At 34.3% G+C, this 576,716-nt stretch overlaps 1 protein-coding gene and 1 pseudogene across 2 annotated transcripts; both read right to left on the reverse strand.

The window, feature by feature from the left end:
- Nucleotides 1-8,582: 8,582 nt before the first annotated feature.
- Kcnh7 (potassium voltage-gated channel subfamily H member 7) lies at nt 8,583-476,215 on the reverse strand. Of its 2 annotated transcripts, XM_047545449.1 has the most exons (15): nt 475,931-476,215; nt 474,011-474,241; nt 151,678-151,833; nt 132,916-133,344; nt 119,936-120,150; nt 79,350-79,775; nt 66,949-67,348; nt 55,085-55,284; nt 36,876-37,128; nt 33,723-33,928; nt 31,885-31,984; nt 22,625-22,888; nt 17,874-18,042; nt 11,487-11,679; nt 8,583-9,153 (listed from the first exon to the last, which is right to left on the reverse strand). In XM_047545449.1, exons 1-15 carry the CDS (start codon nt 476,004-476,006, stop codon nt 8,887-8,889), a joined length of 3,585 nt encoding a protein of 1,194 aa, XP_047401405.1. In that variant the 5' UTR covers nt 476,007-476,215; the 3' UTR covers nt 8,583-8,886. The 2 variants fall into 2 exon arrangements, with proteins under 2 accessions (XP_047401405.1, XP_047401406.1); XM_047545450.1 differs by lacking the exons at nt 8,583-9,153; nt 11,487-11,679; nt 17,874-18,042; nt 22,625-22,888; nt 33,723-33,928 and having other exon boundaries at nt 31,955-31,984.
- Nucleotides 59,416-59,893, reverse strand: LOC124981266 (60S acidic ribosomal protein P1-like; annotated as a pseudogene).
- Nucleotides 476,216-576,716: the final 100,501 nt, after the last annotated feature.

Below are 576,716 nucleotides of genomic sequence, written 5' to 3' on the forward strand. Positions count from 1 at the left end.
GCTGGAGAGTGAACCCAGGGCCTTGCACGTGCTTGGTAAGTGCTCTACCACTGAGCTTTATCCCAACCCCAAGGTTTTAAATGAATACTGTTCAGATGATTTATGGTCTAGAATAAAATCAAACCATCACATATATCCAAATATTAAACTAAAAGTATCCTTTAATCTGGAATACTGAGCCCAAAACTATCTTCCAGGAAAACACTGGGAAACTCAGGGAAAACTGTCAGTTCATTATTTAAATGTTAGAAAAATCTGTGCTTTTGATTGTTTCCTGCCATGTCTTTTTCTACTTGTTTTGAAACACATTTTTCTGGCATATAAAGAAAAGAACTTTATGTATTTAATAACCCTTTTATCCAAGTAGCTTGCAATATGCTTTGTGTATTATTTTGTGAGTATTCAAAATTCAGGTTTGCTTCTGTATATCGGAATATATAGTAAGTAAACCTAGGCAGCACTTCTATATCACTATGATGTGCCCTAGTTAGAGAATAAATAGGGTTTTGCCTATGTGCTAGTTATATTTTCAGTTTGCCACTTTTGTAACATCAAGAGATGGTGGCAATTTGGGAAGCTTACAGGGACAAAGAAAAACGGGCCTAGACATCATTAAATAGCTATATTCAGAGACATTTATGCCAGGAATGATTAGTTCCCAATTCTGGTATATTTTGGGGGAATTCCAACTTTTTCCCTTAAGCATAAAAATATAAATATGTGTATATATATATAGATAGATAGATACATGCATATAGTCATTTGCATTTTAGTTGATTGTATTAAATTTTATTTTGATGATTACTGAAATTTCAAAGGATAACCTGAATAGTGTGAATATTAAAGTTCCAGAAACATTAATTAAAGACCCATATTGTTTTCAAAATTATAGGTCATTTAATAATGATCATAAGATTTACTGAACTTTTAAATGCATATTTAATTTTCCCATATTTATCTAAATGCAGGACCCTCAAATTTATCTTATGGCAAGAGATAATTAATCTCATGGCAAGTTTTAAAATATTTAGCCTTTTAAGACTAAGATTCTCATGTTCTGATCAGCCTCACTAGTATCTGCTACTTGAGTTTGGTTGGTTTTTCATTTATCACATAGGCCAATGTTCTCTTGGTGTTTTAAATCTTAAAAATGAAGGATGGGGAATCTAAGCCACTAAACAGACTAAACCGTCCTTAGCTTAGTACATGCCACATTAAGACCAAAACATTTCATTTAAAGGTTTTCGTTCAAGATAATTTCCCCCCTTAACTAGTAGAGGAGCAACAAGGGGAGGAATTAAGAAAATATGAAGCTTAGACAAAAAAAATAGTATTATCTTGATACTTTCATTCTTATTTAAAAATGCATCAAGCATACACTGTAAAAGGTTATTTTACATTAACTTAAAGCCTGTTTAGTCATCAGAAATTTTAAGTAAACAATACATCTTTTTTCATCAGTGGTCTTGAGGGGTAGTAAGTTAAATGTTTTTATGTTTCTTTAACTTTAGGTTTAATGTTTGGTACCACTCAGTCCAGCTTACTAGTTAGTATCCTAAATGGAGCTCAGTGAAACTCTAGCACTGTTACAATTTTGTGATTTTGTGAAATACGTCAGCACCACCATGCCTATATCTAGTACTGTATCTTGTGAAATGTTGGAAGTAGTTGGCTTCTCTAATAAAAGTATTCTATCTAGCTAATGAGATTTTCTTTCTTTTTCCCCAAAATAATTTCTTTTACAAATTCTTGAATTTTTCATGTATAAATAGATCAGAAATTATATGCTTCATTCTTAAATTATGTATATATACTATATTTTCAATACAACTTGTACACTTCTTTTTAGCTACCAAAAATTTGCAACCATTTGTACATAAAATTTACATTTTTCTTATTTACAGTTATTTGTAGAAGGTTATTGCAAAACTAGTTGTGCAAGTAGATTACACTGTCAATACCACATACCAATCTTTGAAGAAAATATTTGCTAAAAAATAAATATTTCTGCACAGAATATTTCAAAAGCATCATGATTTCATGCTACATTATGTGCATAAAGACTACGAAGTAGTATGTGTTTTGGTAGTTTGTTTCATTTAGTTTTTAAAGCATTCCAAAGTATTACGTAACCAGATGTGAGTGAGTTTCTTTATATGAGATGACTGACGCACATTCTTTTTTTGAAATACATTATTCTTTAACTTGCAAACATTCTGATATAATACATTTTCTTTTCAAAATCATGAAGAGAAAATTTTAGTTAAGAGAGGTAATGTGCCTTTAATTAAAAGCAGTAGGTGCCTCGGAGATAACTAGGGGTTCTCCAATATTTTACCTTATTTATTTTACATTTGGAAGAAGGGTGCCATGTCATTTCAATGCTATTTTAACTATATGGGTATTTGAGGCGACTGTGTGGAGGAGTTAATTATAAGATCACTGATCCTTGAGTTTTACTCCTCAATAAGAAAGATGAAAATACCAGGGATTTTCTTATGTACTCAAATACGTAACACATGTAATGATGAAAAATGATACAGTTAAAATGTTCACAGTTGTGATATTTCACAGTTGTGAATTTTAAATCAATATCAAAATACACCAGGTCCATAGAATGTAGGTTAATCATACGGTGTTTTGAAACCACAGGTATTCCAAATTAAATCACATCTTTCAAAATATGAATTAATGGACGTTGTCATGAGTACAATTTATACATTTATTTTTTGACATTATCTTTTTAAGAATGATCATGTTAATAATTTCACTTCTCAAAATATTTTGCTGAGACCATTTTTGTAATTTTCTATTTAAAAGTTTAATTTTGATCAGTAGAGCAATGTAATCGGTAATTGAGTCTAGTGTTCTGTGCACATGGCATTTCTATAGATGTTTTCTTATATTCCTATAATAACTATTTTAAATATCATCTGACTAGTAATCTCGCTCAGCCTCCACTTAGTCTATGTAAATAAGCCTTGTGATAATTTCTTTCCATACTCTCAAGTATTAATAATTCATGTTTTCTATAAATTTTCTTTTTCTGCATTGTACATCAAAACAAAGTGTGTGTACCCCAAGAGAAGTTCATGAATTATTCTAAACTTGGGCACTCATCAATCACAATACCTAATACTTTATAAAGTAGTTAAAACGTGATCCTTTTAGTTTTTAAAAAGGCTAACATCACTTCATTATAAGTTAAATATAACCACATGTAAGTAGTTTTGAATTAAACACTTGAGAAATGAGGGAGGGAGCTACTGCATACATAGAAAACAACTGAAATGCAAATGTGTGTTGATGAATGTTGGACGAAGGCAATATTTGACATATATAGGGATGCTAAAGCAGAGGAAGATTCCCAAACACTGATATTCTCTTGTTATTAGCAACTAGATCTTTGGAGTGTGGGTGAAAGTCACCTTACAGATTTTTTTTTTTTTTTTTTTTACAGAGTGTTAAGTGTGTTGAGTGTGGGGTTGAGGAACCAGCAAGAGATTAAGTGGTGCTCTTGTACTACTACCAAAAACCTATCTTTGTGATGCACAAGTCACAGGATCTTAGAGTTGTCCTGTACTTTGTGTCTTATATAGCACTTCCATATATAAATTCAGAAGATCCTCAACGCATACCTTCAAGATGTCAAATGCCACCTCCATTTTTATAGTTTTGGATACTGGGAATAACTGGGAGTTTATCTCAAGAGTAAATGGAGAAGGTAGGATTTGAATTCAGGTTTACTGCATTGGGCCCTTTGTCATGTCTACCGTTCCACATAAGAATTTTGGCAGCCTAAGATATGTATAAGGTATCTGTGCAATGGGTCTAGGTGCCTGGAAATAATTGTTACAACTGTAAAATTCTATTTCTGTAAAAATAGAAAGCATTTTTACTTCCAAAATTGCATTCTGTAAATACATGTTCAAATATACATCTGTGAACTATAACACGTCCAAGGATGGACTTCCACAGTGTGCCAGCCTTTATAGAATACATTCTGGTAGTACCAAATTAGACATATCATCTTTACATACTTGGTGTTTAACATTGATTCAGAGTAGATATGTTTTTAACAATGAGATTCATTCTCTCACTATTGTTGTAAATGGTATTACTTTAAAGCTATAAACCTAGTAGTGCAAAATACAACTAAGAGAGATAATAGCTATACTTAGGTTTTTCTGAATCAAAAACTTTAGTCTTGGTAACAGCTATTAGCAATATAACACATTATGCAGTAGCTAATTTGTGGAAAATTACCTGTTTTTCCTCATTGTTTTCAATGTCATGTTTCTGGGTAAGAAACAAATATTCTAGCACTTTTTGAGCACCTACTATGTGCCAGGCACTTTACTATATTTTATTTCATTTCCTCAAGATCTTGTGAGGCAGGTACCATCATCCCATTTTTTTTTGCAGATTCAGGAGAAGGATTCAGGGAGGTTATAAATTTGCTCAGAGTCACAGAGCATATTAATAGAATTGTTCCTATTGGAATTCATTTGGTCTGACTGCAGAGCCTATGCTTGTTCTGCATTGGCGACCTAATTTTTTTTTGGTACTGGGTATTCAACACAGTGGTGCTTTACCACTGAGCTATGTCTCCAGTTCTTTTGATTTTTAATTTTGAAACAGGGTTTCTTGAAGTTGCTGAGGCTGGCCTTGAACTTGAAATTCTCATTCATCAGCCTCCTGAGTCACTGGGATTATAGGCAAAAGCCACTCTGCCCGTTTAACCTTGGATTTTTAATGTGCCTGAGGATCGTGTGGATGAGAGCTTCAGCCCCACATTCTCTGATTAGTGGATGGGATGGGGGTCCAAGTATATGCTTTTCTAACAAGTTCCCAGGGGATGTTAGTACTGCTAGCTTAAGGTCCACACTTTTAGTACCACTGTCCTACGTCATCCTGTCTTCCTAGTGCCTCTTTGAACTCACATAATAGATGTATTTGTGTTACTCAAAAATGTGACTAGAAACTTAGTAACATTTTAATATTTGATGATTTATAAAAGTTTTGATATTTAACTACAAAATCTCTGTGTATATCTATATCTATATCTATATATTGATCTGGTTTTGGTTTTAATAATGGAGAAGCAATTTAAGGACTCCACTATTTTAAATTATAAAGTAGTCAGTGTAAAGATCTAATAAAGTTTCTAATAACTGATCAGTCTACCGAATTTCTTTTGTTAACCATGAAAATATTCAGGGGAAGGATAACTATTATTTATTAATTATTATTATTTTAGATATGCTGATGGGGAGGTAAGTTTTATTTTTAGCTACTACAGTAGCTAAAGGGATTTAAAATGACATTTGCATAAGAACACTTTTCTCTTAATCCTTTTGGGACCATTGCTAAATATCAACATTCAAAAAGAATTGGTATAATTTTGATACAGCAGTTCTGATTCAACATATTAAACCTGACTCTCAATGACACTGTACCCTTAGTTTACATACCTCCTTGCTAGAAGAGTGGGAAAGTTCAACTCTGATGAACAACCCATTATGATGGACTCAAACATTACTCTGCCACAACTACCCCCTGTTTTCCCATGTTTTTGAATTAGTGATTATTAAATTAAAAACCCTGTGAAACTTGCTTCAGCATTTTTATCTCTGGTTTTCTCATTAATTAAAGTACAGGGCTCCCCTATGTGACAAAACTTTAAGGCTAAGTTTTAGTTCTCTGTCCAGCAATTAATACCAGCAGGAAAGCATCTAATCCACATGAACTGTAGATTTTAGATGGCATTTTATTTAGGTTAGAGGACCAGGTGGAAAGCAAAATGTATTATGATAGTGCTCCAATTATCTCAAGGGAAAACCATTCCTAAACTGCTGTTTTGATTGACTGCGCCAATTTGACCTGGCCTTCAGCAGGGTCCCAAGATTATGTCAGACTGATTTTGCTACAGCTGATGGGGGAGGGCATTGGTGCTTTTAGGCATCAGATCTGTGGCTGGCTTAGGGGTTGAATTTTGTACATTAAGTTAATTGATTTGGGCATCCATAGGTCAGTTTAACCATTGAGTCTTTTGACATTTATGCCCAACATAACCATGACTTTATATTACTCAGGCTTTTCATTTTAAAGCTAACATCCTGTGGGAAAGGACCTTTGTAATCCTGTTCCAACCTCTTAAGACTTCAGATTTTACTATCAAGCAGTTATTTTATGTCAAGGAGTTAAAAAAGAAAAAGCAGGTTAGTGTTATGCTAGAATTTAAAAGAGCAAGACGCTTGCACACTATTCTCCATCTTCCTATTCCTGCATGCTCAGTTATTATAAAGTACAAATAGAGGCTTTGTGTGGATGACTGAATTTTATGCATGTCATACCAAATGTTGCAGCTGAAGCATTCACTAATCAAACAATCAGATCTCAATTCCTCACCTGCCAAATCCTCTCTCTGTACAAATGAACAATCTCTAGTAAATTCATTCTGAATGTTCCTGGAGCTAAGGCCTATAGTCCTTATGAAATTTGTTGCAGCTGCAAAAGTGTGCCCCAATATGGAAATAAATCCCTAAATAGACCTCAGAATAAAAGTTAGTCATTTATGTGACTCTCCCCTGGTAGGCATCCATTACATGTTTGCTAAATGAGGGATTGAAAGTGGCAGTTAGTCCAAAAGTTTGTTTCTGCATAACATTAAATGGTTTGGGAAGCTAGTTTCAATGAGTATGCTTTTGTTGAATGGACTGGTCTTTTGCCATATGTACTTATCACTTATGACTTTTTTTTAATTAAGCAGAGATAAGAACATGCTAATGCCTATCTGTGGATTTCCTTACACAGAGTCTCAATTTATGTGACCATTTGAAAATACACAGGGAGAAATTTAAGGTCACTTAAATCACATTATAAATAATTTGATCATTTTTGGAAATTTAAATAAATTGCTTGTATTTGAAACTGACCAATAGATTAGTGTCTAAGGTGAAAACAAATCAATAGATTATATTTTTTATCCTGAAGGGATAGAAATTAACCCATTTAAAAATGTGCAGATTTAACATTTCTTTAAATCTTTATGTGACTGCAAAAATTAGCAGTGATAAACTGTCAACAAATTTCAAAATCTTAGTTCAGAAGGAAAGAATGTAACAGATTATTCCATAATAATTTTAAATTATACTTGAATTAAAAATATTTTTTCTTAACTAGAACTTGATTTCATTATTATTTTCTGTACTGTGATATTATGAGAACTATATGACCCCTCAACCTAACAGTTGAAGCTATTAAAATATATCCTACTGAATATTCCAGTACTCTGGGGTCAACACATACTGAGCCTGATCCACACAGAATAGATTTGTTCTTAATCTTGTATTAGCAAAGTGTTTGAACATCCACACAAAATTTAAATTTTACCAGTGATGTGTGCATTTTCTTTTTAGGCATCTGGAATTGGAAGTCTAGAAAACAACATAGACTTTTTGAAAGATAGACCATGCACGTGAAATTGCATGTTCTTTGAAAAAATTCTTTTAGCATTCTTGGAAAAGAAAACTGTGTGGGTCCACCATTTTGATCAAATTTAGGATTGCCCTACAATATGAATTTGGGAAAAAAAACTGTGATCATCAGTTTGTATCAGTCATACTTCAGCAATTCTTAAAAGAAGATCCTCTCCCCCTAAAAAGAAAAATTCAAGAAACTTATATTTTAGCCTTCAAGAAAATGTGTGAATGTAAACTATTTCAGATGTTTTGTGAATGCAGTTAGTGACAGAATTTTAAATAGAAAGACCTTTTTATTCTCATTAATGTTGTTCTGTATTCATGTTGAAAGAAATGAAAATACTTCCCTCCAAAATATAAGAGATTGTTGCTGAAGACAACAAAAATGCAGGGGAGTTTTCTGCCTTCTCAATCTGTTTGCCTAAAATCAGGACAGAGATTCATAAAAACAAAAGGTCTTTCTATTTTCCTCCCACCTTCCTGCCCAAAGACAGGATGTAAATTCTCCATTACAGCAGATTGCTTATCAACTCAGAGATTGCAAGCTCCAGAGAAATCTGGGAGCAGACTTTACTCCTTCCCACGGTTTTCCCGCCTTTGGAAACCTGGAACTTTCTTCTTTGTCCTGTTACTTCTCTAAAATATATTTTCTTTGCTGAAGATCTTATATAAGCTATGTCACTAAGTCACTGCCTTGAGTTACTTCTGAACTGCTCTCAGTAATAAATGTGCTTATGTTTCTTTTGTTAATCTTCTTCCTTTTGTTACAGAGGTATATCTTCACTACAAATTTGAGAAAAATTTATATTTTCTGCCCCTCTAATATGGTCTATCTTGTTTTGCTGTCTGAGACTATAATTCTCAAAATTTGCATTTTCTTTTTCAGTAGGGGGAAATGAATGTAAGCAATTATAAACATCTTAATACAGAAGGATATCAATTCTCAAAAGTGACTAAGTTCCCTTTATCCCTCTTGAACATCCATAAGTTGAGGATCATCTGAGTTGCATCCAAGAACAGTTTTATCCCTTGGTTTCTTATTTGCTTGGAAGGCATTTTCATAACAAAGTACTGGTTTAGTAAAAGCAATAAATAGGAGTCTCCATGCAAGAGAAACTGGAGTTTCCTAACATGCAGATGATTTTAAAAATAAAAATAAAAAATAAGGTGCCTTGAGATGCTGGCAGTTTTAACAATTGGAACCAAAAGTTCTTAGGTATATTTACATCTTAACTGCTCAATTTTACCTTACTACAAGCTTCAATTTAGGAAAATATACAGTACTTTTGCATATAATGGTACCTTTTGAGCCCCTGAGTCAAGTAGAGAGGATTTAAATACAAAAAGGAAAACAGCCATTAAAAGCACTTACATTGTATGTGGAGTAAATAGTACAAAATGATTATTTTCCTGGAAGACCAGGATCAGAAACATGCCTATGAAGACCCAAGATTCCTACAGTGCTTAAGGAAGAATCTGGCAAAGAAGGATGCCTTATTGGGTGAAGGTAAGTTTTTCTTTGCCGCAGGTGAAGCTCTAGAGAGACATCACTGTCTTGTTTTAAAAGTGAAGTCAAGTTGTCTTCTGAAGCTGTGTTCAGATGCACTCCACTTGAAAGGGATTCTTTGGATTTAAGTTTGGATTTTTCAAGGTCTAGAAATTCAGGACACTGATAGAAAGAAAAGAGAACACATTTTTATAATTCACACCAACAGTCATCTAAAATTAATTTATAAAATCCAAGTAAGTTCCCCACCCCCCCCTTCTGTTAATCTTATCAGTGGTGTTGAATTAACCAGGGTTTCTGTCCTAAAATGGTCAAGACATTGGAGGCCCCATGATCAATTTAGATAATCCTGAACAATTCTAAGAACTTTAAGTTTACTCTGGCATCAAAATGATCTGAGTTTTAAAAATACTACCTTGCTTTGAGTTTTCAAAATAAGTTTAACTCAAAATTTAAGACAGAGCTGTGATGGAAATTATGGTCACTTGGAGATTACATTGGTTGGGGAGGGAAGAAGAGAATAAAAGAAAGGAAGTAAAATCATCACTCCTGTCTGATGATACTATTTGAATCCTCTGAAAACAAAGAAAGAAATACATAGTTTTACATATTTTCAAGCCATTAAAAACTAAAGATAATGTCTGTTTTCACATTTTAAAAAGATTGCTATTACTTCCCCTCTGTCACATCTGTTATTAATGTGATTTCATTACCTAGAATGTTTTACAGTAACTTACCAAACATTTAAAAAACTTTTACAAGGTTATTCTATAAATCCTTGTTGAAAGCATCATTTTTTGGTATAATTTGGCCATGATGTTTAAGTATTTAAAGCCAATGTCCACGATGGAATTCCAATGGAGTTAAACTTATGATATTAAAAAGTTCAAAAGGTACAAAGGAAGCAATCAAGAACGTGAACAGAGAGCCTACAGAATGGGAGAAAAATCTTTGCCAGATAGAGCATTAATCTCTAAGATATACAAAAAAGTAAAAAAAACAAAAACAAAACAAAATAAAACAAAACAAAAAACCAAAGAAAAATAGCCCAATCAATAAAAGGGCAAAGGAACTGAACAGGCACTTCATAGAAGAGGAAATATGAAATACAAATGGTCAACAAATATATGAAAAAATTTTCAAAATCTTTAGCAATTAGAGAAATTCAAATTAAAATTAGACTGAGATTCCATCTCATTTCAGTTGGAATGGAAGTTATCAAGAATACAGAAACAATAAATATCGGTAAGGATGTGGGGAAAAGGTACACTCATACATTACTGTTGGGACTGCATATTGGTGCAACCACTATGGAAAGCAGCATGGAAATTCCTTAGAAAACATGGAGTGGAACCACTATTTGATCCAGTTATCCCACTCCTCAGCTTATACCCAAAAGACTTAATCAGCATACTACAGTGATACGGCCACATAAATGTTTATGGCAGCTCAATTCATAATAGCCAAAGTATGGAACCAACCTAGGTGCCCTTCAACAGATGAATGTTAAAGAAAATGTGGTATATATACACAATGGAGTATTACTCAGCTGTAAAGAAAAATGAAATTATGGCATTTGCTGGTAAATGGATGGAAATGGAGACTATCATGCTGTGTGAAATAAGCCAGTCCCCAAAAACCAAAAACCAAATGTTCTCTTTGATATGTGGATGGTAACACACAATAAGGGGATGGAGAGAACAGATGTTCATTGGATTAGTCAAGGGGGAATAAGAGGAAGGGAGAAGGGATGGAAATAGGAAAGACAGTAGAATGAATTGGACATAACTTTCTTATGTTCATATATGAATACATGACGGGTGAAACTCCACATCATGTACAACCACAAGAATGGGATCCTAGTTAAAGTAAGTTATACTCCATGCATATATAATATGTCAAAATACACTCTACTGTCAGCATATCTAAAAAGAATAATAAAAAATTCAAAAGAGTCCCCTTGGAGGGCTTCAGAGACAAGACAAAAGACACTTCATACTACCCCTTTTGCCATGCCTATCATACTTGTGAAAAAATTTAGAGATCTCTGGTGGGTGGGGCACAGACTACGATAATTTGAACCTCAGTTTGTAATCTGGCCAACTGCTATTTCATTTCTTCCTGAGATCCATACTCGCCCCCATCCTTATCAGTGTAGCGAATAACAAACTTTTTCCTCTAATGCACCTTTTGGATCTAGAGTTATTTCTCAGCTTTCAAATCTCTACGGCATCTAAAGTTACTTAGGTTGATTCTTGAAAAGAGCATTCATTTTAAAAAATGATAATGTTTAAAATTATTCTTCCATGTCCATTCTCTCTAACTTTAAAGGCACACAATACAGATTACAGAGCCCATTTTCAAAAATCCTAGTTGAGTAGAAAGACTGATGGGGATGGAAATCTACTTTCTGCAGCATTCCAAGTAACTTATTCAAGCGGTCCCTGGAAACACACTTTGAGAAATACTCTTGGTTGAATAGCATCTACACTTACTTGTGAGGAAGGGCTGAAACTTCGGTCCGTTTTAATGGATGCTATGGGATGGCTGGTTCTCATCAGGCGGAGGATGGGTCTCTGATACTCTGCTCCTGCAGTTACCATACTGTAGGCTGGGGGGACCACAGTAGTTTGTTTCTGCAGCAGCTGTAAGATGGTCTGGATATCAGCAGTCATTTGGGATTCAAGTCTGTAGGACGGACAGAAAAAAGAGAAAGAATTCTAAAACAGTCCAGAATTGCAAGAGCATCTGAATAAACTTCAGCACTACCAACCAAGAAGACATGGCCTGCTTTAAACAAGAAGGACAGGAGAGGGAGCACAGGGATGCTTTCCTAGCTGATGCTCATTTTCTGTGTCTCACTAATGATTCCAACAAAGAGCATTACTTTGCTTCTCACTTAAAGCGAATTAATAGAAATACAAATGAAGGGAAAAGACTGTATTTGTACTAATGTTTCTTGATTTCCAAATGTAAAACATGCTGAGAATCTATTTTTAATCAGTAATTGTCTTTGCTTTTATATTTCTTTCATAGTTACAAAAATTTCAGGAATATTTCTTAAGTGTTTCAAATTTATATTATTGTTAATTAATCTTTTCCTTCTTATATTCATAGCAAGTATTGTTTATTATTGATTGTATTCTTTCTTTAATGTTAAATGATGTTAAGTGCTAAATTCCTTTCCCATCTATTGGGAATTGATATTTAAGAAGAGGAAATGTAAAAATCCACTTGCTTCTATGTCCCTCAGGTTTGCACAACAGCCAGTATGGCTATTGTTTCCTAAAAAACTTACAAGTAACTCACTGGCTTATTAATTTCATTCTAATTTTAAATTAAGTTTCAAAGGAAAATGGCAAATACGATTGGTCTGACTCCCCTCTGCTGTGTGTGTTAACACCATTAACGACAGAGGAAATTCCATGGGCATAAAAGCAGAAAATTTGGGCCATATACCTTTATAGAGAGTTCTTTTAGCTCTTTCACTTATTCTCATTGTTTTACCTCTGAATGAAAAAAATGCAAAGAAAAGATCAATCTTTGAACTAAATTTGCCTTATTAAATATATGCTGTATTTGTGGAGTAAATTAGCCTGTGATTTGAAAGAAAAGCAAAGAAATGTAGAAAACTTAGGAAAGATCAGTATTTTATTTTTACTTTTTAATATTAACACTCAAATCTTCCTTCTGAGAATCATAATCACATATTCTTAAAGGTTTTCTATAGTTGATAAATACAGCTAGATAGCTCCGTGTCTTCTAAGCCAGCAGCCCTTAAACTACACCTGATTATGCCTTGAAAATGCCAATGCCACACACCAAAAAGGGACACTGAATTGTCCAACCGATTTACCTACTTGTTACCTGCAAGTCTGATTTAATTTTTATAGTACCCACTAAACAGATCCATTATTTTATTGTTATGAATCAATTTTCCTTTTTATTCTTTGAGGTCCATCTCAAAGTTGATCTGTATCCCCAAATCTTAACATATTTAGCTCATTCAGAGTTACCTCCCCTCTTCTCTGAGCTCATGAAGAAAATTTCACAAAATTCATCATAAATATTTCTGAGATGAAATAATTCACCTCATTTTTAATAACTTTTAATAGTAAGCAGCTTACATGACATTTATTATCATTACCATTATAGCCAACATAGGTCATTGAATATAAAGGGTTTGGGAGCTGAGATAAAAATTTCAGTGGGATTCAAGACCCAATGGACAAAAATTATGATGTTTTTGAATCCTGTAAAAATCTTAAACAGTAGCAGTCTCTGAGAAACAGGATCTTTTTATCATGCATTTTTATCTATTTGAATCATGTGCCTGAGAGAAAAATCTATCAGAGGTACTGCTTCAGTATCCACAGGCCCAGCAACCTGTGGCCCTAAGTGGGCCTCATGCACACAAGAACGGCACGTACAGTTAAAGTAGTAGCTGAAGGGTGAGACCAGAGACCATTCATATTGAAATAATTTAGTTAAGAGTGTAGACCACTATATCCACCTTGTCCATTCTGGGAATACTTTGCTTGGAAAAAGTAAGATTACACCAATAAATAACTTCACTACTCCAGGAATTTTTTATAAATAAACTCAATGGAGATAGCTGTGTGATCATCAGGAACCTCTTACAATAGCAAAACTTAATTCATACAAGACTTGCTTCAAGTTTCTCACCACCTGAGCCTGTTACTCCAGATGGATTATGTCATGTATTTGTCCAATTTCAATCAGTTCCTTACCTTGACAGGCCCAAACTCAAAATCCTGTAAATATCCTACTTTTTACTGCTGAGCCTTAGTCTTGTGGATGGTCTCCCTTCTGCATTGATTTTGAATACTTAGTTTTGTCTTATTAACTGGTTAAATGAAATTTGGAGTAGTTCAACAAAGAGGAGCTGTAGTAAAAACTTTCTTTACTATGCATAGGATTATGTTTTTATGTTTTATGATTAGAGTCTATTGACTTAATTACAGTGGACTCTTACTGAAACCAAATTATGTGCTTTACTCAGGAGGAATTACAGAGAATTAAACAATAATTCAGCTTGGTCTTAGTCTTTAAATAGAAAATGACCTAGTTTTGGAATTTTATTTTTTTATCAGGATAGCTATAAAGTTGTTGAAAATGAATATTTTCATTCACTCATTCAAAGACCAACTCTATACCAGGAATGGTAATAGGTAGAAGTTTAGGGGAGAATACGATGGTGAATAAATGTGGAATCTGAGCTCAGTGCTGTCAGGAGCTGATCACTTAGGGAGAAAAAAATGAAGGAAGTGCATGAATAACTAACACTAGATGAAGCAGGTGCTCAATGTCATACTAGAGGCATACAGACAAATTGCTCTGGATGTTCTACAGTGGAAGGAGTCATTACTCAATTTTTACATTTTCTAATTCTCTTTTCTCAATGTGTCTCCCTAAGCCAGAAACATTGGACATCCCTGGGAGCTTGTTAGAATGTGGTGTCTGCCAATTCTAGACTTATCAATCCACTTAGAAACTTCATTTTAACAAGATCCCCAGGTGATCCCAATGCACATTAAAGTTTGAGAAGTATTGCTGAAGAATTGAGTATTAATAACATCTAATTATGTATATCTCTAGGGTACATACACACACACACACACACATATACACACATACATATATACATATATGTAAACCTTTTTTTGGGGGGATACCCGGAACTAAACTCAGGGGCACTCAACCACTGAGCTACATCCCCATCCCTTTTTTGTATTTTATTTTAGAGTACAGGGTCTCACTGAGTTGCTTTAGTGCCTCACTTTTGCTGAGGCTGGCTTTGAACTATTGATCCTCCTGCCTCAGTCTCCTGAGCTGCTGGGATTACAGGCATGCATCATCTCGCCTGGCCTATGTAAACCTTTAACTCTACTCTACATATAGCTTGGACATTAAAGAAGAGAAGAGGCAATAGCAAGAACCATTCAAGATCGACTGTTTATTTTGGTTTTTATTGCACTGTGAATTGAATATTGTATTTAGATGAGACAATGGCATGAGAATATACAGTTTTACATCTGAACAAATGCCAAAGTCAAATAGGGTAGACCCAACTCTAGAACATGTCCCAGGATTGTACCTCTGTGAAGCAGATCCTGAGTTAAGTTGCCCTCTTCAAATTTATTTCCCAGATATTTCTCTTACAGAACAAAGTAGAAGAAAGAAGTTTTTGGAGATGTGAGTGCAGTAAAAATGTAACTTTTTGAATTTTAAAATAGGCTAAACTTACTTAGGAAATAAAATGCGAAAATAATAGAGATAGAAAAAACAAGAAATAGTAATGGTGATAACAATTCAAAATGTTCAGAAAATATATACACAAGTATTAAAAGAAATTTAACTTCTGTTTTGACTGTGGAAAATTCATAGAAACATAATATACTAGCTGGATGTGGTGGTGCACACCTGTAATCCCAGTGACTTGGGAGGCTAAGGTAGGAGAGTCACAAGTTTAAGGCCAGTCTCAACAATTTAGCAAGGCTCCAAGCAACTTAGTGAGAACCTGTCTCAAAATTTGATAAAAGAAAAAGAAAAAAAGCTGGGATGTAGCTCAGTGGTAAAGCATCCCTGGGTTCAATTCCTAGTACATGATAGATAGATAGACAGACATAGATATACATCTTATATATATACTATATATATATATATATATATATATATATGAGATTATCATATATATATATGCTTGAAGTGATAAACTCATAACAACTCTTATTATTATTAATGGCAACAAGGGGTCACTGAAATCTCAATTTTGGTCCTAAAGGAAGGTTCAAGTCCAGAAATATGTGTGAAGTAAGAGAATACACTCAAATGAACACCAGTAATAGAAGTGAAGTTCATTGGTGATCAAATTTTATCTTGCTCCAAGTACATTTCCACAGGGCATAGCAGGTGTAGTCTCTAAGCAGTCAGCCCTCTGTATCTTTATGTTCTGTACTGGAGATTCAATTGAGCACATATTGAACATATTTGAAAAGAAATTGCACTTTTAGTGGGCACAAGAGACTTTTTCCTTGCCATTATTCACTAAACAATATACCATACCAATTATTTACATGGCATTTACTTTTGCTTAGATACTATAAGTAATCTAGAGATGATGTAAAGTATATGGAAGGATGTGTATATATGCAGATACTATGCTATTTTTCAAAAGGGACATTTAATATCCAGGGACTTTGGTACCCAAGGGAGGTCCTGGATCAATCCCCTTTGAATACCAAGGGATGACCATGTATTATTTCTGTTCTTACAAAAGCATTGCAAGTAGGTGTGAGTAAAAATAGAAAACTGAGACTAGGAAAGTTTATATAAATGCCCTGTCATTCTGTAAGTAGTTTAAAAACTAGTTAAGACTTTTATTTAGGTTAACTAATTTGTACTGTTATCATTATGCTAAAGAAATCACTGCTTCCCTTGTCACGTGTCATTCACCCAATCACTTATTTTTTCAACTTCCACCATGACTATCACCAGCATGGATAGAATACCTAGGAAATATTAATCATAGATAGTAAGTAAACCTGTAGTTTATGTGGTATATGCAAAACTCAGATATGCTAACTATAGATGGGTAAACAAGTACCTTGTTAGACATGGGCAGAATTCACAAGATACATTAAATTCATTAAATTCACACATGAATGCTAGTACCCAGTAAGGTATAGCAAAGATAGAATAGAAATATGATGCACCCAACAAGAGACAGAAAGAAAAAGTTTTTCCCATGTTGCCTCTGGGAAGACAGCTGCCTCCCTAACATTTGATCATCCATTAGGGACACCCAGTGTCTCATTCTGGCTCCCCACGTGCTCTACCTACTAAAGGCTAATAAAACACATGACTGTTGTGCAGGCTAACTCAAGAACCACAGCTGTGGTCAGGTGTATCAGGTCTTGTGTTTCTTTTGTAGACATGATGCAGGACACTGGCACAAGATACTTTGGTTTTTGTCTCTGGGGAAAGGTCAGTTTTGGTCCTTGTACCATGGACAGGAAAAGGTTGATGTATGAACATTGTCTAAACCAGGATTCAGGTAGTGTAGTTCTTTTACCATATTTGCATTTATTTAAAATAAATCAGTTGCCCCATCTAGTTCTTAAATCCCAGTGATTTAAGCATTTTAACTTAGTCCATGCAGTTTTGTCTGTGGCTATGGTATACTTGAAGGTTACTATTGGATCAAGGCAAATTCCCAAATGAAACACAAAGCAGCTACTGAGTCACACTCAGTCTTACCTGTTTTCTGATTCTTTTTAACCAACTTCATTTTAAAGACCTGGCCAGACTTGTGTGAAATAGTTACCTCCTGCCTAAAACCAAAATTTATTCTTCATATTAATCAGTTTAGATCAAAGATGAAGGAAATGGAAAGGTTCTGATCTTTAATTTGTGAGATTCTTAATTAATTCACATTTTTTGATAAAATTGACTAAGAACTATATGTTTAATTCACTATTTTGGTATTTTTAAAATACCATAAAGCCTGGCTAAATTACCAGAAACAACTATAAAGCATAAAAGGAGGATTAAAAGCAGAAAGTCATTAGTTAACAAATTAAATATGAATTATTTTGAAGGAAGTTAGCCAGTGATGGTGATATACTAATTTTAAGATAAAGAAAGAAAAAAATAGGATATATATTGCTCAAAATATAAAGTATAAATAAATGCTCCTTGCAACACAAATTGATAATTCTGTCAATTTCTGGAATTATTTTAAATAAGTATGTATGGAAAATATGGGAATTGCAATAAGAGGCATTTACTAGGAGCAAAGCTAGACCGACATATCTAATGGCTTGCATCATAATCTCCTTTGGCCCCACCCCTGCTGATACCTGTTAAGCTGCTCTTGAAGCAAATCTAATCTTTGCTCCACTTCTCCATAGGTGAGGTCACTTTCAGTTTCAGAGATTCCCCAGGCAGCTCGCTGAAGTGCTGAGGGACTACACTCTTCAGGCTGAGCCCTGGCATTGTCTCTTTCCCAGCTTTGTGTGTCAGTGATATCTGTGGAAGACAGCAAGTTAGACATCAACTTCTTCGGACACTCCTTTGCCTCAGAAACCACATATACCCACAACACAAGCTGCAAAGGATCTCAGGATATAACCCAGGAGTCAGAGGACCAAAGGGATTCAGGGACAATAATCAGGGGCCAAGACCAATTGGTGGCGGGGTCCTATTCTTACCCTGCCTGCCTTACCTCCCACATCCGTTTTCATAGCATTAATATCTTATAGAAGGTCAGGAATCTTGGTTAAGATTTAGTCTTCTTTCTATTGGTGCTATAAGAAGTTATGAATGGAACCATAATTGATTAGAGCACAATGGTTTCGTGCTTTTGAATTTGAGAGGAAATAACATGTTTTGTTTAGACTGTTTCTTTTAACATTTAAGATATTTAGGACTTTTTTCCTACAGAATAATAAGCATTCTTTATGATCCAGGAGAAAACTGCAAAGGAACTGCTGATCTTCCAGGGTAAATTCTCAGTCAGCCCAACTCTAAGTACAGCCAAGGAGTCACAAACTATTAAAGGGAGGAACAGTTTTAAAGTCTTCCAATCATGAGTTACTGCTCCATGTTTCTATGCTTCTTCGCTGCTCCTTCTGCACTATATTTTAATATCATCACATTGTTCTTCAATGGGTTTTTGTGGCTCTTTTTATATAGATTTCTATTAGTGTACTTTAAACAGTTTATTTGTTCCAGTCCCCCTTTCCAATCTTTGGGTGTCTGTTATGTGCCAGACACTATGCTAAATGTGGAGAACTTGAAGAGGAAGGAGACAAAGCCCCTGAACTTGCATTCAGTCTTAGCAACTTGGTGGTCATTTTTTTCATCCAGAGATTTATTTTTTAACATCTTTTAATTTACTTTTTCTCCTAAGAGCTGTATTTTCAAACCATCACTATTTGGGGGAAAAATTATCCTTCCTGTGTTACTTACATACTTCTAATGATTTTGTTATGCTTCTTACCCTCTATAAAAGTTATTAAAGAGTTGAAAATAAAACCCATGAAAAGATAAGAATAAAGCTGGGAGTTTATTTAAGAGATAAAGAAAACAATTTTTGTTTTTTTCCTTTTGGGAGGCATGATGGAAGTGAAGGATTATATCAAGCTGGTATTCCCTTTCACATGGAAATAACTTTGAATTAGAGAAAGTGATTTATGTTTGATAGAAAGACAAGCAAAATCTTGACAAATTCCTATGATAAGACATTGAGAAAATTTATATAGAGTTTTGGAATTTATATTCCTAGTAATTTTTAAAAGTTCAATAGAAAGTAACAATTGGTTAGGATTAGCTTATGATTCTAGAAATAGGGAACAGAGTAAGACTTCCTTTCCCATAGTTTCTCTAAAAGTACAGAGAGCTCAAATGCACCCTTTTTTAATAAGTAGAAGACAAAAAACACCTTCTGTATTCTTGCTTCATGGGTTTTCTCTCACTATAAAGATTATCACTGAATACACAGAAATTTTTATAATCAGGTGCCTATAATTTCAGTCTCAGTAGAAGAAGCATATCCAAAGACAACATGAGAAAAATATAAGACAAGGGTTCCTTGCTCTGTGGAAATGAGTAACAAATCTCAGAGAACTTACAAGGAACTCCAGAAAAGCTCCTGGTTATGGCTTCCTTACCCTCAAGATTCTGGTGTTTAGCTTTGGTTTTGAGAGTGATAGCTTGTTTTTTCTTTTGATATTTTATCAAACATGACAAAATATAACAACATAGAAAAATGATATTGCTGGAGTTTTAAGTAATTTATCAGCAGACTTTTACTGAGAAGTATGACTTGTTATCACAGAAATGTGAACCAATTTAAAATGCAAAACGATAATATAATAGTAAACCAGGTTTCAACTTTGGGCTAGCAATGCCAAGTAAGCATCAGAACACATATAAATGTTTTGGTGCTGCCAACACTTGTCCCTGTCTAGTCCTGATAGCCAGTTCATGTATGAACATTTCTTTAGAACAGCCAAGAACTGATAGGATTGAAATTACATGTTGTGCTCATAAGTTTTGTGCCAAAAAAGCATACAGAATTTCTGCATATGCTTAACAGCTCTCTCCTTTTCAAATCATATGTAATAAATTGATTTTTAAATGGCAAGGGTGAATCACATGTAATAAATTATGGAGGATAATATTTTTACTCCAGTGCTCAAGAAAAAAATGATTATCCTAGCAGAAACGAATGAAATGTATACTGTGAGACAGAAGCTTCCTTGATTATAATTTACTCTTTTATTAAAACCTAGAGATATGTGATTAGCTTGTTTTTAACAGGAATATAAAAAATGAGGAGTTCAAAGGTGAAATCCTGGCTAGTGGTCTTAATCAAATGAACATCCTTGTAGACACTTTCTAAATATAGCTTAGAAAGAATCTGCACTTGGTTGCCTTGGAAAATGTTGCTATAGTTGCAAGACACATTTCTCCAAATGGATGAGCAGAAAGTAAACTAACTTTACTCTGGTACACAATTTTCCTAGAGTCAACTTTCGACCTCAATATAAGTAGAATCAGAGTTCACTTAATCTTTTTTTTTTTTTCCATCTTTCCTTTTTTAGTTTTGCTTTAATGTGCTGTGAATCGCTTGTCTGTTGGATTCAATATGACAAATTCCAGGAATACAAGGGAGTGAAATTTCCTATTAATGTTGAAACAAAACTTTGTGAGGATTTAGTAGTTCAATCTGTGGCAGTTACAGCTACATCTTACGTATTATTAAAGTTTTGAACATTAAACAGGATTTCACCTTAAAAGTCATTAGGGAATAAAATTTGCAGTGATCAATTTTAAAATTCTCTATTGGATAGTCGTATTAATTAGTCACGTTAACAATCACCCTGATTGAAGTTATATGGCATCAATTATGGTTATTTAATTGACAGGCATATTTAGTTCTGCATTTCCAAGCTAATTAGTTATTGTCTGAATAGGTGTTATACTGAACATTTTTTTAAATTAAAAACTTAGAGATGTTAAAATTGTTAGAATATTATTTTTCTTATGGGACACTTAGAATAGTTAATTAAATATTGGAAGAAGTAGCAAAGAAAAATATAAGATGAAAGGTATTAGAATTCACTATCAGGGAGAATCGTTATAATGTCAAATAAAGTCCCCAAAATATATCTTTAATGACTTGTCACTTAGGAGTGTAAACACTAAAGAAGAAACACTAAAGAAGAAAACAACAAAAAAGCACTTTTTTTTTTTTTTTCCAATAGGCCCACATTAGGCTGACTTTTAGATATAGTAGAGATTGTTCAGCAAGTTCTTTGGAACTTTTGACTTCCATGATACAACTTGTTTCTATTCTTAGCACTTCTCAGAATCCATTTTCATAAATAACTAAAATGGGACATTTGGTAATCACATCTAATATTCCATTCTTCCACTGTGATAAATGAGGTACTATTTTCATTCACTTCATCAAGAATTTTGATTGTCCAGAGGACATTTGCATATATTCTTAGCTTATTTCCATGTGAGATCATGGCAAAAGCTGATCACATGATATGGAAAGTAACTCTGGAAAAATATAAAGCCTAAACATCCTAGATTTAATAAAACCTTTGTTGTTAGATATAATCCTTTGGTATAATGGTGTGATAATAGATAATATGTACTTACTTTGTGCTATAAGTTTGTTATCCTGCCAAGTCAAAACATCTTATTTTTTCTTCATTTTTGTTATATTTTTTGATGTTTTCTTATGCTTTCTTAATATGTATATTTTTATGCATCCAGAGACATATTAAATAGATTGAAAGATGGAAAAGTAAAACCTATGAGAAAATACTAAATAGGTTGGGGATTTTATTTCAGAGAAAGTCACTTATACTTTAATTTGGTTAATAATCATAACCAATGAATTGGGTGGATACTATTATTAGTATATTTTTAAAATACAACTGTGTCTTAAGAAATTTGTTAAATCACATATCCCAAGTCATAAAGGGAGCAAATGACAGATTTGGTTTTGGACTCCTGTCTCAAAATAAAAAATAAAAAGAACTGGGGACATAGCTCAGTGGTAAAGCACCTGTGGGCTCAAATCCCAGTACAAAAAAAGAAAAACAGAGAGTATACTTTATTCAGGATAGTTCTCTTGTTTTGTCATAATTCACAGTACAATGATTCTTTTTGGCATGTATTATAGTATGATTGCATTGACTTTTGAAATTTTAAAACTATAGTTTTGGGAATAAGAAATTGGTACAGAAGATATATATAAAGAACCAACCAGTTAACTTTCTTAAAATAGTCATGGATATTCTCTCCACATAGGAACTTCAATAGGCTTTCCCACAGCTTTCTACCTATAGTTATACCTAGTTGACCACAAATACCTCTCATGCTGACATTCTTTGGAAACAATTGACATTTATTCTAGAACTATGCAAACACCATGTTGTAGATGGTCTCAAATCTCAACTCTTTACAGACATTTCATGAATTGGAAAGATTAGATTAATATGTGTTGGTACAGTTCTTAATTTGTGAAAAATCACTATTGTCTGTTTAGCACTGAGGAGAGACAACCTGATTCCTGATTCTGGATTACCTTTGCAAGAGTGGCTTTTTTTATTGACGTGAATTCTTCCTGAGGTGGGCATTACTTCTTCAAAATGGAGCCCAGCTGCTTTCCCTGTTCTTGGAGTAGAGTCTACGATTCCTGAGAAGAGTGGCTTGTGTTCATCATCAATGGAGGAGATGAAAGATGATGATCTACTTTTTTTCTCTTCAAAGTGTTTCTTGGAACTCTGATAATGCCTTATGGTATCTGCAGAATCTTCAGGATCATTTGTACTGCTTTCTTTGCCAAAATCTACAGAAAAAAGGTATAGTAGATAATAAAATATGAGACACCATGCATGCTACATACACTAATTAGCTACATACAAACTACCCTTTTCCTATTATAAATGTAGTTGCTTGGAGACTTTTTTTTAAAATAGGGGATATTAGACTGTCCTAATGAGATAAATTATTCATTTCAAACTTAAAAGAAATTTTAGAACAGGAAAGTTAAGGTCTCAGAGCAAACTATAAGATAACCTGCAAACTTACTTATACATGCTCAACTTTCATTTGTATTCTTAGACTCTTGTGCACTGTCTCTTTAGGGAAATGAAAAAGACAAGGAAAAATGTGTCCCAATTCTAAAATATCACTACTATGCAACTTTTATTTGTTTTTAACCTCCATGCTTTATCATCTATGGCAGTCATTCACACATTGCAAAGGTCAAAATCGGAAGCCTCCTTGTATTAAAAGCTTGCCAGATGAATTTCAACCTTAGTTCAATGCATATAATGGCCTTAACATTCCAGAAAGTTTGGTCATGTAGCATAATGCAAAGAATATAGCTTAAATATAGTAATTGAGGTAGGTTTTACCTAATTACAATAAAGTTGCTAGTACATATTGACTGTTTTATACTGAAATGTCAGGATAATTTCAGCCCCTGAAGGTTGTGTTAGAACATATTTCAGCAGAAAAAACCCAGAGACAAACCTCAGAACTTGTTTCTATTAGTGTCCTGCGGAGACAGTATAATTCTCCATCTGGCTCCTGCTAATAACTAACCAACAAAACTCCAAGAGGTCTATCATTTTCTAGAGAAATGGTGAAGACAGTGTCCCCATCTACTCTGTGCCTGAGTGTGCTTACTTTGTTATTTATAGAAGGCCAAATGAATTGATTTAAGGCCACTTCAGAGAAAATTCCAAATGCTTTTTAAAATTCCCATATGGCATAGAAATTAAACAAAGGTTTTTTTTTCTTCATTTTTAAGCCATAACTTAAAATACAAGAAGCCAGAATGCAGCCCAAAGTAAAAATGAATAGAGGTTAAAAATAACTTTGAAGTGAAATTGTTATTAACAAGTTTATGCTCAGTCAATTAAAGTGAAATCTATAAAATGCAGATTATTTATTTTAAGATTTCATGCTTGCTCAGTGATCCTATCATTGCTGAGAAGACCACAGACTTTTCAGTCCCAAACATGGAAGTCATCGATGATTAGTTGGCATTACTTATATGTCCCCACTCAACCACTTATCTAATTGGCTATATACATTCAGATCAGCTATTCTTAGAGACATGTTTCTCCAGTGTCTCTGACACAGCTCTAATTAAAAGTCACTCTTGTTCCCTTCCTCCTTCTTTATCTTAAACTTCTTCTTTCTTCCAAAGCCCTCTGAAAATTTGTTCAACATTCTCCACTTTTTGAACACAGCATTTTTTTTTTCTCAAAAAATAGTGGCTACCAATTTCATGTTAGGAGATACCAAAAAAAAAAAAACAGAAAGGAAAAACTTCATACATCATACATCTAAATTATCATCATATCAAGTCAGTGAATTTCAGGAATTTGCTTCCTGAGTAAACCATATTGTAGTCCATGGCTTGAACACCAGTGGGATTTGAACCAGCCTGGATTTTTCATCTTCTTTCCCAGCAGAATTGAATATAAACTGAATTAACCTTTAATTCATATATCTCTTTTGTATTGAATGTATACCACAAATTAATAATCCATTTGTCTCTTTGGCTCAAGAGGCCTTGGGGACTCCATAAAATATCAAATCCTTACACATGTCTTACATACTGTCTTACCTACTATGTGGGTCCCAGTTTTAGTTCATTAGCTTATGTTTGATTTTGGATTTTTAGGGACAAGATTCATTAGTTAAAATATATTTTTAGGTTTTGTTATAACACAGATTTTAATTCAGGACAAAATGTAGAGAATGAGAAATTACTAATATTTTGTTCACTATGGTAGATGAGTGGATTATTCCCTATGCATAGGACCTAAATCCTCTAGCATAAATTCCAAGTAAAAGCAGAATCCTAAAAAAGAAAGAAAAAGGAGATATTTTTTAATTTTTCTAGTTTTGTAGAGAGGAAAATCCCCACATTTATTTCTCTGCTTCACAGGCCTATCATCTAGACCACATGAACTGTTGCTTTGATGCAACTCCACTGAAACAACATTTTTCTATTCCTTACTAGATAAATTAAGGTTTCATTTTCTGTCATATAAAGTGAAATTTAAAGTGACAATCTATTTGTGGATTAAAAATGGAAACTGCTTGGGCTTAGGCTGGATGTTGGCAGATGTACTACATGAAATTGGGCAGCTAAAACGCATTATAATTAGCCTCCAGGTACTTCCAGATTTGATGGACTGCTCCATTTCTGCCTTTTTCTACTTAAACTGAATCATTTGATAGACATTAAATAGTATTAGGTACTATTTTTTCTTAATGCTATTCGTGCTCTGTGTAGAAATAGTATTCTGAGGACAGAAATCTGAGGGAGTTTTTACATTTTCTCTTTTTCAAGAGGTGAAATTGCATAATCACTAGATTCCATCATTTTACAAAGAATACTTTTGGCCTGTTTAAGCGTCAAATTTACTTTCTGATTCTGATTACTGAAAACCTTGTTTCTCTTTGTTATTCCTATTGGTTGTCCATATATCTCTTCCCCTTTTTGTGTCAATTCTAAAACATTTGTGATGTATTTTATGGGGGTCTCTTTAGTTTCAGAATGAATTTAAAATGATAGAATAACAGTGTCCTGACAGAGTGGCTGACCCATCTTAGAAAAGATAATAAAAAATCCTTCCATTTCAAAAACAATCTGGTAATGAACATTGGTGATTGCTTCATGTTTTATGGAGTCTTCCTCTCAGATTAATTACCATTTTTCGTTGTCAGACCCAACAGGGGGACATAAACTTTCATCCAACAGAAACATTTTATGTACTTTCTTGGCATTTGAGCTTTATGTTTCCCATTGGTGAAAATTTTGAGATAAACTGAGGAATTTCCAGCCAGTGCCTTATAAGAATTCTCATCAAAAGGTTGGAGGCTGAAATATAAGTCATGTGAGATCAAGTACCTCTACAGAGCAGATATGTTGAAAGGGAAACAAACAATCTTATTTTTTCTATAAAAACACAAGATTTCATGTTCTTAAGAACTAAGAAATGATGCACTTGGGGAGATGTTGGTCAAGAGATGTCGGTACAAAGATTCAATTAGGATGAATAAGTTCTAGAGATTTATCATGGTGACTATAGTTCATGTATGGCATGTTTGAAAATTATTGACAGAAGATCATCAATGTTCTAAGCACACAGAAAAGATAAATATGTAAAGCAATATGCATATCAATTATCTTGATTGCAGTAATCATTTTGAAATGTATACAAAAGCCAAAATATCCTATTGTACATCACAAATACATACATTGTTAATTTTTGTCAACAGTAGCACCACAGAGTTGGAAAAAAAATGCGTGTAGATATGACTAAGATGAATAATACTAAACTAATCCTTATTTGTTATTAAAGATAATTCAGAGACACCAATTATCATTTAATGTATTTAAATGATTAGTTTAATAAAACTAGAATTAAAACTCCCCTAATCTATATAAGCAAATTAATCAACATGTACATTTACCCCTTACATCAGTTACTTTCATACAAGTTATAAAAATGTCTTATTTTGGAGAAAAACTTCCAAATTTACTGGCTTTTGGATGGCAAGATGAAATCACTAAACAAATGATACAAGGAGATGATGCTACTTGTTATCCTTTGAAATGGGATGCATAGTGAGTTCAAGTCATTTGCATACTGTTTTCTGGAAAACTACATTTTTAATGAGAAAATGTGAGTTTCTCTTCCTCCCTTAAGATGTGTATCTCCTAAGGCATGTGGAGCCATCCAAACCCAAGCAAAAGAGAATGGGATCATGATTTCATCTTCATTTCCATCCACTTTGTTGCCATGGGTATGTCTTTAACACTAATTTTTTGTTTGTTTGCTTATTATGTTTTTGCTCTAATTTTTGCCAGTTTTTTTCTTTACAACAAGGCTTACTGTGATAATCTATTAGCAGGAGTGATGGAATCTTCTGAGATCAGGAAACTGTTTTCTAAGGTTTCAAAATTAAGAAAATGAAAAACAAAATCTCAGTTAGGAAGGACAAGCCCAGTATTCGTTTACTTTGCATGCTTATGTTTCTTTTGCTAAGAATACTCATTTTCTTTTTGACTCCATACATTTTTTGACATTTAATTGTGGCTAATTATATGTCTTTTTTTTTTAATTTTAGGCTTTCAGAAAAAGAATGGTGAAAAGATGTAGAGAAGCAATGGTTAGAAGAAGATACTTCAGTGGAGGTCTAATGAGAAAGGAAGGTCAAAGCATCTGTGCCTTCTGTCCTGAGATTCCCGTTAGATAATACCTCATGGTGGCCTACATCCTTTAGTTAAAAAAAAAAAGGTTAACAGTGGGCTTTCTCTTTAAAGTCACAACATCAGCAGGGATTATACATTGTAATTTTTCACAATGTTAGGGAGTTTCAAAACAGTAAAGTCAGTCAAAGAGTTCCTTCTGAATTTGATTTTCTTTTCACTACTTGGTACAAAAAGTACAAAATTAATTTCTTCAAAATTGTGGAGAAACCTTTAATTTTCCTGCTAAATTGTCTAGAAAATGTAATGAAAACTTTAAAAGTATACATCTTAATGTGTGTAGATCATTCAATTTAGAAGGAATTTCTGTTTGTCTCCTTGTTAACTAATGAAGAATTTTCTCTAGTAAGTAGAGACAAAGTTTTTAAAACTAAAACAGAAACAAAGATAAAAATATAGGCAAATTTAGCATGCAGTTGGCACTCAATGACTATTTGCCAAATGAATGGGTGGTTGATTGGTTGAGGCCTGTTACACTGCTGCCATGACTGGACTATTCTCTGCCAAATGGCTGTTGGCACCCTAATCAGCCATTAGTAGCTACTTCCATCCTGCATTTTTTCATCCACAGAAAGAATGGAGTGCTACATTCCAAATATTTGGTTGTATAAGCCCTATCATGAATGAATGAATGTATAATGATACTTTATACATATAATACATACACAGACATAATCCCTACATAGTTTATAATATAATAATACATGTCTCCTGTGCCATTATGCATGCTATTGTACTAATATTTTCTGTATATTATACACTACATACAACACATAATTTAAAAAAATACTCCCTTGACCCATTAGATTATCTTAGCACAACTCTGGAAGATCACTCAAACAAGAGACTATTTTTCAGCATTTACCTCACTTACTTCTTTGTGTCCCTGGTACTGAATAAGTCACTGAACCCTCATTTTTATTCTTTACTTTCTGTAACAGTAACATTTTACTTCCCCCTCAGAAAGTGCAGCAACTCTTCCTACAACATACTTAGTCATGCAGGAGAGATCCTGGGTACCTCCCTGCCACAATTTTGAGAATAGAACTAACTTCTTGAGGACTCCTTAAAAATTACAAGGTGTCTTCAAATTTGTACTTAAACTGACAACTCTCTTCTATAGAGAAGTTTATATCTTCAGAAGAAATGTGCACCTCATGCAGACAAACCACCTTCATCACTATCATTCTTATTATTTTTCATCACCTTGCCAGAAGTACTTCCCATCTCTTCTTTTTAAAGTACACTGTTTTGAGTGTGAACTCCTTAGCCACACATAGTAAGCACGACAGGAAGGGGCTGCAGGTGAGGAATGAAGCCCACAGCTTCCTGTCCTGTTGAATAGGCATCAAGTGAATATAAGACTCTACTTGTATTTGCCTCCACTGCACATGGTCTTCCTCTGGTTCTTGTGGCTTCTGTTGATTGATTTCCCAGTCATCAGTTCTCTCGGAATTTTGCTTTCAATGTTTTGTTTCTTATGAGCAGTAAACAAACACTAAAATAGTGCATTTTATGGGACACTTTTAGTTTGGGTACCCATATGTCATTTAGGATTAGGGAGTCCTCTGAAAGTTCTCCTTTCCTTTTCCTTATAGGTATGTGTTTTTCTCCTAGACACCGATTCTGCATCAAGAAGTGCAGAATAAATGGTCACCTAAAGAGCATTAGACTGGACTGATAGGGACCAAATTGCTTTCAGCAAATTTTACACTTGCCCACAGCACCATGGAATCCTGAGAACTCTGGAATAAGCTCTTAAGCACTGGATAACTGGAATCAATTGTGTTTTCACATTGTCCAATTCATGGTCACTCACAGATACACCAGGAAACTTCAAAAAGCTGCTGGCAGGTAAATCTTTTGCTATCTACACTTTATATAAAATGGATCTCACAGACTAAGCCTGTGATTAAAGGAAAAGTTTTAAAAATCAATAGAAATGTCTGGTTGCATGAACACAATACAAATTGTGACATGCTTTCAGGGCCTTATCAGGAGATAAAAATATTAGATTATTTCGCTTGAGAAATAGGAAATTGAATAAGATTGACAAAAGATTTAATAAATCTTCAACTACATGGGGGACATTATTATATAGACATCATTGTCAAGCTGTTCTTTATTTCCAGTGAGATAAAAATAGGAGATTAAATTCAGGATAAGGGAGTTAGATTAACTCTGTGGAAAAACAGCTTGACAGTAATGGTTCTGATTTTAGAAAAAGTCACCAAGAGAATACAGAAAGTCATGGCAGGAAAAACTTATTGCCTGTCTATGAATGGTTTATTGTTCTACAATTGGTCAGAGTATTCAACAGTTAACCCAACTCTTTAAATATTTATGAAGCATTCTTTGCTGAAGTTTGGTGGAGAAAAGAGCTAAATATATCAATAACCACTGAGCAGGGAAGATATTAACAATATCACAAGAGCTAAGTGCCTTGGGAATTCATAAAAGACCTTCTACATTTATGGAAATTGAGAAATAGTTCATGACAAATATGTTATTGGAAACTGATCAAGATAAAAAATATAATTTTGCGGGTGAAAAGTGGTATGGTATGGTTGTGTGAGTGTGCACAAACACACACACACATTTGAGGACAGAGCGGTAAACTCTGCTGAAGGGAATGATATCAGCAAAATCACAGAAACAATTTACATGGATGAGAAAGCAGTTTAATTCACTTGAAAAGTAGACCTGTCCTTTCCCCACAGTAAATGATCTCCTATGGGGAAAGGACTCAGAGAGTAGAGAAGAGTCAAGAAAATAATTTCAATTAAAAAAACAAAAGGGAAAAGAGAATCAAAAGGAAAATGATTCATTCTTTTAACAGTTATTTGTTGAGCAACTGCTGTGTTTCACTGAAGCTATGCAGAACCAAATATTTCCCAACTCCATGGGGTTTACAATATGGAGGCACACAACAGTGATTAAATAATGATGCAAATAAGCCTATTCATACAAGTAAAATAAGGGCTGCAGAGAAGATCAACTGATGGGGAAAGCGGAGTTGCTAATGGGGATAGTTAAGGGATGGCTAGTATATAAGACTAGGGAGGTAGGCAGAGACCAACCTTATTAAGAGTACAGGGAATGGGAAGTCCTTATGGACACTGAATATATGTGGGTAACAAAAACATAACAACATTCATTAAAAAAATTACCAGTGGTCCAGTATGGAGCATAAATGAAAAGAAGGGTGAGTTGAATGTAGAAAGGAAATTTGGAAAGTTATTTCTGCATTGCAGGGAGCAGATTATAGAATCTTGGCATGGGATAATGATTATGGAGATGGAGAGAAGCAATCTGGAAGGAGACCTTGCTTGAAGACTAAATGGAGATTTATTGTTTTAATAGGTTATAATATAACCTATTGCCAGAGCTGCTACAAAAGTTGAGAGCTTTGCTCCTAGATATCTGGTTTGTGTGGTTGATTGACCTGTGGCACCATTTGCAGAGGTGTGCATGTGGACGAGAAGATATGTATCTAGGAAGTATCCCTAGTTGAATTTAGGAAATGCTGAATTTGAGTACTTTTGAGATTTTAAGTGATGGATTAATAGATAATTCGATATAGAAGATTAAAGTTCAGATGATCTGTGATTAAGATGTAAATATGCACATCTCTTGTGTGATGGTCTAATTAAATAATAGGCATAAATGAGATAATCCAGGGAAAGAAAAATGTTATAGAATGAGAAGACAAGAGATATGATGCTTAAAAAATTCTAACAACTGATAAACTGCGTTACCAGATAGTGATCCTGAAATTATCTTCAGGGAGTTAGTGAGGGGACAAAGAAAATAGGAAGAATGAAGTGTCACAGATGCCAGGCAAATAATATTAAAAAAAAAAAAAAAAGAGTGGAATAGTCTCATCGTACCAGATGCTACTATGAGGACAAATAAGGTGAAGACTAGAATGTCTGTGTAGTCAGAAGGGGACAAGCATGGAGGTTTCCTCACGAAAGCTTTCTCTCATCTTCCCAGGAACACTTAAGTATAACCTTATCTGCATTCCACTAAGGTGCACTTATTCCTGTGACAGTAGTCACTATTTGAGGGTGGGGCCATCTCCCCCCATCCAAGGGAAGATGAGGATTGTTTTGTGTCCACATTCATGTCATATATACACACGGGACCAGAGAGGAGATTGAGACTTAAGAGTCCTTCCAGAACACTCTTTTCAGAATTCTAAGGCACAGTTATTCAACTATACTTAAATGACTTCTTCTTTTTAATCAATCCACTCTATTTCTTTATCCATCATGTCCTTGTAGATATCAGACACTTTTGTTAACTAGCATATTTGGGAGCTATCAATAAAAAAATCAGAAACCATATCTTTTGATTTGAAAAAAGCAAAGTATTTGTCCTCCTAAAACCTGAATTACTTTTGAGAGGCAGGCACTCTACGTGTTGGGCTATATCTCCAGCACCTGAATTACTTTTGAAATCAGACCTATAATGAGCATTTAAGTAAGAAGAGCTAATAACCACATGCTGTAGATTTAAACTTTAGGAACAGAGTAAATTACCTTTCTCTCCTTCACTTTCAAAGGACAATTTCCTCCTTCGAAGTTTACAATTTTCTCCTTCGGAGTCATTCGTGGATTGTGATCGTAGTAAGAGATCAGCCTTTGTTAATGGAACATGAAGATAAATGGAAGGTTACTCGACTTGAACATGGTGCATTGTCAGCGAACTCTTCACTACTTCATATCATCGCAACCACTTTGAGTCTTAATTATCAGATTGCAGGCAAACAAGTTGTCTCAATTATAAAATAGACCGATAGAACAATTCTAGTAGTTTCACCATCTGATGGGGAATCACAGTGGAAGTTATTTATTGGACCTGTTTCGGGACGATGCAGCCTTTTCCTTTATGTGGAATGTGTTTTATGCAACTGGGTAGAGTTAAAATGAAAAAAAAAACATTTCAAAACTATAGTCTCTATTTCTACCAATAAAAATGTTTAAACTGATTTCAATTAACTATGGTATTTAACTTACATGAATGAACACCAAGTTAAATTTCACAACAATAAATGAGGATAAATGCTTAGAGTCCTTTATTGTATTTGTTCCCAGCTCTTCCTTTCCCCCTGAGTAATTTGGACAATGTCAATCTTATATATAGAAAAGGAAGATCCTATTTAACTTATTTGGGTGCTGCCTGAAATTTTATGTAAATAAGAAGCTAAGGCAGATATTTATTGTTTTTCAAGACAAAATCAGAATGAGGTTGGGGACATTTGATTAGGATTTTGATGAAGTACTGAATTAAAATTATTACTAGAAATATGCTCTTAGTAACTTGAACATTTTACCAACTATTTTTTAAATCTTTCAGTGCTTTGAGAAGAAGCAATTATCTGTGCAGATGTATCAGGATTCTGAATGGCACCCTGGTGAACTTAAAAGTTGCTGCTTCTCTTAATGTTTCTCACAGTGCCTGGGGATGACTGTCACTCCAGGGAGAATTAAACCTACTACATTTTACCTAGATATTGACATAAACATCTTTTCCCCACCAGAGAGTATACTAGTTTGCATGTAAATATACCTGCAAGTATTTTCTGGCCAATATTGAGTTTCTCATGAAAAATTATTTAGAATTGGAGTAGGGGAGAAGAGGTTGCAGGGGGAGGAACCTGGTAATACATTGTGGATTACCATGTACATTCCATATTTACAGACTAGCAGTAAGTTCATAAGAGCTCATAGGACACATTCTCACAGTGGAAGAGAGGGAGGGGCTAAGAGCTGCACTCTAGAAATTCATTTTAGGTTAACTACTGTGTAGAGTTATTTAAAATTTTATTTCTATTAGACCATATATTATTCATTCTGAAGCATTAACTTTGATGCTATTGTAAAACCTGATTAATTTATACTTTTGTGATTTGAAAATTCTGTTAAATGTGGACCTAAACTTGCATAAGGCTAATCTTTTCATTATTATTGAGAATTGGTAAATGATGTGTGGAGTAAATAATAGTTGAAAGAATATTTTATCCTCTGTATAAGACAAACTCTTTTAAAAGATTTTCAATAGTCTGAAATCAGCAATTTCTTAAAATAATTGGCGTAATATAAACTAAGACTATTTTAAGCCAGCATGTTACCTAAGGATTCCTGCAAGGTCAAACTTAATTGACCTGCTTAAAATTATTCAACACATTTGAAAAAAATTAGGCTGAATGCCTTCCCTACAACTCAGGAATTTCAATATTCTTCTGTTTGCTCTTTCTAAATACGTAGAATTGATAAAGTTTTGCTGCAATTTTTGCTTAATTTTTTCAGAAGTATTTGTGTAATCCAAGAATAAAATAAATTGTCAGAAATAAAAAAGCAAATAATTAATATAATACCTTTGCACTTTCATGCCTGAGGTTGAACGTCAACTCTAGGTTTGTTAGAAAGTGATCAGAAAACTCAGGATACATGTCCAAAACCTCTAGCAAGTCTTCTCGCTGAATCTTATGCAAGTCACAGTATGTGAGAGCTCTTACATCTGCATTGGACTTGCCAGGTTTGGCATAAAGATGAACCATTTCTCCAAATATATCATTTTTTCCTAAAAATTTTTTAAAAAACAGAACAGAAAAAAGTAGAAAGAAAAAAAGGGCAGAAAATGAGAATTAAACTTATTGTTTTCCTTTTAAAAGTAGAGTGGAACCACTGATCTATGATGAATCCCTGAGTCAAATATTTCAAAGCTAAGAGCCACAGAATAGACACTTGAATAGCAAAGTTAAGGCATCTGGACTGGCTGCCCTATCCATGTTTGTCTAAAGGAATTTCACCTAATGGTCACTGGTCCTGATAGATTCTGTTTCATTTTTTTGTTTTGGTATCTGGAATTTAGCAAGTATATCTTCACTCAGGTGTGCTCAGTGAAGGGTGTTGCCAAATAGCATTTTAAAGGTATTTTCAGGTAGATATTCTCCCATTTTGTCAATCCAGGAATATGAGAAAGGCCACAGTGAGTCAGATTCATGTTCTTTCTATATCCAGGTAGTTGCTGGAGGTGGTGTCAACAAAAGCTTATGCTGGAGCTCTTTCGACCCTTTAAGGATTAGGGAGCAATCTGAACATACCTTATTTCCTTTAAGAACTGTTTTTGGATTTGTTCTTAATTTGTTCAATTACTTAAAGCATCTAGTTACATTTCCTTAGCATAAATAGGATGCTTTTTGTCATATGGCCTTTGTTCTGAAAGTTTGTCTTTGTTCTTCTAAAAAACTCTGGGCTAATGCAGTGTCTGGCTTCTGATTGTTGAACCCTTCCATTGCCTCTGCCTAGCCACATGCCACCCAATTTTTAAAGTCTTGCTCAATGATAAGTACATGAATGACAGCAAAAACAACAAATAGTTTTTGAGAATTAAGTAGGTGCCAGGTGCTGCATCAAATGCCTAGATGTACTATTGTGTTTTATTCCCAAAATAACTTCATGAAGAAATTACTATTCAAATTTTATTAATACAGAAAGAGGATTAAAGAGGTAAACTGATTAGCCTAAGGACACCTTCTTTGTAGGGTGAAGTGAAGGGAAGGAGAGAGTAGACAGGACTAAATCCCTGGCATTCTGACCTCAGAGTCAAAGTTCTTACATCTGATGATCTAATCTTTTACTCCCAGTATTTTTCCTGATGTTGTGCCACATGTTTCTGAACATCAAGGTATTTATGTGATGTATATATTTAATAAATACTGATAGATCACTTGATTATATATTACGTTTAATATCATTAAGGGTAGCATGAAATAGTACTGCCTTATATCTATCCTGAAGCTTCTTTTCAGATTTTAGAAAAAATTTCCTGCGTGTATTATTTTAGTTTTTGGTGGCTAACCTCATGTATACCCCGCTGTGGAAGCTATCAGTCTTTTACACAATAAAATTCAATTAGTCAAAAGTGCTGTAATATTTTTTATTTAAATGAGAAGTTAATGGGAAGAAGTCAAATAGCATATCTTAACCATAAGAAAAATTGACATTGGAGCGAAGACATTAACCATAGCTTAAATAAAATAGTCTCTCAAAAATAAAATGAATAATCATAATTTGTGAGTATTTGAGGTGCTGATTTACATGATGGGGACAGAAAAAGGTAATATCTTGAAATTTCTTCATTTTGAGAGCTCAGTATGGATATTATTTTTTTTTCAAAAACTGAACTGAATTAGCATGAGTTTTATATTTCAATTGGTTTGTATGGATGTAAATGAGCAAAGAGTAAGCCATGTTTACAGCTTAGTAGCATTCTGTAATTACCGTTTTATAACATAAGAAAGCTTGTTACCTTTTCACTGGCTGATTTGAAGATTAAGAACATAGGACGCATGCTCCTTCCCTGGCAAGATACCAGGACAAGCTGCCAAGGTCATATCTGGGCAATCCTAACTTCATTATGTAGCCTTGAAGTGATTTAGAATGTTTTTAGTCTCTGCTTATGAATAGGTAACCAAATTGCATACCTGATAAGTTTGGGGAAAAATATTAAAAATTTGGGAATCATAAAATTATCAAAATATATAGGGAATCACTCGAACATCTTCTCTCATGTATTTAGGTCATCTGCTATGCCATACTCTGGTTCTACACAACAGAAGAGAAACTAGATAACATTTATGTCCTTTTGAAGCTAACAGTTATATGAGAAAATTAAGAATTGGGTGAAGGAAAATCATTGCATTTCATGCCCATTATTTAAATGGGAATGGGTTTAATCAAAGGGGGAAAATGAACTTTCCACAGACTCTGGGGTAAGTGTTGCCATGGGGAAAGTGAGACTTAAAGCTGAAGGTTAGTTGGTTGGAGAGGTGGAGAACCAACCTGGCTTCTTTCTGTTCCCTAGTCTTTTCTACTGGCATAACATTCTAAAGAAATTCTGCAAGTTCACATGGTCTAAATTTATTTTTAAAGAAGTAAAATTGATTAAGCATGGCCTTTTTTTTTTTGCACTCAAACCTTTTTATTATTAATTGCAATCTTGTTATATCTGACCCTGTGATTTATGTTCACAGCTTCATACTACCTAGATGAGGCTTTAAGTAATTCCATTTGTAAAAGTACATAGTAAATATGTGAAATTAATCAAAATGTAAACCTGGTTCATGACAAGGCATTGGCACATGCAGACAAGTATGTCTACAACATTATATATTTTATTTTAAGATGTCAAAAGATCAAGCATGAAGCCAAGATTGTCTAACGTGAAAAGAAAAATGTTGACTATTTTCATATATTTGGCCTCCAAGATGAGAGTAGATGCCAAGAAGCCAAGAGAATCATGGGAGCATTTACACATTAGAGAAAAAGTGAGATAGTGAAGAAAACACATTTTCTGTAATGGTAATTTGATTTGAATGGAATTTTAAATAAGACTTAAAAATTACTAACCAGAGTTAAAAAGTCCTTATAAAAAAAGTAGATTGGTCCTTTTAGCTATCATTTTAAAATATGTATTGCAATAGCTAATACCTCAACCTGTCACTGTTCAGGTTTAAAACACTCACCCAGAATAGCTACCACAATGTCATCTTTGAGGATTTCAATGGAGCCTCTGGATAAGAAATACAGTGCAGTGAGGACATCCCCACAGTGAACCAGGGTGTCTCCAGGAGGTGCATGAGTGGTCTTGAACTTCATTGCCAAAGCTCTAAGGCAACCTTTGCTTGCCCCCCGAAAGGCTTTGCAGTTTTGTAGCAAAGTCTGGTTCAGATGTAGACAAATATCAGCTTGTAAGCATTCTGGGAAACCCTTTAGGACCTGAAGAAAAAAAGTAAAGAGTTTCATACTACCAGCGCACGAGGTACTTCAACCTGAAATAAAATACATTTCTTGCTCACAAAACTGCAGGTTTAGTCATTGTCATACAGGAGTTCTTACAATGATTCTACCTCGCCTACCTTCAGGAATACTTGGTTTGCTAAACATGTCAGGAATCTTAACTCAAACACTTCTTCTCTGAATTAACTGTAGGTATTCAGACTCAACACAAATGCTGTCTCATTAAAATGTTATGCCTACAACTTTTCACATTGCTTTTTCTCCCTGCATCATGTTATGCAGTATCATACTGTGCACAGATGTAATGCAATGTGACAATTAATAAGACATAACTAATGAAAGGCGATACAACTAGAAAGATAATCAACCTTCTGAAGGAATTTCAAGTCAATTCAGATTGCCATCTCTGGGATATATCTGAGTTATAATTAGTAAAAATGTTGATCCTGAAATAGTCATGGTATTTGCAAATGTCATATACCAGGGAGTACTTAGTTTAACAGTATGTGGCTATTTATGTTTCCTATAAACATTATTAATACTAAATATTTTGATAAGCATTGAAAATAGAGAAAGGAAAGGAGAACAGCAAACATAGTTTAAAAGTGTAATTCAATTTCCAGAAATGGAAATTGTGCCGGGTTTACAGTGCATACATAAACTTTTAAAGTGCTACTGTTTTGACAGCCTATTCAGTGGTTAATTTAAAACTTGTGGAAGAGATTGAACAATAGCTGGTGACAAGTGCTACTCAGTTTGAGCTGAATAAAACTTTATGTTATTTTTATGAAATTCCCAGGATATAACAGGTTGAAGATACTCAACTCCTGCTTTTTTGTGTCTTGCTATTTTGGGAGTCACATGCAGATTTTGATTTTTATGTTAATGTTCTTCTGCCAGTATAAATAGTATGTGTTGGAATGGAAGGAGGGGGAATTACACAGTGCAATTTATAGTGCAATAATGCAATTTTGGGATTTTTTTTGTTCAACTTTTGCATGTCATTTATGTAACTAAAAGTAATTATGAATTGTTTATAAGGCAATTCAAATATATTTGACCAAAAGAGGAACTTCAAATTAAATCATGTTTAAGTGAATTTACAATTATTCATATTTAAATATTTAAAAAGCTATAGAGGTCATTCTGATGGACTATGATATTATATGAAAGAATCAAGAGGTATAAAGTCCAATAGTCATAATTTTCTGCTCTCGTTTTCTTCATTGTATAGAGTCATCTGCAAAAATGGGTAGAGGAGAAGCCATGGGAATGACTTTTGGCTATGAATTTGCCATAAGTTGACTCTTGTGCAAGTCACTTCACCTATTTTGAAATTAGCCATAAGTTACCAACAAACAGCATGCCAACTGTCAGATACTGCTCAACCACCTCTACAGCACTCACACTTTCTTCCTGAAGATTCTTCACCTGGCTCAGGTCTGAAAAGAAGGAGACTTCCTCTGGTTCCCAGGGTTCCGGTCACTCATCTGCCATCTCTCCCCTGACCCGTAACTTTCAGTCTTTCTTTACTTGACTGGACTCTACCCAATTCCTGCTTGGACTGAAGACCTCACCAATGAGACTTGTCTACTCTTGGCCAATTCTGTCTCTAAAGTCGGGGATTTTTGTCTTCACTCTTGGATGGAATTCTATGTCAACTCATCTACTCTCATGGAACCAGTCCTCTAGGTTACTGATCCTTTCTATCATCTAAATTACCACAGTGGATTCTTGTGCTGCCAGACTGGATTTGAACTAAGTTTTGACAGTGTTTTCTGAAGTGTCACTTGAGTTGAGGGTTGTATAGGAGAAATATACTCCAATTAACTGGCCTCTGCCTGTGACTTATATCTTCTTGAAGCAGCAATGTTCACAAATTTTCACAGATAAAGATGAATAGTGTGTTACCCCAAGTAACAAATTAGATATGTCCGTCGTTCTCTTATGACCCAGTTGTAATATGGTTCAGAAGGTATTTTATACTTCACATAAATGGGGGAATATGTTGTGATTATAAAACTGGAAAAAGATTACTGAGCATGTAGCTGCTGTTTCTGGTATTTTCCCTGAAGTCACACTGAGTAGTCTGGTTAGAGAATTTAAGAGAATTGAATGTGTGTGTGTGTATATGTGTGTGTGTGTGTATGGATATGTATACATATGTGCGTAAGCATGCTTTGAGTTGGAAAGCAGAGATGAGATGGAGATGAGGTTTCTCATTTCTTTCAGCATGTTATGTAAGTTATGGAGTCAGGCATGAGCTAAAGTCCTAGCTCTGCCACTTACTAGTTGTGTGGTCAGTCGAGTTACTTAACTTCTCACAGACTTGTTTTATTTCTCTGTGTGTGTGTGTGTGTGTCTGTGTATGTGTGTGCATGTCCGTGTTTAACTCAGGGGTGCTCTACTTCTGAACTAATCCCTGGCCTTATTTTTATTTATTTTTGAGACAGAATCTTGCTAAGTTTCCCAGACTGCCCTTGAACTTGTGATCCTCCTGTCTCAATCTCCTGAGTCACTGGGATTACAGGTGTGTGCCACTATCCCCTACTCAGGTGTTTCTTTTGTAAAATTAAATTACCCACATCGACTTCATAGAATTGTAGCCACAATTAAATATGATAAGGTATGTAAACCATCCCATGCACAGTAGACAGCTAATAAGCAATTTACCTTTGACTTCATTTTTTTTTTTTGTCACCCATATTTATTGTTCCTGAAGAACTGGTATTTTGTTCTCTTTTGCTGGAAATTGAGTGACACAAGCTTACTGAGTTTTCTCTTTGGTCTGCCTGGTAGAAAACTTTCCACTTATTTTTGTGTTCTATTGACTCAGCAGAGTTAAAATGCTTTATGTTCCATGTATCATCAATTTAAGAACTCTTTTTCCTTGCATCTCTCTGTGTTCTTGTTTCCTATTTCTGTCTTCTTAAAAGTTCTGGCTTACTTGCATTTTGGTGTGCATTGTGACTGGTCTTAAATCCTTTTTGAAAGTAGGCAGTTAAGCAAATAAATTTACAAATATGTTCTTAGAATTCCAGTAGTCTTGAAATCACCCACAAAGTGTTAAGGGTACATGGAAAGGTCTGTCTTTGTTATATGTCCTCAGCCCCCAATATTAATTCTATTAGAGGTGACACCCATGGCAAAGGGTTACATAATATTGAGAGTGCCATGGTGCCTTTGTTTCCAGGGGCAAGTTACCAAATCTCATAGGAGTTTGAATAGATTAGGGAATGCTTGTGTGGTATTGGCCCTACACTAATTTTCTTTAATTTTTTCTTAATTTAGTTACATCAGTCACTCAGAGAAACTCAATAAGAGCTAAGATTCAGATGAACCCTAGTTTCATCTGATGAACCCTAGTTCAAAGTACATGAACCCTAGTTTAAAGAATTTCAACATGGACAACCCAATGATAACAATGAAACAAGATAACATTCATAAATCAAATAAGACTCATTAAAGAAGTCACACAAAATAAAGGGAGAGTAAAATGATTACATAATAAACAGTTATCAAACACTAATTCAAAAGAACTCAAAGTCATGTTGAGCTTCTCTAAAAGCTATATATGTTGACACACACTTAGTGGCATAAAATTACTATTCACAATTATGTAGTGTGCAAATTCAAATTTTACCTATACTGAACAATGAATAAAAAAATTTAGGAATGAATGAATGCTGAAGTTAATATAAGCTTGAAACATCTAACTTGATAAATATACTAATTGAAATGATGCATCTCATTAACTTTTTAATCAATAAACTCTAAAATATAAGCTTATAAATTTATACTGATAAAACAATTATGCTCCCTATTTTATGTATTGAGGCACTAATGAAAAAGAAGTTTAACCCAGGCATATGACAGATCTAATTAAAAAACCATGTCTGGTTTTCAGTCAGTGGCATCTGATTGAAGAAATATTCTAATTAGTGAATTTGTTTTCTTTTTTGGACATGTCATTATTATTTCAATTTTCAAGAAGATAAGAGAGGTATTTATTTCCTTAATCAAATTTTACCTGACTGCTGATACAAAAGGATTTCTAAATGAAGTTAAATATTCATAATATATTGAAAATAAACTGTTATTCTTTCCTCAAATTTTAGACACAAAATTCAACATTTGCTGTGTTTCAGCCTAATTATAAAACACTCCCTCATGGTTGGTACACTTCCTATATTCTTTTTGGAAGAGTGCCAATAGTTGAGTTTTTACCAAAACACTCTCTAGACTTCTTTCATAGTTTTGTATTTGTTTTAAAATAAATCAAAATGTATTCTCTAGTATATACCTTATAGCCTGATAGTATGGAAGGTTTGTTTATGTTGTAATGTTTTTTATTCCTTTCATTTACTGTAGCTGTAAAGGGGAACATTCCCAGAGGCAGGCAGAATAGAGCACATTTAGAAAGACAGTCAGAGTGTGGCAAATGGTTCCCCTAAATAGCAGATTAATCATATGTACAACTTTGGTGGCTGTGCTAAATGTCATTAGGAAATTTTCTAGGGAAATTCTCTGGGTCATTAAATGTACTTAAATCTTGACAAATTAGGATCAATCAAAACACAAATTAACACTCCCTGTGAAGCACTAAACCTCAAGCATGATTATCAAATAGATTATGCAAGCAATATATTAAGTCTTAAGTCACTGCCGTAGAGTACAGCTTTAATATTTTATAGCATTTCCTGATTCTGATAGAATCATCGATTTCTTCTGATAAATCTTTAGCACTTGTAAGATAAGGGAGCTTACTTTTTGCCGTTTCTAGAAGTTAACAACAGAATGTCCTAACAGAATGGATTGTGTTATTTCTATATAATTCCAGATCATATTTATTTCTATGGTTAGGCATTAAGAAATAAGAAACACATATTTCATGTGTTCTTGGTGATTTTACGTTTATACTACATAACCACTGATTATAATAAGTGGATTCTGTAAGAAGTTTTAACCCTACACATACACATTACCCTAGTTGACGCTTAAATTGCTTTGCCATCTACTTTCTTATTTTAGTTTCATGCAGTTCATAAGAATAAGAAATTATTTTATTGGATAAAGCCATTGTGTTTGGCCATATTATTGGGAAAGCAGAGCATTGTGAAATACATGACTATGGTATTATTCATAAGCATTAAGAAAATAAATTTTCAGATGTAAATTATAAACATTTAGCATATAGTTTATATCACTTAGAAAATAAAGCATATGGGCAGAACAAAACTTCATTATACATGAACATGGATAATAAGGCATAAATCCTGAACCAGTTTTGGTATGGAAAAGTTTTTTTGTAAAATGTAAAGGAATCCTTTCTATATATTCCCCTCCCTTTTCCACAAACCCAGCTAACAGTACAACTCTTACATATTTGCTTCTTTTCAGAAGGCAATGTAAACTTTAACCTGACTCAAATTAAGGTAAGGACAAATCAGAGTGTGGGCAGTGATGTGTGGGCAGATGTGATTTATTGCTTTTGCACACTTGTCCTAGTTACCCAGGCTCTGAAGTCCTTCTGCTAATTCAGCAAAAGCCAGACTTGAAAAAGGGTGCCTCAGGATTTCCGAAATGAGGTCTCAGGGGAAACCTTGGAAACCATTAGGGTTTCTAAGGTGAACATGAGGGACCAATATTGGAGGAGCAGTTTCAGGGCCTCTCCTCTTTATCCCTGCTCAATTAACTTAGAGAGTTGGTAGGGGAAGGGATTAACAGAATATAACTACAGTGGTTTCAGGGAGATGTTTGCAAATAGTTCTTCCCAAAATGACTTGAGCTTACTTACAGAGTAAGAAGGAAAGTGCCGTCTGTCAAGTGATGAAAAGAATGTTTGAAAATATCACCTTTTACTTAAAATAGTATCTCAAATTTGAATGAAATTTTATGGTTACAGAAGCATTTCTCATGTATCATATTTTAGAATCATTTTTTTTCTTGGATCATTAACATTACATGAGGAATGCAGAGTGGCAATCATCCCATTTTTCAAATGTGAAAGCCAAGTCACAGTACCACAATACATTAAGGGATTTTATTTGCGGAAGAACTAAGATTCCAAACTTAGTCCAGAGATTCAACTATTTTGACTTGCCATAGATATTCATCAAACTGGATTTCAAAAATTTCTAACAGTATAGAGAGATGCAAAATTTTCCTATTCACTTCATTTATTGGTTTTGTACTGTTTGGGGTACTTGATCATCAGAAAATTTAATTCAAGTTGGGTGCAATGGCACACACCTCTAATCCCAGAGACTCCACAGGCTTAGGCAAGAGAATGGCAAGTTCAAGGACAGTCTCAACGACTTAGTAAGGTCCTAAGCAACTTAGAACTTGTGTCAAAATTTAAAATAAAACGTTGAAAGGGTGTGGACGCTGGGGATGTAGATCACTGGTAAAGTGCCCTGGGTTCAACCCCTGTGCCAAAACAAAGCAAAAAATAAACAAAAATGGAAGAAAATTTAAGTTTAGACAAAAATAAATGCAATTGTCTTCTATGAAAAGATAGCTATATCTATTATTGTTTAACTTTTCAGAAAATTTTCAAAATAGAAATTTTCTTCCTCCACCTAACAAATTCCCCTCCTATAATTGTATTGCCTATCACGTGGCTCTCTGAATGTTCCAGGTACTGCTGTATGCCTGTCATTTGTGTTTTCACCAATATTGTGATACACCTGTGTGTATGTTTAAGCAGGTATTGAGGCCGGCTGTGCTTGTTGGTGGAATTACATAATTCAATCATATAATACATAAAACAATAACAGTTTGCATAAAGAAAGGAAATGTATCCCTCCCCAACAATGGGGAGCTGAAATCTTCAGAAATATTTCATAATGGTGAGTTATTTTTAAGAAATTCAACTAGATATATAAATTAGATGTGTGTTTGAAAAATAGAGACATTGTAGTCCATAAACTCTGATTATAATCCAAAAAAAGAGAAAAAATAAAACAAAAACTGTCCACAGATTCAGAAGTACTTGTAAATTAGGAACCATACTATGATAACCTTTGGATTAAAGAAAAAACACTTTGGAAAGTAATAAAAGGAGAACATTACATATCAAAGTCTGTGAAGCCACAGAGAAATTTGTATTCATAGGAAAATGCCTACTCTTAATGCTTTCATTATTAGAAGAGCTAGATGTAAACAATGAAAGACCTTGATATAAAAGGTTTTCTAAAATAATAGGATAAATAAATAATAGGATAATCCAAAATATGAAAAGGGAAATTATTGAAGCCACATGCCAAAAAAGAAAAGAATAGTGGCAAGGATAAATTAATCTAAGGGTTAATTCCCCCCCCCCCAAAAAAAAAAGAAAAACACAATAAAATATATTCTCTTTCCACAAACTGTTTAAAGAAAGAAGAGAGCACAAAAATATATAAGTTTGGGAGTGAGATAGCAGATGTACGTGCTATAGCAGATGTATGTGCTGAAGCAGAAAGGATTAAATGTCTTACTAGAGAAATCTACATGCAATTCTATAAAAACTTTAAAAGATGAAGTGAAATGGATGAGTTTTTGACAGAACGGAAGTTACCAATATCACCCAAGGAAGAAACAACAATTAACATAGTACAGTAGGAATGGTGACTATAGACCTACTATTAAAATTACCAGAGCCAGCTGATTTTACAACCAATTCCTTTTAAACATTTAAAGACCATATATACTGATTGACCAATATTATCATGAAGTTGATGTAAAATTCTAAGGAATTACAAATCAGTAAAATCATATACATTTAAAAAATGTATGCATAAATAAGACTTATTTCAGGAATACAAGGGTATTTAAAAATTTAGTCCTAATGGTAGAGCCATTTTTATTAAAATTGTTTTGGAGATTCTAGTGAATTAAAAAGCTGATAAATATTAGTTATATTTTGTTTGAAATGACAAATTTATTTCCTTCTTCTGGTGAGTAAATCTTCAAGAGAACTCCCCCACAAAGAAAATCAAAGCAAACCAAATAGAACCAAATTAAAGAAAAAAATCCTGTCAGAAGGATGCAATTTGTTAAGGTGACTGGATAGAAGATGGGTTTGCTTTTTTTAAACTTTATATTACTCATAACTAGGCAAAAGAAGAAATGTGTGCTTATTTTATTTGAGGAACTAAGCTACACAAATTTTAAGGATAATTTTAATAATAAAGGTAAGAATTTCTGGGAAGAAAATGATGAAATTTATGGAAGATGATCTTATTTTTAAGTCATAAACCACTGATTCTCTCCCTTACTACATATTAGAATAGTCATAAAAAAACACAGATTCTCAAAATTTGTTATAAGCAATCCTTATTTAACTGTTGTAGGATGGGTATGAAGCACTGAGATTTGTTCAAAATATTTCAGATCATTTTAATGTGCAGCTAACATGAGAAATGAACATTGAAATTCCAAAATTTATAAAAATAAAGTTTACAGAAAGGAAGGCACTTATGACAGTCTTATAATCCATTCTCTATTTTTCCTGAGGAACACCCTAGAAAGAAGAATGACCAGCTAATGACAAACAGTGACCTGTTCCTGATAAACACACTAAGGCATTTGTTAGTGGGGTAGTTCCTGTCTGAGGGATGTTTTCATTAGAATATATCTGGTCTAAATTTTTTATGCCATACAAACCTTTCATCAATAGATTTGTAGATTTTCTGGAAAATGTCATGTGAGTTATGTGATGTATGGAGTATAAAATGTGTTTAATTACCCCATAAGTTTCTCTCTGTTAAAGTGTTGTATCATCATATAAATTATTTATATCATCACTTACATCAATTTTAAGACTCTTTAATCTGAGCCAGAATTAATACTAATATGTGAAGAAAGGATCTGTATGTTCATGCCTCATGATTCTTATATTATTAGTAAATCTTGTTACTGGTTATGATTTTTGATTCTTTTAAACCATATATAACTGTCTGAACTTTTAGCTCAAAAGTTCAACAAGAAGTATATTGTAATTAAATAAAAATAATCATATATTTTATATGAAAGAATAAAAGTTCTCAAGTAGCCTAGAAAAAGAAAAATAAGATTAATAAATTATCAGATATTGAAACAGTATATAGCCACAAAAGATAAGCCATTACTATTAAAATAGGAATGGACAGATTGAGCAGACTTGAGAGTCTAGATGTGTTTCTCAATTATATCTGATAATTTAATCTATGACAGTATTTTAATTAAATGGAAAATAGCTTATGTAATAAATTCCACCAGTGCTATATTCTATTCATGTGAAAGAAATCTTTTAAGAAAATATTTTTCAAACAGATTATAGAGTTTTCTTTCATCATATGACAAAATTTTAAAGAAAATCTATGAAACTACTTATGTAAGTAGTAGGACCATTAAAAAATAAGAAAGGATCCCTGTCACTAATAAAATTTGACACATGAAATCATATTTAAAAAAAAATCACACTTTTGTATTCAAAAGATCCATTAAGTAGAATCAACATATTGAAAAGAACAACTTATAATATAGATCACAGATAAATCATTAATATATATAATTTACAAATAGTTCTTATAAATAAGAAAAATATAAACAGAATATATAAATTGCTGTGAATATGTAACTCAAAATAATTCAAATGACACTATATATTATCTACTATATCTATTACATATTAAGCACTATATTATATGTAGTGTCACTTGTGTTTTTTGAAAAGATGCTCAAATTCACTTGTGAGGAAAATGTCAGAGTAACAACAATTTCTCACATATTCCTTAAGCTGGCGAAATTGAAAACAAACTCTGGTAAACGGAAGAGGGGGGAATGCTAACATTGGTAGAAATGTAAATTAGCACACACTATTGTAATATAATCTTACAATAGATATTAAAATTAAAAATACAATCTTTAGTTCAGAATACCTTGTCTGGGAATCTACACATAAAATAAAATTATTAGTAAGAGCTAGGCCTGGTGGTGAACGCATGTAATTCCAGCTAATCCCAGCTACTTTATAGGCTGATGCAGGAGGATCACAAGTTTGAGGCCAGCCTAGGCAATTTATATATGTAAGTATTAGTAAATCTTGTTATTGGTTATGATTTTTGATTCTTTTAAACCATATATAACTGTCTGAACTTTTATCTCAAATATATATATATATTTATCTTTTAAATATATATTTTATCTCAAATATATATATGTATTTATTTATCTTTTAAATATTGCTTAAGAAAGCCCCTTTCATAAAAAAGCACAGATGTTGTGATTTCATTTATGTAAAATGTATATACAGGAGTGTAGGGGTGTGTGTGTGTATGTGTGAGAGAGAGAGAGAGAGAGAGAGAGAGAAAGAGAGAGAGAGGTTCACCCTCAGACCATCATGAAGATAGTTTTCAAAATTTTTTTATCAGGCTATGATAATTCTTTAAAGTGAGAATATATATATATATATAGAAAGAGAGAGAGATTGATTGACTGATTTGATGGGAAATGATGGTGGTTACCAAGATATTATGATAGATTTGAGAGTTGTCTATGGATAAGTGGAAAGGTATAAGGTAATTTTTAATCACTTTGAAACAAGTTTTTTATACTGTTTGATTATTTACAGTGATTCTATAATTTCAATGTGAATAAACTTTAGGTCTTACAGTTTCCTTTAACTTTTCTTCAATGATTAAAGTAATTTCTTTCTAAGAATTGCTAGTATAAAAGCCATATTCTCATGGGAATCATTCATTACATTTAATAGGACATTAAAAGCATCTACGGGTCCTAATTCTGTGTGCTAAGATAGGTAAGAATGAAAAGAATGGGAATAAAGAAAAGCACTTATTTAAAGTTCCACTTAATGCTGTCCTCATTCTTAAGAATAATGACCTACAAATGACATGTAACAGTAGTGTAGCTGTATTCGCACCCCTACTGGGTGTGGTGAAATGCATACCTGCTTTTCTTTTCTTGATTCTGACCATTATGCATATACCTCCTCTATGCTTTACCCCAAGAATATCCCTATATCTGCTTATTTTATCCAAAGCTAGTCTATATACTTTTGTTTCCTTTTCATTAGTTCTGCTTGTGAAATTCTGTACCCTATAGCATTATTTTTTTTCTGGTATCTTATGTCCCTCCATTCTTCAGATCCTTAGTCAAAGGGAACTGTTTCATTTTAAAGCTCTGACATCAGTCCTGGTGTTTTGTACTGTGAAATATTTAGAGTATCTCAGAGGCAAAGTAGGTATAGGTAGATTGGTTTAACAGTCTCTTTGTGAAAGCTAGTACCTCATTTTCCTCATTTCCTGTGATTCACAGTACAGAACTGCATGATGACTAAACTATTATTCAAATAAAATAATTAAACAGATATGGAGTGAGTCTTGGTTTTATCTTCCCACTATAGTTAGGTATTCCTAAACACAATACTTTTTGGTTCTATGAGGGTAGTAATAGAATATTACCACTAGAGTGTAAAATGAATTACAGTGTAAATATAAATTGTTTAGCATAACTCTGAAGGGTTAAAAATATGCCAACAAAAGTGATGGACACTCTTCCTCCAATAGGAAGGGTAAATGCAGAGTTCAGCTTAGAGTCATCTGGCCTATAGGAGCCAAAATGCCAACTAAGAGAGTTCCATAGATATACCTAGCATGTAAGTTGTAGTATTTACATATTTTCCTGTTCATTCTGATTTACATGACTATGTCTAAACTAAGAGAAGCAATGAAAATGTATCTAAGTTTCTTGAGCTATTGATACCTTAAGGCTATATGATAATTTAGGTTGGATGAACTACTTTTGATTTTTTTAATCCTTAAAAATATTAAGAAACCTGATGTATTGGGTAAATATTTACATATCTCTTTGTATAAATTCCCAGCCCACTGGGTATGTCTTCCACTGAAGAAAATACTGGGCTTTTAATTTAGGGAAGTTTGTGGGTGACTTGATTTCATTAAATTTGAGAAATGCTAAATTACTCTGGCATTTAGACTAAAAGACACTGAAAAATCATATTTCCAAAGAATATTTTATATGTGAACTTTGAGGATCTTTTTCTAATTTTTATTATTGATTTACTCTGTTGATGAAGGGAACTGGAATTGAGTTTAAACTACTCCCCTGATTCTACCTTTTCAAAGAAAGTGTTTTGAAATAAGTCATCTCCTTTGGCATAAGAAATTGCACTTTGGACTCCTGTTCAAATAGGACTATTATTTTAAGGAGTTTAAAAACAGTCTGAGACATAATATCCACTTTCCTACTATTTTAAGAGTAAGACTCCCAATAGATGGAGAAACTGAAGGCAGAGTGTGCTCAGTGCCACAGCAGGTTTTTGCAATGACTGCTTGTCATGTGTCCAATCCCAGGTCATGCTGTCCTTACTTCTGTTGGCTCAGGAGTTGTAAAAGGTCAGACCTCATCACTGAAGAAAGACTTTCTCACTTCGTGTGAACTCTGCATGATGTCACCTGTATATTCCTTTTGGATGATGGTTGGAGACCAGGATGAAGTGATTATTATCTCTTAAAAAATGACTAAGCAAGTGTCATTTGTGACCTGAGAACATCAGATGCCTGTCTTTTCTTTAGCTTGATATTGTTTATGTCCAGGAATTCCAGATAGTACTAATATTATCTGTGGAGTTTTCTTTGTTTTTGTTTTTAGAAGTTTAAGGTAAGCAGCTTTGGTGTAAAATAGGAAGGGCAGGTGACCTTTGCCCTTTCTTATGAACCTATTGTTTGGGGGCTGGCTACAGTAGGTGATCAAGAATGATACATTTAGGGATTGGGATGGGACTTAATAGTAAGGTGCTTGCTTAGGCCCTGGGTGTTATCTCTAGCAACATCAACATCAGCCACCTCACCTTCAAAAAGTGACTGTGTGAAAATAGTGAACACCTTGTCAGTGCAAAATTTTAATACTTATCTATTTCTAAAAAGCCAGGAAGCTCCTGTCAACCAATCGAAATGCAGATAAAAAGTTTTTCAATTGCATTGTACAAAAATTTTTAAATTCAACTCCTAAAAGTAAGTAGATATTTATTTACAGAAAACCAAAAGGTATCACCTGTTCCATGGGTCATTTTAATTTAAATGCAAGTTTTTGACAATTTTCTATCCCCTTTTTGAATATGCAGAGGAAGTTAGACATAAGGGCATCCTTTTAAAATATTTTATTAAAGACCTTTTATACCTTGACCTGATCAGTTTTTTTTATCAACATTTATGAACTTCAATATAATAAAGGATATTTAGAATAAGACAAGGAGGATTAAAAACACTATACTATAGAAGGCAAGTCATGCTATTTTGTAAATTTTACTTTCATAATGGTGTGGGATTTATTATCACAAGTATATACACTTTTTTATCTGAGTTGCTGAATTTAACCTAACTGAAAGAGCCTACCATTACATTTCACTATGGTGTATTAAAACACTGATCTGAACATGAAGGTCTGGAATAGATAAGGTGTTATTTCAATGTGTGTAGAAAATAAGTGTAACAACGTTTCTGAAGCAGTAGAGGTAAATCATGAAAGCAGAAATGATGGAGGCAGATAACTAGGAAAGAGTTGTGAAAGTGAAGAAAATCAAATGTTCATGATCTTCCTTGGAAATCATGTCACCCCAAGAAATAAGGATTTCTATTATACAGTATATCATTTATTATTCTCTTTTTCACTTTGATTGGTTCTCTTTGTTGGGTACGTTACAAGTGTATGGAGTGTCACTCAGAATACCACTGTGAGTCTACATATTTTTAACCTACTAGGATAATTCTTGATTGAAATCTCAAAGAATCCTCCCCTTTCCAGTTCCACTCCTGTCCCACACCTCTGTCCTTTCTCAGGCACCATCCTAGTATCTGCTTGACCTAGGAGGCTAGACTGTGTAGTGCAGGAGCTGTCAGAATTTCTCTCCATGCCAATATCTTCACCTTTTCTCATTTCTTCCCTATTGGTCTTCAGGGAAATTTTTTCTATCCACACACACTTGAATAATTTATCCCTTTTCTTAGGCTCTTATTCCATCTCCTTACTATGTCTGTCTCTCAAAATTTCCTCCATCAGTGCCCCATGCTAAAATCACTCAGATATTCTCCTTTCTTCGTATAAAAAAAAAAAAAAAGAAAGAAATTAAACAAAGGTGCATCTGGATGATCTAATTCTGCTTTGTACTCTTCATACATGCTTTGATGCTTTTGCTCATCTTTACCTGAAATATTCTCCTTGGATCTCTGTCATCACAATTCTGCCACCCACCTAGTCCAGTAATTTTGGAATAATACTCCGTACAGAAGCAGATGTTCCACAAGGGAGACTCAGATGCTCACAGCAGGGAGGGAGGAGATGGGCGGCAGATAGACTAGAATCTCTGTCTTCAGGAAGAAAAATTCTCATGATAGCTGTTTTACCCATTTACCATATCTGAGTATTGTGCTTTAAAAATACTTGAAAATAACAAGTTTGATGAAATTACCGAAGAGGTTAAGTGACTTGTCCAAGACTAGTGGCAACTGAGAACTCAAATTTACGTCTTCTGATTCCCTATCTGTGTTTACTTCTATTATCCCTGTTATCCAGGCATTATTCAATGTGGGTTCTGGGCACTGGTTTCAGGTATGGAATAAATTCTCCATTAGATGTTTATAGAGGTTTTTCTTCCATGGCATTATAACATTAAATTATAGAGTGATTTCTTTCTTAAATGGGTCACTTCCTTCCATCCAGGAGGATATATGAACCATCAGGACACTTCTTCATTCAAGTCAGGTTCTTATGTGTACGTGATGCCACTTTATTCTATACTGGTATGGAAGATAATTTTCATTATTTTAGTAGTATTGAAACTAAATGTTGGCAAACCTCAGAGAGTTTCAGACTGGATCCGAAAAATAGCTGTGATTTATGGAAATTCCTTGAGATGCCATCAGTCCTAAACTGAGAAAGCATCTCCTCATTCCTAACTAGTCAGTTTTCTACAGGTAAAAAGGAGTTTTCAGAATTAACCTGTGTATATCTTTGAGATTATTTTTAGAATGCTATGTCTGAAATCATACTCTAAGGAATCATCATCCTGGCCCTTTTCTGTTTGTACTCAACCATTGGTTTGACTGAGGGAGTAATTGTTCCCAGAATGTTTTTAGTTATGGAACATTCTGGCAATTGCTTTCACAAAACATAAAAGATGCAGGAATAAGGAGTACAGTCATGTCTTTTTGAGGTCAATTCTTTCCTTTTCAGGCAATGAAAATAATTTTAGATCAATTAATATAGTATGTTCAGAAACCCTGTACTTTATTGGACATGATTAACAGTAAAAATGACCTGAAATGTTTCATGAGAAATTATATTTAAGGTTATACTTAAATGAAATAACATGGGATGCCAATGCAAAATACAACAAATTTGATGTATTTTCATGTATCACAATACATAAATCTAGACTATCTTCAACTGTTATTAAATTATAGCTTAGTTAAAAATAAATTGACATGACACAAGAATTTTAACAATATGGTTTTGGGGGTAAAAATGTCCACTTTTTTTTAACCTCTCAATAAGCTAAGAGTACAGTTGCTTTTCTCTAATCAACTTTTTTTGTATTACTGTGCTTAATAAGCAAGCATCTTCCATTTGCTGAGTTTTCAGTTACCTTGAACTTTGATTTTTTACTCACTTTGCAGTCACAAAATGAAAAATGTAGACACTGTGTACAAACGAGAAGTTCGTGCAAAGTCAAGTTCTCAAAACCACATGCAAGACTCAGCGGCACATGGTTTAGAGCCCACATACTCCAGGATCATGTAATACTGGCATGCAGATGAGAGGAAAGAAAAGCACCTACATCATGAAAATAGAGGATGATGAAATAGAATGACATTTTCTTTATGACAATTATCTAATGCAAACCGTATACCCATAACCTTTACCAGAGTGGGAATAGGGGCAGAGAAATCAATCTTTGTGGGGAGTGGGAAACTGTATATAAATATTAGAGGTCAAGTTGTTGTTAAGTTTAAGAATATCTATTCTGAACTTGGCCTCTTCCAGGTTGTCTTCCCCAGTTTCTTACTTTGTATTTCCTCTGCTACATCATGCAAAAAAGATCAGAACTAACATTGGAAATCATTTAACAAGCTCTAAACCTGACAGATAACAAGGGTGTTCTCCACAATTTACACGAGAATTAAATTGGATATAAATACCTCCTGTTCTTACCGGTGGGTGTTGTGATTCCATGTATTAAGGTGTGAAGCAGACAGGAAAGAGATAAATCTTTCATAAGTACATTGTAAATAGGCAAGTGGTATATAAACCATATTCATAGGTAATAGAGTAAAACAATGAAAGGTAAATAGTTGTCACAAAGTAGATTTCATCACAAAAAAATGGTCATAAAACTAGAGTTTATGGAGAGGGAGGTAAAATAAATAAGTGCTTTATTGATGTTATTTAAATAATCTGGCAGTGTGGAACAATAAAATTGAGTGACACTTATTGATTAAAAATCTTGACACTGCTTCATCAACCCAGCAGTAGAGATTCCCAGATAAGTTTTGAATGCTGATGCTTTTTAAAACAATCATACTGATGAAAATATATAAACATGAACAATATATAAGTGTTCTTTCTTGCAAGATTAAAGTGCTCCCCTGGGAGAGGAATATATCAAATGAATTTTTCACAATGAACTTTGGGATGGTTGGAAATAACTCATGGAATTAAGCTAGAATTTTGTATGAAATGTTCTAACTTGAATACTTCTTCAAATTAAAAGTTTTAAAATGATATATTCTTATTTCTCAGTCAAATAAATTTCATGCAGCTATGATAAACTTATCCACAGACTATGAATACATCTTATAAATTGGGCAATATTTGCAATGTTTCCTACACCATTATCCCTAATTTTGAAACCTAGTTTTTGGGTTGAATTTTGCTGGTCACACAAAAAAATATCAATCTAAATTCTATAGTTTCACTTACAAAAATTTATATTATGAAATTGATGTAATTAAATGTGAGTGATTTTATTTTCTAATGAATTCTCAGAAACAGGATCCTTGTCCAGTGAAGGATTAGCTGGATAGGAAGGTTCCAAATTTTAATCTCTTTTCTATTAGCTCAACAATATGTCATTGACTTTGGATTTGTTGTATAATTATCTGTAAAAAGGATCTTCTAAAAGTCAAAAAAAGCAAGTAAAAATATTTTAGCCTTTTCCATATTAATAAAAGAGCTCTTTAGAATAGGCTAATAAATATTGATTTTTGAGCAGTGATAACAGGAGGTGGGGTTGTGATAAGTGATTGTTGATGTCAAATTTACTTAAAATATATGAAGAAGTCCATATTTTCCCCTTGAAAGGAAAGATTCATTAAACCAAGTACATTAAAAGGGCACATAGTTAATTGTTTAAAAATATAGAAAAATTGTTGAAAGTGGCATGAAACTTCCTATCAGAAAATGCTTATAACATACTTAAGCTCCCTAATCTTTTCCTAAAAATTTTCAAAATGTCCTCCTTTTAAAAATGTTAACCTTGGATTTCTGTTTGGGGGCATTGTTACAGTTTACTTGCCAAATCTTAATTTTACATGGGTCCAGCTACTTTTTTGGGTGCTGGCAATTACGCCATACTTTGAAAGCCCAAGTCCCAGCTAAAACTAGACTTTCTCTAACCAGAAGTGGGAACTCTACAACACACAGTTATATCAGTTTGCATCATGTTATAATGCCTTTGCCACACAGTATAACTAGATATAGCACCATGCAATGCCATGAATTGAGAATGAGACACTATCTCCAGGGGAGAAAATAAACATCCGAGAGAAGAAAACAAAAGCAAGGGATTCAAAGCTGGTGAGACTGGCTTTTTCATTTTGGCTATAGCTCTAATGCCTGTAGCACTGCTGTTTTGGGAAACAGAAATACATACCATGTTCATGTCAATGCCATTGGTGTAAGTCCATGCATGCTGGAAATACTCTTCAAGTCGTTGCCTCAGAGGGTTGGGGATTTGGTGAAAACGAATGAACTCTTTTACTCGCAGCATCTGCATGTGGTACCTGGCAGTTCCCGAGTATAGTCTTTGGATAATTGCAGAAACATTCCCAAAAATGCTTGCATACATTAGTGCTGGATTGGATAAAAAACAAAGTTATGGGGGAACACTGCACATGGGTACAGTATATCTTCGCAGGATATCAATCTTGTAGATTTTGATTATCTCAGTCCAGTTATGCAGATTTACCATTGGCTCATGTGCAAAAACAAAACAAAAACAAACAAAAACCAAACCAAACAAACAAAAACTAGCAGCACTTGAAATTTTATAATTTTAATGGTAAAAATAGGAAAGATTTTCAATTTCATTATGGATTTTAAATTAAAGCAAAAATTCAAATGATTTATAATCTGAGTTTGTGACCAGGAGCATTGACTAGAGATGCAATGAGTCTGGAATATATCATTTGATTATTTTTAATAAGGTATGCTATCAATCACCATAAATTTTTTTCCTGAAAAAAATTCATGGACAAAACTATCTTTTAGGGATTTTGAAACCACTTTTTGAATTAGAGTTAAAAATATTAATTTTAAAACTGTGACTCATTTCAGCCTTTTAGCCCCAAATCTAACCATATAGTAGCAGAAGTTTATTATAAATTTTAAGTTTATTTTTAAAACTTTAGATTTTCTGATGACTAAATTTTTAAAGAAGACTATAATTTCTTTAGAGTGTTAATTTGTATATGATTTTTAATTTATTCTATTTCACTTTCACAGTTTCTTTGCATAATAATATATCTCTGGCCTAGAAAATACATATAGTTTAATTTTTTAAGAAAAGAATAGAATACATTTTTGTTCTTTCACATATAGGAAGAAAATGTTATTACATCCCTTGCAATATTTTCAGTACTTAGGTAAAATATCCTCATTAGTACTTCTTGAGCTAAATCTTTATGATTTAAAATGAGATCTTTGTGTATTTTCTCTTTTCCTTCTTATATTTGTTTTCAGCTTCACATAATTCTAAAAAAGAAATACTCTAACTCTAAATCACCTGACATATCATCTATATATATATATATATATATATATATATATATATATATATATATATTGTTTTTGGGTATCTGTCGGGTCCCTAGAGGTGATTGTGTGTTGGGCACTGGAACTGCAGTTTACCCAGCAGGTGGGAAAAGCAGCAACAGCAGCATTATGCTTTCTTGAGCATTTGCTTTTTTCCTCCCTGCTTTGATCTTATCATGCCTGGTTTTCACCTTCCTTGTTTGTCATAGAAGCCCAGGCAAGAGAATGTGCCTGGGAAAGAAGAGGAACCCTTTAAATTTTTAAATTTTTTTTTTTTATAATTGAAAGAGCTGAAAGCTGGGGATACGAGATTTAATATTGTTAATTTGACTAGGCCTCAGGGTGCTCAGATAACCTGGTTAAATATTACTGTGGGTGAGTCTGTGAAGGTGTTTCTGGGTGTGTTGGTTGCAATTAACTCTTGAATCAGTTGAGGAGTAAAGCAGATTAAACGCCCCACTCTGGGTGGGCTTCATCTTATCCATCTGAAAAAAACAAAATGATGACATAAGAGACAACACATTCTCTGTCTGCATGTCTGCTGGGACATGTTTTCTCTTACTTTGGACTTGGACTCAGACTTAGAATAAAATTATACCATTGGTTCTCCTCCATAACTGCTTATGACAGTTCTTTATAATAATTCTCTGTATCTCTGTATCTATTTATTTGTCATGTATGAATCTACTTCTCTGGAAATCCAGACTAATCCAGGAGATCTCGAGCTGAGTTGGCCTGTGCAAGAGACATTAACTCTTTATAAGGTAGATACGCTGTTTAGGATGTACCTTCCACAGGAAGAAGCAGCAGCCCTAAATTATTTATGATTTGAGTAAATTAATACGTTATTACTAAGAGAGATCAGCAATATTTGTCACAAACTAATTCCTGTGACTCATGTAGGAAGTATATTTTGCCCATCCTAAGCAGAGTGATGGATGTATCTTTATGTGCTATTATGTTTCCAAAGTACCTATCACATGCTCAGAGATTCTAAGAGCACATAATCAATGATACTTATTTTACCTAAACCACACAATTACATAAAGGGAAAAAGGTCAAGAAATAAATCTTTATTTAGTTTTTAATAAATATGTGATTTTATCTCCATCTTACCATTGAAATGTTAGTTTATGTAATAAATAGGCACTTCCCACTTACTGTTATGATGAAATATCTGGATTGTAAGTATGTAGTTGAAGACCCTAATGAATGACTGAAATATATCTCTTGGGGAAGTCTATGCTGATGATTTTTAAAATTATACAAAAGACTTGTTTTTTATTTTATTGTGTTTTATTTTAGTTATAGAGGAAGCAAGTAGAGCTAAAGATGGCAAGATAGAGACAACAAAATGATTATATTTTATATTTATATACCTTATTTAGTTGATATCCATCAACTGGAATAAAATACCAGTTGAAAGCATGCTGGCTATTTTTAGGTGGGCATTTTTCTCTTCAAAACAATATTTTACTTAGCTTTGTTTAGTAGAAGGTTCTTGTTTCATCAAAATGGTTTACTTGTTAGTTTATTATAGAAATAAAACAGGTATATCTTAAAACTTCCTTTAGCACACCATGCCCAAAGTGTTATCCAAGCTAATACATTTCACTGTTTTTCGCATATTAGATGAACTCTGCTGAGAGAACAAATACACTTTGTCTTCCTATGTGTTATATACAATTTTTTTTTTTTTGTGGGGGTGAGTACTGGGGATTGAACCCAGGAGTGTTTTATCTCTGAGGTACATCCCCAGTCCTTTCCTTTAATTTTTTTTTTTTTCTTTTTCTGTTTTTTTTAATCTTGAGACAGGGTCTTGCTAAGCTGCTACTGATGCTGGACTCAAACTTGTGATTTTCCTCCCTCAGTCTCCAAAGTCAGTGGATTTACAGTCCTGCATCACTGCACCCAGATATATTTTAAAAATGTACTTAAAACTATAAACTTATTGCTGCATAATTTACATATAACAAGATGCATGCTTTTTAAATAGTCCAATTAGTTGGGACTAACATGAATAATCCTGTAAACACAATAATTGATATGGCTGCTTCCATCACCACAAAAGTTTTCCTTGTGTACCTCAGTTTAGACTTTAGGCAACCACTAGACTCCTTTATGTCAGTACAGATTAGTTTACAATTTCTTGGTTTTTGTATAAATTGAAATAAATGTACTTGCTCATTTGAGTCTGACTTACTCAGCATAATGTTGAGAATTGTGTTTATCAGTAATTTGTTTTGGGTTTTGAATTGACAAATTGGTTTGCATCATATGGCAATGCCACATCAATCTTCCATTGATGGAAGTTCACTGTTTCTAGTTTTTGACTATTCTGAATAAAGTTGCCACAAATATTTGTGCACAAGTTGTTGTGTGTGCATATATTTTTATTTTCCTTTTTAACACCTAAGAGTGAACTTACTGAATTGTGTGGTATGTACAACTTCATAAGAAACTGCCAGATTGTTTCCCAAAGTTGTTTTATTTTTCATTCTCACCAGCATGTATGGCAATGCCAGTTGTTCCACATCCTCTCCAACTTTTGGCATAGTAATCTTTATTTTTAACCATTACAGAGTGTGTATAACTCACAAAGATTTTAATTTGGCTTTCCCTGCTGCCCGATGACATCTTCACATGTAGTTCATAGCCATTCTTTTGTGAAGTGTCTGTTCCAATATTTTGCTCATTTTTGAACTGAGTTATCTTGTTAGTTTGAAGTTGAAAGAACTCTTGATATATTCTGAATGTCAACTCTTTTTATATTTATATATTTAAAATATTTTCTTCCATCCTATCACTTGCTCATTTATGTTCTTAACAATGTCCTTTGAAGAACAGAAGTTAATTTTGAAGGTATCAACTTTATCAATTTTTATTTTATGGTCCAGAATTATCTTTTATTTTGATTTTAGTAAATTGTATCATTCAAAGATTTGTGCATTTCATCTAAATTGTCTAATTTCTTGTAATAAATCAATTTATAATGTTCTTTTATTATCCCTTTTTCTTCCCAGAGTTTAATATTTTTTGTTTGTTTGTTTTCGTCTGTGGTGCTGCAGATTAACCCAGAGCTTCACCCGTGGGAGCCAAGTGCTCTACCACCAAGTTATAACCCCTTGTCCCCAAAGTTCAGTTTCTTACTGAATATATAACAAACAAAGGTTAGTCAAAAAGACCAAAGCTCAGGTCATCAAGAGACTCCCAAATTCTCTTTCTTCACCTCCACTTTCTTCTCGGCTGGTTTAGCAGTGGTGGAGGGGGTCCAGTTGCTGGAGCAGATCCATCAGCCCCTCCATCGCATAGGAGGTTCCCAGTGCTGACATTGAACCTGGTCTTAGCAAACAAGCAACAAAATCTCCAACGTTTGTTTATACCAACTTCTTTAATGAAGTCATTGATCTTATCCTCTGTGATGGTCGCTTCATTGTCATGAATTTTGAGGGCAGACCGTGTAGACAGAGGCTAGCTTCGAGATCTAGGCCGTGATGCTACTGAGTGCGGCGAGGCCACTGCTGGGCATAGTGCTAAAGTGCCGATGAAGTTGAGGCTCACCAACTCTTGCCTTGGCTTTCTTGGAAGGACCCAGTACCTTGGTGGCACCTGCTTCTCTGTAAACTTTATAGTAACATTTTTCTTTCATACAGGATTTTTGTAACTTTCTCAATCAGGTTGGAGGTTTATCAATTTTATGGGCCTTTAGAGAGTCAAAATATATTTCTATTCACTGTCTCTATTGTATGTTTTCCATTTCCTTAATTTCAGCTGTTATCTCCATTATCCTTTCTTTCTACCTGTGTTATTTAATGTGCTTGTGTTTTTTTTTTAATTATTATTATTTTATCAGCTTCTTAAGATAGAAGCTAGGATCATTTAAAATAGACTCGTAAAGCTATAAATTTCTCTCCAAACACTGCTTTAGATGATTCCTTCATTTGCATTAAGTAAAAGTATTTTCTATTTTCCATGTGGTCATTTTTTCTTTGAACCATAAATTATTTGGAAGTGTGTTACTAATTTTTAAAGAATTGGGGACTTTCCAAATATCTACCCATTTTTCTCTCCTATTCCTCCTTTTATTGGTACTTATTCTTGGAATTTTTTTTTTATGGTCAGAGAAATACTCTGTATGATTTTAGTACTTTTAAATATGTTGACTTGTTCATGGCCTAGCATATGATGTCTTGCCTAATTATCCACACATAATGGAAAGGAATGTGTATTCTGCTGGTATTCTATAATTGTCACTAAGCAAAGTTAGCTGACAGTAGTGTTTGAGTCTTCTATATTTTATTGACTTTTTTCTATTGTATAAAACATTGAGAGGAATGTTGAAATTTCAGACTACATTTGTAGATTGTCTTGTGAATTTTGTCTATTTCTCCTTTTAGTTCCATCAGTGATTTTGCTTCATATAATTTAAAATTTTTTACTTGAATGTACATACATTTGGATTGCTGTGGTTAATACTGCTCTGAATTTTCTCATGATTTGTGTTTGCATGAACACTTTTTTCATGTTTTTCTTCACTTGTGTCTTTATATTTTAGGTGTATGTGTGTTTACATAGCACATGGTTTGGTCTTGATTTTTGAAAGAGTCTCATCATTTCAGTGAGAGTATTTAAATCATTTACATTTAATGTAATGATTGATATAACTGGCTTAAACCAACCAACTTGCTATTTATTTTATACGTGTACCTCTTATTTCTTGCTATGTTTTGGATTTCTTGTTTTTTCTTTGTTTTGGTTTTGGTTTTCTTCCTTTCTTTTTCTTTCTTTCTTTCTTTCTTTTTTTTGGTACTGGATTGAACTCAGGGGCACTTGACCACTGAGCCACATCCCCAGCCTTATTGCATATTTTATTTAGAGACAGGGTCTCACTGAGTTGCTTAGCACCTTGCTTTTTTGGGGCTGGCTTTTGAGCTCTCAATCCTCCTGTCTCAGTCTCCTGATCCCGCTGGGGATTTATTAACATTTCATTCTGTCCTCCCTATTTGTCTGCTAGGTGTAAGGGTAGTATTTACAATATGTTTTTCATTTATCATATCTACCTTACACAACATAATACACCTCAAGTATGATGTAGGAATCTTAATACACTTCCACTTCACCTTCCCATTTTTTGTGCTATTATTGTCATACTTTCTCTTTCTACATATAAAACATATAAATTCATTGATATTAATTTCATGTTAAAGAGTTAATTATTTGAAGAAATTTTAAAATAAGGGAGAATATTTTAAATTTACTCATATATTTATCATTTCTAGTGTTCATTCCTTTGTGTTTGAAACTTTTTTCCACTATCATTTTCCTTTTGCCTGAAGAACTTCATAAATTCTTATTATCTGCTTATGATAAATCTTGTCACATTTTGTTTCTGAGTCACTTTTGCAGTATAGACAGATTTCTATGTTGATATTTTTAGTTTCAGCAACTGAAAGATTTTATTCCATTATCTCTAGCTTTCATTGTTTCTAATAACAAATCTCGTAACCTTATGCTTTTTTTCCCAGTCCCTTTTAAGATTTTCATTTGTAATGAGTTTCTAGCAATTTGATTATATTTTTTGTTTTTGGTACTGGGTATTGAATTCAGGGGCACTCTACCACTGAGTTACATCCCCAGTTCTTTTTATATTTTTATTTTGAGACAGGGTCTTCTTCCTACATTGCCAAGGCTGGCTTCAAACTTGAGATCCCCTACCTCAGCTTCCTGAGTTGCAGAGATTACAGGTACATTACCAAAATGCCAACTCCAAAAATTGGATTAATATGTGCCTTGATATGTTTTATTTACATTTAATCTGTTTAGGAGTCACTGAACTTCTTGGATCTATAGATTATAGTTGTCGTCAATACTGGAAAAAATTCAGGCATTATTTTTCTTGTTATATTTCTGCTTTCTTCCCTAGTTTTGGGGATTCCACATACACATTTGTTCAAGTACTTGGTATTCTGTTAGTCTCATCATCTCCGTCAGTTCAAGTTTCCTTTTTTTACTTGATTTGCTGCTTGATTATGGGTCACATTTTTCTGCTTCCTACTGTATCTATTATTTTTTATAATTATGCTATTATAAAATTAATATTGATCCATGCTGCATTTTTTCATTCTTTAAAATGGTAGACATTTTTATTATTTAAATTTAAATTTATTATAAAATGATTCATAGACACATCAACCTGCCCATAATGTTTTGATACATGTGTACATTGCATAATGTATAAATCAGTGCAACTTTACCGGTCTCCTCCTTTATCATCTCTTTGTGATGAAAATATTCAAAATTCTTTCTTCTTTTCACAATCATTATCTATAGTGACCCTACTGTGTAATAGCACACCAAAACTTTTTATCCCTATCCAAATATAACTTCACTGCCCTTGATCCATCTCTTTTCATTCCTCCCTACCCCTTTTTCTTCCTCCTTATTCTTGTAAGCACCATTACACTCTCAATTTCTTTGAGGTCAACTTTTTTAGTTTCCACCCATGAGGAAGAACATGCAATTTCCATTTTTTTCTTGACTTATTTTACTTAAATATCTTTAGCTCTGTCCATTCCATGTTATTTTAAATGACAGATTTCATTCTCTTTTAAGGTTGAATTGTATTCCACTGGATATGTTCCATATTTTGTTTATCCATTTATCAGGTGATATACATTCAGGTTATTTTCCTTTTCTGAATATCGTGACTAATACTATAATAGACATGGGGGTTGGATTTCCTTTTGACAGAATGATTTTATTTCTTTTGGCTATATCTATCCAGTAGTGGGACCATTTGGTCTATGGCAGGTTTATTTTTAAGATTTTGAGGAACATCATTCTGTTTTTCATAATGGCTGTACTAACTTATATCCTTACCAACAGTGTGCAAGTGTTTTCTTTTCTCCACAAATTTGCCAGTATTTATCTTTTTGATAAGTCATTCTTATTGGAATGAGGTAATTTCTCACTGTGGTTTTGATTGGCATTTGCATGATGATTAGTGATGATGAACATTTTAAAATATACCTGTTGAACATTTGTATGTTTTCTTTTGAAAAATGTCTATTTAGGTCAATAGCTCTTTTAAGAATGGATTACTTAGTTATTTACCACCTGAGTTTTTGAGTTCCTTATATATTCTGGATATTAATCCTTTGTCCCATTGTCAGATAAGTAGTTTGTCAACATTTTTCCACATGCTGCAGGTTGTCTCTTCACTCCAGTGTTTGTTTCCTTTGCTTTGCAGCAGGTTTTAGTTCGATGTAATCCCCTTTTTCTATTTTCCCATAGTTTCTTTTGTTGTTATGGTCTCGTCCAAAAAATTCCTTGCCCACTAGACATTGTTCTTCCAGATAGTTAGACAATTTGATGATTGGCTTGTATTTTTGAGGCTTGTTTTTAAGGATCTGTTAGAATTAGATTAACCCTGATACTGTGGCATTATTATTTTCCTGAGATTTCTAATGAATATCCTGGATGTTCACTGGGGGGTTCCCACTCTGCTTGTTTGAATTTCAGTATCTCCCAAACCTGTGTGAACTCCAAAAATTGTTTAGATTGCAGTACTTGTATATTACTTTGCCAGGTCAAGAGGACTTTCATTCCATGTAGTTGTGTCTTAGTATCTATTAATACTCAGGGGGATTCCCCTGCAGTTTTCTGGAGTTTTACTTTGTCATAGTTGTCTCTCCTTTGTTTTGTTTTCTATTTTTTCTTTTTGTATTGCACACCATGACACCCTGGCCTTCACAACCTCTGATATTGTTTTCTTAATTCAATGGGGATTTTGTAGTCTGCTTTGATTGTTTTTTGCTTTATTGTTCACTGTGGTTAGGAAGGTGTCCATAGGCAGGAAACCAGGGGTAAGATAGGGCCATGTTGGTTCTTTTTCTTCTCTCAGGGATCACATTTCCCTGCTTATTTCCCAATATCCGAAAGCAATTTCCTTATACATTTTGTTTGGATTTCTGTTTGTTTATTCTTTTGTTTGTTTATTTGTTTAATAGGGAGTGGTAAGACTACTCCATCATAGCTGGAAGTAGACATTGCTAGTAACTGTTTTATATAGTCTAGGCAATTGAGAAATTCTCCCAAGTTGTTTGTTAAGCTGGTTAGAGATGGAAGACATTTGTTCTTATCTTACTAGTTTATGTGTTTTTCTTTAAATTAAGTATATACATTGCATTTCTAGAATTTGAATAAAGTATAAAGCTATATTATAAATTAGCATAGATACAAATAAATGAGCATAAATTATATTTACACTTGAATGCTTAATTTCCCTTTGTTTTTCATTTGAATTATGCATACAGTAAAAATGAATTTTCTGATCCTTGTTCATGTATTCAAACAGAAGCGATTAGGTAGTAATTAGGTAGCAGCTTTTAAAATACCTTTACAGAAATTGGAATTTTTTGCATTTGGTTAGATGCCAATTTTTAATTCTTTTAAGTTTTCTTGAATTATATTGTTGTAATGCACATAGTTGATTACCTTTATTCTACAACTTGTGTTAAAATATCTTTAGTATGAAGATTGAGTTTAAAGAAGCTCAAGGATGATGAGAGTTAAATTTGATAATCGCTATGTTTATAAGTAGCATGTATATAACATTTTACATTACATTTTCAGTTGCGTTTTATTTTTAGGTCAAAATTAGGCTTCCTAATGAGTCTGAGAAGTGTGAAGTATATGCGTGGAGAATGAATTTAGCAAACAGAGAAAACCAAATGGTTTCCTAACCTAGTTCTAGCTGGAAATAGCAGGTACAAATATATCCATATACATCAAATGGCTTAGCAAATTTCTGACATTCTTCTTATTGCTGAGTTGCAAGTCTTAATTTTACTATTATTTCTTCCATAATAGGTCATGATAGGGTTCTCTGGGAATATCTGTAAGCTTTTTCCTGTGTGACATTAAGTTTTACACAATTCCATTTTGATTAAATTTATAAAAATGAGTCTTTTAGGAAAATAAATGTTATGTGGATTGTGAGTTTATTGTACTGTATTCAATTTAACTAGAGTGTTTTCTCTTAAAAGATAAAATTTATGTGTAGGAAAAATAGATTCTTTTTAAGGGATCAGTAGAAATAATCTGATTCTGTATTGGTAAAAGCAAGAAAAAGACAGGAAGAAAGAAAGAAAAGAAGAAGGCAGGGAGGGGGAAAGAGAGAGAGAAAGAAAAAGAAAGTAAGTAAGAAAGCAAACTGCTGACACTTCCTTGATTTAGGAATTAGAGATTAGGTATAGACAAACTGATGAACTGAACTTTCTTTCATTTAAAATAGTTCACATAATAAATATCACCACATATTTCTTAATCCTCACTGTGGTGAGAATCACTAAATGATGAACTGGTTAAATAATGTTTTGAAAATTCTAAATTTCTAAATACAGATTCTGTTTTCTTAAAAAGAAACAATCAATAACAACCCTTTTTCTTTTCCTTGCTTGTTACTTATGCCACTAAAGTGTAAAACCAATGTAAAGTTTATTCTAGTCATTACAATCATGAAATAGTTTGACTGAATTTGCTTGGAAAGATTCAATCTATCTGGATGAAATCATAATTTTTTTAAGTAGACTCCAATTCCTTCTGGATATAATGTTACTTCTGTGTTTGTAGTCAAGGCTTGGGTTGAATTTGTAGAATATCTTAGTTGTTTAAATGTGTTGTCTTCTTATTTGAATGTTATTAAAAAGAAAACAACAAATGTATGCATATATATGTATATATATATGCAAAGTACATTTTCTAAAGAGTAAACAATAAAGTGGGAGAATCTAAGTTTTTAAAATAGGTCTTATTTAAACATATTTCAGTAGTCATTATGTAGATATTTAAAAATTGAACATCAGATCTCTTTTCAACTTTGTACGTATTCTAAATATGATGCTCTTCTTGAAGCTGTAAAAATCAATCATACTTTTGCCAATTAAATGCTTGCTATCATCAAGGTTAGCTTTGGTGGTTTCACAGGATAATTCTTAAAAAATATTAACATTAACCTCACTTCACCTTAACCTAAATTTCTTTTTTTATTCCAAAGAATATATGTAATAAATGATGCTCTTAACAGCAACCCATTACAAGGTAAAGACCAAATACTTAGCTCTTGGAGTAATATAGGAAAATGGATTTTTAGTCAATGTCAGGAGAAAATACAGGTATGTATACACACAACTATATATGTGTTGCATGTGTATGTATATATATATGTTTATTTGCAAAATTAACTTACATTATAATTATAGTGATGATATATAAATACCCACATATATATGACATATATGATTCTATCTATATTTATCTAAAATTATATCTATATCTGTCTATCTGTCTTTATCAATAATATTAATATAACCTGACCTGAGCTTGAAATAGAAAATATCTATTAGTAATAAATGATACCAGTTTTTTAAATAGCAACAAGAGTGAACTGCAAGTTTCAGTTTCTGAATCCCAAGACCCATGTCACTCCAATTTTATGCCCATGATTTCCTGAGGTCCAGAAAGGCCTTTATGTGTCTTTCACTTCACAGAAAGAATCGGGTTCCATAGAATACAGTACCCATGTATGTAACTCCATTATCTCCACACTTTTCTATAATTTTTCTTTACTCTCAATGTTCTCTAGAGTATCAATTTTGTGGTACTATTTTATCCTAACAGATAGCAAAAGAGAAATCTACTTACAGCCAATCAACATGACACAAATTGAAAAGATTTTCTCCGAATTGGTGTTAGGAGACACATTTCCAAATCCTACACTGGTTAAACTGCTGAAGGTAAAATAAAGTGCTGTGACGTATTTGTCTTTAATGGATGGTCCAGAACTTGAGTCACTGTCATTGTAACGTTTCCCAATTTGTTGTCCTAAGGAATCCAACCATCCAATTTTGTCAGTCAGATATGGCCTTTCTACATTCCCAATTGCATACCAAATGCAAGCCAGCCAGTGAGCAATCAGGGCAAATATGCACATTAAGAGCATTAGAACAGCAGCGCCATATTCTGAATATCGATCCAGTTTCCTGGCCACTCTCACAAGACGAAGGAGCCGAGCAGTCTTCAAAAGACCAATTAATGTGGTTGTCTGTAGAAATAAATGTATACAGTTAGAAACAGTTGGCAAGCAATCCAAAGTGTGTTTATGTGAGGCAGAGTTGTTGGAAACAGGTTAAAACGATATGTTAGCACTGAGAATATCTGTGTGTTTGAATTAAATGTTAAGGTTAGTTTAAAAAAAAAAGTTTTAAATCTGCATTGGAAAATGCTTTGAATATATGGCACCTTACTTCAATATCTTGCCAGGTAAGACTTGTGGCACAGATAATCTATCTCGTTTTAAACCCTAAGCAAGTGCTTTGTCTATAAGGTGTACTAATTCATTCATTCACCAACCACCATCCCAGTGCTTCTGCCTACCAAAACACTCACCAGGACTGTAGTGTTGAACAGGAGGAATGCCTGCCTTTCTAACAGAGACATATTTAGTAGAAACAACATCTTCTCTAAAAAAGAAACTAGGTCTTTTTATTAGATAAAGACCTACTTTATTTAATGGGTAGAATAGATATTAAAAAAAAAATAATTTCCCAGAGTGAAAAATGCAATGAGGGCATTAAACAGAATACCACGACACAATATATTATGAGGGGGGGGGTGTTTAGGGGCATGGGTGTGGCTGAGATGACATTAGACAAGAAGACCAAGAAAGGCTGTGCTGAGGGCTGACAGTTGAACTGAGAAAGACCTGAATAACGAGAAGGAGCCAGTCAAGCTCTCTCTTTCTGTTAACTGTTGGAACACTTATTGGATAATTGCATGCATTAATTACACTCTGCATTTAAATGCATTTTTCTTCCTAAATGTGTTAAATGGATAAATTGTTTCTCAATACGCCAAGGATATTATGATTGTATTTTGCTTTGGAGTATGATATATGTAACTAATTGCATGATTATTACTGACCAGGTATCTAATGATAGGATACTTTTATATAATAACAGGATACTTAACTGGTTGTTTGGACTTGAAATCTGATAAGTACAAATTACAAGTTCATTTCTTAGGTTTCTTAAATAATGTCAACTATAAGTACTATATAATTCACAGGGCATATAATTATTCCATAGTTACATGGTATTTACCAATCAATTATTGAGTCATTTTATCTGTTCATTGTTGGTGTTTATTTTACAAAGTAATCCAACTGTGCTAAGAACAGTTATATCTTAATTGAAGAAATAGCACATAAAATAACTATTGCCCCTTATCTATTAATATTGATGGTGAAAAAAGAACACTAAATATCAAGAAGAAACTTTTTATTAAAATGTTATAGTATGTGCTGTAATTATTTTCCTTGTACCATGGTAGTAACAAGGAAAGAAGTAATCCCTTACATAAATTCTTTTTTAAAAAATAATATTGGATGGGCTGGGGATATAGCTCAGTAGGTAGAATGATTGCCTTGCAAGCACATGGCCCTGGGTTCAATCCCAGCACTGTAAATAATAATAATAATAATAATAATAATAATAGTAATAATATTATTGGAAATCTCCAAAAGTCAGAGGAATTTGTGCATTTGAGATAGTGTTACTATAACTAGACCCTGGTCTTTTTTCAGGTTTGGTTATGTCTTTTCTGTTTCCAGTGCTGTGTTATATTTTTAGAGTGTAATAAAAAATAGTAGTTTTTTTTCTTCTTCACAGATTTAAAAGTACATCCCCTCACAATGATTGATGGAGAGTTCAAGGTCATTTTAGTTTCTACTATTTGGGCAATATTTTAGTTTAATAGTTTTGTGCTAGGACCTTGGAATGGACAAACTTACAATTGAATTCTGCTTTTGTATCAATATGTCATCTTGGATAAGTTATTCAGTTAGTCCCGAGTTTTAGTTTCTTCATTTGAAAATGAGAATAAAAATGTCTAACAAGAGTTGCAGATAACATCCAATAAATGGTCACTTTACATGTTTCTCTTTAAACATCACTTACATTTTTGTTTGATGATGTAACAAATGCCCTGGCCTTATTTCTATTTTTATCAACTTCTGCTAATACACTTAGGAATTCATTATTAGTGACAGTTGTGTACAGTATTGCTTTTATACAATGCTTAGTGTTGCAATAATTATATTATTTTTCTATTTAAATATTTCTTTAAAGATTTAAGGTATCTTGCCCCATATTACAGAATGAAGAGAGTCAACTGCATCCAAATTTAAGAGAGTAGACAAAGGTATTATTAGTCTCCTCTTGATCAGTTGGGAACTATTAGTTCCCATTTTTTAGTACAACAAACTCTCTTTATACTATCTGTAAGTGAAAAGTGGAACCTATGACTACCTTATAATATTATGTTAATGTCAGAATTGAACTGAAGAAAAATGATTTCAAGTGCATGGTTATCCTGCAGCATACCTAATTGTGTGAAATATTCAGATATGATATAGAAGTCTATCTTTCCAGTTTTTAAATTTCTAACAATCTAACAAATGAAACTATCCACAAACCTATTCAAACCCATTTGAAAAGAGAAGCAATAAAGAATTTTCTCTTAGATGTTATTTATTGAGCTTTTCACTGGTATTAGAAAAATATTTTTTTGCTAGTTTTTACTCTTGATAGAGACTTTGAAATCATAAAAGCTCAATAGGTGGTAATGTGTTATTATTTTTAAAAAATACAAACCCATATTGAAATGATAAGATATTAAAGAAAAGGTGATTCATTTTCAAAGCAAGGTACTTTGCTAGTAAGGGACACAATGGAACTTTGACACTTCCAGTCCACACCTTACCAGTACCAATTCAACCTTAGAACTCATTAAGCATGATTGAATATTTCAAACTCTTTTTGCCAGAATGTCACAGCAAAGGAAGTTTTCTTTAGACTTTCATTTTTAATCAATTTTGTCAGTACTTTTTAATTTAAAATGACTTTTCTTGCAGAAGTTCAACTTTTCATATTTGATGTTGGTAAATGAATATCATCAAATCTCAAGTTAAAAACATATCCACATCCATAGTTTATTTAAAAGCCCCAGATGCCTTCTTATACTGAGATAGAATTTAGTTTTCTTTAAGTATTTAACTTTCTTGACTATATATACAATTGTAGTTTTGTAATTAACATTCGACCCTAAATTTGTATTTAAAATATCTGTCATTTTTTTGCTAGACATTGTATAATAAATCAGGGAATATTCTACCTTAATACCAGTAGAATTCTTTTAAGGCCTGAAATTAGGTAATTTCTTATCAGTATTAAACATCTCTTTACTGAAGCATAAATTTGGTTACAGTTAAATCAGAAAGTCTCACCAATAAGAGAAAATCTTATGTTCAAGAATTTTTAAAAATAATTTTACTTTTTTTGTAAGCATTTGCAAGAATATTACATTTAAAATATTTATCACAAAGACTCTCTAAAACTTTTACCTATAGGTAAGTGATATGATTATTATTTTATAAGTGAGGAAATACAAGTATGTGTTCTTCGGTTTCATCCACCGGGCTGACAGAATAAATCATAAATGAAACCTTCTGCTTAATTCATCATTCATCCTGTTTCTAAGAAAATATTCACATGCAAGCAGGTAACACAAGTAATAAATTTCAAGATTCTACACTCTTTGCTTTAAATTTCATTTCAGCTAATTTTCTCATAGCCTTTTATTTATATACATCATTCAATGAATTATTTGATAAAACTCAGTATTAAAACTAGTTTGTAGTCCTTTGTCATCTTGTCTAATATCATTTCAATATTTTCAACAACACATTCACTAACACAAAGAGCTATATTTTGAATGTGTATAGGACCTTGGGAATTACCTACTGTGCCATTTCATTATTCATACCAAACCTCACAATTACTTCCAAAAATTATGGATTTTGTGGGGGGTCTTGGGAATTCAACCAGGGGAACCTTACCAGTGAGCTATATCCCCAGTCCTTTTTATTTTTTATTTTGAGACAAAGTCTTTCAGACTGGCCTCCTTCTGTGATTCTCCTTACTCAGCCTCTGGAGTCCCTGGGTTACAGGTGTGCACACCACACCCAGCCAAAGCATGGCTTTTAAAGAAACAACCTCACTGGAAACTTCTTCCTATATTCAGCAATATTTACAACTGAGATACTTGGCTTTATTTTGTTTGTATAGTTAGCATTCTATTGTGTTTCAATTTGAATTTGACTTCTCTTTCTTTACGGTGACATGGAAAACTGGTCATCAAATGATTCTAAATCATAGTAGGCAAATGTTACATCAAATAAATAAGTATGGGTGCTATATCTTTCAAATGAGAATTGACTTTTTCCAAAGGAAAACTGTACCTCATGCCATCTCCAGCAATATGTGATCAATCACATTAAAACATGACTAAAATGATCAGCTTAATGCAAAATTATTTATTTAATTGGGGATCCTATATCTCTCACTGGTTGAGCCCCAGAATTTTGGAGATTTCTGTCAAATACAAGTCAAGGACTACCTAAAGAGAGACAGCACCTTACTTAAATTTCAACATGAATATGCGTCCTATATTAAACATTATAAACTTCCAACAAACTAATGTCATCTATTGTAAAGATCAAGTTCAGAAAGAACAACTGACAAGATGAGCAGGATTTCTATACAGAAATTTTCCTCATATTTATTCCAAAATTCATCTATCAGACTAATGAGTCAAATATATTAATGGGAGTAGAAATTCCTCTTTTCTACTGGGATTTTTCCCTCAAAGAACTTTGTAGACAATCAGTTTGTAAGACTATTTTGGCATTCAAAATTCATGAAAAATAAAAGTAAATCTTAAATAAGAGAGGTCAACAAATCAATCCTAATTTTCAGAGAAGACAGAAGCTATGAAACATGTAACTAAGTATAATTCCCCAGCTTTTGAGTGTTAATGTCTTAGAAATTAAAATCTGCCACAAAAAACTAAACATGAGAAAATTTGAGACAGTCAATCAAAGTTGACTTTCTGGAGACTGAGGCTATAACATTATTCCTCTCATCAATGATATTAAGGTAGTTTGCTAAGGGTAATGTGATGTCTGATATTGCAAAACCAGGAAATACAGAATCTTTTCCCTTTCTGATGGCATTAGCATCAGGACGATATTAGTGACAGAAGCAAGCCCAAATATTGCCAATATTCATTTTCTTCAACATGTTTTTAGTATTGTAGAAGATCCTTTAGTTTAGCAAAACTGCATTTGCTTAAACCAAAATATTAAATGGTTATGTTGAAAAATATAAGCAATCATGCTACATCTTCTTTAGTAAAAACGTATATGTCTCATTACACTTGTAGCATTAGATATGTTTTATAAACAAATGATGTGGATAAAATTCCATTTTTTGCTTTAATGTTGGTGTAAATAAAATTACAGTGTTACAGTAGTCAAACATTTGGTGGAATTGAAAGGAAGACTTTAATGTTTAATAGGCATTGACAAAGTTCCTTTTTTGAAGTTAATCCATGATGTTATGATGCATAGAAGGAAACATTTAGATAATTCAGTTAACATTAAGCAATTAATAAATCATCCCTATTCTTATAATTTCCATTCCTTTATGTATTTTTGCATTTATTTCATAGAAATGTTCACCTCAGAACACAAGATTACTTTATCTTGGACTTTGTTGTTCCATGCATTGCCACTAGATCTTGTCTATCCAAAGGGCAGAATAATTTCTGCCACCTAAAAAACATGGAAGTTTCACGGTTTTCCTTCAGAACTACCAAATATGAATCTCAGACTTTTAATAGACCCAAAAAACCCCCACAAAAATTGGTGCCTGGTCCTGGTGTAGAAACACTGATTCAAATCAACCTTTGCCAGGATTATGTCTGATTTTTCATTCAATGAATCTCATTTCACTATACTCACATGCATTTCTCTGTGCTTGCTCCTGGGGTGCCTGACTTGCCTACAAGTCATCTATCTTTACTTGGATGAGTGATCAGTATCTCAAACTTTAGATGGCCAAAACAGAAATTTGTCTGCCACACATACTTTTTTCTCTCTAGATGTTTTGTTGTTGTTGTTTTGTGGTGCTGGGGATGGAACCCAGGACCTCGAATATGCTGGGCAAGAGCATTACAACTGAGCTACATCCCCCACCTCTCTGCAGAATTTTATCCATCTGGATATTTACCATCTATGAAAGTTGCTTAAGCAACTCCTTTGTTTCCCTCTCTCAATTTTTCAACAATAATAAATGAACAAAAACAACAAAAAATCTTTGAACCATCCCTAATTCTGCTTTTTCTCATACTCTTTCATACAATAACTAATCTACTAATAAGTCTTGACAGCCTACCTTCAAAACGTATCCTAAATTTACCGACTTCTCTCCATCTCTATTACCACTGTGTCGTGTTGTTCCTCCCCTATTGCAGCAAGGACTTTAGTCTGGTTCCCCTGCTCTTCTTCTGAATTTCCAGTCTGCAGATAAAAGCCTGTACAATCTTTCAAAATGTCAATCAATGTCATTCCTGATCCAATGTTTCAAAGACTACTACGGCCAGCCACAATTAAAAAAACAACAACAAAAAACAAAAAAAACATGACTCCATGCGATTTGGTTCCTATCCAAGCATCTTGAGATCTTAGCACCTTACTGTAGTTGAGCCTGCCTATCACTGGCCTTCTTTCTGTTCCTCTAGCACCCAAGCCTGTTTCCCATTTGGGCTGTTTTCACAAGTGTTTGTGTTTGAAATGCTCTGCATAGTGGTTTCATGTGGCTGGTTCCTTCTCATTAAGTCTCAACTCAAATGGTGCTTCCTCAGTGGCCTCTCCTACTCCCCCAGTGTAAATTAGCCAACCTCCCAAGACATTTCCACCTGCTTTGCTGGCATCACAATGTTTACTCTTTTTTTAAATCATCTTGCATAGTTACTTATTGGTTTACGTATTATTGGTCTTCTGCTCTCTGCCAGGCCCCACTTCCTCTTTTCCAGTCTTAGAATCAAAGTTGCCAGAGTCTTCCTCTTGTCTAAAGAGCCAAACCCAGGAGAGTGCCAGTAACTTTGATGGGTAGTTAATAAATATTTGCTGAATGAGTAGAATATTATGTTGTGAAACAGAAGTAGTACATAAAGTAGGACTAAGTCACTTAAGAAGTCTGAGTTTCAATGGCTACATTTGTAAAATGGGGATAATAGCACATCAACACCATACACCAGGGACTAAATTAGATGATTTCTTGTGGTTACTTGTAGTTCTAAGATCTACATTGGAAGTGATGCTGTATTTTAATTTGGTGGTAATATGTATGTTCAGAATTTGTCAGAGTATTTTAAAATTTAGACTTTAAAATGTGTAACACAAGAACTCCTTAAACCCCATTCTGACTCCAGGCTTATCTATAAAAGCACTACCTATGATGGTTTATCCTTCTATACAACAGGAAAGAGTGCCCCTCAGGCTACAGTCTCCACAAAAACTTCAGATTCCCTGTAGTCCCACATTCTCAGGCATCCTGAGTAGCCTTGCTGGTCAATATTTAATACTTTCTTTGCCATTCCTCTTTCGTTTTAGTTGATAAAATATCTTAGGACAAAAAACTCCCCAAGAATCAAAATATAATAACCCCTTCCTTCAGCATGTGCAGCCTTCTAATACTGGAATACTCTTTTCATTTGCTGCCAAGAGTCTGACAAAAAGGGGCTCTATTCACTTGTTTTTTCCTTGAAGGCACTTCAGTTTGGCATTGTAGCCAATATTAGACCTAATTAATATCATTTTGGCATACCTAACTCAGTGATTTACTTTCAGTCCTTATTGTACCTTTTATCTTTACTATATTTGACATGCTCTTCTTGATTTTTCCTTGCTGTGTTAATAGAATGAGGTAGGCAGAAATCCTATAGTGTCTGGAGCAGGCTTCAACAATAACAAAAATAGTATATGTGTGATATATAACTTTTCAATGTCCTACAAGTCATTTGTATATGCAAAAATCAAATTTAGTCATTCATCCTTAAAGCTTGGTTTTAAATACAAGTAGAAATTTACCTTGGTACATTTTAATATACTTTCAACTTTCCAGGAATTTAGCTTTCATGTAAATTGAGAGATGGTTAGCTCTTTCTATTTGAATCTTGACTAAGAGTTGTTTACTGTCTCAAAAAGTTACATCTTCAATGACAACAGATTTTGTAGTAGTTGAGTACTATATCATAACCTCAATCTACATGTGTGCTTGTCACAGTTACAGAGTTCTGGGATGTATATGTGCCAATATTCCCCTATCCATAGATATACATGTAACCACAGGCACATATTTTCAATCCCTACAGGATGCAAATATTAAGAAAAATGTAGTAATATTCAGTTTAATATTGTATTTTTTTTTGTTTAAATACAAGCTTACTCATTAAATCCTGGTAAAAGCCCTTGAGAACTTCATTATGTTATTTAATGTACACAAGCCTGAGGCATTTACATATTCAACTAGATATTATTCTATTATAGATTATATTCCTTTTACTTCCTCATTAAGCGTGGGTCATTATATATCATACCTGTGAAACTAGATGTGTAACTATTATATTACATGTGGTTTTATTTAACAATAACCAAAGGGGGTATTATAAAATGTTTTTTATTAAAATATATTTTAAGTCTGTTAGAGCTGGGAACCTTAATAGGGCCATGCTTCTAATGGGTTTCCCCTCTACTAGAATGATCCTTCTACCCTCTTCTACTGGAAAACTCCAACTAGTGATCAGGAACTTCCTTCATGTGTGTCCCTTGTAAATGGTGATATTAAAGTATTTATTAGATATTATCCTATCTGCCTACCTTCTGGTGTTCCCTTCTAGACTGCAAGCTCCCTGACAGTGGGATTCTTGTCTTATTCTCTTCTCCCGTATTGACTAGCACACATAGGTTCTCAGCAAATACTGATGAAATGAATGATTCTACTTGGGGAGGAGGATACCATAACCTTTTCTGGAAGTGTAAAAATGGATTAGGCCAACTTTTAGAATATTTATTCAGAATTCTAATAAGTAAAGAAGATAAAAGCAAGTATTTATTTATTTATTTAATAATGGAGATGGTTGCTCTGCATCTTACCAGATCATTTTGCTATCTACCCTTGAGGGTCTTTGGGACTTTCTGAGGCATCTCAATGATATTTGTAGTTTGAAAGTCAAGAGACTACATGATGTCTCATCAGAGTGACCACTCTAGCTTAATCATTAGGATTTATTATTTTATCTTAGGTCCAAAATCCCAAAGTTTTTCTCTATTTTTCTATTCTTGTGACAAAACTTCCCAAATGAGTCCATTTGAATTTAAGATCTCTTTTGTTCTAGAAGTAATTATTTTTGGTTGGAAAAAAGATGGATACGGAATATCAATAATGCATTTATTGTATGATGTACACTTTTGAAAAAAATTCTGAAATATCACCATGAATGGAAAGTCTGATTATAGCTATACAGCATAGTTTATATATTAAAGAGGCATCTTCATTGTTACTCCTGCAAAAAGTAAAAGGTAATCCAAATCCATCACTTGTCTTATTTCCCTTTTAAGGCTGAAAGGTATCTTGATGCACCTGATGTCTGATTCTATGTATTCCTTCTAGAACCCTTCCACACTTGGTATCTTTTATGTCTATCTACTTCACCCCATCATATCCTGTGTTCCTGTTCTTTACAACCCAATTACTATACTCAAACCATTTCATTTTCCTCTCATTTCTTCAGAATTCTTTTAAGTTGCAGTTGGTTAATCTAATAACTGTTGGACATTAACACTGTTAATGTAATAAATACATTAATGTAATAAATACATTAATGTAATAAATACATTAACAGCACAGTATTTATTTGTTAAAAATTGATTAAATTAAATGTGTTTAAATTAAATTAAATTAAATGTGTTTAAATTTATGGGTTAATGTGATTCCACATAAATCTTTAAAGGGAGATTTTTATTAGCCATCAGGACATTAATACAAAGAGAGGAAGGGGAAGAGAAGGAACCACCGGCAAAAACTATTATGTACCTTCCCCTGGCCTAGTCTTTTCATATAAAGTCAATTTATTTTTTAAAAAATCTTAAGAACTCATTTTTAACTATTTTACAGAATTTTAACATAGTCTTAAATGGATTAAGTAACATCAAGTAAGCGGCAAAGAAGAGAATCAAACCCAGAGGCCTGACTCCAAAGCCATGATCTCTTCCATATCATACCTTTTTTTTTCTTTTTTTGCGGTACTCAGGGCCTTGTGCTTTCGAGGCAAGCACTCTACCAGCTGAGCTATCTCTCCAGCCCAATATCATACCACTTCTTAAATAGAGTGAGTAACAGCTTGAGAACATAGGGGTGCCTGCAAAATTCCTTATGAACTGTAGACTGGCCTTAGTCTCTGTGAGGCAAATTTCACCTTTTCTTTAATGCTTCATGAGAGATGTGATCTGGACTTCCTGTTTCCCCAAGACTATTTCATCCTGTAACTGAATATTAATCACATAAATATTCTCTTATTTCAGTTTATTCAAATGAAGTCCTATCTGAAACAGTGATGTCTGAATTAAAATTTTAATGGAATTTTATTATTTTCAAGTGAAATATTAACTGAAGTTAAACTAGAGTTGAATTCTAGAAATTAGAATTAATGACAATAATAAGCATATCTAAATAGTCACTGATTTAATAATTAATGATCAAATACAATGAGTATATTGCTTCTCATAAGAATTACATTTGCCTATTCATCTATTTATTCAAAATTTTATTTGCTGTTGGTGCATATATTTTAACTTTGGAAAGAATGAAGTTTTATTCTATTGTTTATTGGTATGAACTATTATGGTGTAATTACATGGCTCTCCCATTGTAAGAAATGCAAAGATAATCATGAAATATTCCCCTTCCTTTTCTTTAGTTAAAATTGAAAGGAATATTTATTAAAACTTTTTTTACTTTAGTGGCAGTTACTATTTTTTTCTTTTTAGGACTTGACTGATTTGCATGTGCATTTCCTTGTTACAGTCTTAAAAACAATGATTGAATAAGAGAAGGTAATATTATTATTCTTCTTTTACTGATGAAGAAAGTCAGGCTTGGGACTTTAAGATTCGCAGAATCCAGCAAGAATGCCTCTTCCACTACACTGCTCTTAAATGACCCACAGTTTGACCAGTATGTTCTATAGGAAGAAAAGTGTTAATTCTAAACCTATTGATTCTCCTTGGTAGAGGAAGATTCTCTTGTCCTGAATCCTTCAAAAGGCTACCATATGTAGATTTACTTAAAAAGAAAAAAAAAAAAAAAAGAGAAAGAGAGAGATGATAATGTTTTCTTAGGCAGAAAAGGACCCTGAATTTTTAAAAATTCAGCACATTGAGTTTATCTTTTCTTAACCTACTTCCTTAGAACTACTTTCATACCTTCTGTAATTTTTTTCCAATATAGAATACAGGGACCTTATACACAATAAAAATTAGTGTCCTAATGGAGGGGCCTTTTGGAGAACTTAATTTTTTGGATCAAAAAATCCTCTCAGAATCTGATTATAGATAGAGGTATCCCCAAAATGCATTCAGTATGCATATACATCTCATTTTTTAAAAAATTCCAATTTTTATATTTGGAATATGAGAATTATTTGCCAACATGGATGTTATTTAGGAGAAAGGGATTTTGCACAAGACATTTCAGTAGATTCTTTCTTCCACATAATTTGAAGAACCAAACTACAATAATAAGAAGGAAAGAAATCCTTAATGTTTGACAGTTTTACACCCACAAACTTAATATGTAGAGATTTTACATCCTGGGAATGTGCTATGTGGTATGTACCACTTGTCTCAAAGCTTAATTTATTGGTTAAAGAATGGAGTGTATTTTGCATCTTTTGGCAAAAATAGAAGGAATTTAAATTATTTGCAATGGAAAAATGGTTCCATTTCATTTTATAACATTTCAAAGTGAAAATGAATTTCATCTGTGCAATATAGAAAGTATGTAAAGCAACCATTTTTAAGTGAAAGTAGATTTACTTTTATAATTGCAATCTTTCGGAAAATAAGATTTTTAAGCAGCTCTTACCTCATCAGAACCTGATCCAAAAATCAGCAAGTCAAAAGGAATTGCTGCAACCATGTCAATCAGGAACCAGCCTTTGAAGTAGTGTATTGCTATTTTGGCAGGATCACTTACCACTTCTTCATTCTGATTTACATAAGTAGTTCTGAAGTTTATTAGAATATCTATGATAAACATAATATCCACAATCAAGTCTACTACATTCAGAGGGCTACAAGAATAACCACATTCTCGCCTTTTCTGTTCTTCTCTGTCATTGAGTAGGAAGGCTGCCGAGTACGGAGTGAATATAGCAGTGTATATGACCAAGAGCAGAATAAGCCAATCCCAGACTGCCTTGAAAGGACTGTAGTGCAATATTGTAAACTTGTTGATGCGTGGTGTCTGTAGTTTATATTCTGGCAGGACATCTGCTCCCAAAGAAAGGACCTGAATACAGAAAAGAAAACCACACACTACATAAAAATGTCATTATTTAATCTGAAACCTATACAAAATATGAAGGAAATTATATGGCAAAACCTATTACAAAGAATTCATGTATTTTTGAAGTATATATGAAAAAGTAAGTTTGTTTAAATGAATCTATATAAACCATTACTATGTGTTATATTCAGTTCCAGAAAACCTCACTGATATTTTTGGATAAATTCACTGAAAAATAAAAATATTATTCCTGACATACTGAGGAAGGGTTATTGTTTTCTTTGAAATCCAGTACTTCACAGAAATGCAGCTACATGAGTATTGTTAGAAAACCATAAAATCAATTTTGGTAAGTAATAATTCAGTTTTAAATCTAGGAACAGACTGACTATAAAGAACATAAGAAATGTACTTGGACCCAAGGTCATATATGATTTACCCATACTTCATTTATGTTAAACTTTGATAAATTAACTACAATTTATTCAGATCTTTACTTAGGCAAAATTTTCCCCTTTGTAATGTGATTTCAGCATGGACAAGGGAGCACTTGAGATAGATGAAAATAAACACAAAGGAGCCTTTTCCCTAAATGGTGAGAGAGTATTTTATGTTCTGGGATGAATATAGTTTCTTCCAAACTTTTTCAGGAAATTTAAATAATCATAAAAGGAAAATGCTACTAGTCAGTGTTCAGAATATTGATCTGGAAATGTTGCAAGACTCTTAGCCACCAAGTGATATGTAAGTCTTAAGTTTTATTCAACTTAACAAGGCAGTGGGTAAACCAAACAGTTCCCCTTATAGAGTTTTAGTTTATCTGAAAAAATGAGAGGTAAACTTGAGTTGTACCCTTGCTAAATAGACAAATCCATGATTTTGTGATTTTAGACTGAGTTTCAAAAACCAAAGTCAAAACAAAAAGGTTATCAAGCTACACAGTGGCATGCAGAGAGCCATTCTAAGGGAATTGTGAGTTATAGTCTCATACTCTCAATATCCCACATGTATACAGTGGTTCTGTTTGAAATGCTAAAGTCATCAAGTACATTTTCTTAGATTAGATTTATCTAAACTGCTAATGCATCATGGGCTTTGGGTCATGGATCTGAGGTAATCCTCTGTTGGTTAGACAGAGAGCATTGTGTATTTTGGGCAATTCTATCCAAGTTGGTTTTACCTTGACCATAATAAATGAGCTACCGTGGAAAATTTCAATTTTTAATCATTTTCAGTGTCATATTTCATACTTTCCCCATCCTACAACAAGTTACCATCCCTATTTACAAAGGACTTGAGATGTTAGTCCCAAATGAGATAAAACACTTAAATATAACATGAGAATTCAGCTAAAATAGGTAAAATTGCTTTTAGATGTCAAGTTTATTTAATAAGTTTTTTGAAAAAAATGAACAAAATATTTGAACCTGATCATTTAATCAGCCCAGAGTAAATCTGAACCAACCCGTGGAGGAAACAGGAATGTATTTTAAGCTATTATGAGATTACAGGAGCTAATTATTAGCAAAAGAAAAATATGGAAGATAAAATGATTTCTTTACTCATGAAATATTGAAAATCCTCAGAATCTAAGATATGTAAATATATAAGTATTCAAGTTTCAGAATTCTAATAGGAAAATGTTTGGACTGTCTGTTATTAAGTGCAGATGAATAGAACTCTAATCCTATTGTGATTAGTTTAGAAAACTGTGGCATGAGATTTTGGTCTGGAAGAATGGAGCACCTCTTAAGGTGACATTACATCATGTAATGTCCCTTTCTCAATCACCAGGGGCTACTCAGGTTGTCAGACTGTACAAGGTAAAATCCAAAACCTTATTTTGGCTTTCAACGTCATCCAAAAATATGGACCTGTTTTGTCTTTCCAGATTCTCTCCCAGCTGTTCTAGTAGCACTGAGTACTCCAGAAAAATAAGGTAGAAGTTTTAAGCTGCTTAGATCTCCCCCCGCCCTTTTTCCCTTCCCTTCCTTCCCTTCCTTTCCCTTTCTTCCTCGTACTAGGGATTCAACTCAGGTGTGCTTTACCACTGAGCCACATCCCCAGCCCTTTTAAATTTAAAAATTTTTAATTTTGAGACAGGGTCTCACTAATTTGCCCAGACTGACTTTGAAATTGCGATACTTCTGCCTCAGCCCCCTGAGTCACTAATACTGTGGATTTGTGCCACTATGACTGTCTTAAACTGCTTAGTTCTTAATAAATCCCTATATTTACATTTTCCCCACAAAAAGGGCATACAGTTATCCAAAGAGACTCAAAAAATTCATTTTTTAAAAAAGACAGCTATTTATCTGAGCTTCCTCACTGCTTAAGTGACATGCTTCTGATTTCAACCTCCCACACAATACTTGTAATGGCAGAAGTATGAATTAGAATGTATGCAGCATCTTGGAAACTTCCCTGCAAGTAAAAACTGACTAGAACTCTTCCTATTACATCTAGATGGACAATCATTTAATATTTAGATGACCACTGTAATAAGAGCTAAAGACTAAAAATGGGGAAGAAACTGTTACTGACATCATGGAATTTACATCTTATTGGGAAGAAGACTTGCAGGAAAATGATCCCATAACCAATGGCCACTTTGCTCAGTGTCTGAGGCTGGTGGTGATGCTGATGGGGCATGATCTTCCCAGAAGCCTTTCAGTAAAAGATGGCAGTTGAACTGACACTGAGTAGAAGTTGGAAGTGGACATAGCTGAGAGATGGGGAGGTTGGAAAAGGAAGAACACGCAGGAAGAGGGGACAGAATGAATAAGGTTAAAGAAGCATAAAATAATGCATGTGTTGAGAAATTATAAACAGTCTTCTATTTAGCTGAAAGATAAAATGTAAGAGGGGAAATAGTTATAGAGGATGGCAGTGGAGAGGGCCAAGGCAAGGCTGCTGAAGGTCCACCCTGACATGATAGAAACTTTAGGTCAGTGTTTTTTGTTTTGTTTTATTTTGTTGGTTCTATGTATTCAACCTAGGGACATGTAACCACTGAGTCACATCCCTAGTTCTTTTTCTATTTTTTATTTGGAGACAGGGTCTTGCTAAGTTGCTTAGGTCCTTGCTAAGTTGCAGAGACTGACTGAAATTGTAATCTTCCTGTCTCAGTCTCCCGAGTTGTTGGGATTACAGTATTACCAGGCCTAAGACAATTATTTTTACAGTTGAATAACACACAGAGTTCTTTTAAAGGGAAAAATTTCAGAATCCTAATAGTGATTTATTTTATTCGTAATGGCAAATATGTTCAAAAATAAAACTAGGTTAAAACTTCATATGTTTATACCTCTCAGTATGACTCTTCTAGATTAGGTTGCATACTCCAAAAATATATTTGAAGTCCTCAGACCTGGTACTTGCGAATGTGACCTTATTTGAAAATAGGGTCTTTGCAGGTATAATCAAGTAAAGACGAGGTCTTTGTGGTTTGAGGTGGGCCCAACTCCAATAAAAGAAAGGAGAATCTGGGACAAGGGATAAAGACACAAAAGGAGAATCCCACATGGTAATGTAGCAGATACAGCTGCAAGCCAAAGCATGCCAAGGATTGAGGGTAGCCACCAGAAACTAAGACAGGCAGGAAACAGATTTCCCCTCAGAACTTCCAGAGGGAACTCACCTTACCACTACCTTGATTTTGAATTTCTAAGCCCCAGACTTGTGAAAGAATAAGATTCCATTGTTTTAAGACACCTAGTTTGTGGTATGTTATTATTGCAGCTCTTAATACAAGGACAACAATGAAAATGAATATCTGATATTTCTTTAGGTCAGAAATCATTGAACTTTGGGCTATTTTGTTTATTAAATGTGAAAAAAATATTTTTGTATTCTAATCATGAAGGCTTTTTGTAAAAGTATATTGTTAAAATAGTGTTACAGATTTCAAAGATTTAATTGCTGCGTCAGGATATCCTAACCTGATCCTTAAGGCAAGTTTCGATTTTCCTAGGCTTTGAAGGCCTATTGAAATAGTATTGCTTGATAACTTTAAGAGGCTTTGTTTATTTAAAGTTAACTTTAGGGCCTTATTCAATTTTATATCAAGTGATTATCTAGTCAAATTATATTTAGAAGTGGGTTTAAAAGATAGTTCATTTGTTATATTCTAACATACTTATTGATATAGAACTATGGCTATGTGGTATATAGAAGGGAGTGTTTTGACAATGAATTGATAGTAATTGGTATGATACCAGATGTCATGTGCAGGTTCTTTTGACATCTGCATGCATTATATGATCCATCATCACCAGACTTTTACTAACAAATAACTTAAAAAGCATTTATTTATACTGTGTGCTTTAGCATTTTGAGGTCCCCTGTAAATCCAAATGTAGTCTTGGGCACTGAAATCAGGCAGATGGCAGTACTGTTACTAGGTGAAAATGTTAATGATTCAGAAAAGTATAGTACTGCTTTACTGTTTCAACAAAATACAGGAGATTTTAACATTGTCAAATAGGACTTGTGGTCCTTTGAGAACATCTCTTTCCATGGTTATCAGTTTGAGAATTGTTAAATATTTCTAGGCAGGAAAGAAAGGTGGCTGTGTTTGACTTTAGATAGATGCATCTGCCAAGAAAATGGAGACAAAACCAAAGGTGGTCAGGATCAAAGACAGAGCTCAATTAAGACTTTGGCATTTCAAGAGATATAATAAAACACTATACTAGAGAGCAGGTAGCAGAGATGGATAAAATGGGAAACATTTGAGAAATAAATTCCTCTCAGTATGTAAGGATGAGAAGTAGAGAAACCTTTCTTCCCTTATGGTTCTCATAATAACAAATTGTCTTAGAGTCAACCATGGTAATATAAATCTCTGAAACATTGACTTAGTTTGGAACAAATGAAAGACCACTAGACTGTACATTTGAAGACCTGACTTTGAACTCCAGACAGTTTTTCTAGTAAGTCATTAAACTCTCTCAATCTCAGTTTTCTTCTTCAGTGTGATGGGGATAGTAATCTTTACCTGTCACCTATCTACAGAGAGTTAGTATATCAAATCACATAATTTCTATCAAATTAGCTAATAAAATGGAAAATGTTTACATGCATGTAAAGTAATTTCATTATTGTTTAGATTTCTGGGGTTACTTCCTTATATTATAATCTAAACAAATCTACTAAAACCAAAATATTTATAAATCTATTGGAGGAAGTTAAACATTGACTGGATACTGAAAATACTAAAAATTATTTCAGTTATCTATTCCTTGTAACAAACTGAGCCAAAATTTAATCACTTATATGAATAGTAATGTTATTATTCATGATTTTATGGATCAGAAATTGAGTTTGTGCTCAGTTTTACAATACTTTTGCTCCACAAGATGTCATCTGGGATTATTCAGTGAAATTCAGCTGATAGCTGAGCTTATGTCGAGAATTCGAGAACATTTCACTCACATGTCTAAAACCTTGGTAGGGATAATTGGCAGATTAGGTTCATTCAAGATTCAGGGATGATTGGATTCTCTCCACCACTCCTGTGGTTGCTTCAGCAGGATAACAATACATATTATGTGGAGGTTTAAGACTCCCCAAAGAAATAGAAACCCAAGTTCTCTTAAAGTCCAGATCTGAAATTAAATTGCTACAGCATCATTTCTTTCATATTCTATTGACCAAAGCAGTCGCCAGCCAGCCCAGATTTGCCTACCTCTTCAGAAGAAACTGACGAGATTGTGGAAGGGAAAAAATCAATTATAGAGATTTTGAAAACACACTATTGCAGTACTTGATGACAATTATTGTTTTTAGGTGGAGTGACATTGGAGTTGTATATATTTTTACAAATGGTCCTTACCTTTTAGGAATATGGGGTGAAAATGGTCACTCCATACTCCAGTATTTGTGGATGAAATGTTATAATACTGGAGGTTTTCTTTAATATAGTCTAGGGTGTAGGGAGAGGGGTTCTGATTGTACGTAATAACATGGGCTATACGTTGATTTATATTGGAAATGGGTGACTAGAAACTATTTTATATGTTTAAAATGTTTCACAATAAACACTTACAAATGAATCTCTTCCGGAAATGCATAAAATATTTGAGAATGGATTTTCTTTCTTATTTTGTTTGCTTGCTACTTTCTCACTCCCCAACCCCTACCTTTTTTTTTTTTTTTTTTCCCCTGCACTGGGGATTGCAAGCAGGGCTTTGCACATTCTAGGCAAGCATTCTACCGCTGAGCAACATCCTCAGCCATTTTTTATTTTTATTTCTTTTGAGATGGAGTCTCCCTTAGTTTCCCAGGCTGGCCTTGAATTTGTGATGCTCCTTTCTAAGTATCTCATTGTACAGGATGGAAATTTTTGAATTAAAAGAGCTATTTTTATAAGTATCGTGGAGCACACTCATCAGAATTTCATTGGTTCCCTGTTAGGTGTGTCTGTGTCCTTGTTTACACAGAAGAATGCTTACTCATCTCATGTGGATCTCCATTCAGTCATGTGGACTTCACACAACTCAGATTTTGTGGAACCTTGAACAGTTTGCTGCTACATTTTCATGAAATTGGTGGCTGGAACAAGTCATGTTTAAGAAGGTAATTGGATTTGTATACTGCAGTTGGTTTATTCTCTAAGTATCCTTCGTGGCACTGTCTCAAGTTAGATTAAAATACAGACACATTTTAGAGACTCATAATGTTAGGTGTCTTATTGAAATAGATTTTTTTAGAGTTTCATATTAAAATTTTAAACTATCATTTGATTTGAATGCATAAGTTTATTTTTGCACTTTTCTCACAAACTACCACTAAATTTAATGTTTACATTGTTTAATGTCATTTTAGTAGATATTTGCATTATATATTGCTTTTAAAATTCATTTCTAGAAACTGATCTCTTGAGGTGTGAAAAAGTTTTACTTTTGTTTAAAAATAATATTTCATTAATCAGAGTTTTTTCAGAAAACCATGAATTTAGAATTACAATTTGATTATTTCTATATTCCTTTACATTGTCCTAATTGTTCTATTTTTTATTTAAGTGGTCTAAATTCAAATATATTTTTACAATGTAAACATCGCTTTGAAAATTAAAAAAAAAACATATTTTAACAAAGGAGTTAAAAGTAATTATGACTGTTTTGAAACAACTGTTTTTGGAAATGAAATATTGGGTAGGTAAATATTAATTTATTAATGTGCATAGAATTGTAAGAGGCCAATGACTAAATAGGAAAAGCTGCCACTCAGTCGTCTATTACATTTCCTTAAGAGAGCCAACTTCTCCCACTCATTTGAGAAATAACATATTTTAGAAAGATAAAACACGATTAAATGAACTATTATAAGAATTTTCTCTTAGAAGAGAAAGAAAAAAAGGGGAGAAAACTCTCACTGCATGAAAAAAGGGAGATTCCACAAATCCTCAGAAAGACATTTCTATTTTCTTTTTCCTGAAACCACCAATTAAATACACAGTTTAATACAGACTAAAATATTTCTTTACCAAATACAGTTTTTCTTCTTGCTAGCACGTTGCTATTTGTTTAACCTCTAACAGTTAAGTGTTACATAAAACCAAAATCTTTACATGAAATAGCACTATTTATTCAATGAAGATCTACTGTGAAAATTTTGTGCGAACACCAGGATTAATAACTACTCTTCTCTTTTGAAAAGTGCAATAGGGAACGATTAAGCCTTCCAAAAGATTATACAGTACTTTTGGCAGCTGTTAAACGCCATGCTGAGGTGTTGGTAGAGACTGTTCATCTGGTATTTATCTTTTATTTGGGACTTGCACTTAACTAATAGGCTAGCTGTATTTTTATCTATTGGAAAGAGTACTCAGTAACAAAATGAATCGGATAGATTATATAGCATTGGAAGCATTTAAACTCCCCTGGCTTTTCAGCACATCATTTAAGGAGTAGAGTCAAACCTGAGTAATTATCATTGAATCAGCCATCAGTACTGATGACTATACAGATATTCAAATTAAAAGGTGGGAAAGAATCACATAATAAATAAAAGCTGTCACAAAGGAGATCTTTAAATTAAATAAAATATTAAAATTAGGTAGGAGAATCACTGTAGCAGCATTCTGGATTCAAATAACTTTCTGAGGTTTAAATTAAAATAAGCATTTGGCTATGCGTGTGTGCACTGGATTGGTTATGGAATGGTTGTATGATTTTGTAAAACTCAGCATCATATAGAATCAGGTTCAGTTAAATGTTAGGCTTAGCATTTTGATTTGTATGTGCTTTATATGGCAATTGAGAAAACATCCATTTCATAAGGTATGTGCGGCTCAGAATTTGAGAGAAATAGGTTAGGTAATATCTTAAACACTTACTGCCTTCATAAATTACTTCACATGTATACATAGGTTCTTCTAGTGGCATACATTCTTAATTAACTTCCAAGCAAGCCAATGTCCATCTGGACAGTGCTTCTTGGTTCTGTATCCACAGACCCTGGACCACTCTGCCCTGAGGGGCTTATGGCACAATTCCCAACTGACAGCAGATTCTCTTTGGCCTAAGGTTTGCTTCCATGGCTTCTCTCCTCTTTTCCTATGGTAACTACAATGCACTCTCCTTTCCATATCTTTTATCTTTCTTTAAAAATTATTGATTTTAGGGGAAAGATGGAGAAAAGGAACACTTTGCACACCAGTTTATCAGTAAGGCGCTTGCAGATGTTTTTCAAAAGTACAGATGACTGTGATGAGAGAGGGAAATACAGGTTTGGCTAGGACAATTGGAAGTAAGGCTCTGGTGCCAATAGAAATAGGCATTTGGCAGGCTGTTGGGAGATCTGAGATGGAACTCTGGAGCAGGCTGAGCTGGAGATCCTGCAGAGGCAGTGGCTAAAGTTTTGGAAAATGGAGAGGGAATACACTAGGAAGTAACTGAAATATGGGATAAGGGGAAAAAAAAGCCTTAGCTAGTATTCACAGGCCAGCACAGTATGTAGTGTATACATAGTGTTATGCATAGTGAGTGCCCCAAATTGGTCCTTGCATGGGCATGTTTGTAGCTTAAAGAGGAAGAGCCAAGAGCCAGCAAGGCAGGAAAATCACAAAAGGATTAAGCTAGAGACAGCTCCTATGCACTGAAATTTGTTTTTCTCTCTTCCATGGAATAGAATTGTTGCTAGACTGCATCTGTGTAGTTGAGAATTGCATTTCCTAGACCCATTTGCAACTAGAAAAGCTCCTATGTCTGATGAGCAGTTCTTCTTGGCCAAAGCTTCTAAGAAGCGAGTGTCTCCCCTCATCTCTCTTTTTACCTTCTAATGTATGAAGTCAGAAGCATATAAGGCTTCAGGTACTTAACACCTATAGGATGGACCTAAGGTTTGCTAATTTACTCTGCTGAAGGCAGAGTGCCCCCCCTCCCACCCCACAATGGTTTTATCTCATTTCAGTTTTCTGGGTTAATGGATCCTGAGTTGAATTATCTATCTCATTCATTGATGCTGAAACAGAAACACAGGAAGAATATCATGTGATGATGGAAGCAGAGATTGGAGTGTTGTGTCTGCAAGCCAAGAACACCAAAATTTCCAACAATATCAGAAACTGAGAGAAAGATATGGAACCTATTTTCCTTTAGAGTTTTAAGAGAGAGGATCTGGCCCTACTGATACATTGACTTTGGACTTTTACCCTCAGAACTGTGAGAGAACAAATATCTATTATTTGATATCACCATGTTTGTGCTAATTGGTTTTGGAAGTCCCGGGTAACACAGTACAATTTTTTATTCACTTTACTGATGTGAAACCTGAGATTAGCTAACTTAACCAAGGTTGTCTACTCTATAGGATCTTTGCTCTTTTTCAACAGCACACCTGTATTTAACTAATTCTCTGAGATGATAAAGGCTGTGATTTTCTTCTACATGTACTGTTTCCAGAAAAATAAATTATTTGATTTAAAAGGTGTCTGTGAAAATGCTTTTAATAAAGTCTTAATGAATGACCTGTGACAAAATAGTGAGTTAAGACAGTGATATATCTCACTTCTTATCAAGAACCCACATACTGCCTGCTTAGATGGACATCCCCATGAAGGTCATATGAAACCCAAAACAGAAATATTAGAGAATCCTAAGAAAACTTGGAATGGACCCACCTTTTGACCCAGTTATCCCATTTCTCGGTTTATACCCAAAGGACCTAAAATCAGCAAACTACAGTAACACAGTCACATCAATGTTTATAGCAGCTCAGTTCACAATAGCTAGATTGTGGAACCAAACTAGATGCCCTTCAACAGATGAATGGATAAAGAAACTCTGGTATATATATACAATGGAATACTATTCAGTCATAAAGAAGAATAATATTATGGCATTTGCAAATAAATGGAGGAATTGGAGAATATCACGCTAAGTGAAATAAGCCAAGCCCAAAAAAACAAAGGCTGAATGTTTTCCCTGATAAGTGGAGAATAATATATAATGGGAGTGGGGGTGGGGAATGAGAGAATAATTGGGAACTTTAGAATATGTAGAAGGAAATGAGAGGGAGGGGCTTATGAAAAATGGTAGAATGAGACAGACATCATTACCCTAGGTACATGTATGATTACACAAATGGTATGAATCTACATTGTGTACAACCATAGAAATGAAATGATGTACCCCATTTGTGTACGATGAATCAAAATGCAGTCTGTAAAAAATTAAAAGCTAAATAAAAATAATAATTAAAAAAGAAATATTGGAGAGCCATGGATGGCTAAGGAAAATAAGGACAACTTAGACTGATTAGAAATTCATAATGTGTCCAATATTGTTGAATTCATCTGCCTACAAAGCGGGACAGAGCTGCCCTCTTACCTAACCGGAATCCTAATCCTAACACTACTCTGTCAGGGAAAATTTTTTGTGTCTATCAAATAAAATGAGAATAGTGACATCTGCCTCATAGTTAACTGTGAACTAAGGTAACACATATACAATGTTTCACATACAGTCCTTGTTTATTATAAACACCTAACATGCGATTACTACTATTAGAATTTTAGGCATATGAAGCTAGAATGGCTCAAAATAAATTACATAAAACAATGTAAATTATATTTACTTATTGAACCTCAGTCTCTGATGTCACCATTGGAGCAAATCAGTTATGCAAAGGTAGAGCACAAGACAGATGGTTGTGTCTATTGACTATTGTGTTTGCTAGTAAGGTAAAAATTTTTGGTTTTCAACATGTCAGTTATCACATATTGGTCCATAGAACATGTGAATAGTGGCTATTTAAGGAACCGAACTTTTCATTATTTAAGTCTTCAAACACATTGAAAGAATCCAGTGATAATAAGTGACAGAGTATGTATTCCTAAAGCAAGTGTCCCAGAACTGGGGAACATTTTTGTTGGTCTGGTTGGAATACCTATCATAAAGAATGTTAAATCTGCTGGGTGGTTTGAGAAAGTACTTTGAGCATCTTTGGAAATTGCATGAATATCTCTTACTTCACTGCAAGTAATGAAATACCATTTCTTCAAAATGAATTTAGTATTATGGAGGCTCTATCAGTTTTAAAGTTTTCCAAAGATACTACAGAAATGATACCTATACAAAATAAACCAGTATAAATAACCTCTAAGGATCTGAAATTCCATCATTTATCTTAAATGACACAGCTTATTTATTCAATTACACTAACTTAGTGTGATTTCACTGTGTTTGGATAATCTACAAGTCAAGGATTAATGTATGTTAGGGAAAGAAATCAGAAACACTATCCATGAGAATTCTAGAATTCTGGGAAAAATAAATGTGTGTATATGTATGTGAACAAGCACATAATGAGGAGCCATCATTGTCCTCAGATGTGTGAATGAACTTCTGTGAACTCTCTGAAATGAGAGAGGAAACAGAGAGGGAGGGAAAGAGAGGGAAGGCAGAAGAGAAGAGGGAGGGAGAGAGAGAGGTAAAAGAGGAAGAGTAGGAAATATTTAAAGAGAAGATGAGGCATAAATCAATGGGAGTACTAACAGGAAATGTGCTGGAAGTCACAAGGAAGCCAAGGATGGCATCTTGCCTTAAGCAAGGTTAGAAGATTCCCCATATTGACAGAGATTTTCTAAATATTTACAAGATTGAAGTTCTGCTCTTTTTCAGACCCGGGCTTTGTTTTTTAATAGCTTGGCTCTGTGATGAATATGTTTATTAGCCTGATCTGATAATTCCACAATAGATACATCTATCAAAGAATCACATTGTTCTCCATGAATATATACAATTATTATTTTTCAGTTCAAAATAAATTTAAAAGGAGAGAAGAATAACTTTTCTGTCTTGCTAAATCTCTAAATGAAAAATGTCTTCCTATTAGAGACTGAGTAAATTCAATCTAAGTAGCCTTAGCAAATGTAACATCAGTATCAAATTCATAGTTGATGTGTCTTACTTATTTGGGCCATGTCTGATGGTTAAGAGTCAATAAAGAGTCTGTACAATCTTGATTTAACTCCAGGAATCTTCTCAAGTCATTATGTTAGTAATAGGTTCTTAGAAGTCTGTCATTAACCTTCTAGACTTGTTCTTTTAAGAGGTCTGACTAGGTTCATTAGGGATCCAGAACAGCAAGAAACAGAAAAGGCTAAGGATATCTATGGGTCAGTTCAACACAACCATACGAAGTAAAAAAGATACCTTTCACAGAATCAGGTGTTATCTCATCTACCTCTTTTCTTTCTTTCTTTTTTTCTTCCTCCCTGTTTATCTCCCTCCCTGCTTTCTTCTTTTCCTCCTTCCATAAGTAACAGGTTTAACAGAAATCAAACTTTGGCAAGAAGGAATTATGAATTAGGGTACAGAGTTGTTTACTAGATTATAAGCTGTTCACTCTATTTTCTGTACTTCAAACTACATCCATTGCTGCCCACACAATAAGTACTCAGTAACGTTCTCATTGGATGACTAACCTGTGACCCAGGAGATTGAATATATTTAAGGAGAGGAGATTGATTATGTGAGAAACTACTTTCTGTTGTTTTAAATTTGAAAGGTCCTTTGAAAAATGTCTTGCTGAGACTCAGAAGTACTCCCTATATAGTATAGGCAACTTGATTAATAAAATTTTAATTATCTCTTTCATGTTCAAATTATAATAAAAACAAAACAATTTTAATAAAAGGTATGAATACACATTATCCTCAAATACTGAAGAAACCAGCATAAAAAGAGAAAATTTGAAAAATCAAATTAGATTTTAATTAAGATATATTCTTGGATCTTTGAGATAGAAAACAAACCCAGTATTCTACTGAAAGCTATGATGAATCTTGGAATAAATTCTGAGGCTGTTTCTATTATAGTCATGAAAGTTACGACTAAAAGTTGGCTAGGCGTATCAATGAGGTAACTTTCTTTCTTTGCTAACCAAATATCAAAGTTTTTTAAATAGCTAATGTATTTCAAAGAAATGCAGAGATATTCTGATGTGGTTCATTGAAGAAAATCACCTTTGAACTTTGAAGTACCTTGAAACCCATGGGCACATTGATCATCTAAAATAAGTGAAAAGAAATAAATATGGCATTCTTGATTATTTAGAAGACTTGAGGTACAAGCATAATTTTGAACCACACATTCATTAACTTCCTATTTTTGTGCATTGCTTCACAGTGATAACTTCCTAGGAGGTAATTTCTCTTGATTCTAAATGGCCCTGAATTCCATTTTGGCTGATATTATACTTTGTGTCTCATGAGGAATGTTTTTAGCTTTGACATTTTGGGGAGAAAAATACTCAGATTTTTTGACTCTTTGCCATGCCTCCTGGGGAGAGGCATGAATCTGATAATACCTAACTGAAACATAAAACATTATGCAAGTGACAAAGAACAAATGGAAATCAAGTCCATTTATACCTCCTGATGGGAAATATTACTTTCTCCATAACCTCAAGCTTAATAAATGTGTAATAAAATGATTATGCCCATGCTTCAATCTCCTTGATTTCTTCATTCTTGTAGCTTTCACATCTTACTATCATATGAAATATGCCAGTTTTTCTTTCAAATGCAGATAAAAACCACCATACTAAATTTACTGTCAGAGAATAGTAAAAGACATGTATTATTTACTTTGATATTTTTATATCAGATTTTACATGGTAAACAGGAGAAATATCCTTTCGTATACCTCATTTCATAATTAATTCTTAGTAATTCTGCCTTATTGATAGATTTTATTAATCATCTCATTTACAAAATTGTCAATGGACTCCATTTTATATTGGCATTTAAATGGTGGTTCCTGAACTCTTGAATTTCATAGTCAAGTAAAATTATAAAAACATGGTATATATCATAGGGTTGCCAAGTTTTTTCAATTACGAATGTTTGGAAAAGCAACATTCTTTCTTCATTCAGCTATCTTTCTTCATCATGATGATTTCATAAAAGAATATTATTCATTTTACTGACATGTATAACTAAAATAAATAAATAAATAAATAAGCTATTATTAAAAATCACAAAAGCCAAACTCAGAATAAATGTCAAACTTTCTAAAAAGTAAATTGAGATTTATAAAAACCTTACTATCTTATATTGTTACATCTTTCTCATATTGTTGTGGACATCATGGTATTCATTAAAAAGCACTGATTTGTGGAAAAGGGTGTGGAAAACTGTGGAGAAAATCATCTCAATTATAAAATAAGCAGGTTGAACAAAATTATCTCAATATCCCTTCCAGATCTAACATACTCTGAGCTGGCAATCCTTTGGTACTTTTTATACTATGAATGACTTCATTAGTCAATAGTGGTTACTATGTGGATGATATCGAATAGAAATTCTGGTGAAGGAATTTCTAATTAAAATAAATTCATTTTACTCAGATTTCCAATTTATAAATTTAATTTCATAAACTATAAACATATATCCCATACACTTCATAGATGGGCAATTGCTGTGGTTGTGCATGGTTTCACAGTTTCAGGCCTCTGAGTAGTAAGATTTCTGCTTAAGTGCATTTTCTGTTTAATTCAACTGTGCTGGAGTGAAAGTTGCCTCAGATCAATCATTTGGTCACAGGGTTATTGTTCTATGCAGGGATAATACGGTGAGTCATGCTGAGTTACAGGGGGTGTTATATTCTTGTTGAGGCAAATGCAGGATTTGACTATAATTAACTATGTACACTAATATTATACATTTATCAAAAATACACTAAATATAATGTAAATGTACATCCTGTTGTGCAGTCATGCATTCCCTTATCCCATTTTCATCTTTTTCTCAATGCATATTTAAGTACCTATGGATCCAAAAGAGTCATCTATTTTCATAAATGATAGACTGGCTGCCATTAATTATTTTTTGAAATCCATCATCAATATTTCATTTTATGGCATGATCCTTTGAACTGAACTCAACCTCAAGATAATCAGAATCTATTCAGTGTTGCATGAAATCAAACTTAACATCTTGTTAGTGTACTTTCTTATTTCTCTTTGTTTAATTGACTGCATCTATTTCCTTGCCCCTCTATGTTCAGTATTTAGGAATAGTTGATAAGAGTGTTGCAAATAAGTATGCAAATGTATGTGTGTGTGTGTGTGTGTGTGTGTGTGTGTGTGTGTATCTCAATGTGGATATGATGAATAGAATCTGAAAATAGCAAAAGAGAGAAACTGTGTGTTAAATGTGCTAGCAAATTCTTACCTGGAGATATTATATTGTGAAATAAAACTTTAAAAACACTGAACCACATTTCTGTGGATGGTTGTATTTGTTGTAGATAAGGAACAATTAATTCTCCAGTTAAAATAAGTACTGGCTGCATTCTCTTTGGTGACAGGTTGGTAACTCATTTCATCTAAGGACAGGTAACAGGCTTGAAAATGATTGACACTCAGCTAAAATACCCAAAGTAATCAATTGCCAGTAAATTTTGGAACAATTTAACTCAACACTAACATTATAAATAAATTGTTCTGGAATGAAGCACGGTGATTCATATATGCTAAATGTCAAATAAGAGGAATAGAGAATGTTGAGGAAGAATCACTTGGAAATGAAGAGATCCATCATTTTAGTCAACCTTCGCCTGTCTGTTCTGGAAGGAGATATGATTACCATAGCCAGCATATCATTTCCAGATAATGCTGATTGACTTCAGGATGGATTTTACTTCTATCTTATGACAGAAGACAGAGGCTCTGTGGAAACCTTTGCTCTGGGAATTCACCAGATATTAAACCAAAATCATGCAGCCTAAAGGATCCTACCCTGACAGAGCCCTGGAGAGCTGTGTGAATTTCCTGTCTTTAGGGGAAAGTTTAGTTGGCAAGACGAAGTTATCATGTCACCAGGAAGCTCAAAGGGATTTTTTCACTAAAGGTCGTGAAATCAATGTCAGCTGAATTCTAAATATAATTCAACAAGCTTGATCAGTTGGTGAAAGTGTATAGTTATGTGCCAGGGGCCGAAGATCTTTGTCCTTTTGGTCTTCTATAAAAAAAATACTATAGACTAGGTGGCTAATGTACAAAAGCATTTTTTTTCTTCAAGTTCTGGAGTCTGAAAAGTCCACGATCCAGAATTCTGGTTTTCATGGCTTTATTTTGTTTAAGTACTACCTAAGAAGCTTGTGCAAAGGCCAAATTCCTGCCCTTTGTCCTGTAGGTATAGGTGAGGTCAAGGAATACATCCAAATATTAGCAAGCATCTAAAGTGATTCCAATGTAGTTAGTCTCTTTGTGGTGTGTATTTGTATGTTGGTATATGTGTGAATTTGTGTGTATGCTGGTGGTGTGTGTATTTGAGAGTAGGCAAAGGAAGGAGGCTTGCAGATTGTGTGGGTGAAAAGGGCTGTGGGGAGCAGATTCTGTGTGGTTTTAAATAACTGACTGAGAAGTTTGGCTTGTGAAATGATGCAGTTATTACAAATTTGTAGACTTCAAATCCCCAAACAACAGGAAGTCTGTGAAAGAAATATTGACTTTTATCTAAATTGTGTCTTAAGAACTACAAGTGAGGAGAAGCATGTTCTTTGATCTAAACAACTCTTGTTTGAGTAGCCAGTCTCTTCAAAGCAGTAGTTGAAATATTCTTATGGATCCAAGACCTGGGGTTTCCAGTGGACATGTGAAGTAGGATGGAGTCAAGAAGAAGGAAAGAGACTGTATCAGAAATCTCTGAAGTCATTCATTTATTAAATTGTTCAACCCATATTTCAGAACATACCATATTCTAGGGACTGAGTGAGGCTTAGTGGATGCAGAAATGAAAGACTCATTCTTTCTGTTGAAAAGCATACATTTTAATATGTACCTTAGAGAAATAAGCAGACACTGTTTAAACTAAACAGAGAAATAAATATGCAGAGCAGAGTAGTGAGTACCACAATAGAGCTAGTCAGGGGGCTGAAGGAATGCAGAGGATCACTTTGTCAGGAATGAGAGAGAGAGAGAGAGAGAGAGAGAGAGAGAGAGAGAGAGAGAGAGAGAGAGAGAAAGTAAGTGTAAGTAAAGGTTACCAGGAGGAAAACTTAACTCCCTGTGTGAGTTTTTAAGGATAAACGGAAGTTCTTCAGATAAAAGAATAGGGAAACGTTTTTCAGTCAAAGGAAATAGCCTGGTAAAAAGTCAAATTTGGGTCAGCACCATAGGTTGGCATGGTTTTACAAAATGCTGTGAAATGACTCCAGAAAAAAATGAGAAAGTTAAAATAACAACTTGCTCTTACTGAGGTCTTTCTGTGTAATAGACTCTTTGCCAAAACTAGCAGCAGGACTATCTCATTGAATTCTCACAATAATTCTATAAGGTAGGCATTATTATTGTTTCAGGTTTCAATGAGGAAATTCAAACCCCATTAGTTTAATAAACTTGCCCCTAGACATAAATCTGATAAATGCCTGAGTAAGGATTAGAACTCACATGGCTTCACTTTAGAGCCCATGGCCTTAACGACCATTCAATACTGATCTTATGGGCTAGAGATAAAGGGTATCATGTGTCATAAGGAGAGTCAATATTCTCCTGAGGTGAGTTAGTAGTTGTTATATGATATAATCAGATTTATTTTCAGTTTTCAAAGACCATTTTGCCCAGCATTTGCAAGGCCATGGGTTCAATCCCCAATAGTGCAAAAACAAACAAACAAAAAACAAAGTCCTTTTGTCACACAAAGATAGTTTGATTGAAATAGATCAAAGCTAGGGACTTTGAAACTAATTGGAGGAAGGGTTACAATTCTGAATTTTTGAATTAAGATGATCCCTCCATGTGGTAGGCAGTCTCCATGATTTCTGGCCTCCAGATGATCATGTCCCCTTGAGTGTAGGCTGAAATTACTGTCTTACTCCTAGAGGACAGAATATAGCAGAAGTGAGGGGATGTCACTTCCGATGTTAATTAGAAAAAGACTTTGGTTCTGTCTTCTGTGCACGCTCATTCTCTGTTGCCCTGATGCTCTGGAGGAAGCCAGTGACTGTGGTGTGAGGGGAACCTCTCTCGAATGATCTCATGAGTAAGTCTGGAAGAGGGCCATCTGAGTACAACTAACAGTCTTGCGAGTAGACTTAGAAGCAGATTCTTTCCTCATTCAGCCTTGAAATAACTACAGTCAAGAATGATGGACACTCTCCTGCAGTTTGAGAAAGACACTAAGCCAGAATAACATAGCTAAGTCTCTTTCAAACACCTGACCCATAGAAACTGTGAGATAATGCTTGATATTTCAGACTCAGAAATTTAGGTTGATCTCTTACTCAACAACAAATATCTAATACATCAAGAACTCTCACCATATCATCAAATATGCTACAAGTTCGTGGAAGCACATGGTATATATGCAGCAGTTTAACACTGTTCAATTATGCCATTTGTGTTCTGTTCAGGAGAAATTTACCAGGATGTCATTACTCTCTCTAATCTTCAATAAAGTCCTAACGAATTCAAATTGCCTCATGATGGTAACTAGTTTTCTGTTAACAAGATATATTTTTATTATTTCTAGAAGATTTTTTGAAGATCTGATAGGAAACTCCATATATTAGGGTTTCCGTACCCAGTCTTTGCCAGATTGTCCTTCATTTTGAGTATAAGATCAGCTCCTTCCCCCATATCTGTGTGTGTGTAAGAAAGAACAACTCTTACAATGTTGTTGTGACCATAACACATACAGTACAGCCAAGAAAGTGACTGTTGAAATCTATACAGCAAATGTTTTTGATAAAGATGAGGTTATTATGCACTTCTATAGCTCGATTTCATGACTATATAGGATATTTATACCCGTTAAATAACTGCCTTTCACTGCGTATTATCCCACAAATAGTAGACAAAGAAAGCAAATTTAAAATGGAGTCCTTGAAGTCCCCCACCCACCCGTGATGTGTACTTTCTCAGCTTCATGAGTCATGGGCTGTGTGCATACAGTTGGCTCAGATGAGCTGGCACCCTTGAAACTGCAGCAGCTGCACTAAACAATTACCAGTCTCTAACTGAGAAAATTTCCCATGGGGGACAAAGAGCCAGCTGGGCATTGCTGGTGCTTGTCTGGTGGACGTTTGTTAGTTTGTATGAACACTGAAATTCCCAGGGCAGTAATCAATGGGTGAGATAATTTCACCCAGAATACATTAACCTAGAAAACTGCAACTGGAGAAGACCCTTTACTGGGGGCTACTTTGTGCTTTCAAAGAAGCAAATTGGAGAGCCTTGTCCTGAACATTTAGAAGGCAGATGAAGCTTTGTGAAGTCTGGCATCTCATTAAAGGAGCCTAGTGCCCATTAATGAAACTCAATTTATCAGTCCTCAGCTTTTTCAGCATAACTTGTTGAAATAATGTCCTTAAATTTTCTAGGTCAAATTACTCTGGAACTCTACACACAGAGCAAACTTCTAGTATTAATCTTCCAAGACATATTCATTATACCAGAGGCTGTATCAAAATATTAATATTTGCTGGGCATTACTATCAAATAAGAATACCTCTGAGCACCTTAATACATTCAGTAATTCAGAAAAACTCATTATCTTGAAACTATCATTTACCTTGTTATGAGGACAGATGCTGAAATGAGGTGATTTTATAGCATATTTTATATTTTAATGTGACATATATTTAAAATAAAGGTTATGAATCTTAAACTAATATGGGTTTTGTACTTACCAGTTCATTTTAAATTGTTTCCATTTTATAAAGCTCTATATCATTTGATCTTTATCTTTAATAGTTTTGGTTCATTAACATGCTTTATTAAATACACTTTAAAACATCTTTAAATACAACTAATCTTGAGATAAGTGATGAGACAGAAGTTAACCCCAGTCCTAAATTTAGTAATTAATAATGCCAGAAAACACCACATGTCATTTCCTAATAAATTAAAAAAATACCTTTCCATAGAATATTTGCAAATTTGAAGATTCAAAAAATAAGATCCTACTGTTATCTCTGGGAGAAACACAGTTTCTCAGATGCAAAAAGTGGTGATGTACATGATTAAGTCCCACATTTGCAATACAAGCCTTTATTACAGCAATAAAAATGTGCATTGGGTAGAAGCAGACCATCGGATGTTTTTATGTTTCAGTTACCTCGGGAGCTAGGAAATAGGACATCTATAGCTTCAACTAGCCACATAAACTCCATCATTCAAGGGCATCTATTAAAACTGATCTTTAAGGGAAAAAATTCCTAACTGAAGTAAGAAGAACAAGAGGGAAAGAGAAACATGAAATTTTTTTCCAGGCATGAGGTAAAAAATAAAGGCAGTATCTTAAAAGTCCAGGGCCTTGTGATCATTCCTGACATTCTGCAGTTTTCTGCCATGCTATCTCTTAGCCTACTGGTATGGGTTCACCTAAGCAGGAGACTAGGTTTCACAAGTGCTCAGACTTCAGCATGCCTTTGGAGAGAAAAGCAGAAGGGAATGAAGAGGCCAACCAAGACCTTGTGGAGCACAGGTCGCTGGGTGGCTCCACCAGCTTCCTTCTTGTTCCTTGGAATCCTCTGTGTCTCTTTCCAATTTTATCACCCCCAACAAGCAATCTCAAGAAAACAATTCAATAGGGTTCTCCCTGCCCCCCTGTAGGCTTCACAAATGGAGAAGGAAAGATCTTAGAGGGATTTTTTCCCCCTCATTTATTTATTTTTAAGCAGGCAGGCCCTGTAAAGAACAGGCTGTCATTCCTGTCTTTGTAGATGGAAGCAAAAATATAAACTCTACAAATTTCACTTTTCTAATACTCTCTTATTTTCAGTCTCTTTCTCTTACTGGATGAAATACTTCCTGTCCTAAAAGCCAGACATGGGAACTGATTTAGAAGTGGGTTGGGTAGAATTCAAAGGTAGAAGTGGTTCTACTGCTCAGATACATGCATACTTATTCTATGTGTCCATTCATTCATCCAAAACTAGGAAGACCTGCAATGTACCAGATACTGGGAAAACCACGACAAACAAAAAAGACATAGTTCTCGTTAAGCATACACAGGAAAGGGGGAAGACAATCAGGACAAAAATAACCACATAAATACAGATTTATGATGTGCATAATAAAAGATTAAGGAAGGTTGTCTGAGAGTTTAACACTGGGTGAATTTAAATCAGGTTGAAGAAGGCATTCTTGGGGGTGTGTTAAGTTAGTAATAGTGGGAACACATGGAGGTGAGACTAAACACAGGTCTCATTAGTCAGGGCTTTGTAAAGACCTTTGCACACCTGAAAAAACTGTCCTGGGGCTTCCAATCAATTCCCTGAACCTGGGAGTCTAGGCTTCTCCCGTAAGCTATGTCTATCTTCCATTGCCAGATTCGAATACTCTTCTCTCTGTTAAAATAATTACTCTCTATAAAGTGCTATAGTAGTATAGCGGTTGGAGATAGAAGTGGGTAAGCAGCTCCCTCTGAAAGCATCTGTGATCTGTTTGAGGTCACAGAACATCACGTTACCTCAGTGACAAGCACCTTGTTGATTTAATCTCCTTTTTGGTATATAAAATGTTTTAAGTGTAATGAGAGTGATTTGTAATTAGCACCTTCACTCTGTGACTCTTCTACAGTAATGTTGGAAAGTGCCTTGTTGGTCACTAATCTCCTAGCTTAGCTTCTTCACTTATTTTACTAATTATCTTCTCCATCCCACATCAACCCACTTCTTAGAAAGCAAAAATCCATTTCAAACCAAGTCATCACCTGAATTAAACTCAAAACTGTATTAGTATGAATGAGTGAGGGTTTCAAGGTCATATGACACACTGCAGCTCCCCACCTTCCAGTTCAATATTAAGTCACTGAATCATGATTCATTGGTTTCTGGTGCTAATTTAATTTCAGACCTCCTGCTTGCCTTTGGTGTAAGGTAGGCCCTTGGGTTGTTTAAGCTCTTGGCCTACTTCACAGTTCCTTTTATGCTCTGGAATGTATCACATTTTAGAGAGCAGGTTAAACTCTAGAACAGGTCATTAATCATTGTGACTCCTGGGACTTTCCTGGTGCTTTTGAGAAGGAGGCAGAATTGATACAAATAAAACATGTGGGGAATTTTACTTTAAAAGCTTCAGATCTGTTCACAGAAATCACAAGGGAGGGGAGAGAGGTAATATACTCTAAATTTAGGTAAGTGGAAATGACTCAATTATTGGAAAATTCTTCTCCTGACTGACAGAATGAAGCCCTTTAGTGGGAATGGAGAAAATGAGAATCTGAAAGACTTCTTTTAAATCATATAAAAGTCATTTGATATCTTGAATTTATATTTTATATTTATTGGTAATTTGAATTTGCCTTATCTTTTAAAACACATACTGCAAATTCTTTGTTAGCTATAGGATACTCTCATGCATTGATCAAAGATTTTATTTTATGATGTAGGAATATCAATATTTGAATTTCTGGTGAAATGGAAGGTTTATGAACTTTATATATTGTCATAGGTTCCAAGCAAGCATATTTGTCTATTGATAAGAGCAAATGTTCAGTACCTAAAATATAACTCGAGTCAATCGAAAGAGCAACTAGTTTTTTACAATTTAAGCACAAATCAACTAATAATACCTCGTTTGCTCCTTTTTCTATTTCTTATATATTAGAAATGAAATTTATGTGCTTATTCATAAGATAAATAAGAACTTAAGGAATATTCATTTGAAGAAACTCAATAAATTATGCCTCCCAAGAAGCAAGAGAATTAAATGTGGGTATAACACTAAGGTATGTGTGCGTGTGCGCACGTGTGTGTGTGTGATGAGCACATGACTGAAACAGAGAGTGGACAGATGTAAAGAACTGAAGAAAAATAATATTACTACTACCTGGGTATGCCTTTGGAGAGGTCTGGTCAAGAGTCCCAATCAATGCCCTTGGTTTAGTTCACTAATTCCTGACTGGTATTTCCTACTGTGAAAATAAGTGCAGCTTGACCCTCAAGATAAAGGATGAAATTTATTTTAATTTCTACTTCATGACAGTGTCATTTTAGATTTTAGAGGAGGGTATCGTAAATATCACCTGATATACTGTGAAAAAGGTTTTTGTCAAGGAGACCATAATTTCTCAAGGTTTTAATGAAGTTATTTTAAGATGTTAGAGAGGAAAGAGAATGTCCTGTTAAAAGCAGACATTAAACTAAGCTATAAAAATGGGGTTCAGATTACTTTAAATAGGAATTGCATTTTTTTAAAGTAAGGTTTTTTTGAAATACTAGTATTTAAATAGACACCTATGGCATATTCGTTTTTCTTAGTTTTCTTGACCAATTATTACATTATAAACGGTTCAGTGTGCAGTTACACAGGAATCCCAGCATGCTCACAAATGTATTTTGACTCCAAAGCCATGTTGGTTCTTCAGGAGAAGCCTGAGTTACTGAGCTTCGGAATCCATGTGAAGGTGAAGAAAGGGCAGTGATCATGGCAGTGGGGTAGGGTATACTGGAGAAAGGAGGAGTGGCAGGGATTTTGAGAGCATACAAACAGAACTAGAAGGGTTGCTTCTAAAAATGGCTCCCCTTTCACCTGCCCATCTCCTCGCCCTCCTCTCCGATGCTTCCATCAATAAGATTCATTTGAGTTAATAGTTTCTCCTTGAAGATGCAAATATGTCCCAGTGAGAACAAAACCGTTTTTCATGCAGTTTTTTATATGAGATACTTTAATCAAATTAACTGCATTCAGAAAACGTGGATTTTTATTACAGTGGGAGGAACTGGGGGGATTTTAAAAAACTATTTATGATTTTGTATATCACTTTACAACACTGGCATAATTCGCTGGATAGTCCTCCATGATAAGGCTGGAACTTTTGGAGAGACAAACGTACCTGGAAGAATGTTCTACCTTATACCTCAAAGAGTTGATAGTGTAAGGGGAGAAGAAAAAGGAGGCAGGAAATGAGAAGTGGGTGCAGAAATGGAAGTCATGTCATGCTGCTCTACCCACAGTCACCTCTAGGATTTTGCCTTCCCTGCTCACTCAGCTTGAAAATCTCTCTGTCCTTGTCTGTGCCTGCCCTGTGCCCTTGCTGCCCACGATGTCCTCTACCTTCTTGCTTTTCTTCATGGCTCAGTGTAGACATCACTTCCTCCAACTCCTCCAAATTGAGTTCAATGTCTCCTCTCTGCTCATAGTCCATCCCTTCTGTCACAGTATAAGCTTTCTCACAGTTTGATAAATGCTCTGTCTACTCAACTAGATGGCAGGGAATGTCACCACTGTAAACAAAGTTTCTGATGCAGTGTCCTGTTTAGAGTTGGCACTCCAGAAACATCTGGAGAATAAGCAAAGCATTTGCTGTTTTGCCATAAAGCAAGATGTTATGACTACTTCACAAATTGGTAATCTAAGACAAGGAAAGACCAAATGATGCAGCAAAGAGCATTGTCAGTATTACGTGATGGGGACTGTGCGTTGAATCCCGCTAATAGTCTGTTACCTTCCACTTGGAAGCTAATTGAACCAAAGTCTCAGCATGGAATAATTCAGTCCAATCTGGGCCTATCTAAGATGCTTTCTCAGAATACTGTCTCCTCTTTACTTAATACCTCTTACCTTACCGGTATAAAGGAGAGGGCAAAGATGGAGTTTATGAAAAGGGAAGAAGAATGAAATTTCATGTGTCTTAGTTGATGGCCTATAATTTAATATGAACTCAATAAATGTTATATGAATGGATTCACAAGTTTGTTACTCTCTTTTATCAAAGAAGTAATAACAGAAGTTAGAAACTTCTCTTGTGAGTGCCAAGAATATATGATTTTCAATGGGATTTTATTTTGCCTAATTGCCAAATGGTGAGTGAGTCCTGGGGTAGATTTTTGGGGGCCACATTTTAAAAAGATATGATCCTATCACTCAAGTAAAGTTAAGAAGATGAAAAATCTCAATATACACACACAAATACACGTAAATTACCTGCATATGAATCTATCTATCTATCTCCCTTCACTGTTATTGTCATCATCTAGCCAGGTACCAAGAGACACAAAGCAGCATGCATATACATTTTTTAGTTGTGCAAACAGACTAACTGATCTAAAAGTTTAGGAATGGGAGAGTTTGGTACAAGCTGGGAAGTCTGATAAATTTATTTGGAGATGATGTAGATCTCAGAAATGAGAAGGATTTAAAGCAGTATGTGGTAGAATGCTTGCCTACATATTCAAGACTCTGGGTTCAATCTCTAGCATGGTGACAGGGGGACAGAGAGAGAGAGATCGAAGTAAAGGACTTGAATTATAGAGATAAGATGGCAATATTCCTAGTCTAGGATTTTCCAGGTCATATTTATATAATGAGCAGGACAAAAGAAGCTTAAAGGAGGCTGTTGTACTAGAGAGATATATGTGCTGCTGAGGAGTGGGAACACAATGACAGGGAAGAGGGAAAGCATGTGTAGCAAAGAACATTTGGGGGTGGTGTTTGTGTGTGTGTGTATGTGTGTGTGTGTGTGTGTGTGTGTGTGTGTGTGTGTGTTGTAGGGGTGTGTTTGTCCTCCAGGAAGATGAGTTAATTCCAAAGGACACATTAAAGTGAGTTCATGTGGGTAATAATTTGACAAAGGGATCAACTAATTAAAAGAAAAAAAGTTTTCTAAGTGTTGGAAAGAAGTGTTTCAAAAATGTCAGTACTTTTAAACAGCTACATTAGGTTTACTGGTGGAAACAGACTCAAGGTGTGTAGCAGGTCACTCAGGTTATGCATTAAGCTAAAGCAAGAGGAGAGAATGATATTATTAATGCCTGCTGCTTCCCACAGCTACAGAACCTTGGGAAATTGAAAATGTTGCAGAAGTAGGTTTTCCTAACCTTTACAGATTAATCAGGAACCTTTCTTTCCTCTACTGGTTAACTATATAAAAAAATTTTTTTCCACTACAAATTTTAATCTCTATTTTTGATGTTTTCTGGAACCAAACTGAATGTCAAGTGCCAACTGAATACGATTATATCTCAGCTATTAGCAAGTTAATTTTCACCTGTTATAAATGAAACTTCCTAGAACTCTCATGGACCAGTAATTATGTCACGGATTGTTTATTCTCAAGGGCTGAGGATGGGGAAAGTCTCTATTAATAATGAATTAACTTTGCATAAGCTAAGGAAATAAAAGGAGAATTCAGAATAAATAACAAAGTATATTTCTCATCAAGATATTCTCAAATTTCATTCTGGAATTACATTAATTTTCAAATGGCTAATTTAATATTTCACATGGGTGGGAAAAATGAGTATATTAATTTAAATACATAGGACAGGTATAGACCATTTCAGCATTCTACATTATAATCTTTTCAAGATACTATGGATAAGGGTCCATACCAATTAGGTCAAGTTTCAGGCTACTCTACCCACCCTGGAGCATGTATTTCTGTATTTTACTATAGTCTTTTGATATGGACTTCAATTCCACATAGAATGAAAGTAAGGTTCTAATTGTGGTGTTATCATTCTTAGAAACATTTAGGAATCCTATTTTTCAATAATAAAAATAAAATCCTAATGAACAGAAGGCCACTTATTTATTCGTTGCCTTCTTATATTCTTGAATATGTGTCTTCTTTTTGACAATTAATATCAGTTCTCCTTTTGATCCTGTAGAAAATTCTAGGTATCATCTTCACAAAAGTGGCATCAGATTCTTTCCTCTGAGAATATTCTCAGAAAAAATGAATAATAACTACCTAAATTTTAGGAACTGTGCTAAAACAGTTGTTTGCTTTCCCACAAACTTAGTTTTCAGCCCTGTTCTTGAGGCAGCAAGCAGAATGTTCTCTTCTAAAAAGTACCTGTTTGACTACTTCCTTTTAACCTGTTATGAAAACTCTTTCCTTGCAAGTGACTCTGCTTACAATTCTGGAGTCATTTTTTTATATAGTAGAGGATTGGGATCACAGGGAGCCAGTCTAGGAGGGTGAGGCGTTCCTGGAACTCTGTTATTTTAGATGCAAAGGAGAGGATACAGGAATAAAAATGACCTTGTTCCTGAATGGGAGTACCAACTGGAATGAGCACTGGACTCAAAGTCCAGAAATTAGGATTTCAGTCTTGGGCATATGGTTAACAATATGTGTGATTCCGGATATTCATTTAACTCACAAGTCTTTATAAAAATAAGCTCTTGATGACCAGAACAGTAAAAATATCAAAATATCTGAACAGTTTTGATAAAAGAAAACACAAAATAAATACCCCAATGAAAACAAATTTACTTAGGGTGCTGGATCTACATAAATTAAGTCCTCCATGCTCTCTATCTCTCTCTTTCTCTCTAAGAGAAAGCCAATACATAAAGTCAGAATGCCTCTAGGTCTGCTGCATCTGCATATGAAGGTCCCAATTGTCTGTTGCCTTAGGTTTCATTTTCCTTGTTGGCACTTAGGAACTTAAAAGGAACACATGTTTTCAATACTCTTTGAAAACCAAGTGCAATGGCATATGCTTGTAAGCCCAGTGAGTCAGGAGGCTGAGGCAGGAGGATTGCAAGTTCAAGGACAGTCTGTGCAATTTAGCAAGACCCTTTCTCAAAATAAAATAATAGAAAGGACTGGATTGTAGCTCAGGGGTAGGGCACTTTCTTGGCATGTGTGAGGCTCTGGGTTCATTTCCTAGTACTGCCAAAACAAACAAATCAAAACTGTTTGAATTATTGCATTAAATTTTGTTTGATATTTGTTAAAGGAGTTTGCTCCACTGTTGCTACAGGAATAACATGTAAAGAAACCAGAGAAACTTTAACTGTCAGGAAGAACCCTAATTTATCCATACAATGTGCAATAATTCTTTTCTTGGCAGTTAGACATACCAGAGAAGATCATTTCATAGAAAGGAAAGAGGGACTAAGGAATCTGTATCTCTTGTTTTTCTTGAACTTAAACAAAAAAAGCTGTGAAGATTCAGAATAGAATAAAGGCACGTCACATGGAAATTTCATCGACTTCCCTTCATACAAGATTTCCCCCTCTGCCTTACTGATTCTAAAACAGAAGTTTGGTATCAAAATGCATATAAATTTGGGAGAATCTGTTAGAAAAATATTCAGAATATTTAAATGGCTCTTCAAAAGTCTATTTATATTCATGCTCTATAACTAAATATGAAATAATGGTATGAAGAATACCATTATGAAGAATTTTCTCTTCTTAATATTCAGTAGATTTAGGCTTTAGTTTTTAATCACTTCCAAGTAATACGTTGTGTAGAGTGAAAAAAAAGTAGTACTTGCTCTTTGAGAGAGTAATCGAACTCAGGGCCTTGTGCTTGCGAGGTAAGCACTCTACCAGCTGAGCTATCTCCCCAGCCCTGCTCTTTGAAAAATACTTTTTTTTTTTTTCTACTTTTTTGTTTAGTTTTCTCCTGAACTCTCCTACCTGTGTTGTCCTTTTCTAAAATTAAAGAAAGCACAATGTCATCAGGAGGTTTTCACGCTATCTATTAAAGAAAACAGGAGGGGAGAGAAGTCTTTCTTTATTGGCAATAAAGGGAATTTGAAGGGTCTGAAGATAATTAAAAGAGAGAGAGAGAGAGAGAGAAAGGCAGGGGTGGGGATAGGGAGTGGGATAAAGTGGGCATAAGAGGGTAACACAGTAATAAATTTTGGAAGTAATTCAGATGCCTGAGGTAGGAGAACCTTAAGGGTCTGAAATTACTATTTTCCAAAACAAGCCTACAAATAAAGGATATAGCTCAGGGCATAATTTGCAAATGGCAGCTGATCACCCAGAAACCTGGTGGTACAGTTAAAATAATGGTGGCCAGTCAAGCATGAAAGAGTGTAGAGCATTTCTATTGCATTCTTTCATTTTTTTTTCTTTTGACTCTGTTCATCCAATGTCACTGGGCTTTAATTCCATGAGCTGAAAATTAAGAATGTGTTCCTGATAGTGCTGTGGTGATCTGCCAGCTTGACTGACCTTCAAATGTAACAAAGGGAACAGGCACCAGGAAGAGGCCTACTGACAGATAGTATATATTTCCATGTGAGAAAAGGACTGGGAGAACAAGAAGTAGGGTTGAAAAGAACCAACAAAGTGCGGAAAATAGCATGGTCATGTGACCAGGGTCACACCACACGCCCCTTCACCTCTGGCCTTGCCATTAAAGTGACATCCTTAGTACCAAGAACTTTTCATCATTGGGATGTGTGGGCAGAAAAGGAGGCTTCTCCAGTTTCAAGTCTCTTGCGCCTAACATGCAGCAGAAGGTCGACTTTAACTACGGTCCTATCAGAAATGACATTTAGACACTTTCCACTCTTTCACCATGACCCTGCAGCAGACGTTTTTCTCTAAGTGATTCTAAAGGAGTAGGCTTTGAAACACAGGTGTATTTGTGAAAGGAATATTTAAGACAGAAGAGAAAACATAGATGGCATTTTCTTCAACTCCTCTGAGTTCTATATTTAGCACATGGTTGGAAAAGAAACCTAAGCAGGTTTCATTAAAACAAGGAGGAAAAATGTATTTCTATTATGCACTGCCCCCCATTCAGTTACTAGTACCCCATGCTTATATCAATCTTCTTCCTTTATAAAAGAGTTAAAATTTCTAATATGGTCGTGTGTGAGTTAGACACACAGTTCTCACAATTATCTATGAAGAAACATTTTGTCTAGGTCATTATTTCTTAAATCATCTCCCACTCTCATCATCGAATTCTTCAGGATATCAATAAATGTTATGCATAAACAAATAAATAACAATTAAAATGGATATCATTATCAAAAATTTTAAAAAAATACTGAATCAAGAAATTTTTTTTTCTAAATTTCCTTAAGTTAGAACTTCTCAGAACATTTCAGGTACTACCCTTCCATGTTAATTTCACACAATTTGCCTAAGAAAACTTTTCTAGGAAAAAATTGCGAGACCATTGTAATGAGGAAGATACTTCAACTCACTGTAATGTAGGTAAACTTTCTGAAGTGGATGCTGTTTCTTAAAGGGTTTTAGAGTAATTCAGCATGACAGCAACTGAATTCTGGCTTCAGTAGCTGAGCCCTGAAAGTAAATGTTTCTCCAGTGTGATTACCGAAATAAGCATGAACATGTCTTTTCACTTTTGATAAAAATGTAAGAAAAATACTACAAGTACATGTAACCAAGCCAGATAATTCATTAAGAATTTCAGAAAGAGATGCAACTTAAATAATGATTAAAAAAACATTAAATCAGCTCTACACTGAATTCTCTTCTCAGTGTTTTCAACTGTAGAATGAAAGGAAGGATTGGGTTTGTCCAGATTTCCCAAGTTTGTCTGATTTTGATAATGTGTGAGTAGAAGCTGTAAATGGAACAGAGATTGTTATAAATTCAGAATCTTTCCCGGCACGGTGGTGCATGCCTTTAATCCCATTGGCTTAGGAAACTGAGCAGGAGGATCCAGAGTTCAAACCCAGTCTTAGCAGAAAGTGAGGCACTAAGCAATTCAGGGAGACCCTGTCTCTAAGTAAAATACAAAAAGGGCTGGGTATGTGGCTCAGTGGTTGAGTGCCCCTGACTTCAATCCTTGGTACCCTCCCTACAAAACCTCAGAATCCTCAGGCTTCACTTAAACTTACAGAATTTCTGAGGGTTGAGGGAAAAATAGATAGATAGACAGAGACAGTAACAAGAGAGATGGAGATAGATGTTCTGGATAATTTCACTTTTCAGGAAATTTTGCAAAAACCTTGGGGAATATGATATTTAAGAGACTCCTTTGAGTTCTCAGGTATGTAAGATCTAACTGCTTTTTGGTGAACTTTTTAGAAACAATGAATTTTAAATGATTTATTATCTAATTGAATAATTTCCAGTATAAATGAGACCATCAAAATATAGAGAAGAAGAGCTAGAGGGGGAAAAAATGTTACCCACAAATTTGCCACCAAGATAACCAATGAGAGTTTATTATTTTATTTTATTACTTTGTCTTATTTTATTTTTTCATTTTGGAGTTTTTTCATAATATTGGTCCATGATTGAATTTGCTGACCAACTCAAGGAATAGTCCATAGTTGCTTAACATTAGCAGACCTTGGGTTGCTGGGGCTAAGTGAAAATACCAAGTGAGCTCTGGTATTCTCATATGTGACACAAATCCTTGGCTTGGTTCTTATCTAGTGAAACATGACAAGTTCTCTGCTTCTGCTGACTGCCATGACATTAGGCAACCCACCCGTAACCAATGTTTATCACACCCCCCAGCCCTGGAGGGAAAAGGAGCAAAGGGACTCTATATCTCTGTGTTGCCTTTCTTTGTCCTTGGGTCTGACTTTTATCTCAGGACTCAAGATACCTGGGGTGGTGGTGTTGGGAGAAGAACTGAGCCATCTTGGCAACAGATATCCACATTTTTCTGTGCCTCGGTCACCATAGCAACCAGGCTATTGCTATGTACTCCAAGCTAAATTATTTTTACCTGTCTCTTCTGACCACTCGTACTTTTACTTCAAGCATCTATTTTCAACCCAATTTCTTTGGCTGACACATCTGTTTAAAGGAGAATGTACTTTTTTCTTCACTTCATTTAAAAACATATATAGAGCATACAAAACCAAACAGGTGTTCTTTAAAAGCAATTACACATAAATGTTTTCTCAAAGCTATGGCTTTTACTTGGTGGTCCCCAGGATTTCATATGAATATATTATTACTTCATCATATAGAATTTGGAAATACATGATTTTGAGCTAATTAAGTTACTTTAAGCTGAAGTGCAAATTTATTTTCATTTGCAATATGTATCAGTACATGCATGTAATTATCAATATGTATATAACATTTAGTGAAACAGAATATTTTTTACTTTGTAAAAAATCCCACACTTCCCTTTTCTAAATAACAAACATCCTTATTTCATTTTCAATATGTTTATAGCATATGATACACTTGCAATTGACAATTGTTACTAAAATGTCCGTAGTTATCTTTTGCCAATTATTGTTTAGATTATAGATTATAATCTATTGTTTAGATTATGTATGTATTTGAACAAAAACTCCTCAGAAAACATAATCTAGGTTCTCAAATCTCAAAGCTTTGCATTTAATCAAAGACCCTTGGAGGTAAAGACCTTGATTCATATATTTTTGTATCAACCATAGCACCTAGCAAATTCACATTTAGTAATCACTCACACATATTGGATCCCTAATTTTCCAGATGAATATGCTTTATACCTACTTGCAGCATCCAGATATATTGCTTTTCACTTCAATTTGCATATATAGACAGAGTTTACAGATCAAGTCCAGACTGTGGGAAAAACATTGCATGGGGATTTCTGTTTTTCTGAGCCAAATTTGATGGTAGTCTATAGATAGAAGCAAGATGATGGATGCAAAACAAACGCCATGTAAATTGGTACTGTTCAGAAGTACTTTTGTATTCCTCAGTGCATTTCAGATTTAATTTTGAATTTTGTGATCAAAATTTTGTGTTTCTGGCAGTTCTATTGAGGTTTGTATGAAATTTAAATCAATTCAGATGTGAACTGAAGTTTAGGAAAACATAGTAATTATATTGTAGAAGGATTATAAATGTTGTTTTCTGTAACTTCAAGAGTGAAGAATCGAATTTCTATACAAGTGTTGCAAATTAGACTTCTGAGTTAACGTGATTTTTAACTCATGGCATTATTATTGAAAAGTATTACTACATATAAAGTCACTTTTAATATGTAGTTGTGTTTGGAAGGTTTTTATAATCTTATCATTAAGAAAATTTAGGATTAAACTTATCTGATTTAAGTGCAACTACAGAATGTATTAAGAAATTTTGTATTATTAAAACTAAAATAATAAATATTTTAAACTTTAGCTAATAAGATGAAATCACTGTTATTTCTCCATTAAAATTTCTGTATTATAAAACAATCTCAATTCCTAGAGAAGTACAAAATAATCAATATTTGTTTTGGATATATTGAATTACATTGAAGAAATTTTGAATATATTCGTGATGGGAAAATTTCAAAAGAAAATAAAAAGCCATAATCTTTGAGCTCTTCTTAATGTCAGTAACATCAGTGTGATTTTGCTTTTCTGGTAAGTAAGTGCCAACAAACCCCCGGCTTCCCCTGTCCTTTCATATTGCATGTACTTGTAACAGTGTCACAAGTACATGCAATTGCCATGTTAACTTCTGAGTAGATTTAGGACAGAGAAGCAGAACAGAATCATAAAGAAATTTTGCTTTAGAGTCTAAGAACCTTACTTCCCTAGTCAGGTGACCTTGGTTTGAATGCTACTTCCACAATTTACTATGTGGGAACCAAGTTGCTTCCTCTCTTTGATCTCAATTCTGTGAAATGGGAATAATAATAGTACTGAGTGTCAAGCAGATTAAAGCTGGTAATTCACTAAGCCATTTAGCATAGATCCTGGCACACAGTAAATTCTTGATTAATGTCAGTTACTATTAAATTTGCCATAATTCTATTTTCATATGTATAATATACTTATGTGAATTCTAAATATTGGGATCTATTTTATTTTAAAGTTCTACATAGATTTAATGATCATATGGTCTTTCATACATTTGGTCATTTCTTCCTTGTGACCTAAGTCTTTTTGTGATTATATTTCAAATGAATTTTCTTGAGTACTCTCCTCAAGAAAGTCATAGGAAATTTATACTTATGGATCAATAGTAAATCTCTTTTTTTTTCTCCCCATCTTCTGTTCCCTAGTTTAAAATTTCTTGATTCAACTAGACTTTCTCATGCATTTTATTTTCTGATGATATCTATGTGACTTTTCATTAAATTCACCAGATATTATTCGTAAGTCATACAGACCAACTTGTAGAACTCTTTGGTCATAACTTGATCATTGCAAGGGAATGTGAACTACCTTTACTTTCATAATATAAAGCTGTAGCATTTATTACATTAGCACTTGTAAATGTTATTATATACTGTTATACTATTATCCAAGTAATTTATAATGCCTTGTGTATTAATATTACGTTTTATACTTCTGTGTCTCTACCCAGTACATAATGTGTATTCAGTGTGTGTTTGTGTGAATGTGTGTGTGTGTGTGTGTGTGTGTGTGTGTGATTGATGCTGTTAGTCCAAATTTTTATCTTCTTCTTTGCAATGAGCCAGTGTTCTTTTTTTTTCATTCCTTAGAGTCTCCCTTTCCTCAATCCATTTTTCTGGGTTGGTTGTCAGTCAAAGTGCTACATACTTCTTCCACTATCACAAGGCTCAAATTGGTCAATCAGAGTCCTCATTCTCTGGGAACGAAAAGGACACTGGAAGAGAGAAGGCCTTTCTCACCAGATCAAGGTAAGTCTGAGAAACTTGCTCCCCTTAGGTGGGGAGTGACATCAGTACAAAAGAAAGCATGGCCAAGAGAGGAAGGAAATGTGCCCAGTTGTAGACAATGAATGCAGCCTGCCCCCAGATTTACCCCTCCACTTCTCAGTGATGTGAATACACTGACCCTCCTCCTCTCATTTCCACCTGAGGAGATTCAAGTTGGGTTTCTGTTACTTCATTCTTTGAAAGTACTGAATAATAGAGTCTCACATTCACTGAAAAATAAAGTTTTAGAATCCACAGAATCATGTTAAATGCTTCCTATATGCATGCATATCCAGGGACATTGATCTGACACATAACTTGTCAAAGATCAGCATGAAAACAAAACGGTACCTTTCATCCTAAAATTTAGCATAACATTTGGCCTGGAAATAGCCTTAGGAATAATCAAATCTTAGAAAAGTCTGAAAGTTTGGTTTTATTTTATTTAGAATGGGGGTATACAGCCTAGAATTTGATGTCAACTGACAACTACAATTCCATGGTAAAACACTTTCCCTCTGTTCTCTGCCACCTTTCTTCCCGTTCATAGTTTTGTCTCCCTTGCTCACTGGACAATGGTAGAAATGACCAGCCAAGTGGGGTGTGGTAGCACACACCTGTAATCCCAATGACTCAGGAAGCTGAGGCAGGAGGATCCTAAGTATAAGGCCAGCCTCAGCAACTTAGTAAGGCCCTTAATGATACACTCAGCAACTTGGTGAGACCCCATTTCAAAATAAAAAATAAAATAAAAGGACTGGAGATGTGGCTTATTAGTAAGTGTCCCTGGATTCAATCCCCAGTAACACCCACCCCAAAAAAGCCAGTCAATTCCTTGTCTCCTTAAAATGTTAGACATCTGCAAATCAACCTATATAAACACACCCTCACCTAGGAATATTTTATATTTCCTCCAAATGGGTAGAGAAGGTCAGATGAAGTACAACATAAAAGGATGGTGTATCCCAGAAGTTCAGTCTGTAAGACCAGCCAATGAAAGAGGTCTGTGGACATAAAATAGCAGCAAGAACTGGAACTATACCAAGGGGAATAATTTAGAAGGCAAATTTGCTTTGGAGATTTCTGACTGCAAATTTATTTTTTGTTAACTCTATCCAATACCCTCAATGGTTCATGTTTGAATTTTTTTTTAAATTCTACTGTGTGTCATGTATTTTGCTAGATACTAGTAATACAAACATTTCATGCCTCATCCTACAAACCCCTGCCTATGTGTGCCCCACTCCAGATTGTTATTCCTGACCTTGGAAACCTCAAGTTTTAAAATTCATCCACATGTTAACATTCCTCCATTACTGCCAAGTTTACAAAGTGGGGAAATTTTCCTTTCCTAGCACCCTCTCCCCTCTGCATTTACCTGTAGCAAAATACTTCACACTACATCATAATAGCTATGTAATCTACTTGTCTCCTTCCCTCTCTTCTCTGAGGGACAGAATTGTTTTCACACTCTGAATTTTCAACACCTAGTATTGTACATATTATTTCTTAATACAGGCTTATTGAGTGAATAAATTAATGCCTGAATGAATGGCTGAATGAATGAATAACAATGTGTTCCCTGCTATGAAGGAGCTCACTCTAACCCAGGAGGCAACTAATTGGGTAATTCAGATTCAATGTGTAATAAAGATAAGATCCAAACAGTGAGACAAAACAACATGAGCAGAGGTTAATTTTTCTTTTCACTTATGTTTTTTTCTTTTGATGCCTGGTCTATTGTTTGTGCACTGAGGAGTGTTTGAACTTCAGATTGAATGATCAGGAACAGAAGTTTGACAACTTTTGTAGAAAGTATCACCACACGAATCTATCAAATGAATAAAATAAATAATATTCTTGATTGACCACAGCAAATATGTTGAGAAATCCTGGCAGAGAATCTCCCTAAGTTTGGCATATTAACAAAACTTTATTTTTAGTGATAGTGGTTAAGTGATGTTATATGAAGTGAATATGGAAATTTCAAAGAGAGTTACAATTAGGAAATTCCACAAACACCAAAAGAGGAAGAACCATAGGGTAGTGTTATTTTCATAGTTAAATGAAATTTCTAGAAGTTATGCTTGCAGGAGGACTTTCTCAATACTTGATCTTTACCTCATTTACTCTGGCATGTGGAAAATTGAAAGGCTTGTTATTAAGAGCTAAGAGGGCACTAAAAATGATATAGAATGTTCTAACTTTTTTTTTTCAGTTTCTGATTTCACCTTTATCTAGTCCCTCATCATTTTTGACCAAGACCAGAACCATATAATTATCCACCTTGCCTCCAGAATTTCCTTTCATTAACTGAATTTTCATATTGTAACAAAAAATGATCCTTTATAAAACACAATCCAATTCTAAACTTCCAACACCCTTAAAAAGCCTTTGCCTGCATTATTCATCTCTAATCTGAGGTACTAGGAGACGAGAAGGGGTGTATTCCAAAACTTGGGGGAATTATGAGCAATTACAGGATGACTATGGAGCCCATCAGTGGGCCTCAGATCCACTCAGTGGTGAGTAGTCGTCTTAGTCTGTTTGGGCTCCTGTAATAAAATCCATCAACAGAGTAGCTAACGAACAACACAAATTTATTGTTCCCAGTTCTGAGGCTGTGGAGTCCAAGATCAAATCACTGGTAGATTTGGCATCTGGTGAAGACTTGCTACGTCGTTCATAGATGACCCTGTTTTCATTGTGCCTTACATGGCAGAAGAACCCCCAGCAGTTCTTTTGCAAACGTACTAATCCTATTCATGAGGCTCCGCCCTCATGACCTACAGCCTCCCAATGATGCCATCTTAGAACACCATCACACCTGGGATTAGGTTTCATCATACGAATTTGGGGGAGTGGGGACACAATCATTTAGTCTACAGCAAAAGTTTAAACATTTTAAAAATATTTAAACAACTATTATAATATTATGGAGCTAAATATAAAAGCCACAGGGATTTTAAAGATGAAGCATGATACCCTAAGAGAACATCAAGTTTTTGATGGAGGATGTTGCATTTTTACCAAGCTACTTATGTGTAAAGGCAGTAAAGAATCATCTAGAAGTGAAAGTTCCCATTCTCTTCTCTCACTGGCCCAGGAAGCTACTTGTTCTATGAAGACATGTAGATTTTTGTGTTTATATAACTTTGTTCTTATTATTTTTTCTCCATGGAATCCCTTCCTTTGGTCAACTCCCTTCCTTCCTCCCTTCACTCCTTCCTCCCTTCACTACTTCCTCCCTCCCTCCCTCCGTCCCTTCCTTCCTTCCTTCCTTCCTTCCTTCCTTCCTTCCTTCCTTCCTTCTTTCTTCAGCAAATATTTGATGAACTCCACTTGCCAGGTATTCTATGGGGCCCTAAGGATACATGGAATAAGGCAACTCTTCAGAGATGCTGACGGGAATAAGAAGATTCACACAATAATAAATAAAATAGTGGCAGACATTGCTTGTTATGTACTTAGCACAATAATGAAATGTTCCACATATTATTCTATTTAAGTCTTATATCAACACTGAGAAATAAGCTTTGTCAGTCCTCCAAATTGCCTCAGTGTCACACTTGTCCCCATGGTACACCATAAGTGACTGAGCCAGAATTAGAACACATGCCTGTTTGATGCCGATTTATGCTCTTAAACATCACTTACTAGCCAGTTTGATAAATAACTTTCTAGATCCAGCATAATTATCTAAGCCTACCTTGTTTTCTTCTCTGAAAATTCTCTCTTAAGGCACAGTTACTTCCTCCGGAGCCTGTGGTCCTATATTCTTTATTACCATGCATTTCACTGTGACTGTTTCTATATCTGTTTCCTGTTATGCCAGGATGAGAAAATTCATAAACAGGTGTTTCTCTGATCCAAATGAGTATTGCTCTCCTGGCAAAGTGGATCTGCTGGGTGTGGTAAGATGGTCCTGTGGTGGACCAACGCAGGAGAGTATTGCTGAGATCACAGTTGGCTGGTGCTTTGTTTGTCATACCAAGAATTCAAATGCATTTTTAAAATTAATTTGCCAACTTTTGTAAACGAAAAGTTTATTTTTCTAGATTTCGCATCTTCTTTAAAAGGGAAGATTTGGAAATATTCATTGGTCAAATATTGCTGGCTGGCCACAGTGGGTGGAACTGAGGGCAGCTCTTCTGCTTCAGAAAGCCCTGCACTCTAGAGTCCTCAGTCTACCTGCTACTACGTGTGCTACTGTGCCAACTTTACTCAGGCCACTTGCAGAGTCCTGACCCCAATATTTCCAATCTTTTCTCTGTCTGTTCTCAAGTCTACAAAAGAATTTTTAAGAGAAAAACAATCACGAGTAAAATTCAAAGCTATAGAAATGGTATCAATACAATGTGCTCAACAGTAGTATATTTATTTAAACTATTTTACCTATAAGTTAAACATGGGGATATATACTAGGGATGTTCTCAATGGCACATGCAATTTCTCATCTCAAATAAATATAGATTGCTCACATCTGTTTATAACTGCTTCATAGCCTTTTCATAGGTGTTTCAGCTTACACATAAGGTTAGGTACAAACAGCACTATAACATTTGTTGTGATCACAATAACAGAAACAATTTATTAATTCAAACTCCTCAATGCTTGTGATGTAGATTGGGGTCAAGTTTATGTATGCATTGTGGAAACTTATACGAGGACTTACTAAACAAATACAATAGGTAACTTGTTTGTATAAAAATTGTTTACTTGACGAATTTTAGAATTGTGAATTCCTAACAAAGTAAGTGCATTGTAAGCAAAAGCTAGGTACTACTTAGGTCAGTATTTTGATATAATAAGTACAAATCATTTGCTTCTGTTTTTTGAAGCAGGACCTCTTCTAGATAGTGCCTTTTACCCTAGTTCAAGTTGCAATATTTATTAGCAAACAGTAAAACATTATTCCTGTATTGTTTTACTCCGACTTTTCATCATTGCAGACAGCTATTCCCCCAAGTCAAATGACTTAGATCTGACTGTATCTGGTAGAGTAGGTCTAAAAAAGGAGGCCACAGTTAAGAGCGAATCCCAATTAGTCCTCCAAAGCTTCAAGAGACACATCTATTATATTTTTAAAAATGCTTTAATAACATGAGACTTGGCAGCAAGACAATAAATGTCCAAACGTGATGAATAACAGACTAACCACCTCTACAGCACAGAAACAATACCAGTTACTCAGTTCTGCTTGATCTAGTAATAGATAAAAATCACTGTGTAGAGCTTCATTTATCTGTTACATTAGAGGGTCACCGACATCTCAAGACAAATAGGTATAAATAAATGTCTTACCTCTGTTGATAATCACTCAAAAGAAAAAGAATTTGCTTTATGGTGCAGAAAATAACCTCAAAAATAGCTGAAATTGATAGTAAAATTGCGTCCTACCTGTGTAACTTTCTCTGTCACATTGTGTGTTCGATCTTTAACCTTGGGTGCAATAATAGTTTTATCTGAAGAAGGAGGGGATGTATTCTTTTTTTCAGTTTTGACATCTGAAAAATTCAGAGTGAGCTGTGGAATCTTGTTAATGGTGCTGTATTTGTTGAGGTTTGAATCCGACGTGGATCCCAGGAGGCTTGACTTGATATGATTAAAAGGCCCTAAAAAATTGGAAAGCATTTTTAAAAAAATAATATCAGAAGGAAGAGGGAAAAAAAAGAGATGGTCCTAAATGCCCTGATAATGATCCATGACCAATGTGACCCTAATTCAGTTGTGACTAAGTACAGTCAGTTGATACCTGAGAATAGACCTTAGGGTAACCTTCTGTGCATGTGGCAACATGTGAGTATGGGAGGCAAAGACGGGGTCCTGGGTGTATACCCAGACAGCCAATGATAGCTCAAACTATTAACTGATTCTTTCATTAAGGCTGAAATAAAAGAAAAAACTCTACTCCCTGTTACTAGCCAAATTATATCTTCAAAGTTTCTAATGAATTTTGTTTTATAGTCTGAAGATTGTTCAAGGATGAACTTGTCTATGGTTAAAATCATGTTGGCCTTGAAATTTATTAATGAGTTGTTTATCCTGCACCAATTTAGGTTACTACATTCTCTCTGTCACTGAGAAGCGACAAGCCAGTTGGATTTTGTACATGCATCTGCTACCTTTTTGAAATGATTCACAGACTCTCTAGAAGAATTAAACCCAGATGAAGCTGAGAAGGTGTGTGTGTGTGTGTGTGTGTGTGTGTGTGTGTGTGTGTGTGTGTGAGAGAGAGAGAGAGAGAGAGAGTGAGAGAGAGAGAGAGAGAGAGAGAGAGAGAGAGAATGAGAATATGTGTATGTGAGCATGTGTACTCTACTGAAAAACCCCAGGTTTCTGTGTGGGACTATTATATCTTTTCCTTTCTTTTCTTTTCTTTTTTCTTCCATTCAGACTTAAGACTAAGTGCTTTCTAAGACAAAAAGAAAAGTAACGATAAAAAACAAACAGGAAGAATGCTCTGGCAAACATAATTTACAATAAAAGTGACAATAGCTAGGTAACAGAATATATGTGGGATGTTAGTTCCTGGTCGCTTCTCATGTTCTTGACAATATGCCAAGATTCTTGGTTCCCTTGTTGAAGGTGACTAGATTGACCACCCACATCTTTTGAGATGAATCTATTGTCCGTTGCTTCTGGAGAATCAGGAAATGCTCCAAAGAGTTTCCTGGGCAATGGGTATTACTAATACCATTAATTATCTCTTAAAATTTTTATCGGGAAGAATTTTATAAAAATCCTTAGCCCACTAGTGTTTTACAGTATCTTTTTGCCTCAGAGAGTGGTTAAAGCATAAAAATGTCATGGATGAATTCCCTAGTGGATGTATTTTGCTTTATGTTTTCATTTCTCCTGTTCAGAATTAATATACACATTTTGGGAATTAAGACATATTTTAAGCACCAATAAAGAAACACTTTAAAATTAGACAAATAGATTTTATATTTTTGATTCCAATAATCAATCAACTCATGTCAAATATAAGGTTAAGGAAAGAATACCCATCAGTACATTCATGTTACTATGGGAAAACAAACAAACAAACAAACAAAAAACACTACATTTGTTTCTAAAAGTTTATACTTATTTATTGTTATAAAAGTTTGAGGTAAAAATTTTTAAAGTTTCCTGCATTTAACAAATATTGTATTTCCTGAGTTGCATCTCCGTTCACTTTCTGTGTCTCCCATGAAAATATTCAAGTCCATTTAGGACTTGAGCTCTCTGGGCATTTATTGCCTCAATTGTGCTGATTTGTACACAGATACTCTCACTCCTATTTATCACAGAAGGATAGCAATGTATCACAAACTAGCACCAGATTGGTTCAACTTTAGATAGGTCTCTCCCGGGTCTTGTAGAAGCCTCCACCCCACACACTCCTATTTTACTGTAATATATTCCAGATAGTGTTTTCCTCTTGGGAGAATTTTATGGCTACATTCTAGATACATCTTAACTTTAAAATTTGAAAAATAAACCAGAACTTCACACTTCTTAAACATTGTCTTTTTTCCAATTCTAATGCCATGTTTTCCCTTTTTAAGTAACTTCACTGTGCACAGGGATACAGACAAGGGACTAGAGATGGTGGTGCTCAGGGATACAGCTAAATTTTATTAAAATCCTTAAATTCATCTTTCAATTTTCTTTCTACCCAGTCTTTATTATGTTGAATATTTGTGCCAAATTGTCTTCAGAGCTTTTTTGGGTAAAGCAGAGACCATCTACAATGATAATAAGCAGAAAGACACCACTAGTGTATTTTGATTGTCCTGTGACCACTTCCAATAAACTTCTCTGAATTGATTATACTCCTAACCAAATGGTCTCAACTGTAGCAGTCCTTCACCCAAAGGGGCATCTGTGAGGGCATTTTTGATTCCATAATGATGGAACAATTGGAATATCATAATTTTCTCACCTTGCAAAAATTGCTTCATGTGTCCCAAGGGACATTCATGTTGATTAAAATCTGTTTATATTGAACTGAGTCTCAAATCCATTTCATCAAAACACCACAATACACTTTTAATTTTAATTTTAATATTAAAATTTCCAGAGCTACAACTAACAAGAAGAGAAAACATTATACATCATTCTGCTATTAACTTTATTAAAAGTTGTTGGTTATTTTGGAAAGTTATGCTAGTGTTACATTGCGTGTGCCATTTGGGAGACCAATACAAAATTTCTGAGTTCAGGTTACAGTCTGTGTTTATAGCTGCTATGTAAAAACATGTAAACTAAGAGATTTGAGTCTTCTTTTGTCAGTGTTGGAATCAAATATTACATTTTCGGACAATTATGAAAATCACGCTAAAACAATGAACAAAATTTCTTACAAAAATATTCTGCATTATTACCTCTCTCTGTATGTGTGAAACAACGTGTGATGGTTTTGTTCTGCTAAGAAATAAGCACTTATTTACTTGTCCTGGAGTTACCTGTTGGTTTTCAGTTTCATTCTAATAACTCCCTAAAGATCTGACACAACTACTTTATAATGACTGAAAGCTCATGTCTTTTTGCAGTCCATCTTCTGTTTCTCATTATTAATAAGGAATATAATTTGCAAGGTTTTTAAAATATGAAGATAAATACATTCCCTAACATCTAGTGGTATTTCTTTATTTGTAAAATTTTTTCATTACTGCATTTTATTGAATACAGAATCATTTTGACATTATGCTTAGAAGTAAGGGCCAGCTCTCTTGTTGAGAATGTCATACTTCATAATTTCTCCCATTTGTCTCGGCATATTTTTATTTTCACTATTACCTACTTATGAAATTTATATGTAAATCTAACTTATTATCATTGACTCCATTAATATTTTTATTTTGCTATCCACCTATATTCGTGCTCTACCATTTTATCCAGTAATTAAGCAGAATATCTTCTCATGTACTTAATGCTATTAAAGGAATTTTAATGTGTATGATTATTGTGCCATATATATTTGAACACTAGCATATTGAAATAAATATATTTTGATTTTAAACTGCCTTCCTCCTATTTCTCCTTTCTATTACAGTTATGGAAACATGTTGATCTTTCAGAAATGGTTAAATCCTCTCTGAATTTCATTTCAAGACAGTAAAATGAGGATAACAAAACATTTGGTGGAATAAGGAGACATCAGTTCTGATACAGTTGAGAAACTCTGATATAAGGTTGTATTCAGAATTTGCAACTCCATAGCAATCACTATTTTAGCTTCTTTTATTCACTGGTTGAAAATGTTCTAAGTGGTTATTCTGTTTTACTTTAAGCTCTTAGAGAGTTAATGTAGATTTTCTTTTAAATTGATAAATGTAAGGAATTCAGCATATACTTAGAATAACATATGCATGCTTCTTAGATAAGGCATTTACAATTTATTTCATCCTATATAACAAAAAATCATTATGCTTCATTCTACTGCTTTTGAATCAGATGCTTAAATGTAGAACTATTTTAGAGTCTGCAGGATGAATAGTATTGGCTTCGATTCTGGTAGAATCCATCTAAATTCCAATGAAAAAACATTTCCAACACTTATGGTAGGAATTAACAATATCTTTATTTCACCAGTCCTACATCTAAGCTGATAGAACAATAGTCCAAAAGGGCATAAGAATCAAGGACTAGAAATCAGAATACAAAGTTTCCTACCTCCTAGGTCTACATTCAGAGAGGCCATGGTTGAGGATTTAAAGGTGAAAAGCAGCCTCACTGAGTGAACAGATGGGATTTGGGATGCTAATGAAAGAAAGGAGAATAGCCTGAAAAACAAAGTCAATGAATTAAAGAAAACAAATGGCCAGAAATATAGGGGAATCATAGGTTTAATCTAAAGAAATATGAATTCAGAAGTGCACAGGTGGACTTCATGTTCTTCATGGGGCATCTGAAGATGGATGGCCACATTTACCTTTTCAGTATATTAGGATAAGATGGAAAATAGGTGACCAAATAGTGGGTCAAGTTTTAATAAGTTACAAATATATCTGATTAAATATGAAGTAGGACAGTTTCCAGCAGCAATGAAATACCTACACTCAGAGCAAGCTAGGGGTTAAATCAACAGCTGAGAAGAATTTTAGATTAAAAATATATCAAGTTTACCTGAGGAAGCTATTTAAATTTATCATGAGTTATGAAATGCTGAAGGGGAATATATTATTTTTTAGGTAATGCTAGAAATATAGCTAAGAACATGTTTCTATATATATTTTTAGATATAAATTATGTATATTAATGCATACTATAGATAAGGCTATTTTAAAATATTATGTATACATGTATATATATTTAAAACATTGTCATTAGAACAGGAAAGAAGGAAACTAAAAGGATTAATTTTTTTTAATTTATTTTTTAAAAGCAGTCTTGTTATATTGCCCAGTCTTACATTCCTGAGTAGATGGGACTACAGATGTTCATCACTATACCCAGTTTAAACTTGTTTTTAAATCAACAAGTTTTTGTACAATATTTCTTAGGACATTGAGTTTATTTGGCTAAAGGTTGATAAAACTCAAACTGCTGAAGTGCCTTAACATTAAAGAAAGTGCAAACATAGCATTTAGTAATTAAGCTTTATAGAAGAACACTACTGATAGGCATAAGGCAACACGTTTAAAACTTAGATGAATAAGAAATATTTATAGGATGTTAAAAATTTCTGTTCCACTGCCTGACATAATTCACAAAAGAAAACTATCATCACCAAAAATCAGTTATCAAATCCTTAGAAGTTCCCAAGATTCTGGGTATTTGAAAATGTAGCTTCTGAGGAACAAGTTGCATTAGATCAATTTCTTTTCTTTATGAGTCTGATGGGTTTCATGGCTAGAATGGAGGTAAAAGCAGTAACAAATCTTGAGAGTAGTTTTGTTTCTGTCTTGACAGATTCATAGACAAGTTGGAAACTGAAAATACCAATGTTAGAAAAATACAGGGTTACCTGAGATATAAGGAGGTACAAGAAATGGAGGGACAAAATTTTATCAATGACATTGACTAAGTATGGGTGGAATAAATTTTTTATTGATGATTTGGAAAAAAGAACAGGTATAGAAACCACTCTGTTTGAGGCGAAATCAGTTTATGAGTGATTGAGTTAAAATTTGGCACCCCTCATATATTAGAGAAATAGTTAAAAATATAATACATGCATATACATACATAGGTTATGCAATTTATTCAAAGTAGATTTTCTACTTTGTGATAATGGATTATACTATCTAAAAAGAACTCTGAAGTGTATTTTTAAGGAGTCAGAGTGCTAAGGGAATTTATTAAAGGAAAGAGGTCTTAAGGAAGAAGTTTCAATGGAAATTATTTAGTTTTAGAAAAAAAGAGTGAAAACCAATTTTTAATCTTTATAGCGTGGTATTATGTTGACTGGTAGTAGCTGAGGAGTATCTCTGTTCACTGGGGATAGATTAAGGGAAAGAAAAGTGCACTTCAAGGAAGAAGAATTTAGTCTATCTTTTTGTGCAATAGGAGCTAAAGCAGACTTCCCAAGAAAGTTAAAGAATGGTTTCCTTTGGAGATAAAGACACCCATACCATTTGTGCAGAGTAATTTATTCATCTAAAGGCAATAAACCAGACAAACTTAAAGATCTTCCAAATGCATTTCTAAATTATTTATTTTATCTTGAAAAGAAATAATTTTTGGTTGAATTAGGTATTAAAATCATTAATTGTCATTGTGCATTTTGTACACAAAGCAGCATGGATCTATGTGTCTTTTTTTTAAATTTTTATTTAAATCTGGCTTAGAAGCAAAGCCAATTTTTTTTAAATGTACTTAGTATATTATCTTGTATCTAATTAGTTAGTATATTAATTGTTCTTGAAAATCTTAAAAGCACAGACATACCTAACCTTTATTTAATAGTTTTCTAAACAAGAGCATGAATAAAACAATGAAAACTTTGGAGTATATATTTACATTTAAACTTTATTAAGCTTTCTTCAATTACAGGGTTTAAATTTATAAATATGAGTTTGTTAAAACTTCCTACAAAGATTTGGAGATTCTTAATCCCAGATTGACTTTGAGGATTCTACTACATATTTTAAATTGTGTAATTGATGTGGCCACCTGAAATTTATGTTAAAAAAAGAACATTTTTATTTAGATTATGGTTATTACAAAAGAGAGGAGTGTTTGAGGATAAAGGGTTGATTAAATGAGTAGGGGGTATAGTCAGTGGTAGACTGCTAGCCCAGTATGGCAAGGCCCTACATTCCATCCCCCATGCTGCAAGAAAAAAATAAAAAGTATTGACCAAATTAGTAAATGAAACTATAATAAAATGACTCTAGTTTGACAATTAGGTTAAATATTAGTTTGGAAGGTAAGCTAGCCTAATTTTCTATAGTAGGTTCATTTCTTACTGTATTTTTAAATATCACCGGAAAATTATTGTTACTAACTTATTGCTAATCACTAAATATTAAGCCAGTCATACTTCATACAAGCAAGTTGGCAAGAGCAGTCTGTATCCTCTTTCTTGAGGTTACATTATGAATGATGTCAACCAAAACCACCACCTATAGCTGACACTAATTGGCTTCCTTTTAGAAACACAGTGGACAGGCCAAGGACAGAATAATCAAGTAAATAAAATCCCATCCCACTATTGGAGTTCACCTGCATAGACGCTTGTTGAAGTACTTATAAAATAATATTTGAAGGTAGGGACAAAGTTTACCATAATTTTCCTTACTTTCAAATCATCCTGATCTACTGACTAGAAAACATCTTTGGTCTATAGTGCTATTAAGTCATAATCATCACCAACTCTGAATTTATTAGCAAAACAATTGAGAAATCAATATGCACAACTGCACAGTGGTCAGAGTATCAGTGACATACAGAAGAAGCCAAAACAGGGAATTCCAAGTTATGACGGTTACTGGTGGAGACGTGTTCATGCAACACACATGCACAAAATGAGTCACTGTCACCATTTGCACACCCACAGCAGCATGCACGGCCTAGGTTAAAAGACTAAGCCAGAAGAGTTTTCAATTTGATGAGAATATTATGATTATCATGTTTTCTTGATCTTTGTATCTATTGCCATATAGGAGAAAACAGAAGTGAATTTCAAATTTTTAGCCAAATTCAAAATTATCCAGAGTGTTGACCAATTAGAGATTACTGAATGGTGGCTGTAGGTCATGCTAGTGATTTCAGACTAATATAGTACACAATTAAAATGATTAAAATAGAAAATGATTCTCATGCATGTACAGTATACTACTACAGTAAGCTTAAAACCATACCCCCTGCCATCCAGGAACGTGAAACTAGTTTTAAGGAAACAAAAGAGGAACAAGTGAAGTGATGCTGTCATATAGCACTTTGTTCATTTTATTTAATCCTGTACTAAATTTTTTTCTCCCTGAAATAGGCTTATGTGCTTCTTTTATACTGGAATATATTTAGCTCCATATTTGTTTATTTCCAAATGATCAAAATATTTATGAAGTGTTCATTGTCAACCTAGGGTTACACTTGTTGCAGAAAAAAGGCATTCATAATCACTTTGATGACACAGCTGAGAAAGTAACAATGTCTCCAGCAAATCAAGCCGTGATGTCTCCACCAGGCACCTGGGCTAGCTAAGGGCAGCATGAAGATGTGGCACTGAACAGGGCATACAGCAGGCAAGTTGACATGCCAAATAGAGGGGCGATTTAAGCATCAGATGGTGAGACTCGGGTGGGTACGTTACCTTTGACATTGCGACCATTGTCTGTTTTAAGCATATAAGGACACAAAAAAGAGAGAGATATAAAAAGAAGACTAAAATTATGTTATATACACTGGATAACCTTTGTAAAAACGATCAGAGAAAACAAGAGGTAAGAATTGAAAATGTATCATTAATTGAAATTAACATTGCCTACTATTCAATCATATACCAAAACTCTTTGCCATAATAGACAGTCTGCTGAAATACGTGAAATGTTTATCTGAATTTAAATGGATTCCAAGGTATGTATTTTACAATTGTGACAGTTTGGGGAACCACAGCTACCTGAAGTTGTGACAACTTTCAATGTTGTCAAAAGCCAGTTTGGTTTTCTTCCACCAATACTTACAATATATTCAGAGAAAGATCACACAATATTGTGCATATTAGCTATTTTTTTCCTATACTAAACCCAGTATGTTGATAAGTAACAATGTTTCTAAGATAACATTTTATCTTAATACATAACTTTTATTTTAATCATAATTATATTAGCTCTCTACTCCCCAATGTTCTCCAATGTGTGTTTTGAAAATAGCAAATACAACTAAAAGAGTCATTTTTAGGCAAAATATAATAGAAAAAAATCAGTAAAAGATTTGTCTGGGTAAAGGGAATATGTATGTTTTTTATTTGTATTATCACAATGCAAGGTAGTATTTAGAATATTCAGAAAATTTGTTTAGGGTGGGCTGTATTAAAATCTTATGACCATTTTCAGATTTATTTTCAAATTTGAAAGTTAAATGCTACATATTCACTGTTTACAAAATATGTATTATGAGCTTTGAAATACTATAGTTTAAAAAAAATGAAATCCTATCAAACTATTTAATTAAATCCAAGAATTGACATCCATACTATCATTGTGCACACTTAAAAATATTTTTCTTTTTTCTCATTTTTTTTTTTTTTTTTTGTGGTAGGGTTACTGAGATTGAACTCAAGGATACTTTAAACTACATCCTCAGACCTTTTAATTTTTTTATTTTAAGACAGGGTCTTGATAAGTTGCTGAGATTGATCTTGAACTTGTGATCCTCCTACCTCAGCCTCCCCAGTTGCTGGGTTTACAGGTGTGAGTCACTTTGCCTGGCCAACTGTGCACATTTAAAATCTTGAGATATATCATAATTGTGTCAAATCTTACATTTAAAGTAGTTTCAATAGTGTGGCATTCTGATTGCTAGAGTAGACAATACCTTTAACAGAGATACACAAATAAAATGTTGCCATTGAGGGCAACTCTGTTCCCTCTTTGAGGGAGTCATGAAAAATGAATAGGGAGATTGGAAGAAATAACTCGATGACAAGAAGTAACTCCATCAGAAGATGGGTAAAAAATAAAAACCAAGACTAAAGTAACAACAGACTTCATGCAACTAAAAATCATGACTATACTCACCACACCTAGAAATTACCATTAGAAATTTCAAATTCCAAGAAAGCAAACAAAATTTAGATTATATTGTTAATGCAGCATTGGCATTCCAAAACAAAGAGATCTCTGGACTGGCACTGAGATCTGTTTGTTATTCCTCCATGGCAATGTAAGTGCAGAAATTAGAATAGTTAGTGTCTTTTCTAGCAGTTCAGCAGACCAATTTCATGTCTGTTCAATCTAATTATAAAACAAGACATATTTTGTATAAGTATTTTTATAATTTTTTCTAGTAGTACTTTTTTATTGAATTTTTAAATGTATTTCTTTGTATGTATTAGAAAAAATATTCTGGTCCTTCACCATGGATGTTTGAGAGACACAATTTGAAGGCATTTGATAAACAAAAGAATTATGGAAAATATTATACACTAGTATATTTGCAAAGTATTTAAAGTTCCATAAAAATAGCCTATAGGGATGGGATTTTTCTCTGAATGAGACAATAACTGACAAGGTCTGGTTCATGTTAAACTTAACTTGCTAACCAGTTTCATGGTAAAACTAAAATCAATTTTAAAGTTTTTCCATCTACCCTTTTCAATGTCTCAGTTTCTAAAATATATAAAAAAAAATGATGTAGATTTAGGAACTGTGGTTTCTTCTATGCCCATCAGTGATTTTGTAGCTAAAATTTCTCTAAAGCTGAAGTACAAAGTACCCTCTAAATTTATCGATCTATAGTCACACGTTGACTATAGCATCTGCAAGAAAGTGATACATTTTCTGAAAATAGCCTAGCTTGGTTGGGGGAGGAAAATTGGGAATGATCATAATACCAAGCATCCATTCATAGTACCTGTACTGAGAAAGGCAAAAATATAATATCATCCTTTCCTAAAATTGTGCCAGTTACTGTGTACCAAATACAGACCACATAAAATGGAAACAATAAAATTGGTATGAAATCCCATCTAAGCTACAGAGAACCACTGTCAAAACGCAGGTGAAGTCTATAGGATGATTATGTATCAGTTTAATTTTCAAATTTATTATTTTTTTGAATGCTTCCTCCTATAACTTGGTTCTTTCCAGAGAATCCCTGGAAGGTCAATCTCTGAAAATGTATGATTACTAAAGACAGTTAAACTAGCTTGACTAATTAAAAATTTATTGGTAATTTGAATTATCATACGGAATTTATGATTGTTGTTCAGCCATAAGATCCTTTGTTCAAGGATAAAATTATAGAGATTTCATTCTGTTAGGAACTATTGAGCTCAACATTACTAGAAGGTGTAGTTCCTTAGATGATTACCCACTTTGGGAGCAGTCTTTGATTTTATTTTCCTTTTGACCTTCTTTGTAAAACAGATTAAAAAGAATATACTAATTGCTTTTCTGAAGTATACATTTTTTTCAAATCTGTCTTATAGCAAACTGCTATTTCTGTTTCTGAGATATCGATTTATCTCTTTGAATTCTTTCCTGACAACTCATTTTCTTTCAACTCTTCTACCTTTTGTACTTCACTGTGCCCTTTAGATAAAGATCCACCACATGATTCAATCCTAAGACTGGTTTAAATTTAGAGTTTTGGCAAGCAGCTAACTCATTATTTCCTGATGGGTGTGATTTTCAAACATAATTCACCAGCATGGTCCTCTCAATATCAAACAAACATTTATTGAACACCTGTCATGAGGTAGACAATTGCGTGGCTACTAAGAGTGCAGAGCTAAATACCCCAAGCTCCTACTCGAGGGCAGTTCATAGCAACACAATCCTTTCTTTGTGTGTCTAACAATGATGACAGGTATATAACACATAATGAATACAGAATGTAATAAATATTATAATATATGTAAATATTGCTTTGAATACTCAGCTGTGAAGTCATTGAATGCTTCTGAAGGTTTGGGGAGGGGAAGTAGATGCCTGCTGCTGAGTAGGGATGTGAGGGGGAAAGTAGGCAAGAGCATTTCAGGCAGAGAAAAGTAATAAGGTAGGAAAATTTGTTATGTGTTTTGGGAACTGGCAAACGATCTTGGTGCCAGCTTAGAATAGAGTAGACAGTAGGTGAGGCCGTCTGCCGGGGCTAAAACTGTGGCTTGAACATTTTGTAAAGTGCCTAGGCACTCCATTCTAAGAAGCCTCATGATCAGATTTCAGCTTTACTGAGACAACTGGCAAATAGCATGGTGATAAGGGAATGTGAAGCAATGACAATCAGAAAAAAGACATCAGCTTCTCCAGAACAATAGCTGGGAGAGTCATAAAAGTGGGACTGATGCATGCAGGATTCTCAGACTCCTGGGGAGAGTTCAGTAACTCCCTCAGGGAGCAGGAGAGAGGGAGGAGAACACTGCATGGATTTGATTGTGGACTCTGGAGACAGGCAATGTTGGGTTTGAAGTCAGACTCTGACACTAATTCTGTAATCTTGGGCTAGCTATCTATTTAAGACATCTAAGCCTTGTTTGCTTATCTATAAGATAGGGCTTATAACTATTTCCTAATTTACAGTGTTGTTAGAATTAAGTGAGAATTAATGTGTGCTAGTACTTTTATGGTCTCAGGCATAGAAAACACTCAACTAATGTTATCTATGCTAACCACAACTTGTTTCTGTGGTTGCTTTTCAAGCATCTCTACTTTCACCTGTGGGTGATATAAGACTGAACACAAAAAAGCCAGGGAGAAATTCATCAATTTTGACTGCTTTTCATGTTTGTTGGTGGGTAGGTTTTGCCCCCTAATTTTTCTCCTTTCTCCTACTTTCCCCTCATCTCCATCATCATATTTCGTAGCCCTCCCTTTGGAAAGAGTTGGCTAGTAACATGGCCCTGTGAGGGCACACGACTCTTCATTCCCAGGGCATGATCATTTGCTACATGCGGCAAAATTAATTATGCTTGAGCTGATAGTGTTCATCATCTAAGCATGCTTTATACTAAACATTAATTAATTAATACTCCATGAAGTAGGCAGATAATGGTTATCATACTTTTTCAGAAACATTGATAAAGAGCCAGAAGAAACCAAAATATTCACTAGAGTTCAAAAAGGAAGTGAGAAACAACCCTAAACATTAGACCTACGTGTTTAATAGCCTTTAATCACATTTCTTCTTCTAAGGCAGAAGTTTAATGTTGAAATTAAAAATAAACATGAAATAACCTTTCATTATTCATTAACATATTTCCATGTTTAAAAAAAAATCAGACATACCTTCACTGGCATGTCGGTCTCTAAATATGTTCTTGGGGTGGACACTGAATCCTTCTATGTCGTGAACTGAAGATGCCCTCCGTATGCTACAGAGGCTTTCTCTTGATCTGGAGTGGGTCAGTTGGGAACTTGACTGCAGCATGTCAGGGTAGAGTCTGTCCCATTGCCTTTTGGGAGAGGAATGATCAAGAGGTCCAGATATATTCACCAAGGGAGAACATTTGCTGGGCTGTATCAAGGCTTTTGTATCATCTGCTTCAGAGGGACTGCAGCTTTCTTTTGTAGGAGACTTAAAGTGCTTCATGGCTACTGAATCATCACTGTGTTTAGATGAATCAATTACTACCACGTCAGGATCTTCTTGTGGTAAGGATTGCTTTCTGTAAGTGAGAACTCTCAGAGCAGGGAACTTGAACCCAAAAAGTTTCCCTACAAAGGGAGACAGGAAAGAGCATTATTGTAAGAAAATTAATATATCTTTAAACAAAAACAGTGTTGACTCATATTTAAACACCATGTAAGAAGAATTATTAATCAATACTTCATGAGGTCAGCTATAGTTGGAATAAGGGATTAGAAAACTTCTCTGAAAATAATGAATTATCAAACAGGTAGTAAAGAAAACAGTAAAATGTGTTTATCATGTTTCTGATGATAATATAAACTCCAGTGATATAAAAGCATTATTTAGATGATAGGAGACTTTTTCAGTTGTAATAAATGAAAAACATGTTGTTATGGTTTAAATATGAGGTGTCCCCCAAAAGCTCAAGTGTGAAACAATGCAAGAAGGTTTAGGGTAAAGTGAGTGGATTCAGAGCCTTAACCCAGTCAGGAAATTAATCCCCTAATAAGGATTAGGTGGGTGGTAACTATAGGCAGTTGGGGTGTGGCTGAAGGAAGTAATCCCTTGGGCGGGGCAGGAGGTGGAAGGGACTGCCTTTGCTGTCTATATTTTGTCCCTGGTCAGCAGAGCTCTATCTCTGCTTCCTGGTGCCATGCCACCAGATGCTTTCCTCCACCACACACTTCCGCCATGATGTCCTGCCACAACTCAGGACCAGAGAAATGGAGTCAGCCATCTATGGACTGAGACCTCTGAAATCATGATCCCCAAAATAAAATTTTTCCTCCTCTAAAATTGTTCTTGTCAGTCATTTGCTCATAGCAATGAAAAAGCTTACTAAAACACATGTATTCATTGTACATTCCCAGCTCAGATAGGAAAGGAAAGAGGAAGGCATCATATGAGAAGGAACAGGTACAGGGATGAGTACATTGTATGTTTGGGGGTTACTGAATGGGAGATGTAGGGAAGGAAAGACAAGGGAGTGAGGAGTCAATCTGACATGTCTTGAAGGCTTATGTTGAGTAATATTTTAGGTCGATTTGGGTGGTAAAGGGGGTCATCCATGCTACAGAGTTTCCACATTCCATTTTGAATTCTGGAAAGTCATTTGTTTTCCAAAAGAGATGTACTTAAATAATAAAAATATTTTTTCTGCTTTTTTTCTTTTTGCTGATAATCCTAAAATTTAAGTGTATGGAATGAAAAGTTAAACATATCTAATCTAAGAATGGAATATAGAGAAAAGCAACAAAATATTGGCATTAAAGGATGGATATCAAAAAGAATTAAAAATTAGTTCATAAATATATAACAATAAAGTATTCAACAATGAAATGTTATCTTAATAAAGACATAATAAAGATTGCAAATTTAAACAAGAGGATATCATTTTTTTTCCCAACCTTCAGTTTAGCAGTAAATGAAAAACAAATGAGCATAACATCTAGTGCTGGTGATCATTCTGATTCTTTGCTGGTGGGATTGCAGGTTCCTTCAAACTCTTTGGAGAGTCATCTGACAATATCTATTAAGGTGAAAAAATTTCATCCTTTTCATCTCAACAACTCATATGTAGCATATTACAAAGGCATAAAAACTAGAAACCATCTGAAATCCATTATGAGAATGTGTGAATAAATTGTAGATTTTTTTATGCTTAGGAATCCTGTGATATTTTTAAAAAAACATGTGTATACACACATTATATATATATATATATATATATATATACACACATTATACACATGCACATGTGTGTAGATATATATATATATACATTTTGATTAAAAGGTCATTCAAATACAGTGTTAAGTTAAAAAGCAAGTTTTGAACCAGTTTATGATATTATTAATAAACATAAATACAATAAAAGCCTATAATTGCTCTTATAAGTTGCATGGCAGCAGAGAAAGATGCCGAAGAACACCAAACATTTTTTGTTGATTAGCTCAGTGGATGAATTTGGAAATAGGTTATAATGTATTGCATTCTTCTTTATATATCTTTACTGTTCATTGTAACAATCAAGCATTCTGCTATAAATCACAAAAATACCAAAGCAATAAAACTTCCACCCCTGAAAGAAAAAGAAGATAAAAGAAAGCATCCAAACAATAATTTGTAATCTAAATCTTCTCTAAAAATTGTTTGTAAAAAAGTAATAATAAATAAAGTTTGTAGTTTTGTCAAGAAAGTATTCTGGGTCTACATCACTCTATGGATTGATAATTATATATGGCCTTTCCAGTCAGTCAGTTTATATCTTTGGACTATAGTATTTTCCACCTTTACACATTCTTAAAATGTCATGGCACCATTTTTTAATAATTTACTGTGAACTTTTCAGTGCATTGGAGATAGTTTTAAAACATGGAAAAACACTTAGGAAAACTCATGAAATTTTCTACACTTTGAATATGTTATTTCAGTGGATGGTCTTACCTACACATGTATTTTCAGTTCTCTTTAATCCAATAACCCACAAATTTGTATCTCTAGGCCAGCTCGAACTATGAGTTCCTGACTTACATATCTAATGCTGTCACTAACATTTCTAATTAGAAGTTATTAAAACATCTCAAAATCTTTTTTTTAAATTTTTATTTATTTATTTATTTATTTGCGGTGCTGGGGATCGAACCCAGGGCCTCATGCTTGCAAGGCAAGCACTGTACCGACTGAGCTATCTCCCCAGCCCTCAAAATCTTATAACAAATTCTGATCTCATAATCCATCCCTCTAAGCCTAGCCTTTTTTCAGTGAATGGCATTACAATTACAACTGGATATGACTGAGACTTGATGGTCATTCTGGAAACTGTTATCTCTCATTCCCATGCCTTATTTCCAGTTGTATCAATTCCCTAATTGTGTTCATTGTTCACCTTCTGAATATCTTTTTAATGTTTTCATTTTTCTTACCTCTACTACTCTTCCTTGGATCTAAGCTACTATAATGGTTCACCTGATTTCTTGTCATAGGGTACTAATCCACTTTGAACATGTTCATATTCACCATTACCATCCATCCCTAAAATAATATTTTATACTTTTTTAAAACTTCACATCTGACCATGTACACTATTGCCTAAACCTCACTCCCCCCCTAACTTCTTGCTTTGGAAATGAAGACAAAATTTCTCCATCCTAAAGCTTTACCTTTCCTCTTTACTGTCTGGAATCCATTCATGAGGACTTTTTGATTCCTCTGGAGGCTTGTGCTTCTATCAGCCCGTAGGTTTCCTTCTGTTTGGGCTTTTGCCCCAGAGTTATTTCCTTAAGGAAGTTTTTCCTTTTTGCTGAACCAGCTTAACACCACTTCATATTTTTCACCATAGATAACAATTACACATTTGCTGATTGTCCAATAAATGGAGTGGAGGCCTCCTCAGGGAAGGGCACTTATCTGTTTTTCTCACCATTGGGTCTAGTTCTGATAGACAATCTGATTATGGTATGATGGATGGATTTCCATAGACATACTTAACCTAACTGAGAATACACTCAATTTTGACTACAGAAAACTATAATATTTAATTTGTCTGGCCCTCCTAATTAAACACTCTTAACCTCCTGGAACTGTATTGACCACATTAACTAAAATGAGTATAACTCCAAAGTTGATGGGAAGGGCAAACTCAGTGTCATGCCCTAGACACCAAAAACCAACTTTTATTGTTAATTTCTCCTTTTTAAAGAGGCTGTTGATTGCTACCATTCTGATTCTAGAATATACATGGAAGTGTCAAGCTCCTCATCACCTAGCAAAGTTTATATAAAGTACACGTTACAGAATATTTTAGAATTTAGCAGCCTAATTTGCTATTGCAACCTTTCATTTGTGGTCTAGGAGTTAACAGTTTTAAAATAATTGAAATAAGATTTCTCTTTTTGGTAAAAGACATGACACAATGCAAAGACAAACCCCAAGTACATTCTACATAAGACTATTGACTAATAAAGATGAGAGTAACCAGTCTGCGCAAATAAGATTAAGTATAGTGCATGACAATAATTGTTTTGCAAGCATTCTTACATATTTTTACTAGCAACTTTTATATGATCAGGTAAATTGCCAAGTTAAAAATCAGTGAACTGCATCAAACTCATTTGATTAGTTTTTAATGCACATGAAATTGAGTTATAAAGTAGTTTACAAATCAATTTTGCAAGCTTATTACAATGCATTGAAGGTCAATGCCTAGTTTTATTCATTCTTCATCAGTTACATTAGCCTCCTCCTTTAAAAATAGTTCACTGGCTTTCTTAAATTAATGACCACACAAGGCTTTTAGTTTGCTCCTATAGTGCAGGCATATCCAAGGTGGTACAGATGGTCTTTTCTGCATCACTAGGTTAATATGACCATGTTATATTGCATTACAGATTTAGTTGTCTAACAGTAGTTCATCCGGAACGAATGCACATTGAGAAATTTGTTCAGTGCTAACACTTTCAGGCATGAAATATAAAACGTAGATGAGTGTACTACTCTTATGGATCTTAACACTGAAAAAAAAATACTGTAACTATTCACATTTTATTATATTTGCTTTCAAACTTGAATAATTAAAGTAGATACTATTTAGCCTCTCACCTAACAGAATACTCAGTAAATCTGAAGTTTAAAAAACAATAAGGTTTTCAGAGACTTACACATTCCCAGAAAGAATAAAAAGTACTGACAAACTACTTTGATGATAAATTTGTTCGAACACACCATTTTTATTAATGAAGGTGTACAGTTGCTAACATGTAGAATACTAAAAATGATATCTTTCTTGGGGAAGAACAAATATTTCTGTAAAATTCACCATCTATTTTTCTTTCTTTCTTTCTTTTTTTTTTTTGGTGCAGTGCTGGGGATCGAACCCAGGGTCTTGTGCTTGCAAGGCAAGCACTCTACAAACTGAGCTATCTCCCCAGCCCTAACTACCATCTATTTTTAATCATTGAAATTCCTCATGATACAACCGTAAGTTCCCAATCATGTCGTTGTTCCAATTTTTCTCATTATTTCTGCAAACTCTTAGAATTTTGCTTATCTAATAGTTTTTCTACTAAAATCCAATAAAATATAGATAAAAGCACTTAACTCTTGCTTGGTTCTGCTTAATTGAATTATGTCCTCTTTTTTTTTTTTTTTTTTTTTTGGTGCTGGGGATCGAACCCAGGGCCTTGTGCTTACAAGGCAAGCACTCTACCGACTGAGTTATCTCCCCAGCCCCTGCTTAATTGAATTATGGACTGAAAAGTAGAGAGCATCTTAAGTGTAATTAGTCATGTCAAATAGAGAATAACAGGGCCAGGAGGGAATGTCTATAAGTGTGGAGCAAAGTGGACTTGGGAATGCTGTAAAGGCCATAAGCAGAGGTCTTGCCCCTCATGGAGGATTAGTGGTGGTGGGAGAGTATCTAAGATTGAATCCCTGCAAATAGTACAAAAGATGTAACGGGGATGTCTCTCAGGAGATGTATCTACAAGGAAGGCAGGATTGCGAAGCAGAAGTTAAACTGAAGCTTCAGCCAAGCCTCCTGGGAACTGTGGAGCTGGGAGAGCCCTTTAGAGTCGCTGCTGCTACAGTGATTGTTCTCATGCCTTGCTGCAGCAATAACTTCCCCATGACCTCCACCTACTGCCTTAAGTCTCCCTATTATTTCAAAGATTCCAATTTGGTCCTACAATCAGTCTGCTAAATGAAGTCAAGGTATCTGGCCTTTGTATCTCTGCATCAGCTAGTCACTGGTGATAACCACCCCATGGTAGAGGTCATAACCCTGGATGAGGTACTTCCCTGCCTTTGATTACAATTCCCAGTCAGGTGCAGAGCTGGGTACAGAACACAGTCAGTGCTCTAAGCTGCTAGGCTGTCCCAGTGAAGAGGAAGGGGTCTGGACCTTATACCACAGTGTCCAGTACAGAAAAGAAGAGATAACCATCTTCTGATCTGAAGAAGGCATCATTTGAATTAATTCTAGGGCCAGTTATTATCACACAAATAAAGAAGCATGAAGTAATATTAACACAGCTTTCTAAAGTTAGGATACGAAGATATCTGACACTTGAATTAGAAGCCTTAAAATAAGTGGGAGTATATTTTTTTCAGTCAGATAACCCTGGATGTATAAAGAAAAATGATTTTTACTCCAGAGTCAAAGAGAATAAAATATCAAATTTGATGGGAGACACAGGGAAGTTGATTGATGTATCTGCTTTTTCATTTTGGGGAAAAATTTTTAAAAAGGCACCCTGAAAGGAGATGATCTTAATGATAAATATTTAAGAGGTATATGATGCCTATGGCTGCTAGAACAATTCAGAACTTTTTCAAAGAACATTGTCATTAGCAGCTAAACTGGGAAAAAGTACCACTGAGTGTGAACTCAGTACCAGTCAAGTGACTACCCTCATCAGTGGGTGAGGAACTCGCCAGTGCAGCTGGTGTAGTTTTGGTGCTAGCGATAACAGAAGATCTCTCACTGACAGAGGGAACCTGAAGCTAAACATAAGGTTCCTTAAAGGAGCAGAAGTGATCGGCAATGCCTTAAAAGAGTAAGAACCCTGTGAAAGAAACTAAAGAAAAAGCATGTTTTTACCAAATGGCTGTAAGTTTAGGACCAAACTGGAATCTTGAAGTAATGTGAATCCTGAGGCAGAAAGCAGAGGTCTGGGGAAGTCAGTGCTCCGGGGAGGCATGAGAAGAAGCAGCGGAATCGACACCAGTGCACTTCTGCAAAAAGGTCCAAAAATGCTGATGTGGTCTGAGAGCCACTGCTTCCAGAATGGCCAGGAAATCATGAGAGGAAAGAGGCAGAAAATACAGATTGGGATAGGAGAGAAGACAGGACAAGGTGGTGGGCTGCTTTAAGCCACTCAAGGTTAAAATCTTTCTGTGAAGAGAAATGGGAAATTGGAGCAAACACACTAGTACTATTAGCTTTCTAATTTGTAAAATAATGGCTTAACAAATCTATTCACGATTTACCTACACTGTAATTTAGTTTCTCCCTGATAGATTTCTTCCTTTTCCAAATGTCAAGTTAAAGAGTGCATTCCAATCTGGAAACGGTGATAGTATCGTAACCTAGATGGATCCTGGATGATCATGCTGTCATCACATTGACAAGGACTCTCTTGGTGAAGTGTTCCAAACACACATGAGACAGATATCAGTTTCCCAAATCCTGTTTGAATAGGAACTCGCCTGGATTTTGGTGTTGCTAGGTAACAAAACCTTCTAACTGGTACTTGCATGGAGACTCTCCGGCAAGTGTATGATAATCTGGGCATTCATTTACATACATTGTTAATGAAGGAATAATGCATAATTTTACTACAATTTTCTTGATCTGAGAAATATGTATTTTGTTCAATAATAGGTGGAAATATGACATAAAGTTGATTACAACTATGACCAAACTTTTCCCAGATTCTTTTCTCAACCATGACATGGTTCCTTTTTCTATATCAAATTTAATTTTCAAACTGAGGAGACTTCCAAACACATGACAATGGTAAACATTAGTTACATTGTAAAAACCTTTAATTAAATTCATCTGAATAATGGATTGGTTCTATAGTAATGTTTGCTGAGTGGGAAACTATATTACTAGCGCTCTTCATCTTTGAATTAAAGAATGACTTTCAACTCAAAAGGAGAATAGTAAAAACACTGTGAAACCCTTTTATAAATGAGTTTGAGCTCTATAGAAAATTTCTTTTTTTTGTTAGCTTGGGGTCTGAAAACACATATAAATTTGAGGGAGTAATGCAGCTGTTGAGACAAATGTATATTTTATGTGCTAATTATCCAGAGTGAAAACTAGCATATGAATATGTTTTAGTAGCTTAAATTAGCTAGATAATTGTCTAAATTATCAGCTATATTTTGTGTGTATAAACTTAGCTTCAGTTGATGCTTTTAGAATAATTTAAACTTTTATTTTAGTAAGCAGAAAAGTAGAATTCTCTTTAGAGAGTGTAATTTTAATCTTTTCAAAGATAATGAGATCTCCTCCACAGTACCTTAATGAGAGTTAATCAAAAAGTTTATTTCTGAAAATTACTGTCAGAATAAGATACTATAGAAATTTGAGTTTATTTTGTTATATTTTTATCTTTAGTTTTGCTTAAAATTCATTTTATGGTTTTATCTCAGTATTAATTAACAGACTGTGACTTTCAAATTTTCGTAGGTGTCAGAATGACTTGAAATATTTGTTAAAACACAGACTGGTGAATTACTGTGTTTCTAAATCAAGCGTTCTGGTATGGGGCAAAGGACTTGCATTTCAAGGATGTTGAAACATAATGCTGATGGTCTTATATACTTGGAGAATCACTAAATTGTCAATCTGGCCAATGTTCATTCAACAGGGAAAACTCAATCATTCAATGCAAAAATAAAGTATTCATTTATTTATATATTCTACCAATATGTATTGGGTACTTAAACTATTTGCAAAATATAGAAATACTTGAAAGAATATACAATGTCCCTGCTATGAAGTAGAGATGAAACATTCCTGGTACTTTAAATAAGGTTGTTGTTCTCCAGTTTTCCATATCCTCACCTCACTTTCTACTTCTATTCTGTGATACCTTCATTCACTTATTTTATTGTCTACTAGGTGAACAATGTTACTAATGTGGTAGTGGAGACAGGTGTGCAGTGCTGGAATTTAACACTGGCAGGAACAGGTCTCAGTGAGGGAAGAGTGCTCCACCGGTGAAAAGTCCTCAGGAATAAGTATTCTAGGAGCAATTATCACTATTATACTTTAGCAGAGGAGACACCATGTTCTGAAAATAAGATGGCATGAAATGAATGGTGATTTCAAGGAAACCATTGTGAAGTATGGGATATGATGGGAGATGAGACTGAGGAAACATCAGAAGCCATACTGTGGAAGGGTTTTTGTATTATGCACACCCAGGACTTTGGAGTTTTATATTTTGGGGCAATGAAGAAACACTTAAGGGATATAAATAATGGAGTATTATGATCTATTTTAAAATTATATGTTATCCTGAAGGAAAGAAGCTGAAAGCAGGAATAAAAATTATGAGACTATTTTATCAGCCCAAATAAGATGGGTTGAAAGTCTGAGCAGGAAATTTACTGTAGGATGAATGGGAGAGATATTTAAGAGGTCCACTTTGACCAACCATTGGCTGAGAGTAGAGAGGATTAGAGGGAAGGAGATGCTTAGCATCATGCTCAGATTTCCAGGAAATCTGAGGAAATAAAGGAAATTATAATAATAAAGGAAAGGAGAAGATACAATCTAAATTAACAAAGTTCATTCTACTTAGAGGGCAACATAGCAAGTACACAGAGAGATCAATGATGATGGGCTGATGAATGATGGAAAGACTGGGAATGAATGAGCAGGTATGGAAAATCGAAATGCCAGCAGAAAGAGGCAAATAACATAAGTGAAGAAGCCAGGTACACACAAAAATAAGGAGAGGTGAGGAACGGTACAAATTGGAAAGCACATGCCACCTGAAGTAGGTGGCCAGTATTCTGTTCTCACTTATTATGAACACGTGGGATGTATAGCTATGCATGCATGTGTGTATGCCAGATATCCTAATTTTAATGTGCAATATTCCATTTTCCAAAGTGTTGGCAACAAATTCAACTAATTAAAACTTTAAAAAATATGATGTGATATAAACAAAATGTGTCTGTTGAAGAGTAAGCTATTTATTTTCAGCAGAATGAGTATGAGCAACAGAAGAAGGCGCCAGTAGAAAACATTGGCAAGAGAGGGGCCATCAGTGCAGATGTCTTAAAGGAATGGAGTCTCATTCATTTCACTAGGAAGTGAGATGCATTGGTTGAGAGTGCGCTGTTCAGGGGATTCTCACCCAACGCCCTTTCATAGCCCTGCTCTGAGGCATTAGAGGTGAGGTCATCTGTGAGGGAATAAAGGAAGGATTTAGGATCCCAGTCAAGGGAAGTCCAGAGAAGGTTCATAATACCTGCAAAGGGAAAAGGATGAAGATTCTGAAAAAAAAATGTATTTCATGTAAGTTTAGACATGCAGTTTTATCATTTATTTACTTGATAAAATTCATTATCTTCTTGAGAATAAGAAAAATTTAACTAGAACCTATTGTTCATTAGGAAATGTCTAAATTTTAGTCAGTCTTAATACTTTGTGGATTTTTGATGGTGATGGCAACAATAAGTATACCTAAATTGAAATAAAAAGTATTTTACATTGAAAAAGGGAGTGAAAGTATTATTTTAAAAATCTATTGGGGAATATAAATATTAACGATATACAGTCTTTAAAAATAAGGTAAAAATGGAATGCATTTATTTTCTGTTAGGAAGTATAAATCAAGATATTTGTTTAATTTAGTTTCCTCTCAACTCGCTCAATAAAACTTTAGCAAAATACAATATGTGTATATTGAACCAGAGGATGTACCAGATTTATGGTTTAGAATAGGAGAAATGTGAAATTCAAATACACTTTTCAATAATTTAAAATTATACTTCAAAATATTTTATTTAAAATGGGTAAATCTATTATAAATACAAGAAACTTAAACATTAATAGTGTAAACATTAATTCATAAATTGGTTCTCTTCTGTATTGTACAAATATTTCATAGCACAGATATTAAAATAGGAACAAAAGAGAACACCTCTTTCCATTGCTATTAACTCCTTTAAAAGTGTCTTCTTATATTTGGTAAGAAAAGTAAAATTTTCTTGTATCATTTCATTGTTCTAGATTGCATAATTTTTATAGAAGCCATTATTGAGAAAAACTGTTCATATCTTTTATTTGATATTTATATTTATTATTAATTGGCTCAGATGTGCCATATTTCAATTGTTCAGTGTTTATTAATTTGGTAAATATATCAAATAAAAATAACATTTTTTCTGTAGTTGTTTCATTTCAAGGGACATAAGTCATATATTTGGCTGGTCTTATATCTCCCACAGAGAATAAGTTTATGAATAACTCAATTTTCCCAAAGAAAGCTCCTTACTTTTCTTATGTAGGGCTTGTGACTCTGAAAGTAGAGATTTAAACTGAGGAATGATCCATCACTTCATTCAACATGAACAAGTCTCTGGTCTCCAGAACTTACTCAGGTTCTTCAATCATAGTCTCTATTAATGCTTTATCTTTTCTATCATGCATTTAGCACATTTTCTTGTCCTTAATCATCTCATTTTAAGGCTTTATTTTTTAAAAATCTGTACTTCTTATATTTTCACTTCACAGTTTTTTGCCGACCTGTCAGAAGGAGTTAAATTAATGGAAACTCACATCCTCTCAAAACAAATAAACCAACCAGTAACTTTTTCCCATTACTCTAACATAAGTCCTACCACTCTGGAACATGCATGCACATGTGTGCATGTTCTCATGTCTCTCTCTCTCTCTCTCTCTCTCTCTCTCTCTCTCTCTCGCTCTCGCTCTCTCTCTCTCACACACACACACACACACACACACACACACACACACAATTACATGCATTTTATTTACACAAGAAGTTAAACAGTGATTCAAGGAAAATGCCAGTTTGAAATTTGCTTTGTGTATATCATCATAAACTTCTTTGTAAACACACTTCCATTTCTGATCAGTTCAAGTGGTATGAAAGCTTGCACTGGACTGTAGGTTGAAAGTAATATTATTTTGAAGTTTAAGAAGTGTTTGCAAAAAAAAAAGGTATATTACAATTTGATCTTCCTTCCTTCCTTCCTTCCTTCCTTCCTTCCTTCCTTTCTTCCTTAATTCCTTCCTACCTATTTCTTTTCTTTCTTTCTCTCTAACAACAATGTTTGAAAGAGTAAAAATCATTATTTTACACTGGTACTAAAATAAAGGTAAGACATAATATCAAATAGTAATTGGATATATCAAAAGTTAACAAGCATTATCTCTACTTTTCTAAACTTTTCTGCTTAATTTAACAATTGATTCTTCAAATACTGACACCAAGTGAAGGGAAATATAGACCACAAAGGGACAAAAGGGTACAGTTAAAACAAATATACTGGTTGTAAACAATTGGCCTTTGAAATACTCTGGAAACAAATTTATCTGTATATTCAAACTCTCTCTAGTGTCTACTTGTGTGAGTGATAGCCTAAGTATAGGGAAACTACTTTTGTTCACAAAATGAGGAGCAGAATCTCCACTGGATTTGTCATGACTTGCACATTAAATGCCACTTTAATTGAATATAAATTTTCATAGATTATTAGCAAATTGATTATCTTCCATTTGGGAAACCAAAGTTTTCAATTTTTTTGTTTGTATTTCAGTTTTAAATGGACACATTGCTTTTTTTAAAAAAATAAATCCCTTTCTCTGCCCTGATGCAGATGTTCCCCTCTCATTTTCACTTCCATCCAATTTGATGGGCCATAAAGAAAAAATCCATCCCGTGGGAAAAATGAAAAATTTGAGGAGACAATGAAGGAACTAAAATAGGCATCCTCTCAAACGAACAATGTTATTGATATTCATTACAGAAATAAAGGCTGACATTAGCTGAAGTTTACTCCCAGGAATCATTCAATAAGGACTGAATATATTAGTGAAAAATAAAACAGAATTGAAACAGTCATCAACTTATAGGAAGAAGACTTTGAAATAAAAATAGTTTTATAGTAGTTCAATTTTGTTTCCAAACATGTCATTTGGGAGACAGATGAATTAGTGATTTTGATAAAAGTTTTCCCCAGGTGTAATATTGTTCAGGCTAAAACATTTAGAATATTGGAATCATATTAATATATTTGTCTCAATATTAGTTTTATAGAATAGTGTCTTTCTGTTATTTTGACATAACTAAGGAAGTAATTGATACTATGAAAATTAGTTTGATTTAGTATCCTACTTCTGCTTTCACTTTAGGCTTTTGAGACAATGCTTTTTGTATTACATATATTTGCTATTTGAATGTATAAAAAGTATAGAAAATACTTTTCTCAAGTACTAACATTTTGTGATGGACTTCCAGCTTTCCATAGACAATGTCACCTCCATTCCAATTTCTTCGAGGATCCTCCTCAAAATCACAGTTATCTAAGGGAGGGGGCAAAAGGTGCCATAAACCTTGCCTACAGAGTAACTAAAGAAAAGTAACTTACTACCTCCAATATACAGACAGACAGGAAAAGAAACACCCAAGACCATGCCGGCAGAATTGGCTAAAAATGCACTCTGCAAAGAAGACTCAAGGAGAATAAAAATGGAAAAAGAGGAGGACATTCCCTTTGAGTGATGAACCCCATATCAAAGAGTTCTCGATCAGGAGAAGAGTACCCACAATGAGTAAAAAAGTACTGAGAAGCAGACTGTGACAGGAATGTCAGAGCACGAGTTACTGGAGAAATAATGAAAGGGGATATAAAAAGTGCACAGCACCCCAGTAACCCAAGTCACAGAGGACTGCTAAGCAGTTGGCATCAGACTGCTTGTCAGTAACAGTTAATATACAAAAGGAAGGAATAACCTCTACTAGGCTCACAGGGCAGTCAGGTGTGGACAAGAGGGGCTTTTTCTACCTCCGCTCACTTTCAAACGTCAAGGCTATAGAAAAACCATGTCCAATAGGAAAGAACTGAAGAAATTTTCCTGAAGAGAATAGGCTGTGTCTTAGAAGTTAGGCTTAGGGAATCATTGACAAAAAGACTGGGGTGAGTACTGCAAGCATTTCAGTAGACATATGAGATCAAAACAAAATTAAGAAGTATATACACGTTATATATTTGAAAAGCTAGAAATACCACATCAAACAAAATGGGAGTAGAATTTAAAAATGCAAAATAAGCTAAATGAGTGCCTTGTCAGTAAATACATGGGAGTTATGAGGAACAATTTAGTCAACAAACAGAAGACTAAGGATATGTAGGAGCACTAAGAAATATAACGATATTGACTAAAATTGCATTGGGTCAAAGGGAGTATAGGATTTATAAGCTAATTTTATTATTTCTCGAAGTAGAGAATCAAAATATAAAAAAAAGTTGTCTGAAAAAAAGGGGAAAAGATTACAGTTATTGTGTAAGATTTCCTTAGAACCAATATGTAAATTTCACAAACTGCTTAATTCCAAATAAATGACATTATATGTTTTTCTTATAGAGATGGCCACTAGAATACAATGCAAATGTTACCACAGCAAAAGAAAAGCAAAAATTGAATAAAACAACAGCAACAAAGTGAAAAGTGAAAGAAAACATAACATAATGAAATATTTTGAGTATATTTAACATGAGATATGTTAGTACTAAGAAGCCAGGTGCAGTGGTACATTTCTGTAGTCCCAGATACTTGAGAGACTTGAGCCCAGGTGTTGGAGGCCTGCCTGGGCAATATAGTAATACCTGGTCTTCAAAAACAAAAACAAAATTAAAAAGCTGAAATATATTAGTACTGGGAAAAAATAATTTTTCGATAAAAGTAAATACCTACTGCAGTTACTATCAATTAAAGAGAAGTAGTATAAATAACAAAGAAAAACCTAACTTCCCATTACATTAAAAGGACAAAATTAAAACAAAGACTGAAAAGTACTTTTTAAAATATAACAACAAAAAAAAGATACAAGTGTCATATTTAAGAAGCCAAAAAGAAGGAAAATTATTAAACTTATAAGATAGCTTTTATTTGGAAAGTTCAACTTATAGTAATAATATAAAATTATTTATATGAATTATCTGGGCAATGTGAACATCAATGAAATAAGTAGCAGTAATACTATTAATAAAAAGTATGGGAGATAGAAATATTTAAAAAATAGAAGAATATAATGCATTTATTAAAGTCCAATGGATATCTGGAAGACAGAATATAAGTAAGAGGAAGAAAACAGCATCATGACAAGGTGGAGCTTTTAAAAGAAGATAGCAACTCTTGTACTTGGATATTCTCTAATAGCACACTCTTTTCATGTCACATTCACATTCATGAAAATTGATAAATAATGAACCACAAAGCAAGTATTATAAAATAACAAAAGGAGAAATAATGTGCACAACATTTTCTGACTCTAAGAAAGTAAAACCACAAGTTATTAACAAAAATAATGCTTTGTAAAAATAACTTTTCTACTGGAAAATTAAAAACTACCCACAGAAAAGGACTCTGGAAGTATAAACTAAGAAAACAAAGGTTCCATATATTCTAGAAAAAAATACTGAAAATATTATGTATCTGTATTGATAAGATATAGCTTATATATACTTAAAGAAAAATATTACACCTTTAAATCATATTTAAGAAATTGATTTATGAAGATAAAATAAATAGGAAAGATGCAGTAAAATAAGCTGATAAAACCTGAATTAATAACAATAAAAGCAAAATTTTGTGAGCTTAAAGACTACAATATTAAAAAATTAATAAAATTTAGTTGTTTGGAAATAAAGCCACTCATTATTAAAAATATAAATGGAGAAAATAAAGCCAAAAAACTGAGAAATTTAAAGAAGGAAATAACTGTGGAACAGAGGAAAGTTTGAAAATATAAGACTGTTTTGCAAAAGTCTATTAAAACAGATTTTACAAATCAACATTAAAAACATAATTCCAGGGAAATGAAATTTGGCAAAACCGACCCTCGTTAAAATTGATAATTTGATTAGCTCAATCTCTAGAAAGAAGAAGAAATTTGTCAAAGAGTTACTCTACAAATAAATACCAGGTCTAGATGAATTCATAGGGGAACCACACCTAACTTTTAAAGTCTGGATTATCTCCTGTTTAAATGATTCCACAGCAAAGAAATAGAGAAACTCCAATTTTTTTAATGAATTATGACATTGATACAATTACCTGAGAAATTACATATTACATGCAAAAATTACAGTCCAATTTCCTAAAAAATATTGATATAGAATCCTAAGTTAATAATAGATAAGAGAATATTGCATATTACAAAATGAATTATATCATGTCCAAATGTGGTTTCTTTCAGAGATGCAAGAATGGTTCCATGTTAGTAGCTTCACTTATAAAATACCATAGAAATAAGGAAAGAATGGTGCACTGATTACAAGAGATGCTGAAAAGCATTTGTACAAATTTGAGCATCATTCTTAATAAATGAAAATCAATGGAAACTGTTTTAAAATTACAAAGTACATGCAACTCAACTGACATGCCATCATTTGAGTGATTGGGAAACAAAAGGCATGGTAATGTTCACATTTATTTCTTTTAATGATATATTGGAAGTAATAGCACATTTAGATAAGAAAAAACTATTAGATGTACAAGAATTGGAAAGAAAAAAAACCCTCCATTTCATGTAATATATTTAAAAAACTCATTAGAGTCAATGTATATGCAACTACAAACTAAAACAATTGGCTAAGATAGTAGGATACAAATTTAACAAGTTGAAAAAATCAGCATTTTTTCATCCATTTATGTGTCGAAAGGCATCTCGGTTGGTTCCATAGTTTAGTTGCTGTGAATTGACTGCTATAAACATTGATGTGACTGCATCCCTGTGGTATATATATATATATATATGATGGAATATTTACTCAACCTTAAAGAAGAATGAAATTATGGCATGTGCTGTAAGTGGATGGAGCTGGAGAATATCATGCTAAGCAAAATAAGTCATTCCCCCAAAACCAAAAGCCAAATGTTTTCTCTGATATGCGCATGCTAATTCATAACAGAGGAGGGGGGATAGTAGGGAAGAATAGAGTCACTTTAGATTAGATAGAGGGGATTGAAGGGAGGGGAGGGTATATGGGAATAGGAAGGATAGTAGAATGAATCAGACATTATTACCTGTGTACATATATAACTATATGACCGGTGGGATTCTACATCATATACAACCAGAAGAATGAGAAATTATACTCCATTATATTTGATGTATCAAAGTGTGTTCTACTATCATGTATAACTAGTTAAAAACATTAAAAAGTTTTTAAAAAAGGAACTTTCATATATACAAAAATTATCATAAGATATCATGAAAGAGAAGATTCCATTTATTATAGCAACACAGGCACCAACAACAAAAATTTAAAGGCCAAGAAGCACAGTAACCAAATGAGAAAAAATTTTAAATACTTTTGAAAGACACGAAATTCAGACTTAAAAAGTAAGAATATATTTTATATTATTAGAATGAATGACTCAACATTATAATGACTTAAATTCTCAAGTTAATTAATAAAGTCAAGGTGAATCAAACATAAATACCAAATGAATTTTGTTCTGAATCTAGAAAAGCTGTTTATAAAGTTCATATGAAAAGTTAATGTCAATAAGCATGCTATATATCAAACAGTAATTGTATATGTAAAGCAGTGTGATTGTGAAGATAAATAACTATTGGAACAGAAAACAAGTCCAGGGATAGGCCTAAACACATAAAGAAGTACACAATAAAAGTGACATCTTAAATTACTGGTGGAAAAAAAAACCCTTTTAAATAAATGATATTAGAACAACTGAGAATTATTGATAAAAAGAAAAACACATACCTTGTACTATATACCAAAGAAAACTCAAAATGTATTGGACATTCTAAAATATGAAATTATACAAGTTCCAGTCTTAAAAAGTGAATGTATTTATTACCTTGGAGTGGTGAAGAGTTTTTTTTTTTTAATTATGAATCAAGAATTCCAAAGCAACAAAGGACAAGGTGGGTAAGTAGCTGCATCAACGCACTCCTACCCACCCAATTCTGTTGTTCAACAAACATGCAAATTAAAAACCAAATTATTTACTGGGAAAACAAAAGAGAAATGCCTAAGGTGCTTAAATATATGATCCTTATCCATAATAAGAGAAATATAAACTAAAGCTAATGGAGGTCCTTCTCACCTATAATGACTAAAAAAAATCAGTAAGACTGATTCTACTGTCAGAAATCTGGGGAATAGGACTGCTATAATGCTGGTGGTATGCAAAATGGTTCAAACCATATGGAGAGGAATTTGGGAGTAAGTCCAAAGATTACATAGCATTGACCCTTTGACTCAGGAATTAAACCTGGGAAGATTGTGAAGGTACTTTTGTATTTAAGAACATATATATATTCTTAAATATATATATATATATACACACACACACATATATATATAAAGACTACAATATTAAAAAATTAATAAATATATATATGAACAACTAATATATATAAACATAAGTACATATACACAATACAGTAGAAGATTGGCTAAATAAATTACTGTATATCCAAGTCAAATCACTTCTAAAGCAGCTGAAAAATTTCCTAAGGCACCAAAGGGTAACAACAAGTTTGACTTTCTTAAATAGATCTATATTTCTATTTTACTTCAAAAGTAAATGTATTTTGAGAACTGAATAAAAATGAAGAATATGTCCAAATTACTACAAGAACATCAAGAGCTTTATGCCTTTTACTTACGGTTTACAGTTTTGACTGGTAATATAGGGTTTACCCTCTCTGGGGAGGCAGCGTTTTCCTCATCTGTCACATATTCAAAATTAATGATGAACATCATAGCCACGCCCTCTTGGTTTTTCACTGGAATTACGTGAGTGTTACAAATGAAAGTGGACCCTAAGGAGATGAAAAATAATTGTTAGAAAAATAATTTTTAGATTAAATGCCTTCATTTTACACTATTGGTAATATTAAATTTGAGATACAATCCTACAGAACTTTCTATGTTAAATGATCACTGAAATTAAATAAAAATAATTTAATTTTCACTTCATATTTTATTGCATACATATTTACTTTATGTATGTAGAAATATACATAGTTTACAGGTTAGTTTTGTTACCTCACTTTGAAAAAACAGAGTGTAAATCTCATTAGCTTTCACAACATCACTGTAATAGTAAATATAGGGAAAAAAAGATGTATTATTTAATTTTCTAGATAAAAGTTCTTAATCTTTCCTTATATATTTGCTTTGAATCTGAACTTACATAAAGTATGAATATATAAAAGTGAAGAAAATTCATTTTGCAAAATCTTGATTTTAACACTAAACAAATTATGTCTTTTTTCCTTTAATTTCTTGTACATAGACTAGTAAATTATAGATTTTGACTCATATATGTTCCAATAATTATGTAAAATTTACAGTGCCCAATTTATTATGCTTTTATTTATTTATTTATTTTTTGAGGTGGGGGTGGTACTAGGGATTGAACTCAGAGGCACTCGACCACTGAACCACATCCCCAGCCCTATTTTGCATTTTATTTAGAGACAGGGTCTCACTGAATTGCTTAGAGCCTTGCTTTTGCTGAGGCTGGCTTTGAACTTGTGATCCTCCTGCCTCACCCTCCTGAGCCACTGGATTACGGGCATGCACCACCATGCCCAGCCATTTATTTGTTTTTTAGTAATAGAAAATAAGAACAAATTTCAGTTTATATTATTGATTTGATCCCTATTACTATGAAATATCATCACTGATCCTCAGATTTATAGAATACAGGTGAGTAATTGACTTTTTTAAAAATGATCCAACTTCTGACTGACTTCTTGGACTTCTAGTATTCTCTCAAAGCAGTTTACTCACATGCTTACTTTTGTAATATTTTCTTAAGTCATGTGATGGATATGTCAAGGTAGAAATTGGTTTGGGTTCAAAAATATGTTTAAATGAAAAATCTTCAGGAAGGGTTATTGATCTCTCAGAAAATAGTATTTTGACTGCTGTCTCTTTTTTTATAGCTTAGTTGATCTTCATGAATCTTGAGGAGAGTGATATTTCAATGTAGAGGCAAAAATAGGCTGAGAGCCAGGCTGATATGGCATTGACCTTCAGAGGCAATTGGGAGAAAGTGCCCAGGACACCTGAAGGCTGAGAACAGGAGTACTGGAGGGCAACAGAAAGATACAGGGGGAGCCCCAACATCTGCAAGGACCAGTGGGTGCTAGTAATCCAAATGATGCCCTACATATCAAAACACGTGTGAGATAAGTCTTTCCTTTCTTCTGACCCATGCGTCATGGCTCCTCCTGCTTCCTGAGCTAAGATCAAAGGCTCTTTCTGATACTACTGTAGAGTGAGGACATCACAAGGCATGGTTTTGAGGGTGGGAGATCTAATTATTATTTGTGAAACTATTTCAATGGGCAAATGTATTTTAATTTTGAAATTATTTATGAATACATTTTTAGAACACAGACACTTTATAATTTAGAAATGCTTATGTGCTAGTTATAATTCAGACTTACATATATGGCTAGTCTCCCATATTTGAAATGGAGAAGACCTTATTTATAACAGATTTCATACATTTTATATAAAGGTGGCCCTTGTTTTACAAGTGTTGGAAAATATGCTTTAAGAATGACAGGCAGCACCTTCCATCTTCAGCTATATCTTCAATTCATTTAATAAAATGGTTAGCTAGAGCACTTGTCATAGTTTCCATGGTAACAAACAGGCCGACTTTAGTAAACAGAAAATAAGCAATTTAAGACTGTTCCATTAGAACTAAATATAGAAGTGCTTCAGGCCAGGCATCACAATACACGTTGGTTAAACAGGGAGTCTGAAGAGATGTGAGAAATAGCCGTTATGTACTTTCCTAATGAACCAAAATACATATTGATTTTACTACTTAAAATAACATTTCCTAGATCATTTAGAATATCATTGTGAATTCACAGATTTGTTACTTAACAGTTTCAAATCTTTCAATATTTGGAGTACATTGCTAATTGCAAAAGAAATATAGAATACAGATTTCCGAGGAATCAATAAGTAAAGGATTAGAGGATGGAAAGCTAATAGGTCTTCCATAGAATAGAGTAATCTTGTTTTGCATGATAAAAGGGAAATCATATTTTCAACACAAATGCTTTCAAATTTACTGTCTAGTATTGAAAATCATAAAATTATATTGCTTCAGCAAAACAGTTCAGCTATATGCATTGGCACTATAGCATACTGAATAAGTGTAATTATTCTGGGATTTGCTGTCTACTATCCTGGTTTCCTACACGTTTCTATTAAACAATGTATCTCCTTTACAGTTATTGGAGAGTCACATTTACATGCTATTCACTTTTGGTTTTGAAATTTAATATCTCAATCCATCTAGTGTAGCCTGTTGGAAAGAAGACAATGAATGGAGATACATAGGACTTTGGAGAGGAGGAGAATAGAATACATTTTACAGAGCAAAATTAGTTTGGCTTGACTATTTCCACAACCTCACAGTCAAGATATTACTCTTTTAAAAGTGACATTTCCCTAAGAAGTCATCACGCATACTCCTAAATATTTTTCCTGGGTGAAAAATTGGGGACAAAAGCAATGGAAACATGATCCAGCAAGCACCAATCTATCAATGAAAAAAAAATAGAAATATTCAATATAATAGAAATATTCAATAATGTTTAAACCAGGGAACTGAACAAACATAGAAAAAAAGTTCAGAGCTTGTTAAAATTCATCTTGTATCCAAATGAAATTAATAGTGTTTACTAAGAAGCAGCATATTCACCAAAAGCAGTATACAGATTCAGTACAATCTCCATCAAAATACAAATGACATTCTTCACAGAATTAGAAAAAAACAATTCTTAAATTCATTTGAAAGAATAAGAAACTCAGAATAGACAAAGCAATACTAAGCAAGAAAAGCAAAGCAGGAGGGGCATCACAATACCTGTTCTAAAATTATACTGCAGAGTTGTAGTAACAAAAATAGCATGATATTGGCACCAAAATAGGCGTGAAGACCAATGGAACAGAATAGAAGACACAGAGAGAAGTCCACATCTCTACAATCATCTAATATTTGACAAAGTTGCCAAAAAATATATTTTAGAAAAAAGACAGCCTTTTAAACAACTGGTGCTGCAAAACCTGGGTAAGTATATGGAGACAAATGAAACTAGATCCCTGTCTCTCTCCTTGCCCAAAACTTAAGTTGAAATGGAGCAAAGACTTAGGAATTAGACCAGAGACTTTACAACTGCTGGAAGAAAACATAGGGTCAGCACTCCATCACTTTGATGTTGGCACCAACTTCTATAACAAGTACAAGAAATAAAACTGAGAATCAATAAGTGGTATGCCATCAAATGGAAAAGCTTCTGCAAAGCAAATGAAATGATTAAGAACATGAAGAGAGAATCTGCAGAATGGGAGAAAATCTTGGTCAGTTACTCCTCAGATAAAGGATTAATATTCAGAATATGAAAAGAACTCAAAAAGTTAACATCCCCCCAAAGAATTCAATAATAAATGGCCAAAAGAACTAAAAAGAAACTTCACAAAAGAAGAAACACAAATGGCCAATAAACACATGAAAAAAAATGTTCAACATCTTCTCTAACAGTCAGGGAAATGCAAATCTACACTAAGGTTTCATCTCACTCTACATCAAAAATGGCAATGTTCAAGAATACAAACAACTGTTCTTTTTCAGAATTGGTTTCCTTGTTCTAGTTCCTTGGACTTTCCAAATACATTTTAGAATCAGTTTGTCAAAATCTATAAAAAGGCTTGCTTGAATTTTTATTTGAATTACATTGAATCTGCAGATCGAATAATAAAGAATTGACATCTAACATCAAAGTTACGTTTTCCAATTCATAAATATGGATGAATCTTTCCATTTATTTAAACTTTAATTTTTCTGTCAGTGTTTTGTAGCTTTCATTAAATAGATATTGCATGATTTTTTTTTTTTTAAAGAATACAAACAAAAATAAAGGCTGACAAGGTTGTGGGGGGAAAAGGTACAACTTGCACATTGTTGGTGGGGCTGCAGACTAGTACAACCACTCTGGAAAGAACAGAGATTCGTCAAAAAACTATGTGAGCCAGCTATCCCACTCCTCTGTATGTTCCCCCAAAGAAAATCAGCATATTACAGCAATACAGTCACATCAATGTTTATAATAGCACAATTCCCAATTGCTTAATTATGGAATCAACCTAGATTTCTGTCAATAGACGAATGGATTTCTTAATTTGTGATAACATATACAATGGAGTTCTACTCAACTATAAAAAAGAATGAAATTATTGTATTTGCTGTTAAATGGATGGAACTGGAAAATATCATGTGCAGTGAAATTAGCCAAACTCAGAAACTCAAAGGTCCAATGTTTTCTCTCATGTGGGTAAGCTAGAGTAAAGTAAAGGAAGAGGAAGAATAGGATAACATAAAGAAGCAATAAAATATAAATTAATAGACAAGTGAAAGGAAGTCTAGTAGAGTAGAGGAAGGAAATGGGAAGGGGGAGGAAGTATGGGAGGGAAAGGGGAGATTATGAACTAAAATCAATTTCCATGAATGTATGAGTCTGTCAGGATGAACTCAACATCTGTGTATAACTATAGGATTCTAATGTAAGAAAGAAGCATACTTACAAGAACATTATCCATTATTTGTAAAGGTGTACATGCAATTATACTACACTAGTATTAGACAGACACGGGTTCATTTCCACATTTTTTGTCCAGAGTAAAAACAAAGTGGGAAAGGCTATTTATGGGGAACAGTGCTCATTTTAATAAAAATTTCTTAATTTTGAAAATTTTAAATGTTGCCATGGAGCCAGCCAACTGAGGGTAATCTGAATAAATTATGAAAACTATCTCTGTATTAAAACAGCATTTAAAAATATATGTAGCTGCATTTTAAAATAAAAATTTAACATTTGCTCTCTTATATCTTCCTTTGCTTCATGAATCATTTTAATTATGTATAATCTGAAGTCCTTTTCTGATATTTCTTCTACCATACTGTCACTGGATTCTATTTGTGTACAATGAATCTAAATATTTCTGTAAAAATAAAAAATATTTTAATTAAAAAAAAAGTTAGGACTTCTTTCAAGCTGCTTTGAAGGTATTTTATTCTATTGTCTATGGTATGCTTTTACAAGGCATTCTGTGCTCAGCAGACAAGCCAGCATAACTGGAATCATATGGGGTTTCGGGGTCCGGTCGGGTAGGGAGAGAGTGTACGTCAGTCAAAGGGAAATCAGAGAGCCACAGCATGCAGGTGAAGGTATGGATGTGGAACTTTTCTCTCAAAAGACAGGCACTGGAGAGTTTTATTCAAATGTTGGCATCATTTGACTTAAAACTACTACTCATGTTTGTGCAAAGAAGAGGTTATAGGGGAGGCCAGGCTAGAAGCAAGAAAGGCACTTAGAAAAAGAATGAAATAGGATTGGTCAGCAGTCTAGTGGTTTGAACTAGGGTGATGTGACTGCCGGTGATGTGGAGGGGTCTGTTGTTAAGAGGCATTGAAGGTAGCACTGATAGATTGAATGGGATGTGACAGGATGAGAGGGATCACAGCGGTATTTGAAGAACTAGAAGAATGGAGATATCATGTTTTTAAACCTGGCAGAGTGTGGCAGTAGGTAGATTTGGAGATTGTGTATATCCATAGGTTTCGAGTATGTTAACTTTGAGCTTACTTATTAGATATCTAAACGGAGATGTCGAGAAGACAGGATATAGAAGACCACAGTTCAGTTCAGAGCAGTGCAGTTTAGTTCGGTTCAGTTCGGGGTTTATTCTAAGCCACGGATGTGAATTTGGTAGTCGTTGGGAAATTGATTAGATTTAAAGGCTGCATAAGTTTGCTTAAGGAATAAATATCGATAGAGAAGTTTGTGACCTGACCCCAGAGGTACTGCAGAAGCAAATGGGAGACAAAGAAGAACCTAAAAGACTGTGGAGGAGCTGACAGTGAGGGAGAGAAAAATCAAGACTGGTGTACCAGGGGCTAAGATAAAGAAGTATTTCAAAAGGATTATGATAAACTGAATAAATCTTGTAGACAGGCATTGTGAGAACTAAGAAAATATCATGGATTCCCAGGTAACATCCTCAAGATATATTTTGGCAGAAGAGTAGCTATGAAACTGCTTGGAATGCATTCAAGAATGAATGAAAATACAGGACACAGACATAGTTATAGAAAATTCTTTTGAAATGTTTAAATAGATGAACTCAAACATGGAATGGTAGCTGAAAAAAGATGCCAAAGTTATGAGATCTTGTTTTTTTTTGTAAGCTAGAGATTTTGCAGCATATTTATAGACATACATAAAATATATTTATTCCAAATTTTGTTTGCATAAATTCTCAGTATTAGTAAGGCTCAAGAAAAGTCTAATTCCAATCATGACATAGTAATCTTCTTATTTTTGCTACCTTTAGAAAAATGAACCTCATGTTTATGTCAATTGATTTTCCATAATATCTGTATGTAGCCTATTGCTTAAGGGCACAAACTCTCCATCACTCTTCCTAAATCTGAGTCCTGGCTCCATTCTTTACCTCTGAGTAAAACTCCAGCTGTTTACTAAATGTCAAAGCCTCTCAGTTTACTCATCTGTACATTGGGGATAATCCCTATTTATAGAATTTTTCTGGGATCAAATGAGTTAATATTGTGTAGTACAGTATTAGGAGATTCGTTTTTTCACTGATATGCTATTACAATAGATTTTAGGGAACAAAAGTGAGAATAACCTTCTTTCACCACACACATGCAGATTTATGAATGAAATCTACTGAAACTTTACATCAGGGATATGAAACAGCCTGGCAGTGGAACGGAGAGTGGTTGAGGGGAGTAAGGAAGAGAGTTCTTCAGAAAGGACCAGCAATTGCTGTTTTCCTCACCTCAGTAGCTTCCACCTTCCGAGGACAGACCTAACGGAGGGACTGTGAAAGGCCTACCCCAAGACCTGCAAAATGTGCTCCCTGCAGGTGGGACACTGAGCACAGATATTTACAAGATACTGTGAATGAACACCTGGTATTTTGTGGGCAAGGTACCTCAACCCTGAAGATGTATAGAGTGGAGAAATGCAGGGAGATTGTAATTAGCTTAAGACCATGCCAGTGTCATGCTCTGCATGACCCATGCATTGGACCCCAAGAGCCACCATGGGATCAGAGGCCAAGAGACTCCAGAGTAAGATTCAGTTGGTAAAACACCTGATGACAAGGGCAAAAGAAAGGAATTGGAAAGGAATCATGGAGAGAAGGGATAGCATGGGGAACAAGGAACCTGAAAGGAAGAAGGGTCCCAGTAGGGCACCTGAAGTCTATCCAAGAGACTAGGAGAGACAACATCAGCTCTGGCCATCTGCTAGACCTCAGAGAGGGCCCGCAGGCTGGCCAGGCTCCATAACCATTCTTCCCTCTCACTTTTTATTTGCAGGGCAGCAATTAGCAACCAGCTCATGGAGAGTTGGGGAAGGGTAGACAGTTGAGGCTCACTGCCCACTGTGGTCTGACCTGAAGCAGGTTGGAAGTTGTACCTTTATTACTGAGGCTGTTTTTTTAACAGAAAGTGATCAGAAATATTTATTACCTGACAGTGATTCAACAAAAGAAAAGTCTTCCAAATCATCCTCTAAACACAATAGTCAATTACCCGCAGTGAGCAAAGTTCATGGGATGGTGAAGAAATAAAGTAGACTGCATTTTGATCACAGTGGAAGCTTCACACTGTTCAGCAGAACTCATACCCGGGTAAGGCTTTTAGAAAAGTATTTGGCATGGAGTGAAACTTGATGATGTGAGCTATTATTTTTTGCCTATTGTTGAAGGGTCTCCAGAGGGCAAGGTAACTCTCAATGCTCTGTGTGTAGTTTCCTCCAACCCTTTACCATTCTTAAAACCACAGAGCACAAGAGCGTGCTGTTTAGTTATCTTTTGGGGCACCAAGTAGAGATTATTCCCTTCTGAGCTGATCAGTTTAGTGAATGCTTGGCAGTTTTTATTCCTTTCTTTCTAGTAGACTGGAAGGCCCTTTGAAGATTAAAAATATCATTAGAGACCTGCCCTAGAAAAAAAAAAAAAAAAAAAAGCACACCGCAACCTCAGAATACAAAGGCCTCATCCAAGAGGCAACAATGCTTATCTTGAATAGAAAGGACTGTTAGAAAAGCAAAGGGACTATTTCACTTCCTAGAAGGAGAAAGTTACCCAGCCATGAATGACTTATGATGAAGCCAGGCAGGGGCACAGGTGAGAAACAAGCAAAATCTGCACTTGTCATTTATGTATCTGATATTTATTTTTATTTATTTATCTCAGCATCTCTTTAGTCTTCTACTGCTCCCTCCAGGCCTCCAAGGTGAAATATTATAGACTGTGTCTTATCTAAAAGTAGGACCATGGAAAATATGTATTTCATACAAAAGGGGAGCAGTGACAAATGAGACAACCTAATGCAGAACTCTAATGCAGCTTCCATGAGAAGAACAATTTTGGTTATGTAGTTAAGGCCTTCCAGACCTCCCTCAAACCAAACCTTACAAATAAAATTCCTAAGATCAATGTTGCCATTGAGCAAGTTGAAACACTGGAAGAACAGGAGAGGGCATGGTGAAGTCCAGGAATAGAACTAGAAGAAATATCTGACTGGAGAATTTACTTGACATCACTTACCATCTCTCTCTCTATTTTTTGGCAGTTCTTTTCATACTCCTTATAAAGGAAGCAGACTAAGAAGATACTTCTCTCTCTTTTATAATCCACTTCAAGAATTCATCACAATATTTTTCAAGTATTAGAGCAATGAAAGTATTCCACTTTACAGTATATTCATAACTAGCCCATAAATTCTGCAAAGACAACATATCATCAATCTATGCAAATAGCCTTCAGCACATAAGGGGAGCTCAATAAATATTTGCCTAGCTAAAACCTCCCTCTAATTTTCCCTGACAGAGAAATAGTTCATAGAAAGAGGTTCATAGGTGGTATTTCACTCAGATATGTGTTGCTGTGACCAAGAGACACGACAAGAACAATGTATAGAAGGAAAAGTTTATTTTGGCTCATATTTTCAGAGATTCAGTTGTCCATGGTTGGCTGACTTCATAGCTACAGGCCAGAGGTGATAGACCATCATGGTGGAAGGGCATGGTGGAAGAAAGCAGAAGGGGTCATGGTAACCAGGAAGTTGAGAGAGCTCAGGTCACCAAGGACAAAATATGAACCTCAAAGTCATGCTCCCAGTGACCTACTTTCTCCCATCACACGTTAGTTTCCACCCAGTTAATCCATATCAGTGGTTTAATTCACTGATTATGTTATAGCTCTCATAGTCTAATCATTTTGCTTCTGAAAATTCTTGCATTGTCTCACACACATGAGCTTTTGGGAGATACCTTATATCTAAACTATAACCCAAGGGAACCTTCGACCTGACCAGAATAGTGTATGTGACTGTGATGGTTAATAGCCTGTAGTATATGAAAAGTTGAACTTCAAAGTTAAAGAGAAACTTGGAGTCTAAACATGACAACTCCTCTGTGTTTTGACTTCTTTCTCTGTGCATTCAGGACAATTGTATCTATCTTTAAAGTGTTGAACAATAAGTGAGAGGTTGCCTTCTGAGTGCAGTATGTAGCTCAAAGTGTATCTGCAATACAAGAAAGGCCATGAGGATGGAATGTTGTAATAGAATGTCTGGAGGTATAGAAATGAAGATGCCCATAGAGTGATTGTGATAAGAGTCCAGGAAACACTGTGCTTATATTCTTAAAGCTAAGGAAGAATAGATTTAGAGAAGAAATGCTGGTAAAATTTAAAAAAATTTCACTTTCATAACTGAGTAATCAGAACCTACTATGTGCCAGGTACTGTTGTAGCACCAGGGGTTCACCAGAGAATAAAATGGTCTTAGATCCTTTCCATCCTATGATTTATAATATTGTGGAGATGGGGGAGAGAAAATAAATGTAAAAATACATAGTAGACTAAATGTTGATAGTATTATAGAAAGTCATTGAGAAAATAAAGAGGATAATGAGTGTTCAGAGTAGGAGAAAGTTTGTAACTTTTAATAGAATGGGAAAGGACTTTTGAGGGGATCACATTTTGGTAAAGAATTGAGGGGAAAAAAAGGAGTGAGTCATAAGGATATCTGGGGGAAGGGTAACATGTGTAAAGACTCTTATGAACTGAACTATGTGCCCCAGAATTCATATGTGGAAACTCCTTCTCATATGACTGTATTTGGAGATGGGATCTTTAAGGAAATGAGTAAGGTTACATGAGGTCATAAGAGCAGAATCTTATTCAATTGGCTTTGTTCTCATAAGAAGAGGAAGAGACATTGGAAGCACATCTGCATAAGAGGAATGACCATGGGAGATCTCAACCCAAAGGCAGTATCTGCCAACAAGGAAGAGAATCCTCTCCTGAAACAGCCCTGGTGCACCTTGGTTTTGGACTTCCAGCCTCCAGAACTGTAAGAAAACACATTTGTTTAAGCCAGAGTCTGTCTGTGTTTTGCTCCTGCAATTGAAATAGATTACAACTGGCCCGGAGGCTGGAGCATGTCACGGCAGGTGGTCAGTGTGGCTGAGGGGTAAAGGGTTAGGGATGGCTGCAGGAGGGGTGACAGAGCAGGCAAGTGTGGAGGGCGATAGGAGAAGCACTGCTTTGTGGACGCTGTAATGACATGGATTGACAACAGGCATCCCTTGATGGGTGAGCATGGCAGTGATAGGCTCTGGCACACACTTTCAGAGGATCACCTTGGTGTCATAAAGACAAGGACACATGTGAAGTTGTTAAGTAACTTGGTTTTAATAGACCAATAGTATACTAGAATACATAATATTAAGTGGGAAGTGAGGGATGAGGCTTGGGTGGTAGAAGCTCTTGTCCTGACTGCCTTTCATGTCCTGGGAATTCATTGGTGTTAGGGATGTGGCAAGTTGTCTGAAGCAGAGGTGTGTCTTAAGGAGTATTTTTGTGTACAGTGCATTCAGATATGGACTGTGGTAGGTATTAGTGGTGTCTTAGAGAAGAGAAATACACTCAAAGATAAAGGAGCTGTTTATTTGATTGAAGAGATAGAGGTACATTTGGAAAGATTATTTAATAACTTTTGCACAATATTATATCAACAAGAATAAATGGAATAGCCAGTTCAAATGAGCACATATGGTCTCTTTAGTCTGATGGATTGACTCAAACTGTACTGCTGTGGGAGGCACAAGGCCATCAATAAAACAGTTGGTCATTCCTCTTATTTTACCTCTAACCTGATTAAGTCCAAAGGAGCCTACTGAAAACAAATAAGACAAACTCATGTGAGTTAATAAAAATGGCTTATATAGAAGCATTATAAGAAGAGGACTAAGCTACAAATAGTTGGCAGAGGATCTGATAACACAATAATTCTAAAGAAACATCTTCAGCTTAATCATCACCTACAGATAGATTTAACATATAATCACAAAAATAATTTAATCATAGCAATCATTAACATATTTGAGTAGCTGACACCCCAATAGAGAAACATGAAACTAGAATTATCCTTTCAGAATATCCAGGCGACATTGTATGTATTTCCTGTCATTTGAAAAATGAACTAATCTAATTTGCACAAACCTGGTAGTCACATTCATGTTCTGCTATGTAGTAGTAAGTGTCTGAGATGTCAACAGCATGAATGATTTATTTTTAATTACATCTTATTTTAAAATACTTAAAATATTCAGAAATGGTAGGGCAGTGTCTTTGAGTAGTAAATTTATTAGATGTGTAGTCCATAGGATTGGACAGACCTGAGTCTACTGTTATTAAGACCTTGGGCAGGTTTCTTAATCTCTTCAAGACACAGCTTCCTCATTTTCCAAATGAGGAAATGGAAGAGTATCCTATACCATAGTGTTGCTGGGAAGGTGAAATGAGAATATATTTAAAGTACTCAGCAAGGAGTTCGGCAGGTAGGAAATGAAGAAAGAAATAAATGGGTGTGACTATTATTAACTGGGGTGAGGAAAATCTGTTTCTTAACTTGAAATCATGATAAGTTTTTTTCAAAGATTCAATGATGTAATGGAATTATTCCCTCTTAGGAAACTTCAGAGATGAACTCATCTCGTTAGTTCCCTTGGCTTCAGATGAGCAGGTGCATCAAAAAGCAATTTGAATGGAGGCAGGGACTTGGTAGAGGAAAAACCCTTTTGTTATCTAATATCTAAAATATGTCTCCTTAACTCTGCAGTGACAAGGCCCTTGGTTCTTGGTTTATTTCTTTGATTTCTTCTGTCCTATGAATTGTCCCATTGCTTGTAAAATGTATACCAGGTAACTTTTATGAGAGCAAATTTAGGTTTTTTTTGTTTGTTTTTGTTTTTTGGAAAACTTCATAGTTGTTAGAATCTGGCATACAGAAGAAATGTGTGAAACCATTTTTATTTCTGGATTTCTAGGAGTAATCAGCATTTGAAAGTACATTTTAGGAACAAGGGTAATGTTAATGGCTGCCATTTTTTGGTGCTAACCACTGTTCTCAAGACTTCACATGCCTTAATGTAATTTGCATCCTAACAAAAACTTAAGGATGATGGTACCATTTTCATCCTCATTGTACAGATGTTAAGATACCCATGCATACAGTCTTTCATCTCCCTTGGTCTTGGGATACTTTGTCTCCTTCCTGGGATAGAAGGTTTGGATTCCAATTCCTTTGTCATCAACTGTATTCAAAAGAGACTTTTATCTATTATAAGTGATGACTTGAGAATTGAACTCTTTTTATTTATTTCTCTCAATTTTGCACACATCTGCAGCACCCCCAGCTTGGGCAGAATTCTTTTCTATTACCTGAGAAGCAGAAGGCACTCTCTACTTGCACAGAAGCACATTTCATCTTAGAACATTTGGTCTTATAGTGGATTCTGACCATTTTCATCTACCTTCTTTTTTATCAGCTTGGAGTCTTCCAAGAATAAGGTACACTACTCTGCTCCCTGAATGCTTACATGTCATAACCAGAACTATTAACAACCACATAACCCACCCCACAACTATTAACAACCACATAATCACATTGTGGCTGCTACTATTTTCTGATGTGTTCTATGTGCCAGGTGCTTCTCATGAGAAAACTATCACACAAGGTTTTTAAGTAAATATTGGAACCAGGGTTTGAACTCAGATCTGTCCTGGTTCATTCTTTATCCTGCATCTATAATTCTCAAAGAATGAGATGTCAATAGATGCTATTGGAAAGGGATTTCTATAACTAATCTAAAGGAAATTTTCTTCTCTAGAGGGTACTCAGTGCACATTAATGATATTAGAGATTTGGGGAAATTTTGTAAAAACAAGTAAATTCCCTTTGCACAATGCAGCTTTTCCCAAATTTATTTGACTCTTAAATCCTAGTTTAGATAAATTCATAACATCTAGCTCCTTGGAATATGAATGGAAAATGTAAATTGTGTCACTCTTACTGTTTTAAAGACACCCTTCTGAGAGGGAAGAGAGTAAATATCATAAGTTACCTAGATGCTTACTGGATACGGAGGAACTAGAGTGAACAAAGGATGGATCAAGAGAGAAAAGAAAATGCCAAAGGCAGGGTCACCTATTCAATAGATTTTGAATGGTTTTGGTTCTAGTCTGAGCTCTCAGAAATTCAATGAAAACAGTATTGTCATATATGATCACAAATATTGCACAATGATTTCTTATAAATTTGTTCTACGTTTAAAGGATATTGCTAAAGAAAATACTAGAGTTTTTCACATCCCAAGACCATAGCAAAGATCAGGTTTTATAACAAAAAAAATCTTAATTCAATAATCCATAAATATCCTGCAGCAGAAATTGCATGAGATAGCTGTAACGTCAACAAAAAATATGTTCACTTTGTTTCATCAGGAGTCACTCCCTTTCATTCAGAAAATGTGAGTATATGTGAATTTATAATTATTATTGACTATCATTCCTTTCCATTGACACATTTTCTGTTAACATTTATCCTCAGCTGTTAGGTTCTTCCCATACTTAAAATTGATTATTGATAAAAGCAAATTTAGCTCTTTTTGTATATGAGATAAACCATGGAAAAATTATTTGGTGGTTGAATTTATAAAGAAATGTCTCACACCATGTCTCTTCCATAAGTCAGATTTCTCCTAAGATGGATTATTACTATTTCCCACTTCTCAGTCCTAGTTCCTGTTCAAGTTTGGAAGTTTTGGTATTGAATAAGTATATCAAGAAATATGAGTTTTAGAATAAACTGGGATGACTTATGGTGCTCTACTCAGTCTCCTGGAAAACCAAGTCAACATTTAAGATCAGCAATTTTTGGCCATATTTATGACCATTTTTAATACCTTGTATTTTTTATGCCCAAGTATATATTTGTGTCTTTGGTTCCACATTTTTTTCACAAGGTATACTCATGTTACCAAGCCTCAAATATACTTAAAACAGGATCACATGATTAAATAGTCATTTGTTCATATTTCAGTAACACTGAACTGACTGAGCTGACTCAGAATATGAGGAAATTTGCTTATCACTATGATACATGTATAGGATTGGTAAAGTCAAAGCACAGTGAGAATCCTTGGGCCAGCTACCCACTGTATGGATGTCATTGCTAACTGAGTCAATATATGGACATGTACAAGGCATACTCTGTCTTTGGGATGTGTGTGATTGTTGAATGGTTCCACACGTTTTTTCCTCACAATCCTTGCAAATTTGGAGCAGGGAACAAAGTTACAAAATAATAAGAACACATCTCAGGATGAATAAAGGCAACTTAAAATACAAACTAATAAATTTTAATAATTTTAATATATTTATATATTATATATTATTTAATTTGATTTAATATATTACATATATTTAATTTATTTATTATAATTTAAAATATATATTAATATATTAATATATATTTAAAATTGATAATATTTAGCAATAATGTTACAATGTACTGCACCAAAAATTATAGGGGTTACAAACATGATTGAAAACAGAGGTATTTTATCAAAAGAAGAAAACATTCTTGGAAGTGTGATGAATTGTCTGAGGAGAGGAAAATAACTCCTCTCAGAGAAATGGAAAGTTTCATGGACGCATCATTGGTTTGGGTCTTAAATGACTGTGACATGTAGAATTTTAGAGAAGCATCTCAGGCTGAGGGATAGTGTGACCATGAAGAAATGTGGTGCCTCTAGGGCCAAAGGAGTACCCTGGGACAACCAATTTAATTGTCCCCATGCCCAATATTTCTGGTTTTTATACTAGCTTTTATTAAACAATTGCTTTGTGCCAGTTATTACGCTGCATCTTTTACATGCTTTATTTTATGGAATCCTCATGAGAATCTTAAGGAAATAGGTACAATTTTAAAAATCACCACTTCATAGAAGAACTCTGTGGCGAAAAGAATATGAAATTTCCCCCAAACCACACAGCTCATCTTTTGGGGAGAGGGGATTCTGTTCTAGGTGGTCTAATGAATGCCAATGTCTTCACACAACTGAGTGAAGCCTTTATTTCTATCTATGTGGGTGATGTGCAGAGCTCTGCATTCTTCCATGCTTCCACTTCAGTACACATCTTAAGTATTCCACTTCACACTACAGAGGAAAAGGCATGTGTTAAAAAGATAAATGAATCATCAAAAGTGGCTCAGGCCTTTTGTGATTGTTCCTTGCGATGGGTACAGGTCTTGTTAAAGTTACCATTAGGTTCTTTGGGTATGTCAGGTACAAATATATGGAAGCATAAAAAGGTGAAAGTGAAGGTAAATCTTTTGGTGTCTTGGACTTCTTTTCCTCTCACAAAAGTTCTTATGCCGTTTGATCCCTGTAACTTGCAATTGTTAGTTTTTATTTTTTATGCCTATATTGATTTTAAAGAATTAGCAGAGGAGCATAAAAGATGTCCTGAAAAACAAGTGACAACAGAGCCTTTTCTTCCCATTGGGTTTTGCAAGACCAACGTTAGTGGGGATCACCCTACCCTGGCTTTGACCGCAGGGCTGGGTGCATATGGCTACTACAGATGTTCTCTGCTCCCTAAGGCTGCCTGCTGCGTGGGCCTGGAACAGATGACTGACAGCAGGGAATGCTTTGCCATGACTCATCTTGCTCTGGATGTTTTTCCAAAGTCAGGAAAGGGAAGAGATGTTTCATATCAAATTCCCACAGAGGACATTTATTGTTGCTGTTGTGTCTTACTCATATCAGGATTCATGACCTAGCCATGGTAATAGTGAGTGACTGCTGTGTTTAAGCTATACACTGAGACCACAGAAAAAGAAGTAGGATGAAGAGGCTCTGATTGGTTTGCACAGGAGCATGCATTTATCTGTGCATCTGGATATATTCCCCATGACCCTAGAGCCTGGGCAGCAGAGAAGTTAAATCTAAAGCCTCTGCCTCAGATTTGCAGGGGTTAAATCCTATGTTGGCCACTTCCCAGTGTTTGACATTGGAATAAATGACTGAATTGCTCCAACAGTGTTTCCCCCATCTGTAAAATGCAGATGATAATATTATCCACTTCATTGAGTTATTATGAGAATTAAATTAGCCAATATCTACATAAAGCTTAAAATGATGCTGTAAAAAGTGTGTTATCAATATCATAAAGGAAATATCAATTGATAAGTTTGAATTCTGTAGCTCACAAGACACTGACTTAAAGATAAGGTCCAGTAGTTTTCTAATTGGGAGAAGGGCAAAATATGCCTATAGCATACCCGTTTCTCTTATGAACATCTGATTGCTGACACTATATACTACATATCTGGTCTCATTCACCTATAGCTACATAGTTGCATCCCTAGAGACCTTGCCTCTAGTTGTGAACTTCCCCTGAATCTTACTCCTATGAAAAGTTATTAGTTCATATATTTATCTAAGGGTATCACTCAAGTACTTGCTGAATTAAGATACATGGGACCTAATTTTCAGATAATAAAATACATCTCAGGTAGTGATGTATGTATATGGTGTTAGAATTTTTGTTAGGCAAGCTTTATGCTCTTAACTATAACTAGAAATATGTTGACTATAAGAACTAGAGTCAATTCCTCTGCCTGAAGGTTAAAGCTTTAACTGCTGTAATAAGAACTTGCATGTAAACACCATGGCTCCCTCTTAATTCCTGATGACGCTGAAGTTGATCAGTGAATTTGTCAATATGTGACTTCTCTAGGTCACCTAAGTCCACTGAACAAGAATTTTATGGAGATGAATTCCTATATCAGAGCAATTTCTCCAATGGTTGAATTTTAAACACTACAGCAAAGTCAATGGGAGAGGCTTTTTGATGTCAGTGGAGACTTTTATCACACTCAAATGGCAAAGAAGAACTGAAAAATATTGGAGTGAACACACTGGTGAGATTATGTGGGACATTATAAAACCACTAGAAGATTGACCTATCATGTATTATACTAGAAAAGAAAGAGATTAAAGTGTGTAAGATGAGAAGAATTAATTTCCCAGATCCTTCCCTTACTGTTATTGGAAATCACGAGCGACAAAGAAGGCAGATAATATTACAGTCACCATGCTATTAAGAACAAGGAAGGAGCCAACGTTTGATTATCAGGTAATGTCACGAGAAAAACAAAATAAGAAGGTCCTGTACTAATATTTCAGTGGTAAGAAAGAAACTGAATTGATTTCAGTGATATTCCTTAACTATTGGTGATTCTAAGAACTCTACCTGAGAAGCAATAAGTATTTCAGAATGTGGATTTAATGAAAAGTTTCACAAACAGATGAAATCAAAGTCACATCTTAATGGAGAATGCCAAAATACTTCCAAGCTAATTTCAGAAGCCAAGACAATATGGAATGCCTGGCAAACTATGTAGACATCAAATGCTATTTTGGAATCTAGCTTCACGGGGAAGCTAGGTATATGTTGCTCTTAAGCCACATCCTCACTAGGAAGGAACCGAGGTCATGGTATAAATATCAATGTACTTCTGCTGCACTCCATCAGTTTGTCCTTCCAGGCCCATTTTATGTCCTTCTCCTCCTGCTCCTAATGTACAAAAGATGCTGCAAGGACGTCCTTATTTTCTCATTTCCCATTGAGTTTCAGCCACCTGGGATTTTCAGCAAGAAACTACAGTCTGTCACTAAAAGATCACAGTTTCCATCAGCCCTCAACATATGGTTATGTCTCAGGGTCGCACTAATAATCCTTCCTCCTCCTTGCCCCTTCTTACAACTTGCCGCTATTACCAACGCTGGGACATGAATGATTCTTGTTGCTTCTCCTACACCCTATTCATAATTTCATAAATCGTCCTAAAATCCCAATTGGAATGTTAAAAGAATGTTTGGATCCAGAGTTGCACAGGATAAAAATATTACCAGACAAAGAAAGTAAGTAGAACCTCAGTAAGCAGACATTCCACATTTAAAGAATAAAGATATAGCAAAATATTAAGATAATGAAAAGAGCTAGATATATTAAATGAGGCAACATAATCTAAAAAATTAGGCCAGATAATAATAATATGGAACTATCCATATAGATTGGGAAAAAATATTAATCAGGACAAATGTGTGTGTCAGGTATCTGGATAAGAAAAACGACTTTCCAACATTAAAGTTCCTTTAGAACTTGAATGGAGATGAAAAATAATAGACTTAGTTATCTGCAGGGGTCTGAAGAATAGCAGATTACTTAGTAGCCATTTTCCACGATCAAATTCAACATCTTAGTGAAGGTAAGGAACTAAAATAATAACCAGAAGAAGGGGAGTGCTTAAGGACTAAAAAGAAAGCAAACACATAGTCAAAACCTAAAAGAAGATGTAAAACATTAAAAATTTACTAAATAATACTCCAGGGAAAACTTAAAATCATTTTAAAGCACCATGATGCATTTTCAAAAAAAAATTACTTGATCACAAATCTTGCATTATTAAGTAGTAATACTATACAATAAAGAAAAATAAACAAAAATAATTTCCAAAATGCAGAAACAGTCGAAGAGAACTAGGAAAACTAGTAGAGTTGAAAGTCAAGTCAAGTGTAAAGTAAAAATTAAGCCAAAAAACACTTTGAAGAACACTTAGAAATAATTTCTAAACTATTAATTAAAATTATAAGTATTTGGAATAATTTTTAAAACCAGGGACAATGAACGAGGGATCAAGTTTGGGTTACTAAAAGCATAATCAAGGTAGAGAGCGAAACTCAGCTAAAAAGCATTGTATTATATATGGAAGAGTTTTAGCAACATGCTGTATAAAGTAGAATGCATTAGATGTATTGGGCAAAAACAGTATAAATAAATCATCTCCCTAATTCGTTTTTAAAGTGTTCCAAATTTGGTGCTGGTGCCCCAAGTATGTAATTTATTATTTTAATGATCAGTGCACAGGTCCTTGTGACTCCTATAATAAGCATTAAGAAAACAGCAGATTAAAACAGCAGTTCTGTACTAAGGAAGATGTTAGCTCAAGAAATAAATTGTTAGGATACTAAAACCCATAGAGAATAATGTGTTGGTAGAAAGGTAACATTTTCCTATAAGGTAAAATCTGGTCTGTTTTATTTCTTGGCGATGTTTGTACTTAAGTAAAATTCAAGAAGACCCAAAAAAGAAAGAAAAGAGAAATAAAACAAAGGGATAGTATGGAAATTATTAACTGACAACTGTGGGTCTAACATAATGGTAAGAATTTAAGTACAGCATTAAATCCTGATGGTGTTCTCGGGGAAGGGATTACTGTCAACATTTACAGTAGAAGCAGACTGAAAGGCTCCTTGTAACTGGCTAAAGTTTAATCCCTATTCAGGAAAGGAAAGCAGACATTTGGCCTGTCTGTCTGGCTCTTATTACCTGTTTTATTCTACTAATTTATTTAGACTTTTCAAAGATTATAACATATATCTCTCAGAAGTTTCAGAATGCTTTAGAAACTCAATCACAGTTTGATTTGGATGGTGTTTTACAAGGTTAAGGAGCTGATTCAAAAATAAAAAGAAGAAAACAATAATAATAATCAGGCATTTCTCTGTATAGAAATCATGAACAGTGTTTGCCAGGCAGAATTGTAAAGGTTTCCCTAAAATTTCATGCCCTTGGTATACATACCCTGCATATTTCCTGGACTATGAACACAGTGGGCTTATGTTATATATTTATATAGCACAGTTAGCTTTATTAAAGGAAGCTTATATGAGAGTGTTTCTACTCCTCAAAGTAGAAACGTTTCTCTGTCCAGTCACAGAAAAGGAAATAAATTTGCTCTTGTGGCCTAGAGTAAGCAAACACCCATGTGAGGACAATTGAATGAGAAGGAAAAGCCTTAGGGGCTGAATGTGGTGCTGAATGGACAACCAAGTAGGAAAATGGGGACCCAGTTCTACAACCATGGGAAATTAATTCTGCCATTAATCATTGTATTTGGAAAAGTACCTGATCCTAGAAGAGAACTACAAGCCTGCAGATACAGCTGGATTTCAGCTTTGTAAATCCCGAGTAGAGAATGTAGTCACATCATGCCCAGGCTTCTCACACACAGATCTGTGAGCTACTACAAGGGCATTGTTTACACCTGGAAATTCATTGAACTTTATGATTTGGCAATAGGAAACATACCCAGCAAAAACTCCTGGAATTTTTCTTACCTGAAATTTTTATAAAAGTTCAGGCTGAGCTGGGGTTGAGGCTCAGTGGTAGAGCACTTTCCTCACACATGTGAGTCACTGGGTTCCATCCTCAGCACCACATAAGATGAATAAATAAAATAAAGGAAAGTATTGTGTCAATCTACAACTAAAAAAAAATTTTTAAAATGTTCAGGCAATTGAACAATAAAATTACAGAAGTCTTGTACATATAGTAGTTTGATCTGTAGGGAATACACTGCATGGTGATTGAGCTGTGTTGACAGGGACAAGGTGTTTCTGTGTGGGCAAAAGGCAAGGCATTTCAGGAAGAATTAATCCAGTGGGTATTTGCAAGATGATGGATGGGTCTTAAACAGCAGCAACAATTCATTAAGGAGCTACAGGGGGCATTTTCATAGTTCCCTTTAGACTCTACCTTAACGTGCTACTGTTGAGAAGACAATTTCTGAGCATCTTCAGGAAAGGTCTTGGAAACTAACTAGAAACAAAAGTTCTGGAAAAATTTTATGGTTGATTATCTTCCCAAATAATGTGAAGAGTTATACTTCCTGCCTACATATAAGGAAATACATGAATGATAGACAAGGGCCCCTTACTTGAAAAACTAACATGAGCAGCAGGACAGAAATTTTTAGGAAGCACCTTTAACAAATATGTCCTTTTGAAGTCAAGTCCTTGTCCTGGAGCTGTAGAGCGGTGAAACAGGTTGGCTGGAGCGTAGGTGGTGAGTACTGGCCACGCTGTGTGAAGCCCCCATGCCAGTATGGGTCCAAGGCTCACAAACCAGTGCTGAGGCAGCCTGGCCTTGGCTGCCTGTGTATGCTCACTCCACACAGCACCACAGTTGGAACGCCAAAGCATCCACAATCTGATGACCTGAACCACCCCCTCACCACCAAAGGCAAGAAAACAGAAGTGGGGCAGACCTGAGTGGGAGTTCAGACTGAAGGGTTAGCCGATAGCATTGGTACTTTTCTAAACCCTGATGAGCATACAATAGGACCAATAGCATTGACCCTTAGACTAGCACACTCAGGTGGCAACCCCTACTGTGGATACCCAGGTGCCCCTGCCAGAGTTCTATTTCTACTCTTCACACTTGAACAAATCCCACTCCTTTAACTCTTGCTTTTCATTGTCCTGTGAATTCATTCTCTGGATTTGCCAGACAAGAATCTAGAAAGAAGTCTGTGGTGAGCAACTAGAGTCTGTAGCAACAGGGCAGGGCATAGCTCACTATTTAGAGCTGCAACGTGCCATTCAATGGTGGTAGAGAAGAAACCAGTTTTGCTAGCTGTGACTGGTAGGCGTCCCCTGGCTTTCTGTCTGTAAAGGCCTGCAGTTTACATAAACTTCACCCACCAGCAGAAGTGGAGAATAGTTTCACCTCAAACTCTAGTTTTACTTTATCTGAAGTATTAAATTTAAATTTTAGTTCAACACACTCTAGGGAGAATGTGAGATTCATTTGGTAGGTAAAATTGGCACAAAATTGTGCACATTTCACTCAGCTTCTTCTTTTAACCTCTTAGAAATGAACTGGCCTAGGGAGAAGACCCTCTCTTCTCCACGTGCCTTTATAATAAACAAAGTTGTTTCATTTTGGGGTTCGATATGAGGGAACTTATCAAGCTCCCCAAAATATAAACCATCAAGTCTATCCTGTTTTCTTTCTTTTTTTTTTTTTTTTTGTTGAGCAATAAAGATGACAATTTGCTCCAGAAAATTTTGTCTTTTTTTTTTTTTTAACTACTTTAAAGTTTGGTGTGTGGAGGCAAAGTGGTTTCTGTTTATTGCACCTTCCCAAAAGTTCTAAGAATTAGAAAAAGGCAGTTCCTCCTAAGGCCACAAAGAGGAATATTAACAACTGAAACTACAAGAAAGCATAATTTTATTCATAACTGAAAGAATATTTAAGAAATTTCATACTTTAAGAAGTTTTATGGGCGCAGTGATTGAGTGCTTGCCTAGCATCCTTGAGGACCTGGATTTGACCTCCAGCACCACAGGAAAAGTAAAAATAGTAGTACAAGGTGTGATTATGAAAGACTTTAAGAAGTGTTTAACCAGTCTATTATAAACACACACAAAAATGGAGTTTGAGGTTACATATAACAGGTGATGTTATGTAACAGGTCAATTACATTATTTCAGTCGGTATGTAGCAATTGGTCATGTATTCACACAATGATACCTTTGGTATTCAAAGACACTTCTAGTATTGACTAGGAGGTCTAAAATTAAGAGCTTGATTATTTGGCTATGTAATGCATCTCATTCTCATAGCTCCCTGGACCAAGAATGAAAAAGAAATTGTGCCTTCATCTAGAAAGCACAGTTTTTTTTTAAAAAAAGGTGCTTTTTTTTTTTTTATCTTTAAAGGAACTTAAAAATATCAATATCAATGTATTTGATACTTCCAAAAGGAATCTAATTACCTTTTCATCTGCATGTTCTGAGGCCTTTTAAAAGAATTCTTCATTTTTTTTTACAATTGCACATAGTCTATTTTAGAGGAGTTTATTGCATTATCTGTATATAAGTCCACTCCCCAATTTGATAAATTGAAATCATGACTAGTTCATTTGTTCATTCATGTTTATGCAACTTGCATAACCCATTTGTGGACAAGCATTTTAATTTGAGCTTAATGAATAAATAAGCTTCCTATGGTAGGGCCTATTAGAAAGTACATGACTTTGATTTATAACAGTGTCAGGCTGAAGTAAATATGTTGTCTGCATTTGTCTACACACCCCTGGTGTACTTCTTTATGATACTGTGGGAATACTAGTTACTAGTAACTTAGGAATCCTAACTTCAAGGAACAAGTCACTTCATTTTTGGTATAGCTACAGAGATAAATAAAGTTTGTCATCACCCTGCCCCTGAAAAAATAAATAAATAAAAGGAATATGTTCTTTACTTTGTACCCATCATTTGCACTATTCTGGATGAATACAACAGGAATAAAAACCTAAGTAAAAACACTGAGGGAAGGGAATGAGTGTGAGGGTTGAAAAGAGAGGTGTAATATATACTTACAAGTCCAACAGAACTTTACACATTATGAATATTTATACAAGTGTTTTTAGATATTCACACTCCTCTAACAAATTTTACACATATGGCTTCTTTACTACCAAGAAGTGAGCTATGGAATTCTTCATCACCACATACCTTATTGGACATATATTAGTTTCCTATTACAACGATAACAAATTACTACAAATTAGTGACTTGAAACAATATAAATTTATTATCTTATAGTTCCAGAGGTCAGAAATCTCAAATAGTTTGTAGGACTACATTTCTACAGAAGATTCTAAGAGTGAATCCATTACTTTGACTTTTCCAGCTTCTAGAGACCACCTATATTCCTTGCTTCTTGGCCACAACTCAATGTTATTATGCTAGTGTTTCTCAGTTTTACTCTCAATTTCTTGTATCTAGTACTTGATATCCTTTACCCAATACTGTGTTTATATATATATATATATATATATATATATATATGCATATATATAGAATATGTATATATATGGAATATAGATAGAATATGTATATATAAATGGAATATATATGGAACTCAATATTGTACATAGTTTTTATTAGGATTTTATATGACACAATAAAATAAAATAAACTTTCTCTTTGTGGTCTTATGAACTTAATGTAGACACTAAGAATTTTGAACTAAACATGGCCTAATCCTGATAAAATTATGAGATTTTTATGTTTTAGGTTTTTCTAGTTCTTGTGATATTTAAAAATTATATTCAACAGTATTTATTATCTTTTTGTGGATTAACAGTCTAATATTATGTACAAGGATTTAGTAAAGTACATGTCATTTGATAGTAAGTACAAATATTCTCATCTACTTGAGCAAAAGATTATGTACATTTAAAGAAGACTTTTTCTAGTTTATATGATACTCTGTGTATGATCATTTACAAAATATATATGCTTATTGCAATGTTTTACATATTAGCTTTAAAAACACATGTTTGAGGTCCTGGACTTGATCCCTGGAATGGTAAAAAATTCAACAGAACACTACATATTTTTCACAAATATTAAATTAAATTAAAATGTAACATGACTATGTGATTATAAAAACATATGAGACATATTCCTATATTTTGTTATGAAGGTATGTCCACATGATATAAAAACAGTTCAAAACTTGGTTAAAAACAGGATTTATGATAAATTTAGGCAAAATATAGACATATAATTATTTCTACTTAAAATAGAATTTGGAAGGAAACATGCTTACACATCAAACTGCTACTAATTAAAGCTAACATTTATTGACTATTTCTTATATTTTAGGTTCTGTTTTAAATACTTAGTATATATTATCCCAAATCAAGTTTATAAAGTGTTATCTTTATTATCTTCATTTTATATATAAAGACAAATCACAGAAATATAAAATATCTGCCAAAGATTTTTGGTTATTTAACATTGCTTTCAGATATGAAGATTCAGAGGACTCTTACCTTTACTTTGTTTACAGTCTATGATGGAATATTCAATATTAGTGTGTATTACTTTCACAGTTATAAAAAGGAAGAAATATAGTTTTTATTTGGAGAAAAATAATACTCACAAAAGAGAAATTCAGTTGCAAACACCTGGCTGTCATTTACCTGAGATGATAATTTAAAATGTAAAAGAACTGCTATTTGAAAATTGTTTTTGTGGAACCCTTAAAATCCACTACTTTTGAATGTAAATTCAAATAAGATTTCAAAATCCTCATGAGAATAATCAAAAATCCCTTTTTTTCTAGTCTTTACATGTAAATTCCCTTTTTCCTAAGGATTCATTTTCACAGTAAGTTGCAAAATGCATGGAAAATTTTGTCATTTAAAATTAAGTGTACACAATGTTTAAGACATATAGCGTCAAATGATGAATCAACAAAAGGATTTTGTTTAAAAAATCATGTCAGTGTCAGTCAAAAATCTTAATCAATTTATAGGAAAAAAACAAGAAAAATTAGATTTGGAAAAATCATGTGACAGATCAATTGGTGTTCTAGTTAGCTGTTACTGTGTAATAGAGTATCCTAAAACTTACTGGCCTAAAAAAATTTATTATCATTTCAAACTTTTCTACAGATTAATCTGAATTAAATGAGTCTAGCTCAAATTTCTCCCTGTTATTGCAATTTGATTTTGGTTGTGGTTTCCGTAATATGAAGGCTGGACTGAACTGGATATTCAAAATAGCGGACTTGGAAGGTTGGTAGATGTATCTGGCTGATGGCTGGGAGTTCAGCTAGTGCTATTGACTGGGGTACTTACATATGCATTCTCCAAGTGACTTGGGCTTCACAGAGAATGATGCTTAAGTCTCCAGAAGAAACATCCCCCCCCCAAAAAAAATGAGTGTTTAATTGAAAGCCTTTCAAGGGGCAAAAATAGATAAGCTGTTGGACCAATGAAGGGTTATTCTCAGGACTCTGCTCAGAACCATGACTATTTTTCCATATTTTATTTATTAAAGAAGTCACAGAATCCTCCCATATTAAAAGGTGTATAGAAATAGATAAGGCAGTGACAAAAATAGGCAATGGAAAGAGATATCATTGCAGATGTCTTTGGAAAATGCAACCTGCTGCAGTTGATTAGAAAGCAATTTTCACCTAGATTTTGCAAAATGTGTTTGGTTTAAAAATTATTATGACATTGACAGGGAAGGATTAAATTTCTGGATCTGTGAACCTGGTTACTCAGGTGATCACAACTGACAATGATTATTACAAACAACAAGGAATATGCAGCATTACATTTCCAGCAGTCCTTTTTTCTGTTTCTTATTTATTTTTGATCTTTTCAAATGTTGGCAATGGGGAATGGAGGTGTGCAGAGTGGGGATAAGTGTTGGCTGCAAAGACTGAATCTAGAGAGAGAAACTTGTGGTATGACTATAAATTCGCCAATAATTACTATTAACCTCAAAGTGTAACAGAAGAGGGAAGATAATCCTTTCCATATGATTATGATTATATTATACACCCATGTATCCTATAATTTGTAGAGAACTTTGTTATAGTTTTGATGTGAGGTGTCCCCCACAAACTCACATGTGAGACAATGCAAAAAGGTTCAGAGGAGAAACGATTGTGTTATAGCCTTAACCTAATCAGTGAAATGATCCCTGATGGTATTAACTGAATGGTAACTGGAGGCAGGTGGGGTGTGACTGGAGGAAGTGATTCATTGCGGACATGACTATGGGTTATATATTTTGTATCTGGAGAGTGGAGTCTCTCTCACTGCTTCTTGATCATCATGTGAGCTGCTTCCCTCTGTCACACTCTTCTGCCATGATGTCCTGCCTAACCTTGAGCCCTGAGGAATGAAGCCTGCTGTCTGTGGATTGAGACCTCTGAAAACATGAACTCCTATGTAAACCTTTCCTCCTTTACAGTTGTTCTGGTTGGGTCCTTTAGTCGCAGCAGCGAAAGGCTGACTAAAACAAACTTTCATACATGTATCCTGTGTGGAGCCTGAATACACCTTGTTTGATGGATTGGGAAGCTGAGAGATAAATTGGGTAGATGACCTCCCTAAATTCACCTATCTACTAATGGGGATTGATCAGTTTTCTGTCTTCAATACCCTTCCTCTTGCATAACTTTGATAAGCTTTTATTACCAAAACTGATTAAAAAGCAGGTGAAGAAACAGTGGGAAGCTGCAGAAACTAGTGAGCAAAGGCTAATGATTTGGGCAAGTTATTTGACCTAATTAGTCCGGAAGAGAAGTAAAATGTAGATGCTAATAGAAGTGCTTACCCTATGTAATTGCTGAGAAATTAAATGAGGAAGTATAATAAAGTCAAAGGGAGTCTTTGAAAAGTATTATCTCATGCTCATATTATGGATTTATCATCAATATTATTACTTTAAAAAGGGAACTTGACATAATAAAGTGTGGAGCCAGATAGACATGGCTTTTATTTTTCAATGTGATTAGTAAAATTTGCTGCTGTTTTTAGGCAAAAAATCACTTGATGAGAAATGTCTTCTTGATAGTAAACTTGCGTAGTAAACTATTACTGAAGTCCGTCCACATAATCAGAAAATAAATGAGTTAGTTATCTTTGGAAGGTTAGACTATGAGAAAAGCAAACCCCCATATCTACTACAAAAATGGTCATTTTTTTCTCTGCTTCTGTTTGTGGTAGACTAAGGCAGCTGTGGGTTGTCTGTGGCTCTGCTCCTAGATCCCTCTTCATTCCAAAATCTAGGAAGATGAATCTGCTATGCTTAAGGTGGAAGGGAAATCCAGTGGCTGAACCATATAGTGACCCCTAAAATTTCTGTTCAAATGGGGCACATCTTAGTTACATTTCATTAGCCTGACACATTGTATGCTAAACGCAACATCAACTTGGCAAGAATGTCTAACTCTCTTACAAAAAGATGATTAAATTATTAGGAACAATAATGCAGTCTGTTATAATCCAGGATAGGAATCACAAGCCTGCTAGGCTAAAGTTTCTCAAGGCGAAAATCCTATCTGAAATATTTTTAAAAGTTCAATTTTCAGTGTCTAGTACACAGCTTTACATACTGTATGAAGTGCTCATTAAATTATTTGGTGGATTCATTTTTATAGGCAAAGATTAACAGATTAACATGGAGCCTGCCCTGACTCTATAACCCTTTCTCTCACCATGCTCCAAAATCGAGTCATTGATTAAAATTTAAATTTCTGTTGCTAATCTAGTTGTACATTCAAATATAATCAGAAAGTAAATGCGGTTCCCTTTATAGCACTGTAATCATAACAGGGATCAAGTTATTACAAGCAATTAGGTCAAATTAAAATAGTTTGATTATTCATTCAACAAACAGGCTATTAAAATAGGCTATTATAGCTTTCTATATAAAAACATAAGGCATAGAACAAAATATTTAGAGGACTACGAACCAGTTCTAGCCTTTGCTCTTAATGTAGTGTAGTAACAACTCACCAGGCCCATAGTTAGTTTTACAATGAAAAACTCAGTGGATTTATTTGTTGTTCTTATTTTAAGATCCTAAACCTGGGTAGGGGTGATATACTGTGAGTGGACATATTATTATTTCAGTAAAAATACTTAGTTTGAATAGTCCTCCTAATCTAAAAAATATGCCTACTTCATTCTAATGTCCTTAAAAAAAGGAGGTAGCACTGCATGGAGAGAGGTTTCTAGGACGTCACTTGACTCATGAGCAAAACTATATATTGTGAAAAGCAGCTACTTAAAAGAGTATTCACTGTAGACAAAGGATTCAGAGTTCAGACTTCAAACCTTACATCCTCAGTGAGAGGATGTTAAGTGCTACATTGTTTTGACAAAATATGTTTAAGTCAAAGGAATTGCAGCAGTGCTTTGCTGGGCACTTCCCTCTGTAAGGGGACTGAGTTCTAGAACTTTCCATTCCTTTTCTTTCCTGAACATGATTAGACACAGCTCAGCTAGATACCACAGGGACATCCAGAGGCTAATGAGGGGACAGAGTACTCGTGGAAACAAAGTGAACATAGGCCGAGCCTAACTTTTACACTAAGAAACTATGAAATATCAGTTAATAAGTAAAATTAGAATTTTCAAAATCTCTTCTTAATTAGCAAGACGTTACATAAAACAAATGGGAGTTTGGGTATTCAGATTATCTAGTACACTATTTAAAAATAACAAAAGATGAGGAAATTCCTGGGAAAACAGCTTTACATTTAAAGTCTTCTTAAAAATGATGATGGCTTTAATTATGGAATTAGTTTCTATGATAAACTGACATAACATTTGATTGCTACTGCTAAAAAAATACAGTGCTGCTTCTTAAACATATTCTTCTCAAGGTATTTTACTCAGGTTACTATAGAGGTCATTTTGGGAGGTTTATAAGAAATGTCTTTAAAATAAACATTTTCCCCCTCATGTACTAAAGAATAATTTTGGAAATAAGTGCAAAGAAGATTCCAAACTGAGTCACCCTTATGCATATGATGATAAAATGAGGCTTATTCTGAGTAGAGTGGTTACAGGGTACATGCATAGAGTTGGCTCTTTAATCCATATTAGCCAGGCTGGACCTGTTTATTCTTCCCAGCATGCATGAAACCCAGTTCACTCTTTCTAGTTGGTTCTCTTATCTTGCTATCAACATGCTGGTGCTCTTAATCTGAGGTACTCTCCTACCTTCTGTGGCTGGCATTATTGAAGAACTTCTTCAACTCTCATATTTTACCCCTCTTCCCACCTCTTCCTGAACTATAGTGAAACCCAATTTGAGCGATAGAAGAATGCCTCTTTCTCTTCAAGTTGCAGTTACCCTATACAGAATATTGTTCTGTTTTGAAAAAGTAAAGGAAGGTGCAAGAAAATCAGAAAAAAAGTGCATGAAGTTGTGATACAAAAATAAAATGCAAAAATAAGTCTTTTCTTAAAAGATTTGACTCTAAAAGAATAAATAAATGGTTTACAGGTGGGAAAGCATAACAGTCATTTGAAAATAAAAAGTTTAGAAATCATAGAAACAGAATTTTAGAACTCATCCAATTTAGAGCCCTCAATTAACAGATGTGATATCTGATGGCAGAGAGTTTAAGGAACTAGAATTCAGAATAATGGACAATTTCTAAATAACTCTTAATTACAGGACCATTTTCAAAGAGCTCTTATCAAAGAGTTCTAATGAATCCTGTGGAGAAAAAACAGTGTGAGAGTCAGTTGTGATTAGTAAGAGCAGGATGAGTGATAAAGGTGCTGAATTATGCCAGGGGATGCTTAAAGTGTTCTCAATACCTATGGTCAGTTCTAATTCTAATACTATTTGAAGAGTTATTTCATTTTACAAGTTTATGAAGAAAAGCAAAAACTCACCTTCCTCTATTTATCATTTCTATGACTTCACAGTGTGCAACCAGGATACCCATGATATTTCATTATACTACCTCTCAGTTACCCAAGGATTAATAATAATAGTACCTCTAAGTCACCAATGACTCTTTGGAGTCATTGTCATAATCAATGTTCATTGTTACTTCTTTAAAATTAAAGCAGCTGATGTGAATATAGACAGGGACAAGAAAAAAACTGCAATTAATTAAATGATCATTATTTCTGTATCAATGTGGTAGAGTAGCCCACAAAAAAATGTGCTTGTATGGATGACAAGTCTGAGCTATGGTCATATCTTTGTGGACATTGATCAGATAGAGGGTGTGAATGTGCACCTGAATTACATTTGTGAGAAATGATATTTAATAGATCGAATTCTGAAATATGTGAACAACTGACAGCATTTTGCTGTATCACAGATATTTATTGGTTAACAAAAGAGGTAGGATTTGTTCTCACTTTAAATCTAATACCCACTGTGGGCATTAGTTACATGTTTTTAAAATACTTATTTTTTGACATAAACTTGACCTGTGTTCCCCTGTCATGATGTTGTCTCTCTTTGGGAGTAAGATGTAAAAGTAAAGTACTGAGGCTGCCAACTGTAAGTATAATTCTTTCATGGCAACTAGCCAGAACACCGTGTTCCCAGAATTCAATGAAGTAAATGTCAAATTGCATTGTTGCAAAATTTATGAATCAGGAAACCAAGTTTTTTTTTTTTTCTTTTCTGTATTTGGAAGTTTGCATTTCTGAAGCATTTCTCTACCATTTCAAAGTTTCTTGTGACTGTAAGGCTCTGGTGTTAGAGAACTTTGTGCTGAAGACTTTTTACCTCCTTACAAGCAGATAACTTTTTACCAGAACATCAGAAGAACAAAAGTAGTACAACATTTTGGCCTCAAGGAGAATTAAAAGGAAAGAAGTGACCAGGGACGAAAGAAAAGGGCCCAATTAGCCATACTGTGGAGAGCTGAGAGTCACAGCTAGTATCTGGACTGCTAGCGACTGGGGAAAAGAGGGACAGAGAGACTGAAGAGAAAATGTCATGACCCAGCTCTGACTGTGCATTCTTTGTATATGAAGGATGCCTGCAGGATTCAAGGTTAAAATTGTTATGACTTTGAACCAAGGAAGTTGGTCAGGTATGGAAATGAGTTAAATGGTTTTTGAAATACTATATTTCAATGTCTGTATCATTCTTCCAACACTGAAAGTGAAGAAACACCAGATTAAACTGATGAACTAGTGGGGGATGGGTGTTGGAGGCAAAACTCAGTGGTAGAGAACTTTCCTAGCATGGTGAAGGTCCTGGGTTCAACTCCCTTCCCACGAAAAACCACCCTGAAATGCAGGGGCAGGGTGTGTAACTTAGTGGTACAGCACTTGCCTAGCATGCACAAGGCCCAGGCTTCAATCCCCAGTACCAACTTTTAGAGTGACTCTTTAGGCAACAGTTCATTCCATGACTCACTCTTCAGAATGAGGAACATTTTTCCAGTATGTGATTGTCTGTAAGGTGTTTGGTATTAGAATGGAAGGATTCTTATACAGACCTGGAGTACACATATAACTTTATACTGAAAACATAGAAGCAGAACAAGTTTTTCTTTACAATTTGGAAACACTGTTGGCCCTGGTTGGTAGATTTTAGAGCATCAAAGATTTTGCACAGTAGGAAAATTATCTTGGATGTGTACTTTCATTTATATAGACCAAGATCAGAATTATCTAATTTACATTGAACATAATTTTATATAATACGAATGATTTTCTTTTGCTTTAAAACTTCCTATTTTGTCATTTAATCAATTTATTTTGCTGTGGCTATTGCATTTGTTATGAAGTGGTGGTAGTAGTTGTCATTGTTGGGAAAAAGAATGAGCACTTTATTTTCGTTCAAGTAGTTTTAAAAATTTTATATTAAAATTAGAACATTGCCTGTGCCTTGTAACATACAAAATTCCAATTTAATTTTTAATTAAAATTTATTACTGATTTATAGTATGGTTGATTTCATTAAAACCTTCATATGTAATTACAAAGTTAGATTGCAAGGATTTAAATTTTATAGTAAGACAGCTCCTTCTATAGATACAAATGTCACTGAGTGTAGGTTAGGCATCCCATAGTGTTCTGAACGAGTTGGACAGTGACTTTTTGGTGAATCCAGGTTATTGTAGCAAAGACAAAGGATATGTGAGTGGACATTCTTGGCATTAGTCACCCAGGGAAAATTGGCTGGTCCCTAGCTCATATGTCAGAACTGGGAGGCGGACTTGTCTCTCTTTGTGCAAAAACACTTGGGACTGGGCTTTGAGAAAACTGCAGGTATTAATAGGAAGCAAAAGGAGAGATTTTTTCCCCCCCAAAAAACAATTTGCTAAGAACTCCCAAATGGGATGGGATCTTGCAAACCAGCTGTTTATTGTCTTTATTGCTTTGTTTGTCTTGCCCATATTGTTGTTCCTGGGCTGTTGCAAAGTCTGAATTAAATGTTCAAGAATAAAGTCAGTTGAGTTAGAGTCCATCTTTTGAGTTGGGGCTCCCCACTTGCAGCACAGAGCCCAGTATAGTGATGATAGCAGAGAAAAATGCTTGCCCCGGTGGAGAGGCTACCACTTTGCCAAGATTTTAGGATGACAGTAAAGTTTGGATCTTTCTTCAAAGTGTCATTTAGCTGACTCAGAAACACAAGGTCACTTTTCATGGGTAGCTAATTTTTGCCACTTATAATTTAAGTGACTGCCACTAAATGAAAGATGGTGTATTCACTGAGTTTAAATGCGCAGGGATCAGCACCTCCCAGGTAGAGACCTTGAGCTCTGCCACTTACTGACTGAGCATTTCTTCTTCTTCTTTCTTCTTCTGAGCATTCAGTTAATGCTAATCTCCCATGTGGGCTGTTTTCAGCATGAGATCATACAATGACTTAGAGGAAAGTACTAGATACATAAATGGTAACTGATCTCAGAGATGCAGACATTTGCATTTTAATGATTCCACCTTGTACTTCTTAACACAATAAGACAATTTACACACATGTGAACAAACACACACACACACACACACACACACACACACACTTTTCTCTGTGGTGCGTTTACTGGCATGGCTTAGAACATGGAGGCCATTATGCTTTTTATAGCTTATAATAAATCTAGGGGTGATCTGGTAGAAACCTGTCAGATAAAGATTGAAGTTGCAAAGATTCAACATTTTCTAGTGTTATGATCTTGAACTGCTAAGATTGCTTAGCTATTCTTTAAGAGGCAAACACTAAGTTCAAAGTTTACAAAGTACAAATAAAATACCCAACTCAGCATGCTGGCTGTTAGATGAAGGTATATAATTAGAGTTTGCAAATGCAATCCTATTATATAGTAAGAGCTGGCTTCATGGCATTGTCTTCTTATGTAATATAGATAGAATCTGACTCTGACAATCTGTCAACTTACAAAAACATTAATTTCTAGGTCTTTCTTTCCCTCAACAGTCTCTTGCACTGGCTGGTAATGATTTATTGTGGGATTATTTAAGAAATATATTTTCCCAATAAGATATATAACTATTCTTTCAGAGGCTTAAAAATTTATTTTCTGGAATAAAACCTTTATTGGATATTCACTCTCTAATGGAAAAATTCAAAATTATTTTTTTCTGGTATTACTTCTGCCCACATACAGTTTCCTTTCAACAACTATTGCCACATAAAATTCATTTTTCAAGTCACTTAACGTGTTGCTACTTTGCTTCTGTCTTTCAAGCTCAATTCCATTTCTCACCCCTCCATTATTTTTTGTTTAAATATCTCTTTCTAGAATCCCTGGGTAGCACAGTTAATACCTATATTTTTCCTACCTGATTTACAGATATGACTCAGAGTTTAAATGACTTGACTAAAGTTAGGAAACCAGACAGAGATTCACAGGTACTGAGTCCCAGTCAAAAGTATTAGCACAGTTCTTGAAAAGGAACATTACAGTTGCAGAATTCTTCTCAATGAATTTTCTTAGCTCTGCCAACATGAAACAGGCTATGTACCCCTGAGGAAATTGAGGTCCAGAAAGGTGAATGAGAATTCACTAACCCCTAAAATTGCCTATACAATTAATCTGTTCTTCTTTCTTTCTTGGAAACCCTTGGAAGATCCTTTGTAGTAAATCTAAAGAGACATTTATATAGGTTATTTTCCCCTATTACATGAAATATTTATGCATGACCTTGACCACTAATTTTTTGTAACATTAAGGATAAGAAGGATTATTGGTTTAGGATTAAGGAAGTACAACATAATACATTGCACCCATAAAATTACTACATGCTTCTATTTCAGAAGTTTGTTTGAGGTTTATCCCTTTTCTGTTCACTTTTAGTATCTCCAGATCAATAAATCTGTTTCTCCATCTAACTGCTTATTGTACATTTCATGATCTTGGAAAATCATAATAGCTTTCTACAGTCTTTCCAAAACCTCCATTGGGTGAAATGTCTAGTGGTAGGTTAGATGTGTTATTGGGAGCTGTTATTATTTTTGAAGGCTATTTTAGCTCAGAGATGGATTAGTAATGGTATATCCCCTTAACCTCCAAAGTAATTTGTTTTTATGTTTTCAGGGTGGAATTATGCTCTCACTATTAATATTTTATACTAACAAGTAGGGGCTTCACTATGTCCATCTGTTAGGCTGGCAAAATGCCTGCCACCCATATCTGAATATTGCCCTTAGAAATGAGTTACAATTTCAACCTTCTTCAGTTGCCACAGTATGTCTTTTTCCAGTTAGATATTTTCTATACATTATTAAGACTATAGTTAAAAAAAGACACATTTCTTCCCTGATCTTCACTGGTTTAACAAGTACAAAAAAATTATTTTATTTAAAAAAATTAAAACTAGCACTAGGAAACATGCCCACTTAAATAAGCTAGACACCATAAACTATTTAAATGAGTGTTAATTATTTAGTATATAACCCTACTGGAATAACATTTTTACAAATAAACCTTGGGGAAATAGTAGCATACAGTAATATCTTGACAAGAAATACCAAAGGATGACAATTGTTATTAAAGGATAAAACAAAGTGCAAAGGGGAAAAATCAGCATTACATTAATCTGTAAAAGAACTCAACATGTTCCATTAAATAGTTACATGTTTAATGGTTGGTTTAGTTATCCTTATGCTATAGAGTATAGAATTGTTCCCCTGATTCCAAACACATACTAGGACATTGCATGTCTGAAGTCAGTCCCTGTCTCTGAAGATCATTACCAAGGATGTAAAATTGTACTAATAAAATTTTACCATATGATGAGCTGTGATACCTTTTAAATTTGGGAACTAGACATTTACTAACATCTTGGTGTCAGTCCACTTGTATTCAAACAATAACTTTTTATTTTGGGGTATATGACCTTGGATAAATTGCTGAGTCTTCTGTGCCTCTGTTTCTGCATCTATAAAGCACAACAATGATGGAGAATTTTGGTGGAAATAAATCAAATAATACCTATAAGCACTTAGTATACTAAATATTTAGATACTGGCTAATTACTTATTGTTTTAATATATTTATAAGTCACTTTCATCTATCTGGGAGACATTTCCTGATACATTAATGCTTACAGTAGTGAAGGAATGAATGTCTTAGAAAACTATCAACCTAAGAGATCTCTGCCTTCTGTTGTTTGTTATTCTGTATTTTCTCTTTCCATCATATTTCACAGACTTTACAAGTCTCATAGACAGAACAATTACCTGAGTTTAATGTCTCCTCTAAAATCTATTTTTATATAGATCATGGTCACTTTTTCCCAGTCCAATTTTATTTATGGATAGCTTAATATTTTGGGACTTGTGGATAATCAATAACTGCTGTGTAACCATTTTTGGCTTGTTTTATTTATAATAAGGTAGAAAGCTCAGCTCACAGACTTGGTTCCATATGGCCTTAACTGTGATCACAAACTTCCTACCCAAATCAAATGATTAATCTTGAAACTGTGATTAATAAGGAAAAACAGGCAGAAAAAAGAAGTTGCCAATTTACTACCTCAGGTAAACATTTATTCGTTGAATTATTTATTTTATCAAGACACACTAAGCAAGTGCCTAATAAGGACCATACTTTTTAAGTTACTAGAAAAGGTCAGGTACATTTTGCCTAAAGCTAGAAAGATGACTTTCCATTCTGATCAGCAAAGGTGATGACCAGGGAGAGATCTCAATCAATAAATACCTAAGTATAATTTTTTCATCAGATATGAGTGAATGATATACTGAACACAGGGGTACTCAAAAGAAAGGTGGAACAATTCCAAATGGATGTGAGTCAGTGGACTCTCATCTGAAAAGATGAGTAGGACTTATCAACTGGATGGAGATTGGAGGATTAGGCTTTCAAGGGATAGACTATTGATATCATCAATTTTACAGTTTTTACTGCAGAATAGTAAAATATTCATACCTACAATAGTAAAATAGTCATATTTACTTATGGCATGAGCTAAACACAAGACAAGACAAATGAAAAATTAGGAAGATAACAAATATAGAGGGAGTTTCCTCCAAGGTCATTGTTAGAATAAATGTAAATATGGCCATTCCTTATGAGGAAGAAGAGAGTAAGTATAAAATCATCATTTTACCTAGGAATGATATTCCAGAATAAGTATTTACAGGTTGCAAAGTATTTTTATAATAAAAACCAAAATTTACAAAGGATTAGAGACAAAGAGATGCCTCCATCCTACCCTGTTTTTCACTGCCTTCCTTTTTCAATAAAAGTACCAAAACCCTCAGGTGAAGACAGGCAAGGTAGACATCCACACAAAGTTGGTGGCTGGAATTGAGAAAAACAAGAATCATGCATGTTCCACTATTATGAAACTTGAGTGTCTCTACTTCACAGGAAGTGAGCTCCAGAGGGCAAGTCGTTTTTGGTTTCATTCACCACAGCATAGAAACAAAAAAATAAGTATGGCTTATGCAGAACATCCAAAGGATTATGGTAGGAAATGCTATAAATCATACACATGTTTTGAGTTTGAGCATACCTAATCCAAAAATCCAGAAGTGTTTGCAAATACAAAACTTTTGGAGGATCAACATGACAGCGCAAATGGAAAATTTCCACATCTGACCTCATTCCTTAGGTCACAGTCAAACTGCAGGTGCACTGAAAATACTGCATAGAATTAAATTCAGGCTATGCAATTAAGGTGTACATGAAACATAAGTGAATGTCTTTAGACTTGAATCCTGTCCCCAAGATATGTACATGAAAACTCTCAAGATTACACCTCTGCACATTTTTCAACATCCAGAAAAATCTGAAATCCAAGCCACTGGTGGTCCCAAGAATTTTGTGTAAAAGATACTTAACTTGTATAAGTCTTGCTTATTTGAATTGTTTACCTCTGTTCTCTAGAATGAAATCTTCATAATTGATTTTTTAAAGTTCTATTTACTGCCCAGAGTAGTACCTGCCATAGAGTAAGTGCTCAATAAATACATTTAAAATCAAAAAAGAAATGGTTTGGATAATATAAATATATATGTGAAACAGTAAATCACTTAATACCTTAAAAGGTTAAATTAAATACTCTGTAAAATTTCCATTTCTAGTTGATTACATAATATTACAATGGAGGAAACTTTAGTGGCATTTTAATGAGCACTTTGTCTTTATTCAAAATTTATTGTTGGGTTGCAAGGCCAAAGAGTCAATGTTTTAGGTATCTATGGCTCAAAAGTTGAAATTAGAGCTATTTAGAGAGAGATAGAAAGGACATCTAAAAATATATTTTAAAATGTATAAAGAAAGAAGTCTAGCCTGGGTTCTAGCCAGAAAAATGCAAAAATTTTAAAATTTTAATGAAAATGATTGCAACTAGAAGTCAAATATAAATAGAATTCAAAGAGCATAAAAATATTTATCTTTTAAAATATTTTGGATTCATATAGTACCTTTATACTTTTTTCTCAGATATTGCAGATATGACACAAACCCATGAATTTTTGAGTGTGTATGTGATATCCAGGATTGGGTACTGGGGATGGAATTTAGTGGTGCTCTGCCTCTGAGCTATGTCCCTTTCTCCATTTTTAATTTTTTTATTCTGAGACATATTCATATATTCACCAGGGAAAAAATACTTCTGAGGACAGATTGCTGTACAAATCATAAATACATTTTAAAATGAACAGAAAAACATATTTGTAAATTGCAGCTTTTCACTTATTTAAATTATCACCAAGACTCTTGTTCTTAAGTGGATAAATTTTTTGAAGACTTTGAAATTTGTATTGGATACTGGTATTTAATTATTTTAAATCATATTATTCACTGAGTATCCATTGTATAAATCTATGTAACGTTGTAGTACTTTGCATGTCTATGGTGTGGATATTTATATTTTCAATGGACACTACAAATTACCTATACTGAAAATTACTAAACATGAATGTTTAGTAAAATGCAAATGTGACTGAGAGTGCTTGGGCTATATATTTTGACATTTCAGTAGCCCTTTTCAAGTTGACATTTGAAAAACTTGTCTCAACTAATTATTTTAGGGTTTTAATGGTCTCATTTTTCTTGAGTGTAGTAATTTTTTTTAAGGTCTTAATTTCTTCTATGTAAAAAAGAAAGAAGAACAAAAGTTCAATCATAAATCTACTAGAGGTTTTGCTCAGTAGAACTGTAATAGTTCCATTGTGTTAGTCTCTTAATGCAATTGTATAAAGGCACTTGAAATGCAAGCTATTTATGTAATAGATTACAATGATTTTCTGCAGCCACTGAGAGCATAGTACTTTTTTTGTTTTTCATATATTCATTCAATGTTCATTCAATGTTATGAATGTTATATGAACTATCTAGAAGGAACACCCTTGAATACTTTAGTAGTGTTTATCCCTTGGAGTTTTGGAATAAAAATGCAGAAGGCTGGAGCTGAATGCACCTCTTTGAGCTTTGCCCACTGCTGGGCACAGGACAAGATCAAGACTGCGTGGTAGCTCAGATACCAGGGCCAGCATCAGCAGGTTCAGGACTAAAAGGCTGCCTTTGGAGACTCAGTTCCATATTCTTTTCTGTACATAGTATTATCAGTCTGGGCTTATAAAAATAAACCAGTATTTTTTCTCTTCTCATGATAAAACATATTTCAAGTAGAATACTGCGTGCTCAGGTAGATAAGAGTGATAAACACTACATGCTCACTCTGTCACATAAATATGAACAATTAGTGGAAGTGTAGGGTATTTAAGGCTTTTACTTTGTTGATTTGTGGTAACTGTGGAAAAACTGTAGTGTTTCCTACCAAGTGTTACCTCTAAGAGGTCACAATGTCCTCCCTTCCAGCTAAGTTACTGGGCAGAGAGGCTGAGCTGGGAATCAGAACTGGGAATCTTGAGTTTGCCTGGAATAGTTAAGGACATGTAAAGTTTTCTGCTCAGGGATACAGGATCAAATAACACCTGCTATTAATTTAGTCCTGAACCTGTAGATCAAATATAATAACTGGCCTTCTGCCTTATTGCTCAACCCTGGGTCCTCCCCACATTTACTCTATGGTCTGTTTGTCTGAATCCTGGCCTTTGAAACTTGCTTTGGTCTCTAGTCTTCTAGGATAGTTCCCACAGGGGACTTCGGTCTGCCTTTCTAATTTCTGAATTTATGCTCCTTGTACACAGACAGACCTGAGGCTGCCTGCCCAGCTGCCTGCCTTGAATTCTTGACAGAGCTGTGCTAGCTGTTGAGTCACCCTCTAATCCTCTGTTGGATCTTCTCATTCCAAATCCTGTCCTGGATGATCAGCTCTTGTTTATGGTCATATTTCTTGTGTGTTGTGTCTGCTGTTATAATACTACCCAAGCAGCAGCTGCATCTGACACCCTCGAGATTGGCTCTTTCATGGAATAAATAAAATTCCAACTTCTGGCCACTACTATCTGCCCAATTCTTCCACACGGAACTACACTTTCAAACTATATATTAATGGCTATTCCAAGTACTTTCTATACCTTATTTTTTTTTAACCAATAGCACTTTTGTGAATTAACCAGAAGTTCTATATCTTATCTAATATCCAAGAGAATTATGTTTATGTGAGTTGAAACATGAGGAATAACTAATACTTATAAAGTTAAAAAAAATCCTTAAACCGAATCACTGTGTTAGTTTAAAAATGTTTAAAACAAGATTACATAGACCTTTTACAATTGAATTACTCAGTCAGAGAACTGTAAAATTAATTTAAACCAAACAATTATTTTTGCAGTGCTTCAAAAATTATGAATGATCTTTCAGATAGCTGACTCACTTGAAGGAAATGGGGTTTTGCCATGCATAAACTACTTTTAAAACCACATAGTTTGGGTTTGATTTAAAATTAAACCCATCAGTTTTGGAAAAGGCCTGAGTTGGTAAAAGTGCATTTGTCTCAAGGCATCATCCATTCTTTCATTAAGAGAGATCATGGCTGCACACAAAGTAGTTAGTATTTTTTAAAAGATAGATGTGAAAAAAAAATTGAATTTTCACATGGATTTTCCCTGATTTACTAACATTTAGTGTGCTAAATATTTTTCTATAACACTATTTAAGGCTAAGGATTAGGACTTCTTGGTGCAAAAGACAAGAATAAATGCTGCTCTCTAAACTTCTTTGTGATTCTGACTGTTATATGATATTTCCACTTTTCATTTTCTTTTTTTTATATAATGTCTTTTTTATTGTTCTTTTTGGTTATAAATGACAGTAGAATGTATTTTGACATATCATTCATACATGGAGTATAACTACTGATTTTTGTGGTTGGACAAGATGCAGAGTTACACTGGTTAAGTACTCATATATGAACATAGGAAAGTTATGTCCAATCTACTTTTCATTTTCTACTTTGTAAAAGTAGGGACTTGCGGAACAGTGAGAAAGAAGAATTTTCCAATTTTAATATGCCAAGATTTGAAGAGTTGGGGGACACTTGAAATATAACCTCGTCTTTAATAGGACCCTTTCCTTACAAGCAGACAATCTAGGATTGTTAAAGAAATTAACTTCTTCCTTCTACCTAGTCTCAATCTGTACTCTCACTTAAACCTTTCTTTTATCAAAAATGTGTCTCCCAAACTTCCTCATAATTCTATTAGAGTTACAAAATATTTCTAGTATTTTGGGGTTTGGGTTTTGCTTGTTTACCAAAAAAAAAAAGAGTGAAACAGATTTACAGATTTTTATAGCTAACAGGGACTATAATGATAACCAATAGTATAAAGTGAAAAAGTTGAAGAGATGAGAGGTGAAAAGAGAAAGGAAGTTAAGTTTGTAGTTATATCTGATAGAACTAGGAACAACTGAAATTTTTTCAACTAGGAAAATTTATTATAAATTGTTCCTGAACTTTGTCTTTACTCTTACAAACTTAAGACCTTTCCAAATCATTAGTATCTTTTATTCTCCTTAGGCAGAGGAAGAGAGCAGGGGAGTTATACTTTGAGGACCTTTCCTAAAGAAGTTTCAAAGATTGCACATTCCATCTTTGATTTTTGGGACTTGGCTTATTTCACTTAGCATGATAGTCTCCAGACTCTTATATTTACCAGCAAAAGTAATAAAGTCATTCTTTTTTATGGCTAAGTAATATTCCATTGTGTGTATATACCATATTTTCTTTACCATTTATCTGTTGAAGGGCACTTAGGTTGGTTTCATATCTTGTCTTTTGTGATTTGAGCTGCTATAAACATTGATATGGCTGTGTCATGGTAGTATGATGATTTTAACTACTTTGGATATCTACCAAGGAGTACTATACCCAAGTAAATGATGGCTCCATTTCTAGTTTTTTGAGGAATCTCCATATTGTTTTCTAGAGTGATTGCACCAATTTTGCAGTCCTACCAGCAATGTATGGGTTTACCCTTTCCCCCATATCCTCACCAACATTTACTGTTGCATGTATTATTGATTATTGCCATTCTAAGTGGAATGAGGAAAAATCTCAGGGTAGTTTTAATTTGCATTTCTCTAATTGCTAGAGATCCCGAACATTTTTTCCCATATTTGCTGACCATTTGTATTCCTTCTTCAATGAAGTTCCTGATTGGGTTATTTTGTGTGTGTGTGTGTGTGTGTGTGTGTGTGTGTTTTGACAAAAAGAGCATCCATTCATGTTCAAAACATTAGGAAAAGTAGGGATAGTGGGAACATACCTCAACAACATTGCAAAAACTAGATACATCAAAACCAAGGCAAATATCATTCTAAATGAAGACAATTTGAAAGCATTCCCTTTAAAAACTGGAACAAGACAGGGATGCTCTCTTTCACCACTTCTATTCTATTGAAACCCTAGCCAAAATGAGGGAAAAGAAACTAAAGGGATACAAATAGGAAAATTAAGATTTCAAACTATCCCTATTTGTCCACAACATGATCCTGTATTTTGGAGACCTGAAACTCCACCAAAAATCTTCTAGAGTTCATAACAGATCAAGCAAAGTAGTAGGATATAAAATTAACACCCCATCACTTCCATTCCTATACACCAATGATGAATCAGCTGAAAGAGAAATCAGGAAAACTATCCCTTTCTCAGTAGCCTCAAAAAAAACAGAATTCTTGGGAATCAGTCTAACAGAAGAGTTGAAAGTCCTTTACAATGAAAACTACAGAACACTAAAGAAAGAAATTGAAGAAGACCTTAGAAGATGGAAACATCTCCCATGCTCTTGGATAGGCAGAATTAATATTGTCAAGATGGTCATACTACCAAAAGAGCTATATGGATTTAATGCAATTCCTATCAAAACTCTAATGACATTCTTCATAGAACTAGAAAAAAGCAGTCATGAAATTCATTTGGAAAAACAGGAGACCCAGAATAGCCAAAGCAATCCTTAACAAGAAAAGTAAAGCAGGAGGCATCAATATACCAGATCTTAAATCATACTACAGAGCTATAGTAATAAAAAGAGCATGGTATTGGCAACAAAACTGACATGAATACCAATGGAACAGAATAGAAGACACAGAGACAAACCCACATATATACAGTTATTTCATAGTAGACAAAGGTGCCATAAGCATACATTGGAGAAAAGATAACCTGTTCAACAAATGGTGCTGGGAAAACTGGAAATCCATATGTAGCAGAATGAAATTCTCATCCTACACAAAACTCAACCCTTGTTTGCAATAATTTCCCACAATTCCACCTTGAATGAATGAAAACAATTCATATATTTATATTTACCAGGGCCAGGATTTTTCCACATAAGCATTACTAATTTCTGTTTTGTAGTTGAAGAAATATAGGCCAATGGGATTAAGCTACTAGTTCAGAATCATACAGTAGGTAAGAACTGAGATATGATTTCAAGTCTGCCTAGTTTCAAAATCCCTGATCCTTCCACTAGGTTTGGGTTCCAGGAGCTGTTGACATGATCCTCCATGTTGCAGTTCATAGTCAGCCATACCTGTAGTAATTGGGGACATTTTGCACAAAAGGCATTTCTATTGCAACTCAAAGCACAGTGCTCATTGAATACTCTCTACCCAACCCCTTTCCCTGACTTACTGATTTAGATCCTCTCCAGCACTGAGAGGAATCAAAATAAGGAACAGACCAAATCAGAAGGTAGAGGCCCTTCAAGAGGATTGAGCTAGTTTGGAGCCAGCTGTCAAAGTGATGATTGGTTTTACTGTCTTGCCCAGGGCAAAGTTCTACTCTTCTGCCCTTAGTCTCTTTCATCCTCTGAACTCTCCCTGTCAGAAATGATTCTCAGATGGCATCTCTTTTTAATTGTTAATATCTTACTGAGAAATTCAGTTGTTAAGCAAACTTTCCCTGGGAATATTCATCATCCATAATTTGAAGTTAAATCATTTGTCTCTGGATAGAAGAATTTCATGAATCAAAGAAGTGAAAAAGGACTTTGAAATGAAGGGTGTTCATTCACTTATTGATTGACTCATTAAGGAGTACCTTAAAAATACCAGGTCCTGGCAAGACAAAATGACCAAAAGAGATACAACCATTGCCCTCCTAGAGTTTAAGCTCAAATAGGGAAGGAAACAAGCAAATAATTACAAATAAAATGTGATAAATGCTATGAGAGAATGTTATGAGATGACATTGACCTTTCAAGTCTGGGGACTATATGTGTGTATATGTGCGAGTGCACATGCACACACACACTTTTTGGAAAACAGGGGTATCTTCAACTCCAGCTGAGGCAGTATAAAACGGGGAGAGATAAAAGCATTATTGAGCAGTACCTTTCTGTTTTTTTAGCAAACAAATATCAAGTGAGGCATTTAAGATAAATTATTTATAAGTGTTTAGTATTTATTTTTAGTTTACATTTTAAACTTTAAATATATTTCCACATGTGTCAGTCCTAATCAGTCCTAAGCAAGATATTATTATTCCCCACTTCATGGAGAAGTCAATGAAACATCTAATATACAATGAGTCATTCAGTGATACAAATAAGGCTCCTGCTTCCCAGGTTAGGTCTTACTGGTGCCTGAAGGTCAATTCAATACCTAAGCAGGGCCAACAAGGGTAGGGAAAGGCACCGAGGACTTTAGAAAGCCAGAAGCAAAGCTTAGTGAGTCAACAATGAAAGAAGAAACAAGAGTTCTTTGCTCACTTTTGGATTTTGCTTTGGGTTGGCTTGAAAGTGATGGCTGGAAAGTTCATGCTCATAGCATAAGAACTGAAAGTTGGATTATATACATTTCCAAATGGGAAACAGAAAAGTAATTTTTGGATGGAAGTGGGACCTATCTCCCTTGATGAGCATCCTTTGCTATCAAAAAGAAAATAAATGGACTTCCTATGTGGAAAATTCTATATCAAAGGGTTGTTATTGTTGTTGTTTACAATACTCTAAAACAATAAAAATTAGTTTTTATTCATGTTTGTCAGATTCTTATGTAAGGTAAAGTTATAAAATTTATGTCTTTCTGTCTTTTGAAACATTCATATTTAAACTGAACAGTAAAATAATTCTACTTATTAGTGAAATCAAGGTTTTAGCATGAGGGAAAATATATATCAAGTTAATTTTTTTCTGGATTCTCTTATGGTTTGGATATGAGGTGTCCCTCAAAAGCTCATGTGAGACAATGCAAGAAGATTCAGAGGAGAAATGATTGGGTTATGAGTCTTAACCAAATCAGTGAATTAACCCCCTGATGGGGATTAACTGAATGGTAACCGAAGTGGTGGGGTATGGCTGGAGGAGGTGAGATTTGGGGGCGTGGCTTTGGGATATATATTTTGTATCTGGAGAATAGAAGCTCTTTCTCTGCTTTCTGATCAACATGTGAGCTGCTTCCCTCCATCATTCTCTTCTGCCATGATGTTCAGCCTCACTTTAAGCCCCAAGGAATGGAGTCAGCCTTCTATGAACTAAGACCTCTGAAACAGTGAGCCCTCAAATAAATTTTTCTCACTTTAAAATTGTTCTGCTTGGGGTCCTGTAGTCACAGCAGTGAAAATGCTGGCTAAAACAGACTCTTTGATGAGGCTTATGAGAGTTGTGTAAATCCTTAAGAATCCTATAAATAATTTGAACAGATAGCCAAGATATTTCTTTTTTGTGCTGAGGAGAGAATGAGTCCAGAAGGGAGACTTGACTTCTTCTGAATATAAAAGCTCATCTCTTCCTAAGAATCAAGACCATGTTAAACTGGTCCCTGGGCTTCCTGGCAGGCTTGAGTCACTCTTTACCCTCTCCTGAGAAGTAGAAAGGAGCATCAGTCTAAATGCAGATTTATTAACCTCAGTTCCCATAGAGAGAGATGCTTCACTTCCTGGCTGATGGGAGTTTATGGAAAGAACTACTGCAATCACATTTCCAAGGAGGCAATGTCCTTCCGGATCCTCTGCTATGTCAACATGAAAGTTTTGTTTTCCCCAGTTTCAGTGAGCAGCATGGGGTCTCTTTAATCTCCCCAGTGCCTGACATCAGTTACAGCACAAAATCCTGTAGGGTTTCTCATCGTTGGTGCAATGAAACAGCAAGGAAACAAGAACAAGGATGAACAGATACCCCTACAGCAGTAGCAAAGGGGGAGAAACAGAAGGGACATTATTAAACAGGGTGTACACACTTGACTCAGTCACAAGTCTTCCTGAATGTCTATATGTCTTATGATGGCCACAGAAGCAGTGGGTTTAACAAGGAGCCTTAGCCAAGACAGACCCATAGTGTACAGAAAAATCGCCGATAGGAAACACTTTTTCTTCAGAAAGATTGGTAATTGTAACTGTGGGAAACATGATTCATATAGAAACAATGCTTTCTTATTTCAAAATACTCTGGTAATTATTTTTAAATGATCCTTAATGGAAAATTAAAACTGGTTTTCTGTAGTTTGAAAAAAAAAATACTTCTCCCTTCAGAAAGAGCTATTGCCACCAGGTAGTAAGCAGTTTTCCGTCATCATTCAAAGTAGGCTTGACTATAGATCAGGTCACATGCACTCCAGGCTGTTCTCTTGAAAATATCCAGAAAATGAAACTCTGTGACCTTTCCTGGCTTGTGCTAGAGACATCATAGCTCAAAGTCAGGATGGTCTTTCAAAACTCTGGTCTTCTGGCAGTACTAACTTGTTTATATTATTTATGGTTCTCAGTACATGTCCATCACTTAGAAGTAGTATTATAAGCTGGTTCTCAGAATGAAAAAAACATTTACCAAATTCCTACAAAGTGACAAGAATGAATAAGCCCTAATTCCCACCCTTCAGGAAGATATATGACATAGTAGTGATTTCCTTAAACAAAAATGAGTATGAATAAAAGCACAAACATGAAAGAAACTATCACTCTGAGAAGTAAACCTTGGCAGTAAGAATATGAACAAAGGAGGCTTCACAAAGGAGAGACCCAGCCCTAAAATACCCCATTTCATTCTGTTCTGTCATAGTTCAATCCATTCTATTGCACTCATGTCTATTTAATTCACTTTTTTTTTTGTTCAACTTAAATCAATAAAAATCACAAAATCCTCATGTGTTGCTGTAGAAAGGCGTTTCCCTCTGATTATCATCTGTTTTAGAACAGTAAGTGTCTTGGATTAAGAGGAAGAAGACTGACGAGGGTAGTGATCCAATTACTCCACCATATTATATGCCACTCCACAGAAATGCTTTCAGTAGAATAGTCAGGGAGATTAAAGAGTGCTTGGTTTGGGTAAAAAGCAGAAGACAGCCTTGAGACATCCCTGTGGGAACAGAGGCGGGTGTAATTTCTCCATGGAAATGGTCTCAGGATGTAGGAAGTCTGGGCGATATTATACAGAAAAGAGAGGGTGAGGTATAATTTTGAAAAATGGTAGAACTTTTATATTAGTTTGCCCAGTGAGAGTCATAAAGTGTTTATTGATATTTCTTCACCATAATTAAAGCTTGAGGAGAAAAAGGATACCTAGTAACATGATTCTCCCAATTAATGAAGAATGGAGGAGGGTTGTTGTGATAAATAATGGTAGTGGGCTTCAGAAAAGTGAAATGTGAAAAAATCCCTGGATATGTTGTTGCTAGTTTTCAAGCAGAATCACCATTTTGATTTCAAATAATAGTTGTTACCATCTTTGTGAGAGATTCAAGCCAATAGACACATGTATCAAAAATTTAACAACTGTTTTCAAAATTCCAATATAAGTATGGCATGCTGCCCTTTGATAATAACCACACTTTTTTATTCATAAGTGATGCAAAAAATGTTAATAAAGCAAACAACAATGGATAGGTATTTTTAGAATCACATGAAATACATGAATGATTGAACCACACAATAATCACTATTATAACTTAGTTAAAATAGTAACACTGTTTTATTATAGTCAGTGCCAAGGAATTTGGGGCACAGTCTTCCAGAGGTGAAAGCGTATCCTTGACCTTATTATAAGAAGAGGCATTGCAGGTCATATTCCCTGCTTGTCCTTTCTAACCACGGAAAATTACTTTTTGTTTTACTCCGACTCTCTCTCTCTTTCTTTTTAATTGTATTTAGACAGATTTTTTTCCCAAATTGCAAACTTTATTTTACCTAAGCTAATCTTGTTAGGTCACTAGACTTCTTGAAAATTATATATGTATCCTTGGTAATATTTTCCACATTGTGGGGGGAATATGATATCAAATGCCAAGAAGCAAAATGACAATTTACTGTTATAGATCTTAATTGGTTAGAACTTTTTGATTTACAATTTAGAAACCTGCAATAATCTGGAGAGATGCCTCAAACCATTAAGCTACAAAGGACTCCACCTCACCAGAGAAATGAAAAGCAGTGATGATATACTTATGCTCAAAGAAAACAAGCTGCTGAGTTGGAGTCTTTCATTCTCCTCAGCCTTCTCATTTGAAGATGATAAGCACAGTGCCTTCTAGAAGGGCTGGAGGGATCTCCATGCATGAGCCAGTGCACAAAGCAAAATGGGCTGGACACACACTGAAGGGCGATTTAGACTCCTCTGGGTAAGCATGGCTGCACAATGCTTTCCTTTGCAGTGTGAGATTTATGAGAAAGGTGTTTCTCTAAGGTCACGATTATCCCTGCTGGGACAGAATGTAAGACTCCGTTTGGCCTTATAAGTAGTTAGCTGCCTTCATGGTTTGGTTTTGGGGCGTACTGGGCTGAGATTTCCGACCTGCAAAAATTAACCATAACCCTCCATTTTTTCCTTAGGGTTGAAGAGAGACTTTTGGAGTTCTTTATTAAGATATAAATAAAAACTGAAGTCATTAACCCCTACTCTTTTATATGGTATACTTTAGCATTTAACTCTTCAGCAGTAAAAAGTAGGGATAAAAGACAAAATAATCACTTTAGCACTAGCAGAATCTTCCCCTAGAGAAATGTCCCTTTTTTATATCTTGGTTGAGGCTTCCTGCCATTGTACTTGTGAGACAAGGCTAGGAACAATGCACAGCACCTTTACTCTGCAATCTAATTTCCAGTGATTCAGCTTTGAAGCCAGCCTTGCTGAAGCGGGCCTGGCTGAGTCACACTTTTTGTTCCTGGGCTTGCCTTCTGTCTTGGCACTGGGAGACAAGTGATTTGCAGGCTTTGGGGCAGAAAAGGTCACTTCCTCCTTAGTTCTGCAGCACAGCATCTCAAGTGATAACACAACAGTTCAAATACTTGGACTTCAAGTGAAGGGACCCGACTCTGACACTCATTAGCTGTGCAATCTTGCACAGTCCAGGAAGCCTTTCCAACTTCACTTTCTGTCTTAGATCAAGGAGATTGATCTATGATAATTGCCTTAGATATTAGATGACACCTGTATCTAGGAAGTAAAACCAGCATTGACCCAAAGTTAGTTGAATATAATTGCTTGCTCATAATCTTCCCACACTGAGTAGCATTTTAAATGTTATATTTTAGTTGCTTAGAGAGAGTGAGACATTTTAAATCTATTTTTAGTGTAAACAATGGGACAAGTTCTGCAGTAAATGCTAAATTTCAAAATTGCATCCCTGGTTGTGTTTTTGAAGTTTTAAAACACCCCAACTATTAAAACAAGGCCACTTGACTAATAGCTGTAAACTGGCTACAATTGGTTGTGATATATTTAGGGAAACTCATTTTGCAGAAACTACAGAAGCTTCAGTTAGGTGACCAGATGGTTAGTAGCAAAGGTAGGCTGAATATTTGTTTGTTACAAAAAGGGATGCAGATTTCCTGTAGTAAAGAGGTTGCTTTCTGGGAGGAAAAAAATTTTAGATATACTTTCATGAGCATTTACAAATAGTAAAACACATTTTCTTTGATGCTTAGCAGAACATCACAATTATAATTTAAGTCATAACTACATTTTCCCATTGTAACTTTGACAGTATAATGACTAAATAGGTTAAAAGTCACTCCAGACTATCCCCTTGCTATCCTTGTTCTAGTTAATAAGTGCAATGTTAAGCAAAACTTCTGAACTATGATTAATGAACCTCTTTTTAAACAAGCATAGGAAAAACTGTAGTGACCTTTCAGTGTTGACCTAAAATACTTCAAGTGATAATCATCTGTAATATAGACGTGAATACACAGAATTGATTTCAGTTCTTAATTTATTGACAACTAAAATACATTCACAAGTTCAATGCCACAAAAACAACACAATTGAAATAAATAATAATAATTTAATATGACGCTTGGAATTGCCTTGCTGGAATAAACACCAGCAGTGAAGAATAGGGCACTAATGTCTCAATAAAACTGCCTCAAACCCCCACATCATTCAAAGTCTGATGCAAGTCCTCTGAAACAACTGGGCCAAGATCTACTTTAGAATTTGAAGACGTTAGATTTTAGAAAGGGTAGTATCTAATAGTCAAATGCTAAAACCTTTGCATCAAAATATGAGTATATAAACAAGTTAAAATATAATTTAAAACTATAAGTAATCTCATATTAATTATAGATCTAGTTTCACTACAGAATGAGTGAAAATCATTTATCCTATTCTTTTGGGCTCTCAGAACTTACTGCTTTTAGAATTGTGTATATAGGTCTACAGGTCTCTATTACCATATGCTGTGTGCTGACTTAATTTTACATTCTGGAAAACCTTCTGTTACATAGAATAATGAGAAATATTTTGGTCTTCTTGGGATGGACACATCATATATTCATTAAGTTCATCTCATTGTATTTATATTACCAGTTTCAATATGTTTAACATAATTTTTGTAAGCATTCTCTGATCCCCTATTCTTGAACTTCAAAGAGCCTCAGACTCTAGTTTGAGAAATTAATCAATATCCAATAAACTTGAGTGCCAAGATGGTACCACCCTAGATGCCACTTAAGTGGTTTGGCTCATGAAATATGAAAGGAATCTTATTATAAAGTATTGGGCATTGACCTTAAGTTCTGAACTATAAAAGGTAGGATGGAAGTCTTTGAGAAACATGCCATGGTAGAAACCATCCTTCAGTCTTTACATATTTTGCTTCTTTGGAAACCTGAAATCCCAAGGTCACATACTGTTAGAACTCAGAGCCACGACATTTTGTCATGTTTTGAACTAATATATGCTACTAAAACATTATTCTTTTACCCCTTAATTGTTCTAATTTGTTCTATGTTGAAAGAAGAATGCTGTGGAATTAGTATGAGGCCTAGGGTTTGCCTTAATTCTACTTCATTTTAATGTTTTATTAGCTCTGGGCAAGTTGCTTTTTCTAATTCATTCCCAGTTGTTTCATCTGTGAAAGAGTTTACTCTGTCAAGTGTAGTAGGGTTTACTGAGTATATGGATGTTTTGGGAAGTTCTTTGTAAATTAAGAAATAGTCAGAATCTAATTATTTACCAACCACAAAACCTCTGCTGATAGGTTCCTCTGCTGACCTCTGTTCCGGGTCAACATTTGATATTGATTTAGCTGCTGGACAACCTGCTTTCTCTGCTTCCCCTTGCTCCCTTTAACCAAGGAATTTAAAGGCGACAAATTTGGGGATATCAGTATGACTACTTTGAAAACCAATACTTTTGTTTTTTATTTTCTTAATAGTTTTGTCTTTATTGTGTTTCTACCTCTCCATCATAGTGTACACTCTTTCAGGATCTGCCTATTCATCTGTATATCTCTCTCACAATCTCACTGCTTCTACGCTACAATCAGCAATTTGTTTTTGTTTGTTTGTTTTGATTAAAGCAACAGTTGAGTATCTGGTGAACAAAAAATAATAAAATGAAAACATGCCATTTTAAAAAATGTAATGTATTTGAAGAGCCACTTTGCCAAAACATGGAAGCATCTAATCTTGTACAGATTTTATTCTAATAATTCAGAGATTTTAAGAGGAAATGAAATTTATATTAAGAATATATTTATATTTCAAAAGAAATCATATCTTTTGATATGATTGAAACACATTCCTAACATATCCTCTACTATAAAATTAAATGATACTTTTAATCTGACATAAATGGACACAACTGGACAAATGGTTAAATAAAAAGATAAAGTAGGTAAAAGATTCCATAATACACAACATTCTGTGTCATGTTATTGACCCAAACTTATAACAAGAATTTGAAGGAATACTATTGGATTAGTAATAGGGCAAATTAGAATTGTGTGGGAATTGATCATGTTGTCAAGTCTTACCTATATTTTAATAGAAATAATTATATGTATTATAGAGAAATACAAGAAAAGTATATATTTTTAAAAACCACAAAATGATTTGTTCATTATCCCACAATATTTAAAAATGTTTATTAGAACTGAAAATGATTTTCAGGTAATAAATCTTTTCTTAAAAAAAGCATTTTTAGAATTTCCTTCGTATATATTTTTGACTGGATTACTATTAATTCCCAAAGTATTGATTCTCCTATATTTCAAGGATTGTGGTAAATTGTAAAATATGGCTGCAAATTTCTTGTGTTTTTACATGCACACTCAATTGCAATAAAATCACTTCTCTGCTAATTATGAGGGAAGTCTCTTTCCCACCTCCCTACCCCTTAAATCTGGACTGGTTTTGCAACTTGCTTTGACTGATAGAATGTGCAGGAAGTTACATTATGCACCTTTTAAGATGAGACCTCAAAAGGCCTTGTAGCTTCTATTTTGCCCTTTGGAACTCTGAGAGCAAGTAAGGAAGATGGACCATATAGAGAGGAAGGGCCTTCTAGTCGTCCCAGCTGAGACCTCAGAAATGTTACTGGAGCCATCTTCAACATCCTGTCCCCAGTCAACCTACCAAAGACTGCAACATTATGAGTGAGGCTGAGCTGAGCCCAAATTGGAATCATGAGCAAATAAATTTTTGTTTGTTTGTTTTAAGCCATTGAATTTGAAATGGCTTGAAATGCCTAAATAACTGATGCAGTAAATAGCTGATGTAATGATAATTGTTGCTTTTCTGTTTCCATTTTTCCCTTAGAAATAGAAACTTGGGATTTGGAATAAGCACACACACAACAAAAACTGTAAGTTTGATAAGAAATTAGAAATATTGTAGTGTATGTGAATTTTTGGTACAAATTTTCAGAATGTCATAAAAAGTAATATTTTAAAATGTAAGTAAGAAACATTATTAGTAATTTTACATGTAAAGTTATCTTTACTATAAGCCATTTTGCATATTTCCTTCATCCATCAGCATGACTAAAATTAGTAATGATTTCAGATACAATTTAAGCCCTGATTTGTATACTACACATTTATTTTTCTCCAACAAAAGAATGGATTCTTTCCTTGCACCTCTAATTCTATTGCTTAAATGTTACTTGTAAACAAAGCTTCAGTTGGAGTTAAATGAATTCATACACATGAATCCTGTCATGATGTGGCTGTATTTTTTTGCTTATAATTTATGAATTTAATTTTCTGCTTGTTTATTATGCTATTTACTTTATACTTATGAGTGATCTGTTAATCCCAGTAGGGAAACTTGTATAGGCTTCATCAAACACATTGACTACTACTTTTCAGTTTGGTAGACATTTTAAGGTTTAATTATTGTTTTTCTAGGAAACTGTACTTGGGATGTTGTACTCAAAACTTTTAGAATACAATATAATAAGGTTTCTTTTAATAAAATAATATATATATGTGTGTATATATATATATATATGTATTCCCTCTTCCAATTTATTTTTATGAAATGTGCTCAAAATAACTTCCCAGAGATATTACAAGTTTGCTGGGGAAGAAATAATATGAGGCTATTTTATGAAAATTGTTTAGATTGTTTTTAATATCAATTTTATTGTGAAGACATTGTCCTTAATGCATTTAGGTATTTTTTAAAAAGAAAATAAGATAGAGGAAGCAGCAGCAAACCATTTTTTAATGTTTATTTACACACACACTGTGTCATTCAAACTGCTTTGTGAGTCTATTTTGGTTGATATAGTTGCCTGCAACATTCCCACTTTTGTCCAGAAAAGACAGTGCAATGTGTGATGATAAATAGCAAATAAAGCTGGAAGTGGTAAAATATGCCTACTATTCCAGATAGCAGAGGCAGAAAGAGCATGAGTTCATGGGCGACACAGTGAGACTCCATCTCAAAACAATCTTTTTTTCAAATAAAATAGTTAATCCCTTTTTTCACAGTGGTGAATGGTTCTATCTATGGAGTAGTCAAACATGTACTTCTTATTATAATGTTGTCAACTTTCATTTGCCTTGCCTTGGTGTTCCTAAGATGCCAAATTCACTTAGCTCAGTCTTTGTTTTCTTCACACTCAAAGCACACAAGATGAATCAGTATGTACAAGAATATAGGTTAACACAGCAGAGAGACATGGAAGTTCTGCTGCATATACCTCAAACATTTCCCAGGAAACAGCCTTACATCTGAAAGTGTTGCCAAGACAAGAAAGCCAGTCATCCTACTGAATAGCAGGAATGGTGGCACAGGCAATCCGTGCATATTCCCTCCCACTGCTCCTGCACAGAACATGTTATTAAAAGACCACTGAATGCAGACAACTAAATCACTGTCACATATATACACTATGAAAAGAGGCAAGGACCACCATGACTCAATTCTCTACCTTCCCTCCTCTGAATATTACCCACAATATGATACTCATAAGAAGAGTTAGAGAAAACATTAAGACAGAGCACAAATCTGAAGTTATTTTTCTGATAAAAAGGCAACCAGTTTTTTTATGGTGTCTTCATTTCACAGGCAATCTCTGTTTGCTATAGATTCTAGTAGCTTCATTATCTGATTTAATGTAAAGTCAATCTTAATTTCTATTACTCTATTACTAATAATTAACTGGTAAATTATTAATATATTGATATTAATTAATATGTTACCATAACTATGGTCTTTCTTTATAACCCCATCCCCAAATGAATCTTGGATATTTATCAGATTGAGTTCTATCTAACAAATTTATGAATCTGTTATTGAAACCAAAGTTTGTTCTCTTAATTCATTCCTTATTTGGTATATACTAAATTCACCTCTCCAGTAAAGGTTATTGAGTTAATCTGTCTACCCTTCTGCTTCTCCTTCCAAGTGACCAAAGGCAGATGTAATCCGGTGCCTAGATTACTGTCATCAACAAGTAGATTTGAGCTACCCAGTGGCCATGAGATAGGCCAGGTGCTGGTTCTGAAACCCTGGTTCACCTCAATCATATTTGTTGAGTAAATAATATGGATAATTAATGTGGATTCCTCAATGTGGTCTAAATTGTTCACCTTTGAACCTGTACTAGAGATTCCATCTCTACTTATCTAAGAAGGCTGATGTAGATGAAAGAAAATAAGAATTCTGAGAGGAGAGTGGCAATATGACCATGGCACCCTGGATTGTTCTGGGCAAAATACCCCAGGGGAGAATATAAAGGTGTGAATCTGGTGCAGTGGTGAGAAAGGTCAAGAAAGCTGGCTTCACTATTTATTGAAGAAACAAACAAAATGAAAAACAACACTCCTCTTCTGAAGAAGATGGTCTTTTCAGTGTTGAACAAGAGGCAGGGAGTGAAGTGTCCTTCTTGGTAACTTAGATGCATTACCATGATCCTAGAATTTAGAGGTGTGAGACTTGTTTGTGTGGATGTCACTAATCATCATGAATAGCACATGATATAAACAAATAGGAATGCTTCTACACCTGATGCTTAACAAACAGATCTGGACTGATTTTTTTATCACTAAGATTTTCAAAGTGAGTCCAGTAGAGCACAGAGCTCAAGCATCACAGCAGGGTGCACAGCAGTGACCTGAGCACAGCATTTTCCACTTCAAATAAGGCAGCTTTCCTCGCTCCTGTTTTGTGTTGGTGATTAGGAATCTGTCTAAGGAAATATTTCACTGGCAAAATAAGTTTTCAAACAAAAGCATGCATTTAACATAAGAACACTAAATTTTCAGAGTCCACACTTGGGTGACTTTCAATACAAAAGGTAAAAAGTCACACACATGTTCCATTAAACATGTAGTAAGTTTTTGTTAAAGTCTTCACCTATTAAGTACTGACACACTGAAGAATGAATGTAGAAAAATAAAATCCAATACAAAGAAAACCATGCATTTGATGTGGAAAGCTAGATTAGATTAATTCAATGCTGAAGGCATTAGTTAGTGTTCTGGATTAAAAGCAAAAAACAACAGCTAAAACTTCAGATGGGCACTAAGTGAGTACTTCCGGATGGAGCTTGGGAGCAGAGAAAGGAAAGGAGATATTAAATTATAGAACATAGAAGGAACTGATTTTAAAAATCGACTTTTAGAGTCTTTTATGTAGAAATACACTTGAAGATAGTTTTGCTTCACCTCAATCAAAGAGGTTTAGAAAGTTCCAGACCACAGCAGGGCAGGGAGAAAGATGCTAGTAGTAGGCGTTTATCCTAGTGCATTTGAGTGGGAGGAGAGCTGCACCTCCTGAAGTTCTGGCAAATGCTATGACTGCAAGTAGGAAAGAGCTGGAGCAAATATTTAAAAGCTGCAATTGAAGACAAAAACAAAAAAGCCATTGAGGTTCACATTTCATCAGTAACAATGAAAAGAGACTAAAGTCATGGCCTCTTGCTGAATAATGCCTAATTTGACTTGGACTGGAGAGTGACACAGGAGCATGTGGAAAGGGGTCCTACATCTAGAATAACAGCAAAGGGAAAAAATGCAAGTCCATATTTTCTAGTCTTCCTCATGTACAACACCAACTCTTATGAGTCATTTTTTATTCTTTTCCCAAATTACTAGCACACAGTCTCCTGTCCAATCTCTCAGCAGCAAATCTGATCAATGATAGCTCAAAAATACATACTAAATTCATCCACCGATCTCCATTTCTTCTCCATTACCCTAGTGGCTACTATCTGTAGCCTGCATAATGGTAATAGTCCTGACATCTACTCTTCCCCTCTAATCTATTTCCATGCATATCTGCGGAAGTAAATTTTAAATATGTAAAGCAAGGAATGCCTTTAAAGTCCTCCAATGACTTCACCAAACAACCATCGCATATAAGGACCCTGGCCTGGTCCTTGCATACCATTTGACCTCATCTCATAGCACTCATTTGTTTCAACTGGGAAAAATTTTCTATTCCTGAAAGAAACCTAACTCTACCTTCTGCCCTTGGGCATGTGCTGGTCTCTCTCTTTTGATTGCATTTCCCCAGCTCTTCAAGGTTGACTCCTTCTCCACCTTTAAGGATCAGTTAGACTATCATTTTCTCAGATGTCATCCTTGACCAATCAAGTTACTTACCTAACAAAGTTGTTTTCTTTATACACCACCCAATTTATTACTGATATGTGATCTACATTTTCTACTTTCTTCCTCCATTTTTCTCTCTTCCTTAGTTTTCTCACACTACCATGTGATTTCAATACAAGAAGGGCCTTGCTTCACATTTCTTTCCCCAGACTGTACCTGGCATAAAATAAGCATAAAACCAGAGCCCAATAATTATTTATTGAAAAAAATCTATAACTCATATTCACTTCACTCATTTCTAATTGTTCCTTCAGAATTTTACTTTTGGACAGTAATTTTTCCCAGAATTAAACAGCTACATATTTTGTGAAAGTCACAAAAAGATGAAAAGAAATCATGCAAGAAATAAAAAGAAGTAGCAAATACCTTTAGTTAGTTGTGTGACTAACCCATATGCAGCGGCTGGCAAGCAGCTAAAGGACTAACTTTGAGTGATCATCAGATGACCTAGGTTACATCATTTTGTGATGTCATTATGTCAAAAATAGGTACCATAGGAATTTGTCACATAAAATCTGTAAAGCATTCTTACCATTAAAACTGAATTATTGTTGGAACATTTTTTCATATTTTAAGAGGAGTAAAAATTTTTTAGCACTTTTTAAATTTGGCCATATTGTTGATAGTTTCTTTACTACTCAGTGGAGACTGAGCACATCTGTTCTTCCTGTTAGCATTTCTTTCTCTTCCTTGCATAAGAGGAATTTGTTTCACTACCTTAAGGCATTCTACTATATATACCCAGTTAATAACTTGCTGTGTAATTTATTTACTGAGTTGTGAATGTTCAGTCAGAGTGAATGTCCCATGAAGAATCCATGGAATTTCAGTTCAGTTTTTATTTTTTATTCCACTAAATTGACCAAGAGAAACAATGCTGAGGAGAGGCAGGCTTATCCTTTTCTCTTTAACAGAATACTGACAAAGAAACAGTTAAGAATAGTGTGCTAGCCTGGTGGGTGATTCAAGTCTCCCACAGCTGAAAGGTTACTTAATTCAGAGTTGTGCTGAGTGTCCTGATCTATTCCTAGTCTCCTGATAGACAAAGGTTTCACCCACAATCTGCAATCAGCACTAGAGTTATATTAAGGCAAGGAGGTCAATGCACTTGAAAGTACATAGCCAAGGCACGGGTGGAAACTATCAGAGCCAGAGAAGCATTGTTAAGTACTGCAGGGTCCAGTCTAGTAAACGAAGTCCCCAGAGCTGTGTGGAGAAGATTGGAGAAATGATGAGCACACTTGTTTAATCAGAGCTTCCGCATGACTCTTCTTGCCACAAACTCTGGAGTGCTTTGAGAAAATGGCAATGGGCATGCTTAGAAATTTAGCAGCAGGAACAGGTGTCAGGACATTGGCTCTCAAAGGAGTCAGATGAAACTGCAAAAATTGGCTGCAGGTAGTGCTTACAAACTCCCTGCAGCAACCTCAGATCTTTGATTTACGTATTGGAAATTTTAACACTATTTGTATACTGTTAGATTATAATGATGCTAAAATTAACACGTAAAGTTTTTATTTTATGGCTCCTGTTTATTAACTAACTAGCAAGGCTTCAACTTGTCCAATTTATTTAGCTTCTGTTGAGATATCCCAGTTTATAAACAGAATTGCTGCTTTATCCTTAATATAAAAATATGGATGTATTTTTGGCACCTCACCCACTAATTCTACATCAAAAGCATATCACAGCACGTTGTGAATGGATGAAAAGTATTTGCATCCTACTTCTATTTTCTATATTTAAAATAGATACATTCTATTTTTATCCAAATAATTTAATTTACTAATAATCAACTGCCTATGTTACATGTTAAAGAAAGTACATCAAGAACATCAAGAATTTCCTTGAAAAAGACCAAAGGATGAATATTTTAGGTTTTGGGAAATACATGATGTTTGTTGGTACATAATCTTTTCTCTTTGACCACTCTTTAAAAATGTAAATGACAATCTTAGTCCCAGTGTTAAATAAAAGAAACAGGTTGTAGCCTATAGGCCAAATAGGGTGAATGAGGCTTAATTTTTTAATCCTTGGGATAAGTAAAGGCAATTGCATGCAAGCATTTTAAATCAAGTAGCTCCAATTTTGGATAATATATAGGCATACAGAATTCACAGACATATGAAAAAGAGACAATTCCCCTAGAGAGAAGAGATGGTGAACTTTTTCAGAATGTACATAGTAAGCATAATCAAACTTAGTCTAGTCCTAATCTTAGAAAAAGTGACCCAATTTAGCTTGAAGCACTTTTTTTTTTTTTTTTTTTGGTGGCTTCCAGAAAAGACACCCTGTGTAATTTTGAAATATCACCTTCAATGTTGTTCTTTGGTAATTTAAGTTGGAGTAGTCTGGAGAAGCATAAGAATTGCCACTTCTCACATGTGATAGTATAGTTTTCCATCTCTCTCTTTCCTTTCCTGATTTCAGGCTAAATCTCCAGTCTTGATAATTAATAACAACAAAAATAGGGCCAGATGCCTATTCAACATTTTGCAGTTTAGAAAGCTCATGTCTAAATGAAAGTGATGGTGATGTCTCAACCTTTTGTGTTCTGGGTGATACTTGTCAAAGATACAATCTCATAACCAGAGAGAGATAGTCGAATTAACAGAACAATCTATGCATTTATTGATGCAGTAGATCTGCAGAGAAGCACTCAGATATTGCCACTTTCCTTCAAATGTTGCATATGTTCATTCTAGTGCTGTCTTTCCTGTCTTGCATTTGCTTGCCTCATCCTATGTACAAAAGATGAAGGAAGGACTGTAGTGTTAGCAGCACCATTTTGGGCTGAAATTCATGCCTTTCATGACCTTTTGGGACCAGGACTTCTCTCATCTGCTAGTAGCTTCCTGTGGTTGTAAAGTATAATTCCCAATTAGGCATTTCAAATTAAACTTATAATTTGGTGAAGGCCTTGAGAATTTAAGAATAAGTGGACATATTCCTCCCTACCAAAGTTATTCAGAAGAACATTCTAGTTTAACTCACAGACATGCTAGTTTACAACCTGGGGATATTTCTTCTGGAACCACTGACTGTATACAATTATTTCAGTTTAATGTCTTTCTCTCTCATACTCTGCTCCTTCCTTTTCAACCCAGCAAGTTTTCTGCAGGAAGAAGAATTTCGATTTGGGAGCAAGGAAAAGGAATATATTGAACCCAAATTAACATTCTGAAAAGTTCAGAAGAGGAAAGGATAGCTCCAAACTAATTTTATGATGCCAACATTACCCTAATAGTAATATCAAAGAAGGCTAACACAAGACAATTATAGAGGAATATGCCTGAAAACAGATGCAAAATACTTATACACTGTATTTAAAAATAGATCAAAATGGACCATTCACTATGATCAGGTGGGATATAGTCCAGGAATGCAAGGATGGTTCAACCTATGCTGATTAAACAATGCAATTTACCATATTAATAGAATGAGGGACAGAAACTATAAGATCATCATAATGGATGCAGAAAAGCATTTGAAAAATTCAACATTCTTTTAAAATAGTATCTTTCAATAAAGTTGATATTAAAGAAAAACCCCTTAACACAAAGACCATGTACCACAAGATCACAGGTGACATGATACTCAATGCTGACAAGTTGAAAGTTTTTCCTCTAAGATCAGGAACAAGACAAGGATGCCCACTCAAACTACTTGTATTCAGTATAGTGCTAGAAGTCCCAGCTAAAGCAATTATGTGAGTAAAAGAAATGAAAATCACCCAAATAAGAAATGAAGAAGTGAAATTGTATCTCTTTGTTGACAACATGACCTTATAAACAGAAAAGTATAAAACCTCACCCCAAAACAGGTAGTACTTATAAGCAAATTCTGTAAAATTTTCAAAATGCAAAAATCAGTATCATTTCTATATATTAAGAGTGAATTATCTGAAAAATAAATTTAAAAATTTTCATTTACAAGAGTATAAAAATACTTAGGAGTAAACTTAAGGAGGTAAAAGACCCGTATACTGTAAATTTTCAAACACTGATGAAAGATATCTAAGCTAAACACATAAATGGAAATATATACTAGGTTCATAGATTGGAAGAATTAATATTGTTAATTGCCTGTACCAACCAAAACAATCTACAGATTCAATGCAATCCCTATTAAAATTCTAATTTCATTTTTTCACAGAAATAGATTCTAAAATTTATGAAACCCAAAAAAAAAAAAAAAAAAAGTAGAGGCAGGTATCACTACCTGACTTCAAAATACATTACTAAGCTATTGTAACCAGAACAGCACAATGTTGGCACAAAAACAGACACATACACCAATGGAAAAGATAAATAGCCAAGAAAGTGAACCTCTGTATTTATAGTAAATTGGTCCTCGACAAAGGTGCCAAGAATACACAATGGAGAAAGGACAGTTTCTTCAATAAATGGTGTTGAGAAAACTGGTTAAATACATGTGGAAGAATGAAAATGGACCTTTATTTAATTCATCATGTAACAATCAATTCAAAACTGATTAAAGACTTTATTATAAGATTAGAAGCCATAAAATATCTAGAGGGAAACATAAATGGCAATCTATCAACATTGTCTAGGCAACAATTTACATATGACAACTAAAACACAGCACAAAAAGCAAAAGTAGACAAATAGGATAATATCAAATAAAATCTTCTTCATAGCAAAGAAAAAAATCAATAGAATAAAGAGACCATGAATGAAATAGGAGCAAATATTTTCAAACCATACATCTGATAAATGATTAATATCCAAAATATATAAGGAACTCACACAACTCAATTATATGAAAGCAACACAATTAAAATGGACAATTGACTTAAACAGACTTTACCCAAAGGAAGACGTAGTCAACAGGGGTGAGAAAAAATGCTCAACATCATTAACAATTGTGGAAATGCAAATTGAAACTGCACCTATTAGAATAGCTAATATGAAAAATTAAAGACAAGTGTTAAGTGAGGATGTAAGGAAACTCTTTTACAGTATTGGTCAGAATGTACATTAGGGTAGTCATTTTGGAAAAGAGCATGGGGCTTCTGCTAATAATTAAAACAGAATTAACACATGATCCACCAATCCTTATTCTGAGTATACATGCAAAGGGATTGACATTAGTATGTTGTAGAAATGTCTGCACTCCCATCTTCCTTGCACCACTGTTCATAATAACCAAGTATAGAAAAAATTAAGTGCCCATCAGCAGATGAATGCATTGAAAATTGTGACACGTATACAGGATGGAATACTATTCAACTTTTAAAAACAATTCTATCTGTGACAACATGAATAAATTTAGAGAACATTATGCTAAATAAACTACCCAGACAAAAAGACAAATATCACATTAATTCATTTTTTTGTGAAATCTAAAAGTTCAAACTCATAGAGGAAGAGAGTAGAATGGAGGTTACCAGAGACTGGGAAGGGTGAAGGAGGATGGATGCAGAAGGAGGAGATGTTGGTCAAAAGGTAAAATATTTCAGGTATGGGATGTGAGCTCTGGGAATTTACTGTACAGCAAGGTGACTATATTTAATATATTTTTTATATTTCAAAATTGATTAAAGAGTGGATCTGTAAATGTTCTTACCTCAAATAAGTGACAAGTATGAGAGGTGATGGCTATGTTAAGGAGCTAGATTTTTCTCATTCCACAATACACATACATATATCAAAACATTACATTGTACCTGAAAATAGGTATAATTACTATTTTTCTATTAAACATAAAAACTTTAAAACTTGAAAAAAAATCTACTTTCTGTATTATCAGGAACAGAATTGTTTTTGAGTACACATTGAATCAAGCATGCAAACTGTGAAATCTCGGTTTAAATTTTGTTTGTGTACTATTTCCCAGAGAAAATTTCTATCTCTATGCCTCAGTATTTCTGGCCAATCTCCAACTTTTATGTTCCTTGTCTAAGTGTATTTATTTTCTTTTTCACTCTCTTTTCTTTCATGTCTTGGACACAGCTAATAGTAGAAGTACAAATATTTCCCTTAGTAAAGGAAAAACTATGGAAACCAACACTGTACACACAAGTTAAAGTATATTCCAGGGGGTTGCTATTTAAGAAAAGCAATAAGTGAAAATAACTGTGGAAGCTTTAAATGAGAATCATGAACATGTAGTTTAGTAGGATTAAACAAGTCTTGCATCCCTGGGATGAACACCACTTGATTGTGGTGCACTATATTTTTAATGTGTTCTTGTATGTAATTTGCCCGAATGTTATTGAGAATTTTGCATCTATGTTCATCAGAGATATTAGTCTGAAGTTTTCTTTCCTTGATGTGTCTTTGTGTGGTTTTGGTATCAGGGTAATACTGGTCTCATAGAATGAGTTTGGAAGGATTCCCTCATTTTCTATTTCATGGAATAATTTGAGGAGTATTGATGTTAATTCTTCTTTGTCCATCATATTTTCCTTTTCATCACAAATTTTAATAATTTGAGTTTTCTCTCTCTTTGTTAGTGTAGCTAAGGGTTTGTCAATTTTATTTATTTTTTTCAAAGAACCAACTTTTCATTTTGTTAATTTTTTGAATTGTTTCTTTTGTTTCAATTTCATTGATTTCAGCTCTGATTTTAATTATTTCCTGTCTTCTACTGCTTTTGGTGTTGATTTGTTCTTCTTTTTTAGGGCTTTGAGATATAATGTTAGATCATTTATTTGTTGACTTTTTATTCTTTTAATGTATGAGCTCAATGCAATGAACTGTCTGTCCTCTTAGCCCTGCCTTCATAGTGTTCCAGAGATTTTGATATGTTGTCTATCAGTGTTCTCATTTACCTTTAAGTATTTTTCTTATTTCTTCCCTGATTTCTTCTGTTACCCATTTGTCATTCAATAGCATGCTATTTAGTCTCCAGATATTGGAGTAGCTTCTATTTTTTATTTTATCATTGATTTCTAGTTTCATTCCATTATGATCTGATAGAATGCAGAGTAGTATTTCTATTTTTTTGTATTTGCTGAGAGTTGCTTTGTGGCATAACATATATGGTCTATTTTAGAGAAGGATCCATGTGCTGCTGAGAAAAATGTGTATTCACTTGATGAAATACTCTATATATGTCTACCAAATCTAAATTATTGATTATATTATTTAGTTCTATAGTTTAATGTTTTAGTTTTTTGTTTCGAAGATTTATCCAGTGGTGAGAGAGGTTTGTTGAAGTCACCCAGTATTATTGTGTTGTGGTCTGTTTGATTCCTGAAATTGAGAAGGATCTGTTTGATGTACATAGATGCTCCATTGTTTGGGGTATATACATTTATGATTATTATGTCTTGTTGATGTATGATTATCTTAAGAAGTATGAAATGTCCTTCTTTATCCCTTCTGTCTCTGGTTTGAAGTCCACTTTGTCTGATATGAGGATGGAAACCCCTGCTTTTTTATGCAGTTCACATAAGTGATATGGAAGTCTTTTCCTAGGAGGTGAGTCTTTTGAAGGCAGCATATTGTTGTGTCTTTTCAAAAATCCAATCTGCCAGTCTATGTCTTTTGATTGATGAATTTAAGTCATTAACATTCAGGGTTATTTGCAGGAAGCCATCCATGACTAGTGTGAGACCTGAGCGTAGTTGAGCTATTAACCAGGAATATCTGACCTCAGGAACTCAGTTGAATATTGACTGTTCAAGAACATCTGAGTCACATGGTTATCCTGTGTTAGCTCACTGCTCAAGTTCAAATAAAGTGTTGAATGTGGGAGTGATCTGCTAGAGCCAAATGGCTTGTTTACCTCCATCCCTTATCCTATTTTTCTTGAAGAAGGTCCAACCGGTCCCCTTTGGTTTGTACCAATATAAATAAATGAAGCACAGACTTCTTCCTTTGTTAGAGCCAGACCCTTCTGGATGGCTCAACTGGTCATGCCCCTGCTTCAAAACTATTCTTGCCTTTTTGTCTTTATTTCTGATATATAAGTTTCTTAGCTTTTATTTCTCAGCCAGCCCATCCCTCTGACAGGAATGCTTTACATTGCCCTCGCAGGATTTGTGTGAGAGTTATTATTGAGATGTGGTTTGAATTCCTGGTCATTTTGATTCATTTTGGGTTTTTAACCTGACAGTTTCTCCTGTGATTGACCTTTCTTTTAGTGTAGCTCCTCCTTTTGCTGGTTTTCTTTTTTTTTTTTTTAAATTTCCTTCGCATGGAATATTTTGCTGACAATGTTCTCTAGTGCAGGTGCTCTAGTTGTGAATTCCTTTAATTTTTGTTTATCATGGAAGGCTTTTATTTCATCTTCAAATCTGAAGCTTAGTTTTAGATATAAAAATTCTCAGTTGGCATTCATTTTCTTTCAGAGCTTGATATATGTTAATCTAGGATCTCCTGGCATTGAGGGTCTAGATTGAGAAATCAGCTGAACTCTGAATTGGTTTTCCCCTGTATGTAATTTGATTTTTTTTCTCTAATAATCTTTAAAATTTTATCCTCACTCTGTATGTTATTCATTCTCATTATTATGTGCCTTGGGTGTGGGTCTGCTATAATTTTGTACATTGGGGTACTGTAAGTCTCTTGTTGTTGATTTTCTATTTCATTCTTTAGATTTGGGAAATTTTCTGATAGTACATCATTGAAAAGAATGTGTATTCCTTTGGTTTGTATCTCCATGCCTTCAGCTATTCTGATAAATCTTAAATTTGGTCTTTTCATGTTATCCCATATTCTTGGAAGTTCTGTTCATGGTTTCTTACCATTTTCTCTGTGTGGTAGACTTTATTTTCAAGAGTGCATATTTCACCTTCATTGTCTGAGGTTTTGTCTTCTAAGTGGTCTAGTCTGTTGGTGATACTTTCCATTGACTTTTTAATTTGGTTTATTGTTTCCTCCATTTTGAGGATTTCTGCTTGATTACTTTTTATAATCTCTGCCTCTTTATTGACATGATCTTTCACTTCCTATATTTTCTCTGATCTAATCCTTTATTTCAAAGATCTGTCTAACTATGTACCTTCTAAACATCTTCTCTGACCTTTGTTCTACTGTGTTATCCATGGATTCTATGGTTGGAACATCTTGGTTTGTTTGAGTTGCTTTGTTCCCTTGTTTCCTCATGTTGTGTGTCTTTCCATCTAGCAGTATGGAACTGAGGCAGTACAGTTTTTACCCTGTAGACTTATAGTGTCCCTGAAGGCTTCCAGTACCTCATCTTTAATGGGGAGACCAATATTAAGAATACCCAATGCAAAGGATATACTATCTTAAACTAAATGACTCCTATTAAGGCATCTACATTTTTGTCACAATAAACAGAAATGATGTGTTCCATTATTGCCTACAATATTAACAGCAAGTTTGCAAAAAGGGTTTAACATTTCAAATGAGGACAATGATGGAATAGAAGTAGTGTAAGATGTGAGAAGGAGAGGAGATAGAGGTAAAAATTTATGGTAAGAGTGAGGGAGAAATTAATAGAGGTTAGCTGTTAGTATGAGAGAAGTGAGAAAGAGAATCCAGGGAGATAGGTGAGAGAATAATATATATACAGATTTTTTTAAAAGGTAAAAATATAAGAATACACAGCATAACTGTACTATACTATTCAGACATCCCATTCCTCAATAAATTGATGCATGAAAAATATTTGGATTCTAAGATGATAGAGGTTTGAGAGAGAGGGAAAAATAAGGAAAGACTCAATGGAAAATTGAACTATTTCTTCTGTTGCCTTTCAAAAATTTTCTCTGCTTCCCCTCTCTGCTGAGAGGTGGGGTTGTCTGAAGTTTGATGTTAGCTCCAGTCTGGTGGGTACCAGACTGATTGGGTGAGCAAGCTGACAGCAAGATGCCCTCACACGATCTTCAGGTTTCCCACCTGTTGTAACCAGCCTCTTCCATCCCCACTTCTCTCAGGACCCACTGAGCTAGAGAAAGCCTGGTTTTCTCCAGTTTCTCCAACCTGTGCTCCCCACAGGGGAACTGCCCCAACTCTTCAACTTTCCACAGGTTTGCTTGACCCAGACTGGCCCATGCAAAGCCAGGTGCAATCTGATGGACCTGGACTTCAGTTTCCCCAGACTTTTCACTGCTGAAGAACCAAGATCTCAATGCCATTTCTACTTGCAGAGAGACCACCAGGGATGTGCTCACACAAAGAAGCAACCCTGCAAGGAGGCCACTACCCCACTCAGCAGAAAGACCTCAGGTGCAATCAAACCTGCAGGTACCTCAACCTTGACCAGTGTCCCAAGGTGATGTGGCTGCATGTAACCAAACCTGCTGTACTGTGACAATGGACTTCCAGGCAGTAGCAGGTGATTTGCTGGTGGTCTGCGAACTAAGGGCAATAGGCAGGTGAATGTCGGGCCATAGGTAATGGGTAGGTAAAAGATGGACAATGGGTAAGCAAAAGGAGGGCAAGAAGGGGGCAAATGGGAAAATGGCAGCATCAGTCAAGGAGAGATCTGTGCTCAAAAGGCCGGTGATATGCTGGCAGTAGGCCAGTTATGGAGGCAGAGGAATGGGGGGTAAACAAGCAGGATATTGGTGGGCAGGAATGACTGCCTCACAGAGAAACAAAATTTCCTCTGTTTCACTCCCTAGTTATGGGAGTGACAAGGAGTGTAGCCTCCCTTTAGTTTGCAATTTTGGATCTATATGGCATTTAAACAAATCTAAAAAGTTTCTGATAGTGAGGGATTAGATCATTTAAAAAAGTTTCTGTACATTGAATAGTATGGAGTGATCACCACTCTGTTTGTAATTATAAAAATCATCATTACTTTAAATATGTCAAATGAAGCTGTTTACTGGAATTAGGTCAAAAGTTCTTTCTAACTTTGAAGGATTATGGGCAATACAAGAGAAACTGTACGTCAGTTATACATAACAAAAGATTAGATTATAAACATTATTAAGGAATGTCATATATTCTTTCTGATGTTCAATATGGACTGACATTAGACATTTGGGGGCTTAAAAGAGTTCTGAAAAGATTTTGAAAGAATTTTTATAATTTCTTAGTAACTGAAATAATAATTTTGTAATCACTCTTCACAAACTTATATGATTCAAACTATTCCCCCAAATTAGTATTTCTTCACAGATGGAAACCAACACTCCACAGAAATATACCTTGGCAACATGACAAATCATAGGTCTTCAGCACTGTTGCATCCAGGGAAAGTTATAGGTTATCATCCCAGGTGGATGCTATCGCTATGAAAAAGTATTATTAAATCAAATCAGAGTTTGTAGTATTCTAGATCTTTTTTTTATCTACTTATGAACAAAATCCTTTATGACATTAAAATATTTTCCCTTCTCCATAGATTAACTTTTTGGGATTTTTTTGCTCCCAACATTTCCAAATTATTTTAATCACATTTCCTACTTTTTTCCTGCTTTCTAGCCTTGTAATTATTTCCATCTAACCTGTCTTTGACATGTTTGCAGGCTTTTCAAACCTTTACAATTTATGTATTCATAAATTAATTTGGAAATGTTAATGATTGATCTATATTTTAATTTTTATAACAAAATTATATACTATATTTAATTAAACATTAAATTGTACATTTTACAAGGTATACGTTATTCTGCTTTTCTTAAACCTATGATGCAGAGTTATGCTAACTTTATGATCAGCAGAACAATGTTGACCAAAGTGTAGTGTAGAACTCACTAGGTAGCAGCCAGTTCTCTGCTTGATTCATGCATTCCAAACTTGCATTTGTACAGTTGGAGGTCTCTTTAGAATGTTGCTGCACAGTTGATTCTAGGGAGCTCAATTTCATTTGCTTGTAATCATTTTTCAAACTGTCAAGGACATTTTTAATTCTAATCCTGTCTTCCAAGGTGCTCACCCATCCTGATGATGTGATGTACTTGGCAAACTTAATGACTAGCCCTTCCAGTTTCTAATCAATCACACACAGAGATGTTAAATGTGCCCAGGACTGATCTCTGTAGAACATCACTGGTTACAAGCTTAGGGGAAATGGTTCTGTTATGTTATTTTTAAATTCTGGTGATTGCTTTATTCTTTATACTGCACCTTGGAGAAAGACAAATAGGAGCTCACTGAGTTAAATGAGACCAGGTGGATCCAGGAAGATGATCACTGACAGCCCAAGCATCTTCCCTCAGAGCACTTTACAAATGATAACTCACTGCCTTAACATTCACTCTTGAACAAACCCGACAATTCATTAGGAGACAATTTGCCTCTGCCACAGTTTTATTGTTCTTGTGATTTTCAAGATGACAGCAAGGTGCCTGGTACTTGGGAAAATTTTCTTTAGGTCATATGGAAAACTTGGTTTCATTGGTAACTCCCTAAATGCTCTAATACTTTGGTGTAGAGTAGAAATGGTAAAAACAAAAACCCTTTCAGAATCAGCTTTGTACTGAACATATCTATGTACATGTTTTGGGATTTCTAACAAGATATATTAAAGTTTTACTTCTTGCATGGGTTAACATTTCCAGTAGAGAAAGGTTTCCTTTCAAGACTGAAGACTGAATCTGTAATCGAGTTGTAAATAATTGTGGGTGACTATTTCCTGAGCTATAAAATGGAAATTTAGACTAGGTCAGGTACAGCAAATGTTTTTATGTTATTGTTGTTTTTGTTATTTATAGTGCTAGGGATTGAACCCAGGGCCTCACACATGCTAGGCAAGCACTTTACCACTGAGCTGTATTCTCAGTCCTGGCAGGTGGTTTTTACCTGGAGTATTAACTAATTGGAAGTGATGCCTTAAATGCACTATTGGAAATTATGAGGTGGATTTTGCATAATGGAAAAAAAACATTCATTCCATGGTGTAGTGATGTGTCCCATGGGGAGAGAGGAAAAGACATAAAGGACATGTTATTTATTCCAGCACTAGATTATTTTCAGATTCAATAAGAACCTAGCAAAAAGGAAAGGAAAGAAATGGATAACTCATTTTGTTCATTTCAATATTCCTGAGAGAAAAATACCTAGATGGATTTCTATTTACTAGCTAGTCAGAGAAGACTATGTGTGTTGAAGATGCTGTAGGAAGAGTTTGTGATCTGCTGGAAGCCAGTGATCTGCAGATAATAGAATAAATGTTGTCATTGATGGAGTTCCCTTCATTCAAGAGGACACTACGTATCTATCCTCGGGTTCTGAACATTGGGCTCTAAATACTTCTGCCAATAAATTCAGTGCATCTACTCTGACATTCCAATTAAAAAATACTTCTTTTTCTTTTTTAGCTTACTTTAGTGTTTTTAACATTCTTCAACAGAACTTCTAAATCAGAGTACAAAGGACCTTTAATGATCTTGCCATTATTCAGTTTGTAAGTAAATGTCACATTCACTAACAAACCATACAATTAATCTCTTTAACATTTTATTTAGGCCATCAATGGCAAAGTTTATTTTAACTTGTCTTCTTTGAAGGTTCATAATTCATACAATTATCTGGGTACTAAACGATGTACTCAGTCATGGCTGAGCACAGTTGAGAATTTTGGAGCACTCTGCCTCATGAAGAAACATTAAATAGTGTAAGTGCTTGGTTTGATGCTCCATTCATGTGTTAAATGTGGACTGCACTTCATTTTCCTGATAACCTTTTCATGACATGTTCCTCATTAGCCTTTATAAAGGCTGAACAGTTTGCAGTATTCTTGAATTCATGTTCTCTGACAAATGGACTCATGTCAACTTTTAGAGGAGAAGTAAGAATGGTTTAGTTGTGAGTTAAAAAAATTTATAACAAAATATAAATTAGAAAAAAAAATTAATCTTCTTGTGTTCCACTGAGAAAGGAACTGGAACTAGACATGTTCCCTTGGATGTGTGAGTTGTTGCAGAGGCTGAGGGTAGGTAGGGCACATGGGAGATGCCATTACAATATTTCGTAATAAAATATAATCTCATTGTATTTTACCATCTACTTCCACTTGGGTGAAGGAAAAGGCCCTGCAGGTTTGGTTAGAGATAATATGTCTAAAAAGAAATTTGCAACAGGAATCTCCTGTGTGAAAGCCAAACTCTGATAGAACAAGCAAAAGGGCATGCAGCTTCAGGGCCCTGCTGAACTGGAAGGTCGTTCAATACATTTATCCAGGGAAGCCTGAGGCAAGGTAGCTAGCAGGAAAATCCAAACTGTGTTTGAAATTGCACCACGATTAGAGATCTGGGGAAGGTGCTAAATATCAAATTCTCCCCACAGCCTACAAAACACTAAGTGACCTCAGCCGTTGGCTACTTCTTTAACTTTATTTTCTGTTGTTCTTACTCACTGAAATCCTGCCTCCTCTCTGTCCCTAAGCACGCTGAGCCCACTGTTGCCATTGCAGAATCTCTGCACTTCTATGTTCTCTCTGCCTAGATCTTTACTGGGATCACTCGCTTTATTCAGGTGTCCACCCATGTTCATTGTTCAGAAACAGCCTCCCTGACCATTTTATCCTAAATATTCCAATACTGGTTATCCCATGACTCTGGATTACTCTTCTTTATAACTCCTATCACCATTTCATATTATATTAAATTACCGTTTTATATCAATGAGCGAAGAAAGACACTAGAGGGGAAATAAGTGATGAGGGTAAAAGTCAAATTAAATATCATCAAAAAAAAGGGGTTAATTAAGTCTTTCAGAATGAAGACACTGACATATTAGGAGGGGAAGCTGGGGTCCTCCGCAGGGTTCAACTGGCATCAGGTCGAGTTTGGAACCACAGTTGGATGGGTGCATTGTTACACTCAGTAGATAGAGAACCAGGCAGGCAGTGGTTGGGGATTTGAAATTGAGTTTTGTTATCAACTCTATGATTTTTGAGGAAAATTTCTTGCCATTTTTTTGTTTCTCCTGAGTTATGAGACTCAAGAACGTAAGTGGACTAAAGACATTTCCTGTATGAGATGTATGCCAACCTATAACTTGACCTTGGCATATACAGATTGCAAGAGGATAAATTATGAACTAATAAAGAACATGGTAATTTTACTATTTATTTTAAATTGAAAATAAATGCTCTGTGAGAGCACTGATGATGTTCCCATGTTCTCATTTTGTTCCTAGATTTGTTGTATTTTTTATTTTGTTTTCATTTCTATATCGATACTGTGATTGTATTATATGGGCAAGGATTTATTTCTATTGTATATTTTCAAAGCTAGAATGAAATTGCAAAAATGGGTTGTAAAAATGCTATTCTCACTCTCTTCACTAATGAAAACAGAATAACTGTTTAAAAATCTTGAGATTTTCTACATATACTCCTGTTTAAGAAACAAACTATCAGCCTTCAGAAAACATTCTATGTAACCCAAATCACTATTTTTCCTTCTCTGTATGTAATATATGATTGAACCCTGCCCTTACTCTCTTCTCCAAAATGAAAATATTAAATTCCCAAATGTTAGGTTAACTAACTTACCTTCTATAATCTATTCCAGTATTGTATTTTTACTATTCAGTCATAAAGAAGAATAATATTATGGCATTTGCAAATTAATGGATGGAATTGGAGAATATCATGCTAAGTGAAATGAGCCAATTCCAAAAAGTCAAAGGCCGAATGTTTTCCCTGATAAGTGGAGAATGATATATAATGGGGGTGGAGGGATGGGGAATGAGATAAGAATGGGGGAACTTTAGAATATGTAGAAGGAAATGGGGGGGTATGAAAAATGGTGGATGAGACAGACATCATTACCCTATGTACATGTATGATTACACGAATGGTATGAATCTACATTGTGTACAATCATAGAAATGAAATGATGTACCCCATTTGTGTACAATGAATCAAAATGCAGTCTGTAAAAAAATTAAAAGCTAAATAAAAAAAAATAAAAAATTTTTAAAAAATCTGTCAATGAGTAAACAAATTTCCTGCATTGTGTTTATTTCTCGTTAATGGCAATTTAATATCTAGTAGTATACTAGATATTAAGATATACTAGTATACCTTAAAAATCTCAATCTATACATCATAATTTAAATTATTAAGGGAAACTTGATGTTTTAATTATTCTTTTATTGAACTGAAAATACATTAGTAGCAAACACACTGCAAAAGGAGAATTTACTCTCTGGAACTTGAGAGAGTTCTATTTTATACCAGAGACTTTTTTTCCTAAACAGATTGTTTCAGGCAGAAAACACATTTTTCTTAATTGTTGATCTCATTATTTATTTAAAAATTGAATAAATTTATCGTGCTTATGCAGGGTTATGTTGCTTCTTTGAAAAATAAAGAAAATAGTATGAGCTAGATATGAATCTTCTGGAAAATCTACTCTTTGGTTCAATAATGACTTTCCCAGTGGTCATACAATTAGGAAAAAATTGTTAAATTTTCTATTTGGAGAAGGAGCATTTGTTTTAGTCAGTTTTCTTTTATGGTGATCAAAAGACCTGAGAAGAACAATTGCCAGAGAAAAAGGTTATTATGGGCTCAATGTTTCAGAGTTCTCAGCCCATAGGCAACTCCATACCTCTGGGCTCAACATGAGGCAGAACATCATGGTGGAAGAGCATGAAGAAAATAAGCTCAGGCCATAGCAAGCAGGAAGCAGAGAACTCTGTTCAACAAAGACAAAATAGAAACCCCACATGCATATCCTCAGTGATCTACCTTCTCCAACCACTGCCCACCTGCCTACATTTACCACCTATATCATATATCATATCATATCATATCATATCTTATCATGTCTTATCATGGGATTAATGCACTGATTAGGTTAAAGTTCTCATAACCCAATCATTTCACCTCTAAACTTTCTTGCATTGTCTCATTTATGAACTTTTAGGGAAAACTTCACATCTAAATCATAACATTATTGTTTTAAAGATGTTGATCTTCTCTGATCCCAAACAATTTTATGGTTTCAATGGTCTCTTACATATTAAAGATTTCCAAATCAGCTCCTTAATCACTGACTTCTCTCTCAAATCTTCGTCTTCTTATAGACTGTTTCACATATACTTCATAAACAGTATGTCCAACACTGAATTGTTAGTTGTCTCCTCTAACCCTCCTCTCTTCCTGTACTTCTTTTCTTGATGAAAATGCTTTTAGCTACTCAGTGAGTAAATACAGAAAGAGGGGAACTATTCTGAAAAATTCCTCTTTCTCACTGTTGCCTCACTTCAAATCTTCTTTAGTATCTTATTTTACTTTCTTTAAAACTCTATCAATCCTCTTCTCTCTTTTTTTCACATTAAGGTCTTAATTGAAATTTTATTTCCCTAGGAAAAAGAAAAGAACAATGACATTGACCCACAAAACAAGGAAAAATCTATGTTGAAATGAAGAAAAAATTCTCATCTTAATATTAAGTACTGTTTTTCAGGAATAGCACACAGAATTTAATACTCTTAAACAGCTAAAACTATGGTTTTACCTATCTATCTTAAAAATAGTAGAACATTGAAGAAATAACTTTCAATGATTATCCACTATTCTATAAATTCGTGATCATTTTTTTTAACCATTAGAAAATAGAAAGGTATCTAATCTTACATGAAACTGCAATTAGAATTGCAAAGAGAAAATGCCTGTCAAAAGATTTTTTTTGAGAGATTGTATGAAAACATGTCAATCTTCCCTCTACTTGTGTGGCTGAAATGAATGAAACTCAACACAGGTTTCCCACACTCCAAAATCACTACTAGGTTTCTTGGTCTGAGCATGGAAAAAAAGTTAAAGTGTCATTAATTACTGTCACATACTTCATGATAGGCTAGAGTTCACCTTTATAGAGGCAGATTAATCTTGCTCTTCAATTTAGCCTGCTCTGCAGCAATGACAGGATAAATCATTTCAGAGAAGATTTGTTAAATCTGATTAGGATTCTTGTTTTAGCAGTTATCAGACTTATAATGGTCTAATGGACAGAAGTAAACAGACACCCTAGAGAATCACAAGTAGAAACCTTTGAAATGGAATATAAATGCATTTTTATTTTTCAAATATCTAGAAAAAGAAAAAGCACTTTTGAAAGATTTTCCTTGTTTTGATTTTTAGGTGCCTTGAAGGTGATAGATAAAAACATGAAAATTCTTTAATGTGAACTCCACATATGTCATGTATCTGTTGGAAAATATTCTAAAAGTAAGAAGACATTGTGCTTTTTAAAGTTTCATTTTTCAGTGTTCACCCTTTCCTCTTGAAAGTTTGCACCTCCCTGTTACTAAGCTTGATAATTTGTTTTCCTTGGTATTGAAATACACCCTTGACAAAGTCAACAAGAACATTTCCATAAATTCTACAAGTCCAAAAATCTGAGTTTTCCTTGTAGGTTACTCATAACTAAGATTCAGGATAACAATTTAAATTTATTTCAATTTACCAAGACATTTTGTACTTCTTTGATAGCACATTCTAGGTAGACATATTGTATGCCTGTTTAGTATATTCCTCATAAGTGTATTTTCTTTATGTTAGTCATGCTAGAAATGTTCTGTTTTGTTCAGAATAGTTGTATAAGTAATGGCTTACTACATCATGGAGGAAGACTCTTTGTGTATGAAGAAATCTCCCTTTGAATTCCATTGTTAGAGTTTCATGTCTCTGGTTCATGGATTTCCATATTTTTTCAGACCTTTTGGCTGCTACTAAATAATAGGTCTGTGCATGAATCCTGGGAGAAACAAAAGGAGTATGCGTAAGCGAAAGACAGCTGTGAAAATGTATAAATCTTCAGTGAGAAGTCTGACTTAAGTGTTTAAAAGTAAAAGACAAATTTAAAATTGAATTACTAGAATTATTGTATTACTTAAAATCCTTATTGATTTAACTGACAATAAATTAAATGTTGATTAATTTAAAATATTAATTAGTTACCACATGACATTTGTTGTTATTTAAATTATATTTTTTCTATTCAGTGTTTTAAATCATAATTTCTATTCAATTTATTGGAAAAACACTAAAATAAGGTCAAGAACAATTAGGAGAAATACAAATGATTTATAAAAGGTAGAAACCTACCTCAAAGCTACTCTTATCAAAATGCATTTTAGAGAACCATTGTTTGCTTACCACAAAATCAAGCTAAATACACAGTATTACTCAGTACTTCAGGTTCCTGTACCTACGTCTAATCTGGGCATACGAAAATGAAATCAGTGCAGAAAGGTGGAAAGCTTATTCTAAAGGTTGATATTCTTTATTCAGTAATTCTTCTAGAATTTGTTTTATTAAAATCATCAGTATCTTAAAATATTTTAAAAGTACACACCAAAATGCTATTTTTTAATAAGAAAAAAGCTGGGAACAGTCTGATTTTAAGACAAAGAGAAACTAAACAAATTATTACATATTGATAGTTTGGAATGTTACATTGCTACAAAAATCAGTGTTTGCTTACAATGCAAATTCATTTGGAATAATGTTCAAAAAGGATGATAGTTTTAAAGGATGATACATATACATATAATCAGCACCACACTCCTTTTTTTGGAGACAAGGTCTCACTATTTTGCCCAGGCTGACCTTGAACTTCTGGGTTTGCGTTCTGTCTCAGTTTCCTGAATAACTGGGACCACAGGCATTTCCCAATTTTTAAAATAAATAATATAGTTAAAATAAGACTTGAAATGAAGATATAAAATTGTGAATAGTGATTATTTGTAGGTAGCAAGATTATAAATTGCTTTTATTTATTCATTGGTTTACCAGCAAATGAAAATTCATTTTACAATAGAAAAATGTGTTTTTGAAAATTAATAGAGAAGTGGTTTATTGACTACATTGCTGCTAAATTTTTGAAAGAATAAAAATGTTAGATAGAAAGTACAATTTTATTTATAGTAGTTGATATTTTAATACCATTAATTGTATATTTATGCTGAATGAACATTCTAAATACATTAAAGTTTATATAAATTATTTCTTGAATATATGTTAGTTAACATTCTGCAATTCATGTATCTTGGTATAAAAATACATGACTTTTAATGTTCCAAGATTTTACTAAAAAATAACACATTGAGTTCCTCCAAATTAAATTAATTCAGCAATTTGAAGATATGAATATAATTTCACAAATATATGAATACTGCTGCCTCATAAATTTACTTAGCTTATATAATCAGACTTATTCTTTTAGATTTCTAAACCTAATATAACACCAACATTTTCTTATGTTCCATCTCAAATATGGTATTTGGGGTTGTGCTTGAACACAGGAGTACCTTTCTGAATACAGAACTCGACTGCCACCATGACCCTAGCAACATTAAAACAAAAAACTCAGCTATGGGAGGCCGCTCTGGCTTTAAGCAGAGAAGGACTCTGTGTGAGGCTGATGGAATGATTAGCTCACAAGAGACACAGCAATATAATTTCAACTCCAAACAAAATTTGTTTTAAATAGTGATGGTACATACATTGTCATAGGACAACGATAAACTGTGGGCTGTGGTCATGGCACCTCTAATACAGATGGTAGCTGGGTACATTGTGGGCACAGTTCTGCACTCAGAAGTCATTGCTCTCTGGTTTTCTGTTATTGCAATTTCCCAACCCTCCTAATGGGCAAGGGGATCACATTGTTGTGCTATTATAATTTTACTTTTTATTCAGAAAGAGGAGAAAGGCATAGCTTTATTCAGTGAATCTCTATTCATATCCTGATTTTAGTCAAATGGGCCCACCTACAGTCCACTGAAAATCCTTGCGTTATTCCAACGCAGCTTTTGATCACACTGTTAACTGTACTAGAAATGCCTTACGATGTACCCTTCCCACATGTGAAGCTAATTTTAAGCAACTGCTGTTATTCAACTTCTGTCATAGCATTATATACCACACACATCTGGTAATTTATGTGTTATTCTCTGCGGCATTAACCCAACCGTACATCACTGTTCTGGTTTTATATTGTCATTCAGATGTTCTCCAGCCAGACTGATCTACTATTAGTTTCCTGAAAGGTGGATGCCCTTACTGTAACTTCTGAATCCTTAGAAGAGCTATTCCCTTTGCTCAGGTCATGATTCTCCTCTGATTCAGTTTAATCACATCCTCACCTACCGCCCTCTCTTCCACACCCATATTCTTAAAGGGTCAAATGGGATGTCATGTTTTTTCCAAGAAGACATTTCTGCCTCTCTACATGGAAGTAGCCTAGGTATGAGTCTAATCTAAACCCAAAGTATTCTCTGCTTTTCCTATGTGAGCACTTGTAATGGATTATACCATCATCTGCAAGTATGAACTCCTTTGCCATTTATGAATAAATGAATGAATAAATAAGGGACATCTAAAATATTATTTAAATTTTTCTTACATATAAGTCTTCTAAGCTTAATAATCAACTTACAGGAATGTTGAGGCTGGGGATTATAACTGAATATTTTGATTCTGTCACCATCACCACTCAGTGTTTCTCACACACATGATTTTCAATACTGGTAAGATTTAAGGAATGGATTGGACTTTTCCTTCACATTGTTGTCCTCATATGAAGTCACAGAACTCATCTCTAGAAGTGCCCTTGGAGATCACTTAGTCCAATTTTTTCATTGATATTTCCTTTAGATTTCACTGTGAAGATATTTTAGGTATTTTGGCCCAGAGGCAAGATGAGTTAGTTAAGGGAGAAAGTGCTAAGAGTGCATAAATGAAGTTAAGGCAAACTTCTTACCACTTTTTCCTTCTTTTTGAAAGAAGATTTGGCATAAAGTAGAAGAGGGTGGGAAAAACTTGGTAACGCGGGAGTGCAGCACTGGTTCCCAAAAGATCCAGACACGGATGGCAACTTTGGAAATGCCAAGGATGCAAGTGGGTAGAAAGGCAGGGAAGGGTCTCCCAGTGCCGTGGGGCTCTGGGTCTAGGACAAAGCTGCCAGGAGGTTTCAGTCTAGAAAGACTGAATTCAAATCTAAGTCAGTCTAATCCAGGTCCAAAGCCAGTCTAATCCAGGTCCAAAGCGGACTATCTTTATCTAGGGAGGGGCTCACGTTGTAAGCTATCTTGAGGAGACTAGGGAACTTGGAGAAGATCACAACTCATTGTGTCTCTTTCTCTCTCTCACTAGCACTTTTTAAATAACCAAATACAGATTACAGTGAACTTCAGAATGAACTAGAAATGGGAAATAGTCACACATCACACAAAAGTTAAAAAACAAGGTCAAGAGAGCACGGCATATGCTTTCAATGGGGTGTTGTTCTCAACTTTCTTAAAATTACATTACAGCAATAAAGTCTGAGAGGTTATGGAGCCCAGGCAAGCAAGCCTCAACTGATTCCCTGGGGAAGCATTTATGTTTTTATTCAATGTACCTCAGTTCCTTTAGGGAACAACTAAACTAGTTATATTATCCACCTAGTTCTGGCTCCCCTTGCATCTTTGAGAAACATTGCTTCTCTGGAGAGCTGTTTTCCCAAAGTCTAGGACTCAAGAGATCATCCCAATTCACTAAATGTTAGGGAAATAACATTGAGCCAGAAAATAAAAGTAGTTAAAGAATTTTTTTACATGTATATTCCTAGAAACAAAGATTCTCTTTTTTAAATTAACTTACATGAAATCCACAATTTATTAAAATATCTTCCAATTCCCAGCCCTAGTTTTTTGCTAACATTATGTAAGCAATTTATAATCTACTTACTAGGAGACTAGGCATAAGACTAATGATTTAGCTATTTTCATCTTCATTCATCTTGTCTCTCATAGGTATTAATATCATAACTGGGTTAATAGTACAAAAATTAGTGATATGTTTTCTTTATTGCCTGAGTACTGAACTTGTACTCTACCTTTTCTAAGATAGAGTGAAGTGGCGTGGAGTGAGGACTAGGATATTTTATAGAAGGTATTAAATGATGTTCCAAAAGAAGTCTGTTCTGAAAGACAGTGAAAACCCACAGTATTGGCAAAAATGGAAGGTGTGTCAGATAAATGGGTTAAGGAAGACTTCAAATCTTCCTCCCTATAAGAACAGGATGGTATGGTTTGGATGTGAGGTGTCCCCCAAAAACTCACATGTGAGACAATGCAGAAATGTTCAGAGGAGAAGTGATTGGGTGTGAGAGTCTTAACCTAATCAGTGAATTAATCCCTGGTGGAATTAACTGAGTGGTAACTGGAAGCAGGTGGGGTGTGGCTGTAAGGAATGGTTCATTGGGGGCATGGCTACGGGGTATATATTTTGTATCTGAAGAGTGGATCCTGTATCTCTGCTTCTTGATCACCATGATGTGAGCTGCTTCCCTATGCCACCATCTCCCAGCATGATATTCAGCCTCACCTTGAGTCCTGAGGAATGGAGCCAGCCTTCTATGGACAAAGACCTCTGAAACTGTGAGCCCTAAATAAACTTTTCCTTCCCTACAGTTGTGCTAGTTAGGTAATTTGGTCCCAGAAGTGAAAATGCTGACTGCAACAACAAGAATAAGCCACATTGTCCCTCTTCAAGTGAACCGTAGACATACGAAAGTAAACTTGTGGGCACAGAAAAAAAAAAAAAAAAAAAGTCAGGAAAAGAAAGACCATGACGTTTAACTTCTAAATCATCTCAATTTCACTTAACAAGGGTGCAAACCTGGGAGCCAGGGGGCTCACCACAGTGGCTGTTGTGGTGGCACTGGGGCAAGTAGAGATTATGTCAGTGATACAGTGTTCTGCAATCAGAGCAGGAGCAGATACGATCTTGAGTTACAGTGTTCTCATTCATGATCTAAAAGTTCTGGAAGGACAGGTGACAATGAACTGAGCAAGAGATCTTATTCTGTGACATAAGTAATCTGATAGTATCATACCTCTAGACTTTGACTTTTTCCCTCTGATATATGTTTGTATAAGCATATCTTCTGCTCCCTGATACCCAGATGCCATTCTAGGGAGGAAATGAAAAAGGGATAGTGAGCTAAGAGATGTGAGATATTAAGAGATGACCTTTTTCTAAAGAACATGAACATTATTACCTAATGGGACTAAGGAAGCCAGCTGGTCTAAAGAATAATTGAATGAATAAGGCAATATATTAATGTCCCAAGACTCAGCAGTCCAAAAGGTTAGGGGGGAAGACAGTATTAGTAAAATAAAAAAGTAGAACTATATTTTCTTTACACATCTGAGCATACTGTCAGTTAAACCCACAACTTCATCTCATAATGATCTACCAAATATATATTAAAGTAGCGCATGTTTCCCCTCCCCCAAGATATGAACAGCTAAGTTCATCTGAATCTGGATGTTATTAATGCTGAATAAATGTCTATCGCTTTGGAGTGGGATAATCAGGAATGCCTCCCAAAGAGACAGAGTCTTCTTTTATGGATAGGACTTAGGAAAATGGGGAAAAAAATTCATGGCAGGAAGGAAGGGTGAATGTTTGGAACAGAGTTGTGGAGTCAGGAACATGCAGAATATAGCTAATATAAAGAATACAATTAAATTTCTATTGTCAAAATTATGGCATATCAAAAATATTGAAAAAAATACTAATGCTGAAGACCTTCATTTTAGTTAACTTTTTCACTTTGGTGACCAAAAGACCTGACAAGAACAATTTTAGAGGAAGAAAAGTTTATTTTGGGCTAACAGTTTCAGAGGTCTCAGTCCATAGCACTCCATTGCACAGGGCTTGAGGTAATGCAAAACATCATGGCAGAAGACTGTGGTGAAGGAAAGTAGCTCAGAACATGGTACCAGGAAGCAGAGACAGAGGCTCCCCTCACCACTAAATATATATATATATGTTTATATATATATATATATATATATATATATATATATATATATTTATGAAGGCGGGCCTCCAATGACACACTTCCTCCAGTCACATCTCCAGTCACATCATAACTGCCTTAAGTTACCACCTAGTTAATCTCTATCAGTGGATTAACACACTGATTAGGTTAAGGTTCTCATAACCCAGTCACTTCACCTCTAAACTTTCTTACATTGTCTCACACATGAGCTTTTGGGGTACACCTAATATCTGAACTATAACAACCTAAAAATATTGGACAAAATTTAACAGACTTTCATTTGAATCAAAAGTGAACTTCCAAGGAAGAATGAGAAATAACCAGGAATCAAAAATAAAAAGTGTGATAAAATAACAAGTGGAAGCTGATATACGCATCAGGGTTTTGACAATTGTACTAACTAAAAGAATAGAATATTAATAGTGGTACAAACTAAGAGTGGAGAATGTCACACAAAGGCAGTGTTGAGGTTTTAATATAAAGGTTCCCCCCCAAAGATATTGTGTTTCAAATGCATGATCCCCAATGTAGCCTATTTAGAGGTGAAGTGTTTAGGCAATGCCTATGATTCTGGTTTCACCAGGGAATTAATCCATTTGCTTGACTCATCCATTGATTTCTCAGGTTGTAGGTTGTAACTATACACATGTGGGGTGAGCTTGGAGGAAGTAGGCCACCGAGTGAATGCCTTTGGGAATATATTTTGTCCCTATCACCTCTCTCTCTGTGCATGTATACGTGCTTTCTTGCTGCAATGAGCTGAGCAGCTTTCCTCTATTTCACCCTTCATCCATGATTCTGCCTCTCTTCAGACCCAGAGCAATGGAGTTGACTGACCAGGGACTTCACCTCTAAACCTTGAGCCCCAAATAAACTTATCCTTCTCAAAGTTGTTCTTTTCAGGTATTTTGGTCACAACAAAAAAAGTTGACTAACACAGCCAGGATTCATGAAAGAGTAGACCCTTGGTAAAAGATAGACTTGAAAGAATGATCAAATTCATATATTATGACCTGAGTTTACATGGGAAAACAGTTATTTTTTTCTAAAATTTTCCTTTATACTCACTAGGATTAAAAGTTTAAATTTTCACTCCTTAGTGGGTCTGGAAGACCCCAAATATGAATGATCATAAGTAATTGGGACTTATTATACAGGAACTTGGCAGGAAATGACACTTCTCAGGATTCTCAAACCCAAAATGCTGCTGAACATGAAGTCCAAGACAACAATTACAAAACACACGATGAGAATCAGCAAAGTGCGTAAACTTAGATCCACCTGCATATCAAATAGTTAATTACTGAATGTACATAAATACCTTCAAAATGCTTAGAGAAAAAAATAGAAACATGGAAAATAATAATACATTTTTAAATACCCACAATCATAAAAGTGTTTATAGAAAAAAATAATAACATACCATTTAAGATACCCTGGAAAACTTATATATTAGACTCCAGTTGAAGGGGTAACTAATAAATAAATAATGTATGGTAAGAAGTCTTCTGAATTTAGTTCAAAAACACAAGAAGAAAACTATGATAGAATTTAAGGGATTTGCAGAACAGAATGAGAAGATTTACTATGTACCTAATTGGGGGTGTGGTAAATAAAAAGTCTCAATAATGAGAGAAGTTAAGAGAAGAAATAATCACAGATGTTTTGTAGGATTAAAATATCACTAACATTCAGCTGGGTGTGTGGCGCACGCCCGTAATCCCAGCAGCTGGGAAGGCTGAGGGAAGGAGGACGGCAAGTTCAAAGCCAACCTCAGCAAAATCGAGGTGCTAAGAAACTTAGTGAGACCTTGTCTCTAAATAAAACACAAAATAGGGATGGGGATGTGGCTCAGTGGTCGAGTACTCCTGAATTCAATCCCTGGTACAACCCACCCAAAAAAAAAAGTCACTGATATTCATATTGAGGGAAGCTAATACATCTTAATCAAGTAAAAAAAAAAAAAAAAAGGAATCCATAGCTAGATGAATTAAGTCCTAGTAAAACTGCAGCACAGGTAGAGTACAAAAGTAGCCTGAGAGAAAGGTAGAGTTTTCTCCAGAGTACTATAATTAGAGTGACCATGAATAAGTCAATATCAACACTATCAACACCAACAGAATTTATAAGACAATAGAAGACTTTTTCAATACATGAAGAGAACATACTGTCAAACATAATTTTTTCAAGGGAAGGATATGTATTTTAATGAAACAACACCAAGAATTTGCTTGAACAAACCATGAATTTAAAAGAAAACACTTTAAAAGTATGAACAAACTTCTGCAAAAAAAAAAAAAAAAAAAAGAAAAGAAAAGAATCCTTGCAAACTTCTGGATGCTAAAATTAAAATTATTCCAAAAACCTGTTGTTGGAGCCTGTTGTTTCAGCTTTCCTTTGGATTTTGACTCTTTAATTTTCATTTCTTTCTATAACTGTCGTTAAAATTATGACTCTCTTTCAAACCATGTGGTTCTTTTCTATGTCTCAACCTACTTTTCTCCAAAAGTATGCTGAAAAGGTATTGTGGCAAAAAACTGGTTAAATTAGAGTGATCCAAAATAATCACTGATGACATAAAATGACAATAACTAATTCAAAGTGCAAATATACTAGATAAACACACTATACTAAGCTGGGCGACGTGGCCACACCTGTAATCCCAGGGGGGCTTAGGCAGGAGGATTGCTAAGTTCCAGGTTAGCCTGGGCAATTTAGTGAGACCCTGTCTCAAAATTAAAAAAAAAAAAAAAAAAAAAAAACAAATAAATTTTAAAAAGGGATGGGGATGTAGTTCAGTGGTATAGCACCTCTGAGTTTGATCCGCAGTACCAAAATAGGAAGAGAGAGAGAGAGAAAGAGAGAAGAGAGAGAGAAAGTTAAAAAAAAAAAAGGGAAGGATATGACTTATGACTGTATAGGGGAAGGAGGTGATTGAAGGTAAGTGTGTACAATACATTTTGAAGGGTTATCTCTAAAGAACAGAAATGAAGTGTTTACATTTTCCACTAGAGTGAAAATGAAATGCAACTTGCACAATCCTGACTCCAAAAATTAAAAACAACAAGAGCAATAATAACAACATAGAGATAGCAGGCTAATGGAGTGAAAGGGAAGTGAGACTCATGTGTACTTTTATTAAAATCTAAATTGACATGACCATTTTAAAGAATAGTTGGCAGTATCTGAAAGACTATCTTGCATATACTCCATGTCAAAACAATTCTATTTGGAGGTATATAGATTAGAAAAGAACTTCTTAAGTTATTGTTACAGAAAATTTCTTAAATATGTAAATCACTGCAGAATCATACCTTTACAAAATGCAATATCATATATGTAGATGCAGCAATATCATATATGTAGATGCAGCAATATCAAATTATTATAAAAATTTTCAAATGCTTACTTCTGATGATTATGCTTAGTTCATCATAGATAACCAACAATTTATAAATTAATACTGGTTAATGGACCACGTACTGAATAGCACTGTACTATAAAAAGTCTTAAATACCAGCACAAGAACTATGCCAGAATAATCACAGTAGCAATGTTTTAACAAAGGCTGAACCAAACAGACTGGCTAAATGTCTCCCAAAGAATGACTAATTAAATAGATGTGAATGAATGAACTAGAACAACATTTGTCAAAGTGGATACATATTTTTTATAATTTTGAGTATAAAAAGCAATTTGCAGAACTATATATATTATATGGCAGCATTTTATAATTGAAAATGATGCTATATTTTCTTGAAGACTACACATATTTGTAGTAAGTGTAAAGCATGAAAAAGATGATAGCTAAATTCAGGATGTTTCCAATTCTGGGTGGTGAGAAGGAAAGAAAATGCTATTATATGGGACTCTTGGACTGTGTGTACTGTATTTCAGCTGGACAGCAGGTTCAAGTGCATTCATTACATTCATTATATCTGTTATGAATGTTTGAAACTTTTCATAATTTAAAGAGAAATATATTCATTAAAGTATTTCTTAAACTGAGAATTTACCAATACAGGATTATGGTTTAAACAGAAGCAATCATTCAGATCTGTCATTCTGTAATATATCTGAAGAATTTTCCTTTTTTCTGTTTCCAGAACTTCAAATTCTGTTGTTACTATCGCAAGCAAGCATAAGAATATCACACATTTATTCTGTTCACTCATGTTCCTGCTCTGAGTCCCACCTCTGAACAAGTTGAGGGTTCTTTAGGCAGGTACTGGACTGCAGGCAGCCTGAAGCCAATCACAGATTTTACATGTAGATTCTAATAAGCACAGAAAATTGCTGTGTCTCCCACATAGCTTAATTTCTATATGCTTTTAATTTTATTATTCTGAACTTCAAACACTGTCTACAAACACGTTAATTGTAAACAAATAGGCAATTGCTATACTCTGTTATTTACATAAAGAAAATGACATTAAAAATATATAGCTTGAGGGACTCAATTAACAACTTAAAACTAGTTAGGATTTGCCTCAGTGATCAGGGTGACTTGTGCCTTCTTTGTTAGATTCTCCTGAGCCTTAAAAAATTTATTATGGTCTCAAATACTAGGTAGCAATCCAAAGATATGATCCTACCTAAAGAATCATATTACATTCTGTACAAAATGTATTATATGTTGCCACTTTTGATTATAATTACTTATCATTTATACAACACTCTCTTCATGCAGAGTAGAGTAATTTTATTTATTGTTTAGGTAGTAAAATAATGAGGTTATTAAACTCTCCCATTGCTTTACTGTATTTTTGTTTTCTTTTTAAAAGATTGTGATCAGCAAAAAGTTCTAGCTCTGGGAAGAGGCTTATGAATGTAATTATAATTATGAATGCACATGCAAAAATGTCCAAATGACCCATACTTTAAATACACCAGCATGAAAAATTCAAATTTCCTTCTGGATTGCTTATAAGATGTTTTTTAAGTAATTAACAAAATGATTTTATATTTCACAATTAAATTAGAAGTTACCAAATTACAGATGGAAAAATTGCTAAGATATGTTTCTAATATTATGGATTTCTAAATTATCTTCAAATCCAAAGTGTTGTTGGAGTGGAATTCAGGTCTATTTCTTTAAAAATGCCAAAGACTGATTATGTACCTACTTTAGTCAGCAAGCTCTATCATTCTGCATTTTTCCACATTTGCCTGATGTCCATTTTCAAAGTTCAGTTTATGATTCATTGAATAAAAAAAGAAAATCAATTTCATTTAATTCATATATATGAAATGAAATCTTTGTTCTTATGTGCTAGCTTTTGTAGAATCTGAAGTTTCAGTGGACAGCATAGCCCTCTTTAGCTAGACACTTGACTTTGGAGAGAGATGAAACTTGGGAATGCTTAATGTTTCAAGTTAAAAAAATGCAACTAATGTGTCATTTCTGGTGAAGTAGAGAAGTAACCAATATTTTAGAAAACTTGGGTATTGTCCTGTACATCCATAACTAGCTACATGACTTTGGCCAAGGAACATTTTTAATCTCTTGGTTTTCTCCTTAGTGAAATGAGCAGATCAGATTATCTGTTGTTGAAATTTCCTTCCAGTTTTCCTACATGAACTTGCCAGAATTCTTAGTCTTTATAGAAGATTCGTCACTTGCCTCATAGCTACTTTCTTTACACAAGGTTGAAGTTTGGGTTAGGTGTCAGGATGAAAATGAAACAGCACAGAAATGTGAATCCTATGAAAGCCATCACAGTTGACCTCTCTTCTGGGGTTCCTCTTGGAACATGGGGAAAAATATATAATGGAGATATTTGCATAGTATACATTATAAAAATTTTATTTCTACTTAGAAAAATACCCTAATATTTTTTTTCCTGCTTTAAAATATAAAGATTAATTCCAAAAAGGGAATTTCAGTAATCCCACCTATTCCTACAGGTTGACTTTCGGTTTGTTCAAGGTTGTCTTCTCTGTGTGTGTGTCTGTCACCCCTCTCTTTAATAATGTGTTTCTCAGTTGCTACAAATATTAAGTCAAGTCATAGGTCTGGGATGGTGAAGTTCAAGATTGGAGACTGGAGTATTTGTGAACCAGTACAATTAGAGAAGCCAGTTTAGAAAGAAGCACAGCCTTGATTAACACCTCAGGCAGGTTACCAAAGGGTTTTAAGAATTTAGGAAAACAAAGCAACTGGCCTACAAAAATGACCAGGTCAGACATTAGCAGAATAAAGGTAAGACAGAAAACCACAAAAACATTTACATGCAGGAAGCTTCACTGGGGTTAAGATTCTGGAAAGCATTAATACTAGTTTCTAATCAGATATACAGAAATTGTTTGGAGATCCCTACCAGGTAACCAATATTAGTAAAACATTACTAGTGGATTAGATGGGTTGTACACAAAAAGAGCAAGACTTTTTGAAATTAAGCATAAATTAGTTCTAAATAAAATCTGTTAAGATGTCTAAAAAATTCAAAGAAAAAATCATCTGTGTTCATTAAAATGATAGGCCATTTAAAGTATTTTTTATTTCTTGTTTCTCTTTAAAACTTTTATAGAAATCATAGAAATAATAAGTACTTATAATTGTGGATTTTTTAATCCTAAATAGAAGACTAAAATTTAGAAATATTTTTGACATTTATTTATATTTTTACAGGTGGTTAGAAAATGAAAGAAGATATGAATGATACTATCTCCTATTAAATTTAACTTTATTAAAGAGATGAATGATTAATGAGAAATTAAGGAAAAGATTGATTGGATTTTATAAGTAAATGCTCTACAATAATAGTAAAATAATTATAAGGTCATGTAATAACAGATTATTACAGACAGAGAGTTTTATCTATCCCACCCTATTATTATTTAGTCTCAGGCATCTTATTTTGTACTTGAGAAATTCCCAGTTTTCATGCAAGTCCTATCAGTAAGACTACAAAAGATAAAACCAAATTATTCTTATAATCCTTGATACTGAATTTTATAGCACAGTTCCAATAGTATCACTAATTATTTAAAAATCTGCATCTTAAAGAGCACTTCAAAAGACACACACATTTACTTAGAATTTTAACTTATTTATTAATATGCAAAAGAATCACTAGATTTTAAAAAAACTTGAGTATTGATTTAGAATAACATTACATCCACATTTACATTGGCAAAATGAAATGATATATACTACTTTTAAAATGCTAATGTTTTATAAACTTCCATACGTGGTTCAAAAATTCATTTGTATCTTAGTTTTCATTATGTGTGATTTGTACACATTTATGGGTTTATGGCAAGTGTTAATGAATAAATGAACCAAGTTAACCTTGAAACTAAGTGAATTAGCTTAATAAATGTCTGTGATTCTCTTCTGTATGCCAAGAAAGGTGTAGAAACTGTCCAACACCACAAACTAACTTTAAGGGACACTATTAAATAGATTAATTAGATATGGATGCAAAAGAGTAGATTCACTGTACTAGGAGACTTTAGAGAACAGTGCTACAGTGGCTCTTTGATACACTCATAATGCATGTTTGTGTCCTTTCAACAAACATTTGTTAAAATTCTCGTACTGGTAAATCATTCTTCTGGGCACTGCTAAGATAAATAACTGTAAGTGGAGTTACTATTCTTAAGGATATTATAATTTGGGGTAACTTTTGAGGGAATGTTCAACTCATCTAACTATTCATGTACTCATTTGTTCAATTACTCTTCACTAATTATTGTGTGTCAAGAGATATACTGAGTTATAATATACAATTCAGTCATTAACTATAGACAATATTGAGTTATTAAATGAGAAAAAGTTACTCAACTTAAGAAACATGAAATACCTACAATATATCCCATATGAATGGAAACTTTAGAAAATATTCCACTAAAAGAATGAAGACAAGGCCAGAAAATATCAAAATTTCATTAACTAGATATATCTTATGGAGAGTCAAGACAAAAGACCAAGGTGGTATTGGAAATTTCATTGAGAAAAAGTAGTTAAATCATTTATAATTCTCTTTAAGATAAAATAACAAGCAGAAATATCTATTTGTTCCAGGGCACTACATTTTTTTCCCAAATATCCAACTCTATTTTCTTAGTCTCCCTCTAGAAAACCCTTCAAAATCAATGCCAGATGACAGCTGATCTATTAATGACTTCCTCTGTGACAACTCAACCTGAAAACATAACAGCAGACAATTATATCCCTCTCCCAAAAGGATCTTTTTTATAGACAAGTCAATATATATACCTATCACTGATGAAATAATTCTCTGTTCTCATAAGTATTTGTTGACAATTTAAGATTTTTGTGGATAGCTGCAAATCTCCAGATCCTGGAAGAAGTTTGACAGTAATTAAACTCATCTTGTTCCAGAGACCTGGCTCCAAAACACAAACGTTGGCAATTTGACAATCAAATTTATTATTTATTATTAAACTTTTATTTGTTGTACCTTATTTTTAAAAGAGCATATGGCATTTATATAAATATCTAGATTAAGTGTAATACTTGGCAACCTTAAAGTTTTTGTTATTTTAACTTGTTCTAAGAATGTGACTGAATTATAATAAAGAGCTGAGTTCAAAGAACCTGTGGTCAGTTCTCAGATCCATTGCTTTATAGTTAGCTGCTCTTGCACTGAATCATTTTATATTTTCTCTCAAATATCTGCAGTTTAATTTAACTAAATTCTATAATTAATATATATTTCTATGTATTTTTAATTCTATTATCAACATTATGGACTCCATGTTCTCAAAATTTCCTTCAAGATATTTAAATATTAATTGTTCCAGAAATTCTAAGGTTCCTGAAAATCACCTCTATGTTTATAATTTCAAATGTGGATTTCAGGTTACTTTAGATCTACACTTGAGCATTATAGCATATCATTAGTCATTGACTTGCCTTTTTTTTGACTCTTGAAAATATTTTAGGTAATGGGCTTCTTATTTTCGCTTTGAAATATTCTTCCTGTATTTTATCCCTGTTATGGACAATACCAATACCCAACTTCCCCAAACTTACAACTTGGATCTGCTATTAAGATCATTCATTTATTATATTTTAATTTTAATTATCTTTAGATTCTGTCATTTGACCCTTCTTAAGGTTTTATGGGGCATCTCTGTCTTCTAATCACTAACAGACAAATTGGATATATGCAAATGAAAAAGTGTCCTCACAGTTTTATTGATTCCCTTTTCTCCAGGTACCAAGAAATCACAGAATAATCTTCCTGTCAAGAGACATCTGTCATATAATTTCCTTGCTCAATAACATGCAGCAAATCTCTAATACCTAGATAAGTATGACAGGCTATCTGGCATACATTTGAGAAACAGGAATTCTCTTATTATTATTATTCTCATACAAAAGGCACAAACTGGAACAACCCCAGTATATCAGGAATGTGGTCAGTCTAAACATAAATGACCCACAATCTCTTTCCCATACTGCCAAATTCCTCTACCAAATTACCTTCTCCCAAGCTTTGTTTCATTTCACACATTTTTTGGTGTGTGTAAACATTCTTCTGGTTAAGCAATTTTTGTAGCTGCCTGCACATGACATTGCTAATTATTGTGTCTTCTAAGAAGCAATTCTATAATTAAGTATTATGATTTCTTGCTTTACCTCTGCTTCAAATTCTGGGTAAAATTATCTTTAAAATCAGAGAATATGCAGAGATAATCATGCCAGAGGGATATTAAAGACATGTCCTTGCTGGCAGTATTCTTCTAGCCTCATGAAGAACCAGAGCATAAGGACACATTTTTCAACCTGATTGCCCCCTTTCTTAGCCTATCAATTTACTTCCTCTGTATTCCAACGCAGGGAAAGGGAAGAGGGCTGGAAACTTTGTGCAGATATAGTTACCCTATACATGTATACCCTATACTCTGTAGCTTTGAACATAATTTGTGCTTAATATGTGTTTTTGACAATTGATTATATACTGTCAAATTTGGTTGAGAAAACCAGACAGAATTCTTCTCTATGTATATATTTAAAGCACAGGCTTCAAATAAATCCAGTAAGTATATATTTAGTAAACTATTTCATACCAGTGTGCATATTTATTAAAAGGTGAAAGGATTATTATTATCTAATCAAATTTCTCCAGATGCTGAAATGTTATATAAAACTTGGTTTTATAGGAAAGGTTGTGAACTGTACAGGATACAAAGTAGTCATGGACTTTTGTTTATCAAACTGAAATCATTTATTTAGTTACATTTGTTAAATAATTAGTTTACATTATTCTCTGTATCATCATTAGTTACATGCATAGTGCAAATATTTCCTTATGAGAAAAGCAACCAAAATACCCTAAGATAAAATAGCTATTAAAAGGCATTTTCCTTTTACCACTTCTCATGTGTGTCTTTTTAAAGACTATTCAGTCTAATTTCTCTCTTGATATATAGTTTGCTATTCTATTTCTGCAAAATGAGAACATTCTGTTCTATTCATTCTCCCACTTACTTTTAGAAACTGCAGAAAGGCTTAAATTAAACTCCTAAAGAATTAACTGCCATTCTTATGCATAGTTATCAAATATACAATACTCCTTTGTGGACTTCTCAGAGTTGTGCCTTGCTGATGAGTGATCAGTCATGCATTCTTATAAAACATCACAGGAGGCAGTATCAAAACTGGGTCAGTACCATCCCTTCGTGTGACGATAGCTTTGCTTGTGTGAGCCAGTGAGGGAAAAGGGAGATGGAATTACCCACTGGATTATGATGGGATGTACAGAACAGAATGGTTTCTTTGAGTCTTGCATAACCATTTTGTTCATAATTTTTTATTGGAAATCAATATCAAGTGTCATCTAGCAGGTCCTTCAAGGCTGGCAGATGTGAAATGAATTCAAATTAGTCCCCTCTTAACACAGAATAATTATATTTAAATAGCTTCGTGCCAATGGACTCCCTTAGTTTCAGTGTTGTGTTTTATTGGGTGGGATCGGGTAAAAGAAGGAGTCAATGTCTGAGGTTTCTTCTAGGTCTAAAATGCTGTCTCTTGAATGCCTGGAATCCTGGAATGCAATGCTAAAATCTCTAATTTATATTTGTGTATGTGCCACTTAGCTCCGTTGAAAATGATCATGGCAAAGATTTTCTCCCACTCTGTAGGCTCTCTCTTCACATTACCTATAGTTTCCTTTGCTGAGAGAAAGCTTTTTAGTTTGAATCTATTCCAGTTATTGATTCTTGCTTTTATTTCTTGTGCTATGGGGGTCCTGTTAAGGAAGTCTGATCCTAGGCTGACATGTTGAAGATTTGGACCTACTTTTTTTCTATAAGATGCAGGGTCTCTGGTTTGAGTCCAAGGTCCTTGATCCATTGTGAGTGAGTTTTGTGCAGGGTGAGAGATAGGGGTTTAGTTTCATTCTGTTGCATATGGATTTCCTGTTTTCCCAGCACCATTTTTTGAAGAGGCTATCTTTTCTCCATTGCATATTTTTGGCACCTTTGTCTAGTATGAGAAAATTGTATTTATTTGGATTTGTGTCCATGTCCTCTATTCTGTACCATTGATCTACCTGTCTATTTTGGTATCAATACCATGCTGCTTTTGTTACTATTGCTTTGTAGTATAGTTGAAGTTCTGGTATTGCAATACCCCTGCTTCACTCTTCCTGCTAAGGATTGCTTTAGCTATTCTGGGTTTCTTATTCTTCCAGATGAATTTCATGATTGCTTGCTCTATTTCTGTGAAGTACATCATTGGGATTTTAATTGGAATTGCATTGAATCTGTATAGCACTTTGGGTAGTATGGCCATTTTGACAATATTAGTTCTGCCTATCCAAGAACATGGGAGATCTTTACATCTTCTAAGGTTTTCTTTAATTTCTTTCTTTAGTATTCTGTAGTTATCATCGTAGAGGTCTTTCACCTCTTTTGTTAGATTGATTCCCAAGTATTTTATTTTTTTCGAGGCTATTGTGAATGGGGTGGTTTTCCTAACTTTTCTTTCTGAGGATTCATCACTTGTGAATAAAAAAGCATTAGATTTATGAGCACTGATTTCATATCCTGTTACTTTACTGAATTCACTTATGAGTTCTAAAAGTTTTCTGGTGGAATTACCTGGTTCCTCTAAATATATAATTATATCATCAGCAAATAGGGATAGTTTGAGTTCTTCTTTTCCTATTTGTATCCCTTTAATTTCTTTGGTCTGTCTAATTGCTCTGGATAGAGTTTCAAGGACAATGTTGAATAGAAGTGGTGAAAGAGGGCATCCCTGCCTTGTTCCAGTTTTTAGGGGGAATGCTTTCAGTTTTTCACCATTGATAATGATATTGGCTTTCTCTCAGCAAATGAAACTATTGGCAATGTGAAGAGAAAGCCTACAGAGTGGGAGAAAATCTTTGCCACTCATACTTCAGATAGAGTACTAATTTCCAGAATATATCAAGAACTCAAAAAACTCTACACCAAGAATACAAATAATCCAATCAACAAATGGGCTAAGGAAATGAACAGACACTTCACAGAAGGGATCTACAAGCAATCAACAGATATATGAAAAAATGTTCAACATCTCTAGTAATAAGAGAAATGCAAATCAAACCTACCCTAAGATTTCATCTCACCCCAATTAGAATGGCAATTATCAAGAATACAAGCAACAATAGGTGTTGTAGAGGTTGTGGGGAAAAAGGTACACTCATACATTGCTGGTGGAGTTGCAAATTAGTGCAGCCACTCTGGAAAGCAGTGTGGAGATTCCTTAGAAAACTTGGAATGGAACCACCATTTGACCCAGCTATCCCACTCCTTGGCCTATACCCAAAGGACTTAAAATCAGCATACTACAGAGATACAGTCACATCAATGTTCATAGTTGCTCAATTCACAATAGCCAGATTGTGGAACCAACCTAGATGCCCCTCAATTGATGAATGGATAAAGAAACTGTGGCATATATATACAATCATGTCATCAGCAAATAGGGATAGTTTGAGTTCTTCTTTTCATATATGATGGAATATTACTCAGCAATAAAGTATAATAAAATTATGGCATTTGCAGGCAAATGGATGAAATTGGAGAATATCAGGCTAAGTGAGATAAGCCAATCTCAAAAAACCAAAGGACGAATGATCTCGCTGATAAGCAGATGATGATACATAATGGGGGGTCCAAGGGGGGCAAGAATGGAGGAAGGAGGGACTGTATAGAAGGATAAGAGGGGTGGGAGGGGTGGGAGGGGTGGGGGGGGAGGGAAAAAATAACAGGATGAGTCAAAAACTATTACCCTATGTAAATGTATGATTACACAAATGGTATGCCTCTACTTCATGTACAAACAGAAAAACAAGTTGTATCCCATTTGTTTACAATAAAAAAAAATAAAACAAAAGAAAATGATCATGAAATCTGATAGTAGAACTCCTAATGAAACAAATCTAAATACAGATCCCCAGAGAATCAAAATATTAGGAGATGTGTCTGGAAAATAAGTAAGGAGTACTAGAGATTTGTGTTTAGAGTCTTGGTCATAGTGCTTACACATTTTTTTCTCACTCATTTTGATTGTTCTATTACATAAAATAAAGAGGCAGTAGAAGACTATTACATGTTTTTATCTTATGAAATCCAAATGATTAGAGAAAAACATTAGTACAAGGACAGAAAAGAGTAAGTAAATTTCAACTTCAGAGAAATTCCTACATTATTTATCACCAAGATCAGTGGAAAACAATATTTAGATAAATTTTTGTGCTCAAAAACATCCTTCACATGGGTGAGCCACAAAGTAGTTTTCACAAACTTCATGGATATCTGGCTCTGTATTTTGTTTTTGACAACCAGTGATTTATAGTAGGGCATGATGACTTTACATAATATTAGCCCAGAAAAGTCAAAGGTGTCTTCCCATATCTCTAGTTTTTCTTAGAAGTTTTTGTCACCACACACAGCTTTATTAGAGTCTTTTAAAATAAATATGTATGCACATGTATGAAAATGTCACCATGAACCCCACTGCTATATATAATTATAATGCACCAATAAAAATTTTGTATTTCACTTAACCATTTGCTTGGAGATACTACATATTATAACATCTCATTACCATTCTTCTAAGTCTAAAATAGTTGAATATTAGTATATACATATGGTTTAATCTACTAATAGTTTACACATGGGTAAGATTTATATTTTAGATTTTCTTATTAAAGTATCTGCTAATTCAACTAAAACTGGCTTGATTATAGAATTGCATTTTGTATGTGGTCTATTAATAATGTGGACACACTTTGAAATATGCAGATAAAAGTAAGTTTTTACTTACTGTGGTTTAGTGCAGAGATTATGAATATGCATTTCAGTACTAGACTACTCAGGTTTAAAGGTCAGATTTGTGACTCAATCACATGACTTTGGAAAATTTTATAATCCTCTGTACCTGCTTCTTATAAAATGGGAACAATATTTCCTTATAGAATGGTGATGAATATTAAGTGAGCTAACATTTGTAATATTTTTGAACAGTAAAGTACCATGTTTACACCCTGTCAAACAATATTATCTTTGACACCAACCCCCCCGTCACTTTACCACTGAGCTACATGCCTAACCTTTTGAATTTTTATTACTTTTATTTATTTATTCATTTTTATTTCATTTTTTAATTTGTTCTAATTAGTTATACATGACAGTGAAATGCATTTTGACACATTGCACACAAATGGAGCACTACTTCTCATTTCTCTGGCTGTACACGGTGCAGAGTCATACCGATAGTGTAGTGTAATTGTACATGTATATAGAGTAAAAAATGTCTGTTTCATTCCACCATCTTCCCATCCCCACACTCCCGACCCTCCTCTCATTCCCCTCTGCACAATCCAGAGTTCCTTCATTCTTCCCTACCTGACCCCATTATCAATCAGCATCCATTTATCAGAGAAAACATTCAGCCTTTGGTTTTCTGGGTTTGACTTATTTCGTTTAGCATGATATTCTCCAGCTCCATTCATTTACCTGCAAATGCCATAATTTCAATCTTCCTTAAGAATGAGTAATATTCCATTGTGTATATATACTACAGTTTCTTTATTCATTCACCTGTTGAAGGGTACCTACATTCGTTCCATAGTTTAGCTATTATTGTGAATTAAGCTTCTATAAACATTGATGTGGCTGTGTCACTGTAGTAAGCTGATTTTAAGTCCTTTGGGTATGAACCAAGGAGTTGGATAGCTGGGTCAAATGGTGGTTCCATTCCAAGTTTTCTGAGGATTCTCCCTACTGCTTTCCATACTGGTTGCATCAATTTGCAGTTCCACCAGCAATGTATGAGTGTACCTTTTCCCCCACATCCTCAGCAACACTTATTATTGCTTGTATTCTTGATAATTGCCATTCTGACTGCAGTGAGATAAAATCTTAAAGTAGTTTTGATTTGCATTCCTCTAATTGCTAGAGATGATGAACATTTTTTATGTTTGTTGATTGTATTTACAAAAGGATAGTAGAAGAAATAAGGGAGGAAATTTAAAAATACTTAGAGGTAAATGAGAACACCAATAGACAACATATCAAAATCTCTGGAACTCTATGAAGGCAATGCTAAGAGGAAAGTTCATTGCAATAAGTTCATTCATTTAAAGAATAAAAAAGTCAACAAATAAGTGACCTAACATTACATCTCAAAGCCCTAGAAAAAGAAGAACAAATCAACACCAAAAGCAGTAGAAGACAGGAAATAATTAAAATCGGAGCTGAAATCAATGAAATTGAACCAAAAGAAACAATTCAAAAAATTGACAAATGAAAAGTTGGTTCTTTGAAAAAAATAATAAAATTGATAAACCCTTAGCTACACTAACAAAGAGAAATAGAGAGAAAACTAAAATCACTGAAATTCGTGTTGAAAAAGGAAATTCCATGATGGACACTACTGAAATACAGAAGATAATTAGAAACTATTTTGAAAATTTATACTCAAATAAAACAGAAAATCTTGAAGACATCAACAAATTTATAGAGACCTATGATCTACCTAAACTGAACCAAGAGGACATACACAATATAAACAGATCAATTTAAAGCAATGAAATAGAAGACACTATAAAAAGCCTACCAACCAAGCAAAGCCCAGGACAAGATGGATTCTCAGTTGAGTTCTGCAAGACTTTCAAAGAAGAATTAACACCAATACTCTTCAAGTTATTCCATGAACTAGAAAAGGAGGAAACCCTTCCAACTCATTCTATTGGGCTAGTATCACCCTGATACCAAAACCAGACAAAGACACATTAAGGAAATAAAACTCAGATTGATACCCCTGATGAACACACATGCAAAAAATTCTCCATACAATTCTGGCATATCACATACAAAAACATATTAAAAGGATAGTGTACCCAGATCAAATGGGGTTCATCCCAGGGATGCAAGGTTGATTTGACATACGGAAATCAATAAATGTAATTCATCACATCAGTAGACTTAAAGGTCAGAATCATATGATCACCTCAATAGATGCAGAAAAAGCAATTGACAAAATACAGCATCTCTTCACATTAAAAACACTAGAAATACTAGGGATAGTAGGAACACACCTCAAAATTGTAAAAGCCATCTATGCTAAGTCCAAGGCCAATATCATTCTAATGGAGAAAAATTGAAAGCATTCCTTCTAAAAACTGGAACAAGACAGGGATGCCCTCTTTCACCATTTTTGTATTTTTTGAATCAGGGTCTGACAAAGTTGCTTAGAGCCATGCTACATTGCTGAGGCTGGCCTGGAACTTGTGATCCTCCTGCCTCAAACCTCCTAAATTGCTGGGATTATAGGCATGTACCACTGCAACTGGCTGACTCAATAATTTGAGACATTTTTAGAGATAGTATACTATATGAACTAGAAATAAGACTGTAGGATGAGAGAAACCAAGATTTTAATCATTGACCCTTATATAAATCTGTTTCCTATTTGAAAAGTGCAAGTGGTAATAAGACAGGAAGACAGATCTCCCATAGGCAGCCAGGATTAGGGCCTTGGAGAAGGACAGGACGGGAGGAGGGCATCATGCCAATCTGAAAAGAGACGTGAGGTCTGGAGAATATGCTGTGAATTGCTACTTTCTGACAGCTTCAACCACTGCAACTACATTTTAGAACACCTGTTTTGTTCCACACAGCTTCAACCACAACAGCCCTTCCTTAGTTATCGTCGCCCTTACCCCTAGTAACTGCAGACGACAAACAGACTCCTACCCAAAGTGCTTCCTCTCCCCACAAGGTATCAAATCACAAGGTTGGACCTGTAATCTTTATTACAGAAATAAGGGATTGAAATTATGCACTTCTGATTGACTTATTAAGCTCAGAGCTTGAAGAGCTGGACAGGTCCATGCTATGCCCCTCACCCTACCAATCATCTATGCTGGGTCTAGACAACAGACACCCCTTGACTGTTGTCTTGGGGCCCCTCCTCATAGGGAGCTCTGCTTCCTTTCTATTACTCTAATAAATTCTGTTACTTTGTTCTCATCCCGTGTCCATGGATTTTATTCCTCAAATTCAAGAGACAAAGAACTGGACTTCCTAACTTTGAATTACAATAATGCCTACAAGTGTGGAGTGTGAAAACTGGTTTGCGATTGCTCACCACTAGGCAATGTCCTCTTTCATTTATACATTCTCACTTTTCTAAATTTTAAAGATTCTATTCAAATGCTAATTTCCCAAAAAGAGTTAGATAAGTCCTTATCTACTTTAGCTTCATTGAGTGTAGTTTTATGGACTGCTATCATAAGATCTTCAGAGAAAAGGATTTGTAGTCATTCTCCTCATATGGTAAACTTGCTACCCACGTCATCCATCAATTTCTAAGACATTTCTCCTAATCTTCTCTAATTCCATTGTCAGTTGTATAATGATTCATTTAATCCTTTCAAAGGAAGTTTGTTTAAATTAGTTTCAAGTAGCACTGTGGTTAAATGTGTAGACTCTTGAGTCCAGCTCCATGGCTTCAAATCTGATTCTGACGTGGGCAATTTATATGAACTTTTGGAACTTCATTTTCTCACATATAAAGAAAAAAAAATTCCTGTCTCAAAGAGTTTTCCTGAAGGTTAAATTAGTTAATGAAGATAGAGCATTCAGAACTTTACCTAGCATGTGAGGAGTTTTCAATAAATACTGCCTGTTATTATTTTCTCACTTTAAGTAAATAGAAGTCAATAAAGAATGAAAAGACTGGTGGTAGATGCAGGATTATAGTTGTGCATCTGGGTGAGGCAGTATCAGGGCCAAGGCAGCAGGTCTCCTTTTAAAGAAAAGAAGCTTTATAATTATTGCAAAATTAACAAAATGAAACTGGGTAGTCAATAAGAAACATATTCATGTAAGAAGATTCACAACCCCATCACATCCCACAGAGCTTTGTGGAGGAGCTTTCTATCTTATTAATTATACTTTTAGACTAAAAGGTAGAAAGAACTGTGGGATTGGAATTATATTGGATGATTTATATTGGAAAGAAAAACAATGATAACTCAAGGAAAGAATTACCAAGGAAGGTAGGGGAAATGCTGAAATAAAAGGACATAGATGGAATTGTGAATGAGGTAGAGTCTTTGGTCACCTGGGTTAAAGATTTCTAAAAAGTCTTTCTATAGGAACTGTAGCATATGATCTAAAAACGTGTATACATATATATATCTGATCCAATGAAATTCATTTGAATATGATCTTGCTATAGGCCTAGGTCTTAAAAAGGCAGCCTAGTTATGTTTTAGCTTTTCACCAAGCCATTATTAACTGTGCACTACTGCAGATGTGGGGAAATTTTACTTTTAGTAATATATAATTGTTTACCACAGTTTTCAATAAATATATACCTTTTTTAGTGAGCAGTTTCATTTACATTCTCAAATATAAAACCCTAATTGTGGGAAAGACAACCGGGCAGAAATACTAACAAACATAAGCCATTTTATAATTAATAATAAATATTTGGAGATGTAGAATGCCTACAAAAGGTTCTGGTGTATTTGAATGAGTGTCTTAAGTAAACATTGCATTATGGCCTTTAAAACATATGTCCGGAGTCTACTAAAATAATCAGAATAAAAATACAAATCATACAACAAAAATTTAAAAATCGAAGATGCTTCTATTTGGTATAAAAGAGCTCTATCTGTCCAGACTGAAAGCCAAAATTCTGAATGTCAAGGAAATTGGTTTATTTTCTGGGATTAAAGATCTAAAGTTTCTTTCAGTGCAAAAGTAAGTGATTAGCATATTTGAGATACGGTAATATAAATAAAGTTTGATAAGAAGAGAATGTTTTGCCAAAACAAATTCAGTCATATCTGAACCAGATTGAGTTGTGGGCTAGCAGCAGAATCATTAGAACTAGATGATATCAATACATAGAAAATTCAACTCTATTATTAGAACACTATAAAGATTTATGTAATGCAGGGTTTTCAAAAATTTAAATAACTTAATCTGTATAACAACATGAGGTAGAAATATTATAAGTAATTGGTTAAAGAGACAATTATCAGTATAGGAAATGGGGGAAATAAGTGACAGAATTATTATGATGGGTTACTTCTCCAAATGCCCATGAGTGAGCTGTCTTTCTTACTCTATGTGGTTACCAATTAAAGAGAAGAATTTTAAAAACATATTCCTATTGAGTGCCCACATAGTAGTAATTGAACCATCATGCTTATAGAATACAGTCAAATAAAATATTTGTTAATTAGTGAGTGAATTCTGTTATAGTCTTGATAGAGACTTCTCAGCCACATGCATTATAACATGTGAAATCTATCCTCTCACCTTTTCCCAGACACATTCAGCAGTGAGAATTCAATTTCTGCAGCTTCTAAGAACATTGAGAGGGCAATGCACACTAGATTTGCTCACGGCTTTCAGATCAGGTAGCTATTGTAGTAATCTGTGATCAGTCACTGATTTCCCCATCAGTCTATATTGTAATTGGTAAAACCAAGAGGGTATGATCATAATAAAATAACGTGTATGACCAGGTGAGCATCTATGCCATAGTTAAACATATGAAAAGTAATATCCATGCAAACCAAAGCAAAATCAATATGTATTCCCTTAAATAAACTCTGTTCCTAAACATATACTGAAGTAATACATTTGAGATAACTGAAAAACTTCATTTGTTTCTGAATAATAAATACTGACATAATAAACAGACAAGTCTACAGAAATCATTTAAAATTCGTGGATAAATATAATTAATGAAATAAAACACAAGATATGAGAATGCTCTTGATTTTAATATCTCATGAAGTATACAATGGAATTTTAATATATTTGACTTTGAACCACAGGGACTTGTGTTAGCTCAGTGGTTGACCTGGACTCTACAGAAATCAGGCAACAGTATCTGTTATTGCACTGATTACCAAGACAGGCTTGGCTAATTGAGTGATTGACATGGACAACATTTAAATTTTTATAGTCAGTAAGATTCTTGACAGCAGGAACTGTTATATTTTTCCCTCTTTAACCTCAGAGTATGACTTGTATTCAATGGGCATTCAGCAATTATTAATCAAAAGTGGTTTTATCATCTGTACAATTTTAGAAAGTATCTTTGCTGTTCCTACTAAAAGTATCAAATTGCATAAAAATAATAATAATAAATTAAAGTTGTGATAAAGTAAAAAAATAGGAATCTTGTTGTTAGCATATTAAGGGGAAAATACATAGTTTTCTTTCAGTAGCATCTATTGCATTAAAAAACAAAGGTTTTTTTTTTTAATAGAAAAAAGTTAGTCTCCTTCTTTGTGGGTTAGAGAATGATCACCTTCTCTCTCTATGAGCTATCTTTATTCCTAGAATATTCCCTTACAGCAGTTTGCAGGTATTTCTGAACACTGGACAGGTATACATTTGGAACTTCAAGATTCATGAAAGGCAGAAATTACAGAATTAGCATCACTCTTGGGGTAAGGGATGAGGGCAGTAGAAATATGGCAATATAGAAGGGAATTTTGGTACAAAAATATCAATAAATGCTTTACCATCATAACATACATGCATACACAGGAGTTTGCAAAGGAAAAGCCAGGAACTGAGAGACAATGTGGTGCTGTGTTGGGAATATGAGTTTTCCTCATAGACATTGAGAAGGTAGCTGGGCCAAGACTGGCTTACCCATCTTACCAGTGAACTGCTGAATGAGGAAAATACCCTCATGTGAGGGGCTCTAGTGAATGTACCCAAGGTGTTATGCTTCCATTAGATGATAAACACAAGAGAACAATTGAAATATTCCAGTGAAAGCTTAAAAACTCACTAATGGAGCCAGAGCTTGGAAGTGGCCAGTGGCAGAAGCTGCACTGGGTGAGGACACCAGTCAAAAGTAACCAACACACAGTTTCTAGACTCTCATTTTTCAGTGGACTCATTTCCATCTACTACCCTTGCTGTCCAATAAAGTGTCAGGATAGGTCAGATGAAATTAAAATGTGTCATGAGTTAGGAGGAAGAGGAAGGGTAACTTACAGACAGTGATTGGTGTGCTGGATTCACCTTGGATCATACAATCAGACAAGCTCTCCAGAGATGATTGTGCACACTCAGTGATGTTATGTTGGTAGTTTGAAATTGGCCATGCTGGGAGTATTTACAACACAGAAGCCAGCAAATGCTACATATAAGAGGTATCTATTCCATAGAACTAGCTACTAAACATTTACTAGCATACTTTGTTTGGTTTGAATCATTAGAGAAAAAACACTGAATTGTGAATAGTGATATAGATAAGATACTGGACTCTGGATTTACTTAAGAAAGGCTAAATTATAACCTGGAAGTAGATACATATTTTTGGATTTGACTGATTTTATAAACTGAAATAAATTCTCAGTTTAATTTTCAAAGTCAGAAAATGTCCAAGTGATGATAATATCCAAACTTTGGTCATGAAATAAATAACCAAAAATGGAGGCGATATGAATGTCAATGAAATTGAAATTGGTAAAGTCAAGAACTACAAAGTTCAGGGCTTGGAAAGGTCATTATGTAATCATGAGAATAATTCATAATTATGATAAGAATTCAGATACATATAAAACTGGTTTAAGTTTTACAAACATTGGATTTAAAGTTCCTGTAGGAATTGATGTATAAACAGATAAGCAATATCCATAGAATGTATGGATTTAGAGTTTGCGGAAGTTAAAGGCTCAAAATGCAATTCTGAAAGTTACATTTATGGTTATGACAGATGAAGATGTGGACCTAGGTGAAATTATCTAAGGAAAGATATTGAGCTAGAGGGGAGAAGAATACTAAAGATAAGACTTTCAGGAAATCTACAAATTAAAAAATGTGGGAAAGAAGAGGGATCAAAAAGAACATTATAAAGACTTGTGGAAAAAGATGAAGGAAGAATGAAGAAAATACAATGTAATTATAGTTAAAGGTGAGGATGCTGGAGTTAGCAATTATGATTTTTTTTTTTTGGAGGACAGTTGTTTCAGGTAATGGATGATCAAGAAGATTAGACAATAAAAACACAGAATGAAGACATTTTGACAGTTTATCTGATGTTAAAGTAAAGGAAATGATCAAACACAGTTTGGAGATATTAATGTACATAAAGACTCTAAGCAGGTTGAAAAGTTGTGTCAAGGAAAATACCATTATGAGAATATGCCCTTTAAAAACTGAGGTCTCCCACCATGTAGAGGTGGCCTCAAGTTTTCAATATCCCAAAGGGAGAGGTTACAAGTTGGGGGAGTGACATGGTCGTAACTCTGCCTTGGTATTCTGCCAGTATATTCTTCCAGATCAGGTTCCAAGGTTCCAGCTAGCAGGGGAAGTCCTGGGATGGTTGCTGTGAAGATCCTTGCCTGCCACAGGGCCTGGGATCAAACCCATTCATATTAAATACAGAATGAATGACTTCTACTAAGTTGTGTCAACTGGAGCTGAACCTGGGTAGATTGAGGTTTCCTAACTTCATTCTAAGAACACTGGGTTGGCAACTGAGAACTCTGTCCTGATATCTCATTAATCTCCAACATGGGCATTTGGGACATTTCAATTTTGTAGACTGCCACTTAATTGTGTTGTGACATGATTCTATTATGCTGTCACCTGGTGGGGACTGGTAGGATAAGAAACTTGTCCTCCCACCACACCTGACTCTTATTGCATTATTAGCTCTGTGCATTTACATTACATTTTCACTTTTGTCTGTTGAGTGAACTTTCATCCCTCCGTTTCAGGGCTTCCTTCTTTCAAATCACATCTCCTTTTTTTTTTTTTTTTTTTTTTGGCAGGGAAGCCAATACCAGGGATTGAACTCAGGGGCACTCAACCAATGAGCCACACCCCCAGCCCTATTTTGTATTTGATTTAGAGATAGGGTCTGACTGCATTGGTTAGCACCTCGCCAGGTCTCCTTTTGATAACAATCTGTACTAGAGCTAATTAAAATACTGTGCGCCCTTCTTAGAAACTGGTGTGCAAAAACTCCCAAAATGAATGGCCTTTCATGAACATTTAGAGAAATTTTTCATTTAAATTGTTTCTTATTAGTGGATAGACTCTGAATATAATTCATGAGTGAAGTTGAAACATATTTATGAAATATTATTCCTTAATTTTAAAGTATAAGGTTTAATCTAAATATTCAAATATTAACAGAAAATACATAAAAGAAAATAAGCTTATTTTTTAAAATCATAAAGTAACATGAGTTTCAGTTTCATCAGAGTTGGTAAATAAAACTATAATGCCAAAAAAGTGTTGAAACATCAGGAAAAAAGGGGGACTATAAGAAACAACACTAGATTATAAAAAAAATCATAGAAAAAATAAAAGTAATAGATCATTAAGAAGAACTTGAAGTCAGAGAGAGGAAAAGCTAACAGAGGATTAAGATGAATTCAAAAGTAATTTGACAAGAGAAATGTAAAAAGTCAGGCATAGAATAACAAATACTGCATGATTTCATTCTAGAATTCATGTGGAATCTAAAACACTTGACCCACAGAAGTAAAGAGTGGCATGGTGATTACTAGCGGCTGGAATGACTGGCAGGGAAGAGAGGATGATGTTGGGCAAAAATATAGAGGAAAAATTAGAGGAAAAATTTTAAAATATACCCAGGAAAGGCAAATATCCAGAGACAAAAAGTAGATAAAAGATTGTTGGAACCCAAGTAGAGGACAGGTGTGGGGCAGGAGAAAAGGGGAATGTTCTCCAGACTCATCTGTGTCTTTGCAAATGATGGTTTCATTCTGTCTTAAGACTGCAACATTTTCCGTTTTGTAAATATCTCACATTTTATTTTAAATAGTGAATAACATTTTGAAACATATTTCCTTACAGTGCTTTAATTTTGACTACTGATGGTTATGGAGTTTCTTTTATATATGATTATAATGTCTAAAACCTGTTTAATGAAAACAGGAAATGAGCGAATGAAGGTATAAAAGTGAAGAAGAAGGGACAAAGGTGTTAGTATTTGCAAATGATAAGATTATCTAATAGGAAAATCCATATAGATCAACTGAAAGCTAATTAAAGTAATAAAATTATTGAGGAAGATGATAAGTTTACTAAACTCAGTAGCTTCTCTGTAAAGCAAGAACACCCAGTTAGAAAATTAACTGGGAAAAAAGTATCTTTTTTAATAGCACCAACAATATAGCATAAAATGCATGAGAATAAATTTAGAAAGGAATGTGTGATGCCTATATGAAGACTACTGAAACTTATAAGAATTGTTTGATGCTAAAAATAACTCAATAATTATAGAAGTATTTCATATCCCAAGATTTAAAAAATTCAGTTTGCAGGATGTTAATTTTCCTCAAATTCATTGATAAATTTAACTGAATTTCTGTCAGACTCTGAACATTATAGTCGTAGAATTTGATATGTTCATACTAAAATTTATACAGAAGAGAATATATTACATAATTGAAATCTTCAATAAAAAACAATGTTCCAAAAGAGACCAAGACATAAATTCATAGTAATTAAAACAGGGAGGCTGGATGAGGGATCAATAAAGACAGAAATGGAAAAGAACAGATTCCAGAGAAAGACCTACAAATAAATATTTATATATCTTAACTAAATGGCATTTAAAAATCTGTGGGAGAATAGACTATTCAACAAATAGTGTTGTGAAATCAGCTAACCATTTAAAATGGAATGGTAGTAGACCATATATGGTCCCCTATGCTAACAAATAAATTTTATATATATTAAAAATACTAATAGTGGATTAAAATACAGGAGAAATTATTTTTATAATTAAGTACCCAAGTGGAGGAAGTTGAAAATGAGAGTAAGACTTTTTCAAACAAACAGAAAACCCAGAAGACATGGGGGCAAATCTGGTAGATATGGTTAAACAAATGAAAGTCAAAATAAAAAACTATCTTGGAAGAATAATTTCAAGTTTATAACAGAAAGGTGAAGATTGATAATTACAATCTATAAAACTCTATATCAAGAATATTACCCCTTTTGATTTCTAATCTACCATTTACTGAACATTTCACTGTCTTTTACGTAATACATTGATGTTTTACAAATCTTTGATTTGTCATGTTAACCCTGTGAGACATATATTACTTCATATTTTCATTTTAAGCACAAGAAAAACAGATTTGGTTGAAATACTGAGCCCAAGTTTGCAAAATTATTTGCATCCTGACCATCGTGTAAACAAAGGTTTTCAGCTGGAGAATTCCTAAGGGCTGTGCGGCAGGAAGTTCCCTCTGATTGTGCTTCTGGAACTTTTTGCAGTTTACAACTTGTAACTAATTTTTTTCAAATGTTTACTCTGGTAAAAGGTTGAAAAAAAAAAAACCCAAACTCTATACACATGTGACTTTTATTTACAGGATTTACTTTCCTTAGTGCTGAGTATTCTCTTATCCATACCAGGTAAAGAATATTTTCATTTTCTGTTTTTGTATCATTTTGTATAACCCCTCAATCTTCAACAATTCATTTTCGGCATACTTTATGAGTTGAGATGCTAAACTGATTTTTTTGTCCCATGCAGGTGACCATTTTCCTATCATATTTTTAGAAGGACTGTTTTGAAGGCATCTATTATATCCCACTTATTATGTATCTTTCTTGAACCTATGTTGCATGGTTTACTTATTGTAGTTCTGCAATTTGTTTTAATGTCTGATAGGGTAGACTCAATAGTCTCATCTTTTTGGTCAAAAATTTCCTCTAAATTCTCCACAAACCATTGCCTTAGAAAAGAATTATGCTTCTCTGCACAACATTTAATCTTTTCATCCAGAAATAAGGCAGGCCTTTGTATGAATTCAAATCTTCTTTATAAACTTGATAACATAAATTTGTATAAATTTGATCATTTTTTTTTTTTTTATGGATCCCTGGTATTTATAGTTAAATGTTTTCCTAGGTTATTTACTTAGGGGTGTGTGTGTGTGTGTGTGTGTGTGTGTGTGTGTGTGTGTGACTAGGGTGGGAGATGAGCATTAACAAAGTGATGGGATGTTTACTGTTCTTATTGTATCTTCTATATATCTTCTATATGTAACTATTACTGTTTGGTGATTACCATAAGAATACTGTTTTCCTTTAGGAATAGCATTGAAGACTATATTTTTGTGTCATTCAAATTCAGAAATCATTTTAATGCACCATTAAGTACCAGGTTTTGTGCTAGAAGAATGAAAATAGAGGTAAGACAGGGACCTCAAAATTACCCATGGTCTGATACAAGAGACTGTAATCTCTCCATCAGAAATTTGGAGGAAATATTGACAAATGACTAAAAGGTTATTGATACTGCTACAACTTTCAGTATCTCCACAGCTCCTAGCACATTATCTTATCCTTAACAAGTGCAGAACAGCTACCACTTACTATCTTTATGTATCAAGCATCGCAATAAGAACTATGAATAATGTTATCAACACTCTCACCAACCTACAATTTAGACTAATTTCACTGAGGACAAGACAAAGACTCAGGAATCTTAAGGAGCATACCCACAATTACACTGCAAACACTTATTGGACCCCAAATTTCAACAGGTCTGTGTGCTTAGTGTTCTTCTATTATGCTTGTCTGCATAGACAGAGCGTCAGTGATTTGAGAAGGATAAGTGATGTTTACTCAGAGAAAGTCAAGGATAAGACTGAGCATTTTTTCACTAATCTGAAATATAAGACCTTTTTTCCCTTTGCATTTTCTTTAATTGATGAAAGAAAGATGATAAATTGGAAGGAGAACTAGATAATGTCAAATATTATTAACATAGCCAGTTAGAAACCAGCACATTCTGTTCCTTTTAATCATTTGTAAAGTGAACATCACACTGTCCAACATGTGGCTACTTCATTTTATATTTAAATGTTAAAATGAGATAAAATTAATAAAGCTGTTCCTCAGTTTTACTAGTCATATTTCAAGTGCTTAATAGCTTCATTGCTTCATGTGCCTAGCAGCTACCACATCGTATAGTGCAGAAAAGTTCCATCATCACAGAAATTCCTACTGAATAGTGCTGACTTATCACATCCAACACAGAGGTCATATTCTGCAGTTGCTTTATAATTTCATTTCCTCAGCGAATATTTAATATGCTCTAACTGTATGCCACAATATGAGCTTTGCATTGAACTATAAAAAGAGTCAGAGCATAGTTTCTTTCCTTAAGTTTCTCAAAATCTTGCATTGGACAAATGTAATGAAATTGCCATTTTTGGAACTAGTAATAATAAGTTTTATTGATATTATTAGTTATCCTGAAAGATTGCCATACTTGTGCAAGTCTCTTTCCCTACATAATCCTTACCTATTCATGGTGATGTAACCACTGCTTATTTTAGATTGATGTATGGTGCTCTGAATTATCCATTGCCCCAGGAAACTATAAGTTTAGTCCTGATTTTTCTTTAAAGTTTTGCAAATCTTAGTGCTGATTTTATACCCACCCACACAGGCCCAGAACTGCTGTCTTGGCAGCACATATCTGAATCACAATTTCTGCTAATTCTTTTTGGATAATAACTGAATCCATCGTGATCTAGTCATGTCTTCTTTATCTGTGTTATCTAAGGAAAAAGAGGAAATCTTGACCTAGAATTCTTCCCACTTTATCCTTCCCAAAGTGGCCACTAATAAAATTATCAGCAAAACAGGCCAGCTCTTCACTAGTAAGCATTTGAAATTTCTCACGTAGGAGAAGCTGCTGGAAAACCCTGTTGTTTTCTCACACAAGAAAGCTCAGCTTCCCTGTGAGTTTTCATACACAAGCCAGAGGGGTGTCTGGAAACATCTCGTTGCCAGGAAAAGTTATCAAATATGCCCCTTGTGAAGACTCTCTCTCTACCTGCAATTAACAAGAACAATTTGTTTTTTCACCTTGCAAAGTACAATGAAAACACTTCATCTTTCCTGCAAGAACCATGTCCATTAAATTAGAACTTCCTTTCTGTACCTACTTCAGTTTTAGATATTCTAGAATTCATGCATAAAACATTACCTTTCCAAGTAGATGCTTAGTAGTACTAACTTTGCATATCTTTTTCTAATTGGCAATAAGAAAATTCTAAAGGGCGGCATTATTTCATAAAAATAGCCTAACGTTAACACAAATAAATAAGGGGTAAACCAGAATCTCAGCCAAAGATGAAAACAGAAGAAATTATTAATTGCATCTAAGTGTTTCATCTCCTTTTGATGAAAGACTTGCCACAGCGGTCCAGCTTTCACCTGGGTCATTCTGTTTGTGGGATGTCCCTGTCTAAGGCAACTGCTGTCCATCAGAGCCAGTGCTATGCTGATCACTGCTTCCTGCTAGTCTTTGGGCCCAGACTGTGTTTCCTATCCCACGAAAAGTCATCCTTGGCTAGTTTCCAAGTTCTTTCTTCGCTGTCTAAACAAAAATTTACTCTATAGTTTCCAGGTCTGGACGATTCAAATCTCCATCATTTAATGCCAAAGGACTGAACAGGAAAGATCAGTGGCATAGCACAGCCATTACTTAGTACATGTTGCAAGTTTTTAGTAAACTGGTCTTTTTAGCTTTTAAGGTACTTTTTTCATGAAAATGGAAGTAATATATTCCATTGATGTGGGCAAAAGCAAATAATCTCACTGGATTAGCCTAAAAATTCCTTGAGGGTAGATAAAAAGGTACTCATTCTATTTTCTTCTTCAGGTTCAGGTCTTGCACTGTGTTTTGCTAGGCTGGCCTGTTGCACAGGACTGAGTAAATGAGCTTGTCTTTGTCTCTTGCAAATTCACTTTCAATCTGTTTCTGAACTAATCTAGGTCCACCAGGATGCTCACCTCCCCAAACCCTTTAATCTTCTTATCCATAGAACCTTACAAGAGGCTTCTTTTTTTAGGGAATTCATTAGGGTCTTAGTCAGTGAGACTCAACATTAGGTTTTTCTTTGTTTTTATTCCTTATATTCTCCATGACTTAAGCCCAAATGTACCCTTTTGTATTGATTCTCCATTCTAAAAGTTAGTGGTACCATTTCCCATGTCAGTGGTTGGGGGATTCTGTGATTTTGTTTTTGTTTTGAGACTCCCCACATTTCTAACCTCTGTAAATCACTTGATCCTTCCTCATGTGATCTGACCCTCCTATTTCCTTTTAGGGTATGTGAAGCAGACTGTGATTCCACTTCTAGCTTGCCGGACTGGGGTCTGCATGCAGACTACCCTGGGATCATCTTGCATTGAATCAAGAAACATATTCAGTAGTTCTCCAACGGCTAAGAAAACACTTAGCCCTTGTTCTCCAGTTCATTTGACTAGTTAGCTAACTTACATGTTGCTTGAAGAATACAAAACTTCATTTAGAAAACAGGAATAAGTTCAAGAGATCTATTGTATATCATGGTAATTCTAGTCAATAACAACATACAGTACACTTGAAAATGCTGAGAGTAGATTTTAAATAGTTTCACCACAAAACCAATAAGTATACAATATAATACATGTTAATTAACTTGATATAGCTATTCCACTATATATATATAAAACACAAAATACCATCTATACGGTAAGCATATACAATTTTTGTTTAAAATCAAAACAAAATGAAGTAGAAAGCTAAAGTGTTCATTTCCATCTGCTCCTAAGGAATGGGGAAGAGATGACCAAGATTTACTGGCCCCTTCAGAACCAGAAGTTAATATGCTAATTTACGTGTGAGTTGATGAAAAGTTTTAGTGTGTTGCCTTTTGTAGTGCTCATCTTTGCATTATCTTGTGATAGTCTTATGAAAGAACTGGAAGCCCTACTGTTAAGAAGGAAATTCAGACTCAATAGCAGACCTTAGAAACAACATTTTTGGAGTAGGGTGCACCCTTAAAATGTCATCATTCATAGAGCAAAGCACTCTAAGGATATTCATGACAAAGATAAAGTTCTCTGTTGGTTTAGCTTCAATATTGAGGGAATAGTTATAACATGATGTGGAGCTAGCTTCTGAGCACTTCTACCTTTACTTTCAAAGACCAGGGTTTGTGCTGGAAACATAACAGATATTCAGTAATAATCCTCACATAGGTCTGGAGGTACATCAATCCAGATTCTACATTAGATTGGTACTCTTGGGAAAGGATTTATTCTGAATCATCAGTTGAAATAAACTCACTAATGCCAAGATGAGGTCATCTTATATACATTGCTGGTTGGGGTACTTCTAACAGAAAACACTAATGGTTTAAGCTTATAAAAATAGGGTTCTATATTTTGAAAGCAGAAGAGCAATTTTCTGGCACTGTTACTGAATTATTGATGAACAGGGTGTTGCATTCTTAACTGTGAGGAGTTATTGAAAGAGACACAAAGAAAAGCATGAATTTAAAAATAACTGACATTTAAGACCAAAAATGCAAAGTCAAAGGAAGAGTTGTGAAGTTTATTTTATGACCATCAGAAATGTATAGTAGTGACATGGAGTTGTTCCCAGAGTCCCTACAAGCAAATACTAATTCTCTGACTGGTGACCCAATTCTAATCTGAGTATAAATTAATATATAATTTAAATGATGCCACGCTAAAGGTTGTTCTAAATTTGGGGCAGCCAATCAAAGAAGAGTTGTTAGAGAAGGTAGGGTTAGGTCAAAATAAAAGATAATGGAAATTCACTGGTAAACTGTAAGCAAGTTTTAACATATCCACAAACAGACATCTATCCATTCAAATCAGACTTTGTCAAGATTGGCACTGTTAACATTGGGACATTACTAACAATTACTTGCTATGGGAGAGACTGTCTGGTGCATTGTAGGATACTTAGGGCTATCCTTGTCCTCTCCTTCCTAGATGCCAAGAGTACACTCTCCCACACACTCTTGTGGCAACAAGATATAGCTCCAGACACTGTCAATATTCCTTGAAATTGGGCAAGATCATTTTCCTTGTTGCATTGGAAATAACTGATATGAATGCCTACTATAGGAGAATCTTTTATTTGACATTGTTTGGTTGAATAATAACTACAAGGATAGCTAAAGTTGAAATCCTTTACTTATGTTAAGAATTTTACTAGTATTATCTCGTTCAATTCTCACAACTCTGTGAGATAGGAAGGCACTTCATTATATAGAATTTAAAATATCAAATTTGAATATATTGGGTGATGAATGAATTGTACCATTTTGCAGATAAATAAACTGAGCCTTACAAGCATTAGGAAATGTGCTCAAAATAACATTGCCAGGAAGAGATAGAGTGAGAAATCACAGTTAATTCTGACTAACTTCAATGCTCATGCATGCTAGCAATACACTCCCAGATCTTTCAGTTCAGCCTTTACTTGATCTGCTATGAGGTTAAAAGGGCTATTAAAAATGGACAAAATAGCCAATCATAATGCTATGATTTAAATATCAGAAAGTCTGGAAATGTAATGCTTTCCTCCAAGGAAAGCAAATGTTCACTCTCATAACTCTTCTTCAACATATCTCTGGAAACTTTCACTATTATAATAAGAAAAGAAAAGAAAAGCATCCAGATTGCAAAGTAAGAAATAAAACTGTCCTAGTTCATAGGATAATATGATGGACTAGATTGAAAATTCTAAGCAGTAGCTCAAAAGCTCATGAACTTATGAATGAATTCAATAAGATAACTGGATACAAGATAAAAATACGTAAAGGACCTATATTTCCATAAACTAACAATGAACCAAAATTACAAATGAAAACCTATTTCAGACCACACACCAAAATGAAATAAATACTAGACATAAATGGAGCAGGCATTTATAAAGCTTATGTGCTGTAAACAACACAATACTGGTGAAAGAACTCAAAGATTTAAATAAATGTAAAGAGACATTGTACAAAGATTGGAAAACTCAATAGTAACTTTCAGTTCTCCTTTCAATTGATTACTATCAAAACTTCCACAAGATTTTTTTTTATGTTTCCATGGATGAGATGATTAAAAAATTTATATGGAAAAGCAAAGGAAATAAAATAGCTAAAACAAATTAAAAAATAAAGTAGAATCGGTCTACACAATTTCAAACATTGCCAGATAAAGTAGTATCAAGGAAATGAAAGGTGCATAGATCAATGGAAAAGAACAGAGAATTCACACATGGTCCAATGATTTCTCACCAATGTAAACATACTAACTATATTAAAGACAACATTTTGAAGAAATTCAGCTGGAAACATCCCAGTCACAGATAAAACAAAACAAAAACTAAACTCAAGTATCATACTTTAAAAAACATGTATTCAAGACTTAAAATTAAAATGTAATTTTTCAAAAGTTTTAGGGAAAAAAACTGGGAAAAATTCTTCATGGCCTATTATAGGTAAAAAGATCATATGTTTATTACAAACAATATATTAAATGGAAAACTGACAATTTGAACTTTGCTAAAACAAACAGAAAATTACTATGCAGACAAAAATTGTTAAGGAGGTTAAAAAAAGCAATACTATCACTTATCAGCTACAGAAACCAAGTCAAAGTGGATTAAAGACTTGAATGTAAGACCCCAAATAATTAAATTCGTAGAAGAAAACAGGGGAAATGTTTCAGGACATTTCAATGGGCAGGGTAGTTTTGGACAAGAGGCCAAAAGCAAAGGAAAGAAAAGCAAACAGCCTATTAATGGGGTTGTAGCAAACTAAAACGTTCCTGCACAAAACAGTAAATAATCCTGTTTTAGTCAGCTTTTTCATTGTTGTGACTAAATGACCCAACCAAAATAAATGTAGAGGAGGAAAGTTTATTTGAGGGCTCATGGTTTCACAGGTTTTAGGATACAGAAGCAGGTCACATGGTGACCAGGAAGCAGAGGGAGAGACTCCATTCTCCAGATACAAAATATATACCCAATAGCTACACACCCAATGAACCACTTCCTTCAGTCACAACCCATCTTCCTCTGGCTACTACTCAGTTAATATCATCAGGGATAAATTCACTGATTAGTTTAAGACTCTCAAAACCCAATCATTCCTCCTCTGAACCTTCTTGCATTGTCTCACACATGAGCTTCTGGGGGATGCTCATATCTAACCCATAACATTCCACCCTAAAAGCTCACACTCATCTGAAAATGCAAAATACATTTAGTTCATTTCCAAGAATCACCATAGTCTCAACAGTTCTGAGATTGCCGCAAGTTCAAGTCCCAAGTCTCCTCTGAGGCTCAAGGCAATCTTGCATTGTGAGCTCCTATAAAATTAAAGGCAATTTACAAATATCTAACATAAAGGTGCTGAGTAAACATTTCCATTTACAAAAGTAGGGGCATAGAAAGAAGGGATGAGGCAGCCTCTGAGTCTCTGGGTGGCTGAGCACATCAAAAAATCTTGCTAGGCCCCTGTGCAAGAAGGGTACCCCAATGGTCTCTTCTCAAGAGAATTTTCATCTTTACTCCCTTGAGCTAGACATGGGTGTGGTTTTGCCAGCTCTAGGATGTCCTCAAGCCATGCTTCTTATTGTCTCTAGGCAAAGCCGTCAGCATTTCTGTAATGGCAGTAATGTCTTTAACAACTGCAACTTCCTTAGCCCTAGTTTTTACTCTGGTATTTCAAGTTCAGTTTTTCCATATCTTTGTTCTGATTTCTGCTCCTGATTATCACAATAAATTTGGCCAAAAGCTGCCAGCAATATCCAAGTCACCACCTGAATGCTGTGCTGCCAAGACATTTCTTTCACCAGATTAAGAAGTCCATCTCTTTTAAAATCAACATAACATAAAGTCTTTGGACATGTGCCAAATGAAGACAGCTTCTCAGCCAGAACATTAATGGCCTCTATTCCAATTTCCAACAGGTCCTCTGAACCCTCTTGAGCCCTGTGTTCATTGTTCCCAGTCCTATTGGCATTCTAGTCTTTTGAACTCCTACCAGAATTTGCCCTTAAGCCCCACTTACAAAAACCTAACTCATTTCCAGCTAGCACTGTTAAACATCTCAAAATTTGCCCCACCAATTGCCAAAAGTTCAAAAAGTTTCTGATCTACCTGGTCAGGTTAGGCACAGCAACGGCCCCACTCCCATTAAAAATTTCTGTTTTAGTCAGCTTTTTTTGCTGCTGTAACTAAAGGATCTCTCCAGAACAATTTTAAAGGAGGTAAAGTTCATTTGAGGGCTTATGGTTTCAGACGTCTTAGTCCATACAAGATTGGCTCCATTCCTCCAGGCTTGAGGTGAGGCAGAACATCATAGTGGAAGAGTGTGGCAGAGGAAGACAGCTCACATGTTGATACTTGCCAGATACAAATATATATACCTCATAGCCATGCCCCCAATTAACCACTTCCTCCAGCCACATCCTATCTGCCTCCAGTAACCACTCAGTCAACCCCACCAGGGATTAATTTACTGATTAGGTTAAGACTCTCACAACCCAATCATTTCTCCTCTGAACTTTTTTGCATTGTCTCACATGTGACCTTTTGGGGGACACCTCATATCCAAAGCATAAAAAATCCCCTCAGTGAAGAAATAACATACAGAATGGGAGATAATATTTGCAAACTATATATCTGACAAGAGTTTGATATCAAGGTTATATATGGAACTCCAAAAACTCAACAGTAAAAATAAAACAAAAGAAAAAAATTAAAAATCAGAAATAAGCTGGGTGTGGTAGCACACTTCTTTAGTGTGCCAGTTACCTGGAAGGTTGAGACAGGGGATCTCTTAAGCCCAGGAGTTTGAGGCAGGCCTGGACAACATGGTGATCCTATCTCTAAAGGGCAGGAGGCAACATATCTAAACAGACAGTTCTCTAAAAAACACATTCAAATGTCCAACAGGTAAATGAAAAATAGCTCAACATCACTAATAAACAGAGAAATGCAAATCAAATTCACAATGAGGCAGTACCTCACTCCTATAAGAATGGCTGTTATAAAAAGAAAAAAAAAATTATGGCAAATATGTGGAGCAAAGGGAAACCAAGCACATTGTTGATGGGATTGTAAATTGTCACAGTGCTTATGGAACACAGCATAGGTTCAAAAAATTAAAAATAGAGCTTACTGTATGCTCCAGTAATACAACTACTAGATATATATTCAAAGGAAATGAAATCAATCTGTTAAGATGATATCAGCATCCCCATGTTTGTTGCTGCACTGTTCCATAACAATCAAGAAATGGAAATAATATGAGAGTCCATCAACTGATAAATGGATGAAGTGAATCTGAATATTCACAAAGAATATCATTCAGCCATAAAAGAAGAATAAAATTCTGTTACTTGTGACAACGTGGATAAAAGTGTAAGTCATGTTATGCAAAATAAGTCAGTTACAGAAAGATAAGTACCATATGGTCTCACTCATGGGAAATACACAAAAGTTGACTCCATAGAATTGAGTGGAATGTGGTTATCAGAGCTGGGCAGAGTAGGGGCAGAAGGGATGGAAAAAGGTCAGTCCATGGGGACTAAGTATCAGATAAGGGTAAAATGTTCTGGTGTGCTATTTTTTTTCTTACTAAATTAATTTTTAGTAAATCTATGTACTTCAATGTTGTAACATGATAGCCCAATGTTATATCAAGTAGCAAAAGTGAAGATTCCTGGTATTTTTATATAAACACTATGAATGGCAGTACATTTGCATTCACCTTCACAAGAAATTATCTTCAGGTCCATGAAGATTCTTTGACAGTGAAGATGTATGTGCATGGACTGAGGAAACAATGAGTCTAAGGATTGAGCTGCATTCTCAAAACATACTGAAGAAAAGAGGATACAATGGCAGCATGGTCTACTTGCTGAATAAATCTCAAATCTTTTAAATTTAGTCATGTAAAGAAAATATAGCATGTATCAAAATTAAAGGGTATCTTACAGAAATAAAGTCATAAGAACACATACAGATTAGAACTCTGCAGCAATGTATGTGTTTCTATCTGTTTCGTGATGGAGGAAGCCATGGAAATAGTCCTGAAGCTATCTGTGGTGCTGAATCTCCTCATAGGCATAATGCTATCAGTTGACTAAAACCAGAATTCCCTGCTCTGCACAGATGCTCATATGATGGGCAACTTATGCTATTGCTGCGGGTCAGAGAAATAGTTGATTGGAGTTCAGTCTTCAAGTAGAGGTGCTCTAAAATTGTACTCTGGAGTGCTATTACGTATTAGAGTGAATATAGAAAACAAATGTGTACTGCATATTTCCAAAATCTAGAAGAAAGGATTTTAAATGTTTTCACCATAAAGAAATGATAAATGTTTGGTCTAATTACATAACACAATGTATACATATATTGAAATATCATGTCATTCCATTAAAATGTATAATTTTGTGTTTTTATGTATAAATTTAAAATAAATTTAGAAAGACAAGCTATGGCATGGAGAAATATTTGTAAATAACCAATATGAAAAGGACTATTATTTAGAACATATAAAGTACTCTCAAATCTCTCCAGTAAAAGAAATAACCCAATTAGACAACAGACGAAAGATATGAGGAGATGTCTCACTGAAGAAGTTGTACAGATTGCAAAGAATCGAACAAAAAGATGTTTGACTTCTGTTATGGTTTGCATAGGTAATGCTTCCCCAAAAGTCCATGCAGCAAGGTTCAGAGTTGACATGATTAGATTATGAGAGTTGTAATCTAATCAGTAGATTAATTGACTTGATGGAGTGATAATTCAGAAGGACTACTGTACTGAGTGGTAAATATACAGAGTGTGGATGGAGGAAGCAGGTCACTGGAGACATACCCTTGAGGGTTACACGTTTCCTTTCACCCTGATGTTCTCCTTCACCTTTGGTCCACAGCAATGGAGTCAGCAGACTGTGAACTCAGACCTCTGAAACCATGAGACAAAATAAGTTTTCTCTCTTCTTAGTCATTCTTATCAGTCATTTTGATCCCAGATACCCAAAGCTGACTAACACAACTTCATTAGCCATTAGGGAAATTCAAATCAAAATCACAATGAGATATCACTACCCATGTACAAATTGGCTAAAATAAAAAAATATTGACAAACCAAATGCAATGAGGATTTTGAGAAACTAGTCGCTCATATTGCTATTGGACATGTACAATGATGCAGTCACTCTGGAAGACACTGTGGCAGTTTCTTAAAAAAAATAAAGCTAAACATGTAACTTAGCTTATAATATAGCAATTGTACTCCTGGAACTTATATTCATGTAAAACTTGTACATGAATATTTATTGCCACATTATTCACAGGAGCCAGAACCAGAAATAACAGAGATGCACCTCAGCAAATGAACATTTAAAATGATGTATCCATTCCATTGAATAATACTCAGCAATAAAATGAAATATTGATGCATGAAAAAATCAGATGAATATTCAGAGAATTATGCTGAGTGAAAAAAGCTAATACTAGAAGGTTAAACAGTTAAACACTGTATGAGTCTACTTATATAGCATTCTTGAAATGACAAAGTTATGGAAGTTGAGAAGAGTTAGAGGGCAAGGAGCAAGGAAGGGGCTGTGGCATCAGCTGTAAGGGCAGAATATTCTGATTGGTAATGCTTCACCTTGACTGCATCAGTGATCATGTCCTGGCTACTCTCTTACAGTACACTTTTGCAAGATGCTACCACTGGGGAAAACTAAGAAAAGGTACATGGGATCTCGCTGCATCATTTCTTTCAATTGCATTTGTTTCATTAGTATCAGAATAAAATTAAGAACATGACATAAAAATCATAGCCTGGAGCATTTAGATAAGTGTAATAAGTTGGAGTCTTAAAAGTCTTTTTTTTTTAACCATTTGAGTGTCAATGCAGCCATACTGGCTATTTCATTTTGCCGTAAAGAACAATGATATGGACACTCAGTGGACATTTTTCAGGTGGAGCTAAAGACTCCACCTTGCAATTAATTCCAATAAAAGCAGCATAAGAGAGATTTTTTCCTACCACAATTCTGTGCAAATGTTCTGAACACATCACAGTGACGACTTTTGTCTGGACGATTAACACACTCATTAGTACGAACAGGTAAGCTAGAATCTTAATCATAACAATAAATATGTATTAATTATTCCCATTTGAAAGGGATTAAGCTACAATATAATACATTTGGCATCATTACTTTTTATTCAATTCTTATCCTATTTAATTTTCACTTTCAAATTGTTTTTATAACTTCAGAAATAGATTGTATAATTTTTAAGTTTGATTCTTGTCTCCAAATCTTGTGTGAATAGTCACAATGATGCTATTATAGTGTCCTTTGGGCAGTAGGCATAGTGCCCTTTGGGCAGTAGGCATAGATCCATATTTTTTAGTTACTCGAGTAACTGAAAGTATCTTAATTTAGCTGAATTCAGTACTTTCTCAGGAAAAGGTATAACAGACATTGTAGACTTCTGAAGGGATGCATTATTGACAATATTTAAATGTTTAGTGCAAGATCATTTCTGCTGTCATAATGTTTCTTTCATTTGTATCACACTATGGTTAATCCTAGAGACAAAAGAACACCTGATAGCAGAAACATCTGCATGTGTCAGCTGGAAGTCACAGATGAGTTTTAAGGCTGCAGTGATACTTGCCTAACTTAAAATCCACATCAGCATGCAGCTGTGTTCTTGTTATTTTTATGGAATGGAAGATAGATAACCAGGAGCCTGGAAGTAGCACTAAGTAACCAGGAAAGCATTAAATAATGTCCCAGAGATTTTAATGTGTGTTTATTGTTGTGCTAAAACCGTTTAACAAGGCAAAACATACTGGGTAAAGTATAAGCATTTGGGGAAGTTTAAGAAGAAAGAATACATATGGTTCAAGAATTTTAAAAATACTTTATGAAGTGCAATGAGGAAAAAATAGAAACATTTCTGCAATTGAAACTTGAAACTATACACAGCCCACGTTATTATTGAGAGAAAACCCTGACTTAATGGAATTTCTTCTTTTGAAATATTTTAATGACTCTAAGAACTGCCCTCCCAGTGTTTTTATGGTGATTTTTATTAAAAAATGCTAAGGCAGTCCACCTTCCAAACTATTAACAATCAGAGTAGCAGTCTAATTTAGAGCACCCTGAATTGATGACTGTTCAGACTATTGATTTTCTTTCAAATACCATGCTGAGCAATATATCAGAATCTATTTGCAAAATGTCTCTCAGAATATGTTGTGTCACCCTAATTACACAGTAAATTAAGGCACTAAGTATCAGGGAAGGGATATGTAAAATTTTATGGCTGAAGTGAAATTGCATTTACATTATGGAAAATAGGGAAATGGATTTGTTTTCTTCAAGAAAAATGCTTAATAAACCCGTTTGACATCATACTATGTAATATTTGTCTGGACCTTAGTGACAATAGTGATACACTCTCAGAGGATTAAGGGAACATAAAATGGAAAATTCTAGATATTTCTTCAGTGGAAAAATAGTATGAATCCTCAGTTTATGGACTTGGAAGTCACCATCATATTGCTGTTTACTATCTTTCCTACTATATGTTTCTTTCTTATGTTTGTACTTCTTTCCCATCTTCTGTTCAAGGTTCAAGGAAGTTATTTTGGATAACTTTAGGGGGAAAAATGGTCTTGAAAAATGATTGAACAGCAAAAGTGCTTTTTACAATAACTCAGTAGTAACAAACACTTTTTTTTTCTCTGAAAGGATATAGTAAGCAACTTGACATTTAAATGAGAGGAAATTGATGGTGTGTACTTTTTGTACACTCAAGTATTTTTGATGAAGTTATATTTTATTTAAGATAAATAAAATATCTGCCAGTGACCGATGATTCTCAAAAAATGTCCAATAACTATGCATTTGATCTATTCATTAATATTAGGTAGAAAGTTTCCTTGTTTTTTTATCATGATACATCTCCATCTGTATAGAATTCTTTCTGATATAAATGGTGAGCTAAGCCAGTGTGTCCTGAACATAACACAAAGGCACTTCAGTGGTTGTAGTTTGAAATCCTACAAGATTAAGGTTTATCCAAAACACAAATATAAGATTTCATCTATTGATATACCTATTATAAAAGATAATAACTATTCATTTTAATAATCTGTTACAGTTAAGGGTTATAATTCAGAGTAATCTCCAGTGTTACTACATACTAACAGTAATATATTAGTATATATTCTATTACATCATGTAAATAGATGAAATAAACCTCTTTACTTTTGCTTCTGCTTTCCCAAACAAAATTATGCTAATTGGTTTCCTCCAAGGTCCTATTTCTTCTTTAGTTATTTGAAAGTATTTTCTCTGAAAACCTTTAACTACACTTATAGCAAATGAAGACTACACTCAATATATTGCTTTATTAAATCTCAAATACTGCTAAAAATAGATAATGTCTATTTGACAGAATATTTGATCTTAAAAAATAGCAATTCTATAAATACAATTTAGTCTATACATATATACATTTATTTCTGTGTGTGCATTTAATTTCTAAATCATTACCATTTTGCTTCTTATATTTAACTTATTATCCTGTATAATTTTTAAAGCATTTCTATTCTGCATTAGCAAAACGAGAAAAAAATAACAAACATTTAATATTGTTTTGTTTGTTTATATGTTCGTTTTGTGGAAATGAGGACTTTCCATGTTGATTAGGTTAGTCTCAAATGCATGGGTCACCCACCTCAATTTCCCAAGAAGCAGGAACCATGGGCACATGACCCCACACGTGCAAGGCTTATATTTTTAAAAACCCGATGGCATTCCTTTGTTTGCTTTAGCTTAAATTTATTAAATGATTTTTATATTTTATAATTTTAAAGGAAAACATCACCATGAAACAGAAGTAAGACTTTCTATGACTGAGGCCATTTGCAAATTTGAGTGTGTGTTGAACTCTATCATCTTTAAGACAATTAAACTGAAAGACATTGTTCTTTAGGCTAGTGAAATCTTGGAAAACTGTTCCTGTATTTTCTGAGACTGTGAGCCATGTGTATTTAACCTACTCTCCTAGAAACTAACATCCCTTGCGTAAGAGATTAAGTCAATTCACAATTTTTCATCATGCCTTGAGCACAGGTAGAGCATATAATATCCATTTCTTCTAGCTCCTCCTCCTTTCTTCTAAATAAGGTCGCATTGAGAATTTCTGGTAACAGAGGTATGTTTTTATGGGAAAGCTTTTACACTTCTGAACAGTGACAGAATTTAAACTTTTTTTGTGACACATCTTGCAACTACAAGAATCATCTTTTTCTTAGGTTGATAAGCTGATGACAGTTACTTGCCCATCTAATTCTAAAAAGGCATAAATCAGTGGTTTTGAAACACCATGAAGCCTCTAGGGGATGCATAGAATAATGAGCAATTGGTGTGGTCAAAGTAGACAAGGATTAGATTTGTCAACTCACTGCTTATAGCAAGACATGTCGTATTTGGTGGTTTCAAACCATGAAAAACAACAGAAAAGTTCCAATAAGCGCTCTAGATTTGCAACGTTCATGTTTTATCTCCACAGAGAAGTGAGGATGTACATGAAGGCAAGAGCAAAAGATTTCACTTAAAATTTAACACTATTACATTTATTCCTCATACATCTATGTGATCTGTCACACTCTCACAGAGGATAGATTTACAAATTTATCTGATTTATTGAGTGTTTCATAGAGCTCCAGCAAGTAATTCACATGATTCTATATTCCACCTCTTTTTCTATTCAATTGCTGCTTTGTTCTTTGTGGTCTCCATTTATCCCTACCCACCCTCTAGAGTGGCCTCTCCCCTCAATGCCTTCTGCTCTTATCTCCCAAACCTGGAATGTAAGATAGCACCCCTGTGATTGTGTTAAGGCATATGGAGCACTTGACCTTGAGATAAAGAGTTTATCCAATGGCCATGGTCTCCTCATGGAAACACCGAAAAGTAGAACACTTCCTTCAGGGGGAAGTGTGGAGTAAAATGTGCCACTTCTGGGTGACAGAAAGGGAGAGCACAGAGATTCAAACTACAAGAACTTGATGGGTTGTTTTTGATTCGGAGACAAAGGTGACCATGAGAGACAGAGCAGGGGTGATCTCTAAGAAAGAGAGCAACCTCAAATGATAGTCACCAAAGAAATAGGGACCTTGGACCTGGGACTGTGAGGTACTGGATTCTTCCAAGAATATCAATGAGCTTGGAAAAGTTTCCTCCCATAAGACCTGCAGCTAAAATCACCACCTCAGTGACATCTTGATTTTAGCCTTGTGAGATCCTGAGTAGAAAACTCAGCAGCGTCCATCCAGACTTCTAACCCACAGAACTGTAAGAGTAAAGGGGTATTTTGTTTTAACCTGCTAGGTTGGTGGTAATTTGTTACAAAGCAACAGAAAATTCATATGGACTTTGTCTAAAATCTGTCAGTAGCACCAGTACACACAGAGGGGCTGAAGGGTAGATTCCCAGGGTGGAATGTCTACTGGCTCCAAAGAGAAACATATAAAACTTTAGTCTTTGTGTTCAACTGATGGCATATGTAGCCTTGCTAGAAATTCCTGGCCCAAACTGCTGAGAGATTTATAGATCCCCAACATTGCTGTTGTCTCCAAAACTCCCTTCTCGCCAGGAGTTTGAAATACTTCTGTGTGTTCGTGTATTCAGATATGTTTTGAAAAAGGATAGTATTTTAGTCAGCTTTTTCACTGCTATGACAAAGACCAGACAAGAACAATTAGAGGAGGAAAAGTCTATTTGGGGGCTCATGGTTTCAGAGATCTTAGTCCATAGACAGCTGACTCCATTCTTTGGGGTCTGATGTAGGGCAGAATATCAAGGTGGAAAAGTGTGGCAGAGGAAAGCAGTTCAGGGCATGGCACCAGGAGGGGAGAGAGAGAGTAAGAGAGAGAGAGAGAGAGAGAGAGAGAGAGAGAGAGAGAGAGAGATTCCTTTCACCACAGACAAAAACATGCTCCACAGCCATGTCCCCAATGACCTACCTCCTCCATTCATACCCTAGTGGCCTACAGTTAACACCCAGTTAATCCTTATCACGAGACTTTTATAATATGCCAAGATTTTTTTTCTTTTTAATTATGGGATCATCCTCTAAACTTGTGTGGTCACATTTATAGATCCATCATATTTTTATCCAAATCTAGCCTTCCAGATGCTTTTTTGCCCAGCACATAGATAAGAAAGTTTTTGTATTTGTTTTGTGGTGCTAGGAATCAAACCCAGAGCCCCATGCATGCCAGATCAGCACTACCACTGAGCCACATCCCCAAGCCACTAAGAAAGTGTTCCATATTTTTTTGTAGTTACATTTTAAATGTCCATGCATTATCAATTCCTTAAATATTTGATATCTGGCCCTTTACATTAAATTTTTACTCACTTGTGCCTTAAGTTCAGTTCAAATAATACCCTCTCCATGAGATTCCATCTAAGTTCTTCCAAATCAGGAGAAGACTCTTTTGGTAAGTCTTAATTAGATTGCTGTTAACCTTATTCACCCCTCGTTCACATTTTGTGAACCTTTAAAGTACTCAGGCACATTTCTCCAGGTTTCTCTGGACATTATTTCCACATATTTTTCTTGAGAGAGAATTCAACATGCAGAGACCACTTGAATATGTTGATACTAATTTATTAATGCTAACATTGAGATGACAGGTAGTGAGTGGAGTGAGTGATTTTAAAATCTATATGTATGTCTGACTTTGATCCATTCAGTATCTCCAAAACGAGACCTGCAATTTCAGTACCTCAATACATTAATTTCATAATATCAATATGTATTATGTTCTTGGATGTAGCAGTGTATAATTGTAAAATATATTTTATGATTATTGAATGATTTTGCTTTTGAAAATATATACATCTGAAATTTAAAAGCTTAGAAAGCATAGAGAGTAAAAAAAACTATAAAAATCCACAAAAGACATTCTAACACTATATTAAAAGGAATTCAAATAGACAATGAGGCTAACAACCCAGGATGAGGGTGAGATGGATTCAAATGCTGAAAATGCACAAGCTGACTGAATAGAACAGTGAAAATCCTCAACATCAACTGCACAGAAGTATTGGATGTCAGTAATTAAGAAAGTGTAATCAGCATGGTAAGTTGTAATACCAAAAATAATATCATAACAAAGATATGTTGAACCTAAAGTTGAACATATCAAATAAGCCCATGAAATATAATGACAGAGAACTTTCACTTGGCCTGCATCTGAAACATTTACTCCCCCAGCTATTTATAGGCGATATGCTCAAAGCATGAACCCAGAAGAGAATCTAAATAAGAGCAATTGAGAAATGGACACTTATATCAATGGCACCAATATTCATTCAGTTCCTGGAGATGGATCATATAGGTGTCAAATACAAAGCTATATAAAGGAAATATGTGAATATTTTATTAGTAACCATTAAGACTTGCTTTAACAGCATTTACTTTTAGGAAGTTAGTAAGTATTAAAGTTACTAGGCTGACTTCTTTGATATGAAAACCTCTGAATTTTCATGGGCAGATGATATATTATTTATAGGTTCTGTCTGTGTCACCTTTGCATAATGTAGGTACTTAATAAATGTGTCTTAAATAAGTGGAGATAAAAAATAAATTAATGAAGGTTGAGTGAATGTCTCACCACTCTTATCCTCAAACAGGCATTTCCTATGGCTACATGATAGTGTCCAGGGCAGGCATTAAAAAAAAAAAATCACAGTGCCTCTTTCCCAAACTTCAATTTTGTTCAAATGGTTTTGAAATAAGAATATTCAGAAAGAAAATAGTTTCGTATTGGCACTAAAGTATAAAATTTGCACTATTTTTTAAATTAAAGGAAAAACTTCCAAGAAAACAAATGCATAGTGTGCAAGGACTTCTTATCAATTATACTGTAAGAATGCATTTTTACTCTTCTCTGCCACTGCAAACATTTCAGTGAGAAAGTAGGAGATGCTTTTACTTAAGTTACAGGGGCAAAGAGAAATAGAGGAATATATTTGTTCTTTCTCTTGACATTCCAAAGTATATAATCTAAATAAACCTAAATGCAATGTATAGAACCTGATATTGAGAACTCTGGGATCTCTACCATGGAAATGTTAAGATACCTGGGTCTTGGAGTCAAAAGCTTAGAGCTCTACATGTTATTCAAAAGCCTAGCACTTATAAGTTATATTAACATTTTTGAGGTTTGTCAACACTGAGGGAAAGTATCCTTTAATTAAGTAATGCATGGGTGAATGCAAAGTAGTTAAGAGCTTATGTAGCAAACATATCTAGTTCAAGTCCTGTCTTTTTCACTGAATAAAGTATAATCTTCAGCAAAATATTTTCTAGAAACTTTGTTTTCCTTACATGTAAAATGGGTGTATTACTAGTATATATCTCAACACATTGTAAGAAATAGAAGAGATAATACATGTAGAAGACTTACAATGATATCTGGCATAAACTAAGTCATTCAATTAATTTTATGTATTAGTATTAAACAAAATTCCTTCTGATGAGGGGAAGTGGTCATTCCTAAAGAAGCAGTTAACAAATATTAATCTCGCATTTAGAAATATGGTTTCCTTACAGCAGCAGTGTTTTCACATAACATTAATGAATGCCTAACAGCCTTGGAGATGCCTGCAGCTAATGTTTGACCTACTTATTAGGAAGGGAGCTCCAATAATAATCTGGCCTTCACAGAGGCTGTTTTCCTGGACTGAGGAAATTGCATAATTACTACTTCAGACATTGCTATAGAATGTTTTCAATTATATTAAAGTACTACAATCCTTAAAGTAGTTAATTGGGTAGTTTTCCTAAATTAATTCTTTCTAGCACATTGGAAATGTCTCAAATTCACAGAAAAAGTGTAGCAAATTTTTTTAAATGAACTTTTAATGTACATATTGTTAATAATAATACTTTAAAATAAAAATACTCAAATACTTTGAGATCAACTACAATGAAATACTGCAAGTAAGATAAAGTTAAAATAATGTGATTTTAGTCTGTGCTTCCTACACGTTGGTGGCCACATTAGGAATGGTCATGGCACATCTGGGCTCCATAGTTTCCAGTGAGATGATAATGAGATTATTATATTCTTCCAATCTTGATATCACATTTTAAAGGAAAATTTATAAAATAGAATCCTCAGAGCAAGAGGCAACAGAAGATTGAAAATTTGACAAGTGCACGGGAGGAGTAGGTAAAGGAATTAAGCATGTGTAGGAGGGAAGGTTCTTATGAGGCCATGACAGCTGTCATTTGAGTTGGAAGTTGTGCAAGAAGAAAATAATTAGTGCAATTCAAGAAAGCATAAATGATGACCAATAAACTAAAGTTATAAACAGCTTTGTTAAAAACTAGAATGGACACCTTAGGGACAGTCCTTGGGAGGACTCTAGGAGATGACTGCTTGTCCACCATGTTAAGTTACTACCATGGATGATATGATGCTAGAGACATTTATAATTTTTTATAGTGCTTAATTTAGTGGTTCTAGAATATTAGGCGATTGAATTTCATTTGTCTTTGGACTTGAGCATACATAGGTCTACAAAATAAGTGGTTTGGAAGGTGAGTAGCTAAGTGTTATGATCCAATGAATGAGTATTTTGTGAATTTTATTTACTGTTAGTGGAAATTGAACCATTTTAAGGTGTTGGTTTTGAATTTAGATGAATCTACAGAAAACCTACAAGAGAAACTGTTTCAATGAAAAACTTATTCAGCATTAATAGTTCCTTCTCTGAACATGAAAAACAAATACCAATTTAAATTAAAATGTACTGAGCAAGTATATATGCTTCTATCATGAGAATTATCTCTTCATTACAGCTTAAATGGTTTCATTTGCAACTAATGGAGAGATATTAATGTTTACAATTATATTAAAGCAGATACTTTTTACTGTATATTACTAATAGGCATTCTAGTTAGGTTATGTCAGGTAACCACCCACACCAGTATTAGGTAATAAGAAAAGTAATAAATACAAAATTCATATTTCAGGAAGATGGAAATTTCATTAAGACTCTATTTCCACAATCAATTATTAAATAATTCACTAGAGTATTTTCTTTTCCTAACCTATTCAAAAGATTACCTTCTCAAAGGAAGAGCATGTTCTTCCACATGTGAATGGATTTTGAAATAAAAATCGCCAAAGACTGTTTTGTATGCTAAAGGTTTTCTAAAGATTATATCTAAGTAATTCTGTCACAAGGCTCTTTGTTTCTTTTTTTAAAAAGGCTCAATTCTATACAAATGATGAATTATCAGAGAATAAAAATATGCCAGAAATTTTGAAAATGATTCTTACTTTTAGTTTTATAAGAACAACCACCTAGTACTATTTTGCATGAAATGGAATTTTTATATTCATTTATTACTTTGAAGTCATTTAAATATTTCCTGTCTCCTGAAAAGTCATATTCCTATGAGTAATAAGAGAGTGTGTTTTCCTATTCTCCATGCTATCTCAGAGAGGAAATTCTCATAGGCACACAGAGACAATGACATAACCTGAGAACAAATATTGGCTGTTGATATCTCCTTTCACATTGAAAGGCTTCTGTGATGGTCTGTTGCCAAAGAATACTTGAAAGACAGAGCACCAAGAACAAAAGCAAGAGACATAAGGTGAAATTTTCAGAGGTTATTTTCAATTCAGAACATTTACTTCAAGTTAAAAGACACTCTGCTATCTCTCTTGGGTCAGTAACAGAGCTGAATTAAGTATAGCTATGTTTACATTAATATGTAATTAAGTAGAAATAATGTTTTATTCTTATTGTAATTACCCCAGTTTATTTGATAGTATGTTCACTTGTATATAGATCAGTTAATACATTCCTAATATCTTAGACCTTTAGGAAAAGCCAGACAGTAGAGTAAATGAAGAGTAAAACATTGCTTTCAGCTTTGTGTTCGTGTTGCACTTAAACAAAGCTGAAGAGTTTACCCTGGGCATATCAGATGATATTTATCTCACTTGTCTTATCAATCTTTTTGTTCATGTTTACTTGATTTCGGTACTGGGAATCAAACCTAGGGATGCTTTACCACCGAGTTACATCCCCCTCCCCTGACTAATTTGCTAAGAACTGGCCTAGAACTTGGTATCTTCCTGCCTCACCCTCCTGAATCACTGGGATTACAAACATGTGCCATTGTACCTGGCTTGAAGCTTCAGTTTAATTGTGAGCTCTCAGAGAACAGGAGCATTATCTTGTATTTCTATTTATCTCTAAATGATTCCTGGCACAAGGTATAAAACCTCTGAGGTATTCAGAGATTTCCACATGGCAAAGATTATGTACATTTCTCCAGACTCATTAGGTATATAGTACAGTTACCCTACATATCAACAGAAATGATTTATAATTGTTTCTTCGATAGCATGATCAAAAATGCTTTTATGTGTGTGAAGATATATAAAAAACAACAGTTTTTTAATATGATGTTAGCAGTTTATTTACAATTCTATAATGACTATTTTTCATAATTGAACATAATAATTCAGTAATATTTTTGAGGACTGTGTTTCAATACATGATATCTGTATAGACTGAGAGAAGTTAGCAAGAAGCCTTGGCATATGCAACTACCACAACTGTAACTTTTTCTTCCCTCTTCACTTGATCAACTTTTATTTATTCCTCAGACCTAGGTTCAAGCATCACTTCTTCAGGAAAGCCATCCCGACCTTTCTGACAAGGTTTAAATTCTCCTATTAGGGAGCTCTTCCAAGACGAACCTGTTTTAGTTGCCAATTTCTTCTTACCAGTGCGACTATGTGCTGTCTCCCTATCGGGCTTTCAGCTCCATCAGAGTAGGGTCTAGCATGCTTTTGTATTCACTCTCATAGCATAACACCTGGCATATAGGCACCCCATCAATATCCAACGAGGGAGAGAATTCATAAGCAGTGGAGCCTGTGAAGATTCACCAAGGCTCTCGGTTAGCAGGGAGGTACCTGTCACAAAAGCCACACACTCTCAAAGAAAATTCTGAGAATTGTCATACCACAAGTAGCATTCAGAGGTGACATTTCAAAACTATTTAAATAATTACTTATATCTTGAAACACTGCATGCTTCCATAGAAGAAGATATTCCAAGTTTTACAATTTTATATTTTTGGAGGAATAGCATTGCCAAGCACATTGATCATTTTTAATTACTAAATTTAAAAAACTTTTTTCCTACATGCTAGACATCAATTTCAAAATAAAATACCTATAGAATATGGAAGAGAAATAGTAGATTATTTTAAAAACAAGATCTTAAGCAAAAGAAATATTTTGCTTCATAGGGACTTCATAGTTATCTCTATAGTTTTCATTAGGAAAACTCAAAAACAACAGAGTTTAAACTTGTATGTGGAGGAACAAGCTAAGAGTTTACAATCTACCTGGGTAGGTCCAAACCCACATACTAGACATGTATTCTTGGGAAAATCAGAACTTTCTAAATCTTTAACTTCTCATCTTAGAAAATGGCAATAATAGTATCACTTGAGATTGTTATGAACATTAAATGAATGTATTTGAATGAATACATTTTATAGTATCTATTACACTCAAAGTACTCTGTAAATACTGATTCAATTTCAACACTCTCATAACAATAAGTATTAAAACAATCAAGAAAACTAACACATTTACAATAGTTCCCCAGTGATAAAATAGCATAATTTCAAACAAGGAGGAGAAAGACTGGTATACTGAAAACAATAAAATACTGATGAAACTGAAGAACAAAAAAGTGGTAAACATCCCATCTGTATAGATTGGCAAAAGTAACAGTGTTAAAAATGTTCATGTTATCCAAAGGGATTTATAGTCGATGGAATCCCTGTCAAACTCCAAATGACATTTTTTTTTTTTACAGAAATAAAGAAGTAATCTAAACTTAAAAGCACTAAAGAATCCAAACAGCCAAAGCAATCATGAGGAAGAGAACAAAGCTGGAGGCATCACACCGTCTATTTTTAAAATACATTACAAAGGTATCATATTCAAAACAGAATGGTACAAGCATAACAACAGCCATATAAAGCATTGGGAGATAAGAGGGAGCCCCAAAATAAATCTATGCCTTAACAGTCTATTGGGTTTTTGTTTCTTTCTTTCTTTCTTTGTACAAGGGATTGAACTCAGGGGTGCTTAAACACTGTGCCACATTCCCAAACCTGTGTTTTATTTTATTTGGAGACAGGGTCTCACTGAGTTGCTTAGTGCCTCACCATTGCTGAGACTGGCTTTGAAGTTTTGATCCTCCTGCTTCAGCCTCCTAAAACCGCTGGGATTACAGGTATATGCCACCTCACCTGGTTAGTCAATTGGTTTTTGACAAAGATGCAAGTACATAATGAGGAAAGGCACAGGAAAGGAGCTTAGATAAATGGTGTTGGCACACCTGGATGCCTACATTCAGAAGAATGAAATTAGACCTTACCTCAAACTATATATAAAAATCAACTCAAAATTGATGAAAGACTTAAATATAATCCCAAACTATAATACTACTAAAAGAAAACAGAGAAAAAGACAACCATGACATTGGTTGGAACAATATTTATTTTTAGATTTGATCCTAAAAGGAACATAAACGAAAATTAGATAAAAGGGATTATGTCAAATATAAAATGTTTGGCATAGGAAAGCAATCAATAAAGAGTTAATCCAATGTAAAGAATGAAAAAATAGAAACAGTAATCTGATTAGGGTTTAAGTACCCAAAATATATAAGAAACTTAAACAAATCAATAGCAAAAGAACAAATGAACTGATTTTAAAATGGGCAAAGGACCCATTTAATATAGCTAGCTCAACACGAAACATAAAATGGCCAACGGGTTTGTGAAACATTGCTATTATTAGGGAAATGCAATTTTTTCAAAAACGTGCTATTATTTCACACCCAAATGGCAATTATTAAAGAAAAGAAAGATAACGAGTTTGGGTGAAGATATAGAGGAAAGGAAACTTTCATAGTTTTTTTTTTTTTTTTCGTGGTGCTGGGGAATGAACCCAGGGCCTTGTGCATGTGAGGCAAGCACTCTACCAACTGAATTATATCCCCAGCCCCATTTTTATAGATTTTTGTTGAGAATTTTAATTAGCGTAACCATTATGCAACACAGTACAAAAGTTCCTCAAAAAATTTTTTAAAAATTAACTTATGACCCAGTAATACCACTAATGAGTATATATTAAAAAGAAATGAAATAAGTATGTCAAAAATATCTGCAGTTCCATGTTTATTGTGCATTATTCACAATAGTCAAAATATGGAAGCAATGGTTGAAAGGATTTTAAAAAAATGTTAAATATAAAAAATGGAATATTACACAGTCTTTCAAACAGAAGAAAATCTTGTTTGCAACAAGATTTGCAACAAGTGAATTACCATGAAGAATATTATGATACATGAAGCAAGCTAAGTGCATAAAGACTAAAGATGACACTACATGATATCAGCTGTATGTGCAATCTAAAAAGTTGAAGTCTGAAACAGCACAGAATGGTAAATACCAGAGGCTGGGTTGGGTGGGGGTTGGTGGATGTTGGTAAAACGATTCAAAATTTCAGTACATCTAGGGATAAAGTTGAAGAGATTTATTGTACAATATAGTGACTACAGTTAATAACTTTGTAATGTATTCCTGAAAACTGCTAAACCTTAGTTTATAGTATTCTTATCGTGAAAATGAAAGATGTGGGGGCAATACACATTAAGTAGCTCAATTTAGTCATTCTACAATGAATAAATGTTTTAAAACATCATGTTGTACATGATAAATATATACAAGTTAGTAAACTAAAATGATACATTGATAAAAATTAAACATTTATTATGTTCTTTTACACAGAAATGATTAACATTTTAAAAGTTGTTGATGTAATTTTAATATTTTTAAGGCACTAAGCTTTGAAGTTATATAGATAAGATTTTAATTTCATCTTTTCCTTCTCTTTACTATGAAGCCTTGGACAGTCTAAAGCTTCATCTACAAAGTGAGAACAATATATAATTTATAAGGTAATTGTACTTATTTATTGATATTATATTGTAAATTCTTAGCATAGTTCCTGATATATAGTCCTTAAGAATTATTTTTCCTTAATAATGATAACAACAATAGATTCTCTAACACCTAGCTCTCCTAAGGATAATTCCCTGATCAACTATTTGGCATAAATAAGAAGAATATGATACATCAAAAAGGATACAATGATGTACATCTGCAATAATCTAAAACAATAACACCCAGCAAACCATTCAAAAGGATTCTATTGCACTGTATGTTAAGTTTGTAACATGTAAGAGTGAAAGTATCTTTAAAATGCTCTTTGGAATTTGGAAGATGTGAATGGACAGTCTTTTTGAATATAGTATAGGAAATCTAACATGATGCTAAGGTTCTGTAGAGGATTTTGTATTGAACAACACCTGTAGAAATAACAGAAGCACAAACAATAAATCTACTAACATGCTTCCACACAATGTTAGTGTCAATATGTTTATAAACATACTATTAAAAATCTACACAGAGCACAAAATAATCTATACAGACATAAAACAGTCTAAATACAAATACACAAATATATATTTGACATGCTCAGTCCACCAGAAGTGATATTCAAGAGAGGGGTTTTTCCTTCCTGGTTGGTTTCCCCTTGTTCTCTTATTCATCATGTTTATGAGAAAAGAGATCAGAAAGCAAAAGCCTAGAGGGCATGTGTCAAAGAGTAAGCAGGTGTTACTTTGTGTTGGTGATCATTTGAGGAAGGAAAATGGAGCATGAGGATCAGAAATCATCTTTTCCTTTCCGTTTCTCTGGACTGTGTCCAGGATTTGTTAATCAGACACCATATTTAGTCAGAACGCTTGATGATATGATAGAAACCAATAAAATGAGCATACTGAATAAATGATGAAGTATGTGAGTTTTATTATGGAGCATCAAGAGTATGAAAAGTCAAAGGAAATTATAAGGGTTTGTTTAGGTAGGTTTAGCTTATAATAAATAATAAATAATAAATATTTGAGATTATTAATCATCAAAATCAAGGATTGCAATTCCAAACAATAACATAAAAGAAAAATGAGAAATTAACTGGGTAAGGTCTGTGGAAATTTGTAGGGCATGTGTCCTCTCAAAAATCACTAGGCAGCAACTGGTAGAAAATGGAATTTTTAAGCAAACCTCAACTTTTTATTAAGAAAAATTTTAGGTTTACAATAAAATTGAGCAGAGTGTGCAGAGTCCTCCACACATATCAACATCATGTACCCAAATGGCGTTTTGTAACAATTGATAAAGCTACATTAGCCCATCACTGTCATTCAAAGTCTATAGCTTACTGCTTAGGTTGTTGTATATTTTATGAGTTTTGAAAAGTATAAAAGAACATGTATCCACCATTATAATGTCATATGGAATATTTGCACTGTGTCCATCTTTTCACACACCCCTCCAACTCCCTGAACCCCTGGAAAATACTGATATTCATACTTTCTTCATTGTTTACCTTGGTATCATGTGGTATGAAGTCTTTTCAGATTGGCTTTTTCACTTAGTATTATGAATCATGTTATCTCCATGATTTTTCATAATTTGGTAGGTTGTTTCTTTTAGTGCTGAATAATATACTATTTTTGTCAATATGCCACATCTTATTTGTCCATTACCTCCTGAAAAACATTTTGACTATCTTTAAGTCTTGGCAATTATGAATGAAGCTGCTATAAACATTTTTATGCAGGTTTCTGTGTGAACATAAATTTTCAACTCATTTGAGTAAATACCAAGGGGTGTGATTGCTGGATCATATCATATGTAAGAGCGTATACAGCTTTGGAAGAAACTGCCAAACTGTCTTCCAAAAGATGTTATTCCATTTCCTATCCCCACTAGCAATAAGGGAGAGTTCCTTTAGCTCCATATTCTTGCCAGCATTTGTTGTCATCATCTGTGTTCAGGATTTTTGCCATTCTAATAGGTACAGAGTTGCAGTTCACTCCTGTTTTACCATGGAATTCCCTGAGACTGTGTGATATAGAGGATCTTTTCATATGCTTTTTATGCTAACTGTATATATTCTTTGCTGAGGTAGGTGTCTGTGCAGAACTTTAACCATTTTAAATAGTACTGTTTATTTATTTTTAAGTGTTAAGTGTTCTTTATATACCTTGGATAAAATGCTTTATTAAATATGTTCTTTAAAAATATGTGCCTTGTCTTCTGACTCCCTAGACAGTGTCTTTCACAAAGCAGGTTTCAATTGTAATGAAGTCCACTTTATAAATTGTTTCAGAAATTGTGCCTTTTATGTTGTACCTAAACATCATTACCAAATCCAGCTGTCTTAATCTGTTTCAGTTGCTGCAGCCTAATATCCTAAACTAAATAGCTAATAAACAATAGAATCGTATTAATTGCAGTTTTGGAAGCTGACAAGTCCAAGACAAGATACCCGTAAATCTGGTGTTCTGGTGAGAACCTATTTCCTGATTCACTGTTGGTCTCCAGGACAAGAGTGAGGGAACCCTGTATGGTCTCTTTTAGAGGGGTACTAAACCCATGCACTTTTATCTAATCATCTACCGCGGTACTGCTTCCTAACAGCATTAAATTAGAGGTTAGGATTTGGGGCTTTGAATTTTAGTGGGGCACAAACTTTGTGTCAACAGCAGCAAGTTCACAGAGATTTTTTCCTATGCTCTCTTATAGCAGTTCTATAGTTTTGGACCTTACACTTTGATCTATGATCTGCTTTTAGTTAATTGTGAAGTGTATGAGATCTCTGTTTAGATTCGGTTTTAAGGGTGTGGAGGTTCAATGGATAGCATCATTTGTTGAAAAGACTATCTTTCCCCCATTGTAATGACTGTGGTTCTTCATCAAAGAGTAGTTGAATATTTGTGTCGAACTTAGTATGTACTCTATTCTGTCTCATTACGTCGATTAGTTTGCAAATACCACATTGATTTGATTATTACTATTTTATAGTAAGTCTCGAAGTCAAGTAGTGTCAGTTTTCTGCCACTGTCGTTCTCCTTCAATATTGTGCTGGTTTATCATGAACTTTAATCCATATAAACTTTAGAATCAATTTGTTATTGTTTTAAAAATAGCTTCAAAATAATTTTTATTGGGATTGTGTTAATTCTATAGATTGAGCTGAAAGTCTTCCTTATCTATGAATGTGGGATAATTCTCCATTTATTTAGCTCTTTGAATTTTTTTAATCAGAGTTTTGTAGGTTTCCCCATTTAAATCTTACATACATTTTGTTAGATTTATATCTAATTATTTCATCTTGGGGTGTTAATGTAAGTGATATTGTGCTTCAGTCTTCAAATTCCAATTGGTCATTCATGATGTATAGAAAAGTGATTCATTTCTGCCTACTTTGTTTTGCAATTTTACTCTTAGTACTTATTAGTTTCTGGAGTTTGTTTTTAGGAATACTTGGAAAGTTCTACACAATCATGCTATTTTCAAGTAAAGACAATTTTATTTCTTCTTTCTTGGTTTTTATGTTTTTTATTTACTTATTGCTTTAGCAAAGATGTACAAGAATAATTTTGAAGAGGAATGGTAAGAAGGGACATCTGGATCTTAGAGGGAAAGTTAGTAATTTTTGACAATTAAGTATGCTGTTAGCTGTAGGTTTTTCATAGATGGACTTTATCAATTTGAGGAAGTTACTTTCTACTCGTATTTGGATGAGAGTTTTTATCATGAACGGATGTTGGATTTTTACAAATACTTGCTTAGCACCTATTGATAGAAATCATATGATTTTCTTCTTTAGCCTGTTGATTTGATAGATTTCATTGACTGATTTTGAATGTTGAACTAAACTTGCATGTCTGTAATAGAGACCAGTTGATAGTGGTGTATAAACATTCTTATACAACAGTGAACTCACATTGAAAATTTATATGACTAAGAAATTTTTAGTCTCTGTTCATGAAAATTATTTGTTTGTAGTTTGTGTAATGTCTTTGCTTCTAGGCTTAGATTAATGCTGGCTTCATAGGATGAGTTTAGAAGCATTTCTTTCAGACTACATTCTAGAAGAACATTGGTATAAATTCTTAACTTAGATTTTTGGTAGAATTCACCAATACACTGTTTTGGAAGGTCACTCGTGATTGATGCTTTTATAAAAAGATAAATTTAAGAAATAAATTTACATCTCCTGTCTATTAATTCTTGTATGAGTTTTGGTACACAGTATCTTTCAAGAAATTTCACCTCAGCTAACAAAGGTGGGCATAGACATATTTATAATACACGGTATTTCCTTTTTGATGTTCAAGGAATCTGGGGGTATATTTTTTTTCATTTCTGATATTAATAATTTTGTCTTCTCTATTTATTAGCCTGCCTAAGGACTTATCAATTTTATTCATCTTTTCAAAGTGCTAGCTTTGGGTTTTCATTGATATTCTCTATCAGTTTCCCATATTAAATATCACTGATGATGTTGGACTTAATTTTCTATTCTTTCTCCAGTTTCCTAAGGCAGAACTTAAATTATTAATTTTAGATACTACTTCTTTTCTAATGACATTCTGCTCAATGCTACAGTCTTTTTAAGTATTGTTTTTCTCTACATTTCCCAACTTTTAACAAACACCATTTTCATTTCAATTTAATTCAATGTATTTTAAAATTTCTCTTGAGATTACTTCTTTTATCAATGAGTTAGTTAGAAATGTGTTTCTTAATCTTCAAGTATTTGAGGATTTTCCAGTATTCATGTATTTTCCAGTTATCCATGTTACTGATTTCTAGTTTAATTACATTATAGGATGAGAGTATATCTTGTATGATTCTTATTATTTAAAATTTGATAAGGTATGTTTTATGGCCTTTAATTTGGTCTGTCTTTAATGAATGTTCTATGACAACTTAATAATGTGTATTTAAGGCCTGGTTTTTTGATGCTTCCTGCTTTGATTTTCTAAGAATTGTTTTAGATATTCTGGGTTTCTTATTTTTCCAAATGAATTTCATGACCACTTTTTCTATTTCCATGACGAATGTCATTGGAACTCTGATGGGAATTACATTGAATCTGTATAGCACTTTTGTAGTATGGCCATTTTGACAATATTATTTCTGCCTGTCTGAGAACATGGGAAGTCTTTCCATCTTCTTAGGTCTCCCTCAATTTCTTTCCTTAGTGTTCTGTAATTTTCATTGTAGAGATCCTTTGCCTCTTTTGTTAGATATATTCCCAATTATTTTTTTAGGCTATTGTTAATGGGATTATTTTTCTTAATTTCTCTTTTAGCTGGTTCATAATCAGAGTATAGGGATGCAATTAATTTATGAGCATTAATTTTGTACCCTGCTACTGCTACTTTGATGAATTCATTTATGTGCTCTAGAATTTTTCTGATAGAGTTTTTTTTTTTTATCTTCTAAATATAGAATCATGTCATTGGCAAACACAGGTAGTTGTAGGTCTTCTTTTCCTATTTGGGTATTTAATTTCTTTCTTTGACTAATTTCTCTGGCTAGAGTTTCAAAGACTATGTTGAACAGAAGTGGTAAAAGTGGGCATCCTTATATCATTCCTGTATTTAGAGGGAATGTTTTCATTTTTTCTTGGTTTAGAATGACATTGGCCTTGGGTTTGTCATATATAGCTTTTACAATGTTTCTATGTTCCTACTATCCCTATTTTTTCTAGTGTTTTAATAGAGCTATAGTAACAAAAACAGCATGACACTGGCACCAAAACAGGCAAGAAGACCAATGGATCAGAATAGAAAACACAGAGACAAACCTACAAAAATACAATTACCTCATACTAGACAAAGGCATTAAAACACATACATTGGAGAAAAAAGAGCCTCTTCAACAAATGGTGCTGGGAAAACAAATGTAGCAGAATAAAATTGAATCCCTATCTCTCACCATGCACAGAACTCAATTCAAAGCAGATCAAGGACCTAGGCATTAGACCAGAAGTTCTGCATATATTAGAAGAAAATGTGGGCCCAATGCTTCAACATATCAGCTCAGGAATTGACTTCCTTAACAAGACTACTAAAGTACAAGAAGTAAAATCAAGAATCAATAAGTGGAATGGCATCAAACTAAAAAGCTTTTTCATGGTAAAGGAAATAATCAAGAATGTGAACTAAAGCCTAGAGAGTGGGACAAAATCTTTGCCACCAGCAACTCAGAGAGAACATTAATTTCCAGAACATATAAATAACTCAAAAAACTTAACATAAAAAAACCAAATAATTCAATCAATAAATGGGCAAAGGAACTGAACAGACATATCCCAGAAGAAGAAATATGAATGATCAACAAATATTTAAAAAAAATGTTTAATATCTCTAGCAATTAGGGAAATGAAAAATTAAAACTGCTCTAAGATTTCATCTCTCAAAAGTCAGAATAGTAACAACCAATAATACAAGTAACAATAAACATTGGTGAGGATGTGGGGAGAAAGGCATTCATACATTGCTTGTGGACTGCAAATTGGTATAACCACTCTGCAAAGCAGTATGGAGGATGCTCCAAAAACTAAGAATGGAATCACCATTTTACTCAATATTTATCCAAAGGATTTAAAATCAACATACTATAGTAATTCAGGCACATTAATGTTTATAGCAGCTTAATTCACAATGGCTAAGCTATGGAACCAACCTAGGTACACTTCAACAGAAAAATAGGTAAAGAAAATGTGGTGTGTATATACACAACGGAGTGTTACTCAGCCATAAGGAATGACTTTACCCCATTTGCCAGTAAATAGATGGATCTGGAGACTATCATGTTAAGCGAAATAAGTCAGTCCCCAATTGCCAAATAATGTTTTCTCTGATATGTTGAAGCTAATCCACAATAATGGTGGTGGTAGAATAATAGAAGTTCAGTAGATTAGACAATGTTGAAGGGAGGAGGGATAGAAAAAAAAAAAGAGAGTGGAATGAATTTGACAAATTTTCCTATGTACATATATGAAACATCACAGTGAATCCCACTATCATGTACACCCACAAGAATGGGATCCTAACTAGAATAAGCTATATTCCATGTTTGTATAATTATATTAATACAGAGTCTAATGTCATGTATAGCTATAAAGAATCAATCACTCAATCAATACAAGAATAATGTGTATCTTTTGTTAGATGAAGTATTCTACAGACATCAATTATATCCTATTGATTGATGGGATTATTGGGTTAAACTGTGTCCTTACTAATTTTCTACCTAATAAATATGTTCAAATGCTCCTTAATTTTGTTTAGAAATTGATTCTGCTATTTTTAAACATTGGTAAACTGAGAAAATACATATTTTTAAACGTTACAGTGTTGAACCTAACACAACCTTTCATATTTTATATAGAAATTAAGACAGACAAAAGTCATAACATTTGCCTATCGTACAACTCTTTCATGATGATACAGAGATGATGATTCATATGTTTGAGAAAAAATTACATTTATAGAAATTTTGCTTTTTATTGTTTTGTCACTTTGGGTTTCATATTAAGATCTGCTGTAGGATATGTTTAGATAGCAATCATGATGATTTACTAATGATATAATAAATTCATTAGCTACCAGCAGATCCCCAGTCTTGACTCCTCTATGTCAGACAACTTGATGATAGCAAAATATATTTTACAATGAACAGTACTTTTCCATGGCAAGGAATTAATCTTGTAGTAATTTTTAAAGATTGGTTCATTGATATTTTGAAGAAACAACAACAAATTAAAATTATTTTCAACATTTTTAGAAGAATGACATTTTCTAACGTGAGCTTGAATGTGAAAACACTATGTTACCAATGCTCCAAATACACAGTGTTACAGTCCATTTGCTATCTCCTGCCTGAATCAGAACACAGAGAAGAGCTCTGTCACTTAGGTTCTTTACCTGTTATCCAAAGCAGAAGATTATATGAGTTCTTTAGAGGCAGGATTTTGATAAAATAGAAAACTCAGTGTGGAGGAAAGGTAGTGGCAAGTAAGAAAGTTTAAAAAAGATAATACAGATGTTAATTAAAAACTTGACCTTGGCATCTTTAACAAAATATAGTGAAGGAATATATGTGTTTGAGAATCTTCCACGTTTTTCAGATAGCTTCATAAGTGTGAACATAAATGGTCACTATCTGTAATAGTAGATTGTTTTTCCAGGAGTCTAAATGTCCATCTTCATCTGAATCATGAATCTATGGGTAGGTTATAAATGTTAATTCTTAATATCTTGAAGGCTCAATCTCTGTAGTAGAGACAGGGTGCTCTGAATTGTAATAGATCAGAAATGACTCTGTAAAAGCTATTTCCGGTAATGAAAATATCACAAATTTTATGAGATAAAGATCATGTAATACTGAGAAAGAGATACTCCAGATTTAGAAAGGAAATGAGAAGCAAGAGCTATCCAATGACACTGACAGATGTTTTCAAAGAGCTCTTGCATCATCTCTCCTTTGGTAACTGTACACGTTGTTATAAAAGGTCTTGGTGCTTTGTGGTTCAGTTCTAGGAAAGTAAAAATTTTAAACTTCTAAAATAGTGTTGTAGGACACTTTTCTATAATTTTAAAGAGTATTAGATTACATTAAAATTCTGATTTTCTGTGTAATCCTTGATAACTGAATAAAATGTATTCATTGAAACATTCTCGGGAACACGTTATTGTGGAATATATATATATGTATATATTACATACATATATATATTTCAATAAAGTTTACTTTGAGGCAAAACAAATTGGTGACTAATAGTTGATATACTAGCCAATGTATATGATAGCTCTATGTAAAAGCACCTTTTACTCCTGTATGAAAAAAAGATGTCTTTATTGTGTACTGTGTTCACAAATTCAGTCTCTTTCCTTGTTCAGAGCTTTCGGTCATTCTCTTCCCTGTGGATGGAGAATACCTTCTTCCTCCATAGCTAGTTCCTTCAGAGGTTTTCTCTGATAGCCCTCTTTTTGTTGATATCAACAAGCTGTTTTCTTTATTTTATAGCCTTTTTTGCTTGCTTATTTAAAATCTGCTTTCCCTGTGCATCTATCAGCCCACTGGAACAAGGATCATGAGTATTTTGTTCAACATGATTTCATACAGTTTTTATCAAAATGACTGGTAAATATTCAGTGCATAGTAAACATTTGTTCTGAGAATAAGGAAATGAATAAATGTGATATAGTACAAAGAACATTGAATTTGAGGTCAAAAAAACATAAATCCTTCTTACTCTTCTGAAACCTTTATATCTATATAGGTAAATTATTTGACTTGTTTTGGGCACAATTATCATTTCTAAATAAGAATATAATTGTAAGGTCTCTCTTACATGGGGTTATGAGGTTTAAAGACAGTGGGTGGAACACACTGGCAAATGGCAGGCATTGGTAAGTATAGTCATTGTGCTGTGTTGCCATGGGTACATCATGACCTTTGGAGCTGCCATTTGCTCATCTGTAAAATCAGTAAATGAATAATTATGAAGCTAAAATGTGTTTTCTATACGTTCTGAGCTTGGCACAGAGAAGACATGCAGCAGATGTTTGTTGAATATGCCTTTCCAGAAAGCATATTCTCTAATATTTATTCCAGGACTCAGACATCTTCACTTTATGTTTGAGAAAAAAATTTACATTTGTACACTTTGCTTTTTATTGGTTCATCAACATTCCTGTTTTCATATTAAGACTTACCCTAGGATACATTTGAATAACAATTCTTGATGATCTACTAATAATTTAATAAATTCAAGTGGAATTTCTCTTATTTTCCTTTCAGAATAAAACATAATTTTCATTATCACAAACTCTCCTTTTAAATAGAGAGCTGATTAATTTTATCTTTCATAAAATTGTCACTAATTTTTTGCCCATTCTGAAGATGTTCAAGAGAATCAAATGATCAGTTATGAGAAAGAATTAAATTTGAAATGCGGATATAAACATTAACCTGTTCATGGAAGAACTCTGAATAAACTTCATCCAACCCTGTTATTAGTAATTGAGAATAAATAACATCAGAATATAAGAATAGAGCAGTGATGAAATGGCATTGATGTCTCAAAATCGAGTAGAAATGCCAATGCAAAATATGTCACAGTGAACTTAGCTATGTATATGGTTTTGAGTATCAAGGAAAGATAACACAGAAGCAACATAAAATGTGATAACTTCTCAGGAGTCTGGTAAGATTCACTAACCTAGTGCAGAACCATTACAAATCTATAATCTTCTACTGGCTTTATTAATTCTATCTGAACTTATCTACTGATTTTCACTAACTCTGCTTTCTCTCTAATTTCATATGAATGCTATGATTTACTCTTAGTAAAATCTCCATAGTGATTCCTCTCTTCAAAATTATGAGTCTACTTAGTTACCATCCTTACTACAAATTATTAATTTCTCTTTCCATGTCACTCCCAATGCTATTTCTTCCAACTTTTTTTCCAATCATTTTGTCTTCTAGCTTTAGATTCAAAATACCCTCTAAGAATCTTTCAAATGATATTGATACTCATTCCAGGAGTGCATAAATGTATATGTGGGCTATTATACTTGCAATTTTAGGGAATTCTTGGGCATCCAAAGCCCAACCTTGGATAAAGCTTCAAGTGAAGAACACTTATTTTAGCAATCTCCTTCCAATTCTCAAAGCAGTACTAACAGTTATTATTTACTGGGTAATAGTCTTACACCAATACTGTGACGGATGGATGTCTTTTGATCCTTGTCTTTAAACATCATACTCCCATTTAATAGAAAATGAAGTTCTATGTTAAAGAAGTCAATTTAGCAAAAGTTACACAACTATTTTATAGTGGAGTCAGAATGTAAATCCACATCTTATTCTAAGTACAATCTGCTTCACTGAACTACGCTGCCTCATGACACTAGGTGAGACGATGAAGAGACAGAGAAAGCAGCTGAAATATCACAGACAGCAGGTGACAAACCAAGTTTGTGTAGACTATTAGTTCCATCTTCTATAAAGTACAGCACACTTTACAGTGTTACACAGTGATAGTCATTAGTGGTTTTCAGCCAGTATGCAGTAAGGTATACATATGGTTGCTAAATATTGAAAAGAGTATTTATCAGTCAGAAAATATTCAGTGTTAAGTTCCTCAAATGGTCTTCTAGCTTATGTGGTTTCTTGGTCCCTCCTAAAGGACCCTCAACAATTATTGGGTTACAATTTGTCACAGGAAGGCTCAGCTATAGCCAGTTCAGATTTGTGGATATAAGGTATTTTGAATACCATTCTTAGTTATGGACAAAAAACAAAGAAGTTGCCCAATTAACCTTCCTAATCCTTCACTCCACTTGTTTCAGGGTCACTCTCAACCCATATGTTTTATCACCTATGATTACCTTTGAAATTATATTTATATTTCAGGAAAAGCATTATGAAAATCCACAAAAGACTTAATTTTGACACAAGTTTGATATATATAGCTATCACCTAAATTCCACATTTTTTGAATAATTTCTATAAGAACACAGTTGATTTGAAATAGGCTTGAAAAATTTTTGGATCACACAAGTCTTGCTAAATTGTCATTTGTACTCTTTCATTTTCTTGTTTCTGATGAATGTAAAACAAATATCCTCATTTTCACTAATGGTGACTTGAATATCTATAATAAAATGCTTTGCTACTTGGATCTCCTTTCTTTTACATTATTCTGATTCAATTAAATTATAATATGAAACATCCTGTCTCTCAACCCTCCCTACTACTGCTTTTCTAAACCATTCCACAACATCTGTGGAATTTTCATTGGTCATAAAGGATACATCCTTCGGTCCTCTAATGCTTTTATGGTTCCTAGGGAAAGCGTGCTGTCTCCTGAGAATATTGTTTCATGCTGAAGTTGAATTAGAACCCCATTCTTTTCCTCACTCCCATCCTCCTCCCCCCTTTTCCTCCTTTCTTCCCAGTCCTCCTGATTAGCATGGAGATTTCCAGGAGGTGTCCTCTTAGGTCTCTCTTCTGCTCCTGCTGGTCTCTACTCCCTCCTCCTTCAAAAACATACACTCCTGCAGGCACATCATCAGATTCTTTTACCTTTCCTCACTGCCATCTACTCGCCTCCTGATCACACTTACTGATGACTTCAGCAGCTAACTCGACTTCTTTTGGGTGATTTCTACAGTCTCCTCAAATCTGGCCTCTTAGTTCTAGTGTTTATCAACAATGATCTTTTCCTCTGCTTTTGAACTCAGTCCCTGCCACGTCCTCTGACTTTCTAGGTCAATCTCATTGCTTCCATTTCATAATTTCCCCACTTATTTCCAACACTTCAGTGACACCGTTCTTTCTGACAGAATCACACCTAGTACTCATCATCACTTCAAGAGCTGCCCTTCTTTACTATGTGAGCTTTGATGTCCTTCTCACTGTCAATGATCTTCTCTACTTCCAGATCCTTTTCTCTAGCACATCAAATCCAATAATTCTCTGAGTACAGTAAGTCTCCCAATCCATGGCCTTACTTTTGGTCCCTTCCTCATCTAGCTTTGATTCTCTGATCCTCTAGTACAATCACTCCTCTGCAAACCCAAGTAACTAACTGCTTTCTACTACTGTCAAGCCTAATACAATCTCAACACTGGTTAGTGTAATTACCACCTCACTCTCCACCTACACTACTGCAATTGGAAGTTGCTAAACACATTAAGAATCTAGGTTGACTGGATGCACTTTAACGTTATGGAAGTTTATGTTTAAAGCACACTTCCTACCTGGTTTCCTTCCTTGTTTTCTTTTGCTGATATCTTCTTTAGCAAATCAATAACGGTTGAATTCCTCCTGCTCATTAACCTAGTTATCTTTTTCCTTTTAATATTTCAATTTGTAAGGAATATCATCCATTTTACTGGCTTAAAATTCTATGACTCAAATTTTATCTTCATCTTAGATTTCCCTGTAGCTTCAGACTATGCAACTGTCTCCTTAATATATCTAATTAGAAGGCTAATGGACAGCTTAGACTTCAAACATAAAGACTATAATGTGATTTAAGACAGTGTATGCTTTCCTGCAACCTTTCCTTTATCATTACACTTGGAGTCTGCCTGTGTTCCCCTTTTCTATATATTTTATCAGTTATAGATCCACAGGTATCTCAAGTCAACCCTTCCTAACCATTGCTTCTCCCCCAACTCGAATGCAAGCTTTGCTGTCACTTTCATGGATGACAGAAACAGCATTCTTGCCAGTCTTTGATTTTGTATCTGCTAGTCTAATTTTTACATGTCCTCAGGTAAATCAGAAGTATAAATCAGATTGTGCTATTCCCATGTATAAAGCATTCTAATGGTTTTACATTCTCTTTATTAAAATATCCAAATCTCTCACCATGGTGTGTATATTTTATACTTTTATTTCCAAATGAGTCTCCCTCTATTTATTTCCTTGTAATAGTTATACTGGCAATCTTTTGTTCCTTGCTGAAATTAATTTGAATTTAGAACCTTTGAAATTGCAATTCCTTCTGATGGGAACATCTTCCTTTCTGAACAAGTATCTAGTTCTCATCAACATTAGTTTCTCTCCACAGAGTTATTGGTCCCAATTCCTAGATAAATCAGACCCCTAGCCCTCATAAATCCCCACATCATCCTACTTTATTTTCTTCATAGCACTAATTAATGTCCAAAGTCATTATTTTTATGTATTTATTTTGTTTGTTGTCTTCTTCTCATTAGAATGTGCCAAGGATATTAAAGGCATGGATTCTATACTGTCACATTACCTCTTTAGTGTTTAAAACAATAAGTAGAGTGTTGTAGATGTTCAATAAATGCTTATTGGGTGACTAAAGTATATTGCTTTCTTAGACTTGACTTTACATAAATTAGTATTCAAATTTCAAATAAAAATTGATTTATATTTTCACTAGTACATAAGAAGAAAATCTGATTAATGTTCACGCTTCAAAACAACTAATAATCTTTATTAAATTATTGAAAATTATGTTTAATTTTATTGCTTAACTGTCAGCAAAATATCAGGAAGCCAAAATAAAGAAAGGCTACCAGGAAGGTAACTGTTATCTGAAGTTTACAGTTATACTGAGAAGCTACTTCCTTTTGGGAAAATCAAAATCTTCCACCAAGTCTTCATAATGTCACAGATAAATTTCTGTTGATTGTGAGTCCTCAATAAAATCATAAAATATATACCAGAATAAGGTATTGTGAATGAGAGACAGTAGCAAAAAAATGGCAGACACTGTACCCTTTTAGATGTTAGGTATTAGAAATATTTCACAAAAATGTATGACTCTAATTACTATTTTTTTTTTCCCATGCTGGGGATCGAACCCAGGGCCTTGTGCTTATAAGGTAAGCACTCTACCGACTGAGCTATCTCCCCAGCCCTTCTAATTACTATTCTTAAAAATGACTATAGATAACAATAATGTACTGTATACTTCTAAAAGCTAGAAGAAAGAATTTTGAAATATTTTACAAGAAAGAAAAAAATAAACTTGAGGATTTCAATGTTTAACCTGATTTAAATATTATGCAATGGATATATGCATTGAAATATTACAGGGGATCCCCTTAATATGCAAGATTTTTGTCTATGTATCAGTTAAAAATAAATCTTTAAAAAATTCTGAAATGAAAGAAACAATCTACAAATACATATAAAGATCCAAATCTTTTAAAATGAGTGACGAATTTCAGAAAAAAAGTATCTTATGGAAATTAAAATTGTAATACTTGAAATTTAAAAATTTGTTAGATGTGTAAAAGCTTCTTAAAACAGTGGAAGAGAACTTTTTTCAACATTAAACGATAGAAACAGCTGGGCACGGTGGCACAAGCCCATAATCCCAGAGGCTCCGGAGGCTGAGGCAGGAGGATTGTGAGTTCAAAGCTAGTTTCAGCAAAAGCATGGCACTAAGCAACTCAGTGAGAACCTATCTCTAAATAAAATACAAAACAGGGGTGGGGATGTGACTCAGTGGTTGAATGCCCCTGAGTTCAATCCCTGGTACCAAAAAAAAAAAAAAAAAAGAAACAAGTAACTAACATTAACCTGGATAATCAGAGGGATTTAAAGAGCCTAAGTTAAATAGAGTGAGAAGTTGTAATATAAGTCCAGTTGGATATCCAGGACATAATAGTGAGTAGGAAATTATGAGAGAGATAAGAGATGGAGTTTTCCAGAAGCACTGAAAGACATGAATACTTAGATTCAAAAAGTTAAAATGGACCTAATGTAGAGTGAATAAAAAGCAACACCCAAATATGTCACTGAAAAACTGTAGGACATCACAGCCAAGTCAGCCAAGACACAGCTTCAAAGGAATAACAGTTCAAAAGCAGCAACGGACACCAAAAGTCAGTAGGATAAACCTTAAAATTGCTGATTAAAAGAACAATGTACAATTATATAATTAACAAGTTATAAAATTAGTTATTTCAAGACCAAGGGGAAAATAACAATCTTTCGAAGATCGAAATTGTAGAGCCTAATTAACAGAAACATTTCTAAAGCAGTGGTTTCCAACTCAGCGTAATTTTTTGCTACCTCTCCTCACACCACCCCTTTCCTTGAGAATATGAGAATATTTGATCATAGTACCTGGAAGGTGTTATTGGCATCTGGTGGGTAGAGGTCAGGTATGCGGCTAAACATTTATATTGTACAAGACAGTCCCTCACAACAAAAATTTGTCTGTTCCCAAATGCCAATACTACCGAGGTTGAGAAACCTGCACCAAAGCAATGTTTAAAACATAAACTTAAGAAATAAGGGAAATGACTACCCCCATAAATGCCCACAGTGCAAGAAAACATAGGAAAGAATGCAGTCATAAATATTAACCAAATAAATGGAAATCCAGGGGTATATATTAATTTAGTAAATTTACAGAAAAAGAACATCACATAAACTGGGTGATAATTAGCTTTCAAAAACTCTTTATATTTTAGAAGGGAAGTGAGATATTGATTAGAATCATACTTTAAAAATTATATGTATATGATACATTTCTACAATAATTATAAATTATTTGTTCTGCCATCCAATGTAGAAAATAAACTGAAATAAAACACAAACAAAAACAGAATTTTAAAAAACAAAAAGGAGGGAAAATCCCACTTAAAATCAATAGCATAGGCAGTCACAGAGCGAGCTGGAAGGTGAGTTGGGTCGCCTGCACCGCAGAGGTAGCAGGCAGGCATCCAACCCACCTGCCTCGCAGAGCTAGGCTGCTGGCAGCCCACCCAACCACCAGGCCAAGCACAGACGCCATTACTGAGGGACCCGTCCTGACCACCACACCAAGGTCTGTCGCCATCGCAGAGCAAGCCGGCAGACCAGCCAGCCTGCCTGCATCGGAGCTAGCCAGAGGCTTCTTTACAGGCTGGTGCAGGCATTTTCAATTATTCCTGAGGGCGTGGCCATCATCATCGGAAGGGCAGTTCCCTTCCTGAGACACCTACAAGAGGCTAGAGGACCTCTGACAAGACCCAGGAGTTGAGGAGGTTTTGGGAGACTCAGGACCAACTCAGAGCCACCGGGTGAGTCTCTCCCAGATGGGGCAGTAGTCCCGAAACACAGGGAACTTCGTGGAGTAGAGTGGCCCAGTGAGACTCCCCTGCTGGAGCTGAGAACCCAGTCAACCAGGAGCATTGCAGAGGAGGGCCGCACAGTGAGTGGCTTTGACATAGAGTGAGGGTTCAAGGCCCAGGCGTTAGCTCCAGTCCCCAGGGAACATAGCAGTGGAGGGCTGCTCAGAGAGGGAGTCCCTCACAGGACAGGCTCCCCAGCCCAGGAAGTACATCAAGACCCCTGGGAACATCACAGAGGAGGGCTTCCCAGTCCAGGTGGTACTTCTGGACCGAAAGGAACTGCTCAGAGGAGAGCTGCCCAGCAAAACTTCCCACCAGGTGAGTCTTCCCCGCTGGGCGAGGTTTTCCCACCAGGGCAGTAGAACCAGAGACACAGACCCAGATCAGACATGCCCCAGTCTGCAGTCTAGACCCCCTTTGACTGACCATCAGTTAACAAGTGGAGGTGCCTTTGCCCATTGACAGGGAATATACCCCACCTGAAGGCCACCACCCCTAGAGGGGCAACATCCTAGTGGAGCACCACATTATCAAGTTCCTCCAAGACTTCAGGCTACTGAAGGCTAAGAGTTATTGGAAATCTACAGAGACAATATTAGTCAATAGAGGAAATCTGCAATATCCCAGAGTTTCTCTACTAGAGGAGTAGATACCTGAGCAATATGAGAAAACAAGGGAAGAAAATGTCCCAAACAAACCTAGATGGTATAGCAATAAAATCCAATGACAGCATGGCAGAAGAAATGTCAGAAAGGGAGTTCAGAATATACATAATTAAAACGATCAGGGAAGCAAACGAGGAGATGAAAGAGCAAATGCAGGCATTTCATGATGAGATGAAAGAGGAAATGTAGGCACTAAATGATTGCACCAATCAACAGTTAAAAGAGCAAATACAGGAAGCAAAAGATCATTTCAATAAAGAGTTAGAGATACTGAAAAAAAAAAACAAATGGAAATCCTTGAAATGAAGGAAACAATAAATCAAATTAAAAACTCCATAGAAAGTATAACTAATAGGATAGAATACCTGGAAGACAGAACATCAGATATTGAAAACAAAATATTTAATCTTGAAAACAAAGTTGACCAAACAGAGAAGATGGTAAGAAATCATGAACAGAATCTAAAAGAATTATGGGATATCATGAAAAGGCCAAATTTAAGAATTATTGGGATTGAGGAAGGCTTAGAGAAACAAACCAAAGGAAAGAACAATCTATTCAATGAAATAATATCAGAAAATTTCCCAAATCTGAAGAATGAAATGGAAAATCAAGTACAAGAGGCTTATAGGACTCCAAATACACAAAATTACAATAGACCCACACCAAGGCACATTATAATGAAAATGCTTAACATACAAAATGAAGACAGAATTTTAAAGGTTGCGAGAGAAAAGAATCAAATTACATTCAGGGGGAAACCAATAAGGATATCAGCAGATTTTTCAATCCAGACCCTAAAAGCTAGAAGGGCCTGGAACAACATTTTTCAAGCCCTGAAGAAAACGGATGCCAACCAAGAATCTTATACCCAGCAAAACTTACCTTCAGATTTGATGATGAAATAAAATCCTTCCACGATAAACAAAAGCTAAAAGAATTTACAAAAAGAAAGCCGGTATTACAGAACATTCTCAGCAAAATATTCCATGAGGAAGAGATGAAAAACAATGATGCAAATCAGCAACGGGAGGAACTACCCTAAAGGAACAGCCAAATAAAGGAGAAATCAAGTTGTGTCAAAAAAAAAAAAAATGAGCCAAATGATCGGGAATACAAATCATATCTCAATAATAACCCTGAATGTTAATGGCCCGAACTCATCAATCAGAAGACATAGACCGGCAGTTTGGATTAAAAAGAAAGACCCAACAATAAGCTTCCTTCAAGAGACTCATCTCATAGAAAGAGATACCCAGAGATGAAAGGTAAAAGGATGGGAAAAAAACATACGATGCACATGGACTCAGTAAGAAAGCAGGGGTATCCATCCTCATATCAGATAAAGTGGCTTCAAGTCAAAGATAGTCAGAAGGGATAAAGAAGGACATTTCATAATGCTTAAGGGAACCATAAATCAGCAAGACATAACAATCATAAATATTTATGCCCTGAACAATGGCTCATGCTTTTACATCAAACAAATCCTTGTCAATTCCAGGAACCAAATAGAACACAATACAATAATACTAGGTGACGTAACATACCTCTCTCACCACAGATCCCAAATTGAACAAAGAAATCATAGAACTCAATAACACAGTGGATAATTTAGACTTAAAGGACATTTATAGAATATACCATCCAACAAAGAGTGGTTACACTTTCTTCTCAGCAGCACATGGATTCTTCTCTAAAATAGACCATATTCTATGCCACAAAGCTAATGTTACCAAATACAAGAAGATAGACACACTACCTTGTATTCTATCAGATCATAATGGATTGAAATTAGAAATAAATGACAGAGTAAAAACCAGAAACTACTCCAACACTTGGAGATTAAATAATATGCTATTGTATGATGAATGGATAACAGAAGACATCAGGAAGGAAATTTAAAAATTCTTAGAGGTCAATGAGAACAAAGAAACATCATATCAAAATCTCTGGGACACTATGAAAGCAGTACTTAGAGGAAAATTTATTTCATGGACTGTATTCAATAAAAGAAAAAAAAAATCAACAAATTAATGACCTAACACTACAGCTCAAAGTCCTAGAAAAAGAAGAACAGAGCAATACCAAAAATAGCAGAAGACAGGAAATAGTTAAAATCAGAGCTGAAATCAATGAAATTGAAACAAAAGAAACAATAGAAAAAAAATTGACAAAATAAATAGTTGATTCTTTGAAAAAATAAACAAAATTGATAAACCCTTAGCCACACTAACAAAAAGAAGGAGAGAGAAAACCCAAATTAGTAAAATTCAGAATGAACAAGGAAATATCACAGCAGACATATTGAAATACAAAACATAATTAGAAGCTATTTTGAAAATCTATACTCCAACAAAATAGAAAATCTCAAAGACATCAACAGGTTTCTAGAGACATATGAATTACCTAACCTAAACCAGGAGGACATACACAATTTAAATAGATCAATTTCAAGGAATGAAATAGAAGAAGTCATCAAAAGCCTACCAACAAAGAAAAGTCCGGGACCAGATGGGTTCTCAGCAGAGTTCTACAAAACCTTAAAAGAAGAGCTCATTCCAATACTTCTCAAAGTATTTCATGAAATAGAAGAGGAGGGAACCCTCCCAAACTCATTCTATGAAGTCAATATCACCCTGATACCTAAACCAGACAGAGACACATCAAGGAAAGAAATTTTCAGACCAATATCTTTAAAGAACATTGATGCAAAAATTCTCAACAAAATATTAGCAAATTGCGTACAAAAATACATTAAAAAGATAGTGCACCACGATCAAGTGGGTTTTATCCCAGGATGCAAGGTTGGTTCAACAACCGGACATCAATAAATGTCATTCACCATATCAACAGACTTAAAGCAAAAATCACATGATTATTTGATAGATGCAGAAAAAGCATTTGATAAAATACAGCATCCCTTCATGCTCAAAACACTAGAAAAAATAGGAATAGTGGGAACATTCCTTAACATTGAAAAGGCCATCTATGCTAAGCCCATGGCCAATATCATTTTAAATGGTGAAAAACTGAAAGCATTCCCCCTAAAAACAGGAACAAGGCAGGGATGCCCTCTTTCACCCCTTCTATTCAACATTGTCCTCGAAACTCTAGCCAGAGAAATTAGACAGACCAAGGAAATTAAAGGGATACGAATAGGAAAAGAAGAACTCAAACTATCCGTATTTCCTGATTACATGAATCAACGTTTAGTCATTGTGAAAAATTTCAACATATAATATTAATACAACAAACAGATAAATATGCTAAGGAGAGAAAGGTTTACCCACCACAAAAAACAAGCTTGATTTAATGAAATATAGAAAACATGTCACCTACTTTTTCAAGCACTTGGGAAATATTTACAAAATGTGACTGGATCGTAGGCATAAAGTGAGTATCAACAAATTCAAGAGGTGGAGGTGATGTGAACCACATTTTCTGATCACATGATTCTCTTAACAATAGTGAAGAAATAACTAGAAGTTGTTCATATTCTTAAAAATTTTAGAAACACACTCGTAAATGTAACTCTTGGCTCAAAGAAAAAATTGGTGGAACCCAGAAAATATTTGTAAATGACCAATAAAAAAGACAGCTGTTGTGGATGCAGCTACAATGGCAGTTACAGAGAAAATAGTAAATTTACATGTTTCTCTTAAAAAGAAGATTAATAAACTCAGCACCTAACTTAAGAATTTATGAAATCACCACAGATATGAATGAAATGAAGACAGGAAAAATGTAGAAATAATGGTATTACTCAACACTCCTGCAGAGATTATTATATGTCAGACATTGTTCTAAAACATTTATTAATTTTAAATTCCTCTTACCAGTAATGTGATGAATTATTATTAAGTAAATAGTAAGATGAGAGAAAATAAGAGTTTATCCCTATTCATGTTAGTAAGGGAATAACTGAAGGAAGAGAAAGGAGTATAATAATTAATGAGTAGTAACAATATTTTATAATAGTTCCTTAGGCAATCAAGGATGTTTTAGAAACAATTCTATCAAACATCAAAGAATTGGGCTGGGGAGATAACTCAGTGGGTAGAGTGCTTTCCTTGCAAGCACAACGCCCTGGGTTCGATCCCCAGCACTGCAAAAAAAAAAAAAAAAAAAAAATCAAAGAATTGATAACTAGAGTATTTGATAAATTCTATCAGAAAATTTTTAAAAAGAGCTACTAAAATATTTGTTTTCCTGATAATCATTAATGCTGATGTCAAAGTTGATACAAGGATGATAGTCAAAAGGCAAATTACAGACCAATGTCACTCATGGACATATATGAAATGATTCTATATAAAATATGGAAAATCGCATCAAGCAATATTTTAAAAAGGTAAAACAACATTATCAATTAGGTTTATCCCAGAAATACAACATTAACAAATCAGCTAAAATACATGCCCACTTAACAGACTGTATTATGTATTTTTACTAATTTTTCTCTTTCTTGCCATCCCTCTTTGCCCCCATCATCTGACAAAATCCAAAGAGATAGAACACACCCCATCCACTGGGAAGGTTAGATTTTCTTCCTTGTACTTTTGCTCTTTGCCATGAGAACAACCTGTCCCAGTGAGGGGATATTCATTCTGAATTAGCCCTGGAAAGTGAATAAATTTGGAATGCAATTGATATGCATTTCACACACAGCAGTTGTGTAACATGAAGAAGAAATAAAATTTTGTTTTAATCCACTAAGACAACAGAGGAGTTCTTGGCTAACTGAGCAACAGCTTAAATAAAAATCAATTCTTTAATTTTTAAAGAAGATCTTAGAAAATTTAATAAAATTCAATGTGCTAATTTTTAAAGATTTTAGAAAATTAGAAATTGAAGAATATCCCTTAACTCACTGATAAAAATACCAAATCAAAATTTAAAAATGCATATATATTTAAGTATATATATCATTACTTAAAATACTATATGCATTTCTTACTTCATATATAATATGTAGTATATATTAATGTATGTAGATATTAGTAATGAGATATCACAAATTTGGTCTTTAAGATTAGGATCAAGAAGATAATGTCCACATCACCATTTTTAGTAAACATTAAGATGGGTGACCTAGCCTAGACATTAAGGAAAAGAACATAAAAACTGAATAGAAAAAGACTAGAAAAGAATTTGTAGATTAGTTGATATAATTACGTCAGGGAAAATGAAAAGAATGTTCTGATAGATTTTGAGAGCTAAAAATAAGTTTAGCAGGTTTTCTGGGCACAAATTAATATAAAAATGAACTGCATTTATACATAGTAGAAAACATTATTAAGAAATATAGTAAAAATAATAGCAGCAAAATTATTCAGTATTCAGGTATGTATGTGACCTTTATGGAGAAAATTTTAAACTTTAATGAAAGGCATTTAAAAAGACCTGAGCAATTGGAGTGATATCTATGTTCTCAGAGAGTAAAAGTCAATGTTCTCAGACTGCTAGTTGTTCTGAAATTTGACAACATAACCAATGTAAGCACAATCAAAATCCTAATAAAGATCTATGGATGTTAAAAAGTTAATTCTACAATTTTATAGAAATGTAAAAGCTCAAGAATGGCTTAGACACTGATGAAAAAGACTAAATCTTTGGAAGTTATCCAATAGATTTCACTATTTATCAGAAAACCATAATAACTAAATGTGTAATATAGGTAGGGAGATAGACAAAAAGAGCAATTCAACAAAATATAAAATCCATAACTATTTCCATACATACAAAAAATTCCTACAGAGTGTAGAAGACAAGGCAGGGCATAAAATAACAGATCATGTATGCCGTCCTCAGAGAATATTCAAAACTCATATCTGGTAGATTAAAAATCACAATCACATATAAAAGGTAAACTGTTAACCTTTTATTATAATTTAAAAAATATCTTTATGATTTGCAATAAGAAAAGATTCGTTAACCATGGTTCCGAAGGCATTAATCACAAAAGAAAATATTGATCAAATTTACTACATTATAATAGTCTTTTTAATTCGTCAAAATACAACACAAAGGAACTGAAAAGACAAGCTACAAGTTGGAAGAAGACATTTGCAACCAATTGCTTAAAAAAAATTAGATGGTAAGATATATAACAGACTCCTAAAAATCAGGAAGACTACAATAAACAGCCTAATTTAAAATAAAGAAAAATGAGCAGCTATCTTAAGGAATACTCAATATGTTAACATATATTACATATAGTAGATGTTTGTTGGATATTAAGAGATAATTAACATAATTAGAAATGAATGAAAATGAATGCACTTATAACACATGTGTCAATCAGATACATGTGACAATCCCAATTGGAGTAAAAAAAGATGAGGGTGAAAGTAAGATGTGGTATACTGTCTCTGATAAGAAATTCAAAAACTTTATGATAAACACAGTAGTAACACTGGCAGGAAGGAAAGGAAAAAAAAAATTTTTTGGTACTCGAGATTGCACCCAAGGGCACTTAACCACTGAGCAACATCCCCAGATTTTTATATATTTTATTTAGAGGCAGGGTCTTGCTAAGTTGCTAGGACCTCTCTAAGTTGCTGAGGCTGGCTTTGAACTCGTGATCTCCCTGTTTCAGCCTCCCGAGTTATTGGCATTACAGGCATGCTCCACCTTGTCCAGCAAACAACACTTTTAAGTGGACATTGTCACATTCACTAACACTCTGTTTCTTTAACTGAATAGTAGGTATGTGGATGTTTATTTTTATTGTTTTTCTCTGTAATTTATATGTTTAAACATTTTATGCATGTCAATCATTTTATCAAAACAATAAAACAAAAATTAAGCAAAGTTTTATGTTGCAAAAAGCAAGAAAACATCCAAAGTTCTAAAATTAATTATTTAGATCAATTAAGACTGCCTATCTACTCAGGAGGTTGAGAGGAGAATGGCAAGTTTGAAACAAGCCTGGGCAACTTAGGGAGACCTTGTTTCTAAAATAAAATTTAAAAGCCTGAAGATGTGGCTCAGCACTAGAGCACTTGCCTAGCATGAGGGAAGCCATGTGTTCAATCCTCAGTACCTGGAAGGAAGAAAGGAAGCAAAGGAAGGTAGAATTGATTCTATGAAGTTTCTAGGAAGAAATCTTATGCTTGGCTGCTACCATGATTCAATTACTATATTAAAATAAATAAATCATCAAAATGGGAAATATAAAAGACTATATGGACAGAGATGAATAAATAAGAAAGCTGTGCTTAACCATCCTGAATAATTTCTTAAATACCCCCTATTCAATTTTTAAATGAATTTGAATGCCTGAACTCAGACACAGTGTCTGGTGTCTGCTTGAATATTTTAAAGCAGTGATACTACCGAAAGGCTGTATTCAATTCAAGCAGAAAGATTCACCTCCTGGGCTCCACTCCACTCAGAAGAGCACACTAATATTTAGAAAATGTTCTGAAGACAACAATGGAAGCTGTCAAGTAATGTCTTAGGAAATATCACTGAAGGTAGTTCCAATCTTTGTTGGGCTTAAATAGAAAGCAGTCTTAGAGTAAAATGTATATATTCTGTATTCCTATCTGTTTATAATGTAATTACAAATTTCTTAGCATTTACGACCCAGCACTTCAGTTCCCCTGCTTCCATTGACATAGTAACATTAAAGAGAATCTCAAAAGGGACATAATAGAAAGAATAAATTGTGTTTTTACTAGGAACCAAAGAACTTCCAATTTCTATTTCTATATCAAGGAGATATGCAACTGTCATAGTTGACATGCCCCTGGAGCTTTTGAGGCAAATTTAAAAGAAATTCATAATTAAATGGTGCAAGTCAAAGTACCTTGGAGAGCTCCAGACATTTCTAATGTCATGGATTTTAAATTTGAAATAAAAATATAGTCTCCCAACAAGCCCTGTTCTGTACTAATATGTAAGTCTCCATTTTGTGATAGAATCTGCTCACTGTCTTGATTCATGTGTTTAATGATTCTCTAGGAAAAATTAGCAATACCTAGAGAACTTGCAAGAATATCATTTATAGGAGAATAAAGCCCACAACTTTGGTAATTCTGCTTGAAGATAAGAATTTTTAAATCTAAACGCAGAGAATTTTCTAAAATATTACTTTATGTCACATAATAATTGTTTCATGTTCATTAATATCAATAATCCCCTAAATTGTTTAAATTTGCCAAACAACTTTGTTAACTGAGTATGAAAACACTAGCTTAGATTACCAAGTGTGGAAAAATCAGTTTAGATGGCTAAAATAATTGCAAGTCCATGGTTCTAGTGATTTTGGACAGATTACGCAGCAAAAATATGTACAGAAGTCTAGGGATAGGCATCCTGAAAATGTGTGTTTCATTGTCATTGGTCATTTCACTCGTACACGCTCATTTTTTCAATATCATCACATAATTTTTAATGTAAAGTTGAAGTATATTACACAGAGGAGTCAGCAAACTATAGTGCACCATCTACTGAATTCTCTCACAGTGAACGCATGCATTCTACCAACACTCCAATTAAAAAAGAGGCTACTATCATAGAAGAAGGATCCCCATACCCATTCCGACACCTTCCTCTAGACACGTTTTTGTGCCCGTTTCTTCCCTCCAATGTGTTTATGAGGGTCATCTAATTGCTATGTGAAGTTAGAATTTGTCCATTCTTATTGTGTGGTAATACACAGTAAACTACAATGTATTTAAACATTTTACTCTTGACAAGCATATGTACAGCTTGTAATTCAGGGCCATTATAAATAATATGCATTTCTTTTGGCAAACATACTATGTATTTCAGTCAACTACTAGCTGATAAGGACTCATGTATTTAGCTCAGTAGATCCCACCAAACAACCTTGCAACTTGTTACTAATTTATAGTCACACCAGCAATTTGTGGAAGATCAGTTGTTTCACCTTCCTGCCTATGGTTGATTGTTGAGCTACTCTGGAGTGTGTGTGGTACGATCACAGTTTGCTTTTAATTTTGCTTGGTAGCGGTAATTATTTCTTCCTTTATTGGGCATTTGGATATCCTATTTTTAACATGCCTGTTTAAATTTCCCTACCAATCTTTCTTTTGGATTTTTATCAAGAATGAATGAGACACTATAAATGAGATGATTTTGTGAATATGAACATGTTAAACACAGGTAAACACTTTTATTATTAATTATTGTATGTCTAAAATTTTGGAAGACTCCAGTTTTCCTGATCAAATGTGGGTTATCCTATGTCATGTTAATTCACAACTTTCCTTTTGTGAAGGTAAGAGGACACATATGTGACCTCCCCAGGAGAGGATATGGTTGGTTGTACAAGCTCAATAAACCAAAGTTACTCATTATGATTATATTAAGTTAACTTGCATATGAAGCTTACAGAACACTGCTAAGCAATGACATATCTGAATAAGGTAGAGATCAAAATCCAAACAAAAGGAGGAAAAACTGGTGATTGATTCAAGATTTTCTTCAACAATAAAAATCTCCTGTGTCTAATAAAAAGCTCTCCATGGTAATTCCACATGCATCAGGAAGAAGAGGCAATGTGTGAAGTTTACCAAAGATCTCAGAATGCTCAAGAAAAGCTGAGTATTGTGGCTTCACTGGCAACCTGACTCAGTGAATCAAACTCAAATGAGTACTTGGGGGCTTTAGTGGATATTAGAGCCTTAGGTTAACAGATTTTGGAGACACATGCTTGGGTTGGATAACCTAATTCCCGATTGACCACAACCAAGGAACTCTTCTAACGTTCTTGGGATGGACCTTATTTCTCTAGAAAATATTAAGCAAATTTAGGGAATCAGGAATATTTGTCTTACATTAGATATTAATCCAAATGATAGAGTGAGATATGTCTGTAGCCATGAGATTGAATTTTAATACTAAAATTGACCAAAAAGTTTCAAGTGAATAAAGCTGGATACTTTTGTAGGATATGTGAGTTCAGGAGTTTAATGTTTCAACATAGACTTTAATAAATGTAAATATGCTGATGCAAAAATTTAAAGTAATGGGTCACAGATGTGAAATTGGAAATAATAGCAGCATAGATATCCCAGAGTGCAAGATGGGAACAGAGTGACTTTTTTAAGTCAGGTAAGTAATAAGCCCTAGAAATTCAAAGGGAGGGAAGAACTTCATACAGTAGGGTTGTCATAAAGCAGTTTCCCAGAACAGCTGTCTTGCTGGTGTAGTTCTCAGGGTAGAAAGAATTATTAACATGTAGCCATGTCTTTACTTATCCTAGAGAGCTGTTTATTATTATTGCAATAGTTCAGATTTGCCTTTGTAGGCTAATATGCTTGTGTACATTTAATATATTAGAGTGCATTGGTAGATGATTGAGATATATTGTTTTAATTTAAATTATTTGCATGTTATGCTTTGGGGAAGGGGAATTACTAAAGCCTAAAATACTCCTAGAGTTAGGACCATCATTCTATATTAATGCATCCCTGATGTGCTAATTACTGAAAGACTCTGAGCAGTTGTTTGAAAAATAGGAGCAATTTAGAGAGTTGAGTGTTAAATACAGAATAACAACATCAAACCCTGCATTTTCCTGCTTTTATGTAATGAATCTCACATTCAACTTTTCTCTTATTATTTTTATTTCCCATCTATTCAGTAACCCAAGAGTCATATGAAAAATATTTCAGTATTGGTTTTAATTATCTTTCTTTTGGGGTGAAAACCAAAGCAGGGTTCAGCTTTGTGTTAATTTATGTATTATGCCTAATTTATTTCTGCACCCCCACACTTTCAGTTTTATTTGGCCTTATGAAATATCTTTCTGAATTTGATTTAATTTGCTTTTGAAAAAATATTTTGAAAACTTAAGAATGTTGAGAACAATTAAAGCTAGTCGTGTCTTTGGAATTTAAACAGGTAAAGAACATAGAAAATGGTTTTACAGAAGTAGAAAACATGCCGTATTTAAGCCTATACTGCATCTTCCTAGATAAAGAATGGCCATAGGTAGCTAATCAACATACAACTCTAATGGTTTACAGTATCCAACATTACAGGATCTGTTTTTCACCGATTCCCTTTGAAGTATCAAAGGGGAAAATGAGGTAATTTTCGCAAAGGAGAGTGACATCCTGGGTAATGATCACAGTGGGCTCCCTCCCTCTAATACTGTCTTCACTCAAGTCAGAGAAAGATGGAAGACTCGAGTTGGAAGAGAAGGCAGGAAGGACACAGGGAAGAGCAACACATAACCTGAGACAGGTGAGAAAGCAGAAAGGAAAGATGGAGGTGAAGTTATACAGGCCAGTATCTCAAATCCGGAATGGGATCCAGGAAAAACAGTGGAAGTGTCATTATGAGTCAGAGCTCTGGAGTCAAAGTCCAAGGTTTGCATTATTATCTATTGGTTGTATGGCTCTTGCTTACCGCACTAAGTCTTCATTTGTTCACTTTTTACTAACTATACTAGTACCTATTTTATAAAATTTTCATAAAAATTAAAGCAATAAAACTTTGAAGAATGGGAATTGGAAGGTGAAAGCAGAGAAACAACCTTAGTGTTTGGTCTTGAATTGATGCATTTTTGGATTGGGTTCTGTAGTGAATCATAATTCATGATTACCATGCTGATTTATATCACATATATACTTTTCTATTTATCAAATGTCTTGTATTTAATATTTAAAAATAATTTTTATAAAGGTTATGGAAACTAAGGTATGAAGAAACTTTTATATGTTGGTTATCTCTGCTGTAGAATCGTGGGGAACTTTCACTTTATTATTCCTTTAATGGTTTCAGTTTTTGAAAATGAACATAATAGTATCTATAAAAGACACAACTGATGAAAGAAAAATAAGTGATAATAAATGTTAAATGCTCATCACAGAAGTTTCCAGTAAAATGCTGAAGTAAGTGAAGCTTGTCCAATGCGGGAAACTTGAAAGATGAGGGTGTGGCTAATTTCATTGATCTCCTGGAACACCTGGAACACCAGAAAAAACTTGAGACCCAACGGAGGGCTGGCAAGTATGTGGGGAAACTTGTTGCACCAGTCAAGTTCAGAGATGCAGTGTTTCAAGAATAGAGGTGCCAGCTGTAAATAAATACTAAATTGACTGGAATTAACCTGGAGACATGAAGTATTCAAAGGCGAGGGTCAGGTCTGCACAAATTTATATATGTCATGTTTTAGTTTTAACTTTTTCTAGTGAAGGAGTTCACCAGAAGGCACTTTTTTGTTTGTTTGTTTCGAGATGGGCTCTTGTTGTTTTGCCCAGGCTAGTCTTGAGCTCCAGGGCTCAAGTAATCCTCCCACTTCAGTCTCCCAAGTAGCTGGGGCTATAGGTGCTCACCATTGCAGCTGGCACAGAGTTAGATTTTATTTAAACACTAAGCTCTTCTATTAAACTATGAGGTTTTGTGTATTTAATACTCCAAATGCTAGGAATAATTTTGAAAAGGAAAAAACTCAAATCAGATGTAGGAAGAAAAAAGTGAATGGAACTTGGAATACCATCATGTAGAGTGAACTTAGCACTATCACTTCATGTTGGGGTGCTCCCAGATGTCCATCATTTCACCATCAAAGACAAGCATGAGAGCCACTGCTACAAGACAAAAACCAAGTTCAAAACTGATCCAGCAGGATGGCACCAACAGTATACAAGCTTAAGATACTAAAAGAGACAGAAGTAGAGACTGAATGAGTTAGTAATTTTCACCCCCCCCCAAAAAAAAGTATCTTGTGTTTCTCGAGATGCCACATTAAGATAAGCTTCATATTTCTCAGTGACTTTCTAAGATAACACATTTAGAATATTGCTGGTTTATAATATATTCTACTAGCAATCCTTTTAATTCATAGATCACGTTTGATAAAAGGAAAATTGATATGTACAAGTCATTTTCATGTCCAATAGTTCAAACACATCTTAATCATTTAATCTGTATTAAACAATTGAATCATAACAGTTAGTATCTGTCTTTACCTATTCATTTGTTTTGTTGATATTTGCTGAGCTATTTTTTTGTGGGCAAATATAGGACTGTTGTTTGATATGAGTATAGTTCAGTCAATTGTTATTTATAAGGGAAGATTATTTAAATGTTTCATTTCATCCTTATTTTCATTTTTTTTTTTGACAAAGGCACAAACATTTGTTTTTAACCAGAGGGAGAGCTTTGAAATTCACTATGGAAATGTTTTATAAAACTGACTATGAATTTCAGTGATAATCTAAAATATTAAAACAGGTCTATTCCTGTTGAGTGCATGAATTATCACTTTATAACCGGTACTGCCAGGGAAGATTCGTGCCTCTGTTTATGATTGAGTTTTTCATGAAGTTTGTGTGGCATGACAGTTTTAATATTGTTTAAATTTTTAAACTTTAAAATGGCATAACAGTGCAGGTGATTCAGGATATGTACATGGGATCCCAGCTATTTGGACTTGAATGCCAAAACCAAAGTTCACATACTCTATGATCTTGGGCAGATTACATAACCTCTGTGTGCTATAGATTTCTCACATGTAAAAAGTGAATATTAAGACAAGACCTGGACCTGGGGTTGTGGCTCAGTGGTATAGCACTTGCCTGGCATGTGTGAGGCACTAGGTTCAATTCTTGGTACCACATACATATATATAGATAAAATAAAGGTCCATCTACAATTTAAAAATATTTTTAAAATACCTGCTTTGAAGTTTTATTTTGAAGATTAAATAATTGTATTCCATGTTAAGCACTTCTAGAAGTGCCCAATGCATAGTAAGCACATAAAAATTTTTAGCTGTAATTATTAATGGAAAAATGTGGCTTGGTACATAAAAACTAAATTTATTCAAAATTAAAAGCCAAACAGCATGCTGTAATCCCAGCGACTCAAGAGGCTGAGGCAGGAAGATTGGGAGTTCAAAGCCAGCCTCAGCAACAGCAAGGCACTAAGCAACTCAGTGAGATCCCATCTCTAAATAAAAATACAAAATAGGGCTGGGGATGTGGGTCAGTGGTTGAGTGCCCCTGAGTTCGACCTCCGGTACCCAAAATAAAAACATGGTTAAATCTAAGAAACCCTGAGTAAAAACGACAATTATATTATATAAAAACTGGGCATAGTCTACTTGGAAAATCCAATCATTATAAAGAACATTGTTATATATCTGTAAAAGTTCAGGAAACGAGGGAAAAAATAACACAATGAATCAGACAACATTACCCCATGTAAATTTATGATTACACAAATGGTATGCCTTTACTCCATGTACAAACAGAGAAACAACATGTATCCCATTTGTTTACAATTAAAAAAAAGGAAAAAAAAAGTCAAACGGTGTTAGAGAATGCCATGTAAATAAAGGTTTCATGGTAGTTTAAAATAAAAGAGAGAGAAGTGGAATTTAAGCAGACATGGGGGATGCAGCAGTGTAAGTGTGTCACACACAAACTATCACTAGGAGACCATAAAGAAAGAAGATTGGGGCAGTGATTGGAATGGGATATGGGAAGTGTCTAGATTAGCAGTGATGTTTTTACTTATTAATCTGAGTGATGATTATTTTACATGTTCATTTTGTGATGATTCATAAAGCAAAGAATTTATGATTTTTGTATGTTTCTCTACCTAGATGCCAATAAATGCATTGATTTAAGAGTGAATAAAGAAAAAGATACAGACTTCCACTTCAATCCTACCCAAAATGTCATTCCTTCTTAGCAACATATTCATGTTCTTTATATTGATTTAGTTTAAACACCAATAAGCAATCATCATATTAATGTTGGTAATTCAAATATTGCCACTTTTGTAGTTTGTTTGAAGTCAATGTAAATTTAGATTTTATAATTACACATGTACTGAAAGCGTAATGAAAATGTAACTAGTTTGTATTCTATATATATTTAAATAACATATAGATAGTTCAAGTCAAGATTGGGATCTGTGATCTCTTACTTTTTTTCCTTTAAAAGGAAACTTGCTTTGATGCTTTAGGGAGACAGTGGATTGCAAAACAAAAGGCAAAAAGATAAATAAATATTCAGAAATCATAACTCCTTAGCACTTGTCATTTGATTCCTGTTAATAAAAATTAATTTTTCTTCTCTATTTTCAAAAAAGTAATTTTCTCTTTTTAGGGATCATTTGGAGTGAATTTACTTCCAGAATTTTTCATCAGGGTAAAGTGACAAAAAGTTTCATTTTATTACTCTATTAAATGGTAGGTCACATTTTAGAATATGGTACTTTCTTTAACATACAGGGGTTTCATGGAAGAAGAACAGAATAGTCAGACTTCATTCCCGTCCAATTCAGTATGTGTTCATCCATTAAAAAAAAATAATAACAAGTTTCTGAGTGCCCAAAGGTGCCAGGTATCATTCTAAGCAACAGAGAGTGAGGAATGATAACACATACATATGTAGTGTGCATACTAATGAAAACCTGTCAATTAAACTGAGAATCATAAAACTTTGCTGTTGCCATTACATACTTCCTGCCAGTTGTAATAACTAGTTTACTAATGAATATAGTCCTGAAAGGAGAGAGAGAAGGGTTATAAAAATTCTGGAAACTTTATAACAACGTACTTATATTTATCACAACATGGTCATGTTTTCAGTCAATCTGTATTTCAGGAATTGTAGCAACAGCTGTATGTTAAGAAAATAACCATTTATTTTTCAGATGATATAAATATTATAACAAAATAGTGAAAGATCAGACAACAGAATGTTATCTATGGTTATTCTGTTTGGTGGGACTATGTATGATTTTACTTTCTTCTTTGTGCTTTCTATAATTTATAATTTTAGTTAAATTTTCATTGCTTTTGTAATCAGAAGGAACAATATATTGTAAAGTATAGACCTTGAAACTGAGTTTGAAAATTTACGAATCAACCTACATATATCTTCAATGTTACAATTTGACATTGTTTAGATTTGACCTCAGAGAATCGTCATTTCCTGAACATTCGTTGTGTAAAAATTAAGGCAATTAATGATGTTTTAGTCAATGCAATTACATTTAACACAGACATTTTTACATAATGTCTTGTACTGAATTTGTCCTGCTTAATATGCATAAGCATATAATTTTTACATTCCTTCTTGTCAAAAATATGGATCAAAAAATAGACACAGAAGATGATATTATAATAGGAAATGCTGAAAACCACAGTTAAAAAAGTATTGTTTGGTGACAGGAAGTGCAATGCAGAAATTATTTTCCTGCTGAATGAACCAGAACTCTCTATGGCAGGATTTGACAAGGTGATAATGTCTATTTACAAAGAGACACATTAAATTTTAGTATGTAAAGATTTATATCCCTTTCTGTGTAGCAAATCAGAATGCCAAGTTTCTTAAATGCATATTTATTATTTAGCATTCAAAGAAAGCATACTATTCCCTATTCAGATAGTGTAGACATTTAAAAAAATTAATTTAATATCTTCAGAGCTGGATGTCAAAAATTCTCATTTAGAAATTTTGGTATTTTAGAACTAAAAATAGCCTTTGAATTCATCCTGAAAATCTACTCAAGTTTTGAGATTCAGATATTAAGAAAGGAAATTTTTGTGACTCATTCAAAATCAACTAAATGGTAAATGGCAGAATCCACTTTTACACCTTGCTCTTTTGTTAACACTTTGGTATCTTTCTGTTGATCTTCTCTAAAAATGATTCTTTTATTTTTGGGGGTTCTCAGGGGCACTCAATCACTGAGCCACATCCCCACCCCTTTTTGTATTTTATTTAGAGACAGGTCTCACTGAGTTGCTTCGTGCCTTGCTGTTGCTGAAGCTGTCTTTGAACTCAGGATCATCCTGCCTAAGTCTCCTGAGCTGCTGGGACTACAGGCGTGTGCCACTGCACCCAGCTCTACAGTGATTTTTATACATTCCACCAACCTCTTCAAACATACTGTTTCACTAACTTACATCTTGGAAGCATTTTCCCCTTTTATTTTATTTTTTTAATTTCAGAACAAAAAGTTATACTTAATCTGTTCTCAAGTGTCTCATTGAGAGCATCACAAGCTTTCAGGGAAACTACTCCAGAATATTAAAATCCACAAACACAAGACAAAGTATAGATATTTCTAACAAAAGCATAAGATCACATTAGGAAACTGACCAATTCCATGCAATAGAAAATCCTTTCCTGAAATGATAAGCATTTGAGGTCAGGAATATGCTAATTAGCCTGATTTAATCATTCAAAGATGCATACCTGTATCAAAACATCACATGAAACAGACCATATATTATGCCACAAAGCTAATGTCAGCAAATACAAGAAGATAGAGACACTACCTTGTATTCTATCAGATCATAATGAATTGAAGTTAGAAATAAATGAAAGAGTAAAAAACAGAAACTACTCCAACATCTGGAGATTAAACAATATGCTATTATATGATGAATGGATAACAGAAGATATTAGGAAGGAAATTAAAAAATTCTTAGAGGTAAACGAGAACAAAGAAACATCATATCAAAATCTCTGGGACACTATGAAAGCAGTACTTAGAGGAAGATTTATTTCATGGAGCGCATTTAATAAAAGAAGTAAAACTCAAAAAATAAATGACCTAACACTACAGCTCAAAGCCCTAGAAAAAGAAGAACAGACCAACACCAAAAGTAGTAGAAGACAGGAAATAGTTAAACTCAGAGCTGAAATCAATGAAATTGAAACGAAAGAAACAATACAAAAAATTGACAAAATAAATAGTTGGTTCTTCGAAAAAATAAACAAAATTGATAAACCTTTAGCCACACTAACAAAGAGAAGACGAGAGAAAACCCAAATCACTAAAATTCGGAATGAACAAGGAAATATCACAACGGACACGACTGAAATACAAAACATAATTAGAAGCTATTTTGAAAATCTATACTCCAACAAAATAGAAAATTTCGAAGACATCAACAGGTTTCTAGAGACATATGAATTGCCTAAACTGAACGATGAGGACATACACAATTTAAATAGACCAATTTCAAGTAATGAAATAGAAGAAGTCATCAAAAGCCTACCAACAAAGAAAAGTCCAGGACCAGATGGGTTCTCAGCAGAGTTCTACAAAACCTTTAAAGAAGAGCTCATTCCAATACTTCTCAAAGTATTCCATAAAATAGAAGAGGAGGGAACCCTCCCAAACTCATTCTATAAAGCCAATATTACCCTGATTCCTAAACCAGACAGAGACACATCGAGGAAAGAAAATTTCACACCAATATCCTTATTGAACATCGACGCAAAAATTCTCAACAAAATTTTAGCAAATCGCATACAAAAACATATTAAAAAGATAGTGCACCATGATCAAGTGGGTTTCATCCCAGGGATGCAAGGTTGGTTCAACATCAGGAAATCAATAGATGTAATTCACCATATCAATAGACTTAAAGTCAAGAATCACATGATTATTTCGATAGATGCAGAAAAAGCATTTGATAAAATACAGCACCCCTTCATGCTCAAAACACCAGAAAAAATTGGGATAGTGGGAACATTCCTTAACATTGTAAAGGCCATCTACGCTAAGCCCATGGCTAATATCATTCTAAATGGTGAAAAACTGAAAGCATTCCCTCTAAAAACTGGAACAAGGCAGGGATGCCCTCTTTCACCACTTCTATTCAATATCGTCCTTGAAACTCTAGCCAGAGCAATTAGACAGACCAAAGAAATTAAAGGGATACGAATAGGAAAAGAAGAACTCAAACTATCCCTATTTGCTGATGATATGATTGTATACTTAGAGGAACCAGGTAATTCCAACAGAAAACTTTTAGATCTCATAAGTGAATTCAGTAAAGTAGCGGGATATAAGATCAATGCACATAAATTTAAGGCATTTTTATACATAAGCGATTAATCTTCAGAAAGAGAAATCAGGAAAACTACCCCATTCACAATAGCCTCGAAAAAAATAAAATACTTGGGAATCAATCTCACAAAAGAGGTGAAAGACCTCTACAATGAGAACTACAGAACACTAAAGAAAACCTTAGAAGATGGAGAGATCTCCCATGTTCTTGGATAGGAAGAATTAATATTGTCAAAATGGCCATACTACCAAAAGTGCTATACAGATTCAATGCAATTCCAATTAAATCCCAATGATGTACCTTACAGAAATAGTGCAAGCAATTATGAAATTCATCTGGAAGAATAAAAAACCCAGAATAGCTAAAGCAATCCTTGGCAGAAAGAGTGAAGCAGGGGGTATCGCAATACCAGATCTTCAACTCTACTACAAAGCAATAGTAACAAAAACGGCATGGTATTGGTACCAAAATAGAAAGGTGGATCAATGGTACAGAATAGAGGACACGGACACAAACCCAAATAAATACAATTTTCTCATACTAGACAAAGGGGCCAAAAATATGCAATGGAGAAAAGACAGCCTCTTCAACAAATGGTGCTGGGAGAATTGGAAATCCATATGCAACAGAATGAAACTAAACCCATATCTCTCACCATGCACAAAACTAAACTCAAAATGGATTAAGAATCTCGGAATCAGACCAGAGACCTTGCATCTTATAGAAGAAAAAGTAGGTCCAGAGCTTCAACATGTCGGCCTAGGACCAGACTTCCTCAACAGGACTCCCATAGCACAAGAAATAAAAGCAAGAATTAATAACTGGGATAGATTCAAACTAAAAAGCTTTCTCTCAGCAAAGGAAACTATCAGCAATGCGAAGAAAGAGCCTACAGAGTGGGAGAAAATCTTTGCCAATCATACTTCAGATAGAGCGCTAATCTCCAGAATCTATAAAGAACTCAAAAAACTCTACACCAAGAATGCAAATAATCCAATTGACAAATGGGCTAAGGAAATGAATAGACACTTCACAGAAGAAGATATACAAGCAATCAACAAACATAAGGAAAAATGTTCAACATCTCTAGTAATAAGAGAAATGCAAATCAAAACCACCTTAAGATTCCATCTCACCCCAATTAGAATGGCGATTATCAAGAATACAAGCAACAACAGGTGTTGGCGAGGATGTGGGGAGAAAGGTACACTCTTACATTGCTGGTGGGGCTGCAAATTAGTGCAGCCACTCTGGAAAGCAGTGTGGAGACTCCTTAGAAAACTTGGAATGGAACCACTATTTGACCCAGCTATCCCACTCCTTGGCCTATACCCAAAGGACTTAAAATCAGCATATTACAGAGATACAGCCACATCAATGTTCATAGCTGCTCAGTTCACAATAGCCAGATTGTGGAACCAACCTAGATGTCCTTCAATTGATGAATGGATAAAGAAACTGTGGCATATATATATATATACAATGGAATATTACTCAGCCATAAAGAATGATAAAATTATGGCATTTGCAGGCAAATGGATGAAACTGGAGAATATCATGCTAAGTGAGATAAGCCAATCTCAAAAAACCAATGGACAAATGATATCGCTAATAAGTGGATGATGACACATAATGGCGGGTGGGAGGGGTTAGTGTTAGGGTTAGAGTTAGGGTTAGGGAGGGGGGCAAGAATGGAGGAAGGAAGGACTGTATAGAGGGAAAAAAGGGGTGGGAGGGGTGGGGGGGAAGCGGAAAAAATAACAGAATGAATCAAACAACATTACCCTATGTAAATTTATGATTACACAAATGGTATGCCTTTACGCCATGTACAAACAGAGAAACAACATGAATCCCATTTGTTTACAATAAAAAAAAAAATCACATGAAAAAGGAGTGTTATGGTTTGGATGTGAGGTGTCCTCCAAAAGTTCACATGTGAGACAATGCAGAAAGGTTCAGAGGAGAAACGATTGGGTTGTAAGAGTCTTAACCCAATCAGTGGATTACTCTCTGATGGAATTAATTGAAGTTGTAGGGTGTGGATGGAGGAGATTAGAATTGGGGGGTGACTTTGGGGTATATATTTTGTATCTGGAGAGTGGAGACTCTCTGTCTCTTTCTGTTTCCTTATGATGCAAGCTGCTTCCCTCTGCCATGCTCTTGCGCCATGACGTTCTGCCTCACCTTGAGCCTGGAGGAATGGAGTTGGCTTTCTATGGACTAAGACCTCTGACACCATGAGCTGTCAAATAAACCTTTCCTCTTCTATAATTGTGCTGGTCAGATCATTTAGTCACAGAGAGAAAAAGCTGACTAAAACGGGGAGGAGTGTGGAATCAAATTGACCAAGTTATGCTACATACATATGTGAATATATCACATGAATTTCACCTTTATGTATACCTTTAAAGCACCAATTTTAATAAAAGCAATAAATAAATAGAAGAAAGACAAGTAGAGTAGAAGAAAGGGAACAGGGAGAGGTAAGAGTGGGTAAAAGAAGAAGTACTAGGGATGGAAATAGAGCAAATTATATTCCATGCATGTATGATTATGTCAAAATGAACCCAAATATTATGCATAGCTATAATGCACTAATACAACATTTTTAAAAGCAGAATGAAACTTTAAAAAAAACTTTCTTATATGTCTAAATTCGTTTAGACATAATATTTCTCTAATAAAATCAGAGTATTTTCTGGTATCAAGAAGTATATTTTTAATACCTGCTGGGTGCCAAGAAAATAATTAAGCAACATGACCAATATAAAAAGATATTTCAGTCCATTCCTTGGGGGAACTTAGTAACTTATTTAAGAGATTCTGTACAATTAGAAAATTGTTCTAGTGCAAGAAAATATGCACTGAATACATGCTCACTGAATACATAGCAGTGACCAAGTGAATGGCAAGAGGATGACTTGCTTTGAATGCTCACAGACACAGATAATCAGGAACTGCTTTTTAATGAAGATGGAACTGAGGTGGTAGTAGACCAGCAAATTTTCAAGGTGGAAACATGTTAGCCAGACAATATAAGCAAAGAAGTAGAAAGGTGAATGGAAACTTCATGTTTGGGTGGCAGTGATGGAAGTGATGTGAGGGAAAATTTTAGGTGTGTTAGCATGAGTAAAGAGAGGCCAGAGTGGGAAGTTGGGGAAGCATCTGAGAAACCAAAGGAGCCATTCAGGAAGAACTATGCTAAGAGATCTACAAAGGAACAAAATTAAAATTCAGAGAAAAGGGAAATTAGATAGGACATTTTAAAAAATCAATATTCTCAAATCTTAATAATGGTTAACCTTGGTTAGTCAAGCTATATGTGTGTCATGGTTTGGTTCCAAGAGACACTCCAGGAGCGGGAAATATAGTTCAGCAGAGGAGTGCTGGCCTAGCATGCTCAAGGACTTGGATTATATCCCTGGTACCAGGGTGAGGGTGCAGGTGGAAATGGGAAGAAAGAGACTCAGGGAAACCATGTGGGTTATGGTTTGCAAATTTTAGGCTATAAGGTATGCAAATCAGCCCAAGTCCTTGAAAGGGACTGGTGGAGACTGATCTAAATAGCTGAACAAATTTATAAATTTTAGAAGAACTGTCAATCTCTGCTTTTCTCAATTGAAATATTTTCTTAATCTCTTCTATAACTCCCAACTTTCTTCCATATTCACCACTTTTTAAAATTTCCATGTTTTTAGGTCTGAACCAGTTCTGCAGATAAACCTACTGAAGATAAAACAAATTCTTGAGGGTCATCGGCCCTCTGGAATACAGCAGCCTCATATGAGTATTCAACAGTTGCTTCATTGGAGATGAAAAAATTTGTGTTCATCTAAATGCTCCACATTCCCAGAAGAGTCTATGTTTTATATGAGAGTGTTATTTTCAGAGGAGAATCTTTCTATCAAAGAGTAGTAATTGCTATTAGTTGTCCCCAGATTCCCTCTCAGGATTTATCAGGGGCAACATAAGCAGCAAGAAAACAAGCATTTCATCCATCTTTCCTTGATAACAAAAATGCCATTAGGAAGAAAAAAATTGGTAGCAACCTCACTCTCCAAACTGACTTTGACTTGGACTATATTTTAGACAGTTCTTTCAAAACTTTGATGTTTTGGATTGTAGCATTGCAATGGAGGAAATGACATACTCAATGCCAGTGATCTGCTGGAGCTGGCCTATGGTGTCACATACTAGTTCATGCTGGCCCCCAAGAACTGATTTTCAGGACTTTGTGAATGGTGTTTAAAACTATTATGAAAATTTAAATTGTATAAACTTACAATTATATAAGCTTTAGTAAAAGCAAAAGTAACAAATAAGCAAAACTCTCCCTTTCCAATAGTTTTACATTTTGTTATTATCTATGCTCGCCTCAGGCTATTTATGCCTGCTAAATCAGCCCAGCAAAAATAGTCTAATACAAACTAAAGTGAATGACAGTGCATTTTTTTTCTCCACATGTCATATTGGTAGTTTGAGATTAGCATGTTAGAAGGATTTACACCATAAAAATTAGCAAATGCTACAAATAAGACACTATCACACTTACCCAGTCACCCAATAGAAAACCACCTGCTGAACATTCACTAGAATTACACTAGTAAAAATTCACCATTTTCAGAGCTGAGCAACGGGTTAAGATAAAGAACACACACATTAAAAATTCAGCTCTTTTCTGTGTTAACATCACCAGAATGGTTTTCTCTTAGAAGAGTACAAAGATGTGTTTCAAAGTATAATGGCCCAGGAGACTTTTTAGTAAATAAAAACTATGTGTGTGCACAATCCAAGTTGCTTTTATCAAGCATTTCATCAATAGATTTTTAATTAAAGCATATTTCATTGCATATGGGAACAATTAGAAAGCAAATTTACTAGTGATAATTTATAATATGTAGGACTAATATTAAAGTTTTGAGGATGAAATAAAAACTCATTAAGCAATTAAGAGGTTTATAGTTCCTACCAAGCTATTTTATTGCATTAAGATAAGAATATGGGGCTAAATCAATTTAAGGCATTCCATTTAAAATCAACTCACTATTTTCCAATAGAGTTATAATTTATGAAATAACCCAGTTAAACTCATCCCTTTGCTACCAAGAATTTTAAACATGTAAATGAAGTTGCCTTGAGAATAAATACAAACTGGCTTGTCATATTTACTATGAGCATATATTCAGTTGCCTTAATTAAATTCAGGTTTTAAATAATCTTCCTTTTTCTTCTTCCTTCCTTTCTTTCTTTCCTTTTGGTGCTGTAGATTGAATCCAAGGCCTCGTACATACTGGCAAGTGCTCTACCACTGAGCTATATGCCCAGTCCTCAAACTTAGGTTTCAAAGATACTGATTTGAGAACTTGTTTCTCAGTAATAAAGTACTATTGGCACCACACCATAATTGCATGGTTGTGCCCTAGATGTAGGATTATCCTGTGTCATTCTCAGTTGGGTACCAGGGAATGCATAGAGATTTCATATAAAAGTTAAGATTTTCAATCATGAGACTGGTGCACAAGAATACAAGACCCTTTTAGTTTAATCACAAACCATAATTTTGAAACCTACTTTCAAAGTATGTATAACAACTCTATGCACATGGAATTCACACGAAACTTTGTCCTAGACACAAAGAAGTAAATGACTCTTAGAATCAGGTAAGCATGAAAACTACTACAGTACAGTTTTTTTTTTTTAATATAATTTCTTGCTTCTATGACAAAAAAAGTGATGTCTTTAAGTGATATTCCACACCCCTTATTTTGATCTCTACTCTCTACCAATGTAGATATTTAATGATAAGCTATAGTTTATTGTCAGTCAACAGGTAGGTGTCTTTGTCTTGACTTCCCATGTTTTACAAGTTGTTACAGTGGGAAGAGCCAAGAGATAGAGTTGAAGTGATCTGAAAGGAATCTCTTTCTACTTTTCTGACACTTAGCTGTGTAACCATTTTTTTTTTTTTTCAGTGCTGAGGACTGAACCCTGGGCCTCGTGCATGCTAGGCAGGCATTCTACCACTGAGCTAAATCCCCAGTCCTAGCTGTACAACTTTTGACCTTCAGTTTTCTTATGTATACAAGGGGCATATTTCTTCCCATCTTATCATAGTTTTAAATTTCAACTGAAATGCAATAATGTGCTCCAACTGCCTATTGGTGTCTGGCACATGATTCATTTTTAATTAGTACTATCTATTATTATACACCCACAATACTACATGCTGAAGGCAATACTTTGCTGAATTAAACTTAAGTACTATGACTTTTGAGGCTTCTTTCTTGTTCTATAGCATAGGAATCCTAAAAACACATTTTCTGCAGAAAAGACAAACACATTGCCTAGTACAATTAAATTCGTTTTAAGAACTGTGATAGGCAAGATTCAGTAAATTTGCAATTGTTTCCAATTAAAATGCACTTAGTGACTTCTTTATTCAAGAAAAGAAAACACCGTTTTCTGTTCATCATTCATTTTTCTAGGATCGAGGTCCAGGGTTCAGTCCTCAGTACTGAAAAAAAAAAAAAGGTTACACAGCTAAGTGTCAGAAAAGTAGAAAGAGATTCAAATTGTGCATGCTAGAACACTGAGAATAGAGACATTTTTCTACAGATAGGGTAGGAGTGATCATCACAAACTCAAGTCTCATAAAAATTTTTACTGTAGAAAACTTTTAAATGAATTACAGAGAAAATAAAAGATGCTCTTTACGATAACTTTTTAATAAGTCTATCAGTGATACTCCATTCAGGACAAAGCAAACTGAGAGAATTTTGTAGTCATGCCAAGGACACAGCTCAGTGATCCCTCAGAAGCCAAGGAGAGCACAGGGCAGGAGTGAATTTGTTATAGTAAGTTCAAGAGAGAAATTATAATTGATTAGGTTATGGCTACATAGGGAAAAAATAGACTTGGAGATAGTATTTTCAATACACACATTAAAGTTCCATTATAAGGCTAAAAATGATTTCTTGACCTTACATTTCCTTAACCCCCCCCAATTGAATAGCAAACTAAGATGAGGCATGCATGTAATTTGCTAATTGCTTCCGAAAATACATGGAATTTCAGCATATACTACCTTTTATTTTTCAAGTTAAATATTAGTGCTTTGTTTCTTTGTCTATCAATTAATTTAAAAATGGTGATATCAGTAGTTTGAAAGATTGAAACATCTGGCCTTTAAGGAAGATATTAAACATAAACATCACTGAGCTTGTTATGATTTGATAATAATCTCTTTCTAGCTTAAATACAAAATTCACCTTTTTCCCCTGTGATATCTGCTGCTGCTTATTCATTGGAACCATGATGCAATCAATTGCATTTAGTTTTTGAATATAATAGCCTATATCTATTTATGAAGACCATGTCATTAACATCATCTAAGGAAATTAGTATTGATATAAACAGCATTAGATTTCATAATCAATGTTAATACCTTGATTATATAATGGACTATGTATCTTAGAGTTCATGTCAGATTTTTCTAAACAATAACCCACATACACACAGGATTCTGCATCTGAAATGTCACTTACGGTGTTTGAGTACTTTAATAAAAATACAGTATACTAAATTTTGAAGAGCCTGTGTGACACCATGGTACATATTGTTTACTGCTATGATTTTTTACAGAAAAACCCAGCAGGTACAGGGAAGTCTCTAGGTATTTTGATTTTTTTTTTCTATTGGTATTTTAGAGTGCACAATTGTATAACACTGCAAAGGACAAGAGCAGTACTTGAGATGAGCTGGTAAGGGTTGAGAAAAGTTCATATTTGTGCTGTATTTTTGATCATAAGAAAAGGAAGCAAATATTGGTGTTCAGGAATTGGGGGCCACATGGGAGACCTTCAAAGTCACTTCCAAAACAAATATAATCCAATAAAAGTAAACACCATAAAGTAGCCAGTACACTGCAAGTAATCTGGCAAAGGAGTTAGAGGGAAAGAGAGACACTGAGAAGGGAGTGCTAGAGTTCCAAAGAAAACATTTAAATAACCCATATGAAAGAACTAAGGAATTAGGTTAAGTGTCACTAGGTAATGAGTATCAGTAAGAGCCTGTTGCCTAAAGGGGTGATAAAATACCACACAAAGCCCTCATAACAGAAGATGGCATTTCTTTAAAGATTGAAAAGAATGAGAACAATTTCTATATCTAAGTTGAACACAAATTATAAACCTTTCCCATATAAACAAATAAAGAAAAAAATTGTCAGCTATCTCAGAGGCAATTTCAAATAATAAGCAATTATGATGATATGCATAGAAAAAGGAATTTTCTATTGCTTTCAATTCTGAATGGTGCAGTGATTTCATAATTTAATGAAAAGAGCCTGTGAGCATTAATGAGATAATATTTTTAAAGGCTTTTAGAGAAAGGTATTATACAAGTATGAAGTCTGGTTCTTAACAGTATCTTCCTTTAATAATATATATATATGTGTGTGTGTGTATGTGTGTGTGTGTGTGTGTGTGTATTCTCATTCTGAAAACATGCTTGAGGAATCATAATTAATCACTACAGGTTTAACTCTCTTATTTGGTAATTTATACCATGTAAGTATATTTTGAAGAATTTTAATCAGCATGTCAGAACCTGGAAAACGTGAACATTCCTCTGTGATTTGGGGGCTGGGCTTTTACAACAAACAGAAAAGGCATCTGATGTCATTGAGATGGATATCTGCATTAGGTCACTAATACATTAACTCAGAACTCAGGTATGCTGATATGCCCTAATTGTTCAGCTTTAAATAGGATTGTTCTACTCTGGATGAGAAGCAGTGGGCATTCATAGAGCTTCACAGTATTAAACACTTATAGAACCATTATGTGTGCATGTGTGTATGTGTGTGCATGTGTGCAGGCTTGTGTGTGTGTGTGTGTGATTTTTACATGATGAATCTGGGCTCTTATAATTTGGTGAGCTCCTTATTCAGGATTCTGATGCTACACTCTGGAAATGAGCATGTATAATAAGAAGCTTCATCAGTAGTTCATGCTCTTTCTAGGAATGTGCTAGCCCAAGAGTAGAGGATAGACTTTTGGCAAAATTTCTGAGGAAGCAGGGAAGTAGAAGCATTCCTCATGTCCAAGATTTCTTAGAATACAACTGTAGCTATATTAGAGTGAAAAATCAAAACAAAACAAGTAAATAACAATCATTCACACATACACACACACACACGCACAAAACCTGCAAATGTTAAAATCACTATTTTCTTAATTAATGGGGAAGATTTTCACTAAATCTAGTTTCTCACTTTGCAGTGTTTTGGGACACCAAGAATATTTGAAGGAATGAAATTTTGTTTATCCTAAGAAAGCTGTGGTTCTAATGGCTGCATTATGCATACAAGTCTATTAATTTTCTCTTTGCCATAAACTAGGGTTTTATTATGTCTCTAGTCAATAATAATCATTTATTGTTGGTAAATATGGCAATGGTAGTAGCAGCAGCACAGTTCTAAAATCTCTGATTGTCAACATAAAACACGCAGACTAACAAGATAGCAAAAGCAGAAATCCATAGACATTTATAACAAAATTATATGGCAAGTTCTCCCCATGAGCCCCCATATACAAGACTCTGAGAACAATCTACTACCAGCCACAGGCCTATGGGTTATTTCAATATTCATGGAAGGAAAAAGGGAAAAGTCATCCTGTCCCTCCCGTAACCCTGAAAAACACAGAATTGTACAGAGATTTTCAATGGATGGCTCAGTTTGAGAATGGTTAAAACTGGAAGTGGCTTTGCCTAGTGCAATTATCAGTAGTGCCGGAGTTCCCAAATGACTGCAGCAGTCTAAGGCTTCACAGGACCCCACACTAGGAGAAACCTATCAGAGAAAAGTCAAATTCAAATAGAAACTGACAACAGAGATTAGGAATAGAAAAGGTCTATATAAAACAGGGTAAAGAAAAGACTATGAAATCTTGGAAGGCAAGACACCTTATACTTAGAATCACTATAAGAAAAACAAGAAAAGGAGCTCTGTGCAGTTATAAGAGGTACTTTGAATTCTACTTTCTCCTAAAAGTGCAGACAAACCAATTTCACATTCAGTAACACTGTTGACATAGCTCTTCTTAAGTAATTCACCAGGCGAGGAGCTTCAGACAAGTCATTGACTGGAGAAAATGTGGAGAAAAGTGCAGAAGTGAACAGTAGTATACAGTTACTTGTAGAAGTAAGACTAAATGAGCCTGAGAAATCCTGTCAAGTTAGACATTGAAGAAACTAGTAATGAGTACAAGGGTCATGTCAGAAGGACTCAGGACCTAAAGAAAGACATTTCATCTCCAAAAATGGAACTGAGCTTCAATGAGAGTAATAATTACAAGTGATTGAAATCTTTCAAATATGTTTAAATTCCTGAGTTCATAATAATATTTTTGAAATCCTATTGGTCTTTATATGACAATGAAAAACTAATTTCCTTTATCTCATTAAGTGGTAAATACATGAAAAGATAACCAGCATTTAGTCTTAGTTCTTTTTATTTATGTAGCCTTTCATATATGAACTATACCACTGACTAAACAAATAGTTGATGGGGAGAATTTTCTTTATTAAACTGTTTCAATCAATGCATGCTAAAGACATGATGTTAGAAGTTTGTAATCACTAATAAGTAAATGTATCCAGGTATTGAGCACCAAAGATTGTTAACAGAACCAAAGAGAGGAAACCTGATATTATGTATCATGTACCTTCTGAGAAAATAACATATTACTGTCCATATTCTTGCAAAAAAAGGCAGAGCTGAGTCTATTAGTCCATCTGCCAAGTTTAAGGAAATACAGAGAACATAGAATCCTGTTGAACTGCACCAAATGTATGCAAACAGAAAGATGAAACCTGTCAGAACTCTACAGGTCAAATGCTCTCAGTACTATAAGAAAAATCAAGGACTTCAACAAATACCTGTAGCTCAAAAGAAATTTAAACACACTCTAAGTTGAAAAAGAATGTGCAAAATGACGCAATCTATGAAGAATCTAAATAAATTTTAGGAATTACTGATACTAAATTGAGAGTAATGTTTACTTTAGAGGAAGAGAGAGGAGGGATTTGAGGTTGTTAGAGGGCACAGGAACAGCTTCTAGGCAGATGATTTGTTATATATCTTCATCTAAATATAGACATAAGAATATTTGTCTTAGAATATCGCATTCTTGTATGATTTGCTTTCTATAATTTTTCTGTACATATGCTTTATTTCATAATAAAATATTACAAAGTAAAATGACATAATTAGTTGTCTATTGATGAAATGATTTAATGAGTAGACAACTAGTTTATCTCAGTTGCCACAGCTTATATTCTGATTATTTCCCCTTCCTTCCTCTTCCTCTTCCTTCCTTCCTTCCTTCCTTCCTTCCTTTCTTTTCTTTCTTTTACTGTGGATCCAATCCAGGGCTTCATGCTAGGCAAACACTGTGCCAGTGAACTGAATTCTTAGCCCATTTCTAGTCTTAATTTCTTATATTTGACTTTCTTTATGAGAAAAATAACTTCATATTGTTCCTCAATTTCTGAAAAATAGAAATATCTATTTCCCCAAGGTAGATTAACAGTTTGAGTATGAGGCTTTAGATTTCCTAAAATTAATGCTACCCCCATTACCATCATAGTTTTCACAGCACATACAAATTATATTCAAAGTTCACACACTTGGTACAGTGCATGAAAAATCATAGCTTCTAGCTGGCCTTTTCTCTGATTCCCTGTTCTCAGCCCTTGAGTCTGCTATTCTTTTATATATCCATAAAATATTTAATTCCTCCAGGAGGATAATATTTTACACACACGAATTGAGTATTGCATATAACAATGAGTTTTATCCTGTTAAATTAAAGCCTCTGTCTGGAAATGAGATGTATCCTAGCACTTAATATTATGAATTGAAAGCCATGACAACTTGTAAGCACTAAATCTTGCTTTTAATTGTTCCTTTTGTCTGTTGCTCCTTTATGTTGGTCAGTGAATTTATTTTTATTTGTTTATTTGTTTTTGCAGAATAACTGTATCTTTCTTTAGTTTTCCACTTTCCTTGCATAAGCTTTTCTCAAGCTTATAAATATGCCATTTTTGCTGCCAAAGTATTTCATATAAGAATTCCATTTAATTATAGGAACAGAGGCATGAGGGAGAACACCATCTCCTCAAGCCCCAGTCCAGGGAAAGAAGAAAGAAGAGTCATTTTGACCATCACTGTGGGGAAAAAAAGGCCAAAAGCAAACACTTTTCATCCATTTACAATTTTGCTGTGGAACCATGAGATGCTATTCTGAATCCCTGCTCATGCTGCAAGGTAACTGACCTCCTGAATAGAAACTCAGGGAGATCCCCTTGGGCCAGCTTCTCTGTTTCCTTTCAGTGGGAAAGTTTCTACTCAGTAGGAACATGATTTGAAATACAGATTTCTTGGTGTGCATGTGAAAGAGAAAAAGGTTGAATTAAATATGATGGAACTACCATCCCTTTTCCACTATCCAACCACTCCAGGGTTCTACATGTAAAATGGAAATGTTTGCAAGAATTCTCTTCTTTCAAAAAATCCATTACTTTATGACTGTCAGCATTATTTGAAAAATAAAAATCATTTCCAACTACTTTGAAGCTAACAGAATCTGTTTCTTAGTGATTGTGTCAGAGGTTTAAAAACTGTTGCTCTCAGTTTTTTCCTTAACATTTAAGAATCTGTTTCTTTTTTGAGTCTGTCAAAAGCTTCTAACAAATTGAAAAAAAATTGTTGCTCATACAGTTAGATTTTTTTTCCTGGATGAACATGATACAACAAATCTGTTTTGGTGTCTTAAAAATAAGAGTTTTGGCTTATTAAAATAGATAAATAATGGTTGCTCTCTTTAGGTATTCATGGTTGTCCTTGAGAAACGGTATTATTCTTGTGCTTGCCCTATGTGCCAAGGCACTAGTTTCATAACATACTGGACCAATAGTTTTTTATATAATCAGATGCTCAGTTAATAAGGAATGAAAATGATATTATATCTCTGGCCCCTTCAGAACTGTTAAAGTACAGTCAGTGAATTGTTACTAAGGATGCTGTCAAATATAATGGTTTGAAGAAGACATTGGGGAACTAGATAAATAAAGCCATTTTGAATTTTGTCATACATAATTAGTTTTATGATTCTCAAGGCTTAGTTTTTATTTATAGTTTATCTAGTATAAACTTCTGGAACACTTACTGGGGGATATGAATAATAAAACCTTGATAGTTGTGTATCACTGATGAATTACCTAGAAAATTATTACATTTAGCATATATATACATATATTCATAAGTTTGTTTTACATATTACAAGTCCTTGTTAAATACTTACATATTATTTCTGAAAATTTAATGTGGTTCAAATCCATTTATATAGGATTTTTATCTTTTTAAAATACTTGTGCTTACAGTCTTCAGCCTAGACAGAAGAGACCAGATATACTATATTCCACTAGAAACAGCTATCTGAGACATGAGAAACATTGTTTTCAAAGTTATAATCTCATGATACCCAAATCACCTCTAAAATTCAGAAGCTAGACAATTTAAAGTGAAGCATAAAGGTTAAAGTTTAACTTCACAAATATTTAAGATCAAATTAAAGATTCTATCTGGATGCTTGTCAGCACTATATAGTTTAACCAATTTCAATTTTTTAGAGAGTATTGAATGGAGGAAAAAATCCTATTTTCAAAAGGTTAGATCCTTTTAAAGTAAAGAAGAGTGGGAAATATCAGGCAGCATGGATCATAAGCAATCTTCAACATACTCTTGTTATTAATGATTGTGAAAAATATAATATTCTCTTTGGAAAATCAGAGAAAACTAGATCTATACTCAGTATATCTGTCCTTTGTGCCACAGTATAGAAAATCTGAGGCTATTACATCATAGCATGCATCTATTAGCCACAGGTATAAAATAAAGTGGTATGGTATTATTCTATTCTGTTAAATAAATGACATACCATCAGGTAGAGATATCTGATTCCTATCTGAATATCATGTTTTACTACTTTAACACAATCAGTGAAATACTATGCCTCTACTGATATTACTCATCATTTGCTTAAATTTATTAAAATATTCTAAAAATAATTACAACAATTATGCCATGATAGTCTGTCAAATAGTACACATGTGATAGGAAAGAACTTGACATGTGTTCCAATATTTTAAGGAGAGGAAGTCAAATTCCCAATTAAACCATTACTCATACATTTAATGCAGTGAATCTCTAGTTCTCCTTTCTCTTAACACTCCATTCATAGAAGAAGATAGTCTCTGTGTCCTGAGTACTCTCTCTTAACATTTTCTTTTACCAGATTAGTTTTCATTTATTCTCTAAACTCTCACTCAGAACTCATCCTGGTGATAGTAATTACAAAATATATTATCTTTCTCCCTAATTAGTCTGCATGATTCTTGAAAGACAGGATTTGATTCATCTTTGGAATCCTCAATTGCACTAGGGGCTCCATAAATGCCCAGGTAAAGAGAGATTGTTCAGAAAGGCAGTAAGGACCCTGATTATCAGGAGTATAGGAACATTGTTTAATGCTAGATGAGATATGTATTAAAAAGAATGAGCAACCAACTTTATCCCTAACTCTATATAGTAGCTTAAGATAAATAAAAATATGAACAATAATTGATACAACTTGTATTATGTGATATCTCATTTGATCCCCACAAAAACCCTACTTTTCGTTGGAGATACCTGAATGACTGTGAGCTTAAGGGAGATATCTCAGTCTAATAGAAAATAAGAACTAGACCTAGGATCAAACTCAACCAGCATAAGTCCAGTGTCTGAATTCTTACCCTTTTCATTTTCCTTTCACTACTTTCCAAAGGATAAAATCACATGATTCTGAGGATGTAAGAGTAAACGTTTTAGAAAATACAAGAAATAAGAAACATCAGAAGAAGAAGTGGTTTGTTCAACAGATGGTATCTCCATTATTATAAATATACAATAGAATGTTTCATTTTAATATAAAAGGAATGTCAAATGACATATCTGCATTTAAACACAGAAAACAAACATTACATATGAAGCCTACATGATAGCCAAAGTTTTTTTTAAGGAGTACTTATTTTTAAACTGGTAGAAGAAATAGAGAAGCATAAACTTTAAAATTTAACCACTTCAGAATTTGTCCTATGACTAACGTTGACTTTTGCTATACAGGAGCTACCTGTTAACTATAGTCGTCACAATACTGGAAATATAACAAAAGCTACTTGAAACACTTACTCAATTACCTTGCACTAGAACTTCAGCACTTCTGAGATACCATATTTGATATTAACATAATGACAGATGCAGTAGGGGGTACTTTAATCAAGCAATCAACCTGCCAGCTACTCAAAAATCACATATGAGCTTCATGGAAAAAGCACAGAGAGACATAATAGAAAGCTTTTTGCTATTATAAAAAATATAAAGGTGCAAAATATTGGTATAGTAATACTGTGATTTCTGCTATTCAAGTAAATTTTAAAGAGTTACAGTGAAAAACACAATATTAGCAAATAACTATATGTGAGTTTTTCATAAGAGATTACAGTAATATTTCCCAAAGTAGAGTTGTAATTTGAGGTATCCTGATATGTCTCCCCAGCCACCTACCTGGATTAAGTCACATAAAATTTTCTGAGCTTTAGTTCCCCTAGGGAAAAGTGTCCGTTTCTGGAGTGGGAAGGTATTGATAAATTTGAAAATTAAAAAGTACAAAATAATGGCAAAGCACCATTTTTACTTTAATATGTTCAACTACAATAATGAAAAGGGCAATTAGAGAAGCAATTCAATTATTTGTTCTCCCATGAATTTAAACTTACTTGAAGTGCAACATTTGGTTGTGTAGAAATTACAGTCTGTACTTTACAAGTTGTATGTTTTGGTTTGAGGTGAAAATAAGGGTCAACATTTCAAAAGCTTTGGACTTTTGGAAGAGTTGTTATTTTAAAATATGTGATTAAAAAGTCCACAGCCTCATCTAGCTGGAGTTTCTCTCCCCAGCTCCAGAAGATTGGAAAAGAAGCTTACTGGGCAGGGGGAAAGTCAATCTCTCTCAGTTCTTATTGAGATTCCCTGCTGCTTTGAGCCTGAGTGTTAACCAGCTGTCTCTGAAACCCCACTTGGCATCTCCAGTAACTGGAGACAAAATGGCTGTGTGTCCAGGCAGGGCCAGCAGAGACACCGGAAATGTCTGCAAATATGTTTTTTCTGCTCTCATACTAAAATTCTATTCTAAAGAAGTGTTGGTGAAAAGGAAGAAGAAATTCATGGAAATTCCAACAAAGATTCTCATGTTTTTAAAAAATTTGTGTTTTGACAAAATTAAGATGGGTAAAATTAAAGAGTTAAATTTGTTAGCACTTTCAGAGAGTTTGTCACTATGGATAAGGGTATGTTTTTGTACATTATATAATTCATTTTATGATTTTTTTCAGTGCTAGGGATTAGTTTCAGGACTTCGTGCATACAAAGCACACTGTCTACTATTGAGCTATGTCCCCAGTACCTTAAATCATATTAATTTATACTATCTTTTACATTCTTTTTACAAACTCTGACTATATGGAAATCATTAATCCACATTAAGAATCAAGAAAGTAAGTGTTGAAAATATTTCATAAGTACAAAATGTAATCCAAATTACTCTAATAACTAAAACATGATGTGCATGTTATGAAAGTTACATGCAGGTCACATTGCAGACTCAACAAGGATGTATTGGAACAATAGGAAGATTCTTTAAGCTTATTTCTTAATCTAGAAATTACAGATAATATCTAAGTGAAAGCACGTTAAGGATGGCATAAGTATTTTAGAAGTAGCAAACTTGCACAACTAAAGGCATGATTGCAATTTTATTATCATTAGGTCTTGCTTTGCTCCAACAGATAGGATGCATAAACCTTGAGTTTATGGGAAAACTGGAACATTATATAGCTTTGTCTTTTTAAAGCACTGAAATAGCAAGGAGGATCCAAGTCAATTGTCTCATGCTTTACTGGGAAATAATGTCCAGACATTGTCCTTTATGTATCTCCCCTGGTATACGTTTGTTCTAGCACAAATTGTGAAACTGTGCTAAACTGGTCTTTGGGGATTTGTCCAATTAATGATATACATTGTCATCCTTAGACTGTTAAAATGGATTATGATATGTTATGAATGACTGGCAAAGCCCAATTCAAGGAGTTTCAGATTTTAAAATAACCTCTGCCCATCTAACACCTTCATGAGAAAATCCAGCAAAAAGTTGGCATTTAGTTCTTATCAATGAATTTGAGAAGCAAATTTAAAAGACCTAGAGATGCATTAAAAATTAAGTTTAAACATTTGAAACCAACTGTCAGCCGTTGCTTCCAGCTGGAGCATTCATGATGCAATAAAATTAGAACGTTGGAAAGAAAACATACTCTACACAAATGTACTTGATTTAAAAGTCAGTCCTCACATTTTGAAGTTCCTGATATTTCAAATGAGCTTCTGCTGTGTATGCCCACAGAGGTATACTTTCAAGTCACAGAAGAGTGCTCGGCTAAATGTAAAATCTTTTGTGCTTCATTACGCAGACAGAGGAACTTGGGAGAGTTCTGCTAGAGACTGAAGCTTTGCTGCAGTGAGGATGGCTTTGTCAACCTACTAAACCTTGGAAAAATATTTAAAGTGTCCCTATTTAAAAATTCTTAGGAAACTAAGAACTTTTCCAAAAATATAAAACTGTGGGGGGTGAGGGAGTGGCTATAATCTCCTTAAAAATGACTTTAGTAATCAGAAAAATGATCATGATGATGTACAAACAAGAGTGATGATGTTGATGATAATGAAGACAGAAACAGTTCTCATCTGCTCAGTGTCTGCTACGTACATAATGTGCATTATTAGAATCTCTTAAAAATTCTGTAGTAACCGCTCCTATCACCTTCATTACAGATGAGGAGACTGAAACTTACAGATGTTAGACAACCTGACAAGACATAGCTATCTTATGGCAGAACCCAGTGCTGAGCTCAGATATGCCTCTTTACGATGGTTTCCCCATCAATCATTCTGCCATATGACATAATCGAGGTGGTCAAACTCCTGCTATCTCAGTATCATGATTTTGTTTCAGAAGCTCAGAGAGTTCTTGATAAACTATTTGCCTTTAATTGCCTCCACCCACAGGAAAGTCATGTCACCCACCTCTGAAATTCAGCTGCCTGTAGGAGGGAAAAGGCTTGGAATAATGCTTGTCCACATAGGAAATAAAAACAGCTCAAAATTGCCTCCCATACTTAAAAAGGCAATAACCACAGTTAGAGGTTGGTCTGGTCATTTAAACCAACACTTTATTTTTTTACAATGTGTGTTACTGAGAACTTTAATGAGCACAGTTGGAGTAGGGAGCTTTCTATTTCTGAAAGCCAAAGAACATCTCCAGTTTCATGGTGTTCCCTAGCAGCACACTAGAATATGCATCCACTTAAGCCCAAGGACACAACTTAGTAACACATCTTTTGACAGTCCATTTTCCCCTCAGAGGTTTCACATTCAAAGAAAGTCAATTATTCTCCTTGCATTTGAAAATCAATGGAAGGTAAGCCAAATCTATGTGACTATAAAACACTTAATTGATTCTGTTTTTTTAAAATCTCGACTATAAACTTGAGGTTACATTCAGGAACTCAGCTGATATGTCTTCACATTATAAAAAGTAAGCACAAAATTCATAAATTAAAAAAAAAATGGGAAAAGAAACTTGGATCATTAATCTTTAAGGGAGAAAGTAGTCATCAGAAAAAGGTTAAATTAAGGTATCATTCTACCTAAAACTGGAGGATATGAATTCATCTTTTCCAACTACATAGTGAGCATTCAACTAACATGTGAAAAAAAATTAACTGAAATAATTGAAATGTTTTAAAAATAAGTGCTTCAATTTAATGACAATTTATTTAATTCTACTAAAAACATTTATTTAACATTTATTTAATATATGGGCATGGACTTTTATTTCATTCACTGCTAATTTAGTAGATCCTGGGCCAGTTAGTTCTTAGCACATAGAAGGCATTTACAAGGTTGTGGTGGGGTCCTCAGGACAAAGCAATTAAAGACTTAATTATAGCTAGTGTTATCAGGGTCCAGAGGAAGTTTAAAATTAACGTAGGTTTGAATATATTTGTAGACCAAGGAATATGAAGTAGAAACTGGAGAACAGTAAAAGAAGAAAAATGAAACCACTAAGGATCAAAGAGTTGAAAGAACTGAAGGACATGGACCAGGGACCTAAGTGGAGCAAGAAGCTTCCTCTTTAGGAAAACACTTCCCCTTCAAGACAGGAAACTGGGGGGAGAGATAGGTGAGAATAAAGAGGGAATTGAAATGTGAGAAGGCTGCAGTTGAGTCTCACCTCCAAGCTCACTTCCAAGGCCATTTACAAAGAATAAAAGGTGTAGAGGAAGAAAGTGCTACTTTTGGGAGGATGAAGGATTGGGACAGCTGTTCAACAGTGTCAAAGAACACTGCTTGAGATGAGCAGCAGCTGCATAGGTGGTGAGAATCTAAATCCAAGTATATAATATGTGTCCATCAAGAGTCAGCCTTCTACATACCTGCCTTGCACCTTGGAGAAAGGCCAGATAAAGAACCACATGAGACTAGCGGCAGAAGACCAGGTGGGAGAAAAGTGAGCACATCTTGGGAATCGCCTAAAATTGGTTTGAACACAGTATGGAAACACATGGTAGGCACTCAATGAACAGTTGTTTTTATTGCTATTATTTAAAAAAATCATCCAGATGAAAGGATCAAAGTTAGCTTCTATGATAGGGAGTAAGCTCATCACTGAAGTTGTATTTAGTCCTCCTCTGCCCTCAGATTCCAAATATGCCTCCATTTATCATACATAAAATAGGATGGTGTGAGTACTGATCTCATATTTATTGTGATGATTAAATGAAGTTGATTCTAATTTGGGAGAAAAATATTTGAATAGTGATTAAAAACTCAAACAAGTTTAAAATTAAGTCTCCAAAACAGTTTTTGGCTAAGATTAAGCACTATATCAGTGTTGTCTTTCTTCTTTTTACTTTAATTTTAATTTTTACAGAATGCATTTTGATTCATTGTACACAAATGGGGTACAACTTTTTATTTCTATGGTTGTACACACTGGAGATTCACACCACTCATGTAATCATACATGTACACAGGGTAATGATATTTGTCTCATTCCACTATCTTTCCTTCCCCTCCCCCTGCCTCTTTTTCTTCTTCACAATCTAACACTCCTCCACTCTTCCCTTATCCCTCTCCCCTGGTTATGAATCATCATCCAGTTTCAGAGAAATCATCTGGCCTTTGTTTTTTTGGTACTTGCTTATTTCACTTAGCATGTTCTCCAATTTCATCCATTTACCTGCAAATGCCACAATTTTATTCCTCTTTACGGCCGAATAATATTCCGTTGTGTATATATACCACAATTTCTTTATCCATTCATCTATTGAAGGGCATCTAGGTTGGTTCCACAATCTAGTTATTGTGAATTGAGCTGCTATAAATAGTAACATGATTGTGTTATTGTACTATGCTGATTTTAAGTCCTTTGGGTATAAACCAAGGAGTAGGATAACTGGGTCAAATGGTGGTTCCATTCCAAGTTTTCTGAGGAATCTCCATACTGCTTTCCAGAGTGACTGCACCAATTTGCAACTCCACAGCAATGTATGAGTGTGCCTTTTCCCCCACATCCTCGCCAACACCTATTATTGCTTGTATTCTTGATAACAGCCATTCTATTGGAAGCATAAATGTTGTCTTTCAAATGCACAATAATCATATGGTGGTGAGGTGTTGAGAATCTCTCGCTTCATACACTGATTCCTTGTTTATGATGTTTGTCTGACAAAAACTCTGAAAACCAAACCTCTCGATCCACTATGACCATTTCTCCATCTCCTATAAAAAATCTGAGAAGTAATATGGGTGACCATCTGTAACAGTGGTTCGCTAAGATAAAGGTTTTAAACTGTTCCTGCAGAAGGAATGTGAGTTCTCGCTACAGAATCAACTCTGAAAACTTTAAGCCAGAAATTCAAGGTTCACCACATTTTACCCCCAACTTCTTTTCAAAACTTTATTGCAGCCAAATAGATTAGTTCATAACTTCTTCCAACAGTCTAAGTTCCACCTTATCTCAACCTTTGATTTTCTTATTGTCTACACTCAGAACACTTTATGTCTATCTTACTAGCCATCATTCCCTCTGATAATGTCTTATGGAAGCCCTTCCTATGTCTCTGGCTTAAAGAGAACTTTCAAATCCTTAGAGAAATCTTTTTCCTGTGACTGTTGAACTTAAAATCTGTACACTTGTCCACTGCCCAATATGTACCATGTGCCTCAAAATATTCACTGCTGTTCATTCAATGGAGGGTGTCGAAGGGACACAACTGGGTCATTTGCAAGTGGATAAGGAAGGTAACATCCTTCTGCACATAGATGGTCATCAAACAAGCAAAATAATGAGAAAAAGAGAGAAAGAAAAAGTAGAAATGCATTCCTCTCCAAAGGTGACAGCCAAGGAGTTGCCAATTATGTGAGTAGAGATGGTCAAAGGTTAAAATAGCTTTGCTCTGCAGTCATGTGAAATGAATCCAACATCCAAAATTATCTTCAAGACTCAAGAGGGGCTTTGAAAGCCAGTTGCTCAGAATTAGCCTGATAAATCCTTTATAGACCCTACAGCACTAAAATGAGTATGGGGACTGCCATAGTAATTTGAAACAAAATGCTAAGCTGGGAAATACAAAACATGCAAGTCTGATAAAATTAGAATAGCTTATTTTTAGATTATTAGCAAGTGTCCGGATAAATTCAGAAATTTCTATGTGTTATGCAGTAGCATTGCATAATGAATCATCATAAATCAGTGTTTGCACACACACACACACAAAGTGCAAGCAAGTTAGCACTACTATTCATTAATATTTGGGAAAAGAATCTTCATATTTGAGTGTCCTATTGGAACAAGGATCACAAAATGAAAGACCTTCAAAGAAGGTGACTTGCTTGAGTGCAGCAGGAGGAGAACAGATGCATATCATGTCCACTGCTCAGGGATGCAGATGAGCAGCAGGGAGGCTGGAAGACATTGGCCAGAGTTGCTTTTACTTAGCTTCGGCTAATTTTTGTCATATGTGAATGTAGGCCCATTGCAATCACATTTTCCAAGTTTTTAGGAGAAGCTGGAAACCCTGACCTTTTAATATGAAATCTATAGTTTTAAAATTTGATTTATTTTTCCATATTATTGGTCAAACAGAGCACCTCTGTTATGGCCTGAAAACCACCATTTTGCAATTTTTGCTTTGGATTCCTATGATGACCCTCCTTAGTATCACTTCAATTCAATAACCACACCATTTTGCAATTTTTGCTTTGGATTCCTATGATGACCCTCCTTAGTATCACTTCAATTCAATAACCACAGGGGAAAAACCTTACCTGTAAGATGTTAAAAATAACCATTATACTTTTTATAATACAATTTCACATGGTTGAAAAAAAATCCTTATCTAAAAATAACAGAAGACTTTGAAATGATATGTGGAAACCAGGAGACAAGGTGCAGGAGGTTTTAAGGGTAATGTAGATTGCATGATATTCTTGCCCCTGTTTTATTTCGTGGCTGCCCTCTGGGCTAAATATATTCCTAGAGCAATAATCCAGATGTCATTTCTGAGCTCCTGTATCAGTAGAGATTTCAAAATGTACAGTACTTTTAGAATTTTTTCATTGAGGCTGCTGTTGCCGCCATTAATCTGTTAGTCTCTAGTTTTTCCAGGAAAGCACTTGAAAATATTCTCTGGGCAGTAACACCTTGATAAACTATAAATGGGAGAAACAGCTGCCCTTTTATGAAACAGGCTATATATTTTTCTTTTCTTCCTTTTTTTTTTTTTTTTTTTTTTTTTTTTTTTTTTTGGTGCTGGGGATAAAACCCTGGGTTTTGCACACCCTAGGCAAGTGCTCCACCACTGAGTTAGGGCAGGGTGGGGGGTGCGGGGGACTAGTAGGGGAGTAAAAGGGAAACAGGTTTTACATCTAAAGGGCTTTTCCAAAATGCATTACTTAAGAGAAGTCACAAAATAGTGCCCTGCCTCCACCTACATCCTGCATTTTTAAGCAAGATCTCAAAGGAAATTTAGTTAATATTTATTTCATTATAAGAATAACTTCTGAGCTATTATCTGCCCATGCAACCTCACAGTACCTTTTTCTAATGCCCAAAAGCCATGTTTCTTTTTTGGCAGTTAATACAACTCAAAACCTGGAAAGGGTAAAATATGCTCTCAACTTGGAAGTTAGACAGAGTAAGTTCTGAATGCCTCACACAATAAATGTTTTCTTGTTCCTATAAAAGGAGAAGCATACCGCAGAAGCCTCAGTGCCTGCAGTGAAGCAGGTTTACAATAGTGTTCCCTTCAAAGGGAGAGGGAAAAGAAAGAATAAAAGGAAGGACGCAAACAGACAAAAAAGATGCAGCACAGCAATAAATATGAATAAATATGAAAAGGTAAAGAGCTACTAGATGACAAAAGCAGGTAGTTTCTGGCCCTCTCATCCCATCTGCCTCTGTCTCTTTTCTTTGTTGTGCATTTAGGATGTTGCATTTTCTCTTCAAAGCTGCATAAGAAGAGCCAGGTACTTTGATCATAGTGTGCTTTGCCCTCATGTACAAGACTCTTTACAAGGTGTTTAAAGTGACTATATTTTTGACTGTATTTTCCATCATTCTTTTTTGCCAGTGAATTCTTGGTTTTCTTTAGAATTAAAAATTGAATTGAACAATTTTAATGTCAGCTGAACAAATGCAGACTTGAGAAAAAAAACTCCTGAGCCACATGATCTTTCCTCCGCAATTCTAGGCATACCTGTTGAGTTCTTTGTGAAAACAGCTCCAGTTTACTTTATTATCAGTCTCCAAAACCCATCTCCACCCCAGTAAATAAGCCATTCTGTGGCCCTGGCTAAGGGCTCTCCAGGAGTCCTCTATGGCTCCTCCACTTACTCTCTCCTCTAGCTCTTCATGAACCAGGAGATGCCTTTCTTCTGTATAAGAGAAGAATGACTGAGATAAACTATTTATTTCACTCAGAATGACTTAAAAGAGTGAAAATTTGAAATAGCTCTCAGAGTGATTTGAAAGCAAAGGAAAGTGACACATTAAATGAACAAACTATACTTAAAATTGGTTAACTTGTACTTTCCAAACTACATTGCTACTTTGTAGTTCTTCTCGGGTCCTATTTGCTATCCGTTTCAAACATAATTAAGATGACTTTAAAAAAATAATAGAAGATCATTTCAGTTTTGACTTCTCAAGTAGCTCTTGCTGGAACTTTACTAGGCAAAAGGAAGTATTTTTTCCTACTGGATTTAAAGTAAAGAGGAAAGTATGCATGTTTGATTGTGAAATGCCAGTGATCAATCTCTTTTTCAGTCATGTGGAAGGAAAGATGTGTTCAGAGTTCAAAGAATTGATTCAGGATGTTGGAATGGCAATTCTTTATAATTGGAGAAAGTTGTCAAGAGCAAGGCACTCACTGCAAGAGAGCAAAGTGCAGGAAAATTTGTGTTTCATGCATTGAGACTGAAAGAGCAATAAGAAGCAAAACTTGAGACAAGGAGGCACTCAGAAAACTGCTATCTGAGCCAGAAAAAAAGGACATGTCTTCTGGCTGTTAACTGTGGGCAAAATTGACTGTATTTTGAACCAAAATATTATTGAGTGTCTAGAACTCCAGCTTAGCATGCCCAGATAAGAATGGTGGTGAGTTAGAAAGGAACTTTATGATCAACTGTGAAGATAAAAGCAGAATTATATAAAATTGCTCATGATGATTTAATGACTATTCATAAAATCAAATATATAGATAAATGAAAGCAACTAACTACTGAAATGCAGTTCATACAAGCTTTCTGTTGTGGTTGAATGTAGGGTTTTAATTCTGACATGTTTGATTATTTTAATGAAATATGTATGTATTTTTTAAAATTATTTTTAGTTATCAATGGACCTTTATTTAATTTATTTATTTATATGCAGTGCTAAGGATCAAACACAGGGCCAAAAACATGCCAGGCAAGTGCTCTACCACTGAGCCACAACCCCACCCCTGAAAGATATGCATTTATTAAACAAGGATGAAGTAAAAAATGAAGCTAAACACTGAGCGAAACATTGTCAAAGCATGATAATACATGCAATACTTATAGTCAGAACATAAATGATTATGGTGTTAGATTATTCCTTTTACTAGTTACTAACTCATTTCTGAAGAATTCTGTGAAGTTTGGGCCTAAAGAGTCAGGTCAGAGTTAGCAGGATCTAATTCATGGATGAGAGTTCATGCTGCTCTGTCACATGGGAGTATTCACAGAGGTTTCCAGAATGAACTTCTACTCTAGGAGAACACTGCAGGGAACAACTAGTCATGAGACATGTATAAATTAATTGTCTAAATCTAAGCTTCAAGGACACTGGAGAGCAATAGCCAGTTACTGTGAGATTCAAAGACTAAGAAAAGCCTCAGAGTCCAGAGGGAGAAAAGTAAAGTAGGAATTAAGCAGATGAAGCAGATACATTAACAACATTTTTAGTCAAAATCACAAATTATTATTATTGAATCTTTAATTATTCACTGTAGGGTCTCAGAGAAATGACTTAATAACCAGGCTACACTCCATTAGAAATGTCTAAAATCTAAGGAAAAGCCAGGTGTGGTGGCACACAACCGTACATTACAAGACAATAAAAAGTGTTGTTTTAAAACTTTAAAAATTAATTCAGTGTTTTTTTTTTGGGGGGGAAAGAAAATATTTAATAGAAAAAATATCAATCACTGGATTGGTATTTAATTAAATTTAGGATCATTAAATTTTGATTGGAATTGCTGTGTGTGCTGACCTGCAGCCAGGGACCACCAGGGTCTTGGTTTAGTAAGTCCTGTAGTCAATCAGAGGTGTTAAGAGAGGAGCTATTTTGTCAATTGATGAGATAATACCATAAAACAGAACAATCCATTCCTTAGGACCTGCTTTACCTAGGAGTATATTCTAATTTGAAACTTTTAGTATAAAAATCATAGAAGTGGAGGAAGACATGAGGAATAACAAAATCTCTTTAAACATGTTTTTAAAATTCCTAAAGAACTGTCCCCTCACACACAAATAGGCACATGTACATATGTACATACACACACACACACATACACACACACACACAGAGAAGAAAAGATTTATATTGCAAAGATGGCAGGGTATCAAGTTAATCTATTAATTCAATAAAATTTTAATATATATTTTCCTTTTTTATTTTTTAACTTAAAAAACAAATGTTTTTGAGATGGCGTTTTACTATGTTGCCCAGTCTGGTCTTGAGCTTGTGGGCTCGAGTGGTCCTCCTGCCTCAGCTCCCAGGTAGCTGACACCACAGGCACATGCCATCATGACTGGCTTAAGTAAGCTTTACATTTTAAGATACTGTAGTTTTACTTGCAGTAATAAGAAATTAAATGGAAAGATCTTGTGTGCATTTTACTTAATTTCCCCAAAGTCAATAACTTGCAAACTATGGTCCAACATAAAACCAGAACATTGACGTTGATGCAATTAGGACAAGGCACTGCCATCACCAGAGGACCTCTCACATTCTTCCAGCCACACCTAGTTCCCTCCTACCTACCTACACCCATTTCTTAAGCCCTGGTAAACACTAATGTGTTCTCCCTTTCTATAATTTTGTCATTCAAGAAGGTTATACCAATGAAAGCATGTGGTTTGTAACCTTTTGAAATTGACTTTTTTTTTCAATCAGCATAATTCCATGACCTTCATCCAACTTGTGAATGGACAGTTCATACCTTTTTATTGATGAGTAATATCACACATTATGGGTTACCACAATGCTTTTAACTATTCATCCACTGAAGGACATCTGGCTTGTTTTGAGTTACTGGATACTATGAATAAAGCTGCTATAAAATTCTGTACAGGTTTTTGTATGAACATAAGTCTTCATTTTTCTGGGATAGATGCCCAAGAGTGCAACTGCTGGGTCATGTGGCATTTGTATATTTAGTTTTTTAAGGAAACTGGCAAGCTGTTTCCAGAGTGGCTATACCATTTTCATTCACCCCAGCATGTATGAGTGATCCAGCTTCTCAGCATTCTTGTTGACATTTGGTGATGTTACTTTTAATTTAGTAATTCTGATCCACGTAGTTATATATCATTGTGGTTTTAATTTACATTTCCCTAAGAATTAATGATGTTTAAGTGGAAGAAGAAAAGTGAGAAAGAATGAAATCCTTTTAAATTTGTTTTATAAATGAATACATTTTGGTAAAGGAACACACACACAAACACACACACACGCGCACACACACACACACACAGATATGACATATTCCCAGATGAGATTTCTAATGTAAATGTCAGATCTCCCTAAGTTTACGTGCAAGTTTAGCACAATTCCAACAAAAAGCCACAAAACATTTTTTTAAACATGAAAATGCTATAAAATATCCCGAAATTTAATAAACTAGGAATAGGCAAGAAAGTTATGTTGTGAAGTAATGCACAGTAAATTTCTGACACAACATTTAATGTTGATGATACTGTTATGTGTAATACAATTAATTTAATGAAAATTATAAAAATAATGTCATATGGATCAACAAAAGATAATCCACAGAGACAGAATGAAATTTCTAAAACATACACCAATACTTTCATACATATTCTTTTAAATTTGTTCTAATTAGTGACAGTAGACTACATTTATGCATTTTGATAAATCATACATAAATGGAGTATGATTTCTCATTTTTCTGATTGTACATATTGTAGGATCGCATCAGTCATGTAGTCATATATGTACATGAAGTAATGTCTGTTTCACTCCACTATTATTCCTACCTCCATACTCCTTCTCTCCCCTTCACTTCCCTCTACCTAATCTATAGTAATTCTATTCTTCCCTAGCACTTCCCCACCTTATTGTGTATCAGCATCTGCATATCAGAGAAAACATTCAACTTTTGTTTTTTTGGGTTTGGGCTTATTTCACTTAGCATGATATTCTCCAACTCCATCCATTCATACATATGGTTTCTGAAAGAGTTTGCTCTTGGATTTAGTGGTGACAAAAATTTGGCCAATGAGAGGAAAAAAAAAATTAGGTTCCCATTTTAGCATATAGCAAAATAAAATCCAGATTAATTAGAATATTTAATATAAACATGAATTCATAAAATATGATCTAACATTTACTACAATACTGAATCACTGGAAGTGGTTCAGTCAGTCCACTACTATGTAATGTTGTGAAAAGATCTTCTATGATTATAGCCATGACACATATTTTTTCACACAGTTGTGTGCTCAGGTTTTAAATTTTTTACTTTAATGAATATTTAATACATTAGTGATCATGAGAAAAAATGAAAAGTTATTTAGGTTTTATTTTTATAAAGATATTGGAAATAAGGAGTGAGGCATTCCCAAAACTAAACCTAAAAGTAAATACATGAAAGCTCTTGCAGGGAGGTGTTGAAAGCAATGGCTGCGTGAACACCACAAACCAATAGGTAGGACTCGAAAGACATTTTTTAGGTTTGCCTTTGTATGTGAACAGATACTTAACATTCTTCTTTGGAAAAACACTTGTGTCTTCGCTCTTTCTTCACCTCATAGTTCATTGCTGACCACATTATGTGAAGTGCTGTGTAAGTTATCTTATTTAACTGCCACACCTATGAGATTGTGCTACTGTTATCCCCACTTGGCAGTCTGGTATCTAAGATATGGAGTGATTAAGTCAATTTCACACATATAAAAATCAATGAAGCCAGTATATAAATCCAGGTAATCTGATTCCAGAGACTCTGCCATTAACCGCTTTACTATATGGCATTCTGAGAAAGGGTCCAGCTCTGAACACCAGCCCCAGCTCACTCTGCCATAGTGTTTCTGCCATAGATTGTTCCTCAAATCCTCAGGATCATTGCACTTGTTCCTTTTAGTACAAAAACATCTCTACTATAAATATTTAGATATAAAATCATTTGTCAGCTTCTCAGAGGACCTTCTGACCACATTTATTAAAATTGTATTCTCTAAGAAGCCTTTCTTAATTTTCCTTGATAGCTCTTGTCACCAACAGACCTTACATTATTAGTTCAGGGGGTCATTGTAAGTTTCCTGTACCAGTTGCACCTGCTTTTGGTCCAGCTGTATTCGGACAATTTGGAGAAATGGGTGAATGATATATTAGTTGCTTGTGGAAAGGAATTCAGTATAGCACCTGACAAGGACAAACATTATAGAAAAGATTCCTGAATGAATCCCCTAGTGAATACCTAGAAGCTGTTTTAGAAATTCAGAACACCAAAGTTTGATTTTAAAATCCCATGTCATATTTAACTAAATTACTGTGTGAATAAAGACACGATGTGATTTTTTTAACATACCAGATTGTAACTTTCAAGTAGTCTTTTCACCTCAAAATCAACGTATGGGCAGACAGTGCCCTAACTTCAATGACCGTCATTGTCCTAATGTGTTTCTTGCAACAACTTTTTATAATTATCTTCAAAGCTTGTGAAAATTTAATTTTCATATATTTAATAATGGATATGTTTTATCTATTTGAGAGTGGACTTGGTTTTGGAAATAGCCAGAAGTCATTTAAAGCCCACTATGGGGAACATGGTATGAACAAAGCAGACCTCATAAATTTTTCATCAAAAAGTGATGTGACTGGAACATAATGAGACTCTCCTTTTCACTGATTGCTCATAAAGTGTCTGTGGAAGAACTTTCAAAATTAGACTGTGAGATTTGTTTTGAGTCTCATAGGGTAACAAAAACCATGATATTTGAATGCAACAACACTCATTGTTTATATTGATATATTAGATTTAAGTTTAAAAATCTATCAACCCAGTTTTACAGTAAACGTATACAGAATTTAAAAAGAATTTATTTTTCCTTCGAGGCTCCCGAATCCTATAATTTCAAATGTCTCCAATTCTGCATGTGGATAACTTTTTAGTTGCTTTCTATAAATTCATATTAACTAGGTACCTGAATAAACTTCATTATGCCCCATGGGTATGTATCTGACTTGTTGTATAGCAACACAATTTTCAGAGTCAGAGAGTTATAAAATTTTAAATGCAGAAAAGAACTTGGAATGAAGACCTCCCATCTGTCTTCCAATTTAATGATAATTTTACTCACTCTGAAAGAAGGTACTTGGGAGACAAAAGTTCTTGTCCTCATTTGGGTATACACTAGCTGTAGACCTCAGACAAGATACTAAATTGTTCTGGGTCTCCATTTCTACTTGTCAATATGGACGCAGGACTAATCATCACCATCCCTTCCAACCTAACTCTGCTTCTATGCAGGGCATCAGTGGGAATTTACTATCTCAGAGAACCTTACTGTAAAATATCTTATAAAGTGAAGATTTATACTTTATCCTTTTTAGGAAAGTATAATAAATCTTCCTAAAACATGGTAGAAAATAGAGTTTATTCTCATACGTGTTGAATGTGTAACGTATAGGAGTTTGTGTTTGCTTTTTCATAATGATTGAGATCCTATAAATCCTAACTGGTATTCTAAAAGGCTGAAATGTCAAACTGCTAAGGAACAAAGGGTAATTATGAGAGGATCTGTTTTAAGCTAAACTGACTTATGTTCTTTTCTTTTTGAATATCCACAAAATAGCTCTAACTTCTCAGGAATAAAGATTTTGTTATGTTTTATTTAGCAAGAAACATTTATGATATTAAAAGAGAACTCCCTGACTATGCAAATACTAGTTTTAAACAGATGGAGTGAAACCCCTAATTTTTGCAAGCTTGTTTTAAAATAGGAATATGTGGGCTAGATACTAAATACAAAAACATGACTTCAACCTACTCACTCTCCCAAATTGTTTGCTATTTTCAATCAACACCCTCAGGTTCAGGGAAAAAATCAAACAAACAAATAAACAAATAAAAAAAAAAAACCACAAGATAGAAAAGTGTACCTGAAATTGTAGTCCAAATTTGCCACACCCCTACCTTTGAGTTGACAGTCTTTGAGTAGTTTCCTGCAAGTTTATTTTTAAGTTTCTATTTGTGGAAATATTTAGTCATATTTTAAATACTAGGATTTGATAGCTAGGAAAAAAAAATCCTCAATCCTGTCAATCCATGTTGTTGCTTACACATACTGAGAGAATGGTCACAATCAGTGACCTTCTTTGCTGTCTTTAAGACCTATTTTATCAGGAATTCCAAGAATCCAGTATTTTCACTTGCATATTTTATGCTACATTCAATTGGATTCTTATCTCTACAGTAATTGTTTGTTGAAATACCAGTCTTTATATAGTCTAGGGAAGAAGGATACAAATAAAAGACGTTCATAAAGAACCATAAGAAAACATTTTAAACCAAGATTTTTTTTAACTTGTGTGAACATATGGGCTCTAATGAATTTAATGCCTAGAAGAAATGGTTCTATATTTCAAATTATTTAAAATGCACAAAGTGGTCCAAGGAGAAAGAAAAGATCTAAATAGGTGAGTCATTATTAAAAACTGAAATGATAAAGGTTTCATTCTTACAAAGATCTAGGGTCATATAAGGGAGTTAATAAAACTCAGAGCCAATTTTATTTTTACTATTTCTAAAACAGAAACTATCACTCATTTTATGAAGTTCATGTAATATCATTTGCAACATAAAAATGAAATTATATGTGTGAAGTTCAGGTTTGAATCCCAGCATCAAAAAGAAAAAAATATTATACCATGAACCCATTTCACTCATGAGCATCAATGAAGTAACAGGAATTTTTTTGTTTTTGTTTGTTTTCTCCATACGGTGAGCTAGTTTTAGTAAGACAAGCTACCAATCTGCTCTTTCCCTATTTGTTTATGGAGATACTTTAACACATTAAATTTTCACTTATGTGAATGTACCTCTGCAGTCTGTTTGGTTCATTGGGCAATTTGTTTCCCATTTGTTGTCATCTATGTTTTTCTTTTGGTTTTAGAGTGCTATTTTACAATCTAAGAGATTGAATTCCCTCATTGTTCTATGTTTTAGAATTAATATACCTGCCTGCTCATCAATTTTTATTCTTCCCTTTGAATTTTAAAATAGTTAATCACATTTTTTTAAAAAACTCCACTTAGAACTTCAGATTGGGATTTGGAAATGCGTTGAATGTATTGATTAATTTGGTTCAAACTTATAGTTTTTTTTTTTTTTTTTAGTTGTAGATGGACACAACAACATTATTTTATTGATTTATTTTTTATGTGGTGCTGAGGTTCTAACCCAGAGCCTCACATGTGCTAGGCAAGCACTCTACCACTGAGTTATAACTCCAGCCTTATAATGTTTATTTTTCTCATGACCTCAGAGTTTTAAATCTCTATAGATCCTAAGCATCCATTCTACATGTTATTGGATTTTTTAAAAAATTATGAATACAATATTCTTTTGTCCAACAATTCTGATAAGAAACATTATACTGTTTGTTAAGTCTAACTTTAATCTGGCAACTATAATACCTGCACTATCCTACAAATTTTAATTGTTTATTGTACTATTTATTCATACCTTTTACAAATACAAACTCTTTAATCACATTTTCAATACATATGCAGGAGACAAACTCTATAAAATTTTGAAACTCAAATATAAGAAGTAAAAGTACAGTTAAGAAAAGATATTGTCAGAGAGTATATTGTGACCCTGTGAAGATGAGAGACTTTAAAAAAGTACAGAAGTGTCCATTCAGATCACTTGCTTATTTTTAATTGCTTTACTTCTATTTTGTTCTTAAGTTTTTTGAGTTCCTTACATGCTCTGGATATTAATTCTTTTTCAGGTGAATGGTTAACCAGTACTTCTCCAGGTTATTTTATGATCTAATAGAGAGGAGCTCAAAATCTCCAAACATAAATAAATGACAAGGAGAGAGAAATGCTGATTACCCTGATTTGATCAGTGCCTGCTGCATGGATATGCTGAAATATCACACTGCACAGCATGTTAAATTTTTAAATTTTAAATTATAGAGCACCTGAAAGAACATCAATGCCTTGGTTCTGAGGATAAAATCGTGAATGTTACAATCATAACAACAACTGATGGACACAGTTTCAAATCCAGGTTTTTATTCTGTTTTCCTAGTTAAGTGTTATATTTGAAAGTTAGAATAAAAACTTTCATAAAAACTTTCAGTTATGAACATGGAAAATTATAGCAAATCAACAACTTTGAAGTAATAGGTAAGATAACAATCAATGAAGCATGATAAATTCAGCCTAATATGTTTCTAGTTGAGGAATATAGTTAATTTACTAGATCTGTTAGCAAAATTAATCCTACTGTTGTGCATACCACATAGCATTAAAAATTAGTACAGTCAAATCGATACTATAATGTAGAGGTGCCAGGCTAGCTCAGGCACAGATAAGAGCCGCGGAGTCAAGACCCAGACCCTGGGATTTGGGTAAGAGCAGACTTGTGGCGAGCAGTCTACAAACTCGTTTATTGCAGAAAAATCATACATTTTATAGAATATTTGCCCAATTACAATGTGCCATGGGGGATCAGACCACCAGGCTCCTATACAGGTTCCCTTGGTAACACTCAACTTAGGGCAGTTGTTTACATTCCTAGGTGGTCAGAGTGGAATGCTCCTCTCTGCAAGTTTACACACTTGAGACATAAACTGCTGTGAGCCAATAACTAGGATTTCTCCCAACACTATAACAATGGACTGCCTCAAAGGAAAGGGTTACTATCTTAAAAGTCATGAAAGATCCCTGAAAAATACATTTATTTTCATGATTCACTGAAAGTGTATTTTATTTTTGGAATGTCTTCTAAAAAGTTAAGGTCACATTAGCCAACAACTTGCTGATGAACACTTCTATAATTTGAAGAGGAAAGCTCATAAACCTAATTTTAGCCTTAACTATGGTTTTCTCAATTCAATCATATCTCATTACAAAATTTTTTCAAATGTTTTTATAACCCAATAAGATTTATTTTTGACTTTGAACTTAATTAATGCATATACAAATTTATTGCTGGTAATATTTACTTCTGCATTTTATCCCCACATTGATTATACATTTTTATTATAGTAAATTTAATATACAAAATAAGTAAAATCACATTGATATAAATTTTTTCTTTTTTCTAGAGTATATTTAAGTTTAAAGAATATCATCATCTTTGCCAATATTTTTTATGATGAATATTCTTTAAAGGAAGATTTTTTAAGACCATAATCAAAAGCAAAACTCCTCAATCACACGGTAGCCATAAGCATTCTGAAATATACATTCAGAATATGCTCATACAACTCTCTTGTATGTACAAAAGATACCCTATATCATCTGAGGTTTAATCACCTTGTTCTACCTAAAATGTTTTATTATGAAAAATTTTTAGTATATTCATACTTTGAGAAAATGGAGCAAGAACACCCCTTGTAACCAGTGCTTGTTTTATATAATTATCAAATTATGGGTTATTTTTCATTTATACTCTTATCCACATCCCCCAAGCATCAAATTATTTTACAGAAAATTCTAGATATTATATTTCTATAGATCTATTATTTCTACATATACTATTAGTTCATTAGTACATATTCCAGCATGCAGTTCTAAAATACAAACATATAGCCACGATGCTGTTGTTTTTTTAAATTAGCAATATTTATTAATATAATTAAAATCCAATCCATATATAAATGCCCTTGATTTGTAAAAAATTATTTGAATTGGGACCCAGTGAAGTCCACTCATTGCATTTTGTAGGTATATATCTTTTCTCTTTTGATCTATAGGTTTTTAACCTTAAATTTTAATCCCTAGTATTGACCTATATACTTAGCCTCCTTCTATTTTTCTGTCTTCCGAACTTTCCCTCCGCACCCCCCCAACCCATGCAAAATGGGTCTGGTGTTTGTAAAACCACAGCTTTGGTTTTATTGACTTTATTTTTATGATAACAAATGAAATTAAAGTTTAACTATATCCTTTTATTTACTAGTTTTCAAAATAATTAATTGGTTGCTTTAAACAGTGGTTAGTGAATTTTTGAAGGGTTATTATAAACTCATATTTAAAAATATTTCAAGGGTTTCAATCTATGGAGGATTTTCTTTTTCATGCTCAAATTGCCCCATCTTTAGTCAGCAGAAGCCTCTTCCACTGGCTTCAGTATCTTTTTGATATACTCTTAGTGGCTTTACCAGTTTCCTTGTTTTCTGATATGATATGCTGAGTTCCAATACATATTTTCCACACTAGACCTGAGAGAGATCAGCTGGTTCATTTTAGTGGGAAACAGTACTTAGGGTCTATAATCTAAATATTGGGGAGGGGGCTTACAACTGCAACTGCCATCCTTTATCTTTAGAGCTTGCCTTTCAATAGACAATAGAGTTTAAAAAATCTTGAATTCATACAGTTTCAGTTCAAATTTAACTCTATAGAGCTTTTACCTACACTTACTTGTGTATGTTCATTTCTCCTTTTACCTACACCAAAAATCCAGATTTTCAGACAATATAGCAGTTAGTGCACATGTGTAATTATTTTTAAAAAACAATACTAATCCTACTAACAAAAATGTCTGAATCCAAAGGTGTTAAGATTTTCACCTAAGAGTTCTTTTACAAGTTTTTTAGCTTCTCCCTTTATATCTAAGTCAAGGATCTATTTTGAATTAGAGTGCATTAAATTCAAGGTTTTATTCTGTTTTTATACAGATATTGAATTGTTTCAGCACCATTTGTTTAAACTTTAAATTTATTTTTAGTTGTAGATTGACACAATACCTTTATTTTATTCATTTATTTTCATGCAGTGCTGAGGATTGAACACAGTTCCTCACACATGCTAGGTGAGCTACAACCCCAGTACAAGCACCATTTGTTTAAGACTATCCTTTCTCCATTAAATTATCTTGGCATCTTTGTCAAAATTCAATTGATGGTTCAATATAGGTCCATCTCCCAATTCTATATTGTTCCACTGATCTATATGATTATCATTTTGCTAATATCCTATTTTGGTTAATGCATTTTTGTAAAAAAGGTTTGAAATCAGGTAGCATAAGTCCTCCAATTTTGTTAATATAATTTTTTTTACAAAGTTGTTTTGGTTTTTATGATTTCCAAGTAATCATCAATTTCTTGGCCATTTCTTTTGGTGTTCTGATTTTACTTGAGCTGGTATAAACTAAACCTCAAATTGGGGAGGACAGGCATCCTAACAATATTGCTTTTTCAATCATTTGTAGTTTTCAGTGGATAGTTCTTATGCATATTTTGCTGAAGTGTTCCCAAAATTTTTTGTGGTTTTAATGCTAGGATTTCAGTTTTTGCTTAGTACAAAGAAGTTCAATTTATTTTTGGTAATTAATTTTGTTTTCAACAAACTTGCTAATCTCACTAACAACTTCTTCATCTGTATGTATGAATAATTTTACTTCTTTCTCTCCAATCTATTCACTTTTTATTTCTCGTGTATGCTTTTGAACTAGAGAGCACCTTCAGCAAAAACTCAAATATAAGTAATGAGTATCTTTGTCTTTTTATCAATTTGGAGAAAAACCTTCAGTCTTCATTGTTAAACATGATGTTCTTTATAAGCTTTTTTATAAAAGATCCCCTAAAACTTAAGAAAATTCCCCTATATTGATAGTTTTCTACCAATAGAGTTTCTGTCCTCTTGTTTGGTTTTTATCTTAAAGTGTGTTGAATTATTTTGTTTAATTTTTGTTTCTGCACTAAATGAGATGATCAGTGGTTTTACTTTTTAACATTAAAACAAGTCTGTTAAATAAGGGCTTTTAATTATATTAGATATTAGATAAGTAATTGAAATATTAAAAAAGAGCAAGAGAATTTGAACATGTTAATCTTAGAAAACAGCTAAATAAAAGTATAGAATATATATATCACAGTTACTAAATCAAAAATTTAAAGAACTGTTTAAGCATCACATTAGACATAAATTATGAAACTAGAAGGCTGTGAATAAGAAAGATGGAAAATATAAAATAGAAACTAAGAAACATAGGTTCAAAGTAATCCTAGATTAAAATCGTATTCTAAGTCCTAGAATAAAAGATTAGAATCAATATTGAAGATGATTCTTATTTAGTTTTCCAGAATTCATGAAATATATGAATTCTCAGGTCCATAACTATAGGATGTCATAAGCAAGATTAATGAAATTAATTCATTTTAAAACATTGCTATTACAACAAACTGCAAAAAAAGAGAGAAAAAATTGATTGCTACAAGAAATAGCTCATTGCTAAAGAACTGATGTTATACAAGCTGTATTCATTAACCACTTGTAATTAAATTGGAAATAATAATGAAAATTAAGTAGAAATAATAAGAAATAACTATATTTAGAAATTTTACAAAATAGAGCCGATTCTAAATAAAACAGGCATAGAGAGAAGTCACACCAGAAATTTAAAAAATTATAAACTGTAGTATAATTGAATCTTAATGAAAAATAAATACCAAATAACAGATTGTGTGGAATATAACTAAAGTGACAGAGGAAAACTATAGATGTAAATTCTTGCATTCTAAAAAATATTTGCAAGTCAAGAAGTTAGAAACATGACTAGAGAAATGCTAAGGATTTTTATAAAAATGGACTAAGGAATCGATGTAAAAGAGACTTTTACAGACTATCAATAAATAATTATTAATTAATAAAACCAATGTATTATTTCTGTAAATAGTAATAAAATAAATTCTGACAATATGATGAAGGAAACTAGGAAGGTATAAATATTAGAAAAGGAAGGCTCAATACTAAGGTCAAGTTGTTTAATATGTCATTAAAGAACACAAAATCATTCCATCTTTACATCTGAAAAGGAGTAATAACAGAATAAATTAAAAACCCGAATAAATAATTACAACTAAAACAAATGAATCAACAGGTTAAAAAATCTTCATCTCTCCAAAAATATCCTGCCTCCAAAATCTACCAGTGGTGCCCATATGGCTTTCCAGGCCATTTATGCCAATCTTGGGTAAAATATGTCAGAGACCAGAAATAGAGGAACTCACTAATTCATCTAATCAGTTTTGTATAAACCCAATACCAAAACATGAAAAAGACAGAAAGAAAAAGGAAAATATGTTCCCCTGTCACTCATAAACAGATACAAAATCCTAAATGAAATTAGGTGTTGGAACTGGTCATCAAGATAATGAAGGAAAAAAGAAGGAAAGAGTAAATGCAGGCAGACAACATAAACTACTGCTGCATGTGTCCTACACAATACCTGAAACTGAATTGCAGGGAATTATATGAGAATCTAAATGTATCATAAAGTCTAAGAGAAATATCTTTATTGCCTAATAGTGAAAAGTATTTCTTAAGATTCAAAATATGAGAAGCAAGTGGTAAAACTGATAGCATTATAATTAGAAACTGTTCTTAGAAAAAAAGAAACAAAACAAAATGTCAATTTCCACTGTGAACAATGTGGGAAAAAAGTCAAGGCCTGACAAGACTTTAATCCATACTAACTTTTGAAGGATTTATGTTCTACCTGTATAGAGAGAGCTCTTGGATAGTCATTTCCAAACTGAACCAAGGTACAAGAAAAATTTCTGAGGGAGGAAAATCTAAATGCAAGTAAACATTTAAACTTATTTAATCTCACTAATGAGATATATTTGTGCGACTATGATTTGAAGAAACTGAAAAGACCTGCTGATATAAAGTATGGCTAAAAGTGTAAAGCACGGTGTTATTATACACACTGTTGGATGAAAGGTAAATCATTAAGATCCCTTTTGAGAGCAATTTAAGAATATTTGGTAATGTTGAAGGTGTGTATATAACAATACATCAATCAATTCCACTCCTTGTTCATATGTACTAGAAAATTCTTGCACATGTACACAAGGAGCTGCTTCTGTGACGTTGAAATAGTGGACAGATAAAGAAAAGGAAGGGAGATCAGAGAAGAGAGGAGAGGAAAACCTACATGTCTGTAGACAGAAGACTGAGTGAATGATCCATATTCTATTAAATTCTATGCTATAATTAAAACTAATGAATCTGCCACATGTATCAATGAAGATAAAAGATTATCAAAAACATGTAATGCACAGAAGGAAGATACATTTTATATATTGTAAAACATGAAAAACAGTACCGTATCATTTTTTGGCTTTTCCAAGTACATGAACATTTAAGGACATAATCTACACCAAATTCAGGAGAGTACATTACCTCTGGGAAGGTTATGGAGTAGAAGTCAATAAACTTTGAATTAAAAAAAAAAAACTGAAATAGCTAGGCACAGTGGTATATGCCTATAATCTCAATTACTTGGTAAGTTGAGGCAAGAGGATGCCAAATTCAAGGCCAGTCTGGGCAGGTCATGGTGGCACACACCTGTAATCCCAGTATCTCTGAAGGCTGAAGCAGGAGGATCCAAGTTCAAAACCAGCCTCAGCAAAAGCAAGGTACTAAGGAACTCAATGAGACCCTGTCTCTAAATAAAAATACAAAATAGGGTTGGGGATGTGGCTCAGTGGTCACTAGTGACCCTGAGTTCAATCCCTGGTAAGCCCCCACACTAAAAAAGGCCAGTGTGGGCAACATAAAGAGAACCTATTTCAAAATAAAATCATAAAAATGATCTAGGGATGTAGCTCAGTGGTAGCATACCCTAAGTTCAGTCCTCAGTACCAGGAATGATTTAGTCATCTTTTTTGCTGCTGTTACCAAAAGGCCTGACAAGAACAATTAAAGAAGGAAAAGTATATTTTGGGACTCACAGGTCTTAGTTCACGGAAAGCCAACTCCATAGCTCTGGGTCCTAGATGAGGCAGAACATCATGGTGGAAGAGTGTGGTGGAGAAAAGCAGCTAGAGACAAGGCACCAGGAAGCACAAAGAGTTCCACTCAACAAGTACAAAATACAAACCTCAAAGGTATGCCTCCAATGACCCACCTCTTCCAGCCATACTCTACCTGCCTGTAGTTACCACCCAGTTAAACCCTATCAATGGATTAATGTACTGATTAGGTTAAAACTCCCATAACCCCAAAATTTCCAGTGTTAAACCTTCTTGCATTGTCTCACATATGAACTTCTTTGGGACTCCTTACATCTAAATCATAACAAGGGGGAAAAGGAAATAATTGTGACAAGGTAAATGTGTCAAAGCTGGGTGGTAGGTATAGGGATGCCTGTTGCTTATTTTGGAACAAACCCCTGGATTTGCATATGCTAGGCAAGTGCTTTCCCATTGAGTCATATGCTTAACTCATGATATATTATTTTCTATGTTTGCACTATTGTGTAATTTAAAAAATATACAGATAACAGAATTAAGTTACTTGTGTTTCCTGATAAATGGTAGAGTAACTAATGCTAAGTAGCTATCGACACTAGACAGTTGTTGAGAAGTCTGAGCACCCCAGCTCTTCTCTACAACCACAGGAACATCAGTGTTGCTCAGGCAGAGTAGCAGCAGATACGCTGGATCTTATGATCAACTTACATGTGAGAAGGATGGAAATTTTCTTTTCCCTATTCTGTACCAAGTTCCTCTGCTAAGCTGATATTGGAAATTAAAGGGCCAATGGACTGCTGATGTGACAGTCTCTGGTACAGGCTGTAGCAGGGAATGTCACCAATGATCCGGGGGTCATGAAACCAAAAGATTCTATACAGGAGAAAAGGAAACTGAAAGCAAGTTGAGTCAGTACCTAATACACACAGATACTCTTTTCCTTTCTATGGTTCTTTAAAGGATATATTTCCTTAGAGATAATGTGTTTGTGTAGATAAGAAGTGCTTCACATTTATTCAGTTCCTGGTTAAAGATTAAAAAGAGGGAATGAGGGGTGGGGAGGGGTCGGGGGAAAGGAAAGATAATGGAATGAGACAAACATCATTACTCCATGTATGTGTATGATTACACAAATGATGTGACTCTACATTATGTACAACCAGAGAAATGAAAAGTTGTACTCCATTTGTGTATGATGAATAAAAAAAAAAATATTTAAAAAAGATCAAAAGTGGATGCCTCTGAAGTCATATACTGGGGATCCAGTAAGTAGAACTAAACCAAATGCAAAGTACAATGGAAAGAAAATGGGAACGCAATAACTTGTAAGTTGCTTTCCTTCTCCAGACCTGAATAATCTTATTTGTAACAGGAAAATTATAATTGTTAATATACATCTCAAGAGATTAGTATGAGGTTTAAATACTATATGATAAAGAACTCTGTACATGTATCTGGTATTTGATTATGCCTGTTTATGAATAGTGATTACCCTTAGAAGCTGCAAATTCAGGAAAGAGCAGAGATATCTATCTACAAAACCATCATTATTCAGAAACTGTGGCCAGCGAGCCGGATTTTACCCCAAACCATGTTTTGTTAGTTCACACAGTTTTTAAAATACTTGAATTAATGACACTGAGAAACACAAAGTTTTAGTGTAAGAGTCCAAATTCTCAACTGATCTTGAACATTTGGCATATTTAGCAACAGTAGGAATGTACACTTTTCACCCTTGGTATATGATATTAGAGGTCCACATCCTGGATGTGTCCAGGAGTGGGAATTGACTCAAGGAACTGCTAGCTGACACAGTCACAGCCAGATTCTTTTGACAAAATATACTGGCAACTGGGTTGCCAATCCTGTGTGGGAGAAAATAAATTGAAGTTGAATAGTCATCCGCTGATCAATCCCAGCATTCCTTAATTGTTCATATCCTGTCTTCACTAAACTCATAACTTTTCCCCACTTTGTTACATTTTGAAATTTTTCAAAATATATGTTGTTCTTCCCTACTGCAGGATAATTGCTCCCTAACTCATTGGTGTCAGGTTTGGCCTCATAACTTGTTTTGGCCAATGAATGAGACGTAAACCACTCCCAAGCATAAGTTTTAAGAGACATCCTGTGTCTCTGCCTTCTGTATATTTCCCTCGGTCAAGAGATTGGGATTTCCCCAGGTGGGGGCTGCTCCTTCAGTCCAGTCTCAGAATGAAGATGATGTGGAGCAGAGCTGAAACAGACTCAGGACGTACAGGTAGCATGAGCAAAACTGAACGACTGTCCCCGTGAGCCTCTGAGATTGTGGTGTCATTTTCCATCACAGTAGAACTTAGTCTAAGCTAACCCACATAGCTTTTCGGCTCCTGTACTCATTATTTTGTCAAATATCAGCAGCAACCTCCTGCCTGCCTAAAAAGAAGGGGCATTTGATCCAGTGATCCAAATCTCATCTCTTTTTCCAGAAAGGGAAGGGCAGAGAGCAAGAGAGAAGTATCCAGTTTTTATGTAAAATGGAATAAGTACTTTCCACTTACTTTTACCATATAGAGTGACACAGATACTGAATTAATATTAAATGAATTTCCATCATGTGCCAGCATTTTTTTCTATTTTATTTAATTTAAAATACTCATCTTCCCAGTTATCCAGTAAGTAAATTGTGGCTCAAAAATTTAGCTGAGTGTGTCTATATTTGAATATATATGTTTATTAAGAGCTTATATACACTTTTTTTTTACTAAGTCAACTCCATTATTAATTGTAGATTCTAGAAAGTCTTGTTCAAAAAGCTATGTATGATAATACATTAGCATTTGTGAGTTGGGATAATGATTCTTTCATGGATCTATGCTGTCACATGATAAAATTTTGTTTTTTTCCCTGCCAGAACATAGAGAAATGTGATGAATAGAAATATAATGACTCTTTTTTCATAATGCTTCATGTCATTTATAAAGAAAGTTTAATAATTTAAAGGATTGTCCTTTATTTTTAGATTATGACCTTTTAATGTTTTTATGACTGAATTTGTTTTCCTATGAGAAATGATAGTGGTCACAGATGTTGATTTGGGGTAATGTCTTTTTCTTTATGGACACATTAAGGCAATCTGGTATCAATCCTCATTTTTGTTATTATTGCAATTTTCCCACCCATGTGTAATGGGCTCTATTCTGAAACAAAACAATGTATTTTTCCTCCTGTGATCCCTCTTTAACATTAAAGTCCTTCTCCCTGTGGAAGCTAGACATGTGACTCTCTTTGCCTCAGGAGCAGATTGTTTAAGCAGAAATTCAGTGCTTTACATTTCAAAAAGGACTATTCAAACTTATGGCATATATAATTAAAGGATAATTTTGTTCTCAAATTTCAAAACCATGGCTTTAAATATCAAAATCAAAAGCTTGGTAGGACTCCACAGTTAAAAAGCATATCATAAACTATAGTCACAGAAAAACATATGATTAGTTGGCAGCAATTTTTCTTATCAACCATTCTTAAATTTACAAATAAAAATATGGACTGGAGAGAGTGATGCTAAAAGAAAACAGTCACAGACTAAAGCAACAGATTTACATGTTGATGGGCAACTTTGAAAGGAGATTTAATCCTGTTTTTTATACTGTTTTGCATCCAAGACTGGAATTTTGGAATCTAAAAGTCAACAGATTAGTTTGGGGATCAAAAAGCCAACAGAACCTGTCCCTCTATCTGGGAGGTGGCAAGCCTTATAGTAAGAAGGTATGAAAAAGAAAGAAAGGGCTATGGAGTGACTGGACAGGCAAGCCTTGATACAGCCCTCAACAATCATTTTCAGAGCCACCAACACTCACTGGCCTCAAGAAGGGCTTGTCCTTAGCTAAGGGAAGGCCAGTGATCTGAAGGGCCTTATGGTCATGGTAAGGTAGTACTGAGTGACTTCCTGGCCTGGTGATTTAGCCATGGAAGGAATGGACATTTTGAGTACTGGGTCCACTAACAAGAAACCCCACACTAACTAAAAATGCTGGTTGGAACAAGAAAACCTTGAATACAAATTGTTCATTAAGTATAATGGAATCTCATGATGAACAATAAGCCAAGTTATGTTTTTGCCTCTATCATTTTAAGAACTTTAAACTCTTTACACATTACACGTGAACTAAAACAATTTGGAAACATTAATTTTGATGTGTGTTTCTTTGAGGTACTTAACAGGTATGATTTATGCCAAAATAGAACATTTTAAGAAATATTATTCCTTTTATAATAATGACTCAAGGCGACTTGCCTTTCTACAGTAAAGGTGAGAGACTGTAGACTGAGGAGGATATTGCCAGTTGGAAGTTACCCAGAAGGTAAATGATCCATTTGTGGCTAAGGGACATTGAAACAGCTTGCTCGTCATAAGTGATGTGATATTTTCCAGTCACAGGAATTACTGTAATTTCTGTGACCAAAGTCACAGAAGGAGAAATGGGTGTTGGACAGTGTTGGTTAATGAGAGAAAGACAGGGAGCATCAGGAAGCACCCATGGAATTTGAAGAATGATAGCAAGAACCAATGGAGCTTCCTAAAGAAAAGGAGGACAGAGTGAAGGCCAATTCCAGAAAACTTTTTAGGAGTTCTGTTATTTCTCCATGTCTTGATTATATTTACTGTGGTTCCTCACAGTGATTGGCAGTGAAACATTTATTAAAAAACCCTCTTCCCCCCACCCCTTAGAGTTGGCAATTAACATAGGTTGCTAGGAAATAAGAGTTTTTTGATGATCCGGTTAAGTTCATTGATTCAGACATCTAAGACCCCAAACTTTAACTTGGGGAGAAAGAGTTGCACAGTTGACCTAGAATTTGGTCTTCTATTTAAGAGGACCAGTGAAACACAGAGTCCATTTCCACCTCCCTGTAGATTTGTATCTTGAAAACAATTGCCCATGGCCATGGAATTCTTATTTTATTTGTTATATGTAGAAGCAAAGTGCCTTGGCAGTTTCTAATGGGAAAAATATAGTCCTTTGGAGAACATGGTTTTTGTTTGGTGCCACCAAAACATGGACAGCACCTATCCCTACATTATTTGTGGGCATGAATGGTGCTTCATGAAGTAAGCCTAATACCTCAAGTGATTTATGTTTTCATTAATCCCATCAAACACATCTGGAAGCAAAAGATAGTTCCAAGTATCCTTAAATCTATAAATTGTTGTCTTCTGGTGGGCATTTAGGGGCTTTCTTTGCCTTCAGTGGTGGGGGATTCAGAACAGTAGGTAAGGGCTCATGAACTCTAACAGGGGTTGGAGAGGACCCTTTTCATGCTCATAGATCAGAACAGTGACAGCAGGCTTGTGACTAGCACAAGACAAAGTGAGATCACCAGAGCAGGAAGGAGGAAATGAGATAAAACTACAAGGGCAGAGTGAAAGTGAAAGCATTATAAACATTCTCAGAAATACTTGTAGTGTCAAGGTTCTGCTGTTATTCGTGTGACACAAAAATGTGAACATTTGGGGTACATATATTAAATAAGAACCCTCAAAGGAGAAAGATACAGGAGGAGTTTTAAAAAGTAACATTTATGCTTTCAAATCCCCTACTATGGTAAAGAAAATGATATTAATGACTGATAGAAACTATTACACTGAAAAATAATAATCAAAGCAAACACACAAATATACTTCGAAACTTTACTACCTGATTTAAAAGACGTTCTCTGTATCATTAACTGTACTCTCCTGCTGTAAATTAAGAAGATAAGGTAGACAATCATAGGGCTTGGCTTTTGAAAATGGTTGTATAAAGAGAAAAGCCCTATTTTAGTTTTCATCGCTGCAATGAGATAGAATCTTCCTATATTAGGTTCCCTTTAAAAATTCTAATCTTAATGATTAATAGATAATTGATCATAATCTGATGATGATGGTGGTGGTGATGATGATGATGAGGGGTGTTTATATATGCAGTCATTTCCTCTATATCCACAGGGGATTGGTTTCAGGACCTCCTGTGGATGCCAAAATCACATAAACTATTATGGTTTGGATTACAACTACTTCCTGAAAAACTTATGTTTTGGAAACATGCTTCCTAGTATAGCAAGGTCCAGAGGTGGGGTTTTTAGGTAATAATGAGAGCTGTAGCATCATCAGTGGGTTAATCTGAATGGACTACTTGGTTGTAACTATAAGCAGGTAGGCATGATTAGAGGAAGGTGGTCACTGTGGTTGTGCCCTTAAGAATTGTATCTATTCCCGGCCTCCTCTCTCTCTCTTCCTCTCTCTCTTTCTCTCCTTTTCTCTCTCTCCTTTTCTCTCTCTCTCTGTGTCTCTCCCCATCCCTAATGCCATGAGTTGACAACTTTCCTCTGCCATGTCCTTCCACCATATTGTTCTGCCTCATCTCAGGCCCAGAGCAATGAAATCAGCAGACCATAGACTGAGACCTCTGAAACCATGAACCCAAATAAACTTTTCCTCCTCTAAGATGTTCTTTTCAGGTATTTTGATCATAATGATCAAAAGCTGACTAAAACAGATGTTCAAATCTCTTATGTAAAATGGTCTAGTATTTTCATATAATCTATGTACACTCCCCTATATTCTTTAAATCATATATAGATTACTTATAACACCTAATACAATGTAAGTGCTTACAAATAGGCTTTATATTATTCAGGAAATTACAAGAAAAAAATGTCTATTTTTCAGTACACACACAATGTTTTTCCAACATATTCAGTCTGCAGATGCAGAAAACATGGATACAGAGGGTTGACTATGATGTGTGGGTTCACACATATGCACACATACACGTGTTATTATTAGTCCTTATTCACAAAGGTCCTCCTCCCTTGTGTGTAACCCGTAGTGAGGTCTTAAAGATCCTCCCTTGCTGGTCCACATGGAGGTTTGTCTGCCAAAGTTCTTCAGTAGAGAGGAGTGCAACATTTATACATTAAGATGATCAGTGCCCTAATTTGACATCCTGCAAGGGACAAGTTTGCCTTAGTAGTTTTCATTTAATCAGGGTTCTCAAGAACTTGCTGATGGAGGCTTTCAGACTCAGTCAGGAGGTCTCTGAACTTTGGAGCTTCATGCTGACTGCTGCTTAATCTGACCTAGTTCTTCATAAGGGAAAAGAAACCTAAAAGAAACACTGGAACTGAGTCAGTGCCAATGGAGCACACGCAACAAATGCCCCCAAACAAGTCAGGGTCCATTTAGTCATCTTTTCATCTATATGTAGAGCTATTGGCAATTTTTTAACCTTACTATGAATAATCTATAAGATGAGGGGCACTGTGTTAAGTTAGCTCATGGAAGTAGTTGTAAAAAGACAAAAGATCTACTTTATTCTTGATATAAGATAGAATCTTTCTATGATATGTTGCTTTTTAAAAAAATTCTAAAGTTAGCTGGACATGGTGGCTCACACCTGTAATCCCAGATACTTGGGAGGCAGGAGAATCACAAGTTTGAGGACAGTTTGGACAAATTGGAAGACCTTGTCTCAAAAATAAAAAGGGTTGGAGATATGGCTCAGTGATAAAGCATTCCTGGGTTCAATACCCAGTACCACAAAAATAAAACAAAAATACAAACAAAGGCTAAGAGCCAAACCTCTGTCATGTTCTGATCATAAATAAAAGAAACATAAATATAAGGCAGTAATTTATGCATCTTAATTACCATCTCTCTCAAGACCTCAACAACCAAGTTATCTACTTGCCTCCACTGAATCTATGTGAAACTCTGTCACAACAACATAAGTTGGTGTAAGCAGAATACCCCTTTCATGGGTTTAGGTCAGTCCTAGCCTAATTTCTAGTCCATGAGCCCTCCTCATTAGATCCCCATTCAGACAGAGTTGGCTCTACTTCTGCTTCTGGGTACAAATCCTAACCCATGCAGAAGCTCAACCCTCTCCATGTTCCTATGCCTGCTATTATTTCTTCTCTAACACCAATGCCTTCTCTAATACCTGTCTACTTCGGGAGCCTCAGACACCATTAGCCCCTGAGTGATTTTTGCCTTGATGTCCATTTTTTCAAATTCTCTTCTCAAAACCTCCTTTTCATACTTACCCTGCTTTTAGCTCTAACTTTCCTTTTTACTCCATTACTCCCACTCCCTGTCTTAAGGGCTTTGAATCATGATAGGAATTCCTAAAGAATGATTCAGGACCACCTCCCAGCTGCTGTTATTTCTGATGTCCATTTTTGAGTATAATCAAGATGGATCCTTAGATACCTTGCCATCTTCTTATAAACCTTAACATTGTCTTGAACTTCTCCATTGTCAGCCACACCAGCTCTCCATTTTGTCTTATCACTTAAGGGATGATATTTTTTCCACCTAACTCAAATCTCTACCAACTGCACCAAGAAAACCAGTGGAGCTACTGTGATATCCTGGATTTGTCACTGCAGAACTAGATGGGGCCCAGACATGAGGTGAGCCTCTTCCCTAACATGTTTCTAAGTCTTTCTTGGAAGCTGGCCCTAGAACTAAGGGTATCCAGGTCTAGTCATGATTCTGTGTGAGGTTTAATTATTAGGGGAGCCTCCTCAGAAGATTTCCATCTATCTTGGCCTGATTTTATGTAGTGATCAGAGTCCCAGGTCCTGGCCTACCTTCCTACTGATTCTACAAAAAGAATATGAGGTCAAAAGACACACTGAAAGATACAATCATTCCTACTTAATGTGAACAGACACATCCTATGAGATATGGATATTAGGGTGGCAGTGCATGGGTGAAGGAGACAGGGTATTGATTGACTCTCAGAAATGTCTATTTATTAAAGCATTACAAATAGGAAAAATTAACTGGCCTACAGAAATTAATTAAGAAAATGGGAGCCAAGTAGTCAACAGATACATAGTGGCCTCCGAGGGGCCACTATGGCAGGAGTGCCAAACAAGTTGTAACATGTCAGTAGCTGGCATGGTTCCAGGTCAGTAGTTGATACACAAAAATAATGTTGATTCAATGATGGACGATAATGCCAATTCATCCTTGCTCAGGAAATTCCTGCAAATAGGAAGAGGCAGGATTGCATGTGTCACTGGTGGGAAGGGGTGAAGAGAAATTAGGAAACAAATACTCAAAGTTCTTCAAGACTTACTACAACAAATTGTTAGGTGCAATATTCCTGTCTTAGGTAAACCTGAGGCATCAGGCATCTGAAGAAGTAGATGCTATACAGGAGTTGGGCAGCATGCCTTCTCTTAGGCATGTCAGGTATTGTCAAGGTGGGTAGCACGCCTAGGCTTTCACCAGCACCAGGAGGAGGGGGCGGGGAAGGTAGCCTGCCTCCTGGATTAGAGAGAAGTACATTTGAGTCTGTATGTGAGAGTCACTAGCTACATCCAATTAAAGAGAAAAGCATGGGGTAAAGAAAGAATTATGACAGCCACACCTTGCTCAACAGCTTTGATGATGCATCTGTAAAGATTGACTTCGAATTCTGAAACTGGTGTCTCAAGCCTGTCAGTGAGGTCCTAATCCTCTTAGTTCCCGACCAGCTGTTTAGTAGTAACTTTCTGACTTTACATAAGGACATGCCACCTAAAATAGACTCTCAAACTGGCGGGTGTTTCTAACTCTATGACTTTGCTCTAGTCCCTCATCTGCAGTTTCATTTCCTTTCCCTGTTATCCAGATCCTGCTAAGTCATCAGAAACGTATAGCTCTAATAGTGTATACAATCTGCAAAGCACTTCTCTGAACTTTCTGGATCCACTAGTTAAATGAGAGTTTGTCATCATCTCAAGGACATGCTTTTCTTCTTTATCATTTTATTTGGAGTTCTATATGGAACTTGATTCAAAACTTGATATAGGCCTTAGAAATATGTTATGATTGACTAATTGGTTATGCCATTCTTATGAGGGTGAAATCTAAGTAATACTTAGGTGAGGGATCTTAAGATTTTCACTATAGCATAGTGACATACTAGTATAGATATTACATGTTATTTTCAAGTTAGGTTAAAAAAACAAAAGAGCAAAAAATAAAAATAAAAAAAAATTAAAAAGGCCAGGCACAGTGGTACACACCTTATAATCTTAGTGTTCTAGAGGCTTGGGAGACTGAAGCAGGAAAATCACAAGTTTGAGGCCAGCCTCAGCAACTAAGCAAGGCCTTAAGCAACTTAGTGATATCCTGTCTCAAAACAAAAAATAAAAAAAGGGCTGTAGATGTTATTCAGTGGTTAAACGCCTCTTGGTTCAACCTCTAGTGCCAAAAAAGGTGGGGGGGGGGGCAAAATTATTTTTGGAATAAAGTTATGTATGTTTCAGGTTATGTATTAGAAATCATACCTATTCTGTTCTATTATAATATATATCACATACTGTTGTGTATTATTTATTATTATACATATTATATTTATTCATCTATCACCAATATTTTACTAACACATCCATACTGTAGTTAATAGCCTGGTAGTTGACTTTAGTTGATTTTAAGAATGAAAATATCAATGTTTATAATATCCAATCTCTCCCCTTTAAGAAATATGGCTATCCAAGAAATTAAAAACATAAAAATAATGATAGTTTACATTTATGTAGAGCTTTATACAATACTTCCTTTCTCAAGACACTTTTACACATCAGTAGAGCCCTTTAGAAAATATCCTCCCATTTTTATCAAGCAATATGAGATAAGAATATGCAGATAAAACATTTTAAATGCTAAAAGGTCATGTTTTCCTATAGTTAAATATGTATTTTCTTTCAAGTAGCCAAGTTGCCTGTGCATAGATTTATGAATGCAAAGACTGTATTTATCTTCCTGCATTGTTGTGAAAATATATTTATTTTATTACTTGATATGGGTTAATCAGAATGATCTTACAGAGAGTTCCAAATGTTGACCTTAAGAGCAGAAGAGGACTTCAAGTCCAAATTGGGTCATCAAAAATTCTAAGCCTGAAATTCACATCTCAGAATTTTATCATGTTGATTCTACCAGACACTGTTTCAGAAGAATGAAAGAACCCAGCACTAAGAGTGTCACGTAGGTTTAACATCCATGTGATTTGAAAATGGTACAGAACAAGGAGTGTGATAAGAATGACAAAGGGAATTATTTTATCTTTTAATTTATGCATTTTTCTCCCTAATTCTGTATTTGTTACTGGTTAAAACATTAGTGGGTTTCCCTTCATTTCATTTCTCTATTTTTCCTCATATATTTATAAAATTTTAAAAAATATTTTCTTGTTTTCAGAAGTGTTAATTCGGGCTGGGGAGATAGCTCAGCTGGTAGAGTGCTTGCCTTGCAAGCACAAGGCCCTGAGTTTGATCCCCAGTAATGCAAAAAAATAAAAATAAATAAATAAATAAATAAATAAATAAATAAATAAATAAATAAAAATAGAAGTGTTAATTCTATTTTTGATGTAAATGTATTTAGATCATTTAATCCCTTCTGATATCTAGTTAATATTTTGCACATTACCTTTTCATATTTCATACCTTGATAAAATGGAATGCTATATGTACTTTTTTTTCTTGAAAACTAAAAGTTTGAAAACTTTTCTTCAGATGAAGGAATAATAGTTTAGGCAAATTATCTGCAATTCAATTGAGTGTATGATTAAAATAGTACAGATGTTTTCATTTTAGACTTCGTTCCTTATAATCTGCACCCTGATATTTACTTGCTACTACAGAAAAGAACAGAGAGATTAAGAGATATGGCTCTCCTTTGTGACATACTTTAATATGGCTTGCAACAAGAATTAAGAAATATGCTCCAATTACCTCAGGAAGTGAAAGTTTATTATTAGGATACAAAGTATGGAGATGAAGAAACATTTCAAGTAAAACATTCAGGTCTTTGGTGAAGTGCAAAGGTATTCGTTGCTTTTGACAATCTGATGAGAGTTGTACAGACTCAGCAGCAATGCTAGGCGTCTGCTGTACTGGGACACCTTTCCTTCTGTGATTCCCTCAACCTACACCATCTCTCATTTTTTGCTACATCACTCTACTTTATAGATCCTCCCATCTGTATTTCTCTGTACTAGTTTTAGTGGTAACTTCTGACAAGTGAAACCGGACCACTGGGGATGCTCAAGTGAAAGTCTTGTTGTATACCATTTTTTAGCATCTCTAAATTTTTTATCTAGTGCATGCATTTAAAAAATGCGTTCTGTTATTAATTTAAATGGAGCTCTGGAGAAAACAGTTCCTAAGTGATACAACATCATGAAGGATAAAAGGAGAAAGAAAAGAAGAAAAGGAAAGGGCTGAATGCATTTAAGATAAAATGAGACAAGAGACAATTTAAAAAATCTAAATGAGATTAGATAACGGAAAGTTAATAAAGAAGAAATCACAGAACGCTAACTTACTAACATAAGTAAAACTTACTTAGGAACTGGAAATCAGAAAGTAGGTTTGCTAAATGTGAAATGCCAAATTTGTCATATTCCTGGTATTAAAAAGTAGAGATGTGTAAAATGGTTTAGTGCAGTGACACTGTATTACGGTTCTGATCTGGATGTCCCTCAAAAGCACATGAGTTGAAAGCACAGTCCACAGTGCAGCAAGGCTCAAAGTGGGGCTTGATGGCAATGATTGGATCATGAAGTCTCAGATCTCATCAGTGGATTAATGCATCAACTTGATTAATTAATCCATTGATAGTCAAATGGACTACTGGGAGAAGGGACCTAGGTGGAGAAAGCAGGTCACTTGGGGGCATGCCCCAAAGGGCTTATCTTCTCCCCAACCCTTTCCTCTCTCTCTGCTTCTCAGGTGCCAGGAGATGAACTGCTTTACTCCACCAGCCCTTGCTCCATGATGTTTCTACTTTGGAGCCAGCTGACCAGGGACTAAATCTTCTGATACTGTAAGCAAAATTAAATCTTACCTCCTGTATGCTGTTCTCAAGGATTTTGGTCACAGTGAAGAAAAGTTGACTAAAACACCCTATAATCACTGGACATTGCTAGAACCCAGGATTTCAGTAGGTTTAGGCATAGGGACAACAATGACAATAAAAATAAAAATATGAAAGTTTAATTGTAAAGAGTCCTTAGAATTTAAATAATGTCACTCTGGAATGCCAGTTCCTGGGACATTCATTAAAACCTCAATCAGGGAACCATAATTAAGGCGTGTTATTAAAAGAGTAATGCCAGATTTTGTACATTTCTTCATATATTATACTGGTAAGTAAAAACTGAATCACTTCAAAACTATGTAGTAAATTTATATTCATTTAAATTCTGGTGAAATTGATTTATTTCAAGATATTTTACAGATACAGGTAGAGAACCAGTTATTCTAATCCAAATTCCACATTAATGTTGTGTCCACCATATTCCAAAAATGCTAATGACCCAGAAAAGCATTATGAATGTGGGTTGATTAATAAAGAATGAAGAAATAAATCACCTATACACAGACTGTGGAAAATCTAACTACTTATAGAATACTTATATCACAAATCACAGATAATTTAAACATCCATAAAGCTCTACCTTAGTAAATGGAGTATAATAGTCCCAACATATTGTCAAGAAAAACTTGATAGTACTTTTTATTGTATTAAACAAATATTAATTTTGATAATTTCTCTAAGATACATAATTACTGCCAATAAAACCTTTTAAAATTAAGCAACAGCCTTTTTCTCCCTCATGATTTTATCTTCCATTTTATTCATTGTAATTAAGTTTTCCCCAGGCAAACTAGCTTCCCTACCAGGCAGGTATTCCCAATTCTTCCTAGCTCTAATCACCACACACACCCTCACTAGTTCTGTCCTGACAAATTAAATTTTATACATTCAGCTTTATTCTAATTTACAGAACTTTTAATTATCATTCTAACTTGTGATTTCGGAAACAGGTTTGTGTGACAGTCCTGCTGGTAACTCAGACCCCACTTCACCTCTTGGCTGCTTCCACACACAAGCCACGAAACCCTTTGCAAGAGCAGTTAAAGCTTTCCTATTGATTTTCACCTACCCATTTTTTGATACTCAGGTAACCATAAAATGCTCAAAGATCCTTTATCCCTGGAAGGCATTAAAACACTGAAATTTTATAATATTGTTGCATGGCTCCATGATTTCATGTGAACTTTACTGGCAAAGTTCTAGTAAATAGACCCTTCTGGCACTTTATAGACAGAGGACATTGTTGGGTCTTGTCAACAATCATGAAATATGAAGCAATTTGAAGCAGTAATTTGTCAGATCAATCTTAGTTCTGCTTTAAGCTTCACCTACCTTAAAGAATCCCAGGTACCTCAACTCACCCACTGTGTTTGACCTACCTTTCATAATTGCAGCTTGAAAAAGTAAACATCTCTAGCTAAAAGCTTTCTTACTGAAGAATCCATTATTTAGAGTAAATAAGTGACCACAAACATTAGAGGAGGGATGTAGGAAGTGGTGTAGGTTAAATATCCTAATCTAGATTTTCCTTTGGTTTGAAAATTTTAAAATCATGCCAGATAGTTTCAATAAAATTTCCTTTACAAAAGAAATGGTAAGTATGAGTTCTGTTGTATTTCCTTAAAGTAATATACCTTAAAAAAGCAATGTCCCACATTTTTTTTCAAATATAATAAATAGATACCACATATAGTGATATAAAGTAATATATAACAACACACTGGTTTTTACTTTTGAATTGTTTTGTTTAGCCATAATTCAAAACTTTGAAAAAGGGGCTTTTATATTTTTATTCTAAGCATGTGTTAAATAAAGCATCTACAAATTATATTCTTTTAGATTTTTCCTCTTTAAAAGAAAGAAGCTTTCTGCTCTTTCCCAACTTATGTAGAGATAAAAATATATTAAGGGATCCTTAAGTGTGTTGTTTATATTCTTATAAGCCAAAGTTGTCTACCTCCCAGCTTAGTAAACACGTTGATAATTGGGACTGATGTACATGATAAAGACTACTATTTATATGGATGAACAATTTGTGAAATGAAACTCATAACATTGTTAGATTATAAATCTAAGATAAAGGGTAGTTTTTCCTAATTGTTTTATCTGAACATTTTTTAAAAATTAAATGCATTTGATTATTTTGTTTTAACCTTCCTTTCTTATGATATTGTGGTTTTCTGAATTTTCAAGCTGGAACTGCAAGATAAATAGAGTAACTAATGTTTCTGGAAAATGGGTTTAATAATGGCAAAGTTCACTGACTTCACAGATCAGCAAAGTCATTCTTAATAAGGCTGTAGCAACATTTATGATCTTTAAATAGTAATTTGTCATCTTAACTTATAAAAACATGACTGATTTGAAAAATAATGTTATAATTGCTAGTATATAAAAAATTTTGAGTTAGAGGTCATAAAGTATTTTTATCTTAAAATATTTATAGTGAATTCAGCTTCAGCTCCTGTGAGTTTCTTATCCCTTGAGGTTTTCTTTGAGATCCAAGCTTAAATGAACCAGAAAACTCAAACTCAAAACTCATCTCACACTGCCAAGCTTTACATGCTTTCTGCCTGAAATAATAAATCAAACCTGAAATTCAGCCCAGATTTGTTGAACACTCTAATTTCATGAAATCACTAAGGTCCTGAAACTATAATGAAACTTTGTGATAAACCTCAAGCAGTATGGAAATCAGAAATCAGGTAAAATACCAATAAATTTATACAGTCAAAATGAAGCAAACTACTAGAAATTGTCTTTTCTCATCTTGATTCTGGAAAGACATATCAGGACAGCACAGATAATTAGCAACAAAAATTAAAACAACATTTAAAGCATTAAAAGCTTGAGTTGTCTATGAAGTTGCTCAAAATATGATAAAATAAAAGAAGGAGAGGAAAACAAGCAAAGACTTATTTTTCATCTTTCTGGGGTTACCATGATGTTTCAAATAGTCCTGTAATCAGTCATTGATAATTTAAAATCTAGGTTTTTCTGCCCATATGTGAGAATGAAGTCAAAATAGAAAAAAGGAGAAAAAAAGTATAAAGATTCTTAGTCACTTTGTTGGACAAGATACAAAAACTGCCTTTAAAAATATCCTTAATGCATTTATTTTCAGAGTTTTAAACTTTAACTTCATAGTGTAGCTGACTGAATATTTCATTGAATGGAGGAGGAGCCGGATGATACAAGAACAAAGTCTTAAAAATATGGTAGCAAAAGAGCCATCTGGTGAGAACAGCAATTGAATGAGTAAGAAAACTATGAATCTTAAAAGAAACTTTATGTAAATGGGGGTTAGATTCTGAGATTTGAACAGTAGTGAGAGTTAAAAATAATAAAAGAAACCAGGAAAAATGTTGATCCATCAGCACAGGAAAGGATGGAAACCAACATCTTAATTCCTGGGAATTATAAGAATTTTCAAAATTATACAGTGTATACTTTTAGTGCTGAGACCAAAGTGGTATGTGTTTATTGTTTTTTAATGATGTGTTTAAAAAGTGATGTTTGTGTTGGGTGTGGTGGTGCAGACCTGTAATCCAGCAACTCTGGAAACTGAGGGATAAAAATCCTAAGTTCAAGGCCAGAGGCCAGTCTCAGTAACTTAATGAGGTTCGAGGCCAGAGACCAGTCTCAGTAATTTATTGAGGTTCTAAGCAATTTAGCAAGACCCTGTTTCAGAATAAAAAATGAAAAGAACTGGGGATATTGCTCAGTGGTTAAGTGCCTCTGGGTTGAATCTGCAGTATCAAAAATGATGGTGAGGTTTGTACATTGTACATTCTGGTTAGGTGTGGATGAACATCTGAGATTCTGTGAAATGATAGCAAATGTGTAGGCACAAGCGAGCCCAACATCTCATTCAGTCAACTGGTTCCAGAGGATGGAGTGTCTACCTAACTGAAAACAGTCCACCAGTTAATCTGAATTTAAAGGCTTTTTTGGAAAATGAACTACACTGGGATGATGGAAAGCAACCAAAAACAACCAGTTGTTTGATGTTTATAACTTCTACTGTGGAGTGAAATTCTTGATAGTCAGATGTACTCAATATTTGCATGATTTCATTTTGAGTGGAGCAATGTTTCATATCATGACCTAGAAGAACTATTTAAGAGCACTTCCTTCAGGGGTTCAGAAAAAAGGTTAAATAACTTGTATGGTATGCAGTCCTTCACAACAAACAAATACACATTCTGTCTTTTCATTCTTACCTTTCTTGACAGCCCCTATACAGTTCAGAGGTAGTGTAGTAGGAGTATTGGCCTGAGAGTCAAAGAAAATAGCATTTGAAAAGAGATCAGTAAAATAATAAAAATAAAAACATGTTACTCTGAGAAGTCACTAAAGAGGTCTATGTGGACCTGCACAAAGGAAATACAAATGACCTTGCAGCCTCACTATTTCCTAGACCTCAGGGAAATCCTATGTGATAACGCTGCTCAGAACACATTAGAAGACTCCTCATAACATAGGGTTTTATTATGACTTCTGTGAATTGTGTCATAAGTGTCACTGCTGTAGATTTTAAACTTCTTATACTACCTACTGATATCCAGGTTGAATTTTTCATCTTTCACTTATTTGTCAGCGGGAACAATGATTCTTTCACTGAGATGAATTGTACTAAGTTTCCATGCCCTTTTCCCACTTCATTTAATACCTCAATGATCAGCACCTAGTCAAGCTGTTTAATGCATAATCTTTTCACATGTATATGGACTATTGAATACCTTCGCCAACACACTGAGGACAGAGGGGGAAAAGGAGCCTCTTCATGCACTACTATCATCTAAATGTAGCAGTCTCGTTGATTCTTTTGATCCAGCCTGCAAAACAGGCATCCTCTTCCTTCCTCATTAATCTAGTTTTCTTCCAAAATTTAAGCTTTCCAGAAAAAGTAGATTATTATTCTCCTCTACAAAGTGTTCAAAAGACCTCAAAAAGAGTATGGACATAGGACCATGAGCAGGGGCAATGTGGCACTAAGATAGCAATTCTTAACAAAGTCAAAGCCAGAATCCATCTCTAATCTTTCTTTTCTTTTTTTTCCCCCTCCCTCCTTCTTTCCCTCCCTTACTTCCTTCTTTCCTCTTTCCTTCTTTCTTCTTTCTTTTTTCCTTCTCTGTTTCTTATTGGATATAAAACCATTTTTTTATTTGCTTTTTTGAAATACATTGAACTAATTGCTAAAGAATATGTGGTTGTGATGAGAAGCAGAAGACATTATATTCACTCATTCAATAACTATCTCTCCAACTGGGGATGCAACTCAGTAGCAGACCTCTTGTCTACCATGTGCAAAGTCCTGGGTTCAATCCCCGGCACCACTGAAAATAAGCTTCTGGGGCAAATATTACATATATTTTACCCTTCTGGGTTTATAAAATATGTTAGTGAATAAATAAAAACCTCTATTCATGTGATGCTTACATTACAGTGAGATAGGTGGACTATAATCAACATAATACATAAATAAATGTTATATGTGTTTTGAAAGTAATATATAAAACATTCAGTAGACCAAGCAGTTTGGGAGCATGGTAATGACCAGTGAACAATATGGGCAATAGAGCCCAGCAAACTTCCCTTATCTACAACTGTTCTACCTGCCCTCCTGCCTGCCCTAAATGAGTCCACCATCAAAACTCCTCCTGTGACCTGGCTCTGCTAAACCCTACAAAACCCAGAACTCTTGTTGGAGCCCGTCTCCATCTTCCCCTCAAAAATGTACTATTTTGTTGCTTAATTAAGCAATGCTGGTCCACTGAGGTCTGCCTTCATTTTCTTTTTTCCTTTTGTATTCTTTTTCATTTGCTTTCATTTGGTGCTGAAACCAGGGAACAGGAGTTTGGGGCTTTCTATCCTTCCCTGTCCTAATGAACCTCAACCACTTTTTCACATTTCCTTCTCATTTCTCTCTCTCTCTCTTTCTGTCTTATACTCAAAGGTTAGTATTAGTCATGTTAAACCACTGAAAAGAACTGGAATGTGACCATTGATGGCCTGACACTTCTGTGGTTCTCTGAGGCTGGGGAAGGCCCCAGTCACAGCTATCATGGTTGAATTCCCAGACTGTTTTCTCTTTCTCCTCTCTCCTCTCTCCTCCTCTTTCCTCTCTCCTGTTTCCTCTCTCTCTCTCTTTCTCTCTCTCTCTCCTCTCTCTCTCTCTCTCTCTCTCTCTCTCTCTCTCTCTCTCTCTCTCTTTTTTCTGCCTTACACTCAAAAGGTTCTAGCCCTTCATGAGTCCTTGGCTAGATTTTTGCTGCCTCACAGTCACATGGATGGAGCAAGGACCAGTACTGGATCCTTTATTGATACTAGAGGCATCCTTCTTCTAACCCTATCCTCTCTAATTCCTTCCTTCTCTTATGTATTCAGAGCTCTGGACCAGAGGTCACTTTCTGTCATTTTGTTCTCACATGCAACACTGGCCTTCTCATTCTATGAAGAGGTGAGATTCCTTCTGGTCTCTCACAGAGATACCCTGCCTGAGACCTTCACATTTTGGCTCATCTATACCCTGGGGGTCCTCCACCAAAGGGATTGTAGGAGAGGATGCCCTCTCATTCTCTGGTGGAACTCTATATGGTGATGGGAAAAATCATGGAACACCTTGATCTCAACCACAACCCTGGTCAAATCTCTCCAACATGGGGGCTCCTCTGGGACTCCCCCTTAGGTTGTCTCATTGCTCATCTAGACCACAAGATCCTCCACCAATCTGGCTACAATCTAAAGTAGACAATCTAAGTCAATGGCCAGAATTTAGAATTTGGGATCTTGACTAAAAAGTCCTCCAAGACTTAGACAATTTCCTACAACACAATGGCAAATGGTCTGAGGTTCTTTACCTCCAAGCTTTCTTTTACCTTCATTCAAGACCCTCATTATGCCAGCCTTGCTCTGCTCTACAATTAATTCTCACTGACTCTCTGCTCCATAAGCCCCCTTTATGAAGTCCTAACCCCCAGCCCTCTTCTTCACTTATGCTCCTGAAATAACAGATGAACCCCCACCAAAAGTAAATAAAGCTGGGGATTATAAAGGAAAGTTTCACAGACAGGAATGCCTGATAACTATCAAAAGGAACTCTCAGAGTCACAAGCTTTGTTCAGAGTCAGTTTGAGACCTACAAATCTTCTAACCTTGACATAGGCAAGCTTGATCTGTGTTTCTGTGTCTGCTAGTATGATTATCTAGCTTCAATATTTATCCCTCATAGTGGTCTAAAAGATGTAAAGTGGAACATAAAAGTCGTTAAGTAACTTTACTAAGAAATCCCTAAGTAACAGAAATAAAGGGATCTCTACTAAGTGTAGAGGTTATGCCAATAAAAAGGTATTTTGTAAAAATCAGATGACATTAGATAGCTTAACTGTATCTTATGAAGGCATCTATGGCATTATAAAACTAAGTAATGTGATAACTCTGACAATGTTGAAGATTTACATTCCCAAATAAAGGTCTTGTCCTCACCAGCCTTGTTATGGGAAAAACTTCTTAGCTCTTGCACATCCTGGTGAGAGATTAGTGGTTTCTGTCATCTTCATGATATTCATTGACATGTTCCAGATGCTGCAACATTTATTTTTTATTAATCTCATTCTAGTACTAATGTCTTTTTTCCTCACACAGAAACACCCACCCCTCAGATGACTTTATACTGGGTTCTTTCTGAACCAGACTTTTGCCACAGACCCAAAACATTCCTAAAAGGGAATACCAAACTATTTGCCCCATGTTGTCCCTTTTCATCTTGAAGCAGCCAGAGCGGTCATCATCCAATTTCCTCTAACAGTAGCAAGATTTCCATTTTCAGAGCGGGGCATTGAGGCCAGGGAACAAAAAGACAGTCAGTTTAGGTAATAAATGAGTGGGTCAGAAAGATGGGGGCTGATTCAGGAAGAAATAAAATGTTAATAACTTCAGGAAACTTCCTCCTCCTCCACTTGTTGCCAAGGTGGCCTGCCTTCAGGGAATAGTTCCTCCCTACAGGGAGTTGTTCCTTGCTGTACCCCTGGATATCTTCATTCCTGCCCTTGAATCTCTCCACATTTAGCCCACCTTTTGTCACTACTCATGTAAGGATGGTGGGGAGGAGAGAGCATGCTAAATGTTGTATATCATAATTCTATCATTGGGCCCACTGTGCTGACCCCCACATGCTTTCTTTTCCAAGAAGCAACTTACCTACAACCCTGCCTGGCCTCTGAGGACAGGATATGTCACATTCCTAAGTGAACTACCTGCTCCCTGCAGGAGAAATGGAGGCCAAAAATAATGTTGATAAGAGGAACCCAAGTTTCCCTGAAGGAGGAGACTTTTATGACCAGATCTTGAAACTCTGGGAGAGTCTCATGATAGAGTTATCCTAGTTTTAAAATTAGACTGCCTTCTCTAGACTCTCATAAGATACACTTCCTCCTGGACTCATCTCATCTGGCAGGAAAAAGACCAGAAAATCTGTCTCAGTTAATAGAGTAAAACCCCTCATCTGTCCTAGTTCAAGAATCTAAATTATTTATTTTCTCTTAGGGAGACGTCACCCAGAACACTAACAGGCTTGCCTCCCACTTGAAATTGAGAGGCATAATATGAAATCATGGTCCTGTAGGTATGAGGACCCAAAAGAACAAAAGGAATATGTAAGAAATATTAAGGACAAAAATAGCTGGAAAATGTCCTCCCTTAAATTAAAACAATTATCAAAAAGTTAGTTAGTATTCTCCATTCTAGGTGAGGCTCCAGCCAGAGATCATGGAAGGAAAGGCAGAAACTGAAGGAAAAAACAAAAGGTGTCACTTTTAAATTCAGGCCACTTGTGGGACCCAAATGGCTGGCTATTTTACCATGCTGCTTTCTTAACAAGCTCTTCCCTGAACACTACCACACAGGGGGGAAAGTGGAATGACCAAGACTTTACCTTAAGAATCTTTACCCATGGACTTCAGGGCTCTCTCTCATTCTTTCAATATCTAAACTAACTCTAATAGGAGTCATAAAGTAAATCCTGATCTGATAAAGATGTTCGGCATGCTTCATTACTAGAGTAATTAATGGCTGTGTCTTTTTTTTAGAGCTCATGGTTTTATGGTGAATTCACATTTGATCCTGCATACCTAAATTAATATATTTTTTCTATAATCTGTCTTATTTATCTAACTATAGAGGTTTTACACTCTGTTTGTGTTCAGAGGCCAATTTTCAAGGGTTAGCTCTCAAATACACTGGGAAAATTTCCTCTTACAAGATCCTAAGTAAGTATGACGTAGACATGGTGATGCTGGGAATAAATCTAATAGCTTTAATAAACATCTGGGGGCTGGGGAGATAGCTCAGTTGGTAGAGTGCTTGCCTTGCAAGCACAAGGCCCTGGGTTCGATCCCCAGCACCACAAAAAATAAATAAATAAATAAAAAAATAAACATCTGTAGTGTTGCCTCCTTCCTGTGGAGATCTACCTACTAAAAGCTACAAGATCTTTGTTTCTTATCTGTTTTGTGTATGCATATACACCTGTGTATTGTGTTATATCTACATGTGCTTGTGTCCATATATCATGTACATGGCATCAAAATTGGCACATAGATAAAGGTGTGTGCATAAATTACAATTTAAATGAGAAATTGATCCAAATAGCTTCAGTTCATGTGGCTTAAAAAGGGGGTTAAATTTAAAAACAGATGAGAGTAAAGATGTCTTTAAAATTACTAACTCACAAGTTCTTCTAGCCAATCAGACAACCAATAGAGTGTTGGTTTCTAAAAATTTCTAGAATGTAAAATCCATTGTTTCAAAATTTTTTCTTCAACAAGGAAGAAATGGTTAGCACTGTTAACCACACTTGTCTGATATCTTGGCAATTACAGTTAAAAATAAATTAATTAGATTTAACATCAATGTGATTAATACTCACAGATATGTTTGGTAGAAGAGACATTTGATTAATTTACAAAATTAAAGTGCTAAAACATCAACTGCTAAATAAAAAATTAAGTACTCTAAACTTCGTAAATTCCATAAGGAAGTATATTTAAACATTATGTGTGTTTCCATAAATTGGTAAATGGAACAAGGTTTAAGATTGTTCTGTCTGTGTCTTCACTGAAAACAAGGTAACTAAGAGATAAGATTCTGTCATGTGTAATTTATATGCAGATAATATAAGAGGTTTCAGTTGGGCTTCAATTAAAGTATCACTAAAACAAAGTATTTCATCTTATTAAAGTGAAGTAATTTGTCTAAATTCAGAAATTTCATAAAGGTTGTTTCAGACTGTGTATTTATAAAAGGGTCAAAAGCTAGAAAAGAGGTTCTAGGTATGGAAATATATTTTAACATGGAAAGCAGATGGAAAAAGAAATGGTTCTAGATAAGAAAGTCTTGTGTGGTAAAGTAAAAAGTTGTAAAATGTCTAAGGAAGTTGCAGAAGGTTCGTGGAGGATAAATTTCAAAAAGTTTGTGTAACTAAGTTAGATATATGTAATTAGCACAGTTATTTAAGGTTTTTTCCTAAGATCAAATATTAATGTACTGATAGAAACAAAAGTTTGATCCTGTATGCATTAAACAAAGATTTCTTAAAACATTTCTTAAAACATCTGCTCTTATCTATAAGATAATTTCATGTGTCTGTTAAGTTTTATTCTTTAGAGCATCTGGTTTTAAAGGAATTAGGGTTTGTACAACTCTGGTTAAACAACAAATGTTATTTTAGAGTATTACATTACAAATTCTGAATTTTTCTTTAAAAGCTAAACTTGGTCAATATAAAAACATCAGTGTTTTTAAACTGGCCTCTTGGTATACTTAGTATACCAAGTATACAAGTCTTTAAAGTATAAGATTTAGAAGAACATCTTACCAAGCTGATATTCTTCAAACTAAACTTCAAACTTTAAAGTAAAGGTTTGGAATTATAAAAATTATGTTTCTTGGTTCATAGCTATTATACAAATTCAATATGTTTTTACTCTTGTTAATTTCATTTTGTATTTTCCTTGTTAACTTTAACTGTTGTCTGTTAGTGCCTTACAGAAGTACACTTTCAATTTGAGGTAATAGGCCATCATCTACAAACAGGATGCAAAGCTAACTTCCAGTACTAATACCAACCCCAATTAAATAAAAGGGTGAATGACTGTAAAGGTATAGACATTAAAGTTAAAACCCAGTACTCTTACTTTAAAACTGGTGAAACTGGCTTGCTATATATGTAAGATCAAAACACAGAGAATAAAGTGAAGGAAATAAAAGGGCCAAAAGAAAGAGAAAATAGCCAATATTTGGCTCTTGCCCTCTGAGTCAGTTTAAACCCAGGGAACAAGGGAACTTCTCTAAGGGCTTTGCAATTCTGGGCCACATGACCTCCTGATCAGGGGGATTCATGAGAGTCTGGAGAAAAGAAAGGAAACCAGTGCACATGCTGCAGAGAGGAGGGTCATTAGAGAATGGAGATGTCCCTGATGCTTATGGAAGCCACATGATTCAGGAGACCCTAACCCATCCTGGAAGATGGCACCAAAGGAACTAAGAGGCTGTTCACAAGTTCCCAAGAGTGACCCCCTGAGAGAACTCAGTAGACTCTTAATAATAAATAGGAACAAGGTCAATTTGACAAACTTGGTCCTGAACACCTAGCAAAAACAGTTATAATCAAAGTACAGTCATACCTGGACTTTTAACTTAAAATGTACACATGTGTCAGTCCCATAGCCCTGGTGTCCCCCAAATTCTGAGGCATCTTTTCCTTTGCAAGGCTCATATTTATGCCAGCCTACCAAAATAGAACTGGTCTCTGTACCTGTCTTCCTTATTCCTCAAATTGATGTTTTACCTAACAACCAAAGTTTACCTATCCTGATAACGGCACACATCAGACATGAGAGAGCCCTTCAGCTTATTCCCTTACTCATAGGGCTAGCAATATCCACAAGGATTGGGCTAGTGATATCCACCAGGACTGGCACAGAATCAGCAAGAATAGGAACCTCTATTCACTACCATAAAAAATGTCAGTAAAGGTTATTGAAGATATCCAACAAGTCACTGATTTGGTACTGACTTTATGAAATCAATTGGATTCCCTGGGCTCTGTCATCCTGCAGAATCATTGGAGCCTAGATTTCATTACTGCCAAATGAGGTGGACTCTGCCTCTTCCTCAGAGAATACTGTTGCTTCTATATCAACCAATCAGGACTGGTAAGGGATAAGGTGAGACAACTACAGGATCAATTGGAACAGCAGAGGCAACAACTAGCCAACTCCTAAAACAGTGGAGTTCCTAGATTCTCCCTCTTTTAACCCATCTAATACTCTTTTTTCTTGTAATAACCTTTTTTCCCTGCTTGATTAACTTTATACAGAAGCAACTTCTTGACAAGGTGACCCATCCGTCTAGCACAGACCACCTCCCAAGAATATGGAAAAACCATTCTCCTCCTTCACTCACAATGTGACTCTCCTGAGCCCCATAAGGAAGAAATCACCCAAGACAATGTCAAAGTTTCCTCCCTCTACACCCCACTCAAGCCACAACCACCAGGACTATATAGGAGCCTAAAATATCCCCCAGCTCCTTATCCTCTTTCAGATCTCTGACAATATGAGTCCCCTCTCTGCCCATTCTTAACAGAAGTAGCCAGATATAATATCACCCCAACTCATTATACCCCTTTCAGAGTCTAAAATAAAGAATATGGATAATAGGTTCCATCAAACTTCCCTTATCTACAACTGCTCCCCTACCTGCCCTCCTGCTTGCCCTAAATGAGCCCACCACCAAAACTCCCATGACCTGGTCCTGCCAAACCCTATAAAATCCAGAACCTTGTTGGAACCTGTCACCATTTTCCCCTCAAAAATGTGCCCCTCCGTTGCTTAATAAAGCATTGCTGGTCCATTGAGATTTGCCTCCATTTTCTTTTTCTTTTTGTATTCTCTTTCATGTGCTTTCAACCAGCGTGAGGAGGGAGGAGGCAGCAAACTGCACTTCTAAGTAATAAACTATGTCAAGAAGCTAACACTGGAGCAAAGGTTTAAAGGTGTTAACCTTAAGTTAGGCCATCTCCAAAGCACTTGAATTATAGTTGGGCAGGAAGTACATAGATACAGAAAATACCAAGATGACAGAAAATACCAAAAAAAGAAATATATTGCAAAGGGCAAATTAGTACCATATAGTGGGTCTTGGTGCTGTAGGAATGTACCGCACAAAAATTATTAGAATTTACAGGTGATAATAGGATTGAATAAGGGATGAGAACATCCCTAATGAGAGCTGGAAGAGCATGAATGTAGGAAGAAACAAATGATGTGATAGGGATGAGTAAATCTTTTTAATAACTGAACTTAATTTTATCCTACTAATAACCTAAAATGACCTAGAAGATCTTCAAAATGAAACTTCTCCAGTTTCAAAAATAAAACTTACACTGGGGACTTAGGTGATCCTAGGAAAACTAATCACATTAATTAAAAAGAATGACAACTCTAGATTCAGCTCATTAAAATAAAGGAGATAATGATGAAAACTTTAAAATCACTAATGACAGAAAAACAGCCTTTGCAAAACCAAAGCGTCAACAGAACACACAGGGGCTTTAGCTTCCAGGCAGTGCTGCATCAAGAAGGTGGCAATGGGGCAGGAAACAAAGCAAGGGAACATCTACTTTGCTGAGTTCTGGATGGAAAAACAGAAAACAGAGAGAAGGTCTTAGGACTTAACATTAATCTCATCAAGAAGAACAAGTCAAGCAAGTCAAGAAAAAAATCGAATGAATTTTAATTTAAGCTTATATAGTAAGAGATATATATAACTTAGCAATTCTGTATAGGCTTAAAAATGAATAACATTTTATTGGGACTGGATAAGCTTCATGTTAAAATGAATAAAATAGTTATAGAATTCGGAGAATTAATATAATCCACAGTGTGCAAGAAAATGAATTTATAAAACATTTTACAAATTAAAGATAAGTTTAATGAATTAATTTACATGATGCACCTATAGTAGAGCTAATTTAGACAGATATGAGAAATGCATTAAGCCATTTATCCAAGTTAAAAGCAGGTTAATAGATATATTTAACTTGGTGAGAGTTTAGTTTATGTAATTTTTACCACCAGTTAAATTTTTTTTTTTTTGACTCAGATCTCTTCTTTGGGAGGGTACCTGCAAATTGTGTCACCTTGGAATTATTTTTGTTCAATTCTCATGCGTGGAAACAAGAGGGGAAAAAGTCATGCCTCTCAATATTTAAAGTAGAAAACAAACCAAATCTGAAAGAACCTTAAGGATCTATATTTCCTTCTTCTATGTTATAATAAAATGTGTATTTTCAATTCTTCATGTTTTTAATTCCACTACCTTAGTATATGTTTTAATTTCCAAACTTGCCAAGGTTTCTCTACAATGTATTTAATTTTTACACCAAGTTAAAAAATATAAACAAATACCCATTCAAGACAGTAACAACTGATTACAATCTCAGCACATGATTCTTTCATAAGACTCTTTTACAAGTATAATATGGTCTGAGAACAGAAGCAGTATTCAGACCAACTAGACTTTAAGATTTCTCAGATTTCTCATCCCTAGGTCAGAAATTTTTAACTATGGATTAGGAAGTCAATTAACCTGGAGGGGAAATTCTTACATACAGTGGCATTAAAATTTTCTACCATTCTGTTACCAATAGAAGACCAAGATGGCTTCATATCATCAACAATATTGTAGCTAACCCAAAATATTATTTATACATGTCACTTTGAAATCATCACCTTAGGTCTTCTTATTAAGTGTGCTACAGAAGCATAGATATTTGTATATCACAAATATAATTTCATATTCTGAAAAACAGGTAAATAACATTAGTTTTCTATGAATTTCACTTTTTAAACTTGAAAAACTATTCCAATTTGGGCTTTAAAGCCTTTGTAAGAATGTCAAAGAAACACATGAAACTGCAGAAAATTAAGAATACCTGAATAAGAATAGTCAATTCTAGTTTGATTTCTAAAAAAAAAAAAAAAAAAAAAAAAAAAAAGGACTGCCTCAGGAATTCATTTAACCATTAAAGGACAATTCTAAATTTTAAAAATGTTTACAATTTGGTCCTGATCTTTATTTCTTTCTCTGTCATTCTGAGGTTGGATAATACTTGGGAAGAATGTTATAATATTCATTTTCTTGTGTCATCCCAAACATTCCTCTTTCTTTATTTTTGCTTGTTTAATTTAGACTGGTTACTTGTAGAAAATGATCACATACAATTTCAATTTCCTTCAACATAGTTTTCTGTCATAGTTTTATTTTCTATACTTGAAATATACTTTGTAATTTCATAGAAACCCATATAGATTAGGAACTATAATTTAAACCAGGCCAATCTGATGCTTCCTCTGTAGAACCCAAATCATGAGTAGAGATTCTGAGCAGAGAACAAAGAGACAGAAAACACTGGATGTTCATTCTACTCAAATAGTACTATCAAAATGAATAGAATCCAGGCTGGGGATATAGCTCAGTTGGTAGAGTACTTTCCCTGCATGCACAAAGCTCTGGGTTCAATCCCCAGTACCATAAAAAAAAAAAAAAAGAACCCCAAGTTAGGTTGGTGAATGCTAATATTCTTTCAATAGTTTTCTTCTCATTTATGTAAGTTGGAGTGAGTTCTACTGAAATCCAAAACTCTAATTCTACAATATGTCAGTTGTATCCTTTAGGAACTGCTGCAGATGAAACTATTCCATTTTAAAATTTTTCAATTAGTTTGAAACAAGCTGCTCACCCTTTGCTAATAAGATTTCCTAGATGAATAACTTTGGGTTCAAGAATTGTTACTCCTTCTTGTTTAGTTTCTCTCTTTTGATTTTCTTTTCCTCTCTGAAAGCTTAACAAACTCATACCATTGGCATATATTCAGATTGTAAAGGACCTGCTTGCATAAAAGCACTATCCAAAAGTAAGAGAATGAAAATTATAATTTATCCATTGATGATAATGGTATTTATTATTTCCACTAAAGTATCCTTAGAAATAGCCTTTTACTTCCCAACATGCGTAATACCAAAGCAACGTTATGACTTCATAATTAATAAGACTGTGAGAAAGAAGAAATTGAAAACAGGGAAAGAAAAATGAATATTGCTGAAAAACCAAGAGTCATCAGTCCTAAACTATACAAGAGTAGTAGAAATGAGAAAAGTAAGAAAGAAAGGGAAGGAAAAGGGAAAATATTGCAGAACTTAATCAAAACTTTGGCAACTGATTCCATAAGAGAGAGAAAAAAAAACAGTTACTGTTAAAAAAAAAGATTTATAGCAAAAATGAAATTAATGGATGGACAAATAAGGGAATTGAAACAAAATAGCTAAAATAATTAAGTTTTCAACATGAATGGACATTCAGGTATTAGAGGAATTTCCATGTTGAGTATCTGTTGACAAGGAAAATACCAGGCCTTGGTGCAAGAGATTATACACTGGAGAACAGGTGAATTGTTGAAGTAATGAGAACATAGGAGCAAGTCCTAAGACAGAAACTTGGGCAATTTACATTAAAATGTAAGAGAGCAACTTCTTTAGCAATTAGAGAAATGAGATTCATCTCACTCTAGTCAGAATGAAAATTATCAAGAATACAAGTAACAACAAATGTTGGTGAGGATGAGGGGGAAAGGGAATGTAATGAACCTATGAAGAAGTCATTGGTTTCAGCACTTCACAAACTTCTGGAGAATCTTGGGAAAGCAACTTTGATAGTGCTAAGGACAGAAGTCACTGGGCAAGGAATTAATTTTGTCCCCAAATAAATATATAAACTGCCATGCCAGTAAGTCTACATTAGGCTGTGGTCCTATTAGTTTGCTCCACACAATAATTGTTTTCTCCTATCAGCTGAAAACAGTTAACTAGACTAAATTGAAGCATTTAGCGCTCTTGTATGGAAGAACAATTCAACTTACACACAGATTGTTTCTAAAGTGGGATTTGTTCTTAGATAATGCAAATTCAAAAACAAATATCAGCTAATCCTTTAGCTAAATAATCGTAAGATTTGAATTAATAGGGCCAAAATCAATATCATTTTTTTTTTAAAGCTCAAGTTTGTCATCAAAACATAAGCAGTGGTAAAATTAGGTCCTGTTTACATTTCACTGTGAAATTTACTTTCCACCATTTGGGAGTTTACAAAGAAAAAAATTCTTTTGGTTTGAGAATTTTTTTCTAAGTTTAATTTTAGTTATGCATTTTGCATTTTTAGATTATTATTTTTTATTTGAATCTGTAAAGCTGTTAGAAAATGTGGAATAAATTACTGAGGTAATCATCTGCTGTTTTACCATTTCCTTCTGGTGCCAGCTAAAATTAAAATGGGAATATCAGTGTTGAGAGATTTAAATGTTAGGCATGATTGAAATAGTATCATTTGAAAGAAAGGCTCCTAGACAATCTCTCAACATATATTGAAAAGACAGCTGATTTTAATGACTACCCTTCAGGTTCCCCAATTAGTCTATTTAATGCATTTTTCCCTTTCCAAATGTGCAGTCTTAATCAGACTACTGATGAAATGAAGTAGCTTTATTGCTAGAATTTAAATACCGTAAGAAATACAAAACAAAACAAAATCTCCCTGAAATGATTATAGTTTAGCCACTTCTCCCAACCCCCACAAAAAGCATGCATTCCTAGAAGCTTTTACCAGAAAGGTATCTTAGATCCAAAATTTCTAAGCAAGCAAAATAAAGAAACTGTAGTGCAGCAATTAGTATTTCTTCAGATTTCACAAACTTGCTGTAGAGGATGGTGTAAAATGATTCCCCTCCCCCGATTTCCTGGGACATATGGTATCTGAACTAAGATTTCTCACAAGATAGTAACTAGGACATGCATATCTAGTGCAAGAAACAGCAGCTGGAGATCTTTTGTCTTGGGACAATTACAGCCAAGTTACCAGTCTCTCTGATCCTTTAACACTTATCAGACAGACACCCTGCCTTGGAGGCATACCCTAACACACTTCTCCATACAATCCTGTGAGTTCCTACCATGCATTGCTGACACATTTTCCTTACTTTCAATAAACTCTCAGTATTTGGGTAGAACTAATGTTAGAGCCAATACAATGGGGAAGACTGGAGATGTGCATCTGTTCTAGGAGAAAAAAATAGAATGACCTATCTCTTCCATTGTTTGCATGGAGCCTGTTGTGTCTGAAACATACTAAGATCTAAGTAAATACTGAATAAATAAGTGGAAATTTAATGAGTTTGTTTTAAGGAAACATAAGACATAGATCTTAAGCTATGAGATTATGTCACATACAGCTCCCCAGAGGGAGTGACAGTTCTCTGAGGTTCTGGTAGGAATAAAAGTTGGAGAGAATCCAGTGTAAACATCTAGCTTATATTGTTATTAGAGGCTATATTGTTCAGTAAAATTTAAAAACCACTTATTTCTCATAAAAATGGTAGGTTGAAAGTGTTGAGGAAATTCTAGCTTTAATCAGTAACTTAATCTTAGATTTAATTATAGTCGTGTGAATGCTTTAGATATCAATATATAACCATATAACTCTGATAAGGCATTAAATTTAGTAGGAATTGTTTCTTTATCACAAATCCCCTTATAGGTTTATTTTTATATACAAAATGTAAGTCAATGTATAAAAGTTTTGATAAATAGTAAAAGCAAATAAGAACTAAGAAAAACTCTGCTGCCTATTAGCTAAGCTTTGAAATCTCATGATTTGCCATGTATAAGAGAGAATTTACTATGAAATCATTCTGAGGTCAAAAGGATATGAAGGAAAATTGGATCATTATTTATGGAAAATGAATGACAGAAAATATTTGCATATAGTATAATAAGTTGATTATAGATGAAAATTACTTGTTAAAAATCCAAATGAGCTGGGTGCAGTGGTGCACAACTATATTCCCAGCAGCTCAGGAGGCTGAGGCAGGAGGATCGCAAGTTCAAAGCCAGCCTCAGCAAAAGCGAGGCACTAAGCGACTCAATGAGACTCTGTCTCTAAATAAAATACAAAATAGAGCTGGTGATGTGGCTCAATGATTGAGTGTCCCTGAGTTCAATCGCTGGTATTTCCCCCCCAAAAAAGAACCAAATGAGAAATTTGTGTCTCCTCAAGAAAAAATTACTCTTCTACCTGATAGGAAGTTAAGGGTTGGTTCTGGATTTCTTTTACCTCCAAGGATAACAAATTCATTGTTTTTTGAAAATTTAGGTCTCTGATGTGATTGTTAAACTGTTCTCTACATAATGGGGTGGGGATGGGGTGGGACAGAGACCTTGGGATTCTTAGATTGAAAGGTAAGTGACCCCAGCCTGAGAAGCAACTTGGATAGTTCTTCCTGTTAATTTTGGATACCTGCCTCATACACAGGTCCCAGGAACTGGCATGTTCCCTGAGGAAGGGTAACTGGGTGTCATTGGCACCAAGGGAGAATAGTTCAGCACGGAATAAGTTTGAAAGGTCATCTTTCAAGTACATCTCCAGAACAAGTCAAGGTACATTTGTGATGGATTGCTCAATCAAGCCTTTTCAACCCAATTTCTTAGACTATGTCAGTACTGGCATCTCTCCAATTGAAGAAGAATACAGGCACATTGAAATGATTATTCATGGATTTATAACTGCATTGGTTAGAAAGAAACTGTAAGTCATGTAAAATTATACTAAGAAACCAAGGAAAGTTTAAGAGAGAAGAGGATGAGCAAAGGAAGGAAAGGAGGGAGGGAGGCAGAGAGAGAAGGAGGTAGGGAAGGAGGGAGGAAAAGAAAAAGAAAACAAACAAAATTTTTTCAGGAAGCTTTTTCATACATTTAAAATCATCTGTATGTCTTCTTCTGCAAAGTGTCTGTCCAGTTCCTTGGCCCATTTATTGATTGGGTTTTTTGTATTTTTGGCGTAAAGTTTTTTAAGTTCTTTATAAAATTTGGAGATAAGTGCTGTATCTGAAGTGCATGTGGAAAAGATTTTCTCCCACTCTGTAGGCTCTCTCTTCACATTATTGATTGTATCCTTTGCTTAGAAAAAGCTTTTTAGTTTGAGTCCATCCCATTTATTGATTCTTGTTTTGATTTCTTGTGCTTTGGGAGTTTTGTTGAGGAAGTCTGATCCTAAGCCAACATGATGAAGATTCGGGCCTACTTTGTCTTCTATTAGGTGCAGGGTCTCTGGTCTAATTCCTAAGCCCTATATCCATTTTGAGTTGAGTTTTGTGCAGGGTGAGAGATAGAAGTTTAATTTCATCTTATTGCATTATGAATTTCCATTTTTCCCAGCACCATTTGTTGAACAGGCTCTCTTTTCTCCATTGTATGTTTTTGGCTCCTTTGTCTAGTTTGAGGTAACTGTATTTATGTGGTTTTGTCTCTATGTCTTTCTATTCTGTACCATTGGTCTGCCTGTCTATTTTGGTGCCAATACCATGCCATTTTTGTTACTATCGCTCTGTAGTATAGTTTAAGGTCTAGTATCTGATATTTCCTGCTTCACTTTTCCTGCTCAGGATTGTTTTGGTTATTCGAGGTCTCTTATTATTCCAGATGAAGTTCATGGAGAAATGCAAATTAAAACAACTCTAAGATTACATCTTACTTCAATTAGAATGGCTATTATCAAGAACAATAACAGATGTTGGCATGGATATTGGAAAAAAGGCACACTTTTACATTGCTAGTGAAGTTGCAAATTGGTGCAGCCACTCTGGAAAGCAGTGTGGAGAATCCTCAGAAAACTTGGAAGGGACCCACCTTTTGACCCAGTAATCCCACTCCTCAGTTTATACCCAAAGGACTTAAAATCAGCAAACTACAGTAACACAGTCACGTCCATTTTATAGCAGCTCAATTCACAATAGATTGTGGAACCTAGATGCTCTTCAACAGATGAATGGATAAAGAAACTGTGGTATAAATACACAATGGAATATTATTCTGCCATGAGGAAGAATAACATTATGGCATTTGCAGATAAATGAATAGAATTGGAGAATATCATGCTAAGTGAAATAAGCCAATCCCAAAAAACCAAAGTCCAAATGTTTTCCCTGATAAGTGGATGATGATATATAGTGGGGGAGGCGGGTGGGAGTGAGAGAAGAACAGAGGAACTTTAGATTACGTAGAGGAAAATGAGAGGGAGGTAGGTATGAAAAATGGTGGAATGAGACAGACATCATTACCCTATGTACATGTATGATTACACAAATGGTATGAATCTGCATCATGTACAACCATAGAAATGAAATGATGTACCCCATTTGTGTACAATGAATCAAAATGCAGTCTATAAAAAATAAAAAAAATAAAAAAAACAGGAAGTTTTAGATTTTTAAAACTAGACAATTTTCAAATAATTTAAATTTGGTATAAATGTATCAGGAATTGCTTTCTAAATAATAACAAGTATTTGTTTCCCCAAATCCTTCTCAATTTTATTACTACTAATATTAACAAATTCTGCTTTAGAGTCTAGCATATTAAAATATTCAGAAGATGCAAAGTCCTGAAGAATCAATAAGTGGCAACATTGTATATTATATTTACTGAAAATGGGAGATAATAAAAGTATCCTGAGCAGAAAGTGCCTTAGTATTTTCACAATTTTAACCAGTTGTGTAACATGTAGCAGATAATGTCTTATGCTATAAATAAGCATAGCTCATAGTAGCTAGAAGATATACTTATTTATCTTCAACTCTCCTTGTTATAATTTGGAAACATGACACAGTTCAGTGGGAATCTAAAGGAGTTCAAACCTTTTCTAGTTCAAGATCCGTTGTATAATGTTTTAGAAATTTCTCATACTTCATTCTGATATACATTGGTTAGGGAGGAAATTTTTATCCCTAAAGTATTAAGTAAATATTTTTATAAATATTTAAATATATTAAAGAATTCACTGCATATGCAAATTGAATAATATTATCTATTCAATATTTACATAAAGTTTATTTCGCCTGTGGAGAAATAAACAAGGTCCAGGCAATATTTCTTCATACCATTAAGATCTGTGACCCATAGGTTTACCTTAAAAAGTGATTTGGGGACATGAATCTCAATGATCCCATCTTCACTGCCCCTTGAAATGTTACGTTCTGAGCCATACACCAGTATTTTTAATGTTATCAAAAGTAGGGAATCACTTGGGTTTTAGTCAGCTATTTCACTTTGGTGACTAAAAGACAGGACCAGAACAACTGTAGAGGTTTATTTAGGGGCTCAAGGTTTCAGAGGTCTCCATCCAGAACTGCCTGGCTCCATTCCTTAGAGCTCAGAGTGAGGCAGGACATCATGGCAGTGAAATGCGGCAGAGGGAAACAGCTCACATGATGATCAGAAAGCACAGAGACAGGTCTCCACTCTCCAGATACAAAATATACACCCCATAACCATGCCCCCAAAGAACCACTTCCTCCAGCCACAGCAAACCATTCCATTTACCATTCAGTTAATCTTATCAGAGAGCAATCTGCTAATCAGGTTAAGGTATAATCCAATCATTTCTCCTCCAAACTTTCTTTTATTGTCTCCCACATGAGCTTTTGGGGAACACCACATCTAAACCATAACAACTTGTCTTTAAAACTTAGTGACAAGAGAGATGTTTAGTATCTGATGTACATACAAATAAGCTCAGCTGAAATATTTTATTCCACTAATATTTTCCACTAAATATTTTATTCCATCTGCTCAAGAAGAATTTTCCTCTATAAATATATAATTTATTGAAGACACAAATACAAATCATTTAAACAGCATATTTAAATCACCAGATAAGTACACTAGATAAACTTCCTTCAGAAAGACCAGCATGAAGTTTTATTCTACCACTTAGAAATAATAAATTATTTACATGTAGAATAATAACTAATTACAATTTCTAGATCATTCTCATTTCTTTGGAGTGATTTCTAAGTTTATAAGATATTTTATGAATATCATTTGAAAATTTCCTACTTAAGAATGAGATTAAGACATTATGGTATAAACAAGTGTGGTTTTAGCATTCTATAAAAATAGCATCATTATCTTTTGACCATATGATAGAGTGTATGATATTACATTATGGAATGTATTTGTGTCTACATTTTTTTCTTCATCTACTTTTAAACCCACATTTTTATAACTGCCTTTATCAAGGATGTGATGAGAAGACTCCTTAAGAGAGTGTGCATCCAGAGAGTTCTGTGGCAGCCATAGATAGACCTGGTAGATATCCATTTTGAGCATCTAGCACTAGGGCTGCTTGGCTCCCTTCCTACCTCTTTCCCTAGAAATACCCCTGTTTTCCTTATGTCAACCTTGTAGTTTCATTGTCCCTGTGTCCTCACAGTCAAGCACTCAACTGGATAATCGGAGGCTTTCTCAAGTTGTTTTCAAATTAGAACTAAGGAAGAGAGACCAGATCTGTCTGTCAACAGCACTGTAAAAAGGGAATCCCCAAAGACAAAAATCTGTGCTTCACAGCAAAAGCAACAGTTGATATCTGTTGAGTTCAGACCTTCCATTAGGCTCTTTAAGCCTTTTAGAACTTTGTCATTATAAACCACGTTACAGGTAAGAAAACTGTACACTAGTGTCATTGCCCAAGTCTTGGTGCTAATAAGTGATTGTGAGGTGTCCCCCAAAAGCTCACATTAAGAATGCAAGAAGGTTCAGAGGAGAAATGATTGGGTTGTGAGAGTTTTAACTCAATCAGTGAATTAATCTCCTGATAGGGATTACCTGAGTGGTAACTGAAGTGGTAGGATGTGGCTAGAGGAGGTGGAAATTGAGGGCATGGCTTTGGAATATATATTTGTATTTGGCAAGTAGAGGTCTCTCTCTCTCTCTCTCTCTCTCTCTCTCTCTCTCTCTCTCTCTCTACTTTCTGATCATCACATGAGCCGCTTCCCTCTGCCATACTCCTCTGCCATGATGTCCTACCTCATCTCAAGCCCAGAGAAATGGGCATGAGCTGGTCCTCTATAGACTAAGACCTCTGAAACCATGAGCCCTCAAATAAACTTTTCCTCCTCTACAGTTGTGTTGTTCAGGTCATTTATTCAGGGGGAAAGTTGACTAAAACAGTGATAGAACTGTTGTCTAAGGTCAGGCAGTCAAATTTTAATCTGGCAAATTTTAACTATTACTTTCTAATGGTGGGAGGAAACCTGCCTGAGAAAGTGAGACCAATGCACCAAGATGAGAGATTGCATAAGAGTGGGTGGTGGTCTTTGAGTCTGTGGATCAAGTTGTTTGTCAGTTATGGCTGTATCTCTGCCCTTCCTACAGCTGGATCATCTCAATAGTCTTCTAATTCCAACAGCATCTCCCATTCTCCCAAGAAGCCTCAACACCATTCCCCCCTTAAATTCATTTGGTTGGAGTTGCTAAAACTCGTAGGAAAGGAAAGATGATAAAAGTGAGTCCCTTAGGGACTGGCAGAAGAATCAAGAAGCCAAAATACAGTGTTACTCTCTCTGCCTCCTAAGTGCAGAGAGTCCCTCTTTCTTTACTTCTTTTTCCTGTCTTCTGTAGATCTTTTTTTTCTGCACTGCTTTTTCCCAACTACTCATTTTATTCTCCATAGCTACAGCTTCTCTTTTCTTCTTATTCATGATTTTTGTGTGCATGTGCTTTTCCAACTTCTTTCAAATGGATCAAGACAATATATACACACAAATGAGTCCTTGTTCTAACATCTGGACACCAAATAATTTGAGCTAATGAAGATATTATGGGAGAAGGGGGCCTAGGACTGGGGTGCACAGAAGAGGGTTGAAGAGAGGTTATGCATGCTAGAAGAGCAGAGAGATAGGGAGTGAATTTTAGATCAATGCCAATCTAATTGCCAGATGAGGAATCATGAAAGAACATACCCTAGTACAAAAATTGGAGTGCTTCCTTTGAGCACTACAAATATCGCATCTATCACTCATACAGAGTTTACTTGAAATGTCTCAGGCAATTGTGTTTTAAAAATTTGACTCTGGAGAAAGTTTGTTTGAACCATGAGAACTGAATTTTAGTCAGAGTGTCACTATGCCTCCTATTCATTGTTTAGACAATAAAATGATACTAACTCCTGATCTTTCACTTTATAAAATTATTACTAGACATAAAATTATGTAAGTAATGTGAATATACTTAGAAAACTATGAAGATATGTATAATCATGGGAGGTATGATCATTAACCTGTGTTTTTTCCAGAATAAGCAATCAATATATTCTATGTATCTAAGAAACCATTATTTCAGAAGTTTTTGAAAACTTGACAGAGGGGAAAGGAGAAGTCATTAAAATAACAGATTCAACAGAATATTTTGAAAGCATTTTAATATATGATGAATAGAATACAGAAGATGAGATTCATCACTGCTGCTACAAATCTTTCTTCTTTTCAATTTTTATCTACCTTTCTACGTATTATTTAGGAACTGTGTCTCAAAATCTCATCTAATTGACTTAGTTCCTTAAACTTCTAGAACTTTATCTGAAGTTTACAAAAAATATTTTAATTTTACAAAACAACTTTCATAAGAGAATATCTGTTCCTTTAAGGCAAGGATAATAATTCACTGAGGACCATTCTGAATATTCAGTGAACACTAAAAATATTATTTCTGAATCATTTTTAAAAAATCATTCAATTAATCATTTTTTTAAAACCAAAAGTTGTGCATCTATATTTATACTTATATCAGGTACTACACTGACATTTTTCTTTGCACGTAAGCAGAAAAAAATGTTCATTTAAAGTAGCACAAAATATAGTGTTGATTTTCATGATATAAAATTGTAAATTGCTGCAAGTTACACAGTTACTTCATTCTAGGTCCTACAACCTTGTCAATACTTAAAAGAATCAGATTAGTGGAAGATTTAGTAGAAAATAAGGTGTCACAGCTTGTCACATCAATGGACTGTGAACATTCAGAGCAATGGCTGGTGGTCCAAAGTTAGGTGGAGTACCTGGTAGAAAATTAGCCTGAAGGAAAGCATTTGCTATTGAGTGTTTTGCACAGCCTGATGGTCTGTTCATCCGTTACATATTTATTCAGTGCCCACTGTGTGTCAACCTCTATAGTAGACTCTGGAGATAAAGTTTATTTTTTTCCCCTTTGTGTAAACAATGTGACAGTACTATAATGAATCAATGTGAGCCACTTAATAAAGATGCCTTTGGGGTGTATGTGTTGGGGGGGGTGTTAAATGCATGTTGAGGGACTTTTTTGTTGTTGTTGGTCTTTTTTTTTTTTTTTTTTTTGCTCTACTTGAAGCAAAGATTTTATATCAGTAGACAGTGTAAACTTACTCTCAGGGTTTTTTTTTTTTTTTTTTTTTTTTTCTCCTTTGGAAAGTCTTGGCTTTTATTTTACATATATTTTCTACATAAGAAATGGGTAAATCTTTCCCAGTAATATATGCCCTCAACTATAGTTCTGTAAGGTTTCATGTAAATCTGAAGTCAGAGCTCTGAAAATCAGGAACTGAAAAATCTATAGTCAGTATAATGTCTCTGAAGGTTTCATTTTATGGTCAACAGCCATGAGAACCAGTGATGCTTTGATTTTATGGTTAGTGTGACCATAAAAATTCAAAGCAGGAGGTAGCATAAGTATTAAGAAGGAAATCATTTCCAGGGACATATTCTTTCTCCATGTAGCCTTCTTTATAAAACTTTGTAAACAGTATTTAATATTTTCTACCTCAATTATCTAAACACTGATGAAGTTAATAAAACCCAGTATAACCATCAAGCATATTCTAGTAAATTGTTAGAAATTCTAGAAATGCAAAATGATCCATAAGTGTTTTTAAAATGGTCAAAATATACTTGTTTTTCTAGTAAAATTATATGTAGGAATAAATAATCAGTTCTTCTACAGATTACCTCCAGTGCAAATACCTAGATCAAAACTGACAAGAAATAAACAATTTAGACTTAGATATACATGTCTTAAAAATAAATTTATGAATTATTTTTAAAAATCTGAAGACATTTGTCAAGACACCCCATGTAAACATAAATACCTCTAGATTCAATTTGACTTGAAATTTCCTTTTTAAATTCATGATATTTGAACATGTTATAAAGCATCATACATTAAGTTTACTGTAGACAAAATAAGTTTACTTTAAATAGACAAAGAGGGCTTAGCCAACATCCTTTGGTTAGCTAACATAATTTTTAAAGCTGTTATATTTTTAAATTGTTAGACATATATAACCATATAAACATCAAATAGAGCTATAAAAGAAATTCAAAATATATTAAAATGTCACAGTGCTGACATGAATATTGATGCTGACTTTATCTTATTTGATGTAACTAGGAGAAGGGCAAGGAAGGAGGAAAAAGAATACAGGAGGGCACTAAATGGAAGGTGAGGCTGATACTAATGTCAGAATTCAACAATAAATTTACTCTTCAGAGCACAAGGTGAGTGAAGAGAAAGAAAACTTGAACAGATGTAAATTCATAGTGCAGGAAAAGGAAAATGAGGTAGAGATATGTATTAAAACTCTTTTAACAGAACCTGGTGTGCGTACAGATCCAAAGAACACATCCACATGTATCTTATGTACCTGAACATTAAATACCCACCATCTTACTTGCCACTGTGTTTGAAGAGACTATTTTGACATGAATGAGTATGCACACTTCGAATCTTGCTCTGTGCTATAATTCTTCAACTCTATGAATTAAGAGTCTCAATTTGTTCAATCCAGTGGGACTATCAATCCAGTTCAGGTTATCTTCCTAGGCACCAGAGATGCCATAACTTACTTGTGGACACCACACTGTTCTCTTTGCTACAGGTGTTTTGCGTAAGCAAGTAAAAAGACAGTGTAAGGAATTCAAAAGCGAGCTGTTCCTCTTAACTGTTTTTCATGGAGCTGGTTCAATACATAACAGAAATGCACATATAATGAAAAATACAAGAGATGAACAAATTTCCCTGCATACTGATGACAGAATTCCACATTTAAAAAATATCAAATGTTCTATTTTTCTACATTCTATTCTTCTCTACTTTAACTTTATTTAAAAAGAGCTTAACATTTTATTCAGATTTCTGTATTCTTTTTTATTTCTCTTTATAATATTTGTGTGTGTCAGAGAGAGAGAGAGAGGATGGAGTGTGTATCAGAGACAGAGTCCAAAGGTCAGAATTGAAATTGTCTGTGCTCTTTACTGACAAAGAACATACACTTGGAGCTCAAGCCAACGTTGCTCAGCTATGCACATGTATCTTGACAAGAGAATGAAGTATATGTAAAAGTTAACAAAACAAAAATCCATCTACGAGAAAAGGTTTGTAAATTTGCAAAACACATGGATATGAATAAAAAGTCTAATTTAATCCATGAGAATGGAGTCCCTCTGGTTAACCTTCAAAGCCTGTCTCACACTCCTTTGTTATCAAAATACCTTTTCCAAGTCCAAGTTCCAGAACTATCAGAAAATCAATGAGTTCCTCCACATGACACAAAGAGAGCTTGGTCAGAGGAAACCAAGTTAAGGTTAGTGCCTGTTTATTTTATTTGACTTTGTCCTTCACGTCTATGATGTTTTCTCTTTTCAGTGTTCTGCCCAACATTTGAGCAAAAATGATTAGAAAGGAATAATTTTCACATGACTTAATGTACATTGATTTTTGAAAGGATAATGTTTAAAAATTCAAAAGATACTAAAGTTATTAAACAAATTCTCCTTCTCACTATTTAGGAAGATACTGAGCTATTTCAGAAAATTTTGATGTTTCTGGTAAGTTTGTCTGTATGTGTGTGTGTCTATCTGTCCTTCCAGAGATATCCTATGCAAATTAAATACAGACACACATTCTTATTTCTGTGCAAAAGTACATTGTCCTCCTGTTGCTTTTAAAAAATTAACACATGACCTTTGACATTGGTCCCTGTTTATAATGACTTTATGAGGAACTTTATCCACCCACTTTCTCTCTTAATGCTTGCATTGTATCCTATCAAGTGACTGTAAAACATAATTAACCTATATCATATTCATAGTCATGTTACATTTCTTTGGCTGCAATGAATAGCTATGTGTTCCTGGAACTCCTAGTGATCCTAATTGTACCTACAAAGTATATACCAGGGAAACTAGTCAATTAACAGGTATGTACTTAAAAAATTTCATAAGCTATCCCTGAATTGCCCTTAGTAGAAGTTTCACCTATTTATATCCCCACCACCAGCAATGAATGAGAGTTCTGGTCTGCACCCCCTCACCAACAGTGTAGGTAATCATAATTTTTTCCCCCACATAACTGGAAAGTGATTTTTCAGCGCTCTTCCGTGGCTTTATATCTCTTGTAGTTTTATTGTTTACATTTAACTCAACATTAAAATTTACTATGAATAAGGTTATATATTCATTTTTTTCCCCACAGGTGGTTACTGAATTGTCACCTACACCATTTTTTAAAAATTTTATGATACTGGGAATTTTTTATATTCTAATTAATTATACATGACAGTAAAATGCATTTTGAGACATTGTACACAAATCCAGCATAACTTCTCATACCTCTGGTTGTACATGGTGCTGAGTCACACCAGTCATGTGATCATACATGTATAGGGTAATAATGTCTGTCTCATTCTGCTGTCCTTCCCATCCCCACTACCCTACCCATCCCCTCACACCCCTCTGCACAATCCAAGGTTCCTTCATTCTTCCTTACCCTGCCCCAGCTATGGAACATTTATTTTTTTATTGGTTCTTTTTAGTTATACATGACAGTAGAATCCATGATGATATAATTATAGAAGAAATAATCTACATTTATTAATCAATCCACTCTTTCCACAGATTTAGAAAGTTACCTTGATTTTATACTTTAAATGCATAAATAATGAGCTCTTTCTGAGATTCTTATCCCATCAATATTTAAGCACTTTCACATACATATGTTTCAGTTTTATTTATGAAATATCCTAAAACATGTTTAATAACTGATAAGACTATTTACCATGCATCACTATTTTATTCAAGATTTTAATTTTAACATGGACAAGTTTTATAAGACTTAGCCCCAGTTAGAAAACCTATTTCAAGATATGGTTGGATCTTAACTTTTATAAAGGGTCAGCCTATAAATTTAAATTAACTTTATGTGTCCTATACATTTAATTTTATTGTGTTCTACCATATTTTTATACAGATAAAATATTTTTGTGATGTGGAATAAAGTAAATTTGTGTTAGCAAAAATGTTAGCCATGTTTTGTGTGAGCAGGATAGTTAGTGGATAATATCTGCAGCAAAATACATTCCAACTTTTAAATTATTAACTTAAAAATGAATTCAAGTCCTTAAATTATTGATTTAAAGACTAATTTGGGAGTACAGGAAATTAGTAAATTAAAGGCTGACTACCAAATAACATAAATGTAAATGAAAGACATTATTGGTACATTAATCAAAACACAACTTTGCAAGGACATTAAAATAGGAATGAAAAGACTTGAAATTTTAATGACTGGGGACAGGTTTCTGAAGCTGGGTATAATTTGATAAGCTGCGTCTTAGTAATCTAATGTGTATCACGCATTTATCTCTGAAATCAGCTGTCCTATCTTTCATCCAATTTAATAGCAACTCTGGAATGAGCCAAGTCCACAGACTTCACTCCACCACGTCACAGTTGGCTCATGGGCCCATCTGTAGAAAAGGAAAGCTAAAAAGAGAGATACAAGTGAAAGGGACACAATTACTCCACAAAATAGTGAAGGAGTGAGGCCAATACTATTTTTTTTAAGAGAGGATAAAGGACAATAAGCAACCAGTGCTTTGTAAATGTTGTCAGGCTCCTTCATCTTCTCAAGCCTTCACCCAGAACAAGTCTTCCCACTCTTCAGTGTGCATGCAGGCTGTGGTATTCTACCCCCACCAGCATCCACCCCTTCGCCCAGGCCACCAATGTAGTCAAATCAGCTGGCAGCAATTCTGTCCAAGGTCAGTGTGTGCTGGTGCACTGAAGGAAAAGAGGGAGGGGTGAAGAGGACAGGTTGGCTAGTGTTAAAGGGAGAGCTTTTCCACAGGGTTCTATGGTTGCTATAGAAACAGCTTCTTTTGTTTGTACATATTCAGAACAGCTGCTTCCTTTTGGTTTCTGGTGGCAGGGATATGGAAGTAACTGAGAGGGAAAGAAACACTATTCTGACTGTGGAAAATAGTTTTCATAGTCAGATTATTCTTATTTCACTGGACTTAGTGTGACTCTTGGATTTTAGTGAGTAAGATCTTAAAAGGTGATGAATTCCAACAAACATAGACCTAGGTATGCTGTGGCTAACTTGAAACAGATATCCAATCTATTGTGCCCTCAAGACTTGCCACATTCCATTTCATTTTTCCCTGGTATTCACACAAGCTGTATTACAAACTTCCAAGCAGGTATCTTGCTCCTTCTAAATGCCTATAAATTCCTATATGTCTTTTCAAGTCCTAATTAATTTCTCTAATTAGAGCTTTTTCTGGATCTAACCATTTACAAAGTTGAATTGATGCATAAAAACAAATGTGATGAATATGCATTAACTAATAATCTTTACTGAATTAATAGCCCTGCTATCTACATACTGCTATTGAAACCAGATTATAGGAGCTTTCATTAGACCTTCTCACAGAAGGTCATCTCCAAGGAAAAGTCACAGAGAAATGTCTTAAGGAACAGATACCCTACCAACTCTATTGTGTATATGTGTAGTATGAAGTATATATGGCACACATATGAATGGATTTTATTTAATAAATATTCATATGTATATGTATATATATGCATGACTATCTAAGCAACATGGAATAATACAGAATCTCAAGGGGTTAAAATATTGAAGCAAAATAGCAAAATGGCATCTGCTAGAGGAATAGTCAAATTTTGTAAATATACAAACTTATGATTCAAATAAGCAAAGTAGAAGACACAGCTGTCCTTATACACAAATTAATACTGAACAAAAATATACAATTGTGTTACTAACCCTTTAGGTTTGTGGAAAAGTGCAATATGTAAGCAGTGATCCTCTTATTTTTAAATTAAAATGTATTCATTATTTGCCCTACCAGGGGCTTTTAAACTTTGAATTTTCAGTAAAAATCCATGAAATATTTGATTGGTTTAACTTGGTAACTGCAGATACTCACAGGTGCTACATCTTAAGACTTAGTTTATGGTAATTTGATTACATATCTGTCTGAGAATTCTTATAAAAATCCACTTATTTTATCTTCTTACCACATAAAATCAGATTGAACATATTTTGATTGGTTCAAAAATTGAAGGAACTTATCGTGTGGCAAAAAAATGTTGATTATATTAATTAAAATCAGAATTTCTCAACATTTTACTGTTGAATGTCATATGGATACATATTTATTTTACTTATTTAAATAACGATATTTTAGAATTCAAATATTTTATGATAACATATAAATTGTTAAAGGTGAGACAGAATTCTTAGAATTCAAAAACAAGCACAAGTCTCCAAATTTCTCCAGGTTCTTTCTGCATGGCTTAAGACAACTGTCTAATCTCTTTGAAAATCAATTTCACAAACTATAAAACAATAATACTGACATGTTTGGCATATGGTTTTGAGAAGCAGTTAAGACAGGATATTCAGATGCACACTGAAACTATAAATATCACATGATTCTGTTACATGGAAGTCACTAGGGCTGAAGTAGAAAAACATCAAGATAAGAACTGGGTGATAATGTCAGGTGAGCTGCAATTATCACTGTGGGATCTGTTTTTACTTCAAATTTCTTGTTACACAAAATGATCAACATTTCATTACAAAACCTCTTGCCGCTAAGTTTTCTGTTACTCTAGGCCAAGCATATCAATAACGAACAGCACATATACTCAGAGAAATGAACTGATGAAAATCCTAGGGAGATGGGGGTGGGGTATGGGAATAAGGAGAATAGAGTCTGGTGACTTGTCAATTCTTTTAATGACATAAGTCATACTTCTTTTAATTAGTCATTAAAGATTTTCCCCGAATCCTTTAAAATATATTCCCATTTGTGTTAGTAAATGGATTTCAGATTTCTATATCTAAATCATCCTTAAAAAGGATAATATATATTATCACATTCAATTCTCACAATAATAACTCTATATGTCAATTTTTATTTTGTACCAGGGATTGAACCCAGGGACACTAAACCACTGAGCCACATCTCCAGCCCTTTTTTTATATTTTATTTAGAGACAGGGACTCGCTAAGTTGCTTGGGGCCTTGCTAAGTCTCAGAGGCTGGTTTTGAATTTCGTGGTCATCGTGCCTCAGCCTCTGGAACCACTGGGATTACAGATGTGTGCCACTGCATCCACCTTAAGTCAAATATTAATATCTTCTTCACTTTAGAAATGAAAGAACTAGGAATGAGAAAACTGAGGGTTCCGAAGGTCATAGCCAATAAGCTGAGAGAGGTTTGAACTTGAACCCAGACTTTATGACTTTAAAAGTCTGCCCCTTTTAAACACCCTGTTTCCTTTCCATTGCACTAAATTCATTATCTCGTGATCATTTACTTTCAAATTATCCACTAAAGACAATTATGTCACTTCTTTGGCTTCACAAAAATGAAATAATTTTCTAATTCACTTTTCTTTTTTCCTTCCATCATGTAGTATTGCATACTTTCTCCTCTTGGAATATTTATTACATCTGTCTTCCTTTTACCCCCCCTTTCCATTGCTTGTGTTGGTGAGCACCAGAGCCCCTGACTCAGATAGTTAGAAACACATTGGTATATCTTAAACTTAATATCTTACAAGTCCTTCTTTAAACATACAAAATCAGTAATGGAGACCAATTAGGATGATAATTGACCTAACGCAACTTTGGTTTTCACATATCCAGTATTTCGCCTCCCTTTTCTTTCTCCCATTTTAACAAATTCAATGCATTAAACATTTCTTCAGTGCCTACCAAAGTAAACAGGAGATCATCTCAGTAGAAGAAGGAGACATACTCAACTCAGAGAAGAAATGCAAAAAATACCAATTTCCAATTTTTCCATAACCAAAAAAATTGATCACTGCTTATGGCTAACCTAATTCCTTGTTCTGAAGCTTTGCAGCTGTCTTTTCGGAGATAATCAACTGTGAGGAAGTTTTGTCTCAGTTGGATGAGTTCTCAATCACTACAATTGTCTTTTATATACTTTTATGTTTAATCATACTTGCTTGATTTTCATACTATATCAGAAAAAATGTGACCTTGTTTCCTTCAATTAGATAATAACTTGTGAAAGTCAAATGATAGTCTGTCTTTCAATATCAAAGGAAGAAAGTTCTTTAAAAGAGATAATAGGAACCGCTAAAAGACTAAAATAAAAAATGCATCTAAAAATCAATATTTTCTATTTCCTGTATTAAGAATTTCTGATATTATAATATTCAGAAATTGATGGAATTAATTTATAAGCAGTGAAATTTCATTAATTTAACATAGTTATTAAGACAGGCATTTGATTATAAAGAGAAATAACAAATGGTTCTTAAGACTTCCAGAAATTTATAAACTTGACAACAAATAATTCCTTTCATAACAAAGGAAGATTTCTAAATAAAGTCTAGATCGACATTTTAGATACCTATTAGCAGTAAGTTACAAGGGCAAGTTTCATTTGATTAACAGTTTTCAATGGTCAAAATACTATAGATATTAAATAAAATCACAGAACTAAATGCAGTTCAATCAATATCAAACAAGTCCTGTGGATATTATAGTTACAAAAAAATTTTTAAATAATTCCAGTATGTCTTTACAAAGAACAATGTATTTTTAAGATCTTGTATCTTTCTAACTTGAGTGTTGTGAAATGACAGTCAAGAAAGAATCATGCTATGATTCAAGCAAAATGTAGTAAATGAAAAACTACTAATGTAAAAGCAAAGAGAGGATACCAATTTTATAATTTTGATTTGTCACCATTCATTTATAGAACCATACTCATAATATCACACTTGGTTTATCATAACCAGTATCATCACAAAACAATACTTAAGAAAAATCAATTCTGAGGAGCAACAACATTTTATAAATACTTATAACCCTACTATTTTTCCCCTCCAGTTGGGTATTGAACCTTAGGGATGCTCTACCACCAAGCTACATTCCAACGTTTTTTATTTTTTTATTTGAAACAGGGTCTTGCTAAATTGCCCAGTCTGACCCTGAACTTGTAACCTGCCTAAGCTATATACCAGCATTCCTGGCCCCTTTCCGTTCTTTTTTTTTTTTTTTTCTTATTGTAAACAAGTGGGATACATGTTGTTTCTCTGTTTGTACATGGAGGAAAATGGAGGAAAGGCATACCATTTGTGTAATCATAAACTTACATAGGGTAATGTTGTTTGATTCATTCTGTTATTTTTTCCCTTCCCCCCACCCCTCCCCATTCCGTTCTTAATTAAAATAAAATGATATGATAAGCAGTGGTTTGTCTTTCTTTTAAAAATACAATACATAATATTTGTTACTAATTTCACAAACTCTGATAATTTATTTTCAAAATCTGAACACTAACAATTTTAAGCATTTTCTTCTGCTTAGAAAATTATTTTTGTTAAAGAAAATAATTTCAGGTGATATTTTAATTAAACTTCACAGTTCTTAAGTCATGGTTTACTGATTGACTTTTTAGAGAGTAATTTCAAAGAGTGTACCATGATATACAGATATAAGAAAAATTAGTGTACAGCCTTTCAGATAAGAAAGAGAAACTTCCTATACGTGTTTTAATTACCTCATTTAAAGTCATTTAATATACCTTCTAATTTTATACTCATTTTCATATTAAGCTTATTTTAAACTCATGTAATTTAAACTTAGTTAAATGTAGCTTTTCTTTTAATACTCTTATACCTCAGTGGCTTTATTATTTGCTTTTATTATGATTGGCAAATGTGAAATCAGAAGAGGAGGAATCTCATAAACTCAGCAGGGTAGGGGCTGGGGATAGTGGTTGAATGGAAGCATTGGTCTCAGTGATGCCTATTCAAGGAATCTTATCCTGGAGGGATTATCAGTATGTGGACATTTTACAACTCTTAACTGCATGTATGGTGGGCAATCTCATTTTATTTTAAATTAATGCCTTGATATTTGGGTTCAAAAGTACCAAGTAATCCTCTTCCCAAGGTGACCTGGCATGTGATATTTCTGAGCTTGTGTGTGGTAAGATGTCAAACAGCAAAGAAATTCCTAAAACTACAAACTCAGTGGAAGAATATTAACCTTAAAACCTACATATCTTACAATCTACTTATCATCGAATATTTAGAAAATCAAAATATCTAAAACACAAAGTTACGTGTGAATCACCCATACTGAGATAATGACTACAAATATTTTGGTGAATTCATTTTGAGTCTCCTCTTGTTAAAAATGTATATGTGTCCACATTGTATCGATGAATAATTTTTATAGGCATCACTTCAGGGCACTTAACAATGATATTAATTTTTGTAAACATTTTAATAGTAGCAGAAATTATCTGCTTTATTTGGTAATTGCACATATCTATAAGATACATGTGACATTTCAACACATGCATAATATGTAATGATCAGATCATGGTAACTAGCATAATCATCCCCTCATACATTTATCATTTTTTTGTATTGGGAATGTTCAAAATCCTCTCTACTAGCTCTCATATGTGAAGCCTATAATTTAACATTTCCTCATCGTCAAACATTTAAATGATGCCTAGGCTGTGTTTTGTAAAATACAACAGCCATAAGCAGCATTACACATAAATTTATACTACTATTGAAATAATATTCTTAGAATATTAATTTTTTTATAAATTCTTATACGTAATTGTTGGGTTCATCCTGACAAACTCATACATGCATGAAATCAACTTTCAGTATAATTTTTTGTCTTTTTGAGATTGGTTCTCCCTATATTGCCCAGGCTGGCCTTGAACTCTCAATCATTCTACTTCAGCCTACCTAATACAGGTGTGCACAAGCATGCCCAGCTTTCACAAAATATAATTTTTGAAGAATGAATTCTTTCAAAGTCTTTAATGCATAGTACTATAATGTTTGCTAGAAATACATCACTCTCGGAATTTACTCTCCCCTTCATTATTATAATCATTCTTTTTAAACGTGTTTGTCAAACCACATTATCTGATTGCGTTCTCTTTTCTTCAATTAATATTGTGTCTAATTTCAATTTGAACTATTGTCTGTGTATTTCACACAACGTGTTGAGTTTTGGAAATTACATTGCTGTTGCAACTTGTCCTTTGTTGCACAAAAGGCTTTCCTTTCACTGTGTACTGTGGTTCCCTTTCTATTCACAGATTATCATTTGAGAGACATAGATAATTTGTGGTTTGGGGTAATGGAACAGAAATTCTATAAAAATGGCTCCTATAATAAAATAATAAAAATAGTCATCAGATTTAATAATCAAACGGTTGTGGATGACATGGATAGTCAAAACCAAAATGGTAAGGAAAATTTTAAAAAAATGTGAGATGTATGATCAGAAGAGAGAAAAGGGAGAAAAGAGATATTTAAGAGCAAAGTGACTTCACTTTTAAGGTTACACTTTTATTGTGTACCAGGAAACTCTCTGACCTTCTTGGTGTCTATTAAGTAGCTGCTACACAACTCCATTCTCTTATTTTTTAATACTTTGGCAAAGTGTTAAAATATCAGTAGTAGTATAAGTTAACACAGATTTGCTTCATATAATCTGCAATACAGTGCAAGGTGAGTGAATGCTAGAGTCAACGTGCCTGAGTGTTGGACTTAGCTCAGCTCTTTACTGTCTCCTTACGTTTCCTTATTTAACCTCTGTCTCTGATTTTCTCACAGGACTGTTGTGAGGATTTCAGAGTGAGTGCATGGCATGTGCTTTGAACAATGTTTAGCTCTTGATAAATACTTGACATTATTGGCTTTCAATTATGAGCAAAGGTAAAGAAGCTCTGAATGAACCATAAATTCACTAAAATAAGCTTTGGATTGAGTGTTATCTCATTTATTCAGCCACTCTCAAGTACATACTACATTCCACATCCTGTGCAAGGTGGCAGGAATATAACCAATGCCCTCCTGGTGAACCTGCTCTACCAGAGCCTCTGGAGGGGAGGCATTACAGACGTATCACATGCACACAGCCCCATGTGCTCATCTTCACGTCCACCAGCTAATCCATCTGGGCCAAGTCAAACTTTCTCTGGGAAGTATAATTTAAATAGCCCAGGATTGAGCCAATTACCCCTGAGTCTTGAGTTAAACAGCCATAACTCATTAGAAGACTGCATTTTGGACTAAGTTCAAATTGAAAAGTGCAGGTAGAGATAGTGAGGAGGAAAAAGCTGAGGACAGAGAATGATGAAGAATGAGAAGACAAAAGAAGGAAAAGGAAGAAAGAAAGATTACCAGGTGGTAGAAGGGATGAGAGAAGAGAGAGAATAGAGGGCAGAGTTCGAGACCACATCTGAAAGAGTAGCCATCCAGGTCTTTCAAATCTCTAATTTGCATTTCCATAGTATCAAGAAAAACTCCCAGAGGTGTGTTCCAGAACTTACAATAAGGGGTTCCTGGAGTCCTTATGGTCAATCTGCGGTTCATTTAAAAATTCTACCAATATATCACTCTTCTTGTGGCATTAAAGTTGCTAGAGTATACTAATACTGAAGTATTACATGTTGAGACTAATACATGTTGAGAATTTCTTATTAATCGAAGCACTTTACATGTACTAACATTTTATTCTTCTAACACCTTGTGAGGCTTACATCATTCTCATTTTACAGAGGAAGAAATGGGAAAACTCAGCAAAGTAAAGCAACTTACCAATGGCCTTACAGCCAAAACAGCCAAGATTTCAACTAGGTTAAAAGAGAGAACTGATTAAATTCACTAAAGGATGCCATAGAGAAGAAGGCTCCAGGCACTCTTTTGGGTCTTTTGTGTGAAAAAAGGTAAATTACTGACATAAACTTAATTAACAGTCATTGCATTACCATATTCAATATAATATGAAGGTGAAACAAATTTTACATTATTTCTAATATTGATTATATTTTAAGACTTATATAAAGACAATTTTAGTATGTGTTTAGATAACTATAATATAAAACTGCTCCCCTGCCCTTTACTCTGCAGTCATTTCCCTGCCTCCCAACTTACAACCTAGCTTGTCAGTCTGTGAACATCCTAGCTAGCTATTGGTTCATCAGTCAGCTTGCAAGTGTCCTTCTCCGTTATTGGTCCCCTGTTAGCCCACGGGATTTGACTGCTTAAGAATAGCTCCCCTGCCATTTTTCTTTCTCTCCTCTCTCTTTCATGCTCTCTCCTCTTGGCTTTTCACTCTCTCTTGCGCAAGCTCTCTCTCTCTCTCTCTCTCTCTCTCTCTCTCTCTCTCTCTCTCTCTCTCTCTCTTTCTCTCTCTCTCTCTCCTCTCTCTCTCTCTCTCTCTTTCTCTCATTTTCTCTCTTACCCTGCAGGGAGACACTCTGCCTCTTTGCTTAATAAACTTATGTGAGTTCCCGCGTCCAGAGTGGTTTCTAGGTTCTTACAATAATTAAATTATTAAATCCATATAAATAGTTTGTGTGCACTACAAAATATTTTAGATTAATGGAGAATACATCAGTAAGCTTGAACACACTGTGAATTGCTGAAATGATGAACCAAAATGTACTAATGACAGCAGTGAAGGCATAAAGCAAGACCACGTATGCTCACAGAGCCCCCAGTAAGTGCCCACCAAGGTGAAGTCATGCCAGAGCTAAAGCATGTTTGCAAGAGGAAAAAAAGGGGAGCAAAAATAAACACCAGAATTGGTGTTGTGGTAAAAACATCAGAATTCAAGACAACTAAAAGTACCTGAAGCATAAAGGGGACACATGTCAAAGGAGAAATGATAAAAGGAAGCTTTAAAAAATAAGGTTTTCAGGGAAACGATATCAAAGTGGACTGGATACACACTCCTTCCTCTGCTTCAGAATAGCCTGGGGCAGGCGGCCTGCTTCATTTCTACTCACGAGTGTTTAACTGTAAAAAAAGGCTTTCTAGAATGAACTGATGGTATGGGAAATGACTACTCCATCCTTAACCGTGTTTCCACAGGGAGTGCTTTGCTAGAGTATTTGATCCCTCTCCTAAGTGGAAACTTGAGGTTAAAGCAGTGAGAAGTATTATAAGGCCCATATGCTGGCATCTGAGACAAATTTGCCAAACCTAGATTTTATTTTAATATAATCAATCTAACAGTCTGACTCCTATATCTAATTAGCAATGCATTTCCAAATCAGGTAGTAGGAATGAACATGTATTCTCTTTGACTTCCTGAAAACTCAACAGCTAATACTGATTATTTGGGTTGGGATATATGTGTGTGTGTGTGTGTGTAAAATCTAAAGATTGCTTGAACTGTACATCATGACCATTTGTATATGCACAAAATCTCTTTTTTGTGTTCTACATTTAAAAGAACTTGCTTTGTTTTATTTAAGCTTGATATTTGATTTGTGGGTATTATGTAAAAAATCATGCACAATGGTTATTGAAGTTTAAAATAGCAAGCAAGGGAGAAAAAAGTGTTTGAAGGAATTCTTCAGTGACTATGTAGGTAGCTGTGTTAATCTAATTATGCCATTGGTTAGCTCTAGAAATACAATTGGTGTATTTGAAGCATTTATTAAAAATAAAAATTGAGAAACATTAGTAATTTTTCAGAAAATAATGATCTGTTCATATTCTGTAATTCCATTAAAATTATACTAATTACAACAACTATTTCTGTAATGCTAACAAATCATTTAAATTTATTCTTCAATGTCAAGGAAAATGATATTATGTTAGAAAATTCCCTACTTGGGCATATACATGGCAAATTGTCTATTAAGGAAGCATTTAAAAAGGCGACCACATAATAAAAGAGTTACTTTTAACTCAAATGAAAATGAAATATACTTGTAACATGAATAATGATGGCCTAATTTATACAGTATTTTGAAATATAACAACTCTATGGACAATAATAGCAATAGCTTATAATTGCTACAATTACTTAACACGTTCCAACATAGTGCTAAGTACCTGGCATGTCATTTTGACCTCATTAAACTATTTGAAGGCAAACACCATTATCCTATTTGCAGATAAGGAAATGGGGGCTGGGAAAATTTATTTTCCCAGGGCCATCCATGTACAATTGGGACAAACTGGAATTAAACCCAGGACTCTGGGATCGAATGTCTACATTCTTTCCATTATGTCACATTTAATGCATTTCACGTTTCTAAAATAAAATTATCCTTCCCCTATACGATCTTCCTTTCCTGACTTGCCCATGTCTGCATTTCTTTATCCAGGTTCTGAGAGGCAGGGTTCGATCTTCTGCCACAACTGCCACATTCGTCAGTTCCCAGCACCACTCTAAACTTCCCTGGCTCCTCTCGCCTTGGCCAAGTTCCCATTGCTTCCCTCCTGGACCAGCAGCAGACTTCCCTCTAAATTCATCCTGCATGAACAACTACATTAATCTTGTTTACACACATGCCATTTTATATGCCCACATAATCCATTTCATTTTGCTAATAACTTTCAACAACTCTATTTTTTTTCCTCTATAAAACTGGGGTAGGCAAACATTCTCTGTAAAGAGCCAGACAAGTTGTTCAGGTTGTGTGAGCCACACAATCTCTACTGCCACTGCTAACGTAGTGTAACGTAGTTAACTGTTAACGTAGTGTAAATCCAGCTACAGACAATGTGTAATGGATGAGCCTGCTACCAAAAAAAAAAAAAAAAAAAAAAAAAAAAAACCTGCACTTGGAGAACAGGAGGTGGGCTGGATTTGGCCTACAGGCCGTAGCTTGCCAACCCCTGGTACAGGATAAATTGAAAATAACAACTTTCACTTTTTCTTCATGGTCCTCTATATTCCATTTCTTTCTCTTCAGCCTTACTTGTAAATTAAACATAATCCAGAAAAATCAAAGCTCTCATTGTCCTACCCTGCTCCATGCATTCTCTTCCAGGGTCAAACTTCATGAGGCAATTATGCACATACAATGTTTGTCTTCTTTCCGGTTCTCATTACCACTCCTCCTAACCCCATTCTGGGAGTTTACTTTTTTGGCCACTACTCATCTTTTAGTCACAAAAAATTCTGTAATTAGACAGAACTGGTTTCATACACCACCAGCCCATTTTACCAATATATGGAATATGTCTGTTTCTAGATTTCTTCTAGAATAACATTATTGCTACTGTGAAGACTGAAATGAATAATTACATTAAATGTGAAAGAGCAGGTGACAATGAATGTGGGTCCCTTCCCTTTCCTCTCAAGCCATCAATTAACAAATTGACAGTTTAAGGGGCTTTTTTCCCTTCGAGTGTTGACCACTCTACTTGAAATTTTTTTCTGCCTCATCTTGCTCAGCTGTACCCCAGCCCTTCATTTTCTTTGCTCTGTTCCACCTAGGTCCTCTCTTTCTTAGGTTTATCCCTACATATTCTTCTGCCTGAAGTGGGTTTTTTTTTTTTTTTAATTTTCCAGGCCTGGCTCTGTCTTAACATATAGATTGTAGTTACCACCTCCTGGAAAGACTTCTGTGATCATGTAATCCAAGTGATTCCTCAGTTACACTCTCACATCAACCAACTTCAATTCTCTGCATTACACTTGTCCCTAACTGATCTTTCTTTTGGTTTTCATTGGCTTCTCTCTTTATCATTTCCCTTCACAGAATGCAACCTTCAACCATCCATTCATCACTATTTCCCCAGCAGTTAGTACCTGCATGTAGCAGGTGCTCCAAAAACAAATTGAGCCAGGTATGGTGGTTCATGCTAGTAATCACGGTGACTTGGGAGGTTGAGGCAGGAGGACCACAAACTTAAGGCCAGTCTCAGCAATTTAGTGAAGCCCTAAGCAATTCAGCAAAATCCTGTCTCCAAATAAAAAATAATTAAAGGCTTGGGATGTAGCTCAATGGTAGAATATCCCTGGGCTCCATCCTCAGTACCAAATGTGTGTATGTGTGTGTGTGTGTATGTGTGTGTGTGTGTGTATTTGAATTCTGTGACTATTGTGATATTCCCCAGGGTTCTGCCTTTAGTCCACATCCCTGCTCACTGAGTACTCCCTGAGCAAAGTCACATACTTCCAGAACTTCAGGTTTATAATCTATTCCAATCAGAAGCTGGTCTTTTTTTTTTTTTTTTTTTTCTTTCTCCCCCAAAGCCTAACTTCTACTCTGCCACTCTTTCTTTCTTTCATGACTTTAATTGCCCCATAGTTTTCTTTCTAAATTGTGAATCAGAATTCATAACATCTGGGATTAAAGCCTTCAAGAGGTCCTCACTACCTACAAAACAGAGCTCAGACTCCTGAACTTGACAGACAAGTGTGTTCCTCATCTAACTTAACACTGCTTTCTCTTACCAATTCTTAAAATATTAGCTCAGTGAATTTTGATTGAGTTCCATTTTGAATACAAAGATGGAAAAGACAAAGATTTTCCCTTTTAATAAAAGGAGGCTTTGTAGGAAAAAAATCATGTAAAGAGACAAAAATCAAAGGAGAAAGGAATTTCTCTGTTGGGAAAGCAGTTTGTTTCCTAGCCTGATCTGAGGACCCTCCATATACAATTTTTCATTCAATCATTATTGTAATTAAACTGGAATTATTTACCTGATGAAGAAAATGATATATAAATTCATCCAAATAAAGGGTTTTTATCTGATTAATTCACTTCCGTTTGTCCAGCATCTTAATGGTAGAAGGCATATGGGAGATTCTCCATGAATATTTTTGTTAAGTGAAGAAGTAGAGAAGCTAATTAATTTGTCTCAGTAAGAAGATCAACAAGTCGCATTACTGAATAGCAGTCATGTCTCAATTCAAAATCCTTTAATTTTTCAGCATCCTAAACCAAGAGGGATGAAATCGTATATATTTTTTCATAATCAGTACGTGCAGAGACTGTGCAGGGTAGAATATCAGGAAATATTCTTGAATAAATAATGTCACAAGGTTCTTCAGTATACAGAACAGATATCAAAAGATGCATTTTATAATATGATTTAAAAGTCTTTCAACAATCATTAAAAACAGTTGTTAGAGAGTAAACAGATACTATTCACATTCGCCTCATTGCACAATTGATACTTTATGTATTCCAAGTTCAAACTAATCTGTGCTCTCTATCTGACATTACCACCTAACATGATATTTTGAGATTGACCTGACCGATATGTGTGCTACAGTAAATTTATCCACAGGGTTATGTGCATGTACGATTTGGAAAATTTTCATCACACTGAGTTACTCATCTTAGTGGAGAGAAGCCAGATCTCTTTGTGGGTGTTCAGTTTCCCTAGGTCATTCAAACCAAATTTTAGTGAAACTAGAATATTCTGCTGCTATCTTTGTTACTTATATCAACTCTGTCTTAATGTGTAACTCACTTTCTTTCTTTGAGGAAAAAAAAAAAACTTAAACTTTGTTTTGAGGAGAAACAAAATTAATCCATAATGTGAATTTTAATGTCAAGGAAGGTAACACTATTTAAGAAAGCCTTAAAATTTTTATGCATATGCACAAAATACTATAACTTTTTTTTCTCAAAACACTATTCATGTAAAAATTGACATGTATGTACTTCTTGCCATACTTCTATGTGTGGTTCACACAGTGATCACCACTTTGTGTGTGTGTGTAGTACTGGGGATTGAGCCCAGGACTTTGTGCATGCTGGGTTAGCACTCCCATACCGAGCTACATCCCCATTCCTGACCACTGCTTTTTAATTTGCATTTTTACCCTCTTTCCACTAATCCATTTCTAATAGTATCCAAACTGTCTTGGGTTCATAACGCCACCTGGTGGCAGAAACCATCCTCCCCATGGTCTTTTCATCTTGGAGAAATTTTAATCTATCTATTATCATTGGATTTCTTTTCTTCTACAACTTAATTGACCTTGCCTTAAATAATTTCTTTTTCAAAAATGCTCAGACATCTTTTAAAATTTTCATTCTCTTGGCCCTTGAATTGCCTCCATTTCCTCAAGGTGCATGTTTCTTTCTTCTCTCACTCTGTTGCAACTGTAAGTCAAAACAAAAGCTTTCTAATGGATGATCATTTAGTATATTAAGGTGTTATTAAGGTGTTATATATAAGTATATTAAGGTGTTAGAAATTCATCTAAAACACAAATAGAAATACTTTTCCTAATCCAAAGACATATGTATGGGTATATTATTGTTCTTCACAAAAATCATGACTTTTATTCAGACTTTTTTGCATCTCAATTAATTGTTTTCAGGTAACTCTCAAAGAGATTTCTCATTCTTTTTAAGAGTTGCATACTATATCACTTTACAGCTGTGCTGGCATGAATGGAACAAGTTTCCTATTGAAGGACATAAGGGGATTTTGCTACTATAAAAAATTGCACTGAATAACACTGCACCAGTTTTATAGTACTTATACAACAAATACCTAGAAATAAAATACTTGCATCCTAAATATACCTGTAAAAAGTATTAGCATTTTGAGGTAAAATAAGGATGATAAACCAATGCCTTAAGTTTTATGACAACATCCAACACAACTTCAAACTGTGGAAAACCACTTTGATTTATCCTCTTAGGTTTTCCTAGTTGAACATTTTCTGAAAGATGGAAAAATGTGGCCTCCATTTCTAACCTTATATAAAGTTACCTGTGTGAAAAGCAATTGATTCTGGGTAGAATAGTTTTATAAGGTTCCTGCAGATATTTATTTCAGCTAGTTATTAAACTAAAAAATCTTACAAATGCTCAATTTAAAAAGTATAGTATTTAGAATTAATGACTGCAACAGCTGTTGATCATGCATAATGACAGTAATAGACTGCTAAGATGATGTCATGTGCTCCATTGTTTTCATTGTTTAATTAACTTAAGAGAAAATTTAGTAGGTATTATATCATATATTTACATTTTTAAACATAACCATTTAGATACACTATATTTTACTGAAGTCAGAAATTTATAGCTGAAATAAAGATTAAAGATATTTTAAATGTCTCATTATAGTCCTGTGGAAACTGGGAACCAGAAATAGGAGGTATTGTGTGCTAAGTTCACAATATAAATATTGATATTGACGATAACATGGATTTCATGTACATTATGTCTTTGGTGTTGTGCTGAATGTTTTATGTGTATTGGGTCAAATATTTCTCATAAAGGACTTATTTAATAGACTCTATTACTATCTATCATTATTATTATTTAATTTACCCGATGAGGGGTAAGAAAAATAAAACATTTCATAATGCCAGGTTGCATTAAGTGATAAAGCAGGTGGTTGAATTCTGGTAGTTTAACAACACTGTAATTATTAACTAAATCCTTGTATTTATTAGCTCTCAGCATTATACAGTCATCCTCTCATGACCTAGGAGAGTAGGAACTAAACTTGATGGAAGAGAATGAGGAAGATGAAAATTGGACCAAAAGTAGAAAAAATTAAAGCAATGATAGAAAAGGAAACAAGCTGTAGTGTAGTAAAGAAAATGAAAGTGTTTCAGGGTTTCACTGTATGCATTTTTTAAAGTAGCTTTCAGCATGAGGTCCTTAAAGATCAGTGTCTACACAGCATGATGTAAGAAATTAATAAGCAAATGTGGATACTGGATTTGGGGCTATTCTTCCCTTAAGTCTCTAAGGTCAAGTCTTTAAGATTTCAGGGTGATCAGTTTTAAAAGTGATGAGTTCAGGGTTTTGAAAGGAGGAACATTTCTTGTAATGGCTGAGAAAATGTCATTTTGTGATATTTTGTTTTCATCATGCTGCAAAGGTAGAAATTATATCACTACTCAAACTCAATAAGTATTCCTTCCCATTTCAGGTGTCCCTTCACCAATGAGATGAATATCAGAATGAAAACTGACTAGAGCCTTCATAATGCAAACACCGTGCACAATTCAGTTACTTTCTTTCATTGAATATACCCAACAAACACACAAGTAGTTACTAGAGCCTTGCTCTCCCAGGCACGGCAGTTAACAAAGCAGAAAAAAATTCTTCCCTTACCGGGTTTACATCTAAAGTGGGAGAAAAAAAATAGTGTACAAAACACAAAAACACATGGGATGTGTGTGCGTGCATGTGTTGGATGATGAAAAGAATGCTGAAGAAAAAAATAAATCAGGACAGGTGAATAGGGATTCGGGGACACAATTTTAAATGAAACAGTCACCAAGGCTTTTCTGAGAAGCTGAGTTTTGAAGATAGACCAGAAAGAGGTGATGGGATGAGTCATGTGGCTATTCTGGAGAAAAGCCTTCTAGGAACAACAAATGCACAGGCACAAAAATGAAGCATGTCTAACATTTTCAAGGAAATTTGGGAGGGGAGCAATGCAGTTAAGCTGAGGGAAGGACATCCAGACAGCTGGAGAAATGATCAGAGTCAAAACACAGAGTCCAATCTCCAAACCGTTGAGGTTGTTGGAAGACCTTATCTTTATCAATGAGGGAAAATCCAGAAAACCAGTGGGGAGATTGAATAAAGACAACATCCAAGTAGTAAGAAAAAGTAACAATTATGTTTCGATTGCATTATTCTGAAGATGGAAGAAAGTTAAATAGCTCCCCAAGGAGACTTAGAGATCTTCCCAAGGTCAGTGATGGATGAGCACCAATGACATGTATTGCAGGGCATGTGGTGTTTTGCATTGTGTACCTGGTAAAGCTGGACACCATTTTTAAAAATTCCCTGGTTTGTGTTACTGTCAGATTTGACCAAAAGAAGAACATGTGTGAGATGTGGGAGGAAAAAGTAGAGCAGTAAGTAGTCATTAGCCTCTGAAGGTCATCGTGGTCAGACGCTGTGAGGCAGCTGCAGAGGTACCTGGTGGGTTCCAGCCTGTTCTTACTCTACACTGTGCCTCCAGCATCGTCCTGGCTACTAACCCTGTTATCCAGTGGTGGCCAAGAACACTACCAAGTAGAACTGTGGAACCACAGAAATAAAAACTTATGAGAGGCAATAGTTTCCTACAGATTTCCACATACGCTCCTCTTGGCAGCACCCCTGATACCAGCAAGTGCTTGGTTTTTCTGTTTCCTTTACTGATGACCCCATCATTTCTGGTCTTCTCTTCCATAGGTCCTTCCACAATTGTGTAAGGTGTAATTTCCACATTAAATTCTTTATACCATCACACTCATCTGCCCTGCCTGAAACAATTCACGTGCAGGAAAACATCCCTTTGCTTCAATGTTTTGATAAAATGACAAATATTGGCAAGCTTTGGAAAAATAAACTTATGTCCTTTGTAGGACATGCTGGCTCAGTCCAATAATGTTTTGAGATGTTTTCAAGGAGGCTTTTTTGTAGCAGACGGAATGTGGTTTTACAGCTTGATCCAAGGTTTATGAATAACACTTAATCCCAACTTCTGCTTCCGAATGCTGTCAATTTGGAAAATGAGAGCAGATGTTGACAGAGATATATTTGCCAGTCTGATGCCTCAGCAAACACTCTCTGAAGGAAAGACATTGTGAGACTAGACTGAATAAATATCCTCTTTTAAATTTATTTTGCCCATCCTTTTAGCAGCATCCCCTAAAGATGACATCTGTAAGATGATGAATACAAAGAGATGTTGTCATTAAAACTCAGCAAAGCTTCCATACTTTAATATCTCAGCTTCAAACATAAGAAATGCACATTAAAGAGAATATTTCTGCATGTTTCAGTTTGAAATGTAAATGAATGCCTGCTTTATTCATCAGTGATTCCTGATTTAAGGGTTTCTCCTTTCTAAATGTATTGAGTGAATTCTAGTTGCAGTTCAAAGAGCCAGTAACTGGTATGTTTGAGTAAAAGATAAGGAGATACTCTTTTGGGGGGGGAGGGAGTTGTAAGGAATTCCCTTGTTTTTTATTTAAGCAAAACTCTCATTTAACATGAATTTATGTTGTTATCTACAATCTAGTATTTGGATTTTGTGAAATACAGATTGTCTATATAACAGCAGTGGAAGTCTTCAGTAAAGTAAAAATAATAATAAAGACCTTCCTCAACATTATTGTTGAAAGTTAGCGATGATTTATCGAGCTTATAGATGTTAATGGTTCCCTGTTACATTGTTTTATTTAAACCTCCTTATGATTCTGTGGGTTGGATTTACAGAACATGCAGGCTCCAAATGGTTAAATAATTTGCCACCTTTTCAGAGCCATTATAAGTGGCAGAGTGACACTGGTGTATGGACTATTGGAGTGTTCCTTCTTTCAACTTCTGGAATGTTAGATAAGGAAATGATAATATCTGCTTCAATATTTTATACATTCCTCATTTAACCCTTATTAGAGATGTATTAATTTTCCTACCACCAATTACATAGCCAGTGACATAAGCCTTGAAAAACTCACTTCCTTTTAAGTGTTTTTATACTAGATTTTATATAAATTTCCATTCTAATTCCATTAAGGAGTAGAAAGAGCTTAGGCCTGAGGATGCCACACCATTTAACAAACCTGGCAGTTTTGGGAAAGGACTCTCTGAACTTCACTGTCATCATGCACAAAACTATCATGATTTACTTTATGCCCAGGAATGCACTGAGGATCAACTGTAACAAGACATTCAATACTTGTTAGATTCACTTCCTTTCCTAAGGACCAGAGAAGGCACGTTTACCTGGGATACATTATTGTTCTGGATAATTTTAGCAAGTACTTAAGGGTGGAAGGAATCTCTGACAAAACTGTCCCATGTCACTGTTATATTTCAGAAGCCCTTAATTTGGAATACATCTATGCCTGGACCAGTAAGAATTATAATGGTTCTTAACTTCAGAAATATCCACAGCAGTTATGACCAGCTCATGGGGGTAAAGGAGAGATGTTGGAAGAGAATAAAAGGCGAGCTATTTTGGGGAAAAGTCATAATCCTTTAGATATCTTACCACTGAAGTTCTCAAACTGGCAGTGCCAGCTGACATGGTCCCAGTAAGTTGGAACCTAAAATCCAGAGATAGGTCTGTACTACTTCATAATTTCAGTGTTTAGAAATCCACAGGAAGTGTTGTCATCCATACACATATTTCATTTTTAAAAGAAAATATCAGATTACCATTACATTGGATAAACTATAAATCACTTGCATTTTTTGGATGCTATGAATCATATTAAATTAAAGATGAATGCTATTCAGCATTGTCTGATCTTCAGATTGATAGGTTTAAATATATAACACTTTAATAGAGCCCTTTTCTATTCATTTCTTCCTATTCTGTTATTATAGCTCTTGTTTTATATGTTAGTGCTTCATATAATGACTACTTAGTAATCTCAAATATTTTTCAACATTTCGCTGACTCTACTCATTTATGATCATAATTTACTACTATTTAGATGTTCCAACTATTGTTTTTTTTGCAGTTGCTCAAATCTAAATAGCTTCAAACATTAAGTGACTGAGATAAAAATAAGGGCTTTCTGTTTTCTCAATTTTTTTTTTTTTTTTCTGGCTTCCACTCCTATTCCCTATTCAGGGCACATATGGAATGTTTTGTGGTTGGGGTGGGGTTTATTGTTTGCTTCCTTTTGTTGGCTATTTAGGTTGTATTGGTTTTTTAGGAGAACTGTTTTGAGAAAGAGTTCTACTTAGAACCTCCTAAGAATGAACACTGAGGAGAGTTGGCATCCCTATCGTTCAACTATTAGTTTTCAAATCACTTAATGGACCCTGACTTAATGGTTCTGAGAGCCTGGTTTAAAGCAAATAATGTGAACTCTTACTATGGGCCAGGTGCTGTGCTATGAGCTTTATCCTTGTCAACCCCCTTCTTACCATAACTCCCTTACACAGACACTGTTACTCAAATTCTACAAACAAGGAAACAACCAGAAGTAAGTCACTTTTCTAAGGGTGCAAAGTGAATAAGTCACTAAGGTAGAAATGGGAATCTGTAAGTGTAACTATCATAGATAGTGTTCCTATCAAAAACAAAGCAAGTTAAAAACCCACAGGGTTTTATAGAATCTGTCTGAATAAATTTTGATATAAAATCATTGAAAATGTATGAGAAGTTTAAAGGCATTTAAAATAAAGTACTTTTAAATTATGTTCTCAGGTTAACTAAAATCTATAAACACAAGTTACTCTCCAATAAAAAACACTTGAAATGAACAAACATGACTTTTGTTAATTTGAATTATTTAGATGTTCAACTTTTTAAGCAGTATTATTTTAAAATAAACAAAATTGGAATACCATCATCAAAATGATGGACTAGAGATTTCCAGAACTTATATCCTCACAAAAACATCAATTTAACAACACTGCACACCTGAAAATTTTTTCATAAGAACTAATAAACTCAATTGAGAGTTTTCTGTACTTAAGTGGTGAAGGACTTTCCCTGACTAAAGACAATCTGGAAGTTATGGAAGTGGTGACCAGTTCTTCAAATAAAGATTAAAAAAAAAAAATCAAGGTTATGAGAATCACAAATAGGAAATGAAAACATAATCAAACTAATGATCAAAAAATAAAGTACCAGTAAGCAGTACCAAAAATAGAGATCTACAGAGTTTCTGACAAATAATTCTAAATAATTATCTTTAAAAAACTACAAAAAATTGGGGAAATGATACATGGACAAAGTGAAAAGTCAAAATAGAAAGAAAAATCATTTAAATAAACAAAACAGAAATTCTGGAGCTGAAAAACACAATAACTGAACTGAAAAATTCCATAGAGAGCTATATCAGCAGACTTGATTAAGCAGAAAAGTTAGAAAGCTCAAAGATTGGTAATGAAAAATTACCCAGAGAAAGGAGAAAAAGAAAAAAAAGGAAAAAAGTGAAGAAAAACTGTGAGATTTATGGAACATCTCTGCAACCAGTTTAAGCATGATAGCAAATTCAGAAGGAGCAGAGAAAGAGAAATGGTTAATTGAAAGAAATAGTGGCAGAAAACTTTTTGAATCTCAAGAGGAACAGCTACATTAATGAAGCAGAGACAAATCTTAAACAGATGAAACTTAAAGAGACCGTAACCAGCGCACATTATGATCACATTCTCAGAAGTCAAAGACAGAGAATTTTTAAAACAGCAAGAGACATGAGATATAACTTATATAGGGAAGCCTGAATAAGATTATTAGTACATTTTTCAGCATTAATATTGTAGACCAGGAGCAAGAGGGATGATATATGTTCATGTGTTGAAAGAACAAAATCTCCAATCCAAACTGGTATACCTAACAAAGTATTCTTCAGAAAAGAGAGAGAGAAAAAGAGAGAGTCTTTCATAAACAAAAACAGAGTTCATCAAGACCCATACTAGCCTTAAAAGAAATGCTAAAGGGAATTCTTAAAGTTGAAACAAAATCAAGCTAACATCAAAATATAAAAATCACTGTAAAGATAATAATATAGTTAATTCAGAATATTCTAATACTGTAAAGGTTATGTATAGATCAATTTTTACTTAAGTATAAAATTTAAAGACTATTGAAAATAGTATAGCTAGAGTAATTCATTAATGGATACATAATATAAAAAGATGTAAACTATTACATCAATAATATAAAATGTGTGGGGAGGAAAAGTTAAAGCCTGATATCTATATATACTGTGAAAGTTAAGTTAATAACTTAATACATCTTGTTATAAATGGAAGATATTTTATGTAAGCTTAATGATGACCACAAATAAAGAAAACAGTAGATTCACAAAGGGTAAAGAGAAAAGAATTAGAGTATACCACCACACACACATACACATACACACACACACACACACACACACACACACACACACAAACAAATCAAAAGGGAAGATGGAAAGAAAAACAAATGACAAAACAGTCAACAAGCAGTTAATGAAATAGTAATAGCAAATACTTACCTATAAATAACTCATTTAAATGCAAATGAACAGAATTTTTTAAATCTAATGATATAGATAGGGGTTGTACAGATTTATCGATTTAATAATTTTGGGGATTATTTTTTATTTGTTCTAATTACTTATACATGACATAGAATGCATTTTGACACATCATATATAAATGGAGTATAATTTCTCATTATTCTGATTGTATGTGATGTAGAATTACACCAGTCATGTAATTCTATATGACATAGGGTAATAATGTCCAATTCATTGTGCTATTCTTCCTCCCCCCATATTCCCTCCCCTCTATTCACTCCCCTCTGTCAACTCCAAAGTACCTCTATTCTTCCTTACCACCCCCCCAACACCTTATTGTGCATTAGCATTCGCATATCAGAGAAAACATTTGGCCCTCAGTTTTTTGAGGTTTGGCTTATTTCACTTAGCATGACATCCTCCAGCTCCATTCATTTACCTGCAAATGCCATAATTTCCTTCTTTAAGGCTGAGTACTATCCTACATTTTCTTTATCCATTCATCTGTTCAAGGGCACCTAGGTTGGTTCTATAGTTTAACTATTGTGAACTAAGCTGCTATAAACATTGATGTGACTGCACCACTGTAGTATGCTGATTGTAAAGACCTAACTTTTGCCTATTAGATATTTTAGCTTTAAGGGCACATTTAGGTTGAAAATGAAAGAAAGCAAAAATATATTCTATGCCAATGGTAACCTAAACAGAGCATAGTGGTTATCTTTATATCAGAAAAAAATATTGACTTTAAGTCTCAAACTGTCTGACATAAGAGACAAGGTCATTATATAATGATAAAGGGATAGATTCCTCAAAGAGTATAAATATTGTAAAGATATATTATGCCAACACTGGAGTACCTAAGTAGATAAAACGAAGTTTAATAGAGCTGAAGGAAGAATTGGATAATACAAAAACAGCAGTGAACTTCAATACCCCACATTCAACAATGAACATTTGTCCAGATAGAAATTTAGTAAGGAAATACTGGTCTGGAACTTTAGCACAGATTAAATGGACCTACTAGATATACACAGAACATTACATCAACAACAGCAAAATACACATTTTTCTCAAGCACATATGAAACATTCTCTGGAATAGATTAAATATCAGGTAACAAAACAAAACTTTACAAATTTAAGCAGCTTTAATTATATCAAGTATCTTCTGACAACAGTGATATAAAACTAGAAATCAGTAACAGGAATAAATTTGGAAAATCAACAATTATGTGAGAATTAAGAAGCATACTCCTAAACAGAAAATGATTCAAAAAAGAAAACATAAGAGAAATTATGATGAGACAAAAATGGAAACAAAAATACCAAATTTATGGATGTAGCAAAAGCAGTTCTTAGAAGAAAGTTTATTGCAACAAACACCTACATAAAAGAAAAATAATGATGTTATATAAACAACTTGACTTTATACCTGAAGGAACTACTAAAGAAGAATAAACAAAACCCAAGTTTTATAGAGGGAAAGAAAAAAAAAAAAAGAGTAGAGCAGAAATAAAAGAAATACAGACTAGAAAAATAATAGAAAAATCAGTGAAACTAAGAGTTGGCCTTAACTGGGAAAGCTTTAACTGAATTAACTAAAAAAAAAGAGAAAACTGATAAATAAAATAAGAAATGTAAAAAGTACTAGTCACAAATGATATCATAAAAATTAAAAGGATTAAGGGAGATTACAATGAATAATCACACATCACAAATTGGATAAGTTACAAGAAGTGTATAAATCCTGGAAACCTACTAAGACTAAATCGTGAAGAAATAGATAACCTGCATAGACCAGTAATAAGGAGGTTTAAGCTGTAATAAAATGTCTAACATCAAAGAAAAGCCCAGGAAGAAATAGTTGCTAGTAAATCTACCAAACATTTGAGAAAGAACTAATAGGAATACTTTTTAAAGTTTTCCAAAATATTGAAGAGGAGGAAATACTTCCAAACTCATCATAAAAGATGAGTACTACCGTGATATCAAAGTCAAACAAGAACACTTACAAGAAAAAAATTACAATGAGATCTCCTATGAACATAGATTCAAAAATCCTCAAAAAATATTAGCAAACTAAATTGAACAGCACATTTAAAGTCTCTGCATTATTAGCAAGTGAGATTCATCCCTCCAGTGTAAGTATGATTCAAGAAATACTAATCAAAACAAGTGAGATAGCACATTAACAGAATGAGGAATAAAAAATGATATTTTTAATAGCTGAATAAAAAGTCATGGAGAACGTCCTCTGTGTGATGGTCAATGTGGTGCATATGTGAGCATTTAATAACTCACAGTTTCCATGCACCAGCAACTGCAGGGTAACTGTAAGAGTTGTAGCTTCAATAAAACAGGCTGTGCTCATGTTTATTTCACAGCCATCACTTTGGAATTTTCTGAAACCTATTTTAGCTTAATCTTTGTTTTATTTTTAAATTCTGTATCGTTTTGTGTGTAGCACTGTAGCAGTAAAAAGGGCTCAGAAAACACTCCCTCCTCTGACCAGATTAACTTCATTCCAATGGTGTTGGTAGCCATCCATGTGTGAAACTCTCAGATGTGCCACAAGGACACAAAGATATTTAAGTGTAAGTCCACCTAGTAGATTACAATTTAGTTGAAGGATGGTAGGACGATATGACAGTTGCATAATTCATACCATTCATGTGCCAGCAACTAACACAGCTGTTTATCACATACCTCATATCCATGCATGCAAAAACACTACCTGGTCTTAGTCGTTAGCAATGGGCATTTGGCAGATGGCACCACTTTTCCGAAACTCTTAACAAACAACTCCATTCAGTGTTGGAATAGAAAAAGAAGTAAGGACAACAGTGAAACCCGCAGAGCTGTGACTTCTGTATATTCATTATAATACATATGTGTTGACTGTCAGAACATCCTCCACAAATATTCAACAGGAACTGTCCTTCTAATGTTCCTTTTCTCTCTTATGCATAAATTCTTCCCTATGATTATATACTTGAGTCAATTGCCCATATGAGAAAAGAGTTTCCTAAAGGTTTTACGTGAGTGAATTGCTTGAATTTGCCCTATTAATTAGGCTTATTAAACCAACTTCTATTATAACATTTATGTGTTCCTGTTATTAATATATAATAATGTCTAACTTCAAACTATAATATAGTGTAGGTCCTAAAAGAATTTGATGTGGAAAAATGACCTTATTAATATGCATAGAAAACATTAATTTTGTTTCTTGATATCTTCCAGTTTTAATAGTTTCTAAAGTCCTGATTCATGACCTTGAGTTAGTGAAATTACACTGTGTGTATTTTTTTCTTTTTAACTTTCGTCGCATTCTCAACTATTTTGCCCAGTTAACCAGAAATTAAGAACATGCTTTAGTTTTTAATATCATTAAAGTGAATAAGTAACCACAAAATCTGTATTTTCAGTGAACTAATTTCACAGATACAAAGGGACTCATTAATTAATTGTAGATTAAGATTTGCCTTGCATATTATTAATGATTTAATATTATATGATTTGGTAATTAGGTAATACAATTAATTTCTATTAAAAACATTTATATCATTTCAAAATTCAGGGGCTAATTTGGAATAAAATTGTTTCAAACTTTTTCCTTTCAGGAGCCTCTGATGGTAAATGGGGAGAGAGGCAGAAAGGAAGGAGGGATCAGCAATAAATGAGGAATCTGACTACACTGGTGTCATCATTTAGATTTCTTTGTTCCAGGGACACACTTTTTAAAGGATGTCCAATTTCAATGGCGCTCCTTGGACTAAATGAGGGGAATTCTGCCCTAGGGCAACCTGGCTATTTGCTCCTAGCAGCTTCTGGATTCACACTTAAATCTACCTTTCCAAATCTAGCAAGTGAATGGCAAAGGACCTGTGAAGGAAGTGCTTGCCCCCATTCAGCTTTTGACACTGAGTGCTCCTCTGGTCACACTGAGAGGCATCATGAAACCTTCTCCATAAAAAGATGATTCTCTTCCTCTTACCTTGAGCTACAACCAGAATAGGAGGGTACATTGGTGGGATTCGAATCAAAATTGAAAGATAACCGTGAACTCCTTTTTCTGACTGGTTCTATTTACACAGTCAGAAAGAAAGCACCTTGTGTTCTTCCAGTGACCAAGTCTAAGAGCACAGGGTTATGGATATGCTCTGTGCACAGAGTCACAGGCAGATGTTGAATGTTTGTTCCTGTGAAGTGAAAGGAAGTAGAAAAAGGAAACAAGAGCCTAGGGTAAAAATGTAAATCTAAAAACAAGTAAAATTGGACCCAAAGAAAGAAGAGGAAAGCTGAAAGTCTAGAATCTTTGTTCATACCAATACCATCTATGTTTTGCTTAAGTGAAAAGTTGTTTGTTTACATACACCATAAATGTTCACTAAGGGTGAATGAACAAGGGCATTAGAGTCAGAGTCCTGGATCTGATCTCATATCTATCATTGAGTAGCTACTGACATTGGAAAATATTTTAGTCTTTCGTCCTTTTTTCCCTACTTTCCTTTTCTTTTTCCCCTTCTTTCCTTCTTCACTTTTTTCCTTCATCAATCCCTCCCTTCCTTTTGTCCTTCCTCCCTCTCTCTTTTGTGCTACTAGGTACCCAATACAGTCTTCGTGCACGTTCTAGGCTAGCACTCTACCTCTGAGCTCTGTCTCCAGTCACATTTAGTTTTTCTAAACCTCATTTTTCTTATCTGTAAAATAGGTATAACAATCTGAATCTCAAAGACTCTTGAGAGGATTGAATATGATTATATATGTAAGGACCCGGACAAAACCTAGCATATCAACAGATTCAGGTGAATACTGTTTGAAAAGAACTGCCCATTGAAACTAAGGAAGCCTGTGTCTAATGAAATTGTCACTCGATCGAAAGAGATGCTCAACCGTCTGCCTCAGGTAAGCTTAGTGGGCTTCAGTACTTTGTTTATGAGAGCAAATTTACAGGCCCTCTCTTTTCTGTAATCTGGTTGGCATAAATTGTTCTATGGCTGTGTACTACCTACCCTGTCTTAGAGAATGCAAATACATAGTGTGATAACACATTCTTTATCAGGAATGCATTTGAGAGGACAGGTGCTATCTATGGTTTCTTAACAGTAGCAAATATATAGAACATCCTCTGTGTTATGCTTAGCATGGTGCATATGCAAAAATTTAATGAATCATAGTTCCCATGCACCAGCAACTGTAGGCTACCTATAAGAGCACAAGCTTCAATAAAGTAGGCTGTGCTGTGTTTGTTTGAAAGTCATCACTTGGGACATTTTCTGAAAACCTGCTTTTGCTTAATCTTGTTTCATTTTTAAGTTATGAATCACTTTGTGTATAGTATTGCAGCAGTAAAGAAGTAAGTGCTCAGAAAACATCTCTTCTGACCTGATTTAACTTCATTCCAATTATGTAGACTTCCACGTGTAAAACTCTGAGATAAGTGTCACAAGGACACATAAGATATTAAGATGCATGTATAGCTGGAAGGATTACAAATTAGCTGATGGATGGTGGGGCAATAAGAAAATTATGTAACTTACTCTGATACAGGGTATATTATAGTAAATTCCCCATCTATTGAAACTACAGAAGCTCAACCAACCCTAATCTTTCATTACCTGTCACCAACAATGATTGCAGTCATTTGCTATGAAGTTGAGTTTGATGTCAGAAATATTCTAAATATGGTGCTTTGTTAAGTCAATAATGTATGATTAGAGCTGGTAGTCTATTTAGTTTAATATTGGTGATACTTGCTGAAAAACAGTTACCCAGGAAAACTGATTCATTCTCTAGTAGCTCTGATGGTACAAACATTTACTATTTTAACAGAGAAATCCAACATTACTCAACAGAAAACAGTAGTTTTCACTGGGATAAAGAAGTCATACATCTTCAGAAGCTGAGATTATTACAAATGTGTATAATGAACTGAATATGAAAATAAGAACGGTCTGCCTGGGGCTATGACTGAACACAGACACTCGAATTTTAAAAAGAAAGAACAACAATAACAACAACAACAAAATAACAGTGAAGAAATCTGGGCTAATTTTGGCCCATGAACATGGTTTGCAAACCCTTGATCTGTGACTCATGTAGGAATGAAGCTGTCTATAATGAAGATGTCTGATGATGCTGAGTGGCAGAGACCTTGGAAAACCACTGGCACCAGGAGCAAATTCCCCATGCTTCCCTGGGAAGGCCTGAGTGCAACCAGGCTCAGGAGCACAGAGGTATCGTGCAGGAAGACACACATCCCTGGGAACCCAGCAAAGCTTAGAGGGAGACAGTGTAAATTCTCACAAATTAGTCAAGCACACCACCTTAAGGAAGCAGACTTTCAAATTGCTGGCGCATTTCTGAGTTAGAAAAGACCAACTGATCTCTTTCCACACTTGCTAAAATTACGAAAAGTGTAGATAATGACAAGAATAAAGAGTATCTGTAATATGAGTTCAAAACATTTTTTAAAGAAATATAAATGGACCTTCCTTCAACAAATGAAAAATAAAGGTAAAAATTTAAATGTCCCTGTGTTCTGTGTACTCTCTATATGGTTAATAGATCATTTATAAAATTTCCCTATATCCTTTAGTAGAAAGATTTTTAAGAAGAAAATGAAAAAGGTTGATCCTAAGGCTTTTTAAAATTTATAGTTTTTTTTCTTGTGAATTTGCTGTGCCAGAGATTTGCTGAAGGAATTGTGGCGTTAATACTTCTGAAAAATATTCAAGCAAGCAAATTTTGGCCAAAGCCTTGACCTGGATTATAATTGCTATTATAAGGGTAGAACTTTTAAAAAGAGACAGACATGAATTATAGAAAATGCTACACAGGTATTTCATAACCTTCACTGTACATTCTTGACATTATGTGATAGTCTTGAACAAGCTTCTAGGATTAATTTTTCAGGAACCGTATTGTTGCCTTAATCCAGGAATATAAGCAAAAGTCATAGTCCAAGTGCATTATAGGTGGAATTTTGTCTCAAACTAAAACAGTCAGTCATATATATTGACTTCTGTCAATGTTTGATTTTGTCACTTCCTAAAATATTAAGCAATATGACCAAATCTATCTTTCAAAATATTTCCTAAAATATTGCCTTAAAATTATGTCATTTTGGAGACTCAGAAATAGCAAAAAGTCCCATAGGCTGTGCTGAGGGAATGTGTTTCACAAGCAATATTTACACTGATTATTTTCCTTATCAAGTATCTAATGTGGAGTAGGTTCCACACTGAGTGAAAGTGGCTTCCACCCATAAGGAACTCAAAATTCAATAAAGAGTAGATAGGTAAACAGTAATCATGTTGCTGTGAGAGACCAGAACTGCAGTTTCATCTAAAACACCATACATCTCACATCCACCACTCACAGTACCACACTAGAAATCAAACTCTGATTGACTGTTTAGGATTAATACTGATATATTCTTGGTTTGCTGTTTTTATGTTAAAAAAAAAAAAAAATCTGGCCTTCAAGCAACAACGGAGGATTCCTATGTCTCAAACTTCAGCCAGAAAAGAGAGTAATTACTATCTTTAATTCAGCAAAAATACGACTGAAAGAAGTAGGAAAAGTGGAAGATATTTGGAAAGATGTTCTTGCTAGAAATTCTCAGTTTTATCACTGAATGTAACAGCGAATTGATTTTTTTTAATGTTTATGTTGTTGATTTTCATTGATGGACCTTACAAGAAATGAGCTCCCTCACCAGGTTTGCTGTTGGTGTGTATTTGAGTATAGTTAGTTACACATCTATCACCAAAGACCCCCTGTGTGAAGTCCCACTTGAGAAATATCCTTTATTTTTTAAGTACTAAAGAAAGCTTTGCTTCTCCTGAGAAACAGATGTTTTCTCCTTTTTCAACTGGCACTTTCTACATTTTCTTAAGCTGTCAAGAAATTCAGTGCCAAATTCAATGCTCAAATATAGCAATCGTGAGGTCTGAATGGTCTCTATATGTGTGTTTAACTTTTCCTTCTTAAATTTGTTATTTAATTTACATTTATTCTTGTTTTAATTTTTGGAGAAAAAAAGTTACTATCCAATTGCATAAATCTCTGCTAGAGCAGTTATATATGCCTTGTGAAATGACATGGAACATAAATAATGATCAACTAATATTTTTTAAAGATGAAGTTAACATAGATATTATCAATCATTACACCTCAGATATTAAACACTCAGAAGACTTTGTGTAGTATTATAATTACAAACACACTTTCCTAGTTAGGAAATCGTTCTATTCATAAGTTACTGTATAGTCACAAAATTAGACTTTACCTAAAATCATACTTAAGAATATATAAATGATCAAGTCCCTTCTTTTCCTAGAACATGTTATAACGTAAAGTATGCTGATTTGAGAATCATTTCAATAAATTTAAGAATCGCAGCAAAGCACAGGTGAAACTGGAACAAATTCCTATCAAACAAGAGGACATTTTCATTTTTGGTAGAACGATTTGTTTGCCTGGTTCTTATTTCAAAGCCTTAGAAAGGCCAAGGCTTCATCATTTATACATTTGTCCATCTGTATATCAATTCTACTAGGATTTATCTAAGTGTAAGAACGGAGGCTTTACATTATAAAAATAAATATTTTGTCACAAAAACATTCTCTCTCTTTCTCTCTCTCTCTCTGTAACTAGCTACTCAGAATGAGGAGAAACAATCCAAATCCATTGAATCACAAGAAAATATAACTATAAGCACTGTACTTTTTGTAAGAGAAATACTTCTCTTATTAACCTACCACCACAACATGCAATGACCACCCCAGTCTGGATGCCTGGGAACATCCACTGAGTCTTCTGAAAAGAAGGGCTGATGATGAGAGAACTTAAAACCATTTAGAAAAATGACCAGGTGCAAAAATGTAAGTAAATAGCTAGCCTTTCTGCAAGATAATTTTACTGAAAATCATGTACCATGTCAATTCTTTAAATTTTTTGAGCATATTATTATTAATGTTAAGTTTCTTGTCATCTTAGACTTACAAACTTTGGTGAACATATTTTAAGTCCAGGATACCTCAAGACCCAATTTCTAATTCTCCATTAAGTACCCTTTGTAGCATTTAGCTCTCTTGTCACAAAAATAATATTTTTCTATTACTCACTTATAATGGAATAGTGTATTACTAGGTCAAATTACTACATAAATTACTAAATTTTAGAAGACATTACTCTTGTACACGAACAATAAGATAACTTCTTTACATTAATAAAAGGAAATCTTCTATGGCTTTTTTTATTTCTTATGATTTTTATGATAAAACACCATAACCATCAACGTTGACAAGGATGATTAATGCTAAAGTGCTTGACTTTTGATATCCTCATGATGTTCAAAGCTCCTTACAGATCTACCTTTTGAGAAGGAAAAGCATCCCTATGTTTTTATATGCTTGTTCTGCTTATTTTTCTTTTTTTTTTTTTTTTTTTTTTAAGATGTCGGGGATAATGTTTGGGAAGGCAGACTTTAAGGTGAAAGTAGTTTGCAAAATACTACCAAAAGTGTTATATAGATTTAATGCAATTCCTATTAAAATCCCAATGACATTCTTTATAGAAATAGAAAAAGCAATCGTGAAATTCATTTGGAAAAATAAGAGGCCCAGAATAGCCAAAGCTACCTTATGAAGGAAAGTAAAGCAGGAAGCATTACAATAGCAGACCTTAAGCTATACTACAGAGCCATAGTAACAAAAACAGCTTGGTATTGGCACCAAAACAGACATGTAGTCTGAGGGTACAGAATGGAAGACACAGAGATAAACCTACACAAATACAGTTATCTCTTACTAGACAAAGGCACCAAAAGCATACACTGGAGAAAGGATAGCTTCTTCAACAAATATTGCTAGTAAAACTGGAAATCCATATGCAGCAAAATAAAATTAAACCCCTATCTCTTGCCCTGCATGAAACTCAACTCGAAAAGTGGCTCAAAGACTTAGGCACTAGAACAGAGACCCTGAAAATCTAATAGAAGAAAAGGTAGGCCCAGATCATCACCATGTCAGCTTAGGAAATGACTTCCTTAACAAGACTCCTAAAGCTCATGAAGTAAAATCAAGAATCAATAAATGGGACAAACTCAAACTAAAATGCTTTTCTCAGCAAAGGAAACAATAAATTATGTGAAGAGAGAGCCTATAGAATGGGAGAAAGTCTTTACCATATGCACCTCAGATAGAACATTAATCTCCAGGATATATAAAGAACTCAAAAAACTTAACACCAGAAAAATGAATAACCCAATCAATAAATGGTCTAAGGAACTGAACATACACCTCACAGAAGAAGAAATACAATCAATCAACAAATATATGAAAAAATGTTCAACATCTCTAGCAATTAGAGAAATGCAAATCAAAACTAAGATTTCATCTCACTCCAATCAGAATGGCAATTATTAAGAATACAAGCAACAATAAATGTCAGCAAGAATGTGGGGAAAAAGGTATACTCATACATTTCTGGTGCAACTGCAAATTTGTGCAATCATTATGGAAAGCAGTATGGAAATTCCTCAGAAAACTTGGAATGGAACCACCATTTGACCCAGCTATCCCACTCTTTGGTTTATACCCAAAGGACTTAAAATCAGCATACTACAGTGATGTAGCCACATCAATGTTTATAGCAGCTCAACTCACAATAGTTGCCCTTCAACAGATTAATGGATAAAGAAAATGTGGACCCTATGTACATGTATGATTACGCAAATTGTGCAACTCTACTTTGTGTACAACCAGAGAAACAACAATTGTACCCCAATTGTGTACAATGCAACAAAATAAATAAATAAATTTTAAAAAGAAAGAAAATGTGGTATATATACATATGGAATATTACTCAGTCTTAAAGAAGAATGAAATTATGGCATTTTCTGCTAAAGGGATGGAACTGGAGAATATCATGCTAATTAAAATAAGCCAATCCCAAAAAACCAAAAGCCAAATGCTTTCTCTGATAGGCAGATGCTAATTCACAATAAAGGGATCAGGGGACGGAAGATAGGGAAGAATAGAAGTATTTTGGATTAGGCAGAGGGGAGTGAAGAGAGGGAAGTGGGTATGGGGGTAGGAAGGATAGTAGAATGAATCAAATATTAATATCCTATGTGCATATTGACATCATGACTGGTTTTATCCTACATCAATTGCAACCAGAAGAATAAGAAGTTATACTCCATTTATATATGATGTCAGAATGCATTCTACTGTTATATATAATTAAAACCAAGAAAAAATATTGAGTTTTAACTATGGCCACCTCAGAGTTTCTTGCTCAGGGACAGTGTGACAATATCTGGGGAGGTAGGAGACCTGGCCTTCCCTCCCACCCTGGCTCTGGAGCTCTCTCTCTTTCTCTTTATTAAAATTTGCTTAGTAAAGGAAAAAAGAAAAGAAAAGAAAGTTGGCAGAGCTTTGTTGCTGATTTTTGTCTCCTTGTAAGTATAGGAAAATGCCCTCAAATGCTACACACAGATATTGACTTTATTTCACATTTTAAAGTAAAATTTGTTTCGTTTCTTTTAAATTCACATTTACATCTATGCAAAGATAGAGAAAAACATTGTCTATTTTTAAAAGTAAGAAAATTCATTTTGATGTAATTGGAACTAATTTTAAGGAAGCAGAAATGTTTAGTGAACAAGCACATCTTTTACAAGTAAAATAAAACCATTCTAAAAATAAAAGAATAATAAATAAGAAAATCTATTAATGAGATTTAAAATATGAAAGACAAACTTTCCTTTTTTTAATATTTCTTCTTACCTTAAACATTTAAACTTAACTTAAATACTTAGTGTGCTGAAACTAACAGCAGGAATAGCAATTCTCAAGAGTATAATTGTCTTTTTATTTTTAATTTGCCCAAGCAAAATTTGGAATAAAAAAGTGGAATTTTGAGATAATTTCTTGAAGCATAATTTTTTCCTTACCAAGAATGTCATATCCAAAATAATTCAGCACCATAAAATGTTACATAATCATTCTGACATTCTCAAAAGGCAACACAATCATTTTTCATCACAAATGGATGAAGCATAGTGGGATGCCTTTAAGCTAACATATTATCCCATGCAGCAATCCTTCTGTGCACATTACGGAAACTAAAAGGATGGTGGTGGATTAAATTTCTTGTATCACAAAAAAACAGAAGTTGCTTGAGAATGATAAGCAGTAAACTCCATTAAGAAACCAATTAATAATAATTAAACCCCAAACAAGGAACATGACTATCTAGAGTTCTTTCTGAATACTAATGATTTAAGGTGAGTTGTTGCAAGATGAAAACATGTTTGAGCTTTAATGAATTCTTTACAGACTGAATATTTCATTATGTCCTCAAGGGTAGCTGGTCACTAAATACCTATCGACTTATTGACACCTTGGCCTATTAATTAAAATAAATTTTTTATCAATTGGCAAAAATATTTTATATTCCCATATAGTGACATGTGTATCAGTGGTTTGCCATAGTCAGTGTACTTAAACCTCAGATTTCTAGACCTTATTTTCCTTAGTGTACCTGCATCAGGAGGTCTGCTGTACAGATGGCAAGACCGCTTTTGTAGTAAGTTTGGCAGGTGATACTAACGCCATTGGTTCTGGAACTACTTTGAGAACTACCATACTGTTTTAATAACTCCCTGCCCCTCCAAAGAATGAAGGGGACAATATCAGCAATGTTTCTCAATGAAAAACTGAAATGAAAAGGACTGGGGAAACCTCAGTTTCTTGAGTACTTGAAGCTGTTGGCAGTGTTCTAGTTGAAGTTTTATGTACTAGTTGCTGGGTCTAAACACGACAAGAGTTTCTTCATTACAATCTTTTAGAGCAGACAACTTCTGTTCATTTCGCTCTAAGTGACCCTTTCTCTCATAGATATAGACTAAGCCTCATTTTAATTTACCTGAGGCCTTATACTTATTCTCAGCAGGGTCTCCTAATTTAGAGTTGAGTGATTTTACTTCGGTTGTCTCTCTATACCAGTGCTATCTGATACAAATGGAGTTTACGTCACATTTTTAATTTTCTAGATTAAAAAAAAAAAAAAAAAAAACCAAAAAACTACAAGTTAAAAAAAACTAAAAGGAAACAGACAAGAAAAAGTTTGATATACCTTATTTAACTCAATGTATTCAAAACAATGTCACTGCAACATGTAATAATTCCCAAAAAATTTTTCAAGAGAAACTTTTAATTTCTGCACTAAACCTTTGAAATTCAATGTCTATTTTATACTTGGAGTATACCTCAATTCAGATGCTGAATTTCCAGCAGTTTAAATTAAGATGAGAAACAAAAATAAATTTTCTTTAGCCAAGATATTTCATACTGCTTCAAGTTTTAAATTCAAATTCAATGTAACTAAAATTTAAAAAATAAAATTAGTTTCTCAGTGACACTTGTCATTTCAAGTGCCTCATAGCTGCCTTGATTGTGGGCATCACTGAGGATGACATAATTCTATACCTTCAACATAGTAAAGATCCATTATTTGACAGGAGACCTGGGAATGCCTATCACAGATGATTGTATCAGCTTCCAAATTAACTTGCACTCCACAGAACATAGAAGAGGAGGAATTGAACAATTTAAAGAAGAGCAAAACTCAATGACCTTTAGGAACACAAAACAGGAAAGACCCCATCCTCTGAAAATGAGTTTTGTTCAAACAACACTGAACAGTTGAGAGTAGGAAATTGAATGATCCAAAAGACACTAAGCTAACATATCTATTATTATTTTCCCAAATATTTCTACTTTGAGAACTAAAAGTTATCCTAACTCTGATAAGAAAGAAAGGGTAGGAATTTAAAATAATTCGGAAAGAGTCACCACTGACAAACTCATAATGTTTAATAAAAACTTACAAGTATGTTTATTGTTCTGCTTCTGTTGAGTATTTTAATGATATCGTACCTGGATTGAACTCTTTCCTAATAGAGGGTTATCATACCTTTTTTTATAGATGGGGAAAGTGAGTGTATATAATTTCCCCAAGATCAGCTGGCTAGTAAGTGATCCAGTTTTGATTGTGAAGACTAAGCTACCCCTCTACTGTAAGATGCTAGCACTATGACATTATTTTAAATTTCATTTTTCAAAGACCATTATTGAGGCCAATAATATGGAAGCCAAAATTATTAACATATTTCATTTCAGTCAGAGAACTACCTCTGAAATCTTATTGCATAAGGAGAGCACTTTTTTTAGTTGGTATCTAATTCCCAGTGCAATACTTAAAATAATAAAAGAATAGAAGAATTTATGGAAACTTGAGCTCAGTGGAAGCTACATTTCAGATGACTATTGCTCTCTTTTCTGTTTGCATTCCTTACTAGACCCATGGGCAATGACACTCTCAGTACACTAGTTCTGATCATATGGCAGGCTTCCAATTATTTCAAAAGTAGCAAGGAATTATCCTCAAAAATAATTTTATATGAAAGTAATTGCATTTTGTCTTTTAAATTAAAGTACATCTAAGAATTTCAATAAAATTAGAATTATACTATCTATAAATATAAGAATATATAGCTGACTAACAAAAAAGTTATGAATGCCCAAATTCATAAACATGAAATTTTCTAATATTATTGTCACAAAGAACCATACAGATTTATAAAATCTTTCAAAATGTACTTTGTTTAACTCCATTTTTGGAATAACAGCTCATTTCTCCAAACATCATCATGAGTAAAGGAACTTTGTGATGAAGAGATCAAAACCATTCACAAATCGCTACTTACTGAGTTCTTACTATGTTCTGTGTTCTCTCATAACAAAAAATAGCAAATGGCTTTGAGTGGTAAATGACGCAAATTGTTACTGTAGTTCACAGATTTCCTTATCTGGGTAATTTATGGGCAGAGCAGGCAATTATCAATAACTGTCATTTCTGTTAATAAAAAAGGAAAAGATTTGGCCTTCCAGCTCTCTAACTCTGCTGTTCAGTGTTATAATTTGCATTGAGCTTTAGGGCATTCTCTTAAAGATAGCTAATGGAAGAAATAGTAGTCTGAGACAATAAAAATCATCTTAAAAAAGCAACAATAACTTAGTATTCCATGAAGCATTCACAACACTGGTAATACTGGAAATGGAAATGGAATTTGTGGTTTTTGTAAAATAGAATTTGTAGGAGAAGGAAATATTTTTGTTAATGAGGTCAAAACAGAATATAAAAGCAATTAGTAACTAGATTAACTCTTAAACTAAAGGCACAACCTAAACTATCTGCTGACCATCATATAGATTACTATATAATCCTTATGTTTAAAAATTATATAGGAAGCCATTATAATAAGAAAATCTAGTAATAGAAATAGAAAGTATAGAATAGAAATAGAAAGTGTAATAACAGACATAGAACAGTAAAGGGAAAGAAAATAAGAAACCATAGAAATTGAAATGTAATAGATTGCTACTAGATGTTCTCATGCAGAAAGAAAAAAAGAAAAAAGAAAAAAGCCAAAACATAGTAAAATAGCCCCTAAAATATTTACCTCTAAGAGTTAATTTAAAAGGAAATGGAAATTTAAGTCTGTAGTTTATATTTTTATTTTGTTTTGTTTTATGCAACTGAGGATTTAACTCAAGGCCTTGCACATGCTAGGCCAGCATTTTATCATTGAACTACAACCCTGGCTCTTTTGAAAATTTTATTTTTGAGACAGCATCTCACTAAGTTGCCCAAGCTGATCTCAAGCTTGCAATCCTACTGCCTCAACCTCCGTAATAGCTTGGATTACAGGTCTGTGCCCCCACCATGCTTGGCTATTATTTGTATTTGTAAAGCTTAAAGTTTAACATTCATCTGTAAGCTAAAGGGTAAAAAGGACAGAATATGGCAAAGTGATTGTTTAATATGTTATACACCATGAACCTTAAAAACATGTATTAATTATGTTAATTTCCTTTGCTCATTGGTTCTCTACCATCTTCAGCAAATATTCATTGAATATGTTATCTAGGCCAGACACCATGTAAGGTTCTTATCTGTGATGATGGTCTTGACCCCACAGAAAATTTTAGTATGGAGAGAAATCACCAGGTGTTAGTTTTTTTTTTTGTTTTTTTCTTTTTAAAATCAATCTCTGAGAAGTAGAACTGATTTTCCTGGGACAAAGGAAGGACTCTTATTTTTTACTTCATACTATCTGCTCTTTTTGAATTTTATTTTTTAAAATTTTATTACTTTTTAAGTAATTCATTAAATTTTAAATGTAGAAACCATCAATCTATTCGTGAATACCAGGTGAAGAATAAATAGCATCTAAGAATGGAGGAGAAGTTTTAACAGATTTTAATTTTTGCTTGTTTGTTTCTTTGAGACAGGTTTCTCTGTGTTGCCCAATCTGGGCTTGAAACGGCAGTCCTCCCATTTAGGCCTCATGAACAGCCAGGATTACAGGTGTGTGCCACTGCATCTGGCAGCAGATTTTGAAAATGTGACTAACCGTCTTGATTCTCCCTTTCTCCAGGTTACTTCTACTTTGGAACAGACACACACACATATGTACACATGTTAGACACACATATATGTGTGTACATATAATATTATTGTAATACACATTCATTAAAAGAATTCCAACTGTATTTTCCATAAAGTGTTTTTGGAAGTATTTTCTAGTCCTGAAGACAAGTAGACGTGCCATAGAATACAACAGGGACAATGGTTCCAAGGATAAAACGGAAGCAGCTGGTGGTTGAATTCTGCCTGGGATAAGTCCTCACATTAGTCCTAACTTGAGTAGCCGAGCATTTGCTGTCCCAGGCTCGGCAACCTGGGAGGGTGAGAGCTACCCTGCACATATTAGTGATTAGCCAGTATCCTCTGGTAGATTTTTCTAACTCATCAAACAACCGAATTCTGTAAACAAATTTGAGGTAAGATTTAGGTGGGATCCTTTTTAAAATCCATCAACTAAGAGTTGGTTTAACTAAGGATGATATTGTCATTAAATACACAGTGATATGGAATTCAACCATTAGTAAAATTTTCAATATTACAGAAAAGAGAAAGTTAAAGAAAAAAATGTGATAACTGTCCTCTTCCATTTCTTGAGGCAGTCTTAATAAAAAAGTAAAGATTTGTATTGACTTAAGTCCTAGATCATTGACATTCTTCAGTTTCTTGTTTCTACATTTTGAATTTATTAAGAATTACTGTTTTTGTGGGATATTTTATTCCAAAGAGGGATAGTGTTAAAAGTATTAATTATTATAAGACTCAATGGACTTACTATGCTTCCCATTTTTTTCTAGTAGAATTTAGTTCTGATATACAAGTTGGACATTTGTTTCTTAATAAAATGAGCAATATTGGTCTTGTAGGAGTCAGAAGTAAAGAATAAAGCTTTACCTTCAATGAAGCTAAGTTACACATCAGTAAAGTTTGGACCTTCTTGTTCTACAAAGTGGATGCACAAGAACTTTTAAAGTGTCATTCCAACATTTCTTACTATTGTAAGTAAAAGGAATAGCATCTTCTGAAAAATAGTTACACAAAATGTCTCAAGGACTCGGGCTATGGCTCAGGGATAGAGCACTTTCCCGGCATGTGTGAGAACCTGGGTTTGATACCCAGTACTGCAGTGACTAAAAAAATATCTCACAAAAATATTTCTATGTATCCTAAAGGTAATAAATATATAAGGAAAAATGATTTTCAAGTTTTCCATATTAGTGAAAGAAGCACAGGTAATCTGATACCAGAATAATATTAACTCACTTAACTTTTGATTGATATAGTTTTAAGTATTTCAGAATTCTTTTGTAGCTCATACACTTAGCTATTTTAATATAATATATATATTTATAATCTAATAATAACATTATAATATCTCTATAGTTTAATGTTCATCATATTTGAAAAAACTGAAATTAACAGAGATTTTGTTTTTAACTTCCAAAATTATTTCATTATACTGGGAACATACTTCTGAAACAGGGAGAAAAGTGAATAAGTAAATCAAGATAAGGAGTAGGTGTCAGCAGAAAGTCTGTCAGAAATTTGTCATCACATCTCAGGATAAACACATACCACACATGATACAAATCAAATGAAGTAGGAAAGAGAAATGTTTTATATTGCATTTGTTAGAGGGTAGATACAAGCTAATATTAATATGGAAGTCAAGTTTATATTTGTGTTTGCTTTTTGTACCCATCTTTAGCCTTTATGTCTGCTATCAGTCTCCGTTACCTCTTGTTATCTAACCAATGCTAGAAAATGTATGCCAGCAAGTACCACTCTTGGGAGAGTTGGTGAGTGAAAAACTATTTTTTAAATTTAAAATGCTTAACAGACATGATTTTATGTGTGTCACTTTCCTTTTAATCTGCATATATCACAGTGCAGAATGTTGAAAATGAATTTAAATTTAGTTCTAAAATCTGATGCAATATGTGCCTCTAAAACTTAGTGTCCTAGTTTATCCTAAAATACAAAGCCTTCCCCCTGACAATTAAAAAAAGAGAATAGCACATTATAATCTGTCAATAAACTAGTTATGCTAAAGGTCAACTCCAACCCCTAAAACTGAGGAGTAAGCCCAAAATAATACATTTAAGTTGAACAATAAACAAGTTAAATGACCACCACCCCTAAATTTGAGGAGTAAGCTCAAAATATTTTTATTTCAGAAGCTTTTTTTCTATTCTTAAATAAAACATGGTCAAATAAATTGAATTTGATTTACTGAACTTTCAGAGTTGATAGCAGGAAATCTTATGATGAATAACTTCTACAAAATAAATAAAATATAGATGCTAGTTTTATATCTCTTTGCTCTCTAGAACATTAGTCATGTATTCAATATTATGGGTGAAGCCAGGAATCTGAAGGCATGTGTTCTTTTCTCATTTACCCTTCATTAGACTGTCTCATATATACTTTTTAAAAATGTACCTAGGACATAACTGACATAATCAGGAAAGTATAATAAGGAGGATTGGAAAAGAGTATTTGAAAATACTACAAACAAATAAAAATGAAACAAGTTTGTAAAAACATCATGTGCCTGGGACAGCATATTTAACAGCAAACATTCATTGGGTGGCAAGTATATACCAGGAGTTCTCACAAGTCATCAAATTTCATTCCTTTGGCAGTTTCTAGGGGGTCCTGTTTTATGATTGAGGATGATATTTTAAGGAGTTTGTCCAAGATCACATGACTTATAAATAATAGAGCTAGTGTTTATACCCAGGCATCGTAAGCTAAGTTCTTTTCATTTCAATTATATGAATTCAGAAGTTTGAAAAAAAGAATTGATTTTCTTATTGTTATATCAAGTAAAATTGAACTTGTATCTCTTTTGACCTTTTAAAGTGCTGTTAAGAAATACAGCATTACTTTTTTTTTTTTTTTTCTTTTTTGGTACTGGGGATTGAATTCACTGGTGTTTAACCACTGAGCTACATTCCCTAATCCTTTTTATTTTTTATTTTGAGACTGGGTCTCACTACATAGTGCAGGGGGCTCACTAAATTGTTAAAGCTGTATTTGAACTCTCAATCCTCCTGTCTCAGCCTTCTGAGCCACTGGGATTACAGGTGTGGGCCACTGCATGTGGCCACAGCATTTTCTTAATGAGTTCACAAACTAGATAGTCAAAAAAGATAAAGTTCACTAACATCAGACCTAAAATAAGCAGTAGTTTACAAGCAAAATGTGGGACAATTTAGAAATGTTCTTCAGAGAAACTGTGGATTTTTAAGTTAACACTGGCAGGGAAGTCTTGATTATGAGAGTTTTAAACTGAAAAACACAAATACAAACATGGACACCAGTGTGTGTGTGTGTGTGTGTCTATGTGTCCGTGTGCCTATGTCTGTGTAGGGCACAGATAGACTCTTCTGGATACGGTCAAGAGAGAACTCTGTAAAACAGGGGTATGAAGAGGTAAAAAATCAGGTAAGCTTCTAGTAGGCACAGAGTCTCTGGTATAATGCCTTGGCCCTTGATCCATTTTGAGTTGAGTTTTGTGCAGGGTGAGAGATGGGGGCTAAATTTCATTTTCCCACAAATGGACTTCCAGTTTTCCCAGCACCATTTGTTGAAGAGGCTATTCTTTTTCCAAAGTATGTTTATGGTGCCTTTGTCTAGTATGAGATAATTATATTTACATGGGTTTGTCTCTGTGTTTTCTGTTCTGTACCACTGGTCTATATGCCTCTTTTGGTGCCAATACCATGCCATTTTTGTTACTATGGCTCTGTAGTATAATTTAAGATCTGGTACTGTGATGCCTCCTGCTTCACTTTTCTTGATGAGAACTGCTTTGGCAATTTGGGGCCTCTTATTTTTCCAAATGGGTTTCAGGATTGCTTTTTCTACTTCTATGAAGAATATCATTGGAATTTTAATAGGAGTTGTATTAAATCTGTATAGCACTTTTGGTAGTATGGTCATTTTGACAATATTAATTCTGTGTATCCAAGAACATGGGAGATCGTCCCATCCTCTAAGGTCTTCTTCGATTTCTTTCTTTAGTGTTCTGTTGTTTTCACTGTAGATGTCTTTTACCTCTTTTGTTAGATTGATTCCCAAATATTTTATTTTAAATATCAGATCATCTAGGATGTCATTGTAAACTTCATGTAATAAAATAGAAAACAAAAATGAGAGCAATTGTATGAGTATTGTTTCAGGAAACATACTTCAATTATGAGAGTATATAGGACAGTATATGTGTATATGTTTCACATACACACAAAATGCTAAATTGCAATATAAAATATACTTTTTCTGGTCATGGATAAAAGTTTGAGAAACATCAGGATGCATAGTGGGGAGAGTTTATGGGAGATCTGCAAACATCACAAAAGAAGCAGAAACAAATATTTGAGAAAAAGAGATACAGTAAAAACAGGGTCAAAGTGAAATCAGATTAGCAGAGAAATCCAAGGTAACTGGAAGGATGAAGCAGCGATGGACCTGACCAAGAATAACAAGGATGCTACTGTAGCAATCTGGTGGGGTATTTGGGGACCTATAAGCAACATATTCTCTGTGGACATAAAAAAAGCCAAAGGATGGATCAATATTCCAAAGCACAAACTTCAGGATGACTAATAAGCAAAGAAGGAAGGCAAGGAATAAATCAGAAAGGACAATGATTTTGACATCATAGGCCAACAAGAATCGTGCTCTTTAGAGACCATTTTAAGGTGAAGATCATTTTGAGGAGAAGATAAATATGAATTTAGCCAAGTTAATCTTGCAGTGAAGTTGAAAGTCATTAAGTATAATGAAATATGGTACTTGGCTATGGCAAAGAGACAATTCTGTGGGTCCAGTTTAAGAAGTGAAACTATAGATGAGAAATCAATAATAATACTAATAATAATGCCTTGAGATCTAAACATAGTGGAAGAAGACACACTTGGAGTGAAGGGACATTGCCATATTAAGAAAGCCAAAAACAGAGTTGGTCTGAATGTATTTTGAGAAAGGACTAGATTATTTATAGGGCAGACAGCCTTGGAGGCCCATGAGAGTGCAGATTCACTAGGAAGATCAGGACTCAAACATTTCTGTGACTCAATCATGGAAAGAGTGATAAGGAAACACAGAGGGAAAGAAAGAAGTCTAAGACTACAAGGAAAGGAAGGGACAAAAAATAAGAAAGTAACCACTGAGAAGATGACAGGTCTCCTCTTACCTCCTTCTGATATTTAGGAAATATTTGTGTGTGTCCAATGTCAGACAGGACAAAGGCTATAGGAGATTGAAAATGCTGAAGATCAGAGATAAGTCAGAAAACATGGTGGCATATAGCTAACATTAGATTGCTATTGTGTCAGAATACAGATGGGTCGGAATCACTGACACATGCTGATCCCTAATTCAAATAAGCATTAAGACAATCATGGATAAAATTAAAGGCACATTTGCGTTCTTCTGCCCTTCCAGGACAGTCTCTCTCAACTGGGTCCATCCCTCCACTTCTGTGTACAGTATGTTGGTGTCTGTGAACACTAGGGAAGAAAGTTTTGTTAGAGGGGTTGTAAGTAAACATACTACTGTGGGGAACAGGGTATCTCATGACTGGTGAGGCTCGTTAAAACCAAGAGAAAACTCTAAACCTTTAGATTGGGACATTGTGTGCATCATTCAATCTCTCTCAATTGTTGGTGGAAAATCTATCAAAGTACTTAGGCACTTAATTATTTACTATCCACTGTCAACTACTGCTCAGATAGCTTACAAACTTAACAATTCACCTGAATTTCTCTTAAGTCAGACATTAGGGAAATTGGATTTTAATACTTACATTATCTTCAACATTTTAAAACTCTGATATGGCAGATATATTTAATAATCCATGTTTTAGCATTATTTAGAACTGGAAAACTTCATTTGGTAAGAACTTTCTAAGAAAACATAATAGAATGTTTCAAAACGATTTTCTTGGTGAGGACTGCTTTAGCAATATGCCATAAATATTCAGCCATAAAAAAAAAAAACGATGTATCATTCCATCAATACATCCTTAACAAATATTTTTTGAAACACAAAAACATCATTTCAAATGTGATTGGTATACTCTCCAATATATTCTCTTAATAAGTAACAATCTTTCCCCACATAACTAAGGTTACTATAGGAGTAGAGAAACAAATTTACCACATCAAGCTTTGTTAATAGAGATAAGTTTTTATTCAAGAATGAAAATCACTTAACACTACAGAGCCACCAGTAGTTTCTATTTCAAAGAATTATGAAAACGTAGTATGTATGACAGCAGAATCTTAAGGCATATTAGGAGATAATGTTGAATTTAGTCAACAAATAAAATGTATTTCCTCTCACTCTCAGCTTAAACTATGTAGGCAAACTAGTTACACTACTAATACAAAAAAAAAACTATATGTAGAATAAAACAATATATAATAAGACAATGTGTTCTATGAATATGATGTACACTGATTTGTCAGTTTGATTACACCCTTCCTGCTCTGAACTTATCGCCTCCTAATGCTGCCCACCCTAATCCAGCTGCAACAGACTCCATGGTGCACCACATAATCCAGCTACTTCACTTCAGGGACCTTTAGCAATCAGTACCAGTCTATGCTAAGCAGTACCGTATATTTATGGGTAATACTCTCTTTTGACTGCTGGTTGGTTTGGTATAAACCTGTGTCTTACAGACTAATATTTCACCTGCCTTCTCATGTAAGTGAAAAACCATGCAGTAATAATTATTATAAATACTAAATCTAAACATGTTTGTGGTCTTAGATATATAACATGCATTTTATTGCAATTATACTGATTTTAATTTGCTTTTAATGAAAATGAGTTATAAGATTTGCATTGAAAACTACTTCGATCATGTTCCCTTCTCATGTATAGATTTCTGAAATAGTTTCTGCTACACTATTACAATGGCATAGGAAAAGATGATATTATTGAGAAATCTGAAATATTTCCTCCCTTAGTTTGAGCATCCACTGCTCATTAGAATTTTTTAAAAAACGGTTTTGAAAAAAGTAGGCCACAGACACATAAATCTTTGAATAAAATGAACAATGTAAATCAAAACTATCTTATTTTTTTAACTAAGGGAAAAAAAATACCACACTAGCACATCTTCACAATTAAAGAAATTAACAAAGGCATCTACCAAATTAAGGTAGCAGCAAATGGAATTATATACTTTGAACACTCTGACCAAACACTTATCTTCTCAAGAGATTAAGTTTTTAAAAACTGAATGTTTCATTACTTTCCACAATTGAGCAAATTAAGAATGTAATCAGGAGGGTGGAGCAGGCAGGAAGAAAATATCATTATCTGGGGTTCTATAATTGTCTTTCATCACTGTCCTCCTAGTAAGCACAACTGAAAACCAAAGGGTATTGAATGAGATCATAGTTTTCAGGATCACGATGCTTTGGATAGGGAGTAATCTCTAAGGATTATATTAAAAAGTCAGTTTCTGAAATTGTACTCAGAAAAACACAAATTTCAAGTTCAGCTGTAATGAGAATGTATGTTCCTCATTTAATTTTTTTTTCTCCACAGTGAACATGAATTGTCTTCATGACATCAGTAATTCTGAATGATATTAGCTTTTCTTATGGACACAAACATAAACACAAACATTTCTAAAAACTATCTGCAACAGCTCATTATCCAAAACCACCTGCATTAGCACACAGAGTCAAACAACTTAGATTCATCAATTCAAACAGTTCTGCATTCCATTTCATTTTTAATGTTCCTATAGATGCTACATGAGATATGAGTAACCCTCTTGGAATACTGCAATATAATTTTATAGCAAATAGTGACATCTTACTATGTTACTATAGCACCATTCCTTCTCAAGAGATTTAAATCAATTTATAGGTTCATTTACTTCATGTATTATATTTGATTTAAAAAAAGTGTTAGGAAAGGTTGTTTTAAAAGTAGCCACCACAGTAAATGAAATGCTCAATGAGTCGGGGGAAAAGGCTATCTGATTGCTTCAAACTCTGGGAGAAATAACGATTTGAAATTCAGACAAGATGTTCCCCATCTTCAAAGAAAGGAATGTAAATCTTTATTGATATTGCTTGTTTGAGAAAATGAGCAAGATCACAGTGCTTTCACTATATAATGTAATATATGGCACTATTTTAGAAATTGGAAGATGTGAGTGGTTTTGATATCAAGGGATCTTTGGCAAGTTACTTGACTTTCATTTCTACCTTTGTAAAACAAAGGCCATTGCAACAGACAGAAGAGAAAAAGACAAGAGAGGGAGGGAAGACAAAAGAGGCAGGAAGGAAGTTGGTTAACTAGGTATCATTTGGGGAGCAGCTATACTGGGCCAGAATCCACTGGGATATTTCCTAGAAAACACAATAGGGGATCCCGGTTCCTTAGCATCTTAAAATTTTGCGATTTTGTAGTATTTCATCTCTAGCTAATATTATTTTAAATTGATTCAAGGATGGAAGTGCTTTTTTTGTCATTATCTTGTTTTCCAGTAGGCTTAATCTTGTTACTTCACCAAAGAGACAAGGTGTGGAAGTCAAAATAGGCCTTGAGTATTAGCTTCTACTTGTGGAAAAGCAAATCTGTTGTTTGGAACAAAGACCTCTTATCTGTACACTGGGAGCTCTTTCATCTGCGTAACTGTCAATATATGGTTCTCACACAATAAGATGTAATGAATTCCAGCGCTTCTGTCTTTGTTATAGAGACAATTAGGGTGTCCTGCCATCCATTATTCATCACTCTTGCCTCAGCTCCAAATAGAACAGCAAGCAGATCAGAGGAATAAGTATTCCTCACTGAAGAATTCACCCTTACAGGGTTATGGTATCTAGTTGCAGATAACCCCCACTGAACTTACCTTTCTCAGACATTTCATGGCATTCTTTCTTTTGAACGGAAGAAGCAGCAGTCTTTAATTTTTTTGTTGTTTTTTATATCTTCTTCCCATTCTTTTCTCCTTGTTGAAGCAGTTTTCCTACCCTGTTCTCTCTCCACTGTAGGCCCGCATACTTATTTTTTTTTTAATGTCACAATTTTGCTTTTCTACATCTGAATCTACCCTCCTTCTTTGTGTGCATCTGCAGTTTTGTTTTGTTTTGTTTTGTTTTGTTTTGCCTCCTCCAATAACCAAGTAGCAAACAGGAAGTTTGCCTTTATACTCTGAATAAGTGACATCTCCAAATATTTCAAATTTAAAAAGTTTAGGTCTTAGAATAAGAGACTTCTCTAAATATTTCAAATTGAAAGACAATAGATCCTAATCTAATGTCTACAAGAATAAAAAGAGAGGACACATCTTACCTTCAAATTTACTCTAAACATGCTAGCTCATTTTATCATCAGGAACAAAATTATCAAGATGAATCCTTCTGTTTAAATTGAAGTTTTCAAGATTCCAAACAGACAGAAGTACTTAGAAGGATAATATTTTTAAAAAATCAAGACAAATGATTTTTCCCAAGAAATATTACATACGTGTACAATAAGAGTTACTTGTTTTTCACATAAAAATATATAATCAGTATGTAGCTCAAGTTTCATTATGATAAGTGTGAATAAGAATTCTATCATTAGAAAAATCAAGTTTGATGGTATGTGCACTAGGATTTAGAAGATGTAGTTTCAAATTGACTTTAAAGCTTTTACATGTAAAGAATAATAGAAAATGAGAAACACATTTGGGTCAGGATGCTCTGATGGGTTATGCACACTGGAAAGCAAAAGGGGTATCCAGGGATGGCCACTGAGGAAAACAGGCTGACCTTCATGTCAGCCTCAAAAGTCAATAAAATGTTAAGTTTGCATCTCAAACATACCTGTCTCAGCTCTAACAGACACAAATAAACTTTCAAAACATATTTTAAAATTCAATCCATAACATCTTTTGGGAATAGCCACACTAATCCCAATTTAAATGCACAAGTAAACTTGCCTTCTCTTAATCTTCATAGAAAGTTCTGTAATTAAAGGTTCAAGACTGTGGTGACCATGTGAGTAGCAGGTATTCATCTTCTGGAATATACCATTAAATTTCATCAAAACTATATTTTCCAGATTAACAAATTTTACCTATAAGTCTGTTCTATATCCTAATATTCCACTTTAGGTCTTTAACAACTGTGTTTTGATTTAGTAGAACTCTGGATCTACATCAAAGAAAAATTGGTTTTCATTAAAATGGTTATTTCTGCCCTTTTCCCATAATAGAATCTTGAGAATTACAAGCAGAAATCAATAAAAAGTACCCTACCCTGAAGGATTCACAGATTGCTGAAGATTCATTTGCCATTTAAGAATAAAGAATAATGCTCCCAAACAAAACTGAGACGTCATTTACTAACATGGAAAGGAATTAAATGCAACTGGTTTAGATATAATTTTAAGAGGATGAAATACTGGATTTAAAGTTACGATTCACCACTAGTCCAAAGATAAGCACGAATACTAAGTAGGTTGATGTATGTTAAAACAATAGATTTAGTGTCTTTAAGGCATTACTAAAATCTGAAAATGGTACTGGGGAAAATAAACAAAACTAGCTGCTAATCAATATGTGTCATCATGATTGCTTAAATCATGAAAATAAATGTTGGTTGGTATATCAAGCTCTATCTAATATCTTTCAAACTTGAAAATAAAAAAAGATTAAAAAATGAGTTATAGAGTGTTTTTACTGATGTGATGAAAATCCAACCACCAGAGTGTAAAACATAAACTAATTCTCCTGTACATGCAAGTGAATGCCCAGAATTTAAGAAATGTATTTCTCTTGATGCATTAAAATCTTGAGTCTTTGTAATGTATGGTTGTAGAAAAAATACTATGACTCTGAAAATAAACAATCATTTTATAGTTTCCCCATAGTGAAATGTAAATTTAAGTATACAATTTGAGTTGGGACCAACATAAAGATCCAAATAACCCATATTCCTGTGAAGATATAAAACTCTTGTTTTGTTTCTATCATCATAGTTTAGTTTTTCCTAATCTTGAGCTCTGTTCTATTGGGGATACACTGTATATTTTTTGTTTCTGGCCTTTTTTGCTCAACATGTCTTTGGGAATCACTCATTTCTTTAAAACATCAATAGTGCATTATTTATCACTGATTAGTATACCATTTGTGGCTATTCCACAATTTATTTATCTGTTCGCCTGTTAATGTATTTTGGGGTTCTTCCAGATTTGGGTTATTACAAAGGAAACTTGCTATAAATATTTCATACATATAATTTCATGGACTGTATTTTATTTTTAGATATTGACCTGAAAGAAGAATTGCTGGATCATAGAAAGGTGCATATTTAGCTTTGCAGTGAAACACAAATGAGTTTTTCAAGGGTTTATCCCATCATTTTACAATCCCACTGGCAATGCATGAGAGTCAGATGCTCCCCATTTGCACCATCATTTGATGCTGTCAGTCTTTTAAATTAAATCTATTCTCGTGAGTGTTAAATGGCATCCTACCTTGGTTTTAAATTGCATTTTTGTTTATTCCTTTTGCAAAATGTCCAAACAGCCTCTTTTAACTTGATTTGTCTTTTCATTACTTATTTTACATGCACACATATGTAATATTTCTGTATTTCTCTACTGACAGACATCTTTTATATACACACACATTGTAGAACATAATTCCTTTGTCAAATAAAGATATGGAGTGTTTTCTCTTAGTTTGTGTCAGTTTTCACTTTCTTAATGGAATTTTTTGAAGGGCTTGTGTTTTTAATTTTGGCTATATCCAATTCATCAAATTTTATTCCAATATGTAGTGCATTTTGTATTCTTTCCTAGAGTTTTTTACCCACTCAACTATATGAAGATTTTTTTCTATTTATTTCTAGAAATGTTAAAATTTGATCTTTTATGTTAAGGTTTATAATTCAAATGAAATTAATTTTGCACCTAGTGCTATGTAGGTTACCAAGATTCAGTTTTTCTCACACTTTTCCAGTTATTCTATCTCCACTTGTGGATAAAAATTTCTTTTACTCATTGAAGTACTTTGATGCCTTTATCAAAAGTCAATTCACTATATATGTAAGAATCTATTTATGGATGATTCTGTTCCATTTGTCCATACTTATGCTACTACCACACTCCATGATTGCTGTAGCTTTAATTTTTTTCAAAAATGAGGTGGCTTCACTCCTCCAACTTTTTTCTTCTTTTCCATGATTATTTCAGCAATTCTAGAACTTTTGTGTTTAAATCAAATCATTTGACTCTACTACAATTTTGTCTAGGATTGAAGATAAACTTGGGAAGACTGGACTTCATCACATTGGGACTTTTGATTTGTGATCATGCAATAACTCTGTTATGATTTGGATCTGGAATGTCCCCACAAAGCTCATGTGTTAAAAGCATGGTAACCAATGCAGCAAGAGTCAGAGGTGTAGCTTTTCCTAAAGGATGGAATCATGAGGGCTCTGATCTAAACTTTGACAGCTGGATGGAACAGTGGAAGGAGGGGCATATTTGGAGGAGTAGATCACTGGGGGCATTCCCTGGGAGGATTTATCCTCTAGTCAGACAATTCCACTCCCTTGTAGCTGAGCAGCTTTTCTTCACTGCATCCTTCTGCCATTATTTTCTGCCTCACCCCTGGCTCAAAACAGTGCATCTAGCTAACCACAGACTGTGAGCCCGAATAAACTCTCCCTTCTTTAAGCTATTTGTATCAGGTATTTTGGTCACAGCAACAAGCTGACTCACATTCTCCTTCCTTTATGTATTCTTTAATTTCTCTTAACTATACTTATAATTGAGGAAGTATTGCACATTTTGTTAACATTATTCTACAAATGTTATTTCAAGGATATTTAAAATTTCATTTTGTAAGTTTTTTCAAAATGCACAAAAAAGAACTTGACAAGTGATCAAAGATAACATCAACAATAATAGGAGTAGCTGACACCAGGTGTTTCTGATGATGCACAGAAAACATAACATCACTTGTATATTAAATATGAGAAAAGTTTACAACTTGAAACAAATCATGAGAATTCATCAAACAAATTGAGCATTCTACAAAATAATGAGTCTTTTCTCTTAAAGAATATCAATGTCATGAAAGAAAGGAAAGTCTCGGAGAGTCATTTTGATTAAAGGAAACTAAAGAAACATAACAATAAACTGCAATGTATGGTACCAATTTAAACCCTGAATTGTTAAAATTAAATGATCTAAAGGACAACATAAGGATAATGGAGAAAATCTGAAGTTTAGAGTATATTAAGGTAATATAGTATTGTTTCCATGTAAAACTTCCTAAATATGACAATTAAGTTGGCGTTACAGAAAATAACTTTCTTATAAGATAAAATATTGAAGTATTTAAGGGTAAGCATCTCTGCAAATAAATTCAAATGGCTCAGCAAAATAAGTGAATAGATGCAAATTAGCAATATGCAAAATTCTAATACTGAGGGAGATAAAAGCAAATGTGTTGACTTGTAAACAATAACTGAATCTATGGGTAAAATTTTTAAGAGAATTCCCCTGTAATATTTTTGCATTTCTTCTGTAGGTGTGAAAATTTTTCAAAATAGAAAATTTAATCGAAGTGACAAGAGCAAAGTTAGGCACATGCATTATTCTTTCCTGTAATTTCACAACCATGCTGATCTGAGGCCATTTGAAAGACAGCAGTAAATTTGTGTTTGAGCTGTCAAGGATTTCTGTAATCTGTATAGGGGGTATTGTCTGTTTGCTTGTTTGTGTTGTTTGGCTTTGTTTAGAGGAGAGACAATGTTTCCCTGGAATAAAGAATTAAGGAAAAATGGTAGACATGACAAAATGACTTTCAAAGATGTGTCAGGTTCTATTCTTTTCTATGACTGTTATTTCACTAAGGATAAACTGAAAATAATCCTGACTGAAAGTCTTGTTGTTGTAGTTGCTATTTTTCGTTCGTTTGTTAATTAAAAGGGGAAATGTTTTCCAGCTGAAACTATGACCACCTACAGTATTGTAAATTCCATCTCCTCACATCATATAAATTTCACAATGTGTCTATTCAGATATTTCCTTATTCCATGAACTTTTGTTTAGCAAATACAGAGTCAAAGAGATACCATAAATCAATAGGAAATAAGGCAGATAAGTGTGTGCAGATTGTAGTTTCTCATAGCTACATTTATTTTTGCAAAATCTTTTAATAATATTTCATCATATGAAGTGATTTTGACAACTGGGGGTAATTTAAAAGAAAATGTCAGTTGAATCTGAAAGGGAAGGAGGATATTGATAACTAGTGTAATTTTCAGGAATTTTTCCCTCCTTTTGGAATGTATGAAAACTACATTTGTTTACAAACCCAATTTTCACAAAGATGATTTCCTTTTATATTGTACTAAATATACAAAAATACAAATGATATTAGAATACCAACTATATCCACCACTTTTATTTCATTTTTAATTTTTTTCCTTTTTTTTTTTTTTTTTTTTTTTTTTGTAAATGCTTGAATTTGAACCCAGGGCTTGTGCATACTAGACAGGAGCTGTACCACTGACCTTGTCCCTGTTCCAGATTCATATTCTTTTACTTTGACTTTTGATGTCTGTACTTCCCTTTTAAAATGGAAGAGATTAATTTCTACTTATGTTCATAGGACAAATAAATGATTTTGCATTGCAAAATCTAAATAAGCTAATTTATGTTTTATTATTTCTTATCAGAATGTTGATGACTTTCTCCTTGGATGCTATCAGCTCCAATTTTTCTGGAAGTGTCCCCCTACTTAATATACATCCATCAGACAAGAAATTTTACACGTGATGCAAGAATAATTTTATCCAGAATTACAAACAGACTGACCCATGCAACCAAGGATGGAAGGAGAAGCTGGGAAAAAAAACTAAGCACATGCTCTATACACAGCCATTCTTTAGTAGAGTTCAAGATAAAGATCCTTTTGAAAGTCGAAGATATCCTGTAACAATCTGCTGGCATTCAACAATGAACTCAATCTTTTTACCTTTAGTACATTGCTATTCTCCTGACTCACAATGGTTCGCAAAATGGTTGAGGTTAATTCCCTTTACTAAGAACAGTCAACATGGTATTTATAGAGGGATTCATTTGTAGTCCTATTTCAAAGAGGTCAGCAGGTGCAACATATTCTTTAGAGGAATTCTGACTCATTTTTCTAGATTGCAAGATCTGTCTTTGTCTACACAGTATGAATTTTAGGCATTGCAAAAATGGCTACATTTTTAAACTCACCAGTTAGGAAAAATGTTTATGAAAAGTCTATTCTATCTAAAAAGAATACATTCTGAAAAATTTGACATACAGTGCCAGACACAGGTTGTACTTCCAGTGCCCATATTTGCAGTTTGCCTGGAACAATCCTGGATTTTTCATCTTAACTTCTCCTTATCTTTTTAAAAAGATCGCTCTTTTGGATCCTAAATTATATGACTACCTTAGCAACAGTGCCTATATTGGGTACTTTAAATATACAGATATTCTTAAAGCAGATAGGTTTCAATTATTTCCAGACCTTTGTTATAAATGAGATTTATTTTGATTCTCATTGAATCATGGATGGAGAAAGGGAAGACTGGGTTTACACCCCACTGTGTAAATCAAGGAACTTTTGCTTCTTACTGAATTTTAAAAACTGAAGATTTTTATAAGAGTACTGGCACTTCATAAATGCTCAATAAATGACGGTAACTCTTAATCTTAAAGTGCTTCAACCATATTCTATTATTTAATTCATTCCCAATTATAAAATTTCATAAAAATTGCCAGAGCTGATTTAACTAGTCCAATCTTTGAACGCATTAGCATAATACTAGTGTGCATGAATGTCAGTAAACTAAGATGAACAAAATGAAAACAACTCTAGAATATGAGTTGAATTACGCTTCGATTGGATATGGGAATGAGAAGAAGATAATTATTTTAATTCTGAAGCAATGGGATAGTTAGTAAGGAGAACTTGACTAGAGACATTATAATGTCATTATTATAATTAAAAAGGTTTCTGATCTGAGTTCATGTTTCTTGGTATCTTTAACAAAGAATAACACCTATAACTTCTGCTGGAATGAAGATTATGAATTATCTGGGATGTTTGTTGAGGTTTTCTAGGCATTCCATCATGCAGCTAAAGCAGATAAAATATCAAGCTTCATCTTCATTCTTTGTATTTCAAATATAGGTTACTATCACTTCCTCAAAAGTCATGTACCTACTTATGAAACTATTTTCGTCTATTCTTTTATACTTGAAATTAATGGTCTTTTCCATAGTAGAGTTATAGGTTCACCAGTTAGCAATTACTTGGCAAAGATTTAGAGAAAGCAATCATTATTGCTTATATTTTCAAAAAATTAAGATTAATCGAACTTTTTATATGAAGTATTTTCCAAAGGAAAATTATCATTGAAGTTATTGGCATCTTCAAATGAGCCAATAATAAAAATAAAATGTTGCATAACTCACACTATACACACATTGCAGTGAATATATTTAAAATAAAATAATGAATGTTAGTAGGTATAAATTTCAGCAGGATGTCTTCAGTTCACTTTAAAGACATGAACTGCAAAGATAAGTCCTGCGATTTTAGAATGAGGACTGAATAGAAGCTGACTAATGGGACAGTAGAAGTTGTGCATCATTAGTGGCATTTCTGTGTAGTTCTTCATTCAGAGAGCAAATTCTGAGAACAGCAATGTGAGAATCTATAAATCCTACTGATCCTTGGTTAAGTGACATTCATTATAAAGAACACCTGGAGGGAAGACCTGAGAATTGAGTCACAGCTAGAAAGATCAGATTACCTGAGCTCTGCATGTCTTGGCTCAGTAAGGCTGCCCAGGTAGAGAATGATCTTTCCCTGCAGTCATTTAAACAGTATTATATTGGGATATTGAGATAACATTGGTGGTTTTTCTAATGCAGTGTTGAGTTTTCATGTTGCTTATATATTTCCTCACATATCATTGTGAAATTTTGAGCATTTGATGAAATTTATGGTATCCAAGTACATATTTACTCATCATTTTGCATCTAAGCAAAGCTATAAATTTTTATAGAAACTGTATATATCTGATTAAAAACTACTGAATAGAAACTCTTCATATGCTTTTCATCACAGTTTATATAGATAATGAGAAATGCTGAAATTAACTTAAAATTCAACCTATTTCATATAGAAAAGAGGAAAAAGTTAAAAAATGCTTTAACTTTTAATATGTAAACTATTTATGTAGTAAACAACTGGAAGTAGTTTGTAAATTTGAGATGTGGAAAACTGCAAGAAAATCACTGAAAGACAAATCTGAATGTGAAGAGCAGTTTTGGAAAGAATGACCCTGGTGTGGGATGAGGTATCCAGGTAGGTTGATCAGTCACTTACAGGCCTGTTTGAATAGTGATGCTCCCTACAGATGATGATACTCAGCACTAGTTTCTTTAATGAAGAAAATATATTGTCTGAAATATTTTCTACAGGTTTTTTTACAAATACATTTTGGGCCAAATTTAATTATCAGACAATAAAACACTACTTATATTAATTCAACAGAAATTAAAAGGAATGCCAATTTTAATTGCACACATGAAATGTTCACTAAAATACATTCCCTTCAGAGCATATAACAAGAAGTACCAAAGATACACATACTGTTTTAGTCAGCAATTATATTTTTATAAGTATATACAAGGTTTAGAATGGTACAGGTGGGCAACATGGATGTACAGACTCTTGAAATGTTTTTGCAACTGTAAAAAGTTGGAAATTATAAAGTGTTTGTTAATAAGGTATTCATGGTAGCATGCTATTTTCTTTAAGGCAGTGCTTCTGAATATTAAAATAATTCATGGACTGTCCATGTAACAAATACTATGTAATCATTAAAACATGCAAGTTCAGTATAAATATCTCAATGAGGAAAACAAGCTACAGATTGGTATACACATTATAGTGGTGTCCTGGTATTGTTTAAAAAAAAAATCCCACATGCATGCACACACACAGGTATGAGTGTATTAGTATAAAAACTTATAGATGGAATACATGCCATTATTTTAACAATTGACATCTCTTAGTTTCAAGAGTGTATGTCTTTACTTTTTAGTTTTCTCTCTGAATTTTCTAATTTTTCAATAGCACAGTTAAATCACTTTGACAGAGAGAGAGAAACTAGAGATAACAAGTCCTGGCTGAGGTGTTGAAATCTTGTATCAGGATGTGACTGATGAAGTGTCTTCTGACACCACACAGGCTTTACAATCTAAGTTCATGACTCAGGGTTAGGAAAAATGAATACACCATGGTGGGAGATCAGTATAAAGATGAAGCTATTTCCAGTGTGTAGGGGAAAACAGCAGAAAATAACATGAGAATAATTGTAAGGTTTTATTAGTATTTTATCATATGGATTTAATGGAGGGAGTGTGGGAGTGTTGGAATGACTTGCAAACTTGCATATGTTATTGTAAGCAAGAGCAGACAAATTCTTCTCTTCACTGACCCGTGGATGCCCCCATCAAAATCAGCAGATGGTGTGTAGGCATTAAGGATCTATCTGGACTGTTCTGACCATTCATGTTTTCCCTTCTAGGCCAAGAAGGGAGATTAGTTGTTAAGTCTTTTTAGAGAGACAGTATTTTCAGTATTATAATAAAAATTCTTTAAACTATATAAGCTATATGATAGTATATTATTGTTTCTCAATTAATAAATAACACAATTTGTTAATTTTTACAGTTCTCATCCCTAGCAAAATGACTGGCACTAGATGCTGAATGAATGAATGAATGAATAAATGCATGACTTTTCCAGCCCCTGCTACCTTGTAAACATTTTCATCTATAAATAGATGTATGCCTGTGCTATTTTAAATCCATCCTTTGCTCTTCAGCCATTTCCTGTAGTTCTTCATGAGTGCATTAATAAGTCTCTTCAAAATGTTCACTGTTGAGTGGAAGAGACAGACATAGAAACAAATTACTACACCATAATTTCATAAGTGTCCTAATAGAGACAAGGAAAAAATGTTAGGGAATGTGGAAAAAGCTGTCTGAGGATTTCGAGGAGACCTTGAAAAGGAGTTGAGGTTGAAGCTGTAGAGAAGTTTGCATTGAACTAGAGGGTGTTGATGAAGGGTATAGGAAAGGATTGTGAAGGCTAATCCAGGATGAAGGAGTCCATTGTACAGATGGAGGAGTCCTAAGGATGGTGGACTCTGGAAGGAGCTCAGACACAAGATAGGTATATGCTGAGTCTGGCGTTTGGCTCAAGGGAAGAAAAGCGGAGGAGTTTTAAATAATCAAGGACTTTCCATACTAATAAATTATAACTTCCTTTATAAATACTAAGGGTGAATTTCGTCAAATCACATCATCTTGCCAGGAAATAAAACTCTATTGGGGGAAAAAGAGAGAGAAAACACTGCACAGTTCCTTAGGACTGAATCACACTGCTATGGGAAATTTCTCCCTAACTCCCTGGACAAGGACCAGACAAACATCAGATGAGAGATGCTTAACTAAAAATGTGCCTCAACTATGAGTCAACTGTATAATTTATAGCTCAAAACTGGCATGTTTTTAATAGAAAAGAGAGTGTCATTAATAATTATGCAGAGACTATAAGCAAATCCTAGCTCCTCTCACTTTGCTGAAATGTAACATGCTGCCGGATAGATTCATTTTGACTGATAAAATTGTTTAAAATGCAAAACATTTATGGTGAACCTTGTTTCATCCACTTTGTTTTGGGGGGAGGAGGTGGGAGTTACAGGAAATTGAACTCAGGGACACTCAACCACTGAGCCCTATCCCCAGTCCTATTTTGTATTTTATTTAGAGACAGGATCTCACTGAGTAGCTTAGGGCCTGGCTAAGTTGCTGAGACTGGCTTTGTACTCTGGATCCTCCAGCCTCAGGCTCCAGAGCCACTGGGATTACAGGTATGTGTCACCTGGCCTGGTTCTTTCACTTTTCAATGTGAACTAAATTGATCACATTTACATTTTGGATGAATCATAGAATCTACAATTAGGAAAGTGCGTGAGGATATACACGATGGGGTGAGGTAAAGCTTAAAAACTGTATCATTTGAAAGCAATATATAGAGTTAGCAAGCACAGACAAAACTAAACTGTAAACTACCTCCACCTTGCTCTATGATCATCAGTATTTTACTTCTCTGAAGATCAAATTAATTAATCTATAGGATGGAATAAAACAGTAATTCCTACTCCCAATGTCATCATGAAAATCAGACAAAGATATTTATATGAAGAACCAGTCCTAGAACTGGAACACAATAAGCATTAATTTTTGGTGGGGGAATCTAGTTTGGGTAGACTATTGGAATGACTATGGGAATAAATATCTGGAAAGCACATCCATTGTGTATAACACACTTGAATAAAAGTATAGTTAAACAGTTAATGATATTGAAGAAAATGAATTGTACATATAACATTTGCTAGAGAAACTAGAAGAAATATTAACTAGTATACCTATGAAAGGTAAGCAGAAAACTGATTTAAAATTATCCAGTCACCATATCATGTTCTTAGCTCTAACACTGATTTTTGTCAAGTTGAAATGATCTTAATTAAGATTGATTTCAATGAGTGATCTTTTCTACCACAAGTTTTTTGTAAATAAAAAAACCTATTTAGTTTGTCCCGGATTTTGTTGTTTACTTGTTTGTTTACTTGTTCTTTAAGAAATTAACTATAAACAACCACTAATTTCTTACATTAATTTTTGTCATCATGCCCATCATCTTATGTCATTAGTACAGATTTCACTGAATAAAACTTAAAGGGATATTTTGAGCAGAGGTCAATGATCTTTGTGAGAGGTGACATATTCCAAGTTTTCTTAAATCTACCAATGTTTTAAATAACATGAAAGAGTTAATGCCCTAGCAAAACCAACACACAATGGCAAATAAAAACAGTTCTAATAATCCCTAAGAGAAGAAAGAAAGAAAGTCGGAAGAAAAAAACAAAACAGGAAAATAAAGCTTGCAGTGGGGGAAATACACCTGCTGAAATAATAGTTTCTAGCTGATCATTTTGGAAGAAAATGCCGATAACAAAAGCACCACTATGCAAAGGGCCTGGTATGTCCCAGATGGCACAGTCTAACTTGAGATGGCCTTACAAAAGAAGTCAACTAAGGGCAGAAACTACCCATAATCCTCTCCTATCCCTCCCACCAATGAATGTCCAAGAAGCACAGCCACAGCTAATTTTACTCCTATTCTGAGTAAAAAGTACCATGACGCATTCTACAAAACTGTGGAAACCATAAAAAAGACAAGTTTGTACACAGGAAAACTATTTCTACTGGGGAGAGGTCAAAGGGGGCTGCCTCAGCCATAGTTTGAATTGTCCCAGAAATAACACTTTGCTCTTCTTAATTAGAATTTAAATTAAAATTAAAGGAGAAAGAAAAGGATATAATGGGATGTTCATTCATGACAATAGGATCCTAGTACTCTGCTTCCTCATAACTCACCTGAGACAAGTAGAAATTTGACTTTCTTAACTGTTCAGTAATAGGACATATTTCCTCACTGTGGTGATTAATGTTTTGCTGCTGCCTGATTCTATTGCTTCTCAATACAGCATTGTTGCTAAATGCAGACAGCACAGTGAAGAGAGAGAAAACATTCATTTCATGATTGTAATTAATAATTGTTAATTTACTAATAAGGAAGGATTGTTTTAGATTTTACATATTCATTACTGTATAACCCTGAGATTAAACTTCATTATTGATTAAGAATTTTCAAGAAAACACTGAATGATAAGATGTTGTACTAGATATAAAAAGTCAATACTGTGTAAAATAGGCAGTGAGGAGAGAAAAATCTATCAAACACAAAAATACAAGTAAATAAGAATAGAGGCGAAGAGATCTTTGGAATTGTTTGTCAGGGACTTTTGGAAACACTAGTGAGTCAATAGTGGCGTGGCCAGTGAGAGGCACCAATGGTAACTGATTGACAGCTTCTGGTTCATAGCTCCTCCCTAACTTCAATAAATATTTGTATACCTATTTGTATAGTTACAGGTTACAAAATCATTTAATACTTTAGATTATAAAGCAAAGAAATATGGTGACTAATAAAATTAAGAAGAAAGTTGTTCTACAAAATATTTCAGAAGTGCTCTTAAGAAAATAAGAAAAAAAAATCAAATATCACCTGTATCTTGCTTTCTCTCAGATCTCTTGATCTAAATTTGTTTGTTTCTTTGACTCCAGAGAACCATCTCCCATGTTCTTTTCATTTTTTAAGTAAATTCCACCTGAGCACCCACTTGGTAGCAAGCACTCATCTATATATTCTGGGCACAGAAATTAACAAGACTCAGTAATTTCTCTAAATCGGCTCAGAAAATAGATAAAATTAACTCCCATAACATAAAATAATTACGTAGCCCCCTGGAAATGCTACACCGGAATTAAGAACACAGTGGTTAAAGACACAGGGGAGCAGGCAGTGAAGACATCAGCAATGACTTTACAAAGAAGTCTTTTGATCTGTCTTTGGAAGGATGATGATGGTTTCTGTGGGGCAAAAAGCAGAGGGAAGGGCAAATCCATTCAGAGAGACTTTGAACTATTTATTATAAAGGAAAACTTCTGAAAGGTGAGCAAAGGCTTGGGTGCATAAAAGTGCAGTGAAGTACAATTGGAACATAAGATTTGTAAGTGAAACAGAATTGGTAATATATTCAACTAGTTGATATTTATTGAGCACATTATGGGCAAGAAACCATGTCAGAAATAAAGCTGTGTCCTTTATTGAATGCAGCACATTTAAATCAGCCTGACAAAGTACATGTTATTCTCCAATATATATGTTAGAAAAGGAAAATTAAAGCACCAAGAAGGTATACTTGGTTAAATTCATCTAGTTATTGTCAGAGCAGTACATCCATTGTAGTTACTCAAAACATACCTTCCTTGAAAACCCAATTTGACTTTAAAGGCCACCATATTTCCTGAGAAAGGATCTCATACTTTATCATGAGACCTTTAATAAGTCAAAATAGGATTTTAGGCTGAGATATAACGTAAGTGCACTGAGCAACAGTAAGGCAAAGCTGTTTGTTGGGGGCGCAGCTCTACTACTTAGGAGCCATGTGTGGTCTCACAAACTGCTCAGTCTCTCTGAGTCTGTTTCTGTTCATGAAATGGTCACAATAAGAGTACGTATATTTATGGGACTGTTGTACCCATCATTTAATACATGTAATTTATTTACTATGAATTGGCTTCAATAAGTCATCAGAGTAGATGATTCATATGTCAGAAATAGCTCTCTGATGGCATTGTGGAAAAGAGATTAGAGAGGGAGGGAATCTGGATTCAATACTTCAGAAGAAGGACTAAGCTGACTTCAATCAGCACTTGACAGTGGATGGAGAAGTAGGAGTAGCATTGTGAGATGTAAAGACTGAAAGGATTTGGTGACCAGCTGGGTTTAGAGTGAAGAGGGAGAGAAAAAAACAAACATAAAATGACTCCAAGGTTTCTAGTGCCGATGGCCAGATGCAAGGTGATGCCACGGTACTTCATACTCCAACTGCTACTTCCCTTTGGTTCAAGTATGCAATGACTCTCATGGCAGATTGGCTGCCAGCAGTTGATTCAATAGTTATTTATAACAAGCAACACTAACAACAAACAAAAAAGCTTAGAGGCCAGTAAAAGCAAACTCTTCCCATTAAACCTACTCTAGTTCTATTGTTTTAAACCAAACCTGTTCTCAAGTCCTCTGGGCATAAAAATAACCAAGCAGTTATCTCTCAAGCCAGCAGAAAACATCACTTCTTTCTAGCATGAGAACTGCTTACAAGTATGGTACTGGCAGGTGGCTTAAGGAAACCAATAAACAGGGCTGGCTCCCATTTTCAAGTCATTTGGGTTCTACTGCGAACAATAATGAAACAAAGTTTTCACCTGTGGGGGAAGGGTATTTCTTGAGAATATTCATTTCACCAAGAAATACAATTGATCAAGTATAATATCCAGAGCACATGAAAGGTAACAAAATTGAGGTATATAAAAGGAAATGAGGGCTGGAGAGATAGCTCAATCAGTATAGTGCTCGCCTTGCAAGCACAAGGCCCTGGGTTCGATCCCCAGCACCGCAAAAAAAAAAAAAATAAGGAAATGAGTATTAGGATTATGTGTTGCTATAATATCCTATCAGTAGGACATGGGATAGTATAAACAAAGAGTTAAAATGACACCAAAACAAATTATAGGCAACATACTCCCTGGAAATCTTTCTTATTGCCTGAATTACCCACACATGAAATATATTTCTATTCTTGTCTTAAGATCTACCATCTGTACCTCTACTACAAAATCCGAGAATTAGGAGAGCTGAATTTATTATGTGCCTTAGAAATTATACAAAGCTATCGTAATATTTATGTTTGTACTATTAACATTTTAACTAAACTGCATTGCTTCTTTAACAAATTATTATGTGTGAGCAGTAAAAGGTGCTTATATTATATGTAATTACATATAATTATATCAAATATAATGTATGTATCCATTGTATAATGTATATATACATTAGCAATTTTATTTTAAAGTTGGGAAATAGAAGAAGAGTGGCAATGCATCCTAAATTTTGTAGGTTCTCTCTATAAAACTTTCATTTCATAGTTCATTTATTCTTTTTCTTTAAACGCAATTTCATGAAAACATCCAGAAGATAGAAGTGAACATAAGTGACTTTATAACACAAAAGTTTGAAATCAGAGTCAAGCTGTATCTTCCTCTCCAGATCCTCCTTCTGTTCCCTAGTGCTTAAAGCAGTATCTTAGGAGTGCTCAACATGCATCTTCATCTTTACTCACAAAACAGCACTTTAAAGAAGATAATTCTGCATAATTGTCAGAGAGGGCAGGTTCAGTGTTAGAGAACCAAGACCCCTTCTGTGTTTAGTTACATCAAATATTGCATCAAGCTTGCCTCTGGAACTTTGCTTTCTGGATCGTTTTTGGATCAGGCAAAATCTTTCCTCAGCCCCTACTCATATCTCAGTTTTTAAAAATCAGCCTCAAAGGTGAGGAAAGTAGTACTATACATTTCTGATTCGTTAACAAAATTGACAGTTTAATAAATCTGGAAGCATAATGCCAAAAATACAGGAAAGCTATGACCTCTAAAATAACACATTTTGGATCCTGCTTTCCTTCCAAGGATCCTTATTTGTCCTGTAGAAATTTACTTTGATTTTCCAAATGTTTAAAGTTGTCTGATACTTTAAAATATATCTAAATATGACTGAAAGGGTTTTAGCACTTTAACTAGCTGGTTCTACTCCATCATGCATCCCAAACCAGATGAGCAATAATCTAAAGGATGACCAGTTAAACTATTTTTTTCTGTTTTTTCCCTACTTCCAGAATTATGGACTAGTTAATAACTGAAGTGTTTGTGATTTCTCAATCACTACACCTAAAAATGTTGCTTTTAAAGTGAATGTATCACACTATTAAAATACATGCCCATCCTTATATAAGCCCTGGCATAATTATAGTTTTGTATAATTAGAATTTTATGTCAAAAGATTTACAGCTTCATCACCTCAAGCAATATTTCACAGCTGCCAAGAATGATTTATGCAATAATGACTTAAACTGTAAAATAGACTCCTCAAAAGAAGGGCTGTCAAATATTCCTATTGCAAATAACCAGGTTTTTAAAAATTGATAGTCTGGTAAACACCAAGTCCAATTGTACCTAGCACAAACATATAAAGGAGCATGGTAGGAAGTGTTGATTCACAACTGCATGGATCATGCAGTTCACAGCACACTGTACCAATGTGAACTCCTTGCACAGATCATGAGTTTAACCAGCTTATAAAACCTCTAGGTCACTTTGGAAAACAAGTTTTCAGAAATAATGCCTTGCTCATATTTTTGCTACTCTATATTGAATGACTGGAGAAAGTGAAAACAATATATTTCAACTTTTTGCTAATTTCCTCATTATGCTTATAACACAATTTTCTATACTTCTGTGAAATAATAAATTAAGAATAAGTAAAGGAAGCATTTACTGTAAAGAGTCAAGAAACCAAGAAACTACCAAAAGTAAATGACCTCAATTATTAAGAATTAAGGAAACTTTGAGAAGCAAACCAATGAAAATGTTTATTTCTTTTTTCTCTTCCCAATTTTATAAATGTAAAGTGGCTGGCAGGTCTATAAGATATAAGACTGTTATAGTATTTGAACTTCAGAAGTTCTGACTGATTTTACAGTTGCCATGTGAATGAAGCCAATACACTTTGAAGACTCCATTCAAGGTATCAGAACTATCAGCAAAAAAAAAAAAATTCACATTCAAAACAAATAAGTGTGACTGAATCTTAACCTAAAAAATCCATTTAAATTAATCATTTTAATTTGGAAAATCAGAAATATCTTGGCCAATCATTTCGTGTTTCCTACATCAATTAAAGCTAAATAGGCAGTTTGTTGTTAATGCTAAAGATACCCAAGCCCTTTAAAACTGAGTCACAATCTGAGGACAAAAAAAGCCAACCAGAACAAAATCACCACCAAAGGTTGACATTTCTATATCTAAAAGGAGTGTCCAAATAATTTTTTTGTATAAAAATGATAATTTTAATTCATATACCCAAGCAAACCACTCAGACTCAAATTCATATTTATGATTGTACTAACATCTTTACTACAGAAACTTTTACAATCATGTTAGTGATTCTACATGAAATTGCCTTTTAAGGTGTTTTAAGATCATTTTACACAGTCATGTACAAACTAACTAGATTTCAAAACATCACCATTTCAGTGCAAGTGTGATATTAACTTTATTAAAAAACCACTCTGCAAACTATACCTCAGATCTTTGCATGCAATGGGGCAGACCAAATTTATTTTATGCTTCAAATCTGAGAGTTGAAAAAAAGTCTGAAAGAGCCTAGAAAACGTAATGACCAAAGATGAATGAATCAACATGCCCTGAAGAATTACAATACAGACTGAACTGACTTTATAATAAACATTCATATGGGGAAATAATGTCAGACAGTCAAAACATGTCAAAGTTCCAGTTTGTTGGTTTCAGGTATACAAATAGAGAAGCTGATTTGGGTAGACAGACCTTCAGTTCATGTCTTCAAGACAATAAAACAATTAGGGCTATTTCTAGTATGCTAACACTACTGATGGAAACATTAGGGGAAGTGGGACAAGCTTGAAAAACAACCTCTAGCCCTCTGATAATCATATAATTGCTTTCATTCCAGATTAATACAAAGTTATACAAACCTGTTTTGCCAGTAATACTTGGTTGCACATAACCACTTAAGTTCATGCAATACTTAATAGAGTAATTAAGAACTGTACATCTCCTATCACGAAACATTTAATTATAAGGAAATAAGAGGAAGAGTTAAACCTTTTCCTTGCTATTTTTTCTCTGTGGTTTACCAAATGATGACTCACTATATGACATAGGCTATAGCATATCACACATTTACCAAATACTTAAGAGTTTCCCAAAAATCTGAACAGATACCCCCCTTCTCCATTAATTTCTGTCAGTAGAACAGATAATGATACAATGAGCAAAATTAACTACAGTACACATGTTTTTAAAAACTGTTTGACATTTAAAACTTAATTTGTCAAATTATATGAAGTGTCCACATTCGAGAATGTGTATACATCAGAATGGGTATATCTGAGGATTCACTCACAGGAACTCATTAATACTATGTATTTAATGCATGCATGTCTCTCCCATGGTAAGTCTAAAAGAAGTAAGTGTGTCCTTGAAGTTGAGCTATGACCTTAAGTTTAAAATGCCAGTTTTGCTGCAGCTGTAAAATGAGTACTCATAACTTCACAGAATAGTAGTCCCTATTCTACATTTCTCATTTTAGGGAGTCTTAAATACATGAACAGCCTTTATTATATGAATAAGCATGGGTTTCCTGGACCACTTTTAGAAGTTCCTATACATCATCCTTACTCTTCTTTAAAAATGAACAAAAGAAGCAAGAGGTGCTGCACATCAGCACCTAAAGAGACAAGAAATGCTTATAGCTATAATCCTAAATTTCAGATTACACAGTGTTCAACAAGACTCTGTGAAGTATTTTCAAGTCCAAACAAATGAAACTGTTTCTCTCTACCAAATACATATCAATGCAAGCAATAAATTATTGATCTTTATATTAGTCCTTAGAAAAGGAGTGTGCAAAACTGATTTGACATTTTACCCTCAGTGACATTAAGCTACTGCACTTTTAGAGTTTAAATAAAGTACCCTCATTGAGTAAGAAAAAATTTTATATTAATCCACTCATGAGAATATTCATACTTCTTGGGCACTAAAACACTATAAAAGAATATGTGTTCAATTATATATTTAGAGTTTCTCTGCACATAGACTTTCAGTAATCAAAATTTCTTTTCAATGAAATCAAATACAAGGAATCCTAAATAAACTTTACCATTTTTATGATAGTAGGTGACCTCCACTTTCCTCTCCTCTGACCCCAACAATGCCTGGGCAATTTGGGCAATATCATGCCTCTTGGTCTCGGGCCCATGGAGAAAGTCGCAGGTGCACGGCTTCTGCATGACATCTGGCCTGGAGAAACCAGTCATCTCACAGAACCCATCATTGCAGTAGATGATGGCACAATTCTGCACTCTGGCATTTGCAATGATAAATTTTTTATCTGTAATAAGAAGATGGTAAGGTATCTTTTAAAAGGCTTCCATGAGACTCTCATAAACAGTGAAGATATTTGTTGCATAATAAGAACTCTGAAATGCAGGTGCTTCCCCAAAATGCTAACTGCCCAAACCTTTCCAAGAAAAAAAAAATCACAAAAAAATCCTCTACAAACTTTAAAAGTGAGAATAATGGTCCTAAGTAATTTAACAGAAGGCATTAAGAAATCACTCTTCAAATTGCAAGAACAGAATTTCCCAGATAGTCTAGATCTCAAATGCTGCAACTCCCAAGGGTCCTAGTGGACATTCAGACAAGCAGCTGGCCCGCTGATACTTCCAGAATGCATTTAAATGTAAGGTAAAAAATTTCTAAACCAAAGCAGTGAAACAGCCTGTAACTGTCAAATTTTTCACTTCAACTTTGTCCCTTAGAATACAACTTTCTCAAAGTAGTTATTCTTGGATCTGGCTTTTCTCTATTCCTCTAGGCATACTACACATATTGTTAAGAAAAAGAAAAAAAGACAATTAGCTTTGCAATAAAACTAGTTCACAGTTATTAACAGTGCAACAATACAAATGATCATCTTTTGATAATGCATTTTTTTCCAAAAGATAAAAATATTTACACTCACACAATATCATGTTAGCACCTTTTTACTTTTACTTTGGGAGAACCTTGAATTTTTGTGCAGTAGTAGGAAATTTGATGCAAAGAATTTATTTATTTTGATAAGATAATATATTTAATATTTTCAGACTGAATGTGAAGCAGTATGTCCAAGTTTATTTTGTACACAAGATCTTAGATTCTCACATCACTAAATGCAGTGCCAGAAAAGAAACCCTGCAAAGTATACAATATAAATGTGCTAATGTAGATTTAAGAAAACATAGAACATAAATTTAAAAGTATAATATTTAAAATTCCTACATTTATTAAAAAATAATTAATTCCCAGTAGTTGGTCCACATGAGTACATTAAATTTCTCTACATTCAGTCTCTGTGGGGTTTACTTATTATACTTCAATTTTTAAATTTCTGGTTGGAAAATTTAAGAGGATAATAAAGCAACAGAAATATTATTTTGAATAATGAGCTGCTTGCACTGGGAACCAGCAAAGATGAGACACTGCTTTCCCAAATTATCTCATTTGGCATATATTTGCATTGATTCAACACAAAGTTTAGCTTCTGTCAGCTAGCAGTAGGCAAGCATCCTTGTCATTCCACAGCCCTGCAATTTACCAAGATAAAATATAGTTTGCATAGCCATTTACATCCCTACTACCATTTACATACTCTTGTTCAAACAGTATGGTCTGCTCTGCTTCTGACTTTTAAAAGTCTACAGTAAAACAGCCTCAAAATATAAACCCATGTTATACTAGCACGTTCCCTTTAAGATAGTAGAATAGTAGGACATTAAGTAGCAAGGCAGATAATGGAGCAGTGGGAGAGGAGGATCAAATTGCCTTCCACAATAGAGACCATAATCTAAAATGTAAATCAAAATTAATATTAGAGGGAGAACACTCCCGCTGCCATCCGAGCCTCCTGGCTTGGTTTCACAGCCTCTTAACTTGACAGAGCCTGGAGTTGCCGATCTCCCCAGCTTGTAAGCGGAGGAAGCCAAGTGCACTATCAAAGCAGAAAGCGAGGGAGAGAGAAGAGAACAAATGAACTTACTTTGCCCTTCAAATTTCCGTATGATGGTCCCCAAAAATGTGTTCTGTGGTGCCACATGCCCCCTGCGAACAGGCATGTTGACCCGGGTCTTCCGAGGAGCGCTCCCCGCGAGCTCCGGAGTTCTCCCGGGATCTCTCCTCCGCTAGAGCCCAGGCCAGCGCGCGAGCCGCTCTTTGTGGCAGAGCATCCTCTTTTGAAACCAGAAATCTCTTCCCATTAGCACCACTTCTAGACACCCGCTTCACCCACCGGAGTCCAATCCATTCCCCTCACCTTCCGGAGGGGGCCTCGCACCGGACTGCCGCGGGTGAGAGGTTTGGGGGTGGGGAGAGGGAAGGAGGCGGGGTGAGGGGAGGTGGCGGGGGAGGGACGAGGGAGGGAGCGATGGGGGTGGGGTGAGAAGGGGGGCGGGGAGTCACAAGGGCAATCGATCTGTTTCTCTTCTCCCAAACAGCGCCAATTTTCCAGTGCAAATGGGCTTAACCTGGCTGTTGCCCAGAGCCCGGAGGATGGCGACCCGGGCGGGGGAGGGGGCGACTTGTGTGGCTTTTGCAGGAAGGAGAAAAAGAAAAGGAGACTGGGGTGGGGGGTTGACGTTTCTATCCCCGCCCTCTCCCCCTACACACACACACACACACACACACACACACACACTCCCTTTATCCCGAGAGCTTGGGCGCCACCACAGCTCAGATTACTCAAGCGTGCTTTAGCGGAAACCAGCCAAGAAATCTCTAAAACTCAGTGACAAACAGCTACACTGGGAAGGTGATCTCCACGGCCACCAGCCACAGGGCTTCATCCCTGAGCTCCTCACGCCGCAGTAACTAAAACACCCTTAGCTGCAAAGAAAAGACAGGTAGGAAGACAGTCCCTCAATGAGAAATATGTCTAAGCTGTATTGACGCTCAAAAGGTTGAAGATTGAGGATGAGCCACTCAAGAGTGAAGGTTTAGCGTCAGTGTGCACCTCGGATCCCTGAGCTCCTCGGGGTTGGGCGCTGAAGCCCGGGCTGGACTGGCACGCTGGTTCCTGCCCAGCCCTGAACCGCGCCTCGCGGAGACTGAAGGCTGCCCGCGCCGCTGAGCATGCCCAGTTTCACCACTTGAGTCCCTGAGGAGTTGCAAGGTTGAGGGGTGATTGGGTCTTCAGGTGCTAAAGACTGCGAGAAAGATGAGAAGGCCAAAGACTGTATAAGCGACTGACACAGAACAAGCAAAGAGTTTGAAGTGGGCGAGGCTGGGCGCCAGGGGGAAGGAACAAAAGGTGGGTGGGGCTAAGAGTTACAGGCTTGATGTGACCTCCCATTCATCCAAGGAACACACTCGCCACATCATTCTGTTTTCCTTCACCGTTTCTAAGGAATCATCTCGTTTAGGATAGTAAAAGGTTCAAGGGGACAAAATAGAGTCCTCTTCGTTCTTGCTTCTCAGAGCCTGCCAACGCGGAATCTCATGGTAATACATATGCTTTTGTCCAAATTAGTCCTGGGGACTTAGGGAATCAAATGTGACAAGCCAAGCTAGGAAAACATGTTTTCAAAGTTGCTTTTTAAAGTTTTTCTTGCTTCTTGCCGTTTCACTTAATCTTCTTCTCTAACTTAATAGCCCTATCTACCTCCTTTCTCTACGTGGTATTTGCCACCTATTCGCTCTAAAGAAATAGCTAATTTCTAGCTGGCAATAAGGGTCTATCGACCCCTATCAAACATATAGTTGCATGGTAGAGGTTTTTTTTTTTTTGGGGGGGGGGGACGTGGGGGTTCTTGCAATCCATTAACCAGCTTTGCCTGTGCCTTGATTCAGTCTGGTCCTTATTTTATCACTTACAGCCTCTTATCTGAAGTGAGATAATGAGGGTGCAATTGGAAATGGTCAAGAAGCATAAGAGTTGGTTTAGGAAAGAGAATTCTGTGGGTCACAATAAATAAGAAGGAAACAAAATAACAACTATTATATTACAGAAAATGTACACCAAAAAATAAAAACAAGAACAAAAACTTAAACAATTCTTACTCTTTCATATGATAGAAATGAAAATGAATCAGAACACATTACCAAAGAATGTTGAATTTTCCTATTAAATAACATTAATTTATTACTGTATGGTTGCCTCTTTCAAAATATAGTAAGACACACATTTTTAATGCATGACTTTATTTTTCCCCCTTATTTTTTATGAGCAGTTGGTTCTGTCATTTGTGCTCTAGCTGCAGCTTGGCTTACATGAAGATAGTTCTCTTCCAGGTGCTGAATATATGGAGCTATCCGTGGTGCTGACTGACACTGCCTTTAGCAACTGCTCTCTACTTACATCTAGCCACATTAAACAACTGCAAATTCAGGCAAGTGGCCCTGATATGTCCTCATACACCAGTCTTATTCATCAAATACCCACAGAAACACCAAGTTCTATTTTCATTTCATCTATAAAACATCTTTTTCTACTTAACTATTTAATCAAATTCAAACTCTCCCTCTTCACAAAACCCATCAAGGACTCCAGAGAAAACTGAAGGAATGCATATCATGTGGATTGTAATTAAGATTTCCTGTATAAAGTTTCATGGTAGATAAGGTTTCACAGTGTAAGTTACAATACAATAGTAAGTTATGGCAAATACATATAACCAAATTTTTTCTAATCACACATAAATTCATTGAATGAATACTGCTTAAGGTAATAGACATTTTGAAATTGATTTTGAAGTACAGTGTTTATCTTTCATATGGAAAGATGTATTGACATGCAGAAGTAAGCTGTCTCATGTCTTTATTATGAGTCTGATACCACATTTCACAGGTTATTAAGTCTGAAAACCCTGGGATTCTGCTTTTGTTTTTTCAGAGTACAAGTGACTTCCTGCTTACTAAAGTATTCTCTCTCTCTCTCTCTCTCTCTTTTTTTTTTTTTTTACAACTTTCAGAATGGTCCCTGTTTGGATTGGTTAATGAATCACATGATAGCTAAAGTTCCATTGTCAGTGTTGCATATGAGTAAGCTCTGTGGGCTTCACATTTTTCCCAGTCTCATTTAGCTTTAAGATTAGTTCTATTAATGATTCAGTGTAAAATCATAGAACATTCTATAACCTATGTATTGTAATTGATTGATATGAGCAGAAGATTAAAGGCATCCTGTTTCTAAATTACCCCAGTAATCGTGTCATGCATTATATATTGGTACAGTGGAGACAAGTACATTAATCTATATTCAGCCAATAATAGAATCAAACTAGAGGAGAGTAATCATGACTGCTTGCTGATTGGAAAATTATCTTTCCTCCCATTTCTACCCTCTGGAAAAAAAGGCTAACTTCAAATTTTATGTTTTTGTGCTTTTTTGAAAGTCCAAACTTTGAAAAATCACGTAAGTCCAACTGTTGAAATCAAGTGTACCCACTAAGTCGATTCAATCAAATTATGGGAAAGGATAAAGAATAGATTCAGATATATTTTCAAAATTATCTAATACCCATGATATTTTAAAATTAAATTATATAGAATTTACTTAAGTAAAACTTTTAGCAATGACATTAAGTACTCAATAAATTTCATACAAAAATAATTCTTCATAAAAGCTCACAGAATTAGAGAAAACTTGCTTAAGAAACATACATTAGAAATTACTCAAGTATCATACACTATTGCTTGAATCATTAAGGAAACACTGTAGAGTATTTGAGTAGTACTTTTGAGAGAGAATGGAAAGTTTTTTAAATCAAATAAGTGATGTGATTTGTTTTGTGGCAAAATAGATGTAGAAAATAAATTGATTAATGCAGAATTTTCTCAATTTAGTAAGTCTATTTGACTGCTTGATTACTACAATATGACATTTTAATGGCTACATTAATGTAGCCTTCTATGAAAATGCTAAGTATTATCCTATTAACTGGGTCACATTTAACTTACGAATTATCTAACTTTACAGTTATGAGTTAGGCAGATTTTGGCTGCTATTGCCATATGTAGTTCTAGAATCTCAGAAGAGGCAGAAATTTTGAGGTCATCTATTAAAACAACAATATTTCTGTGCAGCATGGAATAGTAGAACAGGCAAGGGGAAAACTGGGTTCTAACACAAAATTGCCTTTTATAGAACAAACTAATGAAAATGGTTAAGCTATTTTATTCACAGCTTCATTTCTAAAATCAGTGTAACAATTCCTAACTTTCAGTTTTGCGTGAAGGATAAATAATACATCAGATACACAAGGCTTAGCACAAAATCTTGCATATAGTGAATTCTTAAGTAACAGCTATCCTATAATCTAAATACTTTGTATTTCTTAAATTAGTAAATTAATGATATTAACACATAAGTTTAACTAATTTAGATTAAGATTTTGTTATTGGCATGTGAGAATGAGAGAGAAAGGAGAAAGAGAAAGAGAGTATTTGGAGCACAAGAGGTAAAGAATGGAATAGGTAAATCATGTCCATCCTAATAATTTGGAATAATACTACTTCATATAGTTAAGGTATATTAATACATGCATATTGAGTTAGAAAATTCAATGTATCTTGAATAATTTAAATAATTTCTGATAACCTATGTTATATGTGAATTTTAATACAAATTGCTATTATTCACTCTACCTCAGAAACTTTTGTGGAAACATATTTCATATGGCAATTTTCATCCAATTCATTAATATGGCTCATCTCATTGATGATACATGATACTTACTATAAGAATAAACTCTTTTCTGAGGAGATGAGGTGTGCGGTTGACAGTACCTTCCCTAATATATGCCACCTATATCTGCAGATAGATTATTCATATCTTTATTGCTGATCCATTCATCAATAATCTACATAGGTGATAGTGACCTAATTGAATTGTAATACTTTAGGAAAAATACAATCACAATTGTAAGTTTTAAAGTGAGGGATTATATAAATATTCTGGATGAAAATTTGATAGGGTAAGATTGCTTAGAGGATGATTTACTTACTGATTTTAACAAATAATTTTGTATATGAGTAAATATAGTGTATGAGACTTCATTTATCAATATACCTTAGCCAGACAAGAAGGCACATGCCTGTAATCCCAGTTACTCAGAGGTGCAGGAGGATTGCAAGTTCAAGGCCAGCCTCAGGAACTTAGTAAAGACCTAAGTAACTTAGCAAGATCCTATCTCAAAATAAAACTAAGAAGGGCAGAGGAAGTCAGGTGCAGTGGCTCACACCTGTAATCCTAGCAACTCAGGAGGCTGAGACAGGAGGATGATGAGTTCAAAGCCAGCCTCAGCAATGGCGAGGTGCTAAGCAACCCAGAGAGACCCTGTCTCTAAATAAAATACAAAATAGGGAAGAGGTGTGGCTCAGTGACAAAGTGCCCCTGGATTTAATCCCTGGTATTTCCAAAAAATAGAAATTAAAATTGTTTTAATAGGCATTTTACACTTATAATTATCAAAATCGATAATTGTATACATTAAGAATAACTTGGTAAGAGCAAACATGAGAAATTTAACCAGGATCACATAGCATGTAACAAAACTATGATAAGATTCATGAAGGTTTGGACCTTGTTTTATAATAATTTGTTAATTTGTGCAACTCCTTGTACAAAATTAACATTTAAAAGCTCTCAATATATTTTGATTTGATTAAGTAGGGGTTATTAAATTTGTCTTTTATTTTTGAAGAAGGTGTTCTAGTTTGTGTCTAACTGATTTTACAGCATGTTTCTGCATTTCGGGAAAAATGATGAGGCTGAATTATGAAAGCTTATTGTGGTAGAGATTGAGGAGCCTTTTGGGAAAACATTCAACTTAAGTGGAAAATCACAAAAAGTTGATTTAGTATTAAAAATTCCCATCATCAAGGGAATGCATAAATGTTTCTGCCTATTACATGAAGGGCAAATAAAGTAATAATAAAGAAATTTAGCAATTATAATAAGGTAATTTATAAATTTTTCAATCTTAACCTCTTACTGACAATTGTAGCATTTTTCATAATTCTGTCTTAGAACATTTGTGACAAAGTCCAGAAGTTTTAAAATAAATTTTACTGAGGTATAATTGATATGAAATAAAATGCACACATTGTAAGGGTATGATTTAAAGAATTTATTAAAAATTGTTTTTTGTGTGTATGATCATTTATTATGGGTTCATATGCTGTTGTAAGAAAGAATCCACAGTAGTGTCATTTACATTCATCCAGTTTCTTCCAGTGGTATCATCTTGTATAACTGTAGTACAATGTGTCATAAAATTGGCAGGCATTTTTGGAGTATTCCTGGTCCCTAAGCCCACCCTCAGGTTTGTTAATCACTAGAAGGACTCACAGGATACGTAAAGTTGTGATACTTATTGTTATAGTTTTATGTAGTGAAAAGCAGATGTTTTAGTCAACTTTGCATTGCTACGATCAAAAGACCTGACAAGAATAACTTAAAGGAGGAAGAGTTTAATTTGGCTCACTGTTTCAGAGGTTCAGTCCAGGGTCAGCCAACTCCAGATCTCCAGTGAGGCAAAACATCATGGCAGAAGGTCATGGTGAAAGAAAGAAACTCATGACCTGGCAAACAGGAAGCAGAAAGAGAAAGCTCTGTTCACCAGAGACAAAATATAAACCCCAAAGTCATAACCTCACTGAGCTCTTGCCTTCAGTCATATTCTACTTGCCTACAGTTATCACTTAGTTATGGCTCTGGATTAATTCACTGATTAGGTCATGACTTAATCTAATCATTTCTTCTCTGAACATTCTAGCATATAAGTTACTGGGGAACATCACATATTTAAACCACAATAGCAGATTAAAACCAGGAAAGGAAAAAAGGCACATCACTCAAATTCAGAGGAACCAGGTGTACACTTCCAGATGTAGCTTCTCCTACTACCAACTGGGAGACTGGCTTAATTTTCCCAGGAACAATGTGTGGCCATGTGTGTGAAGTGCTGCTAACCAGGGAAGCTCACAAGAGATTTGGTGTCCGGGGTATTTATCAGAGATCTGTAATAGAGCTGCTATACAGTGCCTGTGTGACTGACCTGAGTTGCTAAAGCTCTTGCCTCAGATTTTAAACTTATACCTTTTGGCCCAAGGCCTCAAGTATAGAAACACTCTTTACCTAGCAGAATATTCCAAGGATTCAGTGCTTTATTCTCAAGAGCTGAACCAATGGCTACTTCCAAAGATTGGCCTTTCTTGGGAATACCTAAAATTGAAGAAACCCAAGCAAGTGGTTTCTAGTGCTTGTAAATCCAGAGGTTTTTCAGAATAAAATTTTGATTTTTTTTTTTTTGGGGGAGTGCTGGGGATTCAAACCCAGGGCCTTGTGCTTACAAGGCAAGCACTCTACCGACTGAGCTATCTCCCCAGGCCCCAGAATAAAATTTTGAATGCAATAAGATCAGCTATTATTGAAAAAAGGGACTGAGATCTTCAGACAGAAAAATTCTTAATGTTTGTGATAACATCTAGCATAGTGTTAATGTGGAGGAGAAGACTTATTGCCTGTGCTGTATAGCTGCAAGTGGTCTCTGAAAGTTACAATAGAAATGAAAGTTTGTGCTCAGCCTCTTTCTCCATGGTTTTCTGTGTGATTTTAGACTTTTAGTTTTAGAGTTTTCTTTCCTCTTTTTAGACACACATTCAGTTCCTTGGAGACCATGTGTTATTTATTTCAGGATTCCTAATATTGAACACACCATCTGCCTCATAGTGGTGTCCAGTAAGTATGGTTATAACAAAGAAGAGAGGAAAGCATCCAGGATGAACATGTGAATGGGTGTTTGGAAAGAAGTCAGGGAAGATGAAAGGAAGAAAGGCAGTTGGTGCAGGTAAGAGAAGCAGAAGAGACAGAAGCAGATGGGAATGGAAGAGATAAAAGATGAAAAATGAAAGGAAGAAAGAAGAAGGAAGGGAATAAAGAGGTGGAGAGAAATGAAGAGAGGTGAAAGAAAAGTAAAGAAAGGTAAAAGGAAGAAAAGAAAACAAGGAATAGTGGAAAGACAGAAAGAAGAAAAGAGAGAAAGGAATTCAATAACTAATGAGTTCACCATAAACATTCTGGAAGATGATCATTCCTACTACTCCAGCATCCAAAAACCATTTAAAATAGCACCACCCAAAATCCACATCAGCACTTATAACCCACATAACATGAAGGAACTACCTAATTTTCAAGTACCAATGAGAATCTATTCCTAGATAAACATTGACATGTTTCATTCAGGTTAATGCACATTTATAGCAAATTCATGGTACTTTAAAGGTGTCTATAAATAATTTACTACAAAATGACATCCATTTTAATGACACTATAAAGAAGTATATATATGCATATGGAGTATAGTAACATATTTTTTGGTCATGTAATATCAATTCCATCTTGAAACTCCCAAATGGAAAAATATATTTACAATTAAGTAGCTTGTGTTTGACTATCAATCAAAGATAATCATACTTGCAAGTGGTCATTACTGATGGTTAGCAATAAAATCCAGGGCTTAAATATGCAACTAGACTGTGCATTCCTATTTGTTTTTGGTGCCCTTTATTTTTCAATCTTTTCTGCACTGAATGAAGGGAACTTCCTGCTCACAGAGTAAGGTAGGTTAGGGTCCAAGAACTGTTCTTCATCTCAACCCGATTTTACAGCTAAGAAAACAGAAATAGAAGATTTGCTTGTGGTCATAAATGAGTTTAGTTCACTTCATTTTCAAGCTTTGTATCTAATATGTGAATCTCATGCCCTTCCTAACTGCTAAAACATACTCCTTCTTCCAAATCTGTTAAATTTCTAAATTTGATAACTAATTTGAATGTTTCTTTTTAACCAACACTGCATATCTAAGCCATACTGCACATTCAAGCACATTTTAGTAATACTTTATAGCACTTTGAATCTTGAAATTCTTTCACATGCTTTTACCCAATGTGGACATATTTAATCTTTTCTAAGAGAAATTTCCATTTCTCCATCTCTAATTTGTCCTAACTGAATATTCAGTCTCATCTTGGACTAAATATGATTATGAAGCTGTATTATACTAATATTTTATTTCAAGCTTTCTGCATTAAATTCTTTTTAAATTTTGCTGAATACTGTTAATGAATTTCATAAGGAGAGTTATCTAAATAACAAAACTGTGGTGTATGCCCTCCATTGAATTAGACATTAATATTGTTAGCCCTGGAAAGACTTAAGCATTGGAAAAAATTCTCATTGACTACATATTGACTTTCAACTGTTTTTTAAAGAATTAATTTTTCACCATTTTTATCTGAATTTTATTTTATAGCATAATGTCACATAGCAGCAAATAATATTGGATCATTTTCCCTGGCAGGTCATTTTTTTGCTGTCATTCCTCATTGTTCTGTCAAACTATAATCCAAAAAATGAATTCAGGTCAGAAATTCTCTTTCAAATCTTTTCACTTTTGTTTTATGATATTTTGTCATGCACAATTATGGGTCAAACTGGGGTTTATTCTACCTTATCCTAGCAGACATTACATTATGAAACATGCTAAAAATAAGATGAGGAGAAAAGAGACATCACATAGAAGGAATCCTTTGCTCTAAACAATTATTTACGTAGTTCTTGAAAGAAATAACCTGGGGTATTATTTTGTGTGTTGAATTTTATGTGGTGAGTTCATTTCTATAGTAATTATTCAGAAGAGTTCTGGAATCTGGCATTTTTACAGACTCTCAACACTGATGTCTGTATTAAGCAATGTTACATTGGCATTCTCCTGGGCTTTGGCACTGAAACAAAATTAGTAAGAGATGGAGGAGGAAGTTCACTACCTGAAGTGATTAGAAGTGTGTCTGTTAGAATTGTACTTGGCTGGAAGCAACAGAAAACTCTATATTAACGTGTTTGACGCAACATTATCAGTCTTATGCCATACAGAAGTCTTTGTTAGGGAGCCCTGGGCAGGACAGCTCAGGCATTTGCCATGGAAGACACAGAGTTATTCTATCTCTGTTTTCCTTTTTCTCAACTTTGTTTCCGGGCTACAAAATAACTCTGCACCTCCAGTCTTCTAATCAAAATTCCAGGTTAAATGAGCTACACAAAGAAGAAATAAAGAAACCCAAAGGGAGATGAGAATATATTGACTGCATCTATTCCCATTTTATAAAACCAGAAAAAACTTCATATTCACAGAAATTCTACCCAACCAGGACTCCCTTATGGCTCTGATGAGCACTGTGCATCATGGTCCCCCTCAACAGGGAAGTGACTAGAGAGATACTTTCACAAGTTTTATTTGATATCTGAAGTTTTACTAGAGTTTTTTTATTCTCCATCAAATGCAAAGGCTCCCAGAAAATATGTACATACTAAGGTTATGAAATAGCCTCCTTTTATACAATGTCTCACGTAATTCCCCAAAGAAAAAATTCTGTCAGAAACATTTGTACAAGAATTTTAGTGACAATATTCTAAGCACTCAAATTTCTGATGTTTAAATCAAAATCATAATGGCTAATTGAAAAATTTAAGGGAAATTACTTTAAGGAAATTCTACCTTTCTAAACAATACTACACAAACAGGATTACCTATCACCTAGATTTGATTTCCAAATGGCTTCGTTTTCATTCATTGTTGTAACAGGGTAGCATGATGATTTCCTTCAAAACTCAGGGTCAAACTTAGTCACCCAATGGTTCATCATATAGTGGTGGAATTGATATGACCACTTTTTTCCCAAGCAGGATTATATATAACTGATGATTTTTAATCAAAAAATGTAATATAAAAATGAATATAATATCTATGAATACAAATTCTTTGACCAACTATAATTGTACATAAACCTGATGTTAAGCAATATAGCTTTGAACCACAATTTTTCAGTGAATACTGATCCAATTAAAGTTATAAAATATTTTCTATCCCAAATAAGAGTTGGTTGGAAGAACAAAACTGGGTAGATGTTACTATATAGTTAAGTTATAATTTTTAAACAGTAATGGTAATGCTTTTAACAGATAATTTTATCTGCTTATGCTTTTATTTTTTATTTATTTGAGTCATAAATCTCAACTACATTATCTTAAAAGGAGTTCATAAATGCACAGAAATTATTCATAAAAACATTTTTATTAGGACATCTGATAATGCACCAGTGTCATTTGAAAATATTTCAAAATATTAATAAAAATATTAATATTATTAATATTAATATAATATTAACTAATTTTTATTGATGTTTTCCAAAATGTTTGAAGAAAGACTCCATTAAAAATAGAATAACCAGGGTCTGGGGAGATGGCTCAGTTGGTAGAGTACTTGCATTGCAAGCAGAAGTCCCTGAGTTCTATCCTCAGCACCGTAAAAAAAGAAAAAAATAGAATAACCGTATTAAAATATATGCTACATCTATGTTCATATCTTAACATCTTTACAGTTTACAAATGTACATTTACACAAATGGAGAAAATGTTTATCTAAATGTTACTATGATTGGTCACTAAAATTCATTTAATACCTTTGGTCAGTTAAGGAAAAAAGGTAAATGTAATCTGATAGATAATTTTGATTGTTTGATACAATTCAATACTTCAAGAGAAAACAAATTAATTGTTAAATAAATTCTGAAATTTATATATCATTAGGTTATTTGTCCAGAAACACACAAATTGGTATGGATACAAAATAAGAAGAGGGAAATTTTGGTCTGAGATGCGGAAGTAAGTTCTTGATCAACAGAATGTCGAAGAATAGAGAGGGACAAAATTTTATCATTTGGTAACTGTTACTTCATATTTCATCAGATTCTTTTCTGATTACATTCAGTTGTTTCAAATAATTGAACTTGTAATCTATAAATCTGCTTTGAAAATAATATGAATATCTTCAGTTGCAGTAGGAAAAAACTGGTCATGGAAAATTTCCTCCTAATCTCTTACCAGTGAACAGAATGATTATTTATTTGCTCATCCAAAATACTAAAGTGACCAAAGTTCCCCATACTTTCTAATATCTGCTATTCTGCTGTGTTTTTATTTTCCTAAACTTCTCCCGTATTAGAAGAAGGATGAAAAAAAAAAACATTCTGGAGGGATTGGCTCAAATATTTGTTATGTTAGTAGAAGCATTTCTTGTTTATGAAGTTTGTATCCCCCTAAATACCAATATGTGTAGACCTTAGAATTTCCTTTTGCCTTGAGTTTCAATTCTTTCCCCACTGTGTTTGCTCCATAACTACATCAGAAACTTCATAAAAACAAATTGTATACCCTATGCACCCCCAACACAGTAATAACTTCTTGCTTTTTTGTGGAATGTTCTTCGTACATTGTTAATATAAATTAATGCACAATAACAGGCTATCTGAAAGTAAATGATAGTGAATATCTGTGCCTAAGATACTGTCCATTAAGATTCATACCAAGTCCCTAAGTTTCTGTTTTCCTTAATGTTGTACATTTTGAATAATAATTATCTTCTAACCTTGTCTATCTTGATGAAGAGGACTTTAACAAACTTACAGAGAAATGGAGAGTTAATTAGGCTAAGAGATATTTATTAGATCATCAAAAATTAGCACTTTGAAATGGAAACTAAATTAATGCATGTTAAATTTCTCATATTTAACATTTGAAAAACTTTGTAGCTCCCATTTCAGTCCTTAATCTAGCATGGGAGAACCTGAAGTAACTATGTTGAGCATTAAAATTGAGTGATTTAATACCTAATTTCCCAGAAAATGTCTATCTAAGACGAAGTACATGTGACTAAACTATGCTAGGAGTTTTCTGAAAGCTGGAATGTCTCCCATCTCTGAAATTTCTTTGTATCTAAGTACATTCACATCCATGTGAGCTTTAGGACTGAGGGCTCTTATCTCCAGATATAAATTTGTACATGTTCAACTAATATTAAGCAAATGCAGTGAGAACTTCTATGAATATATAATAATTACATTTTAAACAAATAAATCTATTACATTTATTTTTAAAAATTTGATTTAAATTCCAAGTAAAACATTTAAGAAAATGTATCTAATAATTATTTTGTTTAATAAATCATCTAAATAAATCTATGGGGGTTATTTAAGTATTTTTTTAAGACAGTGTCTCACTGCATTGCTAGGCTGTTCTCAAACTCCTGGGCTCAAGCAATCCTCTCACTTTAGCCTTCCAATCTATGAACTATTTTTATAAAGATTATGAGATTTTTAAATCTGTTTGAGTGAGTCTTTGGCATATAACAAAATATTTTATGGCTCTACTATGTATTTAATGTATGATATATAATCTCCATGAGGTAATACTTTTGCAGATAAAAATTATACATGTATATATGGGGTAGAGTGTGATGTTTCAGCACATTTACACATTTTGTACCAATTAATCAAGTATACTTAGGTTACTCATCATCCTATACGTTTGTCATTTTTTTGTAATGAGAACATTCAAATTCCTCTCCTTGATATTTTGAATTTTGTGAAACAATATCGTTGACTATAGTCACTTTTCTGACTAAAACAACACCAGAATTTATTCCTCCTTTCTAGCTATAATTTTTTACCATTAACTAATCTCTTCTAATTCTCTTTCACTTCCCCTCCTCTCCAGTCTCTTGAAACCATCATTCTGCTTTCTATTTCTGAGTTCAGTGTTTATAGATTCTACTTACACATAAAATCATGCAGAATCTATTTTTTCTGTGTCAGGCATGTTTTACTTATTATAATCTTCAGGTCCATCCATGTTGCTCCAAATGACAGGATCTCATCCTTTTATGGGTGAGTAGTATTCCACTGCATATATTTGAGATACATTTTCTTTATTCTTTCATCAACCAATGGACACCGGTTAATTCCATATCTTGGTTGTTTTAAATAGTACAGCAATGGAGTTCAATGTGATATACTGATTCATTTCTTTTGAATATGTCTCCATCAGCAGCATTGCTAGATCTTGTAGCAGTTCTAGTTTTAAATTTTGAGGAACCTACATACCGTGGCTGTACTACTTTACATTCCCACTGGCAGTACATAAAATTTACCTTTCTCATGATCCTCACTAGCATTTGTAATTTTTTAAATTATTCACATGTATTTATTGCACAAATTAATTTCACTTGTGACATTTTCATATATGCATAATCATTCTTGGATCATGCTCACTCTCCCTTCTACCATCTGTTGTTCTCTCATCTCCCCAAGTCCCCTCACCCCTTCTCCTTCCCTAATAGTCCCTGTACCTCTTCTAAGTGGTGCTTTTCTTTTCTAAGAGATGTTTTTCTTTTCTTTTTTTCTCCCTTTTTCCTTCCTTCCTTCCTTTCTTCCTTCCTTCCTTCCTTCCTTCTTTCCTTCCTCCCTTCCCTTCCTTTCTCTCTTTCTCTCTCTATTTATTTCCTTCTTTCTCTTTTTTTTCTCAGTTTCCACATATGAGAGAAAACATAATAGATACCTATCTTTCTGTGCCTGGCTTATTTCATTCAAAATGATATATGTCATTTCTATCAATTTTCTTTTTTTAATTTTTTTATTAAAATATTTTTTATTTTTACAGACTGCATTTTGATTCATTATACACAAATGGGGTAGAACTTTTCATTTCTATGGTTGAACACAATGTAGATTCACACCATTCATGTAATCATACATATATATATATAGGGTAATACTGTCTGTTTCATTCCACTGTTTTTCCATCCCCACCCACTTCCAACCCTTTTTCATCTACACCATCCAAAGTTCATTCATTCTTCTCTTCCCCCCTATCAATTTCCATGCAAATAACATAATAGATGTGTATGTACTATTTTTTTATCCACTCATTTGTTGATGGGCACTTGGACCAAATTCATACCTTGGCTAATGTGAAGATTACTGCATAATATTCAGGTATCCCTTTTGTATGCTGTTTATTTTTTTTAATAAATATCAGGGAGTTGTGTAGCTGGATCATATGGTAGTTGTGTTTTTGAAAATTTTATTTCTGTTTTTTTTTTTTTTTTTTTTTTTTTTTTTTCCCTTTTTTTTTTTTATTTATTTTTTTTACGTTTACATAGGGTAATGATGTTTATTATATTTTTCCCCTCCCCCCCACCCCTCCCACCCCTCCCACCCCTCCCACCCCTCTTTTCCCTCTACACAGTCCTTCTTTCCTTCATTCTTACTGCTCTCCTTAGCCTAACTCTAAACCTAACCCTAAACCTAATGCTAGCCCCTCCCACCCCCCATTATATGTCCTCATCCGCTTATCAGCGAGATCATTCGTCCTTTAGTTTTTTGAGATTGGCTTATCTCACTTAGCATGATATTCTCCAATTTCGACCATTTGCCTACAAATGCCATAATTTTATCATTCTTCATTGCAGAGTAATATTCCATTGTATAAATATGCCACAGTTTCTTTATCCATTCATCAACTGAAGGACATCTAGGTTGGTTCCACAATCTGGCTATGGTGAATTGAGCAGCAATGAACATTGATGTGGCTGTATCTCTGTAGTATGCTGATTTTAAGTCCTTTGGGTATAGGCCAAGGAGTGGGATAGCTGGGTCAAATGGTGTTTCCATTCCAAGCTTTCTGAGGAATCTCCACACTGCTTTCCAGAGTGGTTGCACTAATTTGCAACCCCACCAGCAATGTATGAGTGTTCCTTTTTCACCACATCCTCGCCAACACCTATTGTTGCTTGTATTCTTGATAATCGCCATTCTAATTGGGGTGAGATGAAATCTTAGGGTAGTTTTGATTTGCATTTCCCTTATTACTAGGGATGTTGAACATTTTTTCATATATCTGGTGATTACTTGTACATCTTCTTCTGTGAAGTGTCTGTTCATTTCCTTAGCCCATTTGTTGATTGGATTATTTGTATTCTTCGTGTAGAGTTTTTTGAGTTCTTTATAGATTCTGGAAATTAGCGCTCTATCTGAGGTATGGTTGGCAAAGATATTCTCCCACTCTGTAGGCTCTCTCTTCACATTTCTGATAGTTTCCTTTGCTGAGAGAAAGCTTTTTAGTTTGAATCTATCCCAGTTGTTTATTCTTGCTTTTATTTCTTGTGCTATGGGAGTCCTGTTAAGGAAATCTGATCCTGAGCCAACAAGTTGAAGATTTGGACCTACTTTTTCTTCTATAAGATGCAGGGTCTCTGGTCTGATTTTTTAAAGGAACCTCCACAACTGTTTTCACGGTGCCTTTATTAGTTGACATTCCCACTAACATTGGATAAGGATTCCTTTTTTTTTTTTCACATCCTTAGTAGCATTTGCCACTTTTAAAATATAATAACCATTTTAACTAGAGTGAGATGAAATTTCAATGGAATTTTGATCTCTATTTCCTTGATAAATAAAGATAATGAGCCTTTTTCATATACTTATTGGTCATTTATACTTTTCTCTTTGAGAAGTATCTATCCAGATCATTTGTTCATTTTTTATTGGATTACTTGTTCTTTTGTTCTTGATTTATTTTGAGCTTTTTACATATTCTAAATAGTAATCATCTGTCAGGTGTATAATTGGCAAGGTTTTCTCTCATTCTGTAGATTATCTTTTTACTGTGTTTATTGTTCCTTTGTTGTGGAGGTTTGATAAAATCCCATTTGTCAATTCTTGCTTTTTTTCCTGTGCTATAAGAATCCTATTTAGTTTGCTGATTTTAGGTCCTTTGGGTATAAACCGATGAGTGGGATAACTGGGTCAAAAGGTGGGTCCATTCCAAGTTTTCTTAGGATTCTCCATACTGCTTTCCAGGGTGGCTGCACCAATTTGCAACTCCACCAGCAATGTATGAGTGTGCCTTTTCCCCACATCCACGTCAACATCTATTATTGTTTGTGTTCTTGATAAAAGCCATTCTAATTGGAGTAAGATGAAATCTTAGAGTTGTTTTAATTTGCATTTCTCTAATTACTAGAGATGTTGAACACTTTTTCATATATTTATTAATTGCCTGTATATCTTCTTCTGTAAAGTGTCTGTCCAGTTCCTTGGCCCATTTATTTATTGGGTTCTTTGTATTTTTGTTGCAAAGTTTTGTAAATTCTTTATAAATTTTGGAGATTAGTGCTGTATCTGAAATGCGTATGGAAAAGATTTTCTCCTACTCTGTAGGCTCTCTCTTCACATTCTTGATTGTATCCTTTGCTGAGAAAAAGTTTTTAGTTTGAGTCCATCCCATTTATTGATTCTTGCTTTGATTTCTCGTGCTTTGGGAGTCTTGTTGAGGAAGTCTGATCCTAAGCCAACATGATGAAGATTCGGTCCTACTTTGTCTTCTATTAGGTGCAGTGTCTCTGGTCTAATACCTATGTCTTTGATCCATTTTGAGTTGAGATTTGTGCAGGGTGAGAGGTAGAGGTTTAATTTCATTTTACTGCATATGGATTTCCAGTTTTGCCAGCACCATTTGTTGAACAGGCTATCTTTTCTCCATTGTATGTTTTTGGCTCCTTTGTCTAGTATGAGGTGACTGTATTTATGTGGTTTTGTCTCTGTGTCTTCTATTCTGTACCATTGGTCTGCCCATCTATTTTGGTGCCAATACTATGCTGGTTTTGTTACTATTACTCTGTAGTATAGTTTAATGTCTGGTATTAAGATACCTCCTGTTTCACTTTTTCTATTCAGGATCAATGTTTATAGCAGCTCAGTTCACAATAGCTAGATTGTGGAACCAACCTAGATGCCCTTCAACAGATGAATGGATAAAGAAACTCTGGTATATATACACAATGTAATACTATTCAGTCATAAAGAATAATTATATTATGGCATTTGCAAATAAATGGATGGAATTGGAGAATATCATGCTAAGTGAAATAAGCCAAGCCCAAAAAACCAAAGGCCTAATGTTTTCCCTGGTAAGTGGAGGATGATATATAATGGGGGTGGGGTTGGGGAATGAGAGAATAATGGGGGAACTTTAGAATATGTAGAAGAAAATAAGAGGGAGGGGCATATGAAAAATGGTGGAATGAGACAGACATCATTGCCCTATGTACATGTATGATTACATGAATGGTATGAATCTGCATTGTATACAACCATAGAAACGAAATTATGTACCCCATTTGTGTACAATGAATCAAAATCCAGTCTGTAAAAAAATTAAAGGCTAAATAAAAATAATTTAAAAAAAGAATCCTATTCAGAAAATCTTGGGTTCATATCTTAAAGTGTTTCCTATTTGTTTTTTTTCCCACTATTTTCAAAGTTTTAAGATGTACTTTAAAGTCTTTGACCCATTATGAGTTTTATGTTTGTCTTTTGTTCATTTTTGTACCAGGTGAGAAATAAGGGTCTAGATTCAATCATCAAAATGCTTAGATATCCAGTTTTTCCAACACCACTTGTTAAAGAGGCTGTCTTTTTTCATGTTTGTTTCTCTCATCATTGTTGAAAATCAGCTGTAGACATGTGGGTTTATTTCTGAGTCTTCTATCTTTGCTTTGTGTGTCTATTTTTATGACAGTGCAATGATTTTTTTTGTTACTATGGCTTTGTAGTATATTTTGAAATTAACTATTTTGATACCTCCAGATTTGCTCTTTTTGTTCAGAATTGCTTTGGCTATTTGGGACCTTTTGTTCTTGCAAACAAATTTTAGAATTGATTTTCTTGTTCTGTAAAGAATGACAATGGTATTTTGATGGGGATTGCACTGAATCTGTAAATCACTTTTAGTAGTATGGCCATTTTAACAATATTAATTCTCCCAATCCATGAACATGGGAGGTCTTTCAATCTTCTAATTTTTTTTAATATCTTCCTTCAGTGTTTTATTGTTTTCATTGTTTATTCCAAGAAATTTTTTTGAGAATGTTGTGAATGGGATTGTTTCCTGATTTCTTAGTCAGTAAGTTTATTATTGGCATATAAAAAGGCTACTGATTAGTGTGTGCTGATTTTGTGGCCTGTGACTTTGCTGAATTTATCAATTTTAAGTCTTTTGGTTGAATCTTTAATATTTTCTTAATATAGATTCACATCATTTGCAACAGGGATAATTCGACTTCTTCCTTTCCTATTCATGTCCCTTTTAGTTCTTTCTCTTGCCTAATTCCCCTGGCTAAAATTTGAAGTACATTGAATAGGAGTGGTATGAGTGAACATCTGATTTTAAAGGAGATTCTTTCAGTTTTTCCCATTCAGTATCATGTTGTCTAAGGATTTGTTGTATATAGTCTTTATTATATTGGAGTATGATCCCTCTCAACCTAATTTATTCAGGAACTTTTACCATGAAGGGATGTTAAATTTTATTGAAGGGTTTTTCTTCATCTATTGAGATATGTAATTTTTATCTTTGATTCTGTTTATGTAGTGTTTCACATTTATTGATTTGCATGTGTTGAACCATTCTTGCATTCCTGGAGTGAAATCATAGTGTATGATTACATGATACGCATGCCATACACACACACACACACACACACACATATACACACAAATATATATACATATACATATTATGCATATATGGACACATGACATATATATATATATGTACACACACACACACATATATATGTATATATATATATTTTTTTGCCTGTGTGTGGTGTACAAATGGAACCAATGTACTCATGCATGCTAGACAAGAATTCTACATACTATTTTTAATGTGATGTTGAATTTAAATAGGCAGTATTTTATTGAGAAATCTATGTTCATCAATGATATTGGTCTACAGTTTCCTTTTTTGTTTTTTCCTTATCAGGTTTTGGTTATAGGCTAAAGTTTACTTCATAGAATGTGTCTTGAAGAGTTCCTTCTTTTCTAATTCATGGAATAGCTTAATGACCACTAGTATTCATTCTTTAGAAGTCTGGAAAATTTCATTAGTGAATTCATCCTGTCCTGAGCTTTTCTTTGTTGGGAGACTTTTTATTACTGATGTAAAATCATTGCTTGTTATCTATTTAGGATTACTACACCCTTTTAGTTTCATTTTTTAGGTCATAAGTTTCCAGAAATTTGCCCATTTGTTCTTGATTTTTTCAGGTTATTGGCATATACTTTTTCAAAACATTTCCTACTGAGCCTATGACTTTCAGTGTTGTCTGTTTTAATATGCCCCCTTTCATCTCTGATTTTATTTATTTAGTCTTTTATCTCTTTCTCTAAGTTTAGTTAAGGATTTGTCAACTTTATTAATCTTGTCAAGGAACAAACTTCATCACATTGACCCTTTGTAGTATTATTTTAGCCTCTACTTCATTTTTTAATTTCCTGATTTTTATTATTTCTTTCATTCTACTAATTTTTGGTGTAGTTTGTTCTTTTTTTCTGAGAACTTAAGATGCATTATTAAATAATTTATTTGAAACCTCTCAGGTTTTTTAATGTAGTCACTCATAACTATAAATGTCTGTTTTTTTCTGTGTACTACAGGTACTAGAACGTTATAGTTCCATTTTTATTTGATTTTAGGAATTTTTAAATCTCCCCCAACTTCCTCAAAATCATACCATTCAAAAGTGTATTGTTCAATATCCACGTATTTGTGTAAATTCTGTAATTTATCTTGCTGTTAATTTCTAGCTTTTTCCATATTGATCTGGTAAGATGCAAGAAACTCAGTATTTTTTAATTTGTTAAGACTTGCTTTATGATGTAATATATGTCTAATTTGGAAAAAGAGATAATGAAAAATATATTCTGCAGTTGTTGGACTATTCTGTAGACATCTATTAATTCAATTAGATCTATGTGTAAGTATTTTAACTGTGATGTTTCTATATTGATCTTTTGTTATAATCTATATATTAATGAGAGTAGAATATTGACGTCACCCAGTATTGGGTCCTATGTCTCCCTTTATATTCAGTAGATCTTTTTTATGTATGAAATTTGGTGCCCCAACACTAAATGCATTTAAGTTTATAGTTATATCTTTTTGACAAATTGTTTCCTTTGTAAGTATGTAGTGAAGTTCTTTGTCTTTTCTAATAATTTTGGCTTAATATCGGTTTTGTTAAACATGAATATAGCTACTCCTGCTTGCTTTTGAATTCCGTTTCGCTTGGATTATTATTTCTCATAAATTTACTTTCTGTCTGTCTATGCTTTTGCCAGTGAGGTAAGTTTCTTATGGCAAGTATTTTGTTGGATCTTGATTTTTAATTCCAATCAACCAGAGTGTATCTTTTAATTGGAGAATTAAGATCATTTGTACTCAGGGTTATTTTTGAAAAATATGTACTTGTAAATGTCATCCTGATGTTTTGAGGAGTCTATGATCATTTCTTCTCCACTTATTCATCTCATAGTTTTCATAGCTTTCTGTGTTAATAATACAGATAGATGATTTCCTTATTCTCATTTTCTTATCTTCCCTTCTAGTGAGATTTGTTTTTCCCATGCTTTCATGACTATATTTATCTTTAGTCCTCTCCTGGGTTTAGAATTCCCAAAGTATATCCAGTAATTTGTGTTTACAAATTCCCTTAGTTTATACTTTTCTGGGAATATCTTCATTTCTTCTTCGATTCTGATGGATAACTCTGCTGGGCATAGTAGTCTACTTTGGCAATTATTTTGTTTAAAGACTTGAAATTCAGCATTTCATGTCTTCTTTTTCATTATTTTTTGCTAAGAAATTTTCTGTTATTTCTATGAGTTTGCCTTTAAATATGACTTACCACTTTTCTCTTTCAAGTTTTAATATACTTATTTTGTTCTGTATTTTGGCCATTTAACTGAAATATATCATGGGGAAGTTCTTATTCTATTTGGGATTTTGAATTCCTGGATAGCTAAATCTTTTCCAAGATTTGGGAGTTATTTTGCTATTATTCCACTAAATTGTTTTTCTATGCCTTCAGCCTATATCTCTTTCCTCTCATCTTTTCCAATTATGTGTGCATATGCTCTTTAATGGTATTCCAAAAATCTCATATGTTCTGTTCATTATTTTTTTCTTGATTACTATCTGAATGTAATATATCTTCAACTTTTTTAAAGCCTTGCTATTGTTTTCATAGACTTGATCTAGACTACTGGTTGGTTTTCAGCAGTTTTTAATCTGACTTATTGAACTTTTCACTTCCAAGATTTTTACAAATTCTTTTACAAAATCTTCCTATCTTTATTGAATTGTTCAGTTGTATCCTGCATTGTCTTCTTCAATCCATTCAGTTTCCAGACAAAAAATTCAAAAACTGATTTTTTAATTGCTCAATAAATTCCCAGAGGATATAAACAAACAGCTGAATTAATTGCTTTTTGTTATTTGTATTCTAACTATGGTGAGATGGTATCATTGTGGTTTTGATTTTCATTTGTCCAATGAATAGAGATATGTACTTTTTCATTTTCTTGGCCCTTTTATTCTTTAAGAAATACATATTTAGATCTTCTGCCCATGTATTATTTGGGTAATGTATTTTTTGCCATTAACATTTTATTTAGTAATATCATCTGGATATTAATTTCTTATTAGATTAATAATTTGTAAATACTTTCTTCTATGTTGAATGATATATTTTCACTGCATTGATTATTTACTTTAGTATGCAGGAGCTTTTTAGTTTGATATCTATTTTGTCCATTTCTTTATTTTTTCTTTTTTGCCTGTACTTTAATATTCTTGTCTGAAATGCAGCAAGGTTTTCTTCTTTGTTTTGATTACCAATGTATTCTCAGGACTTGAAGAAGAATGCTTATCTCATAGTGAGTGTAAATTAACATATATAACCACAAAACTTATTGTCCTCATGTTAAATTAAATATAATTAATAAACAGTCAAATATCTATATTTATACAGTGTTCACATAATTTTGTAGTACCAAGAAGTGGAATGAAACAAAATTCCTTATTCTGTTTGTATCTATGAATCTCTTTTCCAATGTTTTCCACTCTAATTTTTATCTCAGGAAGCTAAACATAGGAATTTCAATGGGACTATTTTGCTTCATGACTCTGACTGAGTTCATTAAATGAAAACACCAGTCAGAGAGCAAGATCAAAATCCTTTTTCTTTTTGGGTAATCTAAAAATTAATGTGTTCCTCTGTCAATGTTACTGTTCTTTTCAAGGTAGTTGAATATAATTACTCTCCTTCTCTTGGGTTTCATGTCTCCTTCTCCAAGTCTTATTCTTTCTTTCCTGGGGATAATATTAGCTTGCTTATAGTATCCAGAGGTCATTCTGCAATTCCTTAGACCTCATCTCTATTCATACAATTGTATATAGTACCTTTAAAAATGAAACCTTATTCAAATAATCTTTACTTTGTGTGTGCCATCTATTTCAGGTTGGGACTCTGTTTGATCAATTTTGAAATGTACCTGAGGAAGAGCTTAATGAATATTAATCAACAGCATATAATAAAAACAGATAAATATGTTAAATTATTTGATCTATACTATTAATATAGAATATACACATATATTTTATACTGACATAGAAATATAAAAAAGGACATTTGTACTTTCCACGAAAAGTTTTTTCAGAGTAAGAGAGATTGAATTATGTTTGAGAAATGGGAAAATCTAATATAAAAGAATCTGTCCAACCTCAGGCAAAGTGACCAACAGGAACAAAGGCATAGAAAGGGAGTAAAGTATAAAACAACTGTATATGGGACAATGAGAAAACTCACTGGGCTAAAATAAAGCTGTTGATATGACTGGATTCCTTCTTCAAACTCTAAAGAATTCATTACTTTGCCTTTTTTCAGTTTCTAGAAGCAATCTTTATGATTTGTCTTATGGTCCCATTCCTCCATCTTCAGTGACAGCACCATCAGTCTGATTCTAATGCTTCCTTGTCTCTGATTTACTCTACTGCCACCCTTTTTCTTTTCTTTCCTTTCCTTTCCTTTTCTTTATCCTTTCTTTCTTCCTTCCTTCCTTCCTTCCTATCCATCTATTCAAATATCCATTCCATCTCCTCGGTAAAAACATATATTACAAAATATATTATTTGAGCTCTTTTGTAAGTGTACAGTATACTAAGTGCACATCATCTGCAATAGTTCTCTAGAAGATGTTCATCTTACAAAACTGAAACTTTATACCCATTGAGCACCAATTTTTCTCCATACCCCTAGTCTCTGGTAGCCACCATTCTACATTCTATTTTTAAGACTGAAACTATGTATTTCATGTATGTGGAATTATGTAATATTTGCCATTTTTGCGACTAGTTTATTTTACTTACCATAATGTCCTCAAGATTCATTCATGTTGAAGCATAACAGGATCTCCTTCTTTTTAAATGCTGAATAATATTCCACTTTAGGTATGCTGCATTTTCTTTAATGTATTCATTTACTGATGGACATTGATTGCTGAGTACCTCTTGGCAATTATTAATAATGCTTCAATGAATAAGAGTGTGCAAATATTCCACTGAGATTCTGTTTTAAGCATTTTGGTTATATACCAAGAAATTGAATCGCCAGATCATATGGCAATTCTACTTTTTTATATTTTTGAGGAAACTCCACAGTGTTATGCATAATAGCTCTACTATTTTTACTCCCATCAACAATGAATAAGGATTCCAATTTCTCCACATCCTCTCTGACACTTACAATTTTATATTTTTTTATAGTGGCTATTTTAACATATGTAAGGTTACATTTCAGTTGTGGTTTTGATTTGCATTTCCTGATGATTAATGATGTTGCACATATTTTTATATACATTTTGGCCACTTGTTAACCTTATTTAGAGAAATGTGCTTTCAATTCCTTTGCCTATTTTTTAAACAGGTCATTTTGTTTTTGTTGAGTTACAGGAGTTCATTATGTGTTCTAGATATTAAACCCTTGTTAAATATATTTTTTGCAATCATTTTTCTCCTATAGTAGCCTTATCACTGTGTTTATTGTTGTTTTATTGTATGGAAGTTTTTGTTTTTTCACTGTTTCTATTGATTTATTTTTATTATTATTAATTGTGCATGTTTATGAGATATATTGTGTTAATTTGATGTATATACAAAGTGTATTATTATGGTATATGTCTATGGGGTAAAATATGATAATTCATGTAAACAATGTATACTAATCAAGTAAAGGTAATTAGCATTTTCATATGTTTATTATGACTCTAAGTTTGAGCCTATTGGCTCCTCTTTTCTTGTTATTCATAAAATATGAGTCTATTATGAACTATATTCACTCCACTTGTATGCAAGGAAGTTGAAAAACAGGTTCTAAAATATAGTTAGAATGGATAAAATTTCTAAACTGTTCCTTTGGTTAATATGTGTGCCTTTATGCCAATAATATATGACTTTGATTACTGGAGCTTTGTAATATGTTTTTAGATTGAAACATGCAAAGCCTCCATCTTTGATTTTATTTCTCAAATATTTTGGGTTATTTAAAATTTCATGTGAATTTTAGGAATTTTTTCCATTTCTGAAAAAAGCATTGGGTTTTGATACAAATTACATTGAATTCATAGATTATTTTAGTTAGTATTGACATTTTAATAAACTTAAATCTTCTGATCTATGAACATGGGCTATCTCTTCTTTTATTTTTGTCTTTAATTTATGTCATCAATGTTTTAATAGCTTTCACTATATAAGTCTTTAATCTTCTTGGTTAAGTTTATTCCTGATATTCTACTCTTTTTCATGCTATTATAAATGGGAATGTTTTCTTAATTTCCTTTTAGAATTAGTCATCACAAATGTGACTCATTTTTGTGTGTTCATTTTGTATCCTGCAACTAAAACAAAATTTATTAGTTCTAACAGTGTGTGTGTGGTGGTATGCATGAGTGTGTGTGTGTGTGTGTGTGTGTGTGTGTGTAAACTTTAGGGTTTTCTATATACAAAATCATGTTATATGTGAACAGTCATATGATAGAAGCAATGAGAATGCATATGGCTGTCTTGCTCCTGATCTCAGAGGGTAAGCTGTTGATTTTTAACCCTTATGTGATACAAGCCATGGGTTTTCCACATATAATCTTTGGATTTTTGGCACTAATTTCCTTCTATTCCTAGTTTGTTAAGTGTTTTTATCAAGAACAGGTGTTGAATTTTGTCAAATGTTTTTATGGATCAGTCGAGATGATCATGTGCTTTGCTGTTCATTCTGTTAATGCAGTGTATTACATTAATAGATTTTAGTATGCTGAACCATCCTTGCAATCTGAGAATAAATGCCACTTGATTATGTGCATAATATTTTTGTTGTATGGAAGGATTGATTTGCTGGGTATTCTTTCAAGGAATTTTGCATCAATATTCATCAGAGATATTGGTCTCAATTTTCTTCTTTTGGCTTTGATATCAGGATAATGCTGGCCTCATAAAATGAGTTTGGCTTTTTTATTTTTGCAAGAGCTTGGTGTTCATTCTTCTGTAAATGTATAGTAGAGTTGTCCAGGGAAACCATCTGGTCCTGAGATTTCTATTTTTTTTTTGGGGGGGGGGAGGTTCACTTTATTTCACTTTAAAGCATCCCTTGGATGACTGTAAGCCTTCCTTAACAATCCAGGATAACCTCTCTATAGAAAGATCATTTAAGTCACAACCTAAATTTGGCCAAATGTGTTAATTCCTAGGGCTACCATAACAATGATCACAAATTGGGTGCCCTAAAGCAACAGAAATTTATTTTCTCATTATTTAGGAGGCCAAATTGCAAAATTAAGGTGGCAGCAGGGTTAATTTATTCTGAACATTCAGAGAAAAATGACCCCAGATCTTTCCTGTAGTACTGGTGGTTGCAGCTTCCTTTGTGTTTTTTAGATTATAGACACATAACCCCCACCCCATATCAAACCTCATCTTCATGTGATCTCTCTCTGTGTTACTGGATGTCCTTTTTTCTTCTAAAATAATTCCCTCAATGGATTGAAGATGAACCCTAATCCAGAATCTCTATTTTTGGGGAGAGATGGGGTACCAGAGTTTGAACTCAGGGAAACTCGGCCACTGAGCCACATATTTTGTTATTTTATTTGGAGACAGGATCTCACTGAGTTGCTTAGTGCCTTGCTTTTGTTGAGGCTGACTTTGAACTCACAATCCTCCTGCCTCAGCCTCCTGAGCTTGCTGGGATTACAGACACGTGCCACTATACCCAGCCAGTATCTCTATCTTGATCCTTACCTTAATTACATATGCAAAGAGTCTGTTTTCAGATAAGATCACACTTTGAGGTTCTGGGAGAACATAAATTCTTTAGTGGTAGGCGATACTATGCAACCAACTACAGCATAAAATCTAACATGCAGCTCTTAAGGATTAGGATATAGACGTTTGGGGGTTCATTATTCTGCTTAGCATAATCATCACCTCCCTAACGTTAATTGACATAGACATACATTAAAAAGACAATTGTGGTACAAAAGTGGTATACTGTATTAGTGTCTGGGTTACCTGCTCAGGATGTTTATGTGTACTTCCTGGTCTGCTTCTTTCTGATTCATAATTCATCACTCCATCTAATGGAGTGCTGTTGGGTTCACATGATTTTATGACTTGATATATCTGACATAAATCTGCTCAAGATGAGCTGCATGGTTGCTTGATGATTCCTAGTTAGACACTCCATCCCTATCAATGTTCAGTATTACATCAGAGGCTGCTTTTCTATTGGTATATTCTTTTCTGCAACAAGCCTCATGGGACTTTCTACAGAACATCAAGTGTCCATGTTGGGGCTTGGCATAAACCCTTTTGTGTTTCTTATCATCATAGACACCTCAAATATCAGAGGACCATATATCTTCAAAGTGGTAGAAGCCCAAGTATTATATCTCAGTCTCCAAAGTATTTTCACTTCTTATTCATTTGGTATGATTAATTGAAAGTATTAATATGGTGAACCAAATGTCATGTGGTTCAGATCCCTTTGGACTTTTATTATGACAGAGATTAAGAGAATTTATATAACCCTTGTGCAAAATAATAAGTAGCTACATTAACTAACCCATATGACTGTGAACATTTTCTCTTTTTCCTTCCCTGCAGACCTGAAAAGCCATGTATTTGTCAGATCATTGACTGTAAAACTGAAACTATGTTCATCTATTTTAGATATTTAAAAAACTACATGTAGTACCACAATTGTGAATATGTGACTTGTCAAATTCAAAGTAGTCTACTATATCATCCTGGATCTGTCTCTTTTGTGTAGGGGTCAGATTGCAGTTCAATGTGTATATAGGATGGGGATCATTGTCCTTGCATATCAATAATCTGTGTTGTTCTTTCTGTGGTAGATAGTGCTTTTATTCATTGTTTTGTCAAGGGAGCATTGTTAGCAGTTTTTGCAGCTTCTACTTTGAGTCAACCACTTATAATAGCTTTTATATCTTCACAGTCTAAGGAACCAGTATTATAGCTCAGACAGCTACTATGTGATGTGATTTACAATTATATACTCAGAAGTCCTGAAAATGACCACAAGTTTAGTCTATAGAAATCAGGTGAACCACTGTGAGCTGGGTCTGTGGTCTCTGTCAAGACACTATTTATTACCTCCCCTAAACAAACCTCTGCTCTTACTGATTCAGGCATTTGGGTATCAATGTCAACTCTGAGTTTTGTCCAAAAGTCTTCAAGATGTTTGAAAATGATTCATTTCTCTCCCAGTGGATGGTAACCTGAGTAAATTTATGCATGATTCTTTGGGAAAGGACTCATGAAATCATTACTACATATACTTGACATGGTATTTTTTACCGGTTCTGCCTTCTTAAAACTCAGTTTTTTTCTCCCATCAGTAGATTTGGGGTCTGAGAACTAGCTCTGGTACAGAAACTAGGTAAGGAATTGTGACTTTTTGTTTCTAGAAAGTACAGCTGTCCTAAGTCTCCTGGGCATTAATTATTGTTTAAATTAAGCAATATTCTTGTTATCTACCCATCTATTAACCATCTTCATGGCTCCTGTCTGTCACACCACTCTCAGATGGATGCTACAAAACACTTGTACAAGTGTTCAAAGAAGTCTAATTTATGATTTTCTCAAATTACAACCAATCCAGATATATTTTAAGAGGAAAACCTATAAATGTACTCTAGCATATCTCCAAAATGAAATAATAAGTATCATCAATACTAAATGAACACAACTGTAGGAAATCACAGGAGTGGATTTCACAAACATTACGTAGGCCCCCAAAAATTATTTTGCAGTATTTTTTAGTCTTAATCATATAAAATGTCCGCTTATTAATAACTTTTATAAATTAAAATTAATTCTAGTGCTTAGAATGCATGGTTAATTAGTTAATCTATAAGTAGAAGTACAGAAATATTTATAATTGCATTCAGTAGGTAGTTTCCTTTAGTAGGTAAGATGGGTAGAGATTGAGAAGTGACAGGTGGGTCTTTGGGTACTGACAATATTTTATTGTCTTAAGCTATTGAGGAGTTAACGTGTATAATAATATTTCTGTATTATAAATCATGGAACTGTACAAATTCACTTAATACACTTTCTATCAGAGTTTCCCAATAAAAATATATTTACAATCGAGTTAAAGGAATTTCACACTTTGACCTTTTCAAATAAAAAAAAATTTTGTTCAATTTTCAAATAACATTTTCTGCTAGTAAGGTGGAATCACTTCAAACCCTGTTCTACATCACCAATTGTATATACATGGTGCTTTCTTTTAAATTACAAGTCATAATACCCTCTTAAGGCAGATGATATATGCTTCCTGTGTGTTTTAAAATCCCAGGCAGAAGATTGGATTTTCACTTGCTACAAAATGCACTTTTTTGTGCAAGTTAAGTTTGAAATGAAATAGAACAGTGGTTTGATAACCAATTTTCTTACAGAAATATCTGGTGTTCTAAAAAACAATGTTTTGTTCCCTTATTATTTTTAGCTTTATTTCAACTTGTAACTTAAAAGGCAGCTTCTAAGGTGCATAAAAATGGTCATTTCATTTTTGTTTCTGGATCTGTCCTCAGTTTAGTATGGAAAAAAAAAATAAAAGCAGCTGTAATGATGACAAAGACCAATAATGCCGAAGGCAAGGAAAGCAATGGATTGGGAGTCAAGTCAATTGTGGCTAAACACCTCTGAGTAATCCATTCTTATGCCAAGTCATTGGGATAATCTCCTTTCAACTGTTAGTCTGAGTATTTATATCTAGTGTTTTGTTAATTAAACAATAAATCCTTCTATTTTAGAATGGTTAATGAATAACTGAGAGAAAAGAATGTTAGAAGAGAATATGATTAAAACAGAAGGAAATCTTCTAATTGCTTTGATTAGCACCCAGGCAACTTCACAAACTACTGCTTGTTCACTGCTTCCACAGACCGCACACCCTGAACTCTGGTTCTCTAGCAAAGAGTAGGGAAAGAACATGTCCTTACTACTGCTGGTTTTCAAAGTTTCTATGGATTTTAATCAAACAGGGATCTTTATGAAATTCCCAGTGTTCAGGTTGTACCCAGTCATAATTAAACAGAATTTCTGGGAGTGGTAGTGAGGTACCTGCAAGATTTATAGTGCCATTGACGATGTCAAGGGACAGTCAAGTTTCAGACCTTATGGTTTAAGAAAAGCATCACATTGGAATTTAAACGATTAAATGCTAAACATTTTGTGTCAATTAGAACACTTTAAGATATTAATTTTTGTTTAATATCATAGTTAATATGACACAAAAGAAAATGGTTAAGTTAAATTTATATTTCCTCAGACAAGTTTCTCCTAAAGAAGACTTTTTAAAGACCACTTGATTCAACTGTACTCTCATAATGTCTGTTATTATATTGCAAAACCACTTTGACAGTTTTTGAACTTTAAGAGAGTTATGTATGAACCAATATTGAAATAGTGCAAATTATCATTAAACAAACTTTGAAAGAGTTTTATAGAATTAGAATGAGCTCTATATTAACTGGAAGTAGACTATGTTCCATGTGTTAAGGAATCTGAAATCAGAGTAGGGTCAACTGGATAAAATTTTATTTTACTCCATGAACTAAACTCCTAAGGGAAGCCATCCTGAAATTCATTCTTTGTTCATGGTGTTGGGGTTGAACCCAAAGCCTCATGAACACTAGGCTTGTGCTCTACCACTGAGGTATATCCCCAATTGCCAGTCTTGAAATTGTATGACTACTCCCCTCTTTCAGGACACAAACTTCAGAGAGTGTTTCTCTTCTATTAGTGTATTGCTTCAGGATGACTGCTATAGTTCTAACCACTGCATTAAATTCCAGATATCAGGAAATAATAATAACAATAAAATCAAAACAAATAAAAAAAAAAAACTAAGCTAAGTTTTTTCTTTAATGGCACTTCCTCAGTTTCATATGACACTCCTACTCACCTCTCATTGGCCAACGTCTAGCACATAGTTTCATTCCTACAATTAGCTGGGAAACAAAACTTTTAGTTTGCATGGCAATGTGACCTAATTATTATGAGCGTTATTATTAAGTAAGACTAATAAAAAAATACTGGGATGCACTTAATACTCCGACATAGACTGAAGGAAGAGAATTCATTTAGCCATATGGACAGAAGTATGTGATGAAAGTGCTGGCACCCTGGAGCCTTTTGAATTACTTCCTGAGAGACATTTGCTATTTTGAGATATTTATTATAGTGTGGTACAGTGTTTGTTTACTTTTATGAGACCAGATAGGAAACAATAGCCTAGGACAGTGGTCCTCAGGGTGAGGGATTTCGTTGTTTTCCACTCTTCCCTGTCAGAACATTTGACATTGCCTGGAGTCATTTCTGGTTGTCACAACTATAGGAGGTATTTCATGTATCTTATGAAAAGAGACCTGAGGTGCTGCTAAATCTCCTACAAGGAATTAGATAGTTCCCAACAAAAATAATCATCCAGTACAAAATATCAATATCTAGTTGAAAACCTAGATCTCTTTCCCTTTTGTCAAGATGCAGTCAATATCCAAAATGTCATCGAAGACACCAAGAAAAACAGCAGCAATAGCAAAAACAACATGCTATTGTCAATAGTTTTTCTAAAGAAAATACAAAGTTATTAAGCTTTAAGAAAAATGTAGTACCATTCAAATTGTAATTTATCACAAACTCGAGGACCAAATTCTTATGAGGACCCATTGTGTAACATGAGTTGAGGAGGCTGTGTATAAGGAAAATGAAAAATGGCAACTGACATTTACCCTTGATAAACAAGGATCCTTAGCAGGTAACATGGACTCTTGAGCTCTCTGTACTTAAGATCACAAAACCCTTCTTCAGAGTTAACTGTTATTCACCTCCAGTCATTGTTACTGTGTTTTATCCTAGGACTGACATAACATAAACCCCTTGCCATTCTGGAAGCTAAAAGTCCTACATCAAGATGTTGGCAAGACCACACTCCTTCTGAAGGAGGGGAATAGAGTCTTCCTTACCCCTTCTTAACTTCTAGCATGCACCTGCAATCCTAGGTGTTGCTGGGCTATAGCTGCTCACTGCAGTCAGCCACAATGGTGTCTTTCCTGTGTCTATATGTGTCTCCTATGGTTAATTCTCTTCCCTCTTCTTACAAGCAGACTTCATTGGATGAAGGCTCATTCTTAAAAAAAAAAAAAAAAAAAGAAAAGAAAAGAAAAGAAATTACCCTATCTTAACTTGGTTACACCTGCAAAATTCAGTTTCCAAATAAGGTCACATTCATAGGGTCTGGGGTCTGGATCTTAGGACTTTTAAAATATCTTTTTAGAAAGCACAATGCAACCCACAAGTTACTATGCAAGAATTTGGGCTCCAGATTTGTTAGAAGTTATTTTTCAAGGGAAGCTAAAAATTGAACCTTATTTTATCCAACTGCTGGAAACTAATCCCAGGGCCTTGCACATGCTAGGCAAGTGCTCTAACTCTGAGATATACTCCCAGTCTAAGAAGTTCGGCTCTGATGTTAAATCCTTGAATCATTATAATTTGGCTTTAAAAAAGTATCACCTGTGGGCTGCATCTGGTTTGTGATTTTGCACACTTGCCATATTTCTTGGTGGATACAGAATGTGAAGAAGTGGGGTATGCCTTAATTTTCTCTAAAGATGGCACCATAGAGATAGGAAAAAGGTGATGGTGGAAATAAGAACTGTAAAGATGAAGAGGACAAATGGAATTATGGGACACATCAGAGGAAGGATTTTATGACTGGTGGACAGGAAAAGTGATGAGTCAGAAGTGACTGGGGTGTCAGAAGTAACAAAAGAACATCAGTATATGGGATGTGCATAAAGATATTCCAGGCAAAAATTCAAGCAAGTTTTCACAAACAGTGTGTAAACTTGTATCCAAGGACTCATTTGCATGGATAAATGAGTTTATGCATCATTGAAGTCAATGCACTCATTTATGGTTTAGACTTCTGGGATATTACACCTGCTGGATATTTAGTAGACATTTAAGCCATGTTGATTATGTATGCTAACAGTGTACTTCTATTATGACAAATCTTTAGAAAACAAATAAAATTTTTGATCTCTGAAATATTTGACTTTCAAAGCTTCTGCTTTCAGAAATGGCAGGCAAAATTAATACTTACATTTTTAAAATTCATATGCCCCATTTTGAAGACAAGTGCAAAATTAACTTCTCCTCCATCACATGGATTGAATAGAAGAGTGGGACTCTGAGCAACTAGAAGAATGGATGGATGGGTGCTGGGCTGAGTTACTATCTGACTCTGTTCTAAATTCTGGAGAATATATGGATACTTCAATTAAACACAGTCCATTGAAGGAAATTAGTGTGGTGGCAAGACAGAGACCACTGTTAAATACTTTAACAGTAGACTATAAAGACATATCCCAGATACAAGGAGAGCAATGAAAAGGGAGATAAAGCTATGAGTATATGGTGACTGGTGACATTCGTAGGAAAAGTTTGGGAAAATTTCATGTAATATGTGAGGTGTTATCCAGGTGAAAAAAAACATGGAATAAGAATTTTACCAAAAGTTGTAATAGAATACTTTAGGAATTAATAGGAGAAACAGGAATCAGGTAACTAGCAAGCAAGATGGTACCATTCCTTGTTCGTGGGTTAGTGTCAAGTGAAGCTTGGAAGTTGTAAGGAGGACATATACAGCATCAGCTAGGAGGTTCAGGTTTAATTTTTAATGACAATTGCAAGCTTCTAATAGGACAGGGAGGAGAAATGAGTGTTATCACAAAACTATCCAGACAGAGTATGATGAAAGATGGGTAGCAATTTTAACAATCAATTGCTGAGGAATAGGGATAGGCCAATAGTAGTATATGAGGCCTGAGTTTCCATCCTCAGAACTGGAAAAAAAAAATATATAGCAATCCAGTAGAAGGATGGTAACCCTGAAATCACAAAAGTAAGAATGAGAAAAGAGGCGGTGAGTTGAGAAGTTCACAAAGGTTGAAGGAGAATTAGGAAAGAATATTAAAGAGACAGTGAGTATGGTGGGAGTTTTAAAAAGAAAGCACTAGCACAATGTGAGTGAGGCAGAGAGTTAGAGTATGGTGGGCGTGTGTTGTCTTGGGGAGTTCTGAGGACCAAAGAGAACAGTGCAGTGAACTAAGGAGCTGATAGGAAATGAGGAAGTGGGGATTGTCAAAGTCATGGCGATGAAGGTAAGGAGAGAGAGCTCAACAGCTGAGCAGGCTTCCATATTCATCTGTGGAAGAAAATAAAACATATAAATACACCAAGGAAAAAGACCTAATGTCCTGAGAGAGACTAATAATATTATGGTATTAGGAGGTAAATGGATGGAGTTGGAGAATATCATGCTAAGGGAAATAAGCCAATTCCAAAAAACCAAAGGTCAAATGTTTTCCCTGATAAGTGGATGATGATATATATATATATATAATGGGGGTAGGGGTGTGGGGAGTGAGAGAAGAATGGGGGAACTTTAGATTATGTAGAAGGAAATGAGAGGGAGGGGATATGAAAAATCATGGAATGAGACAGACATCATTACCCTAGGTACATGTATGATTACACGAATGGTATGAATCTACATCTGTACAACCATAGAAACAAAATGATGTACCCCATTAGTATACGATGAATCAAAATGCAGTCTGTACAAATTTAAAAAATAAATTAAAAAGAGATTAATAAGCCATATATAGAGCCACAATGTAGAGATTAGTCTTGATTTTCAGCACCCTTTCAATTTATACACTTTCCTATCACTCCCTTCCTTATTGTACTGTAAACTAGAGCCTTATAGTGAAGAAAGATGTTTTCTGAGCCTTTTAGGGACATGTTATAAAAGCTTTTGCTTCCCATTTCTGTTCTCTGTGAGTACCAATTTTTGCATCAGAAGGGTAATATTTGGAACAAGACTCCAATTAGCATGAGTGTCTTTCTCCTTCTTTCTTTCCTCTCTCCCTCTCTTCCTTTCTTCTTGTCCTTCCTCCCTCTGAAATATATAATCTTCTGCACTCCACAATGAGGAGAAATGGCTCAACAAGCCTCTGGGCCCCTGTTGCTGTGGTAACTAGGAAGACATTATTAGCATAGTATGTGAAGGTGGCATCAGTGCCATAAGGTTCCTCATCTAGACACAAGTTAGCAGTTGAGCAGGTCACAAGTATCCTTTCTCCTGATCCTCACAATGGCAAAGGCAAATGTAAGTAACACCAGGGAAATGAATCTACATATGGTGTGTGATTCGATTTTTCTTTAATTTCTTTATGGGTAATGTAATTTGATAACAACTGGTGCTAGGGAGGTGCAGCTGGTGAGTTTCGGGCAGATCTTATTACCTGCAGCAACAGAGTGCAGCTTGCTTTCGACAGCTGTAATTGGCCTTTTCCAGCCTCTTTGGAGTTGGGGGTAAAAATATTACCTCTGAGTCCTTGATGTTTTTGCAAGACGAATGCAATGGTTTATTTTTCATTTATTACTTGTGACAGGACACTGAAAGAGGAAGATCTGGCCTAAATTCATGAGAGACAGCAGTTCTGGAAGAAGGTCTCACCTCCCTCCCAGGAGAATGAGTAGCCATGAAGGTGCCCATAATTCAAAGATCATTTTGTAGTTACGTCAAATGTTTGGCAGAAGTCAAATGATAAAATGCTTTTAATTGGTCAGTTAAATATCCACACCAGCTGCAATTATTTCAAATGGCTCTGTGAATATAGAGCAACTACATGAACACATGGCACCTCTAAAGCCTGCTTTCCTCCAAAGCCTTCTTTCCTGGCATGGAGATTTAATTAAAATTGAATGTGCTGGCCGGTTCATTGCCTGTTAAGGCTTGTGGCCAGCCCTTGATATCAGATCTGAGAGTTGTGACAGCTTTTCAGCGATGATGCTAACTGCTCAAACAAGGTCTGAACAAAGAAGAATGGAAAAGATTATTTTTTTTATTCTTCACTCACAACTTGCGTTGTAAAAGATGAAACAACCATTTTAATGCAAATATAAATATTTAAGTTTCACTTTCAGGCCATTTTCCCACCTGGATTCTAAAGAAGAGGACATGAAAAGTACTAATACATGGAAGGGAGCTTCTCCTACAGTTTTGTCCAGTTGGACAGACTGTTTCACTAACACGTCTCAACGGAACTCAAAAGCTGGCATTTGATTCCCAAGAGTTAGTGCACATATCTGTGGCGAAACATTTGTTTTTTTACATCAGAGACTTCACTGTAACTTTTTCTCTCCCAAAGTTAAAAGCTTTCATAACCCCATGTTTTTCCTGTAATTGTATATATAAACTTTAAAGTAGAAAATTTCAACCACCAAATGATGACTTTGCTTATTTTAATTTTCTGGAATCAGTTTAATGTTTAATTCCATTAATATCTGCTTAATATTTAATGAGGGACTCAGTAGGGTACATGGCACTCTTACAAACCTCCTATCCCAGTGTATATACAAATTTGGATCAAATTGGAAGGATAAATGGATCCCAGAAGAAACAGCAAAAGAAATATGCCATTTATATAAATAAGGCCTTCTCCCATTAGAATGCCCTCATTTAGTAGTCTGGCACCATTAGCAGAAGCCTGAGAGAGGAATGTTTAAGCCTGTGAAAGAATAAGAAATCTAAAACTATGCTCCTTTAGTAACTCAGATTGTTATCTCCAGGCATAATTCAAATTCAATTTGTTTACTTCAGTTAAATAGTAACTCAATATTCGTTATGTTCTAGGTAGAAACTGTACTTTGTACTGGAGATACAAATTTAGCAAATATGTTCAACAGGTGACAAATACACCTCTTGGGATGGGCCATGTAATTTATGAAAATGCAACTTTGTACTCACTGCTAGCCAGTCAGTAGCCTACCAGAGTTTCAGAATTACAAGGTCAAAGTAGAAAATGATGCATATGTAACAGTTTAAAATTTTCTTTTATAGCTGTTTTAAAATTCCCATCTTAATAGCTACTAACACAGATGAAAGCATATGTAAGGGAGGTATAGGGGACACCACCACTAGTCACAGTTACATTCTAAGCCTAAAAGCTAGGAATGTTCTAGAAACAAATACTCCAAGGGCTTGGCTGATGTCCCATTTATCTATGTTTCTGAAATCTAGTACATAATAAACAATATGTGATTGTTGAATAAATAAATGAATGATTTAAATAATAAGTAAACAGATTGTAAATGTGGTCATGGACGTAGACTCTAAGCTGCTAAAATCAGATAATCCTTTTTTTTTTTTTCCCTGCTTTCTAATCCCTATAAGTTAGCAGGTCACATAAATCCTCTAAAGCATCCGTTTGCTTATTTGTAAATGGAATAAGCCATACCAAGTGAGAGGATCTGAGAAAACTGTGTAAACAATGCTTGGTGTATGTAGGCTGAATTAAGGTTAATTCTTGTGGCTATCAGTCATTGTCATTTGTGGCTGTACCATATTGTATTCTAGAAAACATTTCTAGTGGCTAACTTCTACCTCTAGAGACTAAAATTAATTGTCTTGGAGTCACAAGCATCTCTCTTTTTTAGAAAGCCTCTCAGGTGATCCAGTTGATTATAATTTAAGCCCAAAAATCACATTTGTGGAAGAAAGACTCACACACTGCAAACACACACACACACACACATTTTTTTCTTAAAAATATCCACCGTTCATTAAGGCCAGACAACTTTATGAGTGAATTTTTAGTTGTACATTTTGTCATTCTCCAAGTAGTTCTGGGGTGTTACAGTTAGGTACTCTTATCTCTCTCACAGACGTGTTCACTTCCTGTCTGAGTGTGCCGTTCACTATAATTAGAGTATAGAGATTGCTATTTAATCTTCTGGTGCTTTATTTTCCTCAGAAGATCAATTTTGACTGAAAACTGAGTACTCCTGTCTCTTTATTATGGAATCGGGGAAGAATCATAGACCAACAATTCAACATTTGATGACTCAGGTTCCTAAAGACTAGATTTTTTTTTCCACTTTCTTTTTCATTTTTCTATCAGTCTGCAGATATATTATATTCTCTTTTTTAGTAAGGCAATTTCCTTGTCTAACTTGTAGACTATCCATTATAATGCTTGGATTTCTGGGAGACTTCAACCCACCATCTGAGTGTGTAGTTATATTCTATTATTCCTTCCATGCCTGAGAGTTTGGTAGACTTTTCACTGTGTGCTGTAAACTCAGTTGTGTGCTAATCACTATCTTTTGAAAATGAAATCATAAGTTAAATTACAAGTGGAAATTACCTCGTAAAGGAAATGCTCAGTGATTTACTTTAGAAAGAAGACAGTTATACCCAAATTTAATTTTTTGTAAATTCTGTATTATATATTTGCTTAAAGACAGTAATATCTCTTTGTGGGAGTTATAAATATACTGAATAAAATATGAACCACTTCAGGATTTGCAAAGAAATATGAAGTTTGTTTTTAGTACTTTAGCTCTTCCCTGGACTTAATTAATTTACTAATTTTTCAGATTACCCATTTTACTCCAAAACCTTTCTAAAAATTAGCTTCCAGCATAGCTGTCTGTTCTTCCAAAGGCCTTCTTCCCATGTTTTTGCATAAGACACTTCTCTCTCCAGGATATTTTGGCCTCTGCACGGTATTTTTTGTTTTTCTCCCCAGGCCATTTGTTGCCCTCACTAACATTCTTTTCTTAGATACTGAACTGACTGGAAGCTCTTGGCAGGTGTCAGCGTCTTCTCTCTTCTTAGTCTTGGCCAAAACCCACTACTTTTACTTGCCTGTAGAGATGTAATTACATAGCTTGATTTTCCTTCTGTGATAGGGCATTTATAATTGGCACATTAAGACAACACACACACGTGCACACATACTCCATATCTGGAAATGATCACATGAGTCTGAGTTTTTATTTGCTGTACTGTGTAATTTCTTCTTTCCTTTATTAGCAGGAGATACTCTGCATGGTACAGTTGCAGGTTTATTTGCTTGCTTGCTTTATTAAATCTCTTCTGCACAGTGTTAGGGATAAAATAAACCCTCATGGACAGGCTGGATGGGACCAAACTGACTCCATAAGTGAACTAGATTTGCACACATTAATAACATTTCTATATTCTTCCCAGTCAGTGTTAACATAGCACCAAACAGGATGATGGGATAACCCTGGAATTTAGGAGTAACAGCTGGTGGTACATTTCAGGTAATCCAGTGTCAGTTCAGTGTATCATAGGGAACCTGTCTTCAGTAGAGGTCTGATGATCCACAGGAATCTTGTTAGCTTCATGTTTTTCTCTTAATGATAATGGCTATTTTTAACACCTACTATAAACCAGGAATTGTGCTAGGAGCTTTGCATAAATTAACTCTAATCCTCTTATGAAACTGGAGAGGAATGCATTATAATTCTATTTTTTCAACCATGCCACATACTTAGTAAAACCCAAGGAGGTGTTCCTGTGCCCTGACAGGCTGGTTTTGGATATGCACCAAATTCCCTTAGAGGTGCTAGGTTTTAGTGGACATTCAGAAAGCAAAGAATTCCCCCAATGTTTGTCTCGATGTAGCAAAAAAAACGCTCTGGCGTTAAAACCAGATTTCTATGTTCAACTTTTCCTCATTTGTCATTGTTATTTTACTTCTTCACTAATGAAGCAGGGATAATAAGAACTATTTTCCTCTCTGTTTCCCTCATAAGAAAAATTTTTGAGAACTAGATGAAGTATAACACAGGAAGAAACAGTGAAAATGTAAAGCACTGATTTAATACTAAATTTGCACACATAGACTCAAATAGCTCCAATATAGAAATACATTGTATTATCCCCAAAGCCAAAGGCTGAATGTTTTCTTTGATACGTGAATGCTAATTCACAATGAGTTGGTGGGTAGGGGGAGGTTAGGGAAGAATAGAGTTACTTTAGGTGGAGTGGAGTGAAAGGAGAGGAGGGGCTATGGAGTTAGGAAGGATAATATAATTAATCAAACATTATTGCCCCATGTACATATATAATTATATGAGGTTCTCCATCATGTATAATGAGAAGAATGAGAAATTATACTCCATTGTATATGATGTATCAAAGTGTATTCCACTGTTATGTATAGCTAATTAAAACAAATAAAAAAGAATTTTAAAAAGAAAACATTGTAATATATGTCAATAATTCAAACAGGATATCTATGTTATGTGGACAAGCACAAAATTGTGACAAATATCCAGAAGTCCGAGATCAGAAATTCCACAAACAGAAAAAGTAGAACAGAAGTCAACACTGGTGTTCCATGAAAATGACTCTCTTAAAGCATAGAAAAATTTAAACAGCAAGAGAAAAAATGATGTTCAGAATTATTTTCTTAAAAAAGATTCTTTCAGATGCTATAATGAAATCTCTAGACTTGAAAAAATACTAGTCAACATCCAACTCTATCACAATGTAAAGAGTAATGTAAATAGAACCACAAGAAATAAAGACCAGATCCTTCAGAAAAAAGAAATTGAGTCTTGAGAATTTAGGTTTGAAAATGACTAAAACTAAAGAGAGGCCACAAGATATGTCAACATGATTTCAAAAATGTATATATTATGGTATGTGTTCAAAGGTTGGGATGCTTGATTTCCTTCAGTTAACAAGAAAAAAGTACACACAAAACAAAAGCTTTTGAGAAAATTTATCATTGAACTTTAAAAATTGCTTAAAGCATTTCAGGTTATATTTTCATAAAGTACATCTTTTTAGCATCTCACTATTTTCATGTTCTCTTCAATAAATACATATTGCTTAGTCACTGACAATTCCATGTTTCTTAGGACTTTCCATCCAGTTTATCCAAAAAGCCAAGAATTAGCTGTGGAAAATACTTCAACTACTGGGCTCTTAAAAGGAACACATGGCGTTTACCCTGTGGGAAATGACTTTCACCTGGTCATCTCTTTGCTTTGCTGCCTTTTCTATACTTCTACCACCAGGTGGCAGTGCAACAACACATAAGGTTACCATGTAATTTCTCACATCTTAATATGAAATGGAAAACAAAAACAAAAAATGTGAAGCTCTGACTGAAGTAATCATCAAGGGCCAGGTTGTTAATATGAGGATGTTCAGATAATATGGGACAATTGACAGTCTATATATGATGACATACAGAAACACATGCATGAACATATGGAGAAACATAGCAGGATAACTCCTACTTAAGTAGTAAAAACATATTGAACATATTTGTAATGATCACATGTACAGTGTGCAAATTAAGAAACCACTTTTGAAATTAAAAGGAAACAAAAGTAGCTTGATATTTTATGTGGGTACACACACACACATCTATAAATATATTATGCATATGAATACTAAGAGAGAAAGGAATAAGTGTAATGTAGCAAAAATTTTAATTCTATAATCTTCCAGCCTTGGAACATTTGTATGAGAGCCTACTTTTTATACTTCCTTTTCCCATTCAACTAACTTCTTTTTCTCTTATCTCAGCTCAATCACTATTGTTTTTTTAAAAAAATTCCTGTCTTCTCAGATTAGATCAAGATCAAATTTCCCCATTATAGACTCCTCATACCACCATGAGTCATCTAAACAGTTATTATTTGAACATGCTTTTGAATAATATCTCTATCACTATACTTTAGATTCCATGAATCAGAAATATTTCTATTTTGATTAGCATTTATTTCCCAGTGCAACTAATTTAGCATTGTGCTATACACACAAGAACATACATTTTAATGAATGACTGTTTCAAATACTGACTACAAATTACGACATTATTTTGACAACAAATATGTTTAATTGATTGTAACTTGCTTTAATAGTTCAAAGTGAAAAACTGCCTTTCAATCTCCATTTCAAATATTTGGTTTTTTGCAAAAATAAATGCTATTTGGAAAGAAAATCAAATCTGACTTTTGAGGTTAACTGTTGTCTATAATTTCGACAGGAAGTCATTTGGCTTCCCTTATAAAGTTGGCCTTGTATGCAGATAAATTCACAACATGCATAGCAGCACTTTAATTTCCATATGGTTGTAACTTTTGGATTCTTAACCTGGAGTCCACAGCTGGTCTTCATTATTTTGTAGCTCACTCTGAAATTATGAGAAGATTCTGTTTGTATATATAAGTATGTACACAAATATGTATTTTTTCAATAAAAGAGTTCAAAATTTCCACTAAATGTTTATACCATAGAAGCATATAGTAGATAGAATTATAGGGGAGAAAGTATTGGCACAACCTTCATTTAATTAGCAAACGACAAAGTAATACTCCTTATTACTGTGGTTAGTATACTTGTACAGTTCATTTTCTTGCTATTAATATTTTAAAAGTACTTATTCAATAAAAGGTCAAAGAAAACACTTGCAAAAATAATCATTTCTGAAGGTGATAGAAATGATTTATTACCATAAAAAAAGAATTTGTGGCTAAATTTGATTATGGCACAAAGAATGATTGCCTTAGTTTTAGAACCATATAAAAAATACACTTTTATTCAGATCTAATTAAATTCAAAAGTTTGAAAATTTGAATAAAAACAGATTATATTCAATTTTATATGCATTAACAAGCATGATTCATATTACTAAAGTCTTCTATTTTCCTATTTATTTTCTCCTTAGTTTTTCTACATATTAATAATTAAAAGGGTATTGACATTACTAGTAATTATTATCAAATTGCCAATTACTACATTCAATCTTTCAATTTTTGCTTTTCGTATTTGGGGATTAATTGTAAGGTGCATATATGTTTATGATTGTTATATATTCTAAATAAATTGACACTTTACTTTATCTCCTATAACTTTGTTTATGACTTTGATATAGTACAGCCTCTACAACTATCTTATGGTTGCCCTTTGCATGATGTAAATTTTCATGTATGTGTCTTTAAATACAAAAAATGTGTCTTTATTAGATATTACATAGTGGGATGCTCTTTTAAAAATCTAGTTTTTCAGCGTCTTCATTTTGATTGAATTGCTTAATTTTTTCACATTTAGAATCATTATTCACATATTTGGGTATATGCTTACCATTTTATTGTTTCCTATGTGTCTCATGTCTGCTCCTCTGTTCTTTTACAAATATCTTTTGCAATATGTGATGTGTGAATATTTTTGGCATAACATTTTAATTGCTTTAATGATATTTTCACTATATTTAAAAATTATTTCCTTAGGGTTTACCATATACATCTTAATTTAGAATCTATTTCAGATTTATAGTAACAATTTCTCTGAGCTATAGAAATGGCATTCCTGTATAGTGCCATTGCTTCTTTATCTGGTGCCATTATTGTCATTCACATTGTGCTTACATTTGCTGCAACCATAACTTATCATTATCATTGCTTTATATGATTTTCTATTTTTTAAAAAGTTGAGATAGAAAAGGAGATCAAATACGTATTTTGGAGTTTGTTATAGTTTCTTCTCCTATTTAACACTCGATTATCTGATTCCATAGATTTAAGTTGTCCTCTGATGTCACTGCCTTTGCTCCCCATTAATTTCCTTTGTGCATTAATTGTGAAATATACTACATTTTAAAGTTTTGTAGCCTCAAGAATTCAATTATGTGCATACTATGCTAAGCAACTTTTTAAAAAGTAAGAAAACTAGGGTGATGTACATCTTTATTGTGTAGTCATTTCAAGATTGTGATTTTTGAAGGCTCTCACTATTTCTCTTCTTCATTTTTCTGTTGAAGTGTCTGGTGTTGTTGGCAGTATACCAGTTGGTAGGCTCCACTAATTCCCAAGTAGTTGTTATACTGTTCTCAGCACTGCCCTTAGGCACAGACTGCTTCAAGTTCTGATTCAATTAAATCCAGACCCCTCTCCTGGAGTAGTTCTTGAGGTCACTCATTGAGGTGTTTTTTGTTTTTGTTTTTGTTTTTGTTTTCCCTTTCCTTAGTAGGGCTCTTCTTAACTGTTTTATTTTCCCTGGTTCTGTCTGGTAAATTACCTAGACTACAGATTATCCACTATGGAGTTACCAACCTTTTTTTAATTGCTTACTACCAAAATTCTGTTGTTTTAAAGAATGCCCTTAGGCTTGAACTTTTCCACAAGTTGTTCCAAATACATTCAGTTTCTTTGGGAAGATCTTTAAAGTACAATGTCCTTAGGGCTTCCCTCTCCCTTTACACAAAATCTCTGTAGGAGGTGTGGGCATAGTAGCTTCCCTCCTTAGGAGTGACATGCCCAGTTAATAAGCAGGCTAGTTGATAAGAGAAAGTCTCTGACTTTTTTAGTTTGCCATTCCTCATGTGGAATCTCTACTCTGCAAGTAAGCTAGGGTGAGGGTCATTGGGGACCTGCCACACCTCCCTATGAATGGGGAATGGTTGGAAGGGTGTGATCAACTGGTCACTTCCCAGGAATTTAAACTGCAGTTCAGAAATGCAGGTGGAGAATAAGAAAGGCCTGAGAGCTCCTCATTTAGAAACATGGTATGTCTCTTTTAGGAACTGAGAGGAAATGGGAGATTTCTATCTTCTTGGCCACACTTATAAGTCATGGAACTTCCACCACATTGAGGTGGACTAGGGAGGTTGCAGCTTGATTCATTTTCTAAGATTATTACCATTCTCCCTAGGAATCCCTGATCTCCCTGAGATCAAGGAAACTTTCTTGCATAAATCCAAGTACCTCTAGGATAATTTCTAGTGGTTGTTTTGTTTGAAAATAATTTAGGTAGTTAAGGTGCTATAGGAAGTGATAAGAGAGATTCCTATATTCTCCGAGGAATAAATATAAAATCCAAATATTCCTAAATTATCTTTAGTAAATTTATTTTTGAAATTCCACATTCCTGACTGATTATCACTAGTCAATGGGAACTGTAAGGACCAGTTCTTCCTTAAAATTAAGTAATTCTACCAACTAACTGATTAAAAAAACCAGGAGTCATTTTTATTTTTTTCTTTACTTCCTGTCTACAAATCACCAGTTCATGCTGTGATTCGACCTCCAAATATATCCTAAATCCATCTGTGTTCTCTATATCTATTGTTACTTTTCAAAATGTCAACATTTCTTACATAGATCAAAATAATACTTCCTAGGGTCTTTGCTACTTCCTCTCTTGCCTCTAACAATCCATTTATGACTCAGCAACCAGAATAATATTTTTAATATTTATGTCATACTCTGATTTAAAGCCTTCTACTATCTTTGAATTTCATTTGTGTTAGTCAACTTTTCATCACTGTAACAAATATACCTGACAAGAAGAATTTAAGAGAAGGAAAAGTTTACTTTGGGCTTACAGTTTCAGAGGTTCAGTCCACCATAGGTTGGCTCCCCTGCTCTGGGCCCTATGGTGAGGCAGTACCCATGCTAGAAGGGCATGGCAGAGGAAAGCTCAGGTCATGACATTGGGGAAGCAGAGCAGAGTGGTGGAGGGGCAAGGGGATAGATTTTTGCCCAGGTCACCCACTCTCAGTGACCTTCCTTCTGTAGCCAAACCCCACCTACCTACACTTACCACTCAGTAATCCAAATCATTAATCAATCAAATGGATTAATCCACTGATGAGGTTGCGGCTTTCATGATTTAATCGTCTCATCTCTAAACATTCCTGTATTATCTAACACATGAGCCTCTCCTAGAACATTAAAGATCCAAACCACAATTTGGAACACATCCATGATCTCTACCAGAGCAAATAAAGCATTAAGTCCTATCTAGTCACCTCCTTGATTTTCTCTCTGTTTTCCCCTTTACCATCATTCTTCGGTTATACTTAACTGTATGTTTCTCTGATCACCAAAACAGTAAACTCACTACTACTCTGGGATCTATGCATTTGCTGTTCCTTCTGACTAGAATACTCCATTCAAATTTAACTTTATTTTTCAAAGCTGATTATTTTGGCTTTCTATTGCTGCCATAACAAATTGCCAGAAATTATGATGGTTCTGTAGGTTAGAAGTCTCGCCCAAGTCTCTCCTGACAAAAATCAAAGTACAAGCAGCCTGTGTTCCTTCCTGAAAGTACTAGGAGAAAAGCCCTTCCCTTGTCATTTGGGTTATTGAGGAAATTATTTTATGTAACTGAGGTCCCTGTATTTGTGATAGATGTGACATAAAAGGTATTCTCAACTTCTAAGGGACTGCTGCGTTGTGTGGCATCTGACCCTCTGCCTCTATCATCAAAGTCAGCAATGCAGGTTGATTTCATATGATACCTGAACTCTATGACTTACTCTTCTGCCTCCTTCCACTTTTGGGTGATTAGATTGGGCCCATGTAAATATTCAGAATGATCTTAATTCTCATAAAAATTATCCTGGTGAGGTGAGATCATAATAAATGAGTAAATAAATAATAGAAGATATTTCAGATTTAATCATGTCTGCAAAGTCCCTTTGTTCTGTCTAGTAACAAATTTCAAGTATTTGGGATTTGGTCATAGACATCTTTGGGGAACTATTACTTTTCCTACCACATTGGTTCATTATTATTATTTGGATTTTGGAAAAAAAATGTTAACTTTGTAATGAAACTATTTCACCCACATCACCAATCATTCTTTATTATAGCACTGTATTATATTTCTTTCAAAGCATATGTCATTCTCTAAAATATTTTCTAACATTTTCTCATTTATTATTATTTCATCCCACTGGAATATAAGCCTTGTGACATCAGAAATATTTTTTTCTTGTTTATTTTCTTATTCCTAGCCCCGAAAATAGTGTTTCACACATAGAAGGTAGCAATAAACCTTTTAAAATGAGAATGGATAAATAATCCTATTTTTTTTTGTAATTTTCTCTAATTCTTTGATTGCTTTTGTAGAAACAATCTTTTGATAATAACTCTTGGCAGGACATACAATTGAATTTACTGCCTACCTATTTCCTGTTCTATTCAAACACATATGTTTGTTTCTTGCAGCTGGTACAATCTTATTTTATAAAATTTATTTTGCATTTCTTTGTGCTTTTTTCCTCCTATTACCAAAACAAAACTGAGAAGTTTTCTATTTTCCTTTGGTTCACTGAGACAGTGAGATGATGCCTTTCTTAGCAAACCATTTACAACTTGCTCTCCTGGTCATAACTTCCCATTAAGTTTCTAAAATGATTTTAGTTTCTTAGATTTAATAGTTGCTAAGTCAATGCAGAATACTATCTTTCACTTCTTTGCCTCCAAGTAGTCCCAAAATTGGTATAACAGTTCATGTAAACATAGAAGTATATCAAGTCTCAGTGGGAATTATCAGTCCTGTTAGGCATAAAGACTGGCATTATTTCCTCTAACAACTTGAAACTATATTCTATTTCAGCATAATAATAATTCTGCTTCTTACAAGTTCAGAGCCTTATTGTGGAATAAGTGGTGTCCCTCTAATTTACATGTTGAAACCCTTTCAATGTGGAAGTATTTGGTAATGAGACCATTGCAAGACAATTAGGTTTACATGAGCTCTTGAGGGCAAGACCCTCATAACCAGACTAGTGACTTCATAAGAAGAGATACCTGAGCTTCCTCTTTCCCTCTATCCACAATGTGGACAGAGTGAGAAGGAGGTCATCTACAAATCAGTAAGAGAACCCCTCTGGACAACAGGTCCTGTTGGCACCTGCTCCAAAATCTGGTTTTAAAAACTTTGTTTTAAGTCACCTTTTTTGCCACTGTAACTAATAGACATGACCAGAACAAATGTAGAGGATGAAAAGTTTATTTTGGGGTTCACGGTTTCAGAGATCTCAATCCATAGACAAAAGGCTCTATTCCTGGGGGCTCAAGGTGAGGCAGAACATCATGGTGGAAGAGTGTGGCAGAGGAAAGTGGCTCACATGATGATCAGAAAGCAGAGAGAGAGATCTCCACTAGTTAGATACAAATATATACCCCCAAACCATGCCCCCATGCCCCACCTTCTTTAGCCACACCCCACCTGCCTTCAGTTACCACTAAATTAATCTCATCAGATGATTAATTCACTGATTGGGTTAAGGCCCTTGTAACCCCATCATTTCTTCTCTGAACCTTTTTGCATTGTCTTACACATGAGCTTTTGGTGGACACCTCATATCCAAACCTTAACAAACTATAAGATAAATTTCTTTTTATCTTAACACCTAATTGGAATGCATATTTATTTCTGATCTATTATACTTATCTATTATTTCTGATCTATTATACTTAACACCTAGTCAATGGTAATTTGTTATGGTAGACTTAGCAGACAAATCCAGCTGATAAAAATTTATTTGAAATTATGCTTCCTGTCCCTTTTTTCTGCAAATGAGGAAAACTAGGGCTCATGAAAGTCAGCATCCAACTCATATTTTGTAGTAAGCTACTAGAAGAACCAGAGCCAGAACTCTGCCACACCACTCCCAGTCCAGTATTCTCTCTACCACATCCGTATTGTGATACAAATGGGAAGCCACACAGTGAGCTGGAAAGCTTTGCCTATTAATAATTTAAGATAAAAAGTAAAAAAAAAAGAAAATCCAGATTTAACTTGTAAAGTTGCCTGGGTAATAGGAGGTTTACCAACTGGCCTTTGTTCTTAATATGTAATGACTCTGTCCTTTTAATGTAACTCCTTAAAGGATCAAAGCCCACAAATTATTAGGTTGTAATTGTGACCTTAGGACTTATTAGCCATTTCAACAGTAATTACAGGACCAACTCATTTCATAATCTAATTATCTGGTCTGTGTTTTGATCTGAACTGCAAGCACTCATCACTGTAGGTAAGGGTCATGGAGGCAGCTGAGGCAGGGAGCCAGTTATTTCTGAGGTATCACACAGCAGCCAACATGTTTACAAACATAGACAAACAGTTGCCTTCATTATTTGCATTCTCACCACCTAACATTGAACAATCAAGGAAATCAACCTGGTGGTGGTAATATTGGGAATGTATTCCCGTTAAAGTTTAGCTAATATCTGCATATGGTTTTACCTTATTTGAAGTGTCATTTCATTGTTATTTTTTCTTTTAATTGGAATGCATATTTATTTCTGATCTATTATACTTAAGGAACAAAAATCTAAAATTCCCTTCCGAGTTGAACAAGCAACACTATTGATTATCCTTCTTTTTGAAATTCTATTACCCTTTTTTTTTTTTTTTTTTGTTTGGACCAAACTGGTCAAATGAACACCTTTATTTTTTTATTTTTTTATTTTTTTATTATTGTATACAAATGGAATACATGTTGTTTCTCTATTTGTACATAGAGTCAAGGCATACCATTTGTGTAATCATACGTTTACATAGGGCAATGATGTTTGATTATTTTTTTCCCTTCCCCCCCACACCTCCCACCCCTCTTTTCCCTCTATACAGTCCTTCTTTCCTTCATTCTTACCACACTCCTTATCCCTAACCCTAAACCTAACCCTAACCCTAATGCTAACCCCTCCCACCCCCCATTATATGTCCTCATCCGCTTATCAGCGAGATCATTCGTCCTTTAGTTTTTGAGATTGGCTTATCTCACTTAGCATGATATTCTCCAATTTCATCCATTTGCCTGCAAATGCCATAATTTTATCATTCTTCATGGCGGAGTAATATTCCATTGTATATATATGCCACAGTTTCTTTATCCATTCATCAACTGAAGGGCATCTAGGTTGGTTCCACAATCTGGCTATGGTGAATTGAGCAGCAATGAACATTGATGTGGCTGTATCTCTGTAGTATGCTGATTTTAAGTCCTTTGGGTATAGGCCAAGGAGTGGGATAGCTGGGTCAAATGGTGTTTCCATTCCAAGCTTTCTGAGGAATCTCCAAACTGCTTTCCAGAGTGGCTGCACTAATTTGCAACCCCACCAACAATGTATGAGCGTTCCTTTTTCACCACATCCTCGCCAACACCTATTGTTGCTTGTGTTCTTGATAATCGCCATTCTAATTGGGGTGAGATGAAATCTTAGGGTAGTTTTGATTTGCATTTCCCTTATTACTAGGGATGTTGAACATTTTTTCATATATCTGTTGATTGCTTGTATATCTTCTTCTGTGAAGTGTCTGTTCATTTCCTTAGCCCATTTGTTGATTGGATTATTTGTATTCTTGGTGTAGAGTTTTTTGAGTTCTTTATAGATTCTGGAAATTAGCGCTCTATCTGAAGTATGGTTGGCAAAGATATTCTCCCACTCTGTAGGCTCTCTCTTCACATTTCTGATAGTTTCCTTTGCTGAGAGAAAGCTTTTTAGTTTGAATCTATCCCAGTTGTTGATTCTTGCTTTTATTTCTTGTGCTATGGGAGTCCTGTTAAGGAAGTCTGATCCTAAGCCAACAAGTTGAAGATTTGGACCTACTTTTTCTTCTATAAGATGCAGGGTCTCTGGTCTGATTCCGAGGTCCTTCATCCATTTTCAGTTGAGCTTTGTGTAGGGTGAGAGATAGGGGTTTAATTTCATTCTATTGCATATGGTTTTCCAGTTTTCCCAGCACCATTTTTGAAGAGGCTGTCTTTTCTCCATTGCATATTTTTGGCACCTTTGTCTAGTATGAGAAAATTGTATTTATTTGGGTTTGTGTCCATGTCCTCTATTCTGTACCATTGATCTACCTGTCTATTTTGGTACCAATACCATGCCGTTTTTGGTACTATTGCTTTGTAGTAGAGTTGAAGATCTGGTATTGCAATACCCCCTGCTTCACTCTTGCTACTGAGGATTGCTTTAGCTATTCTAGGTTTTTTATTCTTCCAGATGAATTTCATAATTGCTTGCTCTATTTCTGCAAGGTACATCATTGGGATTTTAATTGGAATTGCATTGAATCTGTATAGCACTTTAGGTAGTATAGCCATTTTGACAATATTAATTCTGCCTATCCAGGAACATGGGAGATCTTTCCATCTTCTAAGGTTTTCTTTAATTTCTTTCTTTAGTGTTCTGTAGTTCTCATTGTAGAGGTCTTTCACCTCTTTTGTGAGATTGATTCCCAAGTATTTTATTTTTTTCGATGCTATCGTGAATGGGGTAGTTTTCCTAATTTCTCTATCTGAAGATTCATCACTTATGTATAAAAATGCATTGGATTTATGGGCATTGATCTTGTAACCTGCTACTTTACTGAATTCACTTATGAGTTCTAAAAGTTTTCTGGTGGAATTTCCAGGATCCTCTAAATATATAATCATGTCATCAGCGAACAGGGATAGTTTGAGTTCTTTTTTTCCTATTCGTATCCCTTTAATTTCTTTGGTTTGTCTAATTGCTCTGGCTAGAGTCTCAAGGACGATGTTGAATAGAAGTGGTGAAAGCGGGCATCCCTGCCTTGTTCCAGTTTTTAGGGGGAACGCTTTCAGTTTTTCACCATTTAGAATGATATTAGCCATGGGCTTAGCGTAGATGGCCTTTATAATGTTAAGGAATGTTCCTACTACCCCAATTTTTTCTAGTGTTTTGAGCATGAAGGGATGCTGTATTTTATCGAATGCTTTTTCTGCATCTATTGAAATAATCATGTCTTCTTAACTTTAAGTCTGTTGATATGGTGAATGACATTTATTGATTTCCGAATGTTGAACCAACCTTGCATCCCTGGGATAAAACCCACTTGATCGTGGTGCACTATCTTTTTAATATATATTTGTATGCGATTTGCTAAAATTTTGTTGAGAATTTTTGCATTCATGTTCATTAAGGATATTGGTCTGAAATTTTCTTTCCTCGATGTGTCTCTGTCTGGTTTAGGTATCAGGGTGATATTGGCTTCATAGAACGAGTTTGGGAGGGTTCCCTCGTCTTCTATTTCATGGAATAGTTTGAGGAGTATTGGAATGAGCTCTTCTTTAAAGGTTTTGTAGAACTCGGCTGAGAACCCATCTGGTCCCAGACTTTTCTTTGTTGGTTGGCTTTTGATGACCTCTTCTATTTCATTGCTTGAGATTGGTTTATTTAAGTTGTGTATGTCCTCCTCGTTCAGTTTAGGTAATTCATATGTCTCTAGAAATTTGTTGATGTCTTCAAGGTTTTCTGTTTTGTTGGAGTATAGATTTTCGAAATAGCTTCTAATTATGTTTTGTATTTCACTCCTGTCTGTTGTGATGTTTCCTTGTTCATTCCGAATTTTAGTAATTTGAGTTTTCTCCTTCTTTCTCTTTGTTAGTGTAGGGTTTATCAATTTTATTTATTTTTTCAAAGAACCAACTATTTATTTTGTTAATTTTTCCAATTGTTTCTTTTGTTTCAATTTCGTTGATTTCGGCTCTGATTTTAACTATTTCCTGTCTTCTACTACTTTTGGTATTGGTCTACTCTTCTTTTTCTAGGGCTTTGAGCTGTATTGTTAAGTCGTTTATTTGTTGATTTTTACTTCTTTTTTTGAATGTGCCCCATGAAATAAATCTTCCTCTAAGTACTGCTTTCATAGTGTCCCAGAGATTTTGATATGATGTGTCTTTGTTCTCGTTTACTTCTAAGAATTTTTTTATTTCCCTCCTGATGTCTTCTGTTATCCATTTATCATATAATAGTGTATTATTTAATCTCCAGGTATTGGAGAAGTTTCTGTTTTTTATTCGGTCATTTATTTCTAATTTCAATCCATTATGATCTGATAGAGTACAAGGTAGTATCTCTATCTTCTTGTATTTGCTAACAGTAGCTTTGTGGCATAAAATATGGTCTATTGTAGAGAAGGATCCATGTGCTGCTGAGAAGAAAGTGTATTCATTCTTTGTTGGATGGTATATTCTGTATATGTCTGTTAAGTCTAATTTGTTGATTGTGTTGTTGAGATCTATAGTTTCTTTATTCAATTTTTGTTTGGACGATCTATCCAGTGGTGAGAGAGGTGTGTTAAAATCACCTAGTATTATTGTGTTGTGGTCTATTTGATTTCTGGAATTGAGAAGGATTTGTTTGACGTACATGGATGAGCCAATGTTCGGGGCATAGATATTTATGATTGTTATGTCTTGCTGATTTATGCTTCCCTTAAGCAGCATGTAATGTCCTTCTTTATCCCTTCTGACTAGTTTTGGTTTGAAGTCCACATTATCTGAAATGAGGATGGATACTCCAGCTTTTTTGCTGTGTCCGTGTGCATGGTATGTTTTACCCCATCCTTTCACCTTTAGTCTATGGGTGTCTCTTTCTATGAGATGAGTCTCTTGCAGGCAGCATATTGTTGGATTTTTCTTTTTAATCCAATCTGCCAGTCTATGTCTTTTGATTGATGAGTTCAGGCCATTAACATTCAGGGTTATTATTGTGATATGATTTGTATTCCCAGTCAATTGACTCATATTTGTTTTTGACATGATTTGGTTTCTCCTTTATTTGGCTATTCCTTTAAGCTAGCGCCTCCTGTTGCTGATTTGCATCATTGTTTTTCATCTCTTCCTCATGGAATATTTTGCTGAGAATGTTCTGTAATGCTGGCTTTCTTTTTGTAAATTCCTTTAGCTTTTGTTTATCATGGAAGGATCTTATTTCATCGTCAAATTTGAAGGTAAGTTTTGCTGGGTATAAGATTCTTGGTTGGCATCCGTTTTCTTTCAGGGCTTGGTATATGTTGTTCCAGGCCCTTCTAGCTTTTAGGGTCTGGATTGAAAACTCTGCTGATATTCTTATTGGTTTCCCTCTTAATGTAATTTGATTCTTTTCTCTCATGGCCTTTAAAATTCTATCTTTATGTTGTATGTTAGGTATTTTCATAATAATGTGCCTTGGTGTGGGTCTGTTGTAATTTTGTATGTTTGGAGTTCTATAAGCCTCTTGTACTTGGTTTTCCATTTCGTTCTTCAGATTTGGGAAATTTTCTGGTATTACTTCATTGAATAGATTGTTCATTCCTTTGGTTTGTTTCTCTAAGCCTTCCTCAATCCCAATAATTCTTAAATTTGGCCTTTTCATAATATCCCATAATTCTTGTAGATTCTGTTCATGATTTCTTACCATCTTCTCTGTTTGGCCAACTTTGTTTTCAATATTAAATAATTTGTCTTCAATGTCTGAGGTTCTGTCTTCCAGGTGTTCTATCCTATTGGTTATGCTTTCTATGGAGTTTTTAACTTGGTTTATTGTTTCCTTCATTTCAAGTATTTCAGTTTGTTTTTTTTTTCAGTATCTCTAACTCTTTATTGAAATGATCTCTTGCTTCCCATATTTGGTCTTTTAACTGTTGATTGGTGCGATCATTTAATGCCTGCACTTGCTCTTTCATCTCCTCCTTCAATGCCTGCATTTGCTCTTTCATCTCCTCATTTGCTTCCCTGATCGTTTTAATTACGTACATTCTGAACTCCCTTTCTGACATTTCTTCTGCTGTGCTGTCATTGGGTTTTATTGATGTAGTATCTAGGTTTGTTTGGGACATTTTCTTCCCTTGTTTTCTCATATTGGTCAGCTGTCAGTGGGACCCTGAGATATTGCAGATTTCCGCTATTGGTTTATAGTGTCCCGGTAGATTTCCAGTGTATCACCTCCCAGCCTTCAGTAGCCTGATGTCTTGGAGGAGTTTGATAATGCAGTGCATCCGAAGAAAGCTGCCCTTAGCCCCCTACTGGTTCCTGGGTTTGGAGCTGGCTCTGTGCGGAAAGGCTCTCACTGGGGGCCTGCACCGTGCAGCTGGCCGTGTGGAAGGAGCCCACCGCCGGAGTGTGGAAGGCTACCTTGGGAAGACTCTAGCTACCCTGCCCTACTCTGATAAACCACCTCTATCTGTGCCTGCCACCCGGGCCGAGCTTTACCCAGTGGGCAGACTCATCCGTGGCTCTATTTCAGTCCGAGTCTCTCAATGCCTCCCCTTCTTGAGTCCTGGGTTCTGGAGCGACTGGGGATGCAGTCTCCCTCTAGGCCGCCATCTTGAATCGCCTCGTGGAAAGAGCCTGCGGCCGGAGTGGGTAGAGCCGCCTGAAGAGGTCTCTGGCTGCCCTACCCTGATCCCAGAGGCTGCTTGCGGATCGAAGCTCTCTGTTGGTTCGGGGACTTGTGACTGGTTCTATGTAGAAAGCCTCTCACTGGGCGGTCTGCTCCAAGAAGCTAGCCTTGAAAGGCACCTCCCACCGCAGGGGTCCAGGCTGCTTGGGGAAGTCTCTGGCTGCCCTATCCTGGTCCCTGAAGCTGCTTGCGTGCCGGAGTACACTGGGTGTATGCTGCGCTGGCTCCGGGACTTGGAGCTTGTTCTGGTCAGAAAGGCTCTCACTAGGGGGCCTGCTCCGAGAACCTGGAAAAGCTGGCTGTGTGGGCGGGACCCACCGCCAGAGTGTGCAGGGCTACCTGTGGAAGACTCTAGCTGCCCTGCCCTGCTCCGATAAGCCACCTCTATCTGGGCCTGCCACCCGGGCCGAGCTTTACCCAGTGGGCAGACTCACCCGTCCGAGTCTCTCAATGCCTCCCCTTCTTAACTCCTGGGTTCTGGAGCGACTGGGGATGCAGTCACCCTCTAGGCCGCCATCTTGAATCCCTATTACCCTTTTTTAAAATTTATTTATTTTTTTTCCGTATCTATGCTTGCTCATGGAAATGCTGTTGAGCCACAGGGTACTGACAACTTCTTGTTATATGTAGTTTCCTTGGGCAAGTAGAATTGATATAGCTGATAACAGATTGAACCCACAATCTGTTCATTAGTAAAACTTTCTCTCACCCCAAATCCATCTTCTACCTATAGTTTCAGTTTTTAAGAATGGCTTAAGCAGCGTGCCCATGGTCCAAGATGGGAACCTTGAAGCTGTCTTGAGCCTTCTGCTGCAGGTTCAATTATGGCCTCCCTCAAAAGACATGTTAAAAATCCCAATTCCTAGTACCTCTTAGTGTCACCATATTAGAAATTGAGTAATTTTCAGAAGTAATCAAGCTAACATAAAATCATTACGGTAGGTTCTAATCCTGTAAGTGGTGTTTTTAGGAAGGGGAATGTTGGGCAGAGAGGCACAGGAAGAAAGCCTTCTGATGACAAGGCTGAGAGAAGAGTGATCAGCTGCAGGATGAGGAATGCCAGGAACTGATGGCCACTGGGAGCCAGGAAGGGGACAGCAGTGGCTCTGCAGCTCAGAGAGAGCACAGCCCTGCTGATGCCTTGATTTCAGACTTGTAACCTCCAGAACCGAAGAGAGAAACAATCTTTGTTGTTTTAAGCTACCCAGTTTGTGGTCTTTTGCTATAGCAGACTAGAGACCCTTCTCACAGTTTCTCCCTCTTACATTGCATTGATCACCAAATCGCATAAAATACACATTTAGCTCACTGCAAAAAACATCAGGTAGGACTTTATGAAGCATCTATTAATTTTAAACTAATTTTAAGCCATTAGGTTTACAATTTATCACACAATAACAAAAGTTTTTTTTTTTTTTATAATCCAAATGGAAGGAGAGTAATTGGAGTGATTTTACAATACTAAAACTGTTTATAAACATCCCTCTCCCTGTTTTTACCAGGGCTAATATACAGACAAGGGAGCAATTGTATCAAAGCAATATTTGGAAATCACATTTCAAAGTATTCATGCTGGTTGGATTAAGCATTTAATAACCCACAGGAAGGAGGCTGCAATTCCTAAATTCTTAAAAGCCCTTTCAGATATAAAATTGTCTTTTAGTTGTGAATATAAGATCTTAAACATTAAGGGAAGTGTAGCTAGTTTTTACACTTAATACGTCCCACTGAGGTATATAAATAGATAGTTGTGGATGAAAGAGACAGAGAAAAACCCAAACTTCAGTTTTACTCCGTTGGACCAAATGCTGTCAAAATTTAAAATTGTTTGGTAAATGTCAAACAAACCTGGAAATGATACTGTAGAGTTCAGGACGGAACTGTGATTGCTTTCATGATCAAATTTGAAACACTGCTTAAAATAATCTGAATTAGAAGTGTCTATTCTAATGGTTAACTCAAATCAGTTACAATGAATGAATCGTTTATTTATTCAAAATTAAATATTGCTACCCATAGATGCCAGACAGAAACTAAGATTATAAGCTGGGCATAAGAAGTTCCTATATATTCTGGAAACTATATTCTGATGGTGATCCATGTTAAATGCAAAGATTTGTTAGGAAGGGGTGGGTGGACCAAAGAATAGGGGATGTTATGCATGTGTAAATTTTGATTGGAGGACTAGTGTCAGTCTTCAGGGATTCCACAACTAGAATCCAGAGAGTACACTCCAGATGATGTAGGAAGAGGAAATTTGACTCCTTTAAAAATTATACCCAGGATCTGATTTATCCTATCCCAAGAATTCAAAAACAAACAAACAAACTCAAAACTGGTAACCTTTTTTTTTTCCTCAAAAACCAGATGTGAAAAGTTACAAATTTTGGTTAGTTGACCTACTGCCCATTCTTTCATTGTTGTGTCCTTGGACTCAGTTTAATATTCAAATATAGACTACAGCTGGGCGTGGTGGGGCACCCCTGCAATCTCAACCAGTTGGGAGGCTAGGGCAGGAGGATCACCAGCTTGAGACAAGACTCAGCAATTCAATGAGATCCTGTTTCAAAATTCCCAAAAAATCAAAGGCCAAATGATTTCTCTGGTAAGTGGATGATGATACATATTGGTGGGGGAGCAGGGAAGGAGGTAAGGGAAGAATGGAAGAAGGATGGATTTTGTAGAGGGAAATGAGGGGTGGGAGGGGGCAGGGGAAGGAAAGATAATAGAATGAGAAAACATCATTACTCTATGTACATATATGATTATGCAAATGGTATGACTCTACTTCATATACACCAGAGAAACGATAGTTGTACCCCATTTGTGTACAATGAATCAAAATTTTAAAAAATTTGAACAAAGTACTGGGGGTGTAGCTTAGAGGTACAGTGCCCCTGGGTTCTATCCTCAGTACTGAAAAATAAATATAAATAAATAGATAAATAAATAAAATAATAAATTTTGGCTGCAAAATCACAGAAATTAGAGTAGTAATAGATAAATATATAATACTGCCCAGGAAACATTATCACTGCCAGGTCACCAGTGGTCCTGTTTTGTGACTCTTTTCCAGCTTTGTAGTGATGGTGTACTGCATAAGTGTATCCTTTCCCACCTTCCAAATTTTGGGAGATGAATTGTGCTCAGAGGAGTTAGGGACTGACAGGAGGCAGACATCCTAGTTAACCTTCAACCTACTTAAGGAGCGGCAGTTTATTGACTATGAATCTTCTATACATCCAAATCTGGTTGTTCATTAAAAACGAAGGGATGAAACAAGTGAGGGAGATTATCTTTCACAGATGTCATACCTTGTGTTACCTGACTGAATTCCAGTTTCACTCTGTGGGTCTTAAGCCAATCTACTGGTCATGCCTCAGTGTCTATGTTAAACAGAGGCTGTGCACACTTGGATAGCACTTGATTACCAAGCTGGGAGAACTTTTGAATTAAACATAAATAAAATTTAACAAAATAAAATTAAGAAATGTGCAATTCAATTTATAGCGGACAACCCTGGGCTGAAACTAAGGAACAAAAACAGAAGTAGCCGAAGTTAGGTTAGCAAGTGCCTGTGAACATTTTTCTGTTCATCTTGCCTATTGATGGACTTATTTTCTAATTAAGTCTATGCAACAAAACAGCACTCTGAATTTGCAGCACAGTATTTATAAAACTAGCCTCTCAAATGGAGAGAAATGAGAGCTTCTGTAAAAGCAATTTGATAATTCAGCAACCTCTCCCTAATATGCAACCAGAACACCATAAGTCAAACATATTCAGGTATTTGTCATCATGCATTTATGTCTGACCCAGATTTCATGTCATTCACCAGCACTTTTCCATGGTTCTTTGGTTTGAATTGATAAACATAAATACAGAATGAAGACAGCTTTTTGCTTCTCTTCCCCACCCCTGTCAAACATTCATTTGGAAATAAACAGTGCAGGAAAAGTAATCAAGCATGATCTGAAAATTTGAAATCATCCCACAAATCCTCTGAAGTCTTACACAGTTCTTTTAGGGGTTGCTTTTAATACTTAAGCATTTAATGATAATATTTTGTTCTGATATATGCTTTTTTAAATTCAAAATCTACTTGACTGTTAAAATCTCTCTTGGACCATTTTTCCCTTTCTTATTTCAAGAGAATGTTGATGGGAAGTAATTCTTCTGAAGTGGTTCTGGAGAGAAAAGTGTTGGAAACCTATCAATTTCACAGTCTAAAACTGTTTCCCAGTGACAGAGAACTTATAGTACCTTTAACAGAGCCCAGTGGGAACTGAAAGACTCCTGGCCTAAATCCTGCCTCCCATTCCTGGATGCTTTTGATTCCCCTGGAATGACACTGTGGTCCCTCACAGTTCTCTACCTAGAAAGGTACCTTCCACTAATGCCCACTTCAGAAGGTGTAAAAGACTGGCCCTACACTCATCTCTGTCTCCACCAACCAGTCCTATTAGAATGAGTTGGAAAGACAAATCTGATTACATAATTGCATATCTCAAGTTTTTTCTTATTTAATATTAATTACACCTTAAAGTGATGACACCATTTAAGCACTTAAAAAGATACCAAAGAATTTTTGAAAAAAATGTAAAAATGATGAACATTTTTAAAATCATAAAATTGATCTGAGACAAGAAAAATGGTGATATATTGTAAAAATTATGCATAAATAGAGTTGTAGGTACATTTTTAAGTCTGGTAGGTCTTAGAAGTCTGTTGGTACATAAGATCCAGTACCAACCAACTTTGATGGATTTCAAGAAATCCATCAAATCAAATAAAATAACCAATCAATCAATAAAATAAAATAAAATAATCCATCAAATCAAATACAATAATAAAATATCCAAGATTCAATGCAGAGGACTTAGTATATGGATACATATAAATAATATAGACATGACTCTAATATAAATATAAAATACATTTTTTGGGAAATGCATTTTAATGTAGTTGAGAAATTTGCTACTCAAATTACTCCTACCATTTATAATAAATAGTGATAAAATAGTAATCACTTTTGAACTTCTGAGTAACAATTTTAATCTACAAATTGCACATCAAGCATCATACATGTTTGTATAAAACATCTGTTTTGAAACAAATTCTTGTTAACATCAAAACTTTTTGTAGTTAATCATAGGTGCTGCTGAATTAAAACCAATTTGTTTTAAGGTTACATTTGTACTACGATTGCCCACAACTATTGGTAAAGAAAAATGTGTTTGACTAAAAATGATTGCTTAAAGTAAAATCAGCAGGCATACATTCCCCTCACAACCCAACATTTTGTTTTCTGAATTTTTTTCACAGAAAGCATGTGATCTGGGCTGGGGAGATAGCTCAGCTGGTAGAGTGTTTGCCTTGCAAGCACAAGGCCCTGAGTTCGTTCCCCAATACCTCAAAAAAAAAAAAGCATGTGATCTTATTTTAAATTAATGAATAGAGAACCCCTTTCCCTCTAGTGTAAAAACACTGTCTTTGCAGTATACAAATTTTAAATCTGACCCATTCAAACCTGACTCACACCAATTTGTACTTCTTTTTATAAGTGACAGAAAAGATATTTCACAACCATGTTTTTTGGTCTTTAAACTCATCCTATGGAGATGCACGTTCTACAAGTCCTCTGCCTTGGAGGTTCATCTTTATGGTCTGTGTCTTTTCTTCTTAGAAATGAGATTTTAAAAATGATTTCCATCAGTATTTCTACAAGTGCAGGCAAATGAAAGATTCCTAATCTAAATCTTTGTTATAATTCATGGCTTATTTTCTTTCATAGAACACAAAGGTATGGTTTTATTGAAAGTTTAAATAAGAATCTTTCAAGCTAAAATGCACATTGGAAATTGTACAAATAAACTGGTTAAAAATAACACTCATGTGATAAGGAGGGAGTTCTCTCTTACCAAAAATGACTGAAAAAACTGTTGCCATTTTTATGGTGTACAGTGTTTACTAACATATAGGATATCTGTTATACTATCTACTAACTTTATTTCTTATAGTCATTGAATTTCAGAACATAGAAAGAACCTTAGAGTAATCTTGCACAACATTCTGCAAACCCCAAGTGAAATAGCATAAGCCCAGCAAAGAGAAAGACTGACTCCAGTCTGTCCTCCTTGCACTGCAGCACAGATTTGTGCCATGTCACATGTTGTGATGGGCATCCACTGAGCATCAGTCTCACGTCTGTGAATAGACCAGGCATGTAACTTGCCTTTTCCCTTGTTGTTTATTAAATGAGAAATTTATCTCAATTATCTGTGCATTCTTCAGAATAATAATTTTCAGTTTTCATTAAAAAAGCTAATGAAAACATATAAAATAATATTTTTCTAAGTCTTTTTAGATCACTTTACTTCTTTGATTTCCACTCTGTAAATCTAGACTATTCCTGTCAAAACTGGATTATCTCAATGGAGTTGTTACTGAGATTCTCTTACATAGTCTCTATTTGAAGCTACCATACACACCACAACCAGGTTAAAGTTCATGAAACTTTCTTGTATCAACACTCTCTCTTGCCATAAATAAAGACTTCCCATTGCTTTCCAAATAAAGTAAAAATTCCTAAGTCTCAAATTCAAATCTCTCTACCACCTGGTACAACCTCTATTTGTTATGTCATTTCCTACTGTTTGCCCATGTGGTAGAATAGTCTCTCTGATTTATTCTGTATCTCTTGATCATTCCTTGCTCATTTATTCATGCCTAGGGTTCATTTTCCCCTATCTGAAATGTGTCTCCTTCTTTACAGATGTAAGGTCATCCACTTTCATGGTCTTTTCAAAACTCATGTCTTATTAACTCTACCCTGCATTCTGCCAGTGGACGAGTCCTTCTGAGCCATTGTCACAAGTGCCTCTAAAACACAACTACAACAGTATTGTCTGTAATGCTTGTAAGATGCATATATCCAGGTTCCGTTATTTAAATTCTGATTCAGTAAGTCAGAAGTCTACATTTTAACAAAAACTGCAGGTGTACCTGTGAGTATGCTTTTAGAAACACCACATAGCAGTTATTATCTGGTTCTTTTATTTGAATCTTAATCACGCACACATTTGCAATTTGGAAATTTCCTATTTCCTTCTCTGACTGACCCAACAAGATTATCAATTCTTTGAAAATAGGACAACTTATACTCCTTTTTTCTTTTTGTATTCTATACTGCACTTGTATATACTTAGCCTCGGTGTCTGATAAAATGCACAAAAAATTATTCAAACAATGTTTATTAAATTATCTTAAATTATTTTATATATCTATTTATGTATTTAATATGTGCAACATCCCATAGAATGTAAGCTTCAAAATAGTAGGACTGTATATTACTCACATCTGAATCCCAACAGTAACTAAAATATAAGATTTTAGCTAAATATGTTGTGTTAAAAGACATAAATAGATGAACATCTTTCTTGTTTAAATTATTACCTTCTTTTAGTTACATTTAGAAAATGACAGAAATAAGAACTATCTATATTATTTTGTGCCAGTTATTTTTTTGCTTCCATCCTCATTTTGAAAGGTGCCCCTTCATCTAAAATGGATCACATCATGAAGTTATGATGTGTCATTCAGATCATTCTTCAGAATGAAGGATTTTTCCCTCAGATGTTAGAAGATGCTGTCAGATGTCACTATTCTTTGAGAACTGAAGAAAATTGCTTCATTCAACTTCATGTTTCCTCCCAGAAGTTTGCATACACAGACTTGTTGACAAGGGAGTAAAAAGGTCCCCTTGTCCCACCTCAATACAACTTGAATGGACCATTACATTTCCAGAACTTTCTGTTACACATTTAAGCATTTGTCAGGACTTCATCCCCTCCCAGTAATTTCTCCCTGTTCTGGGTCACATTTTTTTTTTCAGGCCCTTCTCTCTTCTTGTATAATAATCTCTGTCTCAAAGTGTGTTTTCCAGGCAAAATTACTTGTTATGCTGATAAGGTCAGAGAAACCACACACTAAATAGGATTTTGAAGCTGGATCACCTGCCCCTGGCAGGTAATGGAATTAAAGATCCCATAATTGGTTAGGGGAGCACAGATAGACCCTGAGCATAAGGTAGCAACATAGTCATTAAGACTTTCATCCCTGGCAAATTGGGTAGCGTGCTGTGAAAGGCAATGTAGTAGCTAGTGCAATGCATTAGATATTTGAGAATTATGGGGTAAATAGTGACTCTCCAAGGATGTTGGAACTTGACTGTTTCTGCTAAGTTCTATAAACCTTTGGGAAAAAAGAGCAAGCTAAGAGATTGTGAAGATTAATTGGCAATAAAAGCTAAATGTGAAAGGTAGAGGGAGGGCCTCCTTGGTAATATATGAAGGTTCTCTAATCTTATATAGAAAGAGGGCACACAGAAAGCTCAGAACCGGACCTAGAATTGAATTATAAGCATAGCCAAGCTCCAAAATAATATGAAATTCCAAATCAAAGTGCATTCTGTGCAAAAGTAGAATCTTTGCTGGGAAAGAATATGACATTGATATCTGGAATGAGGGTAATTAGGATGATACATCTAAAAATCTTGACTGAATCACTCAGCTTGGCACCCAGTTAGCTTTTTGTGGGGAGGGGACAGTGCTGGGAATGAACCCAGGGGTTTATGCATGTTAGGCAAACACTCTACCATCGAGCCACATCTGTAGCCCCAATTAGCTTCTTAAAAGTTACTAATCTCCCATCTAAGCAAAATGCAGAGACCTCTCTGCAAAAAGACAGCATATATTTTCCCTTAAGTATCATCTCTCTCCTTTTTTTCCATCTCCTGTCTACCAGGAAAATAATTTAGGCAAAAATTTACAATAACCCAGGTAGGGATATACTAGGCCTACTGTTATGGTTTGGATGTGATTTTCATTCTCCAAAAACTCTTTTGTTAATGCAGAAATGTTCAGAGGTAAAGTGACTGAACTGTTAGGGCTATAATTTAATCAGCCCATTCTAATTTGAATAACTTGGTGATACTTGTAGGCAGGTAGGATATGGCTGGAGAAGGTGAGTCACTAAGCTAGTGCCCTGGAAAGGTGCATCTTCTCTGCATGCCTTTCCCCTCCCCTGTTCTCTCTCTGTTTCTGGGCCACACTATGAGCTGAACAGTTGTCCTTCACTGGTTGTTTCCCCCATAATGTACTGCCTCATCTTGGACCCAGAGCAATGGGGTTGGCCATCTATAAACCGAGAACTCTAAAACTGTGAACCCCAAATAAAATTTTCTAAGTTGTTTTTGTCAGGTATTTTGGTCCTAGTGATTAAATGCTAACTAAAATGCCTACTAAGGGAAAAGGGGGTTATACCTTCAAGGAATACTAGGACTTTAACAACATTTAAACAGCAGGAAATGGTAAAGTATGCTGAAACTAGGTTTGAAGATGCTGGCCCAAAGGGGAGTGTATAGTATAAATTTGGATAGTATGGATACTATGGATACTATTTTACAAAAATACAGGATTAATTACTCTGGCAAGGATCCTGGAAAATGATGCGAACATACTGTGTGTACACACACACACACACACACACACACAATTTCACAAGATATACTAAATATTTATTACATATTATATGAATTGATTGTAGGATAGGACTGATATTTTAATTAAAAGTCATGAAGATTTACTCAGTTTCTTTCTCAAAACCAGATTTTAGACCTCAAATCTTTTGAGTGAAATAAAGTCTGGGTCTCCTCAGGAGACAGGCCCTTGGAGTCATAGTAAATGGACATATCTATGATGTCCAATCCTTTTGCAAGGGTATTTACTGAGAGGAGTACAATAAGGAGAGAGGACAGTCATACATTTCAAGAAATTTTGGACCCAAATCTGAAATAATTTGATACTCAGAGACCTGAAGAATATCACGCCTCCTCTTCTCATGGTGGGACCACGAGGACAGATAGTAAATTGATTCCTGGGCTAAGCTTAGTTCACAATGGTCTTACTCAACTTAATGACTCACCCAGTAGTTATTTCTAGAGTCACCAAATGTATAATAATCATTATACATTTATCTGCTATCTGGCATTATCTCATATGTTGGGTTCCTGGTATAGGAACTATTCAAATACAAGTGGAAATCTCTGAAACTGCTTTCCCCATATTCCTAGCCAAAATAATAAGCAAAATATAGTATCTCATTCCTGAGAAATGAGGAAAATAGAATCCCCCTTAAATACCTAAAAGGTGTAGTGGTGGTAGTATCATTATATCTTTGTTTAATTAACAGGTCTTTTCCTAGCAAAACAGAATAGACAGATATTGGAAAATAATGTGGATTACTGTAAATTCAGAAAATTTTGTAGCCTCAATTATTGCTATTGTGCCGGATGTGGTGTATTTGCTACAATAGATTAACATGGTCTTAGGAACTTGGTTAGCAGCCATTGATTTGATCTGGGGAATGCTTTCTTTTGTATCTTTATCAGAACAAAAGGAACAGACAACAGAATACATTTATAGTTTTGCTCAGGGCTATGGTAACTGTTCTGTCTTTCATCATAACAGTTTAAAGAAATCCAGGCAGTCCTGACAGCTCAAGAAACGTCATATTGCATCACTATTATACAAATGGCATTTTTCTAATTGGACTGGATGAGCATGAAGTGACAAACATGATGTAAACCCTGGTAAGCCACATGTACTTCATAGTATAGAAAACAAATCCTGTGAAGATTCAGGGACCTGTAATATTAATAAAAATTTTAGAGGTCCAACATATTAGGGCATTGTTTCAAAATTAAAGGGCAAACTACTGTATTTTTTGCACCTCACCATGAAGAATGAATGACTGATAGACCTGGAGGCAGCATACTTCTCACTGGAATGTACTTAATGATCTGAAAGGCTGGTGGCTTCGAGTAGGTTCCAGAGCAGGAAATAACAGTGCAATAATCCCAGTGCAAGCAACATTACTGCTTGAGTTGCTATCCTATGAGGCAGAAGACCCTGTGGTATTAGAGATACCAGTGGCTGGAAAGAATGCCATATGGACATTATGACAAGTTCCAGTGAGACAATCTCATGCAGACCCCAAGGGTTCTGAAACAAGGCCGTTCACTGCTGCAGTGGAAATCTATAGTCATTGAGAAATATCTGTGCTACTGGGCCTGATTTGACCCACTAAACTCCTTGCTTTCCTTGCACCAAGAAAAGGAAGATACTACTACAACCTACAAGAATTGATCCTATTGTAGAAAGGGAAGACAGTGATTGGCATATGATGGCTTGCCCAGATCTCTTTTTAGGAATGTAGTTCTTGTTTCCCTGACTATTGTAACTAACATCATAAATTAGCACTCAACTCTTAGCTTTCTGGGGGATCTCCTCAATAGAAGAAGCTGCATAGCCAAGTCATACTCTTTTCAGGGTCTGTCTGCATCCAGTATTTAATCATTTTGAGAATACACAAGTCCTGCTTCCTCATTCTAATCTGACATATCTCTTTAACACAAGATGATAACCAAAGTTCCTGTGTGTGGCTGAGGTCTTGGTTGAGGATACATCCTGATCTAATTAGGCTGTTCTGCCTCCTCTCTCTCCCTTCCCTAAGTGTTGATTTTCAGAATACTCCCTAATAAACATCCTGGTGCTGATCTTTATCTCAGAATCTGCCTTCTAGGGAACTATATCTGAGGCAGTTGCTTATCTTTCCTTGGTTGACACATATCGAGCTAAATAACATTAGTGACTATTTCCCATTGGTTGAAATATAAAAGCAAGAGTAAGTAAAAGTAAAGGTAAGTCTTTTATTCAATATTTTCTCTCTGGCTTCTTCTTCTTAATCTTGAAGTTTCAAGACTGTCAAATCCTTTTTTTTCCCTAAATCAATTTGCTTACTGTACCTGAAATTTTAAGTAGAGGAACTTCTAGAAACATATATCAACATTTATATTTAAACACAATTTCTATCTTTATGACTCTCATATACATAAATATATTCATATGTAATATTTATTTATTATATGTTGGATATATCCCTTTACATAATGTTTTTATGTTTAAAATATCAGACATAAATAAAGACATAGTTTCTAAGAAATTCTTAAGTGATTTCTGGGCAAGTCATAGCTTTTTATACACAACATTAATTATGCTCCATGAGAAATTACACTCCATGTATATATGAACTATCAAAATGTATAAATGCATTCTACTGTCATGTACAACTAATTAGAATAAATTTAAAAAAATTTAAAATGTAGAAAAAAATTTATAGATTTCTGTTGTGACAAACTTGATTAATTTTCCCTCCCAGGGTTTTGGAGTGAAAATATTGAGTGAAAATATTGGGGGAGTATCATCTAATTATGGATATTATCTAGGGGAAATAATATAGGTAAATATGATTTATTCCTGGTTCAAGTCACTGGTCTAATAATATTTGTTTTTTTTTCTTCTTTCTGAGATCGTAGTGAAATATACTTCATCTAATATTCTTAAGAGAATATAACGATGAGATCCCATATTTGAAAAAGCACAAAGATAAGAATGTAGAGATATTTGAGGATCTAGAGATTGGCAGAGAAAATAGAGCAGATTAGGGATTGGAACTGTAGCTCAGTGGAAGAGTGCTTTCCTAGCATGCCGGGGGCCTAGGTTCAATCTGCTGCACCATGAAAAAAAAAAAAAAATTAAGAACAGATTAAATTCCAGAGCCAAACTTTACTCACATACATTTATACAGTCTTTAAACTACACAGATTTCCAGTGAGGACCTGGAGACAACACAGCCCAAGATATACTTGTGAGTAGTTTTGCCAAATGGTTCCTCAAGGAGTACCAAATAAAATAACAAATCCAAAGAGTAGAAGTGGGCCTTAGGGCTATCTGCAAAAATCACTAAGTAATTGAATTTGAAATAGCTGAGAGTAAACCCTTCCTTTCTCCCAGAGCCAAATGAAGTGACTGACAAGAGAAGATTTTGCCCTTGGGGTATAACCCTGGAATGAATTAAAGGAAGTCTACTCTTCCCAGGGAGGGTGTGAGGTCTTAAGAGAGAAGCACTAGTCACATGGGACAAGTCCTGACTGCCTCTATGACTGAGGCTGGGAAAATTAGAAAGTCACAATACCTCCCTGAGGAACTCCACCTCCAAGGCCAAATCCTTATTTTGGCAACAGTGTGGGTCTCCAGGCTCCCTGTCTATATTAATCAATCTAGTCATTCAGTTAAATATGAATGGGCAATCAAGATTAACCAGAGAGTTAAGGGCAATCAATAGTATGACTGATAGCAGTAATAAAGCTGCATAAGAAACAAATCATTAGGAAAAAAAAGATAATTAAAATATATAATAAGTATCTTTGGAGATTTTCAAATGATATGCATCTTAAAAATAAAATCAGGTTGTCATGATAAAGAAATCAAAGGACAATAAAAAGTTCTTGAAAATTACATTATGATGCTTTTGAAAACAAAACCCATGGATTTCTGATTGATAAATAGCTGAAAATAAATTATACAATCTAGAATAAAAAAAGTTTCCTGGACTACATATTTAAAAAGGTAAGTGGAAGGAAGCACTGTATACAAGAAAAGTTACAATACCTGGAGAAGAAGAGGATTAACGGAGGGAAAAAATCTTGCAGAATAGAAAATTTTTGAAAATGAACAGTAGTATAAATGCTTATGTTGAAGAGACCCACGAAATTAATGGAAGAATTACAAAAAGGCTTATATCTGCTTACTCTTTGTTATCTAGTTTTCTTTTTTTCCTCAGTTTTAGCCAATAAAGTCTCCCCAGGTATTACCCATCTACGCTCCTGCTAAATAAAAAAAAATGTGCTGCTATTTGATGTATCTCCACATCAAACTGAAATTCCCCAGTGCACCTGATCTCAGCAAGGCTCCTTCAAGTAACACAGTATCCCAACAGTGCTGAACAAATGTTCGTTGAATCCTGGATGAGTAAATGACTTTCCAAATTCACGGAGTCCTGGTCATGCAGAAGGCAATGAAGAATGGTAGAAACAACAGCAGGGGTACTTTCTCAAGCTCCATTCCTGTCTGTGAGGTTTGTGTGTTTGTGTGTGTTTATTTTAGGGCAAGTGGGATATAGGAGAAGTGGAGTATGTGTGTGTGCTTGTGTTTATACTTTTATCTTTTTCATTTTTCATGTTTTCCTTTGCTTTTGAATCCACAGGCTCCCTATGGGCAGTATATTTTCAGTTTTTCCTCAAGTGCTACTCCAGCATGAGAGGTGATGGGGGATGGCAGGTGAGAGTAGGGGAAATTCAGTGGTATCCAGAGGCACCAGGGAGAATAATGAATATTTTTATATATAAGTCATTATTAGGTTATGGACCTCAGTAAAAATTCAACATTCATCAGGTAGTGTTTCAGGAGGCTACAATCTGCAGACCATGCTGTGACTTGACACTATTAAAATTTTTACAGACTCTACCAGAAATGCTGCAGGAATAAAGAGGAAAATAGAATGAGAAAAACAAAATCCTTGGAAACATGGTGAGGAAATTCATATTCAAGTAAAAATCTTTTCGTCAGTGTCCCCTTTGTTTCTATTTTTTTTTTTTTTTTTTTTTTTTTGGGTGCTGGGGATTGAACCCAGGGCCTCGTGCTTACAAGGCAAGCACTCTACCGACTGAGCTATCTTCCCAGCACCCCCCCCTTTGTGATATTAACCTGCGAGCCTTTTTTTTGAGGCCTATTTCATAAGTTTTTCATACTATTTGGTGACAATTTGTTCTACTTTCTGGAACATCACTATATGGTGGTAGTCTCTGCTTTTTTCTACTCATTACTTATGCATTTAACTTATTGCTGTTTTGCTTTCCGCCCCATTTCCTACCAGAATAGAATCCTCCCCCTTGCTCAAATGTGGTGACTGGAAGTGTGGGAAGACATGATGGTGCTCAGACTTTGACCTGTTTTACACAAAATTTTCAGTAAAAATCATCTAGTTCTTCTTTGCTGTGAGAGCTTTCATATGAACCTCCTGCTCTACCAACTTATTCAAGTTTCCAGAGTTTCAAAAACAACCACCTAAAACAGTGTAATTATGCCATTAGGTATTTCAATATTATTTATGTGTAGCTTCATATATCCAATTTATGATTAAAACAACATTTGGATTTCACTAATAAATCAATTAAACTAGTTATTCAAGTTATAATTCTGCAGTGTCAAGAATATAGTTTCCTTCTGGTAAGTCATTCGTGTAGATAATCACAACAAACCCAATGCAATTTCTCCTCCAGCTAACATATAAGTCCATTCTTTAAATACTAATAAAACATCTCAAACCCCAGGTGCCCTTCCTAGGGTTAAAAAATAAGAGTCATATTTTAATACTGCTTTAGCAAATTCTGTACCACATATGACTTTTCTCTTTTAAGATGTGGCTATATAATTGCTGCCTTTCACATCGGAAGTTGACACTAATGATGGTTGATGCTTTCTACATTTGCAGCCATCCCTAAAAAGACCCAAGTGTGACTTGTATTCCTATCCACACCACACATAAAGCTCAGCTCTCTTAGTACTCTTCCCAGTAGACCCTGTACTTGTAAGACCAAAGCATTCCTATTTCTTTCAGAGAGTTAGTCAGAGACATAGTGAACACCAGTTGTTTGGTGTCTTACAGACTTAAGAACCAAATGCAGCATTGACTCACTGTCTGTGTGTTTTACTGACTCAGTGCTGTGAGACTGGCTGCATTCCAGGCATTTGGTTGTGGGACTCCTGTCTTGCCCTGAAATTTTGAAAATGATCCTAGGTAAGGCTGATGAAACAGCTGTGTAAGCGTTGTGTGTTATCTGTAGCAAGTCCAAGTCTGGCATGTGTTTTTAAAACAAGATCTGCAAGTTGCTTTGTGAAAGATAATGTTTAGAAGTCAAAGATGTTTGAAAATACATTAAAAATGGAAAACATTATAATCAGACTTATTAAAATGGGGAAGGGTCTATATACAATATTTCAGTAAACGATAATGATTCTCGAATATATAGGGAATCCCAATTGAACAGAAGAGTCAAAGCTGCTACCAGATTAACATCTAATAAATGCCCCAGACTTGACTTTGAGATAAGTTGCTGCTGAGCTAAGGGCCTCATTGAATTCCCTCACATTGGGGTCACCTACAAATGACTGTTATGCTTTCCCGTCTCAAAAGTAGGTCAAATCCCAGTATGCTTTGCTCCATTTAAATTACTGTCATGAGGCTGATATGAGAAAAACAGAATCGACATCTTCTCTTTCTGAAGATTTGTTCATTTGCATACTCTATTCCCCCCTCATATGACAAAACAAAATTTAGTTTACAAAAATTATGAACAAAGTCTTTCTATATTGTAACCATATCAGCTAGTTGATCTGTTATCTATCACTGACCATGAAGCAAGTACATTTAACACCATCAAAATCTTTATGACATCCTCTCATTCCAAAGTGTTGCAAAGGAATGAAGAAACACTGAGAAAGTTAATGTACACACCTGGCATTTAAAATTTAGATAGAAGTCCTAGTGAAAATAAATATAGCTTATGCTTGATCATCAAATTAAAAATGTCATTTGCATAAGAAAAGAAATCATATCTTCTCAATGCTTCACTCAAGAGAATCTCTTAGATGTTGAATATTAATGCCATCTGAACAGAAACTTGGGCACTGCATATGAAGGAGAATCTAAATCACACTACTAGTTCTTATCCAAAATCGGGGCAGATCAGAGAGTGAACAACTAACAAACCCTTGTGATTGAGAATTGGGGAGCTGTTTCTTAAGGACAGTTAAACAAATGGCAACTTTCCCCCACTTTTGACTCTATAGTTTGGTTTTGAAATCCTTAAGAAGCAGTTTTGTTTTCAATCCATTACTTCTCCATTGATATTAATGAAAAGCACTTTCTCAACACTTCTTATTTAAAATAGAAGCAACACAAATGAAATCCAGTGTGTCTAGGTACTCTGTTTGACCTGAATTTTGAAAAGCTATTGACCCCATCTTCTGGATTGGTGCCATAAAGAGAAAACTGTCTCCAAATATTGCCCTCCTCAGGAATTTTTGTCCGTATGGAAAGTTCATATTTAATAGATAAGAGTTAAAGTCTGCTGAGAACATATGAAAATACTCAATTTTACTTCAATATTAACAGATTAATTTAAACTAGCTATTTTAAGGTGCTTTAAAATTATTGGAGTATGTTGAACGTATGATTTTAGATGGACTTATATTTTACCAATTATGTTCTTTCACAAAAATACAATATATGTCTTATAATAGGCAACATTCTCTTAAACAGTTGGAATTTGAAGAGAAGGTATTTCAGGAGCAAATTCAGTATTTAAGGATATACATGCCCATGTGCGTGTGTTTTAATCCAGTTATGTTCTCTAGAATCAATGTCATTTAAGTAGTGCTCAGACTGTCTCCTGAACATGTTACATTTTTCCTAACATGTAGAGGCATCTATGGACTACTTCAGGAAAGGAACCCTAGAAAATAATCTTCCACTCACAAGACCCATTCATTTTTTCAGGAAGAGCACTGGGATTCTTTCTCTATTTTAGTCAGGAAAATGCTGGGGAGACCTGGACTATGCTTTTATTATATTTTAGCCCATAGGCTCAATCAGCACTTCAAAGTTTCTTTTCATTTTCTGTTTTCCTCATGACATTTGAGGAAATGAATTCCGAATAGCAGAAAATGAATGTACTCTGTACCAAGGATAACAATACAGGTATACAAGAAAGAATGTAACAATCTCTTCTACTCTAAACCCATACCTCCCATTCTCCACATCTTCTACACCTCCCCTAAATATCCATTATTTCAACAGTGCACAAAACACTTTCTAAACACTATATATGCATGCATACAGGACCCAGTCAGTAACACTATATCTGGTCCATAAGCCACAGCACACACTATTCTTCTGCCTTAATTGTCCCAGAGTCAAATACAAGGCAACTAGAGATCACTCTGTACTCCAGATCCACTGAAATTATCCTTATCTTGCAATCATAAAGTACTTACTCTATCCTGCCTTGCTTTCCCAGGGAAAACCTAGTAATAGCAATGACTTAAGCCTTCCTATTGCTCCTGTCTTCTTGTTGGCTTTCCATATGTTCTTGTGTGGGGTCCCATGACTCCCATCTTTAGCAAAAAGACAATGATAAACGGTTTTTCTCCTGGGTCTCTCCTTTGTCTCCTCTAATGGTCATAACTGACTGACCATCTCATGAAAGCACACAAAACACCTTTTTGCATGTACATATATATATTCACCACATGCACACCTACAATTTATTTGAACAGATGAATCATATTCAAAATTTTGCCTCACTTGTTCCTAGTATGTGTCACGTGTAGCCATTCATATGGTTTATTTGTCGCTTTATCGGCTGCGTATTGTTCTGTGCTCTCTGAATAACACGAGTGTTATGCCTACTCTGATGTGCTCTCCGCGCATCTCTCCCCTGCACTCTGGGAGGCAGGCTGCCATGACTTCCCTTGGCAAATAGGGACTCCTTGACAGAGATTACTGAGAATGAAAAGGATGAGGGCAGGGTATTGTGCCTTGGCTCCCTTCAGCTCATTTGCCCCAGCCTGGTTGTGTCCCTCAACGAAAGGCACTTTTCCTCTCTAGGAGGGGTCTCCTCTATTTCTCCTTTTGAACCTTGGTCACAGAAGAATCCAAGGATATGAGGGAGAATAATTGCTACATTGCTACTGAAAGTTATTGAAATTGCTCTTGTGATTTCCCTACATACTAATTATACTTTTAAAATCCTCCCTTTGTAGGTAGACCCTTTTCAAAAGATCATGAATTCTGTTTTCTTGGGATTCTGACTGAAAAATTACTGTGTTCCCCTTTTGATGAACATTCAGTTTATTTTCAGCATTTTTGCTGAAATAAATATTCTACACATATTCTTAAATGTTGACACTTTTCTTTCCATAAAGTATTAGCCCAAAGTAGCAATGCTCATTCAAAAGTTAAGTGCATTTTAATACACACACACACACATGCACGCACACACACACACACACACACACACACACTTCCATATATCCTTACCATCACTATATGTTATTTCTCTTTTATAATTTCTTCAGTCTGATGTGTACTCCTCATTTAAATTTGCATTTACTTGGCATTTAGTGAGAATTAGTATAATTATATTTCTTCTTCAATGAATTGTTTATTCATATAATTTGCCTTTCTATTGGATGTGTATATTAATGAGATAAATTAGATTGGGAACATTTGGACAAGTGACAGGAATCCACGAAGCTTAATAGGCAAAATAGATCACAATTTTCAAATTAAATAATTCAGTAAACACAATGACAAATCATATGCTATTCAACTATACCAACATATGCTGCTATTATCCACAGTCAGTACTGATGTACTGGAGTGTGATCAGAAGGAATGCTTTATATTTCAGTGACAGATTTAAGACATTTGTAGATTTAGGAATTGTGAAAAACAATATATTTTTCTAAGAAATCGTTTATAAAGTATCTGCTTATGGTTGATAGGCATGTGACTGAAATGTGCAAATATAACTTGATCATATTTGAAAAAGATCTTGGAAAAATTTTAGTCAAAATTTATAATTTTATAAATCAAGAAATTGGACCTCCAACCAGCATATCAGACTAGAGGAATTCATGTGGAGATTATCAAAAAACACAAGATTTTAATTGCTCTGAGCATTTGTTTCTCTTCTCTAAAGAAGCAGCATTGGGCAGATCAAATGAGAAAATGGGGTTCAAGTGTTTGAAAACTCTAATCTACAATATAAACATGAGACATTGCTTGAAGGAAAATCTAGGTCTAGAACCCCAGGTGCTCAGTCTTTTCTATCTTATGAACTTTGTGTTATCTGGCATCCAAGAAATCCTGTCTTTAGGCATTTTGTAGATCCTGGACATCTTAGTAGAGGAGACTTTAGTCTGCATGAACCTAGAAACTCTCAAATTACAAAAACCTAACTTTTCTTTTTTCTTTACTCAGGGTTCAGCAACAGAGGTAATAGTCAAAACAAGCCTCTAATATTTTTAGCTAAAAGGTGACAGATGAGAAATAACTTCTTTCCAAGGGAAAACTCAAGTCTGTGTGTTTGCTCACACACCAAACAGTACTTTTCTTCATCATCACCCTACTACGCCACAAAAAGCACTTAGTGACGACAATGCAAAAGCTCCGACCCTGTGAAGAATAGGTTATGCTAAGCAGGTTGGAGAGCAGTAATGCAAGGCACATAGGAGCTGCTTCAAGTGACAGATCAAAGCTGCTCCCAATACCATATGCTTCTTACTAAAGGGGACTCAGGAAGATGTTCTATTTTTGAAATCTTAAACTATAAAGTAGTCACCATTTTGTTACATATGTAATCTACTAAATAGATGTTTATTTAAAAATTCATGATGTGCATTTTTCTACTGTAATTTCTGAGAAAAATTTAAAGATATATATGTATATATATATATATATATAAAACTCCAATATACAGAGGAATGTCTATCTTAATGATGGAAGATCAAAATTAATTTTAAAGTAAAATATTAGCAATAAGTATATTTCATCCAAAACAAGAAGGATATTTCATTTCCTACTTTTGTCTAAAAGTCTATATCAGTTCCATCCTCACATGATGGAGCAAGCACATTTCCACTGAATGAACCTGTGATCTCCGGATAGAATATGGGGAGATATTGCTAAAGATTCTAGAAAATAAATGGGGGTAAGTGGTTTAGAGAAGAAAACCAGAAATTGATAGTACCACCAAATTGGAGATGGGCTTCCTATTTCATTTTTCTTTTGGTAGTTCCCAGACTGGATTCCAAGGAAGCTTGAGACCTATGTGCCCACTGTGGCCTGGCATGGTGGTGCATGCCTGTAATCCCAACAGCTTGGGAGGCTAAGGCAGGAGAATGGAAAGGTCAAAGCCAACTTTAGTAATTAAGCAAGACCCTAAGCAACTAGGCAAGATTCTGTCTCTAAATAAAATATAAAAAGTGGTGGGGATGTGGCTCAGTGGTTAAGTGACCCTCGGTTTATTTCTTGGTACCAAAGAAATAAAATAAAATACAGCTCACTTTTGCAGACAGAAAGAGAGGGAAGGGAAGACCCCTATTTCCCTTCTGAGAACTGAGCAAGGAAACCCTGCTGGGTGAGAGAGAGTTAAGGAAACACCTGTGTTCTGTTTTAGGCATTCTCTCCCCTTCTGGTCCCCAGGCATTGCGTAGGCAGCGCTGCAGCGAAGACAGTAGGAATAGTACCTAAAGCTCTCAGGGAAGTGAACTCTTCTCTTGGGAACTTTGGTCCTCAAAGTGAGGAAAGAATCTTCATTTTTTTTTTTCCCTCTCCCTCTGTCCTGTTATCACTTGGTCTCAAAGGTCATTGCAAGTGTGGCAAGTGTCATCGCAAGTGTGAGGAAAATAAAACTCTGGCTTTCTAGGCAGAAAATTGGAAAACAGTGAGCCACGAGTTGAAACGTGTCACAGAGGTGAAAGAGAAGAATAACCCACATAAAGTGGGTTATCCTAAGCACAGAGGACTAGTTCAAGATTCATACATTAATTAGATATCAAAGAATGATAAACAGATGATATTGTCAATTGATGCAAAACTCTTTGACAAAATTAAACGTCCACTCAGGATCAAAATTCCCAGTCAGCTAGGAATAACCATGAACATCTTTTAACTAATGACATTAATTTTCACAAAACACCCTAAAGGTAAAATCAGCCTTAATGCTGATAAGAAATGCTTTCCCAGAAGATCAGAAATAAGGAAAGAATGTGTGCTGTAACCATGTCTATCCAATATTGTTCTGAATAGTCTAGATATTATGATACGGGCAGAAAACAATACAAGCAATTCATTGGGAAGAGGAATGAAAGAATCAAATAGTTTCCATTTGCAGACGATAATTTTCTACGTAGACCATGCAAAGGAATTTACCAAAAAAAAAAAAAAAAAAAAAAAAAAAATAGGAGAACAAAGAAAGAAAAAAAACCCAGCTAGAATGAATAAGTGAACTTAGTAAATCAAACAATAGGTGAGCAAAAAATTCATATTTCTATTTGTTAGTACTGAACAATTTGAAACTGATTTTATAGAAAACTGTATATAACAATGGTCCTATAAAGTATGTACTTACACATCTTTTGATGCAGGATCTATATACTGAAAATTACAAAACACCAAAGAGTTCAAATATGACACATAATGTAGACATAAGATTCATCATATCTGAGATGTTCACTTTCCCCTAAATCAGTCTATATAAACATATAAACCCAAACAGGATTTTTACAATTTCTTTTACAGAGAAAAGAAGATTCTGAAATTTATGTAAAATCTCAAAGTAGATAGAGGAGTCAAAACAGTCTTGGGGGAAAAATATGTAACTCCACATCATGTACAATCACAAGAATGGGATCCTAAATGGAATGGTTGCACTTCATGTATGTATAATATGTCAAAATACACCCTACTGTCATGTACATATAAAAATAACAATAAAACAAAAAGAATATATTTGTAGGACTTATGCTACTTTAAGACTCCTTGTGAAGCTTTAATAGTCAAGACAATGTGGTATGGGCAAATGAATAAGCATAGATCAGAGAAACTGAATACAGTTTCCAGAAATAGACCCAAAGAAATACAACCAATTAATTTCAACAAAAGCATACAGGCAATTCAATGCAGCAAGAATAACCTTTTAAACTAATGATATTGAAACAATTAAGCCTCTTTTCTAATATAAAAAAGGACTTCACTCTCATATCTTAAAGAAAAATGAACTCAAAATGAACCAAGATTTAAATGTAAAATATAAAAACTATAAATCTTCTAGAAGAAAACACAGAAGAAATCTTCAGAAGCATGGGTTGTCATGTGAAGGAACTGTTAAAAAAATAATGACAAATCATAGACCAACAGAAATTATTGTTAAGTTATGAGAGTTCTCACAATTCAGTAATAATGAAACTGCTAACTCAAAGCAATTGGCAAAATATTTGAACAGAAATTTTACCAAAATGTGCAGATGGAAAATAAACATATGAAAATATACTTGATACCATAAGGCATTTCAAAATGCAAATCAAAGACACCACTACAATGCTCTAAGAATAGTTAAAACAAATAGTAACAACAACAATAAAAAAGAGAACCTAACAATACTAAAGGTTGGCAAGGATGTGGTGCAACTAGAATTCTCTTGCTTTCACAGTTGGAATGCAAAATGGTGTCATCAATGGAAAATAGTTTGGTGGTCTCTTGTAAATTTAAACCTACTTTAACAATATGACCCAGAAATCCCCCTTCTAACTATTCACCATATAGAAATTAAGCATATGTCAATAAAAATTTATGTGCACAAATGTTCTTAGAATTTCTGTTTATAATTACCCAAACCTCTAAACCATCCATTTGCCCTTTGTGAATGGATGAACAGTTTATCCATGAAATTAAATACTGTTATATCTGTGTAATTAAATATTGTCAGCAATAAAAAGGAATAAACTATTGATACTGTTGACATAATAATGTGTATATGTCAATATGTGTATTGTACAGCCTCAAAAAGTTCCATCAATATCAAATATTTTGAAAAGTAAACTATAGGAATGGGGAACAAATTCTTGGATTTGTCTGCAAAACCGTAGAAAAATAGATTGACTACAAGTTCAAGGTGTTTTTTCTTTTTTTCTGTTTGTTTTGTTTTTTGGGGGATGGAATTGTTACATATCCTCATTGTAGTACTGATTACATGAAGTTATACATGTCTTACATCTCATGCAAACAGAAAAAATAAGGTCAACTTTATTTGTGTAAATTAAAAAACAATAATAAAACCTTTTATCATAATCTTTAGTAATCTTTTATGTTATGCTATAAACTCGAATAAACCATACAATTTTAAACCATGCCAATTCCAAAGTCAAGAGAAAGGAATTGAAATTTTGTCACTTATTCTAAAATGTTGTAAATATCTCTTGTTCATCTTCTACAACTGGAAATCTTTTTTATCTTCCTATAGTTAAAGATTTTCACAATACTGATTAAGAATTATGAAAATAACTTCTCTAATGCTCTATTAGTGTATCAATACTTCAACGTTAATATTATCTATCATTGGCAAGTGTATTTAGTGTGTCTACACAATTAACCCCTTGAATTTTAACTTTTTGTAGAAATCCATGTTCTATGGCATTGTATTATGGAAAACTTTTAATGTAGAAATAGTTCTTTTATACTACTACGAAAAACTTAGAAAAGTTGAGAAAAAATTAGAATAAGAAAGATTTAAACTTTCTTTAACTTAATTTGTTTCCCTTTTTATTCAAGAGAGAAGTATTTGAATTTCAATAGAACAACCTGCAGTACTCTTTGGTATTTAGGAAAATCAGTTAGTACTTAAATTCAGAACTTCTATCTATGACTCTGATTGTCTCCTTGATGTGTCAGTTTGGTGAGGTTATGATTCCTAGTTATTCAAGCAAATACTAATTGTGATGTTCGTAGGGAGATAGACTATACATGTGATTAAAATCTATAATCAGTAGACTGAAATAATGGAGATTATATTAGATAACCCAACTGAGCCTGATTTAATCACCTGAAAGGATTAAAAGTAGAGCTGAAGTTCTGCTAATGAAGAAACTGCACTGCAGCTTCACTCAATTCTGAGTTCTCCTGCCTTTGCCTCTTAATGCCCTTCCCTGCAAATGTCAGGCATGCTCAGCTGGTCCTCGAAATGCTCTAAATTATTTCTTTGCAATAAATCTTTTAATTTATATCTCCTGCTTATTCTGTTTAGCTGGTTTAACTTTCACTGATATAATTACCTAGATTATAATTCCAAATATAATATGAACCAATTAAATGGAGTTCAAGATTATTATCTGTATATCCAACCTGCAATGAAAATGATATGATATTTTAAGAATTAATTAAACTCAGATTATTTTTCACCGCTAGAAAGTATCCTTTCAGTTTTGTGAATATTCATTATGCCTACAGACCATTTTTTTTCAATGATTTTATCTCAACTTGTGCAATCTTGTTGTTTTCAGCATTGATACTTCAGATATTTATATAAAAGTGTGCACATTATATAACTTCACATATGTAAACTAATATTAAAGAGAGGATCAGCTATTGGCAATACTTAGCTCTTAAACATACATGATGGAGCTTTTTGTTCAAGTCAAGAAAAATAGACAACTGGCATATGTTTAATTTTTTTAAAGCAAAGTATGGTACTCTCCTATCCTCTGACAGCTGCACTACATATCCAAAAGCCTGAGAAGTTGCTGAGTTTTGATCATAAAATACCTTCCAAGAAAAGTTTAACCAGAAATACTTCAGGGGTTTCCTTAGAAGATTCTTGTTTTCATTTTTGTTTGACAAAATATTACAATTTTTCCTCAGAGCCTATAATGTTAGAAGTGATAATGGTCCTATTCAAGGCAGAACTGATTATTTCTTAAGTACTTAAAAACAAATAATGGAACATTCTAGTGAATTTTTTACTTCTATTGTTCTAAGGCTGTTTAGGATCTTAAATTAACTTCATTTTAAATAAAATTTATTTACAATCTCCATCATAAGTACATTTCCAAAAGTCACATCCTGGTTAAAATCTTCTCTTACTCATTAGATAAAAAATGTTTTTTTGTTTTATTTTTTCTTCATATTTGGAGAACATGATTCAGAAGGATAGGTCTAGTCTGTGCTGAGGAGTGGAGGAAGACAATAAGTCTCCTGATTTGCTTACTTATTTTCCCCTTATCTTAATATTAACTCTGGGCAAGATTTTATGATAAAACCCCCAAAAGTAGCTCTTAACCTTCATAAATTATATTTCTAATTTGGTGCAGTGATAAACATTTGATCAGGATTTTAAGTTCTAAAGTTTTCATTATAGAGTTATAAGACAGCCTTGAGATTGATGGTGGAAGATGTTGAGTGGTATGAATAAGTCACATGTTGGTATATTGACAAATGTAAACTACTGAATATGAGAATTTAATATCAAGGTATTGTGTCCTGAATTTCAAAAGCCATTGTCAGAACATCATCAATGCTGCTACCAGCATTGGTATTTTTTTAATATAAGAATTTTTTTAGTTTAGGAATTGTCCTTTTATTAACATTAGTGGCAGCATACTTAAATTGTGTGCTTCATGTGACTTGCTGATTACTTTTGGGGCCTGGAGACATCTTGTTACCTACACTGAGAAGATAAAATCAATTAGTACAATATGGGGCTTTTTTACCTAATGTGGAAGCTTGAGGGATTTTAAGTATAACCAGAATCAGTCCATTCAGCTGAATGGCTTAGCAGTCAAATTCAGTGAGATAAATTTGTTGCTGTTACCAGGAACCACTGACTTCTGAGTCAACCTTTTCTCTTCCCTTTTTTTCATTATATCCTCACTTGAAGAGATAGGAAAGCACTGGAAAATATATAAGATGTATTTTTCAAAATAGACAAACAGCAGCTTCTTTCAAGCTTACAACTTTTGTCCATGCAATCTTCAGCTATCAAAGCTAGCTATTTCTAGCTTTTAACATCACTTTTCTATTATAAGGGTGAGATGAAAGTAGCAAGGGTTAAAATCTCTTCTTTCCTGACCCTTTACCCATATCTAAAATATTTTGGGCTATGGAAGTGTTCTTTTATTTTGGAACACATGAGCTCCTTGTAAATATTTATTGTTCAGGAAGATGGCACAAAAGGATATTAGTATTAAGGGATTTATTGAAATCAGAAATCTCTTGCAAGTCAGGCAAGGTGTCCCAGATGCATTGGACTGGAATTGAACCTTAAAATACCAATACGAACTGGATGGGCATAAGAGATGAAAAATAATAGTTCCTTTAAGCACAGAGGTCACAAACTTAACACTCTACCAGTGTATCAGGTTGTATATGTCATACACTAAAGATTAGTAAAAACTTTGGATAACAGAAGAATAATTTCTCCTGATGGCACTCAAAATCAAAATGAACAGCTGTTTGAAAACTTCTTCAAGGAAGGCTAAAATAATTTGCAGAAAGCTAACATTGCCAATGTGAACATACAGAAAAATAGATAAATTATAAAAGTCATATTTTTAAAAGCATCAAAGAGCTGCAGTTGCAAGGACGACTACAGAGACTAAAATTTAAGAGAACATTTCAGAAAAATATTCAGAAGTGATCTCAGGATTTCCAACTGTCCTTTTCCTGGGAATAAGTGATAATTTGGGACATGTTCCAGAACCTGAGAATTGGGTTTTCTGCAGAGAGAGAAGGAATGTCACAGGATTAGCCTACAGAGCTTTCAGCAGTAATCCAAGACTGGAGACTTGAGTGTCCTCAAACATAGGCCAGTTTCTCTACTAAAAATATAACAACTTAAAGATGATGAGAGTGGGTAGATGAAGAACCAAACTGCACATTTTAAGAAATCAGAGAAAAACTACTGAAGTCTTCCTCCAGGTGACAAAGATCATAAAATATAGTTTTTGAAGGTTATCAAAAGAGTGGTAAATTGATATTGACAATCTAGCATTAGACTTTCTCTCTCAGGATATTTTTCTATTCTGAGGATAGTTGGAGGTAAAATGAAGGGTTTTCCCCTGATAAAGAGTTCTTGAGAAACTAAGAAACTAGTAGGACTCTTGGCAGAAAAACACAGACTCCCTCTCAAGATGTTTGCCATTCAAATGATACACAGAACACCATAAAAACTAAAAAGCTGCAGAAATAACAAGGACATTCCTACAATCTACCAGTAGTGAGAGACAAATACTTTCCAGATTTCCAAATAAACGATCTTGTTGTGCTACACTCTAGCAATAGAGACGAAGTAGAGAGAGACTGAGTCTCAACAAAAATTCAGTGCAGTTTTGACCCGGCTCCCTTTATTATTGGATTGAAGTAATAGCTACTCTGTTTCATTTGCCTAGCCCTCTGTGGTGAAAATTAGCATCTATAATCTGAATATTTCTAGTTTTTATGTATAATGTTCTGTATTACATAAACAATCAGAAGGCATGCAGAGACATAGAGTCATATGATTGGTAACCACAAAGGAAAATTGGTCATAGGATCAAACTTCCAGGTGATTCTGACATTGGAATCAAAATCAATGATTTTAAAATAAGTATGCTTAACATATTCAAGAGATTAGAAAAAATGAAAGTTATTAGCATATGGAAATATTCAGTATGCTATAAAAATAAGGTGAATATTTTGGAGTCAACATTTAATACTTGAAATTAATAAATCAATGGATAGTTTTTATAGAAGTTTAAACAAAGCAGATGACAGGCCAGAAGGAAATATACAACTGAATCACAGAAGAAAAATAGTAGAAAACAAGGCATAAAAGGCATGAGTGACTGTCAGGAAGTCAAGCATACATGTCCATAGAAAGAAAAGAAAAGAAACTTTAAATTAAATTTTAGCTGAGAAATATTTAAAGAAATATGTGTCATCAATAGGCAGATAAAATAAGCTCAGCAAGCAAGAAACAATTAACTAGGCACATTGCAGTCAAATTACTGAATACTAAAAACAAGGAGAAAGTCTCAAAGGTGGCAGATGATAAAAAAGACGATATTTTCAGAAGAACAAAAATAAAGACTAACAGATGACATTTCCCCAGAAACAAATGAAGTTGGAAGCTGATGAGTTGATATCATTAAAGTGTTCAAATAAATTTATTGCTAAATTAGAATTCTGTAATTAATAAAAAAATATTTTTTAAGACTTATGAACTGAATGCTTTCAGCAAAAAACTGAATACTTCATCAACAGGCATTAGAAATTATATAAAAGACAGTTCTTATGGAAAGGAAATATCATTCTACATGATTACATGGAATGCACAAAGGATAAAGGAGCATTGCAAATGGTAAGTATTTTAGTAAATATACATATATATTAATTGTATAAAACAATAATTAGAATGCTTATGCAATTTGTAAGTATACACTGAAAATGCTTATGATTATAATGCAAACATGGCAGATGGCTTCTTAAAAGTATTCTAAGATGCTAACATTAAAGCAAAGTGAAATTATTAATAAGTTATACTGTAATAAGTCATGAATAAATTTTTAATCAGCAAGCACTAAAAGAATAATAAAAGAATGCATAATTCACAAGGTAATAGAGAAGAAAATGTAATAGTAATAGTGTGAATTCAAAAGGAGGCTAAGGAGGAGAGAAAGAAGAATAAAGAAGTCACTGAAAAACAGAAGAAACTAAGAGTAAAATAGTCAAATTATGTAAGTAATTGCATTAAAGATAAATGGATTAAATATTTTAATTAAATAGTTTATCTCTTGGACTGAAATAAAAAATAATTATTATTCTACAAAAAATTTTGAATTTAAGTATACAGAAATACTGAAAATAAAAAAAGGCGAAGAAACATGAAGTAGCAATAACATTGGGGATGTCAACCAGAGAGTGGAATAGGAGTATTCTTCCATCATATCTCCAAAATGCACTAAATTTGACAACCACCCACAGATGAAAGCACTTTAGTGGACTCCAGGTGTCCAGTGCAAAAGGTACAGCACAATGTTGGAGAAAAATTTTCTAACACTGATGCACTGAAGAGGTTAAGAAGGCAATCTCATGTTTCTCTCATCACCTCTCCCCAAGGTGGCAGAACTGTATTAAGACACATTCATTTGACCCACAGATTTTCCCACATAGAAAATGAGAGCTTATGAATGTAAACCTGACTTCCCAGCTGTGTTGTACCCTATCTAAGAAGTAGTCCCTTTCTTTCTCCCCCTAACTAGAATACTGGGAGCACAGATAAGTGGAAATTGACTCACAGCAACTAGGGCTGAGAAATTAACAGGGACTACAGATTCAACTGTTGGCTTTATGAACTCATGAAGAAGCTAGCCACACACTGATTAGGAAGCAATATCTGTGTATGATACCAAGTAGTCTACAGGTGTCCCCTATACTTTACATACCTTACTACCCTCCTGATAGCTTTGTGCCCAAGCATGTCTCACAGCAGCTTTAAGCCTTTATAGATGGCTTATGAGCACATTCTTCACTATCCTATGGAATCTGGAGGAGGTGCACAAATTTGAGCATACTGGGTACTGCCACAGAGAAAAATAGGTGGCTCACACTATCTGCCTGGCTTTGAGAAACAGAGGAAAGGTATACAATCTCAAGAATTCAGCTCCAAAAAAGTAACAAGAGAAATGGAGCATGCCAATTCATAGAAGACATATTAAGAACCTCAGAATTACTAGTCAGGCTGACTGGTGAAGATATTTCTCTCTAAATCCAGTGAGTAAAAACTCTTTCAAATTCAATGAGAGCAATGCAAGACTTCAAAGAACACCAAAACCCAAAGAAACAAGACCACCAAAGCAACACAGTATTTTTTCCAGCAAAAAATTATTAAGAATTACTGATCTATGAATTGTCAGAAAAATAGTTTAAAATAATTGTTTTAGGAAATTTTAGTAAGTTGCAATGGAATGAATTATAGACAAATTAACTAAATCAGGAAAACAATTCATAAACAATGTAAACTTAACAAAGATATGAAAATCATACAAATGAATTAAACAGAAGTTCTTGATCCAAAGATTACAATAAATGAAATTAAAACTGAGAAAGATAGCTTTAACAGATGACTTGATTAAGGAGAAGAAAGAAATCTGTGAACTTGAAAACTTAAAATTACCTGGTAAGTGGAGAAACAAAGAATAAAACAGGAATAAGAAGAACTTATGAGATTTATGAGACATCATGAAGAGAAATATTATAGGCATTACTTGTGTACTGGAAAGAAAAGATCAGAAACTTTATTAAAATAATTAATCACTGTCTATGTTTGAGAGAAACATAGACAAGCAGATGCAAGCAGCTCAACTTTTCCCAAATAGTTTTCACCTAAAGAGGTCTTCACTGATACAAATTATAACCAAATCGTCATAAGTCAAAGAGAATTGTGAAAAGAACATGAAAAAAGAGATGCATCACATACAAGGGAATCTCAATTATACTATCACTGGATTTCTCTACAGAACTGGCAGACCAAGAGAGAGTGAGTGATATTCAAAATGCTGAAAGAAAAAAAAAGCCAACCAAGAATATTTTAAGTGGCAAAACTGTCCTTAATAAATGAAAGACAAATAAATACTTTCCCAAACAAAATATGAAAGAATTAATTAATCACCATTAGTTCTGCCTTTAAGAAATAGGGTTCTTCAAGAGGAAATAAAAAGATGCTAGTTAGTAATATAAAAGCATATGAAAGAATAAAATTTACTGGTACACAAATTAATGATCTTGGAAAAATTGAATAGCCACATGCAAGACAATGAAATTGAACTCCTGTTTTACATCATTCATACACTTTAGCTCCAAATGAATTAATGACTTATACATATGATTTATACTTATACATATGAATTTTATGTCATAAAATTCTTAGAAAAAAACAAAGGAAAAGTTCCTCGACATTGGTCTTGGCAATAATTCTTTGGATCTGACACCAAAAGCACTGGCAACAAAAGTAGAAATCAACAAATAGGAATATGTCCTATAAAAACGTTTCTTTCTATGTAGCAAAGGGGGAAAAATCAACAAAAGTGAAAAACAGCCTACAGAATGGTAAAAGATATTTGTAAACCAAGTGTTTGAAAGGGTTTAATATCCATAATATATAAGGAACTCATACAACCCAATAGCAAAACAACAACTAACTTAACTAAAAATGGTCAAAGACCAGAAATGACAATTTTTTTCCCAAAGAAAACAAAGATAGGCAACAGGTTCATCACTAGTCGTCCAAAAAATGCAAATCAAAACCCCAATGTGATATCACCTCATATGTATTAGAAAGGTTATTAGCAAAAAAAAATTAATAAATGACAAATGTTAGGGAAGACATGGAGAAAAAAGAATACTTGCATACTGTGGTTGGGGAGGTAAACTGGAAAAGCCATTACATACATTTCATGTATTACATACAGAAAAAAGTATGAAGATTCCTTAAAATATTAAAAAAAATAGAACCACCATGTGATTCAACAATTCCATCTCTGGGAATAAATTCAAAGGAAATTGAATTACTACCTTGAAGAGACATCTGTACTCCCATTTTCATTGCAGCATTTTTCACCATAAACTAAGATATAATAACAATCTAAGTGTTACAGTATGTATACATAAATGAAATATTAGCTTTAGAGAAAAAAAAATTTACTCCTTGTGACAAAATGAATAATCCTGGAGGGCATTATGTTAAAATGTGACAGAATTCAAAAGATATTATGCATGATCTCAGTAATCTGGTAATATTGGTTAAAGTGTACAGAGTTTCAGTTAAACATGAGTAACTTCTGGAGACCTAATGTGACTATAGTAAATAAATGCATTGTACACTTGAAAAATACAGTGACTTAAATTTGCTAAGAGGAGATCTTAATTGTTTTTATCATGAAAAAAACTTGTAAACTATGTGAGGTAACAAATATGCTAACTAACTTGCTTATGGTAATCATTTCACAATATATACATATATCGAATCATCATGTGGTGTATTTTAAGGGTATAGTCATGTACTGCATATTGATGTTTCCATCAATGAAAGACTACATACATGATAATGACATCATAAAATTATAATGTAGCAGAAATATTCCAATTTATGGTCTACTAATTTACCTTTTCTATCTTTAGAAATATAAATACAAAATATTTACAATTATGACACAACTGCCTACAGTATTCAGTATTGTAGCATGCATTACAGGTTTGTAGCCTAGAAGCAATAGACTATACCATATAGCCTGGGTGTGTAACCAACACCATCTAGGTTTATGTAAGTGCAGTCCATGATGTTCACTCAATGACAAAATCACCTAGTGATGTAAGTTATGAAGGTATCCCTCTCTGTCATTAAGCAACATGTGACTGTACAGAATTTTAATTTGTTATTTATACCTTAATAAAGCTGGAAAGAAAAGAATACGGGTACAGTTGGAGTAATAAGAATGTAGGCTTTAAGGTAAGAAGCACTACTAATAGAGGGACATTTTATAATGATGAAGAGCACAATTTACTAGGAAAATATTATAATCCTAAATATAAAATAGCTATTTTATAGGTGTATTAATTCAGTTTATGTATTTGCATGCATTTTTATGTATCAACATTCATATATGTTTTGCATATGTATATGTGTACATATAATCTTATATAAATATAAATGTGTGGTTGTACATGTTTATTTATATATGCAAAAAAGATCTTAACAGATAACTATAATTTTAGAGGATACATTTACAGACGTATCTCAATAACTGAAAAATCAGTAGAATCAGTAAAATCTAAATAACACAAGTAAGAAACTTGACAATGTTTACAAATATAGAACCCTTAATATAATGACATAGTTTTATGTTTTTTATTATTTTTTTTTAATTTTCACAGATTGCACTTATTTATTTATTTGTTTATTTTTAAATTTTTTACAGACTGCATTTTGATTCATTTTACACAAATGGGGTACAACTTTTTATTTCTATAGGGAGAGGTAGATTCATACCATTCATGTAATCATATGTGTACATAGGGTAATGATGTCTGTCTCAGAGCCTACAGAGTGGGAGAAAATCTTTTCCACAAGCACTTCAGATAGAACACTAATCTCCAGAATTTATAAAGAACTTGCAAAACATTACAGCAAAAATACAAAGAACCCAATCAATAAATGGGCCAAGGAACTGGACAGACACTTTACAGAAAAAGATATATAGGCAATTAATAAATATATGAAAAAAGTGTTCAACATCTCTAGTAATTATACAAATGCAAATTAAAACAACTCTAAGATTTCATCTTAATCCAATTAGAATGCCTATTATCAAGAACAAAATCAATAACAGATGTTGGCGTGGATGTGGGGAAAAACGCACACATTTACATTGCTAGTGGAGTTGTAAATTGGTGCAGCCACTCTGGAAATCAGTGTGGAGATTCCTCAGAAAACTTGGAAAGAACCCACCTTTTGACCAAGTTATTCCACTCCTTGTCCTGTACCCAAAGGACTTAAAATTAGCATGCTACACTAATGCAGTCATATTGATGTTTATAGTAGCTCAATTCACAATAGTTAGATTGTGGATTCTACCTAGATACCCTTCATCAGAGGAATGTATAAAGAAACTGTGGTATATATACACAATGGAATATTATTCAGCCATAAAGAAGAATAAAATTATGGCATTTGCAGATAAATGAATGGAATTGAAGAATATCATGCTAAGTGAAATAAGTCAATCCCCAGAAAACCAAAGACTGAATGTTTTTCCTGATAAGTGCATGATGATACATAATGGGGGTGTGGGTTGGGGCTGAGAGAAGAACGGGTATGAAAGATGGTGGAATGTTTATATATTTTGATATCCATTGAAAATTTTGCTAGATTGGTCATCAGTTATACTATAAAACAATCCTCAGAATATCAAAGGACTGAAGTTATTTAGAGCATATTTACTCATTGCAGCAGAATTAAGCTTAAAGTGAGCAATTAAAAAAAAGTATGACAATTCAATATGCTTGGAAATTTCAGACAATACAAATGTCCCATAAGAAATCACAAGGTAAATTAGAAAATGTTATGAACTAAATCATAGTGAAGGTATAGCACATAAAATCTTGTGGGATGGAACTAACAGAGTACTTGAAAAGAAATAAAGAAAGTGTGTATGGCAGCCAAGAATAAAAATTCAAAAACTAAGAGTATATACAACTAAAGTATAAAACCAAAAATTAAAAAAAAAAAACAGCAATCTAAGCTCAAGAAGTAATGAAATAAACAACAAGGAAGATTGTGTTATGATTTGGTTATGTCCCCAAAAGTCCAGATTTTGAAGGCTTAGTCCCCGAGGTAGAAATATTGAGAGATGGTGAAGCCTTGAGCAGGTGGGGCGGTGGGAAGCCTTAGGCGGGTTGTGGGAGCTGGTCTCTTCTTTCGCTTTGTGGCTCTGAGGTGGGCTGTGTGTTCCACCATGTATTTCCCACCATTTCCATCCGGCACCCCCAGCAGAAGCTCAAATGAATCTGCTCACCAAAGACTGGAAGCTCCAAAACCATGAGCCAAAATAAGGCTTTTGTAAGTTAATATCTCAGGTATTTTGTCATAATAAAGCAAAATGACTAACATAGACTATAAATCAATGAAATAAAAATTAAACATACAGTAGAGAAAATAACAATTGTTTAAATTTTCATAACATTGGAAAATCCCCTTTAAGACTGACTAAAACAAAAAGAATAATCATAAATTATCTATACCAAGATTATTAGTGGAGACATGAATATAAGTCATTGAACTATTAAAACTATAATTAATGATTATAAAAATCTTAATACATTTTATAATTTGAATGACATGGAAAAATTCCCTGAGAAAATCTACTTATCAAATAGACTTAAGAAGAAATTAAAAATCAAGACAGTCCAAAATCTCCTAAAGAAAAATATCTCATTTTTATAATATTCTCACAAAGAAATTTACTGGCCTTAATAGGTTAGCCTATGTATTTTTCCAAACACAAATTGGAATTCTACCAATATTTCACAAAAGCTACCAGAGAATATATAAAAGGGGAACACTTCTTGCTTCTTACTACAAGGCTCATGCAACTTGATACCAGATCTCTACAAGGACATGAGGAAAAAGAACTTACTAAAATTCCTCATCAGTGTCACTTAAATAGTCTAAATAAAATACTAGACAATGTGTTTCAATGGTATTAAAAGTGGATGCTTCATGAGTAAGCAGAGTTTGTTACATAGAATGAGGGGTATTGTTATAGTTGTAAATTCTTCAATGTAATAAATACATTAATGCTATGGTTTTGATAAATGTCCCCCAGAGGCCCAGTTGTTAAAAGCCTGGTCACCAGTTGGTGGCACTATTGGGAGGTAGTGCAACCTTTAAGACGGGAGGGGGGCCTAGTGGGAGGAAGTTAGGTCACTGGGGTTGTACCCTTCAGTTGGGTATTGGGACTCTGGCTAGTTTATGTGTCTCTATTTTTTCTTCCTAGCTGCCATGAGGTAAGGAGCTTCTTCTACCATGCACTCCAGACCATGATGTACTGGCCTTGCCAAAGACCCACAGGCAATGAGTCTGTATCTATGAACAGAACAACCTGAAAAATCTAGAGTAGACATTAACTTCTTTTCCTAATAAGTTGAATAGCTGAATGATTTTGCCACAGAAATAAAAAGTTAATATAATTAATAAAAATATAAGAGAAAAGTGGGTAATCATCTCTATTAAAATGGAAAAATTGGTTGTTAAAATCCAACACCCATTCATCTTAAAAATAGTAAGCTAAGTCTTAATTTTTAAAAGCACAGTTGAAATCACAATGCAATACAACCTCCTATGTGATAATAGGAGAGTAGATGAGTTGAATTTTAAATTCACTACCTATATATTATATATAGAACTGATTTACTATTATTACTATTAATAACAATGACGGTGATATAAAACACTTGGAATCTATCGTTCATTAGAGAAGTTGAAGTACAACTTTTCTTTTTTTTAATTGTAAACAAATGGGATACATGTTGTTTCTCTGTTTGTACATGGAGTCAAGGCATACCATTTGTGTAATCATAAATTTACATAGGGTAATGTTGTTTGATTCATTCTGTTATTTTCTTTCCTTCCCCCCACCCCTCCCACCCCTCTTTTCCCTCTATACAGTCTTTCCTTCCTCCATTCTTACCACACTCCTTATCCCTAACCCTAAACCTAACCCTAACCCTAACCTTAACCCCTCCCACCCCCCATTATATGTCATCATCTGCTTATCAGCGAGATCATTCATTCTTTAGTTTTTTTTTCCTTTTTTTTATTATTATTATTGTATACAAATGGGATACATGTTGTTTCTCTATTTGTACATGGAGTCAAGGCATACCATTTGTGTAATCATACATTTACATAGGGCAATGATGTTTGATTCATTATTTTTTTCCCTTCCCCCCCACACCTCCCACCCCTCTTTTCCCTCTATACAGTCCTTCTTTCCTTCATTCTTACCACACTCCTTATCCCTAACCCTAAACCTAACCCTAAACCTAATGCTAACCCCTCCCACCCCCCATTATATGTCCTCATCCGCTTATCAGCGAGATCATTCGTCCTTTAGTTTTTTGAGATTGGCTTATCTCACTTAGCATGATATTCTCCAATTTCATCCATTTGCCTGTACATGCCATAATTTTATCATTCTTCATTGCGGAGTAATATTCCATTGTATATATATGCCACAGTTTCTTTATCCATTCATCAACTGAAGGGCATCTAGGTTGGTTCCACAATCTGGCTATGGTGAATTGAGCAGCAATGAACATTGATGTGGCTGTATCTCTGTAGTATGCTGATTTTAAGTCCTTTGGGTATAGGCCAAGGAGTGGGATAGCTGGGTCAAATGGTGTTTCCATTCCAAGCTTTCTGAGGAATCTCCAAACTGCTTTCCAGAGTGGCTGCACTAATTTGCAACCCCACCAGCAATGTATGAGTGTTCCTTTTTCACCACATCCTCGCCAACACCTATTGTTGCTTGTGTTCTTGATAATCGCCATTCTAATTGGGGTGAGATGAAATCTTAGTGTAGTTTTGACTTGCATTTCCCTTATTACTAGGGATGTTGAACATTTTTTCATATATCTGTTGATTGCTTGTACATCTTCTTCTGTGAAGTGTCTGTTCATTTCCTTAGTCCATTTGTTGATTGGATTATTTGTATTCTTGGTGTAGAGTTTTTTGAGTTCTTTATAGATTCTGGAAATTAGCGCTCTATCTGAAGTATGGTTGGCAAAGATATTCTCCCACTCTGTAGGCTCTCTCTTCACATTGCTGATAGTTTCCTTTGCTGAGAGAAAGCTTTTTAGTTTGAATCTATCCCAGTTGTTGATTCTTGCTTTTATTTCTTGTGCTATGGGAGTCCTGTTAAGGAAGTCTGATCCTAAGCCAACAAGTTGAAGATTTGGACCTACTTTTTCTTCTATAAGATGCAGGGTCTCTGGTCTGATTCCGAGGTCCTTCATCCATTTTCAGTTGAGCTTTGTGTAGGGTGAGAGATAGGGGTTTAATTTCATTCTGTTCCATATGGTTTTCCAGTTTTCCCAGCACCATTTGTTGAAGAGGCTATCTTTTCTCCATTGCATATTTTTGGCACCTTTGTCTAGTATGAGAAAATTGTATTTATTTGGGTTTGTGTCCATGTCCTCTATTCTGTACCATTGAACTACCTGTCTATTTGGTACCAATACCTTGCCGTTTTTGTTACTATTGCTTTGTAGTAGGGTTAAGATCTGGTATTGCAATACCCCCTGCTTCGCTCTTTCTGCTGAGGATTGCTTTAGCTATTCTGGGTTTCTTATTCTTCCAGATGAATTTCATAATTGCTTGCTCTATTTCTGCAAGGTACATCATTGGAATTTTAATTGGAATTGCATTGAATCTGTATAGCACTTTTGGTAGTATGGCCATTTTGACAATATGAATTCTGCCTATCCAAGAACATGGGAGATCTTTCCATCTTCTAAGGTTTTCTTGAATTTCTTTCTTTAGTGTTCTGTAGTTCTCATTGTAGAGGTCTTTCACCTCTTTTGTGAGATTGATTCCCAAGTATTTTATTTTTTTCGATGCTATTGTGAATGGGGTAGTTTTCCTAACTTCTCTTTCTGAAGATTCATCATTTATGTATAAAAATGCATTGGATTTATGAGCATTGATCTTGTAACCTGCTACTTTACTGAATTCACTTATGAGTTCTAAAAGTTTTCTGGTGGAATTTCCAGGTTCCTCTAAATATATAATCATGTCATCAGCGAACAGGGATAGTTTGAGTTCTTCTTTTCCAGTTCGTATCTTTTAATTTCCTTTTCAATCATTTGTGAATTACTCACTCTGGGGAAAAACTAGTTCAACATTTCAGATTCCATCCATTTTCTACCACCCATAATATTTCTTGGGCTCCAATTCTTAATTCAAGATAGTAAGATTCATTTTAATGACAACTGAGATACATTTGCTGCCCAAAATATGTGCAAGGTAGTTTAAATCCCAATGTAAATGATTTCAGGTGTGAGGAATGAATTCTAGATCATCAGTATATTTGAGGTAGGTCTGTAACTACTGCAATTCACTGGACAATGTATTTCCTTCTTAAAATAAGAATGTTTGCTCTATACACAAGGTGCTTTTTATCCTTGTGCTTCACACAGTGGCATTTATCTACCACTCATCAGTCTTTACTGAATGAAGAAACCCCCAAATTATAGAGGGGTCATTTTCTAAAACTGAAATGCTAAAATAATGTCATCCTAATGTTTTATTTCTCTATATGAGAAATTTGATCTAGGGATCACTCAAGACTTCTAATTCTGGTGCTTTTAAAACTGGGACAGCATGCACTCCCTTCAAGAGAAGTTCCATTAAAATGCAAAATGACTTCTATTTCTCACCACTCCACATGACTCAAGGGTTACAAAAATGAACTATATGTCCTGCCATATCCTGCTGTGATTTTTCTCACCAACCCTATTTAATTCCTCATGTCATCAATCTTATATTCTGGAGTTCCAAGAGCCAGGAAAGTTTTCAATGAGCAGGGGCAACACAAAAGCCAGGGGCAAGAACTCCTGGCCACTTGGCTGACTTTCTAAGAGAATCAGCACCCAAAGGAACCACACCTGGGCCCTGACAATAAAGCAGTACATTGCCTACATTTCAGTCTGGAGAAAATTTGAGCAATCATAGAAAGGACTTATTCATCCTGGATAATGCAGTTTGAAGGTATATTTCTTGAGATTTAAATGTACCAACTTTCATAAGAAATTATGTTGACTAGTAAGAAAATTTGAGACATTTTGTGTCACCACAAAGTCACTTTTGCTTTTTTCTTCCCCCTATTTGTGTCTTAAGAGAATAGAGAACATGAATTCCTTATTTGAAGCAATGAAAAGAGATGTAGTGTTTACACCTGAACTGCATCATTTCTACAATAGAATGCACCCAGATGCAGAGTACCTCAAAATAGTGGAGTTTGTAAAGATGTTGATACCTTCTTTTGGTAGTGGTATCCAGGGTATTCAACCTACTTTTGGCTGACTTTTAGAGTTTAAATAGAGTTCTCCTTCAAGTAGCCTTCCTCCCACACTCTCCTCTGTTCAACACTCTTGAGAACAGTATAATTAACTTGTGTCACCACTACGTGTGACTTTAGTATCAGTATAGTTTTTAAGACAGTAAAATGAGGTTTGTGTCTAAACAACCAAATAGTCCTGGGCTGCTATATTAGGCAAGCAGCTCTGCCAAGTACACACAGAAACAGAACAGAAGAGCCAACAACAATACAGGTGTCCTGAGGCAATCATTCTTGAGTCATATCCTCTAGTTTTCAGCACCAAAGCAGTTTATGAATTTGAACTGTTAGGAATGAATGCAATTGTGAGAATCGGTTTGATAATTTGGAGCAACTGCTCATGGAATAGTGAACATTTAATTGTGGAGCATAAGAATGAATATTATTGGGTCCCTTGAGGTCATGAGTGTGTGTGTGTGTGTGTGTGTGTGTGTGTGTACACATATTTGCATGCATGGTGGGAAAGATGGTTAGGGATATTGTAGAGAAAATTATGTAAGGCTTGTATTTTCCTCTGGACTATCATTCATTTAGATGTTTCCATCTACATGGCAAAAGATATTGCACTAGAGTGCTGCTACTTTTCTAGTAGTCCTGTTTATGGAAAATAAATTGCAATTTTGAAAGATTTATTTGAATAGAAAATAGAAACTTCATTCGGTGGAAACAGTGTACAGACATATACATAGAAATGTTTACTCTTTACATAAGCTTACAATGTTATGCATTTATTTTTCACTTAATTACCCTTATTGATCACTAATTCTATGTGCAGAAGCTATGGACTTTCCATATGTCATCAAAGATGTTCTCCCAAACTTCAGTGATAGGCATTTAACCCCTCTTCAAGGATGAGACAATAATTATAAACTTGCTGATACGGCAAAGTCTGTCAGTAGCAGAACTGGCATAGGACTTAGGCATGTCTACCTGCTTGATTATATCAGCTCATCAGTGTCATCTGTGCATAGCAAACACTGAATGGCTGCTTCCTTTGCTCTTCTCTATCTTATTTCTTTTATCAACATATTAGGACTCTCCATATCAACAAATGAAGTTAGAGTATATTCTATTCTAAAGCTAAATCATAATGAATTACCCATAATTAATGAGTTTTCATGAATATTTATTAGTCAATTACAATGTTGATTGATGGCATGTTCTGAGTGAAGCATAGTACTGCAGAGAATGTTTATTAATAGATCTTTTTTATTAAATTATTATTTTCAGACAAACTTTTGAAAACAGAATTGTGAGATCAAAGAGGGAGGTGAGAAGTCACAATGTTAAAGATCATGGATTTTGTTATTATAACCTTTTGTTCATATCGGTAGTGTAGGGCACTACCCATTTCCTCACTAAGACATGGTATTATAGTTCTTTAATGCTAATCTGAAAAGGAAAAAATGTAATATCATTTGATTTGTCATTTATATTACAGAAGATACGTATACTTCCTGTAAAGTTCATTGGTCATCATTGGATTTTCTTTACAGTTTGTATTTGGGGTTTTTTGCATAATTTTCTACCAAGTAAATTCTTGTGTTCATGGTGATTTGCTAAAATAATTCTAAAAACCATTAAATATGATGTTCAAACAATGTCTAATAACATCTTGAAAAAATACGTAAATTGGTTCTTTTAGGTATTAAAAATATCACACTTAATACCCTGGAATTAACTTACTCAGGTTGTAGTTTGATTTGTGGGATATTAGTATCTTTACAATTAAGAAATTTCCAATTCCTTAGTATTTATTCAGTAACCTTCATGTGTTCAAGTTTGTTTAATGTGCCTTACCAAAATTTGTTTTATTTTACTTGTTTATTTTAATTATTCCAAATCTATGACACTATATGTTTATTCCAAGATAACTATATATTCACTGGTGTTCTAAATGGTATATACCTCATTTTATTTTCTAAATACTGATATTATTCACCTTGTAATTCATCATCTAAATTTTGATGTTACTTTGTTTTATATACACTGTATTTTTTTTAAATTAAATTTATTTTTATTTGATACATGAAATTATAAAAATTGTACAGTACATGTTAATGGGTTACCATGTGATGTTTCAATATATTGAAATTATACTGTGTAATGTTTAAATAAAGTTAAGGATACCTCAAATATTTAAACCTTTCAAAATCCTTTCTTATAGCTTTCTGAAATATGTATTGTATAATTGTTATATACAATAACACTACTATATAATAGAACTTTGTACACTGTATTTTGTTTGTTTGTTTGTTCATTTGTTGCAGTGCTGCAGGTCAAACCCAGGGCTGTACACTTGCTAAACAAGTGCCCTACCACTGAGTTACATTCCCAGACCTGTAGTTATGCATTTTTATGGACTCTTTTTCTTTTATTCTTCTGTCGTAAACTGCATGTTACAAACTGATAAGACATGTCAGCAGTGATAGACAGGACCAAAAGTTTTGGACTAAGGAAGGAATAAGAGAAAGCAAAGGAAAGAGGTGAAAGAAAAAAATGAGAATAGAAAAAATACATAAGTAGGCAAGGTCATTTTGTTAGTCGATAATTGCATTAAACTTTGAATCTCCTTTGTCTTGTTGCAAAATTGGTTAGACTCCTAGAATCTCTCTGGACTTTTCCTTGAGGCTTACACACAATCGATTGTAGCAAGTGTAGACACCCTTGGTCATTTAACCCTTTATATTTTTATTTGGAACATAACAGTCTCATAGAACACAGGATTCTTGGGCTGAATATTTGATTATCAAAACTCCAAGCAAAAAAAAAAAGAAAAAAAAAAGAAAGTAAATAGTGAAGGTACTTATGGCGCATTATATAGAAATTCTATAAGTATTGACAAATTATTTAACTTTGTTGTAATTTCTTATAAAGTAAACTAACACAGGATTTTGAATGTAGACTTAAGCTAAAACTAGAATTATTTGTAAGTTTCTTCAGATGATAGAAAATAGCTCTGACCTTTTATACATATAGTTTAAATTGAGAAGATGGATTAATATGTATACCAAGTAAGTGGTAAGTGTTTTATTTACAAGTTTCCCTCCTACCCATTTAATACTACTAGTTGTTTAATTAAAAATATGAGCAAATTTAGAATTTCTAATATGTTATTAAACACTTTCTTGTAAGAATATTTTTATAAACAATTATAAGTCTTTATAATATCTTATAGAATGTTAAATTACCTACGTAATAGACCAAATAGAATTTATAATAATTTACATTGACTTAGGTAACATCTTAAATATGGCAATATTCTTTTATTGAATGTAATAAAAGTTTGTTTTATTTTTTTTGTTTTGTATAAAAAAATCAATTAAAAAAAAAAAAAAACTCCAAGCAAGGCTAAACCTTTTCTTCTACCACATTCTCCTCCAGCTTCTGCTACAATGGATCTGTATATCTATTTCTCCTTATTCAGTCACACATTTCATTGGCATGCTATTCTTCACTTCAGATTAAGTATGTTAATAAGACTATATGTCTTATATGTAGTTTTGTTCGTGTTCTTCGTGTTCTTAAATATACCTTTCTGCTCACTAAATCCATGGCAATCAACACTGTGGAGCTAAGATTTCTGTTCTTTATAAAGTTCAAAATAGTTACCCAGTTGGGTTTAATTGTTTTCTATTCTTAACCATTTTTTAGTTTATATTTATATTAACTTGTTGCAAATGTTTAGTATGAGATTCAAATCATTCTCCCTGTTTTATTCAGAATTCACCCTGCATTTGGGAACTTATTTGCAACAATAAAATTGTTTTTATAAAAACAATAATTTTATTTTATTATAGAAATAATACTTACATTATTTTAATTAACTTCATTTTGTAGTCTGGATACTTGTGAAAGAATTAATAAGTAGTAAACTCTGAATTTCTTTAGGCCCTTAAACCTAGCAGTGTCCCTCTACCTTCAGATTTTCTCTAAACCATAAAGAACTATCTCTGTATAGCCTTTATAGGCTTACAGGCTTTTAAAAATTGTACATGCTGCACACCCCCAGAGTGTCTAGTACCTATTCTTGTCTCCAGGCTATCGCCTCAGAATAATTCCTACCAGTTTCTAAAATCCAGCAGTATAGGAAAAATTGAGACTAGCAATTATATCCTCATAATCATCATTAAACATTGTAGCTAAACTTATGTTGAAAATGCCAAAGTTACTTCAATATTTTTCACAAGTCATAATAATTCATCTTCATACCTATTTTTATCTGGGGGGGTAAATCTTCTTTATAGCTTGCATTCTTGTGTGATTCTTTTGGGATATGCTCCCAATAATAATCATTTAATATTATAAAATGGATAGATGAAATAAATAAGATGTCACTTAGGGTTATATTTTTTTTCCTGTGATATATAAATATTTTACTTCTTGTCCAAGGAAATTTTTCTTTTACTTTCTACCTGCAGTAATTTGCCTCTTTAGGTTTGAAAATTACAATTAGTTTCAAGTGATTGTAAAGGCAAAAGGCTGAATTTTCAGACATATTCTAGGCAATAGAATACAAGAAGTTCATAGTAGTTTGCAGCATCTTAGAAAAGAAGATTGTGTTTGTCCCAAGTTCAGATCATATAGAATCATGAAATTTTATAATTTTAAAGACACTCAATGGCAGTTGGCTCATTTTCTCATCCTACGCAATTTGTAAAATGTCCAGTTATCAGTTTTCAGATCAGAGATCCTTTGAGAAGACCTGTTTGCCTTCTGATAGTTTTCTAGTTTTTTTTTTTTTTAATAGAGCAGTGAAGTTACCTTATATTTCTGTTCCATATTATTGTATTTAGTACAGTGACTGAGCAAGATCTAGAGAACTCCACAGATATCATAACAAGGACAACAAAGAAAAGGTCAGACTCCATGTATAGGAGCTTATATGAGCCATAGCATCAGTGGATATTTGTGTAAAGGACACATGAGAAATGAAATGAAAAGCAAATCTATCCAAAAACAAAAGAATAGAATGAACAAGTAAAGCTTTAGTTTAAAATCCAAGGGGATTACGCAAACACGGGTAGATTATTTAAGTGATTATATGAGGTTTAAGTTTCCAGCAAAGAGCAAGGTTACCGGGGAAGTAAAACTTGGAATTTGAGGGAAATTACACACAAGTGAAAATTGGCTTATGGTCACAGAAAGGCAAGAGCTTTGGAGCCAGATGTAACTCTGCAAATCTGGCCAATTGGCTATTTTCCCTAAAGTTTGCATTTATTGTGCATTTTAATGGAATTAAATCATACTTCATAGGGTAGTAAAAGCTAGCAAGTAGATGTACCGTAGTAAACACCTGGCGAAGGAAAGTGGTTATTGCTTTTAAGAGACTTGGCAACTGCTTAGGGGCCATGCTGTCATTCTGGAACCACTAGTAAAAAACAGTC

Source organism: Sciurus carolinensis, chromosome 3, assembly GCF_902686445.1.
Source record: "Sciurus carolinensis chromosome 3, mSciCar1.2, whole genome shotgun sequence".
In the NCBI taxonomy this organism is placed as follows: domain Eukaryota; kingdom Metazoa; phylum Chordata; class Mammalia; order Rodentia; family Sciuridae; genus Sciurus; species Sciurus carolinensis.

Bases quoted from the DNA above. Each gene is read 5' to 3' on its own strand.
- Kcnh7 (XM_047545449.1), bottom strand. From the start codon at position 476,006: ATGCCTGTTCGCAGGGGGCATGTGGCACCACAGAACACATTTTTGGGG. The intron at 133,345-151,677 runs GTAAGTAAAAGG...CTCCCTTTGTAG, and splicing joins ACCAGTCAAAACTGTAAACC to GGAAACTTTTTGGGTTCAAG. The intron at 33,929-36,875 runs GTGAGTGTTTTA...AAAAATTTTTAG, and splicing joins CATTGTGGTAGCTATTCTGG to GAAAAAATGATATATTTGGA.